General features: G+C 46.5%; 5 protein-coding genes and 2 pseudogenes across 7 annotated transcripts; 5 read left to right on the top strand and 2 right to left on the bottom strand.

Moving 5' to 3' along the window:
* Window positions 1–28500: 28500 nt before the first annotated feature.
* On the top strand, window positions 28501–55179 carry LOC135054544 (gastrula zinc finger protein XlCGF26.1-like). Its single transcript, XM_063957689.1, has 6 exons — window positions 28501–28606; window positions 29367–29558; window positions 34084–34162; window positions 34287–34384; window positions 34538–34742; window positions 52107–55179. The coding sequence occupies exons 3-6, from the start codon at window positions 34126–34128 to the stop codon at window positions 53399–53401; spliced, it is 1635 nt and encodes a 544-aa protein (XP_063813759.1). The 5' UTR covers window positions 28501–28606; window positions 29367–29558; window positions 34084–34125; the 3' UTR covers window positions 53402–55179.
* Window positions 55180–101481: 46302 nt separating this feature from the next.
* LOC135054545 (gastrula zinc finger protein XlCGF57.1-like) lies at window positions 101482–131319 on the top strand. Its single transcript, XM_063957690.1, has 5 exons — window positions 101482–101632; window positions 102153–102231; window positions 102350–102447; window positions 128965–129364; window positions 129630–131319. Exons 2-5 carry the CDS (start codon window positions 102198–102200, stop codon window positions 130877–130879), a joined length of 1782 nt encoding a protein of 593 aa, XP_063813760.1. The 5' UTR covers window positions 101482–101632; window positions 102153–102197; the 3' UTR covers window positions 130880–131319.
* A 586-nt stretch (window positions 131320–131905) lies between these two features.
* Window positions 131906–132023, top strand: LOC134897856 (5S ribosomal RNA; annotated as a pseudogene).
* A 32047-nt stretch (window positions 132024–164070) lies between these two features.
* LOC135057077 (oocyte zinc finger protein XlCOF7.1-like) lies at window positions 164071–375857 on the bottom strand (annotated as a pseudogene).
* On the top strand, window positions 225320–256192 carry LOC135054541 (oocyte zinc finger protein XlCOF7.1-like). Of its 3 annotated transcripts, XM_063957686.1 has the most exons (8): window positions 225320–225492; window positions 235079–235569; window positions 243915–244041; window positions 244385–244576; window positions 245492–245570; window positions 245690–245787; window positions 246178–246625; window positions 253290–256192. In XM_063957686.1, exons 3-8 carry the CDS (start codon window positions 243964–243966, stop codon window positions 254285–254287), a joined length of 1893 nt encoding a protein of 630 aa, XP_063813756.1. In that variant the 5' UTR covers window positions 225320–225492; window positions 235079–235569; window positions 243915–243963; the 3' UTR covers window positions 254288–256192. The 3 variants fall into 3 exon arrangements, with proteins under 3 accessions (XP_063813756.1, XP_063813757.1, XP_063813755.1); XM_063957687.1 differs by lacking the exon at window positions 235079–235569 and having other exon boundaries at window positions 253293–256192; XM_063957685.1 differs by lacking the exon at window positions 235079–235569.
* Window positions 375858–395424: 19567 nt separating the features above from the next.
* LOC135057465 (indolethylamine N-methyltransferase-like) lies at window positions 395425–473875 on the bottom strand. Its single transcript, XM_063963353.1, has 3 exons — window positions 473725–473875; window positions 470956–471163; window positions 395425–395845 (listed from the first exon to the last, which is right to left on the bottom strand). The coding sequence occupies exons 1-3, from the start codon at window positions 473873–473875 to the stop codon at window positions 395425–395427; spliced, it is 780 nt and encodes a 259-aa protein (XP_063819423.1).
* A 10370-nt stretch (window positions 473876–484245) lies between these two features.
* Window positions 484246–509564, top strand: LOC135057464 (nicotinamide N-methyltransferase-like). Its single transcript, XM_063963351.1, has 3 exons — window positions 484246–484539; window positions 492958–493165; window positions 509029–509564. The coding sequence occupies exons 1-3, from the start codon at window positions 484389–484391 to the stop codon at window positions 509447–509449; spliced, it is 780 nt and encodes a 259-aa protein (XP_063819421.1). The 5' UTR covers window positions 484246–484388; the 3' UTR covers window positions 509450–509564.
* Window positions 509565–564768: the final 55204 nt, after the last annotated feature.

Raw genomic sequence — 564768 nt, 5'->3', positions numbered from 1 at the left:
ACCTATTAGTGGTCTCCTAAACTGGATTATTTTTAGGACTAATTTTATCTGTTGTGAATGTTGGCCATTAAGTTTATTCCTCTTTTTTTTAACTATAGTGCGTGATACACCCACCATAACCCTGCATATCCTTATCCATTAGGAATATATCTAGCCCATATTAAAAGTAATGACAAAGTTCACCATTACTACTCTCTGAGGCAGAGAATTCCATATACGTATTGTCCTTACTGTGAAGCAACCTTTTCGTGTCTGTGTGTGAAATCTCCTCTCCTCTAACCTTAGCGGACGTCCACGTGTCCTCTGTGTTGATCTTACCAAAAACAAATCCCCCGCAAGTATTGTCCCCTTATATATTTGTAAATGTTAATCATGTCCCCTCTTAATCTCCTCTTTTCCAGTGTAAACATGCCTAGATTAGCAAGCCTTTCCTAATCAGGGAGAGTAGCCCTTCTTTCAAAATATATTATATGAAGAATCATATTTTTAACTTCTATCAAAGAGGGGGACGCACATTTTTTATCCAGTACTTCAAAATCAATTTCTTCGACACAGCGAGTATAACATGCAATACCGGGAGTATGGTTCTCTTATTAGGTCCCAAGTTCCATGGACTAAAAGTATGAAGTAAGCAAGCCAAGGGGTGTCTTACTAAGGATAGTGAGAAAATATGGTTAATAAATCCCATAACCTTATGCCAGAATAAAGCCATCTTACCACATTTCCAGGCGAAACGTGGAGGTTTATAAAATAAACCTCTTGGGGGGGGGGGGGGGGGTGGATGGCCTGGCTTCGTTTAAGTTGAGCTCCGGATCTTGCCGAAGATTAACCCCCATATAACTTGCCCCTGATCGTCCCTCTTCTCCCCCTGGCCTTCTGTGACTTGCCTGAGCCCCCTGGTGAGATCGGGTGTGCGCCACAGAATTAGGGTGCACATCCCGGAGCTCCGGCGGATTGTGGACTGCCTGAGACTCCCAGGCCGGGACCTCAATTTCCAGCTTGAGCCACCTGGGTCCTCTTGAGCTGCGACCGCCACTCCCTGTTTGATCTTGTGCCTGGCCGTGACCTGGATGCCGCTGTGTGGGTACTTCCGCTAGCACCCTGCTTCTGCCAGAAACTGGAGGTGCACCCTGAGGAGATTGGGCCACGTGAACTGAACTGACGGAGCTGCGGGACGCCCGGTAGCCATCTTGACTCCCCCTCTCTCACACAGGCAGCAGCTATTATCAGAGCCAGGAGGCTGAAAGCGGGACAGTGCTTGCAGATACAGGGGGGTGGCCTGTCTCCCTCCCAGCGATGGATGCGGTCCCCAACCTATTCCTCTCACCAAGCCTCCTGGTGCCTGTGGTCTCCCATTCAATCAACCAATCAGTTACTGTGGGGTTGTGACCTGCCTGTTGGAGGTAGAAATAGTGGTCACCCATCCCCGCTTGTGGGGCTACATACACCCCTCGATCACCTGGCAGGTGTGAGATGGCTATAGTGTGATTGCTGAGGGGCCCCTCAAACTCCTTAAGTGCATCCTAGAATTTGCGCCTGGTGACTGACTGTCATCTTCCGTACCTACCCCAGGGCGCAAGTAAGAGGCTAGAGGCTCATTCTTTTTTATTTCTCTAACGTCCTAAGTGGATGCTGGGGACTCCGTAAGGACCATGGGGATTAGCGGCTCCGCAGGAGACTGGGCACAACTATAAAGAAAGCTTTTAGACTACTGGTGTGCACTGGCTCCTCCCACCAAGACCCTCCTCCAGACTTCAGTTAGATTCTTGTGCCCGGCTGAGCTGGATGCATACTAGGGGCTCTCCTGAGCTCCTAGAAAGAAAGTATATTTAGGTTTTTTATTTTCAGTGAGACCTGCTGGCAACAGACTCACTGCAGCGAGGGACTAAGGGGAGAAGAAGCGAACCTACCTAACAGGTGGTAGTTTGGGCTTCTTAGGCTACTGGACACCATTAGCTCCAGAGGGATCGACCGCAGGACCCGACCTTGGTGTTCGTTCCCGGAGCCGCGCCGCCGTCCCCCTTACAGAGCCAGAAGCAAGAAGAGGTCCGGAAAATCGGCGGCAGAAGACTTCGGTCTTCACCAAGGTAGCGCACAGCACTGCAGCTGTGCGCCATTGCTCCTCATGTACACCTCACACTTCGGTCACTGATGGGTGCAGGGCGCTGGGGGGGGGCGCCCTGAGGGCAATATATAACACCTTGGCTGGCAAATATACATCATATATAGTCCTAGAGGCTATATAGATGTAAAATTACCCCTGCCAGTATTACAGAAAAAGCGGGAGAAAGTCTGCCGAAAAGGGGGCGGGGCTTCTCCCTCAGCACACTGGCGCCATTTTTCCCTCACAGTTCCGCTGGAAGGAAGCTCCCTGGCTCTCCCCTGCAGTCTGAATACTACAGAAGGGTAAAAAAGAGAGGGGGGGCACTAAATTTAGGCGCAGTATAGTTATTATATATACATAAGATATATATAAAAAAGCAGCTATAGGGAAAACACTCATTGATAGTGGGATCCCAGTGTTATATAGCGCTCTGGTGTGTGCTGGCATACTCTCTCTCTGTCTCCCCAAAGGGCTTTGTGGGGTCCTGTCCTCTGTCAGAGCATTCCCTGTGTGTTTGCGGTGTGTCGGTACGGCTGTGTCGACATGTTTGATGAGGAGGCTTATGTGGAGGCGGAGCAGATGCCTGTAAATGTGATGTCACCCCCTGCGGGGTCGACACCTGAGTGGATGGTGCTATGGAAGGAGTTACGTGATAGTGTCGACTCCTTACATAAAAGGTTTGACGACATACCAAATGTGGGACAGCCGGCTTCTCAGCCTGTGTCTGCCCAGGCGTCGCAAAAGCCATCAGGGGCTCTAAAACGCCCGCTACCTCAGATGGTTGACACAGATGTCGACACGGATACTGACTCCAGTGTCGACGACGATGAGACTAATGTAACTTCCAGTAGGGCCACACGTTACATGATTGAGGCAATGAAAAATGTGTTGCACATTTCTGATGTTACCCCCGGTACCACAAAAAAGGGTATAATGTTTGGAGAGAAAAAACTACCAGTAGCTTTTCCTCCATCTGAGGAGTTAAATGAAGTGTGTGAAGAAGCGTGGGCTTCCCCTGATAAAAAGCTGGTAATTTCTAAGAGGTTACTAATGGCGTACCCTTTCCCGCCAGAGGATAGGTCACGCTGGGAAACATCCCCTAGGGTGGATAAAGCGCTCACACGCTTGTCAAAGAAGGTGGCACTACCGTCTCCGGATATGGCCGCCCTGAAGGAATCTGCTGATAGAAAGCAGGAGGCTATCCTGAAGTCTATATATACACACACAGGTGTTATATTGAGACCGGCTATAGCTTCAGCCTGGATGTGCAGTGCTGCTGCTGCATGGTCAGACTCCCTGTCAGAAAATATAGATACCCTAGACAGGGACACTATTTTCCTAAACGTAGAGCATATAAAAGACGCACTTTTATACATGAGGGATGCACAGAGGGATATTTGCCGGCTGGCATCCAAAATTAGTGCAATGTCCATTTCTGCCAGGAGAGGGTTATGGACTCGGCAGTGGACAGGTGATGCAGATTCCAAACGACACATGGAAGTTCTGCCTTATAAGGGTGAGAAATTGTTCGGGGATGGTCTCTCGGACCTCGTTTCCACAGCAACAGCTGGGAAGTCTACATTTTTACCCCATGTTCCCTCACAACCAAAGAAAGCACCGTATTATCAGGTACAGTCCTTTCGGCCCAATAGGGGCAAGCGGGTTAAAGGCGCGTCCTTTCTGCTCAGAGGCAGAGGTAGAGGGAAAAAGCTGCAGCATACAGCCAGTTCCCAGGAGCAAAAGTCCTCCCCCGCTTCCTCTAAGTCCACAGCATGACGCTGGGGCTCCACAGGCGGAGCCAGGTACGGTGGGGGCCCGTCTCAAAAATTTCAGCAATCAGTGGGCTTGCTCACGGGTGGATCCCTGGATCCTTCAAGTAGTATCTCAGGGGTACAAACTGGAATTCGAGACGTCTCCCCCCCGCCGTTTCCTCAAATCTGCCTTGCCAACCACTCCCTCAGGCAGGGAGGCAGTGTTACAGGCAATTCAAAAGCTGTATTCACAACAAGTGATAGTAAAGGTGCCCCTACTTCAACAAGGAAGGGGTTACTATTCCACAATGTTTGTGGTACCGAAACCGGACGGTTCGGTGAGACCCATTTTAAATTTGAAATCCTTGAACACGTATATAAAAAAATTCAAGTTCAAGATGGAATCGCTCAGGGCGGTTATTGCAAGCCTGGACGAGGGGGATTACATGGTATCGCTGGACATCAAGGATGCTTACCTACATGTCCCCATTTACCATCCTCACCAGGAGTACCTCAGATTTGTGGTACAAGATTGTCATTACCAATTCCAGACGTTGCCGTTCGGTCTCTCCACGGCTCCGAGGGTCTTTACCAAGGTAATGGCGGAAATGATGATACTCCTTCGAAGGAAGGGAGTTTTAATTATCCCGTACTTGGACGATCTCCTGATAAAGGCGAGGTCCAGAGAGCAGTTGTTGGTAGGGGTAGCACTATCTCGGGAAGTGCTACAACAGCACGGCTGGATTCTAAACATTCCAAAGTCACAGCTGGTCCCTACGACACGCCTGCTGTTCCTAGGGATGGTTCTGGACACAGAACAGAGAAAAGTGTTTCTCCCGGAGGAAAAGGCCAAGGAGCTGTCATCTCTAGTCAGAGGCCTCCTAAAACCAAAACAGGTGTCGGTGCATCACTGCATGCGGATCCTGGGAAAAATGGTAGCTTCCTACGAAGCGATTCCATTCGGCAGGTTTCATGCAAGAACCTTTCAGTGGGACCTGTTGGACAAGTGGTCCGGATCGCATCTTCAGATGCATCGTCTGATAACCCTGTCTCCGAGGACAAGGGTGTCTCTGCTGTGGTGGCTGCAGAGTGCTCATCTTCAAGAGGGCCGCAGATTCGGCATACAGGACTGGGTCCTGGTGACCACGGATGCCAGCCTTCGAGGCTGGGGAGCAGTCACACAGGGAAGAAACTTCCAAGGACAATGGTCAAGTCAGGAGACTTCCCTGCACATAAATATTCTGGAACTAAGGGCCATTTACAATGCCCTAAGTCAGGCAAAACCCCTGCTTCAAAACCAGCCGGTACTGATCCAGTCAGACAACATCACGGCGGTCGCCCATGTAAATCGACAGGGCGGCACGAGAAGCAGGACGGCGATGGCAGAAGCCACAAGGATTCTCCGATGGGCGGAAAATCACGTGTTAGCACTGTCAGCAGTGTTCATTCCGGGAGTGGACAACTGGGAAGCAGACTTCCTCAGCAGGCACGACCTCCACCCGGGAGAGTGGGGACTTCATCCAGAAGTCTTTCAAATGATTGTAAACCAGTGGGAAAAACCACAGGTGGACATGATGGCGTCCCGCCTAAACAAAAAGCTAGAAAAATATTGCGCCAGGTCGAGAGACCCGCAGGCGATAGCTGTGGACGCTCTGGTAACACTGTGGGTGTACCGATCGGTTTATGTGTTCCCTCCTCTTCCTCTCATACCAAAGGTACTGAGGATAATAAGGAGAAGAGGAGTAAGAACTATACTCATTGTTCCGGATTGGCCAAGAAGAGCGTGGTATCCGGAACTTCAAGAAATGATGTCAGAGGACCCATGGCCTCTACCGCTCAGACAAGACCTGCTGCAGCAGGGGCCCTGTCTGTTCCAAGACTTACCGCGGCTGCGTTTGATGGCATGGCGGTTGAACACCGGATCCTAAAGGAAAAGGGCATTCCGGAGGAAGTCATTCCTACGCTGATTAAAGCTAGGAAAGAAGTAACCGCAAACCATTATCACCGCATATGGCGAAAATATGTTGCGTGGTGTGAGGCCAGGAAGGCTCCGACGGAAGAATTTCAGCTGGGCCGGTTCCTGCACTTCCTACAGTCAGGGGTGACTATGGGCCTTAAATTGGGTTCCATTAAGGTCCAGATTTCGGCTCTATCGATTTTCTTCCAGAGAGAATTGGCTTCACTATCTGAAGTTCAGACTTTTGTTAAGGGAGTGCTGCATATTCAGCCCCCTTTTGTGCCTCCAGTGGCACCTTGGGATCTCAACGTGGTGTTGGATTTCCTAAAGTCACATTGGTTTGAGCCACTGAAAACCGTGGATTTGAAATATCTCACGTGGAAAGTGGTCATGTTGTTGGCCTTGGCTTTGGCCAGGCGTGTTTCAGAGTTGGCGGCTTTGTCATGTAAAAGCCCTTATCTGATTTTCCATATGGATAGGGCAGAATTGAGGACTCGTCCCCAGTTTCTCCCCAAAGTGGTATCAGCTTTTCATCTGAACCAACCTATCATGGTGCCTGCGGCTACAAATGACTTGGAGGCTTCCAAGTTGTTGGATGTAGTCAGGGCCCTAAAAATTTATGTTTCCAGGACAGCTGGAGTCAGGAAGACTGACTCGCTCTTTATCCTGTATGCGCCCAACAAGTTGGGTGCACCTGCTTCTAAGCAGACTATTGCTAGCTGGATCTGTAGTACGATTCAGCTTGCACATTCTGCGGCTGGACTGCCGCATCCTAAATCAGTAAAAGCCCATTCCACGAGGAAAGTGGGCTCTTCTTGGGCGGCTGCCCGAGGGGTCTTGGCTCTTCAACTTTGCCGAGCTGCAACTTGGTCAGGGGCAAACACGTTTGCAAAATTCTACAAATTTGATACCCTGGCTGAGGAGGACCTTGAGTTCTCTCATTCGGTGCTGCAGAGTCATCCGCACTCTCCCGCCCGTTTGGGAGCTTTGGTATAATCCCCATGGTCCTTACGGAGTCCCCAGCATCCACTTAGGACGTTAGAGAAAATAAGAATTTACTCACCGGTAATTCTATTTCTCATAGTCCGTAGTGGATGCTGGGCGCCCATGCCCAAGTGCGGATTGTCTGCAATACTTGTATATAGTTATTGCTTAACTAAAGGGTTATTGTTGAGCTATCTGTTGGGAGGCTCAGTTGTTATCATGCTGTTAACTGGGTATTGTATCACGAGTTATACGGTGTGATTGGTGTGGCTGGTCTGAGTCTTACCCGGGATTCAAAATCCTTCCTAATTGTGTCAGCTCTTCCGGGCACAGTATCCTAACTGAAGTCTGGAGGAGGGTCTTGGTGGGAGGAGCCAGTGCACACCAGTAGTCTAAAAGCTTTCTTTATAGTTGTGCCCAGTCTCCTGCGGAGCCGCTAATCCCCATGGTCCTAAAGGAGTCCCCAGCATCCACTACGGACTATGAGAAATAGAATTACCGGTGAGTAAATTCTTATTTTCTTACCCGAACTCCACGAGGTCATCTCCTGAGTTGCCTGTGTTAGATTGAGTGGGGTGTCCAGCGATGGATGCGGTCCCCAACCTATTCCTCTCACCAAGCCTCCTGGTGCCTGGGCGCAATACAGCCTTCTTCACCATTCGTGGCCACTCAGGAGTGGAATCTGCCCGCCGGTGCCACTCCATGATGTGGCGCACTAATGCAGATCATTTCCCTCCATCACTCCTATATGCTGTGATTTTATATTCTTTAGACGGAAACTGCAGTGGTGCTTTCTCTATACATAATTCCTCTGTAGCTATATTCGACTTCCAGTTTCCTACGGTGATGCCGCCTAAACGCCAAAAGACCAGGCTACAATAGTTCATCTAGTGAATTTCTTCAATCTCCCCCCCCCCCCCATCTCAAGCCCTGAATGGTTGAGCTATGCCGGATACACACCTTAAATCTTCGCAAGGATCTGATGCTACTATGGATCAATTGTCCTTGGATATGTCAAGGAAATCCGACAATGATGCTACGCTAACATTGGGCTCCATGAAGCAGTTATTTGCCTTCGTTTAAAGCGTATATTTTGGCAGATTTCACGGCGGCCTTACAGACGTGCCAGCAGTCAGTCGACGCCCTGGGTCAACGTACGGACCGCCTCGATAATAAATTGGAGGAAGTGGTGAAGACCCACAATGAACTGATTGTGCATTATGAGGACCTTCAATTGGAGGTGGCAGAGCTGAGACGGAAAACTAGTGACTTGGAGGACAGGTAGCGACGGAATAATATTAAGATCTGTGGCATTCCTGAGTCTGTTTCAACTCCACCCACAAAGACTTTGACACTAATTTATTTATGAGGCTCCTGCCAACCACGTCTATAGATGATTTTCTTCTGGATCGCATTCATCACCTTCCTAAAGCTAAGAATTCCCCACTGGATGCTCCTAGGGATACCTTAATGCAGCTTCACTACTTCCATGTTAAGAAGCAGATCCTGAGAGCGGAAATGCAGTCGGATGTGTCAGCAACTATCCTGGGGGATCTCCCAAGCATTTGGGGATCTTTCAGCTGCAACTTTGGCGCTACGGAGGACCTTTTACCCTGTCACCTAGGGCGCTACGCAGAGCTGATATACCTTACCGCTGGGGTTTTTCGACGAAACTCCTCATTAGAAGGAATGGCTCAACTACTGTAGTCTTGTCGCCTGAAGCTGGTGTCAAGCTGCTGGCTTCCTGGAACTCCATCTCCTGGATTCCATCTCTGTAACAGTGCCTCCTAACCTGAGAGTGGCAGAGGACTGTGTCCTTCCCGGGAGTTCGGCCTAAGCTACACGGTCCTTCGCTGGTCGTATACGATCGCCTCTGCATTGTTTATTATAGTCTGATTTTCTTGCAGTGTTTTCTTCTGCTGTTGCTGTTTTTCTCCCTATTCAGGTAATTAGGGCTGTGGACCATGGTATAGTCGGTCTTACTGTCATGCAGTATTATAGGGTCTGATTCTGTGCTCTTTTGATACTACTGAGAACTATATTTACTTACTGTATTGTTATCTCCTTGTGGATCTCATCCTTTATGCATGACTCCGTAATGTCCACAGGTGTTGCACGTCTTTCTTTTCTCTGTTATTCCTCGCACTCTCTTGTGTGTAGTCATATCTTATATTTTGGAATGTAGCCCCTTACACTGACAGTACCTGACAGATAACTACTGCTGGAAGGTCTACCCATATGGATAGACCTCCTATTTTGGGGGTTTTGATTTGTCCGTGACCCGACTTAGATTTAGATATAGATGCACTGTTGTAATGTTTCTCCTTTTTGGGAGTCATTTGACTATGACGGTTTGATTGTTTAATGTTCCCTACTGGAAGCGATCCGAGAATACCTTAATTTGTTTTCGTCTTGTGAGGTTCCTGTGTGCGGTATGTCATTTTCCCTCTATTATAGGTTATTCAGGAGTGTTGGGGGAGTGTCAAGATCTGCCATGACCCCATTGTGTCACCTTTATTGGTGGCCTATGGAGGAACCCATGTGGTGCCGATTTTGTTTTTGTCCTCTTAATCCTCTTCTTTTTGCTTTTTTTGTATTTTTCTATTACCTACTACACACGATTTTATGCTCCTTTGTTTCTAGTGCGCTATGGCCTGAATTGTTTTTTACCTTATGTATTGTGATTCCAAATGGTTAATGTATTGTCGTTAAATGTCAAGGGCTTGAACTCAGCCAAAAAAAAGAATCTAGCACTGTCTCATTTTGCTAAGTGTAAAGCCAACATAGTTGCCCTACTTTAAAGCTTCGTCCCCACCTCCGCTCATGAATAACAGGTTCCCACATTGCTACATGGCCAATGGCCCGACTAAGAAAGCCGGCATTGCCTTTTTGTTTTCTAATAACTGCGACTTTGTCTTGGATAGTCAGGTATCGAACCAAGAAGGCAGATACCTAATTTTAGTGGGTAAATTAGAGAATAGGCCTACTACCCTAGCTGTTGTATATGCACCTAATGCCAAACAGGTCCACTTTTTGAGGAAGTTTTATAAATTTTTACAGAAGTGTAGCTCGGGATCCCTCATGGTGTTAGGGGATTTCTAGATGGTCGTAGACCCAGGTCTTGACAGATCCTCGGCTCACCGATCCAGTAGGGTTTTGCCAGTCCGTGATCACTTCCGCACCTTTAGGCACATCTAGGGAGACCAATCCTGGGAAATTTTTTCAATTTCGGGATTGAAAAATACTCAATCCCGAGATTCCCGGGATTGAGTTGGTCAGTGAAAATATTATTTATTCTGTACTTTTTCTAAAATAAAAATTAATGACTAGTACAAATAAAGGTCTGAAAATGACTTTTATTAACATTTTCAAAATACAAGTATAAAAGCATTCAAAGAAAAATTTAAGTTATTCTAGTGTATCAAGTCTACAGAATGGTGAATGGTCCCTGATCTGTATCAGCAGCACAAAATACAGAATTAATATTTATTAAAGACTTTAAGAACCATTAAAGAGAAAAAAAGACTGGACTGGCCCCTGACCTGAGTCTCTGACCATGCCCATTTGGCAAACCCCACCCTAGGCCCTTTCACTGCATCAGCAGCACAAAATACAGTATTATTAATACGGGCTGAGTATCACTTATCCAAAATTCTAAATCCCACATTTTTGGGTCCCCTACTGAGATAATGACATATGTATTATATACATTATCTATAAATATATAATATATATAATATTTATGTTATTATCTCAGTAGGGGACCCATAAATTTGGGATTTTGAATGCTGGATAAGGGATACTCAACCTGTAATATCTATTAAAGACTGTAATTATTAAAGAGCAAAAAAATACAAGAATGGACTGGAGCAGTAACCCGGCCATGAAAACAAACATATGCTTATTTACTGCGCAATTCCTTATAATATGATCGTAGGAAACAGAGTGTGTCAGTAGTTTCATCTCCCAGGCGTGTGCGTACTCTGGTGCAGATAATGCCAGCTGCTGAAAAAGCACCTTCTGCCTCAACAGATGTATCCGGAATGGTCATCAAAAATTCACAAGCCTTCTGAAGACATACCCCACGCTTTCAATTGCTTTCAAACAATACCATCTCAGTCTTGATGGCTTTCGTCGAATCCTTCTCATCAAACTGACTCTGTTGGAAAGAAGGTTGGGTCAAAGAATATTTCATTGTCAGTTCCAGTTGTTCTTGTAGACTTGTTTCCACTTCACAGGCGTCCATCTTCAGAATGGTTGTTCTCAATCTCATCAATTACACAGCAAGATTCAGTAACTTGATCACATTCAGTTGACACGACACCACCACCTCCAGACGCAGACGGATGGAAAGAATGGAGACGTAGCAACAATGCTGCCACAGCTCTTTTGACTTCTGGCGATTTTGCAACAGTGAATGTGCTGTCATTTGTGGCCCGTGGATTATTTAAATATTGCAGAATGCCTGCAAATTCATTTCTACGTTCACTTATCCTGGCACGAACAGCAACTGCAAGGTTCTTCGCCAATTCTGAACACTGTTTTTCCAGATGTTTAAGAGCAGATATAACTGCAGCATCAGCTGTGATGAGGTTGATATCTCAATGACACGGAGCTTCTACAACGAGTTTGACTGGCTGCAACGCCGACACAATTTCCTGCACACTCTCAAAATCAGCATCTGTGATTTGAACTTAAGACTTAACATCAATCATCGCCTTCAGGATACAGCTCCTCAAACGTATAACTCTGCTTAGCATTTCAAAAAGGCTATTCCACCGTGTCTTACAGGCAAGTATCCGGTTCTGCCCGTGCCCAATTTCAGCTCTTACATTCTTCTGCAATACATCATTATTTCTCGTTGGTGACCGTCTGAAGATTTTCATGACCGTCCTAATCTTCTTGACCAGGTTCTGGTAATCTTCTGAGTTCTGTGATGTCGTCAACATTGTTGTCAGTGACTTTAAATTCATCTTCATCATCTGAATCATCAGATTGGATGTTGGCTATTGAAGCCAAAAGACTTTCAGGGATCTTGTACAATACATCCATAACAGCTAAATGGTTTCCATGAGCATAGCACAGCTGCTGTTTGGCCGATATGACCCGGGCCACTATTCATTTCACTGGCACCATCTGTACAAATAACAACTATGTCATCTTGGAGAGAAAGTCCAAATGCAGAGTTTCATTTCAAGAAGGTCCACACATTTTTCAGCTGGCATTGATCCTAAGACTTGAACCATACCAAGGCTCCAGAACTGAGCTTGCCCAACGTGAACATTGATATTCATGTCTGTTGCGAGTAGATGTCCACTCATCAAAAGTTAGACCGAAGCATTTTCCATCTGCCTTCAGCTTTGCAAGTTCACTTGCTACGAAGCTTCTCGTCATCTCTCCAATGTTCCATGACAATCTGCTTTATTGTTTTTTTGATTTTGGGAGCTGTGTAAAACCCTGCATCTCAAGACCTTTTCTAATATCAGGCGACGTAATGGAGATACGGACTGGCGGTTCGTCACACGCAACCATTCTGGAAAGAGTAGCCTGTAGTGAATATTCTATATTTTTTACAAGGAATTCCAATGTAGGCCCAACTGCAGCATCAGCGGTTTTCTTCTTTGTTGTAGTAGTCCGTGCAGACTCTGTTGTACTACTAGCGCTCAATGGGGGTAATTCTGAGTTGATCGCAGCAGGATTTTTGTTAGCAGTTGGGCAAAACTATGTGCACTGCAGGGTAGATATAACATGTGCAGAGAGAGTTAGATATGGGTGTGGTGTGTTCAATCTGCAATCTAAATTGCAGTGTAAAAATAAAGCAGCCAGTATTTACCCTGCACAGAAACAAAATAACCCACCCAAATCTAACTGTCTCTGCACTTGTTATATCTGCTTCCCCTGCACTGCACATGGTTTTGCCCAACTGCTAAAAAATTTCCTGCTGCGATCAACTTGGAATTACCCCCACTGTCTCACCAGCAGAATCATTTGACCGTTTCTGTTGTAGACACATTTTGTGCATTGTCTTAAGGTGCACATGTAGGCCTTTGGTAGAGCAACCACATTTCAGAACTTTCTCACAATCTTTTCACTGAGCTGCTTCACCTGTGGCTTTCTCACGTAAAAAGTTATTCCATACTCCTTCAGACTTACAAACAACATACTCTACTACTGTTGCTTTTCATTTTGAGGCAGTCATTGAAGACAACGGTCAGGCTAACAGGTCGTCCAGGTGCAGGGCCCAGACCAGTAGGTGGTGGTGGTGGTGAACCAAGGGGCCACGTCAGGGTAGAGTTTACTTTGTTCAATAAGCCGGGTCGTTACGGACCGGTACTTGGTGACAGACAGGCTTGCAATCCACTGTCCAAACTTTCCTAAGTCACAAACGCCAAATCCTGAGTGACGCACAAAAAGATGTTAAATAAAAGAAACACTTGAAATAAAGTATTTTGGATTTGCATTCATTAAAAAAGCCATTTGACACTACATAAAATTCTAGCGTGCACCATGCACTTCATCATGCCCTGACTCCAAGTCTCTACCCTGTCCAATTATCCAACTATGGGGGTAATTCCAAGTTGATCGCAGCAGGAATTTTGTTAGCAGTTGGTCAAAACCATGGGGGTCATTCCGAGTTGTTCGCTCGTTGCCGATTTTCGCAACGGAGCGATTAAGGCAAAAATGCGCATGCTACGCAGTGCGCATGCGCTAAGTATTTTAGCACAAAACTTAGTAGAGTTACTCACGTCCGAACGAAGAATTTTCATCGTTGAAGTGATCGGAGCGTGATTGACAGGAAGTGGGTGTTTCTGGGCGGAAACTGACCGTTTTCTGGGAGTGTGCGGAAAAAACGCAGGCGTGCCAGGATAAAACGCAGGAGTGTCTGGAGAAACGGGGGAGTGGCTGGCCGAACGCAGCGCGTGTTTGTGACGTCAAACCAGGAACGAAACGGGCTGAGCTGATCGCAGTGTAGGAGTAAGTCTCGAGCTACTCAGAAACTGCTAAGAATTTTCTATTCGCAATTCTGCTAATCTTTCGTTCGCAATTCTGCTGTGCTAAGATTCACTCCCAGAGGGCGGCGGCCTAGCGTGCGCAATGCTGCTAAAATCTGCTAGCGAGCAAACAACTCGGAATGAGGGCCCATGTGCACTGCAGGGGAGGCAGATTTAATATGTGCAGAGAGAGTTAGATTTGGGTGTGGTGTGTTCAAGCTGCAATCTAATTTGCAGTGTAAAAATAAAGCAGCCAGTATTTACCCTGCACAGAAATAAAATAACCCACCCAAATCTAACTCTTTCTGCAAATGTTATATCTGCCTCTCCTGCAGTGCACATGGTTTTGCCCAACTGCTAACAAAATTCCTGCTGCGATCAACTTGCAATTACCCCTATAATCTTATTATTAGCCTATATAAAAGAAGAGATTTTTTCAAAAACAGAAAAGCAAAACAATAAAGAAAACACGTTATAAATTTGTATATTATTATTATCCTTTATTTATGTGGCGCCACAAGGGTTCCGCAGCGCCCAATTACAGAGTACATAAACAAATAATCAAAACAGAAAAACAGCAACTTACAGTTGTAGACAATATAGGACAAGTACAGGGTAAATAAACATAGTTACATCAGTAGATGACACTGGAATAAGTATCAGGTGGCAGAAGACTGCTGGATTTGGTGCAGTTGAAGATTATTAAAGGATTAGCACATGAGGGAAGAGGGCCCTGCTCGTGAGAGCTTACATTCTAAAGGGGAGGGGTAGACAGACAGGGGTGAGACAGATGGGGTACATAGAGAGCGTGGAACAGAGGGCTAGGATGAGATTTGGCTGGTAAAGAAGTGGGTCTTGGAGCCATTTTACGTTTTGTAGAGAGGTGGAGAGGTAGGGAATGGGAGGAAGTAATCAGTAGGCGGGAGAGACGGCGTGCATTAGCAGAGCGAAGAGTACGGGTGGGAGTGTAAAGGGAGATAAGGTCAGAGATGTAGATGGGAGAGGAGTGGGTGAGGGCTTTGTAAGTGAGCGTGAGAAGTTTTAATTGGATTCTGAAATGGAAGGGGAGCCAGTGAAGGTCTAGTAAGAGAGGAGAGGTGGACGTAGTGGTTTGATGAGGAAGAGGAGTCAGGCTGCAGTATTGAGGATAGATTGGAGTGGAGGGAGGTATTTGTCAGGAAAGCCAGTCAGGAGGAGATTACAGTGGTCCAGTCTGGAGATGAGGGTCTTAGTAGCGTCCTGGGTGAGAAAGGGTCTGATCCTGGAAATATTTTTTAGGTGAAAACGGTAGGTTTGTGAGAGGTGGTGAATGTGTGGTTTGAAGGAGAGGGAGGAGTCAAGGATTACTCCAAGACAGCTCTCTTGGGGGCTAGAGGAGATAGTAGTGCCATCAATAGATAATGAGATTGCGGGAGGGAGGGAAGATGATCAGCTCAGTCTTAGACATGTTGGGGGTAATTCCAAGTTGATCGCAGCAGGATTTTTGATAGCAGTTGGGCAAAACCATGTGCACTGCAGGGGAGGCAGATATAACGTGCAGAAAGAGTTAGATTTGGGTGGGTTATTTTATTTCTGTGCAGGGTACATACTGGTTGCTTTATTTTTACACTGCAAATTATATTGCAGATTTAACACACCACACCCAAATCTAACTCTGTCTGCAAATGTTATATCTGCCTCCCCTGCAGTGCACATGGTTTTGCCCAATTGCTATAAAAAATCCTGCTGCGATCAACTTGGAACTACCCCCGTTACGTTTAAGAAAGCGCTGGGACATCCAAACAGAGATAGCAGAAAGACAGTTGGAGATGGGAGTGAGGAGAGGTCCTGAAAGGAAAGATAGATTTGAGTGTCATCAGCATAGAGATGATATTGGAAACCGAAAAGAACTAATGAGCGTACCTAGTGAGGACGTATAGAGAGATAAAACAAGCGGACCAAGTGTATATACTACTCAGTACTGCAAGAAATAAATCTTTTATGGCTCCCGTTCCTGAGTCCCAGCAAGACCATAGCACAACAGGAATAAACCATTTATCATGGCCTAGCAGCACAGGCCCACAGTCAGAAAAATAAAAATATATATTTTCTGCAGCGGGTACACTGGGATTCCACAGGGAATACATTGGGGTGTAGAGTTGGATCTTGATCCAAGGCACCAACAGGCTAAAGCTTTGACTGTTCCCAGGTCACTAACGGGGGGCTGTGCTAGGCAGCCCTGAAAAGAGCTTTTAGAAGACTTGAAGGGTCACAGCACTAGTAATGTCAGTCCGACATTCTGTGCTGTGACTCCATCACCTCCCTCCGCAGCGCTGCATACTCCCGCGGCCTGGTTCCCAGGTACTTACAGCTGAGGCGCTCTGGTTCCCATCAGGCAGACACACACCGCTGCTGCTGTCCTGGATCGCGTGGCTGCACTCTAGGGAGGAGGTAAGAGGGTCCGCCAGGTGGGACCCACCGAAATCGCGTTCCGGTCGTGGTTTTAGGAGACGGACAGAGACGCTGGCGAGGACACTGTGGCCGGGCAGGGACCCCACTATATCAACCAGGGCATGGGGCACAGGTCGGATTTATTAAAATCCTTTTATATTAGGCTCCACAGTACCAGCATAGGGGATAAGGCGCTGACCTGTAGCCCCTCCCCCAGCTCCGGGCGCCATCTACTGCTGGTGTTCCGCCCTGGATCTGCTTCTCTCTCTCTCCCTCACTCCCTGTCAGCGTCTGGGCCTGATTTTAACTAGAGCTGCGCTGATCTGGGACTGCAGGGCACTGTCTCCTCTGTAAAGCCGCCTGTACATCAGCACTGTGTATTTACAGGACACTTAAGTATTCTACATGTCATTCTAGACAGTGTTAGTTAAGAACAAGTGTACTGCAATCTGAGTATTTAGTACAAGTATTCTGTGATATACATCCAGTATCTACTGTGCATTGTTATATCTATAGTCATATCTTGATATATGTGATTTGACTAGTCCAGTGCAGTTTTATTGTTGATATGTTAGAATTTCTGCATTGTACATGTGACTGAGATTGCCTGTAGCCTTTGTGTAAGATTCCATTCTCCTGTATCACATATTGCTATCACTATATTCTGTACCCTGAGGGGCAAAGTGCGTCAGGGTCCCATATATATATATATATAGAGAGAGAGAGAGAGAGTCACACAGAATATATTGGCCCTCATTCCAAGTTGTTCGCTCACTAGCTACTTTTAGCAGCATTGCACACGCTAGGCCGCCGCCCTCTGGGAGTGTATCTTAGCTTAGCAGAATAGCGAACGAAAGATTAGCAGAATTGCTACTAAATAATTCCTTGCAGTTTCTGAGTAGCTCCAGACCTACTCCTAGATTGCGATCAGCTCGGTCCGTTTAGTTCCTGGTTTGATGTCACAAACACGTCCTGCGTTCGGCCAGCCACTCCCCCGTTTCTCCAGCCACTCCTTTTTGTCTGGCACGCCTGCATTTTTTAGCACACTCCCGGAAAACGCTCAGTTACCACCCAGAAACGCCCCTTTCTCTGACGTCCTAAGTGGATGCTGGGACTCCGTAAGGACCATGGGGATTAGCGGCTCCGCAGGAGACTGGGCACAACTAAAGAAAGCTTTAGGACTACCTGGTGTGCACTGGCTCCTCCCACTAAGACCCTCCTCCAGACCTCAGTTAGATTCTTGTGCCCGGCTGAGCTGGATGCACACTAGGGGCTCTCCTGAGCTCCTAGAAAGAAAGTATATTTAGGTTTTTTATTTTACAGTGAGATCTGCTGGCAACAGACTCACTGCAGCGAGGGACTAAGGGGAGAAGAAGCGAACCTACCTGCTTGCAGCTAGCTTGGGCTTCTTAGGCTACTGGACACCATTAGCTCCAGAGGGATCGACCGCAGGACCCGACCTTGGTGTTCGTTCCCGGAGCCGCGCCGCCGTCCCCCTTACAGAGCCAGAAGCATGAAGAGTCCGGAAAATCGGCGGCAGAAGACTTCGGTCTTCACCAAGGTAGCGCACAGCACTGCAGCTGTGCGCCATTGCTCCTCATGTACACCTCACACTCCGGTCACTGATGGGTGCAGGGCGCTGGGGGGGGGGCGCCCTGAGGGCAATATAAGACACCTTGGCTGGCAAATCATCACAGTATATAGTCCCAGGGCTATATATGTGATAAATTACCCCTGCCAGAATCCATAAAAAAGCGGGAGAAAAGTCCGCCGAAAAAGGGGCGGGGCTTCTCCCTCAGCACACTGGCGCCATTTTTTCTTCACAGTGCAGCTGGAAGACAGCTCCCCAGGTTCTCCCCTGTAGTTTTCAGGCTCAAAGGGTTAAAAAGAGAGGGGGGGCACTAAATTTAGGCGCAATATATGTATACAAGCAGCTATTGGGGGAAAAATCACTCAGTTATAGTGTTAATCCCTGCATTATATAGCGCTCTGGTGTGTGCTGGCATACTCTCTCTCTGTCTCCCCAAAGGACTTTGTGGGGTCCTGTCCTCAGTCAGAGCATTCCCTGTGTGTGTGCGGTGTGTCGGTACGGCTGTGTCGACATGTTGGATGAAGAAGGTTACGTGGAGGCGGAGCAGAGGCCGATAAATGGGATGTCGCCCCCTGTGGGGCCGACACCAGAGTGGATGGATAGGTAGAAGGTATTAACCGACAATGTCAACTCCTTACATAAAAGGCTGGATGACGTAACAGCTGTGGGACAGCCGGCTTCTCAGCCCGCGCCTGCCCAGACGTCTCAAAGGCCATCAGGGGCTCAAAAAACGCCCGTTACCTCAGATGGCAGACACAGATGTCGACACGGAGTCTGACTCCAGTGTCGACGAGGTTGAGACATATACACAATCCACTAGGAACATCCGTTACATGATCTCGGCAATGAAAAATGTGTTACGCATTTCTGACATGAACCCAAGTACCACATAAAAGGGGTTTTATTTTTGGGGAGAAAAAGCAGCCAGTGTTTTGTTCCCCCATCAGATGAATGAATGAAATGTGTAAAAAAGCGTGAGGTTCCCCCGATAAGAAACTGGTAATTTCTAAAAAGTTACTGATGGCGTACCCTTTCCCGCCAGAGGATAGGTCACGTTGGGAGATATCCCTTAGGGTGGATAAGGCGCTCACACGTTTGTCAAAAAAGGTGGCACTGCCGTCTTAGGATACGGCCACCTTGAAGGAGCCTGCTGATAAAAAGCAGGAGGCTATCCTGAAGTCTGTATATACACACTCAGGTTATATACTGAGACCTGCAATTGCCTCAGCATAAATAGTGCTGCTGCAGCGTGGTCTGATACCCTGTCAGATAATACTAATACTCTAAGACAGGGATAATATTTTGCTAACATAGAGCATATTAAAGACGTCGTCTTATATATAAAGGATGCACAGAGGGATATTTGCCGGCTGGCATCCAGAATTAATGCAATGTCCATTCTGCCAGGAGGGTATTAGAAACCCGGCAGTGGACAGGTGATGCTGCCTGTAAAAGGCACATGGAGATTCTGCCTTATAAGGGTGAGGAATTGTTTGGGGATGGTCTCTGGGACCTCGTATCCACAGCAACAGCTGGGAAGAAAAACATTTTTTTACCTCAGGTTTCCTCACAGCCTAAGAAAGCACCGTATTTTCAGGTACAGTCCTTTCGGCTTCAGAAAAGCAAGCGGGTCAAAGGCGCTTCCTTTCTGCACAGAGACAAGGGAGGAAGGAAAAAGCTGCACCAGCAGCCAGTTCCCAGGATCAAAAATCTTCCCCCGCTTCCTCTGAGTCCACCGCATGACGCTGGGGCTCCACAGGTGGAGACAGGTGCGGTAGGGGCGCGTCTCAGGAACTTCAGGGACCAGTGGGCTTGCCCACAGGTGGATCCCTAGGTTCTGCAAATAGTATCACAGGGATACAGGCTGGAGTTCGAGGCACTCCCCCTCGCCGTTACCTCACATCAGCCTTGCCTGCTGCCCTCGGAGAAAGGTAGTACTGGCGGCAATTCACAAGCTGTACTTCCAGCAGGTGAAATCAAGGTACCCCTCCTTCAACAAGGCCGGGGTTACTATTCCAAAATGTTGTGGTACCGAAACCAGACGGTTCGGTGAGACCCATTCTAAAATTGAAAGCCTTGAACACTTATATACGAAGGTTCAAGTTCAAAATGGAATCGCTCAGGGCGATTATTGCAAGCCTGGAGAATTTCATGGTATCACTGGACATCAAGGATGCTTACCTGCATGTCCCTATTTACCCTCTTCACCAGGAGTACCTCAAAATTGTGGTACAGGATTGTCATTACCAATTCCAGACATTGCCGTTGGTCTGTCCCCGGCACCGAGGTATTTACCAAGGTAATGGCCGAAATAATTATCCCGTACTTGGACGATCTCCTTATAAAGGCGAGGTCCAGGGAGCAGTTGTTCGTCGGAGTAGCACTATCTCGGGAAGTGCTACAACAGCACGGCTGGATTCTGAATATTCCAAAGTCGCAGCTGGTTTCTACGACGCGTCTACTGTTCCTGGGTATGGTTCTGGACACAGAACAGGATAAAAAGGGTTTCTCCCAGAGGAGAAGTCCAAGGAGTTGTCGTCTCTAGACAGAGACCTCCTAATACGTATACAGGTGTCGGTGCATCAATGCACGCGAGCCCTGGGAAAGATGGTAGCTTCTTACGAAGAAATTCCATTCGCCAGGTCCCATGCAAGGATTTTCCAGTGGGATCTGTTGGACAAGTGGTCCGGGTCGCATCTTCAGATGCATCGGCGGATAACCCTGTCTCCAAGGGCCAGGGTGTCGCTGTTGTGGTGGCTGCAGAGTGCTCATCTTCTAGGGGGCCGCAGATTAGGCATACAGGACTGGGTCCTGGTGACCACGGATGCCAGCCTTTGAGGCTGGGGGGCAGTCACACAGGGAAGAAACTTCCAAGGCTATGGAAAAGTCAGGAGACTTCCCTACACATAAATATTCTGGAACTAAGGGCCATTTACAATGCCCTAAGTCAGGCTAGACCCCTGCTTCAACACCGGCCGGTGCTGATCCAGTCAGACAACATCACGGCGGTCGCTCATGTAAACCGACAGGGCCGCACAAGAAGCAGGATGGCGATGGCAGAAGCCACAAGGGTTCTCCGATGGGCGGAAAATCATGTGTTAGCACTGTCAGCAGTGTTCATTCCCGGAGTGGACAACTGAGAAGCAGATTTTCTCAGAAGACACGACCTCCACCCGGGAGAGTGGGGACTTCATCCAGAAGTCTTCCAAATGATTGTACACCGTTGGGAAAGGCCACAGGTGGACATGATGGCGTCCCGCCTCAACTAAAAGTTACAAAGATATTGCGCCAGGTCAAGGACCCTCAGGCGATAGCTGTGGACGCTCTGGTAACACAGTGGGTGTACCAGTCGGTGTATGTGTTCCCTTCTCTGCCTCTCTTACCCAGGGTAATGAGAATAATAAGAAGGAGAGGAGTAAGAACTATACTCATTGTTCCGGGTTGGCCAAGAAGAGCTTGGTAACCAGAACTCCAAGAAATGATCTCAAAGGACCCATGGCCTCTGCCGCTCAGACAGGACCTGCTGCAGCAGGGGGCCTGTCTGTTCCAAGACGTACCGCGGCTGCGTTTGACGGCATGGCGGTTGAATGCCGGATCCTGAAGGAAAAGGGAATTCCGGAGGGAGTTATCCCTACGCTATTTAAAGCTAGGAAAGAAGTGAACGCAAACCATTATCACCGCATATGGCGGAAATATGTTGCGTACTGTGAGGCCAGGAAGGCCCCAAAGGAGAAATTTCAGCTAGGTCGATTTCTGCACTTCCTACAGTCAGAGGTGACTATGGGCCTAAAATTGGGTTCCATTAAGGTCCAGATTTCGGCTCTATCGATTTTCTTCCAAAATTGAACTGGCTTCACTGCCTGAAGTTCAGACTTTTGTTAAGGGAGTGCTGCATAGTCAGCCCCCGTTTGTGCCTCCAGTGGCACCGTGGGATCTCAACGTGGTGTTGGATTTCCTGAAGTCGCATTGGGTTGAGCCACTTAAATCCGTGGAGCTATAATACCTCACGTGGAAAGTGGTCATTCTGTGGGCCTTGGCGTCGGCCAGGCGTGTATCAGAATTGGCGGCTTTGTCATACAAAAGCCCTTATCTGTATTTTATATGGATAAGGCGGAATTGAGGACTCGTTCCCAATTCCTTCCTAAGGTGGTATCAGTTTTTCATGTGAACCAACCTATTGTGGTGCCTGCGGCTACTTGGGACTTGGAGGATTCCAAGTTACTGGACATAGTTAGGGCCCTGAAAAGTATATGTTTCCAGGACAGCTGGAGTCAGGAAAACTGACTCGCTATTTCTCCTGTATGCACCCAACAAGCTGGGTGCTCCTGCTTCTAAGCAGACGATTGCTCGCTGGATCTGTAGCACGATTCAACTTGCACATTCTGCGGCTGGACTGCCGCACCCTAAATCTGTAAAAGCCCATTCCACGAGGAAAGTGGGCTCTTCTTGGGCGGCTGCCCGAGGGGTCTCGGCTTTACAACTTTGCCGAGCTGTTACTTGGTCGGGTTAAAACATTTTTGTAAGAGTCTACAAGTTTGATACCCTGGCTGAGGAGGACCTAGAGTTTGCTCATTCGGTGCTGCAGAGTCATCCGCACTCTCCCGCCCATTTGGGAGCTTTGGTATAATCCCCATGGTCCTTACGGAGTCCCAGCATCCACTTAGGACGTCAGAGAAAATAAGATTTTACTCACCGGTGAATCTATTTCTCGTAGTCCGTAGTGGATGCTGGGCGCCCATCCCAAGTGCGGATTGTCTGCAATACTTGTTTATAGTTATTGCCTAACTAAAGGGTTATTGTTGAGCCATCTGTTGAGAGGCTCAGTTATATTTCATACTGTTAACTGGGTATAGTATCACGAGTTATACGGTGTGATTGGTGTGGCTGGTATGAGTCTTACCCGGGATTCAAAATCCTCCTTATTGTGTCAGCTCTTCCGGGCACAGTATCCTAACTGAGGTCTGGAGGAGGGTCTTAGTGGGAGGAGCCAATGCACACCAGGTAGTCCTAAAGCTTTCTTTAGTTGTGCCCAGTCTCCTGCGGAGCCGCTAATCCCCATGGTCCTTACGGAGTCCCAGCATCCACTACGGACTACGAGAAATAGATTTACCGGTGAGTAAAATCTTATTTTCCTGTCAATCATTCACCGATCAGCAGTGCGACTGAAAAGCGCTGCACGAACAACAGCAAAACTGCTAAGTTTTTAGTTAAATAACTAAGCGCATGCGCGCTGCGTACCATGCGCATGCGCATTTAGCAACAAATTGCAGCATAGCGAAAATCGGCAACTAGCGAACAACTCGGAATGATCAACGTACTGTAGTATTTTTCCTGTGTTTCAGTCACTTCATACCGCTGAAATCCTCTGTTCTGTGTCCTGTATTTACTGTCACATTACACAAGGGTTTATTTGCAGGTATTGTATTTGTCTGGCTATATTGTACTGATACGCCCTAGGGCTACATTCCTTATAATGTCTGCCACACAGGGCGGGGACTTCCGCGGACGCATCTGCATTCTGCAATACTGGCGCCACGGTTTCACCTGGGGAAGAAGTTTTAACTGCTGGTTCATACACCCAGTCTACCTGCCGCACCTGTGGTCACTCAGGACCCACCTTGGGCAGCGTTCTCAAGTATGCTATCTACACTTGTGACACATCCTGTGCCCCCTGTAGGATCTCTGGTGCCATTGCAGCCACGGATTGTCCCTATAGTTAATCCGCCTTGGGCGGATTCTCTGTCTACTCAATTACAACAACTTAATCAAACGTTGGTTAGTAAAAAGTCTACCACTCGCCCCGATAGGGCCCAGGGGTCCTCTAAGCAGGCCATTTCTTCCACACAATCCACTAAAATTTCAGACGATTCTTCTGATGAGGATGGGGAATATACTGATCCATCAGACACTGATACAGCTGATTCTGATGTGGAGTCTACAACACAGGTTGATGTTCCTGACCTAGTGGAAGCTATTAAGCTGATTCTTCAAATAGATGATGAGATTGAGCCCACTACTGTGTCTAAGAAACCTGATAAGGTCAAACGTCAGAAGGTTGCTAAAGTAGTCTTACCACATTCTGACCTTTTAGTTGACATACGTCAGGAATCCTGGGAGTCTCCAGGAAAGAAATGTTCCCTGTCTAAAAAGATGCTAGCTCGTTATCCTATCCGGGTGGAGTTGAGTAACAAGTGGGAAACTCCACCACCGGTGGACTCTCATGTCGCCCGTCTTGTGGTATCGTCTACTCTGCCTGTCACCACTGTCACCTCTCTGAAGGAGCCGACAGATAAGCGTGTGGAGGGATGCCTGAAGTCTATTTACTCCCTTACAGGTGCCGTACATAGACCTACCATTGCAGCCTCCTCGGCTGCGAAAGGAATTGAAGCATGGGCTCAGGCGATTGAGAAAGAGCTGCCTCGGGATTGTTCAGACACAGCGAGACAATATCTGTCGTATATTACCACAGCCTCCCACTATATTCAAGAGGCGACCTCTGAGGCAGGTATTATGGCGGCCAAGGTGTCTACTACATCCATCCTGGCTCACCGGGTTCTGTGGTTAAGGTCCTGGAAGGTGGACCTAGATTCTAAAAAGACATTGGAGGTACTCTCTTTTAAGGGAGACATCCTTTTGTGGAAGATCTGAATAAGATTATAACTGACTTGGCGACTGCTAAGACTGCATTTCTCCCAACTACTAATCCTTCTGCTCCGAAGGCAAAGAGTACCACCTTTCATTCCTTTCGACTTCCAGGGAAAGCAAAGGGTCAAGCGTTCCCCAGACAGGCTCTTGCCTCCAAAACCGCTAAGAACAAAACAAAACAATATTGGGCCGCCAGTTAGTCTGTTTCCAAACAAGACAAGCCTGCCGTATGACGGGTGGGCGTCCCCATGGGAGACCCCAGGGTGAGAGGCTGACTTCTGCTGTTCACTCAGATCTGGTTAAAGAGCACTTCAGACGCATGGGTGCGAGAAGTAGTCTCTCATGGATATGTGGTCTCGATCAAGATACGTCCCCCTCGCCAGTTCTGCTCGACTGTTATCCCTTCGGATCCTTATCATGTATGTTTCCGAGACTTACCTATGTTTACCGAATGGATTGGACTGAATGCTCGTTAGATGTAGAATCTAGAGTGTCTACATTTTTTTTTTATATATGGCTGCTTTATATTGCAACATTTTCTACCATTGAAAAGGAACACCTTACTACTTGGTATAATATGGAGTGTGGATCATAGGGTCAACCACACTTCGGTTGACAATGTCTAGGTCGACCACTATTGGCCGACAGTAAGTAGGTCAACATAGTTTCTAGGTTGACCGGGACTCTTGGTCTACATGTAAGTTGACATGACAGATGGTTGACATGAATTTTTTTGTTGTTCTTGGTGTCGTTTTCTCCGTAGAGTGATCGAGAACCCCAATTAGTGCACCATGTCCCCTCGCATGTTTAAAAAATTATTTAAAAAAAAAACAACTCATGTCAACCTTGTCATGTTGTGTCGACCTAGAGACCGCATACCATATTATGGCTGTTCTGGAAGGTAATGCCCCTCCTTTCTGAGAGGGTCATTTGGGGGTTCTCTGATTTATGTACTGTATGTCTGTTTAATGTCTTGTTTCTACTATACACTATATATCATCCATTTCATATTACCCGAGATTCTGCTTTGTGCTTTTAGATTGTGCTTGATGTAAGTGTTATGTCTTTACTCCCTGCATGGACTACTACTGTCTCTTTGCCATACCGTGTGCTTATGCCTGTGTAATTTATTCTACATGTAATGCTTGAATGCTCTCAATAAACATATTATTACAAAGTGTCATATCTAAAAAAAAAAAGCATCCTTTCTCTTTTTGGCAACTGCCAATAAGTAAATGTTAACATGCTATGGTTTTGGATAATGGCAGAGAGGGGGATGCTCCCCCCCCCCCCCACTTGTATTCCCCCAGCACACTGACTAATACCAGCAACAATACCTGAACCTATCTGGTAATAGAATTTCAGAGATATTTGTTACATGAATTTGCAAACACATGGAAAAGCCTTGACGCAGCTCAGTACCTTTTCCATGTCCGGTGCGAACAGGGGGCATGACAGGGGCGTGATCGGGGCGGCTGGGTGATGTCACATGCAGCCACCGCGATCAAAAATATGGCTTCAGGGCTACTGCGGGCGCAATTTCTGTGGGGGAAAGGGAGCGGTGGTCAGCATGTGATCACATGGATTACAAATCCTGCTACCTAGCAGAATTTGATCTATGGCGCAAAAAAAATCATAATTGTGAATAAGACGATAATTTATTCACATAAAAACCATGTAAAAACTCCCAAGGGATGATAGAGCACACACCGAGTGCATACCTCCCCACTGTCCCGATCCCAGGGTGGGAGAGTATGTGATCACCCGCTGCTCTGCAAAGCAGTAAGTGACCCATGAATCTATACAGTGCAGGGAGGTGACCCGGGGGCTGCCCAGTGGCTTGTGGAAGGTTAGGCACGCCCCCAAAATGATAAAAACAGGGCCATGACACAAGGCCATGCCCACACACCCGAGGCCACGCCCCCAGTCTGGTTGCACACGAGTGGGGCCCATTTTGTGGAAGCCAGAAGTTGGGAGATGTAATAAAAGCAATGCTGTATTAGTGATTGTACCAATCTGGAGATGTGGGGGCCACACATAGTGAATATGGCGGAGTATGTTCTAGACTACACCCTGCAAGTGGCTCCAGAGACGGATGATCAATACTAGATAAATTCTAATTAATTTGATGTTTTTTGTATATATACACAGTTTTATATATATACACAGTTATTTGCTGCAAGAAAGCTAAAGCCTCCTACACATTGGAAAGATGTAGACGGGAGATTTGGCGGGCGACGGGAACCCGCATCCGCAAAGAAATAAATGCATGCACAATGCAGAGGTAGCATCACTAGTGATATATTCTGGTTGACCCAGGCAGAGATAGCTCTAGTGTCTGCGTTTTCTCAGTATTGTTCCTATATAGCCCATTATCTCCCGTGGGCAGCATCGGGAACTTATCTCAGGCTGGAGACACGGTCTGTGTGACTCTTCTCTGCTGTGAGATCTTCAAGATTCAGACTGAACCAAAAACAAAATCTTCTACTATATAATGTAATAGTATTACAGTCGGACTGACGGAACACAGAGCCGAGAGTTCCCCGTTATAGCTGGGTGCACGCTGTCAGGACAATAGGTGGTAATGTGCGCACACCACACAGCACGCCTCCGCCATAGGTGCTATTAGAAGGTGCAGGTTCAGCTTTATTTCTGCCTAGTGTCATAGGGCCATAACACATCAGTGCCCCTTCTGCTGCAGTCTAAGAGGCAGGCGTATGACAGAAGATATAAAGGACACCACAGAATGTTCCACCTGTATGATAATAACTCGATACCACAGGCCGCTCACCCTATATAATAAAAACAGGACACCACAGGCTGCTCCCCCTGTATAATAATAATAACAGGACTCCACTACATGCTCCCCATGTATAATAATAATAACAACAGGGCACCACAGGCTGCTCCCCCTGTATAATAATAACAGAACACCACAGTCTGCTCCCCGTGTATAATAATAACAGGACACCACTGCCTGCTCTCCCTGTATAATAATAATAACAGGGCACCACAGGCTCCTCCCCCTGTATAATGATAATAATAACCGGACACCACAGGCTGCTCCTCATGTATAACAATAATAACAGGACACCGCAGGCTGCTACCCCTGTAAAATAATAATAACAGAACACCACAGGCTGCTCCCCCTGTATAATATTAATAATATCAGGACACAACAGGCTGCTCCCCCTGTATAATATTAATAATAACAACAATAACAGGACACGACAGACTTCAGCCTCGTACACGACAGGCTGCTCCCCCTGTATAATAATAATAATAACAGGACACCACAGGCTGCTCCCCCTGTACAATAATAATAACAACAGGACAGCTCCCCTGTATAATAATAATAACAGGACACCACAGGCTGCTCCCTCTGTATAATAATATTAATTGGACACCACAGGTTGCTCCCCCTGTATAATAATAATAATAATAATAATAATAATAATAATAGGACACCACAGGCTGCTCCCCCTTTATAATAACAATAATAATAATAAATGGACACCACAGGCTGCTCCCCCTTTATAATAACAATAATAATAATAATAATAATAATAGTAATAATAATAATAAAAGGACACCACAGGCTGCTCCCCCTGTATTATAATAATAACAGGACACCACAAGCTGCTCCTCCTGTATAATAATAATTACATGACACCACAGGCTGCTCCTCCTGTATAAAAATAATTATAGGACACCACAGGCTGCTCCTCCTGTATAATAATAATAACAGGACACCACAGGCTGCTCCCCCTGTATAGTAAAACGCAATTACCTGATGGACACTGGGAGGCTGCGGCAAGCGTTAATACATCACTTCCTGTGTGTGGAACGCACAGGCCGGAATTAAGGTGTGATTGCACAGGCTGCTTCCCGGTGACTGGCCCCTCCCCTCCTGCAGCCCGGCCACAGCACCGCCCTCTGTAATGCATTTTACCATACATGTCCTCAGTGCAGGAGGCCGGCGGCCATTTTCATGTAGATCAGTCCGGCAGATGCAGCAGCAATAGGTTCTCTGGCCGTGTAGTGACGTCAGGGAGCGGCGGCCATTTTCCCCTGGTCTGAGCTCCGCCTTCCTTCTATCATTCCCACAAGGCAGCAGGAGCAGAGAGCAGCCATTGCTGTGTCTGGCAGCAGGTAATGATATTATTATTATTATTATTATTCTATAGGCTGAGCAGCTCTGGTGTCAGGTTGCTGTACTACAGTTGGAGCAGCCTCTGGTGCCTTCTTATAGTGCAGCTGGAGCAGCCTGTGGTGCTGCATTATCCATGTAACACAGGTCATACTTGCCTACCTGACCCTCTCCATGAGGGAGAAAATGCTCTGTTCCTGGACTTTCCTGGTAATGTATGATTGCCATCACCTGTGGTGAAACACCTTTCTTATCAATTACCTAGCTCACCACAGGTGATGGCAATCATACATTACCAGGAAAGTCCAGGAACAGAGCATTTTCTCCCTCATGGAGAGGGTCAGGTAGGCAAGTATGACACAGGTGGAGCAGACCCCACCGTTACCGTAATACAGGAGGCGCAGACCCCACCGTTACCTTAATACAAGTGGCACTGACCCCGCCGTTATCGTAATACAGGTGACGCAGACCCCGCCGTTACCGTAATACAGGTGGCGCAGACTAGTGCCTCCTGCGTGTGATGCGTGTATGGGTTACTATATGGATTAGTACATTGGCTACAGTCCCTAGAAGCACTTACAGCTGACAGATAGGTAAAGGACCGGTTTCCCAATGAAAGCACTACATGCCGATCGCAGTCCAGACTGTCCGTCCAGTATGTGATCATTGGGGACTCACTGGTGGTGGAATCTGCTACTGTACGCACCATTAATGTATCTGAGTAAAAGTCATATTATAATAAGTTACTCCCCCAATACGCAGGATTACACAATAGTGAAGAAGACATCCGGTGAGTGTGAGACACCCAGCAGCCATCTCCGTGTGTCAGGAGAACTGAGCAGGACCCAGATCCCCATCACGGTGCCTTCACCTCACTCACTGATACATGAGAGACACAATGACCAGAAGATCCTGGATCTCACCAACAAGATCATTCAGCTGCTGATTGGAGAGGTGACTGCTGGGAATGGGGCATTATACTGTAACACTAGGGGATGTGTCTGGGTGATGACTGGAGAGGTGACTGCTGGGAATGGGACATTATACAGTAACACCAGGGGATGTGTCTGGGTGATGACCGGAGAGGTGACTGCTGGGAATGGGACATTATACAGTAACACCAGGGGATGTGTCTGGGTGATGACTGGCGAGGTGACTGCTGGGAATGGGACATTATACAGTAACACCAGGGGACGTGTCTGGGTGATGAGTGGAGAGGTGACTGCGGGGAATGGGACATTATACAGTAACACCAGGGGATGTGTCTGGGTGATGAGTGGAGAGGTGACTGCGGGGAATGGGGCGTTATACAGTAACACCAGGGAACGTGTCTGGATGGTGACTGGAAAGGTGACTGCTGGGAATGGGGCGTTATACAGTAACACGGGGGACATGTCTGGGTGGTGACTGCTGGGAATGGGACGATATACAGTAACACCAGGGGATGTGTCTGGGTGATGACTGGAGAGGTGACTGCTGAGAATTGGATGTTATACAGTAACACCAGGAGACGTGTCTGGGTGATGACTGGAGAGGTGACTGCTGGGAATGGGGCATCAGTGATCGCAAAAACGCGCTATGGCGCGTTTTTTACCCGTTTTTGAAGACACGGGACTCCAGTATACAAAGTGGGAGGGTCCCCGGGGACGCGCTCCTCATTCCGCGAATCCGTAAGGGGGATTTGTTTGATTGACATGCTGGCCTCGTGGTGAATGCTAGAAAGAGGAGGTGGAGCCAGTTCTCCCTCCTCTTTGGCGCCTGGCTGATTGCGGATGCCGGCTGACTCGCGGTGTCTGTAAGTGTATCGGGGGGGCGGGGGTTGTCACAGGGATGAGAGGTGCTGGCAATGTGCAGGGATCGGCGTCCGTGATCTAGTGGCTAAAGCTGGGCAAAGTGACTGGGGCTTCCCGCGGTGCCGTCTGAGGCAGTGGCCGCGCTGCCGCTCTTGCCTTTGATGTGTTCTCTCAAAGCAAGAGCGGCAGCGCGGACACTGCCTCAGACGGCACCGCGGGAAGCCCCAGTCACTTTGCCCAGCTTTAGCCACTAGATCACGGACGCCGATTCCTGCTGACGTGGTGCGCTCGAATCCCATGAGTCTGTCCGCTATGGAGACCCGGTGAACTTGGTGGCGGTAATGTATAGCTGCGGCCGTGACACGTGTTAGTCACGGCCGTGTCAGTCACTATGCCTGGGTTTGCTGACTGGTGTCCGGGGTTCCCGCAGGGAGACTAAGTGGTCAGTAATTGCAGGCGCTGTAAAGGTTCCTTGGCTGGCTGGCGTCTTCGGAGGGAGGGGGGCTGGAGCTGTGGTCGGCTGTGTTTTTCCCCATCACCACAGGTTATGTGGTGAATCACCACCTACCCCCTACTACTACTGCACCCATCCTGCCCCCTGCTACCACCACTACTGCACCCATCCTGCCCCCCTGCTACCACCACTACTGCACCCATCCTGCCCCCTGCTACCACCACTACTGCACCCATCCTGCCCCCTGCTACCACCACTACTGCACCCATCCTGCCCCCTGCTACCACCACTACTGCACCCATCCTGCCCCCTGCTACCACCACTACTGCACCTATCCTACCCCCTACTGCACCCATCCTGCCCCCTGCTACCACCACTACTTCACCAATCCTGCCCCCTACCACTACTGCACCTATCTTACCCCCTGCTACCACTACTGCACCTATCCTACCCCCTGCTACCACTACTGCACCTATCCTACCCCCTACTGCACCCATCCTGCCCCCTGCTACCACCACTACTGCACCCATCCTGCCCCCTACCACTACTGCACCTATCTTACCCCCTGCTACCACTACTGCACCTATCCTACCCCCTACTGCACCCATCCTGCCCCCTGCTACCACCACTACTGCACCCATCCTGCCCCCTACCACTACTGCACCTATCTTACCCACTGCTACCACTACTGCACCCATCCTGCCCCCTGCTACCACTACTGCATCTATCCTACCCCCTACTACTACTGCACCCATCCTGCCCCTGCTACCACCATTATTGCTCCCATCCTGCTACCAGTACTGCACCTATCCTACCCCCTACCACTGCTGCACCTATCTTACCCCCTGCTACCACTACTGCACCTATCATACCCCCTACGACTACTGCACTCATCCTGCCCCCTACCACTGCTGCACCTATCTTACCCCTTGCTACCACTACTGCACCTATCATACCCCCTACCACTACTGCACCGATCCTGCCCCCTACCACTGCTGCACCTATCTTACCCCCTGCTACCACTACTGCACCCATCCTGCCCCCTGCTACCACTACTGCACCTATCCTACCCCCTACTACTACTGCACCCATCCTGCCCCCTGCTACCACTACTGCTCAAATCCTGCTACCAGTACTGCACCTATCCTACCCCCTTCCACCTCTACTGCACCCATTCTGTCCCACATACCCACACAGTGCCCATTATAAACACCCCCATACCCACACAGTGCTCATTATTCACAATGCCCAGTATACACACCCCATCATACGCACACCCATACCACACAGCGCCCATCATACGCACACCCATACCACACAGCGCCCATCATGCGCACACCCATACCACACAGCGCCCATCATGCGCACACCCATACCACACAGCGCCCATCATGCGCACACCCATACCACACAGCGCCCATCATGCGCACACCCATACCACACAGCGCCCATCATGCGCACACCCATGCCACACAGCGCCCATCATACGCACACTCATGCCACACAGCGCCCATCATACGCACACCCATGCCACACAGCGCCCATCATACGCACACCCATGCCACACAGCACCCATCATACGCACACCCATGCCACATAGCGCCTATCATACACACACCCGTGCCACACAGTGCCCATTATACACACTTACAATGCTCATAGCACCCTCTATACCCACACACTGGCCATCATACGCACCACCCATACCCACACAGTGCTCATTATACACCCCCCCCCCCCAGCGCCTAGCATATGGGTACTCCATACCCACAGTGCCTATGATACATCCCCCCATACACAGTGACCAGCAAACAAACTCCCATATCCACACACAGTGCTCAGCATAGACACAAACAATCCCCAAACCAAAGCAGTGCCCAGCATACGCACACACCTCGTGTTATAGCGGTAGGGCTTCAACAAGGACACAGAGAAGCTGATCTTAAAAGTTGACGGGGAGCAGGACTCACCGAATCCTGGGTACTGATGCCTCCCTACCCCTAACACTGCCTACAGCACTTCCTGCACCTAACCCCCCATTTGCCCCGCAATACTGCCATAACTGCTGTCTACCATGTGGGGTGGTCTAATGCTATGTGGGGAGGCATAAGGGGAGCTCAAAAGCATACATTGCTATGGGACCCAGAAACTGTGAAGTAGGACCCCAATTTTTTAAAGTGAGGGGTCCCCGGGACCCACAATTTTTTCTGCTCAGCGCGATCACTGGGCATTATACAGTAACACCAGGGAATGTGTCTGGGTGATGACTGGAGAAGTGACTGCTGGGAATGGGGCATTATACAGTAACACCAGGGGACGTGTCTGGGTGCTGACTGGAGAGGTGACTGCTAGGAATGGGGTATTATACAGTAACACCAGGGGATGTGTCTGGGTGATGACTGGAGAGGTGACTGCTGGGAATGGGACATTATACAGTAACACCAGGAGACGTTTCTGGGTGATGACTGGAAAGGTGACTGCGGGGATGGGGCATTATACAGTAACACCAGGGGACCTGTCTGGGTGATGAGTGGAGAGGTGACTCCTGGGAATGGGGCGTTATACAGTAACACGAGGAGACGTGTCTGGGTGATGACTGGAGTGGTGACTGCTGGGAATGGGGCATTATACAGTAACACCGGGGTACATGTCTGGGTGGTGACTGCTGGGAATGGGACATTATACAGAACACCGGGGGACATGTCTGGGTGGTGACTGCTGAGAATGGGACATTATACAGTAACACCAGGGGACATGTCTGGGTAATGAATGGAGAGGTGACTGCTGGGAATGGGACATTATACAGTAACACCAGGAGACGTGTCTGGGTGATGACTAGAGAGGTGACTGCTGGGAATGGGGCATTATACAGTAGCACCGGGGGGACGTGTCTGGGTGGTGACTGGAGAGGTGACTGCTGGGAATGGGACGTTATACAGTAACACCGGGGGATGTGTCTGGGTGATGACTGGAGAGGTGACTGCAGGGAATGGGGCGTTATACAGTAACACCAGGGGACGTGTCTGGGTGATGACTGGAGAGGTGACTGCTGGGAATGGGACATTATACAGTAACACCAGGGGACGTGTCTGGGTGATGACTGGAGAGGTGACTGCTGGGAATGGGGCATTATACAGTAACATCAGGGGATGTGTCTGGGTGATGACTGTATCACTGTGTGTGTCAGGTTCCTATAAGGTGTCAGGATGTCACTGTCTATGTCTCCATGCAGGAGGGGGAGTATATAGAGGAACACAGGGGTCTGTACAAGGATATGATGATGGAGAATCACTGGCCTCTCACATCACTGGGTAAGAGGAGACTGTCATGTTTTGTACAGGGGAGAGCAGGTATATATGGGAGAGCCCCTATATACACACATCACCTGATAATCACATATATACACTGTACTCAGTCACTGTGTGTCTCCTACAGATGGACCCAGTAACAGAGATACCCCAGAGAGATGTCCCCGTCCTCTGTATTCCCAGGACTGTACAGAGGAGAATCACAGGATCCCACAGGAGGATCAGGTAGGTGGGATTTAGGGTCTCACTAATATACCAAAGTGACTCTCACTATTTGACCTGTAGAGAAGCTGTGTGTGTATTATACCTTGATAAAGTGTTTCATTTCAGTTAATGAAATCTAAATAATATGTTATTTTATTTTTATATGTTATTTAGGATGAAGAACTAACTGATATTAAGGTAGAAGTTCTAGACGGAGAAGTAGAGACATATGTGACTGCTATTAAGGTAGAAGATACAAAGGGAGAAGAAGAGACGTATGTAATGGATATAAAGGCAGAAGATATAGATGAAGAAGTGATGTATGTGAGGGGTGATCAGAAGTGTAAGGAGGAGGGAATCCCTACAGATATCAGCACAGGTGAGACATAATCACGTATTACAGATAAGAGTCACATATTCTCCTTATACTGTCACTACAGCAATCTCTTATCCTACACCCTCCTCTGTCAGTACAGACTAATGAGGGAAATGTATCTGCCCAGTGGGGGAATCAGGAGCCATCAGCCCCTATTATACTCCTGCTCTCCCCTCACATCATGTCACTGTGTGTTACCAGCCCAGAGATCTGACCAGTCTCCTCCCCACACTCTCTGGTGTATCTCATACATCAGGAGCCATCAGCCCCTATTATACTCCTGCTCTCCCCCTCACATCATGTCACTGTGTGTTACCAGCCCAGAGATCTGACCAGTCTCCTCCCCACACTCTCTGGTGTATCTCATACATCTGGAGCCATCAGCCCCTATTATACTCCTGCTCTCCCCCTCACATCATGTCACTGTGTTACCAGCCCAGAGATCTGACCAGTCTCCTCCCCACACTCTCTGGTGTATCTCATACATCAGGAGCCATCAGCCCCTATTTCTCTGACGTCCTAGTGGATGCTGGGAACTCCGTAAGGACCATGGGGAACAGCGGCTCCGCAGGAGACTGGGCACAAAAAGTAAAAGCTTTAGACTAGCTGGTGTGCACTGGCTCCTCCCCCTATGACCCTCCTCCAAGCCTCAGTTAGATTTTTGTGCCCGAACGAGAAGGGTGCAAGCTAGGTGGCTCTCCTGAGCTGCTTAGAAGTAAAAGTTTAAATAGTTTTTTTTATTTTCTCTGACGTCCTAGTGGATGCTGGGACTCCGTAAGGACCATGGGGATATAGCGGCTCCGCAGGAGACAGGGCACAAAATAAAAGCTTAAGGATCAGGTGGTGTGCACTGGCTCCTCCCCCTATGACCCTCCTCCAAGCCTCAGTTAGATTTTTGTGCCCGGCCGAGAAGGGTGCAATCTAGGTGGCTCTCCTGAGCTGCTTAGAATAAAAGTTTAGTTAGGTTTTTTTATTTTCAGTGAGTCCTGCTGGCAACAGGCTCACTGCATCGTGGGACTAAGGGGAGAAGAAACGGACTCACCTGAGTGCAGAGTGGATCGGGTTTCTTAGGCTACTGGACACTAGCTCCAGAGGGACGATCACAGGTTCAGCCTGGATGGGTCACCGGAGCCGCGCCGCCGTCCCCCTTACAGAGCCAGAAGAGACGAAGAGGTCCGGTGAAATCGGCGGCAGAAGACATCCTGTCTTCAGACTAAGGTAGCGCACAGCACCGCAGCTGTGCGCCATTGCTCTCAGCACACTTCACACTCCGGTCACTGAGGGTGCAGGGCGCTGGGGGGGGAGCGCCCTGAGACGCAATATAACAGAATACCTTAGGTGGCAAAACAGAATACATCACATATAGCTCCTGGGCTATATGGATGTATTTTAATCCCCTGCCATTTTACACAAAAAAGCGGGAGATAAGGACGTCGTGAAGGGGCGGAGCCTATCTCCTCAGCACACAAGCGCCATTTTCCCTCACAGCTCCGCTGGAAGGACGGCTCCCTGACTCTCCCCTGCAGTCCTGCTTCAGAATCAGGGTAAAAAAGAGAAGGGGGGGCATTGTTGGCAGCAAATAACAATAATTAACAGCAGCTATAAGGGAATAACACTTATATAAGGTTATCCCTGTATATATATATATAGCGCTGGGTGTGTGCTGGCAGACTCTCCCTCTGTCTCTCCAAAGGGCTAAGTGGGGTCCTGTCCTCTATCAGAGCATTCCCGGTGTGTGTGTGCTGTGTGTCGGTACGCGTGTGTCGACATGTATGAGGAGGAAAATTATGTGGAGGCGGAGCAGTTGCCTGCGTTGGTGATGTCACCCCCTAGGGAGTCGACACCTGACTGGATGATTGTATTTAAACAATTAAGTGATAATGTCAGCAATTTGCAAAAAACTGTTGACGACATGAGACAGCCGGCAAATCAGTTAGTGCCTGTCCAGGCGTCTCAGACACCGTCAGGGGCGCTAAAACGCCCGTTACCTCAGTGGGTCGACACAGACCCTGACACAGATACTGAGTCTAGTGTCGACGGTGACGAGACAAACGTAATGTCCAGTAGGGCCACACGTTACATGATCACGGCAATGAAAGAGGCATTGAACCTTTCTGACACTACAAGTACCACAAAGAAGGGTATTATGTGGGGTGAGAAAAAACTACCAATATTTTTTCCTGAGTCAGAGGAAATAAATGAGGTGTGTGAAAAAGCGTGGGTTTCTCCCGATAAAAAACAGCTAATTTCTAAAAAATTATTAGCATTATATCCTTTCCCGCCAGAGGTTAGGGCGCGTTGGGAAACACCCCCTAGGGTAGATAAGGCGCTCACACGTTTATCTAAACAAGTAGCGTTACCGTCTCCTGATACGGCTACCCTCAAAGAACCAGCTGATAGAAGGCTGGAAAATATCCTAAAAAGTATATACACACATACTGGTGTTATACTGCGACCAGCAATCGCCTCAGCCTGGATGTGCAGTGCTGGAGTCGCATGGTCGGATTCCCTGACTGAGAATATTGATACCCTGGATAGGGACAATATTTTGTTAACTATAGAACATTTAAAGGATGCATTATTATATATGCGTGATGCACAGAGGGATATTTGCACCCTGGCATCAAGAGTAAGTGCTATGTCCATCTCTGCCAGAAGAGCGTTGTGGACGCGACAGTGGTCAGGGGATGCGGATTCCAAACGGCACATGGAAGTATTGCCGTATAAAGGGGAGGAGTTATTTGGGGCTGGTCTATCGGACCTGGTGGCCACGGCAACGGCTGGAAAATCCACCTTTTTACCCCAGGTCACTCCACATCAGCAGAAAAAGACACCGTCTTTTCAATCTCTGTCCTTTCGTTCCCATAAGTACAAGCGAGCAAAAGGCCACTCCTTTCTGCCCCGGGACAGAGGAAGAGGAAAAAGACTGCACCATGCAGCCGCTTCCCAAGAGCAGAAGCCCTCCCCTGCTTCTGCCAAGTCTTCAGCATGACGCTGGGGCTTTACAAGCAGACTCAGATATGGTGGGGGCCCGTCTCAAAAATTTCAACGCGCAGTGGGCTCACTCGCAAGTGGATCCCTGGATTCTACAGGTAGTATCGCAGGGGTACAAACTGGAATTCGAGGCGTTTCCCCCTCATCGTTTCCTGAAGTCTGCTTTACCAAAGTCTCCCTCCGACAGGGAGGCAGTTCTAGAAGCCATTCACAAGCTGTATTCCCAGCAGGTGATAATCAAGGTACCCCTCCTGCAACAAGGAAAGGGGTATTATTCCACGCTGTTTGTGGTACCGAAGCCGGACGGCTCGGTGAGACCAATTTTAAATCTGAAATCCTTGAACACTTACATAAAAAGGTTCAAATTCAAGATGGAGTCACTCAGAGCAGTGATAGCGAACCTGGAAGAAGGGGACTATATGGTGTCTCTGGACATCAAAGATGCTTATCTCCACGTCCCGATATACCCTTCTCACCAAGGGTACCTCAGGTTTGTAGTACTAAACTGTCATTATCAGTTTCAGACGCTGCCGTTTGGATTGTCCACGGCACCTCGGGTCTTTACCAAGGTAATGGCCGAAATGATGATTCTTCTACGAAGAAAAGGCATTTCAATTATCCCTTACTTGGACGATCTCCTGATAAGGGCAAGATCCAGGGAACAGTTAGAAGTCGGAGTAGCACTATCTCAGGTAGTGTTACGTCAGCACGGGTGGATTCTAAATATTCCAAAATCGCAGCTGATTCCAACGACACGTCTACTGTTCCTAGGAATGATTCTGGACACAGTCCAGAAGAAGGTGTTTCTCCCGGAGGAGAAGGCCAGGGAGTTATCCGAGCTAGTCAGGAACCTCCTAAAACCAGGACAGGTCTCAGTGCATCAGTGCACGAGGGTCCTGGGGAAAATGGTGGCTTCTTACGAAGCGATTCCATTCGGAAGATTCCATGCAAGAACATTTCAGTGGGATCTACTGGACAAATGGTCCGGATCGCATCTGCAGATGCATCAGCGGATAACCCTGTCGCCAAGGACAAGGGTGTCTCTCCTGTGGTGGCTGCAGAGTGCTCATCTACTAGAGGGCCGCAGATTTGGCATTCAGGATTGGATCCTGGTAACCACGGATGCCAGCCTGAGAGGCTGGGGAGCAGTCACACAGGGAAGGAATTTCCAGGGCCTGTGGTCAAGCTTGGAAACGTCTCTTCATATAAACATTCTGGAACTAAGGGCCATTTACAATGCCCTAAGTCAAGCAAAACCTCTGCTTCAGGGTCAGGCGGTGTTGATCCAATCGGACAACATCACGTCAGTCGCCCACGTAAACAGACAGGGCGGCACGAGAAGCAGGAGGGCAATGGCAGAAGCTGCAAGGATTCTCCGCTGGGCGGAAAATCATGTGATAGCACTGTCAGCAGTGTTCATTCCGGGAGTGGACAACTGGGAAGCAGACTTCCTCAGCAGACACGACCTCCACCCGGGGGAGTGGGGACTTCATCCAGAAGTCTTCCAAGTGATTGTAAACCGTTGGGAAAAACCAAAGGTGGACATGATGGCGTCCCGTCTCAACAAGAAACTGGACAGATATTGCGCCAGGTCAAGGGACCCTCAGGCAATAGCGGTGGACGCTCTGGTAACTCCGTGGGTGTTCCAGTCGGTATATGTGTTCCCTCCTCTTCCTCTCATACCAAAAGTACTGAGAATCATAAGAAGGAGAGGAGTAAGAACGATACTCGTGGCTCCGGATTGGCCAAGAAGAACTTGGTACCCGGAGCTGCAAGAGATGCTCACGGAGGACCCGTGGCCTCTACCTCTAAGGAAGGACCTGCTCCAGCAGGGACCTTGTCTGTTCCAAGACTTACCGCGGCTGCGTTTGACGGCATGGCGGTTGAACGCCGGATCCTGAAGGAAAAAGGCATTCCAGATGAAGTCATCCCTACCCTGATCAAGGCCAGGAAGGATGTAACGGCAAAACATTATCATCGCATTTGGCGAAAATATGTTGCGTGGTGTGAGGCCAAGAAGGCCCCTACGGAGGAATTTCAACTGGGTCGTTTCCTACATTTCCTGCAAGCAGGATTGTCTATGGGCCTAAAATTAGGATCCATTAAGGTTCAAATTTCGGCCCTGTCGATCTTCTTCCAGAAAGAATTGGCTTCAGTGCCTGAAGTTCAGACGTTTGTCAAAGGGGTACTGCATATACAGCCTCCTTTTGTGCCTCCAGTGGCACCTTGGGATCTCAATGTAGTTTTAGGGTTCCTAAAATCACATTCATTTGAACCACTTGCCACAGTGGATTTGAAATATCTCACATGGAAAGTGGTAATGCTGTTGGCCCTGGCTTCAGCCAGGCGCGTATCAGAATTGGCGGCTTTATCCTATAAAAGCCCTTACCTGATATTTCATTCGGATAGGGCGGAATTGAGGACTCGTCCTCAATTTCTCCCTAAGGTGGTTTCAGCGTTTCACATGAATCAACCTATTGTGGTACCTGTGGCTACTAGGGACTTGGAGGATTCCAAGTTGCTGGACGTAGTCAGGGCCCTGAAAATATATGTTTCCAGGACGGCTGGAGTCAGAAAATCTGACTCGCTGTTTATACTGTATGCACCCAACAAGCTGGGTGCTCCTGCTTCTAAGCAGACGATTGCTCGTTGGATTTGTAGTACAATTCAACTTGCACATTCTGTGGCAGGCCTGCCACAGCCAAAATCTGTAAAAGCCCATTCCACAAGGAAGGTGGGCTCATCTTGGGCGGCTGCCCGAGGGGTCTCGGCTTTACAACTTTGCCGAGCAGCTACTTGGTCAGGGGCAAACACGTTTGCTAAATTCTACAAATTTGATACCCTGGCTGAGGAGGACCTGGAGTTCTCTCATTCGGTGCTGCAGAGTCATCCGCACTCTCCCGCCCGTTTGGGAGCTTTGGCATAATCCCCATGGTCCTTACGGAGTTCCCAGCATCCACTAGGACGTCAGAGAAAATAAGAATTTACTTACCGATAATTCTATTTCTCGTAGTCCGTAGTGGATGCTGGGCGCCCATCCCAAGTGCGGATTGTCTGCAATACTTGTATATAGTTATTGTTACAAAAAAAATCGGGTTGTTTATTGTTGGAAGCCATCTTTTCAGAGGCTCCTACGGTTATCATACTGTTAACTGGGTTCAGATCACGAGTTGTACGGTGTGATTGGTGTGGCTGGTATGAGTCTTACCCGGGATTCAAGATCCTTCCTTATTATGTACGCTCGTCCGGGCACAGTATCTTAACTGAGGCTTGGAGGAGGGTCATAGGGGGAGGAGCCAGTGCACACCAGCTAGTCTAAAGCTTTTACTTTTTGTGCCCAGTCTCCTGCGGAGCCGCTGTTCCCCATGGTCCTTACGGAGTTTCCAGCATCCACTACGGACTACAAGAAATAGAATTATCGGTAAGTAAATTCTTATTTTCTCTTATGTCCTAGAGGACGCTGGGGTTCAATACCATGGGGGTATAGATGGGTCCCTTGGGAGCCATGGACACTTTAAGAGTTTAATAGAGTGGGCTGGCTCCTCCCTCTATGCCCCTCCTACCAGACTCAGTCTAGAAAATGTGCACGGAGGAGCCGGTCACAGCTAGGGGAGCTCCTAGGAATTTTTTAGTTTTATTGTTTTTCTAAGAGTGTTAGGTACAGGGAAGCTGCTCGCAACAGCCTCCCTGCTTCATGGGACTTGGGGGGGGAGTAGGAACCAACACGTGAAGTTAATGGTTCTCTATCTCCGCTGACAGGACACTGAGCTCCTGAGGGTGCTGATTGCAAGCCCACGAGGTGACCGCTCACTCCCGCAGCACAGCCACCACCCCCTAACAGAGCCAGAAGAAAGAAGAGTGGTGAGTACAGCGTCGGCGGCCCGGTTAGCGGGTCGCCGGCGGATATGGCGGCACTAGGGTGGGAGCTCAGCTCTGATAGGCTGCGCTCCATGAAGGCTCAGCGGCACACTGTGTTGGCGCTGTGAGGGGCGTCCTGAGCCAGCGCGGATACCCTACACTGGTCACTCAGCTAACAGGGTCTAATCCCCATGTTAGCTCAAGAATCCTCAGGCCAGTATAAATAATTAGTGCGGGAAGCTGCTCGCCATTGCAAGGGGCGGGGCTTCCTCTCAGAGTGGATACAGCACTCACCAGCGCCATTTTCTCCCTGCAGATCATAGAAAAGAGATGCTGACAGGGAGCGCTGCCCTCACATAACTCCAGCTATACCTCTGCGGTACCAGGGTGTTATAGACGGGGGGAGTGTGATTATAGTACTAGTTACCCTATTAAGGGTAGTTAGTCAGCGCCGGGCTTTTATCATAATAACTGCCTACTGGGGCGCTGTGTTTCTGGCTCCTTATACTCTGTGACTCTCTGATGGAGCTCTGGGGGAAACTGTGTCTGACATTTTCCTGTATGTGTGTGTATTTCTCTGTAACTGAGGGAATAAGAGGACTGTGATACCGCTCTGTAACTGAGGGAATAAGAGGACTGTGATACCGCTCTGTAACTGAGGGAATAAGAGGACTGTGATACCGCTCTGTAACTGAGGGAATAAGAGGACTGTGATACCGCTCTAACTGAGGGAATAAGAGGACTGTGATACCACTCTGTAACTGAGGGAATAAGAGGACTGTGATACCGCTCTGTAAATGAGGGAATAAGAGGACTGTGATACCGCTCTGTAACTGAGGGAATAAGAGGACTGTGATACCGCTCTGTAAATGAGGGAATAAGAGGACTGTGATACCGCTCTGTAACTGAGGGAATAAGAGGACTGTGATACCGCTCTGTAACTGAGGTAATAAGAGGACTGTGATACCGCTCTGTAACTGATGGAATAAGAGGACTGTGATACCGCTCTGTAACTGAGGGAATAAGAGGACTGCGATACCGCTCTGTAACTGAGGGAATAAGAGGAATATGATACTGCTCTGTAACTGAGGGAATAAGAGGACTGCGATACCGCTCTGTAACTGAGGGAATAAGAGGACTACAATACCGCTCTGTAACTGAGGGAATAAGAGGACTGTGATATGTCTCTGTAACTGAGGGAATAAGAGGACTGTGATACCGCTCTGTAACTGAGGGAATAAGAGGACTACAATACCGCTCTGTAACTGAGGGAATAAGAGGACTACAATACCGCTCTGTAACTGAAGGAATAAGAGGACTACAATACCGCTCTGTAACTGAGGGAATAAGAGGACTATAATACCGCTCTGTAACTGAGGAAATAAGAGGACTACAATACCGCTCTGTAACTGAGGGAATAAGAGGACTGTGATACCGCTCTGTAACTGAGGGAATAAGAGGACTGTGATACCGCTCTGTAACTGAGAGAATAAGAGGACTACAATACCGCTCTGTAACTGAGTGAATAAGGATTACGAAACCGCTCTGTAACTGAGTGAATAAGAGGACTGTGAAACCACTGTGTAACAGTAACATTGCATTATTAGATATTGTGTACCAGCTGTTATAACATCTGTAATATTAATCCATGTCAGATAAATCATCCTTTATAATGGATTTTAGGTAATCCGCCTTTAGAACCTATGACACAGCACACATAACAGAGCATTTGGCATATAAGTAAGTAAAGTATCTGTCATTTACGTAACACGGACCTCACATTTCATAGGGATAATCTGACGATGCACAGACTTTGCATTTGCCTTTCATTGCTATATTTGTTTTATTCTGATGAATTATTACACCACCATCAGTAGAATGTAATTTGTAATCTATAGGAATAAAAGTTATAGTTAATAGTGATAATTTGGAGAGACAATAGTGCATGATACTGAAGCATAGGTTCCGAAACAGTTCTCAGGACCCACAACAGCTCACATTTTCCAGGTCGCCTACCAGGTGCACAGGTGTATTCATTACTCACTCACACATTTCCGTGCACACTATGCGTCTCTGTATCCCGTGAGTGGGCATCTCAGACCATGCAGAGTCAGCTTCTCTGTGCCGTGAGTGGGCATCTCGGTCCATGCACAGTCAGCTTTTCTGCCATGAGAGGGCGTCTCAGACCATGCACAGTCAGCATCTATGTGCAGTGAGTGGGCGTCTCAGACCATGCACAGTCAGCTTCTCTGTGCCGTGAGTGGGCGTCTCAGACCATGCACAGTCAGCTTCTCTGTGCCGTGAGTGGGCGTCTCAGACCATGCACAGTCAGCTTCTCTGTGCCGTGAGTGGGCGTCTCAGACCATGCACAGTCAGCTTCTCTGTGCCGTGAGTGGGCGTCTCAGACCATGCACAGTCCGCTTCTCTGTGCCGTGAGTGGGCGTCTCAGACCTTGCACAGTCAGCTTCTCTGTGCCGTGAGTGGGCGTCTCAGACCATGCACAGTCCGCTTCTCTGTGCCGTGAGTGGGCGTCTCAGACCATGCACAGTCATCTTCTCTGTGGCGTGAGTGGGCGTCTCAGACAATGCACAGTCATCTTCTCTGTGCCGTGAGTGGGCGTCTCAGACCATGCACAGTCAGCTTCACTGTGCCGTGAGTGGGCGTCTCAGACCATGCACAGTCAGTTTCTCTGTGCCGTGAGTGGGCGTCTCAGACCATGCACAGTCAGCTTCTCTGTGCCGTGAGTGGGCGTCTCAGACCATGCACAGTCAGCTTCTCTGTGCCGTGAGTGGGCGTCTCAGACCATGCACAGTCAGCTTCTCTGTGCCGTGAGTGGGCGTCTCAGACCATGCACAGTCCGCTTCTCTGTGCCGTGAGTGGGCGTCTCAGACCATGCACAGTCATCTTCTCTGTGCCGTGAGTGGGCGTCTCAGACAATGCACAGTCATCTTCTCTGTGCCGTGAGTGGGCGTCTCAGACCATGCACAGTCAGCTTCACTGTGCCGTGAGTGGGCGTCTCAGACCATGCACAGTCAGCTTCTCTGTGCCGTGAGTGGGCGTCTCAGACCATGCACAGTCAGCTTCTCTGTGCCGTGAGTGGGCGTCTCAGACCATGCACAGTCAGCTTCTCTGTGCCGTGAGTGGGCGTCTCAGACCATGCACAGTCAGCTTCTCTGTGCCGTGAGTGGGCGTCTCAGACAATGCACAGTCATCTTCTCTGTGCCGTGACTGGGCGTCTCAGACCATGCACAGTCATCTTCTCTGTGCCGTGAGTGGGCGTCTCAGACCATGCACAGTCAGCTTCACTGTGCCGTGAGTGGGCGTCTCAGACCATGCACAGTCAGCTTCTCTGTGCCGTGAGTGGGCGTCTCAGACCATGCACAGTCAGCTTCTCTGTGCCGTGAGTGGGCGTCTCAGACCATGCACAGTCAGCTTCTCTGTGCCGTGAGTGGGCGTCTCAGACCATGCACAGTCAGCTTCTCTGTGCCGTGAGTGGGCGTCTCAGACCATGCACAGTCAGCTTCTCTGTGCCGTGAGTGGGCGTCTCAGACCATGCACAGTCCGCTTCTCTGTGCCGTGAGTGGGCGTCTCAGACCATGCACAGTCATCTTCTCTGTGCCGTGAGTGGGCGTCTCAGACAATGCACAGTCATCTTCTCTGTGCCGTGAGTGGACGTCTCAGACCATGCACAGTCAGCTTCACTGTGCCGTGAGTGGGCGTCTCAGACCATGCACAGTCAGCTTCTCTGTGCCGTGAGTGGGCGTCTCAGACCATGCACAGTCAGCTTCTCTGTGCCGTGAGTGGGCGTCTCAGACCATGCACAGTCAGCTTCTCTGTGCCGTGAGTGGGCGTCTCAGACCATGCACAGTCAGCTTCTCTGTGCCGTGAGTGGGCGTCTCAGACAATGCACAGTCATCTTCTCTGTGCCGTGAGTGGGCGTCTCAGACCATGCACAGTCAGCTTCTCTGTGCCGTGACTGGGCGTCTCAGACCATGCACAGTCAGCTTCTCTGTGCCGTGAGTGGGCGTCTCAGACCATGCACAGTCAGCTTCTCTGTGCCGTGAGTGGGCGTCTCAGACCATGCACAGTCTTCTTGCTTGAGCTCAGCATCTGGCCTATTATGCAGCAATCAGAACTCTTCCTCCCAGGAGCTCTTCTTTCTTGACTTTCACCACCAACCACTGTCCTCACTGTCTATCTGCCACCTCATAAGTCTCTCCAGTTGTTCACACAATCTTCTTACTTGATCTCAGCATCTTCTTGCCTATTATGCAGCAATCAGAGCTCTACCTTCCAGGAGCTCTTCTTTATTGAAACCTGATTACTGAAACAAGCTCTCTCCACAATCACAGCTCACTGTGGCTGCTCCAGATTAGCTATCTTTTGTTAGTGCCTGGGGAAGCTATGTTTGGTATAGGATGCACTGACTGGCTGAGCTGGAATCCCTTTGGTTTCAGGCTTGCCATTGCATTGCGAAGGACACAACTTGCGTGCCTCACACAGCAATGTTCTCTCCAGATCCAACATCCACAGGATGGATAAGTTGGAGATTAACATTTCCATCTGTTGCACTACCCTGGCACACTCTGACGGGGGACCCAGCCACACACCCAAAAAACTACCCCTTTTTCCTTTTCTTCTCCAGTATTATGTTTTAGTGTGAAAGGCAGCACACCCAAAGTATTCCACATGAGGTTGTACCAAGCACACAACTATGAAAAATAAGATTTTAAACCTACCGGTAAATCTTTTGCTCGTAGTCCGTAAAGGATGCTGGGGACTCCGTAAGGACCATGGGGATAGACGGGCTCCGCAGGAGACATGGGCACTTTAAGAAAGACTTTAGGTCTGGGTGTGTACTGGCTCCTTCCTCTCTGCCCCTCCTCCAGACCTCAGTTAGAGAAACTGTGCCCAGAGGAGATGGACAGTACGAGGAAAGGATTTTTGTTAACCCAAGGGCAAGAGTCATACCAGCCACACCAATCACACCGTATAACTTGTGTATCAAGTAAACAGTTAACAGCATGAAAAAATAACGTAGCATCAGTCCAACCCGATGGAACTATAACATAACCCTTATGTAAGCAAAACTATATACAAGTCTCGCAGAAGTAGTCCGCACTTGAGACGGGCGCCCAGCATCCTCTACGGACTACGACAAAAAGATTTACCGGTAGGTTTAAAATCTTATTTTCTCTAACGTCCTAGAGGATGCTGAGGACTCCGTAAGGACCATGGGGATTATACCAAAGCTCCCAAACGGGCAAGAGAGTGCGGATGACTCTGCAGCACCGATTGAGCAAACCTTAGGTCCTCCTCAGCCAGGGTATCAAACGTATAGAATTTTGCAAATGTGTTTGAACCCGACCAAGTAGCAGCTCGGCACAGTTGCAGTGCCGAGACCCCACGGGCAGCTGCCCAAGACGAGCCCACCTTCTTAGTGGAATGGGCCTTGACTGATTTTGGTAACGGCAATCCAGCCATAGAATACGCCTGCTTGATGGTATTACAGATCCAGCGAGCAATAGTCTGCTTCGAAGCAGGGGCACCAGCCTTGCTGGCCCCATACAGGACAAACAGAGCTTCCGTTTTCCTGACTCTAGCCGTTCTGGCCACATACATTTTCAAAGCCCTGACTACATCAAGGGATTCAGAATCCTTCAAATCTCGTGTAGCCACAGGCACCGCAATAGGTTGGTTCATATGAAAGGATGACACCACCTTAGGCAAGAATTGAGGACGGGTCCGCAATTCAGCCCTATCCATATGGAAAACCAGATAGGGACTTTTATGAGACAAAGCCGCCAATTCCGACACTCTCCTAGCCGAAGCCAAGGCTAATAACATGACCACCTTCCAAGTGAGATACTTTAACTCCACCGTTTGAAGTGGTTCAAACCAGTGCGACTTATGGAAACTCAACACCACGTTAAGGTCCCAAGGCGCCACCGGAGGTATAAAAGGAGGCTGAATATGCAGCACTCCCTTTATAAAAGTCTGTACTTCTGGGAGAGAAGCCAATTCTTTTGAAAGAAAATGGATAAGGCCGAAATCTGAACCTTAATGGATCCTAACTTTAGGCCCAAATTCACTCCAGTCTGTAGGAAGTGTAGGAAACGGCCCAGATGGAATTCTTCCGTAGGAGCATTCTCGGCCTCACACCAAGAAACATATTTTCGCCATATACGGTGATAATGTTTAGCTGTCACATCCTTCCTAGCCTTTATCCGCGTAGGAATGACCATCTGGAATTCTTTTTTCTACTAGGATCCGGCGTTCAACCGCCATGCCGTCAAACGCAGCCGCGGTAAGTCTTGGAACAGACATGGCCCCTGTTGTAACAGGTCCTGTCGTAGAGGAAGAGGCCACGGATCTTCTGTGAGCATTTCCAGCAGATCCGGATACCAGGTCCTTCTTTGCCAATCTGGAACAATGAGAATTGTTCTCACTCCTCTTTTTCTTATTATTCTCAATACCTTGGGTATGAGAGGAAGAGGAGGAAACGCATAAACCGACTGGAACACCCACGGTGTCACTAGGGTGTCTACTTCTACCGCCTGAGGATCTTTTGATCTGGCGCAATACCTCTGTAGCTTTTTGTTGAGACGGGATGCCATCATGTCTATCTGGGGCAGTCCCCACCGACTTGCAATCTGTGCGAAGACTTCCCGATGAAGTCCCCACTCCCCTGGATGCAGGTTGTGTCTGCTGAGGAAGTCTGCTTCCCGGTTGTCCACTCCTGGAATGAACACAGCTGACAGTGCGCTTACATGATTTTCCACCCAGTGAAGAATCTTGGTGGCTTCCGCCATTGCCACTCTGCTCTTTCTGCCGCCTTGGTGGTTTACATGAGCCACTGCGGTGATGTTGTCTGACTGGATCAGAACTGGTTGGTCGCGAAGTAAGTTCTCCGCATGACGTAGGGCGTTGTATATGGCCCTCAGTTCCAGGATGTTGATGTGAAGACACGTCTCTTGACTTGTCCAGAGTCCTTGGAAGTTTCTTCTCTTTGTGAGTGCTCCCCACCCTCTGAGGCTCGCGTCCGTGGTCACCAGGATCCAATCCTGAATGCCGAACCTGTGTCCTTCCAAAAGGTGAGCACTCTTCAGCCACCACAGGAGAGATACCCTGGCCCTGGGGGACAGGGTGATCCGCTGATGGATTTGTAGATGTGATCCGGACCACTTGTCCAATAGGTCCCATTGGAAAGTCCTTGCATGGAACCTGCCGAAGGGAATGGCCTCGTATGATGCCACCATTTTTCCCTGGACTTGAGTGCAATGATGCACAGACACTTGTTTTGGCTTCAATAGGTCCTTGACTAGAGTCATGAGTTCCTGAGCCTTTTCTATCGGGAGAAAACCCTTTTTCTGGTCTGTGTCCAGAACCATGCCCAAGAAGCTCAGACGAGTCGTAGGAACCAGCTGCGACTTCGGGATGTTGAGAATCCAGCCGTGTTGCCGTAACACCTTCACTGAAAGTGACCACTGTTCAGTAACTTCTCTCGTGATCTCGCTTTTATGAGGAGATCGTCCAAGTACGGGATAATTGTGACACCCTGCTTGCGCTGTAGCACCATCATTTCCGCCATTACCTTTGTGAAAATCCTCGGGCCGTGGAAAGCCCAAACGGCAACGTCTGAAATTGGTAATGACAATCCTGTACCGCAAATCTCAGGTACGCCTGATGAGGTGGATATATGGGAACATGAAGGTATACATCCTTTATGTCCAGGGATACCATAAAATCCCCCCCTTCCAGGCTGGCGATGACCGCTCTGAGCGATTCCATTTTGAACTTGAACCGTTTTAAGTATAGGTTCAGGGATTTTAAATTCAATATGGGTCTGACCGAACCGTCCGGTTTCGGGACTACAAACAGGGTGGAGTAGTATCCCTTCCCTCTCTGAAGCAGGGGAACTTCGACCACCACCTGTTGAAGACACAATTTGTGAATAGCATTTAACACTATTTCCCTTTCTAGGAGAGAAGTCGGTAGAGCCGATTTGAAAAACCGGCGAGGAGGCACCTCTTCGAATTCCAGCTTGTATCCCTGAGAAACAATTTCTATTGCCCAGGGATCCACCTGTGAGTGAACCCAGATGTGGCTGAAAAGTCGAAGACGTGCCCCCACTGGGGCGGACTCCCCCAGCGGAGCCCCAGCATCATGCGGTGGATTTTGCAGAAGCCGGGGAGGATTTCTGTTCCTGGGAACTAGCTGTGCTATGCAGCTTTTTACCTCTGCCCTTACCTCTGGCAAGAAAGGACGATCCACGCACTCTTCTGCTTTTATTTGAACCAAAGGACTGCATTTGATAATGTAGCGCTTTCTTAGGTTGTGAGAGAACATAAGGCAAAAAATTCGATTTACCTGCCGAAGCCGTGGAGACGAGGTCCGAGAGACCTTCCCCAAACAATTCCTACCCCTTGTAAGGTAAAACCTCCATATGTCTTTTTGAGTCGGCATCACCGGTCCACTGCCGGGTCCAGAGGACTCGTCTAGCAGAGTTTGACATAGCGTTTATTCTGGAACCCAGTAAACTAATGTCTCTTTGAGCATCCTTCATATATAAGACAGCATCCTTTATATGCCCTAGGGTCATTAAAATGGTATCCTTATCTAGGGTCTCAATCTCCGCCGATAAGGAATCTGTCCATGCTGCTCCCGCGCTACAAACCCAGGCCGACGCAATTGCCGGTCTGAGTAATGTACCAGAATGTGTGTAAATGGATTTCAAGGTAATCTCCTGCTTGCGGTCTGCAGGATCCTTGAGGGTAGCCGTATCTTGTGACGGCAGCGCTATCTTTTTTGACAAGCGTGTCAACGCTTTGTCCACCTTAGGGGAGGATTCCCACCGTACCCTGTCCGTTGGCGGGAAAGGATACGCCATAAGAATCCTTTTGGGAATCTGCAGTTTTTTGTCTGGAGATTCCCACGCTTTTTCACATAATTCGTTCAACTCATGTGAGGAGGGAAAAGTTACCTCGGGCTTCTTTCCCTTATACATATGTACCCTCGTGTCAGGGACAGGGGGTTCCTCTGTGATATGCAACACTTCTTTTATTGCAATAATCATATATCGAATACATTTTGCCACTTTCGGCTGTAACTTTACATCATCGTAGTCGACACTGGAGTCCGAATCCGTGTCAGTATCAGTGTCTGCTATTTGGGATAGTGGGCGTTTCTGAGACCTTGAAGGTCCTGGCGACATAGGGACAGACACGAGTTCACTCCCTGACTGCTCCTTAGCCTCAGCTTTGTCTAATCTCTTGTGCAATAAGTTCACACTTGCACTTAAAACATTCCACATATCCACCCAGTCAGGTGTCGGCACTGCCGACGGAGACCTCACATTCATACGCTCCCCCTCCTCTCTAGGTGAGCCTTCTACCTCAGACATGTCGACACATGCGTACCGACACAACACACACACAGGGAACCTCTTATCTGAAGACAGTTTGCCCACCAGGCCCTTTGGAGAGACAGAGAGAGAGTATGCCAGCACACACCCCAGCGCTGTATGACCCAGGACAAAAACACGAATAATATTATGTTTACCCAGATAGCGCTGTTTACATATACAATAGGCGCCAAATTTGTGCCCCCCCCCCTTTCTTTAAAACCCTCTGTCTACCGTGGTATAAGCAGGGGAGAGTCCGGGGAGCTTCCTCTCAGCGGTGCTGTGGAGAAAAAATGGCGCTGGTGAGTGCTGAGGGAGAAGCCCCGCCCCCTCGGCAGCGGGCTTCTGTCCTGCTGAAAATTTCAAAACTTGGCGGGGGCTCTTATATATGTACAGTGCCCAGCTGTACATATACTTATTTTTGCCAAAAGAGGTCTATATGCTGCCCAGGGCACCCCCCCTGCGCCCTGCACCCTTATAGTGACTGCCGCGTGTGAGGTGTATGGGAGCAATGGCGCACAGCTGCAGTGCTGTGCGTTACCTCAGTGAAGATCATGGAGTCTTCTGCCGCCTCTGAAGTCTTCTTTCCTTCTCATACTCACCTGGCTTCTATCTTCCGGCTCTGCGAGGGGGACGGCGGCGCGGCTCTGGGACGGACGGCGAGGGTGAGACCTGCATACCAATCTCTCTGGAGCTAATGGTGTCCAGTAGCCTAAGAAGCAGAGCCTTGAAACTCACAGAAGTAGGTCTGCTTCTCTCCCCTCAGTCCCTCGATGCAGGGAATCTGTTGCCAGCAGGCTCCCTGAAAATAAAAAACCTAAGAAATATTCTTTCTGTCAGGAAGCTAAGTAGAGCTCCCTGAAGTGCACCCATCTCCTCTGGGCACAGTATCAAACTGAGGTCTGGAGGAGGGGCATAGAGGGAGGAGCCAGTGCACACCCAGACCTAAAGTCTTTCTTACAGTGCCCATGTCTCCTGTGGAGCTAGTCTATCCCCATGGTCCTTACAGAGTCCCCAGCATCCTCTAGGACGTTAGAGAAATTGAGGTGAAATTAAATATTGAAATATGCCTATGTTGTAAGATACGTGGCTAATTGTTTTATTTCTACCAGATGGGCGCAATACAAAGAATACCTCGGAGGGACATTGCGTTTGGTCTCTGGATATTAAATTAGAGGATAACAACAAACGAGGGTCTTTAGAAGAAAACCACCTTTCCCTGAATATACATCCAGCACTTCACAGTGCAGATATGTCATCCGATCTCTCTATTCTTGAAGAATGTTCTCCTGGTGACTCACATATTGCTGCACATAGTACAGATCATAGCGGTGATGCAGTCATTTCCTCTTCTGAGTGTGGGAAATGTTTTACATGTAAATCTGCTCTTTTTGGACATCACTGTCACACAGATGGAAAACCATTTGCATGCTCAGAGTGTGGGAAATGTTTTACACGCAAATCACATCTTCTTAAACATGAGAGATGTCACACAGGTGAGAAACCATTTCTGTGCGCTGAGTGTGGTAAATGTTTCACAGAGAAATCACATCTTGTTAAACACGAGAGATGTCACACAGGTGAGAAACCATTTCCATGTTCTGAGTGTGGGAAATGTTTTGCACACAAATCATATCTTGTTACACATCAGCGATGTCACACAGGTGAGAAGCCATTTCCATGCTCTGAGTGTGTGAAATGTTTTACACAGAAATCAAATCTTGTTATACATCAGAGAAGTCACACAGGTGAGAAGCCATTTGCATGCTCTCAGTGTGTTAAATGTTTTACACAGAAATCAGATCTTCTTACACACCAGAGAAGTCACACAGGTGAGAAGCCATTTGCATGCTCTGAGTGTGTGAAATGTTTTACACATAAATCAGATCTTGTTACACATCAGAGAAGTCACACAGGTGAGAAGCCATTTGCATGTCCTGAGTGTGGGAAGTGTTTTAAAGATAAATCTTGCCTTTTAACACACATGAAATTTCACACAGATGTGAAACCATTTCCATGTTCTAAATGTGAGAAATGTTTTACACGGAAATCATATCTGGCTAGACATCAGAAAAATCACACAGGTGAGAAGCCATTTCCATGCTCTGAGTGTGGGAAATGTTTTTCATGCAAATCTGCTCTTATTACACATCAGAGAAATCACACAGGGGAGAAACCATTTCCATGCTCTAGGTGTGAGAAATATTTTACACAAAAATCACATCTTGTTGCACATGAGAGAAGTCACACAGGTGAACGGCCATTTACATGCTCTGAATGTGGGAAATGTTTTACCCGCCAATCAGGCCTTTTCAAACATCAGAGAAATCACACATGTGGGAAATGTTTTACATGGAAATCACATCTTGTTAGCCACACAGGTGAGAAACCATTTCCATGCTCTTAGGGTAAGATTGTTTCCGTGCAGGGTAAATACTGGCTGCTTTATTTCAGTTTGAACACACCCCACCCAAATCTAACTCTCACTTCACGTTACATCTGCCCCACCTGCAGTGCAGCATGGTTTTGCCCATTAGAGAAACCGTTTGCTGTTCCAATCAGGTCTGAATTAGGCCTATAATTTGCTAATATTCTAATTCCTGAAATTCCCATTGAGTACACAGACCGACTGGTCCCCCCACCCCTTGCCTACCAATTTCCCCTTCCCACCACCCTTCCTTCACCGCTACCCTTAATTTTCCTTAATCTTTAGAACTCCTTCTTCCCTCTACCCTAAAAGCACAATATCCTTTGCTCTCCTAGTTTGGACTTACCAAATAATTTACTGTATAGCTTTAGCCTCCTGTCCAATTAGCACAGATTTCCACTCATGACAGCTTTTCAGTTATTTAAGACCTCATTATACTAATCTGTTAATTATTCCTTTCTGACAATTACCGATTATGACACCAATACTTCTTTCTTCCTCTTGTTGAAATTTGTGTTATCATTATCTGTGATTTTTACCCTCTACTGTAAAACTCAATAAACAGATAAAACAAAGAAAAGAGAATGTATCCTACCACTTCACTAGGAACCAGTGACATCATTGAGGGTGCAGCCTATCACTGCACTAGGAAACAGTGACATCACTGAGAGTGCAGCCTATCACTGCACTAGGAACCAGTGACACCACTGAGAGTGCAGCCTATCACTGCACTAGGAAACAGTGACATCACTGAGAGTGCAGCCTATCACTACACTAGGAACCAGTGACATCACTGAGAGTGCAGCCTATCACATTACTGGGAACCAGTGACATCACCAAGTGCAGTCTATCACATTACTGGGAGCCAGTGACATCACCGAGTGCAGTCTATCACATTACTGGAAACCAGTGACATCACTGGGAATGCATTCTATCTCTTGAAAAGGAACCAGTGACATCACTGAGGTGACAGTTGTGCTGTAATGTGATGCTAGAATCTGTGTAACACCTCAAACATTAGAATATTTCACAGATTTATGATGGATAGTGGATGCTAACCCATGCTTTGGGATTGGCAGAGACCCTGAACAAAGGCATAGAGTCCAACATGCCAGTGGTGTTCACATGGACCCACACCTACTGGGAGTTTATATCCACCATTAAGATTAATTCAGGATGTCAGTCTCTCAGCACACTGCTTAGTTCACCAGTCTGGAAATGAAATTCATTTAAGATTAACACCATCGCAACAACCCTGAGGAAGTTGTTTATGAAGAAACGCATTGGGTGACAAGCTATCAAGATCCAAAGTGGGACTAACAGGCTGTCAAGGAGTTGATCTATAGTAATATACTTTCACATTCAATAGAAGTGTGCACACAGATTTTACATAAATCAAGACAAAGCTGCAGGAGCGTCACATTCCGCTATTTAAAATACACAGCGGCTATTGGGATAAGCGAGCTCCATGCACCATACGGTACACAGTACAGTAGCAGGCCAGACTCAATCACAGAGCGGGTTCACAAAATGGATGCCGCACGTGACACAGCGCCCTATGGAAGCCCACAGCAACTGTATGGAGTGATCGACTGTATCGATATTGCAAGAATCAGGGCAATGCTGAAGCAGCGTATCTATACACTAGTTAAAATATACTGTACTGTATACACAGCGGCAATGAGATCCCGTAGAATGACAATAATAAAAATATTTTTTCTGACACTATTAATTTTTTTTGGTAATCTATTGTAATGGGTGTGGTTCATCAAATCGACAGTGTCTAGGTCGACAATGTTTAGGTCAACCACTATAGGTCGACAGTCACTAGGTCGACATGGATGGAAGGTCGACAGGGTTTCTAGGTCGACATGTGCTTGGTCGACAGGTCTAAAGGTCGACATGATGATTTTTTTTTTTGTGTCGTTTTCTTCGTAGAGTGACCGGGATCCCAAATTAGTGAACCGCGTTCGCTCGCCATGCTTCGGGCATGGTGCCTTCGCTCCACTACCGCTTCGCTCGGCACACTTTACCGTTCCAATCGTAGTCCACGTGGATCGTTAAGTCTGAAAAAATTCAAAAAAAGAAAAAAAATGTGAAAAACTCATGTCGACCTTTAGACCTGTCGACCTAGCACATGTCGACCTAGAAACCGTCGACCTTCCATCCATGTCGACCTAGTGACTAGACCTATAGTGGTCGACCTAAACATTGTCGACCTTGACACTGTCGATCTTCAGACCGGATCCCATTGTAATAGTACCTTTGCATTCAATAGAAATATGCGCACAGAATTTACATAAATCAGGGCAAAGCTTCATGAGCGTTTAATTCTGCTATCTAAAATATACCCGTAGACATATCAATATATAAAAATACAGTAGTGTATGCAGACGCAACTACATTAAGTGTTCGAGTAATACTGTAGTTCATTGATGTGAGAGAATCTGTGCTGTACTGTATGAGAAGGAACACAAGAGCTTGTGTCTGCACTTCTTATCAGCTCATTTACATACTGTATAGTACTGTGTTTTCAATTGATTGTAACCTAGCCTCCCTCCCTGTCTGTGAAATGAGCAGGGGGAAGTGGGATGGGGGTGGGGGGAGGTGTTGGCTAAATACTGTGTTAAACAGAAAGTATTTACAACTCTCTCGTCTGCTGAAGTGTTCAATATGAGCGTCCAAGTCCCCTAAACAAAAACCAATGGGAAAGGATCAGTGAAAATACATGTTTGTTTTTTTCTGACACTTTAAAGTTGTTTTATGTAATCTGTAGTAATATACTTTCACATTCACTAGAAGGGTGCACACAGATTTTACATAAATAAAGACAAAGCTGCAGGAGCGTCACATTCCGCTATTTAAAATACACAGCGGCTATGAGGTACTGTACATCAAGGATGGGAAATCCTCAGTCCTCCAGCTGTTGTTGAACTAAACATCCCAGCATACCCTGCAACAGTTTTATCATGACCAAATAGCAAATTACTTATCCATGTACAAATAGTATATCCTAGGCCAAGTTCCCTTAACTTGATGATCAGTCTCCTGTGAGGCACTGTATCGAATGCTTTTGCAAAATCTAAATATAATTAATGCTGACACTGACATGGGTCTTAGAATATAATCTATTATATATATATATATATATATATATATATATATACACATACACATATATATTCACATACACATACATACAATGCAATGAAGGCGGCACTCAGGATTGAAGACACAGACACGGGCAAGATCTTATCAACGTTAGAAGACTTTAATGTCTTGTCATCAAGATACAACATGACAAAAACTGACCTTATACCCACTATCCCCAACACACGCAATGGTGGCCGCCAGGACTCACAGACCACGCCTACATATGACGTCATTATATTATTCCCGGTGGTACGGCTCACATGTTAAACAAATCAAAGCACCAAATACATAAAAAATACACAGCACAGAAAACACAATGTTGTAACAGGAATCATTCTACAAATGCAGACACATTATTACATATATTGAAATTCATCATGTATAATTAGATGCATATAGAAAACTGACTGCACACAGAAAACCATAGTGCAACGTGGACACTGTCACTGTTACATCAATGTAGCCATAAGCAGGTTTTACAACGGACTTTGAATACCCCCCCATTGTGTGTAGTACTAGCCAGTGCCTCCTCAACCATTTACCTCACTGCACGGCCCTGGCAGCTAGGTAGGGAGGCCTGCAGGCTGGGCTGTGGGAGAGAAGCACCAAAGGAAACAAATGGCAAAGACAATAACTAAGGATAATATAGAAGTAGCAGGAACTAGGTTCAGGCATGGCAGAGAATCCAAGCACTGACACACAGAGTTTCCACAGGAACAGTATCAGAGTACAGGAATCCAGGACAAAGACCAGCACATGTTTAGGTATAAACTATAACCAACAGGGAAGAGCAGGGCTGACTGCCTTATAACAGAAAGCTGAACCAATCAGAACAGCCAGAATGGGAAGGTCCACATAATGAGAAATATCCAGCTGCATCGCACTGGTCACAGCTGCTAAGGACTGTACATGGCACTGGCCACACCCACTCAGCACTGGTCACAGCTTCTAAGGACTGTACATGGCACTGGCCACCCCCACTTAGCACTGGTCACAGCATCTAAGGACTGTACATGGCACGGCCCGCACCCACTCAGCACTGGTCACAGCATCTAAGGACTGTACATGGCACTGCCCACACCCACTCAGTACTGGTCACAGCATCTAAGGACTGTACATGGCACTGCCCACACCCACTCAGCATAATGGTCACAGCTTCTAAGGACTGTATATAGCACTGCCCACACCCACTCAGCACTGGTCACAGCTGCAATATATTTTTCTATAACAGGCACTTGAACATTTTCAGCCAGAGGTTATGGTTCCTGTACTGAGAACGCATTTGTCACATTGCTGGACTGTATGGTACTGTAATCATAACACTGTTTATGTAAATGTTGTAATACAAGTTTTAATGTGTTTTGCCCAAAGTTATTTAATTGTGTTTTTTAGTGTTATTCTAATAAATTAATTGCTTTAGACTTATTTTGAATAAAGTTTATATGAAGTGCATTTGTGTCCTCCATCTTTCCTCTACTCACCAACCTAGGTGAAGAGGACATTGCAGGAAGAGTGCACAATTACGGGAGAGAGTGTCTGTATTTTTACGTCTCCCAATCTATGTTCCACAGTTTGGGTCTATGGTAGGGCCATTGTTTAACTATTACTCCAGGGACTGAGGCTCTTTAGGACTAGTACTCACAGGGATAGGAAAAAAGACGTCCCTGTTACAAGCCACCATTTTTTGAACCCGTTTTGCCTCAGAGGCGGTGTTTGGAGCAGTTAGTGGGCATCTCATAGTCTTCCGATCTAGGGCCTAATTCAGCATTGAAGACGCAGGGTTTCCATCATACCAAGGCTTTAGCACACAATAAATGTGTTCTTCCCGCTTTCCACCTCACTGGTGAACTCTAGGGAGGCCCTATAAGCATGTTTTGGAGATGTTATGATATACTGGGCAGGAGAAGCAGTACCTTTTCACCGTCATACATATTCCTGGCCAGTAACACCGTAGTAACCGTCTTTTTAGGGTCTGTTTTTCTACAAAATTACCCTCAACAAAGGTGTGTGTGCAACTTCCAAAACTAAAGGAAGATGCACCTGCCTTATTAATAGTTGATCAATATTTTTCCCTTGAACAAGCCCTGCCCTATACAACTAATACCTTCTGTTGGCCTGGGAGCTTTCATTAGACCATTAACTGCATTTTCTAGGGTAACATCGTTAATTTGATTCCTAGCACAGTCTAGTAATGAAACAAATTCTTGGAATTGGGGACCAGTCCTCAGCTACATATGGTGGCACCAAAGTTTCCACATCAGTGTCCATAGCCCATGCTTGGTTTGGTTGCTTCTCATGTTATCTTGGGCAAGACTTAGGTTGCATAGCGGTCATGGACCATTATCCAGAATCCACAAATGAGTTCTGTTGACTTTCTTCTCGAGACATGGGCTGGTTCCTTTAAGGTTGGATGTTCGGCCAATGTATCAGTTGCAAACATGTCCTGCTAGATCCAAGCAGCAATAAGTTCCTGAAATAAGGGAAAGTCTTGCCCCAGAATAAGGAGGTATGGTAATCTTTTGGCTAGCAGCCGCTACGTTTTCCCTTTTATTGTAAATGGTAGACATACTCGCACATGTTCCACTGTAGTTTCATGAATGCGTAACACTTTCACATTAGGCCACCATTCCTTATGGAACATCAGAACTAGAGACTCATTCCCAGAGTCCAAAAAGACTAACAGCCTGTTGGTCACAACTACTGCATGCATTACTTATCTGAGCTGTGACCTAGGACACATCATCGGGTCATCTGTGGCACCATCAGATGGCTATGTTACCCTTGGGGTCATGCAAGACAGCTGCTGCAGCTAGAGCAAAGAGGCCAGGAAATCTTCATCCTAAGACGGAGATCCTGGCCCCATCCATCCTCCACAATGGTGGTGACACGCCTCTGTTTTGGGAAACGGCGTCCATCGCTATTCCATCTCTGCCCCCAAACAGCATGAGACTGTCAATCTCTGTCCTCTTTTCCATGCTTACGATGGGATTCTAGGTTTTACTACCATGGAGACATGTAGCAGGCCACTGAAGATCTCATTCTTGTAGTTTTGGAAAACTGCGGGGACATCACAAGATACATGCAGAGGCTGTACCGAGTGTTCATCACTGTTCTCCATTCTGTTACTTGGCTAATTCTGATGAGACTGTAAGCCCCTCGGAGATCCAGTTTAGAGAACATGGTAACACTTCACCCCATGACATAATTCAGAAATCAATGGAAGAAGGATGGTTTTCCACCCACGATAATTCAGGTATGGGTCATTAGGTTGACCACTATTGATTGACATGCAGTAGGTCAACATGTGCTAGGTCGATAGGGTCTATAGGGCGACATGTGCTAGGTCGACATGAAAAAAGGTTGACATGAGATTTTAAAAAAAAATTGGTGTCGTTTTCTTCGCAGAGTGACCGAGAACCCCACTTAGTGCCACCGTGTCCCCTCGCTTTGCTCGCCATGCTTCGGGCAAGGTGCCTCGCTGCGCTTGGCACAGGATACCGTTCCTGATTGTAGTCCACGTGGATCGTAAAGTATGAAAAAGTTAAAAAAAATTGTGAAAAACGCATGTTGACCTTTTGTCATGTCGACCTATTGACCATGTAGACCTAGCAACCCTGTCGACCTACTGCATGTCGACCAATAGTGGTCGACCTAATGACCGTATACCGATAATACATTGGTGGTGACCTCCGTCCTTTTTTTTAACAAAGAAGAGTCCAGGTTTACTTTAATCTCCTATAAAATAGCCCTGTGATTCTGTGCTTGGGTCTCTAATGCTGGACATGGCTAGGAGTTCTCATTGGGTTAGCAGCAGGTCTATCACACCCAGTCCACAGCTGATTGGGCGAGAAACGCCCTCCCACACAGGTTACATCCAATGGGAGGCTCTACCCTTTGCCTGCTGTGTTTTCACAGAGCAGGATTAGCAATGGGACTGATGGAGCTGCAGCTCCAGGTCCACACCCCAAAATAGTCCCACTGCATCTGCAGCAACATACCCTCCAACACTTTACACATAAACATTTATGCAAATTCGAAAAGGGGGCGTGGTCACGGGTAACCAGCGTGGCCACGCCCTTTTCCTATACTTTCAATGGAAGCTTGGAGAGTCAAAAAACAGTACAGACCATAAAAAAAAGGGACTGTACCTGCCAAAAAGGTGCAGCTGGAGGGTATGCCACTGCATCTGCATTAAGTGTCTGTGCTGTAGATAGGGGAAAAAACAATCCTTTTACTGCAGCGTCCTATGGGGGGTCATTCCAAGTTGTTCGCTAGCTGCATTCGTTCACTGTGCAGCGATTAGGCAAAAACGTGGCACTTCTGCGCAGGCGTATGCAGCGCAATGCGCCCGTGCGGCGTACTATTACAACGACGATGTAGTTTTACACAGGGTCTAGCGATGATGCTTTTCAGCCGCACAGGCAGCCACGGAGTGATTGACAGGAAGAGGGCGTTTCTGGGTGTCAACTGACCGTTTTCAGGGAGTGTTCGGAAAAATGTAGGCCTGGCTGGCCGAACGCAGGGTGTGTTCATGACGTCAAATCAGGAACTGAATGGTCTGAAGTGATCGCAAGTGCCGAGTAGGTCTGAAGCTACTCTGAAACTGCACAACATTTTTTTGTACCCGCTCTCCGATCCCTACGTTCGCACCTCTGCTAAGCTAAAATACACTCTCAGTGGGCGGCGGCATAGCGTTTGCACGGCTGCTAAAAACTGCTAGCGAGCAATCAACTCGGAATGACCACCAATGTCTTGCTGCCAGTCCACCTGCCCCCTCCGGCATCAACAGTCCCCACTCCCTAGCCGCGCAGCAGGTGGAACAAAAGCTGCTGCGGCCACCGGCATAGAAGTGTATGAAAGCGGCGCAGCGGAAGGCTTTCATAGGCCTCCCTGCGCCGCATACTCCCCCAGAGCCTGCTCTGCGTGTGATGTCACAGAAGTGCCTCCCCGCCACAGCCGCACCCAGATCCCCAGAGGCCCTGACTCCGCAACACAGCACCTGGCCTGCCGGCCTGGAAGCCACGAGATGGTTAATGTAGCGGATAGAGAGAGTGATATCGCGGAGGGTAATGTCTGGACGCTGAATCAATGTAAAAGGTGACAGTGCTGTGCAGTGCAGTGGGTGTGCAGTCAGAGCCGTTGCTAGAGTGCTCGGCGCCCCCCTAAATACTATACATTTGCACCCTCGCATACTTTACAAACGCACAGCACACATAATGACCCCTGTAGTAGAGACACTTACACATGTAATGCCCCCTGTACCAGAGACGCTTATACATGTAATGCCCCCTGTACCAGAGACGCTTACACATATAATGCCCCCTGTATCAGTGATGCTTACACACGTAATGCCCCCTTTAGCAGTGACGCTTACACACGTAACACCCCCTGTACCAGTGACGCTTACACATGTAATTCCCCCTCTACCAGTACCGCTTACACACATAACGCCCTCTATACCAGTGTTGCTTACACAATTAACGCCCCCTGTACCAGTGACGCTTACACACATTATGCAGCAGTCACACAAACACACACACACACACACACACACACAACAGACACATATATATACAAACACACACACATACATACTGTACATCAGGGCTGGCCAAACCGGTCCTCGAGATCTACCAACAGTTCATGTTTTCCAGGCCTCCTGGAGATCTGTAGAATAGTCATTTAGGAATGAATGCAGCACATCTTAATTAGTAATGACTACACCTGTGCACTAGCTAGGTGGTCTTAGAAAATGTGAACTGTTGGTAGATCTCGAGGACTGGTTTGGCCAGCCCTGCTATACATACATTACACACATACACAGTCACACATACTGTATATACAGTATACACAGACACTGTATATACACACACACACACAGTCTGGCTGTATATATACACACACACAGTCGAAGCTGTAGCAACTCATCCTCCTGCTGCAGCATGGTCCCGTGTAGCTCCGCCCCTTACTCCATCTAGCTCCACCCACTTTGGCTCCCTCCTGGCCACTGAATGTCACACAGGGGAGGGGCGGGGGGAGAGGAGGTTTTGTGCTGCCGGCGCCGAGGGGGAGAGGAGATTTTGTGCTGCTGGCGCCGCTGCATGTGTGACAGCAGCCGGCAGCAGCAGGGAGAGTAGCAGCAGCTCAGCACAGGGATGCAGGGCAGGGAGAACGCCTCTCCTTCCTGGTGCCTCCCTGCACTGCATCCCTTTGCTGAGCGGCTAGCGCCGGCCCTGTGTGCAGTGTCACTGACACTGCACAGCACTCTCACCTTTTACATTAATTCAGCCGGTCACTCAGTTCTGCCAGCCAGTCACTATTGTTAGCACCAGTATCCCAACGCGCCGCATTATAGGGAAGTAGACGCACTACATAAACTACAGCTCCCAGCAGCCCTTAGCACCGAAGCATTCCGCCCCTTAGGGTTGCTGGGAGCTGTAGTTTATTGCGTACATCTTCTTCCCTGTAATGCGGCGCATTGGGACACCGGCGCAAACAATAGCGACTGCCTGCTGTGCGAGTCTCTGGGAGAGCCACTGCCAAAGGGAGGACAGCAGCTTAGCTGTTGACAGGAGAAGCAGGATAAGCATTACCCGCCCCTCCCCCACTCACAGTACCTCCGGGCCCCATCCGCGGCACCCCAACACACCCACTCCAGCACCCGCGATAGAGACGGACCCCCTCCCCCACCCGTAGCGACCCCGCACCCCCCGCCGCACCACCGCATCCGCCTCTCCCCCACCCGCAGCGGCTCCGGACCACCACCCGTGGCACCCACACACCCTCCCCCACCTGCGGCACCACTGCAACCGCCCCTCCCGTGGCACCCCAGGATCCCATATGCCTCTTCCCCGCACCCCCTACTCCCCCAACCAAAGCACCTGCTAGGTGATTCACCAGCCCCTGCATGCACTGTTCACGCCGTTGCAAGGGGCTTCCACCCCTTAACCATTGCACGTCCTTTGTCCGTGCAATATTTAACCACTCACACAATTATGATTGGATGTAATACTCCATATAATAAAAATATTGCATGCCACAAGGGTGTGCAAGGGTTAAGGGGGCGTAGCCCCTTACGACGGTGTGAAGAGCGCCCGTAGGGTGCGATGAATCACCTAGTGTAAGAATAAAGAGAAAAATAGGGAGCGCAAAATAGCTATAAATGTAAATCTACTTAAATAGAATAGAACAAAATAAATGTACAAAATAAATAGATCAAAATACGACAATATTATCTCCAATAAGGATATAAAATCAGCACTGGTAAGTGACGGAAATATACACTTACAATTCAAGATAATGGACTATGGGGGTCATTCCGAGTTGATCTTAGCCCTGCAAAATTTTGCAGGGCTACGATCAGAAACAGAGGCATGCGGTAGGACACCCAGCACATGGCTAGTCCGCCCCGCATGTCAGTGCCACCCCACCCCCCTCCGCAGAAGTGCAAAAGCATCGCACAGCGGCGATGCTTTAGCACTTCAGGAGTAGCTCCCGGCCAGTGCAGCTTTAGCATGCTGGCCGGGAGCTACTCATTGCTCTCCGGCCCGCAGTGGCTGCATGTGACATCACACAGCCACTGCGGCCCGCCCCCCTACACGGTCTGGCCACGCCTGCGTTGGCCGGACCGCGCCCTCGAAATGGCGGCCAAACACCGCCGTTCCGCCCCCCCCGCCCATTGACCGCATCTGCCTGTCAATCAGGCAGGGACGATCGCAGCGCAGCGTCAGCCGACGGTCGTCTGTCATGCGCCGGTGCAATGCGGCGCAGTTCTGTCCCGATCGCTGCTGTGCGAATACGCACAGCAGCGATCGGGTCAGAATGACCCCCTACATGTATTAAGGTGCGAGTTGAAAAAAAGTGCAAGTTTAGTGCTAAACTCGCACTTTTTTACAACTGGCACTTGTAATAGGCTACGAGTACACGCATACTCACATGTCTACAACTAGCAGTGCCGCAGCTCTCATCCGGATGTTTTCCTGTGGAACATATACAACTTACCCAGTGTAATAGGGTGCGAGGTGTAGACTTGCGCAGAAGTAGTAAAACAAATAGACCTGCTTTATATAGGCGAGTTGTACAGAAGCAGGTGGTGTGAGCCCCAAAGCATAACCAGCACTGGGCTCTATGAAGCCGGTCCTGGTTGTGAAAATAGAGGGTAAAATTGGTGTGGGGGTCCCCCGGGTTCTACACAACCAGCACCGGGCTCCTGAGTCGGAACTCATACTGGAAATATGGTGGGAAAATGCATAGGGGGTCCTCATATTTCCTGCACCAGCATCTATCTAGCTGGGGTGTAGTGCCACAGCCAGAAGACATGACCAAAGCATTCATCACCCCTCACTGGTCAGGCCAGGCTGGAAATTCCTGGGGAAGTGAGGCAACCCAAACAAGGGGTACCCCCTATCCTGGGCACCCAAGGCCCGGGGCTATCCTCTGCACCCAAGGGTGGTGGGTGCCAAGTTGATAGCTTTCAGGCAGTTTAACGTTAAAATATGTTTTTTACAGGTCCTATCAAGCCTTCTCCACATCCTGGTATCTGCAGAACCACAAGTACCAGCATGCAGGGCATGAAGGGCTCACTGGTTTCTATAGCCCTCCTGCAGAAGAAATATAAAAAAGGGACGCAGACTGTACCAGTTTAATACATACATGCTCTCATACTCACACATACCTTGCTCCTGGGGTGTTCATTGAAAGGATTTGCCCTTATACCTTAACCCTCGATGTGATGGCCTCTTAGACGTCTGGAGTGTAAACTCTTAGCCACAAGGTACATGCACAACACAAGCAGTAAGAATTCACACTGTTTTATTGAATGTTTAACATTGGTATAAAAAGAGAACACATAAGGGTGTAACTGATAAGTGTAACAGGGCTCATTGGCTTAGGGGTGGTGCCCTAGTGGGGTACGTAGGGGTGGTTAATACTTGACATAACATAATTGGATATAGCAGTTGCTAGGCAGATGTTATATACGTTGCATCAGATGGAACTTAACACAAGATCTTTTAGTAACACACAGAAGTAGAAAAAGCAGGTTTCATCTAGTATAGAGCTGACCTTGGATGCCGGACCCACACAAGCCTGGTATCTGTATGAGAGACAAAGGCATCTAACACAGGGCAGCACGCATCCATTGCAAACACATAAGAGTTCATAAAGCATGTTTTAACCCTTCACTAGGGAAATAGAAATATTCACTTTTACACTGTAACTATTATAAGGAAATTGATCATATAAAAAGTAATATGTACAAAGACAGAAGAGGTAACCCTTCAATCCCCTCTTAGAATCATGATTATTATATGACATGATTCTTGAGTGAGGCTCCTTTCTTGTTTCTCCAGTTCTTGAGATATTGGACATAATCGTCGGGTCCCTCACTATCAGAGGAGGTGACAGGACTGGTGGTTATGTCATAATACATCAGGGCCTTATCAATGCCTTTGGAGGTAAGTTTCTTTCCACAGGGAATTACACAATAAACTATAATGCCTAAAAGAATTAAAGTTATGAGTATAAATATGCTTATTTGCACAAGAGCCTGTTTCCAATTTTCAAATCACCCAAAATATTGGCTCCATGGGTTATCAATACCTGAATTTTTCTTAAGTTCTATGGATAAGGTTTCTAACTTGTTTATGGCTAAAGTAACCTTACCATTGGGACCAGTGTTGTCAGGAATATATGTACAACAGCCTTCCACCTTACTAATGTAAACACATGTACCGCCTTTTTCTGCTAGGATCATGTCAAGGGCCATTCTATTTTGAAATGTCATTTGGGAAGTGGCTTCTAGCTGTTCAGCTATACCTTTAAGAGCATCTTTGGTATCATTAACAAATCTTTGTTGATTATAATATATATAATTAATCCAGGCTACGTTTTTATTTACAGTTACTATAGGGAACAATGACTCAAAACCCGCAGCCACCTCATCTCTAGCTTTGAACTCATTTGGAACACCTCTTGGGACCCCTATAGCATCAATGTATACGTGGGGGTCAAAGCTACCTCCTGGGAGTGCTCTTTTCTTTCGATTAACAGGAGTATTAGAGGGAGGAGTGGGGTCATCGGTGATCATTAAAAAGGCTGAAAAAAAACAATTTTCTTGTTCTAGGGGTATATTAAGGGGCACTGTACCTAGGTGGGGCCTAGATTTGCCACAGACATAACAGTTGCTTTTATTGTGTTTGTTAGCACTATACTTCATCCATTCTAACCAAAAATTAATGGACAATCTTTGAAGTAAGTTCAGATGTTGACCATATCTGTTTCTGGCAGCTGATGGGCGATATCCCCAATCTGTTCCTGTATTCCACCCCACAGCTTCCCAGGAATTACAATTAGATCCATAATATCTAATGTCATAGTACCATTCGTCAGTAACACAAATATATACTGTCTCAGACATTCCTGATTTCCTTTTCTGCTGTATGAAATGTTTGTTGTCAGCAAGTTTAGGGAACATGAAATAATCAAGGATGTATGTGGCTACGTGTGTATTGGAGGAATTGTACCACAAAGTGGGGATCCCATTTGTTTGTGTGATGTCGACTTCACATATTGTGAGGTGAATAAGGGCCAGTAGGGCTATCGAGATAGTCCCCAGGATAAAGATAGGGGACAGGTTCCTCATCTTCTTCTGTTCTTCTTTCTTCGCTAGGTGGGAGGTCAGGGCTGTCTGCCCCGGTTCGTACCTCACTGGAATCACTTGCTTCCCTCTCTAGGTCTGGTCTAGGAACCTTTTTTTACTCGGGATGCATGGGTCCAGGTAGGACTTTCCTCTGTCAGGACTGCTGTCCGGGTAACTGCTACGACCTCTGTCTCTGGACCATAGGTGAAGTCTCCTGGGCTCTTGTTCCTGGGGAGCACCTTCACCACGACTCTGTCTCTGACTTTAAAGGGGTGTGTAGGTTCCTGTGGATTCAAAAGGGTTTTTACAAACAACCTCATGTTCAATTTCATTCAGTTTTGTTATCAGGGACCTGACATACTCTTTTCTGATGAGTTCTAGATCTCCTTCCTGTATTACTAGTGGTTTCTTAGCCCAGGGTGTAGGAAAAGGCCTGCCCATTAGTATTTCAAAGGGTGAGTATCCTAGAGTTTTCTGTGGGGTATTCAAGATGCTGGTGTTTAGCTTTATTAGGGTTGTTCCTGAGGCAAGTGATGCATCTGCTAACATACTGGTCCACAAGTGATTTGGCATTAGTAACATAAAAATCATTGGTTAGTAGGAGGAGTGTTGTGGCTTCACCACGGTGACCAACACCACGGCACTGGGCAACGAGCAAAGGGGCACTGGACTGGGGTATACAGGGTTTCCCCTCTTTGCAGATTAATCCTGATTTAGGATTTTTTCTGCAGAATTGGGTAAGTCCAGTCGGAGAGATCAGTATTAGTCGCAGCAGCTTGAAGTTGAGTGAGCAGATGGACGTTGTAAAGGGAGGGACATGCTCTAGTGAGTGCAATGAGTTCTGCAGCTTGCGCGGACTGATAAGGTATTGGCAGGGTTTCCAACACAGTGTCAGGGAGGGTGACAATGGCATAGCCAGCCTGGTATGTATTGTCATTGGGCCTACTACATGAGCCGTCAACAAAAACTATGTCTGCGCCTGGTATGGGAACGGGAGACATGTCAAGTCTGGGAGAAGTTTCAGCTTCAATGGAAGCAGCACAGTCATGTAGGTCGGGTGGTTCATCCTCGGGACCTTTCAAGCCTAAAAGGGCATTGAGAATGGGTGCAGGGCCAGAAGAACTAGCAGTGTATTTAATGGTAAGGGTGGGGTTACTCAAAAGGAGTACTTCATATCCACTAAGGCGTTGTGCTGACATGTGCTGTGTGTAAGCCTTTAAGTATTGCCAGGACATCATGTGTGGTGTGGAGTACTGTGATGTGGCCTAAAGTGAGGGTAGTGGCCATTTCTGCAACCATTGCACAGGCTGCCAAAGCCCTGAGGCAGGCAGGCATACCTTGCACAGACACTGGCATGACTTTGGGAAAAAAATGCCACGGGGCGCAACTTCCCTCCATGAAACTGTGTGAGCACCCCCGCCATGGTTTTACAATTGTCCCTTGCATATAGATGGAAAGGTAGCACATAACTGGGGAGGCCAAGTGCCGGACTTTTTATCAACATACATTTTAAACTTTCATATGCAGTTAACATTTCTTGTGACCATTGTACAGTTTTAGGTTTGTCCTTCAGTGTGGCTTGTCTCAAAATGTTATCATAATAAGAGCAATCAGATATCCACTGTCTGCAGTAATTTACCATACCCAGGAAGGACAGTAGTTCCCTCTGGGTAGTTGGGGTGACCAGGCCCAATACAGACTGTATGCGTTGTGGACTGACTTTCCTCTCTCCCTGAGTGAGCACAAAACCTAAGTAATCAACATGCTTTTTACACCATTGCATTTTTATTTTGGACACCTTGTGTCCACATTCACAAAGCCAGTTTAGTAATGAAACACCATCCTCTCGGCAGGCCTCCTCAGTTTTACTACAGAGCAGCAGATCATCTGCATACTGTAGCAGGACTGAACCATGGTGAGGTTGCCAGGGCCCCAATGTGGCCTGGAGACAACAGGTGCGTCAATAATCTGCACCAGGTAAGTTGTTTACCCTCAAAAGAAAAGGCAAAAAGTAATTGTGTCTGTGAATCTACAGGTATGCTGAAAAAAAGGCATTCTTCAAATCAATTACAGAGAAGAACTAGCATCTGCAGGGATTGCAGAAATGAGTGAGTTTACATCTGGAACAATTGGTGCAATTGGGACAATTGGCTGATTGATCGCTCTGAGATTCTGTACAAATCTTATACTACCATCAGCTTTGGCAACAGGGTTCACAGGAGTACAGTATGGTGATACAATATGTCTGAGAATACCCTGTTGTAAGAATTGCTGTATCACGGGGCGGAGACCTTCTATCTTTTCTGGTGAGAGGGGATACTGCATAAGTCAGAACACAAAACACTGGTTGTTGCACCGCTGTCCACTAAAAAGGGAATTTTACTTCCATTTATAATAAGTGGCAGCAGAGGTGAATCTTTACTATGACGGGAGAGTTGAATAAAGGCTGGGATGCCCTCCTCCGGGCCCCGTCAGTGCGCGAGGTCTTTGGAATGTTCCCTGACTGCGGGGTTGGTTCTGTCTGTCAAAGCGTCTGGGGTTCTGATAGTTATGAGTGGGCGCAGGTTTCTGTTTACAAGCTACAGCGACAGGCAAAAAGCACAGGCTTTAAAGACTTCCTTCATATGTGTATAGCTGCGTCCTTTGCAAGCTTTGCGCAAATAAGATATACAGCCATCGAGGGTAATAGTGGGCTTGGGACAGTGTTTTACTATTATCTAAACTCTGGGTTATTGGTGCTAGGGATAGAGCTAGTGGACGCACCCTCCAGCAGTGGAGCTGGAGGCAATCCCATCTAGTGTGAAAGGGTTACTGCTGCCAAGAGATTTGTGTCTCTGAGCGCAGGATACATTGGAATGCAAAGGGGGGAGGCGAGAGGGATCTCTCTGCAGCCTCGCTTCTGTGCTGTTGGGAACTGACATTTTTTCTTAAATCTCCATATAGAAAAGGTAATTACTGCCTTCCCGTAGGAATGGGTCCTGTCCTGCTTTCTCTGTCCATCCCGCTAAATTATCCACCCATGGGTTAACTAAATAATACTCTGAGGTAGAGTTACGGGCAACATACATCTTGCATGTCTCACCAGGGAGGGGCGGGGGATATGCAGTTTTTTACTCTGACTAGAGCCCATTGTCAGACAGTAATATAAATCAACAGTACAACTTTAAAAGAAAATTATCTAAAATATACAACACTCTACTTATACATGCATCAGCTTAACCAGTTAATTAGTCATTGACAATATCACAATATTATCTGTATAGTGAGAACATGAAATCTTTTGACGGGTACGCTTACCTTCGTACAAGATGTCAGAAAAATACAGCGTTTTAAACAGGAAGCAAGAAAAGTGTTTGAGTGAAGATATCTGGCAGACGAAAACTTACCAGCCGTCTGGACCAAATATAAGAACTTATCTCACTACAACATACAAAAATATATAGGCGATCAAATCGGGGTATTCTCTACGTTACGTATAGACTCCCAGGTCTATTTTTAAGTATCCCAGATACTGACGTCTTTGGAGAATTGCGCTTGGACCCCGGGTCCTTTCTCAGACGTATTCTTTAAGTCCCAGACATTAAAGATTCTATGGTATCCCTGATACCTGTTTTATGCTTTTACATAAAACTTCGTAATATTAAGTCCCGGACTTAAATATTACCTTGTCACGTGTTCCCGGAACACTGACACGGATTCAGCTTCAGTGTATGACCGCAATCCTGTATGGCAAAGACAGACAATAAATTCTCTATTTTTACCATTCAGGGACGATCACTGAATCGCGGACGTAGCCCCCAGCTGAAAGGATTTGCCCTTATACCTTAACCCTCGATGTGATGGCCTCTTAGACGTCTGGAGTGTAAACTCTTAGCCACAAGGTACATGCACAACACAAGCAGTAAGAATTCACACTGTTTTATTGAATGTTTAACATTGGTATAAAAAGAGAACACATAAGGGTGTAACTGATAAGTGTAACAGGGCTCATTGGCTTAGGGGTGGTGCCCTAGTGGGGTACGTAGGGGTGGTTAATACTTGACATAACATAATTGGATATAGCAGTTGCTAGGCAGATGTTATATACGTTGCATCAGATGGAACTTAACACAAGATCTTTTAGTAACACACAGAAGTAGAAAAAGCAGGTTTCATCTAGTATAGAGCTGACCTTGGATGCCGGACCCACACAAGCCTGGTATCTGTATGAGAGACAAAGGCATCTAACACAGGGCAGCACGCATCCATTGCAAACACATAAGAGTTCATAAAGCATGTTTTAACCCTTCACTAGGGAAATAGAAATATTCACTTTTACACTGTAACTATTATAAGGAAATTGATCATATAAAAAGTAATATGTACAAAGACAGAAGAGGTAACCCTTCATTCATACACTTGTCCATGTAGACTGCGCTAGATGGATTGGGGAAAATAACATACTCATCTATCCCTGGTGTACATCAGGTCCTATTTGGTCCATGTAGGCATCCATGGGCCAGTATACACTTAGAACTCCACTCCACAAATGCTGGATCCCACGTGACTCCCGTCACTAGCAGAGCACCAGCCAACCCGCGGCCACATCCATAGGAGTAGCCCGCTGATTGGCTGTCAATCAGTAGCAGTCCCCAGCTCTCTCAGCCACTAAGCACTTCGCCCATTCTCTTCAATGGTGGGAACCACTAGGATGATCATTAATAACCCACAAGAGACTGTGTAAGAACAAAGAGTTCCACAGATGTGGTTAATTTCTGATATGTAGGAGTGTAAAAAGTGACAGAAGTAATCACACAGATTTTAAGGTAAAAGCCAAATCAATATGAAGCCTTCTGGGGTATTCTAGTTACACCCATGTGGCGATCTAGTGATGTATAATAGATTAGCAAGAGCTCCGGTGAGATTGCTGTTCACTCTTACACCATTTATACCTGCTGGCCGGAACTGTTATGAAGTTATCTGTATGGTGTTTTATTCTGTCTGTATTATTGGGAGATAACCGGATCTGGAAATATTGGATGGGAAAAGAAAAAATAGGAATGTGATATCTACTGGTAATTCCTTTTCTCGTAGTCCATAGTGGATACTGGGGAACTGTACTTTAGTACCATGGGTGGTATAGATCAGGTCCACTGGAGCCTGGCACTTTAAAATCCTTTAGTGTGTGTATGTGTGTGCAGGCTCCTCCCCTCTATGCCCCTCTTACCAGACTCAGACTAGGAAACTGTGCCCGAGGAGACGGTCACACCATGAAAGGAATAAATACAACAGCAGTGAGGTTCTAAGCCAACACACAACCATAACCGGAAAGGAGGGTGCTATCCAGAACAGAGGATAGCAACACCAACCTAACCAGGATAGTAAGCTATCAAATTCCTATTTTCTCTTACATCCTAGTGGATACTGGGGAACTGTACTTTAGTACCATGGGGAAGTCCCAAAGCTGCCAAACGGGTGGGAGATTGCAGAGACCCCTGTAACACTGCCTGACCTAACTGAAGGTCATCCTTTGCCAACTTGTTGAACTGATAGAATTTAACAAAAGTGTTTGAACTAGACCAAGTAGCAGCTCGGCACAACTGCAAGGCCGAAACCTCCTGGGCAGCTGGCCAGGAAGAGGCCACAGACCTCATTGAGTGGGCCTGAATAGACGTCAGCAAAGGCAGAGCCACCGAAGTATAGGCCTGTTGAATGGTCAACCTGAGCCAATGAACAATTGATTGCTTAGAAGCTGGACGACCAATCCTTGTGGCATCATAAAGGACAAACGGCGCATCAGATTTCCGATGATGAGCAGTCCGTTTGACATAAATCTTCAGAGCCCTCACCACATCCAAGGACTCTGGACCAACGGAAGCGTCAGACAACAATGGAACCACAATGGGTTGATTCACATGAAAAGCTGATACCACTTTTGGCAAAAACTGAGGCCAGGTCCTGAGTTCCGCCCTGTCTACATGAAATATCAAATAAGGGCTCTTACAGGATAAGGCCCCCAATTTCCAAGACATGTTTGGCAGACCCCAATGCTAATAACATCACTGTCTTCCAGGTAAGAAATTTCAACTCCACCCTATGTAAGGGTTCAAACCAGTCCGATTAAAGAAAGGACAGAACCACATTGATACCCCATGGAGCCGTGGGAGGTACAAAGGGCGGTTGCATATGAAGAACTACCTTTAGGAAAGTTTGTACTTCCAGCAACATGGCAAGTTGTTTCTGGAAGAAAACAGACACCGCTGAAATCTGCACTTTGATGGAGCCTATACGTAGGCCCATATCCACTCACGCTTGCAGGAAAAGTAGAAAACGACCAATTCTAAATTCCACAGGAGAAACCTTTGTACTTTTACACAAGGAAAAATACTTTTTCCAGATACGGTGGTAGTGTTTTGACATTACCACTTTCTGGGCCTGTACCATACTGGAAATAACCCTGGAGGGAAGACCTTTTCTTTCTAGAATCTCCCTCTCAACTTCCAAGCCGCCAAAAGTAGCCATGGTAAGTCTGGATAGACGAACGGCCCTTGTTGAAGAAGAAGATCCTTTCAAAGCGGCAGAGGCCAGGGACCCTCCAGAGCCATGGTTAGGAGGTCCGAGTACCATGCTCGTCGAGGCCAATCCGGGGCAATTAGAATTGCTTGAACGCTTTCCCTTAGTCTTTTTAGAATCCTTGGGATTAGCGGTAGAGGAGGGAACACGTACACAAACTGGTACGTCCATGGTGTCATCAGCGCGTCTACTGCTACAGTCTGTGGATCTCTAGTTCTGCAACAGTAATGGCATAGCTTCTTGTTGAGACAAGAAGCCATCAGATCTATCTGTGAACAGCCCCACCGGTGAATTAACTGTTGAAACACCTGGGGATGTAGGCTCCATTCCCCCGGATGGAGGTCGTGTCTGCTAAGGAAGTCTGCTTGCCAGTTGTCCACTCCTGGAATGAATATGGCTGAGATGGCCTTTGTGTTGGCCTCCACCAAGAAGAGTATTTTTGACACTTCTCGCATCGCCCCTCTGCTTCTTGTTCCTCCTTGGTTTATGTACGCCACCGCCGTGGCGTTGTCCGATTGGACCTGGATCGCCTGATCTTTCAGGAGATGGGAAGCGTGCAGAAGAGCATTGTACATTGTCCTGAGTTACAGGATGTTTAACAGCAGAGCAGATTCCTGAATTGACCATATCCCCTGGAACTGGGCCCCTTGGGTCACAGCCCCCCAACCCCGGAGGCTGGCATTTGTTGTCATCAGAATCCATGAGTGGATATTGAAATTCCTGCCTTCTATCGGGTGAGGAACCATAATAGTGAAATCTGGCCTTTCAGAGATAAGGTCACTTCCTGATGCATGTGAAGTTGAGACCCCGACCATTTGTCCAACAGATCCAGCTGAAATGGCCGGGCATGAAATTTGCCATATTGGACAGCCTTGTAAGCAGTTACCATCCTGCCCAGCAAGTAGATGCAAAGATGTATGGATACCTTGCGAGCACAGAGCACTGAGCGGACCATAGCCTGGATAGCCAAGGCCTTGTCCATCGGAAGAAACACCTTTTGAGACACTGTATCCAGTATCATTCCCAGGAATTTAAGACGTTGGGTCAGTTCCAGGTGAGATTTTTGAAAATTTAGGATCCACCCATGATCCATAAGTAAGAGAGTCGTCATATCGATGCTGTGCAGTAGACAGTCCCTAAACATAGCCTTTATCAGGAGATCATCAAGCACAGTTGCAGCATCATCTCCGCCATGACTTTGGTGAAGACCCTCAGAGCTGTGGATAGGCCAAAAGGTAAGGCCTGAAACTGGAAATGGTCTCCCAATATGGCGTACCTGAGGTAAGCCTGATGAGGACGCACGACACTGAAAAAAACACCTCCACCCAGACCCTAGAGAGCCCCTGAAGTGAAACGGAGACCAGCACACAAAAACACAGCAGCGCAGTGTGAAAATATGTGTATCGCCTTATGTATGTGCAGCGGTGCTACCGCTGATGTGCTTCCCCCCCCCCCCCCCCCCCTGCTATGACCCCCTGGTACCAGTACAGAGTCTAAAGGAGCAGCGTACATGCAACCTTGATGATCCGCAGCAGCAGGAAATGGCGCCTTGTTACCCCTGGTCCTGCTCTCTGGGAAGCCCCACCCCTGTAATGGCGCATGGTCCCACTAAATTGTTTATACTGGCTGAAGTAAGATATACGGTACACACAAAGTCTACAGACAGTAAACACCTGTGGAGCATAAGCCCGCTGAGCCAGTGTAGTCCGCAGCGGGCACCGCAGCTCATGGTCCGTAACCGCCACGTGACATGCCGCCAAACTGCACTGGGGACCCGCTAACCGCGACCCTGGTGTTAACACTCACCAGACCTGCGATCTTTGGCATCTGTTAGTGGGTGGCGGCTAGCTGCTGGCGTGGGCACACATACTAACGATGCGTGATCAGCACCTCAGGAGCTCAGTGTCCTGTCAGCTGGGATTACGAACCATTAACCCTCAGGAGGTTGGTTCGGTCCCCCCTCTAAGTCCCACGAAAACTCTCTGGAGCTCCAGAGGAATGTACCCGGCACCTTGGGCTTATTTTTCTAAACCGAGTCTGGTAGGAGGGGCATAGAGGGGAGGAGCCAGCACACACATACACACAAAGGCAACTGGCAGGCCAGGTCAACGGGCAGGAGATACACACAAGGCTAATATCTGGCAGGGATCCAAGAGCATGGGATTGTAACCCAACATTTCTAGAAAAACAGTACAGGAGTTACCTAACCCAACACCAGCAACGTAAATATGGCAATGAGTGTATTTAAGTATTTCCTAGCCAATCAGCCGCTGGGCAGAAGTCATGTGAGTATGTACCGGCTGCATCAGACAGGAAGTGACTACTACTACTGGTCACTGATGGAAGAAGGACTTGAGGCCACCGGTAACGGATGGGTCTGCACTACCTGTATTACTGTAACGGCAAGGTCTGCGCCACCTGTATTACGGTAACGGCGGGGTCTGCGACACCTGTATTACTGTAACGGCGGGGTCTGCGCCACCTGTATTACGGTAACGGCAGGGTCTGCGCCACCTGTATTACGGTAACGGCGGGGTCTGCACTACCTGTATTACTGTAACGACAAGGTCTGCGCCACCTGTATTACGGTAACGGCGGTGTCTGCGACACCTGTATTACTGTAACGGCGGGGTCTGCGCCACCTGTATTACAGTAAAGGCAGGGTCTGCGCCACCTGTATTACGGTAACGGCGGGGTCTGCGCCACCTGTATTACAGTAACGGCGGGGTCTGCGCCACCTTTACGGTAACGGCGGGGTCTGCGCCACCAGTATTACGGTAACGGCAGGGTCTGCGCAACCTGTACTACTGTAACAGCAAGGTCTGCGCCACCTGTATTACGGTAATGGCAGGGTCTGCGCCACCTGTATTACGGTAACAGGACACTTGAGTGTCAGCTACCTGTACAGGGATAATTCAGCACCAGAGGCTGCTCCAGCTGCACTATAACAAGGCACCAGAGGCTGCTCCCACTGTAGTACAGCAACCTGACACCAGTGCTGCTCAGCCTATAGAAGGAAGGCGGAGCTCAGACCAGGGGAAAATGGCCGCCGCTCCAGAGGTCACCTACAGCCTCCCTGGCCTATTGCTGCTGCAGCTGCCGGACTGGTCTACAAGAAAATGGCCGCCGGCCTCCTGCACCGAGGACATGTATGCTAATACTCATTACAGAAGGCGGTGCTGTAGCCGTGGTGCAGGAGGGAAGCGTCCAGTCACCAGGAAGATGTTTTTGCCAATCATAACCTACTTCCGGCTTGTGCGTACCACCTTACTTTCGGTAATTGCGGTCCACCTAACTTCCGGACTTTGCGTTCCATACACAGGAAGTGAGTTTTCTTCGCATTCTGCAGCCTCCCGGCCAGCGTCCGTCGAGATCGGGTAATGGAGTCTTATTATACAGGGGGAGCAGCCTGTGGTGTCCTGTCATTATTATTATTATACAGGGGAGGCAGCTTGTGGTGCCCTGTTATTATTTGTATACAGGGGAAGCAGCTTGTGTTGCCCTGTTATTATTATTATTATTATTATACAGGAGGAGCAGCCTGCGGTGTCCTATTATTATTATTATTATACAGAAGATGAAGCCTGTGGTGTCCTGTTATTATTATTATACAGGGGGAGCAGCCAGTGGTGTCCTGTTGTTATACAGGGGGAGCAGCCTGTGGTGTCCTGTTATTATTAAACAGGAGAAGCAGCCTGCGGTGTCCTGTTATTATTAGTATACAGGGGGCGCAGCCTGTGGTGTCCTGTTATTATTATTATTATACAGGGGAAGCAGCTTGTGGTGTCCTATTATTATTATTATTATTATTATTATATAGGAGAAGTTATTATTTTGTTATTATTTTTATTATACAGGGGAAGCAGCCTGTGGTGTCCTGTTATTATTATTATACAGGAGAAGCAGCCTGCGGCGTCCTGTTATTTTATATTATTATACAGGAGAAGCAGCCTGCGGCGTCCAGTTATTATTATTATTATTATTATTATTATTATACAGGAGAAGCAGCCTGTGGTGTCCTGTTATTATTATACTGGGGAAGCAGCTTGTGTGGTGTCCCGTTGTTATTATTATTATTATTATTATTATTATTATTATTATTCAGAGGGAGCAGCCTGTGGTGCCCTGTTATTATTATTTTATACAGGGGGGGGGCAGCCTGTGGTGTCCTGTTATTATTATTATACAGATGGAGCAGCCTGCGGTGTCATGTCACTATAGCAGTTGCAGAGTAATAGTAATGAGTGGTCGGGGAAAGGAATAACGTGGTACAACTGTTACACCCATCCTTCTCTCCCATCACACCTCAGTTGTTGTTATTATTATTATATAGGTGGAGCAGCCTGCAGTGTCATGTCACTATAGCAGCAGCAGAGTAATAGTAATGAGTGGTCGGGGAAGGGAATAACGTGGTACAACTGTTACACCCCTCCTGCTCTCCCATCACACCCCTGTTTTCTCATACGTCCTAGAGGATGCTGGGGACTCCAAATGGACCATGGGGTATAGACGGGATCCGCAGGAGACATGGGCACACTATAAGACTTTGAATGGGTGTGAACTGGCTCCTCCCTCCATGCCCCTCCTCCAGACCTCAGTTAGATTCTGTGCCCAGAGAGACTGGACACACACTAGGGGAGCTCTCCTGAGTTTCTCTAAAAAGACTTTATGTTAGGTTTATTATTTTCAGGGAGACCTGCTGGCTACAGGCTCCCTGCTTCGTGGGAGTGAGGGGACAGAAGCAGACCTACTTCTTCTGAGTTCAAGGGCTCTGCCTCTTAGGCTACTGGACACCATTAGCTCCAGAGGGTGCGATCACTTGGTGCGCCTAGCTGCTTGTTCCCGGAGCCGCGCCGTCAACCCCCTCACAGAGCCAGAAGAAAGAAATAACAGAAGACTTCAGTGACGGCAGAAGACTTCAGAGTCTGAGGTACCGCGCAGCGCGCCATTGCTCCCACACACAAGCGGCACTACAAGGGTGCAGGGCGGGTGCCCTGGGCAGCAATATACCTCATGTTTATAACCTGGCAAAGTGGTATACAGTGCATAGGCACTGTATACAGACCCCCGCCAGTATAATAATGTAAATAGCGGGACTGAATCGCACTAAGGGGGCGTGGCTTAGCCCTCAACACTCTATCCAGCGCCATTTTCTCCTCAGAGATGCTGGCCCCGCCAAAAACACTGTTGCACAGCTCACTGTGTAAAATGGGGGGGTTGGGGGGGCACAGTTGTTTAGTGCAAAAATAAAGCACTATATATATATATATATATATATATATATATAATGAGCATGTGGTAGATGTGTTGGTAAACGTTTTATGTGTTTTCCCTGTCAGATACTGGGATCTACCCATTAGAGTCAGTGTAATGTCGGTGGGTGTTTAGTACACGTGTGTCGGCATGTGTGAGTGCTCTACCACAAAACGGCTATGGGAATCCCTCTGTCGGCACCGCCGACTCCTGATGGTACTTGATTCATGCGATTAAGTGTCAGCATGTCAGTAGTTGTAAGCTTTTCCAAAGAAGAAACTATATGGGAGACACAGACGTATGTGACCCTGTCGGCACCAAACTAATATGACTGGGTATAAATTATTATGATAATGTGACAGGGAGGTAGTAGGTGACGCAATACAAGAGTTGTGTCTGGATCAGATCATTGTCCTGCTGTTCCGGTCATAAAAGAAGAAGCTGTTGTTCAAGCTTTTTCATGTTCCCGAGGCCGGACGACTCGGTCAGTAAAATCCCAATTTTTCCTACAAAAACTCCATGAGAGAATCTCTCATGGCAGGGTTCTCCACTCTGAAAGTGGAGTAAGGAGGTCTAATTACGGTTTCTTCCGCTTTAGGCTTACCTGAGGTTTGCAATTCAGGATTGTTGTTACCATTTCACCAGGGTGATGGCGGTATGATGGGTTTCCTTCGTTAGTAAGGAGTCATATTTATTCTGTACTGGATCGCTCTCCGAATTTTGGAGAGATTAAGAAGCCAAATGGTGCGAAACGTTGTTTTCTCCCTGACAGTTTTTCAACAACAGGACTTGCCAGAATCCCTGTTGGTCCCAACGACGCGGTGATCGGCTTGGGCAATATTATTAGAGGCAATACTGAGAACAGTTTCTTTGCTTCCCAAAAAAAAAAGGGGAAGCTCTGAGAATTCAGAGTCTGGTAGACCTATAATCGGTGTCAATCCGTCGATACAGTCAGTTGCTGAAAAAAGATGGTTGGGGCCTAGGAGGCCATTCAGTGGGCAGGTTCCAGGCCTGAGTGTTTAGCGGGACCTGTTGGACAAGTGGTCCGGTTCCACCTGGGATAATCATGGTTTCAAGACCAGTGTGTTGCTCCTGTGGTAGCGGCGCAATTCTCAGTAAGGAAAAATGTCATGTTAGGATACTTGTCGCCCCATTAACGGTCTAGAGTTAAGGGCCGTTTATAACGGTTTTCTATAGACGAGCACCGGAGAAGAAATGGCAGAAGCCAGAAAGATTTTCCGCTGGGCGACGAAAACATTTACGCGCTCTATCAGCTATGTTCGTTCCAAGAGTGGACAACTGGGAAGCAGACTTCCTCGGCAGACACGTTCTCCGTTCAGGAGGGTTGAGTCTTCATCAAGCGGTTTTTCACAGAAGTGATAAGTCTTTGGAGAATTCCGAAAATGGACAAGATGGCATCTCACCTTGGCAAAAAAAAAAAAAAATTCAGAATTTTTGTTACGGGTCGGGGGTCCCCTCAGGCATTAGCGGTGGACACCCTAGTGACACCGTGGGTGTTTCGGTCAGTCTGTATGTTCCCTCCACTACCACTCTTTCCAAAAATGTTAAAAGATTATAAGAGGAACAAGAGTTCAGATGATCCTCCTTGTTCCAGACTGGTCAAGGTGGGCTGGTATCTGGATCTTAAGCAAATTACTCAAAGGAGATCCCTGTCCTCTTCCTCTGCAAGAGGATCTGTTATGGCAGGGGCCGTGTGTGTTCCTAGACTTACCGCGGTTTCCATTGACGACTTGGAGATTGAACGTCGGATTCCAGCCCGGAAGGGTATTACCAGTGAGCTCTTCCCTACTCTTTTTCAGTCAGAAAAGAAGTAACGTCAAAACATTACATATTTGGGGGAAATTTTTTTTGTGTCTTGGTGTGAACCCAAGAAGGTTCCTACAGAAGAATTCCAGTTGGATCGTTTTCTCTTTTCTTTTCTTACACGATCGTGTGGAGGCGATCTTTGGTTGGGCTCGATTAAGGTCAGATTTCAGCCTTATCGGTTGTATTCCAAGAAACAATTGGCCTCCTTTCCAGAGTTTAATACTTTCATAAAAGGAGTATAACACTTCCATCCTCCCTTTGTGCCTCTGTGACACCATGGATCTTTACGTGGTGTTGCAGTTCCTGCAATGTCTTTGGTTGAACTTTTCAGTATGGTTAAGTTGAAATTCCTTACTTGAAAAGTGGTCAGGCGCTTGACCTTGGCATCTGCAAGGCGGGTGTCTGAGTTGGCGGTTTGGTCTCAAAAGAGCCTGTTTAATCTTCCATGAAGATAGAGCGGAGTTGAGAACTCGGCAACAGTTGCTGCCAAAAGTGGTTTCATCCTTTTCACTTACACCAACCTATTGTGGTGCCGGTGGAAACTGACACCTGGTTGACATCGGAGTATCTCGATGGGGTCGGAATTTTGAAAATTTGTGTTTCCAGATTGTCTCAGATCAGGAAAACGGAGAATCTTTTATCCTATATGCTCCCAACAAGATTGGGGTTCCTGCTTCCAAGCAGACTATTGCAAGCTGGATCTGAAGTACACTTAAGCTTGCATGTTTTCCGTCTGGTTTGCCGTTACCGAAATCGGTGAAGGCCCATTCTACCAAGAAGGTGGGCTCATCCTGGTCAGCTACCCGAGGGGTCTCGGTTTATAGCCTTGCAGAGCAGCTGCTTCGTCGGGTTCAAACAATTTAGCAAATATTCTACAAGTTGATACCCTGGCTGTTGAGGCCCTCTTGTTTGGGCAATCGGTGCTGCAGAGTCATCCGCACTCTCCCGCCCGTTCTAGAGCTTTGGTGTAGGCCCCATGGTCCTTTTGGAGTCCCCAGCATCCTCTAGGACGTATGAGAAAATAGGATTTTAATACCTACCGTTAAATCCTTTTCTCTTAGTCTGTAGAGGATGCTGGGCGCCCGTCCCAGTGCGTACTGTATCTGCAGCTATTGGTGGTTACACATGTTGTGTTTCCTTTCAGTCAGTCTGTTGCTGACAATTATTCATGCCATGGTATGCGGTATGCTATTATTGGTCGTGTTTACACACAGGTTGTGTTACAATTTCGGTCAGCATATTGCTGTGTAATTTTCCATGCCGTCGGCTGGTCTATTGAATGCCACGTTCTGTGGCTTGTTTGAGGTGTGAGCTGGTATGACGCTCACCGTGATTAAACAATAAAATCTTTCCTCGAAATGTCCGCCTCCCTGGGCACGTTCTATAACTGAGGTCTGGAGGAGGGGCATAGAGGAGCCAGTTCACCCCCATTCAAAGTCTTATAGTGTGCCCATGTCTCCTGCGGATCCCGTCTATACCCCATGGTCCTTTTGGAGTCCCCAGCATCCTCTACGGACTAAGAGAAAAGGATTTACCGGTAGGTATTAAAATCCTATTATTTGTGTGACCTGGAGTAAATGTAGTGTTCACTCTAGGATTTTTTTAGGGCAGGGTGCTGATCACGGGGAGGGCACATTTTTAAGTTAGAAGGGCAAAATTAGGTACATACTATAATGCTTGGTGCTCCCATTCCTATAGGCGAAAGCATGGACAGTGCACGGCGAAGGCGCGCAGCAAAAATTTAGGGGCGTTGTTTCGTGGGGAAGGGGCGTGGCCACATAATAGTGGCAATTCACATTACACCACACAGTAGTGCACCTAATACACATTTCACCAGGTAGAACCTCCTATACACACTGCTACAGGTAGAGCACATTATACATAGTGCACCAGGCAGAGCACTGAGGCACACTGCACCAGGTAGAGAGCACTGAGGCACACTGCACCAGGTAGAGAGCACTGAGACACACTGCACCAGGTAGAGAGCACTGAGACACACTGCATCAGGTAGAGAGCACTGAGGCACACTGCACCAGGGAGAGAGCACTGAGACACACTGCACCAGGTAGAGCGCACTGAGACACACTGCACCAGGTAGAGAGCACTGAGACACACTGCACCAGGTAGAGAGCACTGAGACACACTGCACCAGGTAGAGAGCACTGAGAAACATTTCACCAGGTAGAGAGCACTGAGGCACATTGCACCAGGTAGAGAGCACTGAGACACACTGCACCAGGTAGAGAGCACTGAGACACACTGCACCAGGTAGAGAGCACTGAGACACACTGCACCATGTAGAGAGCACTGAAGCACACTGCACCAGGTAGAGAGCACCGAGACACACTGCACCAGGTAGAGCACACTGAGAAACATTGCACCAGGTAGAGAGCACTGAGACACATTGCACCAGGTAGAGAGCACTGAGACACATTGCACCAGGTAGAGAGCACTGAGACACATTGCACCAGGTAGAGAGCACTGAGACACATTGCACCAGGTAGAGAGCACCGAGGCACACTGCACCAGGTAGAGAGCACCGAGGCACACTGCACCAGGTAGAGAGCACCGAGGCACATTGCACCAGGTAGAGAGCACCGAGGCACATTGCACCAGGTAGAGAGCACTGAGACACATTGCACCAGGTAGAGAGCACTGAGACACACTGCACCAGGTAGAGAGCACTGAGAAACATTGCACCAGGTAGAGAGCACTGAGGCACATTGCACCAGGTAGAGAGCACTGAGGCACACTGCACCAGGTAGAGAGCACTGAGGCACACTGCACCAGGTAGAGAGCACTGAGGCACACTGCACCAGGTAGAGAGCACTGAGACACACTGCACCAGGTAGAGAGCACTGAGGCACACTGCACCAGGGAGAGAGCACTGAGACACACTGCACCAGGTAGAGCGCACTGAGACACACTGCACCAGGTAGAGAGCACTGAGACACACTGCACCAGGTAGAGAGCACTGAGACACACTGCACCAGGTAGAGAGCACTGAGAAACATTTCACCAGGTAGAGAGCACTGAGGCACATTGCACCAGGTAGAGAGCACTGAGACACACTGCACCAGGTAGAGAGCACTGAGACACACTGCACCAGGTAGAGAGCACTGAGACACACTGCACCAGGTAGAGAGCACTGAGACACACTGCACCATGTAGAGAGCACTGAAGCACACTGCACCAGGTAGAGAGCACCGAGACACACTGCACCAGGTAGAGCACACTGAGAAACATTGCACCAGGTAGAGAGCACTGAGACACATTGCACCAGGTAGAGAGCACTGAGACACATTGCACCAGGTAGAGAGCACCGAGGCACACTGCACCAGGTAGAGAGCACCGAGGCACATTGCACCAGGTAGAGAGCACCGAGGCACATTGCACCAGGTAGAGAGCACCGAGGCACATTGCACCAGGTAGAGAGCACCGAGGCACATTGCACCAGGTAGAGAGCACTGAGACACATTGCACCAGGTAGAGAGCACTGAGACACACTGCACCAGGTAGAGAGCACTGAGAAACATTGCACCAGGTAGAGAGCACTGAGGCACATTGCACCAGGTAGAGAGCACTGAGACACACTGCACCAGGTAGAGAGCACTGAGACACACTGCACCAGGTAGAGAGCACTGAGACACACTGCACCAGGTAGAGAGCACTGAGACACACTGCACCAGGTAGAGAGCACTGAGACACACTGCACCATGTAGAGAGCACTGAAGCACACTGCACCAGGTAGAGAGCACCGAGACACACTGCAGCAGGTAGAGCACACTGAGAAACATTGCACCAGGTAGAGAGCACTGAGACACATTGCACCAGGTAGAGAGCACTGAGACACATTGCACCAGGTAGAGAGCACCGAGGCACACTGCACCAGGTAGAGAGCACTGAGACACATTGCACCAGGTAGAGAGCACTGAGACACATTGTACCAGGTAGAGAGCACTGAGGCACATTGCACCAGGTAGAGAGCACTGAGGCACATTGCACCAGGTAGAGAGCACTGAGACACATTGCACCAGGTAGAGAGCATTGAGGCACATTGCACCAGGTTGAGAGCACTGAGACACATTGCACCAGGTAGAGAGCACTGAGACACATTGCACCAGGTAGAGAGCACTGAGACACATTGCACCAGGTAGAGAGCACTGAGACACATTGCACCAGGTAGAGAGCACTGAGATTGAAGTTTACAGCTGCAGTACTTACAAGGTAAATTTAGCCCAGGACACAGAGGGGGAGCGCTGATCACCACCACACTTGCGGAGCTGAATTAAAGATGGCGACCTGTTGATCCTCCCTGGCGTCTCCGAGTCCTTTTAAACATACACAGGAGGGCTGGGTTTGCCTCGGCGGGAGAGGGAAACCCAGCCCTCCTGTCACACCAGATCATGAGCAGACCTATAGTCTACTCGCAGAGGAGGAGACCTGCTGTCAGTCACTGTGTCAGCGCAAGGCTGAGACAACGGCGGCTGACAGCTACGGACGGGCGGGGCGGGCCGCGGGGGACTCTCATGCAGGGAGACAGTGTGCTTACCGGGTCCGGCGGCGCATGGCTGGGTCTGGCGGGCAACAAACGGCGGGGCGGCAGGGTGCACAAAAATGGGCAGGGCGGGATTTAGCTGTCTGAAAAAGGGGCAGGGCGCAGCGCCCTGTGAAAGACACCTAGCGTGAACACTATAAATGTAAAACAAAAGTCAGAAATCCCAATATCCCTTATTCATGTGTCTGTAAATGATTAATGCGGAGCAGATTGCATAGGTCGACACATGATAAGGTCGGCAGGAGTTTTGTAAAAATTTTTTCACTTTTTCATACTTTACGATCTGCGTGGACTACGATTGGGAATAGTGACCTGTGGAGAGAGGCACCTTCCCCGCAGCATGGCGAGGGACACGGGGCACTAATTGGAGTTCCCGGGCACTTTACAAAGAAAATTACACCAAAAAAAACCTCATGTCGACCTTCTCCGATGTTGACATATCAAGTGTCGACTTAATGACCGTGTCGACCTATTTCAGGTTTCGAACTAGTCACTGTCGGCCCTATGATCCACACCCCTGAGTGTAAACTCAGTGTGTTATCCATGAGACAGTTTTTACTGACAGACACCTCTCTGTACTACACAGCGACCTGCAGGGGGAGCACTGCCAGAGTTACAGTATAGGGTCAGTGTTATAGGGACAGGGTCAGTGTAAAAGAGATAGGGTTACAGGGATAGGGTCAGTGTTGTATTACAGGGACAGTGTTATAGAGATAGGGTCAGTGTTACAGGGATAGGGGCAGCGTAATAGGGATAGGGTCAGTATTACAGGAATAGGGGCAGCGTTACAGTGATAGGAGCAGCATTACAGTGATTGATAGGGTCAGTGTAATAGGCATAGGGTCAGTGTAATAGGTATAGGGTCAGTGTAATAGGTATAGGGTCAGCGTTACAGGGACGGGGTCAGCGTTACAGGGACGGGGTCAGGGATAGGGTCAGTGTTATAGGGGCAGGATCAGTGTAATAGGCATAGGGTCAGTGTAATAGGCATAGGGTCAGTGTAATAGGGACAGGGTCAGTGTAATAGGGACAGGGTCAGTGTTATAGGGACAGGGTCAGTGTTATAGGGACAGGGTCAGTGTTATAGGGACAGGGTCAGTGTTATAGGGATAGGGTCAGTGTAATAGGCATAGGGTCAGTGTAATAGGCATAGGGTCAGTGATATAGTGATAGGGTCAGTGTAATAGAGATAGGGTCAGTGTAATAGGCATAGGGTCATTGATATAGTGATAGGGTCAGTGTAATAGAGATAGCGTCAGTGATATAGTGATAGGGTCAGTGTTATAGGGACAGGATTAGTGTAAAAGAGATAGGGTTATAGGGATAGGGTCTGTGTTAAAGCGATAGGGTCCGTGTTATAGGGACAGGATCAGTGTAAAAGGGATAGGGTCAGTGTTGTATTACAGGGACAATGTTATAGAGATAGGGTCAGTGTTACAGGGATAGGGTCAGTGTTTTGTTACAGGGACAGTGTTGTAGGGATAGGGTCGGCGTTATAGGGTTGGGGTCAGTGTTATAGGGATAGGGTCAGTGTTATAGTATAGGGTCAGGGTCAGGGTTACAGGGATAGGGTCAGTGTTGTATTACAGGGACAGTGTTATAGAGATAGGGTCAGTGTTACAGGGATAAGGGCAGCGTAATAGGGATAGGGTCAGTATTACAGGAATAGGGGCAGCGTTACAGTGATAGGAGCAGCATTACAGTGATTGATAGGGTCAGTGTAATAGGCATAGGGTCAGTGTAATAGGTATAGGGTCAGTGTAATAGGTATAGGGTCAGCGTTACAGGGACGGGGTCAGCGTTACAGGGACGGGGTCAGCGTTATAGGGACAGGGTCAGGGATAGGGTCAGTGTTATAGGGGCAGGATCAGTGTAATAGGCATAGGGTCAGTGTAATAGGCATAGGGTCAGTGTAATAGGGACAGGGTCAGTGTAATAGGGACAGGGTCAGTGTTATAGGGACAGGGTCAGTGTTATAGGGACAGGGTCAGTGTTATAGGGACAGGGTCAGTGTTATAGGGATAGGGTCAGTGTAATAGGCATAGGGTCAGTGTAATAGGCATAGGGTCAGTGATATAGTGATAGGGTCAGTGTAATAGAGATAGGGTCAGTGTAATAGGCATAGGGTCATTGATATAGTGATAGGGTCAGTGTAATAGAGATAGCGTCAGTGATATAGTGATATGGTCAGTGTTATAGGGACAGGATTAGTGTAAAAGAGATAGGGTTATAGGGATAGGGTCTGTGTTAAAGCGATAGGGTCCGTGTTATAGGGACAGGATCAGTGTAAAAGGGATAGGGTCAGTGTTGTATTACAGGGACAATGTTATAGAGATAGGGTCAGTGTTACAGGGATAGGGTCAGTGTTTTGTTACAGGGACAGTGTTGTAGGGATAGGGTCGGCGTTATAGGGTTGGGGTCAGTGTTATAGGGATAGGGTCAGTGTTATAGTATAGGGTCAGCGTTCTAGGCATAGGGTCAGTGTTACAGGGATAAGGTCAGTGTTTTGTTACAGGAACAGTGTTGTAGGGATAGGGTCAGTGTGACAGGACGGTACCGTACGGAAGCACTCGCCGCTTGCCGCGTCCCGTTGACTGCGCACAGAAAGGAAGGTCAAGCCGCACGAGGCCTGACCACATAGGGGATTCCCGCTTACCGTCAGTAACCGCCTGTTACTGACTCCACCCACTGCACTGTGGGCGGGTTCTTGCTGCCACCACCAAACTCCTAACCTGCCGTGGCGTTTGGAACCACGGTTCTGCTCTGTATGTGCCGACGCACTGCCTTACCACCCCTGTGTGGTGCTGACGAATCCCCACTAGCCACTTGCTAGGCCTCTAGCGGTAGCTGGCGGAAGGCGGAGCTTGGAGACGCTAGGTACTTCCCTGGACAGCCGGAGGACGGGGCTAGGTTTGGCCTAACCCTGTTGGTCACAAGATGAAGCAGTCTTCTTGAGGCAAAGATGTTTATTTGCTCAATAGTTCTAAAGAGAACCCTTCCCTATTGCTAGGGGCAACAGCATACAATCAGATGTTTCAGCAGAATAAAGATGGTACAACTACAACTCTGGAGGCACGCAGGTCTCCTTTTTATGTCAGTTTTCCACACAGTACCACAGGGGGGTAAGCCCTCCCTGTCTTCTCCAACCAATCAGGTTATTTTACAAAATACCAATAAATTACATTTTACAAGGATATAAGTGCAATAAAACAATATCCTCCTTCCTGTCACCCAGACAACGTTTGGTATCAGATTAACATTCACTATTGATAAATTTATCACATATCTTCAAAATACAGATGTTTCTGGTCATTCACATCTCCAGGCAATCCCAGTGTTTAAGATTACAACAGGAATGGCTACAATACAAACAAACAGTCTTCCTTCCTTTATCTTCCATTCAGGGATCGTATATCAAATCCAAGCCCATAAACCCAATGATTAGCATCTCTCCTAAGGAACTTACACATCAAAAGGTATTGTCCTTCACACCTCTCTGATAGAACAGGGCCATTAGCATGCCACTTCCTATTTCCAGAGGATAAGAGATGCGTATTCAGACATCTATAGTAACTGCATTTTTCCTTTAAATATACACCAAGCCTGTCTTGAATATAAAATAGATACAGTTAAACATGCATTCCTGCAATAGTGCACAGAGCACTACATATGACATGTTAAAAGTAAAACACATGATTCAACAAACTTTTAAACAGTCCGCAACATGGCGCTGGGCACGAGGGTTAACCCCTTCAGTGCCGCAGACGCCATTACACGTGTGGCTGGCTAGTCTCTCCGGCCACATTCCTTCCCCCCCATTCAAGCGGGTCAACCAGGGACCCATGTCCCAACGATTTGGGTCCTGGTCCCGCAGTCCCTTGTGTTGAAGGGGACGCTACCTAGGGTGTGTAGGCTCCGGCCTAGACAGTTCATCCATAGTGCAGTGGGCCTCTCTTCGTGGGTGCACAATGTTCAAATAGTCCACCTGAAGTCCAAGTTCAAGGCTCCACCACAAAAGTCTGTCCAATTCCCCCAAGGTAGGTTGCAGCCACCTAACAGGTAGGTGGTAAGTCACCACGGTGGGGGGCCGGTTACAAACAAGTGCCACCCAAGGTGTCCCAATTGTGGCATACCCCAGCTCCCACAATAGCAGTATACTGCTCAACCAGGCCACAGGGTGCTCCTGCCCATATGGCTCTTTCTGGCTCTGTACTGCTCCCAGTCCGTGCAGTGGCGCAATAGTTCGTAACACACAGTCCTGGTCAAGAATGTGCGCCATCAGCACTGGAGCGGGTACCCGAGCCTCCTTCAATGACTGGAATGCCAACTCGCAAGCGGGTGCAAAGTCCACTGACTTGGGAATGCCCTTCCTAGCCATCTCTGTCAAGGGGTTCACTACAGGACTAAAGTTAATGACAACATGTCCGTAGGGCCTTACAGGTATTAAGGTCAGTACCGGTCTGGGTGATGTGGGTCGGGGACGGCCTCTGGTTGCCTCCACCCCCTCTGGGTTGGGCCTACCCCTGTCTCCTCCCACATGGTGCCCCAGGCACTGCACCTCCGTCATACCTTTCTGGCAACTGTCTGCCCTAACTGTCAGACCTGCCCTCCAATCCTCCACTGTCGACCTATGACTCGGGAAACCTACCCTGTCACCTAGGCCTACTCCTTCCTCCTCGTCCGCTACCTGTGCCACAGTGATGGCGGCCAGACCACCAGCCTCTGGATCCTGTGTGGCATCCACTACAGGGAGGCTGCGTGTCTTCCCCGATCTACTGCGCACAGGCAGGGGACCTGCTATGTCCACAGCAACTTGCTGCAAGGGTTCTCCTATGGGCAGAGGCCCAGAGACAACACAACCGCTGGAGTGCCCCGGCTGCCAACGCATGGCACCAGCCTTACAGTTGGTCTGGGCGTCATCCGACATTCCAGACCAGGGTAAGCTCTGTGTCAGGCACTTCAGGGTACGGTCTGTCTCCGGGTTACTGTCCAAAGGGGTTTCGCTGGCAACCGACAGCGGTTGCGCAGGAACGTTTCCTGAGGGGACCAGTTGGACACATTCCCTATCTGGTCTATCCCCTCCCACTTTCCTGGCTACCCTGTACCTTAACCCTTCCCGCCAGGTCAACCTCCCCGCCCCAACCCTGTCAAGGCCGCTGCCAGAGTGGCGCCTCATGCCTTTCGGGGATGGGTCAGAGAGTTGAGCCTCCCAAAACTCCTGCCTGTGGCCCTCAATCTCTCCTAAATTGGGACACTCTACAGGGGGATCTAGGTGGGGACTACTAGGGTCAGTCTGGTAGGGGTCAGTCATGGAAAAGTCAGTGTGGTTTCTCATACTCACCGCCGGAGTTGGCAAACCACTTGGGTCAGGAGCATCATTGCGCACCCCCACAGGATCACACAAGCTGGAACCGACATCCTCTGCGTTGCTAGGGGACGTAGGCATACCAGAGGCAAAAGGCATGCGGGGTCGATGTACTGATCTAGCCGCTGTGATCTTTTCCTCTGGGCTGGTTGATGCTGTGGTTGGCTGTGCTGGCAGTTGTCTAGCAGCTGTAGTCGTTTCCTCTGGGCTGGGCTGTGCTGGAGTAGCTGATGTCAACGGTGGTTTTGGAACTTGACTCCGGGGAATGGCGCCAACAAACGTAGTGACGATCCCACCACCCAGGTCATTTCCTAGGACCACATCAGTTGGGAGACCATCCATGATGGCAACTTCTCGCAACTCTGGTCCAGCTCCCCAGTCCAGGTAGACTCTTGCCATGGGAACCGCTTTTTCTGTTCCTTCTGCCAGGGTGACCGTGGCAGTGCGACCCTGCAATACTGCAGCAGGATCTATAAGGTGGGGGCTCACCACAGTGATTGAGGCCCCAGAGTCTCTTAGGCCTTCTCCCTGCAGGGGTCCCACGTGGACTGGCTGCAGGTGCCTCCACATGTTGTGTAGGGGCTGTTTGGCCATGCAGGTGACTCTCTCCGCAGAGGGCACCTGTCTCTCGCCACACTCCATCGGACTGACTGGAGGGGGAACAGTCTCTGTAGGCTCATCTCCTCTCGTCAAACAAGCGATCCGGGCTCCAGCACTCGGATTTGGGGCACGAGTCTGGGGTGCTTGGGATGCAGGACAGTTCATCCTCAGATGTCCGATTTTCCCACAGCCGTAGCACTTCTTCTCCAGTCGTGGCACCGATGATCTCTGATCAGTTGCAGGGACGCTGCGGTGCGGTTGCTTGCCAAGAGCACCCGGGTTGGAAGATGCTTGTCTTTGGGGGTGATGAGTTGAAGAGGGGGGTCCCCTTGGTGGTACAGTCTGTTGGAGCTGGCTGCTGGCGGGGCGCTTCTGCCCCCGTGGCCGAATTGCCACATATTTGTCGGCTAATTGGGCAGCCATTTTTAAGCTGGGTGGCTCCCGATCTAGCACCCACTCCTTCACTTCTTGGGCGCACCTGCGGTAGAACTGCTCTCTGCAGATCAGGTCGATCAGTGCGTCCCATGTAGTGGCTTCCGAATCCTTCACCCACTTCACCACGTACTGCCGCAGCTGGTTGGCGAACTGCTCATGGGTGCTGCTAGGATTCTTGGGCAAGTCTCTGAACCTCTTCCTGTAAGACTCTGGAGTGATGAAGAATCGCTGGAGGAGGGCCTTCGCGACTTCGTCGTAGTTCCCACAGTCCTCCGTCGCCACTCCTCGATAGGCCTCCAAGGCCTCTCCATGCAGAGTGGGCACAAGGTGTCTCACCCACTCTGACTTGGGTAGCTCATGTAGTTTACAAGTCCTCTCAAAGACTTGCAAATGTCCATCAATGTCCCCATCACTGTCTGCAAACTTGGCAAACTGTATACGTCCTGATCTGTGTACAACAGCTGACAACGGCTCCCGGGGTACCACGGCCTGTGGTGCCCGCTCCGCATGCCACATCCGAATGACAAGCATGCATTCTTGCTCCGTTGCCCTTTCCCCCAATTCCGCTAGCCGATCTGCTAGGGTATCCGGGTCGCCCCCCCTGGGACGTTGGGATCCTGGCCCTGCTAGGGATTGCTGGGAAACATGGCTGTTGTGAGAGAGGGCGGGGCTTGTGGTTCTCACCGGTTCTGTGCGAAGGTCCACTGTTGGGTCGTCCTCTGCGATGCTGACGCCGTCAGTGTTTTCCACCTCCACCCGATGAGACTCCTCCCAGCTCCTGAGCGCCGCCTTCATGACGCCTCTGGACGCGTTGAAAGGGATATCCACACCCTTCCCCTGGCATACGATCTCCAGATCCTCCTTGGACATTCCGCCGAATTCCGCCATCTTGTGCGTTCTCCTGCGCTGCAGTCACTCCTCTCCTGAGTAACTCGGCTTCTCCAATCGGGTGATGAAAAGCCGCCTGGGATTATCCCACCACTATGCCACCAATTTCTGTGACAGGACGGTACCGTACGGAAGCACTCGCCGCTTGCCGCGTCCCGTTGACTGCGCACAGAAAGGAAGGTCAAGCCGCACGAGGCCTGACCACATAGGGGATTCCCGCTTACCGTCAGTAACCGCCTGTTACTGACTCCACCCACTGCGCTGTGGGCGGGTTCTTGCTGCCACCACCAAACTCCTAACCTGCCGTGGCGTTTGGAACCACGGTTCTGCTCTGTATGTGCCGACGCACTGCCTTACCACCCCTGTGTGGTGCTGACGAATCCCCACTAGCCACTTGCTAGGCCTCTACCGGTAGCTGGCGGAAGGCGGAGCTTGGAGACGCTAGGTACTTCCCTGGACAGCCGGAGGACGGGGCTAGGTTTGGCCTAACCCTGTTGGTCACAAGATGAAGCAGTCTTCTTGAGGCAAAGATGTTTATTTGCTCAATAGTTCTAAAGAGAACCCTTCCCTATTGCTAGGGGCAACAGCATACAATCAGATGTTTCAGCAGAATAAAGATGGTACAACTACAACTCTGGAGGCACGCAGGTCTCCTTTTTATGTCAGTTTTCCACACAGTACCACAGGGGGGTAAGCCCTCCCTGTCTTCTCCAACCAATCAGGTTATTTTACAAAATACCAATAAATTACATTTTACAAGGATATAAGTGCAATAAAACAATATCCTCCTTCCTGTCACCCAGACAACGTTTGGTATCAGATTAACATTCACTATTGATAAATTTATCACATATCTTCAAAATACAGATGTTTCTGGTCATTCACATCTCCAGGCAATCCCAGTGTTTAAGATTACAACAGGAATGGCTACAATACAAACAAACAGTCTTCCTTCCTTTATCTTCCATTCAGGGATCGTATATCAAATCCAAGCCCATAAACCCAATGATTAGCATCTCTCCTAAGGAACTTACACATCAAAAGGTATTGTCCTTCACACCTCTCTGATAGAACAGGGCCATTAGCATGCCACTTCCTATTTCCAGAGGATAAGAGATGCGTATTCAGACATCTATAGTAACTGCATTTTTCCTTTAAATATACACCAAGCCTGTCTTGAATATAAAATAGATACAGTTAAACATGCATTCCTGCAATAGTGCACAGAGCACTACATATGACATGTTAAAAGTAAAACACATGATTCAACAAACTTTTAAACAGTCCGCAACATGGCGCTGGGCACGAGGGTTAACCCCTTCAGTGCCGCAGACGCCATTACACGTGTGGCTGGCTAGTCTCTCCGGCCACAGTCAGCGTTATAGGGATGGGGTCAGTGTTATAGGCATAGGGTCAGTGTTATAGGCATAGGGTCAGTGTTATAGGCATAGGGTCAGTGTTATAGGGATAGGGTCAGTGTTGTATTACAGGGACAATGTTATAGAGATAGGGTCAGTGTTACAGGGATAGGGGCAGCATTATAGGGACAGGGTCAGTGTTATAGTATAGGGTCAGTGTTATAGAGATAGGGTCAGTGTTACAGGGATGGGGTCAGTATTTTGTTACAGGGACAGTGTTGTAGGGATAGGGTCGGCGTTATAGGGATGGGGTCAGTGTTATAGGGATAGGGTCAGTGTTATAGGGACAGGGTCAGCGTTCTAGGCATAGGGTCAGTGTTACAGGGATAAGGTCAGTTTTTTGTTACAGGAACAGTTTGCAGGGATAGGGTCGGCGTTATAGGGATGGGGTCAGTGTTATAGGCATAGGGTCAGTGTTATAGGGATAGGGTCAGTGTTATAGGGATAGGGTCAGTGTTGTATTACAGGGACAATGTTATAGAGATAGGGTCAGTGTTACAGGGATAGGGGCAGCATTATAGGGACAGGGTCAGTGTTATAGTATAGGGTCAGTGTTGTATTACAGGGACAATGTTATAGAGATAGGGTCAGTGTTACAGGGATAGGGTCAGTGTTTTGTTACAGGGACAGTGTTATAGGGACAGGGTCAGCGTTCTAGGCATAGGGTCAGTGTTACAGGGATAAGGTCAGTTTTTTGTTACAGGAACAGTTTGTAGGGATAGGGTCAGCGTTATAGGGATGGGGTCAGTGTTATAGGCATAGGGTCAGTGTTATAGGGATAGGGTCAGTGTTATAGGGATAGGGTCAGTGTTGTATTACAGGGACAATGTTATAGAGATAGGGTCAGTGTTACAGGGATAGGGGCAGCATTATAGGGACAGGGTCAGTGTTATAGTATAGGGTCAGCGTTATAGGCATAGGGTCAGTGTTGTATTACAGGGACAATGTTATAGAGATAGGGTCAGTGTTACAGGGATAGGGTCAGTGTTTTGTTACAGGGACAGTGTTATAGGGACAGGGTCAGCGTTCTAGGCATAGGGTCAGTGTTACAGGGATAAGGTCAGTTTTTTGTTACAGGAACAGTTTGTAGGGATAGGGTCGGCGTTATAGGGATGGGGTCAGTGTTATAGGCATAGGGTCAGTGTTATAGGGATAGGGTCAGTGTTATAGGGATAGGGTCAGTGTTGTATTACAGGGACAATGTTATAGAGATAGGGTCAGTGTTACAGGGATAGGGGCATCATTATAGGGACAGGGTCAGTGTTATAGTATAGGGTCAGTGTTATAGAGATAGGGTCAGTGTTACAGGGATGGGGACAGTGTTTTGTTACAGGGACAGTGTTGTAGGGATAGGGTCGGCGTTATAGGGATGGGGTCAGTGTTATAGGGATAGGGTCAGTGTTATAGGGACAGGGTCAGCGTTCTAGGCATAGGGTCAGTGTTACAGGGATAAGGTCAGTTTTTTGTTACAGGAACAGTGTTGTAGGGATAGGGTCGGCGTTATAGGGATGGGGTCAGTGTTATAGGCATAGGGTCAGTGTTATAGGGATAGGGTCAGTGTTGTATTACAGGGACAATGTTATAGAGATAGGGTCAGTGTTACAGGGATAGGGGCAGCATTATAGGGACAGGGTCAGTGTTATAGTATAGGGTCAGCGTTATAGGCATAGGATCAGTGTTGTATTACAGGGACAATGTTATAGAGATAGGGTCAGTGTTACAGGGATAGGGTCAGTGTTTTGTTACAGGGACAGTGTTGTAGGGATAGGGTCGGCGTTATAGGGATGGGGTCAGTGTTATAGGGATAGGGTCAGTGTTATAGTATAGGGTCAGCGTTCTAGGCATAGGGTCAGTGTTATAGGGATAGGGTCAGTGTTATAGGGATAGGGTCAGTGTTGTATTACAGGGACAATGTTATAGAGGGTATCCGTTCACATGGTCGACAGTCATTAGGTCGACCACTATTGGTCGACGTTGACATGGTCGACATTGACACATGGTCGACACATGAAAATTGTCGACACATGAAAGGTCGACACATGGAAAGGTCGACATGCGTTTTTTAACTTTTTTTTCTTTTGGGGAACTTTTCCATACTTTACGATCCACGTGGACTACGATTGGAACGGTAATCTGTGCCGAGCAAAGCGGTAGCGGAGCGAAGGCACCATGCCCGAAGCATGGCGAGCGAAGCGAGCCATGCAAGGGGACGCGGTGCACTAATTGGGGTTCCCAGTCACTTTACGCAAAAAACGACACCAAAAAAACTAAAAAAAAAACTCATGTTGACCTTTTCATGTGTCGACCATGTGTCCATGTCGACCATGTTAATGTCGACCAATAGTGGTCGACCTAATGACTGTCGACCATAACATGGTCGACCATTCATACCGGAACCGTTATAGAGATAGGGTCAGTGTTATAGGGATAGGGTCAGTGTTGTATTACAGGGACAATGTTATAGAGGTACGGTCAGTGTTACAGGCAGCATTATAGGGACAGGGTCAGTGTTATAGGGATAGGGTCAGTGTTATAGGGACAGGGTCAGTGTTATAGGGACAGGGTCAGTGTTGTAGGGACAGGGTCAGTGTTATAGGGACAGGGTCAGTGTCATAGGGATAGGGCCAGCGTTATAGGGACAGGGTCAGTGTTCTAGGGACAGGGTCAGTGTTACAGGGACAGGGTCAGTGTTGTGTTACAGGGACAATGTTATAGAGATAGGGTCAGTGTTACAGGGATAGGGGCAGCATTATAGGGACAGGGTCAGTGTTATAGTATAGGGTCAGTGTTATTGTTTCCTCTGGTATTATGCTGCCCATACACAATCCTGCTCTTTGTATTATAGTTTTCATAGAAACAAAGAATTTGACGGCAGATAAGAAGCAAATGGCCCAACCAGTCTGTCCTTCAGGGTTAGAGTATTAGGATTGGTTTAGTGGTTTGGGTATTAGGGTTAGTTTAGGGAATGGGGTGTAGGGTATTAGGGTTAGTTGTTAGGGTATTAGGGATAGGATATTAGGGTTGATTTAGCAGTTTGGGTTTAGATATTCAGGTTAGGGATTTTGGTAAGGAGATGTTTGGAATGACTGTTGGGTTAGGGTTGTTGGGGTATTAGGGTTAATGTTTATGGTTAGGGTACTAGGGTGAGGGTTAGGATAGGGATGCGCTTGAGTACCTGGAACTCCGCCGAATGGGTGACAACTGGGAGGTTCCAGTACTCACGACTGAAGCTGCGGCCAGTAATGAATGACCGCAGCAGTGCCTATTCTAACCCCTGACTCCGTTACTCCTCCCAGTGGTCGGATGGCTGCAGTGCTAGTCTTCTGCCCACGGCAGCCGCGTTTGAATGGGCGAATGAGGTCCGCCCAGACTTCGATGCCCCCTGGTCTTATAAGGTGACAAGGCACCACCCGAGACTGCGAGTGAGTAAGGGGAAAACTAGCTTCAGCTAAGGAGACTACAAAAGAAGTGTGAGGACCGCAGGTTTATGTGCGTTATTCTCGCCTATCGCCCATCTCCGCCTTGAGAAAGGCAGCGTTTACATCTCTGCACGGCGCCCCAGGGGGTCATTACCGAGTTCTGAGATCACACAGTAAGGACACAATAGCAAGGTACAAAATGCACCTTTATTTTCATATACACTAATTATACAGGAAAAACCGTAACCACACTTAATACATTATTTACAGGTCGCATTAATAACAATTACAGTTAAGATTATATCAGAGAAAGAGCCACACAAAAGCAACAACTCCTGCCCCTACACAGTCACTAGCCACCTCAGGGAATACTTGCGTTTGGCGACTCCTGGTGGGTGCTGGTTCCTGGAAGGGGCGATGATGTCTGTCTTCATGATCCCGGCCGCGTGGCCTGTGTGAATCCACCATTCTTACGAGAAGGGTAACCTGAATAAGTCACCCAGCTCCTGCTGGCACACTTAAGCCATAGGAGCAATACGCTTGGCTGCGTTACTGGACCCTCTTCGCAGAGCCAGTTCTCCAGACAAACGGGCTGACAGGATTTCTCGACTCCTGGCAACAGCCTCGTTCCAAAACTCCTCAAACGGCAGGAGCTTCACTCAACTGACCAAAAGCCCTTTTCCACGTCACCTTTTAAAACCTCTGATGCTTGTGGAGTTAGGAGACAATTCTCTCTCTGAGATTGGTTGGATTTTCAATCCTAATATTTAAATGTGTCCAGGGTCACCAGGGGACCCCCTGTGGCTATGGAGTCACTAAGTCTAGAAAGAGCCCTGTTAGAATAAAGGACAGGTAATTATGCTGATAAGGGGGTAGTTCACATTGGTATAGTGGAATGAGTCACGATTAACCCTGTGTAGTCGTTTGTGATGTCACAAGCCCTTCAGCGGACTGCTGTTTCCTGTGAAGGGGGGCTGCAACAGAGAGGGGTCAGCTCTGCACTTCCTGTTTATAACTACATGATAGCTTCCAGGCTGGGCCCACACCGGACAACAAAATTTTACACCCATACAATAAACATTAATGTGACAGACGCACATCAGGCTCAGGGAGATATTCCATGATAGGCATAACATATATACATGGGACTATTTCCCACCGCAGGAACACATTTAGTACTTAGCAAAATCACAGTCTTGGATTATTCAGTATAACATCATATTCTTGTCCAACATACAGTCCTGTTATGTCCGCTGCATACAGTAGTACGGGGTATACAGCTCAGATGCGAATATCAGCCGGGTGTTTTAAAGGATAACATACCATTATGTCCGGCATTCTGACGTTCACTACTGAAGCGCAGGACCAGGCTGGTCAAAATATACATGACGTGGCGCTGGCATGGCTGCATCCGTCACAATGAGAAATACCCAACCAAGTATGTACGGCGCTGCCGCCATTACCAGAATACAAAAACTAAGGCTAGTGGGAAAGCACACAAAACCGACCCCGTCGTTACAGACAAGTAACCCAAAGTCTGGCGGCCTAGCCACCTAAAGCGACTCCATCGCAAACCAACAAAGGACTGCGCGGAAACTACCGCAAAAGTAACACAACAGAAAAGTAATAACGATGCGGCCTCAGAGCTGCAGACTCACTATACCACCAGGGTACGACACAGGGGAGTTCCAAGGACTGTCCGACAGAGCTGGAAACCAAACTGGACTCTTGACTGGACACGTCCCAAACAGAAACCAGGACCAGGGCACCAGGAACTCAGACTGGAACCAGGAACTGCTGACAAGGATCAGGAACAGGCTTGTAGGAAGCTAACCAGGAACTGCTGACAGGGACCAGGTACTAGAACATACAGGTACAATAATCTTCTGCTATCACCGGCTCTGGATGCGGGGCAAACTGGTTAATAAAGGAAGCACACCCCCAAACAGGATGGCTGGAAGCCAAGCACAAGGTAATGGCCTAATTACTGGTAGGTGAGGCTACACATACAAGAGACAAACTGCAGTACACAGAATCACCACATAATTGCCTAATTACCTGACAGGTGAAGCTGAACACATAGGAAACAGGCTGCAGTTACACAGGCTCACCACAGGCGGCCAACAACAGTATCCTAAACAAGTACATGAGAAATCCTGGCGTGCAAACAGAAATATAACATAAAATACATGAACCGAATGCAAACAGGAATGAACCACTGCTGTGTCTAATAACAACTGCCCCCTAATGATCCATGTTTTAAGGATTGTCTTGCTTGAGCACAGGTGACCTTATAGGTTGTTTTTTTTAGAGCAATTGTGATCTCACACCCTGTTTTTAAGCATGAATTACTCTAAACATGGCTTTTTAAGTCACCCCCTGCTGTTTTTTTCTTCTATTTTTTATTTATTACCAGTTATTTATATAGCACCACTGAGCCTGCTACGGGCTGCATGGGGCTTTGTTACGCATCCCTGAGGGGATCTGGGAGCATCACAGTGACATCACATATCTATAGTAATAATACAGGGACAGGACTGGGGAGGTGAGGGGGTCTGGGAGTGTCACAGTGACATCACTTATATCTATAGTAATAATACAGGGACATGATTGGGGCGGTGAGGGAATCTGGGAGCATCACAGTGACCACTTATATCTATAGTAATAATACAGGGACATGATTGGGGCGGTGAGGGAATCTGGGAGCATCACAGTGACCACTTATATCTATAGTAATAATACAGGGACATGACTGAGGAGGTGACGGGGTCTGGGAGCATCACAATGACATCACTTATGTCTATAGTAATAATATAGGGACATGACTGGGGAGGTGAGGGGGTATGGGAGCATCACAGTGACATCACTTATATATAGTAATAATACAGAGATATGACTGGGGGGTGAGGGGATCTCACACCCTGTTTTTAAGCATGAATTACTCTAAACATGGCTTTTTAAGTCACCCCCTGCTGTTTTTTTCTTCTATTTTTTATTTATTACCAGTTATTTATATAGCACCACTGAGCCTGCTACGGGCTGCATGGGGCTTTGTTACGCATCCCTGAGGGGATCTGGGAGCGTCACAGTGACATCACTTATATCTATAGTAATAATACAGGGAAATGATTGGGGATGTGAGGTGATCTGGGTGTGTCACAGTGACATCACATATCTATAGTAATAATACAGGGACATGACTGGAGAGGTGAGGGGGTCTGGGAGCGTCACAGTGACATCACATATCTATAGTAATAATACAGGGACATGACTGGAGAGGTGAGGGGATCTGGGAGCATCATAGTGACATCACTTATATCTATAGTAATAATACAGAGACATGACTGAGGATGAGAGGGGGTATGAGAGCATCACAGTGACATCAGTTATATCTATTGTAATAATATAGAGACATGACTGGGGAGGTGAGGGATTCTGGGAGTGTCATAGTGACATCACTTATATCTGTAGTAATAATACAGGGACATGACTGGGGAGGTGGGGGGATCCGGGAGCCTCACAGTGACATCACTTATATCTATAGTAATAAGACAGGGACATGACTGGAGAGGTGAGGGGATCTGGGAGCATCACAGTGACATCACTTATATATAGTAATAATACAGAGATATGACTGGGGAGGTGAGGGGATCTAGGAGCTTCACAGTGGCATCACTTATATCTATAGTAATAATACAGGGACATGACTGGGGAGGTGAGTGGGTCTGGGAGCACCACAGTGACATCACATATCTATGATATTAATACAGCAACATGACTGGGGAGGTAAGGTGATCTGGAAGCATCACAGTGATGTCACTTTTATATATAGTAATAATACAGGGACATGACAGGTGAGGTGAAGATATCTGGGGGTATTTTTAATGATATTATTGTTTCCCCAATACACAGGGTTATACAGTAGTGAGAAAGACATCCGGTGAGTGTGAGACACCCAGCAGCCATCCCATGTGTCAGGAGGACTAAGCAGGACCCAGAGCCCCATCACGGTGCCTCCACCTCACTCACTGATATATGAGAGACACAATGACCAGAAGATCCTAGAACTCACCAACAAGATTATTCAGCTGCTGACTGGAGAGGTGACTGCTGGGAATGGGTCATTGTACAGTAACACCAGGGGATGTGTCTGCGTGATGACTGGGGAAGTGACTGCTGGGAATGGGACATTGTACAGTAACACCAGGGGACGTGTCTGGGTGATGACTGGAGAGGTGACTGCTGAGAATGGGACATTATACAGTAACACCAGGGGACGTGTCTGGGTGATGACTGGAGAGGTGACTGCTGAGAATGGGGCATTATACAGTAACACCAGGGGATGTGTCCGAGTGATGACTGGAGAGGTGACTGCTAGGAATAGGACATTATACAGTAACACAGGGGGACGTGTCTGGGTGATGACTGGAGAGGTGACTGCTGGGAATGGGACATTATACAGTAACACCAGGGGATGTGTCTGGGTGATGACTGGAGAGGTGACTGCTGGGAATGGGACATTATACAGTAACACCAGGGAATGTGTCTGGGTGATGACTGTATCACTGTGTGTCTCAGGTTCCTATAAGGTGTCAGGATGTCACTGTCTATGTCTCCATGCAGGAGGGGGAATATATAGAGGAACACGGGGGTCTGTACAAGGACGTGATGATGGAGAATCACTGGCCCCTCACATCACTGGGTAAGAGGAGACTGTCATGTATTGTACAGGGGAGAGCAGGTATGGGAGCCCCTATATACACACATCATCTGATAATCACATATATACACTGTACTCAGTCACTGTGTGTCTCCTACAGATGGACCCAGTAACAGAGATACCCCAGAGAGATGTCCCCGTCCTATATATTCCCAGGATTGTACAGAGGAGAATCACAGGACCCCACAGGAGGATCAGGTTAGTGGGATTTAGGGTCTCACCAATATACCAAAGTGACTGTCACTGGGCTGATAGTGAGGTGGGAGTGAAGCAAATAAGAGCAAGTAGGTGACACCATGCTGCAGTGCAGGGGGCAGATTTAGGAGGAGCGTGTCCAATCTCAAATTTGAATTACTCTGTAAGAATAAAACTGCCCAGTACTTGTTGGGCTTCATGTCAAAGCAGCCAGTATTTCTCAGGCAGGGTCCACAGGTTATCCACAGGATAACATTGGGATATGATGGAGCGACAGTGGATTGGCACCAAACAATCACAAGCTTTCTGGCCTCCCAGAATGCACCGGGCTTGTCCATATAATCCCTCCCACCGACTCAGTCAAATCTGTTTTTTGTTTGATGCGGCAGGAGCCAGACCATGGTCACAGGGCTGCTGTGTTTGGCAGCCCTAAGCTTTATTTGATTTATTTTTATAGTCTTACTATGTTTTCTGAATGATCTTCCCTAACGGCGTCTTGCACGCATATTGGAAAGAGTTGCTCCAACAACTCTCCGCCGGGTCGCAACAACGCTTACCCACAGTACAAGTGCTGTCTCGACGGGCATCTGTGTCGGATGTTACTAGCAGGTCCAGCAGACGTTACCAGGCTGTCCCCGGAGCACGGGGAGAAGGTAAGGCATCGGTTCCACTTAGAAGGGGAATACGGACACAGCCGCACTGTATTGGGAGGAGACTATCAAACAGTAGCTGGCGCGCCATCACCACGGGTCCTCTAGCGCTAGGCTTTAGGGATCATAAGGCGCCAGGATTAGTTTGAGGCTGCGATCCCTGGGGTTGATGTCAGCAGTGGGGAGTCAGACGCTCTCCTGGTCACCCCTCCCCCCAGTTCATGACCAGTTTCCGTGCGTCGCCATGAACTCATTGCCTCACTTCTGTCTCAGACGCTACCACGAGGGGACTCGGTCGCAGCATAGGCCGCTGCGTCTATATACACTAAGGTTACCGCTAAGAGACTGGGTCGTAGACATGAGCGTCTGCATGCACTAACATTCACTGAGCGTCTGTCCACTAAAAATACTGGAGCGGCAGTGTACACTAGTAGCGTCTGGATCCACTCAGCGGTTGCTAAGCGTATTGATCGATCCTGGAAGTGGGGTGAGTCTCCCTGCATCCCACTCTAAGGAGTAAGGGTTATACAGCACTAAATTTCTATCTACTGTTGTTAGTATGAATAGTTAAGTTTAGTGCCTATTGCATATGAGTTTTGTACAATACTGTGGTTTTCTCATACGTCCTAGAGGATGCTGGGGATGCTTTAAGAACCATTGGGTATAGACGGGATCCGCAGGAGACATGGGTACACTATAAGACTTTGAATGGGTGTGAACTGGCTCCTCCCTCTATGCCCCTCCTCCAGTTAGATTCTGTGCTCAGTGAGACTGGATGCACACTGAGGAGCTCTCCAGAGTTTCTCAGAAAAATACTTTTATTAGGTTTATTATTTTCAGGGAGACCTGCTGGCAACAGGCTCCCTGCAGCGTGGGACTGAGGGGAGAGAAGCAGACCTACTTCTCTGAGTTCAAGGGCTCTGCTTCTTAGGCTACTGGACACCATTAGCTCTAGAAGGTTCGATCACTTGGTACACCTAGCTGCTTGTTCCCGGAGTCGCACCGTCACCCCCTCACAGAGCCAGAAGACAGAAACCGGGTGAGTTTGAGAAGAACAGAAGACTTCAGTGACGGCAGAAGACGGCGTTTGAGGTACCGCGCAGCACGCCATGCTCCCATACATAACTCTGCACTGCAGGGCGCAGGGGGGGGCGCCCTGGGCAGCATGAACACCACTGGCATAAGTGATAACAGTGCACTAGTTATGGGACCCCCGCCAATATAAAGATAAATTTAAGCGGTACTGAAGCGCTCCATGTAGTGGGAGGGGCTTAGCCCACACAGCCCTGACCAGCACCATTTTCTCTTCACAGAAGCTGCAGAGACGCTGGCCCTTACCTCCACACTGCTGTACAAGTAACAGGGTGCAAAACGGGGGGGGGGGGCACAGTGATTTGGTGCTAAATTATATATATAGAAAGCGCTAACAGGTCTGGACAGTCTTTTTACTTGCTTCAGTGCAGGGATAGGCACTGGGTGTGAGCTGGCAGAACTCCCTCTGTGTCTCTCTTACAGGCTTCGTTGTGGGTCTGTCTCCTATAGCCCCAGTGTGGTTGTGGGTGTTGGTACGTGTGTGTCAATATGTCTGAGGCTGAATGCTCTTCCCAGGAGGAGGCTGGAGTGGGGACAGAAAATACTGTGATAGTGGCCCTGTCGGCACCGCCGATGGATGATTGGGTGAATATGTTGAGTGTTTTAAACGCAAATGTGACTAGGTTGACTAAGAGATTTGATAAATCTGAGTCTAAGAACCAGACATGGAGGAAATCCATGGAGGATGCTTTGTCACAAGCCCAGACCCCTTCGGGGTCACAGAAACGTGCATTTACCCAGATAGCAGATACAGATACCGACACGGTGTCAGGTCCGGGTGTTTTTGTGAATCCGTTAACCCTGGACCAACCACAGGTGTAGGTGCTGGGGTATGAAGAAAGCAGGGAGGACGAAGAAAGTTCCTTTTCATATATTTATTGAAAATAACAATTCAGTAGAATGTTAAATGACAAGTTGTTAATCATATTGTACTGAAGTATTGCAGGAATGGCAGAAATAATATGCAGGATAAATCTCAGAGACAAATAAAAGAAATGTTCATGAAACTGTATACAAAACAAGCTGATGAATAAACAAGCTGATGAATAAATGTTGAATTGTCCAAATATAAACAAGCTTTGATGCTGAACTGTAGAATGTGTTTAACTGGTTAATGCAGACATGAAGAAATAACTGTAAGGATTTGCAATGAAGTTTTGAGAGTTAACTGAGAGGCTGTGAAGAATTATCCTTATAATGGCAACATAGAAAATAAAAGTACTGAATTGGGTTACTTGCGGGTTCCGGAGATCACTGTGAAACTGTAGCAGATGACAAAGGTGATGAACGGGTTAAATGCAGAGTAGAACAAACGAACAGCTGCGGGTAGTGGAATCCTCCAAACTTTGTATGGTTGAAAGCAGGCAGACAAGGTAACCTCATGCAAGACTCTGGGAATCCAACTGTTTCCAGTAGGTGAGCAAATAACTGACAGCACAGCGGAGAGCCGGTGGATTTTTTAGCAGTGAAGGCTGCAGACGGACCTCTGGGAACGGAGGCGATATCTGGACCACGGGAATCACACGGGAATGCACGGAGAGAGCTCAGAGCTAGAGCATAGCGTTGATACAACAAAGCACTGGCCCAGAGTAACGTAATCCCAGCCTACTTAAAGGCAGCACAAGCACGGGATTGGCTTACACCTGCCCACAGGTGTTTTCACAAGTGCTCTGTATTACTTATTTGGTCTCCAACATGGCCACCTCCTATACAGCAGACACACCGCAGTGCCTTAGGCCATTTGGTCCCCGCACTCCCAGTTCCCAGACTCTGCATTACCTGTGCCACTGATCACCCCGCGTCCCCACACGGCCGCACAGCACCGCGAGCAACCGTACTGGCAACGGACGAACCCCAGAACCCGCAGAGGTAAGAGACCGGTTCGTGACAGTACCCCCTCTTCTAAGGGTGGTCTCCGAACACCTTTGAACCTTATCAGGATTTTTGGAGAAGTATCTCTGTACCAGTCTTGGAGCATGAACATCTTCAGAGAAAACCCAGGATCTCTCCTCCGGACCGTAACCCTTCCAGTTGACCAAAAACTGTAAACGTCCATATCGGGAACGTGAGTCCACAATCTCTTTAACTTCAAATTCCTCATCCTGCAAAGAGTGAACTTTAGGAGATTTGGACTGGGTAGTACGGAATTTATTGAGAATCAAAGGTTTCAATAAAGATGTATGAAAGGCGTTAGGAATTATCAAAGACGGTGGCAACTTGACTTTGTATGACACAGGGTTGAGTACCTTTACAATGGGAAATGGACCAATAAACTTGGGAACAAATTTCTTAGAAGGAACTTTGAACCTGAGATTGCGAGTAGAAATCCAAACTTGGTCTCCCACCTTGTAATTCGGTACAGCTTTACGTTTTCTATCTGCAAAAGATTTATAACGTGCGGAAGTTTTGACCAACGACTTACGCACACAACTCCAGATTCTAGATAGACGTTGAAGCTCTTGATCTGCTGCTGGAACCTCTAGGGCTGGCAACGGATGGAATTCTGGCACACGAGGATGAAAGCCGAAGTTAATATAAAAGGGTGTAGATTCTGAAGACGAATGGAAGAGATTATTATGAGCAAATTCTGCCAATGGAAGGTAGTCAACCCAGTCATCCTGTGAGGACGATATATATAGCCGGAGAAATGTTTCAAGGTCTTGGTTTACTCTCTTAGTTTGTCCATCTGTCTGAGGATGATATGCAGAAGAAAAATTCAACTTGACATTTAAAGATGAACAAAGCGACCTCCAAAACTTGGCCACAAACTGTGTTCCCCGATCAGAGATGATCTCTCGAGGAAGGCCATGCAACTTGAAGATTTCAGAGATGAACAACTTGGCTAGTAAAGGGGCTGATGGTAATCCAGTTAAAGGAATGAAATGTGCCATTTTCGAAAATCGATCCACTATCACCCAAATGGTATTTCGCTCTTTTGATGGAGGTAGATCGGTCACGAAATCCATTGAGATATGAGTCCATGGTTGTTTGGGTATAGATAATGGATGTAATAAACCTGGTGGAGAACTTCTTGGATTCTTATGTTGGGCACATTTAGGAGATGCTGCTATAAACTCTTGAACATCGGCTTTGAGACGTGGCCACCAATAGGACTGTTGAATAAATTTGAGAGTCTTTAGAACCCCAGGATGACCCATGAAGGAAGAGGATTGAGCCCAGGTAAGCAGCCATTTTTGAAGATTTGTGGCGACAAAGGTTTTGCCAGGCGGAGGAACTGGAGAGGTTCGAGTCATTAAAAAGGACGTAGGATTCACAATGGCTTGATTCGTGGTAGCATCATTTAATTCAGAAGAAGCAAAGGACCGAGAAAGGGCATCTGCCTTTTTGTTCTGAGACCCTGGACGATAGGTGAGCTTGAAATTAAATCGTGTGAAGAAAAGCGCCCATCGAGCTTGTCGTGGATTCAAGCACTGAGCTGACTGCAGATATAGAATTCTTATGATCAGTATATACTGTAATGCGATGTTTTGCTCCTTCTAGAAGGTATCTCCACTCCTCAAATGCCAACTTGATGGCAAGTAATTCTTGCTCACCGATTGCATAATTACGTTCGGCCGGGAGGAATTTACGGGAGAAATATCCGCAGGGATGGACTTTTTTATCTTCAAAGACTTGTGACAACACAGCTCCTACTGCTTCTGTAGATGCATCCACCTCTAGTAGAAAGGGACGATTCAAATCAGGCTGTCGAAGAATGGGGACTGACACAAAGGCTTGCTTTAAATCAGAGAAGGCTTTGATTGCTTCAGAAGACCAGTTCGTGGGATTTGCTCCCTTGCGAGTTAGGGCTGTGATGGGAGCAGCTAACGTAGAATAATTCTTAATGAATCTCCTATAGAAATTAGCAAAGTCATGAAATCGCTGAATCCCCTTGAGAGTTGTAGGAGTGGACCAATCTCGGATAGCTTGTACCTTACCGGGATCCATACATAGCTCTGATCCAGAAATTATGTAACCAAGGAACGGTATGGAAGATACTTCAAAAGTGCACTTCTCTAACTTACAATAAAGTTGATTTTTCCTCAGACGTGTCAGTACCTCTTTAACTTGGTGACGGTGAGACTTTAGATCCTTAGAGAATATTAGGATATCATCCAGGTACACTACTAGACACTTGTAGAGAAGATCACGAAAAAGTTCATTCACATAGCTTTGGAAAACTGCAGGTGCATTACAGAGACCAAAAGGCATTACAAGGTATTCGTAATGCCCATCCCGGGTATTAAAAGCAGTCTTCCACTCGTCCCCTGCCCGGATGCGGATTAAATTGTAGGCCCCTCGGAGATCCAATTTTGTAAACACAGTAGCTCCCTTTACCCGGTCAAATAATTCTGGAATTAAGGGTAATGGGTACTTGTTTTTCACAGTGATCTCATTGAGTCCACGGTAATCTATGCATGGTCGTAACCCACCGTCCTTCTTCTTAACGAAGAAGAATCCGGCTCCTGCAGGTGAAGAAGATGGTCTGATAAATCCTTTGGTTAGATTTTCTGGTATATAATCAGACATAGCTTGCGTCTCTGGGATGGATAGCGGATAAATTCGTCCCCTAGGAGGGGTTTTGCCCGGAACCAAGACGATTGGGCAGTCCCATTCGCGATGAGGGGGCAGAGAGTCTGCTGCTTGTTTACGGAAAACATCCGCAAAGGATTGATACACCGGAGGTAGGTGTTATGCACACCAGTGCCTGCTGGAATGTACTGGTGTCTGAACTGTTATGCACACCAGTGCCTGCAGGAATGTACTGGTGTCTGAACGGAGAGGGATGCAAAACAAATGAACTCACAGACAGACTGGGGAATATGACATTACGTACACAGAAGGTGATAGGGTAACAAAATAAACACCAAGTGAACAGAGAAGCCCAGAGGCTAAGAAACTGGGTATCTCCCTAGTATTAGGAATGCTCAGATGGAAAAAGCAAGATGTTGTGTTTTAATACGTAGAGAACCCGAAATGCTGTTGCTAAGGGCAACAGCAAAACCCTAAAGGGTTACCAACGGGTGTGGCAGTAAACTCCTTGGTCAGAGATGGAATAATAGACACAAGGAGAGTCTCCACAATCCTAATCCTCACTTGCAGTGCACAGGTTCAGTTTACTGCCACTAAACTGACACCTGAACACCTTGCACAGTGAGAAAGGATTTTGGCAGGCAAGTCTGAGAATACAGCCGCAAACTTGCTAAATTCACAGAGTAGCAAAAGAACCCCAGCAAGTTAAACGACTGACTCCAGTCTTACTGCTAGGTCTGGATTGGCAGAGTGTAGTACCAAATCCCCAGGCCTATTTGCAGTAAGCAACAACAAATACAAAGCTACACAGTACTGGCTAACTTTCAGGAACTGACTAACCAACAAAGATTCAGCAGCATCTGCTTAACCTGAGAAGAGGGTTTATAAAGCAGGTGCTGTCCACGCCCCACTCAGACCTCACAGACTGTGAGCACAAAAACCAGCACCGGATCCCCTGCCGTGCACAGAGCCTGTAACCACTGCACAGCAAAAGACCCGAACCGGAGTATCAGCTGCGCTCAGGTTACTCCGCTAGCACTTGTCTCCCGGTTGCCATGACGACGTGGCAGCACAGGGCAGGAGACCCTAACAGTAGGTCGGGAAGGCTAATTGACCGGAGAGGTACAATTGAGGCTAAACAGTCCTTGGTACAAGATTTACCCCACGAAAGGACTTCCATGGTTTGCCAATTAAATTGTGGATTATGTTTCTGTAGCCAAGGTAAACCAAGTATCACATCATGAGAGGCTTTGGGAATCACGTAGAAGGAGATGTATTCGGAATGGAGCACACCAACTTTCATCTTGAGACATACGGTTCGATGAGTAATTATACCATCTGGAATTCGACTTCCATCCACTGCTGTAACAGCAACTGCTGCTTCCAGAGGCATGGTTTGAACTTTGGACCGTAAGACAAAGGCTGAGGAGATGAAGTTCTTGGCTGCCCCGGAATCTAGGAGGGCTGAAACTTTCACTGTAGAACTTGGAACTTCTAATTGAATAGACAAGGTCGGCTCTTTCCCAGAACGTGATTCTAAAGTAACTCCTAGCTTAACCTCCCTTGAATAAGCTAGGAGCGAGAGTTTCCCGGCCGGAGTTTGCAGAATTTAACTAAATGTTCGGAGGACCCGCAGTACATGCAGAGGTTACCCTGTCGACGACGAAGTCGTTCCTCCTCTGTGAGGCGAGAGCACCCAATCTGCATAGGTTCTTCTGTCGTTACCGGAGACTGTGATGAAGAATCTTGTCGAGGCCTAGGATGATAACGTGGACTGGATCGCTCTGCCCTGGATTTCTCTAAACATCACTCTCTGTAGCGTAGGTCAAGTTTGTTACAGAGAGAAATCAATTCATCCAGTTTAGTTGGCACATCCCGGATGGTTAAATCATCCTTGATTCTCTCTGAAAGTCCATTCCAAAACGCGGCGATCAGGGCCTCCTCATTCCAGTTTAACTCTGAAGACAACGTGCGAAACTGAATAATATATTGACTGATAGGACGTAAACCTTGACGTAGACGGAGAATCTCCAAAGATGCTGAGGTGGTTCTGCCTGGTTCGTCAAAGATTCTCCGGAAGGATGATACGAACTCCTTGTAATTAGAGAGGATAGGATCTCCTCTTTCCCATAATGGTGATGCCCACTTCAGAGCCTGACCGGAGAGGAGAGCAATAATATATGCAACCTTAGAACGAGCTGATGGGAAACTGGCGGACAACAGTTCGAACTGGATCTCGCATTGATTCAGGAATCCTCTGCAAAGTTTTGGAGTTCCGTCAAACTTACTCGGAGAGGGTAACTGCAAGCGAGACGTAGGCAGCATCACAGGAGAAGCCGTAGTGGTAACTGGGACAACCGGAGTTGGAATCTGGACTTGAGATGTTTTAATAGCCGTATGAACAATCTCCAAACGATCTGCCATAGTTTGCATAAACTGAACTATTTGTGTCTGTATAGACTCCTGATTTTCCAGACGGGAAAGGATATCTGTCGTAGCACCGCCTCCTGCGAATTGGTCACTTGACGGATCCATGTGGCCAGTGCTTACTGTCAGGTCCGGGTGTTTTTGTGAATCTGTTAACCCTGGACCAACCACAGGTGTAGGTGCTGGGGTATGAAGAAAGCAGGGAGGCTGAACTGTAGAATGTGTTTAACTGGGTAATGCAGACATGAAGAAATAACTGTAAGGATTTGCAATGAAGTTTTGAGAGTTAACTGAGAGGCTGTGAAGAATTATCCTTATAATGGCAACATAGAAAATAAAAGTACTGAATTGGGTTACTTGCGGGTTCCGGAGATCACTGTGAAACTGTAGCAGATGACAAAGGTGATGAACGGGTTAAATGCAGAGTAGAACAAACAAACAGCTGCGGGTAGTGGAATCCTCCAAACTTTGTATGGTTGAAAGCAGGCAGACAAGGTAACCTCATGCAAGACTCTGGGAATCCAACTGTTTCCAGTAGGTGAGCAATTAACTGACAGCACAGCGGAGAGCCGGTGGATCTTTTAGCAGTGAAGGCTGCAGACGGACCTCTGGGAACGGAGGCGATATCTGGACCACGGGAATCACACGGGAATGCACGGAGAGAGCTCAGAGGTAGAGCACAGCGTTGATACAACAAAGCACTGGCCCAGAGTAACGTAATCCCAGCCTACTTAAAGGCAGCACAAGCACGGGATTGGCTTACACCTTCCCACAGGTGTTTTCACAAGTGCTCTGTATTACTTATTTGGTCTCCAACATGGCCACCTCCTATACAGCAGACACACCGCAGTGCCTTAGGCCATTTGGTCCCCGCACTCCCAGTTCTCAGACTCTGCATTACCTGTGCCACTGATCACGCCGCGTCCCCACACGGCCGCACAGCACCGCGAGCAACCGTACTGGCAACGGACGAACCCCAGAACCCGCAGAGGTAAGAGACCGTTTCGTGACACACGGACTCTGATTCCAGTGTCGACTATAGTGATGCCAGATTACATCCATAACTGGCTAAGAGTATTCGGTACATGATTGTGGCGATAAAAGATGTTTTACATATCACGGAGGACCCTGCTGTTCCTGATACGAGGGTCTGTATGTTTAAAGGAAAGAAACCTGAGGTAACGTTTCCTCCCTCTCATGAACTGAACGCACTTTTTGAAAAGGCTTTGGAAAATCCTGATAAGAAGATACAGGTTCCCAAAAGAATTCCAGTGGCATATCCGTTCCCCTCTGGAGACAGGGAAAGGTGAGAGTCAATCCCCACGGTAGACAGAGCTTTATCGCGTCTATCCAAAAAGGTGACGCTTCCGTCCCCTGACACGGCAGCCCTAAAGGATCCTGCGGATCGTAAGCAGGAAAATACACAAAAATCAATTTATGTCACTACAGGGTCGCTACTCAGGCCTGCCGTTGCTTCGGCATGGGTGAGTAGCACTATTAAAAAGTGGGCAGATAACTTGTCATCTGAGGTAGATACCCTAGACAGGAATAGTGTGCTTTTGACTCTGGGTCACATCATGGCCTTTTGGGATCAAGGGCCAATGTCATGGTAGTCTCAGCAAGGAGAGCATTGTGGATTTATCAATGGAATGCTGATGCTGACTCTAAGAAGGCGATGGAGTCTCTACCGTTTAACGGTAGGGTCTTGTTTGGTGACGGCCTCACTGACCTGGTGTCTACGGCTACCGCGGGTAAGTCTTCATTTTTACCTTATGTTCCTGCACAGCAGAAGAAATCGCCTCACTATCAGATGCAGTCCTTTCGTCCCAATAAATTAAAAAAAGGACGTGGGTCCTCCTTCCTTGCTGCGTGGGGGAGAGGACGGGGAAAAAGGTCACAGGCTGTGGCAAGTTCCCAAGAGCAGAAGTCCTCTACCAAATCCACTGCATGACGCTGGGGCTCCTCTGTGGGAGTCCACACCGGTGGGGGCATGTCTCCAACTCTTCAGTCAGGTCTGGGTGCACTTGGACCTGGATCCTTGGATAGTAGAAAGGATACAGGTTAGAGTTTCAAGACGTGCCCCCTCACCGATTTTTCAAATCGGCCTTGCCAGCTTCTCTTCCGGAAAGGGAGGTAGTATGCGCTGCGATACTAAAGTTGTGTCAAAATCAAGTCATTGTCACAGTGCCCCCATCACAACAGGGGGAAGGCTTTTATTCGAGCCTGTTCGTGGTCCCGAAGCCGGATGGCTCAGTCAGACCGATTCTGAACCTAAAATCCCTCAATTTCTTTCTAAACAAATTCAAATTCAAGATGGAATCTCTCCGAGCAGTGATCTCCAGTCTGGAGGAGGGGGATTTTATGGTGTCGGTCGACATAAAAGATGCCTACTTGCATGTCCCAATATATCCTCCACATCAGGCTTACCTGAGATTTGCTGTGCAGGATTGTCATTACCAATTTCAGACGTTGCCTTTTGGTCTGTCCACGGCTCCGAGGATTTTCACCAAAGTAATGGCGGAAATGATGGTTCTCTTGCGCAAGCAGGGAATCACAATTATCCCATACTTGGACAATCTCCTCATAAAGGCGAGGTCCAAGGAGCAATTGCTGAAGAATGTTGCCCTTTCACTGACGATTCTGCAACAATATGGTTGGCTCCTAAATTTGCCAAAATCAGTTGGATCCAACGACACGGCTGTCATTCCTGGGTATGATTCTGGATACAGAATTGCAGAGAGTTTTTCTTCCAGTGGAAAAAGCTCTGGAAATACACAACGGCATACTACAAGCAGAACATCTTCTTCGAGGTCTGCCTGTCTTGATTGTCAGACAATGTGACAGCGGTGGCGTACATGAACCGCCAAGGCGGAACAAGGAGCAGAGCGGCGATGGGCGAGACCACGAAGATTCTTCGCTGGGTGGAAAGACATGCCAGCGCTCCGTCAGCAGTCTTCATTCCAGGAGTGGACAACTGGGAAGCAGACTTCCTTAGCAGACACGATCTCCAGGAGAGTGGGGTCTATATCAAGAGGTCATTGCAGAAGTGACAAGTCGTTAGGGAGTTCCTCAAGTAGACATGATGGCGTCCCGCCTCAACAAGAAACTTCTGAGATTTTGTTCCAGGTCAAGGGACCCTCAAGCGATAGCGGTGGACACCCTAGTGACACTGTGGGTGTTTCCGTCGGTATATGTGTTCCCTCCACTTCCACTCATTCCAAAGGTGATAAAAATTATAAGAAGAACAAGGGTTCAGGTGATCCTCATTGTTCCGGATTGGCCAAAAAGGGCCTGGTATCCAGATCTTCAGGAGTTGCTCATAGAAGATCCCTGGCCTCTTCGCATTCGGGAGGACCTGTTACAACAGGGGCCGTGCGTGTATCAGGACTTACCGCGGCTGCATTTGACGGCGTGGCGGTTGAACGCCAAATCCTAGCCCGAAAGAGTATTCCCAGTGAAGTCATTCCCACACTTCTTCAGGCTAGAAAAGAAGTAACGGCAAAGCATTACCACCGTATTTGGAGAAAATATGTGTCTTGGTGTGAATCCAAGAAGGCTCCTACGGAAGAATTTCACCTGGGGCGTTTGCTCCATTTTCTACAAGCAGGTGTGGATGCGGGCCTAAAGTTAGGCTCTATTAAAGTACAGATTTCCACCTTGTCGATCTTTTTTAAGAAAGAATTGGCCTCCCTTCCAGAAGTTCAGACCTTCGTGAAAAGCGTGCTACACATCCAACCTCCATTTGTGCCTCCTGTGGCACCATAGGATCTTAATGTGGTGTTGCAGTTCCTGCAATCGCATTGGTTTGAACCTTTGCACAAGGTTGAGTTAAAATTCCTTACTTGGAAAGTAGTCATGTTGTTGGCCTTGGCGTCCGCAAGGCGAGTGTCTGAGTTGGCGGCTTTGTCTCACAAAAGCCCCTATTTAATTTTCCATGCTGATAGAGTGGAGTTGAGAACTCGTCAGCAATTTCTACCGAAAGTGGTTTCATCATTTCATGTGAACCAGCCTATTGTGGTGCCAGTGGCTACTGATACCTTGGCTGATTCAAAGTTTCTCGATGTGGTCAGAGCTTCGAGGATCTATGTCGCCAGAACGGCTCAGATTAGGAAAACAGAGGCTCTGTTTGTCCTGTGGGCTCCCAACAAGATTGGGGCTCCTGCTTCTAAGCAGACTATTGCGCGCTGGATTTGTAATACGATTCAGCAGGCTCGTTCTACGGCAGGATTGCCGTTACCGAAATCGGTAAAAGCCCATTCTACCTGGAAGGGTGGGCTCATCCTGGAAGGCTGCCCGGGGAGTCTCGGCGTTACAACTTTGCCGAGCTGCTACTTGGTCGGGTTCAAACACCTTTGCGAGGTTTTACAAGTTTGATACCCTGGCTGAGGAGGACCTCTTGTTTGGTCAATGCAGAGTCATCCACACTCTCCCACCCGTTCTAGAGCTTTGGTATAAACCCCATGGTTCTTGAAGCATCCCCAGCATCCTCTAGGACGTATGAGAAAATAGGATTTTAATACCTACCGGTAAATCCTTTTCTCTTACTCCGTAGAGGATGCTGGGCGCCCGTCCCAGTGCGGGCTGTATCTGCAGTTTGGTTATAGTTACGTTCATGTTGCGTTGAGTTCAGTCAATCTGTGACTGTTGTTGGTCATGTCGTTGCATGCGTTGTTTGTTGAATGCCATGTTGTACGGCGTGTTGGAGGTGTGAGCTGGTATGTATCTCACCTTAGTTTAAAATAATTAAATAAATCCTTTTCCTCTAAATGTCCGTCTCCCTGGGCACAGTTCCTATAACTGGAGTCTAGAGGAGGGGCATAGAGGGAGGAGCCAGTTCACACCCATTCAAAGTCTTATAGTGTGCCCATGTCTCCTGCGGATTCCGTCTATACCCCATGGTTCTTGAAACATCACCAGCATCCTCTACGGACTAAGCGAAAAGTATTTACCGGTAGGTATTAAAATCCTATTTTCTCTGTGATTGCGTCTGAATACATTAAAATAACTGTATAGAACAGAATTCAGTAAATGTACTCCTACATACTTGAAATAAGTTCGTTGTTGATATTATGCTCATATGAGTAATATATAAGATGTGACTGACTGCTAGTGTGATTGCTGACTTTATATATGTTTGTCAGTGTTTTCTTCTGAACCTAAATGCTAGTGCTTGGGTTGGGGTCAGATTGATATCACTTTTATGCATATAAAGTGTTTTCAGTCACAGATTGTGTAGTATACTGTGGAAAAGCTGATTGTTTATCATGTCTAAGAGCGGCAAAGGTGACGAGGTTACATTAACAGTAACACCAACACTCAAAACATGTTTATCCTGCAAAGTGGGGTTATTAACGCAAACTTTGGCAAACGATGGGTTATGTGCAAATTGTTTTGCGTTTCAGCATATTGCAAGGCAGATCCCTGTTCAACAACAAGTAGATCCACCTTGGGCCATGTTTGCACAAACCTTATCTAGTATAGCTGACAGGTCGGTCCCTGCAGATTCAACCTCAGGAATAGGGTACTCTATTAACCCATACATGCAGCTCTCATCCTATGGTATAGCCCCAACAGCTTCAACAAGCTGATAAACCAAGGGTAAATATATCATCAAATTCACAGGCTACACAGGATGATACAACAGATGATGACTCCATATACTCTACTTCACCATATGAAGAACAAATGGAGGGTTTCAGCTCAGAAGATATAGCTGAATTAATTGGAGCAATGAAAGCTATTCTGTCTCGAGAGGATTCAGCTGAGCCAATAATTTAAAACTAAAGCACCTGTGCTTAAACGTCCCAAAACACTTAGGATTGAGTTTCCAGGGTCAGAGGAACTGACGGAAATTATGGAGGAACCGTGGGCTACGCCCAATATGAAATATAGAATTCCCAAAAAAATGGGATTCTTACTACCCTTTTCCAACTGGGGACTGTTTAAAAAGAGAAGTCCCTCCTAAGGTAGATACGCACGTCATTCGACTAGTACGAAAATCTATTTTACCTTTGCCATCTATATCATTAAATGATGTCACAGACAGAAGAGTGGATGGTTTTTTGAAAAACATATTTTCTCTGTCAGGGGCAGTCATAAGGCCTGCTATGGCCTCAGTCTGGAGGGCAAAAGCGGTAGTTGAATGGGCTGAAGAACTGGAAAATGGGCTCTCAGCACCTACTAGGGAGCAGGAGTCCCATATAGCTCACATGAAACAGGCTGCACCATTCCTAGAAGAAGCAGCAATGGATATGGGTACGATTGCTTCTAAAGCATCAGCCTTAACGGTAGCTGCTCGCAGAGCAATTTGGCTACATACATGTAAAGCTGATTCAGAATCCAAAAAAATTCTGGAAGCTTTGCCTTTTGTTGGGAACATTCTTTTTGGTAAGGGACTGACAGATGTTCTGGAGTCAGCTGAATCCAAGAAGGTCAGGTTTCCTGCCAGTTATAATCCTAAACCTAAGGGCTCGGGATTTTGGTCATTTCGGTGGCAAGGTAAAACAAAAGGTAAAAATGAATCAAAGCAAACCCAGTACAATAAGTCTGGTAAAGCAAAGAAACAGTGGGCCACTAGAGGGCCAGCTTCCAAACCAGAACAGAAACCATCAGCCTGATGGTGCGGGCCTCCACCTGGGGGACTCCAAGGTAGGGGGCCATCTTCTTCAGTTTGCACACATATGGCAGCAGTCGACAACAGACGCTTGGGTGCAAGAAGTGGTATCTCAAGAAGCAGCCTCCTCGAAGGTTTTTTTGTACCAGCCCGTCTCATATAGAGCGGAAGGCCAGAGCCCTGCAAGAAGCAGTTCAAAAATTGTTTCAGTCTGGGGTAATTATTCCAGTAACCCTGGCACAATGGGGGCATGGTTTTTACTCTAACCTATTTTTGGTCCAGAAGCCAAATGGGTTATTTCGGCCCATCCTCAATCTCAAAATGTTAAACAAATACATTTGGGTCCCAAGGTTCCACATGGAGATGTTACGCTCCATCGTTTTGGCCATGGAACCAGGTGGTTACATGGTATCTCTGGATATACAGGATGCTTTCCTACATGTGCCTAAAGCATTGTCCCATCAGTGTTACCTCAGGTTCGCTATCCTCCAGCAACATTTTCAATTCCAGGCATTACCCTTTGGGTTAGCCACAGCCCCCAGAGTATTTACCAAGATCATGGTGGTTATGGCAGCTTATCTCTGCAAACGGGATAAGAATCTTTCCATACCTCAACGATCTTTTAATCCTAGCACAATCCCAGAAATTGCTCTTGAGCCATCTCCAACAGACAATAACTTCTCTACAGAAACACGGATGGCTCATAAATTAGGAAAAGTCGTCTCTGATTCACTTAAGGGCTGTATTGGATTCAAGTCTGCAGAAAATATTTTTACCTGTGGAAAATATATCAAAGTTGCAGTTAATGATTCAGGAATTGTTGCACAGTCAAACAATATCAGTTCATATGGCAATGCGAGTGATGGGGTTGATGGTGTCAACTTTCGACATGCTGGAATATGCACAATTCCACTCAAGACCGTTGCAACATCTGATTCTGACCAGATGGAATGGAGTATATCAGACAATAAAGAAACAAATGATGGTACTTCCAGTAAAAGTAAAAAGGTCATTAGCCTGGTGGCTACAGACATCCCATCTAGACGGCAGTAGCGTACCTCAACCATCAGTGAGGAACTCGCAGCCAAAAAGCAATGAAGGAGGTAAGTCACATAATAAAGTGGGCAGAACTCCATCTCCCGGCAATATCCGCAGTGTTTGTTCCAGGAGTCCTAAACTGGGAAGCAGACTTTCTCAGTCGACACACCATTCGAGCAACCGAATGGGCTCTACACCCGGAAGTATTTCAGACTCTAGTAGACAAGTGGGAGTTGCCAGAGATAGATCTCATGGCGTCCCGTCTGAACAACAAAGTTCCGGCATACGGGTCAAGAACAAAAGACCCCGAAGCGATCCTTGTGGACGTACTGTCAGTGAAATGGGAATTTCATCTGGTATATCTGTTTCCTCCAATCTTCCTGATACCCAGGGTGGTGAGGAAAATAAAGCAAGCAAAAGGTGCCGTGATTCTAATAGCTCCGGCTTGGCCAAGGAGGCATTGGTACATAATCTGCAAAGGATGTCGATGGATGCTCCAATACTGCTCCCTCAACGTCCAGATCTACTGATGCAGGGTCCTTGTTATCACAGGCATCTGGATCGACTGTCTTTGACGGCGTGGCTGTTGAAACCTCTATCCTGAAGTCAAGAGGTTTTTTACAACAGGTAATTCAAACAATGCTCAGAGCAAGGAAACCCTCCTCTGCTCGCATTTATCACCGAATATGGCAAGCCTATGGTGGTCATTCTGAGTTGTTTGCTAGCTGTTTTCGGTTGCAGCGATCAGGCAAAATAACGGCACTTCTGCGCATGCGCGATGTACTTTCACAACGGCCGTTGCAGTTTCACACAAGGTCTAGCGACGCTTTTCAATCGCACTGCTGGCCGCAGAGTGATTGACAGGAAGTGGGTGTTTCTGGGAGGTAACTGACCATTTTCGGAGAGTGTGTGTAAAAACGTAGGCGTGTCAGATAAAAACGCAGGAGTAGCTGGAGAAATGTAGGCGTGGCTGGCTGAACGCAGGGCGTGTTCGTGGCGTCAAAACAGGAACTAAATAGTCTGCAGCGATCGCAAGCTAGGAGGAGGTCTGGAGCTACTCTGAAGCTGCACAAAATTATTTTGTAGCCGCTGTGCGATCCTTTCATTCGCAGTTCTGCTAAGCTAAGATACACTCCCAGAAATCGGCAGCTTAGCATTTGCATGGCTGCTAAAAGCAGCTAGCGACCGAACAACTCAGAATGAGGGCCTATATTCATTGTTGCAGTGAAAGAAATATGGACCCGAAATCTTTCAGAGTATCCAGAATCTTAGATTTCCTTCAGGCAGGGATGGATAAGGGTTTGACGGTGGCTTCCTTGAGAGTTCAAGTTCAGCATTGACTGTATGGATTCAAAAGAAAATTGCTACTTTGTATGTGCATACTCTTTTTCCAGGGAATGCTGCGCATTCAACCACCTTTTGTTCCTCCTGCAGTACCTTGGGATTTAAGTCTGGTCCTCAAAGCCCTTCAAGGGGCTCCGTTTGAACCACTTAATAAAGTGGATCTTAAATGGTTGACAGCTAAAGTACTCTTTCTACTGACTATGACATCAGCTAGAAGAGTATCAGATTTAGGAGCGCTGTCATGTAAATCTCCTTTTCTGATTTTTTATCCAGATAAACAGTTCTCAGAACTAGGTCTGGTTATCTTCCTAAGGTGGTCTCTAAGTTTCACCTTAACAAAGAAATTGTAGTCCCGGCTTTTCAAATATCGGGACTTTCTGCGGGAGAAGCGTCGCTGGACGTAGTCCGTGCATTAATAATCTACGTAGATCGTACCAGTGCCATCAGAAAGACAGATTCTCTCTTCATTTTCTACCGATTTCACAAGAGAGGATGGCCTACTACTAAACAGATGGCTTCAAAGTGACGATTACAGAAGCATACTCTCGAGCTGATCTCCCTGTTCCGGCTAATGTCTCTGCTCACTCTACACGTAACGTAGGTCCTTCATGGGCAGCACAACATCGTGCTTCAGCAGAATAGATATGTAAGGCAGCCACATGGTCTTCCATTAACACTTTCATTAGACATTATGCCTTGGATACTTTTGCCTCTCATGATGCTGAATTCGGGCGAAAGGTTCTCCTGTCTAATCAGGAGCATCCCCACCGCTAAAAATTGCTTTGGAAAGTCCCAATGTTGTCCTGTGGATAACCTGTGGACCCTGTCGGAGAAATATACGTTATGGTAAGAACTTACCGTTGATAACACCTGATTTGAGAATGTTTATACTCACTAACCTCTTCCCTTTTGCGTGGAAGGGTGTGCATGTGTGTTCTTCTCACCTGAATAGGGTTCTACGTAATGCTTCTGCCTAAATGCTTTGGAAACAACTGATTTGACTGAGTCGGTGGGCGGGATTATATGGACGAGCCCGTTGCATCCTGGGAAGCCAGAAAGCTTGTGATCGTTTGGTGCCAATCCGCTGTCGCTCCATCATATCCCAATGTTATCCTGTGGAAACCTGTGGACATAGGAGAAATACCATTATCAACAGTAAGTTCTTACCATAACGTATATTTCTCTAACGTCCTAGTGGATGCTGGGGACTCCGTAAGGACCATGGGGAATAGACGGGCTCCGCAGGAGACTGGGCACTCTAAAGAAAGATTAGGTACTATCTGGTGTGCACTGGCTCCTCCCTCTATGCCCCTCCTCCAGACCTAAGTTAGAATCTGTGCCCGGCCAGAGCTGGGTGCTCCTAGTGGGCTCTCCTGAGCTTGCTAGTAAAGAAAGTATTTAGTTAGGGTTTTTATTTTCAGAGAGCTTCTGCTGGCAACAGACTCTCTGCTACGTGGGACTGAGGGGAGAGAAGCAAACCTACTCACTGCAGATAGGTTGCGCTTCTTAGGCTACTGGACACCATTAGCTCCAGAGGGTTCGAACACAGGTACCTAACCTTGATCGTCCGTTCCCGTAGCCGCGCCGCCGTCCCCCTCGCAGAGCCAGAAGAACAGAAGCAAGAAGACATTGAAAGCGGCGGCTGAAGACTCCAGTCTTCACTGCAGCTGTGCGCCATTGCTCCCACAGCACACCACACACTCCGGTCACTGTAGGGTGCAGGGCGCAGGGGGGTGCGCCCTGGGCAGCAATTAAGTACCTTTTGGCAAAAGTAGACATATATACAGTCAGGGACTGTATTTATGTCCGAGCCCCCGCCATTTTTTACACATGAGCGGGACAGAAGCCCGCCGCTGAGGGGGCGGGGCCTTCTTCCTCAGCACTAACCAGCACCATTGTTTCTTCACAGCTCCGCTGGAAGCAGCTCCCCAGGCTCTCCCCTGCAGTATCCAGGTACAAGACGGGAAAAAGAGAGGGGGGGCACATAAATTTAGGCGCAAAAACTTTATTATCAGCAGCTACTGGGTGGACACTAATTATAGTGCAAATCCCTGGTTTATATAGCGCTGTGGTGTGTGCTGGCATACTCTCTCTCTGTCTCCCCAAAAAGCCTTGGTGGGGTTCTGTCCTCAGTCAGATCATTCCCTGTGTGTGTGCGGGGTGTCGGTGCGTCAGTGTCGACATGTTTGATGAGGAGGGATACGTGGAGGCAGAACAAGTGCAGATGAATGTGGTGTCGCCGCCGTCGGTGCCGATACCTGATTGGATGGATATGTGGAAGGTGTTAAATGATAATGTAAGCTCCTTGCATAAACGCTTGGATAAAGTTGAAGCCTTGGGACAGTCAGGGTCTCAACCCATGTCTGATCTTACAGGTCAGAGGCCGTCAGGGTCTCATAAGCGCCCACTATCCCAGATAGTTGACACAGATGCTGACACGGAATCTGACTCCAGTGTCGATGACGATGAGGCAAAGTTGCAGCCTAAAATAACTAAAGCCATCCGCTACATGATTATAGCAATGAAGGATGTATTGCACATATCAGAGGAGAACCCTGTCCCTGACAATAGGGTTCATATGTATGGGGAGAAAAAGCAAGAAGTGACTTTTCCCCCTTCACATGAATTAAATGAATTATGTGTAAAAGCGTGGGATTCCCCTGATAGGAAAGTAATAATTTCCAAGAGATTACTGATGGCGTATCCTTTCCCGCCAACGGACAGGTTACGCTGGGAATCCTCCCCTAGGGTAGACAAGGCGTTGACACGCTTGTCTAAGAAGGTGGCCCTGCCGTCACAGGATACGGCTGCCCTAAAGGATCCTGCGGATAGAAAGCAGGAAGCTATCCTGAAGTCTGTTTATACACATTCTGGTACTCTACTGAGGCCAGCCATTGCTTTGGCCTGGATGTGTAGTGCTGTAGCAGCATGGACTGATATCCTCTCGGAGGAGATAGAGACCCTGGACAGGGACACTATTCTACTGACCCTGGGACATATCAAAGACGCTGTCCTATATATGAGGGATGCCCAGAGGGACATTTGCCTGCTGGGCTCTAGAATAAACTCAATATCCATTTCTGCTAGAAGAGTCCTGTGGAATCGGCAATGGACAGGTGATGCCGACTCTAAAAAACACATGGAGGTTTTACCTTACAAGGGTGAGGAATTGTTTGGGGAAGGTCTCTCGGACCTCGTTTCCACAGCTACGGCTGGGAAGTCGAATTTCTTGCCTTATATTCCCTCACAACCAAAGAAAGCACCGTATTACCAAATGTAGTCCTTTCGTTCTCAAAGAAGCAAGAAAGTCAGAGGTGCATCCTTTCTTGCCAGAGGCAGGGGTAGAGGAAAAAAGCTGCACCATGCAGCTAGTTCCCAGGAGCAAAAGTCCTCCCCGGCTTCCACTAAATCCACCGCATGACGCTGGGGTTCCACAGGCGGAGCCAGGAGCGGTGGGGGCGCGTCTCCGAAATTTCAGCCACCAGTGAGTTTGCTCACAGGTGGATCCTTGGGCTATACAAATTGTGTCTCAAGGATACAAGCTGGAATTCGAAGTGACGCCTCCTCACCATTTCCTAAAATCGGCCTTGCCAGCTTCCCCCACGGAAAGGGAGGTAGTGCTGGCGGCAATTCACAAGCTATACTTCCAGCAGGTGATTGTAAAGGTTCCCCTCCTTCAACAAGGAAAGGGTTACTATTCCACGATGTTTGTGGTACCGAAACCGGACGGTTCGGTCAGACCCATCTTGAACTTAAAATCCCTGAACATTTATCTGAAGAAATTCAAGTTCAAAATGGAATCGCTCAGAGCTGTCATTGCAAGCCTGGAAGAGGGGGATTTTATGGTGTCTTTGGACATCAAGGACGCTTACTTGCATGTCCCCATTTATCCACCTCATCAGGAGTACCTCAGGTTTGTGGTACGGGACTGTCATTACCAATTCCAAAAGCTGCCGTTTGGCCTGTCCACGGCACCGAGAATATTTACCAAGGTGATTGCGGAAATGATGGTGCTCCTTCGGAAGCAAGGAGTCACAATTATCCCATACTTGGACGATCTCCTCATAAAGGCGAGGTCCAGGGAACAGTTGCTGATCAGCGTAGCACACTCCCAGGAAGTGTTGCGACAGCACGGCTGGATTCTGAATATTCCAAAGTCGCAGCTGATTCCTACCACGCGTCTGCCCTTCCAGGGCATGATTCTGGAAACAGACCAGAAGAAGGTGTTTCTCCCGGAGGAGAAGGCTCAGGAGCTCGTGACTCTGGTCAGAGACCTCCTAAAGCCAAAACAGGTATCGGTGCATCACTGCACGCGAGTCCTAGGAAAGATGGTGGCGTCATACGAAGCCATTCCCTTCGGAAGGTTCCATGCGCGGATCTTTCAGTGGGATCTGCTGGACAAGTGGTTCGGATCGCATCTTCGGATGCATCGGCTGATCACCCTGTCCCCCAGGGCCAGGGTGTCTCTTCTGTGGTGGCTGCAGAGTGCTCACCTCCTCGAGGGCCGCAGGTTCGGCATACAGGACTGGGTCCTGGTGACCATGGATGCAAGCCTCCGAGGATGGGGGGCAGTCACTCAGGGAAGAAACTTCCAAGGGCTGTGGTCAAGTCAGGAGACTTGTCTGCATATCATATCCTGGAACTAAGGGTCATATACAACGCCCTGAGTCAAGCGGAGCCTCTGCTTCGAAACCTACCAGTGCTGATTCAGTCAGACAACATCACTGCAGTCGCCCATGTAAACCGCCAGGGCGGCACAAGAAGCAGGGTGGCAATGACGGAAGCCACCAGGATTCTGCGTTGGGCAGAGAATCACGTTCAAGCACTGTCAGCAGTGTTCATTCCGGGAGTGGACAACTGGGAAGCAGACTTCCTCAGCAGACACGACCTCCACCCGGGAGAGTGGGGACTTCATCAAGAGGTCTTCACGCAGATTGCAAGGCGATGGGGACTGCCACAAGTGGAGGACTTGGTACCCAGAACTGCAAGAGATGCTCACAGAGGATCCATGGCCTCTGCCTTTCAGACAGGACCTGTTGCAACAGGGGCCCTGTCTGTTCCAAGACTTACCGCGGCTGCGTTTGACGGCGTGGCGGTTGAACGCCGGATCCTAAAGGAAAAAGGCATTCCGGATGAAGTAATTCCTACGCTAATAAAGGCTAGGAAGGACGTAACAGCAAAACATTATCACCGTATGTGGCGAAAGTATGTTGCTGGGTGTGAGGCCAGAAAGACCCCTACAGAGGAATTCCAGCTGAGTCGATTCCTGCACTTCCTACAGTCAGGGGTGACTATGGGCCTAAAATTAGGGTCCATAATGGTCCAGATTTCGGCCCTATCTATTTTCTTTCAAAAGGAACTGGCTTCACTGCCTGAGGTTCAGACGTTTGTTAAGGGAGTGATGAATATTTAGCCCCCTTTTGTACCACCAGTGGCACCTTGGGATCTTAACGTGGTGTTGGATTTCCTCAAATCCCACTGGTTTGAGCCGTTTAAGACCGTGGAGCTTAAGTATCTCACGTGGAAAGTGGTCATGCTGTTGGCCTTAGCTTCGGCTAGGCGTGTGTCAGAATTGGCGGCGTTGTCATGTAAAAGCCCCTATCTGGTTTTCCATATGGACAGGGCAGAATTGAGGACTCGTCCGCAATTTCTGCCAAAGGTGGTATCATCTTTTCATTTGAACCAACCTATTGTGGTGCCTGCGGCTATTTGTGACTTGGAGGACTCCAAATTGCTGGACGTAGTCCGGGCTTTGAAGATTGATGTATCCAGAACGGCTGGAGTCGGGAAGACTGACTCCCAACAAGATGGGTGCCCCTGCTTCAAAGTAAACTATTGCTCACTGGATCTGTAATACGATTCAGCAGGCTCATGCTGCGGCGGGTTTGCCGCATCCGAAATCGGTAAAAGTCCATTCCACAAGGAAAGTGGGCTCTTCTTGGGTGGCTGCCGAGGGGTCTCGGCATTACAGCTTTGCCGAGCTGCTACTTGGTCGGGTTCAAACATATTTGCAAAATTCTATAGATTTGATACCCTGGCTGAGGAGGACCTTGTGTTTGCCCATTCTGTGCTGCAGAGTCATCCGCACTCTCCCGCCCGTTTGGGAGCTTTGGTATAATCCCCATGGTCCTTACGGAGTCCCCAGCATCCACTAGGACGTTAGATTCTATTTCTCGTAGTCCGTAGTGGATGCTGGGCGCCCGTCCCAAGTGCGGATTTTCTGCAATACGTGTATATAGTTATTGCTTAATAAAGGGTTATTGTTATGAGACATCCGTGGAGTGATGCTCAGTTGTTGTTCATACTGTAAACTGGGTAAGGTTATCACAAGTTGTACGGTGTGATTGTTGTGGCTGGTATGAGTCTTACCCTGGATTTCAAAATCCTTTCCTTGTAATGTCAGCTCTTCCGGGCACAGTTTTCTTAACTGAGGTCTGGAGGAGGGGCATAGAGGGAGGAGCCAGTGCACAACAGATAGTACCTAATCTTTCTTTAGAGTGCCCAGTCTCCTGCGGAGCCCGTCTATTCCCCATGGTCCTTACGGAGTCCCCAGCATCCACTACGGACTACGAGAAATAGAATTACCGTTGAGTAAATTCTTATTATTTACCCTGCATGCAAACACAATAATATTTGAACCCTTGAAGTGCAGCATGGTTCGTCCAAATGCAAAGTTATATGATGTGCAGAGCAGCTGTTTTTCTCATACACTGATATTATACTGTTTCCTCTCCAGTAATAACATCAGGCACAGTGGCGTAACTAGAAATTTTTCTCCTCCAAGCCAAAAAATTATTCGGCGCCCCCCCCCTTCCCCCCCATGCCCCATAATTGGGAGTAATAAAGGGATAAATATGCGCGCGCAGCAAAAAAGGGGTGTGGCTTCGTTGGAATGGGCGTGGCTTCACATAAAGGGGCGTGGCATTGCAGGAAAAGACTACCTTATACCCCAGTTTTGCAACCTGCACGCCCAGACGTTGGCCACCACAGGAAAGAAAAATAATCCTGATTCATGCCCCTTACATTATTTGTAATTTTTCCTCCTTATAGTAATGCCCAGTATATATTATGCCACATACTGCAATGGCCCTTAGACATTATGCCACACACAATAATGCACATGACACAATATGCACACACTGTAATGCCCCGACACATTATGCCACACACCGTAATGCCTGTGACACATTATGACAGGAATCGCAATGCCCGTTATACATTATGCTACACACTGCAATGCCCCTGATACATTATAGCACATACAATGTCTGTGACACATTATGACACACACCGCAATGTCCGTGATACATTATGCCACACACTGCAATGCCCGATACATTATAGCACATACAATGCCTGTGACACATTATGCCACACACTGCAATGACCTTGAGACATTATACCACAATGCCCGTGATATAGTATACCATACACCGTAATGCCTGTGACACAGACCGCAATGCCCTGCCCGTTATACCCTATGCCACACACCGCAATGCCCGTTATGTATTATGCCACACTGCAATGACCCTGAGACATTATACCACAATGCCCGTGATAGTATACCACACACCGTAATGCCTGACACATTATGACACACACCGCAATGTCCGTGATACATTATGCCACACACTGCAATGACCCTGAGACATTATACCACATATCACAATGCCCGTGATATAGTATACCATACACCGTAATGCCTGTGACACATTATGACACACACCGCAATGTCCGTGATACATTATGCCACACACCGTAATGCCCATTACACATTAAGTCCTACAGTAAGGCTTCTAATTACTTTTCAATTACCTGCTCGTTGTCAGGGGTTTCATGCACTGGGTGTCATGCTCGTTGCCAGGGGTTTCATGCTCTTGGTTCCATGCACGGTGCCAGGGGTTTTCATGCTCAGGGTGTCATGCACGTTGCCAGGGGTTTCATGCACTGGGTGTCATGCTCGTTGCCAGGTGTTTCATGCACTGGGTGTCATGCTCGTTGCCAGGTGTTTCATGCACTGGGTGTCATGCTCATTGCTAGGAGGTAGTCCTTGTTGCTAGGTCTGTGCTCCCAGTGCCACATATGCCCCCAGTGCCAGGTATTCCCCCCCAGTGCCAGATATTCCCCCCCAGTGCCAGATATTCCCCCCCATTGCCAGATATGCCCCCAGTGCCAGATATTCCCCCCGTGCCAGATATTCCCCCCCAGTGCCACATATGCCCCAGTGCCATATATGCCCCCAGTGCCAGATATCCCCCCCAGTGCCATATATGCCCCCAGTGCCAGATATTCCCCCCCAGTGCCATATATGCCCCCAGTGCCAGATATCCCCCCAGTGCCATATATGCCCCCAGTGCCAGATATTCCCCCCAGTGCCACATATGCCCCAGTGCCAGATATTCCCCCTCACTGCGTGCCCCCCCGCCGCCGCTCCCCCGCTGCTTGTTGGAGGGACACGGAGGGCCAGCGCGCGCCTCTCCTGTGTCCCTCCTGCGTCTCCGGCGGCCGCGGGTCTAATAGGGGGAAGTGCCGTTCGTGAGCTCTAATTGGCTCACGAATCGGCACTTCCTTTATTAGACCCGCGGCCGCCGGAGAGCCAGGAGGGACACAGGAGAGGCGCGCACTGTGCCCTCCGTGTCCCTCCAACAAGCAGCGGAGGGAAGGAGACCGCAGACTGACATGCGGACGCTCGTCCGCATGTCAGTCTGCTCTAAATCAGTGGCGCCCCCGCAGCCCCTCGCCCCCAAGCCACCGCGAGGGTTGCGGGGGCAGTAGTTACGCCACTGATCAGGCATTACAATTTATATTCTCTGATATATGTAGGGGGAACAGCTGACTGATTTGAAGATAAATGATATAGACAGAGAAGAAGAGACGTATGTGACTGATATGAAGGCAGAAGATACAGAGGGAGAAGAAGATACGTATGTGACTGATATGAAGGCAGAAGATACAGGAGGAGAAGAAGAGACGTATGTGACTGATATGAAGGCAGAAGATATAGAGGGAGAAGAAGAGACGTGTGTGACTGATATGAAGGCAGAAGATACAGAGGGAGAAGAAGAGACGTATGTGACTGATGTGAAGGCAGAAGATATAGAGGGAGAAGAAGAGACGTATGTGACTGATATGAAGACAGCAGATACAGAGGGAGAAGAAGAGACGTATGTGAGGGGTGATCAGCAGTGTAAGGAGGAGGAAATCCCTACAGATATCAGCACAGGTGAGTAATAAACACTCATTACAGAAGTCACTTACTCAGTGGAGTTTGTATGTGTTTATACATTTACTCCAAAAATCATACTGGTAGGTTACTTGGCTTCTGATAACAAATTGACTCTAGTGTGTGCGTGTGGTAGGGAATATAGAGTGTAAGCTCCCCTAGTGGGACTTATGCAAATGACTAAATATTCTCTGTACAGTGTAATATGTGTGCGCTATATAAAGATCTGTAAATAATAATAATAATACAGCTATTTTATCTCCAGCAGATGGAGGCACAAGCAGGAATGCCTTGGAGGGAGATCTTATCTTGTCTGCAGATACTAAAACCGAAGATAACATCACACAGGATTCTCCAGGAGACAACCCCGTTATGCTAAATATAAATCCAGTACCTCTCAGCGCAGAGATATCATCTGATCCCTCTAATCGCGAGGGCTGTTCTCCTGATACCTCAGATTTTGTTACACATAGTGCAGCTCATACACCTGATAATATATTTCCCTGTTCTGGGTGTGGGAAATGCTTTACACAGAAATTACATCTTGTTACACATCAGAGAAGTCACACTGGTGAGAAACTATTTACATGTTCTGAGTGTGGAAAATGTTTTACACAGAAATCACATCTTGTTACACATCAGAGAAGTCACACAGGTGAGAGGCCATTTCCATGCTATGAGTGTGGAAAATGTTTTACACAGAAATCACATCTTGTTACACATCAGAGAAGCCACACAGATGAGAGGCTATTTCCTTGCTCTGATTGTGGGAAATATTTTACACAGAAATCAGATCTTGTTAGACATCAGAGAAATCACACTGGTGAGAAGCCATTTCCATGCTCTGATTGTGGGAAATGTTTTACACGCAAATCACATCTTGTTACACATCAGAGAAGTCACACAGGTGAGAGGCCATTTCCATGCTCTGATTGTGGGAAATGTTTTACACACCAATCACATCTTGTTAAACATCAGAGAAGTCACAAAGGTGAGAGGCCATTTCCGTGTTCTGAGTGTGGGAAATATTTTACACTGAAATCAGATCTTGTTAGACATCAGAGAAGTCACACAGGTGAGAAACCATTTTCATGCTCTGAGTGTGGAAGATGTTTTACACAGAAATCATATCTTATTAGACATCAGAGAAATCACACAGGTGAGAGACCATATCCATGCTCTGAGTGTGGGAAATATTTTACACAAAAATCACATCTTGTTACACATCAGAAAAGTCACACAGGTGAGAAACCATTTTCATGCTCTGAGTGTGGGAAATGTTTTACACAAAAGTCACATCTTGTTACACATCAAAGAAGTCACACAGGGGAGAAACCATTTCGATGCTCTGAGTGTGGAAATTGTTTTACAAATAAATCAGATCTTGTTAAACATCAGAGAAGTCACACAGGTGAGAAGCCATTTCCATGTTTTGAGTGTGAAAAATGTTTTACACGTAAATCACATCTTGTTACGCATCAGATTTCACACAGGAGAAACATTACTATGAGTTGATACAAAACAGGGTTGAAGCAACACTCCTGTCACACACTATTTTAACACTTTATGTTATCCTTCCACAGATAATTGGAATGTGTGTCATTAATATAAGATGACTAGATCACTCCGGTGAAACTTTTAGTAATTTCTCCTATATATTTTTATATGTATTATTTCCCATATATTCTATTTAGTGTAGATGTTGCCAGCACTCACCACAGTAATACCAGACCACATAGCTGTTATGTATGGGCTATATTTTATAGGTTTCAGTCACACACATAAAATATAAAACACATTATCATTTTGTTAAAACATTTTATTATGGAAACTTATGGGTAGAATCCAGCAATTGCTGTTCTGGAATGGTGGAGTAATGGTGAAGCACGAACTAGAAAGTATTAACTGGTGGTTAGAAAAAAAATTAAACTATTTGCTTGTTTTTCACTTTCTTGCAATTTAATGAAAAATAATTATATTGTCAAAAAGCTAATTATATTTTCGGGGGGGGGGGGGGGGGGAATTATGTGGGTCACTACATCAGCACTTAATGAGCTAGCTAATTAGCTTATATAAAAACACTCCTCTGCCCCCTCCTAACTCAGTGCTGAAGGAGCTGGTATCTCCCCTGTTCTCCATAGATGTCAAGGTTGGGTGTGTGTGTCAGTGCTGAAGGAGCAGGTATCTCCCCTCTTCTCCATAGATGCCCAGGTTGGGTATGTGTGTCAGTGCGGTGTCTCTCCTTGCTGGTTACAGGCTCTCTAAAGAGCAGATACTGGTGGCTGAGAAGGTGCTGTTTTCACACAGTTCTAGACAGATTCTGTGGTTTCAGAAGCAGGGACCCCGGCACGGGAAGGTGGGAGGCACTGTGGTATCATCCCCAGGAGATTCTAGCAGGTAGTGCATCTTAGTCCCCTTTATCACCCTAACAAAAGGGTAGTTGATAGGGGCAGACACAGTCAATGTCCACCCTAGTAGAGAGGGTAACACACTAAGATAGGTCATCTGGTCAGCTGGAACAACACTGCCAGAGCCGCATTCACCTACAGCGACCCATACTTGATATGCTCAATCTCATCTGATCTTGGAAACTATGCAGTGTTGGGCCTGGTTAGTACTTGGATGGGAGAGCACCTGGGAATACCATGTGCTGTAGGTAATGGAGATTATCGGCAGCAAAGCCACTCTCTCATCCTATGTGAAAGAGTTTGACAGTAGGCAACTTTTACATCAGTGTTTATACTGTTAGGTATATTACTCTGTGCAACATGTCTGAGAATACTACTAAGGCTAAAGCTGGAGGCAGAAAGCTCTGTATTGTTTGTGAACCGAATCACGTGTCAGAAACTGCGGCTAGTTCTGTGGAAGAGCCAGCCCGGTCAAGTGCTTTACAATGTCTATAACATCTGCTAGGAGGCTAAGTATCTGCCAAAATATATATAATTACACAGATATTTATGGTAACTGTAATATACACTATACGGACAGAAGTATTTGGAAGCCTGACGATTACACCAACAGGGACTGTAATGACATTGTATTCAAATACATATACTTTAATATGGAGTTGGTCCCCTTTTTGCAGCTATAACAGCTCCACCACTCTTCTTTGAAGGCTTTCCACAAGATTTGGGAGTGTTTCTGTGGGAATTTGTGCCCATTAATTCTGTAGAGCATTTATGAGGTCAGTCACTGATGTTGGATGAGAAGGCCTGGCTCGTAATCTCTGTTCCAGTTCATCTCAAATGTACTCGATGGGGTTGAGGTCAGGGCTCTGTGTTGGCCAGTCAAGTTCTTCCAGACCAGACTCATCAAACCATGTCTTTGTAACCCAGTACACAAAGCAAAGGCTATTTTTTGTGTGACAGGAGTTGGATCCTGTCTTTATATTAAACCATACTGCTTGAGGATCACTAGATCCCAGGTGCTCACCCACATATATGTCTGATATCCTGTCACCATTTGCAAGAATGAAATCTAATATTGAGTCTTTGCGAGTGGGCTCCCTCAGCAATTATTTGAGAGATGCTCCATGTAAGGAATTTAGAAATTTGCCACTTGTAGCTGAACTTGCAAAAGACCCCTCCCAATCTATATCAGGTAAATTAAAGTGTCCTATTATTATGATTTCTCCCTTTAAAGCCATTTTAGTGATTTCCAACAATAGGTTCCTGTCCAAATCCTGCGCCTGGCCTGGTGGTCTATAGATCACCCCAATGTAAATAAAATCCTTCTGATTCGTCAACAGAGATGTTAGCATGTGCCATAGATTTCTGTAAGTCTTTAGACGACACTCTAGGATTCTTCTTCACCTCATTGAGCATTCTGCGCTGTGCTCTTGCAGTCATCTTTACAGGATACCCACTTCTAGGGAGAGTAGCAACAGTGCTGAACTTTCTCCATTTATAGACAATTTGTCTTATCGGGGAATGTTGGAATAGAAAAGGGCCTTCCAACATATTTCCACAGTCCAGTGTTGGTGGGCTTTACACCTCTCCATCTGACGCTTGGCATTGGACTTGGTGATGTGAGTCTTGCATGCAGCTGCTCGGCCATGGAAACCCATTCCATTAAGCTCCTGCAGAACAGATTATTCTGCTTACATTAATGCCAGTGGAGGTTCAGAACTCTTCAGCTATGGAATCAGCAGAGCGTTAGCGGCTTTTAAGCACCTTGCACCTTAGCAGTCGCTGACCCCGCTCTGTGATGTTATGTGGTCTTCTGCTTCGTGTCTGAATTGCTGCTGTTCCTAAACACTTCCACTTTCTAATAATATCACAGGTGACCGGGAATATCCTGCAGGGAGGAAATCTCATGAATTGTCTTATTGCAGAGGTGGCATCCTATCACAGTACCACGCTGAAAGTTACTGAGCTCTTCAGAATGACCCATTTTGTATCACAACTGTTTGCAAATGGAGACTGCATGGCTCGGTGCTTGATTTTATACACTGACAATGGGTCTGATTGAAACACCTGAATTTAATAATTACCAGGTGTGGCCAAATACTTATGACTAATAGGATCATTGTAGGCTGCTAGATCAGAGGTATGTGCGAGAAGCATTGTGGATGTTAGGAACGTTTCCTAAATCCACTCTGTCAATAATGCATTAAAGAAGAACGGTCAGGAAAGCACCTCACCCTGGGAAACCCCCCCAAACTGCAACCCAGGGACCAGAGAGTGCTAACCAGGGAGCTGCAGACAAGGGTCTTCCCATGCATACCATTGCACACGAGTTCCAAATGGCCACTAATGTGCCGGTTTCTACAAGAACACTTCGTAGGGAGGCCCATGCAACTCTAATCACAAAGAAGAATGCAGCCCAGCGCTTATGATGGTGGTAAGACTGCAAAAACTGGACAGTGGAACAATGGCGGCAAGTGTTATGGGGTGATGAATCAGTTTCCACTTTTCAGATCAGATGGACGTGTTTGAGTTTGGTGATTGCCAGGAGAACATCTGATGCCAGAGTGTACAGTACCTACAGTAAAGCATGGAGGTGGTGGTGTTACACTGTGGGGCTGTGTCAGCTGGTTAGGCATGGGTCCACTAGCTGTAATGCATGGTCACATCAACTCTGAGAAGTATAGAGATGTTCTTCATAACTCTGTGCTCCCTACATTGTGGCAGTTCTATGGAAATGACTTTTTTTATCAGGACGACAATGCCACCTGTCATGTTTCCAGGGACTGGAAAGCTGTTTGAAACTGGATTGGTATAAAGAAAATTCGGTAACCTGGATGGACTGACCAGCTCAGAGTCCAGATCTTAATCCCACTGAGAACCTCTGGGATTAATTGGAGTGACTGGTGTGTTCTAGGCTGACTTGACCTTCTTCAGTGTCACAGTTCACTGCATTTAGGGTGGAATGGCAAAACATACCGCCAGGAACTTGGGGACAGTTTACCAAGAAGGGTGTCTGAAGTAATCACTGTACGTGGTGGCCCTACAAAGTGCTGACTTCAATAACATCTCATTGATCTATTTGCTGTCAGTGTCCAATCACTTTTGTCTACATAGTGTATATACTGTGTGTTACATCAATGTTTATACTATGAGTGTATATTACCTGGCCGCTCGTCCCATGGCAACGGGGTCACCATGTCAATGCGTCATGTGATGATGGCGCATGTGCAGCATCACCCATCAATCTAGTGATCGGCAGTGAGCTCTGGAGTCCGCACCATCACATAATCCGGCCCCTGGAAATGACATACATGCCCTGTCTCCTAGCAACCGGACTGTCATACTTTCCCACACCTGTAACAAGGAATCAGAGATACTGATTATACATATAAAAAACGAAAAACAGAACAAAATTAAAAATATGTGACTCGTGTGGACATGCGCGGATTCCAGAGCTCACTGCCGATCACTAGATTGATGGGTGACGATGCAGCTCTCCTGTGTGGACGTTGGTTGTGACAATATCTTTAAATGCCATACAGTATATTGTTTTCCACATGCTGATTTTGCACTGTTCTTGATATTTTTTGCCATGGATGACATTAAATAACATTATGCTATAAATGGAGTGCTGGTCTCTTCTGCACCATAGCCCCTGCTGGAGCCTCATGGTGTGGATGTAACTAAATTGAAATTCATTGACCTGGCACCCCCTATGGATACATTTGGTGTTGTGCGGTTCACACGTATTTGCTACATATATATACATATATTTTATGTGTAGGTTTTTTATAAGCTGTATATTTTAATTTAAGTATCAGAACTTCAGTCACCTGCCATTTTTAATTTAAGGGAGCTGAGCGTAAGATGGCTGACAGGGATAAGAGTAATTAAAGGGGAACTTGTTTGGAAGGGTTGGGGCTGAAATGCCGATGATTGGAATGCCGGTGGTCACAGAAGATTCCTGGAGAGCTCAGAGCTGGAGCTTCTGCACTAGCAGCAACTTACAGCACTGGCAGCGTTGAAGCCAGAACTGCCTCCTTTTGTAAGAGGAAGCTGCCAGGGATTGGCTGGTTGTGCCACAGAGTCCCAGCCATTAGCTACAGTGGTCTGAACTCCAACATGGCGGCCTTCAGCACTGAAGATATACAAGGGCATGCCAATTCACCCATTTCAACTCCAAATCCGTCATTGCCGCCAGCCCACTGCGACCCCGCTGCAGCAAGAACAGCCAGATAGGCAGACCCCGGACCCTGACTTTGGAGGTAAGCTGCAGGCTCCTGCCACCTGCAGCCTAACCCTAACACTCGCTGCCTGCAGCCTAACCCTCCTTCCCCCTGCGGCTTACCTCTGGCAGACGGGCAGGCCCTCGACTGGGATCCGGCTGTCGGGATGCTCCACCGGCATTCTGATCCATATCAGGATCCCAGCATCAGTATTTGAACAGCCAGGATGCAGATGTTGGGATCCTTACCAGATCCTGTCTGGAAGGCTCTATGCTGAGAACATGTGGATAGTGGTATACACTCCCTGTTGTCTTTACTTAAGTAGTGCCAGTAGTCTCATTTATCAAGAAAGGTATTTCCTGACTAATGAGGACCAATCAGTATTAGGGAAACTGATTTGTTTCTGTTTATGACACAAGAGTAGTATAGTGGTTGCCCTCTAGGAGGACTATGACCAGGTGACTCAGACCTATGATTCTGTACACATAAGACCTCAGTTTATTCTATCTAGCTCAGTTGGTGTTGACCACCAAGGTATCATGTTTCATATTTGATATCTGCTGAGTCTTCATGGGCAGCAGAGACTAGGGCATATGCAGAACAGTTATGTAGAGCACTACATGATTCCCAATACATACAGTTTCCACATTTATGACTCGACATCCAGGGAATCTAACCTAGTACGTAAAGTATTACGTTCAGATAAGTCTGGATGAGCTCTCCCCTAGGGACAGATTTTTTACATCCCCAAGTGTATTGAAGTGTCCTCCAGATGAAGAAAAGAGATCCCTCCCTCATTTGTTGGATATGTGAGTAAGATGTTTATAGTTGTTCTTCAACCTATCCTTCAGGATTTTTAAGTTCAAACTTAAGGGGAGTGAAGAAACTTTTATAGAAGTAATTAGCTGGCTCATTAATGCCGATATCTCCATTCCAGTCTAACCACAAGTGTCATGAAGTGCTCCCAGATAAAGCCAGAGAGAGAGAAAGTACCATAAGTCCCATAAATCTTGTTTTTGAGTAAACCATGTAAGCTTGCAGCCCAACATGCAGGGTTCCTCTTACGTTCCTACTCTGAAATATGCTTCACACCCTATTACATTGCAGGTGGAATGTACTTTCCTCGCAGATACAGAGGTGGTGGAGGTCAATCATCAGCCTATATTGTAATTGGGATTTATTTTCTACCTTCCAGGATAGCTCCATGTGGAGAGCAGATGTACAGGGATATGAATACACATGAAATAAACACATGCAAACACACAAACGTGGCACATAATCAGCCGGTGGAACCTGCTCAGCAAAGGGATGCAAAGCAGGTAGGCACCAGGCAGGAGAGGCACTCTGCCTGCTTGGCATCCCTGTGCTGTCGGCTGCCGCTGTGCCTATCACTGTACAAGAAACTGACAGCCTGGATACCAGCTTTTCTACTCCCCACTTAAGCCACGCTGATGTCATCTCCTGTGGCAGCGCAGTGACGCTTGCAGGGGAAAGTGTGGGGGCGAGAATCACTCCAGGAGCAGAGAGCTGCAGATATAGCTGACTGCAGTACTGCCAGGATCCACTAGATGCCCCCATCTCCATGGATGGAGCCATCTCATCACCTGCTAGGACTCAATAGAGAGACTGCCCGGGACCAGTACTGTCTATGTGTCTATCATGTATCTATGTATGTGTCTGTCTATCATGTATCTATCTATGGGGAATATTTACTAAGGTCCCGATTTTGACCGAGATGGTGTTTTTTCTTCAAAGTGTCATCTTGGGAATTTAGTAAACTCAAATCACGGCAGTGATGAGGGCATTCGTATTTTTTTGGAAGTCCAAGAAAAAAAATACGAATGAATACACCATCGGTCAAATATAGGGAATGTGTGAGCGGAACAGAAAATAGCGCTTAGTGGAGACAAAGCAGCCCAAGATATATTCTCGTGACTCCCACTCACCGGAAACGATAATACACAACAACAAATGATGAATACACCTTTAGGCGCTACCACTTTCTCAAAAGTCACGTATTGTTCTTAGTCAATAGTCCCAAATTAGATCACTTGTTTCACTGACAATGTTCCTCCTTGTGGATGTACCTTCCTCTTCAATTTTCTTATGTAGAGATATAGTTCATAAAAATGGAAAAAAAACAATATATAGTGTAGTAGTTTTGAGTGAATTTATTCAGTAATAAAAATGCATGAAAATATATATTAATATCCAATTAAAAGTGACAGCTTCACTCTCTAATAAAATTGGAACCGTACCGTGTCAAGCTCCCAGCATGGAGCAATGAAGAAAGTAAAAATGGAAGGTTCCGGAATTCCTTCCTCCTCCCTTCACGCAATCTGCTGACCACTGGACCTGGCAAGGTTCCACCTCTTGTTCTAAGTACAGGTAAAGGATCACTGGATGCCGCCAACGCGTTTCGAGTTCTTATCAACTCTTCCTCAAGGCAGAATGATCCTTACCTGTGTACATCCTCCTTTATACTAGAATATGACCCGGAAGTGTATCCTTAATTTTCTATTCAATCATAACTGTTTTTTATATATATATATATATATATATATATATATATAAACTCCGGAAAAAAACAATTATATAAACAATTTTATACAAATTCAGATCAATAATCCATGAATTATATCACATAAAAATCATTTTTGTATAAATATCATAAGTGCTTCCTGGAGGTCAGAGTGCCATTAATCATAAGGTGACCTCTAATCATAAAGTAAAATCACAACCAATGTATTATATTCTATCACTGTAGTACATATCCTTCAAAGTGCATTCTATACATTATAAAAGCATCTAAAATAGCTAGAATAGCCGTATATCGGAACGCCATGCATTCCACGATCGTTTCAACTGGAAGTTCTATGCGTTCCACCGGTCTTTCCGGTGACGCACTTCCGTTTCTCTAGTGAGCGGCGCTATGCGTTCAACGGCGGCTCCGTCGGAGAACGTATGCGTTCCAAGGTTAAAAGAGCACTTCCTACAGATGATCAATTCATTTCTCAAAGAGAGATACGTATTTCTTATAAAGGCAGTACAAACAGATATATAGATGTTCCTTACAGAGGCAGTGTATACATATGGATGTTCCTTACAGAGGCAGTGCATACATAAGGATATAAATATAAATGTTCCTTATAGAGGCAGCAGTGGCGGTTCTTGCCACGGACAAGCGGTACTTTTGCCCGAGACGCCGCCTTCCGGAGGGCGCCGGCGCCATCCGGAGGGCGCCGCACCAGGGCAAGATCCGCCACTGTGCCCCCCATAGTGCCCTGCTGTGCCCCCCCGCTTTGAAGTGAACCAGACGCGTAGCGTCTAGTTTCCCTTCATGGAGAGGACCTTAGTTGTGCGGTGCGCGATGACGTCATCGCGCACCGCACAGCAAAAGTTCTCTCCATGAAGGGAAACTAGACGCTACGGTCTAGTTTCCCTTCGTCTAGAGGACCTTTGCTGTGCGATGCGCGATGACGTCATCGCGCACCGCACAGCATAGTGGCACAGACACTAGGGGTCATAATTGACCTCTAGTGTCTGCTGTTCTATGGGAGAGACGTAATAACGTCTCTCCCATAGATCGAAGAGAACAGAAGAGAGGAGGAGAGGAGAAGAGCGGCGCCGCCGGCGGAGGGGTTCTGGATCAGGAACGGGGATGGTAAGTATACTTTTTATTTATTTTTATTTTTTCTTTCAGCGCGCTGACCACGCTCCCAATCGAAGCCACGCCCCCCATATTTTGCCTGGGGCGCCACAAATCATAGAACCGGCCCTGAGAGGCAGTGCAGACAAGGAGATATAAGCATGGAAATATAGACATGAGGAAACTGATTACATAATTGTGGCCGGAGAGACCAACCAGCCACACGTGTAATGGCGGCTGCGGCACTGAAGGTGTTAACCCTTGTGCCTGGCGCCATATTAAGGGACAATGGGCGCTGAGCGTCACTGTTAAACGTACTTACGGCGCTGGGTACGGACTGTTTAAAAGTTTGTTTAATGATGTGTTTTAACATGTCATATGTAGTGCTCTATGCACAATTGCAGGAATGCATGTTTAACTGTATTTTATATTCAAGATGTGGTCATCTGTATATTTAAAGAGGAAAATGCACTTACTATTATAGATGTCTGAATAATCATGTCTTATCCTTTGGGAATGGGACAGGGCCCTTAGCATGCCACTTCCTATCAGAGAGGTGTGAAGGACAATACCTTTTGATGTGTAAGTTCTTTAGAGAGAGATGCTAATCACTGGGTTTATGGGCTTGGAACTTGTTTCATGTACCTGATTTAATTGACATGCGAGCGACCTATGCAGGAAGGAAGACTGTTTGTATTGTAGCCTTCCTGTTGTGGTCTCAGACACTGGGTTTGCCTGGAGATGTGAATGAGACAGAAACATTGTGTTTTGAAGCTATGTGATAAATTTATCAATAGTGAATGTTAATCTGATACCAAACGCCTGTGTCAGAGGAAGGAGGATATTGTTTTATTGCACTTATATCCTTGTAAAATGTGATTTATTGGTATTTTGTAAAATAACCTGATTGGTTGGAGAAGACAGGGAGGGCTTACCTCCCTGTGATACTGTGTGGAAAACTGACATAAAAAGGAGACCTGCGTGCCTCCAGGTTGTAGTTATACCATCTTATTCTGCTGGAACATCTTGCTGTATGCTGTTGCCCCTAGCAATAGGGAAGAGTTCTCTTTAGAACTATATTTGAGCAAATAAACATCTTTGCCTCAAGACTGCTTCATCTTGTGACCAACAGGGTTAGGCCAAACCTAGCCCCGTTCTCCGGCTGTCCAGGGAAGCACCTGACGTCTCCAAGCTCCGCCTTCCGCCAGCTACCGGTAGAGGCCTAGCAAGTGGCTAGTGGGGATTCGTCAGCACCACACAGCTGTGGTAAGGCAGTGCGTCGGCACATACAGAGCAGAACCGTGGTTCCAAACGCCACGGCAGGTTAGGAGTTTGGTGGTGGCAGCAAGAACCCGCCCACAACGCAGTGGGTGGAGTCAGTAACAGGCGGTTACTGACGGTAAGCGGGAATCCCCTATGTGGTCAGGCCTCGTGCGGCTTGACCTTCCAGTCTGTGCGCAGTCGACGGGACGCGGCAAGCGGCGAGTGCTTCCGTACGGTACCGTCCTGTCACAGAAATTGGTGGCATAGTGGTGGGATAGTCCCAGGCGGCTTTTCATCACCCGATTGGAGAAGCCGAGTTACTCAGGAGAGGAGTAACTGCAGCGCAGGAGAACGCACAAGATGGCGGAATTCAGCGGAATGTCCAAGGAGGATCTGGAGATTGTATGCCAGGGGAAGGGTGTGGATATCCCTTCCAACGCGTCCAGAAGCGTCATGAAGGCGGCGCTCAGGAGCGTGGAGGAGTCTCATCGGGCGGAGGTGGAAAGCACTGACGGCGTCAGCATCGCAGAGGACAGCCCAACAGTGGACCTTCGTAAGGAACCGGTGAGAACCACAAGCCCCACCCTCTCTCACAGCAGCAATGTTTCCCAGCAATCCCTAGCAGGGCCAGGATCCCGACGTCCCAGGGGGGGCGGCCCGGATACCCTAGCAGATCGGCTAGCGGAATTGGGGGAAAGGGCAACGGAGCAAGAGCGCTTGATCATCATCCAGATGTGGCGTGATGAGCGGGCACCACAGGCCGTGGTACCCCGGGAGCCATTGTCAGTTGTTGTCCACAGATCAGGACGTATTCAGTTTGCCAAGTTTGCAGACAGTGATGGGGACATTGATGGACATTTACAAGTTTTTGAAAGGACTTGCAAACTACACGATCTACCCAAGTCAGAGTGGGTGAGACACCTTGTGCCCACTCTGCATGGAGAGGCCTTGGAGGCCTATCGAGGAGTGGCGACGGAGGACTGTGGGAACTACGACGAAGTCGCGAAGGCCCTCCTCCAGCGATTCTTCATCACTCCAGAGTCTTACAGGAAGAAGTTCAGAGACTTGCCCAAGAATCCTAGCAGCACCCATGAGCAGTTCGCCAACCAGCTGCGGCAGTACGTGGTGAAGTGGGTGAAGGATTCGGAAGCCACTACATGGGACGCACTGATCGACCTGATCTGCAGGGAGCAGTTCTACCGCAGGTGCGCCCAAGAAGTGAAGGAGTGGGTGCTAGATCGGGAGCCACCCAGCTTAAAGATGGCTGCCCAATTAGCCGACAAATATGTGGCAATTCGGCCACGGGGGCAGAAGCGCCCCGCCAGCAGCCAGCTCCAACAGACTGTACCACCAAGGGGACCCCCCTCTTCAGCTCATCACCCCCAAAGACAAGCATCTTCCAACCCGGGTGCTCTTAGCCAGCAACCGCACCGCAGCGTCCCTGCAACTGATCAGAGATCATCGGTGCCACGACTGGAGAAGAAGTGCTACGGCTGTGGGAAAATCGGACATCTGAGGATGAACTGTCCTGCATCCCAAGCACCCCAGACTCGTGCCCCAAATCCGAGTGCTGGAGCCCGGATCGCTTGTTTGACGAATGGAGATGAGCCTACAGAGACTGTTCCCCCTCCAGTCAGTCCGATGGAGTGTGGCGAGAGACAGGTGCACTCTGCGGAGAGAGTCACCTGCATGGCCAAACAGCCCCTACACAACATGTGGAGGCACCTGCAGCCAGTCTACGTGGGACCCCTCTGGGGCCTCAATCACTGTGGTGAGCCCCCACCTTATAGATCCTGCTGCAGTATTGCAGGGTCGCACTGCCACGGTCACCCTGGCAGAAGGAACAGAAAAAGCGGTCCCCATGGCAAGAGTCTACCTGGACTGGGGAGCTGGACCAGAGTTGCGAGAAGTTGCCGTCATGGATGGTCTCCCAACTGATGTGGTCCTAGGAAATGATCTGGGTGGTGGGATCGTCACTATGTTTGTTGGCGCCATTCCCCGGAGTCAAGTCCCAAAACCACCGTTGACATCAGCTACTCCAGCACAGCCCAGCCCAGAGGAAAAGACTACAGCTGCTAGACAACTGCCAGCACAGCCAACCACAGCATCAACCAGCCCAGAGGAAAAGATCACAGCGGCTAGATCAGTACATCGACCCCGCATGCCTTTTGCCTCTGGTATGCCTACGTCCCCTAGCAACGCAGAGGATGTCGGTTCCAGCTTGTGTGATCCTGTGGGGGTGCCCAATGATGCTCCTGACCCAAGTGGTTTGCCAACTCCGGCGGTGAGTATGAGAAACCACACTGACTTTTCCATGACTGACCCCTACCAGACTGACCCTAGTAGTCCCCACCTAGATCCCCCTGTAGAGTGTCCCAATTTAGGAGAGATTGAGGGCCACAGGCAGGAGTTTAGGGAGGCTCAACTCTCTGACCCATACCCGAAAGGCATGAGGCGCCACTCTGGCAGCGGCCTTGACAGGGTTGGGGCGGGAAGTTTGACCTGGCGGGAAGGGTTAAGGTACAGGTTAGCCAGGAAAGTGGGAGGGGATAGACCAGATAGGGAATGTGTCCAACTGGTCCCCTCAGGGAACGTTCCTGTGCAACCGGTGTCGGTTGCCAGCGAAACCCCTTTGGACAGCAACCCGGAGACAGACCGTACCCTGAAGTGCCTGACACAGAGCTTACCCTGGTCTGGAATGTCGGATGACGCCCAGACCACATGTAAGGCTGGTGCCATGCGTTGGCAGCCGGGGCACTCCAGCGTTTGTGTTGTCTCTGGGCCTCTGCCCATAGGAGAACCGTTGCAGCAAGTTGCTGTGGACATAGCAGGTCCCCTGCCTGTGCGCAGTAGATCGGGGAAGACACGCAGCCTCCCTGTAGTGGATGCCACACAGGATCCAGAGGCTGGTGGTCTGGCCGCCATCACTGTGGCACAGGTAGCAGATGAGGAGGAAGGAGTAGGCCTAGGTGACAGGGTAGGTTTCCCGAGTCATAGGTCGACAGAAGAGGATTGGAGGGCAGGTCTGACAGTTAGGGCAGACAGTTGCCAGATAGGTATGACGGAGGTGCAGTGCCTGGGGCACCATGTGGGAGGAGACAGGGGTAGGCCCAACCCAGAGGGGGTGGAGGCAACCAGAGGCTGTCCCCGACCCACATCACCCAGACCGGTACTGACCTTAGAACCTGTAAGGCCCTACGGACATGTTGTCATTGACTTTAGTCCTGTAGTGAACCCCTTGACAGAGATGGCTAGGAAGGGCATTCCCAAGTCAGTGGACTTTGCACCCGCTTGCGAGTTGGCATTCCAGTCATTGAAGAAGGCTCGGGTACCCGCTCCAGTGCTGATGGCGCACATTCTTGACCAGGACTGTGTGTTACGAACTTTTGCGCCACTGCACGGACTGGGAGCTGTACCGAGCCAGAAAGAGCCATATGGGCAGGAGCACCCTGTGGCCTGTTTGAGCAGGAAACTGCTATTGTGGGAGGTGGGGTATGCCACAATTGGGACACCGTGGGTGGCCCTTGTTTGTAACCGGCCCCCCACCGTGGTGACTTACCACCTACCTGTTAGGTGGCTGCAACCTACCTTGGGGGAATTGGACAGACTTTTGTGGTGGAGCCTTGAACTTGGACTTCAGGTGGACTATTTGAAGATTGTGCACCCACGAAGAGAGGCCCACTGCACTATGGATGAACTGTCTAGGCCAGAGCCTACACATCCCAGGTAGCGTCCCCTTCACCCCAACGGACTGCGGGACCAGGACCCAAATCGTTGGGACATGGGTCCCTGGTTGACCCGCTTGAATGGGGGGGGAGGAGTGTGGCCGGAGAGACCAACCAGCCACACGTGTAATGGCGGCTGCGGCACTGAAGGTGTTAACCCTTGTGCCTGGCGCCATATTAAGGGACAATGGGCGCTGGGCGTCACTGTTAAACGTACTTACGGCGCTGGGTACGGACTGTTTAAAAGTTTGTTTAATGATGTGTTTTAACATGTCATATGTAGTGCTCTATGCACAATTGCAGGAATGCATGTTTAACTGTATTTTATATTCAAGATGTGGTCATCTGTATATTTAAAGAGGAAAATGCACTTACTATTATAGATGTCTGAATAATCATGTCTTATCCTTTGGGAATGGGACAGGGCCCTTAGCATGCCACTTCCTATCAGAGAGGTGTGAAGGACAATACCTTTTGATGTGTAAGTTCTTTAGAGAGAGATGCTAATCACTGGGTTTATGGGCTTGGAACTTGTTTCATGTACCTGATTTAATTGACATGCGAGCGACCTATGCAGGAAGGAAGACTGTTTGTATTGTAGTTTCCTGTTGTGGTCTCAGACACTGGGTTTGCCTGGAGATGTGAATGAGACAGAAACATTGTGTTTTGAAGCTATGTGATAAATTTATCAATAGTGAATGTTAATCTGATACCAAACGCCTGTGTCAGAGGAAGGAGGATATTGTTTTATTGCACTTATATCCTTGTAAAATGTGATTTATTGGTATTTTGTAAAATAACCTGATTGGTTGGAGAAGACAGGGAGGGCTTACCTCCCTGTGATACTGTGTGGAAAACTGACATAAAAAGGAGACCTGCGTGCCTCCAGGTTGTAGTTATACCATCTTATTCTGCTGGAACATCTTGCTGTATGCTGTTGCCCCTAGCAATAGGGAAGAGTTCTCTTTAGAACTATATTTGAGCAAATAAACATCTTTGCCTCAAGACTGCTTCATCTTGTGACCAACAGGGTTAGGCCAAACCTAGCCCCGTTCTCCGGCTGTCCAGGGAAGCACCTGACGTCTCCAAGCTCCGCCTTCCGCCAGCTACCGGTAGAGGCCTAGCAAGTGGCTAGTGGGGATTCGTCAGCACCACACAGCTGTGGTAAGGCAGTGCGTCGGCACATACAGAGCAGAACCGTGGTTCCAAACGCCACGACAGGTTAGGAGTTTGGTGGTGGCAGCAAGAACCCGCCCACAATGCAGTGGGTGGAGTCAGTAACAGGCGGTTACTGACGGTAAGCGGGAATCCCCTATGTGGTCAGGCCTCGTGCGGCTTGACCTTCCAGTCTGTGCGCAGTCGACGGGACGCGGCAAGCGGCGAGTGCTTCCGTACGGTACCGTCCTGTCACAATAATAAAAACTTATTGACTAAAAAAAATATTTCTATGTGAGACCCAGGTTTGTTGTAAAATATCTGTGTGTATAGCCTGTGTTTTGTTCATGAGGGGTATTTTTTTATAGGAACCATTTTATTTCAAATTCTTTATTGAGTCCTTCTGGGGCAATGGTTTTTAAATTGAAAATCCATTTCATTTCAGCCTTCGCTAATAAACCCTCTGAGTCCCTATCCTTCCAGTTGATTTTTACATGTTGGATTCCTATAAACTGTTTAATAGCATTGGCCTTACAATGGTGTTTTAATTTGAAGTGATTAGACAAATTATGAGTTTCTAACCCCTTCGTGATGTTCCTCACATGTTCTCCCATGCGTGTTTTTAATGCTCTAGATCAGTGGTTCCCAAACTTTTTGGAATCACGGCGCCCTCGAGCATCAGAATTTTTTTCACGGCACCTCAAGGACAAAAGCTTCTTATTGAGAAATTTAGAAATAAATATTAAATTAAGTAAATTGTGTTTATATGTCATCCATAAGTTAAATTGTGTGGTGAGGGACAAGATTTGCTTCTGTTTGGCCACATATTTTATGATTGGCAGCCACCAGCACCGGTTTTGCCTATTACATTGACCATAAATAATTTTAATTTGTCCTGGACCACCAATCCAAGGCACCCCTGCAAGTATCCCGAGGCACCCCAGGGTGCCACGGCACACAGTTTGGGAACCACTGCTCTAGATGTACGTCCTATATAAAATAGCCCACATTCACACTCAATGAGGTAAATGACATTGTTGGTGTGACACGTTATAAAGTTCTTAATTTTATACTCTTTATTGTTTATTTTAAAATTTGATATCTTTGATTTAATGGCTTTCACCGTCTTGCACATTGTGCAGCTTCCACATCGATAAAAGCCTTCTGATATTATTGGGTTATTTTGATGAGTAGGTAGTGAGCTTTTTACTAGACTGGTTTTTAAGTTATGTGATCTCCTGTAAATGAATTTAGGTACATCCGGGATTATGTCCTTTAGTATTGGATCCTTTTTGAGGACACACCAGTGAGTTTTAATGATCGACTCGATTCTTTTATGATTTGCTCCAAAGGTAGTGATGAAGGCGACATTGAAATTATCTTCCTTTTTGGATAATCTTCTGTTTTTATGTAGTAGATCTCTTCTATTCATCTTTGCTACTTCTTCATGCGCCTTCTTCAATTCTTGTTCTGTGTACCCTTGTGAACGAAAATTGTTTAGCATTGCTTCACTCTGTCTCTTACATTCTACCGGATCATTACAATTCCTTTTTATTCGTATCAGTTGACTTTTTGGAATTCCCTTAGTCCAATTCGGATGGTGTTGACTTCGTTTGCTGATATATTGTTGAGAATCTGTAGGTTTGATGTATCCTTTGGTGTAAAGATTATTCTCTAATTTGTAGACGGTCAGATCTAAAAAATTTACTTTTTCTCGACTCTTGTCAAACGTCAATTTAATACCAGCATCGGTCATATTTAGTTCATTGCAGAAAGATAATAATTCTTCCTCAGAACCCTCCCATAGAAATATAATATCATCAATGAATCTTTGCCAGAGGACCAAGTTCGACGCCTCAGCCACACTCCCCCACACATGGGTGTCTTCCCAATGTGCCATGAAGAGATTAGCGTACATTTCTCCTTTGTGATTAGAGGTGCATGGTCCTCCCTACGAAGTGTTCTTTTGGAAACCAGCACATTAGTGGTCATTTGGAACTCGTGTGCAATGGTATGCATGGGAAGACCCGTTTGTAGCTACCTGGTTAGAACTCTCCGGGCCCTGGGTGGCAGTTTGGGGGTTTTTCCAGGGTGAGGTGCATTCCTGCTATGACCGTTCTTCTTTCATGCATTAATGACAGAGTGGATTTAGGTACCTTCCTAACATCCACAATGCTTCTCTGTCACGATCCGGGTATCTGGATGCCATTACTTGCCTTTCAGATGTCTCCTGAGGCTGGCTCAGCGTTCCAAGGCCGGATCTCATCTGTGTCCACATTCTGCATATCCCTCCTGTCACGCTGAGACGCTGTCACAGCGGCGCCATGTTTGAATCCTGCATGGCATCTCCTGTCCTCTGCGGCCGGTGCCTCCATTACTGTTATGTTTCCACATGGTTTCCAAACCAGCATTCCCTCCAAGTTCTAACATGGGTGCAGCCATGTTGGATTCAATCACATGTTTCAGTTCCTCCAATCCACTGCCTGGAAATCTGCATAATTGCCCAGCCAATGCCTGCATAGCTGCAGGTATAAGTATCCTGTGCCTGGGCCAGAAAGATTTCAGTGTTTTGTTTGTCATACCTTATTCCAGTCTCTCTCCTGTGGTTGTTTCTCCAGGTTCCAGCTCCTGTCTCCAGCATCCACTAAAGAGACCCGCACCTGCCTACCATCCTGCGGTGCAGCTTGACTCTGCATTCCTCCGTGGCTGATCCAGTTTCCAGCTTCTAGCTATTGCATCTGTTTCCAGCAATATCCACTATAACTGGTTATCATCCTTCAACTCCTCTATTTCCACGCTCCCTAGCATCTTACTATATTCACTCCGTGTTTCATCACCTGGCTGGTTCCACCCAGCATTCATTCAGTGACTTTATCATCTGGCTGATCCCATTCCGCATCCACTCCGTGTCTTACCACCTGGCTGGTTCTATCCAGCAAATACAACAGCTGATTCAAGTTACCAACTTCATCTGTTCCATCTACTGGTATGTTCCTCGGATATCTTCACTACTACAGCCAGGCCTGGTAAGGTTACTCCATCTAAGGACTTTAACAACTGTTCTTAACCTACCAGTGTCCTGTGAAACCATTTCATGGTCAGAGTGCCCCAGGAATTATATTATTTATTATTGCCATTATTTAACCTTGAATGCTGTCTGTTTACACGGAGTCTGTGACTAAACTTTTATTTTGACTTTTACCTGGTTGTCATGGTCACATCTTCGGGTTTCATTTAAACACTTACATGTCCAGGGGTCTGATTAAACCTCCCCGGTTTAAGTTCCTCTCAGCCCCTACAACGGAGGCTTTCTCCTGTCAGCCAAAACCCTCAGTTGTGACAGTAAGCACTGACCATATGAATCCAGCCGGAGACCAGGATCAAGCGGCTAGGCCGATGCAAGAACTGGCAGCCCGACTTGAACAGCAGGAGGCTGCACAAGGCCATATCATCTGCTGTCTCCAGGATCTCTCTACGCGGCTGGATGGGATTCAAACGACCCTCCGTGAACCTGACACGTCCGGTGCGTCCACCACAGTGACACCAGCTGTAACCCCACCCACCTTGCCCATTTCCATTCCACGTCTTCATCTTCCAACGCCAGCAAAATTTGACGGATCTCCAAGGTTCTGCAGGGGATTTCTCAACCAATGCGAAATCCATTTTGAGCTTCAACCTGGCAATTTCCCCAGTGACCGTACTAAAATTGCCTATATCCTCTCCCTTCTCAGCGGCTCAGCCCTTGACTGGGCATCACCTTTATGGGAGAAGTCTGATCCCCTGCTGTCCTCCTATACTGACTTTGTGGCAACATTCAGGCGCATCTTTGACGAGCCAGGCCGGGTAACCTCTGCTTCATCTGAGATTCTCCGTTTACGCCAGGGAACACGTACTGTGGGACAGTATTTAATACAGTTCCAAATCCTGGCATCCGAACTGGCATGGAACGACGAGGCCCTGTATGCTGCATTCTGGCATGGCTTATCTGAGCGCATCAAGGATGAGTTAGCTACCAGAGACTTGCCCTCTAAGTTGGATGAGCTAATTTCATTATGCATGAAGGTTGATCTACGGTTCAGCGAAAGAGCAATTGAGCGAGGAAGGTCATCCACTCCAAAATCTTCTGCTCCTCCTCCTCGTCAACCGTCTCCGTCCGAAGATGAGTCCATGCAAATTGGTTGTTCCCGTCTATCCCCTGCTGAGCGCCGAAGACGTCTTTCTGAGTTCCTCTGTCTCTACTGTGCAGCTCCGTCTCACGCAATCAATGCCTGTCCCAAACGTCCGGCACTTCAAGTCCTAGCTCGCCAAGGAGAGGGCCGGCTAGGAGTAATGCTCTCCTCTCCATCCCCTCGTGATTGTAATCTCCCAGTCTCGCTTCAAATTGCTCAACGTTACAGGAACGTCATTGCCCTCCTTGATTCCGGAGCAGCTGGGCATTTCATAACCGAAGCTTATGTTAAACGGTGGTCCCTACCCACCGAGAGACTGTCCTCGTCCATCTCTTTGACTGCCGTGAATGGCAGCAAGATTTTTGACGCAGTTATTTCTCTAAGGACTCTACCAGTTCATCTGAGAGTGTGAGTTCTTCATGCAGAATTTATTTCCTTCCTAGTGATTCCAAGAGCCACACATCCAGTGGTTTTGGGCCTTCCATGGCTCCGCCTCTACAATCCATCGATTGACTGGACTACGCAGATACTAGCATGGGGTCCCTCCTGTGCTGAGACCTGTTTGTCCAAAGTGCTTCCTGTTTGTTCTTCTCTCCCCAGGTCGTCTGATGTCCCACCTCCTCCATATCAAGACTACACGGACGTGTTCAGTAAAGCTTCTGCTGATATCCTTCCTCCTCATAGAGAATGGGACTGCCCAATTGATATCATTCCAGGGAAGGTTCTACCTCGAGGCCAAACTTACCCGTTATCTCTGCCTGAGACGCACTCCATGGAGGAGTACATCAAAGAGAACCTGGCGAAACGTTTCATCCGACCTTCTTCTTCTCCAGCCGGCGCAGGCTTCTTCTTCGTTAAGAAGAAAGACGGTGGTCTGCGACCATGCATCAACTACAGAGGTCTGAATGACATTACCATCAAGAATCGGTATCCTTTACCCTTGATTACAGAACTCTTCGATAGAGTCAGCGGAGCAACCATCTTTACAAAGTTGGATTTGAGGGGTGCCTACAATCTCATCCGGATCCGTGAGGGCGACGAGTGGAAAACCGCCTCTAACACCCGTGATGGACATTATGAGTACCTCGTCATGCCCTTCGGATTGAGCAACGCTCCAGCTGTCTTCCAGCATTTCGTCAATGAGATCTTCAGAGACATCTTATACCGCCATGTCGTGGTATATCTAGACGATATCCTCATCTTTGCCAATAATCTAGAGGAACATCGTTACTGGGTAAAGAAGGTTCTGTCCCGTCTCCGAGTCAATCATCTCTATTGCAAATTGGAGAAATGTGTTTTTGAAGTTAAATCCATTCCGTTTCTAGGTTACATTGTGTCCGGTTCCGGACTAGAGATGGATCCTGAGAAACTACAAGCAATCCAGAATTGGCCGATACCCTTAACCCTCAAAGGGGTTCAGAGGTTCTTAGGGTTCGCCAATTAATACAGAAAGTTTATACGAGACTTTTCCACCATTGTGGCGCCTATCACTGCATTAACCAAGAAGGGTGCTAACCCATCCAAGTGGTCTGAAGAAGCTACGCAAGCTTTTCATCTTTTAAAGCAACATTTCATCTCTGCACCAGTTCTGAAACAGCCCGACATCAACTCTCCTTTCATCCTAGAGGTGGATGCCTCCTCCGTTGGAGTAGGAGCGGTGTTATCCCAGAGGGCTAAAGATGGCCATCTACATCCTTGCAGTTTCTTCTCCCGGAAGTTCTCCCCAGCTGAGCGCAACTATGCCATTGGCGACCAGGAGTTGCTAGCCATCAAGCTCGCTCTAGAGGAGTGGAGATATCTGTTGGAGGGAGCTTCTCATTCAATCACTATACTTACCGACCACATGAATCTTCTATACCTGAAAGGCGCACAATGTCTTAACCCTCGTCAGGCCAGATGGGCACTTTTCTTTTCCAGGTTCGACTTTAAACTCCAGTTCTGTCCGGGCTCTCAGAATCGCAAGGCCGATGCCCTTTCCCGCTCTTGGGAGCAAGAAAACGAGTCCGAGTCTTCAGACAAGCATCCTATTATTAATCCGTTGGCATTCTCCACGGTAGGAATGGACTCTACGCCCATACCAGGGAAAAGTTTTGTGAAGCCGGGTGTTGAGGAAGAAGCTCATGCACTGGGCCCATGCTTCCCGTTTTGCCGGACATACAGGCATTCAGAAAACCCTCGAGTTTATCTCTAGGTCCTACTGGTGGCCAACTCTGAAGAAGGACGTCAAGGAGTTTATTGCCTCTTGCCCACAGTGTGCCCAACACAAAGTCCCCTGCCAGTCTCCTGCGGGCGACTGATTCCATTATCTGTTCCCAGTCGACCGTGGACCCATTTGTCGATGGACTTTGTCTCAGATCTGCCTATATGCAACAAGTTTAATACCATCTGGGTGGTAGTTGACCGGTTCACCAAGATGGCACATTTCATACCCCTCACCGGTCTTCCGTCAGCTTCCAAGTTGGCTCAAGTGTTTATCCAAGAGATCTTCTGACTTCACGGTCTTCCTGAAGAGATCATCTCTGATCGTGGAGTACAATTCGTAGCCAAATTCTGGCGAAGTTTGTGTCAAGCCCTCCAAGTCAAGTTAAAGTTTTCTACAGTTTACCATCCTCAGACCAATGGTCAAACCGAGAGGGTGAATCAGGACTTGGAGTCCTTCCTCCGCATTTATGCGTCTTCCTCCCAAGATGACTGGGTCGAACTCCTTCCTTGGGCCGAGTTTAGCCACAACAATAAATACCATTCCTCATCTTCTTCAACACCATTCTTCATCAACTACGGATTCCACCCTAAAGTTCCAGAATTCCAACCGCTTCCAGCAACTTCTGTTCCAGCAGTGGATGTCACCTTGCGCCAGTTCTCAAATAACTGGAAGAATGTCCGCGCGGCCCTGCTTAAAGCCTCATTCAAGTACAAGAAGTTTGCCGATAGGAAGCGTAGAGCGGTTCCTGCTCTCAAGGTGGGTGATCATGTATGGTTGCCCACAAAGAATTTGAGGTTGAGAGTTCCTAGCATGAAATTTGCACCTCGTTTCATCGGTCCTTTAAAAATTGAACAGGTCATCAATCCTGTTGCTTACAGGTTTCAGTTACCTCCCTTCTTGAAAATACCCAGGACATTCCATGTTTCCCTGTTGAAACCACTGATCCTGAATCGGTTTCATTCTACACTTCCTCCAGCTCCTAAAGTTCAGACTCAACGGGGAGTCGAGTATGAGGTGGCCAAGATTCTGGACTCACGTTTCCGTTACGGTCAGTTGCAATATCTTATTGACTGGAAGGGCTATGGTCCTGAAGAACGCTCTTGGACCAATGCGTCAGATGTCCATGCTCCTGCCTTGGTCCGGAATTTCCACTTAAAGTTTCCTCTAAAACCTAACAAGTGTCCTGGGGCCACTCCTATAGGGGGGGTGCTGTCCCGATCCGGGTATCTGGACGCCATTACTTGCCTTTCAGATGTCTCCTGAGGCTGGCTCAGCGTTCCAAGGCCGGATCTCATCTGTGTCCACATTCTGCATATCCCTCCTGTCACGCTGAGACGCTGTCACAGCGGCGCCATGTTTGAATCCTGCATGGCGTCTCCTGTCCTCTGCGGCCGGCGCCTCCATTACGGTTATGTTTCCACATTGTTTCCAAACCAGCTTTCCCTCCAAGTTCTAACATGGGAACAGCCATGTTGGATTCAATCACGTTTCAGTTCCTCCAATCCACTGCCTGGAAATCTGCATAATTGCCCAGCCAATGCCTGCATAGCTGCAGGTATAAGTATCCTGTGCCTGGGCCAGGAAATGGTCAGTGCTTTGTTTGTCATACCTTGTTCCAGTCTCTCTCCTGTGGTTGTTTCTCCAGGTTCCAGCTCCTGTCTCCAGCATCCACTAAAGAGACCCGCACCTGCCTACCATCCTGCGGTGCAGCCTGACTCTGCAGTCCTCCGTGGCTGATCCAGTTTCCAGCTATTGCATCTGTTTCCAGCAATATCCACTATCACTGGTAATCATCCTTCAACTCCTCTATTTCCACGCTCCCTAGCATCTTACTATATTCACTCCGTGTTTCATCACCTGGCTGGTTCCACCCAGCATTCATTCAGTGACTTTATCATCTGGCTGATCCCATTCCGCATCCACTCCGTGTCTTACCACCTGGCTGGTTCTATCCAGCAAATACAACAGCTGATTCAAGTTACCAACTTCATCTGTTCCATCTACTGGCCTGTTCCTCGGATATCTTCACTACTACAGCCAGGCCTGGTAAGGTTACTCCATCTAAGGACTTTAACAACTGTTCTTAACCTACCAGTGTCCTGTGAAACCATTTCATGGTCAGAGTGCTCCAGGAATTATATTATTTATTATTGCCATTATTTAACCTTGAATGCCGTCTGTTTACACGGAGTCTGTGAATAAACTTTTATTTTGACTTTTACCTGGTTGTCATGGTCACATCTCCGGGTTTCATTTAAACACTTACATGTCCAGGGGTCTGATTAAACCTCCCCGGTTTAAGTTCCTCTCAGTCCCTACAACTGAGGCTTTCTCCTGTCAGCCAAAACCCTCAGTTGTGACATTCTCGCACATACCTCTGATCAAGCAGCCTACAATGATCCCATTAGTCAAAAGTATTTGGCCACACCTGGTAATTATTAAATTCAGGTGTTTCAATCAGACCCATTGTCAGTGTATAAAATCAAGCACCTAGCCATGCAGTCTCCATTTGCAAACATTTGTGATACAAAATGGGTCGTTCTGAAGAGCTCAGTGATTTCCAGTGTGGTACTGTGATAGGATTCCACCTTTACAATAAGACGTTTCGTAAGATTTCATCCCTGCTGGATATTCCACAGTCACCTGTAAGTAATATTATTAGAAAGTGGAAGTGTTTAGGAACAGCAGCAACTCAGACACAAAGCAGAAGACCACATAAAATCAGAGCGGGGTCAACGACTGCTAAGGTGCATGGTGTGTAAAAGTCGCTAACGCTCTGCTGATTCCATAGCTGGAGTTCCGAACCTCCACTGGCATTAATGTAAGCAGAATAATCTGTTCTGCAGGAGCTTAATGGAATGGGTTTCCATGGCCGAGCAGCTGCATGCAAGACTCAAATCACCAAGTCCAATGCCAAGCATCAGATTGAGAGGTGTAAAGCCCATCGACACTGGACTGCGGAGCAGTGGAAATATGTTCTGTGGAGTGATGAATCACGCTTCTCTGGCAGTCAGGTAGGCAAGTCTGAGTTTGGCAGATGTTAGGAGAATGTCACTTGTCTGACTGCATTATGCCAACTGTGCAGTTTGGTGGTGGAGGGTTAATGGTATGGGGCTGTATTTCAGGGCAATCTGAATTGGACAATGCTTTGCTTCCAACTTTGTGGCCACAGTTTGGGGAAGATCCTTTTCTATTCCAAAATGACTGTAACCCAGTGCACAAAGGAAGGACTATAAATACATGGTTTGATGTGGGAGAACTTGACTGGCCAACACATAGCCCTGACTTCAACCCTATCGAGCACATTTGTGATGAACTGGAACAGAGATTACGAGCCAGGCCTTCTCATCCAACATCAGTGACTGACCTCATAAATGCTCTACAGAATGGGCACAAATTCCCACAGAAACACTCCCAAATCTTGTGGAAAGCCTTCAAAGTAGAGTGGAGCTGTAATAGCTGCAAAAGGGGACCAACTCCATATTAAAGTATATGTATTTGAATACAATGTCATTAGAGTCCCTGTTGGTGTAATGGTCACGCTTCCGAATACTTTTGTCCATATAGTGTATATCACAGATACCATAAATATCTGTGTAAATATATCATTTGGCAGATACTTATCCTCCTAGCAGAAGTTATAGACATTGCAAAACACTTGACCCTGGCTGGCTCTTCTACAGAACTAGCCACAGTTTCTGACACGTGATTCGGTTCACAAACAACACAGAGCTTTCCACCTTCAGCTTTACCCTTAGTGGTATTCTCAGACGTTGCACAGAGTAATATACCCAACAGTATAAACACTGATGTAAAAGTTACCTACTGCCGAACTCTTTCACATAGGGTGAGTGTCTTTCCTGCTGATAATCTCCATTACCTACAGCATATGGTATTCCCAGGTGCTCTCCCATCCAAGTACTAACCAGGCCCAACACTGCATAGTTTCCAAGATCAGATGACATTAGGTATATCCACTGTGGGGTGGTTGTAGGTGAATGCGGCTCTGGCAGTTTGTTCAAGCTGGCCAGATGACCTATCATATCGTGTGTTACCATCTCTACTAGGGTGGACATTGACCATGTTTGCCCCTACCAACTACCCTTTTGTTAGGGTGATAAAGGGGACTAAGATGCACTTCCTGCTGGCATCTTTCATGTGCTGCTGGCAGAGTGCAGGCGCCCGGCTTGTCCCTCACTCCTGGCGATGTTACCGCAGTGCCTCCCGCCTTCCCCGTGTCTGGGTCCCTGCTTCTGAAACCCCAGAATCTGGCCGGAACTGTGTGAAAACTGCGCCTTCTCAGCCACCAGTATCTGCTCTTTAGAGAGCCTGTAACCAGTAAGGAAACACGCAGCACTGACACACATACCCAACCTGGACATCTTTGGAGAACAGGGGAGATACCTGCTCCTTCAGCACTGAGTTAGGAGGGGTCAGAGAGTAGTTTCTACAGAAGCTAATGAGCTAGCTCATTAAATGCTGATGTAGTGACCCACACAATGTTTTTTGCCCAGAAAATATAATTAGCTTTTTGACAATATAATTATTTTTCAATAAATTGCAAAAAAAGTGAAAAGTAAATAGTTTTTTTTCTCTAACCTCCAGGAAATACTTTGTGGTTCGTGCGTCACCATTACTCCATTCCAGAACAGCAATTACTGGATTCTACCCATAAGTTTCCATAATAAAATGTTTTACAAGATGATAATGCATTTTATCTTTTATGTGTTTGACTGAAATCCATAAAATATAGCCCATACATAACAGCTATGTGGTCTGGTATTACTATTATTAATGACACACATTCCAATTATCTTTGGAAGGATAACAAAGTGTTAAAACACTGTGTGACAGGAGTGTTGCTTCAACCCTGTTTTGTATCAACTCATAGTAATGTTTCTCCTGTGTGAAATCTGATGTGTAACAAGATGTGATTTACGTGTAAAACATTTCTCACACTTAGGGCATGGAAATGGCCTCTCACCTGTGAATTCTCTGATGATTAACAAGTTCTGATTTATTTGTAAAACAATTTCCAAACTCAGAGCATGGAAATGGTTTCTCACCCATGTGACTTTTCTGATGTGCAACAAGAACTGATTTATTTGTAACATATTTCCTACACTCAGAGCATGAAAATGGTTTCCTTTACCCCCCATGGCAGCACAATCTCTGGGATATTCCCCCTATATGTAGAGACAGGAAAGAAGGAAAAAAAAGACACCAGCCCTATATAAGCCACTCCCCTTTTGACCTCTGTGTCTTTTTTTCTTCTTTCAAGGTAGCAGACAGGTAGCGCCGGCAGGAGCTTACCAGGGTTTCTGTGGGCCTCCCCTCCGCCGCTGTAGCTGTCCGGTGGGGAGAGAAGAGGTGTGGAGCCGGCCTCTGTGCGCTGGGGGAGTGGGCGCATGTGCTGCTTGCCGTTCCCCATATACCCGGGTGGCTAATAGCAGCAGTGTCCGGGCGTGGCAGTGAGGTCCCGCCGCGCTCAGCCTGGGAAATGCTGCAGTCTGTTTGGCCTCTGAGTCTCAGCATCAGGGGAGCTGGGAGCATGCTCAGGAGCAGGCAGTATGGAAGAGGAAAAACGGCCACCCACTAAGAAATCTGGTTAAGAGAATTTTTCTTTGCAAAGATTTTTTCTCTCTCTTTTTACAAGTTTTTTTTCCTGCTGCTGGTGTGTGTGTGTCAAATAGCTTTAGTGAGGTGTTTTTTTTCTGTTTTTTTGGTAGATCAGAGACCAGTAAAGAAAGGGTGGATGTTAAAGCTAAGCACAAGAGATTGCATTTACACAAGTGTTCATTGTGTGACAAGGAGTTGCCAGATAAAGCCTCAGGAAACGTGTGTGGAGATTGCAAGATACCTCAGCAAGTTATGCCTCCTTCTCAGATGTCGCAACTGGTGGGGTTACTGAAAGCAGCTCTGTCAGATACTTTTGTAACCAAAGAGGATTTCAATAGGGTGTCAGTAAAAAGATCCAGGGCAGTGCTGAGTGATAATTCTGAAGTTTCTGATGTTGAAGAGACCTGTAGAGCATCCGATAATTCAAAGTCTGAGGAGGAGTCTGTGGTTTCTAAGACAGAAGGTGTCTGTAATATTGATTTGGTTAACAATTTCTTCGTTTTAATTCATCGCTCCTTAGACATTGAGGAAGTGCAGCAAGAAATGAAGCCGCAAGATTTATTAGTTAAGGAAACAAAAAAGAAAGGGAAAGTGTTTCCATTGTCTCAAGCTCTCAATGATGTGGTATCGGAGGAGTGGAAGTGCCAAGATAAAAGGGTGTCGGTTCCACAAAGGATAGGTAAAATGTATCCTTTTCTCCAGGAAGAGGTTGTGAAGTGGGATGAGTCTCCTAAAGTGGATGCGGCTATTGCAAGAATTTCTAGGAAACCGGCATTGCCATTGGAAGATGCTAATGAGTTCAAGGATTCAATGGATAGACGGATTGAAGTGGGTCTGAAAAAGCAGCATGCTTTATTAGGGGCTGCCATGAAACCGGCAGCAGCTATGGCAGTAACCACAAGAGTTTTGAGAGAATGGTGTCACGATCTGGAGTCGGATATTTTGGACGGCATAAAAAGAGCAGATCTATTGAAGTCAGTGCAGAACATTTAGCTCGCTGTGGAATTCTTATGTGATGCGTCGATGGATTCAGTGAAGTTATCAGTCAGGGCTGGTGCAACTGCAGCCGTAGTAAAAAGGGCCTTATGGTTGAGACCCTGGGTGGCGGATGTGCAGTCAAAGAATAGGCTATTGTCTTTGCCTTTTCAAGATTATTTGTTTGGTCAGCAATTGGATGAAATAATTAGTAAAATGTCAGGTGGCAAGTCAGTATGGTTGCCACAGGATAGAGGACCTAGGAGAGCCGACTTTACGAAAACTCAAAAAACAAAATCTCAGGAATATAAGGATTTCAAGGCCTATAGGCTAGGCAGAAATTTTAGGAGAGGCCAGTGGAGCACTTCGCGTTCTCTTTTTCGTGGCCAAGGAGGCAAGGATAACAGAACCTTTTCTCATCAGTTCACCAAATGATGCCAGAAGAAAGGAACCAGAAGCTGTAGGTGGAAGACTGCTGCAATTCAGTGACGTATGGAAAAACTTGACTTCAGACAAATGGGTGCTAGAGATAGTCACAAGCGGATACAAGCTGGAGCTTGTGGGGCGACCAGTAAAATTTTTTCTCAGCTCTCCGATCCCAGAAGGTCACTTAGAACGTCAAGCTCTGAAGATAAGTTTGCAAAATATGATAGATCAAAAGGTAGTAGTGGAGATCCCAACCAGTCGAGAAATCCAGGGGTGGTACTCCAGATTCTTCATCATAAAAAAAGTTTCAGAGGGTTTCAGAACCATATTGGACTTAAGACGCCTCAACTGTTATCAAGCAAAGAGAGTTCAAGATGGAGTCCATAAGGTCTATCCTGCCGGATCTGCGTCAAGGGACGTATATGACATCTATTGATCTCAAAGATGCTTATCTGCATGTCCCCATCCCCATCTTCGAAGGACATCAAAAGTTTCTCAGGTTCCATATTCTAGGAAAAAGTTACCAGTTCAGATCTCTGCCATTCGGGTTAGCCAGTTCGCCAAGGACTTTTACAAAAGTTTTAGTAGTGGTCGTGGCACATCTAAGGAAAAAAGGTATCATGATTTGGCCATAACTGGACGATATCCTGATAGCAGCAGACGGAAAACTGGAGGCGAAACAAAGTACGCTGAAAACACTCCAATGTCTAAGGCAGCACGGCTAGTTGATAAATGTGGAAAGAAGACAGTTGACTCCTACAAGGCAAATAAAGTATCTGGGAGTTCAAATAGATACAGAATCTACACTAAGAAAAGAGAAAATAAGAAATCAGTTACTCCAAATGTTAGCAGAGTGCATGGTCACATCAGGAGATTGTCTCAAGACATTAGGTCTCATGGCGGCAGTGTTGGATACAGTTCCTTGGTCGAGACTGCATATGAGGAGCCTGCAGAGATGTTTCTTGACCCAGTATAACAGAAACAGCAAAGTCCTGATGCAGAAAATAGTGCTGTCAAAGGGTGCAAAGATGGATCTACAGTGGTGGCTAAACGACCAGAGACTGGAAAGAGGAAAGTCTTTCAGTATGGCTTAACAAGTAATAGTCACTACGGATGCAAGCCGGTCAGGCTGGGGAGCTGTTTGCGGTCAAGAAGTGGTTCAAGGAATCTGGCCGTTAGATTTTCAGTCCACCCACTCGAACATAAGAGAGAAGAGTGCAGTCGCTATGGCGTTTCTTCGCTTTTAAAGTGTCCTCATCAGATAGGAAGTAGTTATATGGTCGGACAACAGAGTTGTGGTGGCTTACATAAACCATCAGGGAGGTACAAAAAGCATGTCTATGATAAAAGAAGTCAAGTGTCTCTTGCAATGGGCAGAGCAAAATGTGTTCAGTATCACAGCGGTATTTGTAGCCAGCAAGCAAAACAGAGTGGCAGATTTCCTGATTAGACATACCATTCTTCCAGAAGAGAGGCAGCTGAGCGACAAATATTTGATGTCATAGTGGTAAAATGGAGTTTGCCTCAGGTGGATCTCATGGCCACGGCCTGCACAGGAAGGTGCCGTGTTCTTCTCCAGGTATCAGGAGCCTCAAGAAGCTCAGGTGGATGCTCTCATGGCTACGTGGGATATGTCCCTAGCATACGTGTTTCCTCTGTTTCCCCTCATTCCAAGGATTCTGAGGAAAATACAGCAGGAAAAAGTTACAGTGATAGCAATCCTGCCATATTGGCCAAGGCGGGCATGATTCTCGCAAGTCCTGTGGTTGGCAGTAAGCAGGCCCTGGAATTGCCAGCAGCTCCCGACCTTTTATCCCAAGGTCTTGTGTATCAGCCTCAGCCCAGGGCATGGAACCTGACGGCATGGTTGTTGAAACCAGAAATGTAAAGCTGTCCGGTTTCTCTAACAAAGTAGTAGCAACACTGCTTAAAGCCAGGAAACTAGCGACCTGTAAGATGTATTACAGGATCTGATGTAAAGAGAAAGTCAGGAATATGAATGAAATTCCTGTAATAATGGATTTTCTGCAGGCAGGTCTGAAAGCAGGTCTGTCAGTAAGTTCTATTAAAGTACAAATTTCAGCTGTAGGGGCAATGTTGGATAAGGATATTGCGGCCAATAAATATGTGATGAGGTTTGTACGGGAAGCAAAAAAAGTGAAGCCTGTGATTAGGGCACCTGTGGCACACTGGGATCTAAATCTAGTCTTGAATGCGCTGACGGATGCGCCTTTTGAGCCTTTGCGAGAAATTTCATTTCAATTATTGACTTGGAAGGTGGTCTTTCTGGTGGCCATCACATCAGCAAGAAGAGTCTCGGAACAGCAGGCTCTCTGGGTAGAGCAGCCGTTCATTCATTTTTTTGAGAATAAGGTGGTCTTGCGCACGAATCTGCAGTTTCTTCCCAAAGTATTTTCTAGTTTTCATGTTAATCGAGAAATCGTTTTACCATCTTTTTCCACAAATTGGATCTTGTTAGAGCGCTAAAGGTCTATATTTTTTTTTTACTTTTTATTTACACCAGGAGAAACAGAGAAATATACAATACAGATTCAATTGCATAATAAAATGTGAAAATCAGTTTCCATGGTGGTAATTTTTCAAATAAGTTTGTGCATATTTAAACAGATATACAAAAATTTCTCCCCAAGCGGGGAGCATATACATAAAGAAAACAGGAACATCGGGGAGTAACGAGAGGGGGGGGGGGAGGGGAGAGGGAGAGAGAGAGAGAAAAGGAACAACAGAGCCGTTCTATGCCATGGGAGGAGATAAACGCCCAATGTATCTATGGAGAGTGTATACACTATACAATGCATAAGTAGACATTTGGGCTACGTACCATTACATATCCAGTATGGGTCTGGAAGGGCAAGATGGCGTCCGGAGGGAGGGTCCAGGTGCAGCATGGCCAGAGATTTGGAAAACGGGATCAAAAGAATGGTTTGAACCTTATAATGGGGGAGACATCGCGATTAACCAGGGATCCCAAACGAGCTCAAATTTGTGAGGACAGTCATGTAGGTAATAAGTGATTTTTTCCATATTAGCTACGAACCAGATATAATTATTCAAAGCTGGTATAGTGGGAGGGGCGGGGGCTTTCCAGTTTTTAGCTATTAAAGATTTAGCGGCTACTAAAATATGGGAAAACAATTTATTTAATAGAGGATCAAGGTCTGGATGTGGACGGGCCAATAGAAACATCCACGGGTCCAATTTAAGTGTAAGTCCAGATAAGGAGTTCAGTATATCAAGCACCTTATTCCAGTAGTTAACAATACGTGGACAGGTCCACCAAATATGGAGGAGAGTACCACGTTGACCGCATCCCCGCCAGCAGACTGGGGTGGCAGAGGGGAACATCCGAGATAGTTTGTCTGGGGTATAATACCACCGATAATACAGTTTATAGGATGTCTCCTTGAGTCGGGTTGAGATAGAGCTTTTAGCGATGCCCTCTCGTACTTCTTCCCAGCAGGCTTCGTCTGGAGGGGAACCCATGTCCCTCTCCCGCTCATGGCGGGTCTGCGGCCCAGAGGTGGTCCCAACCAACATAGAATATATCTGCGAGATTAGTCCTCTGCTTATGGGTTTTGTAGTACATAGAGACTCAAAGGGAGTAGGGTCCCGCTGAGCATCGACCTGAGGCAGGGAGAGGAGGAAATGGCGAAGCTGAAAATATTCAAAGAAGGGAGGGGATAGTGAGGGAAATTTGGATTTGATATCGTCTACTGACATCCAGTGACCTTGTAGAGAGAGATCGTGTACCACAAGGATGCGGGCGTTAAACCAGGATGTAAACTTATAGGGTGAGACCCCAGCGGGGAAATCAGGGTTGTCCCAGAGGGGTGTGAGAGGGGAGTGTGGAGAGGACAGGTTATACTTCGTAAGAGATTTATGCCAAATAGATAGGTGGAATTTAAGGAAGGGAGCGGTGTTTTTTAGTGCCACCAGATGTGATTTGCCCAGGCCCCACAGCGAAGCCAATGAACGAATTCCCAAAGAAAGCGCAGCAAAATCGACCCAGGCAATAGAGCCGCGGGGCACAAAGGAGGCCACCATTTGACTTAGATGGCTAGCCAGATAATAATATTTGACATCTGGAAATCCTCTACCCCCTTCTATGCGGGGGAGCCGGAGCACAGTAAAGGCTATCCGTGGGGGTTTGTCGTTCCAGACAAACTTCACGAATGAGGCCTGGGCATCTCTGAGAACCTTCTCCGGTACCCTCACAGGTAGAGTTTGGAAAAGGTAGAGGAGTTGCGGTATAACTGTCATTTTAAGGGCGATAATCCTACCCAGCCAGGATATGATATATGTTCTCCATCTTGTCAAATCAGATTTGATCTTGGTCAGTGACGCTAAAGGTCTATATTGATAGGTCAGCTCCAATTAGAAAGTCCAAACAACTCTTTGTGTTAATGGAAGGGAAGAACAAGGGACAAGGTGCGTCAAAGGCCGCTATTTCAAGATGGAGTAAGTCCTGTATAGCTGAGGCATATAAAACATGTGCCCAAAGACTTGAAAGCACATTCTACCAGGGCGATGGCAACCTCGTGGGCAGAGAAAACATCTGCATCAATACAGGAACTTTGTAAAGCTGCAGGTTGGAAGTCCATACTTTTGCGAAACATTATAGAATTCACGTACAGGCATCGGCGGATGCCGAATTTGGAAGAAAATACTCAGTGCGGTGATTTGACTAAATAAAAATGATAATTTTTCTGTCAGTATTATTTAGCCCACCCAGTGATGTAGCTGCTTGGTCGCGCTGCCATGGGGGGTTAAGGAAATAACAGATTCTTACCTGTTAATATGTTTTCCTTTATTCTTCCATGGCAGCACATATATTCCCACCCCAGGATTTCATTTTTTTCTCTCAGTTTGTTTATTATTATGATTAACTATTTTGTTGGATTAAAAGCTTGGGGAACGAAAGACACGGAGGCCAGAAGGGGAGTGGCTTATATAGGGTTGGTGTCTTTTTTTCTTCTTTCCTGTCTCTACCTATATGGGGAATAACCCAGAGGCCGTGCTGCCATGGAAGAGTAAAGGAAAACATATTAACAGGTACGAATCTGTTATTTCTGACCTGTGTGAGTTCTCTTATGTCTAACAAGATCTGATTGCTGTGTAAAACATTTCCTACACTCAGCATAAAAATGGTTTCTCACCTGTGTGACTTCTCTGATGTTTAACAAGAGCTGATTTCTGTGCAAAATATTTCCCACACTCAGAGCATGAAAATGGCCTCTCACCTGTGTGACTTCTCTGATGTATAACAAGATCTGATTTCTGTGTAAAACATTTCCCACACTCAGAACATGGAAATGGCCTCTCACCTGTGTGAATTATCTGATGTTTATCAAGAACTGATTTCTGTGTAAAATATTTCCCACACTTAAAGCATTTAAAGGGCCTCTCACCTGTGTGACTTCTCTGATGTTTAACAAGATCTGATTTCTGTGTAAAACATTTCCCACACTCAGAACATGGAAATGGCCTCTCACCTGTGTGAATTTTCTGATGTTTATCAAGAACTGATTTCTGTGTAAAATATTTCCCACACTCAGGGCATGAAAATGGCCTCTCACCTGTGTGACTTCTCTGATGTTTAACAAGATCTGATTTCTGTGTAAAACATTTCCCACACTCAGAACATGGAAATGGCTTCTCACCTGTGTGAAATATCTGATGTTTATCACGAGCTGATTTCTGTGTAAAATATTTCCCACACTGAGAGCATGGAAATGGCTTCTCACCTGTGTGAATTCTTTGATGTATAAAAAGATGTGATTTCTGTGTGAAACATTTTCCACACTCAGAGCATGGAAATGGTTTCTCACCTGTGTGACTTCTCTGATGTGTAACAAGATATGATTTCTGTTTGAAACATTTCCCACACTCAGAGCACAGAAATGGCCTCTCACCTGTGTGAATTATCTGATGTTTATCAAGAGCTGATTTCTGTGTAAAAAATTTCCCACACTCAGAGCATGAAAATGTCCTCTCACCTGTGTGACTTCTCTGATGTGTAACAAGATATGATTTCTGTTTGAAACATTTCCCACACTCAGAGCACGGAAATGGTTTCTCACCTGTGTGACTTCTCTTATGTGTAACAAGATATGATTTCTTTGTAAAACATTTCCCATACTCGGAACAGGGAAATATATTATCAGGTGTATACGCTGCACTATGTGAAACACAATCTGAGGTAGCAGGAGAACAGTCCTCGCAGTTAGAGGGATCAGATGATATATCTGCGCTGTGAGGTACTGGATGTATATTTAGCATAACAGCGCTGCCTCCTGGAGAATCCTGTGTGATGTTATCTTCTGTTTTAGTATCTGCATATAAGAAGAGATCTCCCTCCAAGGCATTCCTGCTTGTGCCGCCATCTACTGGAATAAAATAGCAGTATTATTATTATTATTCACAGATCTTTATATTGTATAGTGCATACATATTACACTGTACAGAGAATATTTAATCATTCACATCAGTCCCATCAGGGGAGCTTACACTCTATATTCCCTACCACACGCACACACTAGAGTCAATTTGTTATCAGAAGCCAAGTAACCTACCAGTATGATTTTTGGAGCAATTGTGTAAACACATATAAACTCCACACAGATAGCATATTGTTCGGGAATTGAATTTATGACTTCAGTGCTGTGAGACAGCAATGCTAACCACTACACCACCATCTTACTATTACTAACAAAGAGGTTTAGCTGATTCATTTTAACTTGCACACTTTGGCGAGTATTCAATTACCCGTGGTACTTTACCGCATAAATAATCCCATGGGGACTATTCACGTACCAGATACACAGCGCTTATCGGGAATTATGCTTCAGATAATCACTAATATAGCCCACAGAGCCAAAACACATACGATCGGGGACTTATCCCTGAACCCATGAAAAAAATGGGCTCTAATTGTAGAGCACGATAATGACCATCAGTTATTAATCGCGCTATCATCCCGGGTTTTTTTTCCAGCAGAAAAGTAGCGCATCCATTCGAAAAAAAACCTTTGACCACATTACAAATGCACAAACAACAAATAAGACTCTCATGTAACAGATACAACATTGGCTTATAATACCACAACCACATTATCCGAACATGTCATAGCCCCGGCCACAGGGACATGCAGATGGCACAACACCAATGCATATCCCCCTATAATAGTGCAGGGCACAGAGCGGGGGAGGCAGTAGGACAGGGTAGGGGAATGGTGCAGGGCACAGAGCAAGGAGGCAGCAGGACAGGGTAGGGGAATGGTGCAGGACACAGATCAGGGAAGGCAGCAGAACAGGGTAGGAGAATGGTGCAGGTCACAGAGTGGAGGAGGCAGCAGGACAGGGTAGAGGAATGGTGCAGGGCACAGAGCGGGGGAGGCAGCAGGACAGGGTAGGGGAATGGTGCAGGGCACAGAGCAAGGAGGCAGCAGGAAAGGGTAGGGGAATGGTGCAGGGCACAGAGCAAGGAGGCAGCAGGAAAGGGTAGCGGAATGGTGCAGGACACAGAGCGGGGAGGTAGCAGGACAGGGTAGAAGAATGGTGCAGGGCACAGAGCGGGGGAGGCAGCAGGACAGGGTAGAGGAATGGTGCAGGGGAAGCAGCAGGACAGGGTAGAGGAATGGTGCAGGGCACAGAGCGGGGGAGGCAGCAGGACAGGGTAGGGGAATGGTGCAGGGCACAGATTGGGGGAGGCAGCAGGACAGGGTAGGGGAATGGTGCAGGGCACAGAGCGGGGGAGGCAGCAGGACAGGGTAGGGGAATGGTGCAGGGCACCGATCAGGGGAGGCAGCAGGACAGGGTAGGGGAATGGTGCAGGGCACAGAGCAAGGGAGGCAGCAGGACAGGGTAGGGGAATGGTGCAGGGCACAGAGCAGGGGAGGTAGCAGGACAGGGTAGAGGAAGGACAGCAAGATACAGAGACAGATCAGCAGATAAAGAGCAACAGTACAGAGCATCCGAGCACAGAGACTGGAGGCAGCCATTGAGGAATGACGGGAGTGTGGTTATAGCTCTGTGTGAGTGAGAGAAAGGACATTTATGGTAGACTTACCATTGTTAAATCATTTCCTGCGAGGTACACTGGGTTCCACAGGGAATACATTGGGTGTAGAGATGGGATCTTGATCCAGGCACCAACAGGTTAAAGCTTTAGCTGTCCCAGGATGCATTGCGGGGCCTCCTTTATAACCCCGCCTCCAGGCACTGTGAGCTCAGTTTTTCGTTAACCAGTCCAATGTAGGAGCAGGCAAAAGAGAATCTGAGATGTTTGTCACATAGAACCACATTCTCACGCCAGGAGAAGGAACCAGCGGCTAATGCCATACAAACCCATAGAAGCTAAGTGTGTCAGGGTTGGCGCCCTGTGGAATCCAGTGTACCTCGCAGAAAGAGATTTAACCATGGTAAGTCTACCATAAATCTCCTTTTCTGCAGCGGGGTACACTGTGTTCCACAGGGAATACATCAGGGATGTCCTAAAGCAGTTCCTCAAAGGAGGGGGCATGTCTAAGCAGGTATGAGAACCCAATGTCCAAAGGAAGCATCCTTGGAGGCGGAAGTATCAAAGGCATAGAACATAATGAACGTGTTCACTGAGGACCACGTAGCCGCCTTGCACAATTGTTCTGCGGAAGCGCCACTGCGATCCGCCCAAGAGGGTTCAACAGACCTAGTAGAATGTTTAATAGCAGCAGTAGCTGGAAGTGCAGCCTGCGCATAGGCTTGTGCAATCACCATTCTAATCCATATGGCCATGGTTTGCTTATTCGCAGGCCAGCCACGATTGAGAAAACAAAACAGTACAAAAAGGGAATCTGACCTCCTAACAGAGGCAGTCCTCTCCACATATATACAGAGAGCCTTTTCCACATCCAAAGACCGCTATTTGGAGGAAAATTCAGAACAGATGAAGGCCGGAACCACAATCTCTTGGTTAAGGTAAAAAGATGATACCACCTTAGGTAAAAAACCAGGGCGAGTTCGAAGAACTGCTCAGTCACGATGAAATATCAGAAAGGGTGGACAACAGGATGAAGCGCCTAAGTCTGATACCCTTCTGGCAGAGGCAATAGCCAGTATAAACAGGACCTTGGCTATGAGCCATTAATGGTCCACTGACTGAAGAGGTTCAAATGGAGACTCTTGCAGGGCATTCAGGACAACAGACAGATCCCATGGAGCCACAGGAGGGACATAGGAAGGCTGAATCAGCAATACGCCCTGAGTAAATGTATTAACGTCAGGTACAGACCCAATTTTCATCTGAAACCACACCGGCAAAGCAGATATGTGAACCTTGAGGGAGGCCAGACGAAGGCCTAAGTCCAGGCCTAGTTGCAAGAAAGCCAGGATTCGGGATGTTTTGAATCTGTGAACATCATAGTTCTTATCAGCACACCAGGTGAAGAAAGAACTCCAGACTCTGTAACAGATCCGGGCAGATACCAGTTTACGGGCTTTCAACATAGTTTAGATGCCCTTAGGAGTGAAGTTTCAAAAGCCACACCGCCAAAGCCAGCCTGGCCAGGTCTGGATAGAGGCAAGGGCCCTGTACGAGGAGGTATGGTTGTTGAGGAAGTAGAAGAGGACACTCTGTCGACAGACCCGGCAGGTCTGAGAACCAATGCCGTCTGGGCCACGCTGGAGCAACTAGAAGTAGTATATCTCCTTCTTGCTTGAACTTCCGCTGTACCCTGGGCAGAAGTGACACTGGAGAGAACACGTAAAGTAGCCGAAAGTTCCATAGAGTGTCTAGTGCATCCACGAACGCTGCTTGAAAATCCCTGGTCCTTGATCCGAAGACCATAACGTTGCGATTGTGTCGAGACGCCATCAGGTCTACATCTGGTAAGCCCCATTTGTCCACTTGTAGTTGAAAGACTTCCGGATGAAGACTCCACTGTCCTGGACTGTCCTGGTGACTGAGGAAGTCCACTTCCCAGTTGAGGACACCCGGAATGAACACTTCTGATATTGCTGGCAGACGGCGTTCCACACATTGAAGGATTTTTGACACTTCCAACATTGCCATGTGGCGTTGAGTGCCACCTTGATGGTTTATGTATGCCACCGTGGTGGCACTGTCTGACCGTACTTGAACAGGCTTGTTCTGTACTAGGGGCAGGGCAAGAGACAACACATTGAACACTGCCCGCAACTCCAGAATGTTTGTCGGGAGGAGTGATTCCTCCTGGGTTCACCGACCCTGAAAAGAGTGTTACTCCAACACTGCTCCCCATCCCCTTAGACGGGCGTCCGTTGTCAGCAGAACCCAGTCGGGGATCCAGAAGGGACGGCTCCTGCTGGTCCTGAAGCCACCAGGCCAGTGACCGACAACCTCAAAGTGTCAAAGTGATCATATAAGACCAGATCCGATGAGGTAGGCTGCCCCATTTTGAAAGGATTAACCTCTGCAGAGAGCAGGAATGAAATTGAGCCTACTCCACCATGTCGAATTCCGACACCATCAGGCCAAGAACTTGCATCAGCGAGTGTATAGACACTCTGGGGGGACAAAAGAAGCATCTTATCCTGTTCTGATGCTTCAGGACCTTCTTTGGAGACAGGAACTGACATTGACTGTGTATCCACCCTTGTATCCAGGAGTGCCCCCAGGTGCACTATGCTCTGAGCTGGGACCAGCGAGGACGTCTTCCAAGTGATGAGTGACCCGTGGGCTTGTAGGAAGCTTACTGTCAGTTGTAGATGACTGAGAAGGACATCATTGGAGTTTGCCAGGATCAGCAAGTCATCCAGATAAGGCAGGATCCTGATCCGCGGTCATCACGGCCACAACCTTGGTGAAGATCTGAGGGGCTGTAGCCAGTCCAAATTGCAGAACCTGGAACTGATAGTGGATGTTGCCAATAGCAAACCGCCAATATTACTGATGCGACATGGCAATAGGTATATGCATTTATACATCCTGTATATCCAGAGATACCATATTGTCTCTGGGTTTTATGGCCAGTACAATTGAGTACAGAGTTTCTATACGAAACTTGGACACTCTCGCAAACTTGTACAATGATTTGAGGTTGAGTATAGGCCGGAAAGACCCATTGGGTTTCGGAATTAGAAACAAGGTCGAGTAGTATCCTTTGCCTCTCTGTGACAAAGATACTGGCACCACCACTCCTGTATCCAGGAGGGTACACACAACCATTTGTAGAGCTTGCGCCTTTAGTGAATCCGAAGGGATAACCGTGGTGCAAAACTGGCGAGATGGACGTCTCTTTAAGGAGACTGTGTACCCGTGAGACAACTTCCCACAGCCAAGCGTCTGAAATGGTCTTTAACCAAACCTGGGTGAACTGTAGAAGTCGGCCCTCCACATTGGGATCCCCCAGGGTAGGCCCGCCCCATCACGCAGCAGGCTTGTCTTGTTCAGAAGCAGGCTGACGGGCTGCCCAGGACTGCTTTGCCTCGGGCTTTGTGGTTTTGGTAGCACGAGACTGTCTTGGGTATGCCTGACCTTTTGCTTTCGCATGAGGCCGAAAGGAACGAAAAGTGTACAAGGATTAGTACTTGGGAGGAAGGCAGTCTTAGCAGCCATTTCAGACACAATTTTTTTTAGGTCTGTCCCAAGCAAGATGTCTCCCCTAAAAGGGAATACCTCCAAGGTCTTTTTGGAGTCCAGGTCCACCTTCCATGACCTCAACCACATGATGCGGCGAGCCAGGACAAACGTAGTTGACGCCTTGGCTGCCAACACACCCGCCACAGAGGATGCCTCTCGATTATAATAAGAGGCGGTGGTGACGTGAGACCGGTATTGTCTGGCATTGTCAGATATATCCTCGGGCAGCTCATTCTCTAAAGCCTGAACCCCTACTTTCATACCTTTAGCAGCCCAGGAGGCAGCAATAGTGGGTCTATGTACAGCACCTGTCAGGGAGTAAATAGACGTCAGGCATCCCTCCACACGCGTATCTATCAGTTCTTCAGTGAAGTGACAGTGGTGACAGGCAGAGTGGATGACGCCACAAAGCGTGAGACATGAGAATCCACCGCGGTGAATATTTCTGTTACATAACTCTGCTGGGAGAGGGTAGCGAGCTGAGGCCCGTTTGGGGAGAGGGAATATCTTCCCTGGATTAGACCAGGGTTCCTGCCTGATGTTTAACAAATAGTCAGAATGGGTCATTAGATTTATATTTACCTTCTGCCGGTTAAACATATCAGTTGTCATGGTGACATTAGTGGAATCCTCATCATCAGTGATGTCTCAGACCAGAGCAACCACTAGACCAGGGACGTCAACTTGCAACGTAGAATCCTCGTCAGAAACGCCTGATTCAGTGTCTGACAGGACCATATGCTCCCCCTCCTCTTCACATGAAACATCTGAGAGAATTGTGGATTGTGAGGAAGAAGCAGCCTGCTTAGATAACCCAGAGACACGGGAGTGACCTGGGGTGGATCTTTGTCTAATCAAACTGCTGCAACTGGTTAGACTGGTTGTCCGCCCAAAGCGGATTGATCATATGGACTATTTTAGGCTGTAATGTTACAGGTGGCCCCATAGGGGGTGTTAGGCGTTCCACTATAGTACCCAGTGGGCTTGAGAACGCGACCAAGGGTGGCTCTGGATTGGTTACAGGAGCCGCGGACTGACTAGGATGTGTATGGTACATTGTACACAGACCATCATACACATCTTCCCCGTCTTGTAAAGTCTTGGCGCATGCTTTGCATGATGCAGGAGTGTCCCCAGATTTCCCGACATTTCTGTTAGACAATGTACACAAATGCAACACAGAGTGATTTCGTACGATGAAGCCAGACAGATTACAATACCTGCGAAAAAATCCGTATAGTATGTGACTGAGTCCCCAGTACACAACACCTGCGAATGAATCCGGTATTATGTGACTGAGTACACAGTAGAATACACGTAATGGGTAAATACTGTGACGCACTATTAAAGACCCTGATGCACCTAGTCCCTTAGGGTACAGAATATAGTGATAGATCTCTGGGAAACACTGAAAGTGAAACCTCACAGCAGAAACAGGCACACACAGTCACATTAGCAATGCAGATAATTATTATATGACAACAAAACTGCAGTAAGCTAATATATGCGTGTGTGTGTGTATACATATATATATATATATATATATATATATATATAAATATAAAAACTCAGGGCGGTCCTAGACCGGAGGTATATATTATAATACTCGTACAATATATCCTGTAATAGGTACACTTTTTCGTAACTAACGCTGTCTGTATATAGACATGTAGAATACTTAAGTGTTTGTATAGTCACAGCGCTGTATACAGGCAGCTTTTCAAGAAAGACCTTGCCCTGCCGTCCCGGAGACCAGCCACAGCCATACCTAAGATGGTGTCCAGCATCTCAGTCAGGGAGTGAAGGAGAGTGGAAGGCAGCTCAAGGGCGGGAAATCCACGCAGAGATGGTGCCCTGGGCCGGGGCCACAAGACAAGCGTCGTCTCCCCTATGCTGGTCCTCACCGCCTGGTACTACGAAGTCTTATTAAACTGGGTGTTAGTACACCCTACCTGTACTCCTATGCCTTGGCGGATATAGTGCCTGTACTCCTATGCCTGGGCGCAACAGTGTGCATGCCAGCGTCGCAGTCCATCTCCCTAGAATGGAACGCGTTTTAGTAGCGGGTCCCACCTGGGCGACCCTCTTACCTCCTCCCCTTTGCAGACACGCGAACCAGGAGAGCGTCTGCAACTGTGTGCCTAGAGCTGGAGATTTTCCGCCACAAGTACCCAGGAACTGAGTCGCGGGAGTATGCAACGTCACTTGCAAGGTGATGGAGCCGCAGTGCAGAATGTCACTCTGACATCTAACAGCGCTGCAGCCCTTTAAGTCTTCTTTAGAAAGCTTTTTCAGGGCTGCCCAGCGCAGCCCCCCTGCTGATCAGCCTGCTCCTGCAGGCACCAACTCGAAACTGAGGTCACAGTGCCTGGAGGCGGGGTTATAGAGGATATATGGTTTTGAAAGCTCTAATACACATTGGAGAATTTGTTCTTGTTTGTTTTGGGTATACGTGGATCAAAACAACTTGGGTCGGAAGACAAGGTCCAAATTCCACAAGAAAGATACCTTGATGAGCTTCAAACCATTTGTGACATTGTGAGTTGGGTACGCCATGCTTCATTGATTAAAGATACCTTGATGTGCTTATTCTGCATTATTCACATAGTGAGTGGGGTACGCCTTGGCTAAATATTGGACACAATATCACCCACAATGCCAGATCACGTTTTATAATCACGCAGAAATTTTTGTTCACTTTAAACTGTGTTACACTATATATATTTTTTCTTTATTTCATGCACTGCATCTTTCTGAATTGAAATCAAGCAAACTATCAACAGATGGAAAAACACTGAAGCCTTTTGAATGAGTGATTGCACCATATTGTTTGTTTTTATTATTTAATTTATTTAATTTAAGCGCCCAGGGCGGTATACCTTTCAAAAATTTTGTTAAAGCTTTAACCTGTTGGTGCCTGGATCAAGATCCCATCTCTACACCCGGTGTATTCCCTGTGGTACACAGTGTACCCTGCTGCAGAAAACAAGTTTTATGGTAAAAACTCTTTCTGCGAGGTACACTGGGCTCCACAAGTCTGGACAATGGGTGTAGAGTAGGATCTTGATCCGAGGCACCAACAGGCTCAAAGCTTTGACCTTCTTCCCAAGATGCATAGCGCCGCCTCCTATATCACCCTGCCTCCCAGCACAGGAGCTCAGTTTAGTTAACCAGCCCAATGCAGTAGCAGGAAAAGAGACGACAACGGTTAGTAGCCACATACACCACACTCTCACGACAAGAGAAGTGTCAGCGGCTAATGCCATATCAACCCAAAGAAGCTAAGTGCGTCAGGGTGGGTGCCTTGTGGAGCCCAGTGTACCTCGCAGAAAGAGTTTTAACAAGGGTAAGTTCTTACCATAAAACTTGTTTTCTGCTGCGGGGTACACTGGGCTCCACAAGTCTGGACAATGGGGATGTCCTAAAGCAGTTCCTTATGGGAGGGGACGCACTGTAGCGGGCGCAAGAACCCGGCGTCCAAAGGAAGCATCCTGGGAAGCGGCAGTATCGAAGGCACAGAACCTTATGAACGTGTTCCCAGAGGACCACTAAGCCGCCTTGCACAATTAATCAAGGGTCGCACCACATTGGGCCACCCAAGAAGGTCCAACAGACCGAGTAGAATGGGCTGTAATGTGAACAGGAGCTGACAGACCAGCCTTCACATAAGCATGCGCAATCACCATTCTGATCCACCTGGCCAGAGTCTGCTTGTGAGCAGGCCAGCCACGTTTGTGAAATCCAAACAAAACAAAGGGAGAATCAGACTTTCGAATAGAAGCAGTTCTCTTCACATAGATACGGAGAGACTGTACCACATCCAAAGACCGCTCTTTTGGAGACAAATCAGGAGAGACAAAAGCTGGAACCACAATCTCCTGATTAAGGTGGAACGAAGAAACCACCTTAGGCAAATATCCGGGACGAGTCCTTAGAACCGCCCGGTCACGGTGAAAAATCAGATATGGGGAACTACAAGACAAGGCACCCAAATCCGACACTCTTCTAGCAGAGGCAATAACCAACAGTAACACCACCTTAAGGGAAAGCCACTTAAGGTCAGCTGAACCAAGAGGTTCAAATGGAGACTCTTGTAACGCCTCCAAAACCTCCGACAAGTCCCAAGGAGCCACAGGCGGGACATAGGGAGGTTGGATACGCAAAACACCCTGAGTGAAAGTATGAATATCAGGTAAAGTTGCAATTTTTCTCTGAAACCACACCGACAAGGCAGAAATATGAACCTTGAGGGAGGCCAGACGCAGGCCTAAATCCAGGCCCTGCTGTAGAAAAGCCAAAAGTTTGGTTGTACTAAACTTGGAAGCGTCATAAAGGTTAGATGTGCACCAAACAAAGTAGGAATGCCAGACCCGATGGTAAATCCGAGCAGAGGCCGGTTTCCGGGCCCGCAACATAGTTTTAATGACATCTTCAGAAAAACCCTTAGCTCTTAAGACGGAAGCTTCAAGAGCCACGCCGTCAAAGACAGCCGGGCTCGGTCCTGGTAGACACAGGGGCCCTGAACGAGGAGGTCTGGGCGTTGTGGAAGTAGAAGTGGACGCTCTGACGATAGGCCTTGCAGGTCTGAGAACCAGTGCCGTCTGGGCCACACCGCAGCTATGAGAAGCAGATTTCCTTTTTCTTGCTTGAACTTCCGAATTACCCTGGGCAGGAGTGACACCAGAGGGAACACGTATGGCAGCGAAACCTCCACGGCACTGCCAGCGCATCCACGAATGCTGCTTGAGGATCCCTTGTCCTTGCTCCGAAGACAGAAACCTTGTGATTGTGTCGAGACGCCATCAAATCCACATCTGGAAGACCCCACCTTTCCACGAGGAGTTGAAACACTTCTGGATGGAGGCCCCACTCGCCGGCATGCACGTCCTGACGACTGAGAAAGTCCGCTTCCCAATTCAGGACTCCCGGAATGAATATTGCCGATATTGCCGGTAGATGGCGTTCTGCCCAACGTAGAATCCGTGAGACTTCCTTCATTGCCAAACAGCTTTGAGTGCCGCCTTGATGATTTATGTAAGCCACTGTGGTGGCGTTGTCCGACTATACTTGAACAGGAAGGTCAAATGCTGAGGTAGGTTCAATGCATTGAAGGCCGTCCGCAATTCCAGAATGTTGATCAAGAGGAGAGATTCCTCCTTGGTCCACCGACCCTGCAAGGAGTGCTGCTCCAGCACCGCACCCCAACCTCTTAGACTGGCATCTGTCGTCAACAGGACCCAGTTGGATATCCAGAAGGGACGGCCTCTGCACAATTGTCGGTCCTGGAGCAACCAGAGCAGCGACAGACGGACCTCCGGAGTCAAAGAGATCATTTGAGACCTGATCTGGTGAGGCAGGCCGTCCCACTTGGCTAGAATCAGTTTCTGGAGGGGGCGAGAATGGAATTGAGCATACTCCACCATGTCGAATGCTGATACCATAAGGCCCAGCACCTGCATTGCCGAATGTATCGACACTTGCGGATGAGATAGGAAGCACTGAATCCTGTCCTGAAATTTCAGGACTTTCTCCTGAGACAAGAACAACCTCTGGTTGTGAGTGTCCAACAGTGCTCCCAGGTGCACCATGCACTGAGCAGGGACCAGGGAGGATTTCTTCCAGTTGATGAGCCACCCGTGGGCTTGTAGAAACCGGACCGTCATATCCAGATGACGCAGGAGAAGATCTGGGGAATTTGCCAGGATTAACAAGTCGTCCAGATACGGCAGTATCCTGACCCCTTGACGGCGGAGTACCACCGTCATCACCGCCATAACTTTGGTGAAGACTCGCGGAGCCATTGTTTTTTTTTTTTTTTTTTTTTTCAAATAATGTTTATTGAGTTTTCATAAATGAAGTAACAAACATTTGCAGTAGACAAATTATGGACCAACATGGTCAATCATGGGTAGGTATAATTGGGTCATAGAATGTGACATAATTGGAACATATAGTTATCTTATGGAGGACCCATGAACTTATTGTGTAAGATGTAAGTCCATACAATCTTAGGGTTGACCTCTAAATTTAACATAACAGAGAAAACAGAGTAAGAGAAGAGAAGAGGGGAAGAAAGGGAAGAGGGAGAGGTGGGGTAGGAGTGGTCAATGCCTAGCTATATGGTCACTGGGCTCTTATATTCTAGTGTAGTTGATATCAATTTGCATGGAAGACATTTTAATGGGGAGGGATATAGTGGCATAAATCTATAATTGGATATATGAGATTGGCAATTTTCTTATTGATACAGATCAATATCAACCGCCGAATACAGTACTCCAACATCATAACTCATCAGAGTATATAGTCAAGGTGTCATTTGCCCTTTCCAATGTAAGTACCAATCAGTGGAATCAAATCTGGAAAAGATCTGTTCTTGAGCTGCATGTGAAAGAGTATTAATATAGGGGCTCCACCGTTTGTAGAATTTTTTCACACCTCCTTCTGAGTCAGCTATAGTAGAAAAACGTTCTATATATAAAACCTTAAGGAGTATATTGTGTACTGCTGACAGAGTTGGGGTGTGTTTAGATATCCACTTCTGGAGAATGACCTTTTTTGCAATGGTTACTAGCATAGTTAGGAATGGGTGAAGGTGTGTTTGGGATATGTCTAAGTCCCATACCGAGAAGTTTGTCAGTAGTAATGCCTGTGGATGTAGTGTAGCCTTTATTCCAAGACTATTGTTAATATATTGCACTATTTTATTCCAGAACTTTTTAATGATACCACATTCCCAGAAGTTGTGGAAAAAGGTTGCCGAAGAGTGAAAGCATTTTATACAACCTCCAGTCTCTTCCTCTACGAAATGTCGTCTCTGTGCCTGGGAGATATATGCCCTGTACACAGTTTTAACATGAATCTCTTGTAGAGAGGATGTCTTCAGTATTTGTAATGTTTTATCATAATGTTGAAATATATATTCCGAATTTGTAATGCTTGGAATAAATCTACACCATGAAGTTGCAATTTTGTTTTGTAATTTGTCGCGTGTGGTATTGAGTAAGTCTTTGTATAGGTATCTGGTTTTGTATGGTCGGGAGCGTGATATATTTAGCAATGAAAAGAGAGGGTCGGACAAGGTGGTGTCACTCATCGCTGGTGGCAACGAGTTAATGTAGTGTCGCATTTGGAGGTAAGCATAGAAGTGTGAGGCATGTAAACCAAATCTCTCTTGTAAAGAGAGAAATGGTAATAGAGTTCCACCTGGGTCAAATACGTCTGCAATTTTCTTTATGCCTTTTAATTGTAGGCGGTGGAAGATTGCATCCTCCATGCCTGGTAAGAAGAGTGGGTTACCCCACAGAGGTAGAAAATGAGAATACATTGGGTTTCTAGATAATTTCCTGTTAATTGCACCCCAAGACAGGTAAATGTCTCTGAACAGCACATGGAAACGTATTCTGTCTGGGATCATGGAGCTGGGTGTGTGTAGCAAAGCGCAAGGAGAGTATGGGGCGAAAAGAGCACAGTCTAATTCAAACCAGGTGAACACACTGCGTTCATAGAACCAGTCTAGTACATATCTAAAGTGAACCGATTGAGAAAAGAGAGATATGTCCGGAAAACCGACACCCCCTCCCTCACGTGGTAGCTGCAAGAATTTACTTGCTATTCTAGGTTTGCCTCCTTTCCAAAGGAATTTACTGAACCGGGATTCTACTAATTGTATGTCTGATTTTGACATGCGTAGGGGAAGCAATTGTATTAGGTATGACAATTGGGGAAAGAGTACCGACTTGATCAATGCATTTCTACCCAATACTGAGAGTGGGAGAGATGTCCAGTTATCCAGTTTCTTGGAGATAGCCTTGATAACCGGAGTGAAATTCAGATTATACAGATCTCGGAGGTGTATGGGTATTTGTACCCCTAGATATTTTATAGCTTTAGTAGCTATTTTAATGGTATTATATGGGCCGTGTGTATCTAAATAAGTGGGTGGGCCATTCAGTGGGAGTAATTCTGATTTATGTATATTTATGGAATATCCAGAGAATGTACCAAAAGCATTGATTAAGTCAAAAACTTTTGGCAGTGTTAAATCTGGGTGGGACATTAGTAGCAACATGTCATCGGCAAATAATGAGAGACGGAGGTCAAGATCACCCACTTTAATGCCATGGTATTGGGGGGATTGTCTGATTGATATGGCTAGTGGTTCTAATGCCAATGCGAATAGGAGTGGGGATAGTGGGCAGCCCTGGCGGGTACCCCGTTGGATACGAAAAGGTTGTGACATAAAACCATTGCAGAGGATTTTCGAATCAGGGTTATTATATAGGATTCTTATGTAGTCTATAAAAAGGGGAGGAAGTCCAAATCTAGACATTGTGTCAAATAAGTGATCCCAGTGTACCATATCAAAAGCTTTCTCCGCATCCAAAGATAGTATAGCTGCGGGAACATCGGGCATGGCACACTGGGAAGTAATAATTGCCGATAAGACCTTTCTAATGTTCACCGTGGAGGTGCGGCCCATGATAAAACCAGTCTGGTCTCCATGAATGATTGAAGGCAGTACTAGTTTGAGTCTTTCTGCAAGTATTTTTGTCAACATTTTGTAATCTAGGTTAAGCAGGGAGATTGGGCGGTAAGAGCCAGGGTCCGACAGATCTCTGCCCGGTTTGGGCAGGATGGTAATTGTGGCAGAGTTAAAGTATAGGGGTAGTTGTCCTGTGGAGAGAATATTATTGAAAACCTTCGTTAGTAATGGCGTCAATTTAGGTGCTAATATTTTGTAGAATTCAGAGGAAAGACCATCTGGGCCTGGGGCCTTCCCGGGTTTCAGGTGAGCTATGGTCTGGGAGACCTCCGTCTCAGTTACAGCCGCCGTTAGTGCGGTTCCTAAGTTGGGGTCAAGTTGTGGAATGGGTAAATCATTCCAAAAGCTTTTGGTCTGGGTTGAGGAAGAGGGTGTGGTTGGTTTGGAGTATAAGGTGTTGTAATATTGGTGCATGATTTGGGCAATTTGGGCATTAGTTGAGGTGAGTGACCCTCCAGGAGTCTTGAGGGGGTGTATCAATTTCGGTGTTCGTTGGCCTTGTAGAAGGTGTGAGAGTAATTTGCCGGATTTGTTTCCAAACCGGTGGAATCTAGCATCTTTTTTAAAGGAATATCTAGACTCCATTTTAAGAAGTAGGCTATCGAATTCTCGTTTGGCTGAGTGGTATAGGGTTCTGTTATTCGGAGTTGGGTCAGATTTGTAGAATTGGAATGAGTCTGTCAAAGTAGACTGTGCCTGTAAATATTCATAGTTTAGGGATTTGTATGTTTGAGAAGTATATGAGATAATCTCGCCTCTAAGGACTGTTTTTGAGGCTTGCCAAAACATCTGAGGTGAGTCTGTGAGGGTTTCGGCATTGGTGTCGCAAAATGAGTCCCATGTTGATTCAAGTTTATTCTTAAAGGTAAGGGAGTGGGATAGCGAGGATGGGAATCTCCAAGATCGGAAGGAACTTTTCTCAGTGTGCATGTGTAGTTCTATCCAAACTACCGCGTGGTCAGACAGTGCAATGGGCTCTATCATGACCCTGCGGGTGCGGGGCAGTAGGTGCTCAGAAATAAAGACATAGTCTATTCGAGACAATGTTCCATGTGCTGCAGAGAGACACGTATAATCTTTTTCTATGGGGTTAAATGACCTCCAGGTGTCTAAAAGATGTAGGGATTGTGTAAACCATGATATACCCTTTTTGGGTAGGGATGTGCCCCCAGTGCCTGTGGCTTGTTTATCTAGTTGAGGAGAGGTGATCATGTTGAAGTCGCCACCCAGAATGAGAGGTGTGTCATGTAGTGGTGTGAGAATATGTAGCATTTTACGTAAAAAAATAGGTATTTTGGTGTTGGGAGCATATACATTGCACAGAAGGTATGGGCGTTGATTCAATAACACATTACATAAAATATATCTACCTTCAGGGTCTTCCTTCACTGATGTGAGTTCAATAGGGATTGTATTCTTGACTAAGATCGCCACTCCTCTGGCTTTAGAGGAAAATGGAGAGGCGGCTAGCACCTTCCATTTCAAAGTATTAAGCTTCAATATTTCAGATGCCACTAAGTGTGTTTCTTGCAGGTATACAATATCTAGTTTCAGTTTGTTCAGGTACAATAATATTTTCTTCCTTTTCTGCGGCGAGTTAATCCCGCCAATATTCCAGGAGCCTAATTTAATTGTAGACATTATTCATATTATACATGGTTAGAAATAGGCATACTCTAAATGTACAGTAATACAATGGCATTGCTCTGTGTGGAGGGGGGGTAACTGGGAAAGTGGAGGGAGGGTAGAAGAGGAGGAAAGAAAGTTGTGAGAATAGGAACAATATGGTACAGTTAGAATTATCTGTACCAAGAACATAACATTGTAAGTAAAAGGAAAGTAACCCCCTGACTAGCAAAGGGGTACTTACAAGGCATTTAGCTAACAATTTTAAACATGAATATGAGTACATCACGACTTCCGTGGTATACTAGTATATATGTAAGGATCAGAACAAGGACAGAGCGTGCCCTCGCCGATCCCGCCAGCATTAAGATCGGGTTAATAATCTGGGAATCATCCCGCAGCAGTGTTGTATTGCCATTTGGTCATCTGCAGAAACTATGCCTGGAGGTATATAGTTGTCTATCATATTACAGTGCAGAAGTCTCATGTATGTGCCGGTGTAAGAACACATATGTAATGAAGTGTCCGGGGGGTGTATTAATGTGTGATCTAGAGAGTGATGACCGGCACATTCAGGTTTAGGTAGGTGGAATATTCTGTGAGTAAACAACTGGTATCGTGTCAATTCTCATCATTGTCATCAGGCGTATCAGCGTAATTCTCTTCTTCTTTCAAGAAGGCTTCAGCGTCCGCTACGGAGAGAAAGTCAGCAAAGGATGTGCCTGAGTATATGCGTAATCGTGCCGGGTACAATAGGGAAAACTTTCTGTTTTGTTGAATGAGGTGAGAGCAAAGGGGAGAGAAAGCTTTTCGTGCTTTGGAAAGTTCTGCTGAATAGTCCTGGAACAACAGGATCTTATAGGAATTCCATGTAATATTGCGTGTTTTACGGGATGCCCTCCATATCACCTCTTTATGTAAGAAATTTAGACATTTAAAAAGCACCACTCGTGGTCCGGCTCCATCGTGTGTTTTCTGGGCGCCAAGTCTGTGTGCACGCTCGATCACCATATCGTTGCAGGCAGCGGATATACCGAGTAACTCGGGTAGGGTGATTCGCAGAAATGTGTATAACTCGGTGCCCTTAAGTGTTTCTGGGAGACCTATTACACGGAGATTCGATCTGCGAGATCGATTTTCAAGATCATCCAGTTTATTCCAAATCTGGTGTTGTGATTTAGTGATATGCTGCATGTCCTGCTTAAGCACAGATACGTCTTGGAATAATTCCCCAGTACGTTGTTCGGTTTGTAACACTCTGTGTGAGAGTTGTGCTATCTGTTTACTTATATCTGCCGTTTGAGCCTGTAACAGAGGACCCATGGCTATGCGGATAGCCCCCACCATGTCATTATACGTGACAGGTGTTGCTGGGGTAAATAGGATTTGGTCCCCTGAGGGTATTGTCTTGGGGTCACTGACCTGGGTGGCTGATGCAGGTGGGACCTCAGACAGGCTGTGCAGGGTGGGTGTAGGAGAAGGGGACGGAGCATGCAGCAGAGCTCCGGCGTCCGGCGCCATTTTGGATTCTGTGCGGCGCTTCTCTTTTTCTTTCTCCTTCTTTCTGGTGGGCATGCTCGGCGTTAAATACCGCTCCATACAGCGGTCCCGGCTTTTGGTTGCAGTGGGGAGACTTTTGCGGCTGTCGTTGGAGGCTAATAGCCTTGTTAAAGATGCGGTAGCTGGCGGGCAGCACGGAGCTCTCTCCTCACGCTGCCGTTCACATTGCAGCCGGAACCGGAAGTCTCGCGGAGCCATTGTTAAACCAAAAGGTAACGCCCGAAACTGGATATGGAGGTTGCCAATAGCGAACCTCAGGTATTGTTGATGTGACACTGCTATAGGAATATGCAGGTAAGCATCCTGTATGTCCAGGGAGACCATGTAGTCCCCAGGTTCCAAGGCCAGAACTATAGAGCGAAGGGTTTCCATACGGAACTTGGAAACCTTCAAAAACTTGTTCAGTGCCTTGAGGTTGAGAATGGGCCGGGAGGACCCATTCGGTTTCGGGACTAGAAACAGCGGAGAATAGTACCCCCGGCCCCTCTGAGCAAGAGGCACCTGTACTACGACTCCTGTATCCAGGAGGGTCTGTACCACCGAATGCAGAGTGTTTGCCTTTGTCTGGTCCGACGGGACGTCTGTCTGCCAAAATCGATGAGGAGGTCGGTTTTTGAAGGCTATGGCGTAACCTCGAGTGACGACTTCCCGTACCCAGGCATCTGAAGTGGTCTTCAACCATTCCTGGGTATACCCTAGAAGCCGGCCCCCCACCCTGGGATCCCCCAGAGGGAGGCCCGCCCCGTCATGCGGCAGGCTTATCGGTCTTGGCTGCTGGCTGACGGGCAGCCCAGGCTCTTTTGGGCTTCGGCTCACCAGGTTTGAAAGTGCGGGCCTGCTTATGGTACACCTGACCTTTTGCTTAACCTGAAGGACAAAAGGGGCGAAAGGACGTGTATTAAGCAGACAGGCAGTTTTGGCAGTAGCCAAGTCAGCCACTATTTTATTTAAGTCCTCCCCAAACAGAATATCCCCCTTGAAAGGGAGTACATCCAGGGTTTTTCTAGAGTCCAGATCCACAGACCAGGATCTCAGCCACAATATCCTGCGAGCCAGGACTGACTTAGTAGAGGCCTTGGCAGCTAGGATACCGGCATCAGAAGCCGCCTCTTTAATATAGCGAGGAGCTGTGACAATATATGACAAGCATTGTCCAGCATGGTCAGAGGAGATTTCAGCTTCTAACTCCAAGGCCCATGCTTCAATAGCCTCTGCAGCCCATATAGCTGCAATAGTGGGCCTTTGTGCAGCACCCGTGAGGGTGTAAATCGCTTTTAGACAACCCTTGACACGTTTATCCGTAGGCTGTTTTAGAGACGTGACGTAGTGACAGGTAGAGCTGAGGAAACCACCATCCTAGCCACATGTGAGTCTACTGGAGGAGGTGTTTCCCAATTCTTAGACAGCTCTGGCGCGAGGGGATAGCGAGCCAGCATCTTTTTTTGAGGCACAAACTTCGTACCCGGGCTTTGCCAGGGTTCCTGACGTATATCCACTAGGTGGTCAGAGTGAGGTAAAACTTGTTTAATCACTTTCTGACGCTTGAACCTATATGGTTTCTTAGCAGGAACGGATGGCTCGGAATCATCCGTAATCTGCAGAATTAATTTAGTAGCCTCCAAAAGATCAGGAACATCCACATGTGAACTACCCTCCCCATCAGCCGTATCGGAGTCAGAACCTGTGGGGTCAGTGTATGTGCTGTCTTCATCAGACGAGATGTCAGTGACAGCAGTGGATTGTGAGGAGACGAGCGTTCGCTTAGAGGACCTCTTGGACTTAGGCGAGCGTTGGTAAAACTTTTTAGTAGTCAGGGACTGGTTCAACTTCTTTAATTGAGCAGATACACGTCCGCCCACGGCGGGTTAGCTGCAGTGACCACATACGGTTGTACCGGCATTGGGGGTCCCATAGGGGGTGTTAGTTTATCTAGCGTATGCAGAAGCGTGGAAAATGCGGCCCACGGAGGGTCAGTATGTGCCTTCGTTGCCACAGTCCCACTGGGGGGCAAGGAGCCCCCAGAACCAGAGCCCACAGCTGCTATATTCTCCCCATATGTGCCTGTGGCTTCAGCAACACCAGCAGTGTGTTCCGCCCCAGAACCGTTACCCTCAGAAGCAGACATGATATAACTTGCAGTATGAGGTAACACAGTACAATTATTAGCAGCACTATATCCCTAAACCCAAACCCCTGCGCAGTGTAGTCAGCACCAGCAGAGATAAAGGAGAGATATGGTGACTAAATCACAGAGAAAAATACGTAATACAGTATATCTTTGTGAAAATCCTATATTAAATAACACCTGACGCACCAAGCCCCCTCAGGTTATAGAATATAGGGATAGCAAGTTGAGTGAAAGACACGAGATGGACACCACTCAGCTATCAATGCACACACAGATAGTCACAGTCTGTACAATGCAGAGGTTATTACAGACAATAATACTGCACTGGACTAGCTTACACAGCTATATAACAATAGATATAACAGTACACAGTAAGAAACTTGATTTATATCACATGGTAATTGTACTATAAACCCCTGACTAAATGCACTCTTTCTTACTAACACTGACTAAAAAGGCAGGTAGAATACTTAAGTATCATGTAAAGTCACAGCGCTGACAACCAGGCGGCTTTACATAGGAGGATTTGCCCAAGCAGTCCCAGGAACAGTGAGCTGAGGGATAATGGCGCCGCAGACACTGCCAGGGAGTGAGGAAAAGACAGAGATACAGCTCCAGGGCGGGAACACTTGCTAGAAATGGCGCCCTGGGGCTGGGGGAGGGGCTTCAGGTCTAAGCCTTATCCCCCTTGCTGGCAAAACCACCGGGTACTGTGGGCGATATTAAAATCAGTGTCATGCCCTGGTGATCTAGTGGGATCGCCTGTACCCAGAGTGTCCACCGCCAGCGCGTGCGGCCCGCCTCCCACTGACCGCGCCGGATCGCGATAAAGACCGGGTCCCGCGAGTGGGACCCACTTACCACCTCCCGAAGCGCGGCCAAGCGATCCTGGAGAGCTCCAGCCGTGTGTGTCTAACATGAAGAAAACTGGAGCCTCCGCTGTAGGTACCCGGCAACCAGGGCTCGGGAGTGTACAGCGCCGCTGGGGAGAGCTGGAGCTGCAGCAGTGACTGTCACAAGACATTTACCACCGCTGCTGCCCTTGAAGTCTTCACTTTTTACCTCATAAAAAGCTTTTCTCAGGGCTGCTTGGAGCAGCCCCTCTGTTCAGTGCCTGCTTACTGCAGCACCAACTTACAAACTGAGCTCCTGTGCTGGGAGGCGGGGTGATATAGGAGGCGGCGCTATGCATCTTGGGAAGAAGGTCAAAGCTTTGAGCCTGTTGGTGCCTCGGATCAAGATCCTACTCTACACCCATTGTCCAGACTTGTGGAGCCCAGTGTACCCCGCAGCAGAAATACAATTTGTATGAAGTGTGTGTTTGTGATGTGTAGAATACAACATGCTAAACACTACTCGAGGAAGATAATGGGTAATGTCACATGGGGTTGCATCACACTGACCAGTTATTTGATCACTATAGTGACGCCCCCAGTATTGATGCATGAGATACAACAGAGAGTGTGGGGAGGAGACTGGTCAGATCTCTGGGCTGGTAACACACAGTGACATGATGTGAGGAGGAGAGCAGGAGTATAATAGGGGCTGATGGCTCCTGATGTACGAGATACACCAGAGAGTGTGGGGAGGAGACTGGTCAGATCTCTGGGCTGGTAACACACAGTGACATGATGTGATGGGGAGAGCAGGAGTATAATAGGGGCTGATGGCTCCTGATGTGTGAGATACACCAGAGAGTGTGGGGAGGAGACTGGTCAGATCTCTGGGCTGGTAACACACAGTAACATGATATGAGGGGGGGGGGGGGGGGGGGGGGAGTATAATAGGGGCTGATGGCTCCTGATGTACGAGATACACCAGAGAGTGTGGGGAGGAGACTGGTCAGATCTCTGGGCTGGTAACAGTGACATTATGTGAGGAGGAGAGCAGGAGTATAATAGGGGCTGATGGATCCTAATGTATGAGATACACCAGAGAGTGTGGGGAGGAGACCGGTCAGATTGATCTCTGGGCTGGTAACACACAGTGACATGATATGAGGAGAGCAGGAGTATAATAGGGGCTGATGGCTCCTGATGTATGAGATACACCAGAGAGTGTGGGGAGGAGACTGGTCAGATCTCTGGGCTGGTAACACACAGTGACATGATGTGATGGGGAGAGCAGGAGTATAATAGGGGCTGATGGCTCCTGATGTGTGAGATACACCAGAGAGTGTGGGGAGGAGACTGGTCAGATCTCTGGGCTGGTAACACACAGTGACATGATATGAGGGGGGGGGGGGGGGGGGGGGGGGGGGGAGTATAATAGGGGCTGATGGCTCCTGATGTACGAGATACACCAGAGAGTGTGGGGAGGAGACTGGTCAGATCTCTGGGCTGGTAACAGTGACATTATGTGAGGAGGAGAGCAGGAGTATAATAGGGGCTGATGGCTCCTGATGTATGATATACACCAGAGAGTGTGGAGAGGAGACTGGTCCGTACTCTGGACTGGTAACACACAGTGACATGATGTGAGGGGAGAGCAGGAGTATAATAGGGGCTGATGGCTCCTGATGTATGAGATACACCAGAGAGTGTGGGGAGGAGACTGGTCAGATCTCTGTACATTTCCCTCATTTGTTTGTCCTGACAGAGAAGGGTGTAGGATATGAGATAGCTGTAGTGATAGAACAAGAATATGTGACTCTTATCTATAATAAGTGATTATTACTCACCTGTGCTGATATCTGTAGGGATTTTCTCATCCTTACATTGCTTACCACCCCTCACATGCATTGTTTCTTCTTCCTCTGTATCTTCTGCCTTCATATCAGTTACATACGTCTCTTCTTCTCCCTCTGTATCTTCTGCCTTCATATCAGTCACATACGTCTCTTCTTCTCCCTCTATATCTTCTGCCTTCATATCAGTCACATACGTCTCTTCTTCTCCCTCTATATCTTCTGCCTTCATATCAGTCACATACATCTCTTCTTCTCCCTCTGTATCTTCTGCCTTCATATCAGTCACATACGTCTCTTCTTCTCCCTCTATATCTTCTGCCTTCATATCAGTCACATACGTCTCTGCTTCTCTGTCTATATCATTTATCTTCCTATCAGTCAGCTGTTCCCCCTAAATAAATCAGAGAATATAAAGTGTAATGCCTGATGTTATTACTGGAGAGGAAACAGTATAATATCAGTGTATGAGACACACAGCTGCTCTGCACAACATATAACTGCATTTAGACAAACCATGGTGCATTACAAGGGGGCACATACATTTATTGTCATTGCATGCAGGGTAAATACTGGCTGCTTTTACATGGAGCCCGCAAATACTGGGCAGTTTTATTATTACACTGAAATTCAGATTTGAGATTGGACACGCTCTTCCCAGATCTGCCCCCTGCACTGCAGCACGGTGTCACCTACTTGCTCTTATTTGCTTCACTCCCACCTCAGTATCAGCCCAGTGACAGTCACTTTGGTATATTGGGAGACCCTAAATCCCACCTACCTGATCCTCCTGTGGGGTCCTGTGATTCTCCTCTGTACAATCCTGGGAATACAGAGGACGGGGACATCTCTCTGGGGTATCTCTGTTACTGGGTCCATCTGTAGGAGACACACAGTGACTGAGTACAGTGTATATAAGGAGATTTATGGTAAGAACTTACCTTTGTTAAATCTCTTTCTGCGAGGTAGACTGGATTCCACAGGGAATAACATCGGGGTGTAGAGTAGGATCTTGATCCGAGGCACCAACAGGCTAAAAGCTTTGACTGTTCCCAGGATGCATAGCGCCGCCTCTTCTATAACCCCGCCTCCGTGCACAGGAGCTCAGTTTTGTTAACCAGTCCAATGCAGTAGCAGGTAAAAGAGACGACAACAGTTAGTAGCCACAGACATCACATTCTCGCGACAGGAGAAGGCATCAGCGGCTAAAGCCTTACCTACCCAAAGAATCCAAGTGTGTCAAGGTGGGCTCCCTGTGGAATCCAGTGTACCTCACAGAAAGAGATTGAACCATGATAAGTTCTTACCATAAATCTCCTTTTCTGCAGTATGGTACACTGCATTCCACAGGGAATAACATTGGGGATGTCCTAAAGCACTTCCTCATGGGAGGGGACGCACTGTAGCGGGCACAAGAACCCGGCGTCCAAAGGAAGCAACCTGGGAGGCGGAAGTATCGAAGGCATAGAACCTTATGAACGTGTTCACTGAGGACCACGTAGCCGACTTGCACAATTGTTCAAGGGTCACACCACAGCGGGCCGCCCAAGAAGGTCCAACAGACCGAGTAGAATGGGCTCTAATGGTAGCAGAAGCTGAAAGGCCAGCCTGTACATAAGCTTGTGCAATCACCATTCTAATCCATCTGGTCAAGGTCTGCTTGGCCAGCCATGTTTGTGAAAACCAAACAGTACAAAGAGAGAATTAGACTTCCTAACCGAGGCTGTCCTCTTCACATAGATACGGAGAGCCCGTACCACATCCAAAGACGTCTCTTTGGAGGACAAGTCAGGAGAGATAAAGGCCGGAACCATAATCTCCTAATTAAGGTGGAAAGAAGATACCACCTTAGGTAGATAACCAGGGCGCGTTCTAAGAACCGCCCGATCACAATGAAAAATCAGATAGGGGGGACCTACAAGACAAGGCACCCAAATCTGACACCCGTCTAGCAGAGGCAATAGCCAGCAGAAACAAGACCTTAAGAGAAAGTCACTTAAGGTCCACAGATTCAAGAGGTTGAAACGGAGATTCTTGCAATGCCCCCACAACCACTGACAAAATCCCAAGGAGCCAGAGGTGGGACATAGGGAGGTTGAATCTGCAAAACACCCTGAGTGAATGTATGAACATGAGGCAGAGTCGCAATCTTTCTCTGAAACCATACCGACTAGACAGAAATATGAACCTTGAGGGAGGCCAGCCGAAGGCCCAAGTCCAGGCCCTGTTGTTGGAAGGCCAAAAGTTTGGCCGTACTAAACTTGTAAATGTCATGATTGTTAGATTGCGCACCAAGCAAAGTAAGAATTCCAGACCCTATGGTAAATCTGAGCAGAAGCCGGCTTACGGGCCTTCAACATAGTTTGAATGACCGCCTCAGAAAATCCTTTGGCCCTTAGTAAGAAAGCTTAAAGTGCCACGCCGTCAAAGCCAGCCGGGCCAAATCCTGGTAGACACAAGGGCCCTGAATGAGGTCTGGTCGCTGTGAAAGCAGAAGAGGACGCTCGAGCGAAAGGCCCTATAGGTCTGAGAACCAATGCCGTCTGGGCCACGCTGGAGCTATCAGAAGTAGGATTCCACCTTCTTGCTTGAACTTCCTTATTACCTTGGGCAGGAGTGACACCGGAGGGAACACATACGGCAGCCGAAAGTTCCATGGAATTGCCAGTGCATCCACGAACGCTGCTTGAGGATCCCTCGTTCTTGCTCCGAAGACTAGAACCTTGTGATTGTGTCGAGGCGCCATCAGGCCTACGTCTGGTAGGCCCCACTTGTCCACTATTAGTTGAAATACTTCTAGATGAAGGCTCCACTCTCTGGAACTCCGCTTCCCAGTTGAGGACCCCCGGAATTAACACTGCCGGTATGGCTGGCAGATGGCGTTCCGCTCATTGAAGAATCTTTGACAGTTCCATCATTGCCATGCGGCTTCGAGTGATGCCTTGATGATTTATGTACGCCACCATGGTGGTGTTTTCCGACTGTACTTGAACAGGCCTGTTCTGTACCAGATGCTGGGCCAGTTTCAGAGCATTGACCACTGCCCGCAACTCCAGAATGTTTATCGGGAGGAGAGACTTCTCCCTGGTCCACCGACCCTGAAGAGAGTGTTGCTCCAACACCGCGCCCCAACCCCTCAGACTGGCATCCGTCATCAGAAGGACCCAGTTGGAGATCCAGAAGGGATGGCCCCTGCTCAATCGTTGGTTCTGTAGCCACCAGGTCAGTGACAGACGAACCTCCGGAGACAAGGAGATCATTTGAGACCTGATCCAGTGAGGCAGGCCGTCCCACTTGGCAAAAATCAGTTTCTGCAGAGGGTGGGATTGAAATTGAACGTACTCCACCATGTCGAAAGCTGACACCATGAGACCTAGTACTTGCATCGCCAAATGTATCGACACACGCGGACGAGAGAGGAAGCAACATATCTTGTCCTGGAGCTTCAGGACTTTCTCCTATGACAAAAACAACCTCTGGTAGTGTGTGTCCAACAACGCCCCCAGATGCACCATGCTCTGGGCAGGGACCAGGCATGATTTCTTCCAGATGATGAGCCACCCGTGGGCTTGCAGAAACTGGACCGTCAGATCCAAATGATGGAGGAGAACGTCTGGGGAATTGGCCAGGATCAGCAAGTCGTCCAGATACGACAGGATCCTGATGGCCTGTCGACGGAGTAAAGCCGTCATAACCGCCATGACCTTGGTGAAGAGTCAAGGAGCCGTGGTCAGTCCAAACGGTAAGGCCCGGAACTAGTAATGTAGATTGCTAATAGCAATTCGCAGGTATCGCTGATGTGACATGGTAATAGGGATATACAGGTAAGCATCCTGCATATCCAGGGATACCATATAGTCCCATGGCTCCAAAGCAAGAACAATAGAGCGAATGGTTTCCATATGAAACTTGGAGACCATCACAAACTTGTTCAAAGATTTGAGGTTGAGAATGGGTCAGGAGGAACCATTCGCTTTGGGGACTAGAAACAGCATTGGATAGTACCCCCTGCCCCTCTGAGCCAGATGCACAGGCACTTCCACTCCTGTGTCCAGGAGGGATTGTACCACTAAACGGAGAGTTGTTGCCTTCACCTGATCCGAAGGGATGTCCATCAGGAAACAGCTAGGAGGGGGACGTGTCTTGAAGGATATAGCTTATCCATGAGTGACGACTTCCCGTACCCAAGTGTCTGAAGTGGTCTTCAACCATACCTGGATAAACCGTAGAAGTCGACTTCCCAACCTGGGATCCCCGCCCCGTCATGCCGTAGGCTTGTCAGATTTGTAAGCAGGCTGACGGGCAGCCCATGCACGTTACGGCTTGGGCTTGGTGGTTTTGGAAGTGCTAGACTGTTTTGGGTACGCCTGACCTTTTGCTTTACCTGGAGGGCGAAAGGAACAAAAGGAAGTACTCTTAGCCTTCGGGGCTGAAGGAGTAGTACTAAGTAGACATGCAGTCTTAGCAGACGCTAAGTCAGCAACAATCTTGTTAAGATCATCACCAAAGAGGTTGTTCCCTTTAAACGGAAGCACCTCCAGGGTTTTCTTAGAGTCCAAGTCCACAGACCAGGACCGCAACCAGAGAATACGGCGAGCCAAAATGGATGTCGTAGCAGCCTTGGCCGCCAGAACACCAGCATCTGAAGCTGCCTCTTTAATGTAATGAGATGCTGTGACAATATAAGAGAGACATTGTCTGGCATTGTCAGGAAAATTGGACGGCAACTCAGCCTCCATCTCCTGAGCCCAGGCCTCAATAGCTTCTGCGGCCCAAGTAGCCGCAATGGTGGGTCTATGTGCAGCCCCTGCAAGGGTATAGATATCCTTTACGCAACCCTCCACACACTGATCCGTCGGTTCCTTGAGAGAAGTGACGGTAGTGACAGGCAGAGCAGATGACATCACCAGCCGAGCGATTTGCGAGTCCACAGGCGGCGGCGTTTCCCAATTTTCGCTAAACTCTGCCGCAAGGGGATAGCGGGATAGCATCTTCTTGTGCGGGGTGAATTTCCTTCCTGGGTTATCCCAGGATTCCTGATGTATGTCAACCAAATGGTCAAAATGAGGTAAAACCAATTTAGTAACCTTCTGACGTTTGAACCTGTCCGGTTTCTTAGAGGTAGTAGCAGGCTCTGGATCATCATCAATCTGAAGAATGAGCCTGATAGCTTCTAAGATATCAGGAACATCCACCTGTGAAACAGATTCCCCATCAGAAACGTCATGATCAGAGTCTGTGGGGTCAGTATACACTCCAACTTCATCGGAAGAGGTATCCGGAACATGCGTGGATTGAGAGGAAGTAACCGCCCGCTTAGAAGACTTCTTAGGTTTAGTCTTAGATGGACGAGGGTCAGGAATACGTTTATCCAAATAGTTATTCAAGTGCTGTAACTGAGTGGACAGAGCATCTGTGCATGGTGGATTAACTGCAAGGACCATATAAGGCTGATAAGGCACAGGAGGTCCCATAGGGGGCGCAAGGCAGACCAAGGCGGGCCCTGATGTGCCCCCGTTGTTACAAACTGACTGAGGGGTACAGAACCCCAAAAAACCTGAACCCTCTGCAGCCATGTTATCCTCCAATGCATCTGGGACATCATAACCGCGTACAGTGGAATCAGCCCCAGACCCATCGCCCCCTGTAGCTGACATGATATGAAAGCGTAAACCACGAGCGACACAGTTTAATATCAGGAGATAGAATACCTAATCACAACCCCCCCGTGCAGTGTGACAGCACAAACCCCCCGTGCAGAGTGACAGCACAAACGGAGGATTTCTGAGGTAAAATGTGACTGAAAAACAGAGAAAAATATAAAAATACGTATATCCTGTGAAAACACCTATATATCTAATAACCCTGACGCACTGAGCTCCCGCAGGTTACAGAATATAGGGATAGCAGTAGGAGTGAGATACACGGAGTAGAAATCACACAGCAGCTATATGCACACACAGTCACATGTACAATGCAGGAATTATGACAAACAATAAAACTACACTGGACTAGCAATAATATTACTGAGCAAGGCTATGTATATACAGATATATCAATGCACAGTAAAGACTGGATGTATATCACAGGATACTTGTACTAAATAACCCTGAAGTATGCACTTGTTCTTAACTAATACTGTCTAAACGACATGAAGAATACTTAAGTGTCCTGTAGAAGCACAGCGCTGACATGCAGGCGGCTTTACAGAGGAGGCATCACCCAGCAGTCCCAGAATCAGCGCAGCTGTGTGTAATGGCACCCAAACGCTGACAGGGAGTGAGGGAGACAGAGAGATGCAGCTCCAGGGTGGGAACATTTGCAGTAAATAGCCCTGGGGCTGGGGGAGGGGCTACAGGTCAGAGCCATATCCCCGTGCTGGACTTCAGCACCGGGTACTGCGGGCCTTAATAAAGTGGATTATGAGGTAATCCGAGTGGTCTTCAGTATGCCAGCGGTCGGGCTCCTGGCGACCAGCATACCGGTGCCGGCATACCAACCGCCGGCATACCGACACTTTTTCTCCCTCGTGGGGGTCCACGGCCCCCCTGGAGGGAGAATAAAATAGTGTGGCGCGCGTAGCGTTGCGAGCCCGCAAGGGGCTCATTTGCGCTCGCCACACTGTCGGTAAGCTGGCAGTCGGGCTCCCGGCGCCGGTATGCTGGTCGCCGGGAGCCCGACCGCCGGCATATCGTAGTGAACCCGGTAATCCAACCAGCACCCTTGCCCTGGTGGTCTAGTGGGGTCCCTGTACCAACACAGTGCTCACGCCAGCACGTGCGGCCGCCTCCTAACGGCCACACCGGATCGCGATTTCCAGCGTGTCCCGCCTGGGGGACCCTCTTACATCCTCCCAGAATGCGGCCACACGGTTCCGGAGAGCAGCAGTGAGTGTGTGCGCCCTGGGACGAAGAACCGGAGCCTCCGCTGTAAGTACCCGGCAACGAGGGACGCGGGAGTATACAGCGCTGCTGGGGGAGGTGATGGAGATACAGCAGGAGATGTCAGAATGACATCTAGCACTGAGACTGCCTCTGCTGCAGCCCTTGAAGTCTTCTATTTTCTTTTAAAAAGCTCTTCTAAGGGCTGCTGGAGTAGCCCTGCCTGTTAGCTGCCTGCACTGCAGGCACCAACTTACAAACTGAGCTCCTGCGCACGGAGGCGGGGTTATAGAGGAGGCGGCGCTGAGCATCTTGGGAACAGTCAAAGCTTTTAGCCTGTTGGTGCCTCGGATCAAGATCCTACTCTACACCCCCGATGTTATTCCCTGTGGAATACAGTGTACCCCGCTGCAGAAATTTGATTATCAGATGATGTGTGTATATAGGGGCCCCCAAACCTGCTCTTCCCTGTACAATACATGACAGTCTCCTCTTACCCAGTGATGTGAGGGGCCGGTGATTCTCCATCATCACGTCCTTGTACAGACCTCTGTGTTCCTCTATATACTCCTCCTCCTGCATGGAGACATAGTGACATCCTGACACCTTATAGGAACCTGACACACACAGTGATACAGTCATCACCCAGACACATCCCCTGGTGTTACTGTATAATGTCTCATTCCCAGCAGTCACCTCTCCAGTCAACACCCAGACACGTCCCCTGGTGTTACTGTATAATGTCTCATTCCCAGCAGTCACCTCTCCAGTCATTACCCAGACACATCCCCTGGTGTTACTGTATAATGTCCCATTCCCAGCAGTCACCTCTCCAGTCATCACCCAGAAACATCCCCTGGTGTTATTGTACAATGTCCCATTCCCAGCAGTCACCTCTCCAGTCATCACCCAGAAACATCCCCTGGTGTTACTGTATAATGCCCCATTCCCAGCAGTCACCTCTCCAATCATCGCCCAGACACATCCCCTGGTGTTACTGTATAATGCCCCATTCCCAGCAGTCACCTCTCCAGTCATCACCCAGGCACATCCCCTGGTGTTACTGTATAATGCCCCATTCCCAGCAGTCACCTCTCCAATCATCACCCAGACACGTCCCCTGGTGTTACTGTATAATGTCCCATTCCCAGCAGTCACCTCTCCAATCATCACCCAGACACGTCACCTGGTGTTACTGTATAATGCCCCATTCCCAGCAGTCACCTCTCCAGTCATCACCCAGACACATCCCCTGGTGTTACTGTATAATGCCTAATTCCCAGCAGTCACCTCTCCAGTCATCACCCAGACACGTCCCCTGGTGTTACTGTATAATATCCCATTCCCAGCAGTCACCTCTCCAGTCATCACCCAGACACATCCCCTGGTGTTACTGTATAATGTCTTATTCCCAGCAGTCACCTCTCCAGTCATCACCCAGACACATCCCCTGGTGTTACTGTATAACGCCCCATTCCCAGCAGTCACCTCTCCAGTCATCACCCAGACACATCCCCTGGTGTTACTGTATAACGCCCCATTCCCAGCAGTCACCTCTCCAGTCATCACCCAGACACATCCCCTGGTGTTACTGTATAATGCCCCATTCCCAGCAGTCACCTCTCCAGTCAGCAGCTGAATGATCTTGTTGGTGAGATCCAGGATCTTCTGGTCATTGTGTCTCTCATGTATCAGTGAGTGAGGTGGAGGCACCGTGATGGGGCTCTGGGTCCTGCTCAGTCCTCCTGACACATGGGGATGGCTACTGGGTGTCTCACACTCACCGGATGTCTTCCTCACTACTGTGTAACCCTGTGTATTGGGGACGACATCAACGAAAAGTTGAATTAAACTCCACCTAAATGGGGCTGATTATTCAGGAGTTCATGGTGCATAATATACAAGCGGAGTCTATTTTTAAAAAAAATAAGAATTTACTTACCGATAATTCTATTTCTCGTAGTCCGTAGTGGATGCTGGGACTTCCGTAAGGACCATGGGGAATAGCGGCTCCGCAGGAGACTGGGCACAAAAGTAAAAGCTTTGAGACTACCTGGTGTGCACTGGCTCCTCCCCCTATGACCCTCCTCCAAGCCTCAGTTAGGATACTGTGCCCGGACGAGCGTACACAATAAGGAAGGATTTTGAATCCCGGGTAAGACTCATACCAGCCACACCAATCACACCGTACAACCTGTGATCTGAACCTAGTTAACAGTATGATAAACGAAGGAGCCTCTGAAAAGATGGCTCACAACAAAAATAACCCGATTTTTGCAACAATAACTATATACAAGTATTGCAGACAATCCGCACTTGGGATGGGCGCCCAGCATCCACTACGGACTACGAGAAATAGAATTATCGGTAAGTAAATTCTTATTTTCTCTGATGTCCTAGTGGATGCTGGGACTTCCGTAAGGACCATGGGGATTATACCAAAGCTCCCAAATGGGCGGGAGAGTGCGGATGACTCTGCAGTACCGAATGAGAGAACTCCAGGTCCTCCTCAGCCAGGGTATCGAATTTGTAAAATTTTGCAAACGTGTTTGCCCCTGACCAAGTAGCTGCTCGGCAAAGTTGTAAAGCCGAGACCCCTCGGGCAGCCGCCCAAGATGAGCCCACTTTCCTTGTGGAATGGGCTTTAACAGATTTTGGCTGTGGCAGTCCTGCCACAGAATGCGCAAGCTGAATTGTACTACAAATCCAACGAGCAATCGTCTGCTTAGAAGCAGGAGCACCCAGCTTGTTGGGTGCATACAGGATAAACAGCGAGTCAGATTTTCTGACTCCAGCCGTCCTGGAAACATATATTTTCAGGGCCCTGACTACGTCCAGTAACTTGGAGTCCTCCAAGTCCCTAGTAGCCGCAGGTACCACAATAGGTTGGTTCATGTGAAACGCTGAAACCACCTTAGGGAGAAATTGAGGACGAGTCCTCAATTCTGCCCTGTCTGAATGAAAAATTAGGTAAGGGCTTTTATATGATAAAGCCGCCAATTCTGAGACACGCCTGGCTGAAGCCAGGGCTAACAGCATAACCACTTTCCATGTGAGATATTTCAAGTCCACAGTGGTGAGTGGTTCAAACCAATGTGATTTTAGGAACCCTAAAACTACATTGAGATCCCAAGGTGCCACTGGTGGCACAAAAGGAGGCTGTATATGCAGTACCCCCTTGACAAACGTCTGAACTTCAGGCACTGAAGCCAGTTCTTTCTGGAAGAAAATCGACAGGGCCGAAATTTGAACCTTAATGGATCCTAATTTTAGGCCCATAGACAGTCCTGCTTGCAGGAAATGTAAGAAACGACCCAGTTGAAATTCCTCTGTGGGGGCCTTCTTGGCCTCACACCACGCAACATATTTTCGCCAAATGCGGTGATAATGTTTCGCGGTTACATCCTTCCTGGCTTTAATCAGGGTAGGGATGACTTCATCTGGAATGCCTTTTTCCATCAGGATCCGGCGTTCAACCGCCATGCCGTCAAACGCAGCCGCGGTAAGTCTTGGAACAGACAAGGTCCCTTCTGGAGCAGGTCCTTTCTTAGAGGTAGAGGCCACGGATCCTCCGTGAGCATCTCTTGCAGTTCCGGGTACCAAGTTCTTCTTGGCCAATCCGGAGCCACGAGTATAGTTCTTACTCCTCTCTTTCTTATGATTCTCAGTACTTTCGGTATGAGAGGCAGAGGAGGGAACACATACACCGACTGGTACACCCACGGTGTTACCAGAGCGTCCACCGCTATTGCCTGAGGGTCCCTTGACCTTGCGCAATATCTGTCCAGTTTTTTGTTGAGACGGGACGCCATCATGTCCACCTTTGGTTTTTCCCCACGGTTTACAATCAGTTGGAAGACTTCTGGGTGAAGTCCCCACTCCCCCGGGTGGAGGTCGTGTCTGCTGAGGAAGTCTGCTTCCCAGTTGTCCACTCCCGGAATGAACACTGCTGACAGTGCTACCACATGATTTTCCGCCCAGCGGATAATCCTTGCAGCTTCTGCCATTGCCCTCCTGCTTCTTGTGCCGCACTGTCTGTTGACGTGGGCGACTGCCGTGATGTTGTCCGATTGGATCAATACCGACTGACCCTGAAGCAGAGGCCTTGCTTGACTTAGGGCATTGTAAATGGCCCTTAGTTCCAGGATATTTATGTGAAGAGACGTTTCCATGCTTGACCACAAGCCCTGGAAATTTCTTCCCTGTGTGACTGCTCCCCAGCCTCTCAGGCTGGCATCCGTGGTCACCAGCATCCAATCCTGAATGCCGAATCTGCGGCCCTCTAGAAGATGAGCACTCTGTAACCACCACAGGAGAGACACCCTTGTCCTTGGAGATAGGGTTATCCGCTGATGCATCTGAAGATGCGATCCGGACCATTTGTCCAGCAGATCCCACTGAAAAGTTCTTGCATGGAATCTTCCGAATGGAATCGCTTCGTAAGAAGCCACCATTTTTCCCAGGACTCTCGTGCATTGATGCACTGACACTTGGCCTGGTTTTAGGAGGTTCCTGACTAGCTTGGATAACTCCCTGGCCTTCTCCTCCGGGAGAAACACCTTTTTCAGGACTGTGTCCAGAATCATCCCTAGGAACAGTAGACGTGTTGTTGGAATCAGCTGTGATTTTGGGATATTTAGAATCCACCCGTGCTGACGTAGCACTACCTGAGATAGTGCTACTCCGACCTCTAACTGCTCCCTGGACCTTGCCCTTATCAGGAGATCGTCCAAGTAAGGGATAATTAAGACGCCTTTTCTTCGAAGAAGAATCATCATTTCGGCCATTACCTTGGTAAAGACCCGGGGTGCCGTGGACAATCCAAACGGCAGCATCTGAAACTGATAATGACAGTTTTGTACCACAAACCTGAGGTACCCTTGGTGAGAAGGGTAGATTGGGACATGGAGATAAGCATCTTTGATGTCTAGAGATACCATAAAGTCCCCTTCTTCCAGGTTCGCTATCACTGCTCTGAGTGACTCCATCTTGAATTTGAACCTTTTTATGTAAGTGTTCAAAGATTTTAGATTTAAAATTGGTCTCACCGAGCCGTCCGGCTTCGGTACCACAAACAGCGTGGAATAATACCCCTTTCCCTGTTGTAGGAGGGGTACCTTGATTATCACCTGCTGGGAATACAGCTTGTGAATAGCTTCCAATACTGCCTCCCTGTCGGAGGGAGACGTTGGTAGAGCAGACTTCAGGAACCGGCGAGGGGGAGACGTCTCGAATTCCAATTTGTACCCCTGTGATACTACCTGCAGAATCCAGGGGTCCACTTGCGAGTGAGCCCACTGCGCGCTGAAATTTTTGAGACGGGCCCCCACCGTGCCTGAGTCCGCTTGTAAAGCCCCAGCGTCATGCTGAAGACTTGGCAGAAGCAGGGGAGGGCTTCTGCTCCTGGGAGGAGGCTGCCTGGTGCAGTCTTTTTCCTCTTCCTCTGCCCCGGGGCAGAAATGAGTGGCCTTTTGCTCGCTTGTTCTTATGGGAACGAAAGGACTGAGTTTGAAAAGACGGTGTCTTTTTCTGCTGAGAGGTGACCTGGGGTAAAAAGGTGGACTTTCCAGCCGTTGCCGTGGCCACCAGGTCCGATAGACCGACCCCAAATAACTCCTCCCCTTTATACGGCAATACTTCCATATGTCGTTTGGAATCCGCATCACCTGACCACTGTCGCGTCCATAACGCTCTTCTGGCAGAAATGGACTGTCAAAGTCAGAAAAATATCACGACGCACACTGCCATATTTGCACCCCATATGTGTCCCCGCTGCGCATGCGTGCGCTCTCCCGTGAGTGCGCATACTCGCTGTTGCGGGCACCCGCAGGCGCACGGTATGCGCATTTACGGTAGAGTTTGTGTGCGTCTAGCGGGCGACTCGTTCATAACATATTTTAACTATATAATGTATTTTGTAGATTATGGTCCCTTTGATAGATTCTGAAAGTTTAGTTAATGTAGCATGTTCCTGGACAAAGAGATCCCTCATTGTTTGATACGAAGGGTCAGACAGGAGTAATACAGTGGTGTTTAGTATCCATCGGAAGAGTATTTAATTAGCAATATTCCGGTGTTGGTTTGAAGCGGATTAATCGCTCGTGCGAATAGTTATGGACATAAGAAGTTTATGTCCATTTACTATTATTTGCACTTACTTATCCATGCGGCGGGAAACCCAGTTTCCCTCCCACCTGAGCTGTTGGAAATAGTCACAGCCCACCTGTATGAATCAACCTATGACCTTTTGTTATAATGCGAGGAGGAATTCCTGTGCCCAATGAACAATGAGATTGTAGGGACCATTGAATTGTATTGTGTGTGGGGCATAAATAGACAAGCCGATCACGTCCAGCTCTCACTCTTCAACGGTTATCATTGCTGAAAATCGGGAGCTGGATGTCCAGAGGCGCATGCGATCGTTTCCTTTGTGCGTAAGTTTTCTCCGCAATCATATTGTCCTTCTAGTTGTTATGGGCCATATCTCTCTCTCTCTTCTCCTTTTTCTCTCATTTTCCCTTAAACGTAATTGTATTGTATTTACTGTGTAGTTATCTGGTTAGTTAGTCTATGTTATATTGTAGTGTATGACTTGTAATTGTATTATTCTTTTTGACAAATAGAACATTCACATAAGGTGTTAGAACCTCAGCAGGGTGTCTGTGTCTCTCTAGCTGGTACAAAGGGTTTCTGAATTCTAAATCGCTCTAACAGCATTTACATTAACAAGGTTAAGCAGCGTTATATCGCTGCAGTATTTCAGCAGCAAGGTTTTACAATACAAACTCAATCATAGTGTGTTGCACAGTGTAAGCATAATCTGTGTTTAAAGTTTATAAAGGTTACTGTCTGTGTGTATGCTCACTGTGGGTATTCCGTACACCCAGCACAGCGTGTGTACTTAATTTGCGTACCACGTGCGAGGTCTTCATACGCAAATAGCGTACGGAGTGCGTAGCATGTGCACATGGTTTAGCAGCCATTACGGCTACACGGTATTAATATATAGCAAATGTTAAAAGGTAGTTATTTGACTCTAGCAAGTGGGGGCAAGTCCGGTCCATCTCATATCCGCAGTCAGGTGAAAAAGGCGCAGACTTTATCGATCAGCAAGGGCGGGAAGGCAGTAGTGCTGATCAGATGAGAGTCTGCGTCTGATTCTTTTGGTCTGTAGGGATGCTGGTGGAATCCGGAACCAGAGGTAGGAACATTAAGCTATTGTCTTTGTAAATCTGTTTTTTATTTCTATTTGGTGCCAACTGCACACGCAGATTGGATGGTTTGTCTGTTTAAATAGGTTTAAAATTATTTTTAATCGCTCTGCATAGTGTGATAACTAAAAGGGGCTGGCATGATGATTTTTCTTTGTGACAAAAGGTCTGTCCCCCATTTTGTGTAAACCTCATGGATGGGGGAGGAGCAGCGGCCATTTTGGGAAGGTCAAAAAAAAAATATATTTTTTTTTGAACGGCTGATTTTCAGTTGACTCAGGAAATAATCAGCCATCCACTGTCAAAAAGAAATCATCATTTAATGAGTTTTTTCAATGCATTTGTTTAGTCCATATCATAGTCAATCATAAGTAGTTCAGATAGAGTTTAATAACAGTTAATAATAAATTAAATATTTGATTTAAGAAATACACAAGTAGTTTTTTTTTTTTGGTAACTGTCTCTCTTCAAGAACCTGTTTTAACGCTGCTATTTGTAGGATGGCCATTGAAATGCAAATGACCTGTGGGACTGGTTTGTTGTTTTTTTTTTTTTTCTCTCCCAGCAGTGAAAGAAATTGCACATTCATATGCAAAGTAGAAGCACTAATAGGGTCTCATATATGTAATATCTATATGCGTGTGCTTACATCAATATATGTTATTAGATTAATTTAGAATTGCATGTTCATTTGTGTAATCTTCACATCTCACTTTCCTGTTTGCCATTTTATAATTGATAAACGTGCTAAGAGAGATTTGTCGCTATTTCATAGTTAAAAGTGTAAAAGTAATACATTAAAGTGTAAAGTGAAAAAAAAAACACAGCTCTACCTAAAGGTAAAAGGAGATTGGTGTGGTGTGTGGTAGATGATCGAGGATCATCTACATTGATAAACGTGTACATTGTGTTACGGTGGATATTTGCTTTGCGTGCACGTGTCTCTAACAAAGGGCTGAGACTCGCGTACGCAACTCAAAGGCCGACGCACGCAGCGTATATTACGCAACGGAGCGTCCGGGTACGCCCACGTAACTCAAATCACACGATAGTGTTATTGCAACAGGCGGAAAGGTGGCAACGTGGTAAGTAGCGCAAGTCTATTTTAGTGTCCGAAATTTAGATTAACAGATCCTTCTCCAAATTCACAACACATCTGGTCTAAAGAAAATTTCTGCGCAGAAATAGAAATAGAAACAAAAGTGTACATGTGGTGAGTGAGTGTGTTATATACAATTTTGAGGTTGAACCACAAGAAAAGTATCGAGTTCTCGTGAAGGTACATACATGTAAGTGACGTGCATGGTGGCTAGGGAGGCATCCCTGGTTAAACATAAAATTTGAGCATTAGAGTGTAGCAGACCAGGAGGTCATACTGTAACAGACCAGGAGGTCAGACCAGGAGGTCGCATAACAGACCAGGAGGTCCAGGTACAGCAGACAAGGAAGTCCGCTATAGAGACGAGTAGCACAACACCAAGAAGGGTTGGTGCGGAACCCATATAGGCCATAAAGCTCTGGCTGAAGGAATTCGCAGCCGTAATTTTCGATTCCACTGGTCGCTCCGCGCATAAGATTAGTTGCTTATGTGCTGAACGATTGTACCGCACGTAATTGTGTGCATTAGTAAACCTGACCGGTACTATTTGTGTACGAAGGTCATAAACGCTATTTGTACATTTTAACGTGATTTGTGAAATTTTTTTTATTTTAAGGGAAGTTTGCTGGTCACTCAGGAATTAGCCAACAACCGATACTTGCTGGGGAACGCGCCCCAGTAAATAAAGGTTCACAGGGGCCCTAGGTTGGGTACAACAGCTCTGGATACAGTGATTGTGTTACTGGCCAACGTGGGCGAGAAGTGAGTGGAGTACTCGGTAAACTTCACCGCCAGCCTGCCCCGGACATCTTGGTTTTTGTAAGGGTTCGCTGAAGAAAAGCAACACCTGCAAGTTATGGGGGCCAGTTGTTCAGGTAGGGGGCGATCAACCTCGGTTCGGGTTGATTTAGTAAACCGACCAATCGGGTCGGCAAGGTATGTAATGTGTGAAAAATATGGTTCACACACAGAGGTTTTATGTGATGAATGGGAAAGAATGACGGTACATGACGGGGAGAAATTCCCAAGAGTAGGCAGCTTTAGCCCAAATGTGTTACTGAATCTAAGGAGAAGGATAGGTCTTATTAAATCAGTAAAGAGACGGACCAAACATTATGATTGTTTAAAATTGTGGCAACAGGAAAGTGAATTGCAAAGAGAGTTAACTGACTCATCTTGGGAGGAGAGACATGGCAATGGAGGGGATTATGGTTGCGGAGAAAGGCACAATGTTGAACAATAAAAACGCACTTAGCAACTGTAGTATAGATGATAAGAATAAGTGTAATAAACATAACAATGATAATTGTAATGCTGTTAAATGTACAACTATTAACCCGTGCAAGTTGCACCCCATGTCAAACTTCCCTCAGGAATACGAGCAAGAAAGTGAACCCAACACGATGTCGGCACCTCTTCCAGCAGCCATCACACAAGACATCCAGGTGGACGCGACCAAATCGGTAAAGGCAATAATCAAACCCCCTAACGGAGGGTCAGGTGAGGTCGTGTCCACAGGTACGTACAATGTTTTATATCACGCACAAACAAATGTACCCCATATTGTAAGACCAAAACAAGGTGATGTAATTGAGTTTAGTCCTGTCAGGGTGATCACAGTCCCCGATGGGAAGACTGACGATCAGGGAATCCTTCCCGTCAAGGACAGTGCAATGCGCTGTCCCTGGTCCCGGATGGAATTGAGATCAATTATGTCTGAATTTCCTGATCCCAGGAAAAATCTAGTAGCATGTCAAAGGTTTGTTAAAGAACTAGGAAACTCCACAGAACCCACCAACAAAGAGTGGCGGACAGTGCTGAGGGCATGTTTGCCCTCCAGTGTTGACCCTGCGAAATTTATTACGGATTGCCAATTAGACACAGAAGTACCTCAAACGGAGGAACACAATCAGGAATGTATTAAGCAGATCAACCGACAGATGGAAGTATATTTCCCTGCCGTTGTCAAGTGGAATGAAATTTTCTCCATAAGACAAAACGAAGGGGAAAGTATTTCTAATTATTTCAATCGAGCACTGCAAGTAATGGCTAGGAACACTGGGATCACAGACATCAAAACATGCGCACAGCATAGAGAAATAGCGGTTAAGGTATTAATGAATGGTTTAAAGGAGGTATTGAGAACAAGGGTACAGACCACCAACCCAAACTGGAGAAATATCTCGGTGGCCACATTAAGAGAGGCCGCTATTGATATTGATCGAAATATCACCAGATACAGAGAGTCACAAAGTGATAAATTAATGGCCGCAAGTATACAGGCCCTAACCACAAGACCACTCCAGCATAAGCCCCAAACCCCTGCGAGAAATTTAAATGTGGAAGTCTGTTACAATTGTCATAAAAAGGGACACTTTGCGAGAGATTGTAGATCAAGAGAAATACAAAAGTCATATCAATCCCCTAGACAACAACATAACCATGATATCCAAGGAAGCAGGGAAGCACAGGGAAAGCGGTTGATGGTGATGAGCATCCGAGCGTTTGAGGAGGCATCAAATCAACCAAAACCTCAGGTCACTGACACTTGGAAGAAGCCCCGGGTTTGTTATCTTTGTAAAAGAGAAGGGCATTATGCCAGCAACTGTAATAGCACACATAAAGTCAGACCCCCTAGACAGAGGAATGAGCAAAATTATGACACACCAAATTATAATCAGGGATCATATAGGAAGAATTTTGGTCCACACTCATGATATGTAGTCAAGAAAGGTGATCACTAGGACGGATGGTAAGCCTGAGGTAACAGTTAATAAATTGGGAGGTCATTCCCTGAAGACACAGGAATGACCGGGTGAAACGTTGTAAATGTATCTGTGAAATGTTTCTTTTTCTCTCTCCCCATCTCTGACGATTATTGGTAGGACTCAAACATTGCATATCTACTTGGTCTTTGCAGAAGTCTACCAAACCCCAGCATGACCTATCCGCATCAATGTATTCTGGCCAGATACAGAGGGTGGAGTATGGAGGTGCTGGTGGGAGGGACTGCGCAAGGAAACCATTGGACATGTAGATATGACAGCCTGATGATCTGACAATGTTTTAAAATGTTTGAAAAATGTTTTTTTCCCTGTTGTTTATTGTTGGTTTATGTAATATATATTTTTATGAATTGTTCTCTCTCTCTCTTTTGTTTTTTTTGTTTTCTCTCTCTTCTCACTCATGTTTTCATGTTTTAAAGATGGTATGTCACACATCAGCTAGACAAATGGTAATGCAAGATTTTTGCTCCTTGCAGAAAGATCGCTGGTTTGGAAGAAATATTGCATCACCGGAATGTTCGTTTGGAAGACTGAGAGACAGCACCTTTGAGATGACAGCAGAACAAGAAGAACAACAAGACGAGAGAACTAATTATCGTAACAAGTTTCTCTCCCCCTCAAACTGATTTTCTGTACCCCATTACAAATTTCTTCTTTTCTCCTCCTGTAAGATGGACTTGCCCCAAGAGACTGTGATATGGATTTTTCCTGTTGACCATGATGTTGACCAGAGCAGTCTGTTTCGGTGAGAGTACCAGTGAGGTCGAGAAAAAAGTTTTGACACCAGAAAGGTTCCAATGACTAAGACGGAGGTGTAAATTTCCAATAGCAACACAAGCACCGAACAAAGGCGAGTACCGGAAACAATCTAACAGCCATGTTATTTGTAAACATTTTTTTTTTGGATTGTTAGCTGAAGAAAACTGTATCTGTAGGCTCCGTGACAATGTAGTTGAGGATGGGTGCATTAAGAAATGCCAATTCAGTTTTAATATCCATATGGACCGGCATCCATTGAGTGACTATCACTCCTTAGTGGGTAGTGTGTTAAATCAAATAGATTGTTGGGTATGCTCTCAAGTACCTCAAGGTCATAGCAAATCAGGGCTAGTACCATTTCCTTTAACGGTAGGGGAGGTACTTGAGCTAAAGGGTGGGAGACCGGTGGACAGGAGGTTTAATATCTCCAGTCCTCCTAGTTTGAAGCTCCACCAATATCATGTGGATAGATCCCTAATATGTTCTAACATTACCAATCCCCGAAAGCCGGGAAATTGGGAAGTGTCATGGAGTAACCAAACCATGACCTTTTCATATAGAGCAGATAGAATGCCGACAGATACAGAGCTTATACGCCACATAGCCAGTAGAGAAAAATCTTTCCGATATAGGTATACCCTAGGAAGTAGGATTACGAGAGTTGGAGAGGCATCACCAGGATACTGCGCACATATCGTACAAACTGATACGTGTACTAAACAGATGGGAGCATTAGGGTTAGGAGATTTCACATGGAAGATGTGTAATATGGTTATGTCCTACTCCGTCCCATATGTTCTCCCCGATGATGCATATTTCATATGCGGGAGGAAGGCGTATAAGTGGCTTGCCCCAAACTCTGAAGGATTGTGTTATATTGGAAAAGTACTGCCTGAAGTAATGACTGTATCACATGCTAAAATGAAAGATATTCACCGTGGTGCCCAAGCTCCTTATACTCATACTCATTACGAGCACATCGTTAAGCGGCACCTGATAGAGAGAACAGAGCATCCGGCCTCTGACCTGATCAGTGAATCCACCGGGATTCAATTCCTAATCGCGTTAGATATCACTCGCACCGCTAGAGGAGTGCTGAACTATAGATACATCTCTGCGCTTGCAAATTTGTTAGATAATATCACAGAAATGTATGATGACACGTTTAGGTATACTGGAAGAGAACTTCAAGCTTATAAAACAGAACTAGTTCAGCATAGAATGGTTCTCAATTATCTCACAGCAGTAACAGGTGGATATTGTGTCACACTGGCAACGCAGTACGGCGTGAAATGTTGCACATATATTACGAATAGTACCGAGGACCCGGTCGAGGTCATAGACCAAAAGATGGACGACATTCTCCAATTGAAGTGGGAATTTCGCAGGAGACACAATCTCACCCTTGCTGCTGTGAGTAATGGGCTGACTAGTTGGGTGTCATGGTTGAACCCGCGAAATTGGTTCTCCGGTTTAGGAGAATGGGCGCAAGGAGTCATAATGGATGTTGGGAAGTTTCTCCTATGTATCTTAGGTGTTATCATAACGATTGGCTTGATATTTAGATGCGGTCAGGCTTTAACGAAGTGCAAACGAAGTACCAGGGTGATGAGTTTAAGGAGTGAGGAAACTGTAATTCCAATGGATTTGATTTATGACCCGACGGTAGAAACAATGATGTAATGAAAATGCGATTATACGGTCCGTTTCTTTCACCTGTTTTTCCGTTTTCCTCCAAGGTAAAAAGACCCACTTGGACGAGGAATTTGATGAGCCGATATACAGACAACAGATGGATTAAAGAAGAAGTTTTGACAACCTTATACACAGATTTTTGATGAACTTTGCCATAGATCCCCAGTTTCCCTAGAAATTTTAAAATTACGCTAGCCCAACACTTTTGTAAATCTATGGACATTGACAAAGCTTTTGCCCACGCCTTTTGGCAAAAGCACAAAGAAGACTGCATTCAACAGACACCGAACAAGACCTCAATCGACGAATGTTCATTAACCTGACATAGAATACCACTGCATTTACCGTAATTATGTCTTATCTTCATCTCTACAACCTTCAGGTAATGACACACATAGTCGATAGGGAAGACAGGCACAGATATCAGCAATCACATATTCCCCCATTCATGTATCATCAACTAAAATGTGCTCCCCCATTTTGTTACAACCACAGCCGAAAAGAGCTCGGTAAAGTTTGACAGCCCATCCACAGACCCGTACCACGGGATAAGAAGGAATTCAAATGTATACTTCGCAATACCTCGAAGCTTGATTTAAAACACGTACGGCACGATGATACATGACCCCCAAACACGGATTCATACACACATGCTTCAGCTATCTCACTAGGTCATACCCTTTTCCTACCTTCTCCTCTCCTCCCTTACCCAACCATAGAAATGTATTTACACTTGACATATATTTTTCTCTTTTTGAAATGTTTTAGGAAGTGGCAGTTATTGTTGACTGCCAAAGGGTGGACTGTCAAAGTCAGAAAAATATCACGACGCACACTGCCATATTTGCACCCCATATGTGTCCCCGCTGCGCATGCGTGCGCTCTCCCGTGAGTGCGCATACTCGCTGTTGCGGGCACCCGCAGGTGCACGGTATGCGCATTTACGGTAGAGTTTGTGTGCGTCTAGCGGGCGACTCGTTCATAACATATTTTAACTATATAATGTATTTTGTAGATTATGGTCCCTTTGATAGATTCTGAAAGTTTAGTTAATGTAGCATGTTCCTGGACAAAGAGATCCCTCATTGTTTGATACGAAGGGTCAGACAGGAGTAATACAGTGGTGTTTAGTATCCATCGGAAGAGTATTTAATTAGCAATATTCCGGTGTTGGTTTGAAGCGGATTAATCGCTCGTGCGAATAGTTATGGACATAAGAAGTTTATGTTCATTTACTATTATTTGCACTTACTTATCCATGCGGCGGGAAACCCAGTTTCCCTCCCACCTGAGCTGTTGGAAATAGTCACAGCCCACCTGTATGAATCAACCTATGACCTTTTGTTATAATGCGAGGAGGAATTCCTGTGTCCAATGAACAATGAGATTGTAGGGACCATTGAATTGTATTGTGTGTGGGGCATAAATAGACAAGCCGATCACGTCCAGCTCTCACTCTTCAACGGTTATCATTGCTGAAAATCGGGAGCTGGATGTCCAGAGGCGCATGCGATCGTTTCCTTTGTGCGTAAGTTTTCTCCGCAATCATATTGTCCTTCTAGTTGTTATGGGCCATATCTCTCTCTCTCTTCTCCTTTTTCTCTCATTTTCCCTTAAACGTAATTGTATTGTATTTACTGTGTAGTTATCTGGTTAGTTAGTCTATGTTATATTGTAGTGTATGACTTGTAATTGTATTATTCTTTTTGACAAATAGAACATTCACATAAGGTGTTAGAACCTCAGCAGGGTGTCTGTGTCTCTCTAGCTGGTACAAAGGGTTTCTGAATTCTAAATCGCTCTAACAGCATTTACATTAACAAGGTTAAGCAGCGTTATATCGCTGCAGTATTTCAGCAGCAAGGTTTTACAATACAAACTCAATCATAGTGTGTTGCACAGTGTAAGCATAATCTGTGTTTAAAGTTTATAAAGGTTACTGTCTGTGTGTATGCTCACTGTGGGTATTCCGTACACCCAGCACAGCGTGTGTACTTAATTTGCGTACCACGTGCGAGGTCTTCATATGCAAATAGCGTACGGAGTGCGTAGCATGTGCACATGGTTTAGCAGCCATTACGGCTACACGGTATTAATATATAGCAAATGTTAAAAGGTAGTTATTTGACTCTAGCAGGACATAGCACTCACTCTTGATGCCAGGGTGCAAATATCCCTCTGTGCATCTCGCATATATAGTAATGCATCTTTCAAATGCTCTATAGTTAACAATATACTGTCCCTATCCAGGGTATCAATATTTTCAGTCAGGGAATCCGACCACGCCACTCCAGCGCTGCACATCCAGGCTGAGGCGATTGCTGGTCGCAGTATAAGTATAAGGTATTTATGTGTTTTATTGCGTCTCAGGGCGCTCCCCCCCCAGCGCCCTGCACCCTCAGTGACCGGAGTGTGAAGTGTGCTGAGAGCAATGGCGCACAGCTGCAGTGATGTGCGCTACCTTAGTTGAAGACAGGAACGTCTTCTGCCGCCGATTTCACCGGACCTCTTCGCTCTTCTGGCTCTGTAAGGGGGCCGGCGGCGCGGCTCCGGGACCCATCCAGGCTGATCCTGTGATCGTCCCTCTGGAGCTAATGTCCAGTAGCCAAGAAGCCCAATTCACTCTGCACGCAGGTGAGTTCGCTTCTTCTCCCCTTAGTCCCTCGATGCAGTGAGCCTGTTGCCAGCAGGACTCACTGAAAATAAAAAAACCTAAGTCTAAACTTTTACTCTAAGCAGCTCAGGAGAGCCACCTAGATTGCACCCTTCTCGGCCGGGCACAAAAATCTAACTGAGGCTTGGAGGAGGGTCATAGGGGGAGGAGCCAGTGCACACCAGGTAGTCTCAAAGCTTTTACTTTTGTGCCCAGTCTCCTGCGGAGCCGCTATTCCCCATGGTCCTTACGGAAGTCCCAGCATCCACTAGGACGTCAGAGAAATATGTTTTCATTGACTCTGACGCGTATTGAACAAAAGATGAAAGAGATGAAAAGACGGAGATAACATGCAGAGGAAGCCAGCAGGAACACAAGTAACATTCTCCTCGTTTCCTCCCACACTCTAAGAAAATACAGGTAGGTTAATTGTCTCCCAATGAGAAATGAACCCTGGTGTGTAAGTGTGTGTATGTACATGTGTTTAGTGCAGACTGGATGGGCCAGGTGGTTCTTATCTGTCATCACATTTTATGATCCTATGATTGGGTAGTGTGGAACCGGCAGGAAAACAACAGGCGTTAGGCTCCGCACCCCACAACCCCTTCCCTATATAATACCTGCACACTCCACCTGGCCTTCAGTTTCATTTTCTAACAAAGCGTATGAACCCTCAGGAATAATACAAACAGCAATTGTCACAATAGAAGACGACAGGGTGGGAGCGCAATGCCCCCCAGCTGGATTATGAGGAGTACCAAAATCAAGTTTCCTCATTCATCCACGATGGAGAACAAACTATACATTACGGTAAGAACTTACCGTTGATAACAGTATTTCTCCTAAGTCCACAGGATAACAATGGGATATGAGGAAGCGACAGCGGATTTGCACCAATCGGTCAAAGCTTTTCGGCCTCCCAGGATGCAACATGCGTCCATATATATCCCCGCCTAATGGCTCAGGCAAATCAGTTGTATTCCAAAGCTCAAGGCAGGAACGTCATAGATAGCCCTAATCAGGCGAGAACACACATGCACACCCTTCCGTACAAGAAGGAAGAGGTTAGTGAGTAAATGGATCCTCAAATCAGGTGCGTCAGGGTGGCATTCCTGTGGATCCTGTGGACTTAGGAGAAATATCGTTATCAACGGTAAGTTCTTACCATAACGTTTATTTCCCTGCAGGGTCCACAGGTTATCCACAGGATAACAATGGGATTTACCAACGCAATTTAGTGGTGGGGACGCTCCTGGTTGGACAGGAGAATCCTTCGCCCGAGTTCAGCGTCATGAGAGGCAAAGGTATCCAAGGTATAATGTCTAATGAATGTGTTAATGGAAGACCATGTGGCTGCCCTTACATATCTGTTCTGCTGAAGAACCATGTTGTGCTGCCCATGATGGACCTACCTTATGAGTACAGTGAGCAGAGACATTAGCCGGAACAGGGAGATCAGCCTGAGAATATGCTTCTGAAATCGTTATCCGAAGCCACCTTGCCAGTGTCTCAAATAATAAATAGATTACACCTGCATGAAAATGCGCTCGCAAGCAGCGGGGGAATAGATATCCAAAGGGGGGTGTTACCTTCACCCCAATAAAGCTCTCGTGTTACTTAAAATTTTTTTGGATATCTTATCTCCTGCGCTCTCCTAGTTCAGTTTTTTGTACAAAGAAGGAGTAGACCTTTACTTATCTTATCAAGGCAGGTGGTTTTCTCACGTCCTACTTCCTTCTCAATAGTTTTCAATATGAATAATAATGAGCAGTAAATATCCAACAGTCCAGTGTCAAAACCATGTAAAAAAGATATATAAAACACAATCTAGTGTATTACCATTATAAAAATATTTCAATTATGGATAATAGATTCATTAATCTTAATTTCTAATGAGTGTAGTCCACACATATATAAAAACAATTTCTTTAATACTAAAAAGTTGTTCCAATCGTGGAATATAATTCAGACATATACGGATATAGCATATATCCACTTTTACATCCAATAATTTGTGAGGGTAGCTTCCTACCAGATTTGGGAAATTTTGAGGCGCTTATAAATAAGCTGTGCAGATGTCTCAGCGGTCCCGGGAAAACCAGCTCCAATGGTCAGCACCCCGTCCTCTCCTCGTCTGGTACGTCTGCCACGAATCCTCACTGTCAACCAACGCGTTTCGATCAAAATCGTTGATCTTTGTCAAGGCATAGTGTGGTGACCTCCTCTTCCAGCTCTTTATACCCTTATGAATTGGTGTTCCTAATTGCTGGGAGGAGCCACTCTCACTCACAATTAACACTCATTTTCTATAGAATACATTCTTAAATCCTAATTTTCCATCTGTAAATAATTCTATAATGCAATCTGTTATCTTCTCAATTGCGTATAAAAATAAATGATTAAAAGACAGTTAAAAATGTTAAAAACATAAATTAACGTGGACCGGAAGTACATAGTGCAGCCAGAGATAGTCCCCGTTTTTCTCCCTCAAATGGTTCCACATAATAAAAAGGAGAAGACAGAGTTCCGTCCACCAGATCGTCACTTCCGGTCACGTGATCATCAGGTCACGTGCTTGTCGCTGTCTGCAATAATGCAGTTTTCATTCAGTCCGATACATCTTCCGGTCACATGACGCGCTGTGGGCGGAAGTGTGGTCATTGCCAGCCGCGTCTATGTTGCCCGCACTGCACCCCGTGCCAGTGTCTGTTTGTCAGCAGGCCATCCTCTCTTGTGAAATCCGTAGAAAACAAGGAGAGAATCTGTCTTTCTGATGGCACTGGTACGATCTACGTAGATTCTTAATGCACGGACCACGTCCAGCAATGCATCTCCCGCAGAAAGGCCCAATACATGAAAAGCCGGGACTACAATTTCTTCATTAAGGTGGAATTTAGACCCCACCTTAGGAAGACACCCAGACCTAGTTCTGAGAACTGCTTTATCTGGATTAAAAAAAATCAGGAATGTGAAACAACCTGACAATGCCCCTAAATCTGATACTCTTCTAGATGACACCATAGCCAGTAGAAAGAGAACTTTAGCTGTCAACCATTTAAGATCCACTTTATTAAGTGGTTCAAATGGGGCAACTTGAAGGGCTGTCAAGAATAAAATTAAGTCCCAAGGCACTGTAGGAGGAACAAAAAGAGGTTGAATGCGCAGCATTCCCTGGAAAAAAGTATGCACATCCTGTAAGTTTGCAATTTTCTTTTGGAACCATACAGTCAATGCTGATACTTGCACTCTCAAGGAAGCTACCTTCAAACCTTTATCCATTCCTGCCTGGAGGAATGCTAAGACCCTGGAAACTCTAAAAGACTTAGGGTCCATTTTCCGTTCACTGCACAAATGAATGTAGGTTTGCCGTATTCGGTGATAAATGTGAGCTGAGGAGGGTTCCTTGCTCTGAGCATTGTTTGATTTACCTGTTGTGAGAATCCTCTTGACTTCAGGATAGAGGTTTCAAGAGCCACGCCGTCAAAGACAGTCGATCCAGATGTCTGTGATAACAAGGACCCTGCATCAGTAAATCTGGACGTTGTGGGAGCAGGAGTGGAGCATCCCATCGACATTCTCTGCAGATCTGTGTATCAATGCCTTCTGGGCCAAGCCGGAGCTATTAGTATCATGGCACCCTTTCCTTGCTTTTGCTTTATCTTTCTTACCACCCTGGGTAATAGGGTGATTGGAGGAAACACATAAGCCAGATGAAAGTCCCATCTCACCGACTGGGCATCCACAAAGATTGCTCTGGGATCCTTTGTTCTTGACCCATATTTGAGCACTTTGTTGTTCAGACGGAACGCCATGAGATCTATCACTGGCAACCCCCACTTTTCTACTAGAGTCTGGAAGACCTCCGAGTGTAGAGCCCATTCGTTTGCCTGAATGGCGTGCCGACTGAGAAAGTCCGCTTCCCAGTTTAGGACTCCCAGAACGAACACTGCGGACAAGGCTGGATGATGAAGTTCTGCCCACTTTAGTATGTGACTTACCTCCGTCATCACTTTTCGGCTGCGAGTTCCTCACTGATGGTTGAGAGGCTGCAGCCAGTGAACAGCTATAATATTTTAGGTGTCCTTTAGCCATATTTCCTAGCGCCCACACACTTTCTCTATGGTTGAGGTACGCCACTGCCGTCACAGTCTTGAATCCAGTACAGCCCCCAAGTGAGTCATCCGCTGTGACGGAACCAGAGACGATTTTGTCCAATTTATGAGCCACCCATGTCTTTGTAGACACGTTATAGTCGTTGCAGATGACATAGGAGCAATTCCTGCGACTGTGGCAGGATTAAAAGATTGACGAGGTATGGAAAAATTATTATCCCCTGCTGCCATTACCACCATAATCGTGGTAAATACTCTGGGGGCTGTGGCTAACCCAAAGGGAAGGGCCTGGAACTGAAAATGCTGTTGGAGGATAGCAAACCTGAGATAACACTGATGGGACAACGCTATAGGAAAATGTAAGTAAGCATCCTGTATATCCAGGGATGCCATATAATCCCCTGGCTCCATGGCCAAAATGATGGAACGTAAAGTCTCCATGTGAAACCGAGGTACCCAAAAGTATTTGTTGAGAACTTTGAGATTGAGAATGGTCCGAAATGACCCATTTGGATTCTGAACTAGAAACAGGTTGGTGTAAAAGCTCTATCCTCGTTGTGCAGTAGGAACTGGAATGACTACTCCTGAATGAAGCAATTTCTGAACTGCCTCTTGCAAAGCCCTGGCCTTCGCCTCTACCCGAGACGAGCTGGTACAAAAAAAATAAGAATTTACTCACCGATAATTCTATTTCTCGTAGTCCGTAGTGGATGCTGGGGACTCCGTAAGGACCATGGGAAATAGCGGCTCCACAGGAGACTGGGCACAAAAAGAAAGCTTTAGGACTACCTGGTGTGCACTGGCTCCTCCCCCTATGACCCTCCTCCAAGCCTCAGTTAGGATACTGTGCCCGGACGAGCTGACACAATAAGGAAGGATTTTTGAATCCCGGGTAAGACTCATACCAGCCACACCAATCACACCGTACAACTTGTGATATGAAACCCAGTTAACAGCATGATAACAGAGGAGCCTCTGAATAGATGGCTCACAACAAGAACCCGATTAGTTAACAATAACTATGTACAAGTATTGCAGACAATCCGCACTTGGGATGGGCGCCCAGCATCCACTACGGACTACGAGAAATAGAATTATCGGTGAGTAAATTCTTATTTTCTCTGACATCCTAGTGGATGCTGGGGACTCCGTAAGGACCATGGGGATTATACCAAAGCTCCCAAACGGGCGGGAGAGTGCGGATGACTCTGCAGCACCGAAAGAGAAAACTCAAGGTCCTCCTCAGCCAGAGTGTAAAATTTGTAAAATTTTACAAAAGTATTTGACCCTGACCAAGTAGCAGCTCGGCAAAGTTGTACAGCCGAGACCCCTCGGGCAGCTGCCCAAGATGAACCCACCTTCCTTGTGGAGTGGGCTTTTACAGATTTTGGCTGTGGCAGGCCTGCCACAGAATGCGCAAGCTGAATTGTACTACAAATCCAGCGAGCAATAGTCTGCTTAGAAGCAGGAGAACCCAGCTTGTTGGGTGCGTACAGGATAAACAGCGAGTCAGATTTTCTGACTCCAGCCGTCCTGGAAACATATTTTCAGGGCCCTGACCACGTCCAGCAACTTGGAGTCCTCCAAGTCCCTAGTAGCCGCAGGCACCACAATAGGCTGGTTCAGGTGAAATGCTGAAACCACCTTAGGGAGAAACTGAGGACGAGTCCTCAATTCCGCCCTGTCCGAATGGAAAATCAGATAAGGGCTTTTACAGGATAAAGCCGCCAATTCCGACACGCGCCTGGCCGAAGCCAGGGCCAATAGCATGACCACTTTCCACGTGACATATTTTAAATCCACCGATTTAAGTGGTTCAAACCAATGTGATTTTAGGAACCCCAAAACTACATTGAGATCCCAAGGTGCCACTGGAGGCACAAAAGGAGGCTGTATATGCAGCACTCCCTTGACAAACGTCTGAACTTCAGGAACTGAAGCCAGTTCTTTCTGGAAGAAAATCGACAGGGCTGAAATCTGAACCTTAATGGATCCCAATTTGAGGCCCATAGACACTCCTGTTTGCAGGAAATGCAGGAATCGACCTAGTTGAAATTCCTCCGTTGGGGCCTTCCTGGCCTCACACCACGCAACATATTTTCGCCAAATGCGGTGATAATGCTTTGCGGTTATATCCTTTCTGGCTTTTATCAAAGTAGGGATGACTTCCTCTGGAATGCCTTTTTCCTTCAGGATCCGGCGTTCAACCGCCATGCCGTCAAACGCAGCCGCGGTAAGTCTTGGAACAGATAGGGTCCCTGCTGGAGCAGGTCCCTTCTTAGAGGTATAGGCCACGGGTCCTCTGTGAGCATCTCTTGAAGTTCCGGGTACCAAGTCCTTCTTGGCCAATCCGGAGCCACGAGAATAGTTCTTACTCCTCTCCGTCTTATAATTCTCAGTACCTTGGGTATGAGAGGCAGAGGAGGGAACACATAAACCGACTGGTACACCCACGGCGTTACCAGAGCGTCCACAGCTATCGCCTGAGGGTCCCTTGACCTGGCGCAATAACTTTTTCGTTTTTTGTTGAGGCGGGACGCCATCATGTCCACCTTTGGTTTTTCCCAACGGCTTACAATCATGTGGAAGACTTCTGGGTGAAGTCCCCACTCTCCCGGGTGGAGGTCGTGTCTGCTGAGGAAGTCTGCTTCCCAGTTGTCCACTCCCGGAATAAACACTGCTGACAGTGCTATCACATGATTTTCCGCCCATCGGAGAATCCTTGCAGCTTCTGCCATCGCCCTCCTGCTTCTTGTGCCGCCCTGTCTGTTTACGTGGGCGACCGCCGTGATGTTGTCCGACTGGATCAACACCGGCTGGTCCTGAAGCAGAGGTCTCGCTTGGCTTAGGGCATTGTAAATGGCCCTTAGCTCCAGGATATTTATGTGAAGTGAGGTCTCCAGGTTTGACCACAATCCCTGGAAATTTCTTCACTGTGTGACTGCTCCCCAGCCTCGAAGGCTGGCATCCGTCGTCACCAGGACCCAGTCCTGAATGCCGAATCTGCGGCCCTCTAACAGATGAGCACTCTGCAACCACCACAGGAGAGACACCCTTGTCCTTGGTGACAGGGTTATCCGCTGATGCATCTGAAGATGCGATCCGGACCATTTGTCCAGCAGGTCCCACTGGAAAGTTCTTGCGTGGAATCTGCCGAATGGAATTGCTTCGTAAGAAGCCACCATTTTTCCCAGGACCCTTGTGCATTGAAGCACCGATACTTGACCTGGTTTTAGGAGGTTTCTGACTAGATCGGATAACTCCCTGGCTTTCTCATCCGGGAGAAATACCTTTTTCTGGACTGTGTCCAGAATCATCCCTAGGAACAGAAGACGTGTCGTCGGGAACAGCTGCGATTTTGGAATATTGAGAATCCAACCGTGCTGTCGTAAAACCTCTTGAGATAGTGCTACCCCGACTACCAACTGTTCCCTGGATCTCGCCCTTATCAGGAGATCGTCCAAGTACGGGATAATTAAAACTCCCTTCCTTCGAAGGAGTATCATCATTTCGGCCATTACCTTGGTAAAGACCCGCGGTGCCGTGGACAATCCAAACGGCAGCGTTTGGAACTGATAGTGGCAGTTCTGTACCACAAACCTGAGGTACCCTTGGTGAGAAGGGTAAATTGGGACATGCAGGTAAGCATCCTTGATGTCCAGTGACACCATATAATCCCCTTCCTCCAGGCTCGAGATAACCGCTCTGAGTGACTCCATCTTGAATTTGAACTTCTTTATGTAAGTGTTCAATGACTTTAGATTTAAAATGGGTCTCACCGAGCCGTCCAGTTTCGGTACCACAAACATTGTGGAATAATACCCCTTTCCTTTGTTGCAGGAGGGGTACCTTGGTTATCACCTGCTGGGAATACAGCTTGTGAATAGCTTCTAATACCGCCTCCCTGTCGGAGGGAGTTGTCGGTAAGGCAGACTTTAGGAAACGGCGAGGGGGAGACGTCTCGAATTCCAATTTGTACCCCTGAGATACTACCTGAAGGATCCAGGGATCTACTTGTGAGCGAGCCCACTGTGCGCTGAAATTCTTGAGACAGGCCCCCACCGTACCTGAGTCCGCCTGTAGAGCCCCAGCGTCATGCTGAGGACTTGGCGGAAGCGGGGGAGGACTTCTGTTCCTGGGAACTGGCTGTTTGCTGCAGCCTTTTTCCTCTCCCTTTGCCACGGGGCAGAAAAGAGGAGCCTTTTGCCCGCTTGCCCTTATGGGGCCGAAAGGACTGCGCATGATAATACGATGTCTTCTTTTGCTGAGAGGCGACCTGGGGTAAAAACGTGGATTTCCCAGCAGTTGCCGTGGAAACCAGGTCCGACAGACCTACCCCAAATAACTCCTCCCCTTTATAAGGCAATACTTCCATATGCCTTTTAGAATCGGCATCACCTGACCACTGCCGAGTCCATAACCCTCTCCTGGCGGAAATGGACATAGCACTTATTCTTGATGCCAGCCGGCAAATATCCCTCTGTGCATCACGCATGTATAAAAATGCATCTTTTAAATGCTCTACAGTCAGTAATATACTGTCCCTATCCAGGGTATCAATATTTTCTGTCAGAGAGTCTGACCAAGCCACCCCAGCACTGCACATCCAGGCTGAGGCGATCGCTGGTCGCAGTATAACACCAGTGTGTGTGTATATGCACTTTAGTATAGTCTCCTGCTTTCTATCAGCAGGTTCCTTAAGGGCGGCCGTATCCGGAGACGGAAGTGCCACCTGTTTGGACAAGCGTGTGAGCGCTTTATCCACCCTAGGGGGTGTTTCCCAACGTGCCCTATCCTCTGGCGGGAAAGGGTACACTGCCAATAACCTCTTAGGAATTATCAGTTTTTTATCGGGAGAAACCAATGCTTCCTCACACACTTAATTTAATTCCTCAGATGCAGGAAAAACTACAGGTAGTTTCTTCTCACCAAACATAACACCCTTTTTAGTGGTACCTGTGGTATTATCAGAAATGTGTAAAACATTTTTCATTGCCTCAATCATGTAACGTGTGGCCCTACTGGAAGTTACATTTGTCTCCTCGTCGTCAACACTGGAGTCAGTATCTGTGTCGACATCTGTATCTGCCATCTGAGGTAGCGGGCGTTTTAGAGCCCCTGATGGCCTTTGAGACGCCTGGACAGGCACAAGCTGAGAAGCCGGCTGTCCCATGTCATCAAACTTCTTATGTAAAGAGTTGACACTTTCACGTAATTCCTTCCATAAGCCCATCCACTCAGGTGTCGACTCCCTAGGGGGTGACATCTCCACTACAGGCAATTGCTCCGCCTCCACATCATTTTCCTCTTCATACATGTCGACACAGCCGTACCGACACACAGCACACACACCGGGAATGCTCTGAAAGAGGACAGGACCCCACTAGCCCTTTGGGGAGACAGAGGGAGATTATGCCAGCACACACCAGAGCGCTAAATGTACACAGGGATATCACTATATAGAGTGTTTTCCCTTATAGCTGCTGTTATCTGTAATACTGCGCTTAATTAGTGCCCCCCCTCTCTTTTTTACCCTTTTCTGTAGTGCAGGACTGCAGGGGACAGTCAGGGAGACGTCCTTCCAGCGGAGCTGTGAGGGAAAATGGCGCCAGTGTGCTGAGAGAGATAGCTCCGCCCCCTTTTCGGCGGACTTTTCTCCCGCTTTTTTGTAAAATCTGGCAGGGTTTAATGTACATCCATATAGCCCTGGGGGTTATATGTGATGTATTTTTGCCAACCAAGGTGTTTCTATTGCTGCTCAGGGCGCCCCCCCCCCCCAGCGCCCTGCACCCATCAGTGACCACAGTGTGAGGTGTGCATGAGGAGCAATGGCGCACAGCTGCAGTGCTGTGCGCTACCTTGATGAAGACTGATGTCTTCTGCCGCCGATTTTCCGGACCTCTTCTTGCTTCTGGCTCTGTAAGGGGGCCGGCGGCGCGGCTCTGGGACCGGACTCCGAGGCCGGGCCTGTGTTCGATCCCTCTGGAGCTAATGGTGTCCAGTAGCCTAAGAAGCCCAAGCTGGCTGCAAGCAGGCAGGTTCGCTTCTTCTCCCCTTAGTCCCTCGATGCAGTGAGCCTGTTGCCAGCAGGTCTCACTAAAAATAAAAAACCTAAAACTAACTTTCTTCTAAGAAGCTCAGGAGAGCCCCCTAGATTGCACCCAGCTCGGTCGGGCACAAAAATCTAACTGAGGCTTGGAGGAGGATCATAGGGGGAGGAGCCAGTGCACACCAGGTAGTCCTAAAGCTTTCTTTTTGTGCCCAGTCTCCTGCGGAGCCGCTATTCCCCATGGTCCTTACGGAGTCCCCAGCATCCACTAGGACGTCAGAGAAAAACCCTTTGAGGAGGGTGCTTCTTGAAGGCAAAAGCATAACCTAGAGACACCGCTTCCTGCACCCAGGCATCTGTCGTAGAAGTCGGCCCCTCACCCTGGGCTCCCCCAGGTGGAGGCCCGCACCATCAGGCTGATGGCTTATTATCTATTTTACCAAGCGGTCCTCTGGTAGCCCTGAGTGGGATTCGAACACCGGTCTGCATGGTTTATACTATGGGGCATTAGTCCACTAGGCCATGAGAGCTATACTATTGGGCCGTTGGTTTTACTATTCTAAATACTCTTTATAGCTAAAGAAATTCTGAATAAATCCTATGTCTCTCGTTATAGGTACTAATGTATATAACATGTATTTATATTGTTATTTGATCTAGTTTGAATGTTGCCATTGTACATTGCTGTACTTGTGTCCATTGGTGTACAATTCCTATGTATATTCACAAAAGTTTGGCACATAATTAGGCATATAAACGCTGATTGTTATCATTCATTATACTCACCTGTGAACAAGTAATTACATAGCTGCACGGATTGGTCATCCTTGCTTTAAAAAGAATCGTCTCAGCACATTGTTACACCTTCTGATGAAACCGTTGTTGGGGTTATCGGAGAAACGTGTTAAGGACCCGCTACGCTGCTGATAATAGCTTCTGCACGGCACTTATCCACCGCCACAGCTAGAGCCGTCTCACCAGTGGCACCCGCTACAGCCGTGCTGGCCGAGAGTTGTGCCCTCCCTCCCCTCACACATTGAGCTGATACCGCCGCTCCCACAACGAAATCACGGCCCCTGTGTGCTGATCATCGTCTCGCTGAGACCACACTGGAACCAGTGGTGAGCTAACAAATCTCTAGGCGGATGGGGAGGTGGTAGCAGAGCGCACTCTCCACGGCCACAGCTCAGCTTAACAGCTATTATAAAAGCATTTGAATTCAATTCACAATAAGACTCTGAGATTCATTAATGTGTGCTGTGAGTACTCAGTGGACTACTACTTGAACTATATTCTGTATATGGACTGACTGTTGGTCTATTAGGTGAGTCTAAAAAGAAACGTGCTACACCCTGCCTTAATATCAGCAGTATTATTCATTGTTCGTATATATATGTTTTTTAATATTTCTAAATTTTATATTATTAATAAATTGTCTGAGACAAATACATATTTTACATAAGCGCTCTCTTGTGATATCTTAGTGTCATAGTTTTCCTATTACTATAGATATAAGTGATGTCACTGTGACACTCCCCGATCCTATCACCACCCCAGTCATGTCCCTGTATTATTACTATAGATATAAGTGATGTCACTGTGACACTCCCAGATCCTCTCACCTCCCCAGTCATGTCTCTGTATTATTACTATAGATATAAGTGATGATAATGTGACATTCCCAGATCCCCTCACCTCCCCAGTCAGCAGGTAGATGATTTCCAGAGTGAGATTTATTATCAAATCAGTCTTGTGATTCTTGTCCTTTTCCATTCTGAGTGCTCCTTGTAATAACACCTCTCGCTCCTCACAGCTGGATTGTCTAGGGATAAATATAATACACATCACATAGAACACATGTAACAGTCATATATGTAACACCGAATGACCATTAAGTCTTCCATCCCCCCTAAGCTGTAGAGCCCTAGTGTCTATCAGAGGATTCTCTTGTTACAAAGCGAGCACCTAAACCCTCTCACCCTACCCAGCACTGCTGATTCACTGGCTTGCACATTACAGCTGACCAGTCACGTCAGGATTTTCCTGTAGCTGTAGTCCAGAACAGCAAGGGTGCCTAAGGTCAGCTGAGCGCTCCCAGCCATCCACAGCGTCCCAATGCTCACATGTCCAATCCAATGCTAGAGCTCCCAACCTAAACTGCTCATTGTCTCCTGTACGTTGCCAGTAGAATAAGTCTCCTAGGACTCCTGGTCCCCTGTGGCAGAAGTAGATTCCGGCTAATGAGCGCAGACTTCTCCATTCATTTACCTGAGTGCTCTCATTCCTGTGGGCTCAGCCTGCATCAGTACTCATCATTCTGCTGCTAGAGTTACTACCTGCTCCTGCTGTAATCAGCACTTCCATCAACACCAGTGTGCTGTCTGCCTCCTCCAGCATGCATCCTACATATTTTACATAAGCGCTCTCTTGTGATATCTTAGTGTCATAGTTTTCCTATTACTATAGATATAACTGATGTCACTGAGACACTCCCCGATCCTATCACCTCCCCAGCCATGTCTCTGTATTATTACTATAGATATAAGTGATATCACAGTGACGCTCCCAGATCCCGTCACCTCTCCAGTCATGTCCCTGTATTATTACTATAGATATAAGTGATGTCACTGAGATGCTCCCAGATCCCCTCACCTCCCCAGTCATGTTCCTGTATTATTACTATAGATATAAGTGATGTCACTGTGACACTCTCAGATACCCTTACCTCCCCAGTCATGTCCCTATATTATTACTATAGATATGAGTGATGTCACTGTGACACTCCCAGAGCCCCTCACCTCCCCAGTCATGTCCCTGTATTATTACTATAGATATAAGTGATGTCCCTATGACACTCCCAGAGCCCCTCACCTCCCCAGTCATGTCCCTGTATTATTACTATAGGTATAAGTGATGTCACTGTGACACTCCCAGATCCCCTCACCTCCCCAGTCATGTCCCTGTATTATTACTATAGATATGAGTGATGTCACTGTGATAATCCCAGATCCCTCACCTCTCCAGTCAGCAGGTAGATGATCTCCAGGGGGATATTTATTATCCTCTCAGTCCTGTGACTCCCGGCCGTGTCCATGCTTAGTAATAGATAAGAATAGAGAACATGTGACGTGTAATAAAGACTGTGGTTCCTCACAGCTGGAGTGTCTAGGAATAAATATAATACATATATCACAGAGAACACATGTAACACAGATACATGCCAATCCATGACAAGTCAGCGCCCCCCCCCCCCCCCCAAGCCACAGATCCCTGGTTAGTGTTTCTCAGAGGTTCCTGTAACCCAACCCCATAAGACTCCTCAGAGTCACAAAGCCCTATACTGTACGTGCAAGGGGAGGCGGTGCACTAATTTGGGTTCCTAGTCATGTTACAGGGAAAATGACACCAAAAACATTTTTAAAAATTCAGGTCGACCCTTTGATTCATAAACAGGGGAGAGTACACAGGAGAGCAGACAGGGTGTAGCTGTGGGGAGTGGGAAACTAAAGTAGGAAATCTGGGTGTACAGCAGATGGTGACCACTCATTACTGTTATTATTACTGTGCTGCTATAGTAACAAGACACCACATGCCGCTCCACCTGCATCATCATAACAACAACAACAGGACACCACAAACTGCTCCCCCTGTATAATAATAATAATAATTACAGGACACCAAAGGCTGCACCCCCTGTATAATAAAAATAACAGGATACCACAGACCACTCCACCTGTATAATAATAACAACAACAACAACAGGACACCACTGGCCGATCCCACTGAAAAATAAAAATAATAGGACACCACAGGCTGCTCCCCCTGTATAATAATAATAATTACAGGACACCACAGACCACTCCACCTGTATAATAATGATAATAATAATAACAGGACACCACTGGCAGCTCCCCCTGTATAATAATGGGTTCACTACGGCTGGCCGGCGGTCGGGCTCCCGGCGACCAGCATACCGGAGCCGGGAGCCCGACTGCCGTCTTACCGACAGTATGGCGAGCGCAAATGAGCCCCTTGCGGGCTCGCTGCGCTCGCCACGCTACGGGCACGGTGCGCGCCACACTATTTTATTCTCCCTCTAGGGGGGTCGTGGACCCCCACGAGGGAAAATAAGTGTGGGTATGCCGGCTGTCGGGCTCCCGGCGCCGGTATACTGAGCGCCGGGAGCCCGACCGCCGGCATACAGAAGACCACCCATAATAATAACTGGACACCACAGGCTGCTCCCCCTGTATAATAATAATAGGACACCATATGCAGTTCCCCCTGTATAATAATAATAAAAGGACACTACTGGCTGCTCCCTCTGTATTATTATAATACTAATACTACTACTACTAATAATAATAATAATAATAACAGGACACCACAGGCTGCTCCCCCTGTATAATAATAATAATAATAATAATAAGATGACACCTCAGGCTGCTCCCCCTGTATAATAATAACAGGACACCACAGGCTGCTCCCCCTGTATAGTAAAACGCCATTACCTGATCACGACGGACACTGGGAGGCTGCAGCAACCGATGAAAACTCACTTCCAGTGTATGGAACGCAAAGACCGGAAGTATGGTGGACCGCACAGGCCGGAAGTATTGTATGATTGGCACAGGCTGCTTCCTAGAGACTGACTCATCCCTTCATACAAACCGACCACAGCACCGCCCTTTGTAATGACTATTACCATACATGTCCTCAGTGCAGGAGGCCGGCGGCCATTTTCTTGTAGACCAGTCCGGCAGCTGAAGCAGTAATAGGTTCCCTGGCCATGTTGGGACGTCAGTAGCGGCGGCCATTGTCCCCTGGTCTGAGCTCCTCCTTCCTTCTATCATTCCCACAAGGCAGCAGGATCAGAGAGCAGCCATTGCTGTGTCTGGCAGCAGGTAATGATATTATTATTATTATTCTATAGGCTGAGCAGCTCTGTGTCAGTCAGGTTCTGTACTGCAGGGGGAGCAGCCTCTGGTGCCTTGTTATAGTACAGCTGGAGCAGCCTCTGGTGCTGCATTATCACTGTACACAGGACATGTATGTAATATGTGTGTCTATAGGGGGTAGAGCGCCTGGAGATAATGGTTGGTGCCCCCCTACCAACAAGCCGCCCCCCCTCCCGCTACACACAGAGACACGTTCCCCCCACACCCCGACCTCAGCAGCTGCAGCGCCCATACTTACTCTCACCTCAGTGTCAGCAGGCACAGGGTCACATGATGCACATTGCATTTATCAATGTCTTTATCTCTCCCGAGTCCCGGCTGTGATTTCTCTGACGTCTGTCTCTGGCATTGCACGCACAGAGCGCTTACACTTCTTACACAGCGTGGTGCCATAGCTAGTAATGTGCCCCCTAATGCCCCAGGACCGCCCTGTACCTATCTGCACTGCCATAGCTAGTAATGTGCCCCCTAATGCCCCAGGACAGCCCTGTACCTATCTGCAGTGCCATGGCTAGTAATGTGCCCCCTAATGCCCCAGGACCGCCCTGTACCTATCTGCAGTGCCATGGCTAGTAATGTGCCCCCTAATGCCCCAGGACCGCCCTGTACCTATCTGCAGTGCCATAGCTAGTAATGTGCCTCCTAATGCCCCAGGACCGCCCTGTACCTATCTGCAGTGCCATGGCTAGTAATGTGCCCCTACTGCCCCAGGACCGCCCTGTACCTATCTGCAGTGCCATGGCTAGTAATGTGCCCCCTAATGCCCCAGGACCGCCCTGTACCTATCTGCAGTGCCATGGCTAGTAATGTGCCCCCTAATGCCCCAGGACCGCCCTGTACCTATCTGTCGGCACTTTCTGGGTGTATGTGCTGCTGATCTCATGTCTGAAGGCTAAAACAGGGATGCAACGGCAGCGCAGCGCAACATGGAGAGCAGCGTCCCTGCTGTCATAACCTGCCGCTTTCCTCTTCTTCTCAATGTGTGGTCTGACAGGACAGGGAATGGGGGCAGCGTCGGACTGGGACATGAAGGGCCCACAGGGGGGAATGCGGTGGTAGGGGGCCTACTGAAGAGAGGTGGTGCTAAGCTACAGATGATTGAAGGTGTGTGGCAGAGAGCATTGCAATGCCTGCCATATTATACAGAGAGAGTTCCAGTGACCGCCATATATGCAGGGAGTATCACAGCGCCCGCCAAATAATACAGATGATGTAGTGACCGTCATGTAATGCAGAGAGTGTCACTGTGACCACTATATAATGCAGAGAGCGTCGCTGTGACCACTATATAATGCAGAGAGCGTCGCTGTGACCACTATATAATGCAGAGAGCATCGCTGTGACCACTATATAATGCAGAGAGCGTCGCTGTGACCACTATATAATACATAGAGCGTTGCTGTGAGCGCCAGATAATGCAGAGAGCGTTGCTGTGAGCGCCAGATAATGCAGAGAGCGTCGCTGTGACCACTATATAGCGCAGAGTGTCGCTGTGACCGCTATATAACGCAGAGAGCGTCGTTGTGACCACTATATAATGCAGAGAGCATCGCTGTGACCACTATATAATGCAGAGAGCGTCGCTGTGACCACTATATAACGCAGAGAGTGTCGCTGTGACCACTAAATAACGCAGAGAGCGTCGTTGTGACCACTATATAATGCAGAGAGCGTCGCTGTGACCGCTGTATAATGCAGAGAGCGTCGCTGTGACCACTATATAATGCAGAGAGCGTCGCTGTGACCACTATATAATGCAGAGAGCGTCGCTGTGACCGCTATATAATGCAGAGAGCGTCACTGTGACCACTATATAATGCAGAGAGCGTCGCTGTGACCACTATATAATGCAGAGAGCGTCGCTGTGACCGCTGTATAATGCAGAGAGCGTCGCTGTGACCACTATATAATACAGAGAGCGTCACCGTGACCACTATATAATACAGAGAGCGTTGCTGTGACCGCTATATAATGCAGAGAGCGTCGCTGTGACCACTATATAATGCAGAGAGCGTCGCTGTGACCGCTGTATAATGCAGAGAGCGTCGCTGTGACCACTATATAATGCAGAGAGCGTTGATGTGACCACTATATAATGCAGAGAGCGTCGCTGTGACCACTATATAATGCAGGGAGCGTCGCTGTGACCACTATATAATGCAGAGAGCGTTGATGTGACCACTAGATAATGCAGAGAGCGTCGCTGTGACCACTATATAATGCAGAGAGCGTCGCTGTGACCACTATATAATGCAGAGAGCATCACCGTGACCACTATATAATGCATAGAGCGTCGCTGTGACCACTATATAATACATAGAGCGTCGCTGTGACCACTATATAATACATAGAGCGTCGCTGTGACCGCTATATAATGCAGAGAGCGTTGCTGTGACCACTATATAATACAGAGAGCGTCGCTGTGACCACTATATAATGCAGAGAGTGTCGCTGTGACCACTATATAATACAGAGAGCGTCGCTGTGACCACTATATAATACATAGAGCGTCGCTGTGACCACGATATAACACAGAGAGCGTCACTGTGACCACTATATAATGCAGAGAGCGTTGCTGTGAGCGCCAGATAATGCAGAGAGCGTCGCTGTGACCACTATATAATGCAGAGAGCGTCGCTGTGACCACTATATAACACATAGAGCGTTGCTGTGAGCGCCAGATAATGCAGAGAGCGTCGCTGTGACCGCTATATAATGCAGAGAGCGTAGCTGTGACCACTATATAGCGCAGAGTGTCGCTGTGACCGCTATATAACGCAGAGAGCGTCGTTGTGACCACTATATAATGCAGAGAGCATCGCTGTGACCACTATATAATGCAGAGAGCGTCGCTGTGACCACTATATAACGCAGAGAGTGTCGCTGTGACCACTAAATAACGCAGAGAGCGTCGTTGTGACCACTATATAATGCAGAGAGCGTCGCTGTGACCGCTGTATAATGCAGAGAGCGTCGCTGTGACCACTATATAATGCAGAGAGCGTCGCTGTGACCACTATATAATGCAGAGAGCGTCGCTGTGACCGCTATATAATGCAGAGAGCGTCACTGTGACCACTATATAATGCAGAGAGCGTCGCTGTGACCACTATATAATGCAGAGAGCGTCGCTGTGACCGCTGTATAATGCAGAGAGCGTCGCTGTGACCACTATATAATACAGAGAGCGTCACCGTGACCACTATATAATACAGAGAGCGTTGCTGTGACCGCTATATAATGCAGAGAGCGTCGCTGTGACCACTATATAATGCAGAGAGCGTCGCTGTGACCGCTGTATAATGCAGAGAGCGTCGCTGTGACCACTATATAATGCAGAGAGCGTTGATGTGACCACTATATAATGCAGAGAGCGTCGCTGTGACCACTATATAATGCAGGGAGCGTCGCTGTGACCACTATATAATGCAGAGAGCGTTGATGTGACCACTAGATAATGCAGAGAGCGTCGCTGTGACCACTATATAATGCAGAGAGCGTCGCTGTGACCACTATATAATGCAGAGAGCATCACTGTGACCACTATATAATGCATAGAGCGTCGCTGTGACCACTATATAATACATAGAGCGTCGCTGTGACCACTATATAATACATAGAGCGTCGCTGTGACCGCTATATAATGCAGAGAGCGTTGCTGTGACCACTATATAATACAGAGAGCGTCGCTGTGACCACTATATAATGCAGAGAGTGTCGCTGTGACCACTATATAATACAGAGAGCGTCGCTGTGACCACTATATAATACATAGAGCGTCGCTGTGACCACGATATAACACAGAGAGCGTCACTGTGACCACTATATAATGCAGAGAGCGTTGCTGTGAGCGCCAGATAATGCAGAGAGCGTCGCTGTGACCACTATATAATGCAGAGAGCGTCGCTGTGACCACTATATAACACATAGAGCGTTGCTGTGAGCGCCAGATAATGCAGAGAGCGTCGCTGTGACCGCTATATAATGCAGAGAGCGTAGCTGTGACCACTATATAATGCAGAGAGCGTCGCTGTGACCACTATATAATGCAGAGAGCGTCGCTGTGACCACTATATAATGCAGAGAGCGTCGCTGTGACCACTATATAATGCAGAGAGCGTCGCTGTGACCACTATATAACGCAGAGAGCGTCGCTGTTACCACTATATAACACAGAGAGCGTCGCTGTGACCACTATATAATACAGAGAGCGTCGCTGTGACCACTAGATAATACAGAGAGCGTCGCTGTGACTACTACATAATACATAGAGCGTCGCTGTGACCACTAGATAATACAGAGAGCGTCGCTGTGACTACTACATAATACAGAGAGCGTCGCTGTGACCACTATATAATACAGAGAGCATCGTTGTGACCACTATATAATGCAGAGAGCGTCGCTGTGTCCACTAGATAATACAGAGAGCGTCGCTGTGACTACTACATAATACAGAGAGCGTCGCTGTGACCACTATATAATACAGAGAGCATCGTTGTGACCACTATATAATGCAGAGAGCGTCGCTGTGACCACTATATAATGCAGAGAGCGTCGCTGTGACCACTATATAATGCAGAGAGCGTCGCTGTGACCACTATATAATACATAGAGCGTCGCTGTGACCGCCAGATAATGCAGAGAGCATCTGTGACCCACACATAAGAAAGAATATGAATACAACTCCCCCACACACACATTAATAAACCACCCCCAGCACAGACAGTAATAAGACACTCCCCCACCATTGTATAAGTATACCTTATCCCTCACTACACCCCCACTGGGCACTTACTTGTCTTCTCCATATTCTGATGTGCTCCAGGGAACAGGAACAGAATACACACGTTTCAGGATTCAAGATAGACTGAAAGGAAGGGTACTCAGGGTGAGGGGGCGGAGTCATGACAAGGGACATTATAATAGTAAGATAGTACTGAGGAGTGGGCGGGGATTCAGGGTGAGGGGCGTGTGTCTTGGAGGGTGACAGGAAGGAGAACATTCAGTAGTAGAAGAGAGTGACAGACAGGAAAGAGCAGGTTGGGGGTGGACACACGGCAGAGAGGGGAGGGATTACATGTTGGGCATTCCGCACCCGCAGCTCAGGCAGCCACTTCAGAGTCAGAAAGGATCTGCTGCTGCAAAGTGAACACGGAAGGAGTGCACAGTGCAGCCATAAACAGCTTGGATGTGACTGACAGCTGGACACAGGCAGAGAATGCTTCCCTGTGCCCAGCCACGCTGATGGTGTTATATAAGCGCACGGGCAGAACATGCTGGGCAGTGCAATAAGTACACTCCCATTCCTGCACGATTGCTGCTCGCTAATCCCCGCCCCTTTCAGAAAGGGGTATGGCCTGTAAGCAGTGGGGACCATGGGTGAATTACCTGACTCCCTGTCCCCAAAGTAGCAGTCAGAGCCTCATGGGACAATGGAGCAGTTGTCGCCTTCAGGCCTGAAGCCCGGCAACAGCTGACTCCATTGTCTCCGGGAGTTCCGCCCTTGCACTTATTATTACTTATTATGTGTAGCTAGCACTTCTGGGGCATTATGTGTATCTGGCACTACTGGGGCATTATGTGTACATGGCATTACTAGGGGCATTACTTGTACCTGGCACTACTGGGGGATTTATGTGTACATGACACTTCTAGGGGCATTATGTGTATCTGGCACAATAAGGGGCATTATGTGTATCTGGCACTACTATGGGGAATTATATGTATCTGGCACTACTAGGGGAATTATATGTGTCTGGCACTACTAGGGGAATTATATGTATGTGGCACTATTAGAGGAATTCTGCATACCTGGTACTACTAGGGGCATTATGCGTACATGGCACTACTATGGGCATTATGCGTACCTGGCCCTACTAGGGGCATTATGGGTACATGGCCCTACTAGGGCCATTATGTGTACATTGCATTACTAGGGGCATTATGTGTATCTGGCACTAATAGGGGAATTATGTGTACCTGGCACTACTAGGGGCATTATGTGTATCTTGCACTACTAGGGGAATTATTTGTATGTGGCACTACTAGGGAAATTATGTGTACGTAGCACTACTAGGGGAATTATGTGTACCTGGCACTACTATGGGAGTTATGTTTGTCTGGCACTACTAGGGGAATTATGTATACCTAGCACTACTAGGGAAATTATGTTGATATGGCACTACTATGGGAATTATGTGTACCTGGCATTACTAACAGTGTTATGTGTATCTGGCACTACTAGGGTAATTATGTGTACGTGGCACTACTAGGGGTATTATGTGTAACTGTTACTACTAGGGGAATTATGTGTAACTTGCACTACTAGGGAAATGTGTATCTGGCACTACTACGGGAATTATGTGTATCTGGCACTACTACGGGAATTATGTGTATCTGGCACTACTACGGGAATTATGTGTATCTGGCACTACTACGGGAATTATGTGTATCTGGCACTACTAGGGGTATTATGTGTACCTGGCACTACTACGGGAATTATGTTTATCTAGCACTAGTAGGGGCATTATGTGTATCTGGCACTGCTAGGGGCATTAAGTGTATCTGGCAATGACAGAGGAATTATGTGTACCTGGCACTACTAGGGGAATTATATGTATATGGCACTACTAGGGGCATTATGTGTACCAGGCACCACTAGGGGAATTGTGTGAACATGGCACTACTAGGGGAATTATGTGAACATGGCACTACTAGGGGAATTATGTGTACATGGCACTACTAGGTGAATTATGTGTATGTGGCACTACTAGGTGAATTATGTGTATATGGCACTACTAGGGGCATTATGTGTAACTAGCACTACTAGGGGTATTATGTGTACCTGGCACTACTAAGGGCATTATGTGTATCTGGCACTACTAGGGGCATTATATGTATCTGGCACTACTAAGGGAATTATTTGTACCTGGCACTACTGAGGGAATTATGTGTACAGTGCAGTATTGGGGCTTTATGTGTACTTGACACTACTTGGGGAATTATATGTATATGGCACTACTAAGGGCATTTTGTGTAACTGGCAATACTACAGGAATTATGTGTACCTGACACCACTAGGGGAAATGTGTGAACATGGCACTACTAGGGGAATTATGTGTACATGGCACTACTAGGGGAATTATGTGTACATGGCAACACTAGATGAATTATGTGTATGTGGCACTAATAGGTGAATTATGTGCATGTGGCACTACTAGGTGAATTAAGTGTATGTGGCACTACTAGGGGAATTATGTGTGTCTGGCACTACTAGGCGCATTATGTGTAACTGGCACTACTAGGGGAATTATGTGTACATGGCAACACTAGATGAATTATGTGTATGTGGCACTAATAGGTGAATTATGTGCATGTGGCACTACTAGGTGAATTAAGTGTATGTGGCACTACTAGGGGAATTATGTGTGTCTGGCACTACTAGGCGCATTATGTGTAACTGGCACTACTAGGGGTATTATGTTTACCTGGCACTACTAAGGGCATTATGTGTATCTGGCACTACTAGGGGCATTATGTGTATCTGGCACTACTAGGGGCATTATATGTATCTGGCACTACTAAGGGAATTATTTTTACCTGGCACTACTGAGGGAATTATGTGTACAGTGCAGTATTGGGGGCTTTATGTGTACCTGCAGCTTCTGGGGGCATTATGTGTACATGGCGCTACGAGGGTAATTATATGTACCTGGCGATACTATGGGAATTATGTGTACCTGGCATTACTGATGGAATTATGTGTACAATGCAGTATTGGGGGCATTATGTGTAACTGGCACTATACTGGGCCATTATGTTTATCTACCACTACTAGTCACTTTATGTGTAACTAGCACTATACCGGGGCATTATGTGTATCTGGCACTACTATGGTAATTATGTGTATCTGGCACTACTATGGTAATTATGTGTACCTGGCACTACTGAGGGAATTATGTATATCTCGCACTACTTGGGGAATTATGTGTGCAGTATTGTGGACATTTTGTGTACCTGCAACTACTGGGGGCATTATGTGTAACTGGCACTATACTGGGAAATTATGTGTATCTGGCAATACTAAAGGAATTATGTGCAACTGTCAGTATTGGGGGCATTATTTGTACCTGCAACTACTGGGGCCATTATGTGTACCTGCAACTACTGGGGGCATTAAGTAAATCTGCCACTACTAGAGGAAATTTGTGTATCTGGCAGTATTGGGGGCATTATGTGTACCTGCAACTACTGGGGGTATTATGTGTACATGACACTGCTAGAGGAATTATGTGTACCTGGTAGTACTAGGGGAATTATGTGTATGTCACTACTACAGGAATTATGTGTAACTGGCAGTATTGGGGGCATTATGTGTATCTGGCAGCACTGGAGGCATTATGCGTACATGGCACTTCTAGGGGATTTATATGTACATGGCACTACTAAGGTAATTATGTGTACCTGGCACTATTGGTGGCATAATGTATACCTTGCACTATTGAGGGAATTATGTGTGCATGGCACTATTAGGGGAATTATGTGTACCTGGCAGTAATGGGGGCATTATGTATAACTGCAACTACTGGGGGCATTATGTGAATCTGATACTACTAAGGGAATTATGTGTAACTGGCGCTATACTGCGGACATGTATAGCTGGCACTATACTGGGGCATTATGTGTAACTGGTACTATACTGGGGACATTATTTGTACCTGGCACTATACTGGGGGCATTATGTGTACCTGCAAATTCTGGGGTCATTATGTGTACATGGCTCTACTAGGGGAATTATGTGTACCTGGCAGTATTGGGGGCATTATGTGTACCTGCAACTACTGGGGGCATTATGTGAATCTGATACTACTAAGGGAATTATGTGTAACTGGCGCTATACTGGGGACATTATGTATAGCTGGCACTATACTGGGGCATTATGTGTAACTGGCACTATACTGGGGACATTATTTGTAACTGGCACTATACTGGGGGCATTATGTGTACCTGCAAATTCTGGGGTCATTATGTGTACATGGCACTACTAGGGAAATTATATGTACATGGAACTACTAAGGTAATTATGTGTACCTGGCACTATTGAGGGAATTATGTGTACATGGCACTACTAAGGGAATTATTTGTACCTAGCAGTATTGGGGGCATTATGTGTACCTGCAACTACTTGGGGGCGTTATGTGAATCTGGTACTACTAAGGGAATTATGTGTAACTGGCGCTATACTGGGGACATTATAGCTGGCACTATACTTGGGCATTATGTGTAACTGGTACTATACTGGGAGGCAGCGGCCAGTGGCAGCGGGGGGCACACAACAGCAGCGGATCTTGCCCTGGCGCGGCGCCCTCTGGAAGGCACCCTGCGGCGTCCCGGGCAAAAGTCCTGCTTGCCCGTGGCAAGATCCGCTACTAGCTGCACGAGCCAGCATGCAAAGGCCGTACGATCAACAAATAGTGACACCTCGATAATTGTTTGATTGGGCCGTTGAGAATGTTCCAGCTGTCTTTTTCAGGTACGCCAGTTCAGCTGACCACGAGGCAGAAGAGAAGTTCCTGGAAGCTCGATTTGAGCAATCCCGCACAATTGCTGGAACCCAGAAACCACATTCCTTTATTCCCTTATCAATAACTACTCTGTCAACTAAAGTTTATTCCTACTCTACAGCTTCGAAAGTGGAACGAGTTTGTTTTCTGGAGGACGAAGTAGAATTTAAAGACATTAAAGGATTTGTCACTTGTGTGTATGATGCAGAGTGGTGGGTAGCATGTGTTCTTGATGTAGATGAAAAGTCCGAATTGGTAAAGGTCAGCTTTCTCCACCCACAAGGACCATACCCATCATACAAATACCCAGGGAAACCCGACATTCTTCTAGTTCATCGTTGTGATATACTAACAACAGTAGACCCAATGACTACAACAGGATGTGTGTACACCATTACAGAAAGAGAAACTCTGTCTGCAACTTCAAAACTAAACTCATGGAAAGCATGAACAAAACCTGGTCTGTTATATATATTAAGGTTATATTGCTGTTTTTCAAAACTTTATAATACACTGTCTGCAAGTGAGAATTTTGTATAATTTAGCTGCCTGCTTGTCAGTAAATTATTGTTATCGTATTATCCCATGGGAGTCCCAAAGGGAAATTTGGTTCATGTTTAAATGAAATATGGGAGAACTCATAAAAAAAAAAAAAAAATCCCTATTTTAAAAAATTGAGGTCAAAGGTTATTAAACTTTTTTATAGTACTACCTTACTAAATAAAAATTGAAGTGAAAAGATCTAGTCATAAGCTTCAAAATTCCACTAATTTCATCTCTGTCTTAATTAGAACTCAAGTTACAGGCAAACATAAAGACCCCCGGGGCAGTAAAATTGCATATTTTGTTCATTTTTAAATGGCTCCACTTCCAAAAATATCCAACCTATGATGTTGAAATTTGGTGTAGATTAGTTTCTCGTCAGACCTAACAAGCACAGCAAATTGAAATCGGAGATGGTCATGAAAATGGCTGTGTTGATTTGATGTGGAATGACCCAGTGTGTGGCATATTGTTATAGGGGCATTACTATGAGGAGGAAAAATGACAAATAATTTAAGGGGCATGAAAATAGGATTTTAATTACCTACCGGTAAATCCTTTTCTTGTAGTCCGTTAGTACCATGGGGTATAGATGGGTCCATTAGGAGCCACTGGCACTTTAAGACTTTGAGAGTGAGGGCTGGCTCCTCCCTCTATGCCCCTCCTACCAGACTCAGTCTAGAAACTATGCTGGAGGAGACGGCATCCTCGAGAGAAGGATTATACACAGATAGTGGCGAGATTCACACCAGCTCACACATACAAGGCAAACCAAGCTAACTAGCTTGAAACATCAGCAACCGCTGAAACATTACTTACCAAGTAACAATGCAGTACTCAACTAAAAACAAAGTTGTACTGAACCAGATCACCACTGCAGGCAAATGAAGCGCTGGGCGTGCGCCCAGCATCCTCTATGGACTACGAGAAAAGGATTTACCGGTAGGTAATTAAAATCCTATTTTCTCTTACATCCTAGAGGATGCTGGGGTCCACATTAGTACCATGGGGATGTACCAAAGCTCCCAGAATGGGAGGGAGAGCGTGCAGGCACCTGCAGAACTGCTTGACCAAACTTTACGTCCTCAGAGGTCAAAGTATCGAACTTGTAGAACTTTGCAAACGTGTTCGACCCAGACCAAGTAGCCGCTCGGCAGAGTTGTAAAGTTGAGACGCCCCGGGGTGCTGCCCAGGAAAAACCCACCTTACGAGTAGAGAGGGCCTTAACAGACGTAGGACACGGCAAGCCTGCCGTAGAATACGCACGCTGTATAGTGCACCTGATCCAGCGAGAGATCGTCTACTTCAGGCATGTCCAAACTGCGGCCCTCCAGCTGTTGTGAAACTACATATCCCAGCATGCCCTGACACAGTTTTGCTGTCAGATAATACTAAAGCTGTGTCAGGGCATGCTGGGATGTATAGTTTCTCAACAGCTGGAGGGCCGCAGTTTGGACATGCCTGGTCTACTTAGAAGCAGAACACCCAATTTTCTTGGGATCATACAGGGCAAACAGAGAGTCCAGTTTTCTGTGACGAGCAGTCCTCCTCACATAGATTTTTAGAGTCCTTACAACATCTAAGGACTTTGATGAAATTGCGGAGTCAGTCGCAACTGGCACCACAATAAGTTGGTTGATATGAAATGCCGACACAACCTTCGGAAGAAACTGCTGACTCGTCCGGAGCACAGCTCTGTCTTCATGAAAGATCAAGTAGGGGCTTTTGCATGACAAAGCCCCCATCTCCAACACACGTCTAGCAGAAGCTAAGGCCAATAAAGTGACAGCCCTCCACGTGAGAAACTTGACCTCAACCTCCTGTAGAGGCTCAAACCAGTTCGACTGAAGGAACTGCAACACCACGTTAAGATCCCATGGCACCGTAGGCGGTTCAAAGGGAGGTTGGATGTGCAGAACTCCCTTCAAAAAAAGTCTGAACCTCAGGGAGGGCAGCCAATTGTTTCTGGAAGAAAATGGATAGGGCCGAAATCTGGACTTTCATGGATCCTAACCTTAGGCCCATATCCACACCTGCTTGCAGGAAGAGGAGAAACTGTCCCAGTTGAAACTCCACCGTAGGAAACTTCTTGGACTCACACCAAGATACATATTTTTTCCAAATACGATGGCAATGTTTAGACGTTACTCCTTTCCTAGCCTGCACCAGGGTAGGAATAACCTTGTTCGGAATGCCCTTCCGAGATAGTATCTGGCGTTCAACCTCCATGCCGTCAAACGTAGCCATGGTAAGTCTTGATAGGCCAACGGCCCCTGCTGTAGCAGGTCCTCCTGAAGAGGAAGAGGCCTTGGCTCTTTCAGCACTAGATCCAGAATATCCGTGTGCCAAGTCCTTCTTGGCCAGTCTGTAGCAATGAGGATCGCTTGAACTCTTGATCTCCTTATGAGCTTTAGAACTCTTGGAATGAGTGGAAGTGGTGGAAACACGTACACCGACTGGAATACCGACGGAGTCACTAGGGCGTCCACTGCCACTGCTTGCGGGTCCCTCGACCTGGAACAATAGCGCCAAAGCTTGTTGTTGAGACAAGAGGCCATCATGTCTATATGGGGTACACCCCAAAGATCTGTTATCTCCTTGAACACCTCAGGCATGGAGACCCCACTCCCCTGGATGGAGATCGTGTCTGCTGAGGAAGTCGCTTCCCAGTTGTCTACTCCTGGAATGAAGATTGCCGACAGCACCAACGCGTGTTTTTCTGCCCAGAGGATGATTCTTGTTACCTCTGACAATGAAGCTCTGCTCTTCGTTCTGCTCTGTCGGTTTATGTAAGCCACTGTCGTTACATTGTCCGACTGCACTTGAATGGCCTGGTTTCTTAGAAAATGGGCCGCTTGGAGAAGACCGTTATAGATGGCTCTTAGTCCCAGAATGTTTATCGGCAGGCCGGCTTCCAGACTTGATCATCTTCCTTGGAAGTTTTTTCCTTGGGTGACTGCGCTCCAACCCCGGAGACTTGCATCCGTGGTCAGAAAGATCCAGTCCTGAATCCCGAACCTGCAGCCCTTCAGAAGATGAGGTAATTGTAGCCACCAGAGGAGTGAAATCCTGGCCTTTGGCGACAGACGTATTGTCTGGTGCATGTGTAGATGAGATCCCGACCACTTGTCCAGGAGATCCAGCTGGAAGGACCGATGAAACCTCCTGTACTGCAGAGCCTCGTAAGAGGCCACCATCTTCCCCAGAAGGCGAATGCACTGATGAACCGACACCCGGGCTGGCTTCAGGACATCCCGGACCATTGTTTGTAGTAGATGAGTCGTGAGAACAATGGACTGTAACAGCTTCTCCTTGGACGATGCCTTTATCAGCAGATTGTCCAGATATGGAATTATGTTCACCCCCTGTCTGCGGAGGAGAACCATCATCTCTGCCATCACCTTGGTGAAGACCCTCGGTGCTGTGAAAAGGTCGAATTGCAGGGCCTGGATTTGGAAATGACAGTACAATAGTGCGAATCGGAGATGAGCTTGATGCGGCAGCCAAATTGGAATGTGGATGTACGCATCCTTGATATCAAAGTGTGAGGAATTGGCGTTCAGCTGCGTCTCATTTCCCAGCACGCTGGTGTGCAGGCCTCCGGAGGACATGGCCCCAGTCGTGGCTGCATGGATGCGCTGACCGCGAGCATCATCTCCTGTGGCGCAGAGTACCCCTAAGTCTGGTGCTGTGTGTGTATTCTGCTGTGTGCTGGCATCCGGCCTGCATGGACGCTGCCATGACATCTGCACTCAGCTGATCCAGGCATCCAATCCAGCGCTGTGCTTCCAGCCAGAGTTCAGTGACCAATCACTGCAGAGCAAGGAGTATAAGTTCCAGTCTGTGGCTCACTCACATCGCCTCGGACAACGAGTCACAAACCGTGTGCCTTGTTCTCCTGGTTCCTGTGTTCCTGTTTCCAGTGTTCCCCCGTGGTTATCTTCATTGTTCTAGTTACCATTTCTACAACTCTCCTGTTACTCCGGATTCCAGCTACATCCAGCCACAAACCCATCAGCAGTAAGAGACTCTCCTCAAGTGTCATTTCATTACCTTACCTGTGCACTCATTATCAGCATATCATCTGTGCATCTCAGCAGTTATATCTACTATTTGCTTAGAGTCTGTCTCCTGCTTAATCCTAGTGTGGCTATATGGACTTGTGCTATACAGAGACTGTGTGTTTCTCAAATATACCAGAGTTCTGCTTTTCCAACAGTTATTAGTTTATCTTATTTTTGTTATACAGAGACTATGTGCTTTCAAGTACTATTGGAGTTCTGTTTATATCACCTGCATGCAGTATCAAGTTGTTTTACAGTTTACTGCAAGAGACTTTCAGTTGTTTGGATTCAGTTATCAATCATTGTTTTCTACATTACCGGTTTTCAGTTTATTCAGTGTTGTACCATCTGCTCTGTGCTAATAAACATCAGCGCATATGCGCAGGACTTTTAAATTGCCTCCACGTTTTATACATCGCACCAACACTGAACCACTAGTGCCCCCACCGGGGACAGACAAAACTGGAAACCTGACACCAAGGATACCAGGAATTCCCCTCTTCCACTCCTGATATCACTGCCCTTAGAGACTCCATTTTGAACTTGAACTTCCTCAGGAAGGGGTTTAGCAATTTTAAATTCAGAATGGGTCTGACCGAACCATCTGGTTTTGGTACCACAAAAAGGTTAGAATAGTAACCTTTGTTTTGCATATGGGGTGGGACTGGTACAATAACCGGTGCCTCCACCAACTTCTGTATGGCTTCCTGTAGGATAGCCCTGTCTGCCAGCAAAGCTGGCAAGCCTGATTTGAAGAATCGGTGAGGAAGGAGATATTGAAATTCCAGCCTGTACCCCTTGGACACAATATCCTGCACCCAGGGATCCAGGCCGGACAACACCCAGATGTGACTGAAATCCCTGAGTCTCGCCCCCCACCGGCCCCACTTCCAGGCCGCGCGGTCCACCGTCATGCTGAGGACTTTGGGGTACCTGAAGCAGGTTTCTGTTCCTGGGAACCCGCCGCAGTAGGTTTCTTGGATGTTGGCCGACCTCCCCTAAAGAAGGTGTTTGGCCTTTCTTGGCTTGGCAGTCCGAAAGGACTGTGATGCAGGTGAAGAAAAGGGTTTCTTTGTGGCAGGTGCTGCTGAGGGAAGAAAAGGAGACTTACCCGCTGTAGCCGTGGAAATCCACGCATCCAAGGCTTTCCCAAAGAGAGCCTGACCTGTATAGGGTAGGGTCTCCACACCTCTCCTGGATTCTGCGTCTGCAGACCACTGGTGCAGCCAAAGTTTCCTACGAGCTGAGACAGGCATGGAAGAAATTCCTGCAGCCATTGAACCCAGGTCCTTCATGGATTCCACCATAAATCCTGCAGAATCCTGAATGTTACGTAAAAACAATTCAACATCCCTTTTATCGATTGTATCCAAATCCTCAAGTAACGTGCCTGACCACTTTACTATTGCTTTGGAAATCCATGCACTAGCAATTGTGGGACGTAGTATCGCCACTGAAGCCGTGTATATGGATTCGAGCGTAGTATCAATTTTGCGATCAGGCGGCTCTTTTAAGGCGATAGATCCTGGAACAGGTAATACCACCTTTTTTGAGAGTCTGGATACAGACGCGTCAACTATGGGCGGGGTTTTTAATTTTTTCCTATCTTCAAGGAAGGGGAAAGCCACCAGAACACTTCTAGGGATTTGGATTTTTTTCTCTGGGATTTCACATGCTTTCTCAAATATAGCCTTATTCCTTTGATGCAGGGACGGTTAGCGAGGCTTTCTTATTGTCAGTGAAGTAAACCTCAACCTGCTCAGGTGTTATGTCAGCAATATTCAACACATCTCTAATGGCCTCTATCATCAACTGCACCCCTTTTGCAAGAGATGCCGCCCCCGCAACACATCCCGATCAACGTCTGCCATGTCAGAATCCGTATCCGTGTCATCTTGCATAATCTGTGCAAGAGCCCATTTGTGGGAACATACCGTGGGGAACCCTGAGGTAACAGAACCGGACCAAACTGCCATAGCGTTCTGTAGAACCTGAGTTGCAGATTCATTCTGAGCAACCCTAGTAGAAATCTAAGAAAGGCTAACCATTCAGGTTAGAGGCTAACCATTCAGGCTCCCTTGCTGGTATCTGTGCTAAAAGAGTGCAATCCTGATTACATGGACTGGGATCATCCTGAGAGGACATAACCTCTGCAGCATATGACACAGTGTCCCTGGACATAGCATAATGGAGACCACAGACACTCCACATACACACACATACACACACACACACACACACACACACACACACACACACACACACACACTGTGGAGGACAGAGTTTCAACCCCAAGAATGGCAAGAGAGAGACAGAGATTGGAGCCAACCCACACACAGCGCTTCCAAGGTATAGGGAGACCCCAAACCAGCGCTGACTGTGCCCCTTAATAGGTTACACAGTCTATACACAGCCCCCCCCCCCCCTTTCTACAACCCCCTGGTACCGTAATAGATAGCTGGAGTTGTTGTGATGGGACAGCTCTCGCTGACAGCGCTTCTGTAGGCAGGAAAATGGCGCTGAACGCTGCTGGGTCCGCTCTGAGTAGAAGCTTCGCCCCCTTAATGGCGCTGTCTTCCCGCTCTTCTGGAGATTATACTGGCCTGAGGAATTCTGCTGGCAGCGATCCTGGGACCCTGACAGGCTTGGAGGTCAGTGTAGGGTGTAGGCGCTGACTCAGGGCGCCCCTCACAGCGCCGCACTATGTACCGCTGAGCCCCAGAGCGCAGTTAGTACTGCGCTCCATACCCTGTTGCCGCCATCTTCACACTGGCTCCCTGCTTGCAAGGGTGGTCGGTGACTCACTCGCCACTGATCTTCTGGCTCTGTAAGGGAGTGGCGGAATGCTGCCGGGGTGAGCGATCCCCTGTGCCGGGGAATGTTCGATCCCCTCAGGAGCTCAGTGTCCTGTCAGTGGAGATAGTAACTCAGACCCCGCAGGGCGGACACTACTCCCCCCCCCCCCCCCCTTTAGTCCCACAATGCAGGGAGGCTGTTGCCAGCAGCCTCCCTGTAAAATAATAAACTCTAAAAAATAACTTTACTAAGGAAACTCTGTAGAGCTCCCCTAGCTGTGACCGGCTCCTCCGGGCACATTTTCTAAACTGAGTCTGGTAGGAGGGACATAGAGGGAGGAGCCAGCCCACACTCTCAAACTCATAAAGTGCCAGTGGCTCCTGTTGGACCCGTCTATACCCCATGGTACTAATGTGGACCCCAGCATCCTCTAAGATGTAGGAGAAATATAAGTTGTGAGGACAGGAGAGGAGCATTGGTGTAACATTATACAGTGCCGCTATGTATGATGCTGAGCATTCTAATGAGGCTGGGTCTAAGTTTGTCATTTACCCCGAGCTGGGGCCGCAGGGCAGGACTGGCTATTACTAGAAACACAACAAGGAGGTTGAATGGTACTTCTCCTCATTAAGTTAGGCCAATTTGGAATGTACAGTAGAAGAGAGAGTAAACCTAGTACAATGAGTGCTACAGTGTGTACTGGATGGATCAGCCTGTGATCACACTATTACATGTGTATCTGGGTAGCAGCTGAATAACGAGGACGGTCAGTAGCGGCTCAGTACTCAGGTGGTGCAGGGTTAGGAGGCTGCGTGCTGGAGGAGGCAGACAGCACACTGGTGTTGATGGAAGTGCTGATTACAGCAGGAGCAGGTGGTAACTAGCAGCAGAATGATGAGTACTGATGCAGGCTGAGCCCACAGGAATGAGAGCACTCAGGTAAATGAATGGAGAGGTCGGCGCTCATTAGCCAGGATCTGCTTCTGCCACAGGAGACCAGGAGTCCTAGGAGACTTATTCTACTGGCAACGTACAGGTGACAATGAGCAGTTTAGGTTGGGAGCTCTAGCATTGGATTGGAAGTGTGAGTCATGTGCAGCAGAGGGACGCTGTGGATGGCTGGGAGCGCTCAGCTGACCTTAGGCAAGATGGTGGCACCCTTGCTGTTCTGGACTGCAGCTACAGGAAAATCCTGACGTGACTGGTCAGCTGTTACGTGCAAGCCAGTGAATCAGCAGCGCTGGGTAGGGTGTGAGGGTTTAGGTACTCGCTTTGTAACAAGAGAATCCTCTTATAGACACCAGGGCTCCATTAGGGGGAATGGAAGACTTAATGGTCACTCGATGTTACATATATGACTGTTACATGTGTTCTATGTGATGTGTATTATATTTATCCCTAGACAATCCAGCTGTGAGGAGCGAGAGGTGTTATTACAAGGAGCACTCAGAATGGAAAAGGACAAGAATCACAAGACTGAGAGGATAATAAATCTCTCTCTGGAAATCATCTACCTGCTGACTGGGGAGGTGAGGGGATCTGGGAGTATCACAGTGACATCACTTACATCTATAGTAATAATACAGGGACATGACTGTGGAGGTGAGGGGATCTGGGAGTGTCACAGTGACATCACTTATATCTATAGTAATAATATAGGGATATGACTGGGGAGGTGAGGGGATCTGGGAGTGTCACATTATCATCACTTATATCTATAGTAATAATACAGGGACATGACTGTGGAGGTGAAGGGATCTGGAAGTGTCACAGTGACATCACTTATATCTATACTAATAATACAGGGACATGACTTGGTTGTTGAGGGGATTGTGAAATATATACAGTGATAGTGTACTTTACAATCCACAGGGTTACACAGTAGTGAAGAAGACATCCAGTGAGTGCGAGACACCCATAAGCCATCCATGTGTGTCAGGAGGACTGAGCAGGACCCAAAGCCCCATCACAGTGCCTCCACCTCACTCACTGATACATGAGAGACACTATGACCAGAAGATCCTGGAACTCACCAACAAGATCATTCAGCTGCTGACTGGAGAGGTGACTACTGGGAATGGGACATTATACAGTAACACCAGGGGATGTGTCTGGGTGATGACTGGAGAGGTGACTGCTGGGATTGGAACATTATACAGTAACACCAGGGAACATGTCTGGGTGATGACTGGGGAAGTGACTGCTGGGAATGGGGTATTATACAGTAACACCAGTGGACGTGTCTGGGTGATGACTGGAGAGGTGACTGCTGGGAATGGGGCATTATACAGTAACACCTGTGGACATGTCTGGGTGATGACTGGAAAGGTGACTGCTGGGAATGGGGCATTATACAGTAACACCAGGGGACGTGCCTGGGTGATGACTGGAGAGGTGACTGCTGAGAATGGGACATTATACAGTAACACCAGGGGATGTGTCTGGTGATGACTGGAGAGGTGACTGCTGGGAATGGGGCATTATACAGTAACACCAGGGGATGTGTCTGGGTGATGACTGGAGAGGTGACTGCTGGGATTGGGACATTATACAGTAACACCAGGGGATGTGTCTGGGTGATGACTGGAGAGGTGACTGCTGGGATTGGAACATTATACAGTAACACCAGGGAACATGTCTGGGTGATGACTGGAGAGGTGACTGCTGGGAATGGGACATTATACAGTAACACCAGGGGACGTGTCTGGGTGATGACTGGAGAGGTGACTGCTGGGAATGGGGCATTATACAGTAACACCAGGGGATGTGTCTGGGTGATGACTGGAGAGGTGACTGCTGGGATTGGGACATTATACAGTAACACCAGGGGATGTGTCTGGGTGATGACTGGAGAGGTGACTGCTGGGAATGGGACATTATACAGTAACACCAGGGGATGTGTCTGGGTGATGACTGTATCACTGTGTGTCTCAGGTTCCTATAAGGTGTCAGGATGTCACTGTCTATGTCTCCATGCAGGAGTGGGAGTATATAGAGGAACACAGGGGTCTGTACAAGGACGTCATGATGGAGAATTACCGGCCCCTCACATCACTGGGTAAGAGGAGACTGTCATGTATTGTACAGGGGAGAGCAGGTATGGGGGTCCCCTATATACACACATCACCTGATAATCACCTATATACACTGTACTCAGTCACTGTGTGTCTCTTACAGATGGGCCCAGTAACAGAGATACCCCAGAGATATGTCCCCGTCCTCTGTATTCCCAGGACTGTACAGAGGACAATCACAGGACCCCACAGGAGGATCAGGTAGGTGGGATTTAGGGTCTCACCAATATACCAAAGTGACTGTCACTGGGCTGATACTGAGGTGGGAGTGAAGCAAATAAGAGCAAGTAGGTGACACCGTGCTGCAGTGCAGGGGGCAGATCTGGGAGGAGCGTGTCCAATCTCAAATATCAATTTCAGTGTAAGAATAAAACTGCCCGATACTTGTGGGCTCCATATGAAAGCAGCCAGTATTTACCCTGCATGCAATCACAATAAATGTATGTGCCCCCTTGTAGTGCAGCATGGTTTGTCCAGATGCAAAGTTATATGATGTACAGATCAGCTGTGTGTCTCATACACTGATATTATACTGTTTCCTCTCAAGTAATAACATCAGGCATTACACTTTATATTCCCTGATCTATTTAGGGGGAACAGCTGACTGATAGGAAGATAAATTATATAGACAGAGAAGAAGAGACGTATGTGACTGATATGAAGGCAGAAGATACAGAGGTAGAAGAAGAGACGTATGTGACTGATATGAAGGCAGAAGATATAGAGGGAGAAGAAGAGACGTATGTGACTGATATGAAGGCAGAAGATATAGAGGGAGAAGAAGAGACGTATGTGACTGATATGAAGGCAGAAGATATAGAGGGAGAAGAAGAGACGTATGTGACTGATATGAAGGCAGAAGATACAGAGAGAGAAGAAGAGACGTATGTGACTGATATGAAGGCAGAAGATATAGAGGGAGAAGAAGAGACGTATGTTACTGATATGAAGGCAGAAGATATAGAAGGAGAAGAAGAGATGTATGTGAGGGGTGATCAGCAGTGTAAGGAGGAGGAAATTCCTACAGATATCAGCACAGGTGAGTAATAAACACTTATTGATAAGAGTCACATATTCTCCTTTCTCAGTAACTACGGCAGTCTCTTATCCTACACCCTCCTCTGTCAGTACAAACTAATGAGGAAAATGTATCTGCCCAGTGGGGTAGTCAGGAGCCATCAACACCTATTATACTCCTGCTCTCCCCCCCACACACTCTGGCGTATCTCATACATCAGGAGCCATCAGCCACTATTTTTCTTACGTCCTTGAGGATGCTGGGGTCCATATTATTACCATGGGGTATAGACGGGTCCACCAGGAGCCATTGGCACTTTAAGAGTTTAACAGTGTGGGCTGGCTCCTCTCTATGCCCCTCCTACCAGACTCAGTTTAGAAAATGTGCCAGAGGAGCCGGTCACAGCTAGGGGAGCTCCTAGAGCTTTCTTAGTAAAAGTTTTTCTTGGAGTTTTTATTTTACAGGAGGCTGCTGACAACGGCCTCCCTGCATCGAGGGACTGAGGGTGGGAGCAGTGTCTGCCCTGCGGAGTCTGAGCCACTGTCTCCGCTGACTGGGCACTGAGCTCCAGAAGGGATAGATCGCTCCCCACCGCAGGGAAACACTCACCCCAGCAGCATGCCGCCACCCCCTTACAGAGCTGAAGTGTGGCGAGTGAGTCACCGCCCCCCCATCCCCCCTAAGCGGGTGGTCGGTGTGAAGATGGCGGCTACAGGGTAGGAGCGCAGTATTAACTGCGCTCCTGGACGGCTCGGCGGTACCTAGGTGCGGCGCTGTGAGGGGCGCCCTGAGCCAGCGCCTGACCCTACACTGACCAAATCCAGCCTGTCTGGGTCTGCAGATCTCAGCCAGCACACAAAACCTCAGGCCAGTATAATCTATGAAGAGCGGGAAGACAGCGCCATTAAGGGGGCGGAGCTTCTCATAGCGGACCCAGCAGCGTTTCAGCGCCATTTTCCTGCCTGCAGTCGGATGCAAGTGGAAGAGCAGTCCCTACAGTGCAACTCCAGCTATCTGTACGGTACCAGGGGTTGTATAAGGGAGGAGAGGCTGTATATAGACTGTGTCACCTATTAAGGGACACAGTCAGTGCTGGTTTAGGGTCTCCCTATACCTGTAATAGCGCTGTGTGTTGGTTGGCTCCAATCTCTGTGTCTCTCTGTCATTCTTTGTAGGGAAACTGTGTCTGCCCTGTACCCTGTGTGTCTGTGGGGTGTACAAGCAAACATGTCTAGAAACGGTCTCATATGCTGCAGAGGATATACATTCTCAGGAATATCCCATCCCATGTAATCAGGATTGCACTGTTGTAGCGGGACTATTTCTCAGATTTCTGAGAGGGTTGCTAGAACTGAGCATGTCACTCAGGTACTGCAATCCTCTATGGTTGTATGGTCTGATACTGCCTCCTCGGGGTCCCCTGCGGTTCATTCTCACAAACGTGCACTTGCCAAGATTACGCAGGATGACACGGATTCTGACACTGCAGACGGTGACGGGGATGTGTCGAGGGGGACGGCATCACTTGATAAGGGGGTGCAGTTGATGATTGAGGCCGTACGGGATGTGTTGCATATTTCCGACACACCACCTGACCAGGTTGAGGAGGCCTTTTTCACAGACAGTAGGAAGGCCCCTCTCACGTTCCCAGCATCTAAGGAATTAAATGCTATATTTGAAAAGGCCTGGGAAAATCCGGAGAAAAAATTCCAGATCACTAAGAGGGTCTTGGTTGCCTTTCCCTTTCCAGAGGATGATAGAAAAAAATGGGAGTCTCCGCCTATAGTTGACGCCTCTGTCTCCAGGCTGTCAAAAACAAGTGGTTTTACCAGTCCCGGGATCTACCACGTTGAATGACCCGGCAGATTGCAAGGTGGATGCTACGCTCAAATCCATATACACAGCTTCAGGTGCTATACTGCGGCCTACTATTGCCTGTGCATGGATTTCTAAAGCTATAGCCATGTGGTCAATCACTCTCCAGGAGGACCTGACTACGATGGATAAAGGTGACGTTTATTTATTTTTACGTAACATTCAGGATTCAGCAGGGTTCCTGGTAGATTCCATGAAGGACCTGGGTTCCATGGCTGCGGGGATCTCCTCCATGTCCGTCTCGGCTCGCTGGGGACTCTGGCTGCGCCAATGGTCTGCGGATGCGGAATCCAGGAAAAGTATGGAGGGCCTACCCTCTACAGGTCAGGCACTGTTTGGGAGGGGGGGGGGGCGCTGGATGCGTGAATTGCCACGAATACAACGGGTAAGTCTCATTTTCTCCCCTCAGCTGCACCGGCTACGAAGAAGCCTTTTACACCAGCTACGTCACAGTCCTTTCGGCCCGCGAGGCCTAGAAAGAACAAGCCTTCTCACACCTTTCATCAGAGGTGTTTGTGCTAAAGGATAAAAGCCTGCTCCTGCAGGTTCTCAAGACCAGAAGCATGCTTCTGGTGCCTCCAAGTCCTCCGCATGACGGTGGACCGCACAGCCTGGAGGAAGGTCAGGTAGGAGCAAGACTCCGGCACTTCAGCCTCGTCTGGGTGTTGTCTGGCCTGGACACTTGGATACAGGATATAGTGTCCAGGGGTACAGACTGGAGTGTCAAACTCTCCCACCTCACCGTTACTTCAAATCAGGCTTGCCAGCTTTGCCGGCAGACAGAGCAATTCTTCTGGAAGCTATACGAAAATTGCTAGTGTCCGAGGTCATTGTTCCATTTCCACCTCATTAGTGGAACAAAGGTTACTATTCAAACCTTTTCGTGGTACCGAAGCCAGATGTTTCGGTACGGCCAATTCTGAACTTAAAGTCTTTGAACCCTTATCTCAGGGACTTTAAACTCAAGATGGAGTCTCTGAGAGCTGTCATCTCATGACTGACGGAGGGGGAGTTCCTGGTGTCCCTGGACATCAAGGATGCGTACCTCCACATTCCCATTTGGTTGCCGCATCAGGCATATCTCAGGTTTGCACTGTTAGACGATCACTATCAGTTTCAGGCACTGCCCTTCGGTCTCTCCGCGGCACCGAGGGTCTTCACCAAGGTGATGGCAGAGATGATGGTTCTCCTCCGCAAGCATAAATCCGTATCTGGATGATCTCCTGATCAAGGCGTCGTCCAGGTAGAAGTTGTTAAGATCCATTGCTCTCATGACACATCTGCTCAAGGGGGTGGTAGTCATGTGACCGCCGGTCGGCTGACCGACAGTCACATGACCTCCGTGAGCCCGACGGCTCACTATCCCGATGGTCGGCATGCCGACCAACAGAGACTATTTCCACTCGTGGGTGTCCAAGACACCCATAGAGTGGGAATAGAACCCGTAGCGACCGTAGGTCGCCACCGAGCCCGCAAGGGGCTTGCTGCACTCGCCCCTCCCCACCGGGATCCCGGCGTCGGTATGCTGCCGGGATCCCGGCGTTGGTAATGTAACCGGCGGTCTGGAGACCGCCGGTCACCCGTACTACACCCACTCAAGGAGCACGGTTGGATCCTGAACCTTCCAAAGTCTCATCTGGAGCCGACAAGGAGGCTGTATTTCCTGGGGATGATTCTCGACACAGAGGTGCAGAGGGTGTTTCTACTGGTGGAGAAAGCATTGGAGATTCAAACAATTGTCCGGGATGTCTTGAAGCCTTCCCGGGTATCGGTTCATCAGTGCATCCGCCTTCTGGGGAAGATGGTTGCCTCCTACAAGGCTCTGCAGTACGGAAGGTTTCATGCTCAATCCTTTCAGCTGGATTTTTTGGACCAGTGGTCGAGGTCTCACCTACATATGCACCAGAGGATACGTCTGTCACCAAAAGCCAGGATTTCACTCCTCTAGTGGATACAATTACCACACCTTCTGGAAGGTCGAAAGGTTCGGCGTTCAGGACTGGATCCTTCTAACCATGGATGCAAGTCTAAGAGGTTGGGGAGCAGTCGCTCAAGGGTAAACTTTCCAAGGAAGGAGGTCGTATCAAGAATCCCTTCTCCCAATAAACATCCTAGAGCTAAGGGCTGTATACAACGGCCTTCTTCAAGCAGCACACCTTCTATAGGATCAAGCTGTTCAGATGAAGTCGGACAACGTGACCACAGTGGCCTACATAAACTGACAAGGCGGGACGAAGAACTGGGCTGCAATGTCAGAGGTGTCAAGAATCCTCCTCTGGGCAGAAAGGCACGCAGTGGCGATGTCAGCAATCTTCATTCCGGGAGTAGACAACTGGGAAGCAGACTTCCTCAGCAGACACGATCTCCATCCAGGAGAGTGGGACCTCCATCCGGAGGTGTTCAAGGAGGTAACCGGTTGGTGGGGAGTTACTCACATAGACATGATGGCCTCCCGCCTCAACAAGAAGCTGCGGAGGTACTGTTCCAGGTCAAGAGACCCGCAGGCAGTGGTGGTGGACGCACTGGTAACACCGTGGGTTTATGTGGGTGTATGTGTTCCCTCCACTTCCTCTGATTCCAAAAGTTCTTCAACTTGTAAAAAGAACAAAGGTTCTGGCAATCATCATTGCTCCGGACTGGCCAAGGAGGGCTTGGTACGCGGATCTGCTGAATCTTCTGCTGGAAGATCCACGGCCCTTACCTCTTCGGGAGGATCTGCTGCTGCAGGGGCCGTTCGCTTATCAAGACTTACCATGGCTACGTTTGACGGCATGGCAGTTGAGCACCAGATCTTAGCTCAGATGGGTATCCCGAGCGAGTTGATTCCTACCCTGATACAGGCTAGGAAGGGGTAACGTCTAAACATTACCATCACATTTGGAAAAATGATGCGTCTTGGTGTGAATCCAATAAATTTCCTGCGGTGGAGTTTCAACTTGGACATTTTCTCCTTTTTCTTGCAAGCAGGTGTGGATATGGGCTTGAGATTGGGCTCCATCAAGGTCCAGATCTCAGCTTTGTCCATTTAAAAAAAAAAAAACAATTGGCTGTCCTCCCTGAGGTTCAGACCTTTTTGAAAGGGGTTCTGCACATCCAACCTCCCTTTGTGGAGCCAACGGCACCCTGGGATCTTGATGTGGTATTACAGTTCCTGCATTCGGTTTGGTTTGAGCCTCTACAGGAGGCTGAAATCAAGTTTCTCACGTGGAAGGTGGTCACTTTGTTGGCCTTAGCTTCTGCTCGACGCGTGTCAGAATTGGGGACTTTGTCCTGTAAAGGTCCCTATCTGATCTTCCATGAAGATAGGGTGGAACTCAGGACTCGTCCGCAGTTCCTGCCTTAGGTTGTCTCAGCCTTTCATATCAACCAACCTATTGTGGTGCCAGTGGCTACTGACTCCTCAATTGCTTCAAAGGCCTTGGATGTTGTGGGGGCTTTGAAGATTTACGTGAAGAGGACGGCTCGTCATAGAGAATCTGACTGTCTGTTTGTCCTCTATGATCCCAAGAAAATTGGGTGCCCTGCTTTTAAGCATGCATATTCTACGGCAGGGTTGCCGTGTCTAAAATCTGTTAAGGCCCACTCTACTCATAAGGTGGGTACTTCCTGGGCGGCTGGCCGGAGTGTCTCGGCGTTATAGCTTTGCCAAGCAGCTACTAGGTCTGGATTGACCACGTTTGCTAAGTTGTAAAAGTTCGATACTTTGACCTCTGATGACCTCAGGTTTGGTCAAGCAGTTCTGCAGGAGCTTGCGCGCGCTCCCTCTCGTTCTGGGAGTTTTGATACATCCCCATGGTACTAATACGGACAGCTGCATCCTCTAGGACGTAAGAGAAAATAGGATTTTAATTACCTACCGGTAAATCCTTTTCTCGTAGTCCGTAGAGGATGATGGGCCCAGCGCTTCTTTATCCTGCAGTGGTTATTTAGTTCAGTACTGCCTTGTTCCTAGGTAAGTTCTGTGTTCTTTACTGTTTCAGAATGTTTCAGCTGTTGCTGAGTTTGTCCGGCATGTTGGACGGATTTGCCTTGTTGTGTGAGCTGGTATGAATCTCGCCACGATCTGTGTATTTCCTTCTCTCAATGTATGTTGTCTCCTCTGGCACAGTTTGTAGACTGAATCTGGAAGGCGGGGCATAGTGGAAGGAGCCAGGCCACACTGTTAAACTCTTAAAGTGCCAATGGCTCCTGGTGGACCCGTCTATACCCCATGGTACAAATATAGACCCAAGCATCCTCTATGGACTACAATAAAAAAGGATTTACCAGTAGGTAATTAAAATCCTATTTTCACACCTACTCTGTTATAGCAATATACCTTATATAAGGGTGGGTAACACGTGTACAGGCTTACCAGCATATGAGCACACACAAAAAGGAATGCTACCTTACCAATGCTTCCAGGAGTAACGTTAGGAGACATTTCTCTGATCCATCAGCTCATATGACTGATGTTATTGTTCATCTAGAATCTCCCATTCATACGATATGTTCCCCATCCATTGTTTTACATTGGTGCTGACATAGGACTTGTAGAGTGACTACATCTCCATTTATACTTCATGGTTAGTTACCAGTACAAGAGAGAGATATATCTAAGTCTTATTATAATATTACATTTGTTATTGTGAGTGTTCTCAGGAGGGTGGACACAATGATAGCCTGAGACACAATATTATAAAGCCTTCATTAAAAGTTATGTTTTATACACACACATTTACAATTAAGTGTCCCAGAGAGTCGTATTCTATTTGCAAGATTGATATTGTTACAGAAAATGTCACATTTCCATAATGTATTTTATTTCCAGCAGATGGACACACAAGCAGGAACATCTCAGAAGGACATCTAATGTCATCCCCGGATTGTGAAATAAAAGATAATGACAGTAGACAGGATTCTCCAGGAGATAACCCCATTACCCCAATTATACATCCAGCTCTATCAGCTGATCCCTCTGATCCTGGGAAATGTTCTCCTGATCACTCTGATATTGGAGCATCTGTTACAGCTCTGATAGTAGATACAGTGTTTCCCAGTTCTATAGATGCCAAATGTTTTATACAGAACACAAACCTTATTACCCATCAACCAGATAAGGCAGATGAGAGGCCATTTCCATGTTCTGATTGTGGGAAATGTTTTGCATACAAATCAGCTCTTGTTATACATCAGAGAAGTCACACAGGTGAGAAGCCATTTTCTTGCTCGGACTGCGGGAAATGTTTTACCCTGAAATCAACTCTTGTTACACATCAGAGAAGTCACACAGATGAGAATCCATTTTCATGTTCTGAGTGTGGGACATGTTTTGCATACAAATCAGATCTTGTTAAACATCAGAGAAGTCACACAGGTGAGAATCCATTTCCATGTTCTGAATGTGAGAAATGTTTTGCACACAAATCAAGTCTTGTTACACATCAGAGAAGTCACACAGGTGAGAATCCATTTCCATGTTCTGAGTGTGAGAAATGTTTTGCACACAAATCAGATCTTGTTAAACATCAGAGAATTCACACTGGTGAGAAGCCATTTTCTTGCACTGAGTGTGGGAAATGTTTTACCCTGAAATCAAATCTTGTTACACATCAGAGACGTCACACAGGTGAGAATCCATTTCCATGTTCTGAGTGTGGGAAATGTTTTGCACACAAATCAGATCTTGCTAAACATCAGAGAATTCACACAGGTGAGAAGCCATTTTCTTGCACTGAGTGTGGGAAATGTTTTTTACAGAACTCACATCTTGTTAGACATCAGAGAAGCCACACAAGTGAGAGGCCATTTCCATGTTCTGAGAAATAAGCTCTTGTTGCACACAATAGACGTCACTCAGGTGAGGAACCATTTTATTCTTCTGGAGTATACTTATCATTGCCATGTAACGTTCTTCAAGGTTCTTATCCTATCTCCCATGCTCTTTGCAATATACATGCTACCGCAGGGTGATACAATCGGACGTCATGTCCTCGTTTACCACTGCTATGCCGATGACCTGTCTTTTGCTCTGGGTAGTGAGAACTGTAAAGGTAAACTGTACCGGATGTTTACTTTGATTATGTTTTTCAATAAGCTGTTTAAACGACTCCGCTTCACCCCTCCAAATGATCAACAGTTTACCTTTACAGTAGACCAACATTCGGTAAACTTTTTAGATGTTACTCTGACTAGAGAGGGTAATAGATTGGTTCCATCTCTTTACACAAAACCTACCGACAGAAATAATTTGTTGTTTGCGCACAGTGCACATCCGGCTCCATTAAAGCATGCGTTACCATATTCACAATTCCTGCGGGCATTAAGGATCTCGAGTAGTCGTGAACAGGGTATAGCACAACTTGAGACTATGTACAACAAATTTCTACAGAGAGGTTATGGTGTTGACGTGCTCAATGCAGCTAAGGACAAAGTCCTAGCAATTCCCCCTAATCAGATCTTAACGTTTAAATCAAAAAAGAGACAAATTATGAATAAACATTGTTGGGTGAATACATTTAACCATATGAGTTCTACAATTAATGGTAAGGCTAAATCTCTATGGCCTATTATTACATCTGATAAGGATTTAAAACCATTACAACAGACGACATTAATGTCCTGTTATCAAAGAGGTAAAAATTTGAAGGACTATTTAGTCCGTAATGATATTTCGCAGTTGGGTAAAGTATCTAGGGTTAATACATTTCTGGGGAAGCCCAAAAATGGATGCTTTAGGTGCCCTAACTGTACGACCTGCAGTTATTTGCAAACAGGTCCCTCCTTTTGTCATCCTTATTCAGGGGTGAAATATGATATTCGATTTCATTTGACATGTACAAGTAAATTTATTATATATGTTATCACCTGTCCGTGTTCTAAGATGTACGTTGGTAAAACGGAATGCACCTTGAAAGAACGTATGAATCAACATCGTTCGGCCATGTTTGGCTTTGGCAGCAGGGAATAGTGAGCAGCCGGTGGCTCGCCATTTTGTTTCCCAGAAACACAGTTTAGCGACACTCCGTTACAGGATTATAGATCATGTCCCCCCCCTTATCCAGAGGTGGTGATAGGGCAAAAAAATTGTTACGTCTAGAATCACAATGGATCATTAGACTTGATACGCTGTCACCAAGAGGATTGAACGAATCTTTGGGATTACAGTGTTTCATTTAGCCAGCATAGATTTCTAACCGAGTTTATGTGTGATAAGAGTATTTTTATTGCCATAGCAATATGCGATTCTGAGCTGCCAACTACATTTGAAGGGTTAACAGGTCCATATATTGGAAGGGGAATAAGCGCTGGGTGTGTTTCTGCATTTGGTATTACCATGTAATATAAAGATGTGATTAGCATAGGTGTTCATCACGTGTAATCCAAGTCAGTGTTGTTGGTGTTTTAAAAGTAAAAAAGTTTTTTATTTTTCACTTATTATTTTGTTTTTATTTTGTTTTTGGATGTAGACTTTCTATGTAAGTTCTATGATTAAGCCATCCCAGGTGTTTGGGGCGGACCCAGGTACTGATTTTGAGGTATTTGGAGGCCGGAACTATTGTACTGACGTCATGCTTGTACTCAGGTGGTGGGTATTTAACCGTGTTGCACCATTGTCTTGTATGTTACCTGCTTGAAAAAAGCTCAATAAAGGAGCTGAAACGTTGCAAAGAAATGCAGTCTATTTGAATTTATTTCATCAGTCCGGAGTGCCGCCGCTGGGAGGTTATATATATATATATATATATATATATATATATATTTCATTTGTTTATTTTTGTTTTAAATAAGGTATGTCGAAGTCAGAAAATATTACAAAACACACATTACACACAAACACCACATAGGTGGCCTGCGTGTGCGTGCGTGTTCGGCTGTGTATGCACATATTCGCAAATTGCGTATGGCCGCTCCCGCGGTCCTGCACCGTTTGAGCGTGCTATGAGTAATTGCAGTGGAGTTTGTACTCTCATGGAAAAGCCACAAAGACATATCATAAATCTAATATATATATTGTATAAATCCCCCACTGTCTGCTTTTTCTTCTAAATAGCATGAAGATCAGTCACACATAAATTAAAACTCCCAGAGACTAAAATACAATGGTCTTATTTACACTAAGCTTTAAAATTCTATGAAGAAGGCAAACACCTTTGTTTACTAGGATAACCGAGTTTCTATTTAAAACAATGGCCCTCATTCCGAGTTGATCGGTCGCAAGGCGATTTTAGCAGAGTTACACACGCTAAGCCGCCGCCTACTGGGAGTGAATCTTAGCTTCTTAAAATTGCGACCGATGTATTCGCAATATTGCGATTACTAACTACTTAGCAGTTTCAGAGTAGCTCCAGACTTACTCTGCCTGTGCGATCATTTCAGTGCTTGTCGTTCCTGGTTGACGTCACAAACACACCCAGCGTTCGCCCAGGCACTCCCACCGTTTCCCCGGCCACTCCTGCGTTTTTTCCGGAAACGGTAGCGTTTTCAGCCACACGCCCCTGAAACGCCGTGTTTCCGCCCAGTAACACCCATTTCCTGTCAATCACATTACGATCGCCGGAGCGAAGAAAAAGCCGTGAGTAAATATACTTTCATCATAGTAAAGTTACTTGGCGCAGTCGCAGTGCGAACATTGCGCATGCGTACTAAGCGGATTTTCACTGCGATGCGATGAAAAATACCGAGCGAACAACTCGGAATGAGGGCCAATGAGTACTGGATTGTCATTGTCTCACCTGAAGAAAAAAAACAAACGAACAGACAATACCCAGGAACCGAAGCTGTTAGAAAATCAATTAACAATAGTTAACCAAAACACAAAACCAGACGTTTAGAAATCTAAGATATTAACATTCATAGACTAAACTCATGGAGATGTGTGTGTTTGTGTATATATACATATATATATATACATATATATATATATATAATTCCTAACAAATTGCGATAGTAGGAGTATGTGTGTGCGTGTGTGTGTATATATATATGGATATATGTGGATATATGTATATCTTGAGGATTGAAATAGATAATCATCATGTGTGGGATCATATTGTTCAGAGTCACGTAAACATTAAGCTGGTGGGAATAAGAACATTATTATATATTACCACATTAAGTTATTAATAATACCAGATTTATGTATGATTAATGTGATGGGTTTAACTGGTCATGGGGCGGGAACTCGGATGCAAACAACAGAAACCACATCTCAAGTCCTAGCCATCGCCCACTTCTTGAGCTGACCAAAGGTCCCCAGGTGCACAGGATATGTCCCACCCCCGAACCAATGGAAGAAGAGCACACAGTGTCTATTGTATTATGTTTTGATATACTGTATAAAAAGCCTGCTGCAGCCTGGCCTGACAACAAGACTCTCAACGCAATCAACCTGATAGCGGAGGGCCGGGCTGCGCAAGCGAATATTCTCACGTATGTACATTGACTGTAGCCATTTACTCTGTTGTATTGTAGTGCATAAATTGTATTGTTAACCCCCTTTCAGATATATAACTGTGGTGTCGGAACCCAGTGATTAACTACAAATCGGTGTTGTATCCTCTTTTCCCTGCTAGGGTTTAAGGTGTATTACATTACCTAACTGTATAAGGTTTTAAAGTGTATTAATAAGGTGTGTACGCGCTGCGGGTACTTTGTACCGTCAGCGCTGCATAAGGTTTAAGGTGTAATATCATTGCATTGCATTACTACTGTCAAAGTCAGAAAAATATCACTATGCACACTGCCATATTTGCACCTCATACATGTCCGCTCTGCGCATGCGTACGCTCTCCCGTGCGTGCGCATACCCGCTGTTACGTGCACCCGCAGGTGCACGGTATGCGTATTTACGGTAGAGTTTATGTGTTCGTAGCGGGCGACTCAAACGTTACATATTTTCACTATATAATGTATTTTGTAGATCATGGTCCCTTTGATAGATCTTGAAAGTTTAGTTAATGTAGCATGTTCCTGGACAAAGAGATCCCTCTTTGTTTGATACGAAGGGTCCAACACGGGTCATACAGTGGTGTTTAGTATCCATCGGAAGAGTATTTAATTAGCAATATTCCGGTGTTGGTTTGGAGCGGATTAATCGCTCGTGCGAATAGTTATGGACATAAGAAGTTTATGTCCATTTACTATTATTTGCACTTACTTAGCCATGCGGCGGGAAACCTAGTTTCCCACCCACCTGAGCAGTTGGGAATAGACACAGCCCACCTGTATGAATCAACCTATGACCTTTTGTTATAATGCGAAGACGAATTCCTGTGTCCGATGAACAATGAGATTGTAGGGACCATTGAATTGTATTGTGTGTGGGGCATAAATAGACAAGCCGATGATATCCAGCTCACTCTCTCTTCGACGGTTCTCATTGCTGATAATCGGGAGCTGGATATCGAGGCGCATGCGATCGTTCCCCTTGTGCGTAAGTTTTCTCCGCAATCATATTGTTCTTATTGTTATTGTGAGCCATATCTCTCTCTCTCTTCTCCTCTTTCTCTCTCATTTTTCCCTTACACGTAATTGTATTGTATTGTATTTCCTGTGTAGTTATCTGGTTAGTTAGTCTATGTTATATTGTAGTGTGTGACTTGTACTGTATTATTCTTTTTTGCAAGTATAACATTCATATAAGGCGTTAGACCCTAAGCCCGGTAGTTGTGTATTTCTTATAGTGTTAAGTATTCTCAGAGCGTCGGTGACGCTCGAACAGCCTTTAAGTTAATAAGGTTACACTGTGTTGCATCTACACTCTATCACTACAGTAAGGTTTTACTGCATATTACATTGTTTATGGTTTAGATATAAAGGTTTAACATTGTGAGCGTCTGCGCCGCTGGTGATCTCCTCGTGGTCCCGAGCGTCTGCTACGCTAAAGCGAATCATTACGTTAGTCAGCAGCCAATAGCGTGCCTGCCTGTGATCTCTTGGCCGTGAGCGAACGTGACGCTTGAGCGTCTCGACTACGGCTAAGCGATTGTTTCGCAACGTGCGTACCCTTATGGTACTCCATACGTCAATAGCGTACAGTGTTCATAGACCTCTTAAAGGGTTTTAAATAAGATAAATATTTAGCTTTATCAATTGGCGGCTCGTCCAGTCCTTCACATATCTCTGCTAGGTAATTTCAGCAGACATTATCCATCAGCAAAGGGCGGGAGATCATATTCCTCATAGTGCTGTTTGGATAAGCGTCTGCTTCGCTTAGTAAAGGGTGCTGAGGGAATCCGGAACCGGAGGTAAGAACAACACGCTAGTGTCTTTTAAAACTGTTTATTTCTGTCTTGCGTACGCACACACGCATATCTGCATTTCTTTTCATTCGTGTATTTTCATATATCACTCTCCTGTTTGCCATTTTATAATTGATAAACGTGCTAAGAGAGATTTTTCGCTATTTAATAGTTAAAGTGTAAAAGTAATACATTAAGGGGTAAATTGCAAAGCTCGCACGCAGCTCTACCTAAAGATACAAGGAGAGATTGGTGCGGTGCTCAGTAGACGATCGAGGATCATCTACATTGATAAACGTGTTAGTTGTGTTACGGTGGACATTTGCTTTGTGTACACGTGTCTCTAACAAAGGGCTGAGACTCGCGTACGCAAAGGCCGACGCACGCAGCGTAAATTACGCAACGGAGCGTCCGGGTACGCCCACGTAACTCAAATCACACGATAAGTGTTATTTTAGCAGGCGAAAAGGTGGCAACGCGATAAATAGCGCAAATCTATTTTTAGTGTCCGAAATTTAGACTAACAGATCCTTCTCCAAATTTACAACACATCTGGTCTAAAGAAACATTTCTGCGCAGAAATAGAAATAGAAACAAAAGTGTACATGTGGTGAGTGAGTGTGTTATATACAATTTTGAGGTTGAACCACAGGAAGTCGGGATCCCGCAGGGTTCATACGTGTAAGTGACGTACATGGTGGCTAGGGAGGCATCCCTTGTTAAACATAAATCAGAGCATTAGAGCATAGCAGACCAGGAGGTCATACTGTAGCACAGACCAGGAGGTCCAGAACAGACCAGGAGGTCCAGGTACAGCAGACAAGGAAGTCCGCTATAAATAGAGAAAAGAGCACAACCCCGGGGGTTGGTGCAGAACCCATATAGGCCATAAAGCTCTTGCTGAAGGAATTCGCAGCCGAAATTTTCGATTCCGTTGGACGCTCCGTACATAAGATTAGTTGCTTATGTACTGAACGATTGTACCGCACGTAATTGTGTGCATTAGTAAACCTGACCAGTACCATTTGCGTACCATTAAGGGTCATAAACGCTATTTGTACATTCTGACGTGATTTGTGTAATTTTTTATTTTCTAAAAGGGAAGTTTGCTGGTCACTCAGGAATTGTCCAACAACCAATAGTTACTGGAAAGAGTAAGTGTTCTGCGGATAACCCTCGCATGTTCCAGTAAATAGAGGTTCAGGTCAGGGGCCCTGGGTCGAGTACGCCAGCACTAGGGCAGTGTGTAGGTCGTATTGGTCGGCGTGGGCGAGTGAGTGGGGTACTCGGTAAACCGCCACCGTTGGCCTATTGTGAACATTTTGGTTTGTTTGTAAGGGTTCGCTAAGCGCAACGCCTGCAAGTTATGGGGGCCAATTGTTCAGGTAGGGGACGATCAACCTCGGTTCGGGTTGATTCAGTGAACCGACCAGTCGGGTCGGCAAGATATGTAATGTGTGAAAAATATGGTTCACACACAGAGGTTTTATGTGATGAATGGGAGAAAATGACAGTACATGACGGGGAGAAATTCCCAAGAGTAGGCAGCTTCAGCCCAGAAGTGTTACAAAATTTAAGGAGGAGGATATGTCTCATTAAATCAGCAAAGAGACGAAAATACATTATGATTATTTTCAGTTGTGGCAACAGGGTGAAATACAGAGAGGATTGGCTCAGGCGGCGGGATCTAACCCTATCAGGAAACTGATAGCCACGGCCCCACCGCCACAATATATATCAGGAGAGAAATTGGTTGCGGAGAATGACGCACTAGGGTGTAACAAACAAACACTTAGCAACTGTGTAAATGTTAATAAGTTAACCAATGCAAGTATTAACCCGTGCAAGTTGTACCCTGTTTTGAACTTTCCCCAGGAGTGTGATCAAGAGGACGAATCGGCAACAATATCGGCGCTCTCTCTAGCAGCCACCATATCAGAAACAACAGTAGGCACGGCCCAACCCATAAGATTAGTAGCAAAGGCCCCTAGCGGAGGGACAGGTGAGGTCGTATCAACGGGTAAGTACGGCACCATACACTATGCTGAAACTGTTTCACCACAGGTTGTAGAATCTACACAGAATGATGTTGCTAGACTTAATCCTGTTAGGGTAATAGCAGTGCCAAATGGGAAAACTGACGTTTCAGGAGTCACTCCTGTCAGGAACATTGCCATGTACAGCCCGTTTTCCCGAATGGAATTAAGAACCATAGTGTCTGAATTCCCTGACCCTAGGAAAGATTTAGTTGCTAGCCAAAAATACATCAGAGACCTAGGGAACACTTTAGAGCCAAATAACAAAGACTGGCAGATATTGCTGAGGGCATGTTTACCCTCCAATGTCGACGCAGCTCAATTTTTAGCTGACTGTGGGTTAGATCAGGATGTACCTCTTACAGATGTGTACAACAAAGATAATGTAAAAAGAATAAGTTTACAGTTAAAGGAGTATTTCCCAGCGGTAGTTAAATGGAACAAGATATTCTCCATTAAACAAAAGGAATCAGAAAGAGCTGCAGAGTATTTTCACAGGGCATTATTAGAAATGGCAAAATACACAGGCATAGAGGACATTAAAACAAACAAACCATCGAGAAGTAGCAGTATCTGTACTAATGGATGGTTTAAAAGAGGCATTAAAGACCAGGGTACAGACCACGCAACCATGTTGGCGAGGTCTGTCGGTGGCTACTTTGAGAGAGGCTGCTAGTGATCACGACCGGAATATCACCAGACACAGGGAACTACAAGGTGATAAATTAATGGCCGTAAGTATACAGGCCCTGACCACAAGGCAGCCTTTGTATAAATCACCAAACCCTGTGGGTAAGTCAAATGTGGTAACCTGTTATGTTTGTCACAGAGAGGGACACTTTGCACGAGACTGTAGATCAAGAAATATACAAAAATCTTATCAACCCCCTAGACAACGACACGACACACGACATTGGGATCAGGGTCCGCAGAAACGGAGTTATGAGCCACATACAGGGGAAGCAAAAAGATATCCCCCAAAAGGAGGCTGGCAAGCTTCTGACAGTTCCCAGTTAACCCCTTCACAAATAGTTGCTGCCAGCGGGATTCAGGGAGGTCACCATACCCAATAGGGGTGTGGCCATACCTGTAATCTGCAGCCAGTAAAATTGATTGCAAGTCTTGGAAGTGAACCCGAAATTGCAATTGATGTAGCTGGTAAAATCTTAAACTTTCTTGTAGATACGGGGGCGGCCAAATCAGTGATAAATTCGACAGTGGGCATGAGAACCACTGGTAAGACAATTCTAGCCATGGGAGTAACAGGAGTAGTCCAGCACTACCCTGTTAGCAAACCAGCCGAGATTACAATAGGGCCTTTACATACCAAGCATTCCTTTTTGTTGGCTGCATCGGCACCGACTAATCTCCTGGGAAGAGACTTATTGTGTTAATTGGGGTGCGTCATTTATTGCACTCCTGAAGGTGTATTCTTGGACATACCTGAGAATCACGCTCAGGAAGTGCGAGACATGTTAGACTCCCCATCAAAATTAATGTCACATACCATTATGACAAATAGGACTCCATCCCAAGTAGAAGAGACGACATCCCAGATACCAGAGTCACTTTGGACTAAAGATGGACAAGACACTGGATTAATGGCAAACGTAGCTCCAGTAGTTGTACAAGTAAAAGATGGTAGGATAGCTCCAAAAATCCCACAATACCCTCTGAAGCCAGAGGTGGAGTTAGGAGTGTATCCCGTAATAGAGCGCTTGCTACAACAGGGCATTCTGGTAAGAACATCCAGCACAGCCAATAGTCCCATCTTCCCTGTTAAAAAGAGTGGGGGGAGGGGTTACAGGCTAGTGCAGGATCTAAGGGGGATTAACAAAATAGTTGAGAGTCAGTTCCCCGTAGTGCCAAATCCAGCTGTCATCCTTATGCAAATCCCTCCCACTGCGAAATTTTTCACTGTTATTGACCTCTGCTCTGCTTTCTTTTCGGTACCTCTGCACCCTGACAGCCAATATTTGTTTGCATTTACATACAGAGGAGTCCAATACACATGGACTCGATTACCACAAGGATTCATAGATAGTCCAAGTATATTTTCCCAGGCTTTGCATGATTGTTTACAGTCTTTCCAACCAGAGAGTGGATCAGTATTGATACAGTATGTGGATGATTTACTGCTGTGTTCAGATTCATTGGAAGCGTCCCTGAAGGATACGAAACAGCTCCTGTTTCATCTTTCAGACACAGGACACAAGGTTTCCAAAGACAAGTTGCAATTATGCCAAACTAAAGTAAAATATTTGGGACACTGTCTAACACAAGGACTGAGACACCTGACCACTGATAGAATTCAAGCAATTAAAGACATGATTCTGCCACAAACTCAGCAACAGATCAGAACATTTTTAGGAATGTGTGGGTATTGCCGTAACTGGATCCCAGAATTTTCCATTCTAGCGTTACCTTTGCAGGAGATGGTCTCCTCAAACAAACCGGATCGGATTTCGCATACAGACGAGTCCGAAATGGCATTTGAGAGACTTAAACAGTGCCTAACGCAGGCACCAGCATTAGGTATGCCAGACTATGGGAAACCCTTTGAGCTGTACGGAACAGAAAGTGCTGGTTGCGCGGCAGGCGTCCTAACCCAAAAGCACGGTGATGCCAGCAGGCCGGTAGCATACTACAGCGCTCAGCTAGATACGGTAGCGCGGTCCCTCCGCACATGCTTGCGAAGCGTTGCTGCAATAGCATTGCTAGTAACGAAAAGCGAAGATGTAGTGCTAGGTCACAACCTCACAATTCATACACCACATGCAGTGTCAGCCTTGCTAAATTCTGCCCAAACCAGGCACGTCTCATCAGCGCGGTTTACAAGATGGGAATTGGCACTAATGGCTCCCGTAAACATCACCATAAAGAGATGCAGTGCATTAAATCCTGCAACATATCTCCCAGGTGTGCCTGGACAGGCACAAAGGGTGGAGGATGAGAGTGATGGGGAAGGAGGATTTAATACAAAGGAGGACACACATGATTGTATGGAATATTTGACCCAAAATTTTACCGCAAGGCCTGACATCAGTGACAACCCACTGGAAGAGGTAGAGCTTACTTTCTACACGGACGGTAGTTGTCACAGACAGTCAGACTCGGGAGACTTGTGTACTGGATACGCAGTCGTAGACGACCAAGGCACCATAGAAGCTGAACCGCTAGGCCCACCTCACTCAGCCCAGGTTGCTGAACTGGTCGCCCTAACCAGAGCATGTGAATTGGCTAAGGGCAAATCAGCCAATATCTACACCGACTCTAGATACGCATTCGGGGTAGTCCATGATTTCGGAGCCCTATGGCGCCTCAGAAATTTCATGACGGCAGCTGGTACACCGGTAGCGCATGCAGCTCACATCAAAAGGCTTCTAACAGCGATACAGGAACCCGACAGAGTGGCTGTTATCAAGTGTAAAGCACACACATATAACCAGGACCCAGTATCACTTGGTAACAGCCGAGCAGACGAAGCTGCTAAGTTAGCAGCTGGTACCCCCAGAAAGACAGACACCACACAACTGATGGTATTTAATACCATCAACACACAGAAGCTGTGTGAAATGCAAAATTTGTGTTCCACACAGGAAAAGGCAGTCTGGAAGGCAAAAGGATATGGCCAGGAGTCCTCAGGACTCTGGACAGATGGACATGGTAAACCAGTGGCCCCCAGAGCATACCTTCCATGTTTGGCTGAAGCAGCTCACGGGCTGACTCATCTGGGCAAGGAGGGAATGTGCAAGTTGGTAAGAGCATATTGGTGCGCCCCAGGATTCTCATCTCATGCAAGTAAGAGAGCAATGTCATGCCTTACCTGTTTGAGAAAGAACATCGGAAAGGCAATACCAACAGAACCATCTCATATCCCACCTGCAGGCGGTCCTTTTCAGGTAATACAGATTGACTTTATTCAATTACCCCCTTGTCGAAATTTGAAATATGTACTTGTTTGTATAGATGTATTCTCAAATTGGGTCGAAGCATTTCCTGCGGCCACAAATACCGCTATGTTTACTGCTAAGAAAATTGTGCAGGAGTTTGTATGTAGATATGGTATCCCTAGAATAATCGAAAGTGATAGGGGTACCCATTTTACAGGTGATGTCTTTCAAGGAATGTGTAAGTTGATGGGAATTGATAGCAAGCTGCACACTCCATACCGTCCACAGGCGAGTGCGAAGGTGGAAAGAGTGAACAGCACTATTAAAAATAAACTGAGCAAAGTTATGGCAGAGACAGGATTGACATGGCCAGAAGCTTTACCCATTGTACTGTACAGCATCAGAACCACTCCCAGGTCCCCTCTTAATCTGTCCCCCTTTGAAATTTTGTTTGGTCGACAACCGCATGTTATGATTAACCCTCAGGATGATTTGAAGTGTAACAATGAAGTGACGGTAAAATACTTGATTAACATGAGTAAACAGCTAAGGAATCAAAATGATAATTTGAAGTTAGTGATTCCTGATTTACCAGATAGTAATTGTCATGACATTGAACCTGGGGATTATGTAATGATACGGAATTTTCTACGCTCAGGTTGCCTTATTGACAGATGGGAAGGACCATACCAAGTCTTATTGACTAGCACTACAGCATTGAAGGTTGCCGAGAGAGAGACTTGGGTTCATTCGTCCCACTGTAAGAAGGTTGCTGATCCAGAGAAGTCCCGTGATAAGGAACAGACGGTAGAAGTTGTATCACTGGAGTGTCTGTTCCAAGAGGACTGAGGCGGCACCTGAGCATTGAAAATCACAAGAACAAAAGCAGTTGTCGATTCCCTGTTCCCTTTTATTGTTTTTCTCCAACTTCCCATCCCATCCCCCTCAATCATTTCTTTCCCCCTTCTCATTTTTCTCCGTTTCCTCCTATAAGATGGACTTGCCCCAAGAGACTGTGATCCGGATTTTCCTGTTGACCATGATGTTGACCAGAGCAGTCTGTTCCGGCGAGAGTACCATGGAGGTCGGGAGAGGTTCTGGGATGGGTTCTGATGACAAAGATGGAGGCGTAGTTTTCCAAGAACAACTTAACCAACAAGTAAAGGCGAGTATCAGAAAACGATCCGATAGCATTGACAATAGAAGGAATTGTGAAGGATTGTTAGCTGAAGAAAACTGTATCTGTAGGCTCTGCGACAATGTAGTTGAGGATGGGTGCATTAAGAAATGCCAATCCAGTTTTAATATCCATATGGACCGGCATCCATTGAGTGACTATCACTCCTTAGTGGGTAGTGTGTTAACTCAAACAGATTGTTGGGTATGCTCTCAAGTACCTCAAGGTCATAGCAAATCAGGGCTAGTACCATTTCCTTTAACGGTAGGGGAGGTACTTGAGCTAAAGGGTGGGAGACCGGTGGACAGGAGGTTTAATATCTCCAGTCCTCCTAGTTTGAAGCTCCACCAATATCATGTGGATAGATCCCTAATATGTTTTAACATTACCAATCCCCGAAAGCCGGGAAATTGGGAAGTGTCATGGAGTAACCAAACCATGACCTTTTCATATAGAGCAGATAGAATGCCGACAGATACAGAGCTTATACGCCACATAGCCAGTAGAGGAAAATCTTTCCGATATAGGTATACCCTAGGAAGTAGGATTACGAGAGTTGGAGAGGTATCACCAGGATACTGCGCACATATCATACAAACTGATACGTGTACTAAACAGATGGGAGAATTAAGGTTAGGAGATTTCACATGGAAGATGTGTAATATGGTTATGTCCTACTCCGTCCCATATGTTCTCCCCGATGATGCATATTTCATATGCGGGAGGAAGGCGTATAAGTGGCTTGCCCCAAACTCTGAAGGATTGTGTTATATTGGAAAAGTACTGCCTGAGGTAATGACTGTATCACATGCCAAAATAAAAGATATACACCGTGGTGCCCAAGCTCCTTATACTCATACTCATTACGAGCACGTAGTTAAAAGGCAACTGACAGAAAGGACAGAGCATCCGGCCTCTGATCTGATCCATGAATCCACCGGGATTCAGGTCCTGCTTGCGTTAGATTTCACTCGCACCGCTCGAGGAGTGATGAACTATAGATACATATCTGCGCTTGCCAATTTGTTAGACAATATCACGGAAATGTATGACGACACGTTTAGGTATACTGGAAGAGAACTTCAAGCTTATAAAACAGAACTGGTCCAGCATAGAATGGTTCTTAATTATCTCACAGCAGTGACAGGTGGATATTGTGTCACACTGGCAACGCAGTACGGCGTGATGTGTTGCACATTTATTACAAATAGTACCGAGGACCCGGTCGAGGTCATAGACCAAAAGATGGACGATATTCTCCAATTAAAGTGGGAATTTCGCAGGAGACACAATCTCACTCTTGCTGCTGTGGGTAATGAGCTGACTGGTTGGGTGTCATGGTTGAACCCGCGAAATTGGTTCTCTGGTGTAGGAGAATGGGCTCAAGGAGTCATAATGGATGTTGGGAAGTTTCTTCTATGTATCTTAGGTGTTGTCATATCGATTGGTTTGATATTTAGATGCGGTCAGGCTTTAATGAAGTGCAAACGTCGTACCAGGGTAATGAGTCTGAGGAGTGAGGAAACTGTAATTCCAATGGATTTGATTTATGACCCAACTGTAGAAACAATGATGTGATGAAAATGCGATTATACGGTCCGTTTCTTTCACCTGTTTTTCCGGTTTTTCCAAGGTAAAAAGACCCACTTTTGACGAGGAATTTGATGATCCTGTATACAGACAACGGATGGATTAAAGAAGAAGTTTTGACAACCTTATACACAGATATTTGATGAACTATGCCATAGACCCCCAGTTTCCCTAGAAATTTTAAAATTACGCTAGCCCAACACTTTTGTAAGTCTATGGACATTGACAAAGCTTTTTGCTCGCACCTTATGGGCAAAAGCACAAAGAAGACTGCATTCAACAGACACCGAACAAGACTTCAACCAACAAATGTTCATTAACCTGAATACCACTGCATTTACCATAAGTGTTCTTTATCTTCATTTCTACAACCCTCAGGTAATGACACACATAGTCGATAGGGAATACAGGCACAGATATCAGCAATCACATATTCCCCCATTCATGTATCATCAACTAAAATGTGCTCCCCCATTTTGTTGCAACCACAGCCGAAAAGAGCTCGGTAGAGTTTGACAGCCCATCCACAGACCCTTAATACGGGATAAGAAGGAATTCAAATGTATACTTCGCAATACCTCGAAGCTTGATTTACAACATGTACGGCACGATGATACATGACCCCCCAAACATGGATTCATACACACATGCTTCTGCTATCTCACTAGGTCATACCCTTTTTCACACCTTCCTCTCTCCTCCCTTACCCAACCATGGAAATGTATTTACACTTGACATATATTTTTCTCTTTTTGAAATGTTTTAGGTGGCAGTTATTGTTGACTGCCAAAGGGTGGACTGTCAAAGTCAGAAAAATATCACTATGCACACTGCCATATTTGCACCTCATACATGTCCGCTCTGCGCATGCGTACGCTCTCCCGTGCGTGCGCATACCCGCTGTTACGTGCACCCGCAGGTGCACGGTATGCGTATTTACGGTAGAGTTTATGTGTTCGTAGCGGGCGACTCAAACGTTACATATTTTCACTATATAATGTATTTTGTAGATCATGGTCCCTTTGATAGATCTTGAAAGTTTAGTTAATGTAGCATGTTCCTGGACAAAGAGATCCCTCTTTGTTTGATACGAAGGGTCCAACACGTGTCATACAGTGGTGTTTAGTATCCATCGGAAGAGTATTTAATTAGCAATATTCCGGTGTTGGTTTGGAGCGGATTAATCGCTCGTGCGAAGTTATGGACATAAGAAGTTTATGTCCATTTACTATTATTTGCACTTACTTAGCCATGCGGCGGGAAACCTAGTTTCCCACCCACCTGAGCAGTTGGGAATAGACACAGCCCACCTGTATGAATCAACCTATGACCTTTTGTTATAATGCGAAGACGAATTCCTGTGTCCAATGAACAATGAGATTGTAGGGACCATTGAATTGTATTGTGTGTGGGGCATAAATAGACAAGCCGATGATATCCAGCTCACTCTCTCTTCAACGGTTCTCATTGCTGATAATCGGGAGCTGGATATCGTGGCGCATGCGATCGTTCCCCTTGTGCGTAAGTTTTCTCCGCAATCATATTGTTCTTATTGTTATTGTGAGCCATATCTCTCTCTCTCTCTCTTCTCCTCTTTCTCTCTCATTTTTCCCTTACACGTAATTGTATTGTATTGTATTTCCTGTGTAGTTATCTGGTTAGTTAGTCTATGTTATATTGTAGTGTGTGACTTGTACTGTATTATTCTTTTTTGCAAGTATAACATTCATATAAGGCGTTAGACCCTAAGCCCGGTAGTTGTGTATTTCTTATAGTGTTAAGTATTCTCAGAGCGTCGGTGACGCTCGAACAGCCTTTAAGTTAATAAGGTTACACTGTGTTGCATCTACACCCTATCACTACACTAAGGTTTTACTGCATATTACATTGTTTATGGTTTAGATATAAAGGTTTAACATTGTGAGCGTCTGCGCCGCTGGTGATCTCCTCGTGGTCCCGAGCATCCGCTACGCTAAAGCGAATCATTACGTTAGTCAGCAGCCAATAGCGTGCCTGCCTGTGATCTCTTGGCCGTGAGCGAACGTGACGCTTGAGCGTCTCGACTACGGCTAAGCGATTGTTTCGCAACGTGCGTACCCTTACGGTACTCCATACGTCAATAGCGTACAGTGTTCATAGACCTCTTAAAGGGTTTCAAATAAGATAAATATTTAGCTTTATCACTACTAAGGTTTTAAATATATCTCTGGGTGTGTGCGCGCTGTGTGTACTTTGTACCCCCAGCGCGGCGTTTGTACGCTAAGTCTGTACAAGGTTCGGGACTCTGTACGCAAATAGTACGTAGAGTGCATATTAAGTTTAGCGGCCGTAGCGGCTCCATGGTAGAAGTGTGTTATAAGGTATAGCTTTATGGTTTAAGATAATATCGACATTATCAATTGGGGGCATCGTCCGTTTTTTCCTCACACCCGCAGCCTAGCAGGTTAAAGAAGACTTTATCTATCAGCAAATGGCGGACAGGTATCCCACCTAAGCCTTCTCCTGGTTGGTGGATACACTGGAAACCCTATCTTATTGCTGATTAGATGGTGACTGCTCTGCATGGTTTGTAGGGATGCTGGTGGGACCCGTAAAGTAAATACGCAAAGCTATTTAAAAAAAAAAATCTGTGGATTTCTATTTTGGCACCAAATCTGCACACAACACAAGCATACACCTGTACTTTGTATTTGTATACCTGCTCGCATTGTTGCCATAAGTACTGATTACTAGATTCATTTAGACCTGTACGGAGAAATTTGTTGCTATTTAGTTAAAATATAGAATAAATATTAAGGAAGTAAACGTAAAACACAAATACAGTCTGGCCTAGTTAAACAGGTTTATACAGAAAGAAATTGTGTTGTGTTAAGTAAACGATTTTAGGTAATATCGCTTACATTTATAGAAGTGTGGGATTTGTACTATTGCGGACGTACGGTTTTTGTACACGTGTCTCGGACAAAGTACGGGACTGCTTATGCAACGTAAAGACGTACGCACGGTCGCGTGTTTACGCAACGTGCGTAAGGGTACGACCGCTAAGTACAAATTACACAATAGCATTGTTTAGTTTAGGGGCGGAACAGTAGCAACGCTACAATATCGCAAATTGCTCGGTTTCCAAAATTTAGTTTACATAAAACCTTTTCTACTCTGTTACCTCTGGGGAAAGCTATCAGTTAATAGGAAAGGATATTTTTCTGATCAGAAAACTATAGAGTGTGAGTGTGGGCTGAAAAAGGTGTGAATGTATTGAACCCCGCTTGGTGAACTCGGTGAAACTCGGTGAACTTGGTTAGCACGGTCTAGGTGAACATGTGCAACGGAGTGTGATAAAGCTTTGTGAAGTTGTTATTTTCTTGGTATTACACTCCGGCTGTTTTGGAGCAGTGTGAAGACTCCAGTGATCCTACAACTTATAGATCGCAAGTGTCTATAAGTGGTACGATTGGACCGCACGGTTGTGTGAGCAATACTTGGTGCAACGTGATACGAAGTTTTGCATATTTGTGCGTAAATCTCGTCATCATACGCGTTGTGTAAAGCACATGCAAGCGTGATTTGTGTAAAAATTGTCTTTTAGGCAGATATTCACTGGGTACGGTAAGTTACTCCTAAAGGCCCAGGGGATATAGGCCGAAGTAGGACCTGCAAATGCTACACGTGTCTGCTAAATAGGGCGGATCCGTGGTACTCGGAGCAGAAGAAGTTAGTGGAAGAACTTTGAGGACTTCCACTGTTAAACTACTGTGTTTGGAGCATTTTAGGAAATTTTCCCATGTTAAAAGGGTCCACAATGGGAGCCAAGTGCACAACACAGGGACGTTCCTCAGTCAGGGTTCAGACAGCAGAATTGAGACCCAGGGGGTCAGCTCGGTTAGTAATGTGGGGGAAGTATGGTATTGTGATGAATGGACACGAATGACTGTGGGGGATAAAGCATCATTTCCTGGGATAGGTAGTTTTGATCCAGAGGTACTACACAATGTAAGGAGTAGTATATGTCTAATAAAATCCAGAAAACAAAGGATTAGACATACAGATTGTTTAAATTTATGGCAGCAAGAAGGCGATATGCAAAGGGCACTAGCTTACGCAGCAGGTTCCAAACCTAGCAGGAAAATGATGGCAACCGCACCACCACCACCACCGTATATTGTAGGGGAGAAAGTGGCTACAGACAATGGCATATTGGTATCTGATAAGAGTATAGTTGATAAATGTACTAATGCTAACCCGTGCAAGTTGTATCTCATTTTAAACTTTCCTCAGGACTGTGAGCAAGAAGATGAGCCTAGCACGATATCGGCACTCAATCTAGCAGCCACCATACAGAACACCCAGGTGGACACGGCCCAACCAGTAAGATCAGTAGTAAGGCTCCCTAGCGGAGGGATAAGTGAGGTCGTGTCCACAGGTATGTACGGTACCGTATATTATGCAGAGACAATTGCACCTCACATTGTAGAATCAACTTAGAATGATGTCATTGAATTAAATCCTGTCAGGGTGATCGCAGTCCCCAATGGGAAGACTGACGCTCAGGGAGTCACTCCCATCAGGAACATTGCTATGCATTGTCCTTGGTCCCGGACAGAATTGAGGACAATTATGTCTGAATTTCCCGATCCCAGAAAGGATCTAGTCGCATGCCAGAGGTTTATTAAAGAATTAGGTAATGCCACCGAACCCACAAACAAAGATTGGCGAACAGTGCTACGGGTATGTTTACCCTCCAATATTGACCCCGCGAAATTCATTCCTGATTGTAAATTAGACGCAGAAGTACCTCTCACTGATGAGTATACTCAGGATAATGTACGACAATCAATCTGCAATTAGGAGTATATTTCCCTACTGTTGTCAAATGGAAAAAAATCTTTTCAATAAGACAAAAAGAAGGTGAAAAGGCATCTGAATATTTCCATTGAGCACTGCAGGAAATGGCTAGATACACTGGGGTCGAGGACATTAAGGAAAATGTACATCACAGGGAGGTTGCTGTGTCAGTATTAATGGACGGGTTAAAAGAGACATTAAGAACAAGGGTACAAACCTCTCTACCTAACTGGAGAGGTATCTTGGTGGCTGCATTAAGAGAGTCCGCTATCGAGCACGACCGTAATATCCAGAAAACCAGGTAGGCACAGGGGGAGCGGTTGATGGTGATGAGCATCCAAGCACTGGAAGGAGCACCAACTCGATCAAAACCCCAGGCCCCTGACACATGGAGAAAGCCAAGAGTTTGTTATCTGTGTAAAAGGGAAGGGCATTATGCCAGCAATTGTAACAGCACACAAAAATTCAGAACCCTTAGACAGGAACACGAGCAAAGTTATTATACACATGATAGGGATCAGGGATCGCATAGGAGAAGTTATGAGCCGCATGCAGGGGAAACAAGGAGGTACCCACCTAGGAGGGACTGGCAGACCTCTGAAAATTCTCAGCTACCCCCTCACATATTTTAGCTGCCAGCGTGCTGTGGGAGGGTCACAATATACAATAGGGGTTGGGCCACACCTGTAGTCTGCAGCCAGTGAAGTTGATTGCTAGCCTTGGCAGTGAACCTGAGGTCACAGTTGATGTAGCTGGTAGATCATTACCTTTCCTTGTAGATACAGGGGCGGCCAGGTCAGTGTTAAACTCAACGGTATGAAAACAACAGGCAAAAGAATTTCGGCAATGGGAGTAACAGGAGTAGTACAACACTACCCTTTGAGTAGACCTGCGGAGATTACGATAGGGCCTTTGCAGACCAAGCATTCCTTTTTGTTAGCTGCATCGGCTCCGACTAATCTACTTGGGAGAGATCTATTGTGTAAAATGGGGTGTGTTGTATATTATACTCCTGAGGGTGTCTTCTTGGATATACCCGAGAATCACGTTCAGGAACTGCAGGATATGTTAGACACCCCACAAGGGCTAATGTCGCACTCTGCTGGTATAGATAGGTATCCATCCAAGGTAGAGGAAATGCTCTCACAAATACCAGGATCCCTCTGGACCAAAGATGGACAAGACACTGGATTGATGGCTGGGATAGTCCCAGTAGAGATATAACGCACATAAAATTTATTTTGTGGAACAGACCGATTAGGGAATCATTCCCCGTAGTGCCTAATCCAGATGTCAAACTTTGTAAAAAAAAATGTTGCCTCTACTAACTTATCTATTACTAAACTCTGATTTGTCTTCAAAGTTTCCTCTTCATCCTCTTACGTTCACTGACAGGATTACAGTTCAAACGTCACATGCCTACTCGGTCTGTCAGAGCTCTACCTAAATCCAGTATATCTCACTAGCATAGGGACACCAGTATCAGTGTGCCTGGTCATGCACAAAGGGTGAAGAATGGGAATACTGGTGAAGATAGACTGTGCATAGATACCGATATACATGATGGTGTGACAGCCTGACGGTGAATGCAAATCTGACAAATTTTCTTCTTATTATTTCACCCCCCTCTCTTCACTTTCCAAAGATGGTTTACTTCATACAACAGTTAAACACATTGAAATACAAGATTTATGTTCCCTACAGAAAGGTCGCTGACCCAGAGAGAACATCGTATCACTGGAGTGTGTGTTCCAGGAAGGTTGAGAGGCAGTACTGTTGAGACGGCACCTGAGCGCGGAGAACAACAAGATCAGAGGCGGTTGTCGCACCAGTTTTCTTTTTCCTTTTTTTTATTATTTCTCCATCTCCCACTACCCTTCTTCTCTCCCTCCTTTCCTCCCCCTTCTTGTTCTCTTTCTCTCCCTTTAACTTACCCCAAGAGACTGCATTCTGGGTTTTCCTGTTAACCCTGTTGTTGACCAGAACAGTCTGTTTCGGTGAAAGTCCCAGAGAGGTTGAGAAAGGATCTGGAATGGGTTCTGATGGCGAGGACGGATTTGTAGAATTCCAAGAGCAACACATCACTCGAGCAAAGGCGAGTATCAGAAAACAATCCGGTAGTCAGGGAGCTCGGAGGCACTGTGAAGGGTTATTGGCTGAGGAAATTTGCATTTGTAAGAATTGTGAGAACATAGTTGAGATGGGTGCATCCAGAGATCTCAGTCCAGCCTTAATATCAACATGGACCGTCATCGAATGATTACCACTCCCTAGTGGATAAGGTTTTAAACCAGACAGAATGCTGGGTGTGCTCACAAGTACCTCAAGGTCAGAGCAAGTCAGGATTAGTACCGTACCCTTTAGCAATAGATGAGGTACTCGAATAATGGGTGGGAGACCGGTGGACAAGAAATTTAATATTTCGAGGCCCCGTAGTTTGAAGCTCCACCAGTACCATGTAGATAGATCCTTGTTATGTTTCAACATTTCCAGTCTCCGAAAACCATGAAATTGGGAGGTGACATGGAATAATCAAACCATGGTCTTTTCGCACAGAGCTGATAAGATACCCATAGGCTCTGAACTTGTACGCCACATAGCCAACAGTGGAAGGTATTTTTGGTATAGGTATACTCGAAGCAAGACCATGTGGGTTGGAGAAGTATCACCAGGGTACTGTGCTCATATCATCCAGCCTGATACTTGTACTGAGCAGATGGGAGAACTAGGGATTGGGTTTTTCACTTGGAAAGTTTGTAATATGGTAATGTCATATTCTGTCCCATATGTTCTCCCCGATGATGCTTATTAAGGCGTATAAGTGGCTTGCCCCAAACTCAGAGGGATTGTGTTATGTTGGAAGAGTGTTGCCAGAGGTCATGACCATAAACCATGATAAGATGAAAGACGTTCACCGCAGTGCTCAAGCACCTTATACTCATACTCACTATGAACACATCGTCAAGAGGCACCTCATAGATAGGACAGAGCACATAGCCTCTGATTTGATCCACGAATCCACCGGGATTCAATTCCTTCTCGCATTAGACATCACCCGTACTGCCAGAGGAATTATAAATTATAGGTATATCCATGCGCTAGCGAACTTGATAGATAATATCACTAAGATGTATGATGACACCTTCAGGTATACGGGTTGGGAGTTGCAAGCTTACAGAACTGATCCAGCACAGGATGGTCCTCAATTATATCACAGCTGTGAAGGGTGGGTACTGTGTCACTTTGGCAACTCAATATGGTGTGAAGTGCTGCATGTATATTACAAACAGCACTGATGACCCCACAGAGATTATCGATCAAAAGATGGATGATATATTGCAGTTGAAGTGGGATTTCCAGAAGAGACACAATCTTACCCTGACCGCTGTGGGTAATGAGCTGACCGGCTGGGTCTCATGGTTGAACCCACGAAATTGGTTCTCAGGATTAGGAGAGTGAGCTCAAAATGTTATTATGAGTGTAGGAAAGGTTCTCCTTTGTATCCTGGGAGTCGTCATAATTATTGGCTTGATATTTAGGTGTGTCCAAATTCTAACGCGGCGCAAGCACGGCACAAATTTGATGAGTTTAAGGAGCGGGGGCATCGTTACAGCAGCAGATTTAATTTATGACCCATCCATAGAGACAATGTTATGATAAGGATTGCAAATGAATTCCATGGCCTGTTTCTTTCACCCGTTTTTCCTTTGTCTCCCCCTTTGCCCAGATACACCGGTCCGGAAAAAAAACATTGACTACACCCAAGAATGATTATGAAAATGTTATGTGAATGTATTTTAGATGTGTCTTACCTTCATCTCTACAACCTTCAGTTAATGACACACATAGTCGACAGGTGATATCCACATATACTAGCACTCACATATGTTCCCCCTCAATGTATCATCAATTAGATGTGCACCCCATTTGTTGGAACAAGAAGCCAAAAAGAGCTCGGTAGTGTTTGTCGGCCCACTTACAGACCCTTAATACGGGATAAGAAGGATTTAATGTATACTTCGCAATACCTCAAAGCTTATCTAGAACATATATGGCACGATGATACATGCCCCTCAGACATGGATTCATACATACATGCTATTTACTATCCCACTAGGTCATACATTTCCCACCTACAACTCTTCCCCGATCATCCAAGCTTTAGTATAGTATAGGTAATATTTTTTTTCCTGTTTATTGATTAGTTAATGGCAGTTATTGATGACTGCCACAGGGTGGACTGTCGAAGTCAGAAAATATTACAAAACACACATTACATACAAACACCACATAGGTGGCCTCCGTGTGCGTGCGTATTCGGCTGTGCATACACATATTCGCTAATTGCGTATGGTCGCTCCCGCGGTCCTGCGCGGTTTGAGCGTGCTATGAGTAATTGCAATGGAGTTTGTACTCTCATGGAAAAGCCACAAAGACATATCATAAATCTAATATATATATATATACATATATTGTATAAATCCCACACTGTCTGCTTTTTCTTCTAAATAGCATGAAGATCAGTCACACATAAATTAAAACTCCCAGAGACTAAAATACAATGGCCTTATTTACACTAAGCAAACAAAAGATTGAAGTAAACACTTAACCAGCGCTTTTCCAGAATTCCATATGATAGTTCATTCGCATTAACCCTTTTCTGTTTTAGGGTATACCAGATATGCAAAGAGAAAAAATGGAAGGAATATAGTGTAACATTGGTTTAATTAACACAAAATGGACAAACAATAATGGAATTGATTCTAAAGTGAATCACAAAATACAGTGTATGGCATAAAAGTTCCTTTACAAGGAGGTAGGCTTATTTGACAGCGGGTAATTACCGGATCAAATTGAACTGGGTTTTAAACAGTTCAAAAGACGCTCAGAACATAGGATCACACGGTATCCCTCCTTACAGATCGTCAGGGCTTCCAGCAATATTTCTGTAAATCCCGGATTGGATCGCCTCCTCCTCCACCAACGCGTTTCTTCCCCTAGACTGGGGTCTTTATCAAGGTGTGAATATGCCTCCTATATGGTCCTTCCTTCCTTTTAAATGCACAATGTCCAATAGCCTTGCCCCACGCACAGCTGAACCCCTCAACAATAAAGACTACATGTCCCATGGTTCCCTGCTGTGCGCGGGACTTCCTGTTATGTCACTTCCGGCCTGGCTGAGTAATAATGGTCAGATATAATCAACAAAACCTTTAACCCAATGTGTTTTACATCCAGGTGGTGTAAAAGTCCGGTCTCCACTCGGCCATAATGACAATGTAAACTTGTGAACGGGACTTCGATTTCTCGTCCCGGACAGTCCGTTGCGTCACTTCCGGTGACGCGTTGGCGCAACACAAATGTTATTTATGGGATCTCCAAATCTTTCTAAAAAAAGACATAATAACATGATAAAGTGCATCGTGAGAACATCAATATCATAGGAAGTTAAAAAACAAACTTGTATAGTGTATTTAAAATATATATATAAAGTATCCATGGCAACATGGTTCGTCACTTCCTGTGACGACCTGTTGTTAGGTGTGTTGCCATGGTGATCTCTCCATTGCTAAATAAAGTGCATAGAACTACAGAAAAAATGCCAAAGCACTTTGAAAACTGTATTAAAATATAAGAATACAATAAAATGCAGGTAAAAATTGATCAATACAGCATTGAAAGTCAAACCTCATAAAAACCTCATAAAAAATGTGTACAGCCCGGGTGCACCTCAATTCAGAAACCATTTCATTTCAAAGTCTGCGTTCAGACCCTCAGGTTTAAGTGTGCCCAACTCATAAATTGCTTGCATTTCAGCTTTTGCTAGTTGACTGTTACTATCACATTTCCTCCATTGATTTTGTATGTGTCTGATACCGCAGAAGCGTTTAATCCCGGCTATATTACTACTGTGATGAGCTCGGAAATGTTCGGACAGTGCATGGGTCGTTAATCCATTTTTTATATTTCTCAGGTGCTCACTGATTCTAGTTTTCAAAGCCCTTGAGGTACGTCCTATGTACCATAAATGACATGAACACTCTATAGCATAGATAACGTTAGTGCTGTTGCAAGTTATAAAATCCCGTATTTTAAAATTGGTTTTATTAATTGGCACTTCTGGTATTTTCCCACTGGTATGGGGTATATTTCTACAGGCTATGCACATGCCACAGCGGAAAAAACCTTTTGATTTCACTGTACACATGCTTTTTTTTAGTAGGCTGTGCACTTCTTACCAGACTACTTTTCAGATTCGGCGCTCTCCTGAATATACACTTAGGTTTATCTGGTAATAAATGACCAATTAAGGGGTCCTTACGTAAGATCCCCCAATGTCTATTAAGAGATGTTTCTAAAATTTTGTGTTGGCTGCTAAATGATGTTATAAATGTCCATTCCAAGCCTGCTTTATTGATCTCTTTTCCTTTCTGTTTAACCTGTAAAAGTTCCTGGCGGTCGACATTAGCAACCTTAGTTTTCACAGTCTCTACCCGATTTGTGGAATATCCTGATGCCAGGAATTTAAATTTCATCTCCTCTGCTTGTGTTTCATAAGATTCTCTTTTTGCAGAATTGCGTTTCAATCGTATGATGGAACTAAGCCAGTTTGGGTGATGGCAGCTAGTCGCATTAATATACGCACCTGAATCTGTAGGTTTTATAAATGTTTTTGTTTCTATTTTGTTATTTTCAATAAAAACAGTGATATCTAAAAAATTAATGCTTTCACTGCTACTCTCAAACGTGAAAAGAATATTGGACGTGTTGGAATTAAGATAATTATAAAATAAAATCAGATCATCTTCACCACCTCTCCAGAGAAAAAAGACGTTGTCTATATATCTCTTCCAGGACACTAGGTTCGCTCCAAAGGGACAGTTATTCCAAATCATGGAATCTTCCCATTGCCCCATAAAAATATTCGCATAACTTGGAGCGAACCTAGTGCCCATAGCAGTGCCAACATCCTGTAGATAAAATGTTCCATCAAAAGAAAAATAATTATTTTCTAAAATGAACTGGACCCCCTTTATAATAAACTCCTGTAAGGACTCTTTAAGTTCGCTTTCAGCCAAACCTGATGACAGCCGCAAGCCCCTTTTGGTGTTCGATAATGGTATATAATGATCGAACATCCGCTGTCACCAAAATATCACCATCCTCCCATTTTAAAGTGTCAAGTGCATTAAGAAAGGCCGTAGTATCTTTAATATGCGAGGGAAATTTCTCTACCAAGGGTTGTAAAAAGTAATCTAAAAATTCAGACAAATTTGACATTATAGAACCTATCCCCGAAACTATAGGCCTGCCGGGAGGGTTTATAGGATCCTTATGGATTTTTGGCAGGATATAGAGCACAGGAATTGTAGGCTCTTCTATACGTATGAACTTAATTTCCCTTTCAGTGAAAGTCCCATTAATTAAGTATTCCTCCAAAAGTTTGTCCAGCTTCTCAATAATTCTCTGTGTGGGGTCTATTTTGAAAACAGACCCCTACAGATTTGGGTGCGTATACTAATGCGACTAGCTGCCATCACCCAAACTGGCTTAGTTCCATCCCAGACAGCCAGTTCATACGATTGAAACGCAACTGTACAAAAAGAGAATCTTATGAAACACAAGCGGAGGAGATGAAATGTAAATTCCTGGCATCAGGATATTCCACAAATCGAAGTGGGATTGTATCTGCACACACACAATTCTGTTATATCAGAGTAGGAACTTTCTAGAGCTCTAAAAACTGACCCCTGTTGCATTAAGGTATTCGCTATTTCTGCTGGGGGTGCTATCGACTACAGCTAGAGTTGATCAATAGGAACAAAAGGAGAAAAAAGAACTGTATTGTCGATGCACAGAAAGAAGGGAGACCTAATTATCGCAACCTTCTGAGAAAAGATATATTTCTAAAATTTAACTTTTATTGATATCTACTAAAAAGTGTGACAATAACTCACACATAAACCACGAGTATAGACGAAACATAGAGGTTAAAATCAAGACATACACAACATGTACCACAAGTGTAATGAAATAATAAAGGTGATTAAAGTTTAAAATGTGTGTCCGCGTGTCTGTTCTTGTGTCCGATTATATACTTATGCTCACAATCCTATGAGTTCTGATAGTTGTTGTCAGCAGTTGGTCTCTATATATTCACATGACCATCTATCATTATCTCAAATATCCGGAATAACCTATTCCTGTATTTATTCTTATTGCTGACAATGTGATTCCAATAGTATCTGCTGTATCCACATTGTGGCTACCTAATGTTGTAGGCAAAGATCTGTCTTTTTCCACTCCTAGTAGAGGATTCCACAAATCGGGTAGAGACTGTGAAAACTAAGGTTGCTAATGTCGACCGCCAGGAACTTTTACAGGTTAAACAGAAAGGAAAAGAGATCAATAAAGCAGGCTTGGAATGGACATTTATAACATCATTTAGCAGCCAACACAAAATTTTAGAAACATCTCTTAATAGACATTGGGGGATCTTACGTAAGGACCCCTTAATTGGTCATTTATTACCAGATAAACCTAAGTGTATATTCAGGAGAGCGCCGAATCTGAAAAGTAGTCTGGTAAGAAGTGCACAGCCTACTAAAAAAAAGCATGTGTACAGTGAAATCAAAAGGTTTTTTCCGCTGTGGCATGTGCATAGCCTGTAGAAATATACCCCATACCAGTGGGAAAATACCAGAAGTGCCAATCAATAAAACCAATTTTAAAATACGGGATTTTATAACTTGCAACAGCACTAACGTTATCTATGCTATAGAGTGTTCATGTAATTTATGGTACATAGGACGTACCTCAAGGGCTTTGAAGACTAGAATCAGTGAGCACCTGAGAAATATTAAAAACGGATTAACGACCCATGCACTGTCCGAACATTTCCGAGCTCATCACAGTAGTAATATAGCTGGGATTAAACGCTTCTGCGGTATCAGACACATAAAAAATCAATGGAGGAAATGTGATAGTAACAGTCAACTAGCAAAAGCTGAAATGCAAGCAATTTATGAGTTGGGCACACTTAAACCTGAGGGTCTGAACGCAGACTTTGAAATGAAATGGTTTCTGAATTGAGGTGCACCCGGGCTGTACACATTTTTTATGAGGTTTTTATGAGGTTTGACTTTCAATGCTGTATTGATCAATTTTGACCTGCATTTTATTGTATTCTTATATTTTAATACAGTTTTCAAAGTGCTTTGGCATTTTTTCTGTAGTTCTATGCACTTTATTTAGCAATGGAGAGATCACCATGGCAACACACCTAACAACAGGAGGTCACAGGAAGTGACGAACCATGTTGCCATGGATACTTTATATATATATTTTAAATACACTATACAAGGTTGTTTTTTAACTTCCTATGATATTGATGTTCTCACTATGCACTTTATCATGTTATTATGTCTTTTTTTAGAAAGATTTGGAGATCCCCTAAATAACAGTTGTGTTGCGCCAACGCGTCACCGGAAGTGACGCAACGGACTGTCCGGGACGAGAAATCTAAGTCCGGTTCACAAGTTTATATTGTCATTATGACCGAGTGGAGACCGGACTTTTACACCACCTGGATGTAAAACACATTGGGTTAAAGGTTTTGTTGATTATACCTGACCATTATTACTCAGCCAGGCCGGAAGTGACATAACAGGAAGTACCGCGCACAGCAGGGAACCATGGGACATGTAGTCTTTATTGTTGAGGGGTTCAGCTGTGCGTGGGGCAAGGCTATTGGACATTGTGCATTTAAAAGGAAGGAAGGACCATATAGGAGGCATATTCACACCTTGATAAAGACCCCAGTCTAGGGGAAGAAACGCGTTGGTGGAGGAGGAGGCGATCCAATCCGGGATTTACAGGAATATTGCTGGAAGCCCTGACGATCTGTAAGGAGGGATACCGTGTGATCCTATGTTCTGAGCATCTTTTGAACTGTTTAAAACCCAGTTCAATTTGATCCGGTAATTACCCGCTGTCAAATAAGCCTACCTCCTTGTAAAGGAACTTTTATGCCATACACTGTATTTTGTGATTCACTTTAGAATCAATTCCATTATTGTTTGTCCATTTTGTGTTAATTAAACCAATGTTACACTATATTCCTTCCATTTTTTCTCTTTGCATATCTGGCATACCCTAAAACGGAAAAGGGTTAATGCGAATGAACTATCATATGGAATTCTGGAAAAGAGCTGGTTAAGTGTTTACTTCAATCTTTTGTTTGCTACTGTTTTTCTTGGTGGAGGTTAAAAGGGATACCTCTAGAAGTGTTACACTGACTAGCAGCTGCTTTGCGCACGGGACGGCTTTTCTAACCTTATTTGCCATTTATTTACAGTAAGCTTTGAAATTCTATGAAGAAGGCAAACACCTTTGTTTACTAGGATAACCGAGTTTCTATTTAAAACAATGAGTACTGGATTGTCATTGTCTCACCTGAAGAAAAAAACAAACGAACAGACAATAATCAATTAATCAATTAACAAAAGTTAACCAAAACACAAAACCAGACGTTTAGAAATCTAAGATATTAACATTCGTAGTCTAAACTCATGGAGATGTGTTTGTATATATATATATATATATATATATATATATAATTCCTAACAAATTGTGATAGTAGGAGTATGTGTGTTCTCTATATGTATGTATGTATATATATATATATGTGTGTGTGTATATGGATATATGTGGATGTATGTATATCTTGAGGATTGAAATAGATAATCATATCATGTGTGGGATCATATTGTTCAGAGTCACGTAAACATTAATCTGGTGGGAATAAGAACATTATTATATATTACCACATTAATTTATTAATACCAGATTTATGTATGATTAATGTGATTGGTTTAACTGGTCATGGGGCGGGAACTCAGATGCAAACAACAGAAACCACATCTCAAGTCCTAGCCATCGCCCACTTCTTGAGCTGACCAATGGTCCCCGGTGCACAGGATATGTCCCACCCCCGAACCAATGGAAGAAGAGCACACAGTGTCACAGTGTCTATTGTATTATGTTTTTTATCTACTGTATAAAAAGCCTGCTGCAGCCTGACCTGATAACAAGACTCTCAACGCAATCAACCTGATAGCGGAGGACCGGGCCGGGTTTCGCAAGCGAATATTCTCACGTATGTACATTGACTGTAGCCATTTAATCTGTTGTATTGTAGTGCATTAATTGTATTGTTAACCCCCTTTCAGATATATAACTCTGTGGTGTCGGAACCCAGTGATTAACTACAAATCGGTGTTGTGTCCTCTTTTCCCTGCTAGGGTTTAAGGTGTATTACATTACCTAACTGTATAAGGTTTTAAAACGTATTAATAAGGTGTGTACGCGCTGCGGGTACTTTGTACCGTCAGTGCTGCATAAGGTTTAAGGTGTAATATCATTGCATTGCATTACTACTAAGGTTTTAAATATATCTCTGGGTGTGTGCGCGCTGTGTGTACTTTGTACCCCCAGCGCGGCGTTTGTACGCTAAGTCCGTACAAGGTATGGGACTCTGTATGCAAATAGCGTACAAAGTACGTAGAGTGCATATTAAGTTTAGCGGCCGCAGCGGCTCCATGGTAAAAGTGTTTAAAGGTATAGCTTTATGGTTTAAGATAATATCAACATTATCAGGTATGTCTTTTCAAAGGTTCAGGTTTTTTTTTATTTTTTTTTACTTTTAGGTGAATGAGTGCTGTTGTATTTAAAAAATATAAATGACCTGACCCGTGCATGGAGATGTACATGTATTTAGGTATGGGAGATACCTGCTGCAGTTCCTTCTACTTACATTTGGGGGGTACGGTTGTTTTTGGGAAATTAGCAGAAAATATTAAACGATACATTGGCCCCATAATGTCTCGCTGACCCTCTGATTTTTTACAAAAATATGTTACACAAAATGGCATTTGCATTAACAACCATTAATTAAACAAGAAAAACACCACCCATTTTTTTTTCCCCAAAAAACCTTTATATATAAAGAAAATAGAAGAAAATCACCAATTCTGGTCTGGACTCAGTGACTCAGGAGAACAAGACCCATTTTAACAAGGACTATGCCAACACTAAGCAGTAGAGGAATCAGGCGTATCCCACAGAATATCAGTGCTGTCACCATACATTGGGGAGAGAAGATAAAGTGCAGATTTCTGAACAGTGCTTTTAGAAGGAACAGAAGAAGTGCATAGATCACAATGATCAGAAGTCCGGTACAATGAGGTCAAGAAACACAGTGGCCGCTTCTTATTGCTGGCTGCCCGTTCCCCGGTATTTACCACCATCAAGGGGTCACCTTCAGCCCCCTGAACAGGGTGAAAATCTCCCTGAAGGGAAGAGGATAACAGTGGGCAAGACCCTGGATATCGTGGTCAGTTCCCCGCGCTGACAAGCCAGATTGTGTGCTGGCTCCCTGAGCCAGGCGGCCATCTTGAGAGGCACGGTGCAGCGTTTCCCCCACCTAGGTATTGTGCAGGTCACTGCCTGGTCTGCGGTTCCCCTCCCCTGTATGGCCAGCTAGAACCTGCAGTTTGGGTGCTGCTGGAGGATCCCCGTGTGTGCTTTCTAGGAGAGCTGCAGTGCTGGGTAGCTCACACATAGCGCTCCCTCTCCCCGCCATGCTGCAGCAGAGCAGCTCTGTAGCAGTGTAATGTATACTCAGTAACGCATTGTCTCCCCTGGCATCATCTCACCTGCATGTTATCAGCTCTACAGCTCTCACAGCAGCATATTACTTCAATACTTCTATACATTATACCATGGAGAAATGTGTGGCTAAAATGCCCAGAAATACTAAAGGCTCTCAGAAAGAGAAGCCCCCTGTGGTCTCCTTATCTCCTATTCCCGACTCTCCCATCAGAGGTGATTCTTCGGACTCATTTGATCCTACTATTATTTTATTTATTTATTAGCAGTTTCTTATATAGCGCAGCATATTCTGTTGCACTTTACAATTAGAACAAGTTATAGAACAAAACTGGGCAAAGACAGACAGACAGACATAGAGGTAGGAGGGCCCTGCTCGCAAGCTTACACTCTAAAGGGAAATAGGCATTGATACACAAGGATAGATGCTACCTATTCCATAATGGTCCACCAAAGTGCTAAGATCTTAATGAGCTGTATAATATGATCACCCAGCAATGTTGGAAGACAAAATATGTGAGGTTATGTGGATTGTACAAAGAGTATGTTATTGGATAGGGAAGCATTGAAGGTGATGTGGGTGGGTCTGGAATTTGGTAGGCTTGTCTGAAGAGATGAGTTTTCTACCACTTGCTCTGCATCAGCTGAAAGGCTTAAGAAATATCAGACATATTGTCCCCCTTACTTGACACTAAATTAGCCCCCCTCACCGAGACCGTGACCTCAGCGACTTCACTTCTGAAGCAACACACCACGTTTAATGGAGGCCGAGGATAGGTTCTCAACCCTGGAGGATGAGTTGCAGGAGGCAAAGAATCTATTACATACTCAGGATATCAATATGCTGACGTTTCAAGACAAATTGGAGGAACTTTAAAATCGGAACCGTCGGAATAATCTGCACCTAATCGGTCTGCCGGAATCAGTAAGGCCTAAAGAGCTACTATATGTCGTATCATCATGGTTGCCTGAAACCAGACTGCTTCAAGTAGAGAGAGCTCACGTATCGGCCCAGACCGTCATGATAAACCACTTTGCCCGCGTTCAGTTATATTTTGCCTTCTTAATTATCTTGGCAAGGTAGAGATAATAGACGCATACCGCAAACTGAAGGATCTCAAGTATAAAGACAGCTGAATTTTCTTGTTTCAGGACTTCTCGTTCCAGGTATCGGCTAAACGCCGGGAATTCTCTCCAATCTGTACCGAGATGTTCTCAAAGGGCATCCGATTTGCACTTCTCTACCTTGCCAAACTTCGAGTTCATCATGATGGCATTACATCCTTCTTTGAAACTCCTCAAGCTGCAAAGAACTTTTTGTCCTCATTGAACTCTTCTCCTAGATCTTCTGCTGCTGACACGAACTGATGTCTAGATCTGATAAGTATCGGAATTACTATTTGTTATACAAGTTTGCTTTGTGATGTCAGGGAGGTCCTGCGATTTTTTCCACGAACCAAGCTTGTTCGGCCTGCCTGTTGGGATTGGAGCTTAGCGCTCCCCCTCTTTTTTTTTTTTTTCTGCTGCGGGGTACACTGGGCTCCACAAGGATTAACATTGGGGTGTAGTGTAGGATCTTGATCCGAGTTACCAAGAGGCTCAAAGCTTTTGACTGTTCCCAAGATGCACAGCGTCGCCTCCTCTATAACCCCGCCTCCATGCACAGGAGCTCAGCTTGTAAGTTGGTGCCATGCAGTAAGCAGGCACTTATCAGGAGGGCTGCCTTAGGCAGCCTATTGATAGCTTTTTGTGAAGAAAAGACAGAAGAATTCTTCTAACAAGACTTCAGGGCTGCAGCATGTAAAGTCTCAGACTTTTTTGACTGTAGCTCCATCACCCCCAACGGCACTGTATACTCCCGCGCCCTGGTTGCCGGGTCACTGCAGCCGAGGCTCTGGTTCCTTCAGTCACACACACCGCTGTCCTCCCGGATTGTGGGGCCACAGGAACGGGGGAGGTAAGGGGTCTCTTTGGCCGCACTTTACTGCGATCCAGTGCGGCCGTGCGCACGCTGGCGTGGACACTGTTATTGGGCAGCCGCTCCACTAGCCACCAGGGACAATAACAGGGCACAGGTCTGGGTTTTTTCTAATGTAAATAATCACGCTTTTCAATGCCCGCAGTGCCTGGTGGGGATGCCAGCAGGTGGAGCAGGTCTGACCTGTGGCCCCTCCCCCAGTCCCAATTGCGCCATTTCTGCAAATGTTCCCACCCTGGAGCTGCATTTCTCTCCTTCACTCCTTGTCAGCAACCATCACAGACAGAGCTGAGCTGTTCCTGGGACTGCTGGGGCAAATCCTCCTCTGTAAAGCCACCTGATCGCCTGCGCTGTGCTTATTACAGGACACTTAAGTATTCTACCTGTCACTGGGACAGTGTTAGTTAATAAAGCGTGCATACATTCAGGGTTGTGTGGTACAAACACCCTGTGATATACATCCAGTATCTACTGTGCTTTCTTATATCTATTGTTGACATGTATAGCTATAATGAGTATTACTTTGTATTGCTAGTCCAGTGCAGTTTTATGGTACATAACTTCTGCATGGTACGTTTGTGACTATATATATGTGCGTGTGTGCATGTAGCTGCTGCGTGGCTGCCTTATTGGGATATTTCACTCAGTGGACTACTCCTATATTACTGTACCTGAGGGGGCTAAGTGTATCAGGTTTTTCTGTTTAATATAGGGTTTGTCTCACAAGGTATACGTACGGTGTATTTTGACTTGTGATCTATAGTCACTCTATATATCTCTAGAACTCCCAGTTTGTGCTGTCATAGCTTTCACTGCAGGGTTCTTGGTAGGTATATCGCTGCTTAGACTTTTACCAGGTTTCCTGATATTGTGCACATTAGTATGTCAGCTACACGTGGCAACGGTGCTGGGGCTTCTCCCACGTTGCATGGTGGTGATGCCGCAGATGCGTTGGAGGACAATATGGCAGCTGAGAGTTCAGGTTCAGGGGGTTCCTTACCTCCCAGTGGGTCTATAGCACCGGTTCATCACAGGACCCACCTTGGGCTACATTTTCCACACTGTTAAACACACTTGTAACTAAATTGGCGCCCCCCTGTGGGACCACCTGTGCCACTGCAGTAGTTTATGGTCCCTGCTATTAATACGCTATGGGCAGATCATATCTCCACCCAGTTAAAGCATTTGAACCAGTCATTGATTAAATCTAAGTGTCTATCTCCCCCACCTAAGACTGTCATCTTCTAAAAGGGCCATTACCTCCTCCCAATCCACTGTTATCCCGGACACGTCCTCTGAGGAGGATGGTGCATATACTGATCCCACAGACACAGATGTTTCTGATGGGGAAGGGAAGTCATTGGTGGATGCCACGGATTTGATTGAAGCAATTAGTCTCATTCTTCAGGTGTCTGATGTTCCTGATCCTGAGGCTGTCTCTAAGAAACCGGATAGGTTTAAACGTAAGAAGGTGGTAGTACAGGTGCCTCTGGCTCAGAGAGGCAAGGGGTACTATTCACTGCTGTTCCTAGTCCCGAAACCAAACAGGTCCTCACGGCCCATTCTCAATCTGAAGTCCTTGAACAAGCATGTGCGGGTCTCCAAGTTTTGTGTGGAAACTCTGCGCTCTATTGTTCTGGCCTTGGAGCCTGGGGACTATATGGTCTCACTGGACATACAGGATGCCTATCTACATATTCCTTTTGTCGCATCTCATCAGCAGTGCCTGAGGTTTGCGGTGGGCAACCTTCATTACCAATTTCAGGCGTTACCCTTTGGTTTGACAATGGCTCCCCAAGTTTTCACCAAAGTTATGGCGGTCATGACGGCTACACTCCGCCGTCAATGGGTCAGGATCCTACTGTACTTGGACGATTTATTGATCCTGGCGAATTCCCTAGAACTTCTCCTGTGTCATTTCGATCTGATGGTCCAGTGCATGAAGGCCCACGGTTGGCTGATCAACTGGAAGAAATCCTCCCTGGTTCCTGCGCGAAGCATGTTACATCTGGGAGCGTTATTGGACACTCATAACCAACGGTTGTTCCTGTCTCAGGAGAAATTCCTGAAGCTTCAGGACAGGATTCAATGCTTCCTATCTCGTCCGCAAGTGCCGATACATTCGGCAATGCAAGTGCTAGGTCTCATGGTGTCAGCTTTCGACATGGTGGAGTATGCTCAATCCCACTCTCTCCCTCTGCAGAAGTTTATTCTGACCAAGTGGAATGGCCTGCCTCACCAGATCAGATCTCACATGATCTCCTTGTCTCCGGAGGTATGCCTGTCACTAAGCTGGTGGCTCCAGGACCAATGATTGAGCAGGGGCCGTCCCTTTTGGATATCCAACTGGGTCCTTCTGACGATGGATGCCAGTCTGAGAGGTTGGGGTGTCGGTGGACCAAGGAAGAGTCTCTACTCCCCATAAATATTCTGGAACTGCGGGCAGTGTTCAATGCAATGACATCTAATACAGAACAGACCTGTTGAATTACAAATGGACAACGCCACCATAGTGGCGTACATAAGTCGTCAAGGCGGCACTCGAAGCCGCATGGCATTGAGGGAAGTATCAAGGATTCTTCAGTGGGCGGAGCGCCACCTGCCGGCCATATCCGCAGTGTTCATTCTGGGCGTCCTGAACTGGGAAGCGGACTATCTCAGTCGTCAGGACGTACACGCCGGAGAGTGGAACCTCCATCCAGAGGTGTTTCAACTTCTCGTGGACACGTGGGGTCTTCCAGAGGTTCCGGTGTTCGGAGCAAGGACAAGGGATTCTCAAGCTGTGTTTGTGGATGCTCTGGCAATTCCATGGAACTTTCAGCTACCGTATGTGTTCCCTCCGGTGTCACTCCTGCCCAGAGTAATACGGAAGTTCAAGCAAGAAGGAGGAAACCTGCTGCTGGTCGCTCCAGCGTGGCACAGGCGGCACTGGTTCTCTGATCTACTGGGTCTCTCGTGCGATCGTCCCCTTCTACTTCAACAACGACCAGACCTCCTCGTTCAGGGCCCTTGTGTTTACCAGGATTTGGCCCATCTGGCTTTGATGGTATGGCTCTTGAAGCTTCCGTCCTGAGGGCCAAGGGTTTTTCTGAGGCGGTCGTTCAAACTATGTTGAAGGCCCGTAAGCTGACTTCTGCTCGGATCTACCATAGGGTCTGGAATGCTTACTTTACTTGGTGTGTGCTTACGATCATGATGTTTTCAAGTTTAGTACGGCCAAACTATTGGCCTTTTTACAACAGGGCCTGAACTTAGGCCTGAGTCTTGCCTCTCCCAAGGTTCACATCTCTGCCTTGACAGTTTGGTTTCAGAGAAAAATTGCTACCCTACCTGATGTACATACATTCTCTCAGGGTGTGTTGCGGATTCAGCCTCCTTATGTGTCACCTGTGGCCTCTTGGGACTTGGAGACTTTGCAAGAGTCTCAGTTTGAGCCTCTTGCCTCTGCTGACCTTAAGTGGATTTCCCTTAAAGTGCTATTCTTGCTGGCGATTGCTTCAGCTAGAAGGGTCTTGGACTTGGGTGCCTTATCCGGTAAGTCTCCCTATTTGATTTTTCACCGTGACCAGGCAGTTCTTAGAACGCGGCCAGGTTATTTACCTAAGGTGCTGTCTTCCTTCCACCTTAACCAGAAGACTGTGGTTCCAGCCTTTAATTCTCCTGAGTTGTCTACCAAAGAGCAGTCTTTGGATGTGGTACGGGCTCTCTGTATCTATGTGAAGATAACTTCCTCCATTAGGAAATCTGATTCTCTTTTTGTGCTGTTTAGTTTTCACAAATGTGGCTGGCCTGCTTCCAAGCAGACTTTGACCAGATGGATTAGAATGGTGATTGCACATGCTTATGTACAGGCTGGTCGTCCGGTTCCTGCTATCATTAAAGCCCATTCTACTCGGTCAGTTGTACCTTCTTGGGTGCCCACCGTGGTGTGACCCTTGAACAATTGTTGCAATAGAGGAAAAGGGGAAGGGAACTGGAGAAGGCCGCACAGGATTAATAATTAGACAAATTATGGCTACCTCAGAGAGACTGACACTCTTGGGATAATTTTCCCTTTTATTGATCAATTGTGTACCTATGACCCAATGGTATGATTGGTAACAATATATTTTGACGGTCAGTGGTGCTTCCAAGGGTATGAAGACACAAATAATAAAAAAGACTACAAGAAAGACAAGATAACCCTGGTAGGAAGCACTCTTATCTGAGGTAACAAGAAAAATTGATATATACTAATGAACATTAATTTAAAATTAGAAATTTTATTAGATATGCCTTAAAAGTTATTTTACACCATTCATGTGAAATAAGTAAAGAATTGTGTGATCTTGTTGCAAAAATATGTGGAAAAAATATATATATATATATATATATATATATATATATATATATAGTCTTGTCTGTATGACCTCAGTCAAAACAATTAGACACGTTTGGGTCCGTCTGTGTAATAATTCCCTTGTTATTAATATATAATTAACTCCAAAAATTCAGAAAAATTTTAATATTGTGACCATCATCTTTAACATCCATATAGCCCAATTATAAATTCTCAGGGCAATAATTTTGAATCATAGGTCACTGGGGGAGTTATTTCAGGTTGGGTCACCTGTTTATCAGTGTGTGGCCCAGTTAGCGAGGAGAGACGTCTGTGTGGCCGTTTCTTTCAAAATACAACTGACAAGGACATGCCATCAATATGATATACAGTGGTACCGCCTGTGTAAAGAGACAAAAATATTCAGTTTATGTGGGTTCGCATGTAGATAATTACTGCAATAGAGTTCATGTGTCAATCGTTCACTTGTTAGTGAACCTTTTAATATTTAATTCTTTGTATCTATTAGAATTTTTGTTAATTTACACTAGGAACTTATAATAATAAGTTTTATGTGGGTAGCCGTGCTATATAGTATATCACATATATAGGATTGCTTTCGGTGTTTATAATTGATTAGCAATGAAGAAAGACTGTGAATAGGTAGTAATTACCCTTATAAAAGCAATGGACCACAGGCTACCCAATTACCTGTGATCAAGCTTTGTGAAACGTACGTCAGGTTCAGTTTCAAGAAGGTGAGTCACGTGGTGCGCACACGTGACCCACCGGTCCGTCAGTGGAACAGTTGTGTGGCAGCTGGGAACGGAGGGAGAGTTTGTTTGCCGCTGGTCGGAGCGGTTTCAGGAGGACGGGACCCAGTGCGGGTGATGGGCAGCGGGGATCATCACTGATTCCTTGCCGCTGGCAAGAGCGGTCTCAGGAGGACGGGACCGTGCACGACTGATGGTCTACATGAGGGTCTTTGGGGCGGCATTTCCCCCATTTATCTGCGTCCTGTCTCGGTAGTGGTAACTATACAGACATTGCGGTGGCCAGTGAATTCATTTGTGACTTTTCATGCGAACTTTCAAATACCTTGCCCTCATCTTAAGGGATCAGGACAATTACTAAGGAGATTAATGTGTCCATTATCTAATATGTACAAGGGGCTGCTATTAGTGTGACATTGTAAGAACAGCAACATGCCTTGTGACAATGTATCACTTAACAAATACCTGTAGTAGCTGCAAATACTGGTAGCAGCAGTCAAACCACATTAGAGAGAACAGCTGATTATGAGATGTTAATGAGCATTCCAGGAGTAGAACAGCTGATTATGATAGGCTAATGAGCCCAGTGAATGATTATATATATATTTTTTCCATTATCTTTTGCGTTGGGGAACATATAGGAAGGCAACAGTGGTAAAGAGAGATTAAGCAGCAATTATAACATGCAATTGGTTTTTTTCTGATAATAGTCAACAGTGGTTAAATCTTTGTCTCTCATTAAATCATAATTAATCTTTCTGGAGTGTACCGCACTAGAGGCAAATGTGCAGGTTCAAATCTCTGCACTACCTGTTATAAGGCACCAGGGAATACCTGCCTCAACCTCCTTGCTTGATACCTCCTCTTTCTTCCTTCTGGCTAATTTGGATGCACCTGCCCTCTCTCATTCCCCGTCCTATACCTGCTGGCAAGACGGGAGAACAGCAGAAGGGAGGTTTATCTATATTTTGGCCACTTTATACATCTTTGTGGGCTTTAAGTATATGACATTATCAATTTAGCACATTAAATTAAGGCAACAGATGTTTAGAAAACAAGAGATATATGCTTTAGTTTTGGTATCCAGGTCTATAATTACCTGGTAGCTGTTAAAATGAACTAAAACCTTCCTGGCCTCACATCTCTGTCAAGCAAAAATTGTTTCATCTGATAGTCATTTGTTAGATACTGTTGTATTGGTACCTTATATCCTCAACAGGACATGGTCTGTCAATAATACCTTATTTTTTGACTGTAGCAATTTGAAATTGTCAGATTGTTGTGTAAACAACTACTTGGTAGTTACCGATGAAAACTGAGACAGTGGTGCCTCATACCTCCATTAAGACTTTTGCTCAAGCCATTGAGACATATGTGGAATAATAAATGGTAAAGAGATTTGGAGTGATACGGCATGGACACAGGAAAGGTTTGCCCTGGAGATATAGGTGTACTCAATTCTGGATAATCAAGGCACACTATTTTTCGAGCAATTAATACATGACTATGGATATGAACTAATCCAATATTCAGACAATTGCCCTGAGTAATTCTACCCCATACCTTCTCCCATGACCCAGCAAGTGGAGTGTGTGATAAACTGCTGAGAACGGAGGCACATGCACCTCGTACTTCCATATAGCAGCTACTGTGATCCACATTCAAGGTAAACTGTTTCCTTTTTTGGGTTACCTACCTAATAATAATTGGGATAGAATATACGGGGTGCTTATCTTACAATACGGGTGCCTCGTGCCCTCTCACAGTATATGTGTGCGAACTAACAAAAATTGTACATCTTTACCTCTTCACACAGGTGGCATTTTTTCAACATAATCTTGCAATAAGATCACATATTTTTCAACTGCTGAAAGCAGAGGCATATGCACTTTACACTTCTGCACAGCAGCTAATATGACCTATATCCAAGGTAATTAATCAATTTTTCCCTTGGGTGATTAACCTAAAGGTAATTGGGATAAAATACACGGGGTGTTTTTCTCATAATACGGGTGCCTCGTACCCTCTTATTGTGCATGTGTGCGAACCCACATAAACTGAATATTTTTGTCTCTTTACACAGGCGGTACCACTGTATATCATATTGATGGCATGTCCTTGTCAGTTGTATTTTGAAAGAAACGGCCACACAGACGTCTCTCCTCGCTAACTGGGCCACACACTGATAAACAGGTGACCCAACCTGAAATAACTCCCCCAGTGACCTATGATTCAAAATTATTGCCCTGAGAATTTATAATTGGGCTATATGGATGTTAAAGATGATGGTCACAATATTAAAATTTTTCTGAATTTTTGGAGTTAATTATATATTAATAACAAGGGAATTATTACACAGACGGACCCAAACGTGTCTAATTGTTTTGACTGAGGTCATACAGACAAGACTATATATATATATATTTTTTTTTTTCCCCCACATATTTTTGCAACAAGATCACACAATTCTTAACTTATTTCACATGAATGGTGTAAAATAACTTTTAAGGCATATCTAATAAAATTTCTAATTTTAAATTAATTTTCATTAGTATATATCAATTTTTCTTGTTACCTCAGATAAGAGTGCTTCCTACCAGGGTTATCTTGTCTTTCTTGTAGTCTTTTTTATTCCTTGAACAATTGTGCAAGGTGGCTATGTGGTCCTCAGTGAACACATTTATTAGGTTCTATGCCTTCAATACTTCCGCCTCCTAGGATGCTTCCTTTGTACGCCGGGTTCTTGTGCCCGCTACAGTGCCTCCCCTCCCATAAGGAACGGCTTTAGGAAATCTCCAATGTTAATCCCTGTGGAGCCCAGTGTACCCCGCAGCAGAAAAATAAGATTTTACTCACCGGTAATTCTATTTCTCGTAGTCCGTAGTGGATGCTGGGAACTCCGAAAGGACCATGGGGAATAGCGGCTCCGCAGGAGACTGGGCACAACTAAAGAAAGCTTTAGGTCACCTGGTGTGCACTGGCTCCTCCCCCTATGACCCTCCTCCAAGCCTCAGTTAGGACACTGTGCCCGGACGAGCGTACACAATAAGGAAGGATTTTGAATCCCGGGTAAGACTCATACCAGCCACACCAATCACACCGTATAACTCGTGATATTATATCCAGTTTAACAGTATGAAATACAACTAAGCCTCTCAACAGATGGCTCAACAATAACCCTTTAGTTAACAATAACTATGTACAAGTATTGCAGACAATCCGCACTTGGGATGGGCGCCCAGCATCCACTACGGACTACGAGAAATAGATTTACCGGTGAGTAAAATCTTATTTTCTCTGACGTCCTAGTGGATGCTGGGAACTCCGAAAGGACCATGGGGATTATACCAAAGCTCCCAAACGGGTGGGAGAGTGCGGATGACTCTGCAGCACCGAATGAGAGAACTCCAGGTCCTCCTCAGCCAGGGTATCAAATTTGTAGAATTTAGCAAATGTGTTTGCCCCTGACCAAGTAGCAGCTCGGCAAAGTTGTAACGCCGAGACCCCTCGGGCAGCCGCCCAAGATGAGCCCACTTTCCTCGTGGAGTGGGCTTTTACTGATTTAGGATGTTGCAGTCCAGCCGCAGAATGCGCCAGCTGAATTGTGCTACAGATCCAGCGAGCAATAGTCTGCTTAGAAGCAGGAGCACCCAGTTTGTTGGGTGCATACAGGATAAACAGCGAGTCAGTTTTCCTGACTCTAGCCATCCTGGAAACATACATTTTCAATGCCCTGTCTACGTCCAGTAACTTGGAATCCTCCAAGTCCCTAGTAGCCGCAGGCACTACAATAGGTTGGTTCAAGTGAAAGGCTGATACCACCTTAGGGAGAAACTGGGGACGAGTCCTCAATTCTGCCCTATCCATATGGAAAATCAGATAAGGGCTTTTACACGACAAAGCCGCCAATTCTGATACACGCCTGGCCGAAGCCAAGGCCAATAACATGACCACTTTCCACGTGAGATATTTTAGATCCACGGTTTTTAGTGGCTCAAACCAATGTGATTTTAGGAAACTCAACATCACGTTGAGATCCCAAGGTGCCACTGGAGGCACAAAAGGGGGCTGAATATGCAGCACTCCTTTTACAAATGTCTGAACTTCAGGTAGTGAAGCTAGTTCTTTCTGGAAGAAAATCGACAGAGCCGAGATCTGTACCTTAATGGAGCCTAATTTCAGGCCCATAGTCACTCCTGCTTGTAGGAAATGCAGAAATCGACCCAGTTGAAATTCCTCTGTTGGGGCCTTTCTGGCCTCACACCAAGCAACATATTTCCGCCATATGCGGTGATAATGTTTTGCAGTTACATCTTTCCTGGCTTTAATCAGCGTAGGAATGACTTCCTCCGGAATGCCCTTTTCCTTTAGGATCCAGCGTTCAACCGCCATGCCGTCAAACGCAGCCGCGGTAAGTCTTGGAACAGACAGGGCCCCTGCTGCAGCAGGTCCTGTCTGAGCGGCAGAGGCCATGGGTCCTCTGAGATCATCTCTTGAAGTTCCGGGTACCACGCTCGTCTTGGCCAATCTGGAACCACGAGTATTGTTCTTACTCCTCGTATTCTTATTATTCTCAGTACCTTTGGTATGAGAGGCAGAGGAGGGAACACATAAACTGACTGGTACACCCACGGTGTCACTAGAGCGTCCACAGCTATCGCCCGGTCGATTTACATGGGCGACTGCCGTGATGTTGTCTGACTGGATCAGTACCGGCTGGTGTAGAAGCAGGGGTTTTGCCTGACTTAGGGCATTGTAAATGGCCCTTAGTTCTAGAATATTTATGTGTAGGGAAGTCTCCTGACTCGACCATAGTCCTTGGAAGTTTCTTCCCTGTGTGACTGCCCCCCAGCCTCGAAGGCTGGCATCCGTGGTCACTAGGACCCAGTCCTGTATGCCGAAACTGCGGCCCTCTAGAAGATGAGCACTCTGCAGCCACCACAGCAGAGACACCCTGGTTCTTGGAGACAGGGTTATTAGGCGATGCATCTGAAGATGCGATCCGGACCATTGGTCCAACAGGTCCCACTGAAAGATTCTGGCATGGAACCTGCCGAAAGGAATTGCTTCGTAAGAAGCCACCATCTTTCCCAGGACTCGCGTGCAGTGATGCACCGACACCTGTTTTGGTTTCAGGAGGTCTCTGACTAGAGATGACAGCTCCTTGGCTTTCTCCTCCGGGAGAAACACTTTTTTCTGGACTGTGTCCAGAAACATACCCAGGAACAGTAGACGTGTCGTCGGAACCAGCTGTGATTTTGGAATATTCGGAATCCAACCGTGCTGGTTTAGCACCTCCTGAGATAGTGCTACTCCTAACAACAACTGCTCCTTGGACCTCGCCTTTATTAGGAGATCGTCCAAGTACGGGATAATTAAAACTCCCTTTTTTCGAAGGAGTATCATCATTTCCGCCATTACCTTGGTAAACACCCTCGATGCCGTGGACAGTCCAAACGGCAGCATCTGGAATTGGTAATGGCAATCCTGTACCACAAATCTGAGGTACTCCTGGTGAGGATGGTAAATGGGGACATGCAGGTAAGCATCCTTGATGTCCAGGGATACCATGTAATCCCCCTCGTCCAGGCTTGCAATAACCGCCCTGAGCGATTCCATCTTGAACTTGAATTTTTTTATGTATGTGTTCAAGGATTTCAAATTTAAAATGGGTCTCACCGAACCGTCCGGTTTCGGTACCACAAACAGTGTGGAATAGTAACCCCGCCCTTGTTGAAGTAGGGGCACCTTGATTATCACCTGCTGGGAATACAGCGTGTGAATTGCCGCTAGCACAGCCTCCCTGTCTGAGGGAGTAATCGGCAAGGCAGATTTTAGGAACCGGTGGGGTGGAGACGCCTCGAATTCCAGTTTGTACCCCTTGAGATACTATTTGAAGGATCCAGGGATCCACCTGTGAGCGAGCCCACTGATCGCTGAAATTCTTGAGGCAGCCCCCCACCGTACCTGGCTCCGCCTGTGGAGCCCCACCGTCATGCGGCGGACTTGGAAGAAGCGGGGGAGGACTTTTGCTCCTGGGAACCTGCTGTTTGTTGCAGCCTTTTCCCCCTAACTCTGCCTCTGGACAGAAAGGACCCGCCTTTTCCACGCCTGTTTTTCTGGGTCCGAAAGGACTCTACCTGATAAAACGGCGCCTTCTTAGGCTGTGAGGGAACATGGGGTAAAAATGCTGACTTCACAGCAGTTGCTGTGGAAACTAGGTCCGAGAGACCATCCCCAAATAACTCCTCACCTTTATAAGGCAAAACTTCCATGTGCCTTTTCGAATCTGCATCCCCTGTCCACTGCCGAGTCCATAAGCCTCTCCTAGCAGAAATGGACAATGCACTTATTTTAGATGCCAGCCGGCAGATCTCCCTCTATGCATCTCTCATGTATAAGACTGAGGTGGTCATTCCGAGTTGTTCGCTCACAAGGCGATTTTAGCAGAGTTGCACACGCTAAGCCGCCGCCTACTGGGAGTGAATCTTAGCTTCTTAAAATTGCGAACGATGTATTCGCAATATTGCGATTACAAACTTCTTAGCAGTTTCAGAGTAGCTTCAGACTTACTCGGCATCTGCGATCAGTTCAGTGCTTGTCGTTCCTGGTTTGACGTCACAAACACACCCAGCGTTCGCCCAGACACTCCCCCGTTTCTCCGGCCACTCCTGCGTTTTTTCCGGAAACGGTAGCGTTTTTTCCCACACACCCATAAAACGGCCTGTTTCCGCCCAGTAACACCCATTTCCTGTCAATCACACTACGATCGCCGGAGCGATGAAAAAGCCGTGAGTAAAAAACCTAACTTCATAGCAAATTTACTTGGCGCAGTCGCAGTGCGAACATTGCGCATGCGCACTAAGCGAAAAATCGCTGCGATGCGATGAAATTTACAGAGCGAACAACTCGGAATGACCACCTGAGTCTTTTATATGCTCTACGGTTAGCAGAATAGTGTCCCTGTCTAGGGTGTCAGTATTTTCTGACAGGGAATCTGACCACGCAGCGGCAGCACTGCACATCCATGCTGACGCAATAGCTGGTCTAAGTATAATGCCTGAGTGTGTATATACAGACTTCAGGATCGCCTCCTGCTTTCTATCAGCAGGTTCCTTGAGGGCGGCCGTATCCGGAGACGGTAGTGCCACCTTTTTAGACAAACGTGTGAGTGCTTTATCCACCCTAGGAGGTGTTTCCCAACGTGCCCTATCCTCTGGCGGGAAAGGGAACGCCATTAGTAACTTCTTAGAGATTACCAATCTTTTATCGGAGAAAGCCCACGCTTCTTTACACACTTCATTTGATTCTTCCGATGGGGGAAAAACTATGGGTAGTTTTTTCTCCCCAAACATAATACCCTTTTTAGTGGTACCTGGGTTTATATCAGAAATGTGTAACACCTCTTTCATTGCCTCAATCATGCAACGAATGGCCTTAGTGGACATTAGACTGGACTCATCGTCGTCGACACTGGTGTCAGTATCCGTGTCGACATCTGCGTCTGCCATCTGAGGTAGCGGGCCTTTTAGAGCCCCTGATGGCCTTTGAGACGCCTAGGCAGGCATGAGCTGAGAAGCCGGATGTCCCGCATTTGGCATGTCGTCAAATTTTTTGTGTAAGGAGTCGACACTTGCACGTAATTCCTTCCATAAGACCATCCACTCAGGTGTCTGCCCTGCAGGGGGTGACATCACTTCTATAGGCATCTGCTCCGCCTCCACATAATTATCCTCATCAAACATGTCGACACAGCCGTACCGACACACCACACACACACAGGGAATGCTCTAACAGAGGACAGGACCCCACAAAAGCCCTTTGGGGAGACAGAGTGAGAGTATGCCAGCACACACCAGAGCGCTATATAATGCAGGGACTAACTGAATTATGTCCCCTATAGCTGCTGTTATATATACTGCGCCTAAATTTAGTGCCCCCCCTCTCTTTTTTACCCTTTTCTGTAGTGCAGACTGCAGGGGAGAGCCAGGGAGCTTCCTTCCAGCGGAGCTGTGAGGGAGAAATGGCGCCAGTGTGCTGAGGGAGATAGCTCCGCCCCTTTTTTTGCTGACTTTTCTCCCGCTTTTTTATGGATTCTGGCAGGGGTAATTATCACATATATAGCCTCTGGGGCTATATATTGTGATATATTTGCCAGCCAAGGTGTTTTTATTGCTGCTCAGGGCGCCCCCCCCCTAGCGCCCTGCACCCTCAGTGACCGGAGTGTGAAGTGTGTATGAGGAGCAATGGCGCACAGCTGCAGTGCTGTGCGCTACCTTGGTGAAGACTGATGTCTTCTGCCGCCGATTTTCCGGACCTCTTCTTGCTTCTCGCTCTGTAAGGGGGACGGCGGCGCGGCTCCGGGACCGAACACCAAGGCCAGTTCCATGCGGTCGATCCCTCTGTAGCTAATGGTGTCCAGTAGCCTAAGAAGCCCAAGCTAGCTGCAAGCAGGTAGGTTCGCTTCTTCTCCCCTTAGTCCCTCGGTGCAGTGAGCCTGTTGCCAGCAGGTCTCACTGTAAAATAAAAAACCTAACATATACTTTCTTTCTAGAAGCTCAGGAGAGCCCCTAGTGTGCATCCAGCTCGGCCGGGCACAAAAATCTAACTGAGGCTTGGAGGAGGGTCATGGTGGGAGGAGCCAGTGCACACCAGGTGACATAAAGCTTTCTTTAGTTATGCCCAGTCTCCTGCGGAGCCGCTATTCCACATGGTCCTTTCGGAGTTCCCAGCATCCACTAGGACGTCAGAGAAATGAGATTTATGGTAAGAACTTACCATTGTTAAATCTCTTTCTGCAAAGTACACTGGGCTCCACAAGGCGCCCACCCTGGCGCACTTAGCTTCTTTGGGTTGGCATTGGCATACCTGCTGACACCCTCTCCTGTGGTGTGTGGTGTTTTGGCTACGAGTGATTGTCATCTCTGGTACCTGCTACTGCATTGGGCTGGTTAACGAAACTGAGCTCCTATGCATGGAGGCGGGGTTATAGAGGAGGCGGCGCTGTGCATCTTGGGAACAGTCAAAAGCTTTGAGCCTGTTGGTGCCTCGTATCAAGATCCTACTCTACACCCCAATGTTAATCCTTGCGTAGCCCAGTGTACCTCGCAGAAAGAGATTTAACAACAGTAAGTTCTTACCATAAATCTCATTTTCTCTTTCACCTTTTTTCTTGTTTTTTCCTTTTTCTTATCAGATTGTAATAGTTAATTGGTTTACATGTCTCTTTGGGCCATCATACCGGAATATTTTTGATGCCTATTCGGTTGCTTTTCACACACTCATATCCCATTTACCAATGTTACCATTTCTTTAGAAACATTGTATGAACTCCCTCATTGGCCTACTTGCTGGGATGGGCCAGGGACCTACATAGGTTTAGTTTTCCGCCTCAAGCTTCCCAAATGAGGTATAGGATAATAATATGGCGTCCTCTTTAATCAATGTCAAACCACAGCCCAAAACCTCTATCAAGTGCATATCTTGAAATAAGAAAGATATGAGTGCGCAGTTAGCGGCAGCCAGTATAAGGGGTGGTCAACCCCTTAATATAACGGAAGGGTGATGTGGGGATATACTGGCGCCGGCTGAAATGCCAATTTTGGTAGTTACCCAGTCCATATGGAAATTATCCCAGTGGATCTCAGTTTGGCAGTTTAGGGATCCAATTAGCAGCTTCCTGAGGAAGCTGGCAGTCACTAGACCAGCGAAACGCGTTGAGCCAAGGACACTGACCACCACCATTGGATCCACTATATTTCTCCGGTACTTATTGGACTCTTCTACCTCTATTTGGACATTTCTAGACCTGGAATTTGAAAAAAAACCCTGCTGCTAATTGGATCCCTAAACTGCCAAACTGAGATCCACAGGGATAATTTCCATACGGACTGGGTAACTACCAAAATATCAAGTAATGAGGAGCGAGTCCTAACCAGAGACTGCATATACAATCAATACATAAGTGAGATCCTAGTGGTCCCATTCCCTTTAATTGGGAATTTATAAAGTCATTTCGTTTAATTGTGTGATATTTATAATTAATCATTTTTATATTTCTTAATGTTCATTAAAATCATGTGATATTATATTATAAATATTCTTATCATCCCTTATTGGCATTTCAGCCGGCGCCAGTATATCCCCACATCACATATCTTGGAATGTAGAAGGGCTGAACACCCCCATTAAACAAAAAAAAGTCTTAAACCATCTGAAAAAACCTCTGCCCAGATGTGGTCTTCCTGCAGGAAACACACGGGAAGGTCTCTGATCCTAACACACTGTGTGACACCTGGGTCCATGGCTTTAATTCGTCCTATCATAACAAATCATGGGGGGTCCTTATTATGTTTAGCAATTCTGTCCAATATGTTATTTGCCATGAATGGTGTGACCCAGAGGGACGCTTCCTATTCCTGAAAGTTGACATGGAGGGGGAACTATACACCTTAGTTTGTCTCTACGCTCCTACTGGCCCAAATACATTATTTTTCTCTGATGTTTTTTCCAATTTACAGACTTGGGCGGAGGAGATTGTGATCTTGGTTGGAGACCTTAATGTAATTATGGATCCGGAACTGGATGTTTCCGGAGGTCCTAGATACCTCAGAAATAATCGGTTCACCTCCCCCCTCAGTTTCCCTTCTAATTGATTCTCTCACCTTAATCGACCCTTGGAGATTTTTTCACCCCACTTCTCATGAATATACCTTTTATTCCCACCACCATAAATACTTCTCCCAATTAGATTATTGGTTGATATCCAGTTCTCTTTTACACAAAGTAGAACAGGTAGCCTTAAAGGACATCTTATAATCAGACCACTCTCCTATTTGGATGACTTATCACCCTGCTTAAGCCCCAAACTTTTTCTTATAACCCTGATAATTTAGCGTCTACTGATGAGTTTGTAACCTATTTGACACAGTCTTTCTCTAATTATCATACAGACAATAGTATCCATTGCCCAGATATTAACTTATTTTGGACAGCGTCTAAACCGGCTTTAAGGGGACGTATTATCGCTTACGCTGCAGCCAAAAAGAAAAAACTTACCCAAATATTCTCCCAAGCCTCCACAGCAGTTTCTCTGGTGTATTCTGCATTAATGGCCAATCCCTCAGAATCTTCACACCTTTTGTATAAACAAGCCAAAGACTTCTACGACACTCTTTGCACGGAAAGGGCCCAGATGAACCTCAATTACCAGAAAAAATGATACTTTCGGTGGAGAAATAGACCTGGGAAACTCCTGGCCAGTATAGTGCATGCTTCCACGGCTGCGACCCCAATTTTATCAATCCAATTACATGACAGCCCTCTCTCCACCTCTCAGACTGAAATAAACTCAACCTTTTTGAATTATTTTGAATCCTTTTTATAGTGCCCTCATAGATGACCCAATAGCAGGAATGGAGTTCCTAACCCACCTTAACCGTCCGGTACTCACTGCAGATGACAAGGAATTTCTGTCCCCAGTCACAGCACAGGAGGTAGAACACACAATCAAATCACTCCCTGCAGGTAAATCCCCATGGCCGGATGGTCTGTCTGCTGCATACTATAAATCTTTATAAACACAAGTTTCTCCATTTCTTGCCCAGCTATTTAATTCCATTCTTTCTGGTGAGCCGGCGTCCCCACGGTTTAATAGAGCTAGGATTATTCTACTTTTGATGCCTAACAAGGATCCGACACTTCCCTCTTTATACAGGCCAATCTCCTTACTGAATCAAGACTTCAAAATATTTACGAAATTGCTTTCCTCCCGACTACAACCTATACTATCCAAACTGATTCACCCTGCCCAAACGGGATTCACGTGTCACAGACACTCGGTCCGTAATATCAGAACTCTTTTAGCTGCTATGACGGCGATGCACTATGCTGGCCTGGTAGGTAACTTGGTGGTAAGTTGTGACGCTGATAAGGCATTACGACAGGGTATTCTGGGATCACCTCTTACGGGTATTCCAGGTACAGGGATTTGGCGTCACCTTCATGTATTCTCCACCCTTTATCATGACCCCATTTTTAACTGTTAACTCTGACAACACCCGTTGTTTCCCTATAGCCAGAGGCACAAGACAGGGTTGTCCACTCTCCCCTCTTATTTAATCTTGCCATAGACCCACTTTTTTGACATTTTATTAAAGAATCCCTCTGGCAAGGAATACGGGTCGGAGATGCAGAGGTGAAGTTTTTGGCTTTTGCTGATGACGTTCTCCTCTACTTCTCAAACCCTAAAACTGCAATCCCAAGAGTCCTTACTTTGCTATCTGATTTTGGGGTGGTCTTGGGGTTCAACATCAACTGTCTTAAGACAGAAGCATTGGCCTTTTTCCCCGAGGGACGAGGGTGGCGAGATTCCTTCCCCTTTCAGTGGGCAGAGGGTGACTGTTTTACCTATTTAGGCATAATGGTATGGGTCGTTGGGTCGACCCAACTTAGGTCAACCACTGAAGGTCGACATGGGCATTAGGTTGACATGTACTAGGTCAACGGGTGAAAAGGTCGACATGAGTTTTTGGACTGTTTTTGGTGTTTTTTCTGTAAAGTGATGGGGAACCCCAATTAGTGCACCGTGTCTCCTCGTATGGCTCGCTTTGCTTGCCATGCTTCTGGCAAGGTGCCTCGCTCCGCTACTGCTGCACTCGACCCAGGTTACTATTCCCAATCGTAATCCACGCGGATCGTAAAGTATGAAAAAGACCAAAAAGTGGGGGGGAAATTTAAAAACTCATGTCAACCTTTTGGCCTAGTACATGTCGACCTTCAGTGGTCGACCTAATGACCGTATTCCAAAGATACCTTGACACCCGTCATTACTACATGACTGTAATTACAACCCACTTCTTCAAAGGACTCTCATGGGCTGTTCAAAATGGCCTCATCTCCCTTTAACATATATTGGGCGTTGTCATCTCTGTAAAATGATGTTTCCCCCGGTTTCTGAATGTCCTCCAAATACTCCCTGTTTACCCATCTAACAATATGTTATCACTCTTATATAAGGCTCTTTCTAAATTTATTTGGGAGAACAAACATCCCAGGATCTCATTATTTACACTGCAACAGAAAGGTGACCTGGGTGGCCTTAATTTACCGTGTATACTAATTATAGAGTGGCATCTGACTGGATTAGTGGCACCGAAACGTATTCAAATAGCCAAAAAGAAATGTGATTGCCAGAGATATGCGCAAAATAGCAGCTTTAACAAAAAGAACTCCCAAACAGGTGTCACCATCACCAAAAAACAGCCCATATGTATATATATTAGGAAAAAGAACTCGTATGTTTCTTATTTCTTTTCACTCATAAGGGGTTCCCAGTAGGAAGTTGTTAAGTCCGATGAACAAATAAAAACAATGTCTAGTATGGGGGGTAATTCTGAGTTGATTGCAGCAGGATTTTTGTTAGCAGTTGGGCAAAACCATGTGCACTGCAGGGGAGGCAGATATAACATGTGCAGAGAGAGTTAGATTTGGGTGGGTTATTTTTTTTTGTGCAGGGTAAATACGGGCTGCTTTATTTTTACACTGCAATTTAGATTGCAGATTGAACACACCCCACCCAAATCTAACTCTCTCTGCACGTTATATCTGCCTCCCCTGCAGTGCACATGGTTTTGCCCAACTGCTAACAAAGATCCTGCTGCTATCAACTCAGAATTACCCCCATTGTTAGAAAAGATCCTTATCCAGCCAACAAGGTTCATCAGAAATGGTATAAAGATGGAGTTGGCCGGTTCACTGCTACACTATGATACCACAGTGCTAAGGGGAGAGGAACAGAAGTACATCTACCAGCGTGCTACACTAATATACCTCAGTGCTAAGGGGAGAGGAACCGGAGTACATCTACCAGCGTGCTACACTACGATACCCCAGCGCTAAGGGGAGAGGAACCGGAGTACATCTACCAGCGTTGCCCTATGATACCCCAGTGCTAAGGGGAGAGGAACCGGAGTACATCTACCAGCGTGCTACACTACGATACCCCAGCGCTAAGGGGAGAGGAACCGGTGTACATCTACCAGCGTTACCCTATGATACCCCAGTGCTAAAGGGGAGGAACCGGAGTACATCTACCAGCGTGCTTCACTACGATACCCCAGTGCTAAGGGGAGAGGAACCGCAATACATCTACCAGCGTGCTACACTACGATACACCAGTACTAAGGGGAGAGGAACCGGAGTACATCTACCAGCATGCTACACTACGATACCCCAGTGCTAAGGGGAGAGGAACCAGAGTACATCTACCAGCGTGCTACACTACGATACCCCAGTGCTAAGGGGAGAGGAACCAGAGTACATCTAGCAGCGTGCTACACTACGATACCCCAGTGCTAAGGGGAGAGGAACCGGAGTACATCTACCAGCGTGCTACACTACGATACCCCAGCGCTAAGGGGAGAGGAACCGGAGTACATCTACCAATGTTACCCTATGATACCCCAGTGCTAAGGGGAGAGGAACCGGAGTACTTCTACCAGCGTGCTACACTACGATACCCCAGTGCTAAAGGGAGAGGAACCAGAGTACATCTACCAGCGTGCTACACTACGATACCCCAGTGCTAAGGGGAGAGGAACCGGAGTACATCTACCAGCTTGCTACAATACGATACCCCAGTGCTAAGGGGAGAGGAACCGGAGTACATCTATCAGCATGCTACACTACGATACCTCAGTGCTAAGGGGAGAGGAACCGGAGTACATCTACCAGCGTGCTACACTACAATACCCCAGTGCTAAGGGGAGAGGAACAAAAGTACATCTACCAGTGTGCTACACTACGATACCCCAGCGCTAAGGGGAGAGGAACCGGAGTACATCTACCAGCGTTACCCTACGATACCCCAGTGCTAAGGGGAGAGGAACCGGAGTACATCTACCAGCGTGCTACACTATGATACCCCAGTGCTAAGGGGAAAGGAACCGGAGTACATCTACCAGCGTGCTACACTACGATACCCCAGTGCTAAGGGGAGAGGAACCGGAGTACATCTACCAGCGTTACCCTATGATACTTCAGTGCTAAGGGGATAGGAACCGGAGTACATCTACCAGCGTGCCATCCTGGTTATTACAGCAATGGGGAAAGGGACTTATTTGAGTGCATTGCATGGTGTACCCTAAGTGTTTACTGGAGCTTATTTCTGCTACACTACATGTGTGCACTAATTGCTGTGAACGTGCTAACACGTTGGAGAATTCTGCATGCTAAACTAACTGCGCTGTATTAACCCATTACTAATGTGGATGTAAAGATGGAATCATTTGAAGTGGAAGCCCCACTGGGACTGAGATCCAATATATCATGTTTATTGGAAATTGATTATCAAGTAAGAACAATTTATGTGGAAATCTCGGCAATTACATTGGTTGCCAATATTTCTGGGCTTATTTTTAGATTTGTGATTGCATTTCTTGTGTGAAAGTGTGTGATACTGGCCGGTATCTATGTATTGTTCATGTTTTACTTATTATTGTATAAAATTGTGATGAAAGTGAGAAGCGCAGTCTCATTATTTCTATATGGTCAGATACAGTATTCAGTCTTATGCAATATTATGTGTATCTATACCAGCTATAGGTCTTATTTAATAGCCTGCAAGATGGAGACGTGGGAGCAAATAAGAACCACAATAGTGTAATATTGTAGGGAGGAGTCACACTCCACACATGTTCAAACAGTAATGCGGGATAGTGTCCACGTCTCTCTCAAAGTCCAGACAGTCCCATTTCCATTATACCACCTGAATGTGACGGACAGTAACCGCCGTGCAAGCTCTTACACCAAACAGGATGATGGAAAACTCATATAGGTTATGTGAAATCTTCTGGGGCTCACTCCGGGATTAGACATATAATGGGGAATTACTCCGACTGGAATATACAACAAAATAAAAAATAAAAGCAATAATTAGTAGCAAGCAAAAGCTTTTATAATGAAATCATACAGGGGATTGTCCGCACCATATAGATGTAACATACAACAAACCGCTGCAGATGGAACCCGGGTGACTCTAATACAAATGGCAATGTATATATGGATAGGATCTAGTATCCCACAACACTCCTGATCAAGATGAGTGTCTGCCATAAGAATGGGAAACTACAAGTGAAAACACGTTCCTATGGCCGCCATATTGTCTCGCAGCAACACACATCATACAAACTGGCACACAGCACAAGATACAAAAGAAACAACACAATAAAGGACTAAGCATGTGGGATATATTATTTAGGAACTAACGGTGCATTAATGAAACACGTAACAGGTCAGTCATCAGCCTGTTTATGAGGGCTCATGAGTGGAGGTCTCTTGGACTGTGCGAGGCAGCAAGATCCACGGTCAGGGCTACAAAGCTAAAAGTTTGACACCCAAATGTATTACTGGAGATTCTTGGTACTGCTGGTAACAGTCCTTCATCTGCAGATGGAAGTAACCAGGGCAGTAAGGAGGCAGAAGCTGCTTCTGGTACCATGGACCCTGGTCATGTAGGGCTGGGAGAGTCAGTAAGATTATGTAATAGAGTCACCATCTTACAGGCAGCCGGTGGAGGGAGCAGAGAATGGGTGTTACGTGGCAGGAACGGGCTGGTTAGGTAACAGCCTGGCTGCAGCATTCTGTACAGGCTACAAGCGGTGCAATTTGTTTGCTGGGAGACCCAGGTAGAGGACATTGCAGTAGTCTATGTGTGAGGATACAAATACATGTATGACTGTAGGCAGATCTTCTGAGGGAAATAAGTGCTTGATTCTGACTATGGTTCACAGATGGAAGTACGAGGATTTGAATGTGGCCGATACCTGATGTCTGTGTCAGCCACAATCCAGAACACCAAGATTCCGCACAGTCAGCATTTTGTAACTCTGAACCCCAAAGCATAAATCCAGTTGGTTGGCAAAGCTGTAGTCTTGTCCTGTTGGTGAGCTTCTATCACGTTTCACTAAGACTGAGTCACAGCCAACTGGCATCATCCACCCCTGGAGCTCAGCTAGACAACCATTTAGGATGGGATGTAGTTAATATCCCGGCGTTCAGGATCCCGACAGCTGGGAATGCCGACAGCACTCACCACAGCTATTCTCTCTCGTGTCCACGACACCCATAGAGTGGGAATAAAACCAGTGATGAGCGCAACGAGCCACCGCGCCTGCAGCATAGCGAGCGCAGGGAGGCCGCAAGAGAACTCTTAGCGCTCACCCCACTGACGGTATTCTGGCGGCCGGGATGTCACTGTTGGTATATTGACAGCCAGTATTCCGTTCACCGGGACATCATTACCATCCCATTTAGGATTGGTGTTGGGTTCTCAGTACATGGAGCAAAAGACAAGTCATCTGCATAGCAGTGGTAGGCCAGGTCATGACGTCTGATTATTTCACCCAGTGGTAGCACGTACAGTGCATCCAGAAAGTATTCACAGCGCTTCACATTTTCCACATTTTACTAACATAGTATCTAAGGTTGAAAAAAGACAATTTGTCCATCTAGTTCAACCATTTGTGATCTCCTATGCAGTTTTATTGTAGGACTAATTTTGCCTGATGCTGATGTCAGCAGTTGTGTTTTTATAACTATAGTGCGTGACTACACACCATAACTCTGAAAATCCTTATCCAATAGGAATTTATCTAACCCATTCTTAAAGGTGTTGACTGAGTCCGCTGTTACTACTTTCTCAGGCAGGGAATTCCAAACATGTAGTGTCCTTACTGTGAAAAAACCTTTTTGCCTCATTGTGCGGAATCTCCTCTCCTCTAACCTAAGTGAGTGACCACGTGTCCTCTGTGCTGATCTTATCAAAACAGGTCCCGCACAAGCTCTGTGTATTGTCCACTTATATATTTGTAGATGTTGATCATGTCCCCTCTTAGTCTCCTCTTTTCCAGTGTAAATATGCCTAGCCTTGCAAGCCTTTCCTCGTATTGCAGCATCTTAATGCCCTTAATTAGTTTGGTCGCCTCTGAACCTTTTCTAGGTCCAGGATATACTTTTTGTAGTATGGTGCCCAAAATTGTACACAGTATTCGAGATGTGGCTTCAATAGCAATTTGTATAATGGGAGTATAACACTCTTATTCCTTGCATCAATTCCCCGTTTTATGCATTCTAATATCTTATTTGGCTTCTTTGCTGCACTCCTACTTTGGGTACTGCTGCTTAGTTTGCTATCTATGTGAATACCTAAGTCTTTTTCCAGTACAGAATCCCCTAATATTATCCCATTTAGTATGTGTTAGGCGCCGGGGTCCGCTCGGCGGTGCGGCCCGGCGCCTAGCAACCAGGGACGCCGTGCGCGTTCAGCCGCCGGCTCCCTGGCAACGCTAGACGCCGGGCGCACTGAGCCGCTCTGACCTTAGCAACGGGGACGCCACGTTCAGCCGCGTTCCCCGTTGCTGGGTCTGTTTTGATTACCTGATTATGTGCTGGCCGTGCAGCATACAAGCTGCACGGCATGTCAATAGATTACCCTGTCTGGATCTTGATTGGAGGGTTCCTGAATAAAGGCACCCTCAGGACTTCCTACAGACGCCGGTGATAGCTTCCTGTTTGCCTGTGTCTGCTACAGAGAGTTTCCAGTCCTGCTCAGTCCGGTTGTTCCTGTCCTCAGAGATCCTAACTCGGAAGTTTGTCATCTGTTCCTGGAGTCTGACCGATCACCTTTAACATCTTGTGGTGTTCGTGAGTCGCGGCTCAGCCGTGTGTTGCGGCTTGTCCGCTTACTGCTTATTATTTAGTTTCTTGTGTTCTGGAGCTTTTGCGGAGGTTTCCGCTCCCACCGATCCACTCTGGTATCCAGCGGTGTTGGATAGGAGTAACGGATCAGGGGATCTTTTGGTTGTCCTTTTCCCTGGCGGCTAGTCCGCACATACCTTTGATTTAGTTAGTTAGCTTGTAACCCCTGGCCTGGTTGCTTAGTCAGAGGGCCCCTTGTTATCACCCTGTCTCGGATTTCCCCTTGTCTCCCATTAAGACCTGCGGGGGCATCGGGGTTGGGCAGACATAATCCGCCCTTCGAACGCGGCTGCCATGGGCTCAAGCAACCATAGTCTCGCAGGGGATTTCTGATAACACGGGCGAGACAACGGAGTTAGGGCGCCAGGGGTTACTAGGCTTTCCTGCTCCCACAACCAGCATATTTTCCTTGTACTCAGACCTCTGCCACAAGATCTCCTCTGGTCTGGAGTACAGGAATCATAACAGTATGTAGGTGTTCTTTTTGTTTTTGCTACCACAGTACATTACCTTACACTTGTCTGTATTGAATCTCATTCTCCATTTTGCTGCCTGTTCATCTAGTTTAACTAAGTCGTTCTGAAGAGACTCAGCATCCCCTCTGTATTTATAACCTTACACAATTTGGTATCGTCTGCAAAAATTGACACCATGCTCTCTAGACCTACAGTTAGGTCATTAATGAAAATGTTGAACAATAGTGGTCTAGGTACAGACCCTTGTGGCACACTACTTAGCACTTCAGTCCAATTTGAAAATTACCCATTAACCACAACGCGCTGCTTCCTATTATCTAACCAATTTCTCACCCAAGTGCATATTGTGCTCCCTAGCCCTATTTCTTGTAGCTTATAGATAAATCGCATGTGTGGTACTATGTCGAAAGCTTTGGCAAAGTCTAAAAAGATTACATACACCTCCTTACCCTGATCAAGGTTCGCACTTACTGTTTCATAAAAGCCAAGTAAGTTGGTTTGACATGATCTGTCCTTTTAATGACCTTATTGGCTTCAAGAAACTTCTGAATACTATCCCTTAGAATACTTTCCCTTAGAATAGAGTACTTTCCCCACTATAGATGTAAGACTAACTGGTCTATAATTACCCGGTTCAGCTTTGCTTCCCTTTTTGAATATTGGCACTACCTCCGCTATACGCCAGTTATACATTTTGTTATGTTACAGCCGTATTCCAAAGTGAAATTCATTTTTCCCCTCAAAATTCTGCACACAATACCCCATAATGACAACGTGAAAAAAGTGTTTGAGATTTTTGCAAATTTATTCAAAATAAAAAACGAAGAAATCACATGTCAAAGTAAAAAATATTACATACACACTACATGTAAACTGCAAACAGAGTGGTCTCTGTACATGCACATAATCGCCATGCATATGCACACACGCAGCATGCACAGGATACACGGTAGCATACGCATTTGCACAGAGAAGCCGCAAAGTCATATTCATACAACACATAGACAAAACATGTTTAGCACCAAGACTTGTATTATAATTGTATTTATATAAGAGTGTAACATCAGATATATATATATATATATATATATCAGTGTAGGGACCGGCACTCCAAAAAACACAAATAGTATCTGCCCAGGTTCCTTCTCAGATGATCTACGGACCATATAAACAGCAGGCAAGGAGTGGCACTCTTAGGACTTTGCTCAATCAAAAAAAGGACACAGCGGTCACAACTTGTGACCGCTGTGTCCTTTTTTTGATTGAGCAAAGTCCTAAGAGTGCCACTCCTTGCCTGCTGTGTGTATATATATATATATATATATATATATCTCTGGGACAGAACAAGTTAATCATATCATGTTTAGTCTCATATTAATCAGTGTTTTACCATCAGTAATCTGGTCATTACGAATAAACCGCTGCACACTGAGACTGCAATATATGAGTAATATAAGATATGTATGGAATAATGTGCAGATCAAGGTGTGGATACTGGTCAGTTGGAACTGGCTTCACAGCACGGCCCTGAGGACAAACACATGTGCCTGTAACATAGGACAAAAGCCCTCACACTGACCTATGAGCCGTCAAGTTCTTGAGAGGTCTGGCCTCTGCACCAATGGAAGATGAAACCCACTGTTGTATACACCCATTATTTTGTTACATAAAAAGAGAGACCCAGAATCAGGCAGCTCTGATACATTCTCACACACACACCCTTATCAGAAGTCTCCTACCCGATGACTGGCTGCCTGAGACCAGTGAAACTTGCGTATGTATATTGGCTGTAACTGATTCTTATGTAACTGCTTCTTTTCCAGCGGTAACTCTGTAACCATATTTATTTATTTATGTTATACTGAATGATATAATGTACATATGTTATTTTGTATGCATAACTTTTAATACCAAATATATATATATATATCTCTGAGCGTTGGACCTCAGTATACGTGTGCGACTGCTTGCTTTCTATTAAGGGACATAGTGCTGCGACGTTCAGTGCACTTTTATCGTATATGGTAATAAAATGCGCCTTGCGTCCGCTGTATATATTAACGCTGGCATTTAAAATGTTTATTTAAAATAATTGGAAATTCACACACATGTATATAAGTATTCACAGCCTTTGCTCAATACTTTGTTGATGCATCTTTGGCAGCAATTACAGCCTCAAGTCTTTTTGAATATGATGCCACAAGCTTAGCAAACCTATCTTTGGGTAGTTTTGCCCATTCCTCTTTGCAGCACCTCTCAAGCTCCATCAGGTTGGATGCACAGCCATTTTCAGATCTCTCCAGAGATGTTCAATCGGATTCAAGTCTGGGCTCTGGCTGGGCCACTCAAGGACATTCACAGAGTTATCCTGAAGGCACTCCTTTTATATATTGTGCTTAGGGTCGTTGTCCTGCTGAAAGATGAACCATTGCCTCAGTCTGAGGTCAAGAGCGCTCTGGAGCAGGTTTTCATACAGGATGTCTCTGTGGAAAAGGATGCACCTGAGCTCAATTTTTAGCTTCACTGCAAAGGCTGTGAATACTTATGCACTTGTGATTTCTTAGTTTTTCATTTTTAATAAATGTTCAAAAATCTAAAAAAAAAAACACGTTTTTCACATAGTCATTATGGGGTATTGGCCCTCATTCCGAGTTGATCGCCTATGCAGCAGAGCGGCCGCAAACACATTTTGTTCAGAACAAGACCAGCCCTGTAGTTACTTATTCTGTGCGATGATTGCTGTGACGAAGGACCCGGTATTGATATCGGATACCTGCCCAGCAAACGCCCGGCCACGCCTGCGTTTTTCCAAACACTCCCAGAAAACGGCCACTTGCCACCCAGAAGCTCCCACTTCCTGTCAATCTCCTTGCGTTCACCAGTGGGACTGACAGCGTCGCTAGAACCTGTGCAAAGCCACGATGCTCTTTGTACCCGTTTGCCACACATGCACATTGCAGCACATACACATGCGCAGTTTTTTTTAAATGATCGCTATGCAGCGAACAACAGTAGCTAGGGATCAACTCAGAATGTGGGCCATTTTGTGTAGAATATTGAGGGAAAAAATGTATTTATTCCAGTTTGGAAAAAGGCTGTAACATAACAAAATGTGGAAAAAGTGAAGCGCTGCAAATACTTTCCGGATGCACTGTATATTACATAAATCATAGGAGATAGGAATGATCCTTGAGGAACAATGCATGACAATGCTGAATATACTCCAGAAGATTAAAATGGTTCCTCACTTGGGTAATGTCTAATGTGTTTAATAAGAGATGATTTATTTCTCACATGCAGGGAATGCAAATGGCTTCTCACCTGTGTGACTTCCCTGATGCTTAATCATACTTGATTTCTGTGTAAAACATTTCCCACATTCAGAACATGGATATGGTCTCTCACCTGTGTGACTTCTTTGATGTTTAACAAGATCGGATTTCTGTGCAAAACTTTTCCCACACTCAGAACATAGAAATGGCTTCTCACCTGTGTGACTTCTTTGATGTGTAACAAGAGATGACTTGTGAGTATAACATTTCTTACACTCAGAACATGGAAATGGCCTCTCACCTGTGTGACTTCTCTCATGTGCATCAAGAGATAATTTGTACGCAAAACATTTCCCACACTCAGAACATGAATATGGTTTCTCACCTGTATGTATTCTCTCATGCCTAACAAGATTTGATTGCTCTTTAAAACATTTCCCACACTCAGAACATGAAAGTGTCCTCTCACCTGTGTGACTTCTCTGATGTCTAAAAAGATATGATTTCACTTGAAAACATTTCCCACATTCAGAACATGGATATGGCCTCTCACCTGTGTGAGTTCTCTGATGTGCAACAAGATATGATTTACTTGATAAACATTTCCCACACTCAGGGCAGGAAAATGGACTCTGACCCGTGTGACTTATCTGATGTGTAACAAGATGTGATTTCCGTGTAAAACATTTCCCACACTCAGAACATGGGAATGGCCTCTCACCTGTGTGACTTCTCTGATGTGTAATAAGATGTGATTTCCGTGTAAAACATTTCCCACACTCAGAGCAAGAAAATGGCCTCTCATCTGCCTTAGGTGGTTGATGGGTAATAAGGTTTGTGTTCTGTGTAAAACATTTGGCATCTATAGAACAGGGAAACACTGTGTCTACTGTCAGAGCTGTAACAGATGTACCAATATCAGAGTGATCAGGAGAACATTTCCCAGGATCAGAGGGATCAGCTGATCGAGCTGGATGTATAATTGGGGTAATGGGGTTAGCTCCTGGAGAATCCTGACTGCTGTCATTATCTTTTATTTCACAATCCGGGGATAACATTAGATGTCCTTCTGAGATATTCCTGCTTGTGTGTCCAGCTGCTGGAAATAAAATACATTATGGAAATACAAGTATATAAGATACAAGATGCCATAGGGTACAATTTATATTTCTAGAATTGACATCGTAACCTGTACTATAGTTCTGGCTTTGTTTTTATGTTATTTAAAAAAATATTAAGATGCTTGGGCTGGAGCTTGATCAACACTGAACGCTCATGTGGGATTACTAGAGGTGACATGGACGCTCATGTGGGATTACTAGAGGTGACATGGACGCTCATGTGGGATTACTAGAGGTGACATGGACGCTCATGTGGGATTACTAGAGGTGACATGGACGCTCATGTGGGATTACAAGAGGTGACATGGACGCTCATATGGGATTACTAGAGGTGACATGGACGCTCATGGGGGATTACAAGAGGTGACATGGACACTCATGGGGGATTACTAGAGGTGACATGGACGCTCATGGGGGATTACTAGAGGTGACATGGACGCTCATGGGGGATTACTAGAGGTGACAAACGCTCATGGGGGATTACTAGAGGTGACAAACACTCATGAGGGATTACTAGAGGTGACATGGACACTCATGGGGGATTACTAGAGGTGACATGGACGCTCATGTGGGATTACCGGAGGCGACATGAATGCTCATGTGGGATTACTGGAGGTGACATGGATGCTCATGTGGGATTACCGGAGGTGACATGGATGCTCATGGGTAATTACTAGAGGTGACATGGACGCTCATGTGGGATTACTAGAGGTGACATGGACGCTCATGTGGGATTACTAGATGTGACATGGGCTTTACAATAATAAAACACCAAATAGGAGAAAGTGCTGTCCTGTTTGTCGTACTAATAAATAATATATAACCATTATTTAGTACAGTAAAGTACGTAAGCTAAATCAGTGATATATTAAATGGAAAGGTAAGTGTATAAAGAGGTGAATAAAGTAATTTAAAAGTTGTGTTTATTTGTGGTTAAACATCGGCGTGTATATTATATTGGGTATAACTTGATTCAGTGTTGGTAATCCTGTTCAGTAACAATATATTACACCCAATAAATCTAATTATTCATACCAGGATGGGCTAAATTACACATTCAATTATATTGTGGCAGATTTTCCTCCAGCTGTAATCGCAATGTAACATCATATGTATAAACACTTTATGGGAGGGATTCAGTTGATCACAAAAACTCCCTATCCAATTATCCGCAAAACGTTATTGGTGATAATTCTCCAAAGGTTTTACTGCAAATGTCGCTGTACTGTGCAGTTGTGCGGTGTTATAAGGAACTCGTGAAAGGGCTTCTTAGATCGTTTCCTACTGCATTGTCTTACTGACCTATAGTTGCTTACTGTATTGTCTTACTGACCTATAGATTCTTACTGTATTGTCATACTAACCTATAGTTTCCTCTGTATTGTCTTACTGACCTATAGTTTCTTACTGCATTGTCTTACTGACCTATAGTTTCCTTCTGTATTGTCTTACTGACCTATAGTATCTTACTGCATTGTCTTACTGACCTATAGTTTCCTTCTGTATTGTCTTACTGACCTATAGTATCTTACTGCATTGTCTTACTGACCTATAGTTTCTTACTTTGTCTTACTGACCTATAGTTTCCTACTGCATTGTCTTACTGACTTAGTTTCCTACTGTATTGTCTTACTGACCTATAGTTTCCTACTGTATTGTCTTACTGACCTATAGTTTCCTACTGTATTGTTATACTACTGTATTGTTATACTGACCTATAGTTTCTTACTGTATTTTCATACTGACCTATAGTTTCTCTGACGTCCTAGTGGATGCTGGGAACTCCGAAAGGACCATGGGGAATAGCGGGCTCCGAAGGAGGCTGGGCACTCTAGAAAGATTTATGACTACCTGGTGTGCACTGGCTCCTCCCACTATGACCCTCCTCCAAGCCTCAGTTAGATTTTGTGCCCGGCCGAGGTTGGATGCACACTAGGGGCTCTCCTGAGCTCTTAGAAAGAAAGATAGACTTAGGTTTTTTATTTTCAGTGAGACCTGCTGGCAACAGGCTCACTGCAGCGAGGGACTAAGGGGAGAAGAAGCGAACTCGCCTGCTTGCAGCCGGATTGGGCTTCTTAGGCTACTGGACACCATTAGCTCCAGAGGGATCGACCGCAGGCCCAGCCTTGATGTTCGGTCCCGGAGCCGCGCCGCCGTCCCCCTTACAGAGCCAGAAGCAAGAAGATGGTCCGGAAAATCGGCGTCATGAAGACATCAGTCTTCACCAAATATGCGCACAGCACTGCAGCTGTGCGCCATTGCTCCTCTCACACTTCACACTCCGGTCACTGAGGCAGCAATAAAAACACTTTGGCTGGCAAAAATACCTCAATATATAGCCCCAGGGGCTATATATGAGGTAAATACCCCTGCCAGATTCCATAAAAAAGCGGGAGAATAGGCCGCGGAAAAGGGGCGGAGCTATCTCCCTCAGCACACTGGCGCCATTTTTCCCTCACAGCTCCGCTGGAAGGAAGCTCCCTAGCTCTCCCCTGCAGTCTCCACTACAGAAAAGGGTTAAAAAAAAAAGAGAGGGGGGGGGCACTAAATTTAGGCGCAGTATACATTATATAGAAACAGCAGCTATAGGGGACATAACTCAGTTAGTCCCTGCATAATATAGCGCTCTGGTGTGTGCTGGCATACTCTCACTCTGTCCCCCCAAAGGGCTTTTGTGGGTCCTGTCCTCGTTTAGAGCATTCCCTGTGTGTTTGCGGTGTGTCGGTACGGCTGTGTCGACATGTTGAATGAGGAGGCTTACATGGTGACGGAGCAGAGGCCGATATATGTGATGTCGCCCCCTGTGGGGCCGACACCAGAGTGGATGGATAGGTGAAAGGTATTAACCGACAGTGTCAACTCCTTACATAAAAGGGTGGATGACGTAACAGCTGTGGGACAGCCGGCTTCTCAGCCCGCGCCTGCCCAGGCGTCTCAGAGGCCATCAGGGGCTCAAAAACGCCCGCTCTCTCAGATGGCAGAAACAGATGTCGACACGGAGTCTGACTCCAGTGTCGACAAGGTTGAGACATTTACACAATCCACTAGGAACATCCGTGACTTGATCCCGGCAATAAAAAATGTGTTATACATTTCTGACATTAACCCAAGCACCTCTAAAAATGGGTTTTAGGGTTGGGGAGAAAAAACAGGCAGTGTTTTGTTCCCCCATCAGATGAATAAATGAAGTGTGTGAAAAGCGTGGGTTCCCCCGTTAAGAAACTGGTAATTTCTAAAAAGTTACTGATGGCGTACCCTTTCCCGCCAGGAGGATAAGTTACGCTGGGAGATATCCCCTAGGGTGGATAAGGCGCTCACACGGTTGTCAAAAAAGGTGGCACTGCCGTTTTAGGAACGGCCACTTTGAAGGTACCTGTTGATAAAAAGCAGGAGGCTATCCTGAAGTCTGTATTTACACACTCAGGTACTAGACTGAGACCTGCAGATCGTGCTGCTGCAGCGTGGTCGGTGACCCTGTCAAGCATACTAGTTTGCTAATATGAGAACATATTAAAGACGTCGTCTTATATATGAGGGATGCACAGAGGGATATTTTGCCGGCTGGCATCCAAAATGAATGTAATGTCCATTCTGTCAGGAGGGTATTAGAGACCTGTCACTGGACAGGTGATGCTGACTTAAAAGGCGCATAGAGATTCTGCCTTATAAGGGTGAGGAATTATTTGGGGATGGTCTCTGGGACCTCGTATCCACAGCAACTGCTGGGAAGAAATATTTTTACCTCAGGTTTCCTCACAGACTAAGAAAGCACTGTATTATCAGGTACAGTCCTTTCGGCTTCAGAAAAGCAAGCGGGTCAAACGGCGCTTCCTTTCTGTACAGAGACAAGGGAAGAGGGAAAAAGCTGCACCAGTCAGCCTGTTCCCAGAATCAAAATTCTTCCCCCGCTTCCTGTGAGTCCACAGCATGACGCGGGTGCTCCACAGGTGTAGCCAGGTACGGTGGGGGGCCGTCTCAAAAATTTCAGCAATTAGTGGGCTCGCTCACAGGTGGATCCCTGTTTCTTTCAAGTAGTATTTCAGGGGTACAAGCTGGAATTCGAGATGTCTCCCCCCCGCCGTTTCCTCAAATATGCCTTGCCGACAACTCCCTCAGGCAGTGAGGCTGTGCTAGAGGCAATTAATAAGCGGTATTCCCAGCAGGTAATACTCAAGGTGCCCCTACTTCAACAAGGACGGGGTTACTATTCCACACGGTTTGGGGTACCGAAACCGTATGGTTTGGTGTGACCCATTTTATATTTAAAATCCTTGAACACATACATAAAAAAATTCAAGTTCAAGATGGAATCGCTCAGGGCGGTTATTGCAAGCCTGGACGAGGGGGAATTACATGATATCCCGGGACATCAAGGATGCTTACCTGCTTGTCCCCATTTACCATCCTCGCCAGGAGTACCTCAGATTTGTGGTACAGGTTTGCCATTACCAAGTCCAGGCGCTGCCGTTTGGACTGTACATGGCACCGAGGGTGTTTACCAAGGTAATGGCCGAAATGATGATACTCCTTCGAAAAAAGGGAGTTTTAATTATCCCGTACTTGGACGATCTCCTAATAAAGGCATGGTCCAAGGAACAGTTGTTGGTGGGAGTAGCACTATCTCAGGAAGTGCTGCGCCATCACGGCTGGATTCTGAATATCCCAAAGTCACAGCTGGTTCCGACTACACGTATACTGTTCCTGGGTATGATTCTGGACACAGTCCAGAAAAAAGTGTTTCTCCCGGAGGAGAAAGCCAGGGAGTTGTCTTCTCTAGTCAGAGACCTCCTGAAACCAAAACAGGTACCGGTGCATCACTGCACGCGGGTCCTGGGAAAGATGGTAGCTTCTTACGAGGCTATTCCATTCGGCAGGTTCCATGCCAGAAACTTTCAGTGGGACCTGTTGGACAAGTGGTCCGGATCGCATATTCAGATGCATCGTCTAATAACCCTGTCTCCAAGAACCAGGGTGTCTCTTCTGTGGTGGCTGCACAGTGCTCATCTTCTAGAGGGCCGCAGATTCGGCATACAGGACTGGGTCCTGGTGACCACGGATGCCAGCCTTCGAGGCTGGGGGGCAGTCACAAGGGGAAGAAACTTCCAAGGACTATAGTCAAGTCAGGAGACTTCCCTTCACATAAATATTCTGGAACTAAGGGCCATGTACAATGCCCTAAGTCAAGCAAAATCCCTGCTCCTACACCAGCCGGTGCTGATCCAGTCAGACAACATCACGGCAGTCGCCCATGTGAATCGACAGGGCGGCACAAGAAGCAGGATGGCAATGGCAGAAGCCACAAGAATTCTCCGATGGGCGGAAAATCATCTACTAGCACTGTCAGCAGTGTTCATTCCGGGAGTGGACAACTGGGAAGCAGACTTTCTCAGCAGGCACGACCTCCACCCGGGAGAGTGGGGACTTCATCTAGAAGTCTTCCAAATGATTGTAAATCAGTGGGATTGTCCACAGGTGGACATGATGGCGTCCCGCCTAAACAAAAAACGAGAGAGGTGTTGCGTCAGGTCAAGAGACCCTCAGGCGATAGCTGTGGACGCTCTAGTGACACCGTGGGTGTATCAGTCAGTTTATGTGTTCCCTCCTCTGCCTCTCATACCAAAGGTATTGAGAATAATAAGAAGGCGAGGAGTAAACACAATTCTCGGGGTTCCAGATTGGCCAAGACGAGCATGGTACCCGGAACTTCAAGAGATGATCTCAGAGGACCCGTGGCCTCTGCCGCTCAGACAAGACCTGCTACAGCAAGGGCCCTGTCTGTTCCAAGACTTAACGCGGCTGCGTTTGACGGCATGGCGGTTGAACGCCGGATCCTAAAGGAAAAGGGCATTCCGGAAGAAGTCATTCCTACGCTTATTAAAGCCAGGAAAGAGGTTACAGCAAATAATTATCACCGCATATGGCGGAAATATGTTGCATGGTGTGAGGCCGAAAGGGCCCCAACAGAGGAATTTCAACTAGGTCGATTTCTGCATTTCCTGCAAGCAGGAGTGAATATGGGCCTAAAATTAGGTTCCATTAAGGTACAGATCTCGGCTCTGTCGATTTTCTTTCAAAAAGAACTAGCTTCAGTACCTGAAGTTCAGACATTTGTAAAAGGAGTGCTGCATATTCAGCCCCCATTTGTGCCTCCTGTGGCACCTTGGGATCTCAACGTGGTGTTGAGTTTTCTTAAAATCACATTGGTTTGAGCCACTAAAGACCGTGGATCTGAAATATCTCACGTGGAAAGTGGTCATGTTATTGGCCTTGGCTTCGGCCAGGCGAGTATCAGAATTGGCGGCTTTATCATGTAAAAGCCCTTATCTGATTTTCCATATGGATAGGGCAGAATTGAGGACTCGTCCCCAGTGTTCTCCCTAAGGTGGTGTCAGCGTTTCACCTGAACCAGCCTATTGTGGTGCCTGCGGCTACTAAGGACTTGGAGGACTCCAAGTTGCTATACGTTGTCAGGGCCCTGAAAATATATGTTTCCAGGACAGCGGGAGTCAGAAAATCTGACTCGCTGTTTATTTTATATGCACCCAACAAGCTGGGTGCTCCTGCTTCTAAGCAGACTATTGCTCGTTGGATTTGTAGTACAATTCAGCTTGCACATTCTGTGGCAGGCCTGCCACAGCTAAAATCTGTCAATGCCCATTCCACAAGGAAGGTGGGCTCATTTTGGGCGGCTGCCCGAGGGGTCTCGGCTTTACAACTTTGCCGAGCTGCTACTTGGTCAGGGGCAAACACGTTTGCAAAATTCTACAAATTTGATACCCTGGCTAAGGAGGACCTGGAGTTCTCTCATTCGGTGCTGCAGTCATCCGCACTCTCCCGCCCGTTTGGGAGCTTTGGTATAATCCCCATGGTCCTTTCGGAGTTCCCAGCATCCACTAGGACGTCAGAGAAAATAAGAATTTACTCACCGGTAATTCTATTTCTCGTAGTCCGTAGTGGATGCTGGGCGCCCATCCCAAGTGCGGTTTATCTGCAATACTTGTACATAGTTATTGTTAACTAAATCGGGTTATTGTTGAGCCATCTGTTGAGAGGCTCAATTGTTTCATACTGTTAACTGGGTATAATATCACGAGTTATACGGTGTGATTGGTGTGGCTGGTATGAGTCTTACCCGGGATTCAAAATCCTTCCTTATTGTGTACGCTCGTCCGGGCACAGTGTCCTAACTGAGGCTTGGAGGAGGGTCATAGTGGGAGGAGCCAGTGCACACCAGGTAGTCATAAATCTTTCTAGAGTGCCCAGCCTCCTTCGGAGCCCGCTATTCCCCATGGTCCTTTCGGAGTTCCCAGCATCCACTACGGACTACGAGAAATAGAATTACCGGTGAGTAAATTCTTATTTTCTTACTGTATTGTCTTACTGACCTATAGTTTCTTACTGTATTGTTTTTCTGACCCATAGTTTCTTACTGTATTGTCTTACTGACCTATAGTTTCTTACTTTGTCTTACTGAACTATAGTTTCTTTTATTTTTATTCTTTATTTTCGTTTTCCATAAATTTCAGCGTACATGCAAAAAAAATTTTTTTAAAACAGAACAGAACATAGACAATAGTTGCATAGCATGGTAACTATAGTTGCCAAAAAAATGAAATGTCAACAAAAAAGAAAGATTAATCAATGCATATATGCTATCTCGAACCGTGCAACGCTCAACAGAAGTCACAATAATTGAGACAAAGAGCAGTTTTGTAACAATATCACTTATCAACTTAGTATGTATACAAAATGCGAGGCAGCATACATTTACAAAGAATCAAAAAAAAAAGTAGGACAAGGGGAAAAAAGAAAGGAAAAAAGAGGGGGGGAGGGAGTGGAAAAAGCCACAAATGTAAATCATTTAGAAGCCAAAGGAGGGTTCTAACAACTTTCATCTTCAGTGTGTGTTCAGGGTGCAAAGTCAGCATAGGTCTTAGTGGTCTTAAATTCTATCCAGTGAAGCCAAGTAGCTATATAGTCTGAGTATTTATCTAAGGCGGCAGAGTAAACATCTTCCATATGCATATAAAAATCAATGCGTTGGAACCATTCCCATATTGTCGGCGGGTTAGTGGATCGCCAGTGTACCGGGAGTACAGCCCTTGCCGCATTATTTAAGTGCTTAAGGAGGGATTTCTTGTAGCGAGACAGGGGGATCTCTGAGTGTGATAAAAGCCAAAAATCTGGACCCGGTGGCACTGGGCCTCCCAAAATCTTTATTGATAGATCAGTAATTGTGCTCCAAAATAGGGTGATTGACGGGCAATCCCACCAAATGTGGACCAGCGTACCAGTATCCCTACCACATCGCCAGCACAGAGGAGAAACTGAGGGGTAAAATTTATGTAGAAGAGATGGGCATCTGTACCATCTCGTCAATAATTTGTATTGTGTTTCCACAACGTCTAGGCTAGTGGAGCATTGTGCCATAACGTTGTAATGTGTGTCCCAGTGGATCTTGATTCCCCGATGCATTAAGTCTTTATCCCAGGCCTTACAGAAAGCAGGGGCAGTAGGGAAGGAGCCCTGTAGAAGAATCTTGTATATTCCTGACACTACATGTGAGGGGGCTATCTCCTGATTGCACATGGATTCAAAGGGAGTGAGAGCCTTATAAAGGTCTATCTCTCCTCTCTGCGAGGTGACAAAATGATGCACCTGGAGGTAGAACCAATAATCTTTAGCCGTTATATCACCCGCTGTCTGTATCTCAGAGAATGGTTTGAGTTTGCCATGTGCAAGCAAGTGGACTACTCTGGATACACCTGCCCTCTCCCATCTGGAAGCAATCATATTAGACCTTCCCGGGGGGAACATCGGGTTATCGAAGATAGGCAGAAGGGATGTTCGGCTAGACGAGATTCCCATCTTGTAGCGAAGCGTCCGCCATAAAGCCAAAGTGGGCCCCACAGTGGGATGTAATGAGTGGCTAATTTTAGGAGACCAGGGCACTGCTTGTAAATTGAGATTGGTGGAAGAAGACTCTAGGTCGACCCACTGTTTCCTATATGGACTGGGGCGGGACCAATCTACAATCCTATGCAGTAGTGTGGCATGATGGTATGCAGAAATCATAGGCAGTTGCTGTCCCCCTTGAGATTTCAGTCTAGATAAGTGGCTATGCTTGAACCTAGGTTTCCGTCCACCCCAAATGAAGTGACTTATCGCTTTGTGTGCTTCAGCTAAAAATTGAGGGGGAAGTTTCAAAGGGATGGTTTGAAAAAGATATAGAAGCCTGGGGAGAATGTTCATCTTCACTATATTTATACGGCCTAGCCATGAGAACCTCTGCGTGAGCCAAGACGTCATCTCCTGTCTCAGTTTGCGAAGTAGAGGAGTATGGTTAATATTAACTATAGTGTTGAGTGCCGATGGATTTGTATTCCCAAATATGTAATATGGGATTTTTGCCATGTGAATTGAAATGATTGTGACAAGAGTGAAGCTGTTGTAGGTGGGAGCGTAATATTCATTGCCATGGATTTCGAGTAGTTAATTTTAAAGTTTGACATGTCTCTGAACCGCTTGAATTCCTTCATAAGGTTGGGTAGAGAAATCCAAGGATTCGTTATGACCGCTAATAAATCATCCGCGAAGAGGGCCAGACGATGGTCAACTTTGCCCGCCTGTAGTCCCGCAATGTTAGGGTTACATCTGATCGCACGGGCTAGAGCCGTTCACCCTGACCCGAGCAGAAGGAGCTCTATATAAATGAGAGAATCCTCTGCAGGAAAACATCTCCTAGACCCAGGCGCCCGAGCACTGCCTCCATAAAATCCCAGTCCACCCGATCAAAGGCCTTTTCTGCGTCTGTGGAGAGGAGCATGAGAGGGGTATCAGTTGACTGAGCATGCGCTATCAGGTCAATGACTCTGATAGTATTATCCCTTGCCTCTCTGCCCATAACAAAACCGACCTGATCAGGGTGTATTATATCTGGCAGCAATGGCCTAAGGCGATTAGCCATGAGTTTTGCAAATAATTTGACATCTACATTCAGCAGCGATATCGGCCTATAGCTGGAAGGGAGTGTCGGATCTTTAGAGTCTTTTGGAATGACAGTAATATGGGCACTTAGGGACTGGCCCGACAGGTCTCAGCTATCTCTGCATCAGAGGCCCGAGACACCCCGTCAGCACCTGTGAGTTTGGATATATATGTTAAAGATCTCTGAGCTCTAACAGCACGTGCCAGAAGTTTACCGAGTTTATTTCCCCATCTATAATATTTATGTCGACATTTACAAAATGCCCTGCGGGTACCATCGCTGAGCAAAGTATTAAGAGCCTGTCTCGCTGTTTGGAGTTCGGCAAAGGTGTCTGACGCTAACGTGGACTTATGCGTCAGTTCTCATTTTTTAATTTTTTTCAAGCAGGGCGTTTCTACACTCAACCCTCTGTTTTTTCAGGTGTGTGCCCAGTTGTATGCACTGACCTCTAATCACACATTTATGTGCTTCCCACAATATGACCGGGGAGACATCACCCGTCGCATTTAAAGAGATGTAATCTTCTATTGCCTTCTAAATCTGGGCTCGGCAAACAGGGTCCCGAAGGAGTTGTTCATTGAACCGCCAGCGCCAGTGCTTGGGGTTGGATGACAGAGAGAAAGTGTGAGCATGATTGGGGCATGGTCTGATAGTGCAATTTGGCCGATGGTTGCATCAACCAATAGATCTAGATGGGCATGGCTCACGCAGAGGTAATCTATTCGGGAATAGTAGTTATGTGGGGGTGAGTAAAAGGTAAAATCCTTATCTGAAGGGTGTAGAAGACGCCAAGCATCAACCAGCTGAAAGTCATGTAAAACAGCTCTAAACCGCCTAGATTCTCCAAGAGTAGTCCTTGGAGACCCAGAAGAGGAATCCATGCGAGGTTCAAGGACCCAATTAAGATCCCCTCCCACCACCAAGGTACCCACCAGGTTTTGTTCGACTAACTCCAATGATTCCCTAAGAAACCGGGTTTTGCCCTGGTTAGAAAGGTAAAGATTGACAAAAGTGAATGTCTGATGGGCTATGGTAACCCTAACCAGAATCCCTCTCCCATCACCTATTAACATTTCGGAGACATCCAACAGTCTCAGATGCCTGGCAAAAAGAATGGCGACACCCCTAGCCTTCGCTCCAGAGTAGTCGTTAAAGTAACCATTGGGAAAGTAGCGAGAGCTAAGACCCGGGGAGGCCCCCCCCCTGAAATGAGTTTCCTGTAAGAAAACAACCTCCACCCCATCAGTATGTAAAGTGTGTAGCAAGCCTGACCTCTTTTCAGGGATATTTAAACCTTTCACATTGTAGGAAACAATTTTTAAGCTAGCCATAATGAGAGAAGTGTAGGAGCTGACTGACTGATTGATTTACCATATACATAGCTCCAGCATATTGTAGCACCAAGAGGAACCTGAAGTTGGCAGTAATACGGGAGGGAGGGGGTGGCTGGGGAGATACAAGAGGAAAGAAAGGGAAACACAGATAGTTACACATAGAGAAAAAAATTAAAAATAACAAAAACATAAAAAAAACAACATGGTATAGCACTCTCTGCATTGAAACCCATGGGTAATGACTAAGCATCCCATGGTCTAAAAAATATACAGCAGAGAAGGGGGTCCAAAGGGTGATAACGAGTGCAACACATTTATAGAACTTGATTAAATAGGTAGTTTACAGGGATATATCATGGTCAAGAGAGAGATGAGTGAGGAAAAGGGAAACAACCGCCGTTTCCCTCCCCATCTCCCAGTTCCACACCACTTACGGGGAACCTCCAAGGCAGAGTATAAAATTAATTCCCATCATCAAGAGAGCAGTAAGTATTCCCAATACAGTGTAAGCCCATACAGTAAACAAACAGTACGAGAATAAACATGAGCTTATAATAATAAATTTAGAGGTAAAAAGGATATCTCAGTTTAGAGTGACGAGTACAGTCACAAGGTGCCAGAGGTCTCCCTGGTCTTGCCGGCTCGATTACGGCATCTGGAGTTGCTCACTTTGTTCCAAGGCTCCTTGCGGGGGAGCGATGTAGTGGGAAGTTGCAAGGGATCCATCCAATTTGGCAATGATATGAACGGTAGTCCCAATGCAGAGCAAAACGATGGGACATCTTCATAGTCCTCGAGGGCATAGCGTGTCCCTTCACGGGTCACTTGGACACTTAAAGGATATCCCCAGCAGAACCTAATATCCTTCTTCCGAAGAGCCTCCGTGAGGGAGTGGAGAAGACGTCTCTGTTGCAGGGTTGCCCATGAGAGGTCCTGGAAGATCTGTACGGGATGACCGTTAAAATCGATGTTCGAGGCCTGTCTGGATTTCTGTAGGATAGTCTCTTTCACTTGGAAATAATGCAGACGGCAAAAGAAATCTCTAGGCCTTTCTGTGGGCGCTCCTTTTGGTCGGAGTGCTCAATGCGCTCTGTCAAACATTATTTGAGAGCTGGGGTCGGCACCAAGAAGGTTATTGAATATTGTAGATAACGCCGCAACCAGGCCCTGAGGAGGTATATCTTCCGGTAGACTCTTGACCCTCAGGTTATTCCGCCTACATCTGTTATCTATATCATCTAGTCTACGTCTCATTTCTGTGGTGGTACGAGAGTATTGAGATACGAGGTCATGTAGGTCAGCGAGCTTAGAATCCGTTTCATCCCTGTGGTCTTCCAAGTCAACCACTCTATTCGCTACTTGTGAGAGATCAGATTGGATGGTGGAGAGACTTGCTTGTAGAGAGTCATGGATCCGTTTCTCAATATTGGATAAATCTTGCTGTATATCTTGGCGTGTTGGAAGAGAGCGTAGTTGTAGAAGAACTGCCGCCATGTCGGCGGAGTCTTTACTGGCAGATCCAGATTGGATTTTTTTGGGGAAGAGGCCGGAGCCTCATTATCCTCCATTATGTTCGATGTCAAGGGTTCAGAGAGGGGCGTAGAGGGAATGGGGTCGGTTACGGGAGTGCCAAATAAGGTACGGAAGGCCGCAGCTCATGACGGTGCGGGTTTAGCTTTTGATGAATTGCCAGAGCGACGTCGTTGCCTTGTCATTTGTCTGAGTAGAAAGAACAGAATCCAGATCAGTGCCTCGTGGAAGAGTACATTAGGTCATATCCCAATAGGTATTGCAACACGATATCCCCTCTGCGCGGTCTGGTCACATTATAGTATAATAGACATCAGGCAGGTGTCAGTGGGCACCGGGGTCAGCAGTATTGAGGGTACATAGAGGAAGGTTATATCCTCCAGCCGTTCATATGCCTCGCTCCCTGCGGCTCCAGCTGCATTTGAGGTGGTCAAATGACGAGGGGGTGTGGGTGATAGGGTCGCAGCCCGCGGTGTTGGCCCAAGTCTCCCCCTGATTCCATGGTACACTGTCGCCAGTTTAGGGGCGTATGCGGAGAGATCGGGGTGTAGCCACAGAGGGACCGAGGACACAGAGAAGGGTGAAGGAGGCCCTTTATATGTTTGCAAGCTGGAGTCCAGAAGGAGGGCAGCAGCAGCAATGGTGAGTCAAGGTACGACCCACAGTCATCCACAGTGAAAGGGCACTGCTGTATTGCGGCAGCAGATCACTCAGCCCCTGTTGGAGAAGCAGTCATCCTGTGGTAAGTAGGTAGCAGCCCCCTGGCCTCCGCGATGCGCCTCTGGTCCCTGAGAGCTCCGTCTAAGATGGCCGCCGAGTCACCCGCGGCCCCGTCAGCCCCCAGCGGTCCCAGTGATCTCGGGCACTCGCGACAGCCGGCGACAGCAGGGGGGGACCCGCAGCAGGTCCTGCCGTGAGCGGAGGCTCCAGAAGTTAGGTAACAAACACGCGCTGCGTTTCCGAGGCCCCGGAAGTGCGCGTCGGCCCGGGTGATTAATCGAGGCCCCGGTCTGGCGGCCGTCTGCAGGCCGCAACCCGTGGGAGCTCCACGAGCTGCTCCCCGATTCCGTGGCGTCTGCAGGGCACAACAGAGGGGTCAGGACAGCTGGTGAAGCCCTTTATTAGGAGATGGGCAGTCAGGGACTGGCTTATTGAGGGTTTTTAAGCCCAAAATCCCGGGAGCTTTCCTGATGTGCTGCTGCCTCTTTCAGCAGCCAAGCCACGCCCCCGACCTATAGTTTCTTACTGCATTGTCTTACTGGCCTATAGTTTCCTTCTGTATTATCTTACTGACCTATAGTATCTTACTGCATTGTCTTACCTATAGTTTCCTACTGTATTGTCTTACTGACCTATAGTTTCTTACTGTATTGTCTTACTGACCTAAAGTTTCTTACTGTATTGTCTTACTGACCTAAAGTTTCTTAAGTCTTTAAAATGCTGGCATTATGGAGAATGAGAATAATTACACCGTCACTTTTGCCAGAGAAGTTTAGTATCACCTAATTTGTCTCCAGAAGACAGGGATATTAGCTAGGTATTTTATTTGACCAAGCATCTGCTGCCCAGGGGCCTATAGCCAGGCCGTTTCCCTAGCCCAGGAGCCTATAGCCAGGCCCTTCCTCTTGCCAAGTGGCCTATAGCCAGGACCTTCCCCCAGCCCAGGGGCCTATAGCCAGGACCTTCCAGTACCCACTCTAGCTGATGCTGTAGACCCGAAAATACTAGGTGCTCAAAGAAAGCGCTTACAGGAATTCTATCCCTCCTTACATGATCCCCACTCTGTAATCAGGGATGGTCTGGATGCCTTCTCCAAGACAGACATACAGAATCCCCATAATCATTGCTTTTCTCATGAATTATGAAGCAAATCTCTATCTATGAGGTCTGTATACTATGCCAGTACCTACCTTACGGACCAATATTGTATTTCTTCATCCTTAAACAGAACCTTAAATGTATACAGATGTCACATACAGGTCCCATTACTCTGCTTTACAAACTGGGAACTATGAAGTGGTTCTGGGTCCTATCTACGGTATGGTCCCCTCAAGCCAGCGACCTCCCATGGTGCATTGCACATGCATGCTCAGAATACCGTTGGCGACATCCAGGACTGATACAAACAGCGGACTGGTGATCTCCGGTAGTGAGCTCAGTTCTCGGTTTGCCTTCATGTGGCTGAGAACCAAGAGGTAAGCTACAGAAAAATGAGAGTTAGGGTAAAACTTTCCTTTGTTAACTCTTTCTTTGAAGTCTATAGGGTCCACATGGATTACCATGGGGGATGCAGGTGGTGAAGGACCTGGGCACCAGTTAAGTTTTTGGTATCCCAAGATGCATTGGTCCTTCACCCCTATACCACACCTCCATGCTCAGTTTTGTCAACAAGCCCAAGGCAGGAGCGGGATAGGAGAGAAGGGAGATTGTGGCACACAGAAGAACACACACTCTCTGATAAGAGTAGGGAACCGGTGACCAAGAAGAGTCACCCATAGAAGCCAGGTGCGTCAGGGTGGGTACTGTGTGGATCTCAAATAAAGAGAGTTAACAAAGGTTCCATAGAGCTCCACAGGGATTACTATGGGGATATCCCAAAGCAGTTATTTAAGGGAAGGGATGCTCCTGAGCGGATAAAAGAATACGGCGTCCAAATGAAGCATCTTGGGAAGTCAATGTGTCAAAGGCATATAACCTAAGAAAGGTGTGGATAGAAGACCATGGGGGTCATTCCGAGTTGATCGCTCATTGCCGATTTTCGCAACGGAGCATTAAGACAAAAATGCGCATGTGCATGGTACGCAGTGCGCATGCGGTAAGTATTTTAGCACAAAACTTAGTAGATTTACTCACGTCCGAACAAAGAATTTATATCGTTGAAGTGATCGGAGTGTGAAACTGGCCGTTTTCTGGGAGTGTGCGGAAAAACGCGGGAGTGTCTGGAAAAATGGGGGAGTGGCTGGCCGAACGCAGGGCGTGTTTGTGACGTCAAACCAGGAACAAAATGGCCTGAGCTGATCGCAATCTGTGAGTAGGTCTGGAGCTACTCAGAAACTGCTAAGAATTTTCTATTCGCAATTCTGCTAATCTTTAGTTCGCTATTCTGCTAAGCTAATATACACTCCCAGAGGGCGGCGGCCTAGCATGTGCACTGCTGCTAAAATCTGCTAGCGAGCGAACAACTCGGAATGACCCCCCATGTAGCCACCTTGCACAGATATCCTGCAGACACGCCACGGTGTGCTGCCCACGAAGGACCCACAGAGTGAATAGAATGAGCTTAAACTGTAGCCGGTACAGGAAGGTCAGCCTGAGTGTACACTTGTGATATAGTCATACGAGTCCATCTGGCCAGTAAGTTTGACTGCTGGTCATCCCCTCTTGTTGAAGCCGCAAAGGACAAAGAGGGAGTCTGATTTCCGAAGGGAACTGGAACGATCCACATAACTCCTTGGAGCACAGACTACATCGAGGGCTCTCCAGTCGAAAGTTTGGAGAGAGGAAGGCCAATACCACAGTTACCTCATTAATATGGAACTGGGACATTACCTTAGGAAGTTAATTGGGTCTACTATGTAGAACAACCCTGTCGCTATGAAAAATAAGAAAGAGGGAGCGACAGGACAGCGCTTCCAAATCTGATACCCTGCGGAAGCAATAGCTTTTGTTTTCGTTACACACTTTAGATCCACTGATTCTAGAGATTCAAACGGAGACTCCTGAAGAGCTCTGTGGACCACTGATAAATCCTCTGGAGCTACCGGAGTTACATATGGAAGTTGAATACGAAGTACACCTTTGAGAAAGGTACGAACATCCGGTAGTGGAGCAATTTTTTGTTGGAACCAGATGGAAAGTGCCAAGATGTGCACATTCAACATTGCTAAGCGAAGTCCGGCTTGTAGGAAGGCGAAAATCCTACATACTCCAAAAAACTGTTGGTTATAGCACATTGTAGCGCACCACTGAAGGTATGTATGCCACACCCGATAATAGCTACTGGCAGATTCCAGCTTCCTCACTTTAAGCATGGTCTGGACAACCGACTGTGAGAATCCTTTTGCCCTTAGAAAGAGGATGACTCAAGAGCCACGCCATCAAATTTAGATGAGCTAGGTCTGGATGTAGACAGGGACCCTGAGACAACAAGACTGGTCGCTGGGGAAGTGGGAAGGGAGTGTCTATGGATAGGTTCTGTAGATTGGAGAACCAATGACATATGTGTTATGTTGGGACTACCACTATAATGGTACCTCCTTCTTGTTTTAACTTCCAAAGACCCTTCGGAAAAAGTGAAACCAGAGGGAAAACATATGGCAGACGGAAGGTTCACTGTATGGCCAGGGCAACCATGAAGGCTGCTTCAGGAACTCTTGTCATGGGGGCTCATTCCGAGTTGTTCGCTTGTTGCCGATTTTCGCAACAGAGCGATTAAGGAAAAAATGCGCATGGTTCGCAGTGCGCATGCGGTAAGTATTTTAGCACAAAACTTAGTAAATTTACTCACGTCCCAACAAAGAAATTTCATCGTTGAAGTGATCGGAGTGTGATTGACAGGAAGTGGGTGTTTCTGGGTGGAAACTGGCCGTTTTCTGGGAGTGTGCGGAAAAACGCAGGAGTGTCTGGAGAAACGGGGGAGTGGCTGGCCGTACGCTGGGCATGTGTGTGACGTCAAACCAGGAACGAAACGGCCTGATCTGATCGCAATCTGTGAGTAAGTCTCCAGCTACTCAGAAACTGCGAAGAAATTTCTATTCGCAATTCTGCTAAGCTAAGATACACTCCCAGAGGGCGGCGGCCTAACGTGTGCAATGCTGCTAAAAGCAGCTAGTGAGCGAACAACTCGGAATCACCCCCATTGACCCATATACTGGAACCTTGTGTCTGGAAGCTATGAGGTCCACATCCGGCTGGCCCCACTTGTGTACCAGGAGCTGGAAAACCACTGGGTGTAGGGACCACTGTCTTTTGTGTACATTGTGATGGCTGATGAAATCTGCTTACTAGTTTAGAAGAGATGAAGGCCACAGAGATGACTAGGAGGTGGCATTCGGCCCACTGCAGAATGTGAACTACTTCCTTCATTCAGGTCTGAATTCGCCCCTTTGTGTGACAGGAAGGAGGAAATTGATTTATGCAGTTATCTCCTTTTACAATGTCATTTATTTATTATCCTGATTGGATGGAAAAGAAGACATGGGGCTTCCCCCCTGAGATAGTGTATTACTGTATAAAGAGTGCTGAGAGCCCTGTGTAGGTATTATACCATCTTCTTCCTGCTGTAAACATCTGGCTGTATGATATTCCCTGGAAAAAGGGAGGGGCCTTTTCAGGACTTGATTTCAGCAAATAAACATCTTTTGCCTCCAGAAGACCGCTTCATCTTGCGACCAGCAAGGGTATGCCAAACGTAGCCCCGCGCTGCTGTCCAGGGTAACCCTAGCGTCTCCAAGCTCCGCCTTCAGCCAACTACCAGGCAAGTGACCAGTGGGGATCAGTCACCGCCACACAGGGGTATTAAGACAGCGTGTCGACGCATACGGAGCAGAACCGAGCCACAGGAACAAGAAGTCTGGTGGTGGCGGCATTGTACCCGCCCACTGCCCAGTGGGTGGAGTCAGTAACTGGCGATTGTAAGCGTGAATCCTCTAATTGGCCAGATCCCATGTGACCTAAACCCATTCCGTGACCATGGGACGCGAGGCCTTAGGAAGCGTCTGGTCACAGCGCTCTGTTCCTCTCCACTACATATATTGTTTTATGTGATCACTGACTAAGAAGCTGCGATTCACATACAAAATGAGTGTCATACAGCCATTATTTTAAGAGATGTTGTCTTTGTATATATATTCCTCTACACGTGTGTGTTACACCGTTACCTGTGCGCCTCTGCATCCGCTACTATATAATCGCTACTATTTATAATTCTTAATAATAATAATAAACTTCTGCTTGTTATTTTTAATAACATTATAGTAAAGTGTGTAATAACGCTCCATGTGATATTTGTTATGGAAAACCTTCTGTTATAAACACCCAACTGCGAACAGGGCTGATGGCATAGGAGGGTGTAGGATAAGAGATTGCAGAAGTGACTGAGCAAGGAGAATATGTGACTTCTGTAATAAGTGTTTATTACTCACCTGTGCTGATATCTGTAGGGATCTCCTCCTCCTTACACTGCTGATCACCCCTCACATACATCTCTTCTTCTCCCTCTGTATCTTCTACCTTCATATCAGTCACATACGTCTCTTCTTCTCCCTCTATACCTTCTGCCTTCATATCAGTCACATACGTCTCTTCTTCTCCCTCTATATCTTCTGCCTTCATATCAGTCACATACGTCTCTTCCTCTCCCTCTATATCTTCTGCCATCATATCAGTCACATACGTCTCTTCTTCTCCCTCTATATCTTCTGCCTTCATATCAGTCACATACGTCTCTTCTTCTCCCTCTATATCTTCTGGCTTCATATCAGTCACATATGTCTCTTCTTCTCCCTCTATATCTTCTGCCTTCATATCAGTCACATACGTCTCTTCTCCTCCCTCTGTATCTTCTGCCTTCATATCAGTCACATACGTCTCTTCTCCTCCCTCTATATCTTCTGCCTTCATATCAGTCACATACGTCTCTTCTTCTCCCTCTGTATCTTCTGCCTTTATATCAGTCACATACGTCTCTTCTTCTCCCTCTATATCTTCTGCCTTTATATCAGTCACATACGTCTCTTCTTCTCCCTCTATATCTTCTGCCCTCATATCAGTCACATACGTCTCTTCTTCTCCCTCTATATCTTCTGCCTTCATATCAGTTACATATGTCTCTTCTTCTCCTCCCTCTATATCTTCTGTATTAATATCAGACAGACGTTCTTCCTAAAAAACAAACAAACGCTATAATGACATTTGCATACAGTCAGATTAAACTGAGGTGAAACAGTATAACATCAGTGTATAAAACACACAGTTCCTCTACAGATCATATAGTGACAGTCACTTTGGTATATTGGTGAGACTCTAAATCCCACCTACCCGATCCTCCAGTGGGATTCTGTGATTCTCCTCTGTACAATCCTGGGAATACAGAGGACGGGGACATCTCTCTGGGGTATCTCTGTTAATGGGCCCATCTGTAGGAGACACACAGTGACTGAGTACAGTGTATATATGTGATTATCAGATGATGTGTGTATATAGGGGGGCCACATACATGCTCTCCCCTGTACAATACATAACAGGCTCCTCTTACCCAGTGATGTGAGGGGCCGGTGATTCTCCATCATCACGTCCTTGTACAGACGCCTGTGATCCTCTATATACTCCCACTCCTGCATGGAGACGTAGACAGTGACATCCTGACACCTTATAGGCACCTGACACACACAGTGACACAGTCATCACCCAGACCCCCCCCCACTGGTGTTACTGTATAATGGCCCATTCCCGGCAGTCACCTCTCCAGTCATCACCCAGACACGTCCCCTGGTGTTACTGTATAATGCCCCATTCCCAGCAGTCACCTCTCCAGTCATCACCCAGACACGTCCCCTGGTGTTACTGTATAATGCCCCATTCCCAGCAGTCACCTCTCCAGTCATCACCCAGACACATCCCCTGGTATTACTGTATAATGCCCCATTCCCAGCAGTCACCTCTCCAGTCATCACCCAGACACATCCCCTGGTGTTACTGTATAATGTCCCATTCCCAGCAGTCACCTCTCCAGTCAGCAGCTGAATGATCTTGTTGGTAAGTTCCAGGATCTTCTGGTCATTGTGTCCCTCATGTATCAGTGAGTGAGGTGGAGGCACCGTGATGGGGCTCTGGGTCCTGCTCAGTCCCCCTGACACACGGAGATGGCTGATAGGTGTCTCACACTCACCGGATGTCTTCCTCACTACTGTGTAACCCTGTGTATTGGGGAAGACATCAATGAAAAGTTGAATTAAACTCCACCTAAATGGGGCTGATCATTCGGGTGTTCATGGAGCATAATATACAAGGGGAGTCTATTTTTTTTTTAAATATGTTTTCAATCCCAGCTGGATTAAGAGTAAGGGATTTTATGGTGAGTACCAAAATCAATATATATATATATATATATATATATATATATATAATATAATATATACAGTCTATTATTACTATAGATATAAGTGATGTCACTGTGACATTTCCACATCCCCTCACCTCCCCAGTCATGTCCCTATATTATTACTATAGGTATAAGTGATGTCACTGTGATGCTCCCAGATCCCCTCACCTCTACAGTCACGTTCCTGTATTATTACTCTAGATATAAGTGATGTCACTGTGACACTCTCAGATACCCTCACCTCCCCAGTCATGTCCCTATATTCTTACTATATATATATATAAGTGATGTCAGTACGACGCTCCCAGATCCCCTCACCTCTCCAGTCAGCAGGTAGATGATCTCCAGGGTGATATTTATTATCCTCTCAGTCCTGTGACTCCCGGCCGTGTCAATGCTTAGTGATAGATAAGAATAGAGAACATGTGACGTGTAATAAAGACTCCGGTTTCTCACAGCTTGAGTGTCTAGGAATAAATATAATACATATAACACATCACAGAGAACACATGTAACAGAGACACATGACACTCCGTGACCAGTAAGACCCCCCGCCCCCACAGCCACAGATCCCTGTCAGGGGTTCCTGTGACCCAGCTCCATAATGCTGTACTGTATAATGTTACCCCAATGCTCCTGTCAAAGTCAGAAAAATATCTCTATACACACTGCCATATTTGCACCTCATACTGGTCCGCGCTGCGCATGCGTACGCTCTCCCGTACGTGCACATACTCACAGTCGCGGGCACCCGCAGGCGCACGGTATGCGTATTTACGGTAGAGTTTATGTAATCGTAGCGTGCGACTCATTCGTTACATATTTTCACTAATAATGTATTTTGTAGATCATGGTCCCTTTGATAGATTCTGAAAGTTTGGTTAACATAGCATGTTCCTGAACAGAGAGATCCCTCTTTGTATTGTACGAAGGGTCTAACAGGGGTCATACAGTAGTGTTTGGTACCCATCGGAAGAATATTTAAATAGCAATATTCCGGTGTTGGTTTGGAGCGGATTAGTCGCTCGTGCGAATAGTTATGGACATAAGAAGTTTATGTCCATTTACTATTATTTGTTCTTACTTAGTCATGCGGCGGGAAACCCAGTATCCCACCCACCTGAACAGTTGGAAACAGTCACAGCCCACCTGTATGAATCAACCTATGACCTTTTGTTATAATGCGAAGCCGAATTCCTGTGTCCAATGAACAATGAGATTGTAGGGACCATTGAATTGTATTGTGTGTGGGGCATAAATAGGCAGGCCGACCGTATCCAGTTCACTCTCTTCAACGGTTCTCATTGCTGATAATCGGGAGCTGGATATCGAGGCGCATGCGATCGTTTCCCCTTGTGCGTAAGTTTTCTCCGCAGTCATATTGTCTTGATGTTATTATGAGCCATCTCTCTCTCCTCTCTTTTTCCCTTATTTTCCCTTGATTGTATTGTATTGTATTGTATGGTATTTCCTGTGTAATTATCTGGTTAGTTAGTCTATGTTATATTGTAGTGTATGCTTTGTACTGTGATTCTTTTGCAAGTATAATAGTCATAATACATATAATAGGTTTTGGACCCTAAGCCCAGGTATCTGTGTATTTCTTATAGTGTTAAGTATTCCCTGAGCGTCGGTGACGCCCAAGCAGCTTTGTAGTTAATCAGGTTACACCAGGTTGCATTTACACTCTATCACCACACTAAGGTTTACTGTATATTTCGTTGTTAATGGTATAGATATAAAGGTTTAACGTCGTAAGCGTCTGCACCGCTGGAGATCTCCTCGTGGTCCCAAGCGTCCGCTACGCTATAGCGAATCATTACGTTAGTCGGCAGCCAATAGCGTGCCTGCCTGTGATCTCTGGGCCGTAAGCGAACGTGACGCTTGAGCGTCTCGACTGCGGTTGAGCGATTGTTACGCAACTTGCGTACCCTTACGGTACTTCTTACGTAGATAGCGTACAGTGTTCTTAGACCTCTTAAAGTGTTTTATATACGATAAATGTTTAGCTTTATCAATTGGGGGCTCGTCCGGGATCGGTCGCGTCGCCGCACTGGACGCCGCAGGGGCGCCCGTCTCCGCCGCTCCGGGTTCGGGGATCTGAACCCGACTCCCTTTCGATCGGCCGAGGGCGACGGAGGCCATCGCCCGTCCCTTCCGAACGGCGCTCGCCCATCTCTTAGGACCGACTGACCCATGTTCAACTTTCCTCAGGAACAACAACAAGAAAGTGAGCCCAGCACAATGTCGGAGCCTTTTCCAGAAGCCATCACACAAGACATCCAGGTGGACGCGACCAAATCGGTAAAGACTGTAATCAAACCCCCTAACGGAGGGTCAGGTGAGGTCGTGTCCACAGGTACGTATGGTATTATACATCACGCACAAACAAATGTACCTTATATCGTAGAATCAATTCAGAATGACGTTACTGGACTTAATCCTGTCAGGGTAATTGCAGTACCAAATGGGAAAACTGACTCTTCAGGAGTCACTCCCGTCAGGAACATCGCCATGTACTGCCCCTTTTCCCGGACAGAATTAAGAACAATTCTGTCTGAATTTCCTGATCCCAGGAAAGATTTAGTTGCTTGTCAGAAATACATTAGAGTGCTAGGAAACACTGCAGAGCCAAATAACAAAGATTGGAGGACAGTTTTGAGGACATGTTTACCCCCCGATGTTGATTCATTGAAATTTATCGCTGATTGTAAACTAGATGAGGAAGTGCCACTAACAGATGAGTATAACCAAGATAATGTAAAAAGAATTAATCTGCAGTTGAAAGAATATTTCCCTACAGTAGTAAAGTGGAATAAAATCTTTACAATAAAACAAAAAGAAGGTGAATCCGCATCAGAGTATTTTCACCGGGCTCTGCAGGATATGGCTAGGTACACGGGTATAGATGACATTGACACTAACGTACACCACAGAGAGGTAGCTGTGTCTGTATTAATGGACAGCTTAAAAGACACACTAAAAATCAGGGTACAAACCTCCATACCTCACTGGAGAGGCATCTCGGTGGCTGCATTAAGAGAGTCCGCTATCGAGCATGACCGCAATATCCAAAGAACCAGGGAAGCGCAGGGAGAACGGTTGATGGCGATGAGCATCCGAGCGTTTGAGGAGGCATCAAATCAACCAAGACCTCAGGTCATTGACACTTGGAGGAAACCAAGGATTTGTTATAATTGTAGAAGAGAAGGGCATTATGCCAGCAACTGTAATAACCCACATAAAGTCAGACCCCCTAGACCAAGAAATGAGCAAAGTTATAACACACAAAATTATAATCAGGGATCATATAGGAAAAATTTTGGCCCACACCCATAATGTGCAGTCAGGAAAGGTGATCATTAGGACTGATGGTAAGCCTGAGGTAACGGTTAATAAATTGGGAGGTCATTCCCTGAAGACACAGGAATGACCAGGTGAAATGTTGTAAATGTATCTGTGAAATGTTTCTTTTCCTCTCTCCCCATCTCTGACGATTATTGGTAGGATTCAAACATTGCATATATACTTGGTCTTTGCAGAAGTCTACCAAACCCCAGCATGACCTATCCGCATCAATGTATTCTGGCCAGATACAGACAATGGAATATGGAAGTGCTGGGGGGAGGGACTGCGCAAGGAAACCATTGGACATGTAGATATGACAGCCTGATGATCTGACAGTGTTTTGAAATGTTTGAAAAATGTTTTTTTTTCTCTCTCTTTTCCTATTGATGGCTATTGTTGATTTAAGTGATATACACATGCACATAAATTGTTCTCTCTCTTTGTTTTTTTTGCTGTTGTTGTTTTCTCTCTCTTCTCACTCATGCTTTCATGTTTTAAAGATGGTATGTCACACATCAGTTAGACAAATGGTAATGCAAGATTTTTGCTCCTTACAGAAAGATCGCTGGTTTGGAGGGAATATTGCATCACCAGAATGTTCGTTTGGAAGACTGAGAGACAGCACCTTTGAGAAGACAGCAGAACAAGAAGAACAACAAGACGAGAGAACTAATTATCGTAACAAGTTTCTCTCCCCCTCAAACTGATTTTCTGTACCCCCATTACAAATTTCTTCTTTTCTCCTCCTGTAAGATGGACTTGCCCCAAGAGACTGTGATATGGATTTTCCTGTTGACCATGATGTTGACCAGAGCAGTCTGTTTCGGTGAGAGTATCAGTGAGGTCGAGATCCAGAAAGGTCCTGATGATAAAGATGGAGGTGTAAATTTCCAATAACAACCCAATCACCAAGCAAAGGCGAGTACCGGAAACGATCTAGCAGCCATGTTATCTGTAAACATTTTCCTTTAAGGATTGTTAGCTGAAGAAAACTGTATCTGTAGGCTCTGTGATAATGTCATTGAGGATGGGTGTATAAAGAAATGCCAATCCAGTTTTAATATCCACATGGACAGGCATCCCTTGAGTGACTATCACTCTTTAGTGGGTAGTGTGTTAAATCAAACAGATTGTTGGGTATGCTCTCAAGTACCTCAAGGTCACAGAAAATCAGGGCTAGTACCATTTCCTTTAACGTTAGGGGAGGTACTTGAGTTAAGTGGTGGGAGACCGGTGGACAAGAGGTTTAATATCTCCAGCCCTCCTAGTTTGAAGCTCCACCAATACCATGTGGATAGGTCCCTATTATGTTTCAACATCTCCAATCCCCGAAAGCCGGGAAATTGGGAAGTGTCATGGAGTAACCAAACCATGACCTTTTCGCATAGAGCAGATAGAATGCCTACAGATACAGAGCTTGTACGCCACATAGCCAGTAGAGGAAAATCTTTCCGGTATAGGTATACCTTAGGAAATAGGATTACTAGAGTTGGAGAGGTATCACCAGGATACTGTGCACATATCGTACAACCTGATACGTGTACTAAGCAGATGGAAGAATTAGGGTTAGGAGATTTCACATGGAAGGTGTGTAATATGGTTATGTCCTACTCCGTCCCATATGTTCTCCCCGATGATGCATATTTCATATGCGGGAGAAAGGCGTACAAGTGGCTTGCCCCAAACTCTGAAGGATTGTGTTATATTGGAAAAGTACTGCCTGAAGTAATGACTGTATCACATGACAAAATGAAAGACATACACCGTGGTGCCCAAGCTCCTTATACTCACACCCATTACGAGCACGTTGTTAAAAGGCACCTGATAGAGAAGACAGAGCATCCGGCCTCTGATCTGATAAGTGAATCCACCGGGATTCAATTCTTAATCGCGTTAGATATCACTCACACCGCTAGAGGAGTGCTGAATTATAAATACATATCGGCGCTCGCAAATTTGTTAGACAATATCACTGAAATGTATGATGACACATTTAGGTATACTGGAAGGGAACTTCAAGCTTACAAAACAGAACTGGTACAGCATAGAATGGTTCTCAATTACCTCACAGCAGTGACAGGCGGATATTGTGTCACACTGGCAACACAATACGGCGTGAAATGTTGCACATATATTACGAATAGCACAGAGGATCCGGTCGAGGTCATAGACCAAAAGATGGACGATATTCTCCAATTGAAGTGGGAATTTCGCCGAAAACACAATCTCACTCTTGCTGCTGTAGGTAATGAGCTGACTGGTTGGGTGTCATGGTTGAACCCGCGAAATTGGTTCTCCGGTTTAGGAGACTGGGCTCAAGGAGTCATAATGGATGTTGGGAAGTTTCTCCTATGTATCTTAGGTGTTGTCATATCAATTGGCTTGATATTTAGATGCGGTCAGGCTTTAATGAAGTGCAAACAAAGTACAAGAGTAATGAGTTTGAGGAGTGAGGAAACTGTAATTAACCTGGATTTGATCTATGACCCAACAATAGAAACAATGATGCAATGAAAATGCGATTATACGGTCCGTTTCTTTCACCTGTTTTTTCTGTTTTTCTCCAAGATAAAAAGACCCCCTTGGACGAGGAAGTTGACGAGACTCTATACAGACAACGGATAGACCAAAGAAGAAGTTTTGACCACTTTAGATACGGACATTTGATGAACTTTGCCATGGATCCCCAGTTTCCCTAGAATTCTTAAACTTACGCTAGCCCAACATTTTTTTGGTAAATCTATTGGCATTGACAAAGCTTTTTGCCCGCACCTAATGGGCAAAACAGCGCAAAGAAGACGACTTTCAACTGATACCGAACAAAACTTCAACCGACAGATGTACATTAACCTGACATAGAATACCACTGCATTTACCATAAGTGTTCTTTATCTTCATTTCTACAACCCTCAGGTAATGACACACATAGTCGATAGGGAATACAGGCACAGATATCAGCAATCACATATCTCCCCCATTCATGTATCATCAACTAAAATGTGCTCCCCCATTTTGTTACAACCAAAGCCGAAAAGAGCTCGGTAAAGTTTGACAGCCCATCCACAGACCCGTACCGCGGGATAAGAAGGAATTCAAATGTATACTTCGCAATACCTCGAAGCTTGATTTAAAACACGTACGGCACGATGATACATGACCCCCCAAACATGGACTCATACACACATGCTTCTACTATCTCACTAGGTCATACCCTCTTCACACCTACTCCTCCCTCCTCCCTTACCCAACCATGGAAATGAATTAACCCCTGATATATATTTTTCTCCTTTTGAAATGTTTTAGAAGGTGGCAGTTATTATTGACTGCCAAAGGGTGGACTGTCAAAGTCAGAAAAATATCTCTATACACACTGCCATATTTGCACCTCATACTGGTCCGCGCTGCGCATGCGTACGCTCTCCCGTACGTGCACATACTCACAGTCGCGGGCACCCGCAGGCGCACGGTATGCGTATTTACGGTAGAGTTTATGTAATCGTAGCGTGCGACTCATTCGTTACATATTTTCACTAATAATGTATTTTGTAGATCATGGTCCCTTTGATAGATTCTGAAAGTTTGGTTAACATAGCATGTTCCTGAACAGAGAGATCCCTCTTTGTATTGTACGAAGGGTCTAACAGGGGTCATACAGTAGTGTTTGGTACCCATCGGAAGAATATTTAAATAGCAATATTCCGGTGTTGGTTTGGAGCGGATTAGTCGCTCGTGCGAATAGTTATGGACATAAGAAGTTTATGTCCATTTACTATTATTTGTTCTTACTTAGTCATGCGGCGGGAAACCCAGTATCCCACCCACCTGAACAGTTGGAAACAGTCACAGCCCACCTGTATGAATCAACCTATGACCTTTTGTTATAATGCGAAGCTGAATTCCTGTGTCCAATGAACAATGAGATTGTAGGGACCATTGAATTGTATTGTATGTGGGGCATAAATAGGCAGGCCGACCGTATCCAGTTCACTCTCTTCAACGGTTCTCATTGCTGATAATCGGGAGCTGGATATCGAGGCGCATGCGATCGTTTCCCCTTGTGCGTAAGTTTTCTCCACAGTCATATTGTCTTGATGTTATTATGAGCCATCTCTCTCTCCTCTCTTTTTCCCTTATTTTCCCTTGATTGTATTGTATTGTATTGTATGGTATTTCCTGTGTAATTATCTGGTTAGTTAGTCTATGTTATATTGTAGTGTATGCTTTGTACTGTGATTCTTTTGCAAGTATAATAGTCATAATACATATAATAGGTTTTGGACCCTAAGCCCAGGTATCTGTGTATTTCTTATAGTGTTAAGTATTCCCTGAGCGTCGGTGACGCCCAAGCAGCTTTGTAGTTAATCAGGTTACACCAGGTTGCATTTACACTCTATCACCACACTAAGGTTTACTGTATATTTCGTTGTTAATGGTATAGATATAAAGGTTTAACGTCGTAAGCGCCTGCACCGCTGGAGATCTCCTCGTGGTCCCAAGCGTCCGCTACGCTATAGCGAATCATTACGTTAGTCGGCAGCCAATAGCGTGCCTGCCTGTGATCTCTGGGCCGTAAGCAAACGTGACGCTTGAGCGTCTCGACTACGGTTGAGCGATCGTTACGCAACTTGCGTACCCTTACGGTACTTCTTACGTAGATAGCGTACAGTGTTCTTAGACCTCTTAAAGTGTTTTATATACGATAAATATTTAGCTTTATCACTCCTCCCATGGCCGGGGTCTTATTCCTCCCAGACACGTACTTGGTGCCAGTTGCTGCACAGGAATCAGTTACAGACACATGAATTAGGGATGTTGGGATTTTATATTCAATTTATACCAGAACCTGAGAGGATTTGTGACTGTACCCAGGTCACACAGATAGGGGGGAGGTGAGGGGAGAGGGGATCCGGATGGTAGGGTGACAGTCCATAGGTCCACCACTATTGGTCAACATGGGAAAAAGGTTGACACAGGAAAAGGTCGACTTGGCATTTTATATATATTTATCTTTTTCATACTTTACAACCCCCGTGGACTATGATTGGGAATAGTAACCTGGGGAGCGCAGCGAGTCATGCAAGGGGACGCGGTGCAGTAATTGGGTTTCCTGGTCACGTTACGGAGAAAATTACACCAAAAACACATAAAAAATTAATGTTGGTCTTTTCCACATGTCAATCAATAGCGGTCAACCTGTTGACTGACGAACTTATCCAGGTCGACCCATTGATTCATAACCAGGGGAAGGTACACAGGAGAGCAGACGGGGTGTAGATGTGGGGAACTAAAGTAGGAAATCTGGGTGTACAGCAGAGGATGACCACTCATTACTGTTATTATTACTGTGCTGCTATAGTAACAGGACACCACAGGCTGCTCCCCCTGTATAATAATAACAACAGGACACGACAGGCTGCTCACCCCTGTATAATAATACTAATAGCACACCACAGGCTGCTCCCCTGGTAAAATAATACTAACAGGACACCACAGGTCGCTCCCCCCTGTATACTAATACTAACAGGACACCACAGGCTGCTCCCCCTGTATAATAATACTAACAAGACACCACATGCCGCTCCCCCTGTATAATAATAATAACAAACCAACACCACCACACCACAGGCCGCTTCTCCTGTATAATAATACTAACAGGACACCACAGACCGCTCCCCCTGTATAATAATACTAACAGGACACCACAGGCTGCTCTGCCTGAATAATAATAACAACAACAACGACAACAACAAAGCACAGGCTGCTCCCTCTGTATAACAATACTAACAGGACACCACAGACCGCTCCACCTGTATAATAATAATAATAACAACAACAACAGGACACCACAGGCTGCTCCCTCTGTATAATAATAATAATAGCAGGACACCACAGGCCGCTCCTCCTGTATAATAATAACAACAACAACAACAACAACAGGACACCACAGGTTGCTCCTCTGTATAATAATACTAACAGGACACCACAGACCGCTCCATCTGCATTATAATAATAACAACAACAACAAACCACGGGCCGCTTTCCCTGTATAATAATACTAAGGACACCACAGGCTGTTCCCCCTGTATAATAATACTAAATGGACACCACAGACCGCTCCATCTGTATAATAATAACAACAACAACAAACCACATGTCACTGGAATAGACTGAGGGTGTTGTGGGCTCGGGGGTTCTTCCAATGGTAGGGAAGAGGAACTACTGCTAGGTCGGAAGAGGGATGGTCGGAGATAGGATTTCCTCATATACGACACAACAGTGAGGCTTGATGAAATTAGTAAGAACTTTATTGCAGGAAGGAATGTATAAGAAACTGTTAGGAAAGTACTTGAGGATAATAACAGAGGATACTGGTGACTACCGGAGTACTTGCGGAAAGACTTGAGGAACTTATGAACAATGGTTTAAGATACGGATGACTTAAAGAACTTGGAAATACTGACTGAGTCACTGATAAGTAAAAGAACTTGAAGACGGTGGTTAACAACACTAATGGTTTGTAGACTTGTAATCTGTAACTAAAGATACTGATGATTTGAAGAACTTGAGAATGATGTTTAAAGACACTGGTAATTTGCAGACTTGTGAACGGTGACTGAAGACGCTGATGATCTAAAGAACTTGAGAATGATGATTGAAGGCACTGGTGATTTGCAAACTTGTGAACGGTGACTGAAGACGCTGATGATTTAAAGAACTTTAGTGTTCACTCTAGCTTCCTTTTGCGGGGCGCTGCGCCCTGCCCCTTTTTTGAGTGTCAGAAACGCGCCCTGCCCGTTTGTGCCCGCCCTGCTAATTAGTAAAGGACTGCCGCGCCGTGCTGTCACTCCTCCCCGCCGCATCTGTCACTCCTCTCCGCCGCGCTATCACTCCTCCCTGCCGCATCTGTCACTCCTCTCCGCCACGCTGCCACTCCCCCCCTGCCGCATCTGTCACTCCTCTCCGCCACGCTGCCACTCCCCCCCTGCCGCATCTGTCACTCCTCTCCGCCACGCTGCCACTCCCCCCCTGCCGCATCTGTCACTCCTCCCGCCGCTGCTTCAGGCTTGTTGCGCTCACAGCTCTCTGCAATACTGTAGGCTGCTAGTGAGATGAGGAGGGCTGGGTTTGCCTCTCCCGCCGAGGCAAACCCAGCCCTCCTCTGTGTACATGACCCTACATAAGAGGATGCCGGGTAGGATCAGTGTGGCGCCCATTTTCATCCAGTTCCGCGATGTGTGAGGGGGGACACCAGTGCGATCACTCCTGCAGCATCAGCCCCCAGTAAGTTGTATTGACACACAAACATCATATAAGACTAGTGCTGCCACACTACGCTATTTATCCTACTGTATATAGGTCGCCTGGTGCCCCTTTAGTTTTAATCTGGCAGCACTCAACTAATCTTATTGTGACACATTACCTATGAATTACAAATTAATGTGTAAGAGATCTAAGTCCTAACAAACTGCTGGTTTCTTCTACTGGAGACAATGGTGACTGTTTATTTATTTTTTCCTAATGGCCATACAGTTTTTGGCAATGTATCTGTAGCTGCAGAAAACATTATGATAGCATTGGGAAATCATACACCCTTTATACAATCTAATGTAACTGATGTAACCTATTAGGCTTCAGATGTGAGAGGATATCCCCTGCTTGTTTACCCTGGAGAGCTCCCAGTTTCTAAACGGCCCTGATATATTCTGAAGTGTCTCAATAGAGTTTATATAGTTTAATGAACTATATAAACCCTATTGAGACACTTAATAAATAAACTGGCAGCACATGCATGTTATATAAACCATTCTGGGACACCTTCGCTTCAATCTGACAGCACATTTAACTTAAAATGTGCTGTCAGATTGAAGCGAAGGTGTCCCAGGATGGTTTATAAGATACAATGTGCTGCCAGTTTAATACACCTGCATACATATTACAGTATGTACATCATTTTGCCCTTCTAAATTAAAATGTGCCCTCCCGAATCAAAAATGTGCCCTCCCGAATCAAAAATGTGCCCTCCCCAAGGTCAGCACCCTGACCTAAAAAATTCCTAGAGTGAACACTAGAACTTGAGAATGATGATTGAAGACACTGATGATTTGCAGACTTGTAAACGGTGACTGAAGAACTTTAAGAGCGGTGGTCAAAGGCGCTGATGAACACACTGGCTCCCTGCACGCTGAAGACCAAAACACCAGGGAATCCAGTAGCCGCTTGAGAATGCTGGAAGCTGTGCAGCAACAATCACTGGAAGCTCCGGAGACACTGGGGTAGGACTGCAGAGACTCGCTGGGGACATGAGCACTGGTATCCACTTCAGAACAGAAAGACGATAATCAGGCGCCGAGGCTCAGTCCAGCATCTGACTTGAATCTCCCGCCTCCGCCGGATTGGCGGAGCAGTCCGATGACGTCACCCGATCCCCGCCTCTGTGACGCAGAGTGTCATGGCAACACCCCCGCCCCGGGGAACAGCCGGTAGCTGCACCAGCCAGGCGCCGGAGCCCGTGGACCACCAGGGACGAAGGCCGCAAGAACACCCAGCAAGCACGCAGGCGCAAACACGGTGAGCGCCGCCACTGGCGTGTGACAGTACCCCCTCCTCCAGGAGAGGCCCCCGGACACGAACCAGGTTTTGTTGGGTGTCTGGAATGGAAAGTCTGCACCAGTCGGGGAGCCGTGACCTCAGTAGCCTTGACCCAGCTTCTCTCTTCGGGTCCGAAACCTTTCCACTCTACTAGATACTGAAGGATTCCATGAAGGTAACGAGAATCAAGAATGGCCTTAATCTCAAAGTCTGTTCCTGCCTCCGTCTCTGCGGAAGTTGGCCTCGGGGTCTCCAAATGGAACCGGTTTAACACAAGAGGGCGAAGAAGTGATACATGGAACGCATTTGGCATCCGGAAATGAGAGGGCAATTTTAATCTACAGACAACCGGATTCAAAACTTGCTGTCACGATCCGGGTATCTGGACGCCATTACTTGCCTTTTAGATGTCTCCTGAGGCTGGCTCAGAGTTCCAGGGCCGGTTTTCATCTGTAATACTGATGGCCACATTCTGCATCCCTCTCCTGTCACTCTGAGACGCTGTCACAGCGGTGCCATGTTTGCCTTCTGAATGGCGTCACCCGTCCTCCGCGGCCTCCGCCGCCGTTCCTGTGTTCCAGTATACAGGTTGTCAGTGGCGCCTCTTGCCAGCCGCGCCCTCTGCTGTCATCCGCGTGGTTCTAGTGTGCAGTCATCAGTCTGGCGTCTCCTGTCCTATGCGGCCGGCGCCGCCATTACTGCTAAGTTTCCACATGGATTACCAAACCAACTTTCCCTCCAAGTACCAACATGGGCGCAGCCATGTTGAATTCGGTCACATGTTCAATTTCCACCAATCCGCTGATCTACTGAAATCTGCATAATTGCCTAGCCAATCCCTTCCTTGCTGCAGGTATAAGTATCCTGTGCCTGAGCAGGGAAGGCGTCAGTGCTTTGGTTGTCAAACCTAGTTCCAGTCTGTCTCTCTCCTGTGGTTGTTTTCCAGGTTCCAGCTCCTGTCTCCAAGCTTCCACTAAAGAGACCTGCTCCAGTCTACCACCTGCAGTGCAGCCTGACTCTCCAGTCCTCTGTGACTCCTCCATCTCCAATTACAGATTCACCTGCTTCCAGCATCCAGCAGAGATCAACTCTTCTTAAAGTGCCGGTACCATTTCTGCAGATTTCCATTAACCACCGGTACTATTATTTCACCGCTCTCAAGCTCCATATATCATTTGTATTTCATCGCTCTCAAGCTTCATATATCATTTGGCTGTCTACATCTGTCTGGTTCCAACCAGTACTCAAGGCAGCCACTTCATCTACAGCAGTCCAGCTTTCCATGGACATCAGCTGGTATGAACCTGGGCTATTTCCACTACTACAGTCGGGCTTGGTAAGGACATTCCATCTAGAGGACAATAAGAACTGTACCCATACTACCAGAGCCCTGTGGCCATTGCCATCCTGTAGTACCCAGGAACTGTGTTATATTACTGCTGCTTTTACGCTTTTCTTTTATTACTGCTGTGCTGCATGGAGTTTGTCAAATAAACATCATTGACTTTTATCTTGGTTGTCGTGGTCACGCCTTCGGGCAATCTTCCTACGTGTACATGTCCAGGGGTCTGATACAACCTCCCAGGTTTCACTACACCTCAGCCCCTACAACTTAGGCTGCCTCCCGTCAGCTCAGGCCCTCAGTTGTGACAGTAAGCACTGACCATATGAATCCAGCCGGAGACCAGGATCAAGCGGCCAGGCCGATGCAAGAACTGGCAGCCACACTCGAACATCAGGAGGCTGCACAGGGCCACATCATCCGCTGTCTCCAGGATCTCTCTACTCGGCTGGATGGGATCCAGACGACCCTCCGTGGATCAGGCGCGTCCGGTGTGTCACCCACAGTGACTCCAGCTGTAACCCTACCCACCTTACCCATTTCCGCTCCACGTCTTCATCTTCCAACACCAGCAAAATTTGACGGATCTCCAAGATTCTGCAGGGGATTTCTCAACCAGTGTGAAATCCATTTTGAGCTACAACCTGGCAATTTCCCCAGTGATCGTACTAAAATTGCCTATATTATTTCCCTTCTCAGTGGCTCAGCCCTTGATTGGGCATCACCGTTATGGGTGAAGTCTTATACCCTGCTCTCCTCCTATACTGATTTTGTAACAATATTCAGGCGCATCTTCGACGAGCCAGGCCGGGTAACTTCAGCTTCATCTGAGATTCTCCGTTTACGCCAGGGATCGCGTACTGTGGGACAGTATCTTATACAGATCAAGATCCTGGCATCCGAACTGGCATGGAACAACGAGGCCCTGTATGCTGCATTCTGGCATGGCTTATCAGAACGCATCAAAGATGAGTTAGCTACCAGAGACTTGCCCTCTAAGTTGGATGAGCTAATCTCACTATGCACAAAAGTTGATCTACGGTTCAGAAAAAGAGCAACTGAGCGAGGAAGATCATCTGCTCCAAAATCTTCTGCTCCTCCTCGTCAACCGTCTCCATCCAAAGATGAGCCCATGCAAATTGGTCGTTCCCGTCTATCTCCTGCTGAGCGCCGAAGACGTCTTTCGGAGTCTCTCTGTCTCTACCGTGCAGCTCCGTCTCACACCATCAATGCCTGTCCCAAACGTTCGGGAAACTTCAAATCCTAGCTCGCCAGGGAGAGGGCCGGCTAGGAGTAATGATCTCCTCTCCATCTCCTCATGATTGTAACCTCCCAGTCTCGCTTCAAATTACTCAACGTTATAGGAATGTCATTGCCCTACTTGATTCTAGAGCAGCTCATGACTGAAGCATGTTAAATGGTGGTCCCTACCCACCGAGAGACTTCCCTCGTCCATTTCCTTGACTGCCGTGGATGGCAGTAAGATTTGTGACGCAGTTATTTCACTAAGGACTCTACCAGTTCGTCTGAGAGTAGGCGTTCTTCATTCAGAATTTATTTATTTTTTAGTGATTCCAAGAGCCACACATCCAGTCGTTTTGGGCCTTCCATGGCTCCGTCTTCACAATCCATCGATTGACTGGACGACTTTGCAAATACTGGCATGGGGTCCCTCCTGTGCTGAGACCTATTTGTTTAAAGTACTTCCTGTTTGTTCTTCCTCCTCCAGGTCGTCTGATGTTCCACCTCCTGCATATCAAGACTACACGGACGTGTTCAGTAAAGCTTCTGCTGATGTCCTTCCTCCTCATAGGGAATGGGACTGTCTAATTGATCTCATCCCAGGGAAGGTTCCACCTCGAGGCCGAACTTGTCCGTTGTCCGTACCTGAGATGCATTCCATGGAGGAGTACATCAAAGAGAATCTGGCAAAGGGTTTTATTCAACCTTCTTCTTCTCCAGCTGGCGCAGGCTTCTTTTTCGTAAAGAAGAAAGACGGTGGCCTGTGGCCGTGCATCGACTACAGAGGTTTGAACGACATTACCGTCAAGAACCGATATCCTTTACCCCTGATTACAGAGCTCTTCGACAGAGTTAGCGGAGCAACCATCTTTACAAAGATGGATTTGAGAGGTGCCTACAATCTCAACCGGATCCGTGAGGTTGACGAGTTGAAGACCACCTTTAACACCCGTGATGGACATTATGAGTACCTCGTCATGCCCTTCGGATTGAGCAACGCTCCAGCTGTCTTCCAGCATTTCGTGAATGAGATCTTCAGAGACATCTTATACCACCATGTCGTAGTTTATCTAGATGATATCCTTATCTTTGCCAATAATCTAGAGGAACATCGTTTCTGGGTAAAGGAGGTTCTGTCCCGTCTCCGTGTCAATCATCTCTATTGCAAATTAGAGAAATGTGTCTTTGAAGTCAAATCCATTCTGTTTCTAGGTTACATTGTGTCCGGTTCCGGACTAGCGATGGATCCTGAGAAACTACAAGCAATCCAGAATTGTCCGATACCCTTAACCCTCAAAGGGGTCCAGAGGTTCTTAGGGTTCGCCAATTACTACAGAAAGTTTATACAAGACTTTTCCACCATTGTGGCGCCTATCACTGCGTTGACCAAGAAGGGTGCTAATCCGTCCAAGTGGTCTGAAGAAGCTACGCAAGCTTTTCATCTATTGAAACAACGGTTCATCTCTGCACCAGTTCTGAAACAGCCCAACATCAACTCTCCTTTCATCCTGGAGGTGGATGCCTTCTCCGTTGGTGTAGGAGCAGTGTTATCCCAGAGGGCTAAAGATGGTCATCTACATCCTTGCCGTTTCTTCTCCCGGAAGTTCTCCCCAGCTGAGCGCAACTATGCAATTGGCGACCAGGAGTTGCTAGCCATCAAGCTCGCTTTAGAGGAGTGGAGATATCTGTTGGAGGAAGCTTCTCATTCAATCACTATACGTACCGACCACAAGAATCTTTTATATCTGAAAAGCGCACAATGTCTTAACCCTTGTCAGGCCAGATGGGCACTTTTCTTTTCCAGGTTCAACTTTAAACTCCAGTTCTGTCCGGGCTCTCAGAATCGCAAGGCCGATGCCCTTTCCCGCTCTTGGGAGCAAGAAAATGAGTCAGAGTCTTCAGACAAGCATCCTATTATTAATCTGTTGGCATTCTCCACGGTAGGGATGGACTCTATGCCCCCACCAGGGAAAAGTTGTGTGAAGCCGGTGTTAAGGAAGAAGCTCATGCATTGGGCCCATGCTTCCCGTTTTGCCAGACATACAGGCATTCAAAAAACCCTTGAGTTTATCTCTAGGTCCTATTGGTGGCCAACTCTGAAGAAGGACGTCATGGAGTTTATTGCATCTTGCCCAAAGTGTGCCCAACACAAAGTATCCCGCCAGTCGCCTGCGGGGCAACTGGTTCCATTATCTGTTCCCCGTCGACCGTGGACCCATTTGTCGATGGACTTTGTTACAGACCTGCCTATGTGCAACAAGTTTAATACCATCTGGGTGGTAGTTGACCGGTTCACCAAGATGGTACATTTCATTCCTCTCACTGGTCTTCCGTCAGCTTCCAACTTGGCTCAACTGTTCAATTCAAGAGATCTTCTGACTCCACGGTCTTCCTGAAGAGATCATCTCAGATCGAGGAGTACAATTTGTAGCCAAATTCTGGCGAATTTTGTGTCAAGCCCTCCAAGTCAAGTTGAAGTTTTCTACAGCTTACCATCCTCAGACCAATGGTCAAACTGAGAGGGTGAATCAGGACTTGGAGGCCTTCCTCCGCATTTATGTGTCTTCCTTTCAAGATGACTGGGTTCAACTCCTTCCCTGGGCCGAGTTCAGCCATAACAACCAATATCATTCCTCATCTTCTTCAACACCATTCTTCACCAACTATGGATTCCACCCTAAATTTCCAGAATTCCAACCACTTCCAGCAACTTCTGTTCCAGCAGTGGATGTCACCTTGCGTCAGTTTGCTAACAACTGGAAGAATGTACGAGCGTCTCTGCTCAAAGCATCGTTCAGGTACAAGAAGTTTGCAGATAAGAAGCGTAGAGAGGTTCCTGCTCTCAAGGTGGGTGATCGGGTGTGGTTGTCCATGAAGAATTTGAGGTTAAGAGTTCCCAGCATGAAGTTTGCACCTCGTTACATTGGTCCTTTCAAAATTGAACAAGTCATCAATCCTGTTGCTTACAGACTCCAGTTACCTCCCTTCTTGAAAATACCTAGGACATTCCATGTTTCCCTTTTGAAACCGCTGATTCTGAATCGGTTTCATTCTGCACTTCCTCCGGCTCTGAAAGTCCAGACTCAACGGGGAGTTGAGTATGAAGTTGCCAAGATTCTGGATTCACGTTTCCGTTACGGTCAATTACAGTATCTTATTGACTGGAAGGGCTATGGTCCTGAAGAACGCTCTTAGACCAATGCTTCAGATATCCATGCTCCTGTCTTGGTCCGGAATTTCCACTCTAAGTTTCCTCAAAAGCCTAAGAAGTGTCCTGGGGCCATTACTAAAGGGGGGTGGGGTGGGGGGGAGGTGCTGTCACGATCCGGGTATCTGGACGCCATTACTTGCCTTTTAGATGTCTCCTGAGGCTGGCTCAGCGTTCCAGGGCCGGTTTTCATCTGTAATACTGATGGCCACATTCTGCATCCCTCTCCTGTCACTCTGAGACGCTATCACAGCAGCGCCATGTTTGCCTTCTGAATGGCGTCTCCCGTCCTCCGCCGCCGTTCCTGTGTTCCAGTATACAGGTTGTCAGAGTGGCGCCTCTTGCCAGCCGTGGCCTCCGCGTGGTTCTAGTGTGCAGTCATCAGTCTGGTGTCTCCTGTCCTATGCGGCCGGCGCCGCCATTACTGCTAAGTTTCCACATGGATTACCAAACCAACTTTCCCTCCAAGTACCAACATGGGCGCAGCCATGTTGGATTCGGTCACATGTTCAATTTCCACCAATCCGCTGATCTACTGAAATCTGCATAATTGCCTAGCCAATCCCTTCCTTGCTGCAGGTATAAGTATCCTGTGCCTGAGCAAGGAAGGCGTCAGTGCTTTGGTTGTCAAACCTAGTTCCAGTCTGTCTCTCTCCTGTGGTTGTTTTCCAGGTTCCAGCTCCTGTCTCCAAGCTTCCACTAAAGAGACCTGCTCCAGTCTACCACCTGCGGTGCAGCCTGACTCTCCAGTCCTCTGTGACTCCTCCATCTCTAATTACAGATTCACCTGCTTCCAGCATCCAGCAGAGATCAACTCTTCTTAAAGTGCCGGTACCATTTCTGCAGATTTCCATTAACCACCGGTACTATTATTTCACCGCTCTCAAGCTCCATATATCATTTGTATTTCATTGCTCTCAAGCTTCATATATCATTTGGCTGGTTCCATCCAGCACCTACTCCATGTCTACATCTGTCTGGTTCCAACCAGTACTCACAGCAGCCACTGCATCTACAGCAGTCCAGCTTTCCATGAAACATCAGCTGGTATGAACCTGGGCTATTTCCACTACTACAGTCGGGCCTGGTAAGGACTTTCCATCTAGAGGACAATAAGAACTGTACCCATACTACCAGAGCCCTGTGGCCATTGTCATCCTGTAGTACCCAGGAACTGTGTTATATTACTGCTGCTTTTACGCTTTTCTTTTATTACTGCTGTGTTGCATGGAGTTTGTCAAATAAACATCATTGACTTTTATCTTGGTTGTCGTGGTCACGCCTTCGGGCAATCTTCCTACGTGTAACTTACATGTCATGGGGTCTGATACAACCTCCCAGGTTTCACTACACCTCAGCCCCTACAACTGAGGCTGCCTCCCGTCAGCTCAGGCCCTCAGTTGTGACACTTGCACCACAGGATAAAGGACCAATAAACTTCGGAGCGAATTTCATAGTAGGCACCTTCAACCGAAGGTTGCAGGTAGAAAGCCACACTCTGTCACCGACTTTATACTGAGGAGCTGCTCGTCGCTTCTTATCTGCAAAGAACTTATAGCGGTTAGAGACTTTCTTAAGGTTGGCATGGACCTGACTCCAAACTTGAGCGAAATGTCGGAGTGTAGAGGCTGCAACAGGAACATCTTCCGAGGGGCAAATGGGTAATACCGGAACTTGAGGATGAAATCCATAATTAATAAAAAATGGGGATTCGCCAGTTGAAGAGTGGTATGAATGATTATGAGCAAACTCAGCCCATGGTAACAGTTCTACCCAGTTATCTTGCGAGGGAGAGAGGTAAACACGGAGAAAAGTCTCTAGATCTTGGTTGACGCGTTCAGTTTGCCCATTGGTCTGTGGATAGTAGGCAGAGGAAAACTTGAGTTTAATTTGTAAGGCCATAAAAAGAGCTTTCCAGAATCTGGCCATAAACTGGACCCCCCGATCAGAGACAATTTCCTGAGGTAACCCATGCAGACGGAAATGTTCTTGAATAAACAACAGAGCTAACTTGGGTGCTGATGGTAACCCGGTTAGCGGTACAAAGTGCGCCATCTTGGAAAAGCGGTCAACAATTACCCAGACAGTATTATGACCCTTAGAGAGAGGCAAGTCTGTGACAAAGTCCATAGAGATATGCGTCCATGGCCTCTTAGGAATAGACAGTGGACGTAGTATACCAGCAGGTGGTAGACGAGGGATCTTGTGCTGAGCACACTGAGGACAAGAGTTGACATATTCTTGAATATCTTTTTTCATAGTGTCCCACCAGTATGATCTGCGTAGAAACTCCCACATCTTTTGTACTCCAGGGTGACCAGAGAATTTGGAAACATGAGCCCACTGCAACAACCTTAGTCGGAACTTAACCGGCACAGACATTCTCCCGGGAGGTGGACCCAGGGCAGTGGGAGCTGCCAAGATAGAGGCCGGAGGAAGAATCAAAGCCTTCTCAACAACATTCTCCTCATCTGAAACTGATAAAGAACGGGACAGCGCATCCGCATTGGTATTAGAAGACCCAGTCCGGTATTTAATCACAAATGAGAATCGAGAAAAGAAAAGTGCCCACCTAGCTTGACGGGGATTCAAGCACTGGGCCGTCTTAAGGTACAGCAAATTCTTATGATCCGTAAAGATTGTAATCAAGTGTTTAGCACCTTCCAAAAGATATCTTCATTCCTCTAGGGCAGAATTCATGGCCAGAAGCTCCTTATCTCCAATGGTGTAATTCAGTTTGGTAGGAGAGAACTTGCGAGAATGGAAGCCACACGGGTGCAATTTTCCATCATAAGTGTACTGAGACAGCACAGCACCTATGCCTACAGTGGAGGCGTCGACTTCTAAAAAGAATGATTTCGAAAAATCCAGTTGCTGAAGTACTGGGGCTGACATAAAGGCTGCCTTCAACTGAGTGAATGCCGTCAAAGCTTCTGATGACCAACAACTCGGGTCCGAACCCTTCTTCGTTAAAGCAGTAATAGGCGCTACAATAGTAGAGAACCCCTTTATAAATTTCCGATAATTTGCGAACCCCAAAAATCGTTGCACCGCTTTTATTGTGGAAAGCTGAGTCCAATCCCGAATGGCAGAAAGCTTCTCTGGGTCCATACGAAGCTCCATGCCTGAAATGATGTAGCCAAGAAATGGAATGGAAGAAACTTCAAAGGTGCATTTGGAGAGTTTACCATAGAGATGATTTTCTCGTAACCGAAGGAGTACCTCTTTGACTTGCATTCTATGCTCTGTAAGACTCTTAGAGAAAATCAGGATATCGTCCAGATATACAACCACACTTGAATATAGAATATCTCGAAAGACCTCATTAATGAACCCCTGGAAGACGGCTGGGGCGTTGCTGAGGCCAAAGGGCATTACTAGATACTCATAATGTCCGTCCCTGGTATTAAAGGCTGTCTTCCATTCGTCTCCCTGATGAATACAAATCAAGTTGTAAGCTCCTCTTAAATTAAGTTTGGTAAAAACTCGGGCCCCTCGAACCCTATCAAAGAGCTCCGTGATAAGTGGCAAAGGATACTTATTCTTAATGGTGACATCGTTTAGACCGCGACAGTCAATGCACGGTCTCAACCCTCCGTCTTTTTTCTTTACAAAAAAGAAACCCCTCCTGCCGGAGAGGTAGAAGGTCGGATGAATCCTTTCTGCAAATTTGACTTAATATAGTCCGTCATAGCTTGGGTCTCAGGTAGAGATAACGGATAAGTGCGACCTCTAGGTGGCATTTTCCCCGTAATGAGCTCAATGGGACAGTCCCAGAACCTATGAGGTGGTACCTGATCGGCCGCTTGCGCAGAGAATACATCTGAGAACTCCTGATAAGCCTCTGGAATAAGCCCCTCCTCTGACTTAGAAGATACACGAAGCCGGTAGACGGGGGTGAGACAATTAGAATGACAAAATGGACTCCAAGATATTATTTGCGTCAAACTCCAATCGACATGGGGGTTGTGAATTTTAAGCCACGGAAGACCTAGCACCAGATCATGAGGCATCTCCGGAATCACTAAGAACTCTATATGTTCCTGATGTAGAGCTCCTACTTGTAGCTTAATTGGAACTGTACAACTTGAAATCAGACCGTTGGCAATTTGGGTTCCATTAATAGCCGTCAACGTAATCGGTCGCTCCACCGACCGTAACTGAAAACCTAAACCCTGGACACAAGAAGAGGAAATAAAATTCCCTGCAGCACCTGAGTCCAGCAAAGCCTTAACAGACTTAGTCCTTGACCCAGAAAACAAAGACACGGTGAGTAAACAATCCACAGGCGAAGATTTCAAAGATACCCCTAGCTCGACTCCTCCAGAACAAGCTAGGACCGCCCGTTTCCCAGGCGCGATTTGCAAAATTTAAGGAAATGATCCGAGGCTCCACAATAGAGGCATAGCCTACCCTCCCGACGACGCTGACGCTCTTCTGGGGACAGCCGAGACCGACCAATCTGCATAGGCTCGTCAGAACTCGAAATAGCCACTTGCTTGAATGGTAAAGATCGAGCCCTAGATCGATCCGACCAACCACGCTCCCCACTTTACTCTTGCATGCGAAGGTCCACCTTAAAACAAAGTGAGATCAGCTGTTCTAATGACTCTGGCAAATCTCTAGTGACCAACTCGTCCTTCAATCGATCCGAGAGCCCATTCCAAAAGGCAGCCCGAAGAGCCTCACTATTCCAATGTAACTCGGATGCAATAGTCTGAAAATGAATCACATACTGTCCCACAGACCATGAGCCTTGTCGAACACGGAGCAGATCCACAGAAGCAGCGGTCATCCTGCCAGGTTCGTTAAAGATCCTACTAAAAGACGTGATAAACTCAGCATAACTAGAAACTAACGGATCAGATCGTTCCCATAGCGGTGACACCCAAGCCAACGCTGTATCCTCCAGCAAAGAGATGATGTATGCCACCCTGGATCGATCCGTAGGGAAATTATGTAACAAGAGTTCAAAATGTACCTCGCACTAATTAAGAAAGCCACGGCAACTCTTTGGATTCCCATTATAGCGAGAAGGAGTGGGAAGTTGAAGACGTGATCTGATTGCAGAGGACGATGAAATGTTACTAGCGCCAACCACTGGTGTGGGCGCAGACACTGGAACCGGCACTGCAGATACCAGTGAAGTCTGAATCTGGTCCAGTCGACCAGACAATTCCTGCAAATACTGCATCACCTGACTCTGAGCAGCTTCCTGACTTCGAACTCGTGAAGCCAGGTCCTGGATGGTACTTGCCTCTGAGTTCCGATCCCCCAGGTCCATGTGGCCTGAGTATACTGTCACTGGCCTAGACTGAGGGTGTTGTGGGCTCGGGGGTTCTTCCAATGGTAGGGAAGAGGAACTACTGCTAGGTCGGAAGAGGGATGGTCGGAGATAGGATTTCCTCATATACGACACAACAGTGAGGCTTGATGAAATTAGTAAGAACTTTATTGCAGGAAGGAATGTATAAGAAACTGTCCAGAAAGTACTTGAGGATAATAACAGAGGATACTGGTGATTACCGGAGTACTTGCGGAAAGACTTGAGGAACTTATGAACAATGGTCTAAGATACGGATGACTTAAAGAACTTGGAAATACTGACTGAGTCACTGATAAGTAAAAGAACTTGAAAACGGTGGTTAACAACACTAATGGTTTGTAGACTTGTAATCTGTAACTAAAGATACTGATGATTTGAAGAACTTGAGAATGATGTTTAAAGACACTGGTGATTTGCAGACTTGTAAATGGTGACTGAAGACGCTGATGATTTAAAGAACTTGAGAATGATGATTGAAGACACTGGTGATTTGGAGACTTGTAAATGGTGACTGAAGACGCTGATGATTTAAAGAACTTGAGAATGATGATTGAAGACACTGGTGATTTGGAGACTTGTAAATGGTGACTGAAGACGCTGATGATTTAAAGAACTTGAGAAATGATGATTGAAGACACTGATGATTTGCAGACTTGTAAACGGTGACTGAAGAACTTTAAGAGCGGTGGTCAAAGGCGCTGATGCACACACTGGCTCCCTGCACGCTGAAGACCAAAACACCAGGGAATCCAGTAGCCGCTTGAGAACGCCGGAAGCTGTGCAGCAACAATCACTGGAAACTCCGGAGACACTGAGGTAGGACTGCAGAGACTCGCCGGGGACATGAGCACTGGTATCCACTTCAGAACGGAAAGACGATACTCAGGCGCCGAGGCTCAGTCCAGCATCTGACTTGAATCTCCCGCCTCTGCCGGATTGGCGGAGCAGTCCGATGACGTCACCCGATCCCCGCCTCCGTGACGCCGAGTGTCATGGTGACACCCCCGCCCCGGGGAACTGCCGGGAGCCGCACCAGCCAAGCGCCGGAGCCCGTGGACCACCAGGGACGAAGGCCGCAAGAACACCCAGCAAGCATGCAGGCGCAAACGCGGTGAGTGCAGCCACTGGCGTGTGACACCACAGGCCGATTCCCCTGTATAATAATACTAACAGGACACCACAGACCGCTCCCCCTGTATAATAATACTAACAGGACACCACAGGCTGCTTCCGCCTGTATAATAATACTAACAGTACACCACAGGCCACTCCCCCTGTATAATAATACTAACAGGACACCACAGACCGCTCCACCTGTATAATAATAACAACAACAACAGCAACAACAGGACACAACAGGCTGCTCCCCCGTATAATAATAATAGCAGGACACCACAGGCTGCCCCCCCAGTATAATAATACAAACAGGACACCGGAGGCTGCTCCTCCTGAATAATAGTAATAACAGGACACCACAGACTGCTCCACCTGTAAAAATAAGAATTTACTTACCGATAATTCTATTTCTCGTAGTCCATAGTGGATGCTGGGACTCCGTCAGGACCATGGGGAATAGCGGCTCCGCAGGAGACTGGGCACAAAAGTAAAAGCTTTAGGACTGCCTGGTGTGCACTGGCTCCTTCCCCTATGACCCTCCTCCAAGCCTCAGTTAAGATACTGTGCCCGGACGAGCGTACACAATAAGGAAGGATTTTTGAATCCCGGGTAAGACTCATACCAGCCACACCAATCACATCATATAACTTGTGATCTACACCCAGTTAACAGTATGATAACATGAGGAGCCTCCAGAACAGATGGCTCACTACAACAAAACCTGAATTTTTGGCAACAATAACTATATACAAGTATTGCAGACAATCCGCACTTGGGATGGGCGCCCAGCATCCACTACGGACTAAGAGAAATAGAATTATCGGTAAGTAAATTCTTATTTTCTCTGACGTCCTTGTGGATGCTGGGACTCCGTCAGGACCATGGGGATTATACCAAAGCTCCCAAACGGGCGGGAGAGTGCGGATGACTCTGCAGCACCGAATGAGAGAACTCCAGGTCCTCCTTAGCCAGGGTATCAAATTTGTAGAATTTTACAAACATGTTTTCCCCTGACCATGTAGCTGCTCGGCAAAGTTGTAAGGCCGAGACCCCTCGGGCAGCCGCCCAAGATGAGCCCACCTTCCTTGTGGAATGGGCATTGACAGATTTTGGCTGTGGCAGGCCTGCCACAGAATGTGCAAGCTGAATTGTACTACAAATCCAACGAGCAATCGTTTGCTTAGAAGCAGGAGCACCCAGCTTGTTGGGTGCATACAATATAAACAGCGAGTCAGATTTCCTGACTCCAGCCGTCCTGGAAACATATATTTTCAGGGCCCTGACTACATCCAGTAACTTGGAATCCTCCAAGTCCCCAGTAGCCGCAGGCACCACAATAAGTTGTTTTAGGTGAAACGCTGAAACCACCTAAGGGAGAAATTGAGGGCGAGTCCTCAATTCCGCCCTATCCGAATGAAATATCAGGTAAGGGCTTTTATAGGATAAAGCCGCCAATTCTGATACGCGCCTGGCTGAAGCCAGGGCCAACAGCATTACCACTTTCCATGTGAGATATTTTAAATCCACTGTGGCAAGTGGTTCGAACCAATGTGATTTTAGGAATCCCAAAACCACATTGAGATCCCAGGGTGCCACTGGAGGCACAAAGGGAGGCTGTATATGCAGTACCCCCTTTACAAAAGTCTGGACTTCAGGAACTGAAGCCAATTCTTTCTGGAAGAAAATCGACAAGGCCGAAATCTGAACCTTAATGGATCCTAATTTTAGGCCCATGGACAGTCCTGTTTGCAGGAAATGCAGGAAACGACCTAGTTGAAATTCCTCTGTCGGGGCCTTCCTGGCCTCGCACCACGCAACATATTTCCTCCAAATACGGTGATAATGTTGTGCAGTTACATCCTTCCTGGCTTTGATCAAGGTAGGGATGACTTCATCTGGAATGCCTTTTTCCTTCAGGATCCGGCGTTCAACCGCCATGCCGTCAAACGCAGCCGCGGTAAGTCTTGGAACAGACAGGGTCCCTGCAGAAGCAGGTCCCTTCTTAGAGGTAGAGGCCACGGATCCTCCGTGAGCATCTCTTGAAGTTCCGGGTACCAAGTCCTTCTTGGCCAATCCGGAGCCACGAGTATAGTTCTTACTCCTCTCCGTCTTATAATCCTCAGTAGCTTTGGTAGGAGAGGCAGAGGAGGGAACACATACACTGACTGGTACACCCACGGTGTTACCAGAGCGTCCATCGCTATTGCCTGAGGGTCCCTTGACCTGGCGCAATACCTGTCTAGTTTTTTGTTGAGGCGGGACGCCATCATGTCCACCTTTGGTTTTTCCCAACGGTTTACAATCACTTGGAAGACTTCTGGATGAAGTCCCCACTCTCCCGGGTGGAGATCGTGTCTGCTGAGAAAATCTGCTTCCCAGTTGTCCACTCCAGGAATGAACACTGCTGACAGTGCTATCACATGATTTTCCGCCCAGCGAAGAATCCTTGCAGCTTCTGCCATCGCTCTCCTGCTTCTTGTGCCGCCCTGTCTGTTTACGTGGGCGACTGCCGTGATGTTGTCCGACTGGATCAACACCGGCTGACCCTGAAGCAGAGGCCTTGCTTGACTTAGGGCATTGTAAATGGCCCTTAGTTCCAGGATATTTATGTGAAATGACGTTTCCATGCTTGACCACAAGCCCTGGAAATTTCTTCCCTGTGTGACTGCTCCCCAGCCTCTCAGGCTGGCATCCGTGGTCACCAGGACCCAGTCCTGAATGCCGAATCTGCGGCCCTCTAGAAGATGAGCACTCTGCAACCACCACAGGAGAGACACCCTTGTCCTCGGAGACAGGGTTATCCGCTGATGCATCTGAAGATGCGATCCGGACCATTTGTCCAGCAGATCCCACTGAAAAGTTCTTGCATGGAATCTGCCGAATGGAATCGCTTCGTAAGAAGCCACCATTTTTCCCAGGACCCTTGTGCATTGATGCACTGACACTTGGCCTGGTTTTAGGAGGTTCCTGACTAGCTCGGATAACTCCCTGGCTTTCTCCTCCGGGAGAAACACCTTTTTCTGGACTGTGTCCAGAATCATCCCTAGGAACAGCAGACGTGTCGTTGGAATCAGCTGCGATTTTGGAATATTTAGAATCCACCCGTGCTGTCGTAGCACTACTTGAGATAGTGCTACTCCGACCTCTAACTGTTCCCTGGACCTTGCCCTTATCAGGAGATCGTCCAAGTAAGGGATAATTAAGACGCCTTTTCTTCGAAGAAGAATCATCATTTCGGCCATTACCTTGGTAAAGACCCGGGGTGCCGTGGACAATCCAAACGGCAGCGTCTGAAACTGATAATGACAGTTCTGTACCACAAACCTGAGGTACCCTTGGTGAGAAGGGCAAATTGGGACATGGAGGTAAGCATCCTTGATGTCCAGAGACACCATATAGTCCCCTTCTTCCAGGTTCGCTATCACTGCTCTGAGTGACTCCATCTTGAATTTGAACCTTTGTATGTAAGTGTTCAAGGATTTCAGATTTAAAATAGGTCTCACCGAGCCGTCCGGCTTCGGTACCACAAACAGCGTGGAATAATACCTCTTCCCTTGTTGTAGGAGGGGTACCTTGATTATCACTTGCTGGGAATACAGCTTGTGGATAGCTTCCAATACCGCCTCCCTGTCGGAGGGAGACGTTGGTAAAGCAGACTTCAGGAACCGGCGAGGGGGAGACGTCTCGAATTCCAATTTGTACCCCTGAGATACTACCTCCAGGATCCAGGGGTCCACTTGCGAGTGAGCCCACTGCGCGCTGAAATTCTTGAGACGGCCCCCCACCGTACCCGAGTCCGCTTGTAAGGCCCCAGCGTCATGCTGAGGACTTGGCAGAAGCGGGGGAGGGCTTCTGCCCCTGGGAAGAGGCTGCCTGCTGCAGTCTTTTTCCCCTTCCTCTGCCCCGGGGCAGAAATGAGTGGCCTTTTGCCCGCTTGCCCTTATGGGGACGAAAGGACTGAGCCTGAAAAGACGGTGTCTTTTTCAGCTGAGAGGTGACCTGGGGTAAAAAGGTGGATTTCCCAGCCGTTGCCGTGGCCACCAGGTCCGATAGACCGACCCCAAATAACTCCTCTCCTTTATACGGCAATACTTCCATATGCCGTTTGGAATCCGCATCACCTGACCACTGTCGCGTCCATAACCCTCTTCTGGCAGAAATGGACAGCGCACTTACTCTTGATGCCAGAGTGCAAATATCCCTCTGTGCATCTCGCATATATAGAAATGCATCCTTTAAATGCTCTATAGTCAATAATATACTGTCCCTGTCTAGGGTATCAATATTTTCAGTCAGGGAATCCGACCAAGCCACCCCAGCACTGCACATCCAGGCTGAGGCGATTGCTGGTCGCAGTATAACACCAGTATGTGTGTATATACTTTTTAGGATATTTTCCAGCTTCCTATCAGCTGGCTCCTTGAGGGCGGCCGTATCAGGAGACGGTAACACCACTTGTTTTGATAAGCGTGTGAGCGCTTTATCCACTCTAGGGGGTGTTTCCCAACGCACCCTAACCTCTGGCGGGAAAGGGTATAATGCCAATAATTTTTTAGAAATTAGCAGTTTTTTATCGGGGGAAACCCACGCTTCATCACACACCTCATTTAATTCATCTGATTCAGGAAAAACTACAGGTAGTTTTCACACCCCACATAATACCCTTTTTTGTGGTACTTGTAGTATCAGAAATGTTCAAAACCTCCTTCATTGCCGTGATCATGTAACGTGTGGCCCTACTGGAAATCACGTTCGTTTCCTCACCGTCGACACTGGAGTCAGTGTCCGTGTCTGGGTCTGTGTCGACCATCTGAGGTAACGGGCGCTTTAGAGCCCCTGACGGTGTTTGAGACGCCTGGACAGGCACTAACTGATTTGCCGGCTGTCTCATGTTGTTAACAGTCTTTTGTAAAGTGCTGACGCTATCACGTAATTCCTTCCATAAGACCATCCAGTCAGGTGTCGACTCCCTAGGGGGTGACATCGCTATTACAGGCAATTGCTCCGCCTCCATACCATTATCCTCCTCATACATGTCGACACAAACGTACCGACACACAGCACACACACAGGGAATGCTCTAATAGAGGACAGGACCCCACTAGCCCTTTGGGGAGACAGAGGGAGAGTTTGCCAGCACACACCAGAGCGCTATATATATACAGGGATAACCTTATAGAAGTGTTTTTCCCTTATATAGCTGCTGTATTGAATAATCTGCCAATTTAGTGCCCCCCCTCTCTTGTTTTACCCTGTTTCTGTAGTGCAGGACTGCAGGGGAGAGTCAGGGAGACGTCCTTCCAGCGGAGCTGTGAGGGAAAATGGCGCTTGTGTGCTGAGGAGATAGGCTCCGCCCCCTTCTCGGCGGCATTTCTCCCGCTTTTTTAAGGAAAACTGGCAGGGGTTAAATGCATCCATATAGCCCAGGAGCTATATGTTATGTATTTTTAGCCATCTATGGTGTTTTTATTGCATCTCAGGGCGCCCCCCCCCAGCGCCCTGCACCCTCAGTGACCGGAGTGTGAAGTGTGCTGAGAGCAATGGCGCACAGCTGTGGTGCTGTGCGCTACCTTATTGAAGACAGGACGTCTTCTGCCGCCGATTTCCTGGACTTTTTCTGTCTTCTGGCTCTGTAAGGGGCCCGGCGGCGCGGCTCCGGGACCCATCCATGGCTGGGCCTGTAATCGGTCCCTCTGGAGCTAATGTCCAGTAGCCTAAGAAGCCCAATCCACTCTGCACGCAGGTGAGTTCGCTTCTTCTCCCCTTAGTCCCTCGGTGCAGTGAGCCTGTTGCCAGCAGGACTCACTGAAAATAAAACACCTAACTTAAACTTTTACACTAAGCAGCTCAGGAGAGCCACCTAGTATGCACCCTTCTTGTTCGGGCACAAAAATCTAACTGAGGCTTGGAGGAGGGTCATAGGGGGAGGAGCCAGTGCACACCAGGCAGTCCTAAAGCTTTTACTTTTGTGCCCAGTCTCCTGCGGAGCCGCTATTCCCCATGGTCCTGACGGAGTCCCAGCATCCACAAGGACGTCAGAGAAATAATAAAAACAGGACACCACAGGCTGCTCCCCCTGTATAAGAATACTAACAGTACACCACAGGCTGCTCCCCCTGTTTAATAATAACAATAAAAATAACAGACCACCACAGGCCTCTCACCCTGTATAATAATAACTACAGGACACCAAATGCTGCTTCCCCTGTATAATAATAACATGACAACACAGGTTGCTCCCTCTGTATAAAAAAAAGACAGGAAAACACAGGCTACTCCACTCTGTATAATAACAACCGGACACCACGGACCGCTACCCCTGTATAATAATACTAACAGGACACCACAGACAGCTTCATCTGTATAATAATAATAACAACAACAACAAACCACAGGCCGCTTTCCCTGTATAATAATACTAACAGGACACCACAGACCGCTCACCCTGTATAATAATACTAACAGGACACCACAGACAGCTTCATCTGTATAATAATAACAACAACAACAACAACAACAACAACAACAACAACAACAACAACAAACCACAGGCCGCTTTCCCTGTATAATAATACTATCAGGACACCACAGACCGCTCTCCCTGTATAATAATACTAACAGGACACCACAGGCTGCTCCTGCCTGTATAATAATACTAACAGGACACTCCCCCTGTATAATAATACTAACAGGACACCACAGACCACTCCACCTGTATAATAATACTAACAGGACACCACAGACTGCTCCACCTGTATAATCATAACAACAGGACACATCAGGCTGCTCCCCCGTATAATAATAATAATAATAGCAGGACACCACAGGCTCCTTCTCCAGTATAATAATACAAACAGGACACCAAAGGCTGCTCCCCCTGTATAATAATACTAACAGGACACCACACGGTGCTCACCCTGTTTAATAATAATAATAATAATAATAATAATAATAACAGACCACCACAGGCCTCTCACCCTGTATAATAATAATAACAACAACAACAACAAGACACCAAATGCTGCTCCCCCTGTATAATAATAACATGACAACACAGGCTGCTCCCTCTGTATAAAAATGACAGGAAAACACAGGCTGCACCACTCTGTATAATAACAACCAGACACCACAGACCGCTCCATCTGTATAATAATAACAACAACAACAACAACAACAACAACAACAGGACAGCACAGGCCGCTCTCCCTGTATAATAATACTAACAGGACACAACAGGCCGCTCCCCTTGTATAATAATACTAACAGGACACCACAGACTGCTCCATCTGTATAATAATAACAACAACAACAACAACAACAACAACAGGACAGCACAGGCCGCTCTCCCTGTATAATAATACTAACAGGACACAACAGGCCGCTCCCCTTGTATAATAATACTAACAGGACACCACAGACTGCTCCATCTGTATAATAACAACAACAGGACACCACAGGCTGCTCCCCCAGTATAATAATAATAACAGGACACAACAGCCTGCTCCCCCTGTATAATAATAATAGGACACCACAGGCTGCTCCCCTTGTATAATAATACTAACAGGACACCACGGGCTGCTCCCCCTGTATAGTATTACTAACAGGACACCACAGGCCACTCCTCCTGTATAACAACAACAGGACCCCACAGGCTGCTCCCCCTGTATAATAATACTAACAGGACACCACAGACCGCTCCATCTGTATAATAATAACAACAACAACAAACCACAGGCCGCTTCCCTTGTATAAAAATACTAACAGGACACCACAGGCTGCTCCCGCCTGTATAATAATACTAACAGGACACCACGGACCGTTCCACCTGTATAATAATAACAACAGGCTGCTTCGCCCTTATAATAATAATAACAACAGGACACCACAGGCTGATCCCCCTGTATTATAATAATAATAATAATAATAATAGCAGGACACCACAGGCTACTCCTCCTGTACAATAATACTAACAGGACACCAGAGGCTGCTCCTCCTGAATAATAATACTAACGGGACACCAGAGGCTGCTCCTCCTGAATAATAATACTAACAGGACACCAAATGCTGCTCCCCCTTATAATAATACTAACAGGACACCACAGACCGTTCCACCTGTATAATAATAACAACAGGCTGCTTCACCCTTATAATAATAATAATAGTAATAATAATAATAAGAAGAATTTACTTACCGATAATTCGATTTCTCGGAGTCCGTAGTGGATGCTGGGGTTCCTGAAAGGACCATGGGGAATAGCGGCTCCGCAGGAGACAGGGCACAAAAAGTAAAGCTTTTCCAGATCAGGTGGTGTGCACTGGCTCCTCCCCCCATGACCCTCCTCCAGACTCCAGTTAGGTACTGTGCCCGGACGAGCGTACACAATAAGGGAGGATTTTGAATCCCGGGTAAGACTCATACCAGCCACACCAATCACACCGTACAACTTGTGATCTAAACCCAGTTAACAGTATGATAACAGAAGAGCCTCTGAAAGATGGCTCCCTAAACAATAACCCGAATTAGTTAACAATAACTATGTACAAGTATTGCAGATAATCCGCACTTGGGATGGGCGCCCAGCATCCACTACGGACTCCGAAAAATAGAATTATCGGTAAGTAAATTCTTATTTTCTCTATCGTCCTAGTGGATGCTGGGGTTCCTGAAAGGACCATGGGGATTATACCAAAGCTCCCAAACGGGCGGGAGAGTGCGGATGACTCTGCAGCACCGAATGAGAGAACTCCAGGTCCTCCTTTGCCAGGGTATCAAATTTGTAGAATTTTACAAATGTGTTCTCCCCTGACCACGTAGCTGCTCGGCAGAGTTGTAATGCCGAGACCCCTCGGGCAGCCGCCCAAGATGAGCCCACCTTCCTTGTGGAATGGGCCTTAACAGATTTAGGCTGTGGCAGGCCTGCCACAGAATGTGCAAGTTGAATTGTGTTACAAATCCAACGAGCAATCGACTGCTTAGAAGCAGGCGCACCCAACTTGTTGGGTGCATACAGTATAAACAGCGAGTCAGATTTTCTGACTCCAGCCGTCCTTGAAATGTATATTTTTAAAGCTCTGACAACGTCCAACAACTTGGAGTCCTCCAAGTCGCTTGTAGCCGCAGGCACTACAATAGGTTGGTTCAGGTGAAACGCTGATACCACCTTAGGGAGAAAATGCGGACGCGTCCGCAGCTCTGCCCTATCCGAATGGAAAATTAAATAAGGGCTTTTATAAGATAAAGCCGCCAGTTCAGATACTCTCCTGGCGGACGCCAGGGCCAGTAACATAGTCACTTTCCATGTGAGATATTTCAAATCCACATTTTTTAGTGGTTCAAACCAATGGGATTTGAGGAAATCTAAAACTACATTTAGATCCCACGGTGCCACCGGAGGCACCACAGGAGGCTGTATATGCAGTACTCCTTTGACAAAAGTCTGGACCTCAGGAACTGAGGCCAATTCTTTTTGGAAGAATATTGACAGGGCCGAAATTTGAACCTTAATAGATCCCAATTTGAGACCCATAGACAATCCTGATTGCAGGAAATGTAGGAAACGACCCAGTTGAAATTCCTCCGTCGGAGCACTCCGATCCTCGCACCACGCAACATATTTCCGCCAAATGCGGTGATAATGCTTCGCGGTGACTTCCTTTCTTGCCTTAATCAAGGTAGGAATGACTTCTTCTGGAATGCCTTTTCCTTTTAGGATCTGGCGTTCAACCGCCATGCCGTCAAACGCAGCCGCGGTAAGTCTTGGAATAGACACGGTCCCTGCTGAAGCAGGTCCTGTCTTAGAGGTAGAGGCCACGGATCGTCCGTGACCATCTCTTGAAGTTCCGGGTACCAAGACCTTCTTGGCCAATCCGGAGCCACTAGTATCGTTCTTACTCCGCTTTGCCGTATGATTCTCAATACCTTTGGTATGAGAGGCAGAGGAGGAAACACATACACCGACTGGTACACCCAAGGTGTTACCAGCGCGTCCACAGCTATTGCCTGCGGATCTCTTGACCTGGCGCAATACCTGTCCAGTTTTTTGTTGAGGCGAGACGCCATCATGTCCACCATTGGTCTTTCCCAACGGTTTATTAGCATGTGGAAAACTTCTGGATGAAGTCCCCACTCTCCCGGGTGAAGATCGTGTCTGCTGAGGAAGTCTGCTTCCCAGTTGTCCACTCCCGGGATGAACACTGCTGACAGTGCTATCACGTAATTCTCCGCCCAGCGAAGGATCCTGGCAGCTTCTGCCATTGCACTCCTGCTTCTTGTGCCGCCCTGTCTGTTTACATGGGCGACTGCCGTGATGTTGTCCGACTGGATCAACACCGGTCTTCCTTGAAGCAGAGGTTCCGCCTGGCTTAGAGCATTGTAGATTGCTCTTAGTTCCAGAATGTTTATGTGAAGAGACTTTTCCAGGCTCGACCACACTCCCTGGAAGTTTCTTCCTTGTGTGACTGCTCCCCAGCCTCTCAGGCTGGCGTCCGTGGTCACCAGGATCCAATCCTGTATGCCGAATCTGCGGCCCTCCAATAGATGAGCCCTCTGCAACCACCACAGAAGAGATACCCTTGTCCTTGGAGACAGGGTTATCCGCAGGTGCATCTGAAGATGCGTGCATTGATGTACAGACACCTTTCCTGGTTTTAGGAGATTCCTGACCAGGTCGGATAACTCCTTGGCTTTTTCCTCGGGAAGAAAAACCTTTTTCTGAACCGTGTCCAGAATCATCCCTAGGAACAGCAGACGAGTTGTCGGCATTAATTTGGATTTTGGAATATTCAGAATCCATCCGTGCTGCTTTAGCACCTCTTGAGATATTGCTAATCCCATATCTAGCTGTTCTCTGGACCTTGCCCTTATTAGGAGATCGTCCAAGTATGGGATAATTAATACGCCTTTTCTTCGAAGAAGAATCATCATCTCGGCCATTACCTTTGTAAAGACCCGAGGTGCCGTGGACAAACCAAACGGCAGCGTCTGAAACTGATAGTGACAGTTTTGTACAACGAACCTGAGGTACCCCTGGTGTGAGGGGTAAATTGGAACGTGGAGATACGCATCCTTGATGTCCAAGGATACCATAAAGTCCCCTTCTTCCAGGTTCGCTATCACTGCTCTGAGTGACTCCATCTTGAACTTGAACTTCTTTATGTACAGGTTCAAAGACTTCAGATTTAGAATAGGCCTTACCGAGCCATCCGGCTTCGGTACCACAAATAGAGTGGAATAATACCCCTTCCCTTGTTGTAGAAGAGGTACCTTGACTATCACCTGCTGAGAGTACAGCTTGTGAATGGCTTCCAAAACCGTCTCCCTTTCGGAAGGGGACGTTGGTAAAGCAGACTTCAGGAAACGGCGAGGTGGATCTGTCTCTAATTCCAACCTGTACCCCTGAGATATTATCTGCAGGATCCAGGGATCTACCTGCGAGTGAGCCCACTGCGCGCTGTAATTTTTGAGACGACCTCCCACCGTCCCCGAGTCCGCTTGAGAAGCCCCAGCGTCATGCTGAGGCTTTTGTAGAAGCCGGGGAGGGCTTCTGTTCCTGGGAAGGAGCTGCCTGTTGCTGTTTCTTCCCTCGACCTCTGCCTCGTGGCAGATATGAATAGCCCTTTGCTCTCTTATTTTTAAAGGAACGAAAGGGCTGCGGTTGAAAAATCGGTGCCTTTTTCTGTTGGGGAGTGACTTGAGGTAGAAAGGTGGATTTCCCGGCTGTAGCCGTGGCCACCAAATCTGATAGACCGACTCCAAATAACTCCTCCCCTTTATACGGCAAAACTTCCATATGCCGTTTTGAATCCGCATCGCCTGTCCACTGTCGCGTCCATAAAGCTCTTCTGGCCGAAATGGACATAGCACTTACCCGTGATGCCAGTGTGCAGATATCCCTCTGTGCATCACGCATATAAAGAAATGCATCCTTTATTTGTTCTAACGACAGTAAAATATTGTCCCTGTCCAGGGTATCAATATTTTCAATCAGGGACTCTGACCAAACTACCCCAGCACTGCACATCCAGGCAGTCGCTATAGCTGGTCGTAGTATAACACCTGCATGTGTGTATATACTTTTTTGGATATTTTCCATCCTCCTATCTGATGGATCTTTAAGTGCGGCCGTCTCAGGAGAAGGTAACGCCACTTGTTTTGATAAGCGTGTTAGCGCCTTGTCCACCCTAGGAGGTGTTTCCCAGCGCTCCCTAACCTCTGGCGGGAAAGGGTATAATGCCAATAATTTATTTGAAATTATCAGCTTTTTATCAGGGGCAACCCACGCTTCATCACACACGTCATTTAATTCTTCTGATTCAGGAAAAACTATAGGTAGTTTTTTCACACCCCACATAATACCCTGTTTAGTGGTACCTGTAGTATCAGCTAAATGTAACGCCTCCTTCATTGCCAAAATCATATAACGTGTGGCCCTACTGGAAAATACGGTTGATTCGTCACCACTGGAATCAGTGCCTGTGTCTGGGTCTGTGTCGACCGACTGAGGCAAAGGGCGTTTTACAGCCCCTGACGGTGTTTGAGGCGCCTGGACAGGCACTAATTGATTGTCCGGCCGCCTCATGTCGTCAAACGACTGCTTTAGCGTGTTGACACTATCCCGTAATTCCATAAATAAAGGCATCCATTCTGGTGTCGACCCCCTAGGAGGTGACATCCCCATATTTGGCAATTGCTCCGCCTCCACACCAATATCGTCCTCATACATGTCGACACACACGTACCGACACACAGCAGACACACAGGGAATGCTCTAAACGAAGACAGGACCCACTAGCCCTTTGGGGAGACAGAGGGAGAGTCTGCCAGCACACACCAAAAAGCGCTATATATGACAGGGATAGCCTTATAATAAGTGCTCCCTTATAGCTGCATTATATATATCAAGATATTGCCATTAAATTTGCCCCCCCTCTCTGTTTTACCCTGTTTCTGTAGTGCAGTGCAGGGGAGAGACCTGGGAGCCGTCCTGACCAGCGGAGCTGTGAGAGGAAATGGCGCCGTGTGCTGAGGAGATAGGCCCCGCCCCTTTTTCGGCGGGCTCGTCTCCCGCTATTTTGTGAATACAGGCAGGGGTTAAATATCTCCATATAGCCTCTGGGGGCTATATGTGAGGTATTTTTAGCCTTTATATAGGTTTACATTTGCCTCCCAGGGCGCCCCCCCCCAGCGCCCTGCACCCTCAGTGACTGCGTGTGAAGTGTGCCGAGAGGAAAATGGCGCACAGCTGCAGTGCTGTGCGCTACCTTTAGAAGACTGCAGGAGTCTTCAGCCGCCGATTCTGGACCTCTTCTTACTTCAGCATCTGCAAGGGGGCCGGCGGCGCGGCTCCGGTGACCATCCAGGCTGTACCTGTGATCGTCCCTCTGGAGCTGATGTCCAGTAGCCAAGAAGCCAATCCATCCTGCACGCAGGTGAGTTCACTTCTTCTCCCCTCTGTCCCTCGTTGCACTGATCCTGTTGCCAGCAGGAATCACTGTAAAATAAAAAACCTAAGCTAAACTTTCTCTAAGCAGCTCTTTATGAGAGCCACCTAGAATTGCACCCTTCTCGGCCGGGCACAAAAATCTAACTGGAGTCTGGAGGAGGGTCATGGGGGGAGGAGCCAGTGCACACCACCTGATCTGGAAAAGCTTTACTTTTTGTGCCCTGTCTCCTGCGGAGCCGCTATTCCCCATGGTCCTTTCAGGAACCCCAGCATCCACTAGGACGATAGAGAAAATAATAATAATAATAATAATAACAACAACAACAACAACAGGACACCACAGGCTGCTCCCTCTGTATAATAATAATTGCAGGACACCACAGGCTTCTCCACATGTATAATAATAAAAACAAGACACCACAGGCTGCACCCCCCGTATAAGAATACTAACAGGACACCAAATGCTGCTCCCCCTGTATAATAATAACATGACAACACAGGCTACTCCCTCTGTATAAAAATGACAAGAAAACACAGGCTGCTCCACTCTGCATAATAACAACAGGACACCACAGGCTACGCCCCCTGTATAATAATAGTAACAGGACAACACCACAAGCTGCTTCCGCTGTATAGTAAGACGCCATTACCTGATCTCGATAGTCACTGGAATGCTGCAACAATCGCTGAAAACTCACTTCCTGTGTGTGGAACGCACGGGCAGGAAATAAGGTAGAACACGCAGGCCGGAAGTAGAGTATGATTGGCACAGGCCGCTTCCTGGTGACTGGCCCCTCCCATCCTACACACTGGCCACAGCACCGCCCCTTGCAAGGACTTTTATCATACATGTTCTCAGTGCAGGAGGCCGGCGGCCATTTTCTTGTAGATTAGTCCGGCAGCTGCAGCAGCAATAGGTTCCCTGGCCGTGTAGTGACGTCAGGAGCGGCGGCCATTTTCCCCTGGTCTGAGCTCCGCCTTCCTTCTATCATTCCCACAAGGCAGCAGGAGCAGAGAGCAGCCATTGCTGTGTCTGGCAGCAGGTAATGATGTTATTATTATTATTATTCTATAGGCTGAGCAGCTCTGGTATCAGGTTGCTGTACTACAGGGGGAGCAGCCTCTGGTGCCTTGTTATAGTGCAGTTGGAGCAGCCTCTGGTGCTGCATTATCACTGTACACAGGACATGTATGTAATATGTATTCAGTGATCGCGGTGAGCGAAAAAAATTGTGGGTCCCAGGGACCCATTACGTAAAAAAATTAGGTCCTATTCCACAATTTCTGGGTCCCATCACATATTATGGGGGATGGGGGCAGGCAGCAGTTGGGACAGTGCTGGGGGCAGGTAACATTTGGGGTAAAGAGGTTTAAGGGCAAGCAGCAGCTGGGGTAGAACTGGGGGTAGAGGCAGGGAGAAGTTGGGATAAATGGGGGTAAGTGCAGGCAGTGCTGGGGGTAAGTGTAGAAAGCACTTGGGACAGTGCTGGGAGGGAGGGGGCTATGGTCAAGCAGTGCTGGGGTTAGGTAGAGGGAAAGGGTAAATAGCAGCTGGGGCAGTACTGGGTGGCAAGTAGGGTTATAGGGGCAAACAGTGCTGGGGGAAGGGTAAGGGTGGATAGTAATTGTGGCAGTACTGCTGACAAGGAGGGGGCTATCTGCAGGCAGTGCTGGGGTAATGGAGTGGGTACGGGTAGATAGCAGCTACTGGGTTTAGAAGTGGGCACCAGAAAAAAGTGGCACGCGTGTGCTTTTTGGAAAGTGGGTGTGGCCTCGCAACAAGGGGCGGTAGGTGGTAAGGTGTGGTAGGTGACAGTGTGACGTGTGCGGGGACAGGTCTGTGGGGTGATGGTGTGGGCAGTGGTACTTAGGTCTTAGGGACGTGGCCACTGGAAATGGGAGTGTGCCAGCATGGTATGCTACCCGTTTCTTGTCACTCTGGGAGTATTTCTCTCTCTTCCATTCCAAATACACCGTAACTACATGGTGGTTTCACTGCAACGGGGAAACTCTGAAGAAATGGATCCTCTCTGGGCAGGCAGCGTCTTCAGTCGGTATTCACTATTCATGTAGGAGATCAATGGACGGAAGCTGCCTGTTTGTGTAGGAATATAACCAATGCATCATCAAACAAAGGTTCACCCAGACTCGTGCTCCCTGCGTCACTTCCTGCCCCCTGAATCCACTCCAACCTCTTGTGTCTCTCCAGCCCCCTACCTTTCCACCCTCCTGCCCCCTATGTCTCTCCAGCCCCCTACCTGTCCACCCTCCTGCCCCTTGTGTCTCTCCAGCCCCCTACCTATCCAGCCTTCTGCCCCTTGTGTCTCTCCAGCCCCCTACCTTTTTTTCCCTCCTGCCCCTTGTGTCAAGGTAGCATCTGGGTCCTTTCCACAAAGTGAAAATGGACACAACGCTTGTGTCAATCCAGTCTCCTGTCATTCCACACCTCCCTCCCCTGTGTCCCTCTGCCTTCCCCCTCACTCTGTGCCTCCCTGCATTCCCCCCCTCTGTGCCTCTCTGCTTCCCACCCCTGTGCCTCTCACTTTCCTACTCCTGTGTGCCTCTCTGCGTTCCCCCCTGTGCCTCTCTGCGTTCCCCCCCTCTGTGCCTCTCTGCTTCCCCCCTCTGTGCCCCTCTGTGTTCCTCCCCTCTGTGCCTCTCTGCGTTCCTCCCCTCTGTGCCTCTCTGCGTTCCTACCCTCTGTGCCTCTCTGCGTTCCTCCCCTCTGTGCCTCTGCGTTCCTCCCCTCTGTGCCTCTCTGCGTTCCTCCCCTCTGTGCCTCTCTGCGTTCCTCCCCTCTGTGCCTCTCTGCGTTCCTCCCCTCTGTGCCTCTCTGCGTTCCTCCCCTCTGTGCCTCTCTGCGTTCCTCCCCTCTGTGCCTCTCTGCGTTCCTCCCCTCTGTGCCTCTCTGCGTTCCTCCCCTCTGTGCCTCTCTGCGTTCCTCCCCTCTGTGCCTCTCTGCGTTCCTCCCCTCTGTGCCTCTCTGCGTTCCTCCCCTCTGTGCCTCTCTGCGTTCCCCCCTCTGTGCCTCTCTGCGTCCTCCTCTCTGTGCCTCTCACCTTCCTCCTCCTGTGTGCCTCTCTGCATCCCCCCGTGCCTCTCTGCATCCCCCCCCCCGTGCGGTGGTGCCATGCAGCTCAGGAGCCGTGCTCACTTTAGCCCGCAGCTTATGGGGCATGCTGGCCAGGATGCAGGGTGTGAGGGGTGACAGCCCGGGGATCCGGTGACCAGGGACTATCCCAGGGTCTGCACCTCCCCTAAGTACGCAGAGGGTGACAGTGGGCAGGCGGCAGCTATAGGACGCACAGGGTCGAGCGCAGTCGCTGGTTCTCCCACAGCAGCTTCCCAGCGCACAGCTCCAGCAGCAGCTCCTCCATGTGCTGCCGATCCTTGCACTCCTCCGTGCCAGCTGCGGGAACACTAGGGAAGGGAACATGGCAGTCGCGGGAACACTCAACCCCCACCCCACCGCCGGGGGTTTGGCTGCGGGCGGATCAAGTCCTGGGGACCCGCCTATTTTCAAAATGTGAGTCCCAAGTCCTCAAAAGTGAGTAAAATACACGCCATATGCGTTTTTGCGATCACTGTGTATGTATATAGAAGGTAGAGTGCCTGGAGATAACTCAGAGAGCGTCGCTGTGACCGCCAGATAACGCAGAGAGTGTCGCTGTGACCTCCAGATAATACAGGGAGCTTTGCTGTGACCGCCAGATAACGCAGAGAGCGTCGCTGTAAACGCCAGATAATGCAGAGAGCGTCGCTGTAAACGCCAGATAATGCAGAGAGCGTCGCTGTGACCGCCAGATAATACAGGGAGCTTTGCTGTGACCGCCAGATAACGCAGAGAGCGTCGCTGTAAACGCCAGATAATGCAGAGAGCGTCGCTGTAAACGCCAGATAATGCAGAGAGCGTCGCTGTGACCGCCAGATAACGCAGAGAGCGTCACTGTGACAGCCAGATAACGCAGAGAGCGTCACTGTGACAGCCAGATAACGCAGAGAGCGTCACTGTGACAGCCAGATAACGCAGAGAGCACCACTGTGACCTCCAGATAATGTGTAGAGCGTCGCTGTGACCTCCAGATAATGACAATATCAATTTAACTTTTACTATGAGCCAATCATAAATAACTTTTTTAGATTTAGTCATATATATCGAAGGAGGACAGTTATGCACTAAAACTTATAGGAAACCTACGGATTCAAACGCTTATATAAATATGAACAGTGAACACCATGCTAGATGGTGGGAAAACATACCTTTAGGGCAATATAAATGTTTGAAAAGGAATTGCCCAAATAATGAAATATTAGAAATACAAGTAGATGAAATGACAGAGATTTTTGGAAAAGGGATATCCCCCATATGTTCTAATAGAAGCAAAGGTAAGAAAATGAGAAAATAGATAGGAAGCATCTCCTTGTAGAAAAACCTAAGAAGAGAGAAGAATCTATGACGTATCAATGGGCCTTTCTAACCCAATATGGTGGTCACTACAAGAAAGTATAACAAGTAATTAGGAAAAATGTGAAATTACTTTTGGATCACCCGGTATTGGGTAGTCACCTTCCAGAAAAAAACACTATTTATATACAGGAAAGCGAAGTCATTAAAAGACCGTTTGGTGAATAGCAGTCTCCCGGAAACCAGCTTACAGAAAGAACGCAATAAGGGGTACCATTTCTGTGATGATTGCGTGATGTGCTAGACCACAACTAGGGCTAATATAGAAAGAAAAATTATAGAATTTGTTGCTAATGGAAAAAAATATAAAATAAATGATTTTATTAGTTGCCATTCTTGCAATGTCATCTATTTACTTGAATTTGGATGTGGCCTTATCTACATAGGCAATACTTCCAGACCCCTTAAGAAAAGAACAGCAGAACATGTTTACAAGATACGGAAAGGGTAAACTACACATCCGCTGTCTGAACATTTTAAACAGATAGATTAAAAATTATGGCCCTTATTCCGAGTCGTTCGCTCGGTATTTTTCATCGCATCGCAATGAAAATACGCTTAGTACGCATGCGCAATATTCGCACTGCGACTGCGCCAAGTAATTTAACAATGAAGATAGTATTTTTACTCACGGCTTTTTCATCGCTCCGGCGATCGTAATGTGATTGACAGGAAATGGGTGTTACTGGGCGGAAACACGGCGTTTTATGGGCGTGTGGTTGAAAACGCTACCGTTTCCGGAAAAAACGCAGGAGTGGCTGGAGAAACGGGGGAGTGTCTGGGCGAACGCTGGGTGTGTTTGTGACGTCAAACCAGGAACGACAAGCACTGAACTGATCGCACTGGCAGAGTAAGGTTGAAGTTACTCAGAAACTGCTAAGTAGTTTGTAATCGCAATATTGCGATTACGTCGGTCGCAATTTTAAGAAGCTAAGATACACTCCCAGTAGGCGTAGCCTTAGCGTGTGTAACTCTGCTAAATTCGCCTTGCGACCGATCAACTCGGAATGAGGGCCTATGTAAGGGCATTTTATTATGGTTTTTATAATGTTTTGTTTTATTGGTACTTTTGTTTATTCTTGTGCCTCTGTTGATTTTAATATATATTTTATCTTTTTATTCCACATAATACATTGGAGCAAGTGTGAGTAAAAGAGTGGGAACACCCCTGGCTCTAGTTAGGGAAGGACTATGTGGGAATACATAGTACCACATTAGATCATTCAGAGCCAGGATCAGTACCACTCGTATGAAAATGATCTGTTGAATCATCCATTTCATAATAATCTTACCAGAAGTTTTGTTCATGGCGGATACCTGTTCAAAAATGGCGACTATCATTTAAAGTATGTTATAAAGGAATCCTTGCCCTAAGTAAAGATGGCCGTCGCTTCAAGTATAAAAAGAAATTCTAGATATATGGCATCAGAGATAGGAGGTATGTAGCTCTATATCAAGTGAACAACTCAAACGGATTACACTAAATAAGTGAGTGATACAACAAGACTCCTTTAAGACACTTCATAAAGTCCAGAATCAACTGCGAGCGCCATGGGATGCAAATGGCAGTCCTGGGTGGAACGCATGACGTCACTTCCGGTTCCAGCATGGCAATATTGGAATCTGTTATGCACACCAGTGCCTGCAGGAATGTACTAGTGTCTGAACTGTTATGCACACCCGTGCCTGCAGGAATGTACTGGTGTCTGAACGGAGAGGGATGCAAAACAAATGAACTCACAGACTTGGGAAAATGACATTACGTACACAGAAGGTGATAGGGTAACAAAATAAACACAAAGTGAACAGAGAAGCCCAGAGGCTAAGAAACTGGGTGTCTCCCTAGCATTAGGAATACTCAGATGGAAAAAGCAAGATGTTGTGTTTTAATACGTAGAGAACCCGAAATGCTGTTGCTAAGGGCAACAGCAAAACCCTAAAGGGTTACCAACGGGTGTGGCAGTAAACTCCTTGGTCAGAGATGGAATGATAGACACAAGGAGAGTCTCCACAATCCTAATCCTCACTTGCAGTGCACAGGTTCAGCTTACAGCCACTAAACTGACACCTGAACACCTTGCACAGTGAGAAAGGATTTTGGCAGGCAAGTCTGAGAATACAGCCGCAAACTTGCTAAGTTCACAGAGTAGCACAAGAACCCCAGCAAGTTAAACGACTGACTCCAGTCTTACTGCTAGGTCTGGATTGGCAGAGTGTAGTACCAAATCCCAAGGCCTATTTGCAGTAAGCAACAACAAATACAAAGCTACACAGTACTGGCTAACTTTCAGGAACTGACTAACCAACAAAGATTCAGCAGCATCTGCCCAACCTGAGAAGAGGGTTTATAAAGCAGGCGCTGTCCACGCCCCACTCAGACCCCACAAACCGCGAGCACAAAAACCAGCACCGGATCCCCTGCCTTGCACAGAGCCCGCAACCACTGCACAGCAAAAGACCCGAACCGGAGTATCAGCTGCGCTTAGGTCACTCCGCCAGCACTTGTCTCCCGGTTGCCATGACGACGTGGCAGCACAGGGCAGGAGACCCTAACAGAATCACTATCTTTTGGAACGTAAATCATTGTAATGGCACGCAAATAGGTCATTTCCTGTGACAATCAAATGAAAATCAGCTAATTAAGGTGCAATTAGGTATATCACTACAGGGTATATAAACCCCTGATGTAGACTGCATGTTATCCATTCTTGAAAAAGCTCATCATAACCAAAATGCGTTGTTTGGAATATTTGCACCGTGGAGAACACAGTAGGGAGAAACATCTAATCAGTCTGTTGAAGCCTCCTGCGGTGGTGCTGAGCCTAACAGCCCGGGACGTGACATCATATAGCTAGACCACCGCAGCACCTAGTCTTGGTGAGAGACTGATTTAAATCTGATGCCCCTCATGCACTGTGTCACTTTAAAGTATGGTACTGTGATGAATGAAATTGTATTAAATACTTGCACAATGTCACTTTACCTTCATAATTTCATTTGTATATTTTTTATGTGAAATTTGACTGTATATAGTCATTGTATCCAAGTTGTGCTGGATTTTTTTAAATAAAACATTTTTAATATTAATTTCTCTGCATCAAATTATCCAGGGAAAACAGGCGCCTATTGATATATACTTCTTTTCAGTAATGTCTTGTATGTGGAACTGAGTGCTCTGTTTCTATCTTGTATATATTAAGGCTGCTCGGTTGTTCTTCCCTACTGCATGGAAAAAAGGTGACCACACTTTTTTTTTAATCTGACCATAGAGCACTAGTGATATACCTTTCTGCTGCAGGGATGTATGCTTTCAGAGATTCTAGACGTAATTTAGCAAAAGGTTTATTCTCAGTTAATGATACTGATGAGATTGAAGTGGAAGATGAAGATATAGACTTTATATTAAATAAATTAGAAAGACATATGGTGCGTGAAAACCATTTGTGATTGGAAATCATTACACTTGAAGACTACCTAGAGAGTAAGTTGGTACCAAGAGGTCTACAAATCATAAAAAAAACCTCCTTTGCAAATTCTAATGTAGATTTTGAGAAGGAGTTGAATAATATACTTAAAAAATGTAGTCTTTCATTGATCGAATTGATCATCCAGGAAAGAAAAAATTATTTGGTAGCTATCAATAGTGAGATAGAGTCACTCTATACACTATTAAAACCTTCCCTAGATCTCGAAGATGTAAGAGAAAGGGAGAAATGTATCATTATGAAATTAGAGAAAGACACCAGGGATTTGAGAATTAAAAAGAAGACTTTCAAAGGGATATTGAGGAATTGAATAAATTAGTAAATACGATAAAAATGGAAATCCAGTCAGAACTCCCTGGTAACAATCCAAATGAACCCATCCCGGTTTGGATAAAAGGGCCATATTATAAGAACTCTAATCAACATGAATCACAAAATAAAATGATGGGAAAGGACATAACACCCAGAACCATCAAATGGAACAGGATAAGAAGAGAGGCACCTCAGAGATTTGAGAAACAAAAGTACAATAGAGAAAGGTTTCATTACTGTAATGATAATAGAAACTATCAGATAAGCAAAAGATTATACCAAAGACAACATTATAGAGAAGAAAGAGAAACATATACATTACAAGGGAATGAACAAGACAGATATAAAATCCCAATCAAAATAGATTTAAAGAACTAAGGGAGGATAAATTGGAGGAGAGAGACAATCAGTCTTTTTTACAGTGGGATTCTTGGACCACGAGAAGAGAATAACTCTGGTTAAGGAGAAGAAAAGACGTAAGAGAGGAAAGAGAGGAGGAAAAATTCTGAAAATTTCCAAACCAAAGAGTAAATCTAAAGCTCCAACACCTGTCTGCAATCCTGATACAAATAAATTCTTTAATTTAAGTGACCATACCCACACAAAGGAGAAAACTAACATACTCCTTAAAGCAGAGGTTCCCAAACTGTGTGCCGTGGCTCCCTGGGGTGCCTCGGGACACTTGCAGGGGTGCCCTGGGTTGGTGGTCCAGGACCAATTCAAATTATTCATGGTCAATATAATAGGCAAAACCAGTGCTGGTGGCTGCCAGTCATAAAATATGTGGCCAAATAGAGGCAAATCTTGTCCCTCACCACACAACTGACCCCTAACGATGACATATAAACGCGATCTACTTAATGTAATATTTCTTTCTAATTTCTCAATAAGACATTATTGGCCTAGGGGTGCCGTGAAAAAAAATTCTGATATTCTAGGGCGCCGTGATTCAAAAAAGTTTGGAAACCACTGCCTTAAAGGGTTGAAATTTGCCCCATCCAATGATCCTAACTCCTTTGATATGTTTGTTGATTTGCAAAAATTAATCAGAAAGATCAGTGTCAAAAAATGGTTTCTCTCCAAGGATTCCCAGGATGAGGGGAATATAGATGAACCTGAAAAATCTAAGTTTAGACAGAGATCCACTTTCTATCCCAAACATATCAAAGGAAGCAATATAGATTGTTTTAATTCAATTGTGAGTATAGAATTAAATATTCCTAGGATCAAAAAGAGGAATTTAAGTAAAAAGGAATATGGAGCAATAATGTCACTACAAGAACACAAAGATCTGATAATAAAGCCTGCAGACAAGGGGGGAGGGGTTATTGTCATGAACAAAGACGACTACATAAATGAAATAGACAGCTGACAGATCAAGACACCTACAAAAAATTGCAGGTGACCCTGTAACAAATATTGCAAAAAACCTAATTAGTATGTGCAATAATGCTCTTGAGAAGGTGACCCTTAAATAGATGAAGTTGATTTTATTAACATTAAGGATCCCTCCACCCCAACCATTTATATTTTACCAAAATTCATAAACACCCTACTCAACCACCAGGTCGTCCCATCATTACGGGCACCAATTGCATAACATGTAATCTACCTGCAATGATAGAATCTTTTTTACAGTCAGTAGTTGTCAATACCGCATCCTTTTTAAAAGACACAGGGGATGTCCTAAGGAAACTTAAAAACATCAAATGGGAAGATGACCACACCCTAGTAAGTGCTGACATCAGTACCCGTTAATACCATTATAGAGGGTAACAAGGGTAAGCAAGCTGTGGAATACTTCCTAGGCACAAGCAATTATTCAGAAGATCTTAAAGATTTTTTTCCTGGAGGCTCTTGGTTTTATTTTAACCAATAATTATTTTAATTTGAATGGCTCCTACTATCTTCAGTAAAAGGGTACCACTATGGACACCAAGTTTGCCCCCAGCTATGCAAATCTATTCATGGCCTATTGGGAGAAGGAAACCATAGAGGAGGTCAGAAGGCTGGGGGCGAGCCTGGTTTGTTGGTGGCGTTTTATAGATGTCATTTTTTTATTTGAAAGGGAGATATTAACTTACTTCATTGTTTTTGCGATATTTTAAACAATAATTCTTTCAATATCAATTTGACTTTTACTATGAGCCAATCAGAATTAACTATTTTAGATCTAGTCATATATATTGAAGGAGGACTGTTATGTACTAAAACTTATAGGAAGCTTAGGGATTCAAATGCTTTTATAAATATGACCAGTAAACACCATCCTAGATGATTGGAAAACATACCTTTAGGGCCATATAAACATTTGAAAAGGAATTGCACAAAAAATGAAATATTAGAAATACAAGTAGACAAAATTACAAATATTTTTGGAAAAGGGATATCCCCAAATGTTCTAATAGAAGCAAAGGAACAAACTGAGAGAACAGATAGAAAGCATCTCCTTGTAGAAAAACCTAAGAAAAGAGAAGAATCTACGGCGTATCAATGGGTCTTTCTAACCCAATATGGTGGTCACTACAAGAAAGTAGAACAATTAATTAGGAAAAATGTGAAATTACTTTTGGATGACCCGGTATTGGGTAGTCACCTTCCAGAAAAAACACTATTTATATACAGGAAAGTGAAGTCATTAAAAGACTGTTTGGTGAATAGCAGTCTCCCGGAATCCAGTTTACAGAAAGAACGCAATAAGGGGTACCATTTCTGTGGTGATTGCGTGATGTGCTAGACCACAACTAGGGCTAATATAGAAAGAAAAATGGTCGAATTTGTTGTTAATGGAAAAAATATAAAATAAATGATTGTATTAGTTGCCATTCTTGCAATGTCATCTATTTACTTGAATGTGGATGTGGCCTTGTCTACATAGGCAAAATTTCCAGACCCATGAAGAAAAGAGCAGCAGAACATGTTTACAAGATACAGAAAGGGTAAACTACACATCTGCTGTCTGAACATTTTGATGTTAAACATAATAAATGTGAGAGGCAGATTAAAAGATTCTTAGGGATCCAACAAGTACAGGCAAATTGGAAAAATAGAAATGTGGAAAAAATGCTATCCCAGCGAGAGATGAAGTGGATTTATGAACTCAATACCCTGAAACCTAATGGTCATAACGTTGATTTTGAAATTAAGTGGTTTTTAGATTAAAAATTATGTAAGGGCATTTTATTATGGATTTTATAATGTTTTGTTTTATTGGTACTTTTGTTTATTTTTGTGCCTTTGTTGATTTTAATATATATTTTTTCTTTTTTATTAAAACATAATACACCACATAATACATTGGAGCAAGTGTGAGTAAAAGAGTGGGAACAACCCTGGCTCTAGTTAGGGAAGGACTATGTGGGAATACATAGTACCACAATAGATCATTCACAGCCAGGATTAGTACCACTCTTATGAAAAGGATCTGTTGAATCATCCATTCCATAAGAATCTTACGAGAAGTTTTGTTCATGGTTTATACCTGTTCAAAAACGGTGACTATCATATAAAGTATGTTATAAAGGAATCCATGCCCTAAGTAAAGATGGCCGTCGCTTCAAGTATAAAAAGAAATTCTAGATATCTGGCATCAGAGATAGGAGGTATGTAGCTCTATATCAAGTGAACAACTCAAACGGATTACACTAAATAAGTGGGTAATACAACAAGATTTCTTTGAGACACTTCATATAGTCCAGAATCAACTGTGAACACTGTGGAACGCAAACGGAAGTTCCGTGTGGAACGCATGATGTCACTTCCGGTTTTTGCTTAGCGATATTGGAATCAATATCTTGTGGAATGTAAATCATTGTAATGGCACGCAAATAGGTAATTTCCTATGACAAACAGAAATTAGCTAATTAAGGTGCAATTAGGTTTATTACTACAGGGTATATAAACCCCTGATGTGGACTGCATGTTATCCATTCTTGAAAAAGGTCATCATAACCAAAACGCGTTGTGTCACTTTAAAATATGATAATGTGATAATTGAATTTTTTTTTTAGAGATCTCCAAGCTACGTTAGGTCGTCTTGTCTTGGGTAAGGGCGGTCATAGGCTAGCACAGTCCATTCTGATAACCGTACAGAGGGAGGTCTTCAACTCCCCCATTTTATTAGTTATTATCATGCAGTTCACTAAGCCAGAGTTGTTGAAATGTCAAAATCCCCTCCAACAAAACAATGGTCACATTTTGTGGGGTTCTCCACTGGCTTAATCCCTCCTGTTGTCCTCTGGCAGAGCAAGATTCCTCAAATTAGGCATACTACTCTAGAATCAACAATACGTTGTTGGAAGAAGTTTAAGCATTTGCCGATGTTTAGCCCAGGCCCTTCCTTGCCTATGCCCCTCTTACACTATCCTGATCTTCCTCCAAATGCCCTTACTCAGTCTTTATTACTTACATGGAACAAGGTGGGCATACTTAGATTTGATGGAAATCCCTCTTTCTCAATATAAGAGATCACTATTACAACATCTGGTGAACACGGCTAGGGCCACTATACCGTGTTTTCTCTAACGTCCTAGTGGATGCTGGAACTTCCTTAAGGACCATGGGGATCAGCGGCTCCGCAGGAGACTGGGCACATCTAAAGAAAGCTTTAGGACTAGCTTGTGTGCACTGGCTCCTCCCCCTATGACCCTCCTCCAAGCCTCAGTTAGATTTCTGTGCCCGAACGAGAAGGGTGCAAACTAGGTGGCTCTCCTGAGCTGCTTAGTGAAAAGTTAGTTTTAGGTTTTTTATTTTCAGTGAGTCCTGCTGGCAACAGGCTCATTGCTACGAGGGACTAAGGGGAGAAGAAGCGAACTCACCTGCGTGCAGAGTGGATTGGGCTTCTTGGCTACTGGACATTAGCTCCAGAGGGACGATCACAGGTTCAGCCTGGATGGGTCCCGGAGCCGCGCCGCCGGCCCCCTTACAGAGCCAGAAGAGCGAAGAGGTCCGGAGAAAGCGGCGGCAGAAGACGTTCCTGTCTTCAGATAAGGTAGCGCACAGCACTGCAGCTGTGCGCCATTGCTCTCAGCACACTTCACACTCCGGTCACTGAGGGTGCAGGGCGCTGGGTGGGGGCGCCCTGAGACGCAATGAAAACACCTTAGATGGCAAAAGATGCATCACATATAGCTCCTGGGCTATATGGATGCATTTACCCATGCCAAAAATGTACAGAAAAACGGGAGATAAGGCCGCCGATAAGGGGGCGGAGCCTATCTCCTCAGCACACTGGCGCCATTTTCCCTCACAGCTCCGTTGGAGGGAAGCTCCCTGTCTCTCCCCTGCAGTCACTACACTACATAAAGGGTTAAAAAAAAGTGAGGGGGGCACAAATTAGGCGCAGTATAAAACAATACAGCAGCTATAAGGGGAAAAACACTTATATAAGGTTATCCCTGTATATATATAGCGCTCTGGTGTGTGCTGGCAAACTCTCCCTCTGTCTCCCCAAAGGGCTAGTGGGGTCCTGTCCTCTATCAGAGCATTCCCTGTGTGTGTGCTGTGTGTCGGTACGTTTGTGTCGACATGTATGAGGAGAAAAATGATGTGGAGACGGAGCAGAGTGTCTGTAATAGTGATGTCACCCCCTAGGGGGTCGACACCTGAGTGGATGAACTGTTGAAAATTACGTGACAGTGTCAGCTCTGTATAAAAGACAGTTGTTGACATGGGACAGCCGGCTACTCAGCTTGTGTATGTCCAGACGTCTCATAGGCCGTCAGGGGCTCAAAAGCGCCCGTTACCTCAGATGGCAGATACAGACGCCGATACGGATACTGACTCCTGTGTCGACGGTGAAGAGACAACCGTGTTTTCCAATAGGGACACGCGTTACATGATTGAGGCAAAGGAAAATGGTTACACATTTCTGATAATATGAGTACCACCAAAAAGGGGTATTATGTTGGTGAGGAAAAACTACTTGTAGTTTTCCTGAATCTGAGAAATAAAATGAGGTGTGTGAGGATGCGTGGGTTTCCCCCCGATAACAATTGATAATGTCTAAAAAGTTATTGGCAGTATACCTTTTCCCGACAGAGGTTAGGGTGCGTTGGGAAACACCCCCTAGGGGGGATAAGGCGCTCACACGCTTGCAAGAACAAGGGCTCTACCCTCTCCCGAGATGGCCGCCTTTAAGGATCCTGCTGATAGAAAGCAGGAGGGTATCCTAAAATGTTTTTACACACATACTGGTGTTATACTGCGACCAGCAATCGCCTCAGCCTGGATGTGCAGTGCTGGATTGGCGTGGTCGGATTCCCTGACTGGAAATATTGATATCCTAGATAAGGACAGTATATTATTGCTTATAGAGCATTTAAAAGATGCATTTCTATATATGCATGATGCACAGCGGAATATTTGCCGACTGGCATCAAGTATAAGTGTGTTGTCCAATTCTACCAGTAAAGTGGTCAGGTGATGCGGATTCCAAACGGCATTTGGAAGTATTGCCTTAAAAAAGAGGACATTTGGGGTCGGTCTTTCAGACCGGGTGGCCACGGCAACAGCTGGGATATCCACGTTTGTACCCCAGGTCGCCTCTCAAAATAAGACGCCGTATTATCAGGCGCAGGCCTTGTTGGCAAGCGGACAAAAGGGTTCCTCTTTTCTGCGCGTGACAGAGGGAGAGGAAAAAGGCTGCGGAGATCAGCCAGTTCCCAGGAACAGAAACCCTTTCCCGCCTCTGCCAAGCTCTCAAACGCTAGGGCTTTACAAGCTCAGGCACGGTGGGGGCCCGTTCTCAATGAATTTCAGTACGCAGTGGGCTCACTCGCAAGTAGACCCCTGGATCCTTCAGGTAATATTTCAGGGGTACAAATTGGAATTCGAGACGTATTCTCCTCGCCGTTTCCAAAAGTCTGTTTTACCGACGTCTCCCGCTGACAGGGAGGCAGTTTTGGAAGCCATTCACAAGCTGTATTCCCAGCAGGTGAAAATCAAGGTACCCCTCCTGCAACAAGGAACGGGGTATTATTCCACACTGTGTGGTACCGAAGCCGGACGGCTCGGTGAGACCGATTCTAAATCTAAAATCTTTGAACACTTACATACAGAGGTTCAAATTCAAGATTGAGTCACTCAGAACAGTGATTGCGAACCTGGAAGAAGGGGACTACATGATGTCTCGGGACATCAAGGATGCTTACCTTCATGTCAAAATTTACCCTTCTCACCAAGGGTATCTCAAGTTATGGTACAGAACTGTCACTATCAGTTCAGACGCTGCCGTATGGATGGTCCACGGCACCCCGGGTCTTTACCAAGGTAATGGCCGAAATGATGATATTCCTTCGAAGGAAGGGAATTTTAGTTATCCCTTACTTGGACGATTCCCTGATAAGGGTAAGATCCAGGGAACAGTTGGAGGTCGGTGTAGCACTATCTCAGGTAGTGTTGCGGCAGCACGATTGGATTCTCAATATTCCAAAATCGCAGCTGGTTCCGACGACTTGTCTTCTGTTCCTAGGGATGATCCTGGACACAGTCCAGAAAGACGATGTTTCTCCGGGAGGAGAAAGCCAGGGAGTTATCCGAGCTAGTCAGGTACCTCCTAAAACCGAACCAAGTCTCAGTGCATCAATGCACAAGGGTTCTGGGTAAAAATGGTGGCTTCCTACGAAGCAATCCCATTCGGCAGATTCCACGCAAGAACTTTCCAGTGGAACCTACTGGACAAATGGTCCGGGTCGCATCTTCAGATGCATCAGCGGATAACCCTGTCACTAAGGACAAGGGTGTCCCTCCTGTGGTGGTTGCAGAGTGCTCATCTTCTAGAGGGTCGCAGATTCGGCATTCAGGACTGGGTCCTGGTGACCACGGATGCCAGCCTGCGAGGCTGGGGAGCAGTCACACAGGGAAGGAATATCCAGGGCTTATGGTCAAGCCTGGAGACATCAGTTAACATAAATATCCTGGAACTAAGGGCCATTTATAATGCTCTAAGTCAAGCAAAGCCTCTGCTTCAGGGTCAACCGGTATTGATCCAGTCGGACAACATCACGGCTGTCGCCCACGTAAACAGACAGGGCGGCACAAGAAGCAGGAGGGCAATGGCAGAAGCTGCAAGGATTCTCCGCTGGGCGGAAAATCATGTAATAGCACTGTCAGCAGTGTTCATACCGGGAGTGGACAACTGGGAAGCAGACTTCCTCAGCAGACACGACCTCCACCCGGGGGAGTGGGGACTTCACCCAGAAGTCTTCCAACTGATTGTAAACCGTTGGGAAAAACCAAAGGTGGACATGATGGCGTCCCGTCTCAACAAGAAACTGGACAGATATTGCGCAAGGTCATGGGACCCTCAGGCAATAGCGGTGGACGCTCTGGTAACACCGTGGGTGTACCAGTCGGTGTATGGGTTCCCTCCTCTGCCTCTCATACCAAAAGTACTGAGAATCATAAGAAAGAGAGGAGTAAGAACTATACTCGTGGCTCCGGATTGGCCAAGAAGAACTTGGTACCCGGAACTGCAAGAGATGCTCACGGAGGATCCGTGGCCTCTACCTCTAAGAAAGGACCTGCTCCAGCAGGGACCTTGTCTGTTCCAAGACTTACCGCGGCTGCGTTTGACGGCATGGCGGTTGAACGCCGAATCCTGATGGAAAAAGGCATTCCAGATGAAGTCATCCCTACCCTGATCAAAGCCAGGAAGGATCTAACCGCGAAACATTATCACCGCATTTGGCGAAAATATGTTGCGTGGTGTGAGGCCAAGAAGGCCCCCTCAGAGGAATTTCAACTGGGTCGTTTCTTACATTTCCTGCAAGCAGGACTGTCTATGGGCCTAAAATTAGGATCCATTAAGGTTCAAATTTCGGCCCTGTCGATCTTCTTCCAGAAAGAACTGGCTTCAGTGCCTGAAGTTCAGACGTTTGTCAAGGGGGTACTGCATATACAGCCTCCTTTTGTGCCACCAGTGGCACCTTGGGATCTCAATGTAGTTTTAGGGTTCCTAAAATCACATTGGTTGAACCACTCACCACTGTGGACTTGAGATATCTCACATGGAAAGTGGTAATGCTGTTAGCCCTGGCTTCAGCCAGGCGTGTCTCAGAATGGGCGGCTTTATCATATAAAAGCCCTTACCTAATTTTTCATTCAGACAGGGCAGAATTGAGGACTCGTCCTCAATTTCTCCCTAAGGTGGTTTCAGGTTTTCACATGAACCAACCTATTGTGGTACCTGCGGCTACTAGGGACTTGGAGGACTCCAAGTTACTGGACGTAGTCAGGGCCCTGAAAATATATGTTTCCAGGACGGCTGGAGTCAGAAAATCTGACTCGCTGTTTATCCTGTATGCACCCAACAAGTTGGGTGCTCCTGCGTCTAAGCAGACGATTGCTCGCTGGATTTGTAGTACAATTCAGCTTGCGCATTCTGTGGCAGGCCTGCCACAGCCAAAATCTGTTAAAGCCCATTCCACAAGGAAAGTGGGCTCATCTTGGGCGGCTGCCCGAGGGGTCTCGGCTTTACAACTTTGCCGAGCAGCTACTTGGTCAGGGGCAAACACGTTTGCTAAATTTTACAAATTCGATACCCTGGCTGAGGAGTACCTGGAGTTCTCTCATTCGGTGCTGCAGAGTCATCCGCACTCTCCCGCCCGTTTGGGAGCTTTGGTATAATCCCCATGGTCCTTAAGGAAGTCCCAGCATCCACTAGGACGTTAGAGAAAATAAGAATTTACTTACCGATAATTCTATTTCTCGTAGTCCGTAGTGGATGCTGGGCGCCCGTCCCAAGTGCGGATGGTCTGCAATACTTGTATATAGTTATTGTTACAAAAAAATCGGGTTGTTTATAGTTGTGAGCCATCTTTTTAGAGGCTCCTAAGTTTATCATACTGTTAACTGGGTTCAGATCACAAGTTGTACGGTGTGATTGGTGTGGCTGGTATGAGTCTTACCCGGGATTCAAAATCCTTCCTTATTGTGTACGCTCGTCCGGGCACAGTATCCTAACTGAGGCTTGGAGGAGGGTCATAGGGGGAGGAGCCAGTGCACACCAGCTAGTCCTAAAGCTTTCTTTAGATGTGCCCAGTCTCCTGCGGAGCCGCTGATCCCCATGGTCCTTAAGGAAGTCCCAGCATCCACTACGGACTACGAGAAATAGAATTATCGGTAAGTAAATTCTTATTTTTAGGGATCTGCTCAACAACCCCCATATCCTGCTGGTTTCAAAGAGTTGACTTTTATATGGCAATTGAAGAACTTTCTATAGAGCCACTATCATCCACCTCTCTCTTTACGGCTACCTGGTTTGAGTGGCTTAGATTTAAAGACTCTCCCACTTATAAAAACCACATGACTGAAGTTGTACCTCCTAGGTCCTAATGCCACCATGATTAGTTCCTCTCTTTCTTCATTTTAATCCTGCCCTCACATTTATACTCTTTTTTCATATCTCCCCTTAGTTATAAGTTACTGTTTATCCTCTTTTCTACTCCACTAGGTATTCCGATGCTTGGTGATTTGATTGATTTTTCACACATTACCATGTCGCATATATTGAAACGTTTTCTAATATTTTATTACGTGTAGTGTTTCAAATGTCTGTAATATTAGTTACATATCTTTTGTATGTTATCATTGGCTGTAAACATTGAAATGACCAATACCATGTATCATTGTATATTACGTCTTTCTTTTAATAATTTTAAAAAAAGATTGTGGAAAAAAGAAAGACGTGGGGACTTGCTGTAAATGTATGCTGGCTGGAAGAACCGGGGAGCTACTTAGATTGATCAACGTTCTACAGTATTTTGACAACATATTTCAATAGAAAATGTTTTAAGGTTACGTTACAGTATCCACAGACAGTCTCTTGTTCTCTGTGACATGAATCCTCATTTATTCCTTGTCTCTATGTCAGAGATCAGTGGGGTAATAAAATGATATGTGGGTTATTGTAGTAACTGCGAGTCTGCTGAGCGAATGATAGCAATGATCCCTGGTGGGTGACAGGGGGTCTACTACGATAACCCAGCTGTCGTGATACTGGCGCTGGGATCCAGACCGCTGGAATGCCGGCAGCGGGGTGAGTGCAAAGGAGCCCCTTGTAGGCTCTCTCTCTGCTTGCCATGCCGCAGGCACGGTGGCGCGCTATGCACACCATGCTATTTATTCTCCCTTTAGAGGTGTCGTGGACACCCCAAGAGGGAGAATAGTTGTCGGTATCCCGGCAGACCGTGATCCCAGCGCCGGTATGCTGAGTGCCAGGATCCTGACAGCCGGGATATGGAATGTTTCCCGGGTGACAGAACCACTCACAGATCACACATGAATCTCAGACTTTTTAATCAAACAATAAACTGCCAAAATGATGAATTACTTTATCTGTTGATTAGCGCAATACAAATGTACAGTAATATATGTGATTATTTATTATTAAGGTTTAACATTTGCAAATTGACAGGAAGATCAGCTATAGTTATGTCTATTCGCATCTCAGACTTACAGTAGGGGCTGATCTGAGTCACACGCTGTGGCCGCTTCTTTTAGTGTAGTTGCGTCTGTGACTATATGTTTATGCGGGTAGAAGCCCTTCCCCTGGTGTACAAACTGCGTCTGACTGTGCCAGGACTCAGATCTCAGAAAAATTGTCCGCCGTGCCATTTTTTCGGAGGCTTGCGCATGCACTGCAGACTCTGATACTGTGCCAGGGTCTCTAGCGCTCAGAGAACTAACAGCGCTGCTACCGGCTACGAGACGGGAGAGAAGGGGTCCACACCTGGAGACTGCACATGGTTCCCCTCCTCTCTAGATATGCCCCTGGCACACATGGAACCTGTATACGGGCCCCCTCCTCTCTGAAACCACACCTGGAAAAACCCAATGCATTCTTAGTACACTTCTACGTGCGTATGTCAAAGCTAGTTCATCTCTGTACAAACACAATCAGGATGTATGCACAGTGCGATATAGACACAGCGCAGTATAAAGAAAATGTGTAACTGCACCTGACACAGCCTGTGACTCAGAATCAGACCCTTATTACTCTCTGTGAGCTGTGATAAATATAATTGCCTCATAGTCAGAAAGGTCACTATCTGCTGATCTTTTCTGGACTGCACAGTGATCAATCACAAACCCTTCATCAGTGAGAACTTTTCTTACAAATTTCTCATCATATCTGACCACATGTACCCTGTCCTGCCCAACCATCGCATAAGTTATATTTAAAACCCCAAACAATATCAGGTATCCTTCAGGTTTTAGTAGCTTCACAATGTTTCTGAAACTCCTTATATAATCATCTTGGTTTTTGCTGATGGTCTCCAATATCCATGCACTGATGACACAGTCTGCTGGTGGGAGCACCTCCGGGTCTGTGAGATTCTCATTGTCAGTGTCACATTTCATGATCTTTGTTATTGCCGACTTCAATGTCATGTGATTGTCCGGACACTGGTCACTGAAATATACAAACACAATAAGGTTCATTGGGATCTAAGACGAGCCATGCCATCACATGAGAAATGAGTTCCCAGTTCAGTTCAACCTCGCAGCACTTAGACTGTCTCAGCAATTCTGATCCTAGTTTAGATTTACTTAATCCATTATACCACTATACTCAGAAATAACCAGCATCAAGTTAATCCGGTTCTAGCCTGGGTTTTACCCGTTCTGGTCACTGTCCGGTATCCTGAGAGGCAGTTATCAAAGTGGTCCTAGAGAGGTGGTGGTACTCACCCCCCGTCCTCCCGGCGCCCATGCAATAAAGGTATTGTGCACAAAAGGGGCATGGTCTCAAAAAGAAAGGGGCGTGGTCACACAATAGTAATAATGCCCACAGTAGTAGCACCCCTAATACACATAATGCCCACAGTAGTAGCACCCCTAATACACATAATACCCACAGTAGCAGCACCCCTAATACACATAATGCCCACAGTAGTAGCACCCCTAATATACATAATGCCCACAGTAGTAGCATCCCGTAATACACAATGCCCACAGCAGTAGAACCCCTTTTACAATGACCACAGTTGTAGTGCCCCTTATGCAATGTCCACTGTACTGGTAGTGCCCCTTATATAGAGTCCATAGTAGTGGTGCCCCTTATGCAATGCCCCCAGTAGTAGTGCCCCTTATGTCCCCAGAAGTGATGCCCCTTATGAAGTGCCCCCACTAGTAATGCCCTTAATGGTAATGCCCCCATAGTAATGTCGCCTGTAGTAATGCCCCCAGTCGTTTAGCACCCTGTAGTTTAGCCCCAGTAGTTTAGCCCCCAGTGGTAATGCCCCTGCAGTTATGACCCCAGAAGTTTACCCCCAGCTTGTTTAGCCTCCCAGTGGTAATGCCCCCTGTAGTTTAGACCCATGTAGTTTGCCCCATGTAGTTTGCCCCAAGTAGTAACACTCCCTGTAGTTATGCCCCAGTTAAGCCCCCAGTAGTAATGCCCCCTTGTATTAATGCCCCAGTAGTAATGTTCCCAGTAGTAATGCCCCCAGTAGTAATGTTCCCAGTAGTAATGCCCCCAGTAGTAATGCACCCCTGTAGTTATGCCCCCAGTAGTAATGCGCCCCTGTAGTTTGTCCCCAGTAGCTTGCTTCCTTGTAGTCTGCCCCCAGTAGTTATCCCCCCGTATCTTGTCCCCAGTAGTTTGCCCCCTGTAGCTTGCCCCCTTGTAGTTTGCCCCCAGAATATTGTCCCCTTGTAGTCTGCACCAAGTAGTTAGCCCCCAATAGTTTGGACTCGTGTAGCTTGCCCCCAGTAGTTTGGACCCCTGTAGTTTGCCCCCAGTAGTTAGCCCCCTGTAGCATGCCCCCAGTAGATTGCCACCAGTGGTTAGCCCCTGTAGTTTGCCCCCCTGTAGCTTGCCCCAGTAGTTTGCCCAAGTAGTTTGCCCCCCAGTAGTTTGCCCCCAGTAGTTTGGCCCCTTGTAGCTTGCCCCAGTAGTTTGCCCCCCTGTAGTTTTCCCCCCAGTAGTTTGCCCCCAGTAGTTTGGCCCCTTGTAGCTTGCCCCAGTAGTTTGCCCCCCAGTAGTTTGGCCCCCTGTAGCTTGCCCCAGTAGTTTGCCCCCCAGTAGTTTGGCCCCCTGTAGCTTGCCCCCCTGTAGTTTGCCCACCAGTAGTTTGGCCCCTTGTAGCTTGCCCCCAGTAGTTTGGCCCCTGTAGCTTGCCCCTGTAGTTTGCCCCCAGTGGTTAGCCCCTTGTAGCTTGTCCCCAGCAGTTTGGCCCCCTGTAGCTTGCCCCCCCCTGTAGTTTACCCCCCAGTAGTTTGGCCCCCTGTAGCTTGCCCCCAGTAGATAGCCCCCTGTAGCTTGCCCCCAGTAGATAGCCCCCTGTAGCTTGCCCCCAGTAGATAGCCCCCTGTAGCTTGCCCCCAGTAGATAGCCCCCTGTAGCTTGCCCCCAGTAGATAGCCCCCTGTAGCTTGCCCCCAGTAGATAGCCCCCTGTAGCTTGCCCCCAGTGGTTAGCCTCCTGTAGCTTGCTCCCAGTGGTTAGCCTCCTGTAGCTTGCCCCCAGTGGTTAGCCCCCTGTAGCTTGCCCCCAGTAGTTTGCCCCCTGTAGCTTGCTCCCAGTGGTTAGCCCCCTGTAACTTGCCCCCAGTGGTTAGCCCCCTGTAGCTTGCTCCCAGTGGTTAGCCTCCTGTAGCTTGCTCCCAGTGGTTAGCCTCCTGTAGCTTGCTCCCAGTGGTTAGCCTCCTGTAGCTTGCCCCCAGTGGTTAGCCTCCTGTAGCTTGCTCCCAGTGGTTAGCCTCCTGTAGCTTGCTCCCAGTGGTTAGCCTCCTGTAGCTTGCTCCCAGTTTTTAGCCTCCTGTAGCTTGCCCCCAGTGGTTAGCCTCCTGTAGCTTGCTCCCAGTGGTTAGCCTCCTGTAGTTTGCCCCCAGTGGTTAGCCCCCTGTAGCTTGCTCCCAGTGGTTAGCCTCCTGTAGCTTGCCCCCAGTGGTTAGCCCCCTGTAACTTGCCCCCAGTGGTTAGCCTCCTGTAGCTTGCCCCCAGTGGTTAGCCTCCTGTAGCTTTCCCCCAGTGGTTAGCCCCCTGTAACTTGTCCCCAGTGGTTAGCCTCCTGTAGCTTGCCCCCAGTGGTTAGCCTCCTGTAGCTTGCCCCCAGTGGTTAGCCCCCTGTAGCTTGCTCCCAGTGGTTAGCCCCCTGTAGCTTGCCCCCAGTAGTTTGCCCCTAGTATCTTTCCCCAGTAGATGCGCTGTAGTCACACAAGTAAAAAAAAAGCCACCATACTTACCAAGCCTCGCTCCTGTGTCCGACCGCTGTGATCTGCTGGTGTCGGGCTCCCCAGCACTATGAGAAAGACGTCATGATGACTCTCTCATAGCGCGCACTGACAGAGCCGGGAGCCGAAAGCCGGATCTCAGTAGTGAGCCCCTGACGCAGTTTTCTGTGTAGGGAGAGCCGGGCGCTGCTGGTAACACAATCTCAGCGGGCGCCCAGCATCTCCCTGTGCGGTGCCGGCACACATCGGGTGAGGTGAGCCGGAGGAGGTGGAACTGCGTTCCGTCTCCAAGTGAAACTGACGGAACGCAGTTCCGCCACATTCTGGCTCACTTTAACCCCAGCTGAGAGGCCAGTTTCCGTCTGGTTCAAGTGATTTCTACATTTTCCAGTGTATACCAGCTCCTGCCCTATGAACCCAGGCAGAGGACTGCAACCTGTGTGCTGGGCACAGCATAGTGAACACCCCCTTGCTGGGGTCCCTGGTGAACAACACCAGCATGTTAGCCTCTGTGCCTCTGCACTGGGTAAAGCCAACTCCTAGTACAGGAAAGTCCATGCTTCCATCCAAGAACTGTGACATTGAGGATGGTATATTGTACTGCCTATTTTACTTTCTAATCAAGAAAAAGAGTTAAAAAAAAAAAAATACCCCAGCACACCAAGAAGTATCAGCAATAAGACTTGAATATTACAGAGAAGCCTTGCAGTGGCCTGGTGGCTTATCCCATGGGGGTCATTCCGAGTTGTTCGCTCACTATCTGCTTTTAGCAGCATTGCAAATGCTAGGCCGCCGCCCTCTGGGAGTGTATCTTAGCTTAGCAGAATTGCGAACGAAAGATTAGCAGAATTGCTACTAAATAATTCTTTGCAGTTTCTGAGTAGCTTCGGACCTATTCACAGATTGTGATCAGCTCAGTCCGTTTAGTTCCTGGTTTGACGTCACAAACACGCCCTGCGCTCGGCCAGCCACTCCCCCGTTTCTCCAGACACTCCCGCGTTTTTCCCTGACATGCCTGCGTTTTTTTGCAAACGCCGGGAAAACGCTGATTTGCAGCCTAGAAACGCCCCTCTCCTGTCAATCATTTACCGAACAGCAGTGCAACTGAAAAGCGCAGCTGAAGCCACAGCAAAACTGCTAAGTTTTGTGTTAAATAACTAAGCGCATGTGCCCTGCGTGCGTTGCGCATGCGCAATTAGCAACAAATTGCAGCATAGCGAAAATCGGCAACGAGCAAACAACTCGGAATGACCCCCCATATCTTTATAATCACTGAATTTTCTATTATCCTTCAAGTTATTGCTGATACTTCTTGGTGTGCTGGGGAAACTTTTTCTTTTTCTTCTTTAGAATAACCCCTCACTCTCATGCACTGAAAAGTATTACTAAATTGCCTGAGCAGCTTCCATTTTATATTACTAGTTGACTCTCTACTGTGCATCATGGGGGTCATTCCGAGTTGTTAGCTCGCTTCTGTTTTTAACAGAATTGCTAATAGGCTAAAATCCAGCAGTTCTGCACATGCGTATGCACCGCAGGGCTCAAGCGCTAAGTAATTTCACACAAAACTATGCTATTTTACCCCCGGGCGAACAAAGCTTTTCAGTCGCTCTGTTGATCGGACAATGATTGACAGGAAGTGGGTGTTTCTGGGTGGTAACTGAGCATTTTCCAGGAGTGTGCTAAAAAAACGCAGGCGTGCCAGCAGAAAACGCAGGAGTGGCTGGAGAAACGGGGGAATGGCTGGCCGGACGCTGGGCGTGTTTGTGACGTCAAACCAGGAACTAAACGGACTGAGGTGATCGCAATCTAGGAGTAGGTCTGGAGCTACTCAGAACTGCAGGGAAATACTTAATAGCAGAATTGCTAATCTTTTGTTAGCAATTCTGCTATGCTAAGATACACTCCCAGAGGGCGGCGGCTTTGCGTTTGCATTGCTGCTAAAAGTAGCTAGCGAGCGAACAACTCGGAATGACCACCCATGTAAAGTAAATGGTTGTGCAAGAACTATTGGTTGCAAAGGAGCTAGCAAGTCACCAAGTAGGGTGACTCTTATCATGGAGAAAGAAGAAGGATCTGACAAGACAACTGCCCTTTATATTAGATATTAGCCCTTACCAGAAAGTGAGTTATTACATTTATTTACATGAAATCGTTTTGAGAATATGCCTTAGGATAGGGTGTGAAATGTTTGGCTGAGATAATAAGAATTTACTCACCGGTAATTCTATTTCTCGTAGTCCGTAGTGGATGCTGGGTACTCCGTAAGGACCATGGGGTATAGACGGGCTCCGCAGGAGACTGGGCACTCTAAAAGAAAGATTAGGTACTATATCTGGTGTGCACTGGCTCCTCCCTCTATGCCCCTCCTCCAGACCTCAGTTAGGGAAACTGTGCCCGGAAGAGCTGACATTACTAGGAAAGGATTTGGAATCCAGGGTAAGACTCATACCAGCCACACCAATCACACCGTACAACTTGTGATAACTATACCCAGTTAACAGTATGAACAAAAACTGAGCCTCATTCAAAGATGGCTCATAACAATAACCCTTTAGTTAAGCAATAACTATATACATGTATTGCAGAGAGTCCGCACTTGGGACGGGCTCCCAGCATCCACTACGGACTACGAGAAATAGAATTACCGGTGAGTAAATTCTTATTTTCTCTGACGTCCTAGTGGATGCTGGGTACTCCGTAAGGACCATGGGGATTATACCAAAGCTCCCAAATGGGCGGGAGAGTGCGGATGACTCTGCAGCACCAAATGAGCAAACTCAAGGTCCTCCTCAGCCAGGGTATCAAACTTGCAGAATTTTGCAAAAGTGTTTGAACCCGACCAAGTAGCAGCTCAGCAAAGTTGTAAAGCCGAGACCCCTCGGGCAGCCACCCAAGAAGAGCCCACCTTCCTTGTGGAATGGGCTTTCACTGATTTAGGATGCGGCAGTCCAGCCGCAGAATGTGCAAGTTGAATCGTGCTACAGATCCAACGAGCAATAGTCTGCTTTGAAGCAGGAGCACCCAGTTTGTTGGGTGCATACAGGATAAATAGCGTGTCAGTTTTTCTGACTCCAGCCGTCCTGGAAACATAGATTTTCAGGGCCCGGACTACATCCAGCAACTTGGAATGCTCCAAGTCCCGAGTAGCCTCAGGCACCACAATAGGTTGGTTCCAATGAAACGCTGATACCACCTTAGGAAAGAATTGAGGACGAGTCCTCAATTCTGCCCTGTCCATATGGAAAATCAGATATGGGCTTTTACACGACAAAGCCGCCAATTCTGACACCCGCCTGGCCGAAGCCAAGGCCAACAGCATGACCACCTTCCACGTGAGATATTTAAACTCCACGGTCTTAAGTGGCTCAAACCAATGTGATTTTAGGAAATCCAACACAACGTTGAGATCCCAAGGTGCCACTGGTGGCACAAAAGGGGGCTGAATACGCAGCACTCCCTTAACAAACGTCTGAACTTCAGGCAGTGAAGCCAGTTCTCTTTGAAAGAAAATAGACAAGGCCGAATTCAGGACTTTTATGGATCCCAATTTTAGGCCCATAGTCACTCCTGACTGTAGGAAGTGCAGAAAACAACCCAGCTGAAATTCCTCTGTTGGGGCCTTCCTGGCCTCACACCAAGCAACATATTTTCACCATATGCGGTGATAATGTTTTGCTGTCACATCCTTCCTAGCTTCTATCAGCGTAGGAATGACTTCATCTGGAATGCCTTTTTCCATTAGGATCTGGCGTTCAACCGCCATGCCGTCAAACGCAGCCGCGGTAAGTCTTGGAACAGACAGGGCCCCTGCAGCAGCAGGTCCTGTCGGAGCGGCAAAGGCCATGGGTCCTCTGAGATCATTTCTTGTAGTTCTGGGTACCAAGTTCTTCTTGGCCAATCCGGAGCAAAGAATATTGTTCTCCCTCCTCCTTTTATTACAATTCTCAGCCTTTGGGTATGAGAGGAAGAGGAGGGAATACCTAGACCGACTGGAACACCCACGGTGTTACTAGTGCGACCACAGCTATCGCCTGAGGGTCCCTTGACCTGGCGTAAAATCTTTTTTAGCTTTTTATTGAGGTGAGACGCCATCAAGTCCACCTGAGGCAGTTCCCATCAATTTGCAAACTGCGTGAAGACTTCCTGATGAAGTCCCCACTCTCCCGGGTGGAGGTTGCTCCCGGAACGAACACTGCTGACAGTGCGCTTATTTGATTCTCCGCCCAGCGAAAAATTCTGGTGGCTTCTACCCTCACCACCCTGCTCCTTGTGCCGCCTTGGCGGTTTACATGAGCCCCTCCGGTCTGATTGGATCAGAACCGGTTGGTCGCGAAGTAGGATCTCCGCTTGACTTAGGGCGTTGTATATGGCCCAATAGTTCCAGGATATTGATGTGAAGGCAAGTCTGTTAACTTGACCACAAACCTTGGAAATTTCTTCCCTGTGTAACTGCCCCCCACCCTCGGAGGCTTGCATCTGTGGTAACTAGGACCCAGTCCTGAAGGCCGAATCTGCGGCCCTCGAGAAGGTGAGCACTCCGCAGCCACCACAGGAGAGACACCCTGGCCCTAGGGGATAGGGTGATTAACCGATGCAACTGAAGATGTGATCTGGACCACTTGTCTAGTAAGTCCCATTGGAAGGTCCTTGCATGGAACCTGCCGAAGGGGATGGCCTCGTATGATGCCACCATCCTTCCCAGGACTCGAGTGCAGTGATGCACTGACACCTGTTTTGTTTTCAATAGATTCCTGACCAGTGTCATGAGCTCCTGAGCTCTCTCTATCGGGAGATAAACCCTTTTCTGGTCTGTGTCTAGGATTATGCCTAGGCGAGGCAGATGAGCTGTAGGAACCAACTGCGACTTTGGAATATATAGAATCCAGTCGTGTTGCCATTTCACTTCCAGAGAAAGTGATACAATGTCCAGCAACTGCTCTCTTGATTGTTTTATGAGGAGATCATCCAAGTTTTTGATAATAGTTACACCTTGCTTCCGCATGAGCACCATCATATCCGCCAATACCTTGGTGAAATTGGTAATGACAATCCCATACCGCAATTCTGAGGTACGCCTGATGAGGTGGATAAATGGGGACCTGAAGGTAAGCATCCCTTATGTCCCGATTCACGATAAAGTCTCCCCCTTTTCAGGCTTAAAATGACCGCTCTTAGCGATTCCATCTTGAACGTGAACCTTTTTAGGTATATTTTCAGGGATTTTAATTAAATATGGGTCTAACCGAACCGTCTGGTTTCGGGATTACAACATGGTCGAATAATAACACCTTCTTGTTTAAGGAGGGGACCCTTGACCACCACCTGTTGAAGATACAATTTGTGAATTGCAGTTAACACTGTCTCCCTCTCTTGGGGGGGAAGCCCGCCGGGCCATCGGTGAGGATGCATCTTCTCACAGTCCAGCCTGTAATCCTGTGACACAATTTCTATTGCCCAGGGATCTAACAGGGAGTGAACCCACTTGTGGCTGAGCTTACGAAAGCGTGTCCCCACCGGGCCTAGCTCCGCCTATGGAGCCCCAGCGACATGCAGTGGATTTTTGTAGAGACCGGAGAGGACTTCTGTTCCTGGGGACTAGCTGTGTTGTACAGCTTCTTTTCCTCTGCCCCCGGCTCTGACAAGAAATAATGTACCTCAGACTTTCTTGTTTCTTTATTCGAAAGCTGCATTTTATAATGTCGTGCTTTCCTAGGCTGTGCAGGAATATAGGGCAACTAGCAGAATTACCCACTATAGCTGTGGAGACCAGGCCCGAGAACCTTTCTCCACTCAATCCTCAGCCTTCCATATGCCTCTTAAGTCGGCATCATCTGTCTAATATATATTCTACAGGACACGTCAAGCAGAAATCGACATAGCTTTGACTCTAGGACCCAGTATACTCATGTCCCTTTGGGCATGCTTTATAATTATATATATATCTATCACTTAAGGCAGCATTTTAATATATTTATATGCATACTAGGGTCTCAATCTATGCTGATAAGGTACCTGTCCATGCTGCCACAGCGCTATAAACCCATGCCGACACAATCGCCGGTCTAGGTAGTCTAATATAATGTGCACACTATCTGCAGGATTCCTGAGAATAGCTAGTGCAAACAGGACACCCAAGGGGAAGATTCTTAACACATCCTGGCCCTAGTGGGAAAAGGATACAACCTGAGAATTCTCTTGTGGGAAGCTGCTGTCTCTTGTCTGGAGTTTCCCGCTCTTTTTCCTCATGAGAGGAGGGAAATTTACCTCAGCATTCTTCCCCTTAACATGTGTACTCTCGTGTCAGGGACAGATGAGTCATCAGTGATATGCAAATCATCTTTTATTCCAATAATTATATATTGAATATTTTTTTAGCCCTCTTGGCTGTAACTTTGCGTTACCATAGTCGGCAGTGGAGTTAAACTCTGTGTCGATACCAGTGTTTGTCAATTTGCATTGTGAGACTCTGAAGGTCTCTGTGACATAGGGACAGACCAGGGTAGATTTCCTTTCTGTTCCCTAACCTTTTGTGCAATAAGTTTACCTCAGCACTTACACATATCCAAACAGGTGTCGGCGTTGTCGACGGAGACACCCTCCCACACACATATCTGCTCTATCACCTCATTAGAGGAGCCTTTTACCTCAGACATGTCGACACACGCGTACCGACACACCACACACACAGGGGATGCTCTCTTTGAAGACAGTTCCCCCACAAGGCCCTTTGGAGAGACAGAGAGAGTATGCCAGCACACACCCCAGCGCTATATAACCCAGGGATTACACTCTAACTCAGTGTTTGCCCAGTAGCTGCTGTATATACAATTTTTGCGCCTAAATTTATGTGCCCCCCCTCTCTTTCCACCCTTTGTGTACCAGGATACTGCAGGGGAGAGCCTGGGGAGCTTCCATTCCAGGGGAGCTGTGAAGAAAAAATGGCGCTGGTGTGCTGAGGAAGAAGGCCCGGCCCCCTCAGCGGCGGGCTTCTGTCCGTTTATGTAGTTTAATGGTGGGGGTTTTTACACATATACAGTGCTAGATACGGAGTACCCAGCATCCACTAGGACGTCAGTGAAATTTTATTATTGACCATCTGAGTGGCTCACAAATTATTTACCCTAGATCAGAGGTTCCCAAACGTGGTCCTCAAGGCACCCCAACAGTCCAGGTGTTAGGTATATCCATGGCTCAGCACAGATGGTTAAATCAAATTGACTGAGGTGCTAATCAAGTCACCTGTGGCCAAGCATGGATACATTTAAAACCTGGACCATTGGGGTGCCTTGAGGACCACGTTTGGGAACCTCTGCCTTAGATGCTTCCACATTACTAGCCATGGTGGGATTCAGCCAATGATAACAAAACCTTTTGGCACAAAGGATAGCTTTCTGAACAAGTTATAAAGAAATGAGATTTGGTTATAGTTGAAAGCATAAATCAGCACCAAGGTAAATACATTAGAGATGTAAAAAAAAGAAGAGAGCAATTAGTTTACCAGGGTGCACCGGGACTCAGACAATTTCTATTAAAGGTTTATCACTTTATTGGTATGCACTAAAAGATCTCATTATGTCATGACACAAGGACACAAGTTGTTATCCGGTACGGAATTTTCCATTTTTTTGTGTCTACAAAACAATATTGACTAAATTACTGCACCATAAGGCGCTTGTTCTTCTCCACTACTTTCGTATATATATATATATATATATATATATGGTGAATGAAGCTGCTTAGGAGAGTGCTGGGTTTTTTGTTTGGTATATTTGAGTTTGGTGGTCACAGCCCACCGCACCCCAACCCCTGGGAATGGTGAGTGCAGTGGTTCCTCGTGTTTGTTTGTATAACAGGGTTAATTTTTAATTGGCCCATTTGTGACCATATCTCTCTCTCATGCACCCCTGGGCTCATTTACCTTTAACCTGGATCAGCTGCTATTTAGGTGTGTTGGTGACTGTCTCACTTTGAAAGCCAGTAGTCTGTTGGCAGGTGAGCTGTAAACCAGGTAAGCACACTTGTGTAGTTGTGTTATTTGTGTTGGTGACTGTCTTACCTTTTAAAAGCCATAAGTGTGGCAGGTAAGCTCTAAACCAGATAAGCAAATTTTCCTCTATGACACAGCAGTAGCCAGGTTTCTATAAAATCTATGTGAAAGTTTGTGATAGAGTAGGACTTGCGGTGAAATGGGGTCCCGTGGAGTGGGCCGCAAGCTTACATGATTTGTACAATTCATAAACCAAAACCCCATTATTTATTTAGATGTATATTAAAGCATTAAGGTGAATGAAGCTGCTTAGGAGAGTGCTGGGTTTTTTGTTTGGTATATATATATATATATATATATATATATATATATATATATATATATATTAAAGTGCAACAAATTTTTCTGCTCTATATAAGAAACGGTTAAATAAATAAATATATCTCTGAGGGGACCCCAGAGATGTCACTGTTCCGGGCCTCAAGATTTCTGTTGCCAGCCCGGAGTAGTAGTGCCGTTTACACGCATAGTGCCCCCAGTAGTAGCGCCGATTACACGCATAGTGTCCTCAGTAGTAGCGCCGATTACACGCATAGTGTCCTCAGTAGTAGCGCCGATTACACGCATAGTGCCCCCAGTAATAGCACCGATTTACATGCATAGTGCCCCCAGTAGTAGCGCTGCCTACACGCATAGTGCCCTCAGTAGTAGCGCCGATTACATGCATAGTGCCCCCAGTAGGAGTGGCGATTACATGCATAGTGCCCCCAGTAGTAGCGCCGATTACACACATAGTGTCCCCAGTAGTAGTGCCGATTACACGCATAGTGCCCTCAGTAGTAGCGCCGATTACACGCATAGTGCCCTCAGTAGTAGCGCCGATTACACGCATAGTGTCCCCAGTAGTAGCGCCGATTACATGCATAGTGCCCCCAGTAGTAGCACCGATTACACGCATAGTGCCCCCAGTAGGAGTGGCGATTACATGCATAGTGCCCCCAGTAGGAGTGGCGATTACATGCATAGTGCCCCCAGTAGTAGCGCCGATTACACACATAGTGTCCCCAGTAGTAGTGCCGATTACACGCATAGTGCCCTCAGTAGTAGCGCCGATTACACGCATAGTGCCCTCAGTAGTAGCGCCGATTACACGCATAGTGTCCCCAGTAGTAGCGCCGATTACATGCATAGTGCCCCCAGTAGTAGCACCGATTACACGCATAGTGCCCCCAGTAGGAGTGGCGATTACATGCATAGTGCCCCCAGTAGTAGCGCCGATTACACACATAGGGGTATATTTACTAAGCTCCCGATTTTGACCGAGATGCCGTTTTTTCATCAAAGTGTCATCTCGGTAAATCTCGGTCATTTACTAAACACTAATCACGGCAGTGATGAGGGCATTCGTAATTTTTTGCTAGTTCAGGTAAAAAATTACGAATGAATACACCATCGGTCAAAACGCGGCTGTTTAAGTATGAATCTCGGTCATTTACTAAGAAGTGCAAAGCAAAAAAACACAAAACACTGCCGTGAAAAATTACAACTCGTAAAAAAGTCCTAAAAAAAAACAGACCTGCTTTTTTTATCCGTGATTTGAGATGCATGCAGGGATCCATGAGATCCGTGCATGTATATCAGTGGGAAGGGGTGTGAAAGTGCTTATTTTTGCTAAAAAAATTGCGTGGGGTCCCCCCTCCTAAGCATAACCAGCCTCGGGCTCTTTGAGCCGATCCTGGTTGCAGAAATATGGGAAAAAAAATGACAGGGGTTCCCCCATATTTAAGCAACCAGCATCGGGCTCTGCGCCTGGTCCTGGTCCCAAAAATACGGGGGACAAAAAGAGTAGGGGTCCCCCGTATTTTTAAAACCAGCACCGGGCTCCACTAGCTGGACAGATAATGCCACAGCCGGGGGTCACTTTTATACAGCGCCCTGCGGCCGTGGCATCAAAAATCCAACTAGTCACCCCTGGCCGGGGTACCCTGGGGGAGTGGGGACCCCTTCAATCAAGGGGTCCCCCCCCCCAGCCACCCAAGGGCCAGGGGTGAAGCCCGAGGCTGTCCCCCCCCATCCAATGGGCTGCGGATGGGAGGGCTGATAGCCTTTGTTGTAAAATAAAAGATATTGTTTTTAGTAGCAGTACTACAAGTCCCAGCAAGCCTCCCCCGCATGCTGGTACTTGGAGAACCACAAGTACCAGCATGCGGCGGAAAAACGGGCCAGCTGGTACCTGTAGTACTACCACTAAAAAAATACCCAAAAAAAGACAAGACACACACACCGTGAAAGTATAATTTTATTACTTACATACACACATACATACATACTTACCTATGGCCCCACGCAGGTCGGTCCTCTTGTCCAGTAGAATCCAAGGGTACCTGTTGAATAAATTATACTCACGAGATCCAGGGGTCCAGGCTCCTCGGCAAATCCAGGGTTAATCCACGTACTTGCCAAAAATAAAAAAACGGTGTCCCGACCACGAACTGAAAGGGGACCCATGTTTGCACATGGGTCACCTTTCCCCGAATGCAAGAAACCCACTTTGCCTTCTGGCTAAGTGGGTTTCTTCAGCCAATCAGGGAGCGCCACGTTGTAGCACTTTCCTGATCAGCTGTGTGCTCCTGTCCTCACTGACAGGCAGCACACGGCAGTGTTACAATGTAGCGCCTATGCGCTACATTGTAACCAATGATGGGAACTTTCTGCTCAGCGGTGACGTCACTTTAGGTCAACCGCAGGGCAGAAAGTTCCCATCATTGGTTACAATGTAGCGCATAGGCGCTACATTGTAACACTGCCGTGTGCTGCCTGTCAGTGAGGACAGGAGCACACAGCTGATCAGGAGAGTGCTACAACGTGGCACTCCCTGATTGGCTGAAGAAACCCACTTAGACATCAGTCAGAGTGGGTTTCTGGCATTCGTGGAAAGGAGTCCCATGTGAAAACATGGGGCCCCTTTCAGTTCGTGGCTCGGCTTTCCGTTTTCTTATTTTATGCAAGTACGTGGATTACCCCTGGATTTCCCGAGGAGCCTGGACCCCTGGATCTCGTGAGTATAATTTCTTCAACAGGTACCCCTTGGATTCTACTGGAGAAGAGGACCGACCTGCGTGGGAACTTAAGGTAAGTATGTATGTATGTGTGTATGTATGTAATAAAATTATACTTTCACGGTGTGTGTGTCTTGTGTTTTTTTGGGTATTTTTTTAGTGGTAGTACTACAGGTACCAGCGGGCCCGTTTTTCCGCCGCATGCTGGTACTTGTGGTTCTCCAAGTACCAGCATGCGGGGGAGGATTGCTGGGACTTGTAGTACTGCTACTAAAAACAATATCTTTTCAATTACAACAAAGGCTATCAGCCCCCCCATCCGCAGCCCATTGGATGGGGGGGGGACAGCCTCGGGCTTCACCCCTGGCCCTTGGGTGGCTGGGGGGGGGGGGACCCCTTGATTGAAGGGGTCCCCACTCCCCCAGGGTACCCCGGCCAGGGGTGACTAGTTGGATTTTTGATGCCACGGCCGCAGGGCGCTGTATAAAAGTGACCCCCGGCTGTGGCATTATCTGTCCAGCTAGTGGAGCCCGGTGCTGGTTTTAAAAATACGGGGGACCCCTACTCTTTTTGTCCCCCGTATTTTTGGGACCAGGACCAGGCGCAGAGCCCGATGCTGGTTGCTTAAATATGGGGGAACCCCTGTCAATTTTTTCCCCATATTTCTGCAACCAGGATCGGCTCAAAGAGCCCGAGGCTGGTTATGCTTAGGAGGGGGGACCCCACGCATTTTTTTTTGGGATTTTACATTGTTTAATTAAAAAAAAAAAAAATAAGAACCCCAGCACGGATCACACAGATCCGGCCGAGATTGATTGTAAAAAAAAACGGCAGTGTTTTGCTAATCACTGCCGTAAAAATAGGTAAAAAAAACCGAATGACATCGACATCGGAAGAAAAGAAAAACCCGAATACGACAGCTTAGTAAATCCATCGTAATCAATTCAAAAAGTTGCAGTTTTACACTGTCGATGTCATTCGTGATTGAACTTTGACCTTTTTTCGGAAATTACGAATCTTAGTAAATTTACCCCATAGTGCCCTCAGTAGTAGCGCCGATTACACGCATAGTGCCCTCAGTAGTAGCGCCGATTACACGCATAGTGCCCTCAGTAGTAGCGCCGATTACACGCATAGTGCCCTCGGTAGTAGCGCCGATTACACGCATAGTGTCCCCAGTAGTAGCGCCGATTACATGCATAGTGCCCCCAGTAGTAGCACCGATTACACGCATAGTGCCCTCAGTAGTAGCGCCGATTACACGCATAGTGTCCCCAGTAGTAGCGCCGATTACATGCATAGTGCCCCCAGTAGTAGTGCCGATTACACGCATAGTGTCCCCAGTAGTAGCGCCGATTACATGCATAGTGCCCCCTGTAGGAGTGGCGATTACACGCATAGTGTCCCCAGTAGTAGCGCCGATTACACGCATAGTGTCCCCAGTAGTAGCGCCGATTACATGCATAGTGCCCCCAGTAGTAGTGCCGATTACACGCATAGTGCCCTCAGTAGTAGTGCCGATTACACGCATAGTGCCCTCAGTAGTAGTGCCGATTACACGCATAGTGCCCTCAGTAGTAGTGCTGATTACACGCATAGTGCCCTCAGTAGTAGCGCCGATTACACGCATAGTGCCCTCAGTAGTAGTGCCGATTACACGCATAGTGCCCTCAGTAGTAGCGCTGATTACACACATAGTGCCCTCAGTAGTAGTGCCAATTACACGCATAGTGCCCACAGTAGTAGTGCCGATTACACGCATAGTGCCCTCAGTAGTAGCGCCGATTACACGCATAGTGCCCCCAGTAGTAGCGCCGATTACACGCATAGTGCCCTCAGTAGTAGCGCCGATTACACGCACAGGGGCCCTCATTCCGAGTTGTTCGCTCGCTAGCTGCTTTTAGCAGCATTGCACACGCTAGGCCGCCGCCCTCTGGGAGTGTATCTTAGCAGAAGTGCGAACAAAAGATTAGCAGAACTGCTCGAAAAAAATGTCATGCCGTTTCAGAGTAGCTCCAAAACTACTCATACCTTGCGATCACTGCAGACAGTTTAGTTCCTGCTTTGACGTCACAAACACGCCCTGCGTTCGGCCAGCCACTCCCCCGTTTCCCCAGGCATGCCTGCGTTTTTGCCTGACACGACTGCATTTTTTAGCACACTCCCGGAAAACGGTCAGTTACCTCCCAGAAACACCCACTTCCTGTCAATCATTCACCGATCAACAGAGCGACAGAAAAGTGTTGCTCGCTCTTGTGTAAGACTGCATAGTTTTGTGTGAAAGTACTTCACGCGTGCGTACTGTGGCCCGTATGCATGTGCAGAAATGCTGATTTTTAGCCTGATCGCTCCGCTGCAAACAACCGCAGCTAGCGATCAACTCGGAATGAGGGCCAGTGCCCCCAGTAGTAGCACCGATTACACGCATAGTGCCCCCAGTAGTAGTGCCGCTTACACGCATAGTGCCCCCAGTAGTAGTGCCGCTTACACGCATAGTGCCCCCAGGAGTAGTGCCGCTTACACGAATAGTGCCCCCAGTAGATGTGCTGCTTATACACAGTGCCCCTAGTAGTAGCACCAGATAGACATATAGTGCCCATAGTAATAGTTATACATAATACCCCCAATAGTAGTGGCAATTATACACATAATCCCTCCCAACACACACACACACACACACACACACACACACACACACACACACACACACACACACACACACACACTCTCCACTCCACTCCAAGGTCTGTCTGGCCTGATCAGGAGCAGCATCCTCTCCCTCTTTACAGTTCACTCACAGCAGCCTGGTCTGTGTAGCTCCGCCTCCCGCTCCGTGTAGCTACGCCCCTCCATCCGACTTAGCTCTGCCCCCTTTTCTCATCAACAACACTGCTGCTTCAAAGTTTGACAGGAAGAGGGAGGACGGACTCTTCAAGCTGTCGGTGCCGCTGCCTGTGTCTGTAGTGTGACAGGTGCAGCGGCATCCGGCAGCAGCAGCAGGGGAACTCGGCACAGGGATGCAGAGCAGGGAGAGCGCCTATATTAATATAGCTGCTATTGGGATGTGGTCATGAGAGAATGTCGGTCACTATTTCAACGTCGGAATCCCAAGCGCTGAACAGCCTGACAGCCGGCGTGCTAACAAGGACTATTCCCACCCGCGGGTGTCCACGACACCCATAGAGAGTGACCGAAACCTGTGGCGAGCGCAGTGAGTGACCAAGCCCACTACACAGAGCCGGCCCTAGCCAATATGATGCCCTAGGCAAGATTTTGGCTGGTGCCCCCTAGCACCACCGCTGGTTCCGCCTCTGACCTTGCACCTCTTTCCCAGCACCATCACCCCGCGCCCATAGCAGTCCTTATTTTGGTGTTTGTACCCCCTATATTTTAAATAGGAACAGTTCGCACATTTGGCGCATAGCCCAAAAAGGGGGGTGTTTTTGCTGGCAAGGGGCATGGCCACACAATAGTAACCCCAATTCCAATTACGCCACACAGTACTGCAACTTCATTCACATTTGATCATGCGATAGTGTCCATAATTCCTATTACATCCCACAGTAGTATCACTTTACCTTATAAACATTACTCCTCACAGTAGAGCCCCTTATTCACATTACATCACACTGAATTGCTCCTTATTCACATTACACCACACCCTATTGCTCTTTATTCACATTAGATGACACTGTAGTGCCCTTTCTATACGCAACGCCACATAGTAGAGCACCTTATACACATAATGCCACACATTAGTAATGCATTTATACACATAATTCCACACAGTAATGCCCCTTACACATATGAGACACATTATTAATGTCCTTATTAACATAATGCACCTTACACATTATGACAACCTTTATTAATGCCCTTTTACACATAATTCCCTTACGCATATGCCGCACATTATTAACGCCCTTATACACATAATGACACACATAGTGCCCCTTACACATATGTTGCACATTATTAATGCATTTTTACATGACACACATAATGCTCCTTACACATATTCTGAACACTACTGCATAACCAAGCCACTCACATGCACACAGCACTCACACTGCCACTAACACTGTGACCTCTGCCTCTGCTTGGATACAGATGTGTCCTTATAAATCTTGCCTCAATGCTAACGTCGGGCACCTTTTTTATGAAAATGCATTTTATTTGCATAGCTATGTGGCTAGGATGCACAAGCAGCTCCTGCTGATTAAAATGATATGCAGCATGCCTATATACTGTGTGAGACTGTGGCTGTATCTGAAATGCTACACACAGAATATAGGCATGCCGCATATTATTTTAATCAGCAGAAGCTGCTGATGCCCCTAGGCATATCAAATGCCCTAGGCAATTGCCTAGTTTGCCTATGCCTATGGCCGGCTCTGCCACTACATGGCGAGCGCAAGGGGCTACACCCCCCGCCTGCAATATGGTGACCAGCAGGATCCCAAACCCATCCCCTGCTATTGATGATATATAATGTTCTGTAAATGCATGTATTTCAGTAACAGCTTCAGTGAGTGAGTATATACTAATCAAATGTTTATTGCAGTCTACACATTCATTTTGCAGCTGCTGGTATTATATAGAGATGTACGGCTGGCACTTTTCCTGTTTTGTGTTTTGGTTTTGGTTCTAATTCCACTTTCGTGTTTTGGTTTTGGATCTGGATGATTTTTGAAAAAAACATAAAAACAGCTAAAATCACAGAATTTGGGGGGAATTTTGCTCCTACGGTATTATTAACCTCAATAACATTAATTTCCTCTCATTTCCAGTCTATTCTCAACACCTCACAATATTGTTTTGAGGCGTAAAAGTTGCACCGAGGTGGCTGTATGACCAAGCTAAGCGACACAAGTGTGCGGCACAAACACTCGGCCCATCTAGGAGTGGCACTGCAGTGTCAGACAGGATGGCACTTTTCAAAAACTAGGCCCCACTGGAATTATACGTCCAATTCACTGGAATTATACGTTCAAATCACTGGAATTAAATGCCAAAATCACTGGAATTATACGTCCAAATCAGTGGAATTATACATCCAAATCAGTAGAATTACATGGCAAAATCACTGGAATTATACGTCCAAATCACTGGAATCATACATCCAATCACTGGAATTAAATGGCAAAATCACTGTAATAATACTGCAAAATCACTGTAATAATACTGCAAAATCACTGGAATTATACGTCCAAATCGCTGGAATTAAATGGCAGTACCACTGGACATATATACGGAAGTGTCAGACAGGATAGCACTTTAAAAAAATAGTCCCCAAACAGCACATGATGCAAAGAAGAAAAAAAGGTGCACCAAGGTTGCTGTATGACTAAGCTAAGAGACACAACCACCTGGCCCATCTAGAAGTGTCACACAGTGGCTGAATGTCGAGAGTGGCCCACAATTGTTCGGTCCACTGAGATCGTCTCCAGCACGCCCGTGTCATTTTAAAAAAATTCTGCAATTGGTGGAGTTATACGGCAGTACCTCAGGACTAATACAGCAGTACCCCTGGACTCATACGGCAGTGTCAGACAGGATGGCACTTTTCAAAAACGAGGCCCCAAACAGCACCTCATGCAAAGATGTCGAAGAGGTGCAATGAGGTAGCTGTATGACTAAGCCAAGTGACTCAAACAATTACCACTGGAATTATACGTCCAAATCACTGGAATTATACATCCAAATCACTGGAATTATATGTCCAAATCACTGGAATTATACTGCAAAATCACTGGAATTATACGTCCAAATCACTGGAATTATACGTCCAAATCACTGGAATTATACGTCCAAATCACTGGAATTAAATGGCAAAATCACTGGAATTATACTGCAAAATCACTGGAATTATACGTCCAAATCACTGGAATTAAATGGCAAAATCACTGTAATTATACGTACAAATCACTGGAATTAAATGGCAAAATCTCGGTATCGCCTGCCTAGTGAAGTGGAATCTAGATGGGATTTGGTACCGGGGACACAATACCTCCATCAATTGTCTAAATTCCACTGCACTAATGGCGGATACCAGACACACGTCTAACACCAACATAATTGTCAAGGCCTCAGTTGTGAGGGCTTCCATTGTCATGTGAAGCTGAATTACTAGCCATGAACATAGGCCAGGGCCTCAGCTGTTTCTTGCCAGTCCGTGTCGTAAATGGCATATTGGCAAGTTTACGTTTCTCCTCAGACCATTTACATTTCTTTTTTGGGGTCTTTTTACTGAACTTTGGCTTTTTGGATTTTACATGTCCTCTTCTATTACATTGGGCATCGGCCTTGGCAGAAGATGTTGATGGCATTTCATCGTCTATGTCATGGCTTGTGGCAGCAGCTTCAGCACTAGGAGGAAGTGGTTCTTGATCTTTCCCTATTTTAGCCTCCAAATTTTTGTTCTCCATTATCTTTCTGTAGTTATATAACACAATATGCAGCACAGGAATGACTGATGGCTGATGCACAGGACACTACCACTGGTCTGATGCAGCACAACACAGCAAAACTGTGAGGGACTTGTTGTTGTTATTATTATTACTATTATTATTATTATTAATATTATAATATGGCAGCAGTGGACATATAGCAGCAGCGTATACCACTGTGACTGCCTGGTCACTGGAATGACTGATGGCCAGGACACTACCACTGGTCTAATGCAGCACAACACAGCAACACTGTAAGGGGCTTATTATACAGCAGCACTGGACATATGGCAGCAGAGGACACCACCACTGTGACTGATGCAGCACAACACACCACCACTGAACTGATGCAGCACAACACAGCACCACTGGACAGCACTGGACATATGGCAGCAGAGGACACCACCACTGAACTGATGCAGCACAACACAGCACAACACAGCACCACTGGACAGCATTGGACAAATGGCAGCAGAGGACACCACCACTGTGACTGATGCAGCAGAGGACACCACCACTGTGACTGATGCAGCAGAGGACACCACCACTGTGACTGATGCTGCACAACACACCACCACTGAACTTACGCAGCACAACAGAGCACCACTGGACAGCATTGGACAAATGGCAGCAGAGGACACCACCACTGAACTGATGCAGCACAACACAGCACAACACAGCACCACTGGACAGCACTGGACATATGGCAACAGAGGACACCACCACTGTGACTGATGCAGCACAACACACCACCACTGTGACTGATGCAGCACAACACACCACCACTGAACTTACGCAGCACAACAGAGCACCACTGGACAGCATTGGACAAATGGCAGCCGAGGACACCACCACTGTGACTGATGCAGCACAATACACCACCACTGAACTGATGCAGAACAACACACCACCACTGGACAACACTGGACATATGTCATTAGAGGACACAAGCACTGTGACTGGACAGATTCATCAGAAGACACGGACACTGAGAGAACGGAGACACGTCCTCTCTCTACACTCTCCAATGCTGGAGTGAAAATGGCGGGGACTCGCGGCTCCTTATATGGAATCCAAACCCCGCGAGAATCCGACAGCGGGATGATGATGTTTTGCCTCATTCTGGTTTCCGAGGCGGGAAAACCCGTATTTGGCTCGGAACCAAACTCAAATGGTGAAGTTCGGTACGGTTCGGTTCTCTGAGAACCGAACCCGCTCATCCCTAGTATTACACCATAGAGAATTTGAGCAAACTACTGTGTCATAGTGTCTCCTACCGCCACGTGTCGGCTCGGTGTGCTGCGCCTCTATGTCTATGACAGAATTCAAGTGCACAGTCTGGAACATGATCCCTAGAGGAGGAGATAGGCCAACAGGCAATGGGGCTCACTGGGGGTTTTCCCTATACCCCTGTGGGCCAGTCTGACTCTCGCCAGGTCAGACAAATAGCAATAGAGATTGCATCAGTTAGATATGAAGCATTAGCACCGGGCAGGTATTACAATTGTTTTTATTATCAGAAACATTAGAAGTAGACTAAAGTCAGGTCCATTTCATCCATTGAGATGTTTCTACAATTATGACAGTGGTTCTTAAACTGTGGCTCCTGGTGAGCATCAGGGAACTTGCAGGGGAGCCTTGGATTTATGGTCCAGAACTAATTCAAATGTTTTATGGTCAATGTAACAGGCAAAAACCAGCGCTGGTGGCTGCTAATCATAATATATGTGGACAAACTGAAGCAGATCTTGCCCCTCACCACACAATTGTACCGAAGGATAACATATAAAGGCAATTTACTACATTTACTATTTCTTTCTTAATAACTCTATAAAGAAACTGTTAGCCTGTGGGTGCCATGAAAGGATTTCTGGTACTGTAGGGCATCGGGATTTAAAAGAAATTTGGGAACCACTGGATTAGGAGTTTTAGAGATTTAGCCAGGCTCATCACTGCCGCAATGTGTACGTACATGCATACACATCACAGCAATGACTAGCCTTGCCTGGCTACACCTATTCACACCCATGCTTAAGTCCATGCAATGCGTACATGAATATACACACACAGACGTGTGCGTGCATCGCAGAAACTGAGTCACAACCATGACTAGGTGCAGGCACAATGAGTGTGACTACATCTGTAACAGCTCATAGTAGAAAACAGGAAATTATAGGAGGTGTCAGCATTTACAGTAGATCACAACAAACAGTGTGCCTCAATAAATTGTATATATGATAACAGAACCTGAGCGATGTCTATATAGTCTACAGTACTGACAAGACTGAGCGTTGGCATGCTTCAGGATGAAGAAGGTCCCTATGGTGAGGTCAGAAGATGTTGGTCTAGGCTGGAAGTGGAATGCCTATCCAATACTTTGAAGACACAATTTATGCCTGAGACCCATCTACGTGATGCACTACTGACTCAGGCCATGGGAGGACTCATTATACAGGCACAGTGGAATCTGTGGTGGCTCTTAAGGCTTAGAGGCTGTAACAGAGATTTGCTGCACATTTGGAGGCACTTCTGGGATCACCTTTTCCTCAGAGCCAGAGGACCCCTGAGAATACTTTCTCTGTTGCCACATGCTTTAGTCACATTCTTTGGGGCATCACTCGGAAAGTATTTGTGATGTTACTAAATACAAAATAGGGAAACAAACATTTATTGTAAATTCTGAGCAGATTATGGGTGTAATTCAGAAAGGATAGCAGATGCTGCTGATCAGTAGAATTTGCTATCCTTTTGGATGCATGCTGGTGGCCACCCATCACTGGGCAAGGCCACCCCACATGCTGACCGGTGCCTCCCCCCTTCAACAAGCAGAAATTGTGATCGCTTCGCAATTTATGCTTGTTAGCAGAGATTATGGATGGATCCTGCCGGTGCAGCTTAGCTGCGACTGCAGGAGACCCGGCGCCATCTTACATGTTGCAGCGGCTGCATGTGACATCACGCAGCCACCATTAACCCACCCCTGACATGCCCTATTCGCGATGACCTGCCCACCATCCGCGTTGATCCACCCCGATACGCTCCGTCTCCTCCCTGAAAACGAAGCATTGCCGTGCCCGCCCCATGACCGCCTCTGCCTGATTGACAGGCAGAGGCAATCGCATTTTCTGAGCCCCCCCACAGAAAGTGCAGGCGCATGCACAGGATGGGCGCTGCGTATGAGCCCCTGGGGTCGCTGTAAAAATTCCAGTTGGATCGTGATTTGCGATCCAAACTGAATTATCCCCTATATCCTTTTCTCATATACTGGTCCCCACTAATGCAGAATGCTGCATTCAGGGGCTGGCTGGCAACTCTCAGCCTGGAGGGCAAATGCAACCAATTAGCCCCTGCTCTCCTACCAGCCCTTACCTGCTTATATGTCACGCTCAGGTAGGTACTAGAGGTAGGTGTTGGAAGGTAAGTATGCTTTTATAAATTGCAGGCAAGTACGCAGTATCTATAGAAGTACCTTGTCTCTTCTTTACTCTACAGGTCTCTTTAAGACTCCACAATAAGGACTTCTTGGAAGATTTCACAAGGACTCCACAACATAAAGAACTCACAATAGCAATATGTCATTTAACCAGAATTATATTACAACAATGGGCCTAATTCAGTCCTGATCGCTAGGGTGCATCTTTGACATCCCTGCAATCAGGTAGTCGCCGCCTACAGGAAGAGGGTATTGCGTGTGTGCAGGTGTGCGATTGCTTGTGCTTGAGAGCTGCACAAACAGTAGTTTGTGCAGTGTCTGCACAGCCCAGGACTTACTCAGCCGCTGCGATGATCAGGGCCTGAGCTGACATCTGAAATCCTCCCACAAAACACCAGGTCCCTCCTGCATTTTTCCAAACACTCCCAGTAAACGGTCAGTTGCCACCCACAGACGCCATCTTCCTGTCAATCTCCTTGCGTTCACTGGTGCGTTTGGAATTTTCGCACCATCCCATTGCAGAAATCCCCATTGCCGTGGTCCATCGCACCTGAGCATTGCGTTGCCTATGCATGCGCAGTTCAGACCTGATCGCAAGTCTGCATTACCCCCAATGCAGGTAACATTTGTACACCCAAAAACAATGAATGAGTTTTATTGCTCCGGAACTCTGTCACTGCGTCTTCTTTTACTTGGTTCCGCTAGAGAATCTCAGGCATAAAGGGTGGGTGCAATATATTTTTGATTTACACAATACCATACCCTCAACCATATTTATCTTACAATGCTTGCTTTGGTCACCACAACAATTAATACTGACTTAGATGACTATATGATAATTCATCAAGTTCACAATACAATACCAATATCACAGTCCATCGGAGTACCCCTTCTCCCTTGTTGGTGCTCATGTGAAGAATCATTTGGAGGTTGTCTCTTTTAAAAGAGTCTTGTTTTACTCTGAAACAGTTTCCAGTTACAAGGCTCCAGAGGGTTAAACAACGCTAACTAGGCTTCCGCAATCTCTCTTTACTTGTATAAATCCACAGGGATTGAAGGGGTTAATGCGTTCTAGCAATAATAGCAGATGTAGCAATATAACCCTGCTCTATCTCTGCCTGATCACTGAGAGGGTAGAAAAGGGAACAGTAAAGTAGCGGTCTCCTGACTAATATCGGTAAGTGCTGCTCCTCACAGGAGTATTTGAAGATGAATGGTTTTGTCGAAGTCAAAAATATTATGGTCACACGCATCACATACAAACTCCTCACAAGTGGCTTATGTGCGCGTGCTTGTTCTGCCGTCCGTGCCCATACTCGCACATTGTGTATATTGGCTCCCAAAGTCCTGCGTATTAGCGCATGGTATGTGTAATTACGGTAGCATATGTATGTATGTATGTATGTATGTATGCATATGTATGGAAAAGCCACAAAGACATATCTCATATTTACCCCACATAGTACATAATTTACACATAGCCCACACACATCGCACCAGCAAGTAACATTTACTTTGGAAAGGGAACAATAGAGATATTCAACTTTACAGTATATGAGGGGACATAATTAGGTTAGGAGGTGGTGTTTGGTATCCAGCTGTACAGTATTTTAAGAGCAATATTATGGTAGCAGTTTGCAGAAGGTAGCACGCTTCTGCGCATATCTATGCGCAGGAACAGAATATTAATATCACACTGTATGTACTGTACTCTTGATATTCGGAGGGAACCCAGTGGAAGACATCTGCAAGTGCACCTGGAGCAGGCATCGCCCACCTATTCATACCAACCTATGACCCCTCATGTACTGTAAATGACCAGCTCTTTGACCTATGAAAGAAGAGATTACAGTTTCCTTTTTTTCATGCTTTGGACCATTGTATAAAAAGCCAAGCCTCCTGGCTGCGCTCAGTCTATTCTCTGAAGGTCATCTATTCAGATTGACTGAGGACCGGAGCCGGGTGCGCAGGTGAACAAATGTATGTATCCATTGATTGTAGACTTTTCTCTTATGTGATTGTATTTCTCTGAGATCCCCTTTTTAAGTAAATAACTGTTGCAGTGTTGGACCTCAACATTTAATATACAATTGGTGTGGCATTCCTTTCCTGTTAGGGGTTATAAAGTGGATTCCGCCGCACGTGTAACTACTTTGTGCTTACAGCGTGACGGTGTGCTTATGCAACATGTACGCATCTCATAGGGGTTTCTCACACATGCTTAGAGGGTTTCAACAGCCTGAACATTCTCTGCATTTAAAGGTATTGCTTTTTTTCTTGAAAGTTAATCTGCTTTAACAGTTTATTTAGTTCCGTGCCTATTATCAGCAACTTTATATTCCTGACTGACTCTTGAGGTAAATAAGCAGATGGAAGAAGAAGCTGGGGGTAAATGACAGATGAGAATCACATCTGTTAGCGCTGGCTGCTGAGGTAATTGTTTGGGAATTTGCAGACAATAACTCTATTATAGCCTGTATCTGTTAATGACTTCTTCTGTAATCTTACTGCCGTTACTGTCTCTGTGCTGTTATTGGGAACTGGAGATATTGTATCATTTTACTACAGCCTAGTTATTAGCTGAGAATATTGGGCCTAATTCAGAGTTGATCACAGCAGCACATTTGTTAGCAATGGGGCAAAAACACGTGCACTGCAGGCGGGGGGGCAGATATAACATGTGCAGAGAGAGTTAGATTTGAGTGGGGTGCAGTGCACATGGTTTTGCCCAACTGCTAACAGCTTTGCTGCTGCGATCAACTCTGAATTACCCCCATTGGGGGTCATTCTGACTTCATTGCATGCTGCACTTCTTAACAGCCGTATGATCGGGTCGGAACTACGCATGCGCTGCGGACGCATTGCGTTGGTGCATAACGCATTGCGCAGGTGAGCAACGCCGCTAATGAAGAAAGCGATCGCAGCGGCGACCACATGAAGATTGACAGGAGAAAGGCGTTCCGGGGTGTCAACTGACCGTTTTCTGGGAGTGGTGCAGCGAATGCAGGTGTGTCCAGGCGTTTTGAAGGGCGGATGTCTGACATCAATTCCGGGCCTTCAACGCTGGAATCATCGCACAGGGTAAGTAACTCATAACATGGTCGTGTTTCGCACAAAAGTTTTTTTGCATAGCAGGACTGCACAAGTGATCGCAGCCTTGCAATGCAAAAAAACACTACCCCATAGGCGGCGTGTAGTTGATCGCACAGGCTGCAAAATGTTGCAGCGTGCGATCAACTCGGAATGACCCTCTCTGTCTGCAATAGTACTAGTGCTGACTAAGATAGCTTTATAACTTCATTAATAGGTAATAGATCACTGTCTCTCTCCTCCACTAAGCTGTGCGGTGTGATGTGTGGTGCTTATTGTACTACCTCTCCCTTAGACAGTAATGCCCTTACATGGAGCTCCCAGCCCTGTCTCACAGTCTGTCTCGTCTGTATGGAGATGAGCTGTCCCTTAGGTTTACTCCTCCCTCCGCTGTCAATCTCTGGTGGGCCACACCTCTGGGATGGCTTAGGCAAAGAGGGCACCGCATTTTCACCGCCTCCTAGTGTGACTACTGCTGGAAAGCCACAGCTCCTCTCTGCCCCACTAATCAATCACCAGGGCAGGTTCTCACCACTGCCATCAATCCGGGAAGCCCCGCCTCACTGCCGCCAGAGCTGCTCTCTGTGACGCGTCCAGGGAGAAACTCAATCCTGCTGCTATAAACCTCATACACCAGGGGTTACCAGAGCTGCACACCTTCTCCAGCCAGCTCCTGCTCCTTCCTGTCCACTGCCACCAATGTACAGTGCATATAACACGGGTCACACTCCCAGTAATGCAAGTAGAATTTTTTTCTTAGTGGTACTGATAGTAAAAATGGACGTCGTCACGTGTCATGAGGGGGTGTCAAAGTCGAAAAATATTGTGATCCACAGTGCCTTGTACTAACCCCATGCACATGCCCGCTGCGCGTGCACTCAGTCCGCCGTACGTGCACACATCCGCAAGTTGCGTAATATCGCTCCGGCGGTAGTGCGCATAATGTGGGTATTTACGGCAGAGTTTGTGAGCCTGTAGCTGGCGACTCGTTTATAGCATAGTTAACTCATATAGTGTGTTTTGTAGATAATAATCCCCTAAATGATGTCTGCAAGTATGTTTAGTGTAGATAGTTCATGGACATGGGAATCCTTCTTTGCATGATACGAAGGGTCTGACAAAGGTTGAACGGTGGTGTCTAGTACCTAACTGAAGAGTATTTTATTAGAAACATTCCGGTGTTGGTTAGGAAGAGATTAATCGCTCCTGCGTATAGTTATGTGTAAAAGAAGTTTATGGACATTTACTATATTTGCAGTTCATTATCCATGCGGCGGGAATTCTGAGGATACCTCCCACCTGAGCAGTTTGTAATAGTCACAGCCCACCTGTTCGAACCCACCTATGACCTTTTGTTATAATGCAGAGACACATTCCTGTGTCCAATGAACAATGAGATTGTAGGGCCCATTGTAGTGTACTGTATGTTGTGTATATAAAGGCCACTGTCCCCTGACCGGCCAGTACTCTCTCTCATCAACATTTATCTGTGATAATAGGAGGACTGGATCCGGTTGCGCTAGCGAGTGTTCCCACGTATGGTATGTTCTCTGTAGCCACTTTGTTACCCGTTTGTGTATGCCGTTCATTCTCATTCTATGTACTTGTGTTTGCGATCGTTCGCTATTGTGTATATTTCTTTTATGTTATTCTGTTTAGTTATTAATGTTAGGTCTGTAGTGTATAAGCTGTAACTGTTTCCTTTTTTTCCTTTTACATACTAAAATCATCTAGAAAGGTGTTGGAACCTTACCAAGTGTTTGTGTGTTTCACCATTTATTATTAAGGGTTTCTGAGCATCTCAATCGCTCAAACAGGTTGCTTAATCACAAGGTTTAGTGTTACATTACAGTATCTCGGTATTAAGGTTTACAGTATAAGCATATTCTGTGTTCAAGGTTTAAAAGGTTATTGACTGCGTGTGCGCTCGCTGTGTGTATTCCGTACACCCAGCGCAGCGTGTGTACGTAATTTGCGTACCACGTGCGAGGTCTTTGTACACAAATAGCGTACAAAGTGCGTAGCACGTGCACGTGGTTTAGCGGCCATTGCGGCTACACGGTATTAGTATATAGCTTATGTTAAAAGGTAAATATTTAGCTTTATCAATTGGGTGCTAGTCCGGTCCACCTCATATCCGCAGTCAGGCGAAAACAGGCAGACTTTATCGATCAGCAAAGGGCGGAAAGGTAGTATCCCCTGTATCCGTGTTTGTGGTTGGGGATACAGTAGTGCTGATCGGATAAGCGTCTGCGTCTGCTTCTCTTGGTTTGTAGGGATGCTGGTGGGATCCGAGGAAGGTAAGAACATACAGCTATTGTTTAAAATCTGTTTCTTTTTCTCTCTGTTTGGCGCCAATTGCGCACACAATACACGCAAACACACCTGCATTTTATTTGTGTATTTTCGCATAGTCACTCTTATTGTCATTAGAATTGATTACTAGACACGTGCTGAGGAAATTTGGTGCTATTTAGTTGATATTATAAAGAGTAATATTTAAAGGGAGTAATTATAAAAAGCTTGCACGCAGCAGATACTGTGTGGTGCTCGGTAAGCGACTATAGTTGAACATCGTTTACATTTATAGAAGCGTGTTATTTGCGTTACTGTGAGCGTATCTAGACTTTGTGCATACGTGTCTCGGGCAACGTGCGAGATTACGTACGCCACGCAAAGGCGTACACACGTAGTGTATATTACGCAACGTGCGTATGGATACGCCCACTTAATTCAAATCACACGATAGCATTGTTTTAGTGTGGGCGGCATAGTAGCCACGTGATAATAGCACAAGTTTGTTCAGTTTCCAAAAGTTTTAGTTTAAAGAGAACCTTTTTCTATTGCAAAACCCGGGGATTGAACTGTTGCCTGAATGAAAGTAGTTTCTGTACAGAAAAAATCAGTGTGCATATGAGTGAATAGGAGTGAGTGTGCAAATAAAGGTATTCTTTTACGAACCCAGAAATCGGGATCCCGTCGGAGACCACATCAGGTGAGTGGACACTTGGTGGCGTGAGACTGGCCTGCTCACGTTAACATTGTATAAGGTAAAGGAGCAATTAGTATCCACAGAGGACTGCGAAGGTTAGAAAGCGCAGCCCGGGGGGGTTTTGCGTAGTACCCATATAGGCACAAGTTGAGAACGCTCCGGCTGAAGGTTTCGCAGCCTAAACAACCGATTCTGCTAGTCGTGCAGCGTAAAAGTAATAGTTACTTATATGCAGTGCGACTGTACCGCACGTAATTGTGTGCATTAGTTGGTTACCTTGATACCCATTAAAATTTTACTGTGGGATCATAAACGCTATTTGTACATTCTAACGTGATTTGTGTAGGTTTTTTTTATTTTAAGGGAGTTTCGCTGTTCACTCAGGAAATCTCCAGCAACCAATATATACTCCCACACGCCCCAGTAAATAGAGGTTACAAAAAGATCCCGAGATTGGGTACGACCAGTGGTGGGCACATTGCTGGAATTCGTACTGGCCAATAGGGGCGTGAGTGGGTGAAGGCACTCATTGAACTTTCACCGTCGCCTTATCTCTGGGAACTTGGTTTGTTTTGTAAGAATTTGCTGAGACAGCAATATCTGCAAATAATGGGGGCCAGTTGCTCAAGTAAGGGACGACCAACAAGGGCTCACCTTGGTATTTGTTGGCCCAAAGGGTCAGCGCGGTATATAATGTGTGAGAAATACGGATCAGACACACAGGTATTATGCAAAGAATGGGAACGAATGACTGAAGATGATGGGGAACAGTTCCCCAGGGTGGGCAGTTTGAACCCTGAGGTATTGCAAAACCTTAGAAAAAGGATAGGTCTAATAAAATCTGCAAAACAGAGGATTAGACATTATGATTGTTTACAGTTATGGCAACAGGAGAGTGAAATACAACAGGAATTAGCTCAAAGAGCAAATTCAAATCCTGGCAGAAATCTGATAGCAACGGCACCACCACCGTATATAGTAGGGGAAAAAGTGGCTGCAGAGAATGGCATACGGGTATGCGAAAAGAGTGCACTTAACAGATGTAGTAGTGATAAGAGTAAAATGAATGTTAATGCAAATGTTGATGTTAACGCTAACCCGTGCAAGTTGTATCCCATTTTAAACTTCCCTCAGGAATACGACCAGGAAGATGAGCCCACTACGATTTCAGCTCTCTCTCTAGCGGCCACCATAAACGATACTCCAATGGGCACGGCCCAACCAGTAAGAGCAGTAGCGAAGGCCCATAGTGCAGGGACAGGTGAGGTTGTGTCTACAGGTAAGTACGGCACTGTACAATATGCTGAAACTGTTACACCACACACCGTAGAATCAACCCAGAGTGAGGTAATTGATCTTAATCCTGTCAGGGTGATAGCGGTCCCCAATGGGAAGACCGACACAAATGGAGTCACACCCGTAAGGAATATTGCAATGCATTGTCCTTGGTCCCGGGCAGAATTAAGAGCAATTTTGTCTGAATTTCCTGATCCCAGAAAGGATCTAGCTGCATGTCAAAGGTTCATAAAAGACCTAGGTAACTCCACTGAACCCAACAACAAAGATTGGCGGACACTACTGCGGGCATGCCTGCCCTCTAGTATTGACCCTGTGAAATTCATTATGGATTGTAAGTTAGATGCAGAGGTAGCTCTCACTGACGAGTACAATCAGGAAAATGTTAGATCAATCTGCAGTTAGGAGTATACTTCCCAGCTGTTGTAAAATGGAACAAAATTTTCTCCATTAAACAAATGGAAGGGGAAGCTGATTCTGATTATTTCTACAGGGCACTGGAGGAAATGGCTAGATATACTGGGATCGTGGACATTGAGGTAAATATACATCATAGAGAGGTAGCGGTGTCCGTATTGATGGATGGTTTAAAGGAAGTATTAAGGAATAGGGTACAAACCACTCAACCTAACTGGAGAGGTATGTCGGTGGCGCCTTAAGAGAGACTGCTGTTGGGCATGACAGGAACATCACAAGACGCAGGGAGTCACAGGGTGATAAGCTGATGGCCGTAAGTATCCAAGCCCTTACAACAAGGCCGCCTCAGTCTAAATGGCTTATTAAGTGAGTTTGAAACAGCAGCAGGTGAGTATTCTCTGTCTATCCATATAGGGATTGTAATATTGTGTGAAAAAGGAGTGAGAATTTGGCTGTGTTTGTCTCTGTGCTTTCACTTGTGCTTTCTTAGAGTGTGAAGAGAAACTAGGAGGAGGAGTGGCTGAATCTAGGTGTGAAGTGATTAGGAGGAGGGGCTGAACAGAACAGCTACCTGAGAAACTATATAAACAGTGACCAGACTCAGAGAGCGTGCTCTTTGTGAGAGGCGTGCATTATAAAGTGAGGCTTGGCTTATTAAGTGAGTTTGAAACAGCAGCAGGTGAGTATTCTCTGTCTGTCCATATAGGGATTGTAATATTGTGGGAAAAAGGAGTGAGAATTTGGCTGTGTTTGTCTCTGTGCTTCACTTGTGCTTTCTTAGAGTGTGAAGAGAAACTAGGAGGAGGAGTGGCTGAATCTAGGTGTGAAGTGATTAGGAGGAGGGGCTGAACAGAACAGCTACCTGAGAAACTATATAAACAGTGACCAGACTCAGAGAGCGTGCTCTTTGTGAGAGGCGTGCATTATAAAGTGAGGCTTGGCTTATTAAGTGAGTTTGAAACAGCAGCAGGTGAGTATTCTCTGTCTGTCCATATAGGGATTGTAATATTGTGGGAAAAAGGAGTGAGAATTTGGCTGTGTTTGTCTCTGTGCTTCACTTGTGCTTTCTTAGAGTGTGAAGAGAAACTAGGAGGAGGAGTGGCTGAATCTAGGTGTGAAGTGATTAGGAGGAGGGGCTGAACAGAACAGCTACCTGAGAAACTATATAAACAGTGACCAGACTCAGAGAGCGTGCTCTTTGTGAGAGGCATGCATTATAAAGTGAGGCTTGGCTTATTAAGTGAGTTTGAAACAGCAGCAGGTGAGTTAGAATACAGCAACAGGTGAGTTTTAAAATACACCAAGTAACACACAAATTTGCAATACCATTCACATCTGATACAATGTTTGGCCTTGTGCAGTGCAATGGATGTAAAGCATTTGTTTGGAAAGAGGCAGCGTGGAGACTCAGCTGCTGTCCAATCTGTGAGCAATTTTCTCTGCTGAAGGAGGAGATAGCAAAACTGCATGCTGAGATTTGTAGGATGTCTGTGTCTTTGAAGCCTCCACTGCCTCAGAGAGCCACCAGAAGACATTCTACCCGGACTACTGTGGGCTCTCAAGGGCAGAGATTTCCAGAGGGACACAGACACCTCCCGCAAGCGGTGACACTGCAAAACTCGTATGCTACTCTTGCAGGGCTGGAAGATACAACTAATAGAGGCACTACAGAACAGGAGGATATGGGGACATCTACCAACTATAGGAACAGGAAATGGAACAGGAAAATTGAATCTCCAAAAAGGACTGCACTTCTCTTGGGAGATTCCATTATTAGAGGAATACATCTGGGAAATGCAAATGAAGTAGAGAAACAAGTAAGGTGCTTACCTGGAGCCACAGCTCCAAGGGATAAAGAGCGCATGCTAAGAATTGTGTAGGCAGCAAGAAAAGATGGGGAGGTGGATGTCATTGTCCACCTAGGGACAAATGACCTGGCAAATGCTGAACTCATGGCTGTAAAAGATGAATTTAGGAAGTTAGGGACTGCTCTGAAGCAGGTGGCAACCACTGTATCTTTTTCAGAAGTATTGCCAGTACACAGAGGGGAAGACAGAACTCATTGCATCATAAACTTCAATGTTTGGCTAAGGACATGGTGCAATGAGGAGAGATTTGGATTTATAGGCCATAGTCACACCATCTGGCAAGATAGGAGCTTATACAAAAGTGACGGCCTGCACCCATCTTCAAGGGGAACGAGAATACTAACTGAACAGTTTGGATGCTTCATCAAGAACTATTTAAACTAACAAAGGGGGGCAGTGAACCAAATGGGAATAAAGAAATCTGCTCCCCCAACACAGAGGCATTGTTTCTGCAGGCAAAGGGAATAGGTAGCATATCCACAGCAACAGAAGATAATTCAGATCAAAACCAAATAAAAATAGGCAGAGAGAAGAACATAGCTAGGAACAGAAAAAGCACAAACAAAACTCTAAAAGCTATGTGTGCAAATGCTAGGAGCTTAGGAAATAAAATCCCAGAACTAACTGCAATAATGGCAAGGGATGATCTAGACATTGTGGCAATTACAGAGTCATGGTACAATGAAAATCATGACTGGGACATAGCTATACCGGGATATACTTTGTTTAGGAAGGACGGAATTGGAAAAATCGGAGGAGGGGTAGCAATGTATGTAAAAAATGCCATAAATACTACATTGATACAAAGTATTGAAGAAAAAACTGAGGCCCTTTGGGTGACCATAAAAACAGGGGAAAAGTTGATTATTCGTATTGGCGTGATATACAGGCCACCAGGTCAGGAAGAGGAACTTGACAAGAACCTATTGCAGGACATAACTAAAATGGCATTAAAAGGAGAGGTAATAATCATGGGAGACTTTAATCTTCCTGATGTAAACTGGGAGGTGTCTGTTGCTAGTTCCACTAGAAGTAGGAACATTTTAAATTCCCTTCAGGGAGCATCCCTCCACCAATTGGTGAGGGAGCCCACTCGGAAAGACGCAATATTAGACTTAATACTTACAAATGGAGACAGATTATCGGACGTAAAAGTGGGTGAAAACCTGGGATCCAGTGATCATCAAGCAGTATGGTTCAGCATTAAGACAGAGACTGACTCGTCCCATACAAAAACAAAGGTGTTGGATTTTAGGAAGGCTGATTTTGTAGGGATGGGAAAATGTGTAAACGATTCTTTGGCAGAGTGGAGGAACTTGGAAACAGTGCAGGAGAGGTGGAAAACATTCAAATGTGCAATATTGAAGGCAACAGACCTTTGTATCAAAACTGTTAGGAAAAACACAAGGAAAAGGAAGCCAGTGTGGTTTGCAAAAGAAGTAGCAAATATTGTGAGAGCAAAAAAGATGGCTTTTAGGAAATATAAGCAGACACAAAATAATGAAGACAAAAAGATATATCTTGTTAGACAGAAGGAGACAAAGAAGGTAATCAGATGTGCAAAGGCACAAGCTGAGGAGAAAATGGCCCAGTCAGTGGGTAAAGGTGGCAAAACTTTTTTTAGGTATATAAGCGAAAAGAGAAAAACAAAAGGCGGTATTATAAAACTAAAGACAGACACTGGGAGTCTTGTTGAAGGAGACAATTTAATAGCAGATCATCTTAATGATTATTTTTGCTCAGTATTTACTACTGAAAGAGAAGGGAAGGGGCCACAGTTAAGTTGCAGGGATATTCAGGAAAATGAAACAAGTACATTTACAGAGGAGAAGGTCCTAACAGAACTCTCAAAGCTGAAAGTGGACAAATCTATGGGGCCAGATGGGATACATCCAAGGATATTAAAAGAACTTAAAGAGGTGCTGGTAGCACCATTGACAGAATTATTCAACCAGTCATTAGCTACAGGAGAAATTCCAGGGGAATGGAAAAGAGCAAACGTAGTCCCACTGCACAAAAGTGGAAGCAAGGAAGAGGAAAACAACTACAGACCAGTGAGTCTTACATCAGTATTAGAGAAATTGATGGAAACACTCTTAAAAGAAAGAGTTGTAGATTATCTCAAATACGGCAATTTACTGGATCCCAAACAGCATGGATTCACTGGGGGGAGATCATGTCAAACAAATCTTATTGACTTTTTTGATTGTGTGACTAAAGTGATGGATAAAGGTGGAGCCATGGATATAGCTTATCTAGACTTTAGTAAGGCTTTTGACACAGTTCCACATCGCAGACTGCTAAATAAACTTGAAAGTTTGGGATTGGATATTAGGATTATTGAATGGATAAGATCTTGGTTGAAGGATAGAAAACAGAGAGTTGTGGTAAATGGAGTGCATTCACAGGAGGGAAATGTTACCAGTGGAGTACCCCAGGGATCTGTACTTGGACCAGTGCTTTTTAATATCTTTATTGGTGACATTGCAAATGGCATTAAAGGGAAAGTATGCCTTTTTGCAGATGACACAAAGGTATGCAACAGGGTAGACACACCAGGTGGGGTAAAACAAATGATTGAGGATCTAGGTAGACTAGAGGAATGGTCAAGAGTCTGGCAATTACAGTTTAATGCCAAAAAATGCAAAATCATGCACTTGGGTCTCAAAACTCCTAAAGCTAAATACAGTATTAATGGCACTATACTGGAAACTACTGAGGAGGAAAGGGATCTAGGAGTCACTATTTCAGATGACTTAAAAGCAGGTAAGCAATGTAACAAGGCAATGAGGAAGGCTAGTCAGATGCTTGGCTGCATTGGGAGAGGAATCAGCAGCAGAAAGAAAGAAGTAATAATGCCACTGTATAGGTCATTGGTACGGCCTCATCTAGTATACTGTATTCAGTTCTGGAGGCCATATCTTCAAAAGGATATTAATACATTAGAAACTGTACAAAGGAGGGCAACTAAAATGGTGCATGGCCTACATCACAAAACATACCCAGAAAGTCTAAGAAATCTCAATGTGTATAGTTTGGAGCAGAGAAGGGAAAGGGGGGACATGATAGAAACTTTCAAATATATGAAGGGTTTTAACAAAGTCCAGGAGGGAAACATTCTCCAAATGAAGAGAAGCAATAGGACACGAGGACATGCACTGAGACTGGAGGGGGGGAGGTTCAGGGGAAATTTGCGGAAAAATTATTTCACAGAAAGGGTAGTGGACAAGTGGAATAGCCTCCCATCAGAGGTGGTAGAGGCTAAGACAGTAGAGCAATTTAAACATGCATGGGATAGACATAAGGATATCCTTACAAAGAAATAAGGATCAAATAAGGTTAGTGATAAAAAAAATAAAAATAAGGGGCAGACTAGATGGGCCAAGTGGTTCTTATCTGCCGACAAATTCTATGTTTCTATGCTTCTATAAATCTCAGACCCCTGGTGGTAAGCCGTATATGGTAAAATGTTACAATTGTAGCAGAGAAGGACATTTTGCACGTAACTGCACCAATAGAAACTCACACAATGTATATCGACCCCCTAGACCAGAGCATGACACACTGTATGGCACACGTAGATGGGATCAGGGACCGCAGAGGAGGAGTGATGAGCCACATGCAGGGGAAACTAGGAGGTACCCACCAAAAAGAGACTGGCAGATCTCTGAAAATTCCCAGTAACCTCCCTCACATATTGTAGCAACCAATGCGCTGCGGGAAGGTCACAATTTACAATAGGGGTGGGGCCACACCTGTAGTTTGCAGCCAGTGAAGTTAATTGCGAGCCTTAGAAGTGAACCCGAGGTCACAATTGATGTAGCTGGTAGGTCTCTACCTTTCCTTTTAGACACGGGTGCGGCCAAGTCAGTGTTAAATTCAACAGTGGGTATAAAGACCACTGGTAAAACAATTCAAGCCATGGGAGTAACAGGAGTATTACAATACTACCCGTTAAGCAAACCAGCAGAGATTACGATAGGGCCTTTACAGACTAAGCATTCTTTTCTGCTAGCTGCATCAGCTCCGGCTAATCTACTTGGTAGAGATTTACTGTGCAAGATGGGATGTGTTATATATTGTACTCCTGAAGGTGTGTTCTTAGATATATCTGAGAATCACACTCTGGAAGTGCAAGATATGTTAGATACCCCACAAAGGTTAATGATGCATACTGCTGTTACAGATAGATGTCCATCCAAGGTAGAGGAAATGATTTCCCAGATACCGGAATCACTTTGGACCAAGGATGGACAAGACACTGGATTGATGGCAAATGTAGCTCCTGTAGTAGTTCAAGTAAAAGATGGTAGGATAGCTCCAAAAATCCCACAGTACCCTCTGAAGCCAGAGGTGGAGTTAGGAGTTTACCCTGTAATAGAGCGCTTGCTACAACAGGGCATTCTGGTTAGAACGTCCAGCACTGCCAATAGTCCCATCTTCCCTGTGAAAAAGAGTGGGGGGAGGGGTTACAGGCTCGTGCAGGATCTAAGGGGGATCAACAAAATAGTTGAGAGCCAATTCCCCGTTGTACCAAATCCAGCTGTCATACTGATGCAAATCCCTCCCACTGCGAAATTTTTCACTGTAATTGACCTCTGCTCCGCTTTCTTCTCGGTACCTCTGCACCCTGACAGCAAATACTTGTTCGCATTTACATATAGAGGAGTACAGTACACCTGGACTCGTTTACCACAAGGTTTTATTGACAGCCCAAGTATTTTCTCACAGGCTTTGCATGATTGTTTACAATCCTTTCAACCTGAGAGAGGATCAATATTAATACAGTATCTAGACGACTTACTGCTGTGTTCTGATTCACTCGAATCGTCCTTGAGAGACACGAAACAGCTTCTGTTTCATCTTTCTGATACAGGACACAAGGTTTCAAAGGACAAGTTACAATTATGGCAGACCAAGGTAAAATATTTGGGGCATTGTTTGACACAAGGACTGAGACACCTCACCACTGACAGAGTACATGCAATTCATGACATGACCCTGCCACAGGCTCAGCAACAGATTCGCACGTTCTTAGGAATGTGTGGGTACTGTCATAACTGGATCCCAGGATTTTCCATACTAGCCCTACCTTTGCAGGAGATGGTCTCATCAAACAAACCAGATCGGATTTTGCATACAGATGAGTCCGAGCTGGCATTTGAGAAACTCAAGCAGTGCCTAACGCAGGCACCAGCACTAGGTATACCAGATTATGGGAAACCCTTTGAACTGTACGGTACAGAAAATGCTGGATGTGCTGCAGGTGTCTTAACCCAGAAGCATGGTGATGCCAGCAGACCGGTAGCCTACTACAGCGCTCAGCTAGACATGGTAGCGCGATCCCTCCCCACATGCTTGCGAAGTGTTGCAGCGATAGCATTGCTAGTGAGTAAAAGCGAAGATGTAGTGCTAGGACACAACCTGACCATTCATACACCTCATGCAGTGTCAGCCTTATTAAATTCTGCCCAGACCAGACACGTCTCATCTGCACGGTTTACAAGGTGGGAGTTAGCACTAATGGCCCCTGTAAACATCACCATAAAGAGATGCAGTGCACTAAATCCAGCAACGTATCTCCCAGGTGTGCCTGGACAGGCACAAAGGGTGGAGGATGAGAATGATGGTGAAGGAGGATTTAGTACAGACACTGACACACATGATTGTATGGAATATTTGACCCAAAATTTCACGGCAAGGCCTGACATCAGTGACAATCCACTGGAAGGTGTAGATTTTACTTTCTACACTGACGGTAGTTGCCATAGTCAGACGGACTCGGGAGACTTGTGTACTGGATACGCAGTCGTAGATGACATGGTACCATAGAAGTGGAACCCCTGGGCCCACCACATTCAGCACAAGTTACTGAGCTGGTCGCCCTAACCAGAGCGTGTGAATTGGCTAAAGGTAAGTCAGCCAATATCTACATGGATTATAGGTATGCCTTTGGAGTAGTGCATGATTTCGGGGCCCTATGACGCCTTAGAAATTTCATGACGGCAGCTGGCACACCCGTGGCGCATGCAACACACATCAAAAGACTTTTAGCAGCAATACAGGAACCTGACAGAGTGGCTGTTATCAAGTGTAAAGCTCACACATATAGCCAAGACCCAGTGTCACTTGGTAACAGCCGAGCAGACGAAGCTGCAAAATCAGCAGCTAGTACCCCCATGCAGACAGACACCACACAACTGATGGTATTTAATACTGTAAACACACAGAAATTATATGAAATGCAAAATTTGTGTTCACCACAAGAAAAGGCAGTTTGGAGGTCAAAAGGATATGGGCAGGAGTCCTCAGGACTCTGGACAGATGGACAGGGTAAGCCAGTGGCACCCAGAGCATACCTTCCAAGTCTAGCGGACGCGGCACACGGGCTGACTCATCTAGGCAAAGAAGGAATGTGTAAGTTGGTAAGAGCTTATTGGTCATCGCCAGGATTTTCTTCCCATGCGGGTAAAAGAGCGATGACATGTCTCACCTGCTTGAGGAAGAATATCGGAAAGACAATACCAACAGAGCCATCCCATATCCCTCCTACAGATGGTCCTTTCCGGGTAATACACATTGATTTCATACAATTACCACCCTGTAGAAATTTAAAGTATGTCTTGGTTTGTATTGATGTATTTTCAAATTGGGTTGAAGCATTCCCCGCTGCCACAAATTGTGTTTACTGCAAAGAAAATTGTGCAGGAATTTGTGTGCAGGTATGGTATCCCTAGAATAATTGAAAGTGATAGGCGTACCCATTTTACAGGTGAAGTCTTCCAGGTAATGTGTAAATTAATGGGAATTAATAGTAAGCTGCATACTCCGTACCGCCCCCAGGCGAGTGCGAAAGTGGAAAGAGTAAACAGCACTATTAAGAACAAGTTGAGCAAAGTGATGGCTGAAACAGGATTGTTGTGGCCAGAAGCTTTGCCAATTGTATTGTACAGCATCAGAACCACTCCCAGGTCCCCTCTTAATCTGTCTCCCTTTGAGATTCTGTTTGGTCGACATCCCCATGTAATGATTGACCCCAGGATGATTTGAAATGTAACAATGAAGTAACTGTAAAGCATGGGTCTTCAACCTGCGGCCCTCCAGCTGCTGTGGAACTACACATCCCAGCATGCCCTGCCTCAGTTTTAGCATACCTTAATAGCAAAACTGTGGCATGGCATGCTGGGATGTGTAGTTTCACAGCAGCTGGAGGGCCACAGGTTGAAGACCCATGCTGTAAAGTATCTGGTTAAGATGAGTAAGCAGTTGAGGAATCAGAATGACAATCTAAAGCTAGTGATTCCTGATCTGCCAGAAAGTAATTGTCATGACATTGAACCTGGGGATTATGTAATGATTCGAAACTTTCTATGCTCAGGTTGCCTTATTGACAGATGGGAAGGACCATACCAAGTCTTATTGACCAGCATGACAGCGTTAAAGGTTGCCGAAAGAGAGACTTGGGTCCACTCGTCTCACTGTAAGAAGGTCGCTGACCCAGAGAGGTCCCGTGACAAAGAACAGACGGTAGAGGAAATTGTATCGTTAGAGTGTCTGTTCCAGGAAGGTTGAAACGGCACCTGAGCACTGAAAACAATAAGATCGGAGGCGGTTGTCGAGCCAGATTTCTTTTTCACTTTTGTTATTTTCTCCAGTTCCCATCTCCCTCCTTTTTTTCTCCCCCCTTTCTTATTCTTCTCCTTTCCCTCCTCTAAGATGGACTTGCCACAAGAGACTGTGTTCCGGATTTTCCTGTTGACAGTGTTGTTGACCAGAGCAGTCTGTTTCGGTGAGAGTACCAGAGAGGCCAAATTGGGATCTGGAATGAGTTCTGATGATCAGGATGGAGGCATAGAATTCCAAGAGCAACACAATCACCGAGCAAAGGCGAGTATCAGAAAACGATCTAGTAGCCATGACATTAATAGACATTGTGAAGGATTGTTAGCTGAAGAGAATTGCATCTGTAGGAATTGTAAAAATATAGTTGAGGACGGTTGCATCAAGCAATGTCAGTCCAGTTTTAATATCAACATGGACCGGCATCCATTGGGTGACTATCACTCATTGGTGGGTAAAGTGTTAAATCAGACAGACTGTTGGGTATGCTCACAAGTACCTCAAGGTCATAGAAAGTCAGGACTAGTGCCATATCCTTTAACGGTAGATGAGGTACTTGAGTTAAAGGGTGGGAGACCGGTGGATAAGAGATTTAATATTTCTAGTCCTCCTAGTTTGAAGCTCCACCAATACCATGTAGATAGGTCCCTAATATGTTTTAACATTTCCAATCCCCGAAAGCCAGGAAATTGGGAAGTGTCATGGAACAACCAAACCATGACATTCTCACACAGAGCCGACAGAATGCCCATAGACTCAGAACTTATACGCCAAATTGCCGACAGTGGAAAATATTTCCGGTATAGGTACACTCTAGGAAGTAGGACCATGCGAGTTGGAGAAGTATCACTAGGATACTGTGCACATGTCATACAGCCTGATACGTGTACTAGACAGATGAGAGAATTAGGGATAGGACTGTTTTCATGGAAGGTTTGAAATATGGTTATTAGTGATGAGCGGGTTCGGTTTCTTGGAAACCGAACCCCCCCGAACTTCAGCCTTTTTACACGGGTCCGAGCCGTGCTCGGATTCTCCCGTGTGGCTCGGGTAAACCGAGCGCGTCCGAACGTCATCATCCCGCTGTCGGATTCTCGCGAGATTCAGATTCTATATAAGCAGCCGCGCATCGCCGCCATTTTCACACATGCATTGAGATTGATAGGGAGAGGACGTGGCTGGCGTCCTCTCCGTTTATATAGTTGATAATAATTAATTCTATACACTTACAGTTGATCTGATTGCTTATGCTTAGCTTATTGTGGGGAGGATTGGGGAGCAGCTGTTAGGAAGAGTACAGTGCAGAGTTTTGCTATCCGTTCTCTGCCTGAAAAAAACGCTCCATACCATTTCTGTGCTCAGCCTCAGTGTGCTGCATGATATATCTGACTGTGCTGAGTTCTCACACTGCTTAATTGTGGGGGAGACTGGGGAGCAGCTATAGCAGGAGTACAGTGCACAGTTTTGCTGACATTGACCACCAGTATACGTTTGTCTGCCTGAAAAACACTCCTGTGGTGTCTTTTTTTTATTTATACTATAAGTATAAACGCAGTCTGCTGACAGTGTCCACCAGGTCCATTATACTGTATATAGCAGTACGGTAGGCCACTGCTGTACCTACCTCTGTGTCGTCACTCGTCGACATACATAAAGTATACTAGTATATTCATACATCTACATTGTATACCTGTGGTGTCTTTTTTTTTCTTTATACTATAAACGCAGTCTGCTGACAGTGTCCACCAGGTCCATTATACTGTATATAGCAGTACGGTAGGCCACTGCTGTACCTACCTCTGTGTCGTCACTCGTCGTCATACATAAAATATACTATCCATCCATCTACATTGTATACCTGTGGTCTCTTTTTTTCTTTATACTATAAACGCAGTCTGCTGACAGTGTCCACCAGGTCTATTATACTGTATATAGCAGTACGGTAGGCCACTGCTGTACCTACCTCTGTGTCGTCACTCGTCGACATACATAAAGTATACTAGTATATTCATACATCTACATTGTATACCTGTGGTGTCTTTTTTTCTTTATACTATAAACGCAGTCTGCTGACAGTGTCCACCAGGTCCATTATACTGTATATAGCAGTACGGTAGGCCACTGCTGTACCTACCTCTGTGTCGTCACTCGTCGTCATACATAAAGTATACTATCCATTCATCTACATTGTATACCTGTGGTGTTTTTTTTTCTTTATACTATAAACGCAGTCTGCTGACAGTGTCCACCAGGTCCATTATACTGTATATAGCAGTACGGTAGGCCACTGCTGTACCTACCTCTGTGTCGTCACTCGTCGTCATACATAAAATATACTATCCATCCATCTACATTGTATACCTGTGGTCTCTTTTTTTCTTTATACTATAAACGCAGTCTGCTGACAGTGTCCACCAGGTCTATTATACTGTATATAGCAGTACGGTAGGCCACTGCTGTACCTACCTCTGTGTCGTCACTCGTCGTCATACATAAAGTATACTATCCATCCATCTACATTGTATACCTGTGGTGTTTTTTTTCTTTATACTATAAACACAGTCTGCTGACAGTGTCCACCAGGTCCATTATACTGTATATAGCAGTACGGTAGGCCACTGCTGTACCTACCTCTGTGTCGTCACTCGTCGTCATACATAAAATATACTATCCATCCATCTACATTGTATACCTGTGGTCTCTTTTTTTCTTTATACTATAAACGCAGTCTGCTGACAGTTTCCACCATGTCCATTATACTGTATATAGCAGTACGGTAGGCCACTGCTGTACCTACCTCTGTGTCGTCACTCGTCGACATACATAAAGTATACTAGTATATTCATACATCTACATTGTATACCTGTGGTGTCTTTTTTTTCTTTATACTGTAAACGCAGTCTGCTGACAGTGTCCACCAGGTCCATTATACTGTATATAGCAGTACGGTAGGCCACTGCTGTACCTACCTCTGTGTCGTCACTCGTCGACATACATAAAGTATACTAGTATATTCATACATCTACATTGTATACCTGTGGTGTCTTTTTTTCTTTATACTATAAACGCAGTCTGCTGACAGTGTCCACCAGGTCCATTATACTGTATATAGCAGTACGGTAGGCCACTGCTGTACCTACCTCTGTGTCGTCACTCGTCGTCATACATAAAGTATACTATCCATTCATCTACATTGTATACCTGTGGTGTTTTTTTTTCTTTATACTATAAACACAGTCTGCTGACAGTGTCCACCAGGTCCATTATACTGTATATAGCAGTACGGTAGGCCACTGCTGTACCTACCTCTGTGTCGTCACTCGTCGTCATACATAAAATATACTATCCATCCATCTACATTGTATACCTGTGGTCTCTTTTTTTCTTTATACTATAAACGCAGTCTGCTGACAGTTTCCACCATGTCCATTATACTGTATATAGCAGTACGGTAGGCCACTGCTGTACCTACCTCTGTGTCGTCACTCGTCGTCATACATAAAGTATACTATCCATCCATCTACATTGTATACTTGTGGTGTCTTTTTTTTCTTTATACTATAAACGCAGTCTGCTGACAGTGTCCACCAGGTCCATTATACTGTATATAGCAGTACGGTAGGCCACTGCTGTACCTACCTCTGTGTCGTCACTCGTCGACATACATAAAGTATACTAGTATATCCATACATCTACATTGTATACCTGTGGTGTCTTTTTTTTCTTTATACTATAAACGCAGTCTGCTGACAGTGTCCACCAGATCCATTATACTGTATATAGCAGTACAGTAGGCCACTGCTGTACCTACCTCTGTGTCGTCACTCGTCGACATACATAAAGTATACTCTCCATCCATCTACATTGTATACCTGTGGAGTCTTTTTTTTCTTTATACTATAAACGCAGTCTGCTGACAGTGTCCACCAGGTCCATTATACTGTATATAGCAGTACAGTTGGCCACTGCTGTACCTACCTCTGTGTCGTCACTCGTCGACATACATAAAGTATACTAGTATATCCATACATCTACATTGTATACCTGTGGTGTCTTTTTTTCTTTATACTATAAACGCAGTCTGCTGACAGTGTCCACCAGGTCCATTATACTGTATATAGCAGTACGGTAGGCCACTGCTGTACCTACCTCTGTGTCGTCACTCGTCGTCATACATAAAGTATACTATCCATCCATCTACATTGTATACCTGCGGTGTCTCTTTTTCTTTATACTATAAACGCAGTCTGCTGACAGTGTCCACCAGGTCCATTATACTGTACATAGCAGTACGGTAGGCCACTGCTGTACCTACCTCTGTGTCGTCACTCGTCGTCATACATAAAGTATACTATCCATCCATCTACATTGTATACCTGTGGTGTCTTTTTTTCTTTATACTATAAACGCAGTCTGCTGACAGTGTCCACCAGGTCCATTACACTGTATATAGCAGTACGGTAGGCCACTGCTGTACCTACCTCTGTGTCGTCACTCGTTGTCATACATAAAGTATACTATCCATCTATCTACATTGTATACCTGTGGTGTCTTTTTTTCTTTATACTATAAACGCAGTCTGCTGACAGTGTCCACCAGGTCCATTATACTGTATATAGCAGTACGGTAGGCCACTGCTGTACCTACTTTTGTGTCGTCACTCGTCGTCATGCATAAAGTATACTATCCATCCATCTACATTGTATACCTGTGGTGTCTTTTTTTCTTTATACTATAAATGCAGTCTGCTGACAGTGTCCACCAGGTCCATTATACTGTATATAGCAGTACGGTAGGCCACTGCTGTACCTACCTCTGTGTCGTCACTCGTCGACATACATAAAGTATACTAGTATATCCATGCATCTATAAACGCAGTCTGCTGACAGTGTCCACCAGGTCCATTATACTGTATATAGCAGTATGGTAGGCCACTGCTGTACCTACCTCTGTGTCGTCACTCGTCGACATACATAAAGTATACTATCCATCCATCTACATTGTATACCTGTGGTGTCTTTTTTCTCTTTATACTATAAATGCAGTCTGCTGACAGTGTCCACCAGGTCCATTATACTGTTTATAGCAGTACGGTAGGCCACTGCTGTACCTACCTCTGTGTCATCACTCGTCGACATACATAAAGTATACTAGTATATCCATCCATCTACATTGTATACCTGTGGTGTCTCTTTTTCTTTATACTGTAAACGCAGTCTGCTGACAGTGTCCACCAGGTCCATTATACTGTACATAGCAGTACGGTAGGCCACTGCTGTACCTACCTCTGTGTCGTCACTCGTCGACATACATATAGTATACTAGTATATCCATGCATCTATAAACGCAGTCTGCTGACAGTGTCCACCAGGTCCATTATACTGTATATAGCAGTACGGTAGGCCACTGCTGTGCCTACCTCTGTGTCGTCACTCGTCGACATACATAAAGTATACTATCCATCCATCTACATTGTATACCTGTGGTGTCTTTTTTCTCTTTATACTATAAATGCAGTCTGCTGACAGTGTCCACCAGGTCCATTATACTGTTTATAGCAGTACGGTAGGCCACTGCTGTACCTACCTCTGTGTCATCACTCGTCGACATACATAAAGTATACTAGTATATCCATCCATCTACATTGTATACCTGTGGTGTCTTTTTCTTTATACTATAAATGCAGTCTGCTGACAGTGTCCACCAGGTCCATTATACTGTACATAGCAGTACGGTAGGCCACTGCTGTACCTACCTCTATGTCGTCACTTGTCGTCATACATAAAGTATACTATCCATCCATCTACATTGTATACCTGTGGTGTCTTTTTTTCTTTATACTATAAACGCAGTCTGCTGACAGTTTCCACCAGGTCCATTATACTGTGTATAGCAGTACGGTAGGCCACTGCTGTACCTACCTCTGTGTCGTCACTCGTCGACATACATAAAGTATACTATCCATACATCTACATTGTATACCTGTGGTGTCTTTTTTTTTCTTTATACTATAAACGCAGTCTGCTGACAGTGTCCACCAGGTCCATTATACTGTATATAGCAGTACGGTAGGCCACTGCTTTACCTACCTCTGTGTCGTCACTCATCGTCATACATAAAATATACTATCCATCCATCTACATTGTATACCTGTGGTCTCTTTTTTTCTTTATACTATAAACGCAGTCTGCTGACAGTGTCCACCAGGTCTATTATACTGTATATAGCAGTACGGTAGGCCACTGCTGTACCTACCTCTGTGTCATCACTCGTCGTCATACATAAAGTATACTATCCATCCATCTACATTGTATACCTGTGTTGTCTTTTTTTCTTTATACTATAAACGCAGTCTGCTGACAGTGTCCACCAGGTCCATTATACTGTATATAGAAGTTCGGTAGGCCACTGCTGTACCTACCTCTGTGTCGTCACTCGTCGTCATACATAAAGTATACTATCCATCTATCTACATTGTATACCTGTGGTGTCTTTTTTTCTTTATACTATAAACGCAGTCTGCTGACAGTGTCCACCAGGTCCATTATACTGTATATAGCAGTACGGTAGGCCACTGCTGTACCTACTTTTGTGTCGTCACTCGTCGTCATGCATAAAGTATACTATCCATCCATCTACATTGTATACCTGTGGTGTCTTTTTTTCTTTATACTATAAATGCAGTCTGCTGACAGTGTCCACCAGGTCCATTATACTGTATATAGCAGTACGGTAGGCCACTGCTGTACCTACCTCTGTGTCATCACTCGTCGACATACATAAAGTATACTAGTATATCCATGCATCTATAAACGCAGTCTGCTGACAGTGTCCACCAGGTCCATTATACTGTTTATAGCAGTACGGTAGGCCACTGCTGTACCTACCTCTGTGTCATCACTCGTCGACATACATAAAGTATACTAGTATATCCATCCATCTACATTGTATACCTGTGGTGTCTCTTTTTCTTTATACTGTAAACGCAGTCTGCTGACAGTGTCCACCAGGTCCATTATACTGTACATAGCAGTACGGTAGGCCACTGCTGTACCTACCTCTGTGTCGTCACTCGTCGACATACATATAGTATACTAGTATATCCATGCATCTATAAACGCAGTCTGCTGACAGTGTCCACCAGGTCCATTATACTGTATATAGCAGTACGGTAGGCCACTGCTGTACCTACCTCTGTGTCGTCACTCGTCGACATACATAAAGTATACTATCCATCCATCTACATTGTATACCTGTGGTGTCTTTTTTCTCTTTATACTATAAATGCAGTCTGCTGACAGTGTCCACCAGGTCCATTATACTGTTTATAGCAGTACGGTAGGCCACTGCTGTACCTACCTCTGTGTCATCACTCGTCGACATACATAAAGTATACTAGTATATCCATCCATCTACATTGTATACCTGTGGTGTCTCTTTTTCTTTATACTATAAATGCAGTCTGCTGACAGTGTCCACCAGGTCCATTATACTGTACATAGCAGTACGGTAGGCCACTGCTGTACCTACCTCTATGTCGTCACTTGTCGTCATACATAAAGTATACTATCCATCCATCTACATTGTATACCTGTGGTGTCTTTTTTTCTTTATACTATAAACGCAGTCTGCTGACAGTTTCCACCAGGTCCATTATACTGTGTATAGCAGTACGGTAGGCCACTGCTGTACCTACCTCTGTGTCGTCACTCGTCGACATACATAAAGTATACTATCCATACATCTACATTGTATACCTGTGGTGTCTTTTTTTTCTTTATACTATAAACGCAGTCTGCTGACAGTGTCCACCAGGTCCATTATACTGTATATAGCAGTACGGTAGGCCACTGCTTTACCTACCTCTGTGTCGTCACTCATCGTCATACATAAAATATACTATCCATCCATCTACATTGTATACCTGTGGTCTCTTTTTTTCTTTATACTATAAACGCAGTCTGCTGACAGTGTCCACCAGGTCTATTATACTGTATATAGCAGTACGGTAGGCCACTGCTGTACCTACCTCTGTGTCATCACTCGTCGTCATACATAAAGTATACTATCCATCCATCTACATTGTATACCTGTGTTGTCTTTTTTTCTTTATACTATAAACGCAGTCTGCTGACAGTGTCCACCAGGTCCATTATACTGTATATAGAAGTTCGGTAGGCCACTGCTGTACCTACCTCTGTGTCGTCACTCGTCGTCATACATAAAGCATACTATCCATCCATCTACATTGTATACCTGTGGTGTCTTTTTTTCTTTATACTATAAACACAGTCTGCTGACAGTGTCCACCATGTCCATTATACTGTATATAGCAGTACGGTAGGCCACTGCTGTACCTACCTCTGTGTCGTCACTCGTCGTCATACATAAAGTATACTCTCCATCCATCTACATTGTATACCTGTGGAGTCTTTTTTTTCTTTATACTATAAACGCAGTCTGCTGACAGTGTCCACCAGGTCCATTATACTGTATATAGCAGTACGGTAGGCCACTGCTGTACCTACCTCTGTGTCGTCACTCGTCGACATACATATAGTATACTAGTATATCCATGCATCTATAAACGCAGTCTGCTGACAGTGTCCACCAGGTCCATTATACTGTATATAGCAGTACGGTAGGCCACTGCTGTACCTACCTCTGTGTCGTCACTCGTCGACATACATAAAGTATACTATCCATCCATCTACATTGTATACCTGTGGTGTCTTTTTTCTCTTTATACTATAAATGCAGTCTGCTGACAGTGTCCACCAGGTCCATTATACTGTTTATAGCAGTACGGTAGGCCACTGCTGTACCTACCTCTGTGTCATCACTCGTCGACATACATAAAGTATACTAGTATATCCATCCATCTACATTGTATACCTGTGGTGTCTCTTTTTCTTTATACTGTAAACGCAGTCTGCTGACAGTGTCCACCAGGTCCATTATACTGTACATAGCAGTACGGTAGGCCACTGCTGTACCTACCTCTGTGTCGTCACTCGTCGTCATACATAAAGTATACTATCCATCCATCTACATTGTATACCTGTGGTGTCTTTTTTTCTTTATACTATAAACGAAGTCTGCTGACAGTGTCCACCAGGTCCATTATACTGTGTATAGCAGTACGGTAGGCCACTGCTGTACCTACCTCTGTGTCGTCACTCGTCGACATACATATAGTATACTAGTATATCCATGCATCTATAAACGCAGTCTGCTGACAGTGTCCACCAGGTCCATTATACTGTATATAGCAGTACGGTAGGCCACTGCTGTACCTACCTCTGTGTCGTCACTCGTCGACATACATAAAGTATACTATCCATCCATCTACATTGTATACCTGTGGTGTCTTTTTTCTCTTTATACTATAAATGCAGTCTGCTGACAGTGTCCACCAGGTCCATTATACTGTTTATAGCAGTACGGTAGGCCACTGCTGTACCTACCTCTGTGTCATCACTCGTCGACATACATAAAGTATACTAGTATATCCATCCATCTACATTGTATACCTGTGGTGTCTCTTTTTCTTTATACTATAAACGCAGTCTGCTGACAGTGTCCACCAGGTCCATTATACTGTACATAGCAGTACGGTAGGCCACTGCTGTACCTACCTCTGTGTCGTCACTCGTCGTCATACATAAAGTATACTATCCATCCATCTACATTGTATACCTGTGGTGTCTTTTTTTCTTTATACTATAAACGCAGTCTGCTGACAGTGCCACCAGGTCCATTATACTGTATATAGCAGTACGGTAGGCCACTGCTTTACCTACCTCTGTGTCGTCACTCGTCGTCATACATAAAATATACTATCCATCCATCTACATTGTATACCTGTGGTCTCTTTTTTTCTTTATACTATAAACGCAGTCCGCTGACAGTGTCCACCAGGTCTATTATACTGTATATAGCAGTACGGTAGGCCACTGCTGTACCTACCTCTGTGTCGTCACTCGTCGTCATACATAAAGTATACTATCCATCCATCTACATTGTATACCTGTGGTGTCTTTTTTTCTTTATACTATAAACGCAGTCTGCTGACAGTGTCCACCAGGTCCATTATACTGTGTATAGCAGTACGGTAGGCCACTGCTGTACCTACCTCTGTGTCGTCACTCGTCGACATACATAAAGTATACTATCCATACATCTACATTGTATACCTGTGGTGTCTTTTTTTTCTTTATACTATAAACGCAGTCTGCTGACAGTGTCCACCAGGTCCATTATACTGTATATAGCAGTACGGTAGGCCACTGCTTTACCTACCTCTGTGTCGTCACTCATCGTCATACATAAAATATACTATCCATCCATCTACATTTTATACCTGTGGTCTCTTTTTTTCTTTATACTATAAACGCAGTCTGCTGACAGTGTCCACCAGGTCTATTATACTGTATATAGCAGTACGGTAGGCCACTGCTGTACCTACCTCTGTGTCGTCACTCGTCGTCATACATAAAGTATACTATCCATCCATCTACATTGTATACCTGTGTTGTCTTTTTTTATTTATACTATAAACGCAGTCTGCTGACAGTGTCCACCAGGTCCATTATACTGTATATAGAAGTACGGTAGGCCACTGCTGTGCCTACCTCTGTGTCGTCACTCGTCGTCATACATAAAGTATACTATCCATCCATCTACATTGTATACCTGTGGTGTCTTTTTTTCTTTATACTATAAACACAGTCTGCTGACAGTGTCCACCAGGTCCATTATACTGTATATAGCAGTACGGTAGGCCACTGCTGTACCTACCTCTGTGTTGTCACTCGTCGTCATACATAAAGTATACTCTCCATCCATCTACATTGTATACCTGTGGAGTCTTTTTTTTCTTTATACTATAAACGCAGTCTGCTGACAGTGTCCACCAGGTCCATTATACTGTATATAGCAGTACAGTAGGCCACTGCTGTACCTACCTCTGTGTCGTCACTCGTCGACATACATAAAGTATACTAGTATATCCATGCATCTATAAACGCAGTCTGCTGACAGTGTCCACCAGGTCCTTTATACTGTATATAGCAGTACGGTAGGCCACTGCTGTACCTACCTCTGTGTCGTCACTCGTCGTCATACATAAAGTATACTATCCATCCATCTACATTGTATACCTGTGGTGTCTCTTTTTCTTTATACTATAAACGCAGTCTGCTGACAGTGTCCACCAGGTCCATTATACTGTACATAGCAGTACGGTAGGCCACTGCTGTACCTACCTCTGTGTCGTCACTCGTCGTTATACATAAAGTATACTATCCATCCATCTACATTGTATACCTGTGGTGTCTTTTTTTCTTTATACTATAAACGCAGTCTGCTGACAGTGTCCACCAGGTCCATTATACTGTACATAGCAGTACGGTAGGCCACTGCTGTACCTACCTCTGTGTCATCACTCGTCGTCATACATAAAGTATACTATCCATCCATCTACATTGTATACCTGTGGTGTCTTTTTTTCTTTATACTATAAACGCAGTCTGCTGACAGTGTCCACCAGGTCCATTATACTGTATATAGAAGTTCGGTAGGCCACTGCTGTACCTACCTCTGTGTCGTCACTCGTCGTCATACATAAAGCATACTATCCATCCATCTACATTGTATACCTGTGGTGTCTTTTTTTCTTTATACTATAAACACAGTCTGCTGACAGTGTCCACCATGTCCATTATACTGTATATAGCAGTACAGTAGGCCACTGCTGTACCTCCCTCTGTGTCGTCACTCGTCGTCATACATAAAGTATACTCTCCATCCATCTACATTGTATACCTGTGGTGTCTTTTTTCTCTTTATACTATAAACGCAGTCTGCTGACAGTGTCCACCAGGTCCATTATACTGTATATAGCAGTACAGTAGGCCACTGCTGTACCTACCTGTGTCGTCACTCGTCGACATACATAAAGTATACTAGTATATCCATGCATCTATAAACGCAGTCTGCTGACAGTGTCCACCAGGTCCATTATACTGTATATAGCAGTACGGTAGGCCACTGCTGTACCTACCTCTGTGTCGTCACTCGTCGTCATACATAAAGTATACTATCCATCCATCTACATTGTATACCTGTGGTGTCTTTTTTTCTTTATACTATAAACGCAGTCTGCTGACAGTGTCCACCAGGTCCATTATACTGTGTATAGCAGTACGGTAGGCCACTGCTGTACCTACCTCTGTGTCGTCACTCGTCGACATACATATAGTATACTAGTATATCCATGCATCTATAAACGCAGTCTGCTGACAGTGTCCACCAGGTCCATTATACTGTATATAGCAGTACGGTAGGCCACTGCTGTACCTACCTCTGTGTCGTCACTCGTCGACATACATAAAGTATACTATCCATCCATCTACATTGTATACCTGTGGTGTCTTTTTTCTCTTTATACTATAAATGCAGTCTGCTGACAGTGTCCACCAGGTCCATTATACTGTTTATAGCAGTACGGTAGGCCACTGCTGTACCTACCTCTGTGTCATCACTCGTCGACATACATAAAGTATACTAGTATATCCATCCATCTACATTGTATACCTGTGGTGTCTCTTTTTCTTTATACTATAAACGCAGTCTGCTGACAGTGTCCACCAGGTCCATTATACTGTATATAGCAGTACGGTAGGCCACTGCTTTACCTACCTCTGTGTCGTCACTCATCGTCATACATAAAATATACTATCCATCCATCTACATTGTATACCTGTGGTCTCTTTTTTTCTTTATACTATAAACGCAGTCTGCTGACAGTGTCCACCAGGTCTATTATACTGTACATAGCAGTACGGTAGGCCACTGCTGTACCTACCTCTGTGTCGTCACTCGTCATCATACATAAAGTATACTCTCCATCCATCTACATTGTATACCTGTGGAGTCTTTTTTTTCTTTATACTATAAACGCAGTCTGCTGACAGTGTCCACCAGGTCCATTATACTGTGTATAGCAGTACGGTAGGCCACTGCTGTACCTACCTCTGTGTCGTCACTCGTCGACATACATATAGTATACTAGTATATCCATGCATCTATAAACGCAGTCTGCTGACAGTGTCCACCAGGTCCATTATACTGTATATAGCAGTACGGTAGGCCACTGCTGTACCTACCTCTGTGTCGTCACTCGTCGACATACATAAAGTATACTATCCATCCATCTACATTGTATACCTGTGGTGTCTTTTTTCTCTTTATACTATAAATGCAGTCTGCTGACAGTGTCCACCAGGTCCATTATACTGTTTATAGCAGTACGGTAGGCCACTGCTGTACCTACCTCTGTGTCATCACTCGTCGACATACATAAAGTATACTAGTATATCCATCCATCTACATTGTATACCTGTGGTGTCTCTTTTTCTTTATACTATAAACGCAGTCTGCTGACCGTGTCCACCAGGTCCATTATACTGTACATAGCAGTACGGTAGGCCACTGCTGTACCTACCTCTGTGTCGTCACTCGTCGTCATACATAAAGTATACTATCCATCCATCTACATTGTATACCTGTGGTGTCTTTTTTTCTTTATACTATAAACGCAGTCTGCTGACAGTGCCACCAGGTCCATTATACTGTGTATAGCAGTATGGTAGGCCACTGCTGTACCTACCTCTGTGTCGTCACTCGTCGACATACATAAAGTATACTATCCATACATCTACATTGTATACCTGTGGTGTCTTTTTTTTCTTTATACTATAAACGCAGTCTGCTGACAGTGTCCACCAGGTCTATTATACTGTATATAGCAGTACGGTAGGCCACTGCTTTACCTACCTCTGTGTCGTCACTCGTCGTCATACATAAAATATACTATCCATCCATCTACATTGTATACCTGTGGTCTCTTTTTTTCTTTATACTATAAACGCAGTCCGCTGACAGTGTCCACCAGGTCTATTATACTGTATATAGCAGTACGGTAGGCCACTGCTGTACCTACCTCTGTGTCGTCACTCGTCGTCATACATAAAGTATACTATCCATCCATCTACATTGTATACCTGTGTTGTCTTTTTTTCTTTATACTATAAACGCAGTCTGCTGACAGTGTCCACCAGGTCCATTATACTGTATATAGAAGTACGGTAGGCCACTGCTGTACCTACCTCTGTGTCGTCACTCGTCGTCATACATAAAGTATACTATCCATCCATCTACATTGTATACCTGTGGTGTCTTTTTTTCTTTATACTATAAACACAGTCTGCTGACAGTGTCCACCATGTCCATTATACTGTATATAGCAGTACGGTAGGCCACTGCTGTACCTACCTCTGTGTCGTCACTCGTCGTCATACATAAAGTATACTCTCCATCCATCTACATTGTATACCTGTGGAGTCTTTTTTTTCTTTATACTATAAACGCAGTCTGCTGACAGTGTCCACCAGGTCCATTATACTGTATATAGCAGTACAGTAGGCCACTGCTGTACCTACCTCTGTGTCGTCACTCGTCGACATACATAAAGTATACTAGTATATCCATGCATCTATAAACGCAGTCTGCTGACAGTGTCCACCAGGTCCTTTATACTGTATATAGCAGTACGGTAGGCCACTGCTGTACCTACCTCTGTGTCGTCACTCGTCGTCATACATAAAGTATACTATCCATCCATCTACATTGTATACCTGTGGTGTCTCTTTTTCTTTATACTATAAACGCAGTCTGCTGACAGTGTCCACCAGGTCCATTATACTGTACATAGCAGTACGGTAGGCCACTGCTGTACCTACCTCTGTGTCGTCACTCGTCGTTATACATAAAGTATACTATCCATCCATCTACATTGTATACCTGTGGTGTCTTTTTTTCTTTATACTATAAACGCAGTCTGCTGACAGTGTCCACCAGGTCCATTATACTGTACATAGCAGTACGGTAGGCCACTGCTGTACCTACCTCTGTGTCGTCACTCGTCGTCATACATAAAGTATACTATCCATCCATCTACATTGTATACCTGTGGTGTCTTTTTTTCTTTATACTATAAACGCAGTCTGCTGACAGTGTCCACCAGGTCCATTACACTGTATATAGCAGTACGGTAGGCCACTGCTGTACCTACCTCTGTGTCGTCACTCGTCGACATACATAAAGTATACTAGTATATCCATGCATCTATAAACGCAGTCTGCTGACAGTGTCCACCAGGTCCTTTATACTGTATATAGCAGTACGGTAGGCCACTGCTGTACCTACCTCTGTGTCATCACTCATCGACATACATAAAGTATACTATCCATCCATCTACATTGTATACCTGTGGTGTCTTTTTTTTTCTTTATACTATAAACGCAGTCTGCTGACAGTGTCCACCAGGTCCATTATACTGTATATAGCAGTACAGTAGGCCACTGCTGTACCTACCTCTGTGTCGTCACTCGTCGACATACATAAAGTATACTAGTATATCCATACATCTACATTGTATACCTGTGGTGTCTTTTTTTTCTTTATACTATAAACGCAGTCTGCTGACAGTGTCCACCAGGTCCATTATACTGTACATAGCAGTACGGTAGGCCACTGCTGTACCTACCTCTGTGTCGTCACTCGTCGTCATACATAAAGTATACTATCCATCCATCTACATTGTATACCTGTGGTGTCTTTTTATCTTTATACTATAAACGCAGTCTTCTGACAGTGTCCACCAGGTCCATTACTCTGTATATAGCAGTACGGTAGGCCACTGCTGTACCTACCTCTGTGTCGTCACTCGTCGTCATACATAAAGTATACTTTCCATCCATCTACATTGTATACCTGTGGTGTCTTTTTTTCTTTATACTATAAACGCAGTCTGCTGACAGTGTCCACCAGGTCCATTATACTGTATATAGCAGTACAGTAGGCCACTGCTGTACCTACCTCTGTGTCGTCACTCGTCGACATACATAAAGTATACTAGTATATCCATACATCTACATTGTATACCTGTGGTGTCTTTTTTTCTTTATACTATAAACGCAGTCTGCTGACAGTGTCCACCAGGTCCATTACACTGTATATAGCAGTACGGTAGGCCACTGCTGTACCTACCTCTGTGTCGTCACTCGTCGTCATACATAAAGTATACTATCCATCCATCTACATTGTATACCTGTGGTGTCTCTTTTTCTTTATACTATAAACGCAGTCTGCTGACAGTGTCCACCAGGTCCATTATACTGTACATAGCAGTACGGTAGGCCACTGCTGTACCTACCTCTGTGTCGTCACTCGTCGTCATACATAAAGTATACTAGTATATCCATGCATCTATAAACGCAGTCTGCTGACAGTGTCCACCAGGTCCTTTATACTGTATATAGCAGTACGGTAGGCCACTGCTGTACCTACCTCTGTTTCGTCACTCATCGACATACATAAAGTATACTATCCATCCATCTACATTGTATACCTGTGGTGTCTTTTTTTTCTTTATACTATAAATGCAGTCTGCTAACAGTGTCCACAGGTCCATTATACTGTATAAAGCAGTACGGTAGGCCACTGCTGTACCTACCTCTGTGTCATCACTCGTCGACATACATAAAGTATACTAGTATATCCATCCACCTACATTGTATAGCTGTGGTGTCTTTTTTTCTTTATACTATAAACGCAGTCTGCTGACAGTGTCCACCAGGTCCATTATACTGCATATAGCAGTACGGTAGGCCACTGCTGTACCTACCTCTGTGTCGTCACTCGTCGACATACATAAAGTACACTAGTATATCCATGCATCTATAAACGCAGTCTGCTGACAGTGTCCACCAGGTCCTTTATACTGTATATAGCAGTACGGTAGGCCACTGCTGTACCTACCTCTGTGTCTTCACTCATCAACATACATAAAGTATACTATCCATCCATCTACATTGTATACCTGTGGTGCCTTTTTTTCTTTATACTATAAACGCAGTCTGCTGACAGTGTCCACCAGGTCCATTATACTGTATATAGCAGTACGGTAGGCCACTGCTGTACCTACCTCTGTGTCGTCACTCGTTGACATACATAAAGTATACTAGTATATCCATCCATCTACATTGTATACCTGTGGTGCATTTTAGTTGTGCGCATTAAAATATGGAGAACAAAAATGTGGAGGTTAAAAAAATAGGGAAAGATCAAGATCCACGTCCACCTCGTGCTGAAGCTGCTGCCACTAGTCATGGCCGAGACGATGAAATGCCATCAACGTCGTCTGCCAAGGCCGATGCCCAATGTCATAGTACAGAGCATGTAAAATCCAAAACACAAAAGATCAGTAAAACAATGACCCAAAAATCAAAATTAAAAGCATCTAAGGAGAAGCGTAAACTTGCCAATATGCCATTTATGACACGGAGTGGCAAGGAACGGCTGAGGACCTGGCCTATGTTCATGGCTAGTGGTTCAGCTTCACATGAGGATGGAAGCACTCAGCCTCTCGCTAGAAAAATGAAAAGACTTAAGCTGGCAAAAGCACAGGAAAGAACTGTGCGTTCTTCGAAATCACAAATCCCCAAGGAGAGTCCAATTGTGTCGGTTGCGATGCCTGACCTTCCCAACACTGGACGGGAAGAGCTTGCGCCTTCCACCATTTGCACGCCCCCTGCAAGTGCTGGAAGGAGCACCCGCAGTCCAGTTCCTGATAGTCACATTGAAGATGTCAGTGTTGAAGTACACCAGGATGAGGATATGGGTGTTTCTGGCGCTGGGGAGGAAATTGACAAGGAGGATTCTGATGGTGAGGTGGTTTGTTTAAGTCAGGCACCCGGAGAGACACCTGTTGTCCGTGGGAGGAATATGGCCATTGACATGCCTGGTCAAAATACAAAAAAAAATCAGCTCTTCGGTGTGGATTTATTTCATAACAAATGCGGACAACAGGTGTCAAGCCGTGTGTTGCCTTTGTCAAGCTGTAATAAGTAGGGGTAAGGACGTTAACCACCTCGGAACATCCTCCCTTATACGTCACCTGCAGCGCATTCATCATAAGTCAGTGACAAGTTCAAAAACTTTGGGTGACAGTGGAAGCAGTCCACTGACCACTAAATCTGTAACCAAGCTCCTGCAAACCACACCACCAACTCCCTCAGTGTCAATTTCCTCCTTACCCAAGAAAGCCAATAGTCCTGCAGGCCATGTCACTGGCAAGTCTGACGAGTCCTCTCCTGCCTGGGATTCCTCCGATGCATCCTTGAGTGTAACGCCTACTGCTGCTGGCGCTGCTGTTGTTGCTGCTGGGAGTCGATCGTCATCCCAGAGGGGAAGTCGGAAGACCACTTGTACTACTTCCAGTAAGCAATTGACTGTACAACAGTCCTTTGCGAGGAAGATGAAATATCACAGCAGTCATCCTGCTGCAAAGCGGATAACTGAGGCCTTTGGTTCCGGTATCCATCGTTACTTCAGAGCCAACTATAGACTTGATTGAGGTACTGTGTCCCCGGTACCAAATACCATCTAGGTTCCTTTTCTCTAGGCAGGCGATACCGAGAATGTACGCAGACCTCAGAAAAAGAGTCACCAGTGTCCTAAAAAATGCAGTTGTCCCCAATGTCCACTTAACCACGGACATGTGGACAAGTGGAGCAGGGCAGACTCAGGACTATATGACTGTAACAGCCCACTGGGTAGATGTATGGACTCCCGCCGCAAGAACAGCAGCGGCGGCACCAGTAGCAGCATCTCGCAAACGCCAACTCGTTCCTAGGCAGGCTACGCTTTGTATCACCGGTTTCCAGAATACGCACACAGCTGAAAACCTCTTACAGCAACTGAGGAAGATCATCGCAGAATGGCTTACCCCAATTAGACTCTCCGGGGGATTTGTGGCATCGGACAACGCCAGCAATATTGTGCGTGCATTACATCTGGGCAAATTCCAGCACGTCCCATGTTTTACACATACCTTGAATTTGGTGGTGCAGAATTATTTAAAAAAGGACATGGGCGTGCAAGAGATGCTGTCAGTGGCCAGAAGAATTGCGGGCCACTTTCGGCGTACAGGCACCACGTACAGAAGACTGGAGCACCACCAAAAACGCCTGAACCGGCCCTGCCATCATCTGAAGCAAGAGGTGGTAACGAGGTGGAATTCAACCCTCTATATGCTTCAGAGGATGGAGGAGCAGCAAAAGGCCATTCAAGCCTATACATCTGCCCACGATATAGGCAAAGGAGGTGGAATGCACCTGTCTCAAACGCAGTGGAGAATGATTTCAATGTTGTGCAAGGTTCTGCAACCTTTTGAACTTGCCACACGTGAAGTCAGTTCAGACACTGCCAGCCTGAGTCAGGTCATTCCCCTCATCAGGCTTTTGCAGAAGAAGCTGGAGACATTGAAGGAGGAGCTAAAACAGAGCGATTCCGCTAGGCATGTGGGACTTGTGGATGGAGCCCTTCATTCGCTTAACCAGGATTCACGGGTGGTCAATCTGTTGAAATCAGAGCACTACATTTTGGCCACCGTGCTCGATCCTAGATTTAAAACCTACCTTGTATCTCTCTTTCCGGCAGACACAAGTCTGCAGAGGTTCAAAGACCTGCTGGTGAGAAAATTGTCAAGTCAAGTGGAACGTGACCCGTCAACAGCTCCTCCTTCACATTCTCCCGCAACTGGGGGTGCGAGGAAAAGGCTACGAATTCCGAGCTCACCCACTGGCGGTGATGCAGGGCAGTCTGGAGCGAGTGCTGACATCTGGTCCGGATTGAAGGACCTGCCAACGATTACTGACATGTCGTCTACTGTCACTGCATATGATTCTCTCACCATTGAAAGAATGGTGGAGGATTATATGAGTGACCGCATCCAAGTAGGCACGTCAGACAGTCCATACATATACTGGCAGGAAAAAGAGGCAATTTGGAGGCCCTTGCAGAAACTGGCTTTATTCTACCTAAGTTGCCCTCCCTCCAGTGTGTACTCCGAAAGAGTGTTTAGTGCCGCCGCTCACCTTGTCAGCAATCGGCGTATGAGGTTACTTCCAGAAAATGTGGAGAAGATGATGTTCATTAAAATGAATTATAATCAATTCCTCCGTGGAGACATTCACCAGCAGCAATTGCCTCCAGAAAGTATACGGGGACCTGAGATGGTGGATTCCAGTGGGGACAAATTAATAATCTGTGAGGAGGGGGGATGTACACAGTGAAAGGGGTGATGAATCGGACGGTGATGATGAGGTGGACATCTTGCCTCTGTAGAGCCAGTTTGTGCAAGGAGAGATTGATTGCTTCTTTTTTGGTGGGGGCCCAAACCAACCAGTCATTTCAGTCACAGTCATGTGGCAGACCCTGTCGCTGAAATGATGGGTTCGTTAAAGTGTGCATGTCCTGTTTATACAACATATGGGTGGGTGGGAGGGCCCAAGGACAATTCCATCTTGCACCTCTTTTTTCTTTCATTTTTCTTTGCGTCATGTGCTGTTTGGGGAGTATTTTTTGAAGGGCCATCCTGCGTGACACTGCAGTGCCACTCCTAGATGGGCCAGGTGTTTGTGTCGGCCACTTGTGTCACTTATCTTAGTCACACAGCGACCTTGGTGCCCCTCTTTTTTTCTTTGCGTCATGTGCTGTTTGGGGAGTATTTTTTTGAAGGGCCATCTGTTATGCACACCAGTGCCTGCAGGAATGTACTGGTGTCAGAACTGTTATGCACTCCAGTGCCTGCAGGAATGTACTGGTGTTTGAACTGTTATGCACACCAGTGCCTGCAGGAATGTACTGGTGTCTGAAAGGATAGGTATGCAAAACAAATGAACTCACAGACAGACTGGGGAATATGACATTACGTACACAGAAGGTGATAGGGTAACAAAATACACACAAAGTGAACAGAGAAGCCCAGAGGCTAAGGAACTGGGTGTCTCCCTAGTATTAGTAATGCTCAGATGGGAAAAGCAAGATGTTGTGTTTTAATACGTAGAGAACCCAAAATGCTGTTGCTAAGGGCAACAGCAAAAACCCTAAAGGGTTACCAACGGGTGTGGCAGTAAACTCCTTGGTCAGAGATGGAATGATAGACACAAGGAGAGTCTCCACAATCCTAATTCTCACTTGCAGTGCACAGGTTCAGCTTACTGCCACTAAACTGACACCTGACACCTAGCACAGTGAGACAGGATTTAGGCAGGCAAGTCTTAGAATACAGCCGCAAACTTGCTAAGTTCACAGAGTAGTAAAAGAACCCCAGCAAGCTAAACGACTGACTCCAGTCTTACTGCTAGGTCTGGATTGGCAGAGTGTAGTACCAAATCCCCAGGCCTATTTGCAGTAAGCAACAACAAATACAAAGCTACACAGTACTGGCTAACTTTCAGGAACTGACTAACCAACAAAGATTCAGCAGCATCTGCTTAACCTGAGAAGAGGCCTTATAAAGCAGGTGCTGTCCACACCCCACTCAGACCTCAGACTGTGAGCACAAAAACCAGCACCGGATCCCCTGCCGTGCACAGAGCCTGTAACCACTGCACAGCAAAAGACCCGAACCGGAGTATCAGCTGCGCTCAGGTTACTCCGCTAGCACTTGTCTCCCGGTTGCCATGACGACGTGGCAGCACAGGGCAGGAGACCCTAACAGTACCCCTCCTCTGACGAGGGGTCAAAGAACCCCTACCACCGTTTATCGGGAAACTGCGAGAAGAAAGAGCGTATCAGTCTGGGGGCATGAAGATCACAACTGCGCACCCACGACCGCTCCTCCGGGCCATACTCCTTCCAGTGCACCAAAAATGACAGCCGACCCTGAACCATCTTGGAGTCAAGAATCCTTTCAACAACAAACTCCCTCTGGCCACGTATCAGAAGAGGGGAAGGTCTTCCACTGGAAGAAGGATTACTAATCGCCCGTTTTAAAAGGGAACAATGAAATGTTTTATTGATACCCAAAGAACGGGGCAGATCTAACTGAAATGCCACCGGATTGATAACCCTGGTGATCTTATAAGGGCCGATGAACCGGGGGCCTAACTTATGAGATGGCTGTCTCAACTTCAAATTCTTGGTAGACAACCAGATGAAGTCTCCTAATTTGAAGCTGCAGGGTCTTTTCCGCTTATCAAAAACCCTTTTGGTAACTAATGACACAGACACAAGGGCTTTCTTCACTTTCCGCCAAATACCTCTAAGGACCGAAACCACAGAGGAACCACCAGGCGTGGAGTCCAGGGGGTCAAAAGAATTGGCCTTAGGATGATGCCCATACACACAAAGGAAGGGAGAGATCCCTGTAGCAGAGTGAGCCGCGTTGTTATAGGCAAACTCCGCCATGGACAGATGAGCAACCCAGTCAGTCTGACACTTGGAGACATAACACCTGAGGTACTGCTCCAAGGACTGGTTCACCCTTTCAGTCTGCCCATTAGACTGCGGATGGTAGCCTGACGACAAGCTGACAGAAATCTGGAGATCGGAACAAAATGCCCTCCAGAATTTGGCCACAAACTGGGATCCGCGGTCAGAGACCACATCAAGTGGCAACCCGTGGAGACGCACAGCATGCAGCATAAATAATTCAGACAGGCGTCTGGCCGATGGCAGCCCAACCAGTGGAACGAAGTGCGCCATCTTCGAAAACCTGTCAACGACAACCCAGATGGCTGTCATCCCTGAGGATTTGGGCAAGTCCACCACAAAATCCATTCAAATGTGGGTCCATGGCTTAGATGGGATAGAGAGTGGATGTAATGGGCCAACAGGAACCCCTCTAGGAGTCTTATTTCGGGCACAGATGTCACATGCCCGAACCCACTGATCCACATCCTTAGCCACCGAGGGCCACCACACCGCCCTAGATAGCAACTCCAGAGTTCTGGCAATACCCGGGTGACCTGCCGACTTCTTGGCATGGAATTCCAGGAACACTCACTGTCTTAACCTAGGAGGCACAAACAAAAGACCTACCGGAAGGTCTGGAGGAGCCTGCTCCTGTGCTCTAAGGACTAATGATAAGAGGTCCTGGGTAATGCCCACTTTAATACATGATGGGGACACAATGGGCAATGGCTCCTCGGTGGTCTCCTGTATTGGAGCAAAACTCAGCGAGAGCGCATCAGCCTTGATGTTTTTTGACCCAGGGCGATATGTTATCAAAAAATTAAAGCGAGCAAAAAACAAAGCCCATCGTGCCTGCCTGGCATTGAGACGCTTCGCTGACTCTAAATATGCCAGATTCTTATGGTCGGTGAGAATTGAGACCACAAACTTAGCCCCCTCAAGCCAGTGTCTCCACTCCTCGAGTGCATCCTTAATAGCCAACAATTCCCGGTTACCCACGTCATAATTCATCTCGGCAGGCGAAAATTTATGGGAAAAGTAAGCACAGGGATGAAGGCGATTATCAGACACTCCCATCTGAGAAAGCACTGCCCCAATACCCATCTCAGAGGCATCCACCTCCACCACAAAAGGACGCTCTGGATCTGGGTGTCGCAGCACCTTGGCCGACACAAATACCCTTTTGAGACGGGCAAAAGCCGCTTTAGCCTCACAAGACCAGTGAGCAACATCCGCCCCTTTCTTAGTGAGTGCCACCAAGGGCGCCACTATAGACGAAAATCCAGCGATAAATCGTCTATAAAAATTTGCAAAGCCCAGGAAACTCTGAAGCGCCTTTAAACTAGTGGGCTGCACCCAATCCAGGACTGCCTGTACCTTGGAACCCTCCATTTGGAAACCTTCTGGGGAGATAATATATCCTAGAAATGCGATTTGCTGAACTTCAAATTCGCACTTCTCCAGCTTCGCCCCAAGCCGGTGGTCTCTGAGTTTCTGGAGGACTAAGCGTACATGCTTCCGATGTTCCTCCAGGGAATGGGAGAAGATTAGGATGTCATCTAAGTATACAACTAAGAATCTATCCAAATATTCCCTGAGCACATCATTCATGAAATCCTGGAAGACTGCCGGGGCATTACAGAGCCCAAAAGGCATCACCAAATATTCATAATGCCCTGAGTGGGTATTAAAGGCAATCTTCCATTCATCCCCCTCTCTTATTCGGATTAGATTGTACGCACCGCGTAGGTCAATCTTAGAAAAAATGGTGGCAGTACGAAGCTGGTCAAACAAGACCGAAATGAGAGGCAGTGGGTATGAGTTTTTAATCGTGATACGGTTCAATTCCCTGAAGTCGATGCAGGGTCGCAACGAACCGTCCTTTTTACCCACGAAGAAGAACCCCGACCCAACTGAAGACTGTGAAGGTCTGATAAATCCCTTAGCCAAGTTCTCCTGAATGTACTCTGCCATAGCCTGAGTCTCAGGACGTGACAGGGAGTACAACCTGCTCTTGGGAAGCTTAGCATTTGGCAACAAATCAATGGCACAGTCATAGGGGTGATGGGGAGGTAGTACCTCTGCAACTTTTTTGGAGAACACGTCCGCAAAATCTGCGAGAGCCTGACTGGAAGGCTCAAGCAACTCCTGAAACAATCAGTACCCCAACTAAGAATCTCCCCAGAGACCCAGTCAAATTGAGGATTGTGGGCCCTTAACCAGGGTAACCCCAACACCAATGGGGCAAAAGTACAGACAGTCACATAAAAGGAAAATTTTTCAGAGTGTGTGGCTCCAATAAACAAAGAAATCTGGCTAGTGCAAGAGGTAATTTTACCTTGGGATAATGGTTCCCCGTTTAACCCACAAATCTCAATTTCCGATGCCAAGGGTACTAAGGGAACAGAGTGTTTCAGGGCGAATTGGCGGTCCATAAAAACCCCGTCGGCCCCACTGTCCACAAAGGCCTCAGTCTTGACAGTTTGACCGAGGATCTTCAAGGTCACCGGAATGATAAAAGTCTTCTTGGGAAATTCTGACTTCTGGCCTGACAGGATATTTCCCATCACCCTCAGGCCCTGAAGTTTTCCGGCTTTTCTGGGCATGATACTACCACATGACCTTTATTCCCACAGTACAAACACAACCCCTGCTGTCTCCTCCGCGTCTTCTCACGCGAGGAGAGGCGGGTAGCCCCAATCTGCATAGGCTCCTCGGAAAATTCCTCAGAGTCTGAGGTTCCCTTGGGAAAGAAGGAAACCTCAGTCTCCCTTTCAAGCCTACGCTCTCTCAGCCATCTATCCACCCGGATGGATAACTGCATGAGCTGATTTAAGCTATCAGGCAAGGGATATTGTACCAGTTGGTCCTTTATCTGGTTAGAAAGACCTCTTCGGTACTGGTGTCTCAGGGCTGGGTCATTCCACTGGGTATCAGGGGCCAACCTCCGAAACTCCGTACAGTAAACCTCAACTGGCCTTCGCCCTTGCTTAAGGATCGAAATCTGAGCCTCGGCTGAGGCCGTCTTGTCAGGGTCATCATACAACATGCCCAGTGCCGTAAAAAAAGCATCAACACTTTTAAGCGACGGACAGTCAGGCTGCAACCCATATGCCCAGACCTGTGGGTCTCCTTGTAGCAAGGAAATCACTATTCCCACCCGCTGAATCTCCGACCCAGAAGACTGAGGCCTAAGCCAGAAGTATAGCTTGCAGCTCTCCTTGAAACAAAAGAACTGCGAGCGATCTCCAGAAAAACGATCCGGGAGATTTACTTTCGGCTCCTTAACCCCTGAAGGTGCTGCTGCGGGAGCTCCGCCAGCGGCCTGGGAGGTGTGCATTGAATATGACATTACGTACACAGAAAGTGATAGGGTAACAAAATACACACAAAGTGAACAGAGAACCCCAGAGGCTAAGGAACTGGGTGTCTCCCTAGTATTAGTAATGCTCAGATGGGAAAAGCAAGATGTTGTGTTTTAATACGTAGAGAACCCGAAATGCTGTTGCTAAGGGCAACAGCAAAAACCCTAAAGGGTTACCAACGGGTGTGGCAGTAAACTCCTTGGTCAGAGATGGAATGATAGACACAAGGAGAGTCTCCACAATCCTAATTCTCACTTGCAGTGCACAGGTTCAGCTTACTGCCACTAAACTGACACCTGACACCTAGCACAGTGAGACAGGATTTAGGCAGGCAAGTCTTAGAATACAGCCGCAAACTTGCTAAGTTCACAGAGTAGTAAAAGAACCCCAGCAAGCTAAACGACTGACTCCAGTCTTACTGCTAGGTCTGGCTTGGCAGAGTGTAGTACCAAATCCCCAGGCCTATTTGCAGTAAGCAACAACAAATACAAAGCTACACAGTACTGGCTAACTTTCAGGAACTGACTAACCAACGAAGATTCAGCAGCATCTGCTTAACCTGAGAAGAGGCCTTATAAAGCAGGTGCTGTCCACGCCCCACTCAGACCTCACAGACTGTGAGCACAAAAACCAGCACCGGATCCCCTGCGTGCACAGAGCCTGTAACCACTGCACAGCAAAAGACCCGAACCGGAGTATCAGCTGCGCTCAGGTTACTCCGCTAGCACTTGTCTCCCGGTTGCCATGACGACATGGCAGCACAGGGCAGGAGACCCTAACACCATCCTGCGTGACACTGCAGTGCCACTCCTAGATGGGCCAGGTGTTTGTGTCGGCCACTTGGGTCGCTTATCTTAGTCACACAGCTACCTCATTGCACTTCTTTTTTTCTTTGCGTCATGTGCTGTTTGGGGAGTATTTTTTTGAAGGGCCATCCTGCGTGACACTGCAGTGCCACTCCTAGATGGGCCAGGTGTTTGTGTCGGCCACTTGGGTCGCTGAGCTTAGTCACACAGCTACCTCATTGCACCTCTTTTTTTCTTTGCGTCATGTGCTGTTTGGGGAGTATTTATTTGAAGGGCCATCCTGCGTGACACTGCAGTGCCACTCCTAGATGGGCCAGGTGTTTGTATCGGTCACTTGTGTCGCTTAACTTAGTCACACAGCGACCTTGGTGCGCCTCTTTTTTTCTTTGCGTGATGTGCTGTTTGGGGAGTATTTTTTTGAAGTGCCATCCTGTCTGACTCTGCAGTGCCACTCCTAGGTGGGCCAGGTGTTTGTGTCGGCCACTTGGGTCGCTTAGCTTAGTCACACAGCTACCTCGGTGCAAATTTTAGGACTAAAAATAATATTTTGAGGTGTGAGGTGTTCAGAATAGACTGAAAATGAGTGGAAATTATGGTTATTGAGGTTAATAATACTATGGGATCAAAATGACCCCTAAATTATATGATTTAAGCTGTTTTTTAGGTTTTTTTTTTAAAAACACCCAAATACAAAACACACCCGAATCCGACAAAAAAAATTTGGTGAGGTTTTGCCAAAACGCGTTCGAACACAAAACACGCCCGTGGAACCGAACCCAAAACCAAAACACAAAACCCGAAAAATTGCCGGTGCACATCACTAATGGTTATGTCATTTTCCATCCCATATGTCCTCCCCGATGATGCATATTTCATATGCGGGAGGAAGGCGTATAAGTGGCTTGCCCCAAACTCAGAGGGATTGTGTTACGTTGGAAAAGTATTGCCTGAAGTAATGACCATTACCCATAACAAAATGAAAGACATTCACCGCAGTGCCCAATCTCCTTACACTCACACTCATTATGAACACATCGTTAAAAGACACCTTGTAGATAGGACAGAGCATGCGGCCTCTGATTTGATTCACAAATCCATCGGGATTCAATTCTTTCTCGCGGTAGATATCACCCGTACCGCCAGAGGAGTTATAAATTATAGGTATATTACTGCGCTAGCGAACCTGATAGACAATATCACTTAGATGTATGATGACACCTTCAGGTATACTGGGAGAGAGCTGCAAGCCTACAAAATGGAGGCACAATCTTACACTCGCTGCTGTGGGTAATGAATTGACTGGCTGGGTGTCATGGTTGAACCCACGAAATTGGTTTTCAGGTTTAGGAGAATGGGCTCAAGGTGTTATCATGGATGTAGGAAAATTCCTCTTGTGTGTCCTGGGAGTTATCATATTGATTGGTCTGGTATTCAGATGTGTTCGGAGTTTAATGAATTGCAAGCGTAGTACCAAGGTGATGAGTCTGAGGAGTGAGGGCACTGTAACAACTAGTTTAATTTATGACCCGTCAATCGAGACAATGTTGTGATAAAATGTGATTCCACGGTCCGTTTCTTTCACCCGTTTCTCCTTTGATTTTCTCCGAGGTACCAAGAGATCCACCTGGAAGAAGAATTTGATGACCTTTTATACAGACCACTGATGAACTGTGTCACAGACACCTAATAAGCTTTTAGAGGCTGTAATTCTTTTTATGGACACTTGAAGAAGCTTGGTTTGCCGATAAAGCGCAGAGCTACAGTAAAGATACGACAATCCGGACAAGACATCAGACAAGACATCAACAAGACCCCAATCGGCGACTGCATACTAAATCACACATAAAATTATACGAATGCATTTATAACGCATGTTTCTTATCTTCATCTCTACTATCTTCAGGTAATGACACACATAGGCGACAGGGAATATAGACCCATATATCAGCACTCACATATTCTCTCCCTTCATGTATCATCAACTAATGTGCACCCCATTTGTTGTAACCAAAAGCCGAAAAGAGCTCGGTAGAGTTTGACAGTCCATCCACAGACCCTTGATACGGGATAAGAAGGATTCAATGTATACTTCGTAATACCTCAAAGCTTGATGTAGAACATATACGGCACGATGATACATGACCTCTCAGACATGGATTTCATACACACATGCTTTTACTATCTCACTAGGTTATACATTTCTCACCTTCTCTCCTCCCCTTACCCAATCATAATAAGGTATTTACATGATGACATATATATTTTTCTGTTTGAATTGTTTAGAAAGTGGCAGTTATTATTGACTGCCAAAGGGTGGACTGTCAAAGTCGAAAAATATCGTGATCCACAATGCCTTGTACTAACCCCATGCACATGCCCGCTGCGTGTGCACTCAGTCCGCCGTACATGCACACATCCGCAAGTTGCGTAATATCGCTCCGGCGATAGTGCGCATAATGTGGGTATTTACACCTAGAAAGGTGTTGGAACCTTACCAAGTGTTTGTGTGTTTCATCATTTATTATTAAGGGTTTCTGAGCATCTCAATTGCTCAAACAGGTTGCTTAATCACAAGGTTTAGTGTTACATTACAGTATCTCTGTAAAAAGGTTTACAGTATAAGCATATTCTGTGTTCAAGGTTTAAAAGGTTATTGACTGCGTGTGCGCTCGCTGTGTGTATTCCGTACACCCAGCGCAGCGTGTGTACGTAACTTGCATACCACGTGCGAGGTCTTTGTATGCAAATAGCATACAAAGTGCGTAGCATGTGCACGTGGTTTAGCGGCCATTACGGCTACACGGTATTAGTATATAGCTTATGTTAAAAGGTAAATATTTAGCTTTATCAGGGGCATGGTCACACAAAACTAGGGGAGTGGCTACATGACAATAGGACATGGCCACATTATGCCACACACACCGTAATGCTTATTACACATTATGCCAGACACCGTAACACCCATTACACATTATGCCACACACCATAATGCCCATTAAACATTATGCAACACACTGTATAGCCTTACATATTTTACCACACACCATAATGCCTATTACATATTATGCCACACACAGTTATGCCACTGACACCATTTTATGTCCCACACACAAAAATGCCCATTATAAATTATGCCCCAGCTGTGGGCTGGTAGTACTGATTACCACCACCATATTTCTTAATGGTACTCCGTATCACCCCATACCACCCTACGTTTAGCACTGCACACTCCCGTCCACTGTCACCAATGTACGAGGGGCACTCTATGCATTTGTAGATATTAATAAATATACCACAACAACACATAAGACAAATATATGAGTACAAATAAGACATTCCACAGTGAATATGAAAAGGGAAAGTGTTCTTTTGGTGGGGTACCACATATTTTCCTGACTGTCCCCTCCATAGCTGCCTCATTTACAGGTCCATTTATTAACCTTATTTTTCCCAAAATAATGTGAATAGGGGAGTTTTCTGTTTTCACGTCCCTTTCACATTATTTTAGTATCACCTGAATGTATTAAAGGGCATTTGGAGCAGTTTTCATGAAATAATTACTCCAAACCCTTTAATTCACTTTTTTTTAGTAACCCACATCGCATTCCCCATACTTATAATGGAAAATGCGATGTGGCCAAATTTACTAATAAAAAAAAAAAGTGGAAAAAATATTGCAGTGTGCCCTGTGATCATTTCTCCAGCTCGGGATGGCGAGATCACAGGGCAGCACTAGGATAGGCAGCCATTTGCCCAGCTTTCTCTGCCCTTGGGAGAGATGGGGCAAAGAATGAAAAATACCCCGATAATGCTGCGGAGTGTCATCGCAGGGACAGAGCTTGCTCGCATGCTGTGTCCCTACATGTGATAATTGATACATCCCTGCGATGTAATCAATTATTGCAATGTGAGGTTAGGTGATTTTATCACATTGTCTCCGCATCCAAGGATGTGGATGGTGATAAATAGGCCCCATAGTCCCTGCATATATCCTCATTCTTCCCCCCCACCCAGAGCTGTCTCTCATTACCCCTCTATAGCTCTCAGTCTCAGTCAGTTCCTTCCATATAACACTGAGCCCCTTGCAGCACTCACTGACCCCACAGCTCACCCACCGCCCCCTCCCCCACAGTTCACTTACTGACCGCATAGCACACACTGGCCTCACCAACAACAACACTCACTGTCCACCTCAGAGACACCCTCACTGTCCCCTTACATCATTTACTTTCTCTTTCACTGTCTACCATGTGTCACCCTGGCTCCTATCAAAGTTCTCCTGACAGCCCTCCCCTTTCCTCTGCTATCCACTTCACAGCACCCCTCTTCCCCAGCCCCTACTAACAACAACCCCACAGCACCCTGGCCCCTCAATACCCACCTCACAGCACTCCCACCGGAACCTTCACTATCCTTCCCAAGCACTCCCCACATTTAATAACTACCTTACAGACCCCCCTTCCCCTCCAATGCACACCGCCCGGCACTCACCTTCCTTCTATGTCCACGTCGAAGAACCCTTCCCCCTTTTTCTGTCCATCTATCACAGAACTCCCCCTTCACTGTCCACCCAACACAGCACCCCCCTACAATGTCCATCTCACATCACTCCCAAACCCTTTCAATGTCCACCTCGCAGCATCTCCCTTCAATGCAGGGCCGGCTCCAGGCATGTTCCATTAGAGCGGCCGCGCAGGGCACCACCCTTAAAGGGTGCCGCACGCTAGCGTTGCCATATTGGAACCTGCCTAGAGGTAGGAGCAGGACAGGTCCTGCAGCACTGCACTGGCTGTGTCTGTGTGTGCCGATGTTGGGGAGTGCTGTGGGTGAGACATACTCCTCTGTGTGAGCTGTGCAGCATCGGCGTCTGACGTCAGAGTAGCTTTGCCTTAGTCCACCTACAGCACTGCCCCTCATCGGCACACACAGCCACTGATAGGAGCTGGCCATGACACAGATGCTGCCGCAGACTCAGTGCAGCTGTTCCGTGGCCAAAAACATGGGGGGCTTTGTGTATTTGGCACCCTGGGGGCAAGTGTATCTGGCTATCTTGGGGCAAGTGTATCTGGCACACTGGGAGCACATATATCTGGCACTGTGGTAGGCACGTGTACCTGGCAATGTGGGGGCATATAAAGTGTATCTGGCACTGTGGGACCATATAAAGTGTATCTGGCAATGCTGTGGGCATATAATGTGTATATGGCACTGCTGGGGGCATATAATGGTATTTGGCACTGTACTGCTGGGGACATATGTGTATCTGCCACTGGTGGGAGCATATAAAGTGTATCTGGCAATGCTAGGGGCATATAATGTGTATCTGGCACTGATGGGGGCATCTAATGCTTATCTGGCACTGCTGTAGGTGTATAATGTGTATCTGGCACTGCTGGGGGCATATAATGGTATCTGGCACTGTACTGCTGGGGACATATGTGTATCTGCCACTGGTGGGAGCATATAAAGTGTATCTGGCAATGCTAGGGGGCATATAATGTGTATCTGGTACTGATGGGGGCAACTAATGTTTATCTGGCACTGCTGGAGGTGTATAATGTGTATCTGGCACTGCTGGGGGCGTATAATGTGTATCTGGCACTGCTGGGGGCATATAATGGTATTTGGCACTGTACTGCTGGGGACATATGTGTATCTGCCACTGGTGGGAGCATATAAAGTGTATCTGGCAATGCTAGGGGCATATCATGTGTATCTGGCACTGATGGGGGCATCTAATATTTATCTGGCACTGCTGGAGGTGTATAATGTGTATCTGGCACTGCTGGGGGGCGTATTATGTGTATCTGGCACTGCTGGGGGCATATAATGGTATCTGGCACTGTACTGCTGGGGACATATGTGTATCTGCCACTGGTGGGAGCATATAATGTGTATCTGGCACTACTGAGGGTGGATGTGTATTTGGCACTACTGGGGGCATGTGTGTATCTGGCACTGCACACTATACTGGAGACATTATGTTTAAAGTTCACTACTGTGGGCGTTATGTGTAAGGCTGCTGATTGTGTTTGTTCAGGGGTGTGAAAATATATTTATAGTCTGATTATGTAAAGTTGCAAGGCGCCTTCGGGGCCAACTTTTCCAGGACCACCCTACTTTCAGCACTCCACTCTCCTGTCCACTGTCCCCATTGTATGAGATACATTTGTAGAAATTAATTAATAAATAGACCACAACAACACATAAGACGAACATATGAGTACAAATAACACATTCCACGGTGAATATGAAAAGCGAAAGTGTTATTTGGTGGGGTGCCACATATTTTCCTGACTGTACCATCCATAGCTGCCTCATTTAGAGATCCATTTATTAACATGGCTGCTCAGCTCTTCTTGTCCGATAATGGCAAGCTCCTCAGCAGCCGCACACAGCAGCCCGATGCACATGCATAGTCACACCTGACTGTCAGTGAGAGAGGAGCTCAGGGAGGTGGAGCTGTCTGGCCAGCTTCTCTTATTGTGTTATAGTGCAGAGCGGCCAGGCAAGGAGCATCCTCTCTACCTACCTCCTTCCTGCCTCCCATATCTGGCCATGTGCAAGCAGAGCGTGGCTGCAGGTGGCCCAGGAGCTAAGACGGCAGATGGCACCATGCCCCCCATCCCAGTCTGCCACTGGCTGCATCCCACCTATAAAAGTAGATGCCAGTACTTTCATTGATCTGACTTAATAATATATTCATTCATTGACCACAAGAAGTCAATAACGAGCAGCCAACAGAATGGTTTCCCATACTGCAGCCAGACTCATGACGGGTATGTGCTTTAAGGCTCCTTTTAATTCATGTCTATATTCTGCAAAGAGCAACGTAATCTCCCTGAGTAATGGGATGTTATTATTACCTATTGCTCTCCTTCAGGAGAGAAGAGAAGAAGAATCCATATGGATTTAGGCGATGAATGAAACCAAGGGATTTGGGCAAATTGTTTATTTCAAATGAAAGAGTTCCCCAGTAATGGGTTTAGTAATATTAGCTAAGTCTGGTGAAATACATGTAACAGGAGACCATGGAGGTCATTCAGATCTGATCGCTGGGCTGCGTGTTTTGTTGTCACAGACTACACGGGGAATGTATGTTTGCTGTGTAAGTGTGCGATGCTATGTGTACGCTGAGCTGCTATAATACTGTGTGTGCAGTCTGTGCGCAGCTCAGGACTTACTCCCCCAGTGCAATAGAATCAGGCTGATTAGGACCAGAGCTGACGTCAGACACCCTCCCTGAAAATGCTGGGGAACGCCTGTATTTTCCAGAGCACTCCTAGTAAGTCAGTTACCACCCACAAACGGCTTCCTCCTGTCAATCACCTTGTGTACGCCCATGAAAATTGATTTTTCCTACCATCCCGTCGCTGAATTACGATCCCTGTTGTTGTTGTCTGACGCACATGCGCATTGCGGTGTATATGCATTGCGCAGTTAGGATCTGGTCACCCACTGTGGGAAAATACACAGCAGTGATCAGATCTGAATTACCCCCAATGGCATGAGCTGTACAACAGATATTTCTTCCATCCCAGGATAAATGAGGCCCAGTGTGAAGCATGTGGAGAAGGTTACTGAGTACTGACACTGGGTTACACTGATAGATGATTTGGAAAATACGTTTTCTTACCTATTTCCTTCTGTGCATTTAATATGTTCCATTATGTGAGACCAATCAAATGCTCCGGTACGTGTGTTAATCCATCTGTTCAGCTCCATAATACATTGCTCAGAGCACTTCAGCACAAGGATCTGGTTGAAATATCCACTGGCTGTATAGAGATGATGAATGAAAGATCCAATACTGATGTCAATCAAAAGGTCTCCCTTAATGTGACCTGCAGGGAAAGACTCCAGTGATTACAGAGTGTAATATAATATGTAGCATCTACTCTATACATCATTCTGTAATGTCCTGTCACAGGTAGAGGTGTGCGGGTTCGGATTTACTCTTTTTTTTTTTTTGCAAAATTTATTTCAAGTTCGGATTTATCCAGATTTATCATATTGGTTATCAAAAACAAGTGAGAACCCGCACATCCCTAGATACAGGAAAGCCACTTCCTCATAACACACCTGATGCTGCTTCACTGTAATGTATGAGGTATGTAAGTACCTCTTTGATCAGCATTTCCAGTAACTGGAGCCACTTTTCCTGTATATACACACAGACAATTACAGACCTCAGAAGTGTCCATAATGTGCCATAATGTAACCTCTTAGGAAACATCCACACTTAGATATCACTGATGCCTGGCATGTGTGAGTTACCAGTTCCCTCTGCTAGTGTCTATTACAATGCAATGCACCTAGCACGTACCAGTAGAGTGTGCTGATTAATATGATATACAACACTTGTATATCTGTGTGCAAATGAGTCTGTATGAGAAGCACAAGAGAACTTGGCATGGAAATAAAGTGTTGCCGCTGCATTGTAGCACTTCAAAAACAGATTTAGAAACTCATTACCTGGGCACAGGCTTGTCCGAGGGAACTGGCAGAGGCCTGGGCCAGCTGGTGAGGGGGATGAATGCTCCTGTCCATAGTGTATATACATAGTGTTCTTCGTTCATTTTTTTAAGAGGTGCATGGCCAAACCACCAGGATTTGGCCACACCTCCTGTATCTTCTGGGCCCCACATATGTTTTGCCAGCCCTTCCCATCTCAGCTCTACTCTAGGTAGGAAGCACTTTGAGCATTGTTTTTCATTCTGTTATGGGGACCATGCAGCTTAAGGGGGGCTAAAACTATACACCCTGCACCTGTTTCTTTACTTCTTTACCAAGCCCAGCAAACTCTCCTCCTAGGCTTTCTTTCCCACACTCACTATTTACCCCATCTGTGTCACCCTTGTCTGTCTGCCCCTCCCATTTAGAATGTAAGCTCTCATGAGCAGGGCCCTTTACCCTCATGTGATTTTCCTTCTCTTACTTAAACTATCTTCTACTCCGTACTCCCTAGTGATGGTATAGTCCCACATCCTGCTCTGGTAGCATCATGGTGGCCCTGTTTCTGCCACTGCCCTGACTTTGAGCTCTGAGGGGGACCCAGATGGTGTAACCAGAAATTACATCTGACAAGGGAACCAGCTGGTGAGTTACAGTAGCTTGCACATGGGCTGGTGGCTACACATAGGTGAGGAGATCCTGCTTCATGTCTTGGGTCTGGTGCTGTGCAGCTGGGGATCCTGTGACCCTGTAGAAAGACCTGGGATTGTCATGGCTGCCAGGGATCCTCCCACCCAACTGTAAGACCTGGGGATATCATCACTGCCAGGGATCCTCCCACCCTACTGTAAGACCTGGGGATATCATCACTGCCAGGGATCCTCCCACCCTACTGTAAGACCTGGGGATATCATCACTGCCAGGGATCCTCCCACCCTACTGTAAGACCTGGGGATATCATCACTGCCAGGGATCCCCCCACCCTACTGTAAGACCCCTCTGTTTGCAGTGCTCTCTGTCCTGTCTAAAGTATGGTAGGGAGGAGGAATGATATTAATTTAATGTCAGAAAGGGGGGGCCAAATTGCTGCCTTGTCCTGGGTTACAAAAATCCTAGTGTTGGCCGAGGTCAACCCCACCTACTTTTTAGTTGGTCTTGTCTGAGGCCATTTCAAGTGCTCAATTTGTCCCTGCTAGTCCTTGTCATCTGACAGTGTGATTACACAGGGTTCTTCAATCCTCCCTCAGTACACTGTAACTACAGTACGTCAGTGGGCAGATCTAATGATGTAATTCATACAGATGGAGCTTCTCTCATCTATCCATCTCTGGCATTTATGGAGCCCCGCTCATCTATCAGTCCCTTGTGTTTGGCATTACTGGCGAGTGTATTACCAGTGATCATCCACCAGATTTTGCTTTTAAAAATCACTGTTATGCATGCATGAGGTGTCTAATAAAATACTCTAATGCAAGAATCACCATTGCACATGTGAGAGGTCTCCATTGAAATACACTATAGTGCAAGAACTACTTCACTGTACAGTACAGTACTGTATGTTACATAGACATGTCAGTGGACAGATAGAATGATGTATATTCCTAACACTCAATGGCAATCAGTATGTACTGTACACAGTCATGTTCCGTCATCAAACACAGACTCATAAGCATTGCATTTAGCAAATTAAAAAAGTAATTCTTCACTTTAACAACTGCATAGAAATATATAATCTTAGATACATCATAAAATATCATTATTACAATGTATTTCTATAGTCCGAGCATTTTATACAGCGCTGTACAGAGAATATATTTGTCATGCACATCAGTCCCTGCCACATTAGAGAATACAGTGCATATTACATAACACACAATCATGTACATGCAATCACTCACACTAAGGTAAGTAGGTCAGTATAGTATACATACTGTCAGTATAATATACATACCCTCACTGAAAGCACGGTGTAAACATTCCATTGGAAATTTAAGTGAATCATCTCCAAAGACCATGTCTGGTTTGTTAGAAAAATATGTTTCCAGATATTCTCTAGAATCAATGCCTTGTACAGGATAGAATTTATGGGCGCTGGAATCCATCTTGTATTACTGTGTCACAGGCTGTCTGACGCTCACGTCTATTCATTTACTGGCTCAGGAATTCTGTTTATATTCACTAGGATCTAGTTATTTATATTCATCAGTAACCAGGATGTCAGTGTTATTACATGATGGTTTATCAGCCTCAGGAGCTGCCATGGGAATGCAGGTGACATGTGATCATCTCCTAAAGCAAAATAAATCATCATACTAATTATTTCTTAATTTATATTTAAATATTGTCAAATATTTAAGCAATTTAATTAAAATATTTCTAGTGCAAACACACACTGTATACAGATATTAGGTCTGTCATTGTGGACGTAAAATTCAGGGCCATAGTCATTTGTTTGAAAAAAATAAAGTTTGTACAGTGAAAGTAGAATACTAATAAACCTCCTAACGGCTGAGGGCCGAACCACACTGCATACCATTAAGACAATTAATACGACATATACTATTAAAATAACGACACAGAGACTTATATTTGGCAGAACATTGTTAGCTATTTAATAATTAGTCTAATAAATAGAAGAAATGTAATCAAGAGAAGAATACAGTAAATAAATCTAAAGAATAAGAGTATGGTGGCCAGAAAAAGAACGGCTGAAATTCCAACAGAAAACCCCAAGTTACTCAAACTAACCCAATATTTAAAATCAACCTAACTACCAGTCAAACATAGGTATCCACTCAGACCTTCTAGCTTGACTACCCACCCTGATGGGTGATGACGCTGCCCTCAGTAGGGTGATCCAGCAGATACAACAGTCAACGAAGGTGAGCGCATCCAAACACCAGAACTGACTAAACCGGCAACTAATAACTCCAACACAGTGAACCTGCCACTCTTTTCTGCCAACAGTGAAGTCTCTGCCTACAGACAGCTTGCACCGCCACCATACACCCAACTTACCGAATCAAAAACCAAAAAGAGATCCTCCAAAAAAATCACTAAACCTTCCTTAGACAAATGCACCCGTCTGACCAAAAAAAGGTAATCCTAATGGTACATGATACTATCATGACGATCCACTGCACTACCGTGGACCAACACCCACTTCGCCACCACCGAATTCATCTTTTTCCTGGCCTCATTGATAGGTTGTCCATCAGGTACTCCACGCCAACATAACCTCGGCACAATAAACGAGTATATCAAAGTGCAACGAGGCCAAGCCTCGGTGATGCAAGACAAATCTTTCAACATACAACATTGCAAATCCAACAACGTCCTCTTACCCAAATCATTGCCACCAAAATGCAGCACCAACACCATAGGGATACCGTGTTGTTGGGCCTGTGCCAATAACCTCACCTTAAGATCTTGCCACAACATTCCACGTCAGCCCAACCATCAAATCTCACTAGCCTGCGAAAAACACTGTGCCCCCTCTGAGGCCATGAACCGACATGCTCAGAACACAAAGGAGTGACAGACCACCCACTCCGTACACTTATCAACTACCCATCCTATAGGGAAAGAGAAGAAAAGAAGGAATAGGTTAATAAATGAATAAAACATTGAAATATGTGTGCAGCAGCTGCAAATCTGTCAGTTCTGCTTTCTGTATTGATTAGCACCTGGATCCGGCTGCTCCCTTCTGTTGTTCTCATTTCCTAGCAACTGATCACCTGGACCTCATTACCTGCAACTTCAGCCTGACATGTGATTGGTCTGTCTCCCTTTAACTAGGGAGTATCCACATACCACCGTGCCAGTGATAGAGTTCAGTATCAGAGAGAGTCAGGTTCTAGTCTGGACTCCTTAGAGCCTGTTCCTGTGAGCTCGGCATGTGGCCATTGCACGCTGTGCAAGTTCCCAGTCTCCTGTGTCCCGGTAACTGGTCCCAGTATTCCTGCCAGTCCTGCACCCAGTTCATCTTGGACCTGTATCTACTACAATTATATATCTAGTGTGTCCTTCTGCCTTGGAATCCCTGCTTCAAGATATCTGTGCACCATTCCAGCCAGTCCTGCACCTTGTCTCAGTAATCCTGCACCTGTCCAGTTCTGCAAACAGCAGCCTAATCACTCAGACCTTTCTGCATGTTCATCTCCATTCAGTGCCTGCAATTCTCTATCCAGACTCCAAACAAACCCCTGAGAATCCTGCCAAATTCCAGCTCTGCTATCCAGAACTTACAGCCTGCACGTTTCATTTCCCCTCTGTGACCCAGCTCAGCTCTCATCAAACCTCTGCCATTAGCCCTGCTGTGTCAGTCACTCTGCAATTAACCCCTGCCTTACCAGCCGCATTTCTCCAGGTAATTTATTCTGGTAATACCTTGTGGACTCCTGTGCAGATACCAAGTGACCCAGGCAGGGGGCCGCGACCTGCACATCAGGGGCAGTGAATCACAAATCCCCTTGTGGAGTTCCCTGTTGAACAGCCCCCAGTGTGTTAGACTCCACGCCTCTGTTCTGGGTCACGCCAAACACCTTGTGTCTGCTTCCAGAACACAGGTGCTTCCTAACAAATTGCATGAAAGTACACGAGGATCTGCCAAAAGAAAGAAAAAGTTTGAACTACGGCAAAGCTGATTGAAACAAGCTTCAGGCCAATCAAAGCATCAGTAATAGACATAAGGACAGGCAAACAAAATAAAAGGTGGAGAGAGAGTGGGCGGTGATGGGTTGCAGGGGGAAACACAAGTAAACTCTGCCAGAGGAAAAACATAAAACCTTCTGAGTGACATAAAATTCAAGTCCAATTAGCCGAATAAGTAATCATTGAGCCGAATTAAGTCTGTCAGATAAGTAAAAAGCGTCAAAAACCACTGAACCCACCACTGCCAACAGTGGCGGGTAGCTAGTCCCCGAGTCCCCAAGTTGGAAGGACAGGGGAAGACGAACATGACACTACACACCAACAATGAACAACCAACAATTCAAGTAAGCGATAAAATGCACACGATAAAACAGAAAGACTCAGGGCTGGATGTATCGTTTATAACTGGAGGATTTCTAGTGGCCCAGAGACTTAACCTCCGCCGCTAGAAATCCAGCAGATGCTGCTGACATTGCATCCCTGATCCGAAATGAATGGGTCCCAAAATCAGCAGTTAAAGACCTATGCTGATCAGGCTGCACCTCAACATCCACCCGAACTGGTACTTCGTCAGTGGCAACCCGTCATAGTGCAGAAGCCAAGAACCCTCTGAAGAGGGCCGGACATCCACATACTGGGAAGCCAAAGCTACCGGGCAAACCTGAACATCCAATGATTAAACCATCATGACCCACGACCTCTAGTTAGCTGGTCAGTCTGAGATCGATGCAGCCTGCACAGCAAGGACCTCTCACCCTCCACATCATCCTCCCGGAGCATGGCCAAATCCCTCCATTTGGACAACACGACCAACTCCGAGACCCGAAAAGCCCCATGGTAGGCCATGGAAAAGGCTAACTGAAATAGAAAGCCTCAAAAAAGGATACGACCAAGCCAGACACTGCACACAACAATGCTGATAGGAATGACCCATCAATAGGATATCTCCTGTAAGGCGGGATGGGCGCCAGATGTGCCCACCCTTTCATCGTCTAAGCTAGGAAAAACTTTTGGTAAAATCTGGGAGCCCCCACAGCTTGGCGAAAAATTATATCCCTGCAAGATACCTAGACACCACTGCCCTAGACCTATCATAGACATAGAGTTGTCATATAAAGGAAAGCATCAGCCAATCTCCACTCTTACCTCTGTGCCCATGACCATGAGAAAATTCCTCCCACTCAGCCCAAGAATGACGGTAGGCCCTGAGAGTGCTTAGGGCAGTGGAACGCTCTGCTAACCCCTCCATGCCGGCTCGATAACCTGCCAAACATAAGAGGGACAGCAAACCCTGGCAATATCAGTCTCCGGAGCCGAGGACCGTAATCTAGCCCACTGGCCCCGCAACAATGCATCAGCAATTGCGTTGTCCATCCCCGGCACATGCTGCGACCGAAATAACACACTAAAGGGCAGGCACTACAGAACTAACTGCCCCAGAACTCACAAAACGATGACCGAATTAGCCCTCTGGTTGTTCACAGCGTGCACCACACCCAGATTGTCACAACTGAATAAAATGCTGCTATTGCGAAGCCACCTCCAAAGCCACCCTGATAGGCAAGAGTTTTAGGAGTAGGAGGTCTTTGGTGAAACCCTTACGACACCACTCCGGGGGCAAGGGCATGACGCACCAAGCTCCATTGAAGTAGCAACCAAGCTTCAAGGATCCTGCCATGTCCGTAAATAGCTGCAATTCGACATTGTCAACTTATGTATCCAGCCATATCTGCATGCCATTGAATTCCTCCAGAAACGAGACCCAGATCACTTAATCCCTCTTAATTTCTGAGGAGAGTTGAATACAATGGTGTAGCCTAGCACAACCCGACATGACACACTCCAGCTTCCGGCAAAACAAAGACCTATGGGGATCACCCTACAAGCAAAGTTTAACAAGCCTAACAGTGATTGCACCTGACACAGTGTCACCTTCCGAGATGCTTGAAACTGCCTGATGTTTTCCCACAACTTCGCTACCTTGACCTGGCAACATGGTATCAATCTTGATACCCAAGAATGACAAACAAGAGAGAGGCTCTTCAGTTTTATCTTCAGACACAGGCACCCCAAAATGAAAAAACAATGCCTTCAAGTTGAACAAAAGCTTACCACAATGCCCAGAGTTCGCAGGACCGATGCACAAGAAGTCATCAAGGTAATGAGCTATACCATGACCTCCCAAAGAAGACTCCACACACCAGTGCAAAAATGTGCTAAACTTCTCGAAAAACGACCAGGAAACCCCATAGGCAAGCATTTGTCAATGAAGTAGTCTGCCCCTATGCAAAACCCCATATACCAGAATGAGTCCAGATATAAGGGAAGTAAATGAAATGCCGACTCAACATCTATCTTGCCCATGAGAGCCCCCAGACCACAGCCCTCCACGATACGAAGCGCCTCATCAAATGATTTATATTTTATATTGGTGGTGGAAAGTGATGTCTTTTGTAGCGAAGAAGGCTGTTGTTGCAGTTGGCTTCCTATATAGGTGAGAAAAGAGATTGCCCCCTTCTTAAATATTAAGTAAAAGGTCTAGAAAATGAATGGCATAGGTGAATTTCCTGTTACGCTTCATCATGAAGTCATGGAATTTCTGTTCTGTTCCATTCCAAATCAGAAAAATGTAATTGATGTAATGAATCCACATTGGTATAAGTGTGATAAATTCATCATTGGCATCATTGAAGACATAAACATGTTCCTACCACCATATGAACAGATTTGCATAAATGAATGAGCATGCAGTGCCCTGGTTTGGAGTAAAATTTTTTATTGAAAACAAAATAATTCCTGTTTAGTATGAATTCCAGTTAATCCAGAATTAACTTATGGAAGTCCGATGTCTTTCCTATACCCTGAGAAAAATTGATGGCTTCCATTCCTTGTAGATGAATGCTGATGGTATAGAGGGATTTGAGGTCTATACTGGCTAGCATGAGTTCATTGTTCAGCAGGGACGTGCGGTGAGCTAAATGGCTCAGGAGGCACTGGCCAGCCCCAGAGCCAGATTTACATGCAATATATGAGTCAAAGAGTACATGTGGGCATTACACACAGGTGCAGCAGTATAAACTCCTGGAAATCTGGTGAGTTTTAATCAGAGATGTGCTGAAAAGATAGATAAGTGAGGCACTGCCTCACCTGCCATAGACTTTTTACTCCATAGTTTTGGCTGTAAAAATGATTAGAATAATGCAAACAAGATATTTCAAACAAATTATTTGTATTTTTCATATACTTTATTCAGTCAAAACTCTTGCACAAACGTTAGTATGACAGGAAAGGCTTTGCCTCACCTGCCTCAGCCCACCACACGTCACTGTTGTTCAGTACTGTTTATCCTCTTGAGAAAGTCTGTGGTATCCTGAGCATAAAAGGGTAAGATTGTTACATGATGCCTGAAATGTTATCCACAAGGATGCTCACCTGTTTGGAGAGACCCCGTATACCAGACACAATTGTCCTCCCCATTGGGTCGGTGAGATATTCATACATCTTTAGAAGGAAGTAAAACGTGGATATCTTGGGGTGGGCTACATGGAGAAATACATTATCGGGTTTTGTTATAATGCCGTCTGCTTTGGCCTTATTGTTGATCTGATTATAGAGGATGGAGAAATTCTCAGTGGTGATAAAGGTAACACAGTTTGTCCTCTAATTGATGTTAGGCTTCCTTGAGATATAGTTCTGTGGGCCATAATACAACATTGCACCCTTTATCTGAAGGTTTTATCATAACATCAGGCCATTCTTTGATTTTAATTAAGGGCTTTCTGTTCTACTCATTAACATTGTGTATATTATATGCTCAAGATCTCCTAGTTCTTTTTATTAGAATATTATTTATGTAAAAATTAAATTAATATACTCACTTCTGAACAGATGTTTTTTGGGAATTTTCTTTTGCATTTAAGTCATTGATCTGTGGAGGGTTCAGAAAATGTTGGTGTCGTTAAAGCTCCTCTAAATTCCTCTATGGCTTCATGTTCCTCAGCAGAAGTTAATAATTCATGGGTAGAAGAAGATTCTGAACAAGACAACCAATAATAAATTGTTTGTTGGCTAATATAGGGGTAGATGTACTAAGCCTGCACAAGTGACAAAACAGTGAAAAAGAAGTGACATTGAGTCTATCAATACAACTTCCCTATCCTCCCTGCTCGACTCTCTTCTCTCTCCTATACTGTCTCTCTCATGCCCTGAACAAGCCTCTTACCTATACAATGCTTCACTTACTTCTGCTCTTAACTCTGTCACACCACAAACCATCATTCACTCTCACAGATCAATACCTGAATTCTGGCACACCAAATGCTCCAGATATCTGCAATAATGCTCACGTACTGCTGAGGGCTTTATGGCAGAATTCCTCCATTTTAAACTTATGCACTCATCCTTCAGTGCTGCACTTTCCCTTGCTAAACAGTCATAATTCAAGAACCTCGTCTCCTTCCAGTCTTCAAACCCTTGGCGCCTGTTTGACACCCTCAACTCCATCCTCTGTCGTCCCCCTCCTCGGCTACCCTCCTCAATCTCTGCTATTGGGTTTGTCACTTACTTCACTTCCAAAATAGATTCCATATGTCAGGACATCACATCCAACCAAACCATCAGCAAACAGCCACCACATCTCCCTTGCCATTCATCCCCATCCCACTTACTAACTCTGACATCTTTCTCCCATGTATATAGTGAGGAAGTCATGGCCCTTAATCATTTGTCCCCCCTCCACCTCCCACCTGACCCTATACCCTCATGCCTCCTCTTCTTCCTCTGCCTGTTCCCATCTTGCCCACCTCCTCAATCTCTCCCTCTCATTTGGCACTGTCCTGTCTGCCTTCAAGCATGTATTCGTCTCCCCTATTCTAAAAAAAAAACTTACCATTGATCCACACACACTCTCAAGCTATAGACCCATCTCTCTCCTCCCTTTTGCCTCCAAACTCCTTGAACGTATTGTCTACAACCACCTTACTGCCTTTCGATCTTCCCACTCACTGCTTGACCCATTCCAGTCTGGCTTCCATCATCTCCACTCCACTGAAAATGCCCTCTCGAATGTCTGCAATGTCCTCCTTTCTGCTAATTCCAAGGGCCACTACTCTCTGCTTATTCTCCTTGACCTCTCTGCTGCTTTTGACACTGTGGACCCCTTGCTCCTTCTGCAAATCCTTTACACCCTTGGTCTGTGTGATACTGCCCTCTCCTTGCTATCCTCCATCCTCTCTGACCATTCCTTCTCTGTCTCCTCTCATGACTCCTCCTCCCCACCACTTCCACCTACTGTAGGTGTCCCTCAAGGGTCTGTTCTTGGTACGCTCCTTTTCTCACTCTATAGAACTTCTCTAGGTGAGTTAATTTCCTATTTTTACTTACTATAGCATCTAAATGCTGATAATGCAGAAGTCTACCTTTCCTCCCCTGACCTATACCCTGCTCCCCTCACTGGTATATACAATTGTCTCTCTGCTGTAGGCTAGTACACACTAGCCAATCTCCGAGGACGCCAATATTGGCAGCAGCGGGGACCCAGCAGGAGGGCAGCATTGGCAAGTGCATACACACTTACTGATGTGGCCAGAACAGGCAGAGAAGCAGAGCTGGGTGAGCCTGCAAGGGTACAATGGTGCATAGATAAAACAAAAAACCTCACACCAATGGAGAATGCATAAAACATTAAGGTGCTGTAAAGGCGGAAGTTGTCTTTGGCCCTCTCGTGCTGTCACTTCCTGGTCCTGATCACGAAGGGAATATAGACACATCCATTTGTTTACTGTCACATCCGGCCAGCTCTCTTGCAAAGCACCACTGGGAGATCGTCCTAGAGCTTGCAAAAGGCTCCGTGAAGATGTATAAAATAAATCGGTCTGCTGCTCTGATGGATCGGCATCCAGGGGGGTTTTATGTACTCGGGAAAACCCCCTGACATGCGCATGTGCCCTCAAGGAGACAGACAGTTCCCTGAAGTATCTGGGAACTATGGAACAGATGTACTAAGCCTGGAGAAGTGATAAAGCAGTGATAAAGAAGTGATAAGTGGAAGGTGATAACGCACCAGCCAATCATTATGGGTTTGAAAAATTGCACTTAGTAGCTGATTGGCTAGTGCATTATCACCTTCCACTTATTATTATTATTATTATTATTATTATTATTATCCTTTATTTATATGGCACCACATGGGATCTGCAGTGCTCAGAGACCACCCTTATCTCAAGGAAGCCTAACATCAATTAGAGGATAAACTGTGTTACCGACACATTACCTATAACACCACTGAGAATTTCTCCATCCTCTATAATCAGATCATCAATAAGGCCAAAGCAGTCGGCATTATAACAAAACCTGATAATGTATCTCTCCATGTAGCCCACCCCAAGATACCCACGTTTTACCTCCTGCTAAAGATGTATAAATATCTCACCGGCCCAACGGGGAGGACAACTGTGTCTGGTATACAGGGACTCTCCAAACAGGTGAGCATCCTTGTGGATAACATTTCAGGCGTCATGTGACCACTTTACCATTTATGCCCAGGATACCGCAGACTTTCTCACGAGTATAAACAGCCCCGTACTGAACAATGAACTCATGCTAGCCAGTATAGACATCAAATCCCTCTACACCATCAGCATTCATCTACAGGGAATGGAAGCCATCATTTTTTTTCAGGATAGAGAAAAGACATCGGACTTCCAAAACTTAATTCTGTATTTACTGGAATTCATACTAAACAGGAATTATTTTGTTTTCAATAACAATTTTTTCCTCCAAACCAGGGAATGGCACGTTCACCCACTTATTCAAATCTGTTCATATGGTGGTAGGAACATGTTTATGTCTTCAATGATGCCAATGATTATTTTTTCACACTTATACCAATGTGGATTCATTATATAAATGACATTTTACTGATTTGGAATTGAACAGAACAGAAATTCCATGACTTCATGATGAAGCGCAACAGGAAATTCACCTATGCCATTAATTTTCTAGACCTTTTACTTAATATTTATGATGAGCGCACTCTCTTTTCTCACCTATATAGGAAGCCAACTGCAACAACAGCCTTCTTCACTACAAAATACATCACTTTCCACAACCAATACAAGATGTCCTGAAGGGTGAATTTATAAGATTATGGAGAAATTGCTCCAATGATCTCACCTTTAAAATGAAAAGCAAGGTCTTGGCTAAGATATTATGGAAGAGGGGTACCATAGTATACTGATCAAAAAAGCCAAATACATGGTTGCCATAACATCAAGGGACTCGCTTATCTTCACTGTTGAGAACCAAAATGAAGGTTTATTGATAACTACAGTAACAACTGGAGAGATCACCGTGATCACTTATGTTTTATTGTTATTATATTATATGAATAAGCACTTACTCTTTTTGTTCTTTCTTTTCTATTTTTACTTTCTTTTTTTATCTTTCTTCTCTTTTTCTTCTTTCTGTATTCCCCACCTGCTCCCACTCTCTCTCTCTCTCTCTCTCTCTCTCTCTCTCTCTCTCTCTCTCACACACACACAATTATATCCTGGTTGGCATATATCTATTATTAGTATTCTACTTTCACTGTTCAAACTTCAATAATTTTTTCTGCAAATGATTATGGCTTTGAATTTTGATGTCACAATGGCAGGCCCAATATCTGTATACAGTATGTGTTTGCAGTAGAAATATTTAAATTAAATTGCTTAAATATTTGACAATATTTAAATATAAATTAAAAAATAATTAGTATGATGATTTATTTTGCTTTAGGAGATGATCACATGTCACCTGCATTCCATGACAACTCCTGAGGCTGATAAACCATAATATGATAACACTGACATCCTGGTTACTGATGAATATAAATAACTGGATCCTAGTGAATATAAACAGAATTCCTGAGCCAGTAAATGAATAGACGTGAGCGTCAGACAGCCTGTGACACAGTAATACAAGATGGATTCCAGCGCCCATAAATTCTATCCTGTACAAGGCATTGATTCTAGAGAATATCTGGAAACATATTTTTCTAACAAACCAGACATGGTCTTTGGAGACGATACAATTAAATTTCCAATGGAAAGTTTACACCGTGCATTCAGTGAGGGTATGTATATTATACAGACAGTATGTATACTATACTGACCTACTTACCTTAGTGTGAGTGATTGCATGTACATGATTGTGTGTTAGGTAATATACACTGTATTCTCTAATGTGGCAGGGTCTGATGTGTATGACAAATATATTCTCTGTACAGCGCTGTATAAAATGCTCGGACTATAGAAATACATTGTAATAATGATACTTTATGATGGATCTAAGATTATATATTTCTCTGCAGTTGTTAAAGTGAAGAATTCATTTTTTAATTTGATATATGCAATGCCTATGAGTCTGTCTTTGATGACGGAACATGACTGTGTACAGTACATACTGATTGCCACTGAGTGTTCGGAATAAATCATTCTATCTGTCCACTGACATGTCTATGTAACATACAGTACTGTACAGTAAAGTAGTTCTTGTGCTATAGTGTATTTCAATGGAGACCTCTCACATGCACAATGGTGATTCTTACACTAGAGTATTTTATTAGACACCTCATGCATGCGCAACAGTGATTTTTAAAAGCAAAATCTGGTTGGATGATCACTAGTAATACACTCGCCAGTAATGCCAAATGCCAGAGACGGATAGATGAGCGAGGCTCCATCTGTATGAATTATGTCATTAGATCTGCCCACTGACATACTGTAGTTACAGTGTACTGAGGGAGGATTGAAGAACCCTGTGTAATCACACTGTCAGATGACAAGGACTAGCAGGGGCAAATTGAGCACTTGAAATGGCCTCAGACAAGACCAACTAAAAATTAGGTGGGGTTGACCAGGGACAAAACTAGGATTTTTGTCATCCAGGACAAGGCAACAATTTGACACCCACCATACCTTTACTGACATACAATTATTATCCATCCCCCTCCCTACAACACTTTATAAAGAACAGAGCGCACTGCAAACAGAGGGGTCTTACAGTAGGGTGGGAGAATCCCCGGCAGTGATGATTCCCCCAGGTCTTACAGTAGGGTGGGAGGATCCCCGGCAGTGATGATTCCCTCAGGTCTTACAGTAGGGTGGGAGGATCCCTGACAGCGATGATACCTCCCGGTCTTACAGTAGGGTGGTAGAATCCACGGCAGTGATGATACCCCCAGGTCTTACAGTAGGGTGGGAGAATCCCTGGCAGTTATAATTCCCCCAGGTCTTACCGTAAGGTGGGAGGATCTCCGGCAGTGATGATACCCGCAGGTCTTACAGTAGGGTGGGAGGATCCATTGCAGTGATGATTCCCCCAGGTCTTACAGTAGGGTGGGAGGATCCCTGGCGGTGATGATACCCCCAGGTCTTACAGTAGGGTGGGAGGATCCCTGGCAGTGATGATACCCCCATGTCTTACAGTAGGGTGGGAGGATCCCTGGCAGTGATGATTCCCCCAGGTCTTACAGTAAGGTGGGAGGATCCCCGGCAGTGATGATTCCCCCAGGTCTTACAGAATGGTGGGATGATCCCCGGCAGTGATGATTCCCCCAGGTCTTACAGTAGGGTGGGAGGATCCCTGGCAGTTATAATTCCCCAAGGTCTTACTGTAAGGTGGGAGGATCCCTGGCGGTGATGATACCCCCAGGTCTTACAGTAGGGTGGGAGGATCCCTGGTGGTGATGATTCCCCCAGGTCTTACAGTAGGGTGGGAGGATCCCTGGCAGTGATGATTACCACAGGTCTTACAGTAGGGTGGGAGGATCCCTGGCAGTGATGATTCCCCCCGGTCTTACAGTAAGGTGGGAGGATCCCCGGCAGTGTTGATTCCCCCAGGTCTTACAGTAAGGTGGGAGGATCCCCGGCAGTGATGATACCCCCAGGTCTTACAGTAGGGTGGGAGGATCCCTGGCAGTGATGATACCCCCAGGTCTTACAGTAGGGTGGGAGGATCCCTGGCAGTGATGATACCCGCAGGTCTTACAGTAGGGTGGGAGAATCCTGGCAGTGATGATTCCCCCCGGTCTTACAGTAAGGTGGGAGGATCCCGGCAGTGATGATTCCCCCAGGTCTTACAGTAAGGTGGGAGGATCCCCGGCAGTGATGATACCCCCAGGTCTTACAGTAGGGTGGGAGGATCCCTGGCAGTGATGATACCCGCAGGTCTTACAGTAGGGTGGGAGAATCCCCGGCAGTGATGATTCCCCCAGGTCTTACAGTAAGGTGGGAGGATCCCTGGCAGTTATAATTCCCCCAGGTCTTACCGTAAGGTGGGGGGATCCCTGGCGGTGATGAAACCCCCAGGTCTTACAGTAGGGTGGGAGGATCCCTGGCGGTGATGATTCCCCCAGGTCTTACAGTAAGGTGGGAGGATCCCTGGCAGTGATGATTCCCAAAGGACTTACAGTAGGGTGGGAGGATCCCTGGCAGTGATGATTCCCCCCGGTCTTACAGTAAGGTGGGAGGATCCCGGCAGTGATGATTCCCCCAGGTCTTACAGTAAGGTGGGAGAATCCTGGCAGTGATGATACCCCCAGGTCTTACAGTAGGGTGGGAGGATCCCAGGCAGTGATGATTCCCCCATGTCTTACAGTAGGGTGGGAGAATCCCCGGCAGTGATTATACCCCCAGGTCTTACAGTAGGGTGGGAGGATCCCTGGCAGTGGTGATACCCGCAGGTCTTACAGTAGGGTGGGAGAATCCCCGGCAGTGATGATTCCCCCAGGTCTTACAGTAAGGTGGGCGGATCCCTGGCAGTTATAATTCCCCCAGGTCTTACCGTAACGTGGGAGGATCCCTGGCGGTGATGATACCCCCAGGTCTTACAGTAGGGTGGGAGGATCCCTGGCGGTGATGATTCCCCCAGGTCTTACAGTAAGGTGGGAGGATCCCTGGCAGTGATGATTCCCAAAGGACTTACAGTAGGGTGGGAGGATCCCTGGCAGTGATGATTCCCCCCGGTCTTACAGTAAGGTGGGAGGATCCCGGCAGTGATGATTCCCCCAGGTCTTACAGTAAGGTGGGAGAATCCTGGCAGTGATGATTCCCCCAGGTCTTACAGTAGGGTGGGAGGATCCCTGCCAATGATGATACCCCCAGGTCTTACAGTAGGGTGGTAGGATCCCCGGCAGTGATGATTCCCCCAGGTCTTACAGTAGGGTGGGAGGATCCCTGGCAGTGATGATTCCCCCAGGTCTTACAGTAGGGTGGGAGGATCCCTGGCAGTTATAATTCCCCCAGGTCTTACCGTAAGGTGGGGGGATCCCTGGCGGTGATGAAACCCCCAGGTCTTACAGTAGGGTGGGAGGATCCCTGGCGGTGATGATTCCCCCAGGTCTTACAGTAAGGTGGGAGGATCCCTGGCAGTGATGATTCCCAAAGGACTTACAGTAGGGTGGGAGGATCCCTGGCAGTGATGATTCCCCCCGGTCTTACAGTAAGGTGGGAGGATCCCGGCAGTGATGATTCCCCCAGGTCTTACAGTAAGGTGGGAGAATCCTGGCAGTGATGATACCCCCAGGTCTTACAGTAGGGTGGGAGGATCCCAGGCAGTGATGATTCCCCCATGTCTTACAGTAGGGTGGGAGAATCCCCGGCAGTGATTATACCCCCAGGTCTTACAGTAGGGTGGGAGGATCCCTGGCAGTGGTGATACCCGCAGGTCTTACAATAGGGTGGGAGAATCCCCGGCAGTGATGATTCCCCCAGGTCTTACAGTAAGGTGGGCGGATCCCTGGCAGTTATAATTCCCCCAGGTCTTACCGTAACGTGGGAGGATCCCTGGCGGTGATGATACCCCCAGGTCTTACAGTAGGGTGGGAGGATCCCTGGCGGTGATGATTCCCCCAGGTCTTACAGTAAGGTGGGAGGATCCCAGGCAGTGATGATTCCCAAAGGACTTACAGTAGGGTGGGAGGATCCCTGGCAGTGATGATTCCCCCCGGTCTTACAGTAAGGTGGGAGGATCCCGGCAGTGATGATTCCCCCAGGTCTTACAGTAAGGTGGGAGAATCCTGGCAGTGATGATTCCCCCAGGTCTTACAGTAGGGTGGGAGGATCCCTGCCAATGATGATACCCCCAGGTCTTACAGTAGGGTGGTAGGATCCCCGGCAGTGATGATTCCCCCAGGTCTTACAGTAGGGTGGGAGGATCCCCGGCAGTGATGATTCCCCCAGGTCTTACAGTAGGGTGGGAGGATCCCCGGCAGTGATGATTACCCCAGGTCTTACAGTAGGGTGGGAGAATCCCCGGCAGCGATGATACCCCCAGGTCTTACAGTAAGGTGGGAGAATCCCTGGCAGCTATTTTACCCCCATGTCTTACAGTAAGGTGGGAGAATCCCTGGCAGCGATGATACCTCCATGTCTTACAGTAGGGTGGGATGATCCCTGACAGCGATGATACCCCCATGTCTTACAGTAAGGTGGGAGGATCCCTGGCGGTGATGATTCCCCCAGGTCTTACAGTAAGGTGGGAGGATCCCCGGCAGTGATGATACCCCCAGGGCTTACAGTAGGGTGGGAGGATCCCTGGCGGTGATGATTCCCCCAGGTCTTACAGTAGGGTGGGAGGATCTCTGGCAGTGATGATTCCCCCAGGTCTTACAGTAGGGTGGGAGGATCCCTGGCAGTGATGATTCCCCCCCGGTCTTACAGTAAGGTGGGAGGATCCCCGGCAGTGATGATTCCCCCAGGTCTTACAGTAAGGTGGGAGGATCCCCGGCAGTGATGATACCCCCAGGTCTTACTGTAGGATGGGAGGATCCCTGGCAGTGATGATACCCCCAGGTCTTACAGTAGGGTGGGAGGATCCCTGGCAGTGATGATACCTGCAGGTCTTACAGTAGGGTGGGAGAATCCTGGCAGTGATGATTCCCCCAGGTCTTACAGTAGGGTGGGAGGATCCCTGCCAATGATGATACCCCCAGGTCTTACAGTAGGGTGGTAGGATCCCCGGCAGTGATGATTCCCCCAGGTCTTACAGTAGGGTGGGAGGATCCCTGGCAGTGATGATTCCCCCAGGTCTTACAGTAGGGTGGGAGGATCCCTGGCAGTTATAATTCCCCCAGGTCTTACCGTAAGGTGGGGGGATCCCTGGCGGTGATGAAACCCCCAGGTCTTACAGTAGGGTGGGAGGATCCCTGGCGGTGATGATTCCCCCAGGTCTTACAGTAAGGTGGGAGGATCCCTGGCAGTGATGATTCCCAAAGGACTTACAGTAGGGTGGGAGGATCCCTGGCAGTGATGATTCCCCCCGGTCTTACAGTAAGGTGGGAGGATCCCGGCAGTGATGATTCCCCCAGGTCTTACAGTAAGGTGGGAGAATCCTGGCAGTGATGATACCCCCAGGTCTTACAGTAGGGTGGGAGGATCCCAGGCAGTGATGATTCCCCCATGTCTTACAGTAGGGTGGGAGAATCCCCGGCAGTGATTATACCCCCAGGTCTTACAGTAGGGTGGGAGGATCCCTGGCAGTGGTGATACCCGCAGGTCTTACAATAGGGTGGGAGAATCCCCGGCAGTGATGATTCCCCCAGGTCTTACAGTAAGGTGGGCGGATCCCTGGCAGTTATAATTCCCCCAGGTCTTACCGTAACGTGGGAGGATCCCTGGCGGTGATGATACCCCCAGGTCTTACAGTAGGGTGGGAGGATCCCTGGCGGTGATGATTCCCCCAGGTCTTACAGTAAGGTGGGAGGATCCCAGGCAGTGATGATTCCCAAAGGACTTACAGTAGGGTGGGAGGATCCCTGGCAGTGATGATTCCCCCCGGTCTTACAGTAAGGTGGGAGGATCCCGGCAGTGATGATTCCCCCAGGTCTTACAGTAAGGTGGGAGAATCCTGGCAGTGATGATTCCCCCAGGTCTTACAGTAGGGTGGGAGGATCCCTGCCAATGATGATACCCCCAGGTCTTACAGTAGGGTGGTAGGATCCCCGGCAGTGATGATTCCCCCAGGTCTTACAGTAGGGTGGGAGGATCCCCGGCAGTGATGATTCCCCCAGGTCTTACAGTAGGGTGGGAGGATCCCCGGCAGTGATGATTACCCCAGGTCTTACAGTAGGGTGGGAGAATCCCCGGCAGCGATGATACCCCCAGGTCTTACAGTAAGGTGGGAGAATCCCTGGCAGCTATTTTACCCCCATGTCTTACAGTAAGGTGGGAGAATCCCTGGCAGCGATGATACCTCCATGTCTTACAGTAGGGTGGGATGATCCCTGACAGCGATGATACCCCCATGTCTTACAGTAAGGTGGGAGGATCCCTGGCGGTGATGATTCCCCCAGGTCTTACAGTAAGGTGGGAGGATCCCCGGCAGTGATGATACCCCCAGGGCTTACAGTAGGGTGGGAGGATCCCTGGCGGTGATGATTCCCCCAGGTCTTACAGTAGGGTGGGAGGATCTCTGGCAGTGATGATTCCCCCAGGTCTTACAGTAGGGTGGGAGGATCCCTGGCAGTGATGATTCCCCCCCGGTCTTACAGTAAGGTGGGAGGATCCCCGGCAGTGATGATTCCCCCAGGTCTTACAGTAAGGTGGGAGGATCCCCGGCAGTGATGATACCCCCAGGTCTTACTGTAGGATGGGAGGATCCCTGGCAGTGATGATACCCCCAGGTCTTACAGTAGGGTGGGAGGATCCCTGGCAGTGATGATACCTGCAGGTCTTACAGTAGGGTGGGAGAATCCTGGCAGTGATGATTCCCCCAGGTCTTACAATAAGGTGGGAGAATCCGGGCAGTGATGATTCCCCCATGTCTTACAGTAGGGTGGGAGGATCCCTGGCAGTGATGATTCCCCCAGGTCTTACAGTAGGGTGGGAGGATCCCCGGCAGTGATGATTCCCCCAGGTCTTACAGTAGGGTGGGAGAATCCCTGGCATCGATGATTCCCCCAGGTCTTACAGTAGGGTGGGAGGATCCCTGGCAGCGATGATACCCCCATGTCTTACAGTAGGGTGGGAAGATCCCTGGCATCGATGATACCTCCATGTCTTACAGTAGGGTGGGATGATCCCTGGCAGCGATGATACCCCCATGTCTTACAGTAGGGTGGGAAGATCCCTGGCATCGATGATTCCCCCAGGTCTTACAGTAGGGTGGGAGGATCCCCGGCAGTGATGATACCCCCATGTCTTACAGTAGGGTGGGAGGATCCCTGGCAGTGATGATACCCCCATGTCTTACAATAGGGTGGGAGGATCCCTGGCAGTGATGATACCCCCATGTCTTACAGTAGGATGGGAGGATCCCCAGCAGTGATGAATCCCCCAGGTCTTACAGTAGGGTGGGAGGATCCCTGGCAGTGATGATACCCCCATGTCTTACAGTAGGGTGGGAGGATCCCTGGCAGTGATGATACCCCCATGTCTTACAGTAGGATGGGAGGATCCCCAGCAGCGATGAATCCCCCAGGTCTTACAGTAGGGTGGGAGGATCCCTGGCAGTGATGATACCCCCATGTCTTACAGTAGGGTGGGAGGATCCCTGGCAGTGATAATACCCGCAGGTCTACAGTAGGGTGGGAGAATCCCCGGCAGTGATGACACGTACCCCCAGGTCTTACAGTAGGGTGGGAGGATCCCTGGCAGGGATGATACCCCCCGGTCTTACAGTAGGGTGGGAGAATCCCTGGCAGTGATGATACCCCCATGTCTTACAGTAGGGTGGGAGAATCCCCGGCAGTGATGATACGTACCCCCAGGTCTTACAGTAGGGTGGGAGAATCCCTGGCAGTGATGATACCCCCAGGTCTTACAGTAGGGTGGGAGAATCCCCGGCAGTGATTATACGTACCCCCAGGTCTTACAGTAGGGTGGGAGGATCCCTGGCAGGGATGATACCCCCCGGTCTTACAGTAGGGTGGGAGGATCCCTGGCAGTGATGATACCCCCATGTCTTACAGTAGGGTGGGAGAATCCCCGGCAGTGATGATACGTACCCCCAGGTCTTACAGTAGGGTGGGAGGATCCCTGGCAGTGATGATACCCCCAGGTCTTACAGTAGGGTGGGAGGATCCTTGGCAGTGATGATACCCCCAGGTCTTACAGTAGGGTGGGAGAATCCCCGGCAGTGATGATACGTACCCCCAGGTCTTACAGTAGGGTGGGAGGATCCCTGGCAGTGATGATACCCCCCGATCTTACAGTAGGGTGGGAGGATCCCTGGCAGTGATGATACCCCCATGTCTTACAGTAGGGTGGGAGAATCCCCGGCAGTGATGATACGTACCCCCAGGTCTTACAGTAGGGTGGGAGGATCCCTGGCAGTGATGATACGTACCCCCAGGTCTTACAGTAGGGTGGGAGTATCCCTGGCATCGATGATTCCCCCATGTCTTACAGTTGGGTGGGGGAAAAAGAGTAAATCCGAACCCGCAGATCTCTACCTGTAACAGGACATGACAGAATGATGCCTAATAGAGTACTGCAGATGCTACAGATTACAGTATATTACACTCTGTAATGACTGGGGTCTTTCCCTGCAGGTCACATTAAGGGAGACCTTTTGATTGACATCAGTTTTGGAGCTTTTATTCATCATCTCTATACAGCCAGTGGATATTTCAACCAGATCCTTGTGCTGAAGTGCTCTGAGCAATGTATTATGGAGCTGAACAGATGGATTAACACACGTACCGGAGCGTTTGATTGGTCTCACATAATGGAATATATTAAATGCACAGAAGGAAATAGGTAAGAAAACGTATTTTCCAAATCATCTATCAGTGTAACCCAGTGTCAGTACTCAGTAACCTTCTCCACATGCTTCACACTGGGCCTCATTTATCCTGGGATGGAAGAAATATCTGTTGTACAGCTCATGCCATTGTGGGTAATTCAGATCTGATTGCTGCTGTGTATTTTCCCACAGTGGGTGATCAGGTCCTAACTGCGCATGCATATACACCGCAATGCGCATGTGCGTCAGACAACAGCAACGGGGATCGTCATTCAGCGACGGGATGGTCGGAAAATCCATTTTCATGGGCGTACGCAAGGTGATTGACAGGAGGAAGCCGTTTGTGGGAGGTAACTGACCATTTACTAGGAGTGCTCTGGAAAACACAGGTGTTCCCCAGCATTTTCAGGGAGGGTGTCTGACGTCAGCTCTGGCCCTAATCAGCCTGATTCAATGGCACTGGAGAAGTAAGTCCTGGGCTGCGCACAGACTGCACACACAGAATTCTAGCAGCTCAGCGTACACATAGCATCGCACACTTACACAGCAAACATACAGTCCTCCTGTAGTCTGTGACAGCAAAACATGCAGCCCAGCGATCAGATCTGAGTGACCTCCATGGTCTCCTGTTATATGTATTTCACCAGACTTAGCTAATATTACTAAACCCATTACTGGGGAACTCTTTCATTTGAAATAAACAATTTGCCCAAATCCCTGGGTTTCATTCATCACCTAAATCCATATGGATTCTTCTTCTCTTCTCTCCTGAAGGAGAGCAATAGGTAAAAATAAAATCCATTACTGAGGGAGATTAAGTTGCTCTTTGCAGAATATAGACATGAAGCCTTAAAGCACATAACCGTCATGAGTCTGGCTGCAGTATGGGAAACCATTCTGTTGGCTGCTCGTTATTGACTTCTTGTGGTCAATGAATGAACATATTATTAAGTCAGATCAATTAAAGTACTGGCATCTACTTTTATAGGTGGGATGCAGCCAGTGGCGGGCTGGGATGGGTGGCATGGTGCCATCTTTGCTCCTGGGCTACCTGCAGCCATGCTCTGCTTGCACATGACCAGCTGTGGGAGGTAGGAAGGAGGTAGGTAGAGAGGATGCTTCTTGCCTGGCCACTCTGCTCTATAACACAATAAGAGAAGCTGGCCAGACAGCTCCACCTCCCTGAGCTCCTGTCTCACTGACGGTCAGGTGTGACTACGCATGTGCATTGGGCTGCTGTGTGCTGCTGCTGAGGAGCTTACCATCATCGGACAAGAACAGCTGAGCAGCCATGTTAATAAATGGACCTCTAAATGAGGCAGCTATGGAGGGGACAGTCAGGAAAGTATGTGGCACCCCACCAAATAACACTTTCCCTTTTCAGATTCACCGTGGAATGTCTTATTTGTACTCATATATTTGTCTTATGTGTTGTTGTGGTATATTTATTTATTCATTTCTACAAATGTATAGAGTGCCCCTCGTACATTGGTGACAGTGGAAAGGAGAGTTCAGTGCTGAAAGTAGGGTGGTCCTGGAAAAGTGGGCCCCAAAGGTGCACGCTGCCTTGCAACTTTATGTAATCAGACTATAAATATATTTTATTCAACCACAAAAGTGACCCCACTTAACCTTGTGATCTACCGCAAAGTTCCCACCATTGGATATTATGTATCGCCGCTACGCTACATTGTATTCACAGTGTGCCACCTGACTGACAGTTCAGGAGCGCACAGCCAATCAGGAGAGTGCCATGACGTGGCGCTCCCTGATTGGCTGAAGTGACCCTCTTTGACAGGAGTCACGGGGGATCTTGACATTCGGGGAAAGGGCTTCCATGTGTAAACATGGGACCCCTTTCAGTGTGTGGAGCGGGTATTTCGTTTTATTTTTTTTACCGAGTATGTGGATTATAACTTTTAAGAAGAGGACCGATCTACACAGGATTGTTTGTAAGTATAATTTTATTTACAGGTACCCCTGGATTCTACTGGAGAAGAGGACCGATTGCTTCGAGTCAACATAGGTAAGTATGTATGAATGTAAGTGTGCATGTATGTTTAATAACATTTTACTGTCACGGTGTGTGTGTTATGTTTTTATTTGGGTATATTTTTTGTAGAACTACAGGTACCAGCGGGCCCGTTTTTCCCCCGCATGCAGGTACTTGTGGTTCTCCAAGTACCAGCTTGCGGGGGAGGCTTGCTGGGACTTGTAGTTCTGCTACAAAAAACAATACTCTTTTTTTACACAAAACGCTATCAGCCTCCCATCCACCGCCCTTGGATGGGAGGACAGCCTCGGGCTTCACCTCTGGTCCTTGGTTGGCTGGAGAGGGGGACCCCTTGATTTAAGGGGTCTCCCCTCCTCCAGGGTACCCCGGCCAGGGGTAACTAGTTAGGGATTTAATGCCAGGGCCGCAGGGACCAATATAGAAGTGTCCCCCGGCTGTGGCATTATTTCTCTGACTAGTGGATCCCGGTGCTGTTTTAAAATACGGGGACCGCTACGCTTTTTGTCCCCTGTATTTTTTTGCACCAAAGCCCGGTGCTGGTTATTTGAATATGGGGGGACCCCAGTCAATTTTTTCTCCGTATTTTTATAACCAGGACCGGCTCAAAAACCCCACGCAAAAAAAAATAATTCAGATTTTTAACTCTTTCACACCCCTTTCCACTGATAAACATGCACGGATCCCACATGCCTATCAGAATACGGTAAAAAAAAAAAAGCAGGTCTATTTAAAAACTGCTTTTTTTTATGATTTGTTCTTTTTCCCGGCAGTGTTTGGCTATTGCCGGCAGTGATTGTGAATATTTTTTTTAATTAAATTACCGAGTTGTATAAAATAACAGACGTGTTTGACCGATGGTGTATTCATTCGTATTTTATTCTTTGCCTTCAAAAAAATGTGAATGCCTTCAGCACTGCCGAGATTTGTGTTTATTGCACACAAGCAGACAAACAATTTGGAAGCTGTTCAATCATACCTGGAGGTAATTATATATCAGGTGCTGGGGGGAGGGGTTACAGACAAACAACAGACAAAGAGGAGGGGGGTGCAAATCCCCACCCCTAAATTCCCTTCCGCACACTGAAAATTACCTGTAACCATCCCTGAACCTATCTGGTAATAAAATTCAAGGGTGGGGAGTTGCACCCCCTCCTCTTTGTCTGTTGTTTGTCTGTGACCCCTCCCCCTTCCAGCACCTGATATATAATTACCTCCAGGTATGATTGAGCAGCTTCCAAATTGTTTGTCTGCTTGTGTGCATGAGGCATTGAATGGGAGCAGCATTTGGAAGGCATGCTGTTCCTTGTAGTGCCAATCGGAGTTCCTGGGGGTGGCTCCCGGGTAGGTTAGCTCTCTGTCTGGAAGTGTTTTAGTAATAGCCTTTATCATGAGGCCTACTGTGACAAATTACATGGCCCTATGTGGGCACTGCTATCAAGTAGTGTAAAGGTGGGTACACACTAATAGATATATCTGCAGATCAATTGATCTGCAGATATATCTATGTACGGATCGGGCAGTGTGCTGTGCATACACATTGCCCGATCCGTCGGGGGAATGACGTCATGAACTGGGCGGGCGGGCGCCCGCCCAGTTTAGCTGTCAATCACCGCCGGCCGCCGCAGCATGTGTACGGGTGGTCGGACAACCGCCCCGTACACACACAGCGACGCGCCAATATGTCGGTAGATATATTGGCCGTCGGCTGTGCTGCACGGCCAACGCGATACGTCTGTGAACGACGGAGTTCACAGACGTATCGCCCGTACACACTGGCCGACGGTCCCGCGATATATCGGCCGTTCAAGAGAACGGCCGATATATCGACCAGTGTGTACGGGCCTTTAGGACTGCTGTATCAGAGAAGCCGTGAAGTGACCAGCAGCTAAACATGTGTTTGCAAACATTTGTGATGAATTCTCTGAATTTTATTACCAGATAGGTTCAGGGATGGTTACAGGTAATTTTCAGTGTGCGGAAGGGAATTTAGGGGTGGGGATTTGCACCCCCCTTCCTCTTTGTCTGTTGAGATTTGTGATTAATAAATTCCCGAGATGACACTTTAAAAAAAAATCCCACAAAATCGGTCAAAATCGGGAGCTTAGTGAATATACCCCTTGGTGACTTGCTAGCTCTATACTTTTGAAAGCTCCTTTGCAACCAATAGTTCTTGCACAACCATTTACTTTACCTGATGCACAGTAGAGACTCAACTAGTAATATAAAATGGAAGCTGCTCAAGCAATTTAGTAATACTTTTCAGTGCATGGAAGGGAGGGGTTATTCTAAACATGAAAAAGAAAATGTTTCCCCCAGCACACCAAGAAGTATCAGCAATAACTTGAAGGATAATAGAAAATTCAGTGATTATAAAGATATGGTTAAGCCACCAGGCCTCGGCAAGGCTCCTCTGTAATATTCAAGTCTTATTGCTGATACTTCTTGGTGTGCTAAGGGAATTTTTTTTTTTTACTCTTTTTCCTGATTAGAAAGTAAAATAGGCAGTACAATATACCATCCTCTATGTCACAGTTCTTGGATGGAAACATGGACTTTCCTGTACTAGGAGTTGGCTTTACCCAGTGCAGAGGCACGGTGTTTAATATGCTGGTGGTGTTTGCCAGGGACCCCAGCAAGGGGGTGTTCACTATGCTGTGCCCAGCACACAGGTTGCAGTCCTCTGCCTGGGTTCCTAGGGCAGGAGCTGGTATACACTGGAAAATTTAGAAAACAGTTGAACCAGACTGAAACTGGCCCCTCAGCAGGGATTAAAGTGAGCCGGAATGGGGCGGAACTGCGTTAAGTCAGTTCCACTTGGAGACGATACACAGTTCCGCCTCCTCCAGCTCACCTCACCCGAAGTGTGCCGGTGCCGCACAGGGAGATGCTGGGTGCCCGCTGAGATTGTGTTACCAGCAGCGCCCGGCTCTCCCTACACAGCGGAAGGCGGCGGCAGGAGTTTACTACTGAGCTCCGTCTTTCGGCTCCCGGCTCTGTCAGTGCGAGAGATGTCATGACGTCTCTCTCATAGTGCTGGGGAGCCGGACACCAGCAGGTCACAGCGGTCAGACACAGGAGCGAGGATTGGTAAGTATGATGACTTTATTTTTTAACTTGTTACTGTACAGTGCATCTACTGGGTGCAAGCTACAGGGGGCTAAACTACTGGGGCAAGCTACTAGGGGCAAACTACTGGGGGCAAGCTACAGGGGGATAACAACTGGGGGCAAGATACAGAGGGCCACACTACTAGAGGCAAGCTACTGAGGGCAAACTATTGGGGGCAAACTACAGGGTGATAACCACTGGGGGCAAGCTACAGGGGGCTAACTACTGGGGGCTAACTACTGGGGGCAAGCTACAGGGGGCCAAACTACTGGGGCAAGCTGCTAGGGGCAAACTACTGGGGGCAAGCTACAGGGGGATAACCACTGGGGGCAAGATACAGGATGCCAAACTACTGGGGGCAAGCTACTAGGGGCAAACTACTGGGGGATAACAACTGGGGGCAAGATACAGAGGGCCAAACTACTAGAGACAAGCTACTGAGGGCAAACTATTGGGGGCAAACTACATGGTGATAACCACTGGGGGCAAGCTACAGGGGGCTAACTACTGGGGGCACTCTACAGGGTGCTAACTACTGGGGGCACACTACAGGGTGATAACCACTGGGGGCAAGCTACAGGGGGCTAACTACTGGGGGCACACTACAGGGGGCTAACTACTGGGGGCAAACTACAGGCGCAAGCTACAGGGGGCCAAACTACTGGGGGGCAACTACAGGAGGCTAACCACAGGGGGCAATCTACTGGGGGCATGCTACAGGGGGCTAACTACTGGGGCTAACTACTGGGGCAAACTACTGGGGACAAGCTACAGGGGACAAATTACTGGTGGCAGACTACAAGGGGGAAAGCTACTGTGGGCAAACTACAGGGGTGCATTACTACTGGGGGCATTAGTACAGGGGCGCATTAGTGCTGGGGGCATTACTACGGGGGCTTAACTACTGGGGGCATAACTACAGGGAGCATTAACACTTGGGGCAAACTACATGGGGCTAAACTACAGGGGGCATTACCACTGGGAGGCTAAACTAAAGTGGGGGTAAACTACTGGGGTCATATCTGCAGGAGCATTACCACTGGGGGTTAAACTGCTGGGGGCATAACTACTGGGGCTAAACTACAGGGTGCTAAATGACTGGGGGCATTACTACAGGTGACATTACTAAGGGGGCATTACCATGGGGGCACTACTAATGAGGGCATTGTAAAGGGGGCACTTCATAAGGGGCATCACTCCTGGGGACATAAGGGGCACTATTACTGGGGGCATTGCATAAGGGGCACCACTACTATGGGCTCTATATAGGGGGCACTACCAGTACAGTGGACATTGCATAAGGAGCATTACTACTGTGGTCATTGTAAAAGGGGTGCTACTGCTGTGGGCATTGTGTATTACGGGGTGCTACTACTGTGGGCATTATGTGTATTACGGGATGCTACTACTGTGGGCATTATGTGTATTACGGGATGCTACTACTGTGGGCATTATGTGTATTACGGGATGCTACTACTGTGGGCATTATGTGTATTACGGGATGCTACTACTGTGGACATTATGTGTATTAGGGGTGCTACTACTGTGGGCATTATGTGTATTACGGGATGCTACTACTGTGGGCATTATGTGTATTAGGGGTGCTACTACTGTGGGCATTATTACTATTGTGTGACCACGCCCCTTTTGCATGCAATACCTTTATTGCATGGGCGCTGGGAGGATGGGGGGTGAGTTCCACCACCTCTCTAGGACCACTTTGAGCACTGACTCTCAGGATACCGGACAGTGACCGGAACGGGTAAAACCCAGGCTAGAACCGGATTAACTTGATGCTGGTTATTTCTTAGTATGGTGGAGTAATGGATTATGTAAATCTAAACTAGGATCAGAATTGCTGAGACAGTCTAAGTGCTGCGAGGTTGAACTGAACTGGGAACTGAGTAATAGACAGGAACTGGAATAGCTTGTAATAATGTGCAGGGAAATACTGGAACAATCAGACACAAAGAAATATGAACACAGTACTGAGCTAATAAAGTCCTCTAGTATGAGCTTACTGTAACTGGGATGTGTACACAAGTTAGATTACTTGCTTACAGAAGTGCAGGACATAAAGAAGTGTCCACTCACATCTAGCCTCCCTGCATGTTAAACAGCCCTTCCAGTCACACCATGCCATGGCGTGACTCGTAGCACCAAATGTCTTTACGTGTAACTTTTCCATTCAAATGCATCTTATTTAAAACAATGTGAATAGAATGCACAAGCGGCTTATGCTGAGTAAACTGATATGTGACATGTCTATATTCTGTGTGCAACTGCGGCTGTATCTGCACATGAAATGCTACATTACAGTGTTTTCCTAGTAAAAGCTGTAACCAGGGCCGAAACTAGGATTTTCGTCACCCGGGGCAAGGCAGTAATCCCCCCCCCCCCCCAAAAAAAAAAAAAAAAATACTATCAGGCTAAAATTATCAGATTATCAAAAATTTGGAAGAAAGGGGATACTACTGGACAATATCCCCCTATGTGCCTAAAATGCCCTATATGTGTTACATGCCCCACCAGCGTGTTCAACTACTGTACGTGCTCCTCTGTGTGTCCCCATACATTGCACAATGGCCCTCATTCCGAGTTGTTCGCTTGCTGCTATTTTTAGCAGAATTGCTAATAGGCTAAAATACGGCAGTTCTGCGCATGCACAGCAGGGCGCACACGCTAAGCAATTTTACACAAAACTATGCTATTTTACTCACGGGCGAGCAAAGCTTTTCAATCGCTCTGCTGATCGTAGTGTGATTGACAGGTAGTGGGTGTTTCTGGGCGGAAACTGGCCGTTTTCAGGGAGTGTGATAAAAACGCAGGCGTGCTAGGTAAAAACGCAGGAGTGGCTGGAGAAACAGAGGAGTGGCTGGCCGGACGCTGGGCGTGTTTGTGATGTCAAACCAGGAACTAAACGGACTGAGGTGATCGCAATCTAGGAGTAGGTCTGGATCTAATCAGAAACTGCAAGGAAATACTTAATAGCAGAATTACTAATCTTTCGTTAGCACTTCTGCTATGCTAAGATACACTCCCAGAGGGCGGCGGCTTTGTGTTTGCATTTCTGCTAAAAGTAGCTAGCGAGCGAACAACTCGGAATGAGGGCCAATATCATAACACTTCATCACTGCACTACATCACTATACTACAGGGGTGGTCAACCAGTCAGAGACAAAGAGCCAAAAAATCATGTTAGGTATGTCAAAGAGCCGGCATCAAGACGAAGGCGTGCATATAAAAATGGGGTGTGGCCTTGTGCCTGCTAGGCCTTGCCCCTTGTATAAAATACATTTAAAAAACAAGATCCCCATACAATAAATCTGTAAAGACGATCCAACATAAAATACATTGAAAAAACCACTTCCATATAAAAGAATTAAAAAAAGACAGGTCCACATAAAATATATTGAAGAAGCCAGATTCACATAATACCCTTCAGCCAGCATTCTCCTGTCACTTCAGCCAGCTGCCCCATGTGTCACTCCTGCTAGCACCCACCTGTGTCACTCCAGCCAGCTCCCCATGTGACGCTCCTGCTACCACCCTCCTATGTCACTCCAGCCAGCTCCCCATGTGACGCTCCTGCTACCACCCTCCTATGTCACTCCAGCCAGCTCCCCCATGTGTCACTCCAAGCAGCTCCCCCTTCTGTCACTACAGCCCACCCTCATGTGTCACTCCTGCTAGCACCCACCTGTGTCACTCCAGCCAGCTGCCCCATGTGTCACTCCTGCTACCACCCTCCTATGTCACTCCAGCCAGCTCCCCCATGTGTCACTCCAAGCAGCTCCCCCTTCTGTCACTACAGCCCACCCTCATGTGTCACTACAGCACCCCCAAACTAACTTGTGCAATTGCAGCAGTCACTTGTGTGTCTTCTGTATGTTTCACCTTTAGTATCTGGCACCCTCAGTTCTTAGTCCTTTTAGTGCTGCTGCGTGTCTGGCTAGAGTGCAGCGGTTTCCAGATCTGTTGTGGTCATGTGACTTAGCGTATCGGGAGCCACCTTTGAATAAAGAAAGAGACGCATGTGGCTCAAGAGCCACAGGTTGGCCACAGCTGCTATACTACATCTCCTACACACTGAACTGCATCACTACACTACATACCCTATATGCTACATCCCCTTATATGCTACACCACATCAGTGCACTACATGCCCCTATATACTGCAATACATTACTACACTACATAAACTATATGGTACACTACATCACTGTACTACACCCCCCTATAAGCTACACAAAATCCCCACATCTGGGAGGCAAAGCAGAGGTTGATACTGCTAACTGCGAGCACAGTGCGCTTTTACAGCTTGTACGGTGCACTGCACGCTAGTTGCAGCACTGCATGGCAAATAAGAGCATTTAAGACAAAAGCGGACATAGGAGAGATCCCAGGTACTGTAGCTCAACCGCACAGCATTGGAGCCATCTGAGGGGAGACAGGAAGGTTAGATACATTACCCTGGGAGCTGTCTGCTGTCTCACTGGAGCAGCACAGCACTGCCGGTAAAAAAAAAACTAAAAAATCCTGCTCCTCTATAACACCCCTCAAATCCTGCACCGGGGCGCATGCCCCCTTAGCCCCCCCCCCCTAGTTACGGCCCTGCTGTAACATAACATTTTGTATGCAGATACAGCCGCACACACACATATCATTCTAATCAGCAGTGTCTGCGTATGCATCCTATTTGGATCGTGATGCAAATAAGATGCATTTCAGCAAAAAAAGATGCCCGATGCAAACAGTTGCATGGGACCTGTGAGCTCACTCACGCCAGGGATCTCCCACTACATGGCATATTCAGGCAAGATGTTTGAGGACATATCTGTAGTTATGGTACGTCGAATCAGCATACAGAATCATGCTGGAGATGATTACAGCAGGCTGAGAATTAAGCTCAGAAGGAAACTAGCAATCAGTGCAGATGGTGGTCAGACCGCAGGAAGCAAATGAGGTGATAGCTGAATGAACACTCTGGAAGCACTTGTATACTGTACTTGTAACAAATTTCAACAGCACAGATCCTTGCTGTCAGGTGCCAGGGGCTTTACTCCAGAGCCGGGGTCCGTGGCTTACCCGTCCGGCTGCTGGTGGTGCTGCGTGGCCATGGTGAGGCACAATGGTGCTGGCAGTGGTGATGGTGTGGCTGCTTTAGTATGGGAGATGGGTGCTACTGTGTGTCTGCAGCGCTGGGAGCCACCATGTTGGAGACCAAGGTTCTCTGTGTCCAATCGCTGAGCTCTGTGGAATGCTCAGTCCAATGGGAGGCAGCTTCCTCTTACAAAAGGGGTCAGCCCACTCTTGCATGCTGCCAGTGCTTTATGTTCCTGCCTAGAGCAGAAGCTCCAGCTCTGAGCTCCCTCAGGTGTCCCCTGTGGTTTCCCATCATCCAAAGGGTCTCCAACTCCACTGAGCAAGCCTGTCTGTCACCTTCCACTGCACCTCTGCTGGTGGTTCTCTGTTCTGCAGTCTGCAGCTGTCCACCCTCTACTTTCAACAGTAACATTCCATGTTCTTCCGTCACGCCTCTGCAGCATTCATTCTTCAACAGTTACATTCAGTGTTCTTTAGTCATGTGTCATGAATCTGCATTCTCTGTCGCATCACTACTGTGGAACTACAGGTTCCAGCAGTTCAGTTCTGTTCCAGTTCTAGTTTTCAGTCTACTTCAGCCTGGAGTACACAGTGCTTCAGCTAGCTCACAGCTGATCTGAACACCTAATCCAGCGGGGTGTGCTCTCACAGAGTTGCAACATCCAATCATCACAGACCAAGGGGTATAAGCACCAGTTCCTGGCTCAGTCTCATTGCCTTGGACAACACGTCACATTCTGTGAACAGGCGTCTCCTGTTTGCAGTCCTCTGTCTGCAGAGATACCCCTGTGTATTGGACCTGTGGAACTACAGGTCCCAGCAGTTCCAGTTCCGTTCCAGTTCCAGGTTCCAGCCTTGGACAACACGTCACATTCTGTGAACAGGCGTCTCCTGTTTGCAGTCCTCTGTCTGCAGAGATACCCCTGTGTATTGGACCTGTGGAACTACAGGTCCCAGCAGTTCCAGTTCCGTTCCAGTTTCCAGTTCCAGGTTCCAGCCTTGGACAACACGTCACATTCTGTGAACAGGCGTCTCCTGTTTGCAGTCCTCTGTCTGCAGAGATACCCCTGTGTATTGGACCTGTGGAACTACAGGTCCCAGCAGTTCCAGTTCCGTTCCAGTTTCCAGTTCCAGGTTCCAGTCTTCAATTCTTTGTTTCCAGCAATCTCCTATTTCTGGCATCTCCAAGTTGTTTCCCTGTTCCAGTGTTCCTGTGGAACTACAAGTAGCAGCAACCACTCCAGCTCTCCTGCGAGTCACATTCAGTGTGCAAGTTCCTGTGTTCCAGTCTCCAGTCTTCATTGTTCCAGTTTGCTACAAACTCCAGGCACAGTCTGCTACACCAATCTGCAGTAAGAGACTTTCCTCAGGTGTCTTCTCAGTTCTCAGCCTCTTCACCTAATTACCAGCATTCCACACTGTGCATTGCCTTTAGCACTTAACATCTTGCTGTGTAAGGACTGTCTCCTGCTAGGGCCTTGCTTGGCTTAAAGACGTGTGCTTCTACAGAGACTGTGTGCTTTGATGGCTATTTGTTATATACCAGAGTTTTGTTTGCTGCATCTGATTTCATTATTGCCTTATCATTTATATCAAGTTTCAAGTTCATCTTCATTGCTCATTTGTTACCAGTGACTTTTGAAATATTCATTTATCGGATTAAGTTATTATTCATTGTTCCTGTCATCGGTTATCCCTGTGTGATAATAAATATCAAGCGCACATGCGCGGAACTTTTTGTCCGTTTCCCAGTTTCCTCTATCACTCCTACACTGACCCACTAGTGCCCCCTCCGGGGACATACTAAATCAGAATCCTGACATCATGTTTCCACAGCATTCGTTCTACAACAGTTTTATTCAGTGTTCTTCAGTCACGCCATCGCAGCATTCATTTTTCAAGTTACATTCAGTGTTCTTCAGCCACGCCTCCGCAGCATTCATTCTCCAACAGTAATATCCAGTGTTCTTCAGCCACGCCTCCGCAGCATTCATTCTCCAACAGTAATATTGAGTGTTCTTCAGTCACGCCTCATCGGCAATCAGTCTTCAGCAGCGGTCTTTTGAGTTCTTCAGCCTCATCTCTCAGTGAACATTCTTACAGCTCCTTCCAGAGTATTATAGCCTAGCCCTAAGTTTTGTTCTTCAGTTACTCATCCTAGAACCTCGAGTTATATGAGAAGGAATTACATTCTTCTTCCCCAATTCCTCCCTACTTCCACAGCCACTCCTCCAGCGTACGCTCAGCCTTCGGATTCTCAACTTCATCCCACTGTGACACTTGCAGAGTGAAACCCAGCAATGAAGGAAGACACAGGAATCTAGCAAGACTGTAGCAAGCTGCAGATCTGCAGCCAGATGAAGAGCGATGCAATCAGAAGCCAAGGATTAGCTGAGTAACTTAGGGAAGCAAAAGTTTGTTCTGGCCATTAGCGGGAGTCCTCACAGTGAATATGTACAAACTGCAAAGCCCTTATTGGCTGCTAGGATCAGCTGAGACAGGAGCACTCCAACTGGAGGAAAGCAGTCAGCTGACAAGCTCCCAGATGGTGATGTCAGTACATCAGGGTCTCAGACAGGGAAAGCAGAAATCCTGACCTGTAGGACAGGTGGTAAAGGTAGTCACACAATAATGTTTCAGAGTGTGACTCTATTAAATCATGATGTGGGAAATGTATCAGCTACAGAAATAGATTGAAGACACATTGAAATATGTTCAATGTGTCTTCAATCTATTTCTGTAGCTGATACATTTCCCACATCATGATTTTCCAATTTGGTATGCTTAATAACTCATTCTCACAATAGAGGAGATCCCTAAGGTCAGTCTAGATGGAGTTACAACAATCCTCATACACAGTGACATTTCAGGCATTCATTTGACAAATATATGTAACATCCTTCTTGATGTAGCTCAGGATGACAACCCATATTCTCAGTATCCTCAGAATACAGATCATTAAGAACTATGGAAATGCATATACCATATGGCACATTTTTCCCGTCCTCCGTAGAGACATAAAATTCAACTTGTCTGAATGGAAGACACTACTAACCTTGTGGTTCATAACATACCTCAGCGGTCAAATTAGATATTGTTATTCAGTTAATTTGGGCAGTGGGTTGAGGGTTTGATTGCCACGATGGCCCTTTGTGGAGTTTGTATGTCCTCCCCATACTTGCATGAGTTTCCTCTGAGTGCTCTGGTTTCCTCCCACACCCCAAAAAATATATTGATTGGTTAATTGGCTCCCAACCAAAATGAACCCGTGTGTGTGTGTGTGTGTGTGTGTGTGTGTGTGTGTGTGTGTGTGTGTGTGCGTGCGTATGTGTGTACATGGGCAGATGAGATTGGCCAAGTGTGTGTGTGTACATGGCAGAAGAGATAGGCCAAGTGTGTGTGTGCGTACATGACAGAAGAGATAGGCCAAGTGCTACTTTATCTTCCGTCACATTCTGTTTCTATATTTCTATAAAATAATGCAGACACTGTAGTTATGTAATTTCAGCAGGTAAGGTAAATAAAACTTGTTATTTTATAATGTATTTTATTATATTCTCATCATTTCTCCATTCACTATGACAGTATCCAAAAATTATATTCTTCCTCAATCAGATCTATATCACAGAATGAAATAAATAGGTTCTATGCATTTCCTGAGTAGAAATTAGGCAGAATTAGCAATTCCCCAATATGTGGGAAAGGCCGCCTGATGCTGTTATGGTCCCCTCATAACGGGAGCCAATCATGAGACCGCCTGTCAGGATCCCAGCGATCACAATGCCGACGCCGGAATCCCAACAGGTGGTGAATTGCCATCGCTGGAATACAAGCACAACAGGCTTTTTTCCCTCTGTAGGTGTCCACGACACAAGTAGAATAAAACCTGTGGTGAGTGCAGCAGGCCACCGTGCCCGCAGCGCGGTGAGCACAGCAATCCCACAAGGGGCTGTCTAGCGCTCGCTTTGCATTTTATAACACTGAGGAAGCCGCTGACACCAAGTTCGGAGGCGGGGTAATGCGTTTGTTACAGGACAGGACACTATTCCAACTATTGCAGCATTCATCTGCTTGTTGTAAACATCTCTGAGCTGGCCAGCCAATTTCTTCACTGCCATACCCCAGTGCTAAGGGGAGAAAAGGAGTCCATTCTTCATCGTGTGATCCTGGGTAGAAAGCTGCTTGCTACTACAGCCACAGGGAGAGGTATTAAATTGGGTGCATTGCATAGTGTATCCTAAATGCACCCAATTTAACCTGTATGCTTCATTGCATGAGTGCACATAAATGAATTACTAACCAGTTTTAAAGTGTTAATATCTTGGAGAAATCTGCATGATATACTAACTGTGCTTCACTAACCCATTATTAAGCATGGATTCAAGGTGGGAATTATTTTGAGCTTGAGGCCTCATTGGGACTGAGAGTTAATTAAACATCTTGTTTGGAGCCACAGGATCTAATAAGAATCTTGGGTTATATATGCTGCCAAGGTTTAGGGACTCACTTGGTTCAAGAGTGTGTTAATATTGTGCTTATATTGTTTTTTTATGTAATTTTATGATACTGGCCGGTATCAGTGTGTTGTATATGTTTTAATTATTGATAAAATTGTCATCAAAGTTAGAAGCGCAGTCTCATTATTTTTGTATTATTTTTGTATTTTTGCACTGTTCTTGGTGTGTGATTGAGGTTAATAGGTGCTGTGAGAAGGGGAGTTAATGAGTGCTGCGGGTGAATTGCTTAATAAGTGCTAGATGACAGGGTTAATGGGTGTTGAGCATGAAAGGATAAATAGGTGCTGGGAGGGGTGGGGGGTAATTTTTGCTGTGAGGGGGTTAATGAGTGCTTGGAGAAAAATTACTAATATGTGCTGGGAAGGTGTGGGGTAGGAGGTAATTTGTGCTATCAGGAGCTTAATGAGTTCTCTGGGTGAATGGATTAGTAGGTGCTGGGTAGCGGAGGTTAGGGGGTGCTGACAGTGTGGACAAATGTGTTAATGGGTGCTGTGAGGGTGAGTTGATAAATGGATGTGCATATGAAAAATGACTCCGCCCCCATTGTCATAGACCAAGTGTGATTTTATGTAAATGGACTGAAGGATTATATTGGGGAAATAGGACAGTAATGTAAATCTTGCCTGGGGTGCCAAGAAATACCAGCCCACATTCCGCTAAATTATTCCACTAACCCAAAAGTGTCAAAAATGCTCTGAGATCCACATACACCCCTTGTATTGTATGAGGTTAAGCAAAAAAGAAATCTGATGCTCTGATCTTTTTCATTTTTATTCTCTGCTTTACAATTGATTCTAGATGGGTTTTATGCAGAGAATAAGTCTGAGGAATGAAGGAATAAAGCTGGAAGGAGCTGAGTGTTCCAGACAGAGGTATCCAATGTCCACCGGTTCTCCACCACTGCCATATAAAATGCACCTGGAAGATGAAAGGGGTGTCTGATTGAAAGTGTGGAATAATGCCCAATCTCTATCACTTTTGAGGAAAACTTCTAGAAAACAAACAATGCCTCTCTAAATTATACCTTCCCACCCATTGAATTTCCATGTAAAACTACAGTATATCTTATTTCTCATGTGGTGGCATGGCTAGTCTTAGATCCAATGAACCTTATTGTGTTTGTATATTTCAGTGACCAATGTCCGGACAATCACATGACATTGAAGACGGCAATAACAAAGATCATGAAATGTGACACTGACAATGAGAATCTCACACACCCGGAGGTGCTCCCACCAGCAGACTGTGTCATCAGTGCATGGATGTTGGATGCCATCAGCAAAGACCAAGATGATTATATAAGGAGTTTCAGAAACATTGTGAAGCTACTGAAACCTGAAGGATACCTGATATTGTTTGGGGTTTTAAATATAACTTATGCAATGATTGGGCAGGACAGGGTACACTCGCTCACATATGATGAGAAATTTGTAAGAAAAGTTCTCACTGATGAAGGGTTTGTTATTGATCACTGTGCAGTCCAGAAAAGAACAGCAGATAGTGACCTTACTGACTATGGGGCAATTATATTTATCACAGCTCGCAGAGAGTAATAAGGGTCTGATTCTGAGTCACAGGCTGTGTCAGGTGCAGTTACACATTTTCTTTATACTGCGCATGTGTCTACATCGCACTGTGCATACATCCTGATTGTGTTTGTACAGAGATGAAGTAGCTTTGATACATGCACGTAGAAGTGTATTGAGAATGCATTGGGTTTTTCCAGGTGTGGTTTCAGAGAGGAGGGGGCCCGTATACAGGTTCCATGTGTGCCAGGGGCGTATCTAGAGAGGAGGGGAACCGTGCACAGTCTCCAGGTGTGGGCCCCCTTCTCTCCCGTCTCGTAGCCGGTAGCAGCGCTGTTAGTTCTCTAAGCGCTAGACACTCTGGCACAGTGCCAGAGTCTACAGTGCATGCGCAAGTCTCCGAAAAAATGGCACAGCGGCCATTTTTTGGGAGATCTGAGTCCTGGCACAGTCAGACGCAGCTTGTACACCAGGGGAAGGGCTTCTACCCCTATAAGCATATAGTCGCAGACGCAACTACACTAAAAGAAGCGGCCACAGTGTGTGACTCAGATCTTCCTGTCAATTTGCAAATGTTAAACCTTAATAATAAATAATCACATATATTACTGTACATTTGTATTGCGCTAATCAACAGATAAAGTAATTAATAATTTTTGGCAGTTTACTGTTTGATTAAAAAGCCTGAGATTCATGTGTGATCTGTGAGTGGTTCTTTCACCCGGGAAACATTCCATATCCCGGCTGTCAGGATCCTGGCACTCAGCATACCGACGCTGGGATCACGGTCTGCCGGGATACCACCAACTTTCTGCCTCTTGGTGTGTCCATGACACCCCTAAAAGGAGAATAAATAGCATGGTGCGCGTAGCATGGCAAGCAGAGAGAGCCTACAAGTGGCTTCTTTGCACTCACCCTGCTGCCGGCATTCCGGCGGTCTGGATCCCGGTGCCGGTATCACGACAGCTGGGTTATCGTAGTAGACCCCCCGTCACCCACCAGGGATCATTGCTATCATTCCCTCAGCAGACTCGTAGTTACTACAATAACCCACATATCATTTTATTATCCCACTGATATCTGACATAGAGACAAGGAATAAATGAGGATTCATGTCACAGAGAACAAGAGACTGTCTGAGGATTACTGTAATGTAACCTTAAAACATTTTCTATTGAAATACGTTGTCAAAATACTGTAGAACTTTGATCAATCTAAGTAACTCCCCGGTTCTTCCAGCCAACATACATTTACAGCAAGACCCCACGTCTTTCTTTTTTCCACAATCTTTTTTTAAAATTAATAAAAGAAAGATGTAATATACAATGATACATGGTATTGATCATTTCAATGTTTACAGCCAATGATAACATACAAAAGATATGTAACCAATATTAAGGACATTTGAAACACTACGCGTAATAAAATATTAGAAAACATTTCAATATATGCGACATGGTAATGTGTGAAAAATCAATCAAATCACCAAGTATCTGAATACCTAGTGGAGTATTAAAGAGGATAAACAGTAACTTATAACATAAGGGGAGATATGAAAAAAGAGTATAAATGTGAGGGCAGGATTAAAATGAAGAGGGGAACTAATCATCGTGGCATTAGGACGTAGGATGTACAACTTCAGTCATGTGGTTTTTATAAGTGGGAGATTCTTTAAATCTAATCCACTTAAACCAGATAGCCGTAAAGAGAGAAGTGGATGATTGTGGCTCTATAGAAAGTTCTTCAATTGCCATATAAAAGTCAACTCTTTGAAACCAGCAGGATATGGGGGTTGTTGAGCAGATCTCCAAAAACACGGTATAGTGGCCCTAGCCTTGTTCACCAGATGTTGTAATAGTGATCTCTTATATTGAGAGAGAGGGATTTCCATCAATTCTAAATATGTCCACCTTGTTCCATGTAAGTAATAAGGACTGAGTCAGGGCATTTGGAGGAAGATCAGGATAGTGTAAGAGGGGCATAGGCAAGGAATGGCCTGGGCTAAACATCGGCAAATGCTTAAACTTCTTCCAACAACGTATTGTTGATTCTAGAGTAGTATGCCTAATTTGAGGAATTTTGCTCTGCCAGAGGACAACATGAGGGATTAAGCCAGCGGAGAACAACACAAAAAGTGACCATTGTTTTGTTGGAGGGGATTTTGACATTTCAACAACTCTGGCTTAGTGAACTGCATGATAATAACTAATAAAATGGGGGAGTTGAAGACCTCCCTCTGTACGATTACCAATCAGATAGGACTGTGCTAGCCTATGACCGCCCTTACCCAAGACAAAACGACCTACCGTAGCGTGAAGATCTCTAAAAAAATAAGTTGGGTATTACGTTGGATAGCGCCTGTAGGAGATAAAAGATTTTAGGTAAAATGTTCATTTTTATTGTATTCATTCTACCCCACCATGATAAGTTAAGGGACGACCACTTATTAAGATCCATTTTAATTGTATGCAGTAAGGGTAGGAGAATAAGTGTATATAAATCTGAGGTATTGTGTGAAATTATCTTCTAAATATTTCAAATGTGAAGGATGTCATAGAAATGGGAACGAGCCACGGAGACCCTCAATCATTCGCTGTGATGTATTAATATTCAGATCAATCGATTTTGCTTAGTTTATTTTAAAATTAGACAAAACGTTGAATCTAGAAAATTCAGTCATTGAGTCCAGAAGAGAAACAACAGGATTAGAGAGTGCAGCCAGTAAATCATCAGCATATAGCGCTAATTTATATTCCAGCCCACCCACTTTTATGCCATGGATGTTCTGATTCGCTATGATTGCTCTGGTTAACATTTCCATACTGTCAATAGGTGCCGGTTTTCCCTGGATAATTTGATGCAGAGAAATTAATATTAAAAATGTTTTATTTAAAAAAATCCAACACAACTTGGTTACAATGACTATATACAGTCAAATTTCACATACAAAATATACAAATGAAATTATGAAGGTAAAGTGACATTGTGCAAATATTTAGTACAATTTTCATTCATCACATTATCATATTTTAAAGTGACACAACGCGTTTCGGTTATGATGACCTTTTTCAAGAATGTTTAACATGCAGTCCACATCAGGGGTTTATATACCCTGTAGTGATATACCTAATTGCACCTTAATTAGCTATTTTCCGTTTGTCACAGGAAATGACCATTATAATGATTTACGTTCCAAAAGATAGTGCTTCCAATATCGCCATGCCGAAACCGGAAGTGACGTCATGCGTTCCACAGGAACGTCCGTTTGCTTTCCACAGCGTTTGCAGTAGAGATGAGCGGGTTCGGTTTCTTTGAATCCGAACCCGCACGAACTTCACTTTTTTTTCCACGGGTCCGAGCGACTCGGATCTTCCCGCCTTGCTCGGTTAACCCGAGCGCGCCCGAACGTCATCATGACGCTGTCGGATTCTCGCGAGGCTCGGATTCTATCGCGAGACTCGGATTCTATATAAGGAGCCGCGCGTCGCCGCCATTTTCACTCGTGCATTGAGATTGATAGGGAGAGGACGTGTCTGGCGTCCTCTCCATTAGAATAGAGATAGATAGATTAGATAGAGAGAGATTGTGCAGAGTCGCAGACAGAGTTAGTTTACCACAGTCAGTGACCAGTGCAGTTGCTAGTTAACTTTTATTTAATATAATATATCCGTTCACTTCTCTCTGCTATATCCGTTCTCTGCCTGAAAAAAAAAACGATACACAGCACAGTCAGTCACACAGTGTGACTCAGTCTGTGTGCACTCAGCTCTGCCCAGTGTGCTGCACAGTCATCAATGTATAAATTAAAAGCTTATAATTAATTGTGGGGGAGACTGGGGAGCACTGCAGGTTGTTAGCAGGAGCCAGGAGTACAATTATATTAATTAACAGTGCACACTTTTGCTGCAGGAGTGGTGACCAGTGCCTGACCACCAGTATAGTATTGTTGTATACTACTAATATCTCTTTAAATATCAACCAGTCTATATTAGCAGCAGACACAGTACAGTGCGGTAGTTCACGGCTGTGGCTACCTCTGTGTCGGCACACGGCAGGCAGTCCGTCCGACCAGAATTGTATTATTTATTATTATATACCTACCACCTAACCGTGGTTTTTTTTTCATTCTTTATACCGTCATAGTGTCATCCTAATTGTTACGAGTATACTACTATCTCTTTATCAACCAGTGTACAGTGCGGTAGTTCACGGCTGTGGCTACCTCTGTGTCGGCACACGGCAGGCAGTCCGTCCGACCAGAATTGTATTATTTATTATTATATACCTACCACCTAACCGTGGTTTTTTTTTCATTCTTTATACCGTCATAGTGTCATCCTAATTGTTACGAGTATACTACTATCTCTTTATCAACCAGTGTACAGTGCGGTAGTTCACGGCTGTGGCTACCTCTGTGTCGGCAGTCGGCAGGCAGTCCGTCCATCCATAATTGTATTATTATTATAATATATACCACCTAACCGTGGTTTTTTTTTCATTCTTTATACCGTCATAGTGTCATACTAGTTGTTACGAGTATACTACTATCTCTTTATCAACCAGTGTACAGTGCGGTAGTTCACGGCTGTGGCTACCTCTGTGTCGGCAGTCGGCAGGCAGTCCGTCCATCCATAATTGTATTATTATTATAATATATACCACCTAACTGTGGTTTTTTTTGCATTCTTTATACCGTCGTCATAGTGTCATACTAGTTGTTACGAGTATACTACTATCTCTTTATCAACCAGTGTACAGTGCGGTAGTTCACGGCTGTGGCTACCTCTGTGTCGGCAGTCGGCAGGCAGTCCGTCCATCCATAATTGTATTATTATTATAATATATACCACCTAACCGTGGTTTTTTTTTCATTCTTTATACCGTCGTCATAGTGTCATACTAGTTGTTACGAGTATACTACTATCTCTTTATCAACCAGTGTACAGTGCGGTAGTTCACGGCTGTGGCTACCTCTGTGTCGGCAGTCGGCAGGCAGTCCGTCCATCCATAATTGTATTATTATTATAATATATACCACCTAACCGTGGTTTTTTTTCATTCTTTATACCGTCGTCATAGTGTCATACTAGTTGTTACGAGTATACTACTATCTCTTTATCAACCAGTGTACAGTGCGGTAGTTCACGGCTGTGGCTACCTCTGTGTCGGCAGTCGGCAGGCAGTCCGTCCATCCATAATTGTATTATTATTATAATATATACCACCTAACCGTGGTTTTTTTATACCACCTAACCGTGGCAGTCCGTCCATAATTGTATACTAGTATCCAATCCATCCATCTCCATTGTTTACCTGAGGTGCCTTTTAGTTCTGCCTATAAAATATGGAGAACAAAAAAGTTGAGGTTCCAAAATTAGGGAAAGATCAAGATCCACTTCCACCTCGTGCTGAAGCTGCTGCCACTAGTCATGGCCGAGACGATGAAATGCCAGCAACGTCGTCTGCCAAGGCCGATGCCCAATGTCATAGTACAGAGCATGTCAAATCCAAAACACCAAATATCAGAAAAAAAAGGACTCCAAAACCTAAAATAAAATTGTCGGAGGAGAAGCGTAAACTTGCCAATATGCCATTTACCACACGGAGTGGCAAGGAACGGCTGAGGCCCTGGCCTATGTTCATGGCTAGTGGTTCAGCTTCACATGAGGATGGAAGCACTCAGCCTCTCGCTAGAAAACTGAAAAGACTCAAGCTGGCAAAAGCACCGCAAAGAACTGTGCGTTCTTTGAAATCCCAAATCCACAAGGAGAGTCCAATTGTGTCGTTTGCGATGCCTGACCTTCCCAACACTGGACGTGAAGAGCATGCGCCTTCCACTATTTGCATGCCCCCTGCAAGTGCTGGAAGGAGCACCCGCAGTCCAGTTCCTGATAGTCAGATTGAAGATGTCAGTGTTGAAGTACACCAGGATGAGGAGGATATGGGTGTTGCTGGCGCTGGGGAGGAAATTGACCAGGAGGATTCTGATGGTGAGGTGGTTTGTTTAAGTCAGGCACCCGGGGAGACACCTGTTGTCCGTGGGAGGAATATGGCCGTTGACATGCCAGGTGAAAATACCAAAAAAATCAGCTCTTCGGTGTGGAGGTATTTCACCAGAAATGCGGACAACAGGTGTCAAGCCGTGTGTTCCCTTTGTCAAGCTGTAATAAGTAGGGGTAAGGACGTTAACCACCTCGGAACATCCTCCCTTATACGTCACCTGCAGCGCATTCATAATAAGTCAGTGACAAGTTCAAAAACTTTGGGTGACAGCGGAAGCAGTCCACTGACCAGTAAATCCCTTCCTCTTGTAACCAAGCTCACGCAAACCACCCCACCAACTCCCTCAGTGTCAATTTCCTCCTTCCCCAGGAATGCCAATAGTCCTGCAGGCCATGTCACTGGCAAGTCTGACGAGTCCTCTCCTGCCTGGGATTCCTCCGATGCATCCTTGCGTGTAACGCCTACTGCTGCTGGCGCTGCTGTTGTTGCCGCTGGGAGTCGATGGTCATCCCAGAGGGGAAGTCGTAAGCCCACTTGTACTACTTCCAGTAAGCAATTGACTGTTCAACAGTCCTTTGCGAGGAAGATGAAATATCACAGCAGTCATCCTACTGCAAAGCGGATAACTGAGTCCTTGACAACTATGTTGGTGTTAGACGTGCGTCCGGTATCCGCCGTTAGTTCACAGGGAACTAGACAATTTATTGAGGCAGTGTGCCCCCGTTACCAAATACCATCTAGGTTCCACTTCTCTAGGCAGGCGATACCGAGAATGTACACGGACGTCAGAAAAAGACTCACCAGTCTCCTAAAAAATGCAGTTGTACCCAATGTCCACTTAACCACGGACATGTGGACAAGTGGAGCAGGGCAGGGTCAGGACTATATGACTGTGACAGCCCACTGGGTAGATGTATGGACTCCCGCCGCAAGAACAGCAGCGGCGGCACCAGTAGCAGCATCTCGCAAACGCCAACTCTTTCCTAGGCAGGCTACGCTTTGTATCACCGCTTTCCAGAATACGCACACAGCTGAAAACCTCTTACGGCAACTGAGGAAGATCATCGCGGAATGGCTTACCCCAATTGGACTCTCCTGTGGATTTGTGGCATCGGACAACGCCAGCAATATTGTGTGTGCATTAAATATGGGCAAATTCCAGCACGTCCCATGTTTTGCACATACCTTGAATTTGGTGGTGCAGAATTTTTTAAAAAACGACAGGGGCGTGCAAGAGATGCTGTCGGTGGCCAGAAAAATTGCGGGACACTTTCGGCGTACAGGCACCACGTACAGAAGACTGGAGCACCACCAAAAACTACTGAACCTGCCCTGCCATCATCTGAAGCAAGAAGTGGTAACGAGGTGGAATTCAACCCTCTATATGCTTCAGAGGTTGGAGGAGCAGCAAAAGGCCATTCAAGCCTATACAATTGAGCACGATATAGGAGATGGAATGCACCTGTCTCAAGTGCAGTGGAGAATGATTTCAACGTTGTGCAAGGTTCTGATGCCCTTTGAACTTGCCACACGTGAAGTCAGTTCAGACACTGCCAGCCTGAGTCAGGTCATTCCCCTCATCAGGCTTTTGCAGAAGAAGCTGGAGGCATTGAAGAAGGAGCTAACACGGAGCGATTCCGCTAGGCATGTGGGACTTGTGGATGCAGCCCTTAATTCGCTTAACAAGGATTCACGGGTGGTCAATCTGTTGAAATCAGAGCACTACATTTTGGCCACCGTGCTCGATCCTAGATTTAAAGCCTACCTTGGATCTCTCTTTCCGGCAGACACAGGTCTGCTGGGGTTGAAAGACCTGCTGGTGACAAAATTGTCAAGTCAAGCGGAACGCGACCTGTCAACATCTCCTCCTTCACATTCTCCCGCAACTGGGGGTGCGAGGAAAAGGCTCAGAATTCCGAGCCCACCCGCTGGCGGTGATGCAGGGCAGTCTGGAGCGACTGCTGATGCTGACATCTGGTCCGGACTGAAGGACCTGACAACGATTACGGACATGTCGTCTACTGTCACTGCATATGATTCTCTCAACATTGATAGAATGGTGGAGGATTATATGAGTGACCGCATCCAAGTAGGCACGTCACACAGTCCGTACTTATACTGGCAGGAAAAAGAGGCAATTTGGAGGCCCTTGCACAAACTGGCTTTATTCTACCTAAGTTGCCCTCCCACAAGTGTGTACTCCGAAAGAGTGTTTAGTGCCGCCGCTCACCTTGTCAGCAATCGGCGTACGAGGTTACATCCAGAAAATGTGGAGAAGATGATGTTCATTAAAATGAATTATAATCAATTCCTCCGCGGAGACATTGACCAGCAGCAATTGCCTCCACAAAGTACACAGGGAGCTGAGATGGTGGATTCCAGTGGGGACGAATTGATAATCTGTGAGGAGGGGGATGTACACGGTGATATATCGGAGGGTGAAGATGAGGTGGACATCTTGCCTCTGTAGAGCCAGTTTGTGCAAGGAGAGATTAATTGCTTCTTTTTTGGGGGGGGGTCCAAACCAACCCGTCATATCAGTCACAGTCGTGTGGCAGACCCTGTCACTGAAATGATGGGTTGGTTAAAGTGTGCATGTCCTGTTTTGTTTATACAACATAAGGGTGGGTGGGAGGGCCCAAGGATAATTCCATCTTGCACCTCTTTTTTCTTTTCTTTTTCTTTGCATCATGTGCTGATTGGGGAGGGTTTTTTGGAAGGGACATCCTGCGTGACACTGCAGTGCCACTCCTAGATGGGCCCGGTGTTTGTGTCGGCCACTAGGGTCGCTAATCTTACTCACACAGCTACCTCATTGCGCCTCTTTTTTTCTTTGCGTCATGTGCTGTTTGGGGAGGGTTTTTTGGAAGGGACATCCTGCGTGACACTGCAGTGCCACTCCTAGATGTGCCCGGTGTTTGTGTCGGCCACTAGGGTCGCTAATCTTACTCACACAGTCAGCTACCTCATTGCGCCTCTTTTTTTCTTTGCGTCATGTGCTGTTTGGGGAGGGTTTTTTGGAAGGGCCATCCTGCGTGACACTGCAGTGCCACTCCTAGATGGGCCCGGTGTTTGTGTCGGCCACTAGGGTCGCTTATCTTACTCACACAGCGACCTCGGTGCAAATTTTAGGACTAAAAATAATATTGTGAGGTGTGATGTGTTCAGAATAGGCTGAAAATGAGTGTAAATTATGTTTTTTGAGGTTAATAATACTTTGGGATCAAAATTACCCCCAAATTCTATGATTTAAGCTGTTTTTTAGGGTTTTTTTAAAAAAACACCCGAATCCAAAACACACCCGAATCCGACAAAAAAAATTCGGTGAGGTTTTGCCAAAACGCGGTCGAACCCAAAACACGGCCGCGGAACCGAACCCAAAACCAAAACACAAAACCCGAAAAATTTCCGGCGCTCATCTCTAGTTTGCAGTTGATTCTGGACTATATGAAGTGTCTCAAAGGAATCTTGTTTATGACCCACTTATTTAGTGTAATCCGTTTGAGTTGTTCACTTGATATAGATCTACATACCTCCTATCTTTGATGCCAGACATCTAGAATTTCGTTTTATACTTGAAGCGACGGCCATCTTTACTTAGGGCAAGGATTCCTTTATAACATACTTTATATGATAGTCACCGTTTTTGAACAGGTATCCACCATGAACAAAACTTCTGGTAAGATTCTTATGGAATGGATGATTCAACAGATCATTTTCATAAGATCCTGGCTGTGAATGATCTAATGTGGTACTATGTATTCACATAGTCCTTCACTAACTAGAGCCAGGGTTGTTCCCACTCTTTTACTCACACTTGCTCCAATGTATTATGTGGTGTATTATGTGGAATAAAAAAGAAAAAATATATATTAAAATCAACAGAGGCACAAAAATAAACAAAAGTACCAATAAAACAAAACATTATAAAAACCATAATAAAATGCCCTTACGTCATTTTTAATCTAAAACCCACTTTATTTCAAAATCAACATTATGACCATTACGTTTCAGGGTATTGAGTTGATAAATCCACTTCATCTCTCGCTGGGATAACATTTTTTCCACATTTCTATTTTTCCAATTTGCCTGTACTTGTTGTATCCCTAGGAATCTTTTAATCTGCCTCTCACATTTATTATGTTTGACATCAAAATGTTCAGAGAGCGGATGTGTAGTTTACCCTTTCCGTATGTTGTAAACATATTCTGCTGCTCTTTTCTTCAGGGGTCTGGAAGTTTTACCTATGTAGATAAGGTCACATCCACATTCAAGTAAATAGATGACATTGCAAGAATGGCAACTAATAAAATCATTTATTTTATATTTATTTCCATTAATGACAAATTCTACTGTTTTTCTTTCTATATTAGCCCTAGTTGTGGTCTTGCACATCACACAATCACCACAGAAATGGTAGCCCTTATTGCGTTCTTTCTGTAAGCTGGTTTCTGGGAGACTGCTATTCACCAAACGGTCTTTTAATGACTTCACTTTCCTGTATATAAATAGAGGTTTTTCTGGAAGGTGACTACCCAATACCGGGTCATGCAAAAGTAATTTAAAATGTTTCCTAATGACTTGTTCTACTTTCTTGTAGTGACCACCATATTGGATTAGAAAGGCCCATTGATACGCCGTAGATTCTTCTCTCTTCTTAGGTTTTTCTACAAGGAGATGCTTCCTATCTATTTTCTCATTTTCTTACCTTTGCTTATATTAGAACATTTGGGGGATATCCCTTTTCCAAAAATCTCTGTCATTTCGACTACTTGTATTTCTAATATTTCATTATTTGTGCAATTCCTTTTCAAATGTTTATATGGCCCTAAAGGTATGTTTTCCAACCATCTAGGATGGTGTTTACTGGTCATATTTATATAAGCATTTGAATCCGTAGGCTTCCTATAAGTTTTAGTACAAACTGTCCTCCTTCAATATATATGACTAGATCTAAAAAAGTTATTTCTGATTGGCTCATAGTAAAAGTCAAATTGATATTGAAAGAATTATTGTTTAAAATATCGCAAAAAGAATGAAGTGAGTTGATATCTCACTTCCAAATAAAAAAATGGCATCTATAAAATGCCCCCAACAAACCAGGCTCACCCCCAGCCTTCTGACTTCCTCTATGGTTTCCTTCTCCCAATAGGCCATGAATAGATTTGCATAGCTGGGGGTGAACTTGGTGTCCATAGCGGTTCCCTTTTACTGAAGATAGTAGGAGCCATTAAAATAAAAATAATTATTGGTAAAAATAAAACCAATAGCCTCCAGGAAAAAAATCTTTAAGATCTTCTGAATAAGTGCTTGTGCCTAGGAAGTATTCCACAGCTTGCTTACCCTTGTTACCCTCTATAATGGTATTAATGGGTATTGATGTCAGAACTTACTAGGGTGTGGTCATCTTCCCATTTGATGTGTTCAAGTTTCCTTAGGACATCCCCTGTGTCTTTTAAAAAGGATGGGGTATTGACAACTAGTGACTGTAAAAAAGAATCTATCATTGCAGATAGATTACAAGTTATGCAATTGGTGTCCGTAATGATGGGACGACCTGGTGGTTGAGTAGGGTGTTTATGAATTTTGGTAAAATATAAATGGTTGGGGTGGAGGGATCCTTAATGTTAATAAAATCAACTTCATCTATTTAAGGGTCCCCTTCTCAAGATCATTATTGCACATACTAATTAGGTTTTTTGCAATATTTGTTATAGGGTCACCCGCAATTTTTTGTAGGTGTCTTGATCTGTCAGCTGTCTATCTATTTCCTTTATGTAGTCGGCTTTGTTCATGACAATAACCCCTCCCCCCTTGTCTGCAGGCTTTATTATCAGATCTTTGTTCTCTTGTAGTGACATTATTGCTGCATATTCCTTTTTACTTAAATTCCTCTTTTTGATCCTAGGAATATTTCTTAATTCTTTACTCACAATTGAATTAAGACAATCTATATTGCTTCTTTTATATGTTTGGGATAGAAAGTGGATCTCTGTCTAAACTTAGATTTCTCAGGTTCATCTCTATTGCCCTCATCCTGGGAATCCTTGGAGAGAAACCATTTTTTGACACTGATCTTTCTGATTAATTTTTGCAAATCATCAAACATATCAAAGGGGTTAGGATCATTGGATGGGGCAAATTTCAACGCTTTAAGCAGTATGTTAGTTTCCTCCTTTGTGAGGGTATGGTCACTTAAACTAAAGAATTTAATTGTATCAGGATTGCAGACAGGTGTTCGATCTTTAGATTTACTCTTTGGTTTGGAAATTTTCAGAATTTTTCCTCCTCTCTTTCCTCTCTTACGTCTTTTCTTATCCTTAACCGGAGTTATTCTCTTCTCGGGGTCCAAGAATCCCACTGTAAAAAAGACTGATTGTCTCTCTCCTCCAATTGATCCTCCCTTAGTTCTTTAAATCTATTTTTGATTGGGATTTTATATCTGTCTTGTTCATTCCCTTGTAATGAACAAGACAGATATAATGTTTCTCTTTCTTCTCTATAATGTTGTCTTTTGGATAATCTTTTGCTTGTCTGATAGTCTCTATTATCATTACAGTAATGAAACCTTTCTCTATTGTACTTTTGTTTCTCAAATCTCTGGGGTGCCTCTCTTCTTATCCTGTTCCATTTGATGGCTCTGGGTGTTTTGTCCTTTCCCATCATTGAATTTTGTGATTTATTTTGATTAGAGTTCTTATAATATGGCCCTTTTATCCAAACCAGGATGGGTTCATTTGGATTGTTACCAGGGAGTTCTGACTGGATTTCTATTTTTTCCTTATTTACTAATTTATTCAAATCCTCAATGTCCGTTTGAAATGTCTTCTTTTTAATTCTCAAATCCCTGGTGTCTTTCTCTAATTTCATAATGATACATTTCTCCCTTTCTCTTACATCTTTGAGATCTAGGGAAGGTTTTAATAGTGTATAGAGTGACTATCTCACTATTGATAGCTCCCAAATTATTTTTTTTTTTCCTGGATGATCAATTCGATCAATGAAAGACTACATTTTTTAAGTATATTATTCAACTCCTTTTCAAAATCTACATTAGAATTTGCAAAGGAGGGTTTTTTATGATTTGTAGACCTCTTGGTACCAACTTACTCTCTAGGTAGTGTTCAAGTGTAATGATTTCCCACCACAAATGGTTTTCACATACCATATGTCTTTCTAATTTAATTAATATAAAGTCTATATCTTCATCTTCCACTTCAATCTCATCAGTATCATTAACTGAGAATAAACCTTTTGCTAAATTACGTCTAGAATCTCTGAAAGCATACATCCCTGCAGCAGAAAGGTATATCACTAGTGCTCTATGGTCAGATTAAAAAAAAAGTGTGGTCACCTTTTTTCCATGCAGTAGGGAAGAACAACCGAGCAGCCTTAATATATACAAGATAGGAACAGAGCACTCAGTTCCACATACAAGACATTACTGAAAAGAAGTATATATCAATAGGCGCCTGTTTTCCCTGGATAATTTGATGCAGAGAAATTAATATTAAAAATGTTTTATTTAAAAAAATCCAGCACAACTTGGATACAATGACTATATACAGTCAAATTTCACATAAAAAATATACAAATGAAATTATGAAGGTAAAGTGACATTGTGCAAGTATTTAATACAATTTCATTCATCACAGTACCATACTTTAAAGTGACACAGTGCATGAGGGGCATCAGATTTAAATCAGTCTCTCACCAAGACTAGGTGCTGCGGTGGTCTAGCTATATGATGTCACGTCCCGGGCTGTTAGGCTCAGCACCACCGCAGGAGGCTTCAACAGACTGATTAGATGTTTCTCCCTACTGTGTTCTCCACGGTGCAAATATTCCAAACAACGCATTTTGGTTATGATGAGCTTTTTCAAGAATGGATAACATGCAGTCTACATCAGGGGTTTATATACCCTGTAGTGATATACCTAATTGCACCTTAATTAGCTAATTTCCATTTGATTGTCACAGGAAATGACCTATTTGCGTGCCATTACAATGATTTATGTTCCAAAAGATAGTGATTCCAATATCGCCATGCTGGAACCGGAACTTCCATTTGTATTCCATGGCGCTCCCAGTTGATTCTGGACTATATGAAGTGTCTTAAAGGAGTCTTGTTGTATCACTCACTTATTTAGTGTAATCCGTTTGAGTTGTTCACTTGATATAGAGCTACATACCTCCTATCTCTGATGCCATATATCTAGAATTTCTTTTTATACTTGAAGCGACGGCCATCTTTACTTAGGGCAAGGATTCCTTTATAACATACTTTAAATGATAGTCGCCATTTTTGAACAGGTATCCACCATGAACAAAACTTCTGGTAAGATTATTATGGAATGGATGATTCAACAGATCATTTTCATAAGAGTGGTACTGATCCTGGCTCTGAATGATCTAATGTGGTACTATGTATTCCCACATAGTCCTTCCCTAACTAGAGCCAGGGGTGTTCCCACTCTTTTACTCACACTTGCTCCAATGTATTATGTGGAATAAAAAAGAAAAAATATATATTAAAATCAACAGAGGCACAAGAATAAATAAAAGTACCAATAAAACAAAATATTATAAAAACCATAATAAAATGCCCTTACATCATTTTTAATCTATCTGTTTAAAATGTTCAGACAGCGGATGTGTAGTTTACCCTTTCCGTATGTTGTAAACATGTTCTGCTGCTCTTTTCTTCAGGGGTCTGGAAGTTTTACCTATGTAGATAAGGTCACATCCACATTCAAGTAAATAGATGACATTGCATGAATAGCAACTAATAAAATAATTTATTTTATATATTTTTTCCATTAACAACAAATTCTATAATTTTTCTTTCTATATTAGCCCTTGTTGTGGTCTTGCACATCACGCAATCACCACAGAAATGGTAGCCCTTATTGCGTTCTTTCTGTAAGCTGGTTTCCGGGAGACTGCTATTCACCAAACCGTCTTTTAATGACTTTAATGAGGGTTACTACTGTGTGGTGTAATGTGAGTGAGGGGTACTACTGTGCGGTGTAATGTGAGTGAGCGATACCACTGTGCGGTGTAATGTGAGTAAGGGGTACCACTGTGCGGTGTAATGTGAGTAAGGGGTACCACTGTGCGGTGTAATGTGAGTGAGGGGTACTACTGTGCGGTGTAATGTGAGTAAGGGGTACTACTGTGCGGTGTAATGTGAGTAAGGGGTACTACTGTGCAGTGTAATGTGAGTGAGGGGTACTACTGTGTGGTGTAATGTGAGTGAGGGATACCACTGTGCGGTGTAATGTGAGTAAGGGGTACCACTGTGCGGTGTAATGTGAGTAAGGGGTACTACTGTGCGGTGTAATGTGAGTGAGGGGTACTACTGTGCAGTGTAATGTGAGTGAGGGGTACTACTGTGCGGTGTAATGTGAGTAAGGGGTACTACTGTGCGGTGTAATGTGAGTAGGGGGTGCTACTGTGCAGTGTAATGTGAGGGGTACTACTTTGCGGTGTAATGTGAGTAAGGGGTACTACTGTGCGGTGTAATGTGAGTGAGTGGTACTACTGTGCGGTGTAATGTGAGTGAGGGGTACTACTGTGCTGTGTAATGTGAGTGAGGGGTACTACTGTGCGGTGTAATGTGAGTGAGCGATACCACTGTGCGGTGTAATGTGAGTAAGGGGTACCACTGTGCGGTGTAATGTGAGTGAGGGGTACTACTGTGCAGTGTAATGTGAGTGAGGGGTACTACTGTGCGGCGTAATGTGAGTAAGGGGTACTACTGTGCGGTGTAATGTGAGTAAGGGGTACTACTGTGCGGTGTAATGTGAGTGAGGGGTACTAATGTGCGGTGTAATGTGAGTAAGGGGTACTACTGTGCGGTGTAATGTGAGTGAGGGGTACTACTGTGCGGTGTAATGTGAGTAAGGGGTGCTACTGCCCGGTGTAATGTGAGTGAGGGTTACTACTGTGCGGTGTAATGTGAGTGTGGGGTACTACTGTGTGGTGTAATGTGAGTGAGGGTTACTACTGTGCGGTGTAATGTGAGTGAGGGGTACTACTGTGCGGTGTAATGTGAGTGAGGGGTACTACTGTGCGGTGTAATGTGAGTGAGGGATACCACTGTGCGGTGTAATGTGAGTGAGGAGTACCACTGTGCGGTGTAATGTGAGTAAGGGGTACTACTGTGCGGTGTAATATGAGTGAGGGGTACTACTGTGCGGTGTAATGTGAGTGAGGGGTACTACTGTGCGGTGTAATGTGAGCGAGGGATACCACTGTGCGCTGTAATGTGAGTAAGGGGTACTACTGTGCGGTGTAATGTGAGTGAGGGGTACCACTGTGCGGTGTAATGTGAGTAAGGGGTACTACTGTGCGGTGTAATGTGAGTGAGGGGTACCACTGTGCGGTGTAATGTGAGTGAGGGGTACCACTGTGCGGTGTAATGTGAGTAAGGGGTACTACTGTGCGGTGTAATGTGAGTGAGGGGTACCACTGTGCGGTGTAATGTGAGTGAGGGGTACTACTGTGCGGTGTAATGTGAGTAAGGGGTACTACTGTGCGGTGTAATGTGAGTGAGGGGTACCACTGTGCGGTGTAATGTGAGTGAGGGGTACTACTGTGCGGTGTAATGTGAGTAAGGGGTACTACTATGCAGTGTAATGTGAGTGAGGGGTACCACTGTGCGGTGTAATGTGACTGAGGGGTACTACTGTGCGGTATAATGTGAGTAAGGGGTACTACTGTGTGGTGCAATTTTAATTGGGGGTACTATTGTGTGGACACAAGCCTTTTTCGGCCTTACGAACATCAAATCTGGGGGGAGGGCACCATTTTCTTACTTTGACAGGAGCGCTCGAAACCCTAGATACACCCAGAGCCGGATTAAGGGGGGGCCCAGGGGTTAAGTACCCCGGGCCCCCCATTTTAAAAGGGCCCCCCAGCACCCGCACACAGTTTGGACCTCCACGCTGCGCTCCCAGCGGCTCCCTATACTGTAGGTTGCCTTGGCAACCTAACAGCAGCGGCGCCGGCGCCGGATAGAAGTACAGGAGAACTGAGCGACGGCTCAGCTGTCCAATCGTGTGTAAAGGCGCTGCGCTCTCAGCGGCTCCCTATAGGTTGCCCTGGCAACCTAACATCGCTGCCGCTGCTTAGAAGTACAGGACAGCTGAGCGACGGCTCAGCTGTCCAATCGTGTGTTAATGGGCAGCCTGTGGCCCTGTCATTGGCTGGCCAGCAGGCTACAGAGTGTAGAACCAGCGGAGGGTGTGTGGCGGAGCGAGCTGTCACTCTCCTGTGTCATGAGCTGTGTCTGCCAGCTGAAGAGAAAACATGCAAGCTGGCTGTATTGGTTTTTTTTTTTATTTTTTTATTTACAATGCTGTCATTTTGTTAAATTGGAACTATTGGCGTGTTGGCATTATGTGTGTGTGTGTGTGTGTGTATGTATATATATAGTTTGTTTCTGTACAATAAAAACTTTTAATTACTGTCATACAAAAGGCATATTGGCTCCCACGAGAATCCATTTCTATATATATATATATATATATATATATATAATGTATATGTATGTGTATATACTGTATATATATATATATATATATATATATATATATACATACAGGATGTAGTTAGGTGACCGGCGGTCAGGAGACCGCTGGTCACCATACTGATGTGGGATCCTGGCTTGGAGTTGGCCGGGGAGGCCACACTGCGGGCTCGGTGGTGTGCTGCGCTCACCACAGGTTCTATTCCCACTCTATGGTTGTCATGGACACAGGAATAGGCCCTGTTAGTCGGCATGCCGACTATCGGGATTGTTAGGGGTCGGGATCCTGGCAACGGTATTGTGACCAGCGGTTTTACTGACCGCCGGTCACCTAACTACATCCCGTATATATATATATCTATATATATATATATCTATATATAAATGTGTATGTGTACATGTAAACATATACTGTATATGCATGTGTGTATATATATATAAAAAAATGTCCTGCCTCCTTGTTAGGGGCCCTACCATTTGAAGTGCCCCGGGCCCCCCATAGCCTTAATCCGGCTCTGGATACACCCCTGAAAGTGTGTATAAATATAAAATTATCCAATATTAATTGATGTCTATTTTGGGTTTTTAAATCAATTCTATGCGAGCACAGCGGCTATTATCTTACACATATTATCTTGTTGCTCTTATATTCCACTAAGGCCATATGCCTATTAGCTAGTGATGAGCGGATTCGGTTTCGCGGAAACCGAACCCCCCCCGAACTTCACCCTTTTTACACGGGTCCGAGGCAGGATCGAACCTTCCCGTCTTGCTCGGCTAACCCGAGCGCGCCCGAACGTCATCATCCCGCTGTTGTATTATCGCGAGATTCAGATTCTATATAAGCAGCCGCGCGTCGCCGCCATTTTCACACGTGCATTGGAGATGATAGAGAGAGGACGTGGCTGGCGTCCTCTCCGTTTATTTATTGTAGAAGAGACAGTTGATTGCAGTTGTTTATTACTAATTGTGGGGAGGATTGGGGAGCAGCTGTTAGGAGTACAGTGCAGAGTTTTGCTGATAAGTGACCACCAGTTTTTATCCGTTCTCTGCCTGAAAAAAACGCTCCATACCATATCTGTGCTCAGTGTGCTGCATAATATATCTGTGCTGAGTGCTCACACTGCTTAATTGTGGGGACTGGGGAGCAGCTATAGCAGGAGTACAGTGCAGACTAGAGTTTTGCTGACAGTGACCACCAGTACAGTATACGTTTGTCTGCCTGAAAAACACTCCATATCTGTGCTCACAGTGTGCTGCTTTATTGTGGGGACTGGGAGTGGGGACCACCAGTATAATTAATAATATTATATAGGAGGAGTACAGTGCAGAGTGCACTGCTGTACCTACCTCTGTGTCGTCATCCATTAAGTATACTATCCATCTACATTGTATACCTGTGGTGCCTTTTTTTTAGACTAGTTTAGCAGTTTGCTGACAGTGTCCACCAGGTCCATTATACTGTATATAGCAGTACGGTAGGCCACTGCTGTACCTACCTCTGTGTCGTCACTCGTCATCCATTCAGTATACTATCCATCCATCTACATTGTATACCTGTGGTGCCTTTTTTTTAGACTAGTTTAGCAGTTTGCTGACAGTGTCCACCAGGTCCATTATACTGTATATAGCAGTACGGTAGGCCACTGCTGTACCTACCTCTGTGTCGTCACTCGTCATCCATTAAGTATACTATCCATCCATCTACATTGTATACCTGTGGTGCCTTTTTTTTAGACTAGTTTAGCAGTTTGCTGACAGTGTCCACCAGGTCCAGTATACTGTATATAGCAGTACGGTAGGCCACTGTTGTACCTACCTCTGTGTCGTCACTCGTCAGCCATTAAGTATACTATCCATCCATCTACATTGTATACCTGTGTTGCCTTTTTTTTAGACTAGTTTAGCAGTTTGCTGACAGTGTCCACCAGGTCCAGTATACTGTATATAGCAGTACGGTAGGCCACTGCTGTACCTACCTCTGTGTCGTCACTCGTCATCCATTAAGTATACAATCCATCCATCTACATTGTATACCTGTGGTGCCTTTTTTTAGACTAGTTTAGCAGTTTGCTGACAGTGTCCACCAGGTCCATTATACTGTATATAGCAGTACGGTAGGCCACTGCTGTACCTACCTCTGTGTCGTCACTCATCATCCATTAAGTATACTATCCATCCATCTACATTGTATACCTGTGGTGCATTTTAGTTGTGCGCAGTATATATAGTAGTAGGCCATTGCTATTGATACTGGCATATAATTCCACACATTAAAATATGGAGAACAAAAATGTGGAGGTTAAAAAAATAGGGAAAGATCAAGATCCACTTCCACCTCGTGCTGAAGCTGCTGCCACTAGTCATGGCCGAGATGATGAAATGCCATCAACGTCGTCTGCCAAGGCCGATGCCCAATGTCATAGTAGAGAGCATGTAAAATCCAAAACACAAAAGTTCAGTAAAATGACCCAAAAATCAAAATTAAAAGCGTCTGAGGAGAAGCGTAAACTTGCCAATATGCCATTTACGACACGGAGTGGCAAGGAACAGCTGAGGCCCTGGCCTATGTTCATGGCTAGCGGTTCAGCTTCACATGAGGATGGAAGCACTCATCCTCTCGCTAGAAAACTGCAGTGCTACTCCTAGATGGGCCAGGTGTTTGTGTCGGCCACTTGGGTCGCTTAGCTTAGTCACACAGCTACCTCATTGCGCCTCTTTTTTTCTTTGCATCATGTGCTGTTTGGGGACTATTTTTTGAAGTGCTATCCTATCTGACACTGCAGTGCTACTCCTAGATGGGCCAGGTGTTTGTGTTGGCCACTTGGGTCGCTTAGCTTAGTCACACAGCTACCTCATTGCACCTCTTTTTTTCTTTGCATCATGTGCTGTTTGGGGACTATTTTTTTGAAGTGCTATCCTGTCTGACACTGCAGTGCCACTCCTAGATGGGCCAGGTGTTTGTGTCGGCCACTTGGGTCGCTTAGCTTAGTCACACAGCTACCTCATTGCACCTCTTTTTTTCTTTGCATCATGTGCTGTTTGGGGACTATTTTTTTGAAGTGCCATCCTGTCTGACACTGCAGTGCCACTCCTAGATGGGCCAGGTGTTTGTGTCGGCCACTTGGGTCGCTTAGCTTAGTCACACAGCTACCTCATTGTGCCTCTTTTTTTCTTTGCATCATGTGCTGTTTGGGGACTATTTTTTTGAAGTGCCATCCTGTCTGACACTGCAGTGCCACTTCTAGATGGGCCAGGTGTTTGTGTCGGCCACTTGGGTTGCTTAGCTTAGTCACACAGCTACCTCATTGCGCCTCTTTTTTTCTTTGCATCATGTGCTGTTTGGGGACAATTTTTTTGAAATGCCATCCTGCCTGACACTGCAGTGCCACTCCTAGATGGGCCAGGTGTTTGTGTCGGCCACTTGTGTCGCTTAGCTTAGCCATCCAGCGACCTCGGTGCAAATTTTGGGACTAAAAATAATATTGTGAGGTGTTCAGAATAGACTGAAAATGAGTGGAAATTATGGTTATTGAGGTTAATAATACTATGGGATCAAAATGACCCCCAAATTCTATGATTTAAGCAGTTTTTTTAGGGTTTTTTGAAAAAAACACCCGAATCCAAAACACACCCGAATCCGACAAAATTTTTTCGGTGAGGTTTTGCCAAAACGCTTCCGAATCCAAAACACGGCCACGGAACCGAACCCAAAACCAAAACCCAAAACCCGAAAAATTTCCGGTGCACATCACTACTATTAGCAGGGTCGGTGCTAGGGTGTTCGGCTCCCCCTGCAAACTATAAATTTGTATCCTCTCATACTTTACAGAGGGATGGCACTCAACGAAAAAGGGTGTGTGGTCTCACAAGGAAGGGGCGTGGCCACACAATAGTACCCCCATTTCAAATTATTCCACATAGTATAGTGCCCCCAGTAGTAGCACCGATTACACGCATAGTGCCCCCAGCAGTAGCACCGATTACACGCATAGTGCCCCCAGTAATAGCACCAATTACACGCATAGTGCCCCCAGTAGTAGCACCGATTACATGCATAGTGCCCCCAGTAGTAGCACCGATTACACGCATAGTGCCCCCAGTAGTAGCACCGATTACACGCATAGTGCCCCCAGTAATAGCACCAATTACACGCATAGAGCCCCCAGTAGTAGCACCGATTACACGCATAGTGCCCCCAGTAGTAGCACCGATTACACACATAGTGCCCCCAGTAGTAGCACCGATTACACGCATAGTGCCCCCAGTAGTAGCACTGATTACATGCATAGTGCCCCCAGTAGTAGCACCGTTTACACGCATAGTGCCCCCAGTAGTAGCACCAATTACACACATAGTGCCCCCAGTAGTAGCACCGTTTACACGCATAGTGCCCCCAGTAGTAGCACCGATTGCATGCATAGTGCCCCCAGTAGTAGCACCAATTACACACATAGTGCCCCCAGCAGTAGCACCAATTACACGCATAGTGCCCCCAGTAGTAGCACCGATTACACGCATAGTGCCCCCAGCAGTAGCACCGATTACACGCATAGTGCCCCCAGTAGTAGCACCATTTACACGCATAGTGCCCCCAGTAGTAGCGCCGATTACACGCATAGTGCCCCCAGTAGTAGCACCGATTACACGCATAGTGCCCCCAGCAGTAGCACTGATTACACGCATAGTGCCCCCAGTAGTAGCACCGATTACACGCATAGTGCCCCCAGTAGTAGCACCGATTACACGCATAGTGCCCCCAGCAGTAGCACCGATTACACGCATAGTGCCCCCAGTAGTAGCACCATTTACACGCATAATGCCCCCAGTAGTAGCGCTGTTTACATGCATAGTGTCCCCAGTAGTAGCGCTGTTTACACGCATAATGCCCCCCGTAGTAGCGCCGTTTACACGCATAATGCCACCAGTAGTAGCGACATTTACACGCATAATGTCCCCAGTAGTAGAGCTGTTTACACGCATAGTGCCCCCAGTAGTAGCACCATTTACACGCATAGTGCCCCCAGTAGTAGCGACATTTACACGCATAGTGCCCCCAGTAGTAGCACCGATTACACACATAGTGCCCCCAGTAGTAGCGCCATTTACACGCATAATGCCCCAGTAGTAGCGACATTTACATGCATAGTGCCCCCAGTAGTAGCAGGGTGAGCGACAGGGGGGAAAAAGGAGACACCTGTACCGGGCCCCAAGGATCAGAGGGGCCCCAAGGATAAACCACTTAGTACCCGGCAGGAATGTGAGGCATTTTGTCCAAATAGGGCAGGGAGCTGTAGGCAGTGTCGGCGCAGCATCAGAGTGACAGAAGCCTCTCACACACAGTGACTGTATGGCGTGAGTGTTTACTTGCTCTTCCAGGTATAGCTCTGGTGCAGGCAGTTACAAAACATGGCAGCAGCTCCGCTGGCCAAGATTCCCGTGCCCTGCGCCGGCCTCTTCTGGTGGGGTCTGCTGTGCGGTGTTTGGGTCTGGGTACTGGCGTGTGCAGTGCAGGTGGGTTTCTCCCCGGGGTAAGAGTGGATTGGTGAGTGGTAACAGGGCTTTGGGATAGGCTGGGGGAGCTGAGAATGCAGCATGGAGTCATTGGGGAGAGACACAGACTGTAGTGTGTGTGGGAGAAAGGAGAGAGGGAGACACAGACTGTGGTGTGTGGGAGAGAAAGTAGAGAGGAAGACACAGACTGTGGTGTGTGGGGGAGAAAGGAGAGAGGGAGACACAGACTGTGGGGGGTGTGGGAGAAAGGAGAGAGGAAGACACAGACTGTGGGGTGTGTGGGAGAAAGGAGAGGAGACACAGACTGTAGTGTGTGTGGGAGAAATGAGAGAGGGAGACACAGACTGTGGGGTGTGTGGGAGAAAGGAGAGAGTGAGGCACAGACTGTGGTGTGTGGGGGAGGAAGGAGAGAGGGAGACACAGACTGTGGGGTGTGTGGGAGAAAGGAGAGGAGACACAGACTGTAGTGTGTGTGGGAGAAAGGAGAGAGGGAGACATAGACTGTGGGGTGTGTGGGAGAAAGGAGAGAGGGAGGCACAGACTGTGGTGTGTGGGGGAGGAAGGAGAGAGGGAGACATAGACTGTGGGGTGTGTGGGAGAAAGGAGAGAGGAAGACACAGACTGTGGTGTGTGGGAGAGAAAGGAGAGAGGAAGACACAGACTGTGGGATGTGTGGGAGAAAGGAGAGAGGAAGACACAGACTGTGGTGTGTGGGAAAAAGGAGAAGAGACACAGACTGTAGTGTGTGGGGGAGAAAGGAGAGAGGAAGACACAGACTGTGGGGTGTGTGGGAGAAATGAGAGAGGGAGACACAGACTGTGGGGTGTGTGGGAGAAAGGAGAGAGTGAGGCACAGACTGTAGTGTGTGGGGGAGAAAGGAGAGAGGAAGACACAGACTGTGGGGTGTGTGGGAGAAAGGAGAGGAGACACAGACTGTAGTGTGTGTGGGAGAAAGGAGAGAGGGAGACACAGACTGTGGGGTGTGTGGGAGAAAGGAGAGAGGGAGGCACAGACTGTGGTGTGTGGGGGAGGAAGGAGAGAGGGAGACACAGACTGTGGGGTGTGTAAGAGAAAGGAGAGAGGGAGACACAGACGGTGGGATGTGTGGGAGAAAGGAGATAGGAAGACACAGACTGTGGGAGGTGTGGGAGAAAGGAGAGAGGAAGACACAGACTGTGGTGTGTGTGGGAGAAAGGACAGATGGAGACACATAATGTGGTGTGTGGGGGAGGAAGGAGAGAGGGAGACACAGACTGTGGGGTGGGTGGAAGAAAGGAGAGAGGGAGACACAGACTGTGGGGTGTGTGGGAGAAAGGAGATAGGAAGACACAGACTGTGGGGTGTGGGAGAAAGGAGAGAGGAAGACACAGACTGTAGTGTGTGTGGGAGAAAGGAGAGACGGAGATACAGACTGTGGTGTGTGGGGGAGGAAGGAGAGAGGGAGACACAGACTGTGGTGTGTGGCGGAGAAAGAAGAGAGGGAGACACAGACTGTGGGGTGTGTGGGAGAAAGGAGAGAGGGAGACACAGACTGTGGGGTGTGTGGGAGAAAGGAGAGGAGACACAGACTGTAGTGTGTGTGGGAGAAAGGAGAGAGGGAGACGCAGACTGTGGTGTGTGGGGGAGGAAGGAGATAGGGAGGCACAGACTGTGGTGTGTGGCGGAGAAAGGAGAGAGGGAGACACAGACTGTGGGGTGTGTGGAAGAAAGGAGAGAGGGAGACACAGACTGTGGGGTGTGTGGGGGAGGAAGTAGAGGAGATACAGACTGTGGTGTGTGTGGGAGAAAGGAGAGAGGAAGACACAGACTGTGGGGTGTGGGGGAGGAAGGAGAGGAGACACAGACTGTGGTATGTGTGGGAGAAAGGAGAGAGGAATACACAGACTGTGGGGTGTGTGGGGAAGGAAGGAGAGGAGACATAGACTGTGGTGTGTGTGGGAGAAAGGAGAGAGGAAGACACAGACTGTGGGGTGTGTGGGAGAAATGAGATGAGACACAGACTGTAGTGTGTGTGGGAGAAAGGAGAGAGGAAGACACAGACTGTGGGGTGTGTGGGAGAAATGAGATGAGACACAGACTGTAGTGTGTGTGGGAGAAAGGAGAGAGGGAGACACAGACTGTGGGGTGTGTGGGAGAAAGGAGAGAGGGAGACACAGACTGTAGTGTGTGGGGGAGAAAGGAGAGAGGAAGAAACAGACTGTGGTGTGTGGGGGAGAAAGGAGAGGGGAAGACACAGACTGTGGGGGATGTGGGAGAAAGGAGAGAGGAAGACACATACTGTGGGGTGTGTGGGAGAAAGGAGAGAGGAAGACACAGACTGTGGGGTGTGTGGGAGAAAGGAGAGAGGAAGACACAGACTGTGGGGTGTGTGGGAGAAAGGAGAGAGGGAGACACATACTGTGGGGTGTGTGGGGGAGGAAGGAGAGAGGGAGACACAGACTGTAGTGTGTGTGGGAGAAAGGAGAGAGGGAGACACAGAATGTGGCGTGTGGGGGAGAAAGGAGAGAGGGAGGCACAGACTGTGGTGTGTGGGGGAGGAAGGAGAGAGGGAGACACAGACTGTGGGGTGTGTTGGAGAAGGGAGAGAGGGAGTCACAGAATGTGGGATGTGTGGGAGAAAGGAGATAGGAAGACACAGACTGTGGGATGTGTGGGAGAAAGGAGATCGGAAGACACAGACTGTAGTGTGTGTGGGAGAAAGGAGAGACGGAGACACAGACTGTGGTGTGTGGGGGAGGAAGGAGAGAGGGAGACACAGACTGTGGTGTGTGGGGGAGAAAGGAGAGAGGGAGACACAGACTGTGGGGTGGGTGGGAGAAAGGAGAGAGGGAGACACAGACTGTGGGGTGGGTGGGAGAAAGGAGAGAGGGAGACACAGACTGTGGGGTGTGTGGGAGAAAGGAGAGAGGGAGACACAGACTGTGGGGTGTGGGGGAGAAAGGAGATATGAAGACGCAGTCTGTGGGATGTGTGGGAGAAAGGAGAGAGGAAGACACAGACTGTAGTGTGTGTGGGAGAAAGGAGAGACGGAGACACAGACGGTGGTATGTGGGGGAGGAAGGAGAGAGGGATACACAGACTGTGGTGTGTGGGGGAGAAAGGAGAGAGGGAGATACAGACTGTGGTGTGTGGGGGAGGAAGGAGAGAGGGAGACACAGACTGTGGGGTGTGTGGGAGAAAGGAGAGGAGACACAGACTGTAGTGTGTGTGGGAGAAAGGAGAGACGGAGACACAGACTGTGGTGTGTGGGGGAGGAAGGAGAGAGGGAGAGACAGACTGTGGTGTGTGGCGGAGAAAGGAGAGAGGGAGACACAGACTGTGGGGTGTGTGGGAGAAAGGAGAGAGGGAGACACAGACTGTGGGGTGTGTGGGGGACGAAGGAGAGGAGACACAGACTGTGGTGTGTGTGTGTGGGAGAAAGGAGAGAGGAATACACAGATTGTGGGGTGTGTGGGGGAGGAAGGAGAGGAGACATAGACTGTGGTGTGTGTGGGAGAAAGGAGAGAGGAAGACACAGACTGTGGGGTGTGTGGGGGAGGAAGGAGAGGAGACACAGACTGTGGTGTGTGTGGGAGAAAGGAGAGAGGGAGACACAGACTGTGGGGTGTGTGGGAGAAATGAGATGAGACACAGACTGTAGTGTGTGTGGGAGGAAGGAGAGAGGGAGACACAGACTGTGGTGTGTGGGCGAGGAAGGAGAGAGGGAGACACATACTGTGGTGTGTGGGGGAGGAAGGAGAGAGGGAGACACAGACTGTGGTGTGTGGGGGAGAAAGGAGAGAGGGAGACACAGACTGTGGGGTGGGTGGGAGAAAGGAGAGAGGGAGACACAGACTGTGGGGTGGGTGGGAGAAAGGAGAGAGGGAGACACAGACTGTGGGGTGTGTGGGAGAAAGGAGAGAGGAAGACACAGACTGTGGGGTGTGTGGGGGAGGAAGGAGAGGAGACACAGACTGTGGTGTGTGTGGGAGAAAGGAGAGAGGAAGACACAGACTGTGGGGTGTGTGGGGGACGAAGGAGAGGAGACACAGACTGTGGTGTGTGTGTGGGAGAAAGGAGAGAGGAATACACAGATTGTGGGGTGTGTGGGGGAGGAAGGAGAGGAGACATAGACTGTGGTGTGTGTGGGAGAAAGGAGAGAGGAAGACACAGACTGTGGGGTGTGTGGGGGAGGAAGGAGAGGAGACACAGACTGGTGTGTGTGGGAGAAAGGAGAGAGGGAGACACAGACTGTGGGGTGTGTGGGAGAAATGAGATGAGACACAGACTGTAGTGTGTGTGGGAGGAAGGAGAGAGGGAGACACAGACTGTGGTGTGTGGGCGAGGAAGGAGAGAGGGAGACACATACTGTGGTGTGTGGGGGAGGAAGGAGAGAGGGAGACACAGACTGTGGTGTGTGGGGGAGAAAGGAGAGAGGGAGACACAGACTGTGGGGTGGGTGGGAGAAAGGAGAGAGGGAGACACAGACTGTGGGGTGGGTGGGAGAAAGGAGAGAGGGAGACACAGACTGTGGGGTGTGTGGGAGAAAGGAGAGAGGGAGACACAGACTGTGGGGTGTGGGGGAGAAAGGAGATATGAAGACGCAGTCTGTGGGATGTGTGGGAGAAAGGAGAGAGGAAGACACAGACTGTAGTGTGTGTGGGAGAAAGGAGAGACGGAGACACAGACTGTGGTGTGTGGGGGAGGAAGGAGAGAGGGAGACACAGACTGTGGTGTGTGGGGGAGAAAGGAGAGAGGGAGATACAGACTGTGGTGTGTGGGGGAGGAAGGAGAGAGGGAGACACAGACTGTGGGGTGTGTGGGAGAAAGGAGAGGAGACACAGACTGTGGTGTGTGGGGGAGGAAGGAGAGAGGGAGACACAGACTGTGGTGTGTGGCGGAGAAAGGAGAGAGGGAGACACAGACTGTGGGGTGTGTGGGAGAAAGGAGAGAGGGAGACACAGACTGTGGGGTGTGTGGGGGAGGAAGGAGAGGAGACACAGACTGTGGTGTGTGTGGGAGAAAGGAGAGAGGAATACACAGACTGTGGGGTGTGTGGGGGACGAAGGAGAGGAGACACAGACTGTGGTGTGTGGGGGAGAAAGGAGAGAGGGAGACACAGACTGTGGGGTGTGTGGGGGAGGAAGGAGAGGAGACACAGACTGTGGTGTGTGTGGGAGAAAGGAGAGAGGAATACACAGACTGTGGGGTGTGTGGGGGACGAAGGAGAGGAGACACAGACTGTGGTGTGTGTGTGTGGGAGAAAGGAGAGAGGAATACACAGATTGTGGGGTGTGTGGGGGAGGAAGGAGAGGAGACACAGACTGTGGTGTGTGGGGGAGAAAGGAGAGAGGGAGACACAGACTGTGGGGTGTGTGGGGAGGAAGGAGAGGAGACACAGACTGTGGTGTGTGTGGGAGAAAGGAGAGAGGAATACACAGACTGTGGGGTGTGTGGGGGACGAAGGAGAGGAGACACAGACTGTGGTGTGTGTGTGGGAGAAAGGAGAGAGGAATACACAGATTGTGGGGTGTGTGGGGGAGGAAGGAGAGGAGACATAGACTGTGGTGTGTGTGGGAGAAAGGAGAGAGGAAGACACAGACTGTGGGGTGTGTGGGGGAGGAAGGAGAGGAGACACAGACTGTGGTGTGTGTGGGAGAAAGGAGAGAGGGAGACACAGACTGTGGGGTGTGTGGGAGAAATGAGATGAGACACAGACTGTAGTGTGTGTGGGAGGAAGGAGAGAGGGAGACACAGACTGTGGTGTGTGGGCGAGGAAGGAGAGAGGGAGACACATACTGTGGTGTGTGGGGGAGGAAGGAGAGAGGGAGGCACAGACAGTGGGGTGTGTGGGAGAAAGGAGAGGAGACACAGACTGTAGTGTGTGTGGGAGAAAGGAGAGAGGGAGACACAGACTGTAGTGTGTGAGGGAGGAAGGAGAGAGGGAGACACAGACTGTGGTGTGTGGCGGAGAAAGGAGAGAGGGAGACACAGACTATGGGGTGTGTGGGAGAAAGGAGAGAGGGAGACACAGACTGTGGGGTGTGTGGGAGAAAGGAGAGGAGACACAGACTGTAGTGTGTGTGGGAGAAAGGAGAGAGGGAGACGCAGACTGTAGTGTGTGTGGGAGAAAGGAGAGAGGGAGACACAGACTGTGGGGTGTGTGGGGGAGGAAGGAGAGGAGACACAGACTGTGGTGTGTGTGGGAGAAAGTAGAGAGGAAGACAGACTGTGGGGTGTGTGGGGGAGGAAGGAGAGGAGACACAGACTGTGGTATGTGTGGGAGAAAGGAGAGAGGAATACACAGACTGTGGGTTGTGTGGGGGAGGAAGGAGAGGAGACACAGACTGTGGTGTGTGTGGGAGAAAGGAGAGAGGAAGACACAGACTGTGGGGTGTGTGGGAGAAATGAGATGAGACACAGACTGTAGTGTGTGTGGGAGAAAGGAGAGAGGAAGACACAGACTGTGGGGTGTGGGCGAGGAAGGAGAGAGGGAGACACAGACTGTGGTGTGTGGGGGAGAAAGGGGAGAGGAAGACACAGACTGTGGTGTGTGCGGGAGAAAGGAGAGAGGAAGACACAGACTGTGGGGGGTGTGGGAGAAAGGAGAGAGGAAGACACATACTGTGGGGTGTGTGGGAGAAAGGAGAGAGGAAGACACAGACTGTGGGGTGTGTGGGAGAAAGGAGAGGAGACACAGACTGTGGGGTGTGTGGGAGAAAGGAGAGAGGGAGACACAGACTGTGGGATGTGTGGGAGAAAGGAGAGGAGACACAGACTGTAGTGTGTGTGGGAGAAAGGAGAGAGGGAGACACAGACTGTGGGGTGTGTGGGAGAAAGGAGAGAGGGAGGCACAGACTGTGGTGTGTGGGGGAGGAAGGAGAGAGGGAGACACAGACTGTGGGGTGTGTTGGAGAAAGGAGAGAGGGAGACACAGACTGTGGGGTGTGGGGGAGAAAGGAAATATGAAGACGCAGACTGTGGGATGTGTGGGAGAAAGGAGAGAGGAAGACACAGACTGTAGTGTGTGTGGGAGAAAGGAGAGACGGAGACACAGACTGTGGTGTGTGGGGGAGGAAGGAGAGAGGGAGACACAGACTGTGGTGTGTGGGGGAGAAAGGAGAGAGGGAGATACAGACTGTGGTGTGTGGGGGAGGAAGGAGAGAGGGAGACACAGACTGTGGGGTGTGTGGGAGAAAGGAGACACAGACTGTAGTGTGTGTGGGAGAAAGGAGAGAGGGAGACACAGACTGTGGTGTGTGGGGGAGGAAGGAGAGAGGGAGACACAGACTGTGGTGTGCGGCGGAGAAAGGAGAGAGGGAGACACAGACTGTGGGGTGTGTGGGAGAAAGGAGAGAGGGAGACACAGACTGTGGGGTGTGTGGGAGAAAGGAGAGGAGACACAGACTGTGGTGTGTGTGTGGGAGAAAGGAGAGAGGAAGACACAGACTGTGGGGTGTGTGGGGGAGGAAGGAGAGGAGACACAGACTGTGGTGTGTGTGTGTGTGTGGGAGAAAGGAGAGAGGAAGACACAGACTGTGGGGTGTGTGGGGGAGGAAGGAGAGGAAACACAGACTGTGGTGTGTGTGGGAGAAAGAAGAGAGGAAGACACAGACTGTGGGGTGTGTGGGAGAAATGAGATGACACACAGACTGTAGTGTGTGTGGGAGGAAGGAGAGAGGGAGACACAGACTGTGGTGTGTGGGCGAGGAAGGAGAGAGGGAGACACATACTGTGGTGTGTGGGGGAGGAAGGAGAGAGGGAGGCACAGACAGTGGGGTGTGTGGGAGAAAGGAGAGAGGGAGACACAGACTGTGGGGTGTGTGGGGGAGGAAGGAGAGGAGACACAGACTGTGGGGTGTGTGTGGGAGAAAGGAGAGAGGAAGACACAGACTGTGGGGTGAGTGGGAGAAAGGAGAGAGGAAGACACAGACTGTGGGGTGTGTGGGAGAAATGAAAGAGGAAGACACAGACTGTGGGGTGTGTGGGAGAAAGGAGAGAGGGAGACACAGACTGTGGTGTGTGTGGGAGAAAGGAGAGAGGAAGACACAGACTGTGGTGTGTGTGTGGGAGAAAGGAGAGAGGAAGACACAGACTGTGGTGTGTGGCGGAGAAAGGAGAGAGGGAGACACAGACTGTGGGGTGTGTGGGAGAAAGGAGAGAGGGAGACACAGACTGTGGGGTGTGTGGGGGAGGAAGGAGAGGAGACACAGACTGTGGGGTGTGTGTGGGAGAAAGGAGAGAGGAAGACACAGACTGTGGGGTGAGTGGGAGAAAGGAGAGAGGAAGACACAGACTGTGGGGTGTGTGGGAGAAATGAAAGAGGAAGACACAGACTGTGGGGTGTGTGGGAGAAAGGAGAGAGGGAGACACAGACTGTGGTGTGTGTGGGAGAAAGGAGAGAGGAAGACACAGACTGTGGGGTGTGTGTGGGAGAAAGGAGAGAGGAAGACACAGACTGTGGGGTGTGTGGGAGAAAGGAGAGAGGAAGACACAGACTGTGGGGTGTGTGGGGGAGGAAGGAGAGGAGACACAGACTGTAGGGTGTGTGGGAGAAAGGAGAGAGGAAGACACAGACTGTGGGGTGTGTGTGGGAGAAAGGAGAGAGGAAGACACAGCTGTGGGGTGTGTGGGAGAAAGAAGAGAGGAAGACACAGACTGTGGGGTGTGTGGGGGAGGAAGGAGAGGAGACACAGACTGTGGGGTGTGTGGGAGAAAGGAGAGAGGAAGACACAGACTGTGGGGTGTGTGGGAGAAAGGAGAGAGGAAGACACAGACTGTGGGGTGTGTGGGAGAAAGGAGAGAGGAAGACAGACTGTGGGGTGTGTGGGAGAAAGGAGAGAGGAAGACACAGACTGTGGGGTGTGTGTGGGAGAAAGGAGAGAGGAAGACACAGACTGTGGGGTGAGTGGGAGAAAGGAGAGAGGAAGACACAGACTGTGGGGTGTGTGGGAGAAAGGAGAGAGGAAGACACAGACTGTGGGGTGTGTGGGAGAAAGGAGAGAGGAAGACACAGACTGTGGGGTGTGTGGGAGAAAGGAGAGAGGAAGACAGACTGTGGGGTGTGTGGGAGAAAGGAGAGAGGAAGACACAGACTGTGGTGTGTGTGGGAGAAAGGAGAGAGGAAGACAGACTGTGGGGTGTGGGGGAGGAGGGAGAGATATACATATTTATATATGTGTATAAATATATATATATATATATATATATATATATAAAATATATTTATTAACTATTTCTTATATAGAGCAGAAAAATTTGTTGCCGGCCCTAAGTAGTAGCGCAGCTGACACGCATAGTGCCCCCAGTAGGAGTGCCGACAACATGCTTAGTGCCCCCAGTAGGAGTGCCGACTACATGCACAGTGCCCCCAGTAGAAGTGCCGCTTACACGCGTAGTGCCCTCCGTAGTATCGCCACTTATACACAGTGCCCCCCTAGTAGTTGTGCTGCTTATGCACAGTGCCCCCAGTAGTAGCGCCGATTACACGCATAGTGCCCCCAGTAGTAACGCCGCTCACATGCATATTGCCCCCAGGAGTAGTGCCACTTATACACAGTGCCCCCTGTAGTTGTGCTGCTTATACACAGTGCCCCCCAGTAGTTGTGCTGCTTATACATAGTGCCCCCAGTAGTTGTGCTGCTTATACACAGTACCCCCCAGTAGTTGTGCTGCTTATACACAGTGCCCCCCAGTAGTTGTGCTGCTTATACAAAGTGCCCCCAGTAGATGTGCTGCTTATTCACAGTGCCCCCCAGTAGTTGTGCTGCTTATACACAGTGCCCCCAGTAGATGTGCTGCTTATACACAGTGCCCACCAGTAGATGTGCTGCTTATACACAGTGCCCCCAGTAGTAGCACCACTTAGACATATAGTGCCCATAGTAATAGTTATGCATAATACCCCCAATAGTAGTGGCAATTATACACATAATCCCCCCAACACACACACACACAAACACACACACACACACACACACACACACACACACACACACACTCACTCCACTCCAAGGTCTGTCTGCAGCATCCTCTCCCTCTTTACAGTTCACTCACAGCAGCCTGGTCTATGTAGCTCCGCCTCCCAGCTCCGTGTAGCTACGCCCCTCCATCCGACTTAGCTCTGCCCCCTTTTCTCATCAACAACACTGCTGCTTCAAAGTTTGACAGGAAGAGGGAGGACGGACTCTTCAAGCTGCCGGCGCCGCTGCCTGTGTCTGTAGTGTGACAGGCGCAGCGGCATCCAGCAGCAGCAGCAGGGGAACTCAGCACAGGGATGCAGAGCAGGGAGAGCGCCTCCCCTGCCTGGCGCCTACCTGCTCTGTATCCTTTTGCTGAGCGGTCAGCGCCGGGCCTGCCTATTAATGTTCTTCAGTTTGCATAAGGGGTAACAATTATTGCAATTGGTTCTGGTGTGACATATTCATACACAAACTCTATCTGAAGTGTTCTATTATCACACAATGTTTTTCTCAAAGTCTGATATCGTTATAGGTTATAAGGTGGCTCTTATTGGAAGTATCTATAGTCACAGTCAGTTAATGTAGCTGCTATTGAGATGTGGTCATGAGAGAACGCCAGTCACTATTTCAACGTCGGAATCCCAAGCGCTGAACAGCCTGACAGCTGGCATGCTAACAGGGACTATTCCCACTCGTGGGTGTTCACGACACCCATAGAGAGTGAACAAAACCTGTGGCGAGCGTAGTGTGTAACCGAGCCCACTACATGGCGAGCGCTAGGGGCTACATTGCGCCTCCCCCGCCTGCAATCTGGTGACCGGCAGGATCCCAAACCCATCCCCTGCTATTGATGATATATAATGTTCTGTAAATGCATGTATTTCAGTAATAGCTTCAGTGAGTGAGTATATACTTGTCAGATGTTTATTGCAGTCTACACATTCATTTTGCAGCTGCTGGTATTAATAGAGATGTGCGGCGGGCACTTTTCCTGTTTTGTGTTTTGGTTCTAATTCAACTTTCGTGTTTTGGTTTTGGATCTGGATGATTTTTGAAAAAAAACATAAAAACAGCTAAAATCACAGAATTTGGGGGTAATTTTGCTCCTACGGTATTATTAATCTCAATAACATTCATTTCCACTCATTTCCAGTCTATTCTGAACACCTCACAGTACTGTTTTTAGGCCTAAAAGTTGCACCGAGGTGGCTGTATGACCAAGCTAAGCGACACAAGTGTGCGGCACAAACACACGGCCCATCTAGGAGTGACACTGCAGTGTCAGACAGGATGGCACTTTTCAAAAACTAGGCCCCACTGGAATTATACGTCCAAATCACTGGAATTATACGTCCAAATCACTGGAATTAAATGGCAAAATCACTGGAATTATACGTCCAAATCACTGGAATTATACGGCAAAATCACTGGAATTATACGTCCAAATCATTGGAATTATACAGCAAAATCACTGTAATTATACAGCAAAATCACTGGAATTAAATGGCAAAATCACTGGAATTATACTGCAAAATCACTGTAATAATACTGCAAAATCACTGGAATTATACGTCCAAAATCCAAATCACTGGAATTAAATGGCAGTACCACCGGACATATGCGGAAGTGTCAGACAGGATGGCACTTTAAAAAAATAGTCCCCAAACAGCACATGATGCAAAGAAGAAAAAAAGGTGCACCGAGGTTGCTGTATGACTAAGCTAAGCGACACAACCACCTGGCCCATCTAGTAGTGTCACACAGTGGCTGAATGTCGAGAGTGGCCCGCAATCGTTCGGTCCACTGACAGTATCTCCAGCAGGGGTGTGGTTCATCAAATCGACAGTGTCTAGGTCGACAATGTTTAGGTCGACCACTATAGGTCGACAGTCACTAGGTCGACGTGGGTGGAAGGTCGACAGGGTTTCTAGGTCGACATGTGCTAGGTCGACAGGTCTAAAGGTCGACATGAGGATTATTTTTTTTGTGTCGTTTTCTTCGTAGAGTGACCGGGATCCCAAATTAGTGCACCGCGTCCCCTCGCATGGCTCGCTTCGCTCGCCATGCTTCGGGCATGGTGCCTTCACTCCGCTACCGCTTCACTCGGCACACTTTACCGTTCCAATCGTAGTCCACGTGGATCGTTAAGTATGAAAAAATTCAAAAAAAGAAAAAAAAATGTGAAAAACTCATGTCGACCTTTAGACCTGTCGACCTAGCACACGTCGACCTAGAAACCCTGTCGACCTTCCATCCATGTCAACCTAGTGACGGTCGACCTATAGTGGTCGACCTAAACATTGTCGACCTAGACACTGTCGATCTTCAGACCGGATCCCCTCCAGCAGGCCCCTGTCATTTTTAAAAATTCTGCAATTGGTGGACTTATACAGCAGTACCACGGGACTAATACAGCAGTACCCCTGGACTCATACAGCAGTGTCAGACAGGATGGCACTTTTCAAAAACTAGGCCCCAAACAGCACCTCATGCAAAGATGTTGAAGAGGTGCAATGAGGTAGATGTATGACTAAGCCAAGTGACACAAACAATTATCACTGGAATTAAATGGCAAAATCACTGGAATTAAATGGCAAAATCACTGGAATTATACGTCCAAATTACTGGAATTACATGGCAAAATCACTGGAATTAAATGACAAAATCACTGGAATTAAATGGCAAAATCACTGGAATTATACATCCAAATCACTGGAATTAAATGGCAAAATCACTGGAATTATACTGCAAAATCACTGTAATAATACTGCAAAATCACTGTAATTATACGTCCAAATCACTGGAATTATACGTCCAAATCACTGGAATTAAATGGCAAAATCTCAGTATCGCCTGCCTAGTGAAGTGGAATCTAGATGGGATTTGGTTCTGGGGACACAATACCTCCATCAATTGTCTAAATCCCACTGCACTTCCATCGTCATGTGAAGCTGAACCACTAGTCATGAACATAGGCCAGGGCCTCAGCTGTTCCTTGCTAGTCCGTGTCGTAAATGGCATATTGGCAAGTTTACGTTTCTCCTCAGACCATTTAAATTTCTTTTTTTGGGTCGTTTTACTAAACTTTGGCTTTTTGGATTTTACATGCCCTCTACTATTACATTGGGCATCGGCCTTGGCAGACGACGTTGATGGCATTTCATCGTCTATGTCATGGCTTGTGGCAGCAGCTTCAGCACTAGGAGGAAGTGGTTCTTGATCTTTCCCTATTTTAGCCTCCAAATTTTTGTTCTCCATTATCTTTCTGTAGTTATATAACACAATATGCAGCACAGGAATGACTGATGGCTGATGCACAGGACACTACCACTGGTCTGATGCAGCACAACACAGCAACACTGTAAGGGACTTGTTGTTGTTGTTGTTATTATTATTATTATTATTATTATTATTATTATTATTATTATTATAATACAGCAGCAGTGGACATATAGCAGCAGCGTATAACACTGTGACTGCCTGGTCACTGGAATGACTGATGGCCAGGACACTACCACTGGTCTGATGCAGGACAACACAGCAACACTGAACTGATGCAGAACAACACAGCACCACTGGACAGCACTGTGACTGGACAGATTCAGCACAAGACACGGACACTGAGAGAACGGAGACACATCCTCTCTCTACTCTCTCCAATGCCAGAGTGACAATGGAATCCAAACCCTGCGAGAATCCGACAGCGGGATGATGACGTTTTGCCTCGTTCTGGTTCCAAGTCAGGAGGGAAAACTTGAATTTGGATCGGAACCGGACTCGAATGGTGAAGTTCGGTACGGTTCAGTTCTCTGAGAACCCTGGTATTATCCCTAGTATTATACCATAGAGAATTTGAGCAAACTACTGTGTCATAGTGTCTCCTACCGCCACGTGTCGGCTCGGTGTGCTGCGCCTCTATGTCTATGACAGAATTCAAGTGCACAGTCTGGAACATGATCCCTAGAGGAGGAGATAGGCCAACAGGCAATGGGGCTCACTGGGGGTTTTCCCTATACCCCTGTGGGCCAGTCTGACTCTCGCCAGGTCAGACAAATGGCAATGGAGATTGCATCAGTTAGATATGAAGCATTAGCCTCGGGCAGGTATTACAAGTGTTTTTATTATCAGAAACATTAGAAGTAGACTAAAGTCAGGTCCATTTCATCCATTGAGATGTTTCTACAATTATGACAGTGGTTCTTAAACTGTGGCTCCTGGTGAGCCTCAGGGAACTTGCAGGGGAGCCTTGGATTTATGGTCCAGAACTAATTCAAATGATTTATGGTCAATGTAACAGGCAAAAACCAGTGCTGGTGGCTGCTAATCATAATATATGTGGACAAACTGAAGCAGATCTAGCCCCTCACCACACAATTGAACCTAAGGATAACATATAAAGGCAATTTACTACATTTACTATTTCTTTCTTAATAACTCTATAAAGAAACTGTTAGCCTGTGGGTGCCATGAAAGGATTTCTGGTACTGTAGGGCATCGGGATTTAAAAGAAATTTGGGAACCACTGGATTAGGAGTTTTAGAGATTTAGCCAGGCTCATCACTGCCGCAATGTGTACGTACATGCATACACAACACATCAATGACTAGCCATGCCTGGCTACACCTATTCACACCCATGCTTCAGTCCATGCAATGCGTATGCATCGCGTACATGAATATACACACACAGACGTGTGCATGCATCGCAGCAACTTAGTCACACCCATGACTAGGTGCAGGCACAATGAGTGTGACTACATCTGTAACTTCTCATAATAGAAAACAGGAAATTATTGGAGGTGTCAGCATTTACAGTAGATCACAACAAACAGTGTGCCTCAATAAATTGTATATATGATAACAGAACCTGAGTGATTTCTATATAGTCTACAGTACTGACAAGACTGAGCGTTGGCATGCTTCAGGATGAAGAAGGTCCCTATGGTGAGGTCAGAAGATGTTGGTCTAGGCTGGAAGTGGAATGCCTTTCCAATACTTTGAAACCACAAGTTATGCCTGAGACCCATCTAAGTGATGCACTACTGACTCAGGCCATGGGAGGACTCATTATACAGGCACAGTGGAATCTGTGGTGGCTTTTAAGGCTTAGAGGCTGTAACAGAGATTTGCTGCACATTTGGAGGGACTTCTGGGATCACCTTATTCCTCAGAGCCAGAGGACCCTTGAGAATACTTTCTTTGCTGCCACATGCTTTAGTCACATTCTTTGGGGCACCACTCGGAAAGTATTTGTGATGTTACTAAATACAAAATAGGGAAACAAACATTTGTAAATTCTGAGCAGATTATGGGTGTAATTCAGAAAGGATAGCAGATGCTGCTGATCAGTAGAACTTGCTATCCTTTTGGATGCATGCTGGTGGCCACCCATCACTGGGCAAGGCCACCCCACATGCTGACCGGTGCCTCCCCCCTTCAACAAGCAGAAATTGTGATCGCTTCGCAATTTCTGCTTGTTAGCAGAGATTATGGATGGCTCCTGCCGGTGCTGCTTAGCTGCGACTGCAGGAGACCTGGCGCCATCTTACCTGTTGCAGCGGCTGCATGTGACATCACGCAACCACCATGACCCCACCCCTGACATGCCCTATTCGCGATGACCTGCCCACCATCCGTGTTGATCCACCCCCGATACGCTCCGTCTCCTCCCTGAAAACGAAGCATTGCCGTGCCCGCCCCATGACCGCCTCTGCCTGATTGACAGGCAGAGGCAATCGCATTTTCTGAGCCCCCCCACAGAAAGTGCAGGCGCACACACAGTGTGGGCACTGCGTATGAGCCCCCGGGGTCACTGTAAAAATTCCGGTTGGATCGTGATTTGCGATCCAAACTGAATTATCCCCTATATCCTTTTCTCATATACTGGTCCCCACTAATGCAGAATGCTGCATCCAGGGGCTGGCAACTCTCAGCCTGGAGGGCAAATGCAACCAATTAGCCCCTGCTCTCCTACCAGCCCTTACCTGCTTATATGTCACACTCAGGTAGGTACTAGAGGTAGGTGTTGGAAGGTAAGTATGCTTTTATAAATCGCAGGTAAGTACGCAGTATCTATAGAAGTACCTTGTCTCTTCTTTACTCTACAGGTCTCTTTAAGACTCAACAATAAGGACTTCTTGGAAGATTTACCAAGGACTCCACAACATAAAGAACTCACAATAGCAATATGTCATTTAACCAGAATTACATTACAACAATGGGCCTAATTCAGACCTGATCGCTAGGGTGCATCTTTTGCATCCCTGCGATCAGGTAGTCGCCGCCTACAGGAAGAGGGTATGGCGTGTGTGCAGGTGTGCGATTGCTTGTGCTTGAGAGCTGAACAAACAGTAGTTTGTGCAGTGTCTGCACAGCCCAGGACTTATTCAGCTGCTGCGATGATCGAGCCCAGAGCTGACGTCTGAAATCCTCCCACAAAACACCAGGTCCCTCCTGCATTTTTCCAGACACTCCTAGTAAACGGTCAGTTGCCACCCACAGACACCATCTTCCTGTCAATCTCCTTGCATTCACTGGTGCGTTTGGAATTTTCGCACCATCCCATCGCTGACCAGAAATCCCCGTTGCCGTGGTCCATCGCACCTGAGCATTGCATTGCCTACGCATGCGCAGTTCAGACCTGATAGCAAGTCTGCATTACCCCCAATGCAGTAACATTTGTACACCCAAAAACAATGAATGAGTTTTATTGCTCCGGAACTCTGTCACTGCGTCTTCTTTTACTTGGTTCTGCTAGAGAATCTCAGGCATAAAGGGTGGGTGCAATATCTTTTTGATTTACACAATACCATACCCTCAACCATATTTATCTTACAATGCTTGCTTTGGTCACCACAACAATTTTCACTGACTTAGATGACTATATGATAATTTATCAAGTTCACAATACAATACCAATATCACAGTCCATCGGGGTACCCCTTCTCCCTTGTTGGTGCTCATGTGAAGAATCATTTGGAGGTTATGTCTCTTTTAAAAGAGGTTTGTTTTACTCTGAAACAGTTTCCAGTTACAAGGCTCCAGAGGGTTAAACAACACTAACTAGGCTTCCGCAATCTCTCTTTACTTGTATAAATCCACAGGGATTGAAGGGGTTAATGCGTTCTAGCAATAATAGCAGATGTAGCAATATAACCCTGCTCTATCTCTGCCTGATCACTGAGAGAGTAGAAAAGGGAACAGTAAAGTAGCGGTCTCCTGACTAACATCGGTAAGTGCTGCTCCTCATAGGAGTATTTGAAGATGAATGGTTTTGTCGAAGTCAAAAATATTATGGTCACACGCATCACATACAACTCCTCACAAGTGGCTTATGTGCGCGTGCTTGTTCTGCCGTCCGTGCCCATACTCGCACGTTGTGTATATTGGCTCCCAAAGTCCTGCGTATTAGCGCATGGTATGAGTAATTACGGTAGCATATGCATACGTATGGAAAAGCCACAAAGACATATCTCATATTTACCCCACATAGTACATAATTTACACATAGCCCACACACACCACACCAGCAAGTAACATTTACTTTGGAAAGGGAACAATAGAGATATTCAACTTTACAGGATATGAGGGGACAGAATTAGGTTAGGAGGTGGTGTTTGGTATCCAGCTGTACACTATTTTAAGAGCAATATTGCGGTAGCAGTTTGCAGAAGGTAGCACGCTTCTGCGCATATCTATGCGCAGGAACAGAATATTAATATCACACTGTATGTACTGTACTCTTGATATTCGGAGGGAACCCAGTGGAAGACATCTGCAAGTGCACCTGGAGCAGGCATCGCCCACCTATTCAAACCAACCTATGACCCCTCATGTACTGTAAATGACCAGCTCTTTGACCTATGAAAGAAGAGATTACAGTTTCCTTTTTTCATGCTTTGGACCATTGTATAAAAAGCCAAGCCTCCTGGCCAGTCAGTCTATTCTCTGAAGGTCATCTTTCCAGAATGACTGAGGACCGGAGCCGGGTACGCAGGTGAACAAATGTATGTATCCATTGATTGTAGCCTTTTCTCTTATGTGATTGTATTTCTCTGAGACCCCCCTTATTAAGTAAATAACTGTTGCAGTGGTATATACAATTGGTGTTGCATTCCTTTCCTGTTAGGGGTTATAAAGTGTATTCCGACGCTCGTGTAACTAATTTGTGCTTACAGCGTGATGGTGTGCTTACGCAACATGTACGCATCTCATAGGGGTTTCACACACACACACACACACTTAGAGGGTTTCAACAGCCTGAACATTCTCTGCATTTAAAGGTATTGCTTTTCTTCCTGAAAGTTAATCTGCTTTAACAATTGGGGGTTCGTCCAGGATCATCTCACACTCACAGATTTGCAGGTCATAAACAGACTTTGATCTACAACAAAGGGTGGAGACGCATGTTAAGTAACTTGCATTGTGTTTAAATCAGTTTGTGTTGTTAGATCACGTCTGTTTCTGTCTGGTCTTAGAGGTGCAGGTTGTAAACCCCAGGGGACATACAGGAAAAAAGCTGTTTAAATTTGTGTGTAATTTTGGAGCGAAAGCGTACACAGGGGGTCATTCTGAGTTGATCGCTTGTTATTTTTTTTTCGCAACGGAGCAATTAGTCGCTAATGCGCATGCGCAATGTCCGCAGTGCGACTGCGCCAAGTAAATTTGCTAATAAATTAGGTATTTTACTCACGGCATTACAAGGTTTTTTCTTTGTTCTGATGATCGGAGTGTGATTGACAGGAAGTGGGTGTTTCTGGGCGGAAACGGGCCGTTTCATGGGTGTGTGCGAAAAAACACTGCCATTTCTGGGAAAAACGCAGGAGTGGCTGGAGAAACGGGGGAGTGTCTGGGTGAACACTGGGAGTGTTTGTGACGTCAAACCAGGAACGAAACTGACTGAACTGATCGCAGTGGCAGAGTAAGTCTCGAGCTACTCAGAAACTGCTAAGAAGTTCCTATTCGCAATTCTGCTAAGCTTTCATTTGCAATTCTACTATGCTAAGATTTACTCCCAGTAGGCGGCAGCTTAGCGCGTACAAAGCTGCTAAAAGCAGCTTGCGAGCGAACAACTCGGAATGAGGGCCACAGAGCGTACCAATACTTTGCATGATTTCTCACATATTGTTGCCATAGGTTAACAGTCATTATAGATCTGTGTGAAATCGAATACATTTGTTTGTTATATATATATTTGATAGTGTGTTAAGGGAGTAATTGTAAAACACAATTGTATGTTGTGTTAGTGAGCGATAGTAGTTTTATTGCTGACATTTATCGAGATAGTGTGGTTTATTGAATTGCGAATGCACATTTGTATGGTACATGAGGACAGCGTACAGAAGAGCGCATGTGGCGTAGACATGCACGGGCGCATGTTTACGCAAGGTTGCATAGAGTTGCGGGTGCAAGGTATAACCACACTATAGCTGTTCAATTTAAGGCGGTAATGTATACATTTAATACTATAGCACATAACTATCTGATTTCAAAAGCAGAATACCGTAATATTTTGTTTAAACTGAGGTGAAGCAATCAATCAAAGGGAGTGATATTTTTCTGTACAGAAAAAGAAAAACACTGTGTATTTGAGTGAGTGAAAGTAGGAGTGGATTTATTGAACCCTGAGTAAATCGGATTGTTGTGGAAACACTGGGTTAGTAGAGGCCCGGCGGCGTAAGGTTTGCTACCTTACGTGAATATATAGAGAAGTACGCAAGTCGTGAGGAGACTTGAACAGGAGCGTGATATGGAATTGTGAATTGTGAATATAGAATTGTGAATTGAAGTTAAGGTTTTGTGTCACGCTCCGGCTGAGGAGCGCAGCTTGTAAGTTTGACTCCCGCGATCGTAGGGCATATAGATAACAAGTATCTATAGTCCATGCGATTGAACCGCACGTCCTTGTGTTCTACACAGCACAACGTGATACTAGGTGAGTCATATGCGCTGCGGAGAGCATACGCAGACGTGATTGTGTAAACAAGGGGTTTTTGCTGATTATGTCAGGAAATCTCCCTGGTGGAAGTCCATTGGAAAGGGTGAGCAATAGTTATTGAAGTTTTCTGTTTATTGCCCTACAAAAATTCCAGTGGAAAGATACCGAAAAGGAAATTTTTCGCTGCCTCTCTCAGGAAAATATTCCAACAGAACTTCCACCGAAAGAAATGACAGTGCTGTAAGGTAGGATAGGAGCCCTAAGTTGGGTACATCGCAATCCACTGGCCAGTGTGGGCAAGAGAGGGTGAAGAGCGCTCTGAGAACTTTCACCATCTGCTTGCATTGTGTATTTTGGTGTTTGTGGTAGAGGATCCACAATGGGAGCCAGTTGCTCAAGTAAGAGATGTTCAGTAGCCAGGGTTCAGGCTGGAGAGCTACGACCAAGAGGGTCATCTTGGTTTATATTGTGTGGGAAATATGGTCCACACGCGAGGGCTCATTGCGATGAATGGGTGCGTATGACTGCTGAAGATAGGGCATCATTCCCTAGGATGGGTAGTTTTGAATCAGAGGTACTGCAGAATGTAGGTATTAGAATATGTCTGATCGAATCTAGAAAACAGAGGGTCAGACATAACGACTGTTTAAATTTGTGGCAACAAGAGGGGGAGGTGCAAAGGGAGCTGGCTCACACAGCCAGTTCCAAACCTGACAGGAATATGAGTGCGAGCACACCATCACCAACAGATGTCGAAGGGGAGAAAATGGCTACAACCAATGGTGCATTGGCAAATGATGGGGACAGTCATGTAAAATGTATTAACCCTAACCCATGTATATTGTACACTGTCCTAAGTTCTCTCCAAGGTCATAGGTGGGAGGAAAATGAGGGATCCATCCTACTCTCAGCTCTCATCCAGGCGGTCACCTTGCAGGAAACTCAGGTGGGCTCGGCCCAGCCAACAAGAGCAGTGATGGAGTCTCCCACTGAAAGGACTGGTGAGATCACAGCCACCGGTAAGTGTGAAACTGTTCATTACACAGAGACAGTAACACCGCACAGTGAACCAATTAGGAATGGAATGGTTGGGTTACATCCTGTCTTGGAAATGGCAACTCCCCATGGGTGAACCGGTAGCCATGGAGTAACCCTCACCAGGAATAATGCAATGTATTGCCCGTGGACCAGTTCAGAACTGCGGCCAATCATTTCATAATTCCCTGGTCCCCGGAAGCATTTAGGCAGATGTCAGAAGTATATTAAGGATCTGGGTAATGCCCATGAACCTGCAAACAAAGATTGGCGGACACTTTTGAAAGCGTGCCTACCCCCTAATATTGACACCCACAAATTTATCACAGATTGTAAAAGTCAGACGATCATCTGATGAACACAATCAGGAGAACGTGGAATGAATTAACATACAACTAGGATTGTATTTCCCCATTGTCATCCAGTGGAACAAAATTTTCTCCATAAAACAGAGAGAAAATGAAGTAACATCAGAATATTTCAATAGGGCCTTACAAATAATGGCTAGATACACTGGGGTATCGGATATAAGGAACAATGCGAAATACAAGGAGATGGCTGTCTCTGTGCTAATGGACGGGCTCAATAAGGCATTGAAAGTCAGGATACAGAATTCTTTGCCTTATTGGAGAGGGGTCACAATAGATACTCTCAGGGAGTCTGCTGGTAAGCAGGAAAGGAATATCTCAACGATGGCAAGTATGCAGGCTCTTACAGGGAAGTCCCATCAGTTTAAACCACTGACCCCTGATGTAAGGAAAAGACCAAGACTATGTTACATTTGAAGAAAGAAAGGACATGTTGCCAGGGATTGTAAGAGTAGTAGGACACATAGTCAACATAGACCCCCTAGACCAGACCACGAGCCATGTTATTAAACACATAGATGGGACCAAGGGACATATAGTAAGGAATCACGAGCCATACAGAAAACACAGATTCGGCTAATGGGAAGAACAAAATAAATGCAACATTACCCTTTGACAAAACTTGCTGAGTTTAAGATGGGGCCTCTATGATGCTAAACCTTTACTTCTTTTCCTATCAGAAGTGGTCCCTTACTAACATAACAGAAACTTTGTTAAATATGATATACATATTGGCCCTCATTCTGAGTCGTTCGCTCGTTCTTTTTTTTCGCATCGCAGTGAAAATCAGCTTAGAGCTCATGCGCAATGTTCGCACTGCGACTGCGCTAAGTAATTCTGCTATGAAGAAAGGATTTTTACTCACGGCTTTTTGTTCGCACCGGCGAACGTAGTGTGATTGACAGGAAATGGGTGTTACTGGGCGGAAACACGGCGTTTTATGGGCGTGTGGCTGAAAACGCTACCGTTTCCGGAAAAAACGCAGGAGTGGCCGGAGAAACGGGGGAGTGTCTGGGCGAACGCTGGGAGTGTTTGTGACGTCAAACCAGGAACGACAAGCACTGAACTGATCGCACAGGCAGAGTAAGTCTGGAGCTACTCTAAAACTGCTAAGTTTTTTTTGTTCGCAATATTGCGTAAACTTCGTTCGCACTTTTAAGATGCTAAGATACACTCCCAGTAGGCATAGACTAAGCGTGTGTAACTCTGCTAAATTCGCCTTGCGACCGATCAACTCGGAATGAGGGCCATAGTGTGCTCACACCCAGGAAGTACAAAGTATGTTAGACACCCACAAAGACTAACGTTGCATTTCACTGTTCTAAATTCATGTCTATCACAGGTAGAGGAAATTATCTCACAGATACCGGGTTCCCTATGAACTTAGGATGGACAGGACACTGGATTGATGGCTGGGATAGTCCCAGTAGTGATACAACAAACACACATTTTTAAGGGGAGTAGACCAAGTAGAGAGTCATTCCCCATAGTGCCCAATCCAGTTGTCATTTTTATAAAATCCTCTTTGCCTCTGCAAACTTATCTGTTACAAACCTCTACGTGATTTTTCTCTAAAGTCTCCATTTCATCTCTTACATTCACCTACAGGAGGGTACAATACATAGACCCGATCACAGTTGCACAACATATGCCTTATCGGTAGTTTCAGAGTGCTGCCCGAACCCGGTATATCTCACCAAAGCGATGGCACCAGTATTACTGCAGTGTGCCTTGTCATGCACAAAGGGTGGAGAATGGGAATACTGGTGAAGGGAAATGTGTACGGACACTGATATGCATGATGGTGTGACAGCCTGTTGGTGAACGCAAACTTGACATTTTCTTTTTTTTATCATCATCCTCTTCCCTTCTCTCTTCCAGAGATGTTTTTATTTCACACAACTGATAACATTTAACACAGATAATTGAAATGCAAAATGTGTGTTCCCTACAGGAGAGGGCAGTCTGGAAGGCAAAGGGATATGGTCAGGAGTCCTCATGATTTTGGACAGATGGACACGGTAAGCCAGTAGCCCCCAAGACATATCTCCCAAGCCTAGCTGAGGCGGCACACGGTCTGACTCATCTGGGCAAGGAAGGTATGTGCAAATTGGTAAGAGCCTACTGGAGTGCGCCAGGATTCTTTTCTCATGCGGATCAGAAAGCAATGACATGTCTTACTTGCTTGAGGAAGAATATTGGTAAGACAATACCAACGGAGCCATCCCATATCCCTCCTACAGACGGACCTTTCCAGGTAATACAAATTGACTTCATACAGTTACCACCCTGTAGGAATTTAAAGTATGTGTTAGTATGTACAGATGTCTTTTCCAACTGGGTAGAAGCGTTCCCTGCTGCCACAAATACTGCCGTGTTCACTGCAAAGAAAATCGTGCAGGAATTTGTGTGCAGATACAAATGTATGTATCCATTGATTGTAGCCTTTTCTCTTATGTGATTGTATTTCTCTGAGATCCCCTTTTTAAGTAAATAACTGTTGCAGTGTTGGACCTCAACATTTAATATACAATTGGTGTGGCATTCCTTTCCTGTTAGGGGTTATAAAGTGGATTCCGCCGCACGTGTAACTACTTTGTGCTTACAGCGTGACGGTGTGCTTATGCAACATGTACGCATCTCATAGGGGTTTCACACACACGCTTAGAGGGTTTCAACAGCCTGAACATTCTCTGCATTTAAAGGTATTGCTTTTCTTCCTGAAAGTTAATCTGCTTTAACAGTTTATTTAGTTCAGTGCCTATTATCAGCAACTTTATATTCCTGACTGACTCTTGAGGTAAATAAGCAGATGGAAGAAGAAGCTGGGGGTAAATGACAGATGAGAATCACATCTGTTAGCGCTGGCTGCTGAGGTAATTGTTTGGGAATTTGCAGACAATAACTCTATTATAGCCTGTATCTGTTAATGACTTCTTCTGTAATCTTACTGCCGTTACTGTCTCTGTGCTGTTATTGGGAACTGGAGATATTGTATCATTTTACTACGGCCTAGTTATTAGCTGAGAATATTGGCCCTCATTCAGAGTTGATATGGCAGCATATTTGTTAGCAGTGGGGCAAAAACACGTGTACTGCAGGGGGGGAAGGCAGATGTAACATGTGCAGAGAAAGTTAGATTTGAGTGGGGTGCAGTCACATGGTTTTGCACAACTGCTAACAAATTTGCTGCTGCGATCAACTCTGAATTACCGACCTCATTGCATGCTGCACTTCTTAACAGCCGTATGATCGGGTCGGAACTACGCATGCGCTGTGGCCGCATTGCGTAGGTGCATAACGCATTGCGCAGGTGAGCAACACCGCTAATGAAGAAAGCGGTCGCAGCAGCGACCACAAGAAGATTGACAGGAGGAAGGCGTTCCGGGGTGTCAACTGACCATTTTCTGGGAGTGGTGTGGTGAATGCAGGCGTGTCCAGGCGTTTGAAGGGCGGATGTCTGACATCAATTCCGGGCCTTCAATGCTGGAATCATTGCACAGGGGAAGTAACTCATAACCTGGTCTTGTTTTGCACAAAACTTTTTTTGCATAGCAGGACTGCACAAGTGATCGCAGCCTTGCAATGCAAAAAAACACTACCCCATAGGTGGCATGTAGTTGATCGCACGGACTGCAAAATGTGGCAGCGTGCGATCAACTCGGAATGACCCTCTCTGTCTGCAATAGTACTAGTGCTGACTAAGATAGCTTTATAACTTCATTAATAGGTGATAGATCACTGTCTCACTCCTCCACTAAGCTGTGCGGTGTGATGTGTGGTACTTATTGTACTACCTCTCCCTTAGACAGTAATGCCCTTATATGGAGCTCCCAGCCTGTCTCACAGTCTGTCTCAGCTGTACAGAGATGAGCTGTCCCTTAACTTTACTCCTGCCTCCGCTGTCAATCTCTGGTGGGCCACACCTCTGGGATGGCTTAGGCAAAGAGGGCACCGCATTTTCACCGCCTCCTAGTGTGACTACTGCTGGAAAGCCGCACCTCCTCTCCGCCCCACTGGCCAATCACCAGGGCAGCTTCTCACCACTGCCATCAATCAGGGAAGCCCCGTCTCACTGCCGCCAGAGCTGCTCTCTGTGACGCGTCCAGGGAGAAACTCAATCCCGCTGCTCTAAGCCTCATACACCGGGGGTTACCAGAGCTGCACACCTTCTCCAGCCAGCTCCTGCTCCTTCCTGTCCACTGCCACCAATGTACAGTGCATATAACACGGGTCACACTCCCAGTAATGCAAATAGAATTTTTTTCTTAGTGGTACTGATAGTAAAAATGGACGTCGTCACGTGTCATGAGGGGGCGTGGTCACACAAAACTAGGGGAGTGGCTACATGACAATAGGACATGGCCACATTATGCCACACACCGTAATGCCCCTTACACATTATGTCAAACACTTCTGCCCATTGCACATTATGCCTCACACCATAATGTCCATTACACATTATGCCACACACACCGTAATGCTTATTACACATTATGCCAGACACCGTAACACCCATCACACATTATGCCACACACCATAATGCCCATTAAACATTATGCAACACACTGTATAGCCTTACATATTTTACCACACACCATAATGCCTATTACATATTATGCCACACACAGTTATGCCACTGACACCATTTTATGTCCCACACACAAAAATGCCCCTTATAAATTATGCCCCAGCTGTGGGCTGGTAGTACTGATTACCACCACCATATTTCTTAATGGTACTCCGTATCACCCCATACCACCCTACGTTTAGCACTGCACTCTCCTGTCCACTGTCACCAATGTACGAGGGGCACTCTATGCACTTGTAGATATTAATAAATATACCACAACAATACAAATATATGAGTACAAATAAGACATTCCACAGTGAATATGAAAAGGGAAAGTGTTCTTTGGGTGGGGTACCACATATTTTCCCGACTGTCCCCTCCATAGCTGCCTCATTTAGAGGTCCATTTATTAACATTATTTTTCCTAAAATAATGTGAATATGGGTGTTTTCTGTTTTCACACCTTTTCACATTATTTTAGTATCACCTGAATGTATTAAAGGGCATTTGGAGCAGTTTTCATGAAAGAATTACTCCAAACCCTTTAATTCACTTTTTTTAGTAACCCACATCGCATTCCCCATACTTATAATGGAAAATGCGATGTGGCCAAATTTACTAATAAATAAAAAAAAGTGGAAAAAATATTGCAGTGTGCCCTGTGATAATTTCACCAGCTCAGGATGGCGAGATCACAGGGCAGCACTGTGATAGGCAGCCATTTGCCCAGCTTTCTCTGCCCTTGGGAGAGATGGGGCAAAGAATGAAAAATACCCTGATTATGCTGCAGAGTGTCATCGCAGGGACAGAGCTTGCTCGCATGCTGTGTCCCCACATGTGATAATTGATACATCCCTGCGATGTAATCAATTATTGCAGTGTGAGTTTGGGTGATTTTATCACATGGTCTCCCCATCCAAGGATGTGGATGGTGATAAATAGGCCCCTTAGTCCTCCCTGCATATATCCTCATTCTTCCCCCACCCAGAGCTGTCTCTCATTACCCCTCCATAGCGCTCAGTCTGTCAGTTCCTTCCATATGACACTGAGCCCCTTGCAGCACTCACTGACCTCATAGCTCACCCACCGTCCCCCTCCCCCACAGTTCATTTACTGACTGCATAGCACACACCACCCCACACCAACAACAGCACTCACTGTCCACCTCAGAGACACCTTCACTGTCCCCTTACAGCATTCACTTTCTCCTTCACTGTCTACCATGTGTCACCCTTGCCCCTTTCAAAGTTCTCCTCACAGCCCTCCCCTTTCCTCTGCTATGCACTTCACAGCACCTCCCCTTCCCCGACCCCTTCTAACAACCACCCCACAGCACCACGGCCCCTCAATACCCACCTCAGAGTACTCCTACCGGAACTTTCACTGTCCTTCCCAAGCACTCCCCACCTTTAATAACTACCTTACAGCCCCCCCTGCCCCTCCAATGCACACCGCGGGGCACTCACCTTCCTTCTATGTCCACGTCGAAGAACCCTTCCCCCTTTTTCTGTTCATCTATCACAGAACTCCCCCTTCACTGTCCACCCAACACAGCACCCCCTACAATGTCCATCTCACATCACTCCCAAACCCTTTCAATGTCCACCTCGCAGCATCTCCCTTCAATGCAAGGCCGGCTCCAGGCATGTTCCATTAGAGTGGCCGTGCAGGGCACCACCCTTAAAGGGTGCCGCACGCTAGCGTTGCCATATTGGAACCTGCCTAGAGCTAGGAGCAGGACAGGTCCTGCAGCACTGCACTGGCTGTGTCTGTGTGTGCCGATGTGGGGGAGTGCTGTGGATGGGACAAACTCCTCTGTGTGAGCTGTGCAGCATCGGTGTCTGACGTCAGAGTAGCTTTGCCTTAGTCCACCTACAGCACTCCCCCTCATCGGCACACACAGCCACTGATAGGAGCGGGCCATGGCACAGATGCTGCTGCAGACTCAGTGCAGGTTTTCCTTGGCCAAACACATGGGGGGGGCTTTGTGTATTTGGCACTCTGGGGGCAAGTGTATCTGGCACACTGGGAGCACATATATCTGGCACTGTGGTAGGCACGTGTACCTGGCAATGTGGGGGCATATAAAGTGTATCTGGCACTGTGGGACCATATAAAGTGTATCTGGCAATGCTGGGGGCATATAATGTGTATCTGGCACTGCTGGGGGCATATAATGGTATTTGGAACTGTACTGCTGGGGACATATGTGTATCTGCCACTGGTGGGAGCATATAAAGTGTATCTGGCAATGCTAGGGGCATATAATGTGTATCTGGCACTGCTGGGGGCATCTAATGTTTATCTGGCACAGCTGGAGGTGTATAATGTGTATCTGGCACTGCTGGGGGCGTATAATGTATATCTGGCACTGCTGGGGGCGTATAATGTGTATCTGGCACTGCTGGGGGCATATAATGGTATCTGGCACTATACTGCTGAGGACATATGTGTATCTGCCACTGGTGGGAGCATATAATGTGTATCTGGCACTACTGAGGGTGGATGTGTATTTGGCACTACTGGGGGCGTGTGTGTATCTGGCACTGCACACTATACTGGAGACATTATGTTTAAAGTTCACTACTGCGGGCGTTATGTGTAAGGCTGCTGATTGTGTTTGTTCAGGGGTGTGAAAATATATTTATAGTCTGCAAGGCCGAGCGCGCCTTCGGGGCCCACTTTTCCAGGACCACCCTACTTTCAGCACTGCACTCTCCTTTCCACTGTCCCCATTGTATGAGATACATTTGTAGAAATGAATAAATAAATAGACCACAACAACACATAAGACAAATATATGAGTACAAATAAGACATTCCACTGTGAATCTGAAAAGGGAAAGTGTTCTTTTGGTGGGGTGCCACATATTTTCCTGACTGTCCCCTTCATCGCTGCCTCATTTAGAGATCCATTTATTAACATGGCTGTTCAGCTCTTCTTGTCCGATGATGGCAAGCTCCTCAGCAGCAGCACACAGCAGCCCGATGCACATGCGTAGTCACACCTGACCGTCAGTGAGAGAGGAGCTCAGGGAGGTGGAGCTGTCTGGCTAGCTTCGCTTATTGTGTTATAGAGCAGAGTGGCCAGGCAAGAAGCATCCTCTCTACCTACCTCCTTCCTACCTCCCACAGCTGGTCATGTGCAAACAGAGCTTGGCTGCAGGTGGCCCAGGAGCTAAGACGGCACCATGCCCCCAATCCCAGCCCGCCACTGGCTGCATCCCACCTATAAAAGTAGATGCCAGTACTTTAATTGATCTGACTTAATAATATCAAGAATTGATAATATGATATACTATCAGAGAGCGCATATACTGTGTATATAACAAATTTATTAATATACAATAAAATAAACACATGCACAAAAAAATGTATATATATATATATCAATTAATGAAATAATTAAAAAGTCCCCCATGCTGCAGCGATTAGGTTTGGAAAAAACACTTGTATATCCAGATTAAAAGTTCAAGATGTGAAATATGGTCCTGAGAGAAAAAGTCCTGTGCAAAAGAACAAAGCTGATATCTATCGTTAGTGTCCAGCTGTGAGCATATGTGTGTGCTCAGAATAGACTCCAATGAGTCACTGGCTTTTGACTCCCGGTAATTGCTGCTAGCAGGCAGCCGAATTGTTTGAAGTGTTATAACTTTAAAGTCCGTAATTTGTGGATTTATAGGACCATACTCGCTGTGCTAATAGGGCCACTTTGCAGTATTGTCCACTATACTCACGACCAAAAGCGTGCCTGTTGATAGTCTGTGGACGGCCCCCGTTTTGCAGTATCAGTCACAGCCGAGTAGTAACACTTCTCCTTAATGCTGGATGCACCTGAAGTTCTCTCAATGGTCTGTTTCCAAACAACCAAGATGATATTGGTAGGTATAAATTGCTGGCAGGATAAGAGGACATCAGAAAGGAATATAGCCCCAGTCCTTACGCGTTTCTCCGCAATTATCCGTGTGCGGTTTCGTCAGAGGATAAAAAGGGGGCTATCTTGCTTGTTATTTAAATGCCAGGGGACCAATCACGTTGCAAATTGCCTCATTGTCACACCTGAATAATCATACAATCTCACATGTGTTTAGTGAATTACAACCATATAGCGACCAATATAACATTGCAGTATAAAATAATTTTGCTATACAGCAATATAAATGTAAGTATGGTAATGAATAATAAATTACCTAAAAAATACCTAAAAAATACCTAATTGACAGAAGATAGAAGTGATGGCACGCAATCACTAAATGTATACAGAAATAACAAGTCTACCAAATACGATATCCTTTATAAAGCCTCTACTATAGTCTAGTGGTCTAATGCACGCACTAGCACACACAGGGTCCCAGGTTCAAATCCTGAACAGATCACAACCTCAGATAATAATTTTTATTTTTATATACATTATTATTTCTTTGAATATAATAATCTACAATTCCTATATGTGTATTACAACTAATAAAAATATATTTCAAGTGCATTATATCTAGGAAACAATAATGAAGAGACCCAAGTAAACCAAAAGCAGTGGTGATGACCCCCATTTATCTCCACACCTCTTGGTCCTATTAAATTATTTATAGTTTACTCAATAGCAGCAACCTAATATCATTATCTTTTATTTGGATCATTATCATTATTGTCATTATTGAATTTAGACCCCTTAATGGAGCTCATTAGGCATATAGATATGTTATGAAGGATTATACGGAAGGAAACAAGGAAAGATGGGTACGGAGAGGAAAGGCATATGGTATATAAAGATGGCAACCAATTTATAGATAAACTCCTGGACTTTATCTGATGTTGTTAATCTCCATATTTTCATTTAAGCCGTCAGGAACCAAAGTTCCTAGATTAAAGATCCAGAATGCTTCTCTTGTACACAGCCTATTGAACCTGTCGCCTCCTCTAGGAGTAGGGGCCACAGATTCTATACCCTGTACTCTCAAAGAGTCAACATTTCCATCATGATGTTGAGTTACATGTCTCAACACACTGTGATAATTGTTCTTCTTTAAGACATTTCGTCTGTATTCGAGAAACCTAATGTTGAGACTCCTAACCGTCCTCCCCACATATTGTTTTCCACATATACAGCTAATCAAATAAATAACATAAGTCTGTTGGCAATTGATAAAGGTCTCAATTCCAAAGTCCAATTCGAATGCTGTTGATTTAAAGGAGACACTTCTATGAACTATGAATTTACAGGTAATACAATTAGTCTTGCCACATCTAAAGCAACCTATACTTTGATTCGACCAGGTTTTTTTTAACCAATGTTTGTGCATTGGCCTGAAAAAAACTAGGAGATAAGTGATTCTTAAAATTCTTAGCCTTCTGAAATACTACTCTGGCTGAATCTCCCAAACAGGGGTTGAGTATTTTATCCAATTTCAGAAGTCCAAAATTCTTCTTTATAATTTTCTTAACATCCTCTGCATATGTGTTGTATTTAGTTATAAAAGGCATAATCAGATTATTGTCATATCTTTCATTTAGTATCCCTGATTTGGTAGTCGTAGAGAGGAGAGAACTCCTCTCCCTCATGGCCACCCTTTCCAAGGAATCATCTAGAAGTTTCCTAGGGTAACCTTGGTCAAGAAATGCACACGTGAGAGCATTTGATTGTTCTCGAAAAGACTCTTCATCGGTGCAGTTACGTTTCATCCTAAAATATTGTCCCGAGGGTATGTTCTCTTTCCATTTGCGATGATGACAACTGCCATAATTCAAGAAACTGTTACAGTCTACCTCTTTTTTGTAGGTTTTGGTGACTAATTTATTGTCCCTAACCGAGAGAGCAACATCAAGGTAATTAATGTGCGTAGAGTGACAAGAGTGACTGAACTTAAGCCCAAAAGTGTTAAAATTAAGATAAGAAAGAAAAGAAGACACGCTAGAAGCCCCATCCCAAATAATAAATAGATCGTCAATGTACCGACCATAGAGCACCAAATTTGCGCCAAAGGGGCCCCCCCAAATATATTGCTCCTCAAAGAGCCCCATATATAGATTAGCAAAACTCGTCGCGAACTTGATGCCCATGGCGGTACCGTGCACTTGAAGATAAAACTGTGAATTAAATAAAAAATAGTTGTGTGATAAAATAAAATTCATGGATTCTAACACAAAACCCTGTCGCCTGGACGACAGCCCCACAACGGGTTCAAGATAGTGGCGACAGGCCTCAACCCCTCCTTGATGGGGGATGTTGGTATAAAGCGACTCGACATCGCAAGTCAAGAGTACATAGCTCTCTCGCCACTCAATACCACTCACTAGATGGAGAAAGTGAGTGGTGTCCCTGATGTATGACCGAAGTCCGACGACATGGGGTTGTAGGTAGGAATCCACGAATGCTGATAGATTAGATGTGAGGGACCCAACACCAGAGATAATAGGACGTCCAGGAGGTGCTACCAAGGATTTGTG

This window comes from Pseudophryne corroboree, chromosome 3 (assembly GCF_028390025.1).
Source record: "Pseudophryne corroboree isolate aPseCor3 chromosome 3, aPseCor3.hap2, whole genome shotgun sequence".
Lineage (NCBI taxonomy): Eukaryota > Metazoa > Chordata > Amphibia > Anura > Myobatrachidae > Pseudophryne > Pseudophryne corroboree.
The sequence above is the reverse complement of the archived record's forward strand: the minus strand, read 5'-3'. Positions and strand labels throughout refer to the sequence as shown.

Excerpts from the sequence above, each read along its gene's own strand:
- LOC135054544 (XM_063957689.1), top strand. The coding sequence starts at position 34,126 with ATGATGATGGAGAATCACTGGCCTCTCACATCACTGG. Across the intron at positions 34,163-34,286 it reads CTGGCCTCTCACATCACTGG|ATGGACCCAGTAACAGAGAT; the intron begins GTAAGAGGAGAC and ends TGTCTCCTACAG. Across the intron at positions 34,743-52,106 it reads CCCTACAGATATCAGCACAG|ATGGGCGCAATACAAAGAAT; the intron begins GTGAGACATAAT and ends TATTTCTACCAG.
- LOC135054545 (XM_063957690.1), top strand. The coding sequence starts at position 102,198 with ATGATGGAGAATCACTGGCCCCTCACATCACTGG. Across the intron at positions 102,232-102,349 it reads CTGGCCCCTCACATCACTGG|ATGGACCCAGTAACAGAGAT; the intron begins GTAAGAGGAGAC and ends TGTCTCCTACAG. Across the intron at positions 129,365-129,629 it reads CCCTACAGATATCAGCACAG|CAGATGGAGGCACAAGCAGG; the intron begins GTGAGTAATAAA and ends TTTTATCTCCAG.
- LOC135054541 (XM_063957685.1), top strand. The coding sequence starts at position 243,964 with ATGGAAAAGGACAAGAATCACAAGACTGAGAGGATAATAAATCTCTCT. Across the intron at positions 245,788-246,177 it reads GGACCCCACAGGAGGATCAG|GGGGAACAGCTGACTGATAG; the intron begins GTAGGTGGGATT and ends TGATCTATTTAG. Across the intron at positions 246,626-253,289 it reads TCCTACAGATATCAGCACAG|CAGATGGACACACAAGCAGG; the intron begins GTGAGTAATAAA and ends TTTTATTTCCAG.
- LOC135057465 (XM_063963353.1), bottom strand. The coding sequence starts at position 473,875 with ATGGATTCCAGCGCCCATAAATTCTATCCTGTACAAGGCATTGATTCT. Across the intron at positions 471,164-473,724 it reads ACACCGTGCTTTCAGTGAGG|GTCACATTAAGGGAGACCTT; the intron begins GTATGTATATTA and ends CTTTCCCTGCAG. Across the intron at positions 395,846-470,955 it reads AAATGCACAGAAGGAAATAG|TGACCAGTGTCCGGACAATC; the intron begins GTAAGAAAACGT and ends TGTATATTTCAG.
- LOC135057464 (XM_063963351.1), top strand. The coding sequence starts at position 484,389 with ATGGATTCCAGCGCCCATAAATTCTATCCTGTACAAGGCATTGATTCT. Across the intron at positions 484,540-492,957 it reads ACACCGTGCATTCAGTGAGG|GTCACATTAAGGGAGACCTT; the intron begins GTATGTATATTA and ends CTTTCCCTGCAG. Across the intron at positions 493,166-509,028 it reads AAATGCACAGAAGGAAATAG|TGACCAATGTCCGGACAATC; the intron begins GTAAGAAAACGT and ends TGTATATTTCAG.